This window comes from Chlorocebus sabaeus, chromosome 24, assembly GCF_047675955.1.
Source record: "Chlorocebus sabaeus isolate Y175 chromosome 24, mChlSab1.0.hap1, whole genome shotgun sequence".
NCBI classification, from domain to species: Eukaryota; Metazoa; Chordata; class Mammalia; order Primates; family Cercopithecidae; genus Chlorocebus; species Chlorocebus sabaeus.
This window is the reverse complement of record NC_132927.1, coordinates 72,456,187-73,032,902: the sequence shown is the minus strand read 5'-3', so window position 1 is coordinate 73,032,902 and position 576,716 is coordinate 72,456,187. Positions and strand designations below refer to the sequence as shown.

The following is a 576,716-nucleotide window of genomic DNA, read 5'->3' as shown; positions in this document are numbered from 1 at the left end:
TCCACAGACTAACAAAGGAACCAGGCAGGAAGCGCCTTCTCTCCCCGGCTCTCGCCCTCGGCAGGCCGCTCTCACCTCCACTCGCCGAGCCCACCTGGCCCAGCAGTTAACAACATCCCAGGTATCATGACGACGAGAAGCTGGCAGTTTCCAGCTGCAATGGACTCCTTTTCGGCTCTGCACTAAGAGTCCATTAAGGATGCCCTCTCCTCTGAAGTGTGGTGTCCTCGGGTTAAATTCTTTCTAAGCAGATGTTTATTTTTAGAGAGCCACTGTATGGGCTATTATTGAATGCTTAAGCAGTTCCTTAAGATGAGGGTCACTGAAGGCTTCCACTGTAGAAAAACCTCCGTATAATACCACCTGCTGAACAACACTGCCAAGGGGGGAAAACAAGGAGTCTTTTATTTAAAGAAGGAGGAATTAGATGAGGGGGAAAAAAGAACTCTGGAAAGCATTTCTGCTGAAAGAAGCAGACTTGTATGATTGCATTCAATGTGGAAATAGATTCAATAAAGTATATTTTCCCAGGTATTTTGAATGACAATGACAACACCTATGAGGGGCGCAGGGGACCGGCTGTGATGCAGAGACACCGACAGGCCTTGAACACGCGGCTTCTAACGAGGTCGGAGGTTAATGGATGCTTCACGGTGCCCTTTCGTGTGTTGTGTTTCCATCTCAAGCTTTTAGGCAGGGGAGGATGAAAGACCTCAGCTCTCAGACAACTTGTGGGATCTGGAAGAGGAGGCTGTGGGGCTTCCTTTCGGGCTGGAGAGGGGAGGTTTTTATGAGATGCTGCCAGGGGCACTAACAGTTTTTGTCCCCATGCGGCGGTGCTGAGCCCAGATTTGAAAATAACAATTTAAGAAGGAAATGAGAGCTCACGTGTCCCATGCACTCACTCTATGCAGCTCCTCTAGAAGCAACCTCACAACACCAGAGGAAGGGGGTGTTACGGCTCCCCACTTACCGCACAGCCCAGTCAGAGAGGTTAAGTCACTTGCCTGTGGTAGAGATTACAGTGCTCCTGCAAGCTCTTTCAACACCCACCGGCTGAACAGAAGAGTACCCCAAGACACAGGAACACAAGATGGAAGGGCGCAGTGAGCGAAGGATGGCTGACTGGCCAGGAACACCTGCATTAGATTGTAATGTGAGTGATAAATCAGTTTTTTGGGTTTGAACACTGACAACTCTGGGAGCAGCTATCATGGAAGGCCGTAGGAGTAGAAGCAGTATCCAATTTCACTCTTATATGACCCAGAGAAAACTCAGAGAGTTAAAAACCCAGAGCTTGGCTCTGCTTGGTGCAAGATTCTTAGCTGGTTCTCCTTGAGACCACTCTGCCTCTCTGACTTAAAATGAGTTCCCCAGAAGCAGCTCCTGAAATGAGGATTCCTGTGAAATAATCAATGAAGAAGTGTTCCAGGAAAATCGGGTAGGGGGACAAGGAGATGGAACAGGGGAGGGAAGGACACCAACAAGGAATTGGCATCAAAGTCCCATGGAGGGCAACTGTGGCTCAGTGCCCCAACCTGAGTTGTTCCAGTCAGGGTGAGGGAGCTGCAGCATTCATACCTCTGCACCAGTCCATCACCGGAGAAGCGCTGACCTCTGCAGAACACCAACCCAGTTCCCAAGCATGGCCAGGCATTCATGAACATGACCTGAAGACAGTCCTCCAGCACAAAGACGCATGGCAGGCTGTTGGGAGTGGGGGCACATCAGCAGCCTGTAGGCCTGAAAATGATCAAGTGATCACAGGGGATGAAGCGGACGAGTGAACTCGAGGGGACAAGTGAAGCTTCTGCCACCCTCTCCAGGCTCAGTTTTGCCATCTGGACAAGGTGAGAGCTCAGGTCTCCTCTAACTCAAACTTTCTCTGGCTATGTGACTTCAAGATAATACTCCCATCCCCAGCAGGCAGTTCCTCGGGGCCTCGAGAAGACACTGCAGCCATCCAGAAGTAACAGTGGTCCTCTCAGCGGCATCCAGAAGCCTGGTAAGGAGCACAAAGTGTGGGTGATGCTCTAGCAAGAGGCTCATCAACATGGCACCATGAGCAGCCAAGAAACTTCATTTGTCCCAGCTCTCGTCACTCTTCTGCTGTCTCTAGCAATCAGAGATGCAGTGTTGCGGGGCGCATTCAGGCTTGTAATTTGTAACACAGGCTTCCTTGGGTGCCTTGGCCTTTTACCAAGGGCGATGATGGGATTTTCATACCAGGAAATGGTTAGGACTTACAGCGGCATGTGCCCATCTAGTGAAACAAACTTAAGGAGTGTAGATGGACCAGTACTTGGAAGGAAGAGGGCTTTGAGAGTCAGAGGGACTGGATTTGAATTCTGGCTTTGTCTTTGACAACGGTGTGACCTTGGGCAAGTGACAGACTTCTCTGAATCTCATTTTTCACTGTTGTCAAACCACACATAATCTTAGACTTGTTGTGAGAATTAAACTGGACACTTTATGCAAAGTGCTTTGTATATAGTAGGCGTTCTGAAAACATCACCCTTTCACTGCACTTTATTTACTCATTGCATGCCTTATGATCGGTGCTCAAGAAATACTGGTTGCAAGAATGAATATGTGGATCGACGGACGGACGGACGGACGGATGGATGGATGGATGGATGTTTGATGTTTACATGATGGATGGATGGAAAGTGGATTCACAAATGGTCTGGACAACTCTCTGGAGATGATATTCCCACTAAAAATATTGATGCAATTCATGGTTCTCTAACACTCAGTCTTTTCACAAATGGTTCATCTACTAACTACTCTTTCTTAGGCAGTCTCTACTCTTCTTTCTGCCCGCTTTCCCTTTCTTCCAGCCAGAACTCCTACTTACCTGTAGTCCCTAGGCAGCCCACTTTCTGGGGCTGGTTTACTTCCCAGCTGGGAACTTTTAAGAAACATCCTGGGAGAAGTAATTCAAGTGCAGGGAGTTGAGTCTCATTGCAGTCTGTGTCCCTGACCCTCTTGCAGCTGAAATACTGTGGCCAGGCTCTGATCCTCCTCGTGAGTCTTTGCCTAGATTCTGCCTTGCATCCTCAACAACTAACACTTGGCTTTGGGCACCTCTTGCCTCCGGCCTGACCTCGCCTTTGGCTATTCCATTGGCTGGTGGAGTTGCGATCCCCCTGCCTAGCCTCTGACTCTCTGCTCTGCCATTCTCCTTAGAGCCTGTGTCCTTCTGCCCATTGGCATCTTCCTGGCTTGTTCTGACCTCCAGGATCAGTAAATAGCCTCCATTGAACTGATTAACATAATTAACCTTATTTTGCCTTGACCACATCAATTCCTGGGCTCCACCCATCCTCTGGCTGTCCCACATCTATGCCCTGTGACCCACAAAGCCCCAACCATCCCATCCCTTTTGCCCATGGCCATCTAAAACGTCACCATTTAATACATAAGGATATAATTCATACCCCTTCTTCAAAATGAAAAGAGTGGGGTCGACCAAGGAAAAAGGACATGACCAGGATTACTCATGAAGTTAACTGGGACTGGGACAGGGACTGAGATAGCCTCACTCAAAGTCTATATTAATCATAGCGGAGGCTTGGATAATATTGAACAATATAGCCTTACATTTATATGGTGCTTTGAGATTCAAAAGCAATTTTCTATACATTGCCTTGTTTGAGCTTCACACAAGCTTGTGAAGGGAGGCAAAATGGGATTTCAGTCCTATTTGCCAGGAAAAATCCCAGCATGGGTCAGTGGCATGGCAGGAAGAGTCTGGGTTTTGGAATCAGACCGACCTAAGTACTAATCCCCACTCCACTGTGTAAGCTTCTTCAAGTTACTCTCCCTGGTCAAATCTCATCTATGGAAATAGTAATGCCTATTTTCCAGAATTGCTGAGAAAAACAAATGAGAAAGTACGTATCACAGACCCGCGTATGTGAATGGGAAATGGTGGATGCTCAGCAATGCCATTTCCTGAGGCAGATTAAATGGTTGGCTCCAAATCCTCACCTTTCCCTGCACTCACAAGCTTGAGATGGCCTTGTTGTGGACAAAGGGCTTTTCCCTACCTCCTGACTTTGGGCTTAGTGGTATGACTTCCTCGGCAGTGACATACGGGCAGGAGTAAGCTGGACATTTCCAGACCTAAACCTTAGGAGACCTTGTTGTCTTGAGCTTCTGCCATTCCTGTAAGAAACCTTTCACCTGGGTAGCTGCTGTCCCTTAGCCTGAGCCACTGAATGGAGATACACATAAAGCAGAGATGCCCTACCAAGCATCACCAGATCCAAGTGTGAAGCAGAGCTGCTATCTGAGCCCGGACAACCTGCAGATTGGTAAGAATAAGTGATGTTTGAGACTACTGAGTTTTGGGGTGGTTTGTTATGCAGCATTTTGTAGCAATAACTAACCAATACATCTCTTTTCTTGTGGGGCTCCTTAGGTTCCCATCTGCTAACTTAGATATCTGAAATAGACCCCATCTCTCCTGGAAAGGAATCTAGCATGTTTTTCCCTCACCGCCATAGTGTCTCACCTCCTTGATGTACAAGTTTTGCTCCAAATGTCCATCTCCTGCAGACACTGGTGGAGTACTTCTCTCTTCCAGCAGCATATTAACAGAAATGTTTTCACAGGCAAAGATAAAGCAACAGAGGCAAAGGCCTGCTTCTCAGCCTCTACAATAATCCTTTGTTGGTGATAACGCCTTTGTTGACAGTGCTCACATTCCTAGATCAACCACTCAGCATAAGTTAGGGACAGAGGTGTTCGTTTCACTAAAGATGCCCACTTCAGTTTTCTCTTTGTCAAAAGAAGAAACATTAAAAGTGCTTCACGTGTACATTTAAGTACATCATTACTTTCTGAGTGCTTTATCATCGCTACCGAGTGTTCTCCTTCCATCACAGGGAGACCTTGACTCGCAGTCAATTGCATTGCCTTCTGCTTTGGGGCTCCTCCGCCGGGTGGGTTGCAGGCATTGTTCCACCAGCGCTATTGATGCCTAATGTGAAGGAGTTGGAGAGGAAACTCTCCAAGTAAATAGATACACTTTCTGTTTCCATTCAAGGCTTTGAGCCATTCTTTAACCTCCAATGATGCTGGATAAGTCATCTTTGCTTAGGAGGTCTGAAAAGGCTCAAAGGGAAGAATTTTCCTCATGGACCTCCATTTATCTCAGTAGATAGTAGGAGGAATACAAAGAGAAGAGAGATAGTGCTGGGTGAACTTGAGATGATTTGGGGGTCTGTTTGGTTTGGTGTGTGCAAATTGGATGATGAGTGTGAAGGTTATCTGAATTTAATTGAATTTCTCTAATCCCTTAAGGCACTTAGGTTTCACAGAGTTACCTAATACCTCCGGGGTGTAGACAAAATAGAAAGTGCAGAAGAGCCCTGCTGTTGTCCTGGAATGCAGTCTCCCTTGGCACACCCCTGAGGCTAGTGGGGATGGATTCCATCCCATCCCCTCCACTGCTCCAGCCGCTCATGGAGCAAACTGTAGCAAAGATTTCTTAGCCTCTGCCATTTGCATAAACAGCACCGCATATGTTCTCTCCTTTAACCTTGGTGCGAGGGGAAGAGGGCAGCAGGACCCAGAAGGAAACTGAGGCTGGAAAGGTTTGTCAGCTAAAGACGCTCAGAGTTTGTATGCAGGGCCAGGCCGAGGTCTTAATTCAGGACACTTTCTGCACTAAATCAAGACATGACTACATCTGCCATTTGAACAAAGATGGGAAATGCACCCAGAAATCATGCATTCCTTTCCCAAATATTTATTGAGTGCCTACCATGTGTCAGGGACTCCTTATTTTAGGTGCTAAATAATAGTGATTCCAAGCTGCCAAATCACAGGTCTGAAAATCAGAAATCAAGAATCTGTGGAGACAGCTGTGTACTTGTCTCAGCTTCCCAGCGACATGACAGCGACAGGGGCTGGGCTTATTTGTGTCCTGATTCCCGCAACCAGCACACACCTGCCCGTCGGGGGCTCAGAGGTATTCACTTGGTGGCTCCATGGGAGTCATTCAGACACTTTCTACGCCAGTTGGTCTGAGGCCTGCCTCTACCCCTTGGGCTCCACAGACAGCTCCTGGCCATCCTTTCCTCCCCCTGGCTCACCCCCTCAGGCTATCCCCCACAGTCCTGCCTGCTGGAGGGACCAGGCCACACATCACCTTACCTGCAACCAACTTTCCAGTGGCTCCCGGGGCCCCCCAGGATACAGCCAAAACCACCTAATGAGGCCTAAGGTCATCCTCGGTCACCTAAGGTCACCCTTAAGCCTCCTTCTCCTGTCTCATTTCTCACCACTATGCACCTGTGACAAAATCATACACATACACCCACAAACACTCCATATACACCACACATACACACAGACACACACACTCCCCCTGCTATTTTTTATTGTATATAGTGAATGGGTACCACATGATGTTTGGATATACATGTGCATAGTGAAATGATTACTACACTCAAGCAAATTAATATATCCATCATCTCGCTTTGTCACCTTATATGTGTGTGTGTGGTAAGAGTACCTAAAATCTACTCTTAGAAAACGTCCAGTATACAACACAATATTATTAACTCCAGTCCTCATGTTGTACATTATATCTCTGTACTTACTCATCCTACGTGACTGAAGCTTCGTACCCTTTGACTTACACCTTTCCATTCCTCTCCCCTGGTACCCACCATGAGTTTGTTTTTTCAGATTCCACATACACGTGAAATCATGCAGGATTTTTCTTTCTGTGTCTGGCTTATTTTGCTTAGCACAGTATCTTCTAGGTTCATTCATACTGTCACAAATGGCAGGATCTACTTTTTAAAGGCTAAACAATATTCCATTGTGCTATGGTTTGAATATGTCCCCTCCAAAATTCAGGTGTTGCCAATGTCATAGTATTAAGAGGTAAGGGCTTTAAGAGGTGATTAGGGCATGAGGGCTCCTCCCACATGTATAGGATCAGTGCCCTTATAAAGGGGCTTGACAGAGAGAGCTGGGTACTCTCCTGCTCTTCGGCCTCCCACCATGTGAGGACACAGCAAGGCCCTCCCAGATGTGGGTGCCCTGATCTTGGACTTCCCAGCCTTCAGAACTGTGAGAGAATAAGCTTTTCTTTGTAAGTTACCTAGTCTCAGGTATTGTCTTACAGCAGCACAAAACAGACTAAGACACATTGTGTATATCCATTTGTCTGAGACATGGATACTTTGTTTCTGTATCCCAGTTATTGTATCCAATAAAGCGGTATTGAATATGGGAGTGCACATATCTCTACATGGTGCTGATTTCATTTCCTTTGTATCTAACCAACAGGGATTGCTGGGTCTTATGGTAATTTTGTGAGAACTGCTACACTATCATGGAAACACTAATTCACATTCCCAGCAACAGCGTACACTCCCTTGCTATGTCTTACCCCCACACTTTAACTTAAGCCATTCATTCCCCCAGCACAGCTTTCCTGACCACCTCCCCTTCTAAGTTCTCTCCTTCAGGTATCCCAAGTACTCACTGGAGGTTAGGTTGCTGCAGTGAGCATTTTTCATGCATCAGCTCACCTGACTATTGCTATAGTCCTGTAAGGTGGAGATTCTGACTGTTTCTACTTTGCAGATAAGGAAACAAAGACTGTAGTTATGCAATGTGACCAGGGTCACAGTTACTAAGTGGGGGGTGCCAGGAATTGACCCAGGCCTGTGTAGCTCCCAAGCTCAGGCATAGGAAGAGGTAATTCCCTTCATCTCACAGAGGCTGAACTTGTAGCTAGGAAAGTTAAGAAGTTCCCCTGATTCCACCATTGTTTCATAGGGGTCTGATCCAGCATCCAGCTCCCAAATCCTCCCTAGGACTGGGAGCTATTGGAGGACAGAGAGAGTTTCTTACTTGTTTCCACATCCCAGCACTTGGCACAGGATCTGTCCCCAAGCAGGTGCACCAACAAATGGGAACTGAATGAATAACCAAGCCAGCCAAGTGGAAAGAGACAGTCACACTGTCATGGTTTGTGGGCTGTATCCATAGGTCTGAGGGACAGAGGAAAAAAGAGTCCAAGGCCCCTGCCTGTAGCAACAGTCCTAGTCCTCTAGGAAAAGCACAGGACTTAGAAGGCTCAAGTTTATGTCCTAGTTCTGCCCTAGTGCGCTGCGTGTATACTGCAGAGACCGCCTCTTTGCTTCATCGTGTGTGAGGAAGGGACAATAACATGACTTGCACAATAACTCTATCTTTGTTCCTGTTTCCTTTCAGCCTGGAGGCATTCCCTGCCCTGCACTGACCCTTAAAGGCTCTGTAAGCCCTGAAGGACGTAATAGGGACTTGGACTTGCATCCTCAAGGCAAGGATGGTTTGCTTTGAGCAAGGGCCTGTCCCAGACATGTTTGCATTGGAGAAAGAGCTCCTCTGGGGCAGAGAGGGCAGGATGGGTGGCAGGTGGTGCCATGTAGGGGAGGCTGCTGTAGGGGGCCATCCAAGGGGTGATGAGCCCTGCTGGGCATGGCCCAGGGAGCTCTTCACACGGAGCCTTGACAGCCCTGGTAACTGGTCAACCACAGAGACTGTGGGAGAGAAGATTTAAAGCTGCATCCCAGATTTCTGGCCTGTGTGGATGATGACACAACTTACCATGTTTATAGGACCACAGGAAGAGTAGAGGGTAAAATGATGAGTTCTGTTTGGGACCTATTTAGTTGGAGGGTCTGTGGGACAGCCCGAAGTGACTTTCAGGAGCCAGTTGCATGGCTACGGAGTTTGTTTAGAAGGGAGCTTTGAACTGGAATGCACATTTGGGATAGATGCTACAATGAATGGCCCAGACAGTGGGGGGCAGGAAAGAAGCAGCAACTGAGTCTGTAACCCTGGGAAATGTCAGTGTCAGAGGACGACTGGGAAGTCCCTGAGAATGAATAGTTGGAGAGGTAGCAGAGAATCCCGGAGAGACTGCTATTATAAAGCCAAAGAAGGAAAGAATTCAAAAAGAAGGAAGTAATAACGGTGTCCTGGGCCTAGGGAGGTCAAGAAAAGAACTAAAAAGTATTCACTGGACTCATCAGCTAGCAGTGGGAAGAGCCACAGTAAAAGCCCCCTGCTTCTCCACTTTCCCCCTCCTCCGCACAGCCCAACTTGCCCAGAGATGGTCTCTGTGCAAAACCCTTCCCTGCTCCATACTCTGACTCCTTTTTAAATATTCTTGACCTGGTTGAGGGCCCCAGAACCATATATCTGATTTTTCCTTGTTTCCTTTGTAGATTCTCCTGCTCACTTTGGTGACAGGTCTCTCCATGGAAACTGAGGCAGGAAGCATGCCACACTGACATTGTGTTACAGAGTTACTGGACTTTGGGGAGAGCAGACTCAGTGGCCTGCTACAGGAAGGAGCTGGATGTCCCTGGCTGGAGGAACTGATGGGAAGTAGGAATGGCAGAAAGATGAGGCTTGTTCAAGGTGCTACAGGAATAGTGGCATCCTGAGAGAAGGTGCCCAACCCCACCTGTACTGAGAACCACTCAGGCACACAGAGGAGGTAGGAACAGCTCCTGGGCAAGTCCACGTGGTGACACCAGTGTAGACTCTTGGGCTCAAATAGTTTTGGGCATGGAAGTGCTATTTACAAAGCTGTCCTGAAGATTCAAGGAGGAAGAAACTTATTTGTTTTTAAGAATGAGAAACTAAAGGCAATTTTTAAAAAGAGAGAGAGAGAGAAGAGGGAAAACCCATCAAATGTCATTAGACTTCATCAGAACCATTTCTCATACTGACAAAAGAGAAATAACAAAGAGTGTGTTCTCGTTATTTTTCCAGAGGGACAGTGTGTATGCCAGAGAAGAAGGAAGTCATAAAAGATACCAGGGAAATGCAATAACTGGATATTTCAGTGCATGGGAGTCTGATTCTTCGGGGGCAGGGAAAACCACAGTGGAACACTTTAGACGCCCTACTTAATTTTGAAAGAAAAGGAAAATTATTGGAGATTTCAATGGCAGGCCGATCACAGGCCTCTACCTCTGCCTCAGCAAGGAAATTAGTTGCCATGGCAACTTCAGGTTGCATCATTAAGAATTTTTAAAATGTTGAGAGAGTGGGGAGGCAGAGCTTTAAACACTGAAGGAGGAGGTAGAGACAGGAAAGAGAAGTGAGGCTTAAGAAGTAAAAGAAGTGATTCAGGGATGAGCGGAAACCTTGGCAAAGAGAGGAAAGAAGTGGGACCTCCCTTCCCAAGTGGATGTTTTTATTGTCCCTCTTAGAATCATGGAAGGAGATGGTATATTACCCCACATTTGGGTTCCTTTTTGTTTCATGTCATAATTTGATCATTTTTTTTCTCTTGCCCATTAAAAGGCAAAAATTAGAAAATCTCAAGATCCTTTATTTTATTTTATTTTTTGTTTGTTTTTTGAGACAGGGTCTCACTCTGTCACCCTGGCTGGAGTGCAGTGGTGCAGTCATGGCTCACTGCAGCTTCAACCTCCCCAGGCTCTGTTCCTCCTGCCTCAGCCTCCTGAGTAGCTGGAACTACAGGTGTGTGCCACCATGCCTGGTTAATTTTTGTATTTTTTTGTAGAGATGGAGTCTCGGTGTGTTGCCCAGGCTGGTTTCAAACTCCAGGGCTCAAGCAATCCTCCCACCTTGGCCTCCTGAAGTGTTTGGATTATAGGTGTGAGCCACCACTCCTGGCCTGTTTTATTGTTTAAAAGTATAGAGCCGGGTGTGGTGGCATGCACCTCTAGTCCCAGCTACTCAGGAGGCCAAGGCAGGAGGATGGCTTGAGTCTAAGAGTTCGAGGCCTCAGTGAGCTATGATCTCGCCTGTGAATAATCACTGCACTCCAGCCTGGGCAACATAGCGAGATCTCATCTCTTAAAAAAGAAAGATAAAAGTATTGAATGGATCATTATATTTCAAGTTATTTCCCCAATGTTCTTAAATGGTTTGGTCCTGAATTTGCCCATCTGACAGAATAAAAAAATCAAATTTTGTGTTCCATGTCAACTTCTTAAAGTTCTCCCCTAGGCCGGGCGCGGTGGCTCAAGCCTGTAATCCCAACACTTTGGGAGGCCGAGACGGGCGGATCACGAGGTCAGGAGATCGAGACCATCCTGGCTAACATGGTGAAACCCCGTCTCTACTAAAAATACAAAAAAAAAATAAGCCGGGCGAGGTGGCGGGCGCCTGTAGTCCCAGCTACTCGGGAGGCTGAGGCAGGAGAATGGCATGAACCCGGGAGGCGGAGCTTGCAGTGAGCTGAGATCCGGCCACTGCACTCCAGCCTGGGCGACAGAGCGAGACTCCGTCTCAAAAAAAAAAAAAAAAAAAAAAAAAAAAAAAAAAGTTCTCCCCTAGCTCTCCAGGTGTATGGGGAAAAAAAATCATGGGTGTTTCATTAGAGAGAGTTATATTTCTGTCCAAGGAAGCATTTTTATCCAAAGAACCATGGATGAGAGATTATACCACCACTCTATCACTGTAATATTATTTCTTTTTAAGAAATGTGGTTTTCGTTTTCCTTTTGCCTGCATATTTACACAGAAAGAGGAGAGGGAAATTCAGATGATCGCCAGGTCATTAATTACCTGGGAAAGCTGGAAAAATTCTCCACTTTCAGCTTGGAAATATGTGGATGGTTAAATGTCTGGTGGGTCATCAGTTCCATGTTGCACTTGTCCTTGTATCGGCCTCAGCAGTTCATAGCCCTTCCTTCTGATGTAGGTCCTGGTTTAAATCCTCGACTGTGCCTGTCGTGGCCCTTTGAAAGGGGCTCCCCTGACACACAGTTTTCCTAAGGGTGAGGGTTTCTGCAAGTCCTGTGGAAAGCTGGTGAACATACCTGCCTGTCGTGGTGACAGAGGGACTCAAACTGAATACCACATGGCAGTGTCTGCAAGGGAGGGGCCCCACTTTGGGGCAGCAAAGCTGGATATAGGGAGCCCCAGGCTGGAGATGGGCTGCGTGGGAGCCACTTCTTCTCTGCTTCCACTGGAGAAGAGAAGACAGAGCCACCTTTTGTGGTCCTGAGCAAAATCTGCATACACTCTCCAAGCCTATTTCTTTCCAGGGCAAATGGAAACAGTAATAATAACTGCCGCTTACCTTGAAAAGTTGGAGGAGGGATCAAGTGGGGTGAGACAGAGAGCCCTGTGTGGACAATAAAGGGTTACATGGATGTCACGTGTCCTCTTCAGGGGTACAGGTGCCAGGCTCCAGGTTTTATGGCACAGGATGATGTTGGCCACACTGAAGAGGCTACTCAGGACCTACCTGCCTGGTTCTCTGGATGATGGAGGCCACTGTCTTGGCTTTGGGCCAAGTAAAGGCAGACAAGAAGCAACACTAGTTGAGAAGGTCCACACTGCCCAAGCCATATCAATTCCATGGAGGCTTCAACCCCAGGATACCAGCCTCCTTACTCATGGGGTAACAGAAGAGTGAGCTAAGTGGCACAGCATCCTGGGCAGGGCTATGGCAAGCCTCTGCTCTCTCCTAGCTACTGCTCACATCACTGATCCATGAGGCTGGCCTCACTGCACCCTCCAACTCTCCTCCCATGCCCCCACGCCCAGGGCCCCCTCTAACTTTTCTCAGTGACCATCCTCCTCCTAGCGAGGCAATGCTCCCTGAACACAGGCAACTCTTTTTTCCCTCTTGTGCAAGTGGCTATGCGGTTAGTAGCAGGGCTCTGACTTTATGTACTTGGGTTAACCCAGTTTCCAAATACTCACAAGTTGCTCTTTCTGTCAACCATTCATCCATCCACCCACCCATCCATCCCATCGATCAACAAATGTTTACATAACACCTTTGCTAAACAGCGGCTGAACCAGAGGTCAGCAAACAACAGCCCATGGCCAAATCCAGCTTGATATCTTGATGTTTTTGTAGATAAAGTTTTATTGGAACACAGCTATGCCCATTGTTTACATTTTGGCTATGGCCGCTTTTACTCTAAAATGGCAGAATTGAGTAGTTGCAAGAGTCCTTATAGCCTACAAAGCTGAAAATATTTACTATCAGGAATATTTACAGAAAAGGTTTTAGGGATTCTTGGGCTGGTCACTCGGCAGGGTGGGGAGGGCCCCAATAGCAGAGGAAGGAGATACAAAGCAGGATCAAATTTGGGTCCTGCCCACAAGGAGCTTACAGTTGCAAGAAATAAGTTGGGGGTGCTATTAGACTTTTACAGGTCAGGCTGTCTTCAGGGACGATCAGAGAAAGTGCTAAGAGAGCCCAAAGGCAGAAAGTCCAGGTCCGCAGGAGAACTCAGGAAGTGTCTGGAGGCTGGGTCTTGCAAGATGGGTTGACTCAGCCATATGGCTATGAAGAGGTGAAGAAGAGCATTCGCAGGCAAGTGGCTCTGTGGACAAGGGCGCCAGTGCAGAAACCAGGTTGCCCACCGAGGAAGCAGGTGCTTCAGTTAGGTGCGAAGGAAGATGCCTGACAAGGAGGATCGAGAGAAACAGGGCAAGGAGAGGTTGGGTCAGGGTCCTGGAGGGTCTTGAATGCCAGGATAAAGAATTTGGAGCTTATTCTCTAAATGCAGAAAGTTTTTTAAAGTTTTTGAGCTGGAGAATGAATGGGGAAGCTGTGCTTTGGGACCATTAAAACGGCAGCCAGGTATAGTATAGACTAGAGATTGATATTTCCAAGAGAAATTACACCTTAAGATTTATTCTCCCTATCCTAGTCAAACGAAGTAATCTATAAGAAGGATTTTGTAAGCTATAAAATGTATGGGATTATTGTGATTATTTATTATAACAATAATGCTAACCCAGGTAAGATTTAGTCCTTTCTGTTCAGATTCATTTCCATGTTTCAATCACTTTAACAATTCCCCCATGCTGGGCTGTATGTTGACTTCCCCAGGCTGTAATTATAGCCCATTTAATATTGGGTGTGACGTAATTCAACAGTAACATCCCGAGCCTTCATTTCCAAGGAAGTTATTTTTGGTATGACACGGAACATGTCATGTCATCATAATATCACACAACAAAGGGTTGAACTCCATCCAGGACAGAGCACTTCCCACTAATGGGACTTGGACATACCCTTCCCATGGCCTTGGCCCAGAGCAGGGCTGACTCTGCTGTAATAAGACCATCACCAAAGGGCCAAGTCAAAAGGATAAAGAGCCACAGAGCCACGCAGTCCCCAGGCAGCATGAGGAAGAAATGAATCCTTCGAGGCTGGGCATGGGAGATCTCTGCTAAGAATAAATCCACTGGAATCAGGAACCAACAGTTCATGCGATTGGTTAAAAATGTGACAGATGCACTTTGTTTTAAAAAGTAAAACTAAAAATCTTAAAATCAAGCTTATTTTTAATAAAGTCAATAAAATTTAAATTATAACAGTAGCTGTGCATTAATTCTTTGAATGAATAAGTGGTAAATTGGTGAGGGGGCATGATATTTCCAATAAAATTGCAAGACAACAGGTTTTAATGTCCTTCATTCCATGTTTGGCCTCCCAGTATAGTAATAAAGTCTATTTTTTAAACAAAAATCAAGGATTTAATCCATTATCTCAGAGGCTTTTCTCTATCCATTGATATGAAATCATTCAAAACATCGATTGGATCATCACTCACGATGGTACCTAAGCACTAACTCTTCTAAGGTGAGTCTTCCTTTTGCCAATGGCTTTTGCAATAGTTCAAGCAGTTCTCTAATATCACTTGCAATGACTTCAAGAAATCCTTCACCATTGGCCAGTTGTATAACTTCCCTTTGTAACTGGTTGGCCACCATTGTCATCCTATTCATGCCCAGACTGAGAGACAGCATTGATGTGGTGAGCAGAAGAGAGGTCATGGTTTCTCAACACGAAGGAGACTCTCAGAGGCAGGGGCCAGAAAACCTCCATCCTGAGGCCAGGAGCTTCTACAGCTTCAACAGGGTCCTGAAACTGCCCAGCAATCCCTGCCGTGGCCCTGCTCCACTCCTTACATATTCCCAGAGTCAGCTGTACTTAGAACCCTCTCTACACTCTTTGGAGGCCTGGTCTTCTCTGCTCACCCTCTGGGAATGACTCACCCACAACTCTGCAGGGAAAACGGAGGCCTGAGATTGAACATCAACCACCTCTTGCCCCCACACCTACAGGCTCAGGGGTGTCCGCCACAGACCTCACCCACTTTCCTCGAGCCCTCAGGCGGAGGTCCCGCCCTCCTGCATGAGCTTCATCTCTCCCTATCTTCTGGGTTCAAACCCCTTCCCACCAGTGCCTGGAAGCCACCTGTCATTTTATTACCAGTCTCCCATCCTTCTCTGCCTTCACTGTGGCTTCCTTGGGAGTGGAGTCAACTTCCCACCCCATTGGCTGTGGACTTGACCAGGTGACTTTGCTGTAGCCAATGAAACGTGGGTGGGAGGATGGTGTGACAGTTCTTGATGGGGTGTTAAGGAGCACCGCATGACCTGGTGCTCTTGTGCTGCTGCCATTTGCAAGGAAAAGCCATGTTCAAGGTGGTTATTGTATTCTCAGCCCCAGTCCTGGGACAAGAGTGGATCTGGACTGAAGGCCATAAGATCCATAGAGAGAAGAAAATATTTATTTAGAAAAGCCTGGAGAGTGGGATTGTTTGCAGCATATCATCATTGCTACAAAACCAATACACCCTCTTTTTCTCCACAGACTGTGAACACATAAATTTCTATAATGTTTATCTTGAAAAAATTCTACGGGTACACAAGTAAAGGGTGTAGTCAACCCTGCCAGAGAATAAGAAAGAGGATCCAGGTTATTTTGTTTTTTGGGGAGGGAGAGTTGTATGTTTTTTATTCTCTATCCCAAGAGGCAGTCTTGCATGGTAGTAATGAGTGTGGATTTTGGAGCCAGTTGGCCTCGATCGTAGCTCTATTACCATCTACTGTATAACTTTGGGCAAGTTACTCAACCTTTCTGTTTTTTGCATCTGTGAAAATGAAATGTCAATAATAATATCACCTTCATAGCAAGGTCACGGGAAGAATTAACTGAGCTAATATACGGCACTTACAGTCAAGTCTGGCATAAAGTAAGACGTGTTCAATCAAGGTGATCATTATTATTATGTGACTCTCCTCTCCTGCTGGCTGTGAACTCACATCCATCTCTGTAGCCCTGTGGTCTAAACACACAGCCTGTTATATACTAGGTGCTTTGTCAATGCCTCTGGAAATACCTGCAACCCACCTACCATTTCTCAGACTTCCCTGACTCAAGCAAAAAAAAAGCCTGTGCTTTTTGGAGAGGCCTCCAGGGACTCACAATACACAAACTCCCACTGTGTCTCTCTTTTAAAGGGATCGCCTAATTAGGTCAGGCCCACCAGGAGAGTCTTCCTTTTGAACCATTTACAGCCAGCTGATTAGAGACCTTAATTACATCTGCAACATCCCTTCATCTTTACCTATAAGTAATCTAATCATAGCAGGTTAGTAGCCTAACTAACCAACCTATGAGTAACCTAATCATGGCAGTGACATCTATAAAATGTATGTAAATGGCTTATTCACAGGTTCCACCCACACCCAAGGAAACCATATGCAGGGTGTGCATAACATCTTAGAATTCCATCTACCACACCACACTAGAGATTAAAAACTTCCTTTGCTGGGGAGAGAGTAGAGCAGGAGGGAATTAAGAGGGTTTGATGGTGGTAGGTGCCCAAGAAGGGAACATGAACCCTAGCATCCTTGCCTCCAAAACCTGGCTGAGCCTCATAGGAGGAAGAGTGAAGATTGAGAAGAAACCCAGAAGTGATGGGGCAGAACTTGGGAGCAATAGGGTCTGTCCCTCTTTTTCCGGATGAAGACATGGGAGGGGCAAGCTGCATTAAGTCTGGAGAAAGAACAGTAAGGTATAAATGGCTACACAGGGTATTAGGCAGAGAGGACCTGAGACAGTCTTGTCCATGTTCTAGAAGCCTCAGAGTGTCCAGGACAAGAGTTGGCCTCTTCCCCTGCCCATGAGAGGGCCTGCGGAAGTGACTTCCATACAGTCTGATGTGGAAAGGCCTTAAGGTCAGGATGAGTGATGGCCCAGCTGCACGTCAGCAGGTAAAAGCTTGGGGACCAGAGAAGATGATGTACATCTCAGCCAGTGGCATAATGGACAGCTAATGACTGAGCAATAGACACTCTGCTTCCTGGCCTCATTCCATGCACTATGCAAGGCTCTGGGACATAGTTAGAACCCTGGAGAAAGGCGGGAAAGAACTACAATTAGGTTGGATAGGATCACAATTAGGTGAACATCACTCAGTGGAATGGGATTTGGATTAGTTTCCAAAGACTGCCCTAACTAATGACCATAAACTGGGTGACTTACAACAAAATAAATTTATTTTCTCAGAGTTCCAGAGACCAGGAGATGAAAATCAAGGTGTTGGCAAGAATGGTTCCTTTTGGAGGTTCTGAGGATAAATATGCTCCATGCCCCACTCCTGGCTGCTGGGGGCAAACCTTGACTTGTAGATGCATTGCCCCATTTGCTGCCTCAGGCTTCACATCATTTCTTCTCTGTGTCTCTCTGCATCTCCTCCTTTTCTGTCTGAGAACACTTGTCATTGGATTTAAGACCTACCCTAAATCCAAGATGATTTCAAGTCTAGATCCTTAATTTCAATACATCTGCAATAATCCTACTTTTAAATAAAGTCACATTCTCACGTGCTAGGGATGGCTCCTGGCGGGAACATAATTCAACCCACTACAGGGTTCAAAATAGAGATTAAGGTAACGTCAGCAGCTGTAACACGTAAACCCCCAAATCTCAGCAACTGTACATATCAGAAGTTGATTCCTTACTTACATAACAGCCAGTGCCTATATTACTGGTCAGCAGGCGGTGGGGCTCTACTCCGCACAGTAGCTCAGGGACTCAGGCCCTGCCATCTTCAGCCTGCAGCTTCCAAGATCATCTTGAGCCTTCATAGCCACCTGGAAGCTGTTGAAGAGAGAGGGAGAAGAATGAGGAGAACAGACTGGGTAGGGAAGACACATCTGTTTCTTACTCACAACCTGGCAATGACATTGCTGGGAAGTAGTCAGTGACCCCACCTAGATGCCGGGGGCCTGGGGCTCCCCTGGCTGGACAGCCATTCCCAGACATTCCTGAAGGGATTCATGAATCCTTGGTGAATAGCTGGCCATTTATGCCACAGCTAGTAATGAGAAAATAGAGTAAAATTTCTTACACATGTAAGCTAATGGTCTGAGTTTTGTGCCCATTACACAACCATAACAAATGTATTTTCCAGGCCACACCCTCTGGAGACACATTTAGGTCCTGTTTTATTCTGTTTGGGCTGCTATAACACACCATAAACTGGGTCACTTTTAAACAACAGCTTATTATTGTTCACAATTTATTGCACACAGTTCTGAAAACAGGGAAGTCCAAAATCAAGGTGCTAGCAGATTCAGCATCTGGTGAGGACCTACTTTCTGGTTCATAGAAAGCACTGGTGGAAGGCCAGGCACAGTGGCTCACGCCTGTAATTCCAGCACTTGGGGAGGCTGAGGTGGGCCAATCATTTGAGGCCAGGAGTTCAAGACCAGCCTTGCCAACATGGTGAAACTCCATCTCTACAAAAAATACAAAAAAGTTAGCTGGGTATGGTGGCATGTACCTGCAGTCCCAGCTACTTAGGAGGCTGAGGCAGGAGAATCGCTTGAACTCAGGAAACAGGGGTTGTAGTGAGCTGAGATTGCACCACTGCACTCCAGCTTGGGCAACAGAGCAGACTCCATCCCAAAATTAAAAAAAAAAAAAAATTTAAAAAGCAAGCAAGCACTGGTGGAAAGGGTGAGGTAGCACTCTGGGGCCTCTTTTATAAGGGCACTGATCCCATTCATGAGGGCTCCACCCTCTTGACCTAATCACCTCCCAAAGGCCCCACCTCCTAATACTATCTCCTTGGGTGTTGAGTTTCAACACAGGACAAACATCAGACCATAGCTGACCCTAAACTGGAGCCAGTTAGTTACTGTGCTTGCTCCTGAAGGCTCCAGTTTCCGGCAGCACTGCATTTCCCTCTGAGTACTTCCCTCTGCTCAAAGTGGGGAGGGTGCATCTCAGCTCTCCGTACTTCCCACCCAGGCCTCCACTTGTCAGGCCTCTGTGGGTTTGCCTCAGTCATACCTAACTACTCAGGAGCACGGTACCACCTCAGCTGCCCAGAGAGTCCGCAGCTCTTGCCAGGCCCGGGGAGAGTAAACCCCTAATGCAAAATGACCTTCCTTACCTGCCAATGCCTGGATCATTTTCACTGCTATAGGTGTCCCAAGCCAGGGCTTAGCTCCTCCCTGGGCCTTTTCTCCCAGCAGGAGTTCACGTCAGCCCTAAAGACCTCCTCCCCAAGTCTGCCTGAGGACCTGCTTCCCACACAGGGTCAACCCTCCTTCACTCTTCTCTAGGAAGCCCCCTTTCCCGTCCTCCAGCCAGATCTTCCCAACTCCAATAGCATTTCCTGCCCTCAGATGAGCTGTGTGTTCTTTTGGAAAGAAGAGGTTGCTACTTAAAAATGCCATTGAAGAAATATAGCCACCCTTGCATATGTTTCCAAAAAATACAGGCCACATGGCAGGGATATGTGACAATTATGGTCAGATGTGGGTTTTTAATTCTGTGAAAAAATCAGGAAGGAAGGTATCCTAGAGGAAAATGGAGGAAGAAACTACCAATACAGACACCATCATAGCAGTATTCCTCTTTCTTTTCAATCACCGCTGACATCCTTGGGGACCCCAGTAGGAGAACAAAGTATACAAGGTATCTCTCCACACTGGGGCGTCTCTACACTGGAGCGTCTCACCCTCAGCACGAGTCGCATTTGGGGCTGGACAAGGCTTTGTTGTGGGACTGTCCTGTGTGGTGTGTGGTAGGATGTTTGACAGCATCTTCAGCCTCCACCCACTGGATGACAGTAGCATCCTCCCCACTGCAAGCTGCCGCAGTCAAAAACACCTCGAAATATTCCCAAATGTCTCCTGGGGGACAAAATCACCCCTAATTGAAAAGCACTGCTTTTAAGCAATAGGACAAACTGTTGTTGAAGAAGCACACAGAAATTTACAGTTGGGAACAGCACTGTCCAAATACAATGTGAGCCACAAATGCAAGCCACAGATGTGATTTTAAATTTTCTAGTAGAGACATTTTAAACAGTTTTGAAAATGGTGAAATTAGTTTTAATCATATAGTTTGTTTAACCCAATACGTATTACACAAAATGTTCTTTAACATGTAATCAATATTAAAAGTTACTAATGAATAATCTTTTTTTTTCCTGGTACTTTGTCTCGGAAATCCAGTGAGTGTTTTTTATCTAAAGCACATCTCAGTTTGGACTAGCCACATTTCAAGTGCTCAGTAGCTACACAAGGTGAGTGGCTACTATCTTAGCCAGTGCTGGCTGGGAAGCATGCATGGCTTTATGATAAAACCATAGACATTAGAATCAAGCAAGCAGTAGCCTCAAGTTCCAGCTCACAAGCTATGTGACCCTGAGAGTATAAGTCTCTTGGAGCCTTGATTTCTCTAGCTGTAAAATGTGACAGTGATGCATTCTGCATAGGATCTGTGTAAATCCATTCTCACATTGCTATAAAGAACTACCTGAGACTGGGTAATTTATAAAGAAAGCAGGTTTAATTGGCTCATGATTCTGGAAGCTGTACAGGAAGCATGGCTGGGGAGGCCTCAGGAAACTTACAATCACGGTGGAAGGCAAAGAGGAAGGAGGCACGTCTTACATGGCTGGAACAGAAGGAAGAGAGAGGGAAGGTGCCACACACTTTAAAACAACCAGATATCATGAGAACTCACTCACTGTCATGAGAACAGCAAGGGGGAAATCTGCCCCCATGACCCAATCCCCTCCCACCAGGTCCCTCCTCCAATACTGGTGATTACAATTTGACATAAGATTTGGGCAGGGGCACAAATCCAAACCATATCAGGGTCGTTGTGAGGATTACGAAGGAAAAGAGAGGTTTGAAGCACCCTCAAAACAAGCAGAACATAGTTGTCCCCCTTTAGGGGTTAGTCCCCTTCCTCCCAGGAGCAGCTCCCTCCTGAGCAATGGGTAAGTGCGCCTCGAAGATGGCCACCACAGGGAATCCATAATGCCCCCACCGACCTGCTTTGCTCTCCCTCCCTGGAAACAGCACATCCCCAAAGGTCTCAGCCCCACTAAATCTCCTCTTCCAGGCAGCAAGATTCATCTGTGCCATGTGTTTGCCTCTTTATTTGTTAATAAAAGTGCTTTTCCTAGAGTGCAGTCAAAAGGGGGAGTGGGGAGTAATAACGTGTTTGGTGTCTCCGATATTAATAGCACCAAGTGTCACATGCTATGACAGCGATGAAAGTGGGTATGGACTTGAGACCCCCTCTTTTCTGGGAGGCAATGCTCCCCCTTGCAAACAGAAAATAAACACAGCCCTGGTGGAGCGCAAATGCCAATAACTGTGAGATTTTGATTAAATAATAGATATGTGTTCAGAAGCACTTCTTTATAGTATGTGATTAAGAAAGATAACTAGACATTCTTACAGCCCTAATGATAATAATTACCACAACACATAAAGTGCAGAATATGACACCAGAAAGGCCATTATTAACCTTTCCCAGGGTTATTTTTTGGGGTGTATTTTTGACACCATGGACACCGGCATTCAGAAACTAAATGAAACTATAGCTGAGGCAATTACCCTCAACCATTGCCCTGATCCAGCCTGGGATCAGGACAAATAAAGGGGGATGAGAAGGGGAGAGAAAGAAAGAGACAGTGTGCAGGGGGCATAAAAAGTCTTTTATACAAAACAGATGCTTGTTTAATATCGAACATCTGGCCAGTCTTATAAAGATTTGTATTAACATTTCTGCAACTGTCAGTAATTCAGAAAACTGACAGAGCTTCCCTGTTTAAATTTTTGCTATAAATAACAACCTTAGATTTTTTTTTCTGCTTGCATGCAATTTGGGTCCCTGACATCTGATACCCAACTGCTCAGCACTTCCTTGCCTGACCTGAGAGTGCAGAGGGATGGCAGCTGCTCTGGAATCTCACTGCCCTGCACTTCCTCAAGAACTGCCCAAACCTCTCCATCCTGGCTTCACAATACCTAGCCTTAATGCCATTGAACTTTCCTCTACTCTACACCAAGTGCATCAGTCAGCTTTTGCTGCATAACAAACTATCCCAAAATTGAGTGGCTTCAAAAAGTGACCATATATTTTGCTTATGACTCCAAGGGTGGGCTATTTGGACTGGGCTCTGCTTATTGGTTCTTCTGGTCTTGACTGAGTTCATTCATTCTATTGTAGTCAGTTTCCAGGTTGGCTCAGGTTTGGGTGGTCTATGTTGGTCTAAGCAGCCTCTAGTTCATCTCTGCTTTACATGCTCTCGTCCTCCAGCAGGCCAGCCTGAGAACATTCACACAACACAAGCAGGGGTCCAAGACAGCAAGCAGCAGCATGCAGGGTCTTTTGGGGTGTAGGTTCAGAATTGGCATGCTATCACTTCTGCTTCATTCTACTGATGAAAGCAAGTCACAAAACCAGATTCATGGGGTTAAGAAACGAATGTCATCCACTGAGAGGAGCTACAAAATCGGATTGCAAGGATACAGGCTGAAGAACAAGTGTGGCAATTTTTGCAAACAAGATCTCACCTCTGGTACAGTTTCTCAACCATTCTCCAATGACCCTCTGAGTCAGGCAGAGAAGGTATTGTTGTTATCACAACTTTAAAGCTAAGGAACTGTAGAGGCTAAGTGATTCATCTAGAGTTGCATGGCCTCTTGGAGAGCAAGATTCTTCCCAGATGCCATGAATCGAAAGCAAAGGCAACAAGATGCCTGGAGAAGATAAAGAGCAGGAAATATTTCCAAGTGGGCAGTGAAGAAAATTCTGGAAGATGGAGTTTACCACCAGCTGTAGCTGCTGACCACGGTCAGGGCAGACTTTCTGGCTGATACAGTAGTCAGCCTGATATGAGAGTGATTTGAGTAGCATCAAAAGTTGTACTTATTGCTTCACAAATTTGTTTCTCCCACCTTCTTATTCTGTAGAGGAATAAGGCATGTAATAAAAATATATTCAAATGTTAACTATAATCAAAAAATAAATAAGAGAGGATGTCAGTGAAAATAGAAGCAGCAGCCACAAAGCAAATCTTACATTATCAAAGGCTTTAAGAAGACACCTGGAGGTGGGTGAGACCCTCAGAGAAGACCTTGTAACACATGGGCAGCTGCTCACCAGGGGAATCCAAGGTCAGTCCCTCAAGAATCAGATTCTCTCTATGGATGAACTGGGACAATCCAACTGGGCTCTAACAGGTCACCTGATACACCTCTGATCTCTGCCTGATAATGACTAGCTGCCAGCCATTCCTCCTGGCTGTCGTTAGGGTCCCCTGAAAATCCTATCTCTGCATTAATGGAGCTTTACAAACCCAGCCCCTAGCTGCCCATTCCAGGAGGTGTGAACGTCTAGTGATTGGGCTTTCTGTTACATTTTGTCAACAGAGTGTTCAGTGCCATACCAGGTGTTGCCCTTGGTAGTCATTGTGCCAACACCCAATTGGGGTGTGATTAATTCCTCCCCAGAAACCACTCATTCTTGCCTTGGCCCAGTGTTTAGAAGGCCCACAGCACCAATTCCTCTGACTTCAGGCCCCCGAGGCCCAAGTTAAAGTGTATACTTAGGGAGGATGAGGATCTACTAACCTACTAACATATCAGCTGGACAGAGCTCAGCACAGTGGTTCTCAGCCAGGAACCAGGCAGCCCAACAGCTGGCATTTAGAAATGGTATGAGGTCATTTTTCATGGTTGCAATAATGGGGATGGGAAAAGCCACTGGCATTTAGCAAGTGGGAGTTTGGGATACTTAACGTGATGCAGTCCTGCCTGACACAGAATAGTTGCAACTAGAACATCAAAGGCAATCTCATTTTCCTGCTGCTGGTCTACAAGGGCCTCTAAGGAAATAGGACTAAAGACCAGCAATCTTTGAGGAGAAAATAATGCATCATATTCGCATGATTGCATTGTTTACAAAGTTAGACATCTTTTTGTCATTTAATCCTCAAAGTCACCTTGTGAAATGCAGCAAATCTGACTCTCTGTTACACACACAAGGAAACTGAGACTCAGGGATATTCACTGACATGCTCAGATGCATCTGTTCAGATCCTTCAAGAAGCAGATGCCAAGAGGGATGAAGGGGAGACAAAGCAGGAGTGGGAGGGGAGAGGCTTCAGACAGTGGTGCACTGCACTCCAGCTTGGGTGACAGAGTGAGACTTTGTCTCAAAAAAAAAAAAAAAAAAATGAACGAATGAATGAATAAATAATAGATTGAGACAGGCGCAGTGGCTCACGCCTGTAATCCCAGCACTTTGGGAGGCCGAGGCGGGTAGATCATGAGGTCAAGAGATCGAGACCATCCTGGCTGACATGGTGAAACCCCGTCTCTACTAAAAAATGAAGAAAATTAGCCGGGCATGGTGGCGGGTGCCTGTAGTCCCAGCTACTGGGGAGGCTGAGGCAGGTGAATGGTGTGAACCCAGGAGGTGGAACTTGCAGTGAGCCGAGATCGTGCCACTGCGCTCCAGCCTGGGTGACAGAGTGAGACTCCATCTCAAAATAATAATAATAATAAAAATAAATAATAGATTGATTCCTTTCATTAGAAATCATATCCAGGGCACCAAAAACTTAGAAAACAGAGAAAATGAATTGAACGGCATGACTCCACCAGGTCCGATACTTGAGAAAGGACAGAGGGAAGGAAGGGGGATTGGGTAGGAAGAGACTCCAACCACAGGGAGCTCTGAGCAAGCACTGGCCACTCCGATGGGTAACCCCAGAGCAAAAACTGCCTGTAAGAGGAGTCCTGGTCAGGCAGGAATGGTGCAGTTCCATCACCCCATCATGACCATGGAAGGCCATGGCCTCAGGTAAGCGCTACCTAGGACCAGAAGATGTAGCAGCTGAAGGCTCTCTATGTATGACCCTCTTGCAGCAGGGTCTCTGGAGGGAGACCTGGGCTGCCACTCCATAGCTATCACATCACACAAATAAGATGCCGTGGAGTCAAGACTCAAGGCCCACTAGACAGCCAACTCAAATGCAGATGAAGAAGAACAAAGGGACTTTGGAACATGAGGGATGGGAAGGGGCACAGCCCAAGTGGAGCCTGAGGGAGTCCTTGAGTGGGTAGAATGAAAAGCCAAAGAGAGAGAGAGGCTCTGACATCAAATATCAGCTGCTGGGACCCATCTCAAAAAAATCAACCAAAGCTAGAACATGCTGGAAAGGTTGGGCCAGTTGCTGGGCTCTGTGTTCATGTGATAGAATGACGAGAAGGTCCAATTAGCCAAAGCTTTGCCAACGCAGAACCCACAGTGTCTTACTGAAGGAGAAGACAGGAAAACAAGCAAATAAATACCAGGCTGGCATTTTCTAGCAACTGTCACTGCAAAGGGCATCCTGCTGGCATCTCCCAGCTGAGTGCCATGTCATGCGGGTGCCCTAGCATTGGAGATGCTATAATGGGGTCTTGGTGTTACAGGGACAGGAAGCCAGTGATGCAGAACCTCTGAGTCACTCTGGAACCAGAGATAAAATTAGATGGCTGGGGCTTTAAGGGACCTTAGACATCATCTAGTGTATGACCTCCTCACCTGCATTTTTCAGAGGAGGAAATTGAGGCCCAGAGAGGCCAAGAGATTTCCTCTAGTCCAGAGTTTCTTAACCCTCAGCCCTGCACTACTGATATTTGGGGCCATACACAGTTTTTTTGGAGGGGGGCGGGGGGGGGGGGGCGGGGGAGAAGGGGAAGGGCTGTCCAGTGTATTACAGGTTGTTGAGCAGCATCCACAGCCTCTACCCACTAGATCCCAGGAACATTTTCCCAGTCTCACAACCAAAAATATCTCCAGACCCAAATGGCATTGTGAAATGTCCCCCTGCAAGCCACAGTTACCCCCAGCTGAGAACCATAGCTCCAGGACAAACATCCAGAGTGAGACCTCCAACTGGCCTCCTGCCTCAAAAGCCACCGCCCACCTCCAACATCACAACAGTCTGAGAGGACAGGACCAGTGTCTGCCCTTTGACGGTGGGAATTTGAAAAGAAAAACAGGGAGAATTTTGAACTCCACTGAAATGCCCTGGCTGCAACAGAGAGGCAGCTAGAAATCTAATATTTGACCAACGTATAATCAGAAAGAGCTGCACTTTAAAAACAATAGGCCAGCCACAGTGGCTCACGCCTATAATCCCAGCACTTTGGGAGGCCGAGTCAAGTGGATCGCCTGAAGTCAGGAGTTCAAGACCAACCTGGCCAAAATGGTAAAACCCCGTCTCTACTAAAAATACAAAAATTATACCCAAAGGATTATAAATCATTCTACTATAAAGACACATGCACACATATGTTTATTGTGGCACTGTTCAGGATAGCTAAGACTTGGAACCAACCCAAATGCCCATCAGTGATAGACTGGATAAAGAAAATGTGGCACATATACACCATGGAATACTATGCAGCCATAAAAAAGGATGAGTTCATGTCCTTTGCAGGGCCATGGATGAAGCTGGAAACCATCATTCTCAGCAAACCAACACAAGAACAGAGAACCAAACACCACATGTTCCCACTCATAAGTGGGAGTTGACCAATGAGAACACATGGACATAGGGAGGGGAACATCACACACTGGGGCCTATCAGGGAGTGTGGCGCTAGGAGAGGGATAGCATTAGGAGAAATACCTATGTAGATAATGGGTTGATGGGTGCAGCACACCACCATGGCACGTGTATACCTATGTAACAAACCTGTACGTTCTGCACATGTACCCCAGAACTTAAAGTATAATTTTTAAAAACACAAAAATTAGCCAGGTGTGGTGGCATACACCTGTAATCCCAGCTCCTCAGGAGGCTGAGGCAGGAGAATTGCTTGAACCTGGGAGGCAGAGGTTGCCATGAGCCAACATGGTGCCACTGCACTACAACCTGGGTGACAGAGTGAGACTCTGTCTCAAAAATAAATAAATAATAGATTGATTTCTTTCATTATAAGTCACATTCAGAGCACCGAAAACTTAGAAAACAGAGAAAATGAATTGAATGGCATGACTCCACCATCTCTTTCAATGTATTTCTAAATCTCTTTGATTTCCTAGAACTACTTGGGATGCCTCCTGGTCATCACTGATTTAAAGAAGTACAGTGGGAAATAACCCTGTGGGTTTCCTCCCTCCACTTTGATTGGGCTGTTTGGAGGGCACTCGAGCCTACAAACGTAGACTCGTTCAGCAGCATACTGCAGGGCTCCACTACTCTGGCCTGCTAGGGTTCACCTGTGCTGGGATCAATTGGCAATGCCTCATATTTGTGTATCACTGATCACCTTTCAAGGTGCCTTACCTAATGTTTTGAGTATTTTTGTTGTTATTTTTATCATAACAACCTGTAAAGTTGTCTGGGATGACATTCTTAGATGAAGAAATGGAAGTTCAGAGACATAGAGTCACCGGCCCAAAATCACAGTGACCTAGAAGTTAAACAGGATCAAGAACTTAGATCTTCTGGTTGCTAGAGAGTGATGCAGGATAGAGGAGCAAGGGTTTTGGACTCAAGGTGCGCATGCCCATGCTGCTCTGGCCCCTATTTGCAGTGAACCATGTTTAGGCCTCCGTTCACCTATTAGTGAATGTGGAGGATGAGGATGTAATGCTGCTTCATGGAGCTGTTGGGATCATTGTATGAGGTAACATATATGGGGTGTACAGGGAAGGCCTTCAGAGTTTGCCTGACATGTTTGGCACTTATTTGCCAAGGCTTTCTGAGCGAATGAGTGATTACCACCTCTGTAAACTATGTAGGCGACTACAATTCAATTCTAGAATAAAGAGGGCAGGCTTCTGCCTCCATGGGTGATGGACTAGAGGAAGCATTGTCTTTTTTGCCATGAGGTGTCACCAGCATTGGTTCAAGGCAAAAAGTTCCTCTGATCTGAGAGCACCAGATTGTCATGATTCTGCTGAGAAAACCCTGTTGCTCTTCATCACAAAGATCCCAATCCACTGAGATGCTGGGACAGAGGGTACTGGCAGGGGCTGCATTTTCAGTGACTTCGAAATACTGCTGCAGCCTTGGAGGGAAAGGAGTCCCCATGAGTTCAAGGAGTACACTAGAAAAAGCCCCAAATGCATCTGAAGTCCTAAGTTCCTATCAGCCTTTTGGTTGTAGAATTTCAAGTGTAATTTTCAAGTCTGCCCTGTATGGTTGCACAGGTGGCTTACCACACAAGGCAGTGATTAGAGGTTGAAATCTGGTCTGCACTTTGCTTGCCAAGCCATGCACCTTGGAACAGGACTACACCAGCCCAGAGAAAAGGGTGCATTTTCCTTGTTCTCACAAAGACATTCCATGGGTCAGTGGCAGCCCTGGTCTATTGCCTTTTTAGAGCTGCAGTTCTTCTCTGTATGAAATAAGAGATTTTTAGGGGTCCATCCCTAGAAATTCTAGATCCCTCTCCTTCCCATTTACCATTACTTCTTTTCCCTTCCTTCCTATTCGGGGGTGGGGAAAAGGCTTTTGTTTTGTCACTCTGAGCTTGCAGAAGAGAAGACGGAGAGAGATGCAGAGTGTAGGCAGAGCCTACAGGTATTTAGAGGATGAACATAGCAGGACTTTCCAGGGCCTGGAAGTGAGGGGGACGGTGGGGGAACTACCCCTAAGGCTTGAACTCAGAGTGGGTGGAGGAGCAGGAAGCCAAGTTTGGGAATGGGGTGTGGTGTGGAACGAGCTTATCCTAGGCAAGTGGGTTCACGGACCTTCCAGGAGAGATGCTCAGCCTGCACAGGTTTGAAACTCAGAAAATCAGCACGGACTAGAGGCACAAATTGAAGAGTCATGGGGCACATCACAGGTGAGCCCATCAGATCTGCACTCACGACTCCAACTGCTGTCAAAGAAGATAACCGTTTCAAAGCAGGAAAGGACAGGATCCTAGAGCCCACTTTGGCTCCAGTGCTTTAGAAGGCTTTGGTGCCAGGTGGGACTTCATGTCACAAAGGTGCAGGGAAAGGGCTCCAGATCTCTCTACAGGCAGAAAATGGCCACAACGGCTGAGCTGGGTCAGGTCTGTCTCCCCAGGCAGCTGGGCTGTTGGAAAACGAGATCACAGGGATTTGGGTCAAGCTCTGAAAAACGCTCCTGTCTGGGACACCTTCTCTGACCTGAATCTATTTTTAGAAACTTTTTTTAATGAACAGTATGCAAAACTATGAATTCAGCAAAGTATATTCCCCCTGAGCTCCCTCCACGATGCATTTTAAATGGAATCACTGGAGAAAGCAACTGTGAACGCTCATTAGGACCAGCTGAAACACTCTCAGGCTGTGCTTTCTGTGACCACTAGCTGTCCCTTAATAATATTCACAGTAACAGCCGCTCCCATGCCTAGAGCACTTCACAGTTTGCGGAATGCAGTCATTCGCCCCGTTGGCTCACTTGATCGTTACAACAGCACAGCAAGGTGGTATTATTATCTCACTGTACGAATGAAGAAACTGAGGCCAAGTAAGACACATCAGCCCACCCAAAGACCACACAGATGGAGGTCCTCACAGAAGTGAAGGGACAGCCAGACTAGATACACATGGATGGGACCAGGGCGACTCCTGTTCTGTAGGTAACCAGGACTATACAGTCAGGCCATTGTTGGGATGAACCAGCATCAGCCTTTTTTTAAATAATACACGCCTGTCTCTGCTCAAACATCTCAGGAGAGAATCTCATTGGTTGAGCTTGGGTCATGTGCCCATTATGTGTCTAGAGAAGTAAAGGACCCTTTGAATGACAGCTCCTTCCGGAATGCATACAAAGGAGAAGAGGTAATACTCCAGAAGGCAGCTGGGGTACTTTAGAATTAGAAGGAGAAACAGGCCCGAGAAGCAGAGGAAGCATCAGATATCCACTCCAATCTTTAAAAGCTCTGTGTGGACCAGACTGCTAGTGAATGGGGTCCTGTGGACTTCTTCCCTTCGACCTCCATTCTGTTTCTAGCACTGCTTTCAGTTCATCACTGAATGCCTCCGTGGGTAATGCCACCTAACATTTTGGCTGCACATGGCTGTATGTGACTTTGGACCTGTCTTGTCCTCTCTGAGACCCAATTTCCTCATCTACACCACAAAGGCAAACTCTGTGTTTGCAAACGCAAGCAAGCCTGGGAGTCCTGCAAACCCAAGGCAGAGACACAAGTTCAAAAGGCTGATAACAAATAGACACCAGGAATCTTGTCAGTGCCCCTCTCACCAGTCATCTTTTCCATCTGAAATGATGGCAAGTCCCGGACTTGATTCCCCAACAGCCTCATGGGAACTCTGTGGCCCAGCTAAAGGATATTCTCCCACCAGCTTTTCCACTGTAGGTAGAAATTCACAAAGGCTTCTAATCCTTCAGACCTTCAAAACTTGCTTCCTTCCCAGCTTCCTTCTGCCCAGGAGAGGCCCCTGCTCTTCCCATCTCTCTTCACTTGTCACATTCCCACTCATCTCTCAAGCCTCAGCTCCAGTGCCCTTCTCATCCCTGACCACCTGCCCCAGCTGAATAAAATCTCCTCGCTTGGAACTGCCCCTGACTCAGTGCCTCATGACTATTCAAGCCATGTTAGCTTAGTTATTCACATCTCTTACAAGACTGTAAGCACTCTATAGGCAGTGCGTGTATCTCACTGTGTCTGCATTCTCATTGTCTACCATGATGCCCAGCTGGAGACAAGTGCTAAGTGACAGTTTATGGGATAACGAGTGAATGTATGAATGAATGAACTGATGGGGATGGATTATTTCCTGAAAGTCATGTGGACAGCTGGCAGCAAACCTAGCTCTAGATCCCAGTCTTTCCACTCTAAGACAAGGTACACCCAAATGGATTCTTTCATTTCCCCTAATCCATAGATGCCTATGTTCATTGTGACTGAACCGCAGCTCTACTGGACCTGCACCTCCAGGGTTGCTGCTTCATTAATTCAACCATTTGGCAAACATGCATCCAGTAGCTGCTCTATGCCAGGCATCACGCTAAAAGCAGGGAGTCTAATAGCTACGCTTTGCATGTGCACCCAAACAGCTTCTGTTGACCCCAGCCAGTAGGAGGCACAGTCACACTCTGAGAGGTAAAGAGGGTAAGAACAGTGGAGAGAGCCTAGAAGAGCCTCTGTAGGAAATGGGAGAAAGTACTGGCCATGAATCTTGGGAGCTTCCTGAGCATCATGGTGGACCATAAGCAATGCAGCATCACGAATCAGTAGGGCAGCAGCTGAAAGGGAGGAGTGGATTCCTGGGAAGATCCATCTACAGTGGAAGCCGCTAAATGGAACTATGGTCTTGCAAATGGCATGAACTGCAGACAACCTAAAAGGAAGATGCTAACCATCATAGGCCTTCTGATTTTGAGTGGGTAGAAATTCCTAAGCTTCACATATTGTCAAATAATCAGCAGGAGCCAATGGGGACATCACTTTTTAAAAATAATTTGTATGTCACAGAGAGGGTTTGGAGAAGGAAAAAGCAAGTCCACAAATTCCCAACCACATCACTGAAAGAGGATCTGTTGGCTATAACTTGTTCTTGGAGTAGGAGAGGGTGGAGGTGGGAATGTCTTGTATATATTCAGTAAACAGTTTCTCCCATCTCTGTCAAAAGAGATGTCAAATATATTCAAAGGCGTATTTGGCTGTGTTCGTGTGTGTTTTTATCAGAATAGGAGACAAGGATTCTTGTCTTCCTAACTTTTAGCAAAGATGTAAAAGACTGTGGATACGCACACTTTTATGACTTACTTTATCCCTTTATCACATTTTCCCTACATTTTGAGGACAATGGAAGTTTTTCCAGGTGAATCTTGGGTTTGCCACCAACTGGCATCATTTCTCCAGACCTCCATTTCCTTTTCTGTACAATAAGGGACACAGAATCAACATTCAGTCCCTCTGAACCCTAACATACCACAAGTCTTTGAGATCGATGCGAAAGAAGAGTCCTGCATGGATGCCTGAGTGACATTACTTCTCCCAGAGGCATGGTGCAGACACATCAAATCAAAATATAAATCATCACACCCTGTTATGAGTCCCATACACAGTTTCTTTTAATAAAATATGCAAATATTTTGCAGTAAATTGATTTCCCAGTTTCATTCTCTTATCTCCACATTTATTATTCATGATTCCTCCACTCCTCATTGAAGCATAGGGGTAGTAGGGATAAATCTAGAATACAGAGTTTGCTAGGTTTCCTACAGTTATTATTAGCACAGTGCTATACTCCCAGGAGTAAAAGATACATGTAAATATGACTTCCAGTCTCAATTCAAGCTAAGAAAAAAAATGCAAGAAAGTCTTCACTGATCTAAATCCATGCACTTAAACTTCCTGGCAAACTTTCATAAAAGTGTGACTTTGCTGAGGAAAATGATGATGGCTTAAGTTATGACTGCATGGATATTATTGTTTTCACCTGTTACAAGCAAATGCAGTATGTCTCAGTCAAGAACTGGGAGAAGTAGAAAAATCTAAGAAAGTTTTTATTGCTTTACTAGAGGGTTAAAAATGATATGGGAAGGATATTCATTGTGAGTCAGATATAAAGCCTGGACCCAACTGTTACCGTCCCAAAACAATGTCCCATTGAAAGTGGGGAAATCCAAACAGGAATTTTGACCATTATTTACATAATCTATAGCAACTCTTAATAAAACCAACTGTCTTCTCCTTTCTTCTGGCACTCTGCCATTCCTGGGAGCTTTTCCCTCTCTGGCCCCAGCAGACTTTTCTTTCTTCCTTGCCCCCTTCTCTTGGCCTCCCTGCTCTGGGTCTCTACTCCATCATCATGCCCTGCTTTTGCAGCCTCTCAGCAGCCCACAGCTCACAGGGCATCAGCCTTAGTGGGTTCATTCTTTTCTGACCTCCCCCACTGTAGTGGGTTTGAGGGATTCCGTGGCTGATCAGGAAAAAAGATATAACCATAAGGTGGCAGTAGTACACAATGAACTTTATTTGGGTGCCACTTTGACAGGTTTGCATACAAGAAAAGTTGCTCACAGTATGACACTGTCCAGGGGCCACCACCCAGAAGGGTAAAGGAGAGCAAAGGGAAGAAGGAGGGTGAAAGAACTCCTGGGAGAGAGGGCGATTGGAGAGGAGTCTTACACATCTAGGTGGTGTTACTCAGCAGCCCAGAGGGGAGTCTGGGTCAGAGAGCTGCAAAATAGGGATCTTTATAGCTACAAGGTGTATCTTATCTACGGTTAGCAGATGTTGGGCACTGTTTTGTAGGGTATGCAAAGAATGCTCATAATGCTCACTCTAATTGGCTAAAAATTTGCTTATTGGGGCTGTTTAAAACAATTGGATGTCTATGAGTTTCAGTGTGGTGCAGGAGGGCCTTTGAGCCACCATGTGAACGCAACCTCATTCACATCTGACAGTGCTGGCTGCTGGTTGGGATGCCTCAGTTCTCAACACGCTGTCTTGTCCTTCACTAGGCTAGACCAGACTTCTTTGTATGTTGGCAGAAATCCCCCAAGAGGGCAAAGTCAAATGTGCAAGCACTTATGGTCTCCACTTACATCATATTTGCTGTCGTTTCATTGGCCAGAGAAAGTCATACAGCCTAGACCAGAGTCAAGGCAGGAGAGGACTATACACAGGCATACAGACCTGGGGGTGGATTCATCTGGAGCCATTACTGTGACATACACAATAGATCACAACTCCTAAGCTTTGGCCACAATAAATTTTTTTATATGGTATAAACTTTCCTGCCTACTGGAAGAAAACATTTTCAACCTGGATTCCAATAAGCAAGTTACTTTTTCTGATAAAGAGTTCCCTCCAAAGCAGATCCCAATGAAAGGACTTTGGTGTAAGTAGCTTACTTGGGAGACAATCCTAGGAAGTACAGTGAAGAAGCAGAGAAAATCAGACAGGGAAAGGAGGAAACCCAATAAGCATGTGCTAAGGAGTTACCCTTGGGGGAATCTGGACCTTCATGCTGCTGGGGACTCTCTGAGAAGCCACGCGGGCAGGCCTCAGAATTGTCCATCAGAAGATGGGTAGGCTGGAGCATTCATCCACCACTGGTTGAGCCACTTCTGAGATAATGGGGAAAGTGCTAATGCAGAGAAAAAGAGAACCCCAGGTACTCGAGGTGGGAAGCTGTCAGTGGGCTGGAAAGAGTCCACCCCAGCTGCAAGTGATCCAGTGGGCTCAGGTCATTGATGACCATCTGATACAGAGAGTCAAGAAAGTCCCACTTATCATCAAAATGCAAGTGCAACTTGCCCAACACACACAGAGAACACAGAGCTCAAGAGGAAGAGAAGATCAAGCGACAGAAAATCTACATCTGGGTAATGCGTAACCATCACTGGGTATTCTAGTAAGCAGGCAAACCACCAGCATCGCCAGTGAAAGAGAATTAGTACAGAAAGTAAACTTTGAGCAATCTAGAGACAGATATGCTTTCCAAAATAAATAAGGGTCTAATTCCAGAAAGTGGTGTCCTTCCTGGTATTCTTATTGTGGAACAAAATATGCTTGGGATACAGAAAGTTCTCACTTATTTCTTGGCAAGAACAGAACAGAAAGTTAACAGCACAATTCTACGTAGCATATCTGTGGCTGCTTGTGGATAAGGATGCTTAAGTTAACTGTACGGTTAACTATAGGTACCATATTTCATTGATCTAAAAAAGCAATTTCTTCACATTTAACATTTCTGGAATCAGGATGCATCTTACAATTATACCTGGCAGAATTTTTCCTTCCTTGATCTACAAAATATTGGTGCATTTTAGTATCTTAGAGATGATAAACTATGGGAGTTCTCATTTCAGAGCATGGATCAACCAGGTTGGAATAAACCTTGTATTGACTATTTAAATTCTCAAATTAAAAAAACTTTTCCAAACCACAGTTACGGAGACATGCTTAAACCAGGCAGTCCCCTCCTGCCTTTTCTGGTCAAAATTCTGAGGTCCCAGCGATACACACACAGAGAAGTTCTGCAGTCCTCTTTACAAAACTTTGCTTAAAGCTCCTACTTCTGCGTGGGTTGCACAGGCTATCTTTCATTATTCAAGATGTTAACTTTTCAAAGAATTTTCACATCTATCGGAAAGAGTAAATGCTATGAAATCTAAAAAGAATGCAGGAAAAATGACCAAACTCTTGGGAAGGTGAACTCGATGAAGATTGGGTTCCACTGTACACAACAGGAAGCCCAGAATATTCCAGATTAAACAAGTTAGAGGTTCATTTCTCTCATGTGAAAAAAGGTTGGAAGGAGGTAATTCCAGGCTGTAAGGGAGAGTTCTACAGCCAGCAGGAACCCAAGCTCCTTCTATCTTTCTTACGCAACCTCCAAGCACATTGTTTTCATCCTCAGAGTTTCCTCATGATCCACCATGACTGCTGGAGCTTCAACCATCTCATCTACATCCCAGACTGGAGGAAAGAACGACGGCTGAGAGCAAGCAGGACTCCTCCCCCACCTGCTTTCAGAAAGACTCCACAGAAATTCTGCCCAGCAACTTCCACATGCCTCTCATTGGCTAGAACTCAGTCACATGACAAGCTCCTGCCGCAAGGTAGGCTGGGAAGTGTAATCGTCCAGCCGGGTGCCATGTTGCCCCGTGGTGTGGAGGTTGTATTATTAAGGGAGGAGGAAGGAGCGGGCGTCAGGTAAGCAGCTCGCAATTGAGAGGCCTGAAAGATTTTCTGGGACTAAACGAGAATGTGGGTTGAGGAATTATACCAGCATGGAAGATCTCAGAAAACTGCAGAGGAAACAGTACAGGACGCTTGGCAGAGAGGTGCCTTGGCAGCTGTGGTTAGAACTGGGCGGGGAGGCCTCGGGGCGTGGATCCCAGCCCTGACTCTGACACCACTGGCCTCAGAGGCTACTCAGGAGTCATGCAGGATACATCACAGGCTGCGGAGGGAGGGACGGCCGGTCTCAGTCTCCACGACAGGAGAGGGTCCCCGCTAGGAGAGGTCATAGTGCGCATGCTGCTTTCTTCTCCGGAAGTGAGCGGGGGCTCCCGCCTCTGCGGCCAGGCTTCTCGCTCCCATTAGCACACTCTGGGTCTCACGAGGCCAACGAGCCTGGTTATTAATGGACTTTCCAGGCAGGAGTTCCAGACTGGGCCTTTTTCATGGTCACTGGTGGTCTCTGCGTCCCACCAGCTCCGCGGGAATCTGGGCCACGGCGAAATGTTCTTAAAAGAGGAAAATTACCCAGAAAGCGACTCCCAAAGAAAAGTCAGCTTTAAAAAAGTTTGTGCGTGTTGCAAAGCATTATCGTTAAGTCCTCCAGCTAGGCTAAAAGCCTATCCCATTCCTCCCTGGGATTTCTAGTGAATTAATAATGCCACTGATGAATATTCAAAAGTAGACAGCTATTGTGCCTCCAAGCACATAATTAATTATTCATTACACATTTTTATTCACTGAATTAAAAAACACAGGGTGCTCTGGGAAATGAAGTGTACTTCACTGCAGGGGCATGAAATTCCACACTGCCCCTTTAAGGACTATTATTCTCTATTTGTGGTTACCAAGCAACATAAATGCTGGGCAATTAGATCATGGGTTGTCCCTGAAGACTGATGGGATAATAAGCAGTAGTTAAGTATTAAGTTGACCCAGTGAAGGTCCCGTATGAATAAACCTGGGTAGGACCACAGCTGGTGTCTTTTAAATGAAACTTTTACATTAATACCGTACAAAAGGTGATTCTGTTCCAGGAGCACGCGTCGGCAAAACTTGCCCGTCTGCGATTCCCACACAGGTTGAATGTGCTGTTGCTCTGATGCGCCTATGCTCGAAAGGTTGTGCAAGGAGTGCCCTGTCCTCTCCCAAATGGGGCAGCAGCCCGCCTCCAGGAACCAACAGGGCGAAGACGTCAGTCTTCAGCCTCAGCCTCCCAAAGAAAGAAATACATTAGTTGAGGGACTTCCAGGGAGGGTACGGGTGGAAGTGATGAAAACTGAGCTTCTCTACGAGAGGAGCTGAAGTCTGAGCAAAGGCCAGCCCTGCCAGAAAGACCCAGCTGAGAAGAATGCTGGTTGCTCCCTGCTCAAGGCCACACACTCATCCTGGACCCCAGCCCCAGAAGGGCCTTCTGCCGTTGACCCCAGTGCAGTGTTCTGACAGCCCAGGCTGGAACACCAGGTCTATTCAGCTGCCTCTCTCTCAAAATTTAGGTCATAGTCATGTCTGTACCGTCAGAACCTGGCACACAGTAAGCCTTCAACAAATGATTATTAATAAACAATAAGAGTTTGGGACACTTGATGGTGTGAGTTGGCTGAAGGTGAAAGTAAAGGAAAATAAAAGTTTGGGACACTTTATTAGTCATGCTGTTTGGTTATAAAGCAAAACTTAGACTAATGATTGCAGTTAGCTGTTTCTTTACATACTCGTGTTTGCAAATCTCTTGGCACTTTTCTTAAATGCTCCTGAGTGCTGCCGGCAGGAATGCCATATACAGTTGTACAGGATGTGCACTGCACAAGGATGCCTGGTCAAGGGAGTGTGACTGGACCCTGTGGTTCACCTGCCAAGTCATATGCTTGTCTAGAGTGGCTGCCTTTTCTCAACTCTCACAAAGGCATTGAATGGGCTGAGAGCAGCCCTGGGTGTCGTTGGAATATGGGTGACAGGAGGGGAGAGCTGGCTCGAGTGGAGCCAGAGGTTCTGCTCAGGAAGAAGCAGTTGTCAGCTGGGGCGGGCAAAGGGCAGGGCCCAGAAGGCTGTAACCTTCACCGGTATGATACAGGAGAAAAATCCCCAGGCAGAGCCTGCCTTCTGTCCTCTCCTAGCCTCTGGTGTGTGGCCGTGTATAGCCCAAGGACAAGTCCCCAGGTTATCCCCACTGTTGATGTAGGGACATGGAAAGAGAGTCTGAAGTGCTAGCAGTGACAACTGGCAAGATAGAAACCAGAACATTTGTATTAGTGTGAGTCTCAAAGCAAACCTATGAAGTGTGTATCCCTATTTGCAGATGGGGAGGCTGAGGCTTAGAGAGTTTAAACAACCTGTCCCGTCACAGAGCTGGAGAGAGACCAGGGTTTCAACCTGGACAGGCTGGCTGCAGAGTCCATGCTCTTTAGCAGGGCTTGTCTTGAAAATACTTAACAATCAGGAGGGTGTTAAAGCAGATACCTGCCTTAGGGCTAGAGCAGGGGCCTGGAGGCTCCTGCAGGTTCTTAACCCCTCAGCTGCTGGATTATTTGGTGGTCAAGAGAAGTGGGGAGGGCCCTCGAGGGATCAGGCCGTGGCTGTTTACCAATATGAATGCAAACATTTTAGTGTTTTGACGACTGGTACACCATGCAGGTGCCTACCGGCGAAATGTCAGCCTGCCTCAAAGCTTCCCTGAATCTGAGAGAAGCATGAGGGAGGTGGCCAGAAGCAGAGTCCTGAGCAGGGAGCAGAGTCTGGAGACAGCAGGTGCAGATGAGGCAGCAGGAAATGAGCAGAGTGGGGAACTTCCAGCAGCTGGCTTTTCAATAACTGGGCTGGGGCCCCCCAGACCAGCCAGAGAACTAAAACTTACTGATGGGCAATTGAAGGAGGGAAAACATGGCTGATGATGGAGAGGCCAGGTCCTGGACCCGGCACCGCTGCTGACCCGGCATCCTTGAACACGTCTCCCATCCGCTTCCTGGTAAATAAAGGATTTAGGCTAGCAAATCTCCTAGAAATGCTCCAACAATAACATTTTATGATTCCATGTTTCTAACAAATGGAAACGCTATTGAAGGAAAAGGAAAAATAAAAACATCTGCACTTTTTGCCATTGAGATTTTGTGTTGCTGGCGTTTTTTAAAGCTTAGAATGTCCTGTGATCCCTACTGGTGACAGATGATGGTTTTATTGTAGTTGTAGATCATTAATTTTGTAGACAAAAATGTGAAAACACAGCTTATCTCTGTCTGCAGACACTTTGTTATGCCAGAGCGTGAAACAGTTCTCGGTTGAAGATAAAGAACTGCTGTCTAGAGTTTTGTGATATGAAGCAGGGAAGACAATTCCTCCCAAAGCTAAGTGGACTCCATGTGAGACATGAGAGATACAGCCGCGGGAGCCTCTAGGTAAGGACTGAAGTGTGTCAGGCAGGAATGCAGGGCTGGGGAGGGCTGCTGGAGAAGCTCCTTCCAGGCCAGAATACCCCACTCTGTTGCACTTCCGCCCCAATCCTCCCAGCCTACCCTGATCCTATGTAGACTCTCAGAGCTACTGCGGGGGCACTGACTGTCACCATGATTTTCTTCCTTCCTGCGTGCTTTTCTTGAGAGCAAGAGTGTTTATTTTGTGTGTGTTCTCGGAGTTCCTAGCACAGTGCCTGGAAAGTGAACCCTTGATAAAGGTTTGATAAATGATGGGATGGATGGATGGATGGATGGATGGATGGATGGATGGATGGATGGACGGATGGACGGACAGCAATCCAGGGATTCTCAGTGGCTCCTCTCTCACCATTCTCAAGGAGTCAGCATTTGCAAATTTAGTAAATCTGCTTACTACAAGGTTTGTTCTTGCAGATGTCCTCCAGGTCTTCTGTACCTCTAAATCTGAGCCCTGAAAAGTAAACGCTGACAAGACTTTTCAGTATAGCAAAGTGAGGAGCAATGATAAACTCAGCAATGTCAAAAACAGCCGTTGCGGACTGGGTGCGGTGGCTCATGTGTGTAATCCTAGTACTTTGGGAGGCCAAGGCGGGCGGATCACTTGAGGTCAGGAGTTCGAGAGCAGCCTGGCCAACATGGTGAAACTCTCTACTAAAACTACAAAAAGCAATTAGCCGGGCATGGTGGCATGTGCCTGAAGTCCCAGATACTCAGGAGGCTGAGACAGGAGAATCGCTTGAATCTGGGAGGCAGAGGTTGCAGTGAGCTGAGATCGCAGCACGACACTCCAGTCTGGGTAATAGAGTAAGGCTCCGTCTTAAAACAAAACAAAACAAAAAAATATCCATTGCAGAACCTGTAAATCGCACCAAATCGAGAACTGGTTATTTGGATAAGAAAAGTAGAAGTAAGTAGCATTGTTGCCTAGGGCTGCTCCCATCTCCCACTCCTGATCTGTTCTCCCAAGGCCAGTCAGTCATGAAAACCAGTAGTTTTGATGCCAGAAGGGGCTAACTTGATTGGAGTGGAGACTGCAAAGCCCCACACCCAGTGGCATTGTCAGGAACAGTAGCCATCTCAGTGGCAAATGAACAGGAATGATCAGTTCGGCTAGCCTAGGATTGAAGTTCTGACTGCGGCAAGCACAGACCTGCAGAGTAGTCAGAAATGTCACAGGGAGATGCAGGAAATGAGACAATAATAGGGAGCCTTGATAAACTCTTGACACATCCAAGCAGGAGAGACCTGATAGGGCCCAAGCTCTCCAGACTTTCCAGACAGACTGTGAACGTGCGTACATGTGCTAAGAGATGTGAAAGAAAAATACAGAGCAGATTGAACTTTGAACACGTTACTGGGACACACTGATATATCAGTAGAAGGTGGAAGCGTTACTTGCCCAAGGTGGATGAGCACAACATTGATAATCATTGACTGACTAGTAGACTGTACAGACACAGGGGTAGGTCCTAGAGAGCCAGGCTTAAAATCAAACAAAACAAAGAATTTTTCAGAACTGAACGGAGACATATGCAGCTGCCTTCTGCAGTAAAATAGATACCACAGATATTGTTCAGGAAAGTTGTTAAACAGCAATCAAACAGCTACAACCACCACCTTGGATCAAAATCCAGAGTTACTAGAATATAATCTTAAAATATTCCTTTTGTAACAAGAAATTATGAGATCTGCAAAGAAACAAGAAAGTATGATAAGAAAGGAGGAGGCACTTTGGGAGGTCAAGGTGGGTGGATTACCTGAGGTCAGGAGTTTGAGACCAGCCTGGCTAACATGGTGAAACCCTGTCTCTACTAAAAACACAAAAATTAGCTGGACATGATGGCATGTGCCTGTAATCCCAGCTACTCAGGAGGCTGAGGCAGGAGAATCACTTTAACACAGGAGATGGAGGTTGTAGTGAGCCAAGATCGCACAACTGCACTCCAGCCTGGGCAACAGAGTGAGACTCCATCTCAAAAAATAAAAATAAATAAATAAATAAATAAATAAATAAGAGAAAAGAAAGGAGAAGAAGGAAGCAGTCAGTAGAAATTTTGTCTAAGGGGGTCCAGATGTTGGAAGTAGCAGACAAAAACACCAAAACACCTATTGTAAATGTGTTTTCTTAAAAAAAAAAAAAAAAAAAAGTAACTGTCATTTTAAAAATTTAAAGAAAGTATGACAACAATGCTTCAAAACACAGAGAATATCTACAGAGATATAAATTATTAAACAGAACCTAATAGAAATTCTGAAAATGAAAAGTACACTAATGGAAATGAAAAAACTATAAGAAGGACTCAACACCAGAACTGAAATGACCAGGAGACAGAATTAACGAACTTGAAAATATATCAGAGGAATTATTCAATCTGAAATAAATGGGGAAAACGAATGTAGAAAAATGAACAGAACCTTGAAGGTATGTGGGACAATACTGAGTACACCAATATATGAGAAATGGGGATTCTAGGAGAAGAGAGAGAGAGAAAGTAGACAATGTAGGAAAAACCAACTCAGCTTCTCCTACTATAGTCTCACAACACAGAATACTTCTGTGGCCCCACAGGTGTTTGGGTTTATCCACACACACCAAGCAAGTATCCTGCAGGGGACACCAGCTGAGTGTTCTCTAATTCAATTTGGTTCTAATAGTGTCTTCCTGGAGATAGCATTAGATCCCACAGATTAAGACCTCAGTCTCCAAGGTTGCCCCCACTTCAGACACCAGTAGCAAGCACAGGTTGTGGCACGAGCTTCTGACCAACCAACTATAAATTGAGGGATCCCCTGAACCCTTCCTCAGGTTCAATTAATTTGCTAGAGTGGCTCACAAAATTCAGATAAATACATTATTTACATTTACTGATTTGTCATTAAGGTAATTACAAAGGATACTAGTAACAGCCAGATGGAAGAGATGCATAGGGTGAGGTATGAAAGAAGGGGGCATGGAGCTTCCATGCCCACTCCAGTCATGCTAACACCAGGAATCACTGCACGTTCAGCTATCTGGAAGCTTTCCAAACCCAGTCCTTTCGGGTTTTTATGGAAGCCTCATTACATAGGCATCATTGATTAAATCATTAGCCATTAGTGATTAGTTTAACCTTTAGTCCCTCTCCCCATCCTGGAGGTTGGGGTGGTTAGGCTGAAATTCCCAGCCTTCTAATCATGCCTTGGTTTTTTCTGTGACCAGCCCCCATCCTAAAGACACCTGGGGCTTCCAGCCACCTGTAATTAGTATACAAAGACACATTATTCCAGAGATTTCAAGGGTTTTAGGAGTTGTGTGTCAGGAAGTGGGAAGACCAATTAATATTTCACAATACCATCAAAAAAGAGAGAGAGAATTATAATGAAATAATGGCAACTATTTCCCAAATTTGATGAAAAACATGATATATTCTAGAAGCTTAACGAACCACAAGTAGAATAAACACAGAGGTCCACCCTAGACTTATCATAATGCCATTGTACAAAGAGAAATCTTGAAAGCAGCAAGAGAAAAATAACTTATACAAGGGGGACCACTAATATGATTAATGATTGCCTTTTCATCACAAACAAGGGAAACCCAAGGACAGTGCAGTAACATATTCAAAGTGCTAAAGAAAAAAGAACTGTCAACTAAGAATTCTATATCACTAAAAGTATCCCTCAAAGAATAAAAGTGAAATGGAGACATTCTCAAACAAAAAGCAACTAAATAATTTGTTGCTAGCAGACCTGCCTTACAAGAAACAGTAGAGGAAATCCTTTAGGCTACAAGGAAATAACATCAGACTTGAATTCGTGCAAAGAAATGAAAAGCAACAAAAAAGGTAAATATATAAATAATATTTAAAAACTATTTTTTCCTTTAAAAGATGTAAAATTGCAGAAAACAATATAACACTGTATTGTTGGTCTTATAACACATATACATATATATGCATATAGGATGGAGGAGGAAACAGACATATATTGCAGCAAAGATTATGTATTTTACATGAATTAAATTAGTATTAATCTGAAGCATATTGTGATAAATTAAGAAGCATATAGTAATCCCCAGATCAATCACTGAAGGAAAAAAAATAAGTAATAAACTTTTTTCAAAAATTTTAAGCCAAGAAATAGAATGCTAAAAATGATCTATTTAACACAAAAGAAAGTGGAAAGAAGAAACAAAGGAAGAAAAAAGGAATGGGACACATAGAAAACAAAAAGCAATATGCAAGATGAATTCAATCACACCAATAATGGCATTAAATGTGAATGGATAAAACACTTCAATTAAATGGCAGAAATTGTCAGACTGACTTTTATTTTTTAATCCAACAGTGTGGTATATACAAGAAACCTCTTCTAGATTAAAACACACAAATAGGTTGAAAGGAAAAGATAGAAAAAGATATACCATCAAGCAGTAAACAGTGCTGGAGTGGCTATGTCAATCCAAGAGAAAGAGAGATAAAGAGGGACATTTTGTAATGATTAAAGAGATCAACTTATTAATAAAATATAACACTTATAAATATATAGAGACCTAATGAAAGAGATCCAAAAGGTAGGAAGTAATAATTAACAAAATTAGGCCAGGTGCAGTGGTTCATGGCTGTAATCCCAGCAATTTGGGAGGCCAAAGCAGGAGGATCACTTCAGCCCAGAAGTTCAAGACCAGCCAGGACAACATAGGGAGATCTCATCTCTACAAAATGAAAAATAAATTAGCCAGACGTGGTGGTGCACACTTATTGTCCTAGCTACTCAGAAAGCTGAGGCAGGAGGATTGCTTGAGCCCAGGAGGTCAAGGCTGTAGTGAACCATGTAGTGCCACTGTCCTCCAGCCTGGGTGACAGAGTGAGACTCTATGTGAAAAAAAAAAAAAAAAGAAGATGTTCATTGCAACATTATTCACAATAGCCAAGAGGTGGAAGCAATCCAAATGTCCATCAGTAGATGGAGAGATAAAGAAAATACAGGCCGGGCGCGGTGGCTCAAGCCTGTAATCCCAGCACTCTGGGAGGCCGAGACGGGCGGATCACGAGGTCAGGAGATCGTAGACCATCCTGGCTAACACGGTGAAACCTCGTCTCTACTAAAAAATACAAAAAACTAGCCGGGCGTGGTGGCGGGCGCCTGTAGTCCCAGCTACTTGGGAGGCTGAGGCAGGAGAATGGCGTGAACCCGGGAGGCGGAGCTTGCAGTGAGCTGAGATCCGGCCACTGCACTCCAGCCTGGGCGACAGAGCGAGACTCCGTCTCCAAAAAAAAAAAAAAAAAAAAAAAAAAAAAAAAGAAAATACAGTATATACATATAATGGAATATTATCCAGCCTTAAAAGGAAGGAAATCCTGTCACATGCTACAACACGGATAAACCTGGCAGATACTATGGTAAGTGAAATAAGCCAGTCACAAAAAGTCAAATGTTACATCATATACTAATGTTTATATATATTATATATGCACTTATATGAGATATCTAAAGTAGTCAATTGAACTTGTTGACTGCAGAGTAGAATAGTGGTTTCCAAAGGGTAGAGGAAGAAGAATATGGAAGCTGTTGTTCAATGAATATAGAATTTCAGTTTTCTAAGATGGAAAGGTTCTAGAGATCGGTACACTTAACACTTCTGAACTATACACTTAAAAATGGTTAAAATGGGCCAGGCACGGTGGCTCACACCTGTAATCCCAGCAATTTGGGAGGCTGAGGCAGGTGGATGACCCGAGGTCAGGAGTTTGAGACCAGCCTGGTCAACATGGTAAAACCCCATCTCTACTAATAATACAAAAATTAGCCAGGTGTGGTGGCATGTGCCTGTAATCCCAGCTACTCGGGAGGCTGAGGCAGGAGAATCGCTTGAACCCAGGAGGCCGGAGTGGTGCTAAGATAGCACCACTGCACTCCAGCCTGGGTGACAAGAGCGAGACTCCGTCTCAAAAAACAAACCAAGGTTAAAATGACAAAATGTATGTTTTTTAACCACAATTAAAATTTTCATATTCCTGAAAGGGAAAATGGGAAGTAGTGTTTTTTAAATAATAAATAAATAAATAATAAAAATTCAAGAAGGTGAAGGAACAGACAATTCTATAATCGTAATTGGAGATATCAGTACCCCACTATTAATAACCAATTGATTAGACAGATCAGCAAGAATATAGAAGATAATATCAGTTAATTTGTTCTAACCAACATCTATAGGATACTCGTTTGATGAGGCAGAATACACATTCTTTTCAAGCACACTTGATACATTCTCAAGGATAGACTGTATTCTAAGCAATAAAACAAGTCTCAATAAATTTTAAAGAACTGAAATCATACTAAGTATGCTCTCTCATTACAATGGAGTTAAATTAGAAATTAGCAAAAGAAAGAAATGTGGGAAATCTCTAAATATTTGGAAACTAACTATCACACTTCAAAATAACCCATGGATCAAAGAAAAAAAATCATAAGGAAAATTAGGAAGTATTTTAACTAAATGAAAACAAAAATAAGACATATGAAAATTTCCCGGGCGCAGTGACTCACGCCTGTAATTCGAATACCTTGGGAGGTCAAAGCAGGCGGGTCACTTGAGGTCAGAAATTGAAGTCAGCCTGGTCAACATGGTAAAATTCCCTCTCTACCAAAAAGTACAAAAAGTAGCCTAATATGGTGATGCACCTGTAGTCTCAGCTATTCAGGAGGCTGAGGCAGGAGAATCACTTGAACCCAGAAGGCAGAGTTTGCTGTGAGCCAAGATTGGGCCACTGCACTCCTGCCTGGGCTACTGAGCAAGATCCTATCTCAAAAAAAGAAAAGAAAAGAAAAGAAAAAATTTATGGGGCCCAGAGTGGTGGCTCATGCCTGTAATCCCAGCACTTTGAGAGGCTGAGGAGAGTTAATCACTTGAGGTCAGGAGTTCAAAACCAGCCTGGCCAACATGCTGAAACACATCTCTACCAAAAATACAAAAATTAGTGGGGCGTGGTGGCACAGGCATGTAATCCCAGGTACCAGGGAGGCTAAGGCACGAGAATCGCTTGAACCCAGGAGGCGGAGGTTGCAGTGAGCCGAGATGGCACCACTACACTCCAGCCTGGGTGACAGAGTGAGACCCTATCTCAAAACAAAACAAAACAAACAGGACATCCATCTTCTCCTGCCGTCAGACATCAAAACTCCAGGGTATTGGGCCTTCAGATTCAGGACTTAGACCAAGCAGCTCCCTAGTACCCAGGCCTTCAGCCTCGGACCAGTTACACTCTACTGGCCTTCCTTGTTTTCCGTCTTGCAGACAGCATATTGTAGGACCTCTTAGCCTCCACAATTGAGTGAGCCAATTCTCACAGTAAGTCCCCTCTTGTATATGTTCATATTTCCTATTCCATTTCTCTGGAGAACCTTGACTAATATAATTGAAAAATGAATTTTTAAAAACAGTAATTTTAAAATCTTTCTGGCCGGACGTGGTGGCTCAAGCCTGTAATCCCAGCACTTTGGGAGGCCGAGACGGGCAGATCACAAGGTCAGGAGATCGAGACCATCCTGGCTAACACGGTGAAACCCCGTCTCTACTAAAAAAATATAAAAAACTAGCCGGGCAAGGTGGCAGGCACCTGTAGTCCCAGCTACTCGGGAGGCTGAGGCAGGAGAATGGTGTGAACCCGGGAGGCGGAGCTTGCAGTGAGCTGAGATCCGGCCACTGCACTCCAGCCTGGGTGACAGAGCGAGACTCCGTCTTAAAAAAAAAAAAAAAAAAAAAAAAAAAAAAAAAAAAATCTTTCTACAAAGAGAAGCCAGTCCTCAATGATGAATTCTATCAAGTATCTATATCTAAAGAAGAAATAATACTGATCCTTTACAAACTTTTTTAGAAAACTCATTTTATTGTCAGTGCCTTGATACAAAAGTAAGACAAGGTATCACAAGAAAAAAAACTATACATTATTATCCCTTATGAACATAGATGTAAGGTTTTTAAACAAAATACTAGCAAACCAAATACAGCAATATAATAAAAGGATTATTCACCATGACCAACTGGGATTTGTCCCAGAAATACAAAGTTGGTTTAACATCTGAAAATCAATTACTGTAACACACCATATTCATAGAATAAAGAACAAAACGCACATGATCATTTTAATAGGTGCAGAAAAAAATTGACTTAACACAGAAGGAATAGAAGGGAAAATCCTCAACTTGATAAAGGGAGCTACAAAAAGCCTATTGCTAACATCATATGCAATAGTAAAATACTGAACACTTTCTCCCTAAAATCAGGAACAAGGCAAGGATGTCCATCCTTACCACTCTATTCAACATTGTACTGTCAGTTCTAGCCAGTGCAGTCAGGCAAGGAAAATAAATAAAAGGTATCCAGATTGGAAGATAAGTAAAACTGTTTATTCGCAGATGACACAATCCTGTAAGGGGAAAAACCTAAGGAACACACACATACACACACACTTACACTCACACAGCTAGAACTAATAAATGAGTTCAGCAAGCTTACATGATACAAGATTAATATGCAAAACCACACTTCTATATACTAACAAATAATCTGAAAAAATGCAATGAAGGAAAAATCCCATTCACAATAATATCAAAAAGAATAAAAACATTAAGACTAAATTTAATAAAAGAAATGGAAGGTTTGTATGCTGAAACTATAAAACATTGCTGAGATAAAGAAAATTTAAATAAATGGCGATAAGGTCCATGCACATGGATTGGAGACTCAATATTGTTGAGATGACAATTCTCCCCAAATTGATCTATACGTTCAATGTAATCCCTATCAAGATCTCAGTAGGACTTTTTTGTAGAAATTGATTAGTTGATCCCAAAATTCATATGGAAAAGCAAATGACCCAGAACAGTCAAAACAATTTTAAAAAGAAGAACAAAGTTGAAGAGCTGCTTGACTTCAAAACTTACTGTTAAACTTCTATAATCAAGATAAAGTGGTATTGGCATAGGATAGGATCAATGCAATATACCTGAGTGTCCATTATGACATTCATGATCAACTGATTTATAACAAAGATGTCAAGGCAATTCAATAAGGAAAGAACAGTCTTTTCAACAAATGGAACTGGAACAATTGGATATCCATATGCAAAAGGATTAATTTCAACCCTTACCTCACACCATAAATGAAAATTAATTTAAAATGGATTATAAACTTAAATATGTAAACTAAAACTATAAACTCCTAATAGAAAACTTACCAGAAAAAAAATTGTACATTTGGTCAGGCAAAGAGTTTTTAGATACAATATCACAAACACAATCAATAAAAGAAAAGAAATTGAATTTCATCAAAATTTTAAAACTTTTGCTTCAAAAAATAACATTAAGGAAATGAAAAGTAAAAACACAGACTGGGAGAAAATATTTGCAAATCATATATTTGATAAATAATTTGTATCCAGAATATATAAATAACTCTTAGAACTCTTCAGTAATTAGAAGCCAGATTAATTTTAAAATCCAAATTAAAAATAGACAAAACTGAATAAACATCTCACTGAAGAAGATACACAAATGGCTAATGTTCACATGAAAAATGCTCAACATCACCAGTCATTAGGGAAATGCAAATTAAAACCACATGGAGAAATGAAGGTTCAAGATGGCTGACTAAAGGCATTCAATACTCACCTCCTCTGCAAAGAAGAACCAAAATAGTTAAGTACATAATGTCACTTCAAATAGAACATCTGAAACACTGGAATTTGACAGAAATGTGATATGAAACACCCAAGGCACAGAAGGAGAGGCAAGCAAGGCACTCAGCTCAGCCAGAGATCCCCAGTGGTTAGGGAAAAGGTACATGAGAAGTCTCCAGAGATCCACATTCTTACTGTAGGCTCCTATAGCTGTAGGCACAAGAGAACTCCTAGACCCTTGTGGGCCTTGAGACTCCCATAGGGAGCCGCCCAGAGACCACATAAAGGTGTTGCTCCAGAGAGAAAGTTCATGCTGGGTCCCACACACACCCTGAGTTTTAAGCAGTTGCAGCAGGGTACCATTTTGAGAGCTCAGCCCCTACCAGACTACATCCTGCCCTGGGGCCCCACAGCCCCTGCATCTTTACCTCCCTGGAGTCCCACTGACATCCTGCTGTGTCTACCAGAGGGCTGCACTGGCATGACACCAGTTGAATCCAGCAAAGTGACAAGATCTCCAGCTCCCTAGCACACACACTGTCCTGCACTCCAGGGAATGGACATTGCAGTACTCTAGGAAGACTGCCCTGGGACAATGGGAGCCAAAATATGTACTTCTCAAAGCATGGAACCTACCTGCCCGGGCCCCTGCTACTGACAGCAACCCTTAACTCACCAGCAGCAGGGCTACAGCAAGCTTTCATGCTCCCTGAGGACATGCTGTCCCAGCCTGCAGTTGCCACTGCTGCTGCCACCAGGGTCCAAAGTACTTGCCACTGGCAGCAACATTGTACTCCTCAGCAATGGGGTCATCACACACTTGAATGTGCCTTGAGGACTGGCTCTCCCACTGCTGCCACTGCCGTCACCTCCACCAGGGGCCAAACCAAACACTCTCCAGATTCTAAGACCTGCCTGCCTGCCTGCCTGCCTGCAGCTGCTGCCGCCAATGACAGCAACCCCACACCTCCTAACAGCAGCTTCTCAGCATACTTGCATCACCCTAAGGACAGTTTCTTTCTGTCCTCAGCCATCTCTGCAGCTATCACCCAAGTACTCCACCATAGGGCCTGGGGATCACCCTATCCTGCCCACCACTTCCTGCATTCATGCACACCACCAAGAATCCTGAAGACGGGCCTGCCTGGCCTGGAGCCCCTCCCTCAGTGCCCAAGCATGTTCCCCAAGGGCCTGGGATCACCTTTCCCCATATACCACCACTGGCATCTGTGCACTTTTCCAAAAGGCTTGAGGACTGGCACACCCAGCTTACCACTACCATCACAGCTAGCACCTACCCACATATGTCACCTGAGGGCCTGGGGTCTGGCCTACCCGGACCATTACAATAAGCACCAACACAAGCACATGCTGCGTGGGAGCCTGAGGGTTGTCCCACCACCACTACAGCCATCACCCACACCACACATGCTGTCCAGAGTCCTGAGGACCCATTCACCCACCCTGCCCACCGCTGCCACTGCTGACACCTGAGTAAGCCTCCTGGAGGTCCAAGAATTGGCCCACTTGGAAATGCTAAAATGGGTGGTCTTGTACACCACCTGAAAGCACAAGGACAGGCACACTCAGCCTGCCACTGCCACCACTGGTGACTGAGGACTGGCCTACCAGGCATCCCTGTCCCCAGGAAAACCTCATCACAGCCTCTGCTAACAACCACAGCCTAAGCCACTGAGGAAATCACAGATACCACTGGCACTGCTTACAGCTGAGGAAATCATATGGAAACTACACTACTGCATGCATGCAGAATCACAGCTAAAGTGCCCTATTAAACCAACACTATAGATATGTCTTCTGAAAAATGTCTTCCCCTATGAAAGCTAACCCAAAAATTGGAAGAGGCAACTGTTATACCAGATATACAGATATCAACTCTTACACAGATGTGCAGATATCAACATAAGAAGGCAAGAAACATGAAAAAATAAGGAAATATAACACCTCCAAAGGAACACAATAATTCTCCGGCAGCAGTTTTTAATGAAAAACAAAATTATGGAGTGTTGGAAAAAGAATTCAAAATAATGATCTTAAAGAAGTTCAGTGAGCTACAAGAGAGCACAAATAAACAATACAAAGAAATCAGAACAGACAATTCAAGATATGAATGAGAAATTCAACAAAGAGATTGCTTTCATAAAAAAGAGCCAAACAAATCCTGGAACTGAATAATTCAATGAATAAAATAAAGTAAAAAAATTTATTTGAGAGCTTCAACAATAGATTAGACCAAGCAGAAGAAAGGACTTCAGAACTTGAAGACAGGTCTTTTGAAATAGCCCAGTAAGACAAAAGAAGGAAAAAAGAATGAATAAAGCCTAGGTGACATATAGGACACCATAAAGAGACTAGACATTCTAATTTTGAGTTCCAGAAGGTGAAGAGAAACCCAAAGGCATAGAAAACCTATTTAACAAATCAATAGCGGAAAATTCTCAAGTCGAGCTAGAGATTTAGATATCCACATACAGGAAGATCAGCAATCTCCAAAAAGATGTAACCCAAAGAAGTTTTCTCCACGGCACATTACAGTCAAACTGTCAAAAGTCATAGACAAAGAGAGAATTCTAAAATCAGCAAAAGAAAAGTGTGTACTTCCATGTAAGGGAGCCCCCACCAAATTACCAGCAGAATTCTCAAGAGAAACATTACAGGTCAAGCAGAATGAGATGACAGAATGAGAGAATGGGATGATATATTCAAACTGCTGAAAGAAAAAAAGACTGTCAGACAAGCATACTATACCCATATAAAGTTGTCATTCATAAATGAAGGAGAAATAAAGTCTTTCCCAGAAAAGCAAAAACTGAGGGAATTCATAATTACTACACTGGTCCTATAAGAAATGCCTAAGGGAGTCCTACGGTTAGGACTGGTAGAGCAAACACATGAATAAGGATGAGAAAGGACTCAAATATTACCACTACAAAAAACAAAATAAACAAAAACAGAGAAAGAAAGGAGCAAAGCATACAGAAAACAACCAGGAAACAATTAACAAAGTAACAGGAATAAGTCCTCACACATTAATCATAACCTTAAATGTAAATGGATTAAGTTTTCCACTTAAAAGATCTAAACAGACTGAATAGAGGAAAAAAATGGACCCAACTATGTGTTGGAAACCTGCTTCCCCTATAAAAACATATATAAACTGAAGATAAAGCGATAGAAAAAGATATTCCATGCAAATGGAAACCAAAAGTGAGCAGGAGTAGCTATGGTTATGTGAGATAAAATAGACTTTAAGTCAAAAACAGTAAAAGAAGACAAAGGTCATTATATAATGATAAACGGATCAATTCAGCAAGAGGATACAACAATTATAAATATATATGCACCCAACACCAGAATGCTCAGATATATAAGGCAAATAATATTAGAAGTCTATCTCTCCCACTAAAGAGATAGACTTCAATACAATAATAGCTGGAGACTTCAGCATCTCACTCTCATCATTGAACAGATCATTAAGATAGAAAGTTAACAGAGAAACATTGGATTAAACTGCACTTTAGATCAAATCAACCCAACAGGCATCTACAGAACATCTTATTCAACAGCTGCAGAATATATACCCTTCTCACAGCACATGGAGCATCCTCCAGGGTAGACCAATGTTAAGCTATAAAAACCAGTCTCGATAAATTATTTTAAATTGAAATTACACCTTACAACACAAAGAAATAAGTGTCTTCTCAGGTCACAATAGAATAAATCTAGAAATCAATAACAAGAGGGACTTTTGAAACTATACAAATAAATATAAATTAAACAATGTGCTCTTGAACAACTACTAGGTAAACAAGTTAGGAAGGAAATAAAAACATTTCTTATGACAATTGAAAATGGAAACACAATATCTGGAAACCTATAGAATACAGGAAAAGCAGCGCTAAGAAGGAAGTTTATTGCAATAAACACCTACATCAAAAAAATAAGAAGCCTCCAGATAAACAATCTAAAAACAAACACACCTGAAGGAACTAGAAGAACAAGAACAAACCAAACCCAAAATTAGAAGAAAATAAATAATAAAGATTAGGGCAGAACTAAATAAAGACTAAAACAAATACAAAGGTTCAACAAAGTGAAAATTTGGTTTTTTGAAAAGAAACAGAAGAGATAAGCCAGCTAGACTAACCAAGAAAAAAAGAGAGATGACCCAAATGAACAAAATCAGAGACAATAAAAGGAGACATTACAACTGACACCATAGAAATACAAAAGATCATCAGAGATTATTATGAACAAGTATGCACAAGCTGGAAAACCTAGAGGAAAGGATTTATCCCTGGACACATGCAACCTACCAAGACTAAATTAAGAAGAAACAGAAAACATGAACAGACCAATAATGAGTAACAGGCTTAAATCAGTAATAAAAAGTCTCCCAACAAAGAAAATCCCAGGAATGGATGGCTTTATTGCTGAATTTTATGAAATGTATAAAGAAGAACTAACACCAATTTGCCTCTCAAACTATTCCAAAAAGTTGAAGAGGAAGAAATTCTCCCCAACTCATTCTATGAGGCCAGCATTACCCTGATACCAAGACCATACAAGGACACACACACACACACACACACACACACACACACACACAACAAAACAAAACAGAAAATTATAGACCAATACCTTTGATGAACATAGACACAGAATTCTCCAACAAAATACTAGCAAATAGAACCCAATAGTACATCAATACACCATGATCAAGTGGGATTTGTCCGAGGAATGCAAGGATAGGTTCACATATGCAAATTAATCAATAAACAGGATATATGACATCAACAGAATGAAGGACAAAAAACATGATTATCTCAATAGATGCAGAAAAAGCATTTGGTAAAATTCAACATCTTTTCATGATAAAAACTCTCAACAAACTAGGCAGAGAAGGTACATACCTCAACATAATAAAGGCCTTATGTGACAAACCCACAGCTAACATCATACTAAATGGAAAAATGCTAAAAAGCCTTTTCTCTAAGAACTGGAAAGACAAATATGCCCACTCTCACCATCCCTATTCAATGTGAAAGGAACGTCTTCCATGCCTGGAAGCCCTAGCCAGAGCAATCAGGCAAGAGAAAGAAAGAAAAGGATAAAAGGCATCCGAATTGGAAAAGAGGAAGTCAAGATTTTCCTTTTTGCAGATGATGTGATTTTATATTTAGAAAAATCTAAAGAGTCCATCAAAAAACTCTTAGATCTGATAAATAAATGCAGTAAAGTTGTGGGATACAAAATCAACATTCAAAATTCAGTAGCATTTCTATCCACCAATAAAAGCATTAAAAAAGAAATCAAGAAAGCAATTTAATTTACAATAGACAAAAAATAAAATACCCAGAAATAAATTTAACAAAGGAGTTGAAAGACCTCCACAAGGAAAACTACAAAACACTGATGAAAGAAATTGAAGAGTACGCAAACGAATGGAAAGGCATTCCATGCTCATGGAATTGAAGAATTAATATTGTTAAAGTGACCATACTGCCAAAAGTAATTTGCAGATTCAATGTAATCTCTATCAAAATACCAGCATCAGGCCAGAAACAGCGGCTCACACCTATAATCCCAGCACTTTGGGAGGCCAAGGCAGATCACCTGAGGCCAGGAGTTCAAGATCTGCCTGGCCAATATGGTGGCCATCTCTACTAAACATGCAAAAAATTAGCATGACATGGTGTCAGGTGCCTGTAATCCCAGCTACTCAGGAGGCTAAGACAGGAGAATAGCTTAAATCCAGGAGGCGGTGGTTGCAGTGAGCCGAGATCGCGCCTCTGCACTCCAGCCGGGATGACAGAGTGAGACTCTATCTCAAAAAAAAAAAGGAAAAAAAAAAAAGCCCAACATCATACTTCATCGAATTAGAAAGAAAAAAAGTCCTATAATTCATGTGGAACCAAAAAGGAGCCTGAACAGCCAAAGCAACCCCAAGCAAAAAGAACAAAGCTGGAGGTATTACATTGCCTGGCTTCAAAATATGTTACAAGACTATAGTAAACAAAACAGCATGTTGTTGGTATACAAAGAGACACAGAGACCAATGGAACAGAATAAAGAACCCAGAAATTAATCCATATATTTACCGCCAACTGATTTTTGACAAAGGCAACAAGAACATACACTGGGGAAAGGACACCCTCCTCAATAAATGGTGCTGGGGAAGCTGGATATCCGTATGCAGAAGAATGGAACTAGACTCCATCTCTCACCATATACAAAAGTCAACTCAATATGGATTAAAGACCTAAATATAAGACCCAAAACTATAAAACTGCTAAGAAGGCCAGGCATGGTGGCTTACGCCTGTAATCCCAGAACTTTGGGAGGCCAAGGCAGGCGGATCACAAGGTCAGGAGATCGAGACCATCCTGGCTAACATGGTAAAACCCTGTATCTCCTAAAAATACAAAAAAAAAAAAAAAAAAAAAATAGCTGGACATGGTGGCACGTGCCTGCAGTCCCAGCTACTCAGGAGGCTGAGGCAGGAGAATCGCTTGAACCCAGGAGGCGGAGGTTGCAGTGAGCCAAGATTGCACCACTGCACTCCAGCCTGGGTGACAGAGCGAGAATCCGTCTCAAAATAAATAAATTAATTTTTTTTAAAAAAACTACTAACAAAATAGGGGAAACATTACAGGATATTGGTCCAGACAAAGATTTCATGGCTAAGGCCTCAAAAGCACAGGCAATGAAAACAAAAATGGACAAAGGGAACTCTGTTAAACTAAAAAGCTTCTGGGCAGCAAAGAAAATAATCAACAGAGTGAAGAAACAATCTGTTGAATGGGAGAAAATATTTGCAAAATATTCATTGGACAAAGGACTAATATCCAGAATACACAAGGAACTCAGACAACTCAATAACAAGAAAAACCAAATAACTCCATTGAAAAGTAGACAAAGAACTGGATGTGGAGGTGCTTGCCTGTAATCCCAGTGCTTTGGGATGCCAAGGCAGGAGGATTGCTTGAGATCAGGAGTGTGAGACAAGCTTGGGCAACCTAGCAAGACCCAGTCTCTACCAAAAAAAAAAAAAAAAAAAAAAGCCAGGCATGATGTTCACACCTCTCGTCCTAGAAACTTGGGAAGCTAAGGTGAGATGATCATTTGAGCCCAGGAGTTCAAAGTGCCATGGACTACAGTCATGCCGCTACACTCCAGCCTGTGTGACAGAGTGAGACCCTGTCTCAAAAAAAAAAAAAAAAAAAAAAAAATTTCATGTGCAAAAGACACAAATAGACATTTCTCAAAAGAAGACATGCAAATGGCCATCAGGTATATGAAAAAAAATGCTCAACAACACTAAACTTCAGGGAAATGCAAACCAAAACTACAATGAGCTACCATCTTCACCTAGTTAGAATGACTATTATTAAATAAATAATAGATGCTGGTGAAGATGTGGAAAAAAGGAAACTCTTATACACTGTTGGTGGGAATGTATATTTGCACAGCCGTTATGGAAAACAGTATTGAGGTTTCTCAAAATACTAAAAATAGGACTACCATATGATCCAGCAATCCCACTACTGGGTATTTACCCAAAGGAAGAGAAATCAGTGTATCAAAGAGATACCTGCACCCCAGGTTCATTGCTGCACTATTCACAATAGCAAACATATGGGTTCCTAAGTGTCCATCAACAGATGAAGAGATAAAGAAAATGTGGTACATATATGCAATGGAATACTACTTGGCCAAAGAAAAGAATGAAATCCTGTCATTTGCAGCGACAATGATGGAACTAGAGGTCCTTACGTTAATAAGTCAGACAAAGAAAGACAAAAAGCACATGTTCTCACTCTCATGTGGGACCCTTAAAAGTTGATCTTGGCTGGACGTGGTGGCTCACACCTGTAATCCCAGCACTTTGGGAGGCCAAGTCAGGCAGATCACCTGAGTTTAGGAGTTCAAGACCAGCTTGACCAACATGGTGAAGTCCCCATCTCTACTAAAAATACAAAAATCAGCCAGGCCTGGTAGTGCGCGCCTGTAATCCCAACTACTCGGGCGGTTGAGGCAGGAGAATTGCTTGAACCTGGGAGACGGAGATTACACTAAGCTGAGATCATGCCACGGCACTCCAGCCTGGGCGACAGAGCGAGACTCCATCTCAAAAACAAACAAACCAAAAAAAAAAAACAGTTAATCTTGTGGAGGTAGAGAGTAGAATGGTAGTTACTGGAGACTGAGAAGTGGGGTGGGGGATGAAGAGAGGAGAGTTGGTGAATGGGAACAAACATACAGTTTAAGTTCCAGTGTTCAATAGCGGAGTAGGGTAACTGAAGTTAACAACATGCTGTATATTTCAAAATAGCTGGAAGGGAGGACTTGAACTGTTCTCAACACATAGAAATGAAAGATACTCAAGGTAAAATATCCTGACTCAATATTACATTCCATGCATGTAACAAAATATCATATTTCTCCATAAAAATGTACAAATATTAGGTATCAATAAAAAAAATTTTAAACCACTGTGAGATACCTTTATAAAGCCACTAGAACTAGCTGTAATCAAAAAGACAGTAACACATATGGTAAGGATGTGGAAACTAGAACCCTCACACATTGCTGGGGAGAATGTAAATGATACAGTCATTTTGAAAAACAGTGTGGCAGTTTCTTGAAAAGTTAAACATAAACTTACTCTACAATTCAGCCACTCCATGGCTAGGTATCCATTCAAGGGAAATGAAAACATTTCTCCACACAAAGACATGTACAAGAATGCTCATAGCAACATATTCATAGTAACCAAAAAACCTGAAACAATTCAAATGCCCATCAGTTAATGAACGGTTGAACAAAATGGGCTGTATCCTTACAATGGAATTACATTCAGCAATAGAAAGGCATGAACGAGTCAAACATGCTACAACTTAGATGAGCCTCAAAAACATCATACTAAGAGAAAGAAGCCAGCCACAAAAAAACCACATATCATATGACTCCATTTATATGATACGTCCAGAAAAGGCAAGTTCATAGAAACAGCAGGTCAGCGGTTGTCAGGTGCTGGGGGGAGCAGGAACAGACTGCATATTGGCAGGAGGAAACGTGAGGAGGATGGAAGATTCTAAAACTGGACTGTGGTGATGATCGTACAACTCTATAAATTTAGTAAACATTGAATTGTAGACTTAAAATAAGTACATTTTAGTATTTATAGTTTACTTGGAAAACGCTGTTTAAAAATTAAAAAAAAAAAAAAAAAAAAAAAAGTCAGGCCGGGTGTGATGGCTCATGCCTGTAATCCCAGCACTTTGGGAGGCCGAGGCGGGTGAATCATTTGAGGTCAGGAGTTCAAGACCAGCCTGGCCAACATGGTAAAACCCCATCTCTACTAAAAGTACAAAAATTAGCCGGGCGTGGTGGCATGCGCCTGTAATCCCAGCTACGCGGGCGGCTGAGGCAGGAGAATCACTTGAACCTGGGAGGTGGAGGTTGCAGTGAGCTGAGATCACACCACTGACTGCACTCCAGCCTGGGCGACAGAGCATGACTCCACCTCAATAAACAAACTAATAAATAAACAATAAAATTTAAAAACAGAAAAATCATTGCCCCCGGAGAGGACTGAATGTATTAATAATAGGACCCACCTCCTCCCTTGTCAATCTGACCTTCAACTTCCACAAGACCTATACACCAGACAAATGCATGGTTTCTTTACTGAAAGGTTAGAGTTGGGGTAGTTTCAGAATGGGAACTGGAAGACCGAAGAGGGAAAGGTTAAGATGTCAAGATTTGGGCACTGCCTTGACTCTCACAAGACATTCATACCCACATCCTCTGAGCCACCCCTGCTCCCAAACACTGTTAATTCCTTCCTTTTACATTCTTCAGCAGCCACCAGGCCTCATCCAGTGGATTTATTACAACTCTGGGGTAGAGCCATGACTCCAGGCCCATGGGTAGAGCCCATGCACCTTCCATTCCAGGGCCTTTCATCTCTCCTGAGAGCTGGGCCATGGCTTACTTTACCAATTGCCCATCTCAGTAGGCCCACCTCCCAAAGCAGGATTTCTCTTGAAGACAGGCAGAGAGTCCATAAGGAGAAAATTCCATTTTCCTCTTCAAGACACAAGCTGGCCCTCAGAGCCTTTGAGACCCCATTCCAAACCTGAGAAGATTTTAGGTTCTTTCCTGCTCCTCCTGGAGCCTGAGGGTCTCTCAAAAGAGCTGCTGCCTTGATTATATTCAGATTCTAGAATGTCCATCCCCTCTGAAAGGCGGGTGGGTGGGCAGCTTTATTCCGCCCCATGTGCTTGAATGAAGGTTTTCTATACTAGGACCTAGAGAAGAGGACGTGATGGGCCCCAGAGCAGCCAGTCTGTATTTGGACTTGGCCAGGACCAAGGTCACCAGGGCAGGACCACAGGGTTGGGGCAGACAGGCAGTCGCAGCAGAAGTGGAACCAGCTGAGCAGAGCCTGAGCAAACAGAAGAGCAGCTGCTGGTGTCAGCGTGCTATGTCCTAGATGGGGACAGTGCATCCCTAGGTGGGGCCCTCCTAGGGCTGGTGAGGGTGGGCAGCCGATCACGCACAGCTGGCTGGAGCAGGAGAGCAAGGCAAAAGGACAGGAGACAGATCCGAGATATCTACCTGAGCCCAGAGACCACCTGGGCCGGGGTGGCAGCCACTCATTTGGTTTATACAATAGCCTGGCTTCTACGTTTGCCCAATTCTTGGCACCCGGCCACAGTGATTCTGCGAAAGCCTAGTTCAGATGGCGGAACTTCTGTGCTGTGCATCCTCAGCCAGAGCGGCCGAGCTCCAAAGAAGGTGACACAGCCAAGCAAGGCCAGCCTGCCACACCAAGGCCAGGGCCCTGATACACGATGACAGTGTTTACGTTCATACCCCCAAATTCTTGAATCATCAGACTCCCTGCCATCTTGGTGGCCCACCCTTCCCTATTAAAAACTAGCTCTCCCCCAGGAGAATCGCTTGAACCCAGGAGGCGGAGGTTGCAGTGAGCCGAGATTGCGCCACTGCACTTCAGCCTGGTGACAGAGCAAGACTCCGTCTCGAAAAAGAAAAACATAAACAACAAAATAACTAGCCTCCCTGTTGCTTGGAGACAATACAGAGACCCTCCCCTACGAGTCAGTATGTGCCCCCTCAGAATCGATTCCCATTTCCCCTTTCGACTGCTAGGCCTAGAATTAGGATTAAATCTCAACATAACCCAGTAGGGGATATGGACACCAGAGGACCTCCAGGACCCAGTAAGCATGACCAGCAGGAGCCTGCCAAAGTGTGTTCATGGCACTGGAGCCTGAGGGTCCCTGACCAAGGGGGTCTGAGTATAAGACTGGAAAAGGGAGACTTCATCAATGTGAGTACAGTCCCGGGATTTCACTTCCCGATGAGGACACCCAGTGATGGTGCAAACTCTACAAGGATGTCTGCGGGAAGTATGGATAAAATCAGGCCCACGTTCAATGAGGCTGACCTGCCAGGATTGCCACGGCAGACAGCTCCACAGGAGACTGAAAGGCTCAGAGATGTGGGTATGTTGGGGTGGATACGCTGTGTAAGGTCAGAAGACACACCGGATGAATATGTTCCATGGAATACGTGTCATTTACTAACGCCATAATAAATAGGCTGGTAAGGGAGCGCCAGTGTCATTACAAAGTTCACTGGGGGATGTGAGGGTGATCTGGCTGTGACATCTGTCACCCCATTGATCACCTTGGTTGATTCAGTTGATCTTGCTGGCAAGTCAGGTGTCCCCTTCCCCACTCCATGTGTGTCCCTCCCAAAGCTGTGCCAAGACTTCCCCGATAGAGGAGGACCGGTCTTTGGTCAAGGATATATGAGTAGCTGCGGTCCCATGCTAGAACCTCCAAATAAGCTCTCAGACCTCACTGGGGACTCCTCTCTGCAGGGGTTTTGCCTTTCCTGTCTGCAGGGCCTCAGCCACCACCACGATCCCCTCTGCAGGCCAAGGTCAATGGCAGAGAAGACACCAGTGCGGGACAAAGTTCACTGATCACAAGGGGGATGAGAGCCATCGGAAACCAGATGGCCACAGCTGTTGTACTGAAAACAGGGTCACAGTGGCAGCCACAGGGCTTAGAATGTGGGGGCAAGTTGAAGTCCACTTTTGTGACGTTAGGTTAGAATAGAGGCAGCCTCATGATCAATGGCAATTATCTTAGCAAGCTGGTCATCAGTTTGTAGGGAGGAAAAGCTGATGATCTGGGACAAGGAGGTCTGGGAGGGAGACGTGGTTGGATGCCTGGAAGTGGGCACCAAGGGTGAAGACTCTCTTCTCACACAGCTCACCAGAGCACATCCAGCACAGAAGCACTAAACAACCAAATGGCTTGGCCAACTGGCACCAGCCAGCCCTGCCATCGGCCACCCGAGTGCTGGCATGAGGGCACCTGAGCAAAGTGGAAGCTCTGCATGGCCCCAATGGCATGAGCTCCCACTCACCAAGGCTGGTCCAGCTACTGCCACCCCGAGACGTCCAGCCTGACAGAAGCAGAGACTAATGTTGAGCCCCCAGTATGGCACTATGTGGCACTTGGTGGCAAATGGACTACATTGGACCCCTTCCACCCTGAAAAAGCCAGACAAATATTCCAGATATGCTTTTGCCTTTCCTGCCTACAGGGCCTCAGTCAACACCACTATCCAAGGGCATGTAGAGCATTTAATCCCCTGGCACAAGATCTCATATGACCTTCATCAGACGAGAGAACCTACTTTATGGCAAAGGAGGTGCAGGGAATAGCCCATGATCATGTAACCCAGGGGTCATATCTATATCCAGAAGCATGGGCATGATAGTGTTGGAATTGCCATTAAAGGTACAACTGAGGCCACAGTTTGCAAAGATGAGGTGTCATCCTCCAGGACGCAATATGCAGTTTAAATCAAAGACCTATATATGCTGCTATGCCCCCAACAGAAAGAATACGTGGGCAAGTTCAGAACTAAGAGAATGGAAGCAAGAGTCTGTTATGGGCTCAGTTGTGTCCCCCACAAAATTCATATGTTGAAGTCCTAACTCCAATTACTTCAAAATGTGACTGTAATTGGAGACAGAGCCTTCAAAGACATAATGAAAATCAAATGAGGTCATGGGGTGGGCCTTAGCCCAATATGACTGGTATCATCATAAGAAGATATCAGGACACAGACACACTCAGAGGAGACATGGGGGAAAAAAGTAGCCATCTACAAGCCAAGGAGAGAAGTCTTAGAAGAAACCAACCCTGCCAACACCTTCATCTTAGCCTTCCAGCCTCCAGAACTGTGAGGAAATAAAGTTCCATAAATTCCATTGTCACCCAGACTCTGGTTCTTTGTAATGGTGGCCCTAGTAGACTAATACAGAGACCCTTCGCTTTCAGCAACTCACTTGGGGAATTTGTGCTTTCTACACCCACAATTTGAGCTCTGTGTGTTAAGAGGTCCTGGTTCCCTAGAAGAACAATTCCACCAAGGGCTCAACAAGAATCCTGTTAAATGATAAGCTACAAGTGCTACCTGATGCTTCAGAATCCCAAGACTGAGGAATTGGCAAGTAAGAGTGGAGTCAGCATCCTGGTAGAGCTGACTGACCCCGATCAACAAGAAAAGCAGGTTGGCTGTACACAGTGAGGGCAGGGAGGAAAACATTTGGCATCTCTTGATATTTCCTCCCCCAACTGTGATGGGCTGAGGAAAGGCATGGTGGCTAGGAGTCAGACCCTCCAAGGATGAGGATCTGGGCCATGCAACCAGCTAAGAGCAGCAAAGGCACTAGCTGAGGTTGAGGAGAACCCAAAGTGGCTACTGGAGGAGGGAGATGAGATGAGGACTATCAATTCCTGGCCCTGTTGCAGCCTCAGAAGCAATAGTTTCCTCAACCTTCCCGTTCTAAGTTTCTCCCAAGAAGAGAGGTTCACCCGGGATGTGGAAGAGTGATGCTCAGAACATATAGGAAGAAGTAGGTCCTGGAGGTCCAAAGGGAGGACTATGGTGGACACCGTGATGCTCTACCCAGATCCCCTTCAATGGGACTTTTGCCCCAACGTCTGGGAGTGCTATAAGCAGACAGATTTCAGCTCTCAGCTCCTGCAGGGATCACATCCGCTGCAATTAAGTACCCTAACCCAAGGGCACATTCCTTCCAGCGCAGCCCATGTGCAATGACTACATGTGGGAGGACGAAAGCCTGGCCATGTCAGCCAGCTTGGGACAACAGGGATGGCCATGCTAGTTCCAAAGCTCGCCATGGGCTCCACTGAGGCTGTCCTTGGGCCTGCTCATAGCTCAGCTTCTCCCTGTGCCCAGTTTTCTTCCTCGCCCTTCCATTGCTTTTGGTTTCTATATAAATAAATATATTTAAGCACAGTCATTGTTCATATGCCCAAGCATTGTTTTTTTGTTTTGAGATGGAATTTCACTCTTGTTGCCTAGGCTGGAGTGCAATGGTGCGATCTCAGCTCACTGCAACCACTGCCTCCCAGGTTCAAGCAATTCTCCTGCCTCAGCCTCCCAAGTAGCTGAGATTACAGGCACCTGCCACCTTGCTCGTCTAATTTTTGTATTTTTAGTAGAGATGGGGGTTTTGCCATGTTGGTCAGGCTGGTCTCGAACTCCTGACCTCAGGTGATCCACCCGCCTTGGCCTCCCAGAGTGCTGGGATTACAGGCATTAGCCACTATGCCTGGCATCAAGCATTGTTTTATAATTACACTTAATAATATAATTCCCCTTCCTTTTCAGAACCCACACTTTTGTCCAAGGTTCTGAGCTTTATCAATCTCCATGCCCACATCCACTCATTCCCCTGGCATAGTTTTCTAGGTCCCATTGCCTGGCAATTTACAACAATATGGCTATGGTTGTTTTTAGTGCCTTTGTACCAGGCATTTCTCCTGCATTCTCTCATTTGTTCCTTTTAACACCACTCTCAGTCAGACACCACATGATTTCCATTTCCAGTGAAGACCCTGGGTCTCAGAAGGCTCAGTTACTCACTCAAGGTCACATCCTGGGTCCGCAGGGAGACGAGGAGGTGCTCAGGCAGCCGGACTCTGAGTCCACTGGTTCTCCCTCTGCTGCTGCAGCTCTGATGCAAAATGAGGACACCTGCTTGGTGGGCCCAGCTGCTGGGAGTTTAAGCAACGGCGGATGCCACACAAAGGGAATTCTAGGTCAGCCAAAGGAGGAGCTCTAGCAGTGGGAGGGGCTTCTTTGAGAGGTCATGAGACCCCTATCCCTGGGAATATCCAAATTTCCACCAGGCCTACAAGAAATGTTATGCCGGGCAAGCAGAAAAGTCCCAGCCAACTCAAGGTAGAAAGGATTCTCTGATTCCATCCATGACATTCAAATCTCCCCACACTGAGCTGACTTGAAGTTTCCAGCTGACAGTGATTTGAGGAGAGGCAGACTTGTGACCAGCACAGAAGCCCTGGAGCCAGGTGAAGCCTGACCCAGCTCTGGAGCACTGCCAACCACTGGTGGCGACTCTGACTGGCCTGAGAGCAGGAGGCCAGACTGCGATATCTCTGGGGTCCATCCACGGTCTCAGTGCCCTTGACTGCAGCCCGCCAGGTGCCTAACGGATGTGGCAGCTGTGCATGGGAGTGAATGCCAATCAGCCCTGGAGGGCAAACCCCATGGAGATGCAGATGGAGGTTCACCAACCACAGCCCCTCTTCCCACGTTTCCTTCCCTTAATGCAAAGGCGGCTGGGTCCAACACCCTGGCAGGTGTGTGTGTGTGCATGTGTGTGTGTGCATTACCTGTATACGTCAGTGCCTGTTCCAAACGCCTCCTTGGCTCACCAGTAGGCATCCAGCTTCCCATAGGACCAAGGTAGCACCTGGCAGCAAGCCTGGATTTCTGAAGAGCTCAGAGTAGTTCCTCACTGAGGCAAGCACAACTCTCAACTCAATCCACTTCTTCTTCATCTCCCCTTTCAACCAACATGAAGCCAAGAGAATATCCGTGTATCAACACAACAAACTAGATTATTCAGGGTTTCCTACTCTCACCTGAAACTCATTCACTCATTTAACTAACATATATTGAGCCAGGCCCTGTAATAGGCTCAAAGATAGAGTCTGCAAACTTTTTCTGTAAAAGGCCAGATAGCAAAAATTTGGGCTCTGTGGGCTCACTTGTCTTGGTCACAACTACTCAACCCTGCTATTGTAGCACGAAAACAGACGCAGACAATATATAAACAAATGAGCATGGCTGTGTGCCAGTAAAACTTTGCTTACAAAAATATGCCACAGGCCAGGTTTAGCCCCATAGGCTTTAGTTTTCCAACCCCTGATCTAAGAACACAGAGAATAGATATATCTGCCTATGGGGGATGGAGGATGGAGGTAGGGTTCTCCCTGTCTTCTGAAATTTTATAAAACTAGGAAAACAAGTCTTAGGCCAGGCGCAGTGGCTCATGCCTGTAATCCTAACATTTTGGGAGGCTGAGGCAGGAGGATCGCTTGAGCTCAGGAGTTCAAGACCAGCCTGGGCAACACAGTGAGACCTTGTCTCTACTAAAATATAAAAAGATAGCCTGGCATGATGTCTAGTAGGTGGCCTGTAGTTCCAGGTACTTAGGAGGCTGAGGCAGGAAGATTGCTTGAGCCTGGGAGATCAAGGCTGCAGTGAGTTATAATCATGACACTGTACTCCAGCCTGGGTGACAGAGAGACCCACTGAAAGAAAAGAAGCAAGGAAGGAAGATGGAAGGAAGGAAGGGAGGAAGGAAGGAAGGAAAGAAGGAAGGAAGGAAGGAAGGAAGGAAGGAAGGAAGGAAGGAAGGAAGGAAGGAAGGAAGGAAGGAAAAGATTAAGAGGGAGGGACGGAGGGAAGGAAGGAAGATGGAAGGAAGGAAGGAAAAGATTAAGAGAGAGGGAGGGAGGGAAGGAAGGAAGGAATTTATCAAGGAAGGAAGGAAAGAAGGAAATAAAGAAAAAGGAAAGAGAAAGAAAGAAAAGAAAGAAAAGAAAGAAAGAAAGAGAAAGAAAGAAAGAAAGAAAGAAAGAAAGAAAGAAAGAAAGAAAGAAAGAAAAAAGAAAGCAAGAAAGAGAAACAAAGGAAGGCAGACCTTTATCAAGGAAGGAAGGAAAAAGGAAAGAAAGAAAAGAGAGAGGAGAGGAGAGGAGAGGGAAAAAGAAAGGAAGGACAGTCTTAATCATAACTAACTTTGACATGCCACAGCAAAACCAAAGCATGGCCAGTGAATGACTTCTGACCCTAAGTTCCTGACAGCACTGGGCAGCCCTGGGGTAGGAGGCTTGGGTTTGAACCCACTCTCTGCCATTTACCAGTGTATACACCACTTGCATGATGTTTGGTTTCTTCTATAAAATGAGGCTATTGTATAGAATAGAGTGGTTCACGCCTATAGTTTCAGCTATTCAGAAGACCTGAGGCAGGAGGATTGCCTGAGCCCAGGAGTTCAAGGTTACAGTGAGCTATGATTTCGCCACTGCACCATAGCCTCGGTGACAGAGAAAGACCTTGTCTCAAAATAAAAAAAAAATAAAATGAGAATATCAGTGCATATACGCATCATGGGATCCCTATGAAGATAAAGATAAAAATCACATAATGTGGAAGTGCTCCCTAAATTATAAAAAGCTATGGAAGTGTAAGAGATTGTCACTGTTATCCTCCAACCTTTGCAAAACTTCAGATGGGGTCCCAGCCCTGCAACTGATTAACTGTGGGACTCTGGGCAGGTCACATCTCCCCTCTTCACCTCGGTCTCCTCGACGCTGAGATGCTCGAAGGAGATAAGGGAAGTGCTTTGTACAGTGTAGAGTGTGCATTTTCTATGTTGTCTTGATGTCATCACTAGATAATCATTATTATTATCATCATTTGATATCATTATAATTGTCTGTGTTTCTAGCTAAAAGCTCCCTAGATATTTCCAGCTGCCAAAGCCACTGAGGAGTCTCTTTCTCTCTTTCACTTTGCAGCAAGTCCTCCTCATTGCTCTCAGCCCAGGATGAGGCCTCTCCTTCTCTTCAAAACACTGTACAGTAACTGTCTCTCTGCCTGCCTGATCTGTCTGTCTGTCTCTCCCACTGCCCTGTGAGCTGGGGCGGGGAACCGGGTCTGAACCGGGTCTCATCTCTGTGTCCCCGCCCCTCCCCCAGTGCCTGGTGCCCAGTGAGGTCTGCCGGGTCCATCTGATGAGAATCCCTGGACCTCCCTGGCCTGATGTGCTACTCCGTGTTGCTGCTGGCCCTCCAGGAAGATCGTCCGGCACAACCGCCTGCTTGAGGGCCACGGAGGGGAGATTCGGATCTTCCTTGCCATTCGCATAGCAGCGTCATGTTGCCAAGGTGCTCCTGCCAGGCCTCCTGCTGTGGTCCTACCCAGGCTTTCAGGTCCCCAGGAGCCACCCCAACAGCACCTCACCTCTCACCTGCTGCGGGGTGCACTCGGAGGTGCCACACACCTGCATGGCTCGCCCACAGGGGCCTGTGAGTCAAGGGCACCGGGTTCACGTGGGGGCTGCTGCTGCTGCTCTCTGGACACATGGCCTCCTCAACAGCCGCCAGCAGAGCCGGGCAGCACTCCATGTAAGAGCAGAAAGGTGATGGCTCATGGGGCAAGATGTCACCGTTGGGAAAGAGGCTTCGGTGGGTAAAGGCTTCTCTCTTCCTTTCTCAGGACAAACTGCTCAAAGTTGCGGTGGACAGGGCAGAAGACATTCGACCAGGAAGGACCGGAAGCTGGCTGTTCTTGGTTGAAACTGAGTAACATACTCCCTTCTATTTTCTGTCCCTCTTCCTTCCTTCTGCTTCCCTGGGCCTTCTCTCCCCAATAAAGTGTGAGCGTCCAAGTTTTTGCCTCAGACTTTATTTTCTAGGTGACAAGGGCTGAGGCATGAGGGCCTAGGAAATGCCCACTTTGGTTTTCCCCATCTGCTCTCCGTCCTTTCAGAGCCTTGCAAAGCCTGAGCCCTTGTTCTCTGCCAGTCCTCAGGACTCCTGCCCCAGCTTCTCTTATCCTTCCCAACCCAGCCTGGAGCCCACGATGCCCACCTGGGCTACATCCATCCTCAGACTGCAGACTCGAGGCCCTGGGCTCTGTCTCTCCTGGCCTCTCTGCTGCTCCCCTGATGCTGGCTGTGCAGATCACTGTCCCCATGAGTCTCCATTCACAGTGGACCTATGTGGAGGGTTTAAAATATGTCCACACTTTCTCCCCTCAAACTATGAAGCCTAATGCCCCTTGAGTGTACACCAGACTTAGTAACCTGCTTCTAATAAATAGAATCGGCCGGGCAAGATGGCTAACACCTGTAATCCTAGCACTTTGGGAGGCGGAGGTGGGTATATCACTTGAGGTCAGGAGTTCGAAACCAGTCTGGCCAACATGGTGAAACCCTGTCTCTACTAAAAAAAAAAAAAAAAAACAACAACAAAAAGTTAGCTGGGCATGGTGATGGGCACCTGTAACCCCAGCCATTTAGGAGGCTGAGGCAGGAGAATCACTTGAACCTGGAAGGTGGAGGTTGCAGTGAGCCAAGATCGCACCACTGCACTCCAGCCTGGGCAACAGAGAGAGACTCTGTCTCAATAATAATAATAATAAATAGAATCATGGCATACGACTTCCAAAATAAGGCCTGAAAAGGCACTATGACCTCCTCCTCTCCCTCGGGTCACTTGCACCAGGAGAAGTCAGCTGCCATGGAGAGGACACTCAAGCAGGGCCATAGAGAGGCCAACTCAGCAAAGAGCAGAAGCCTCCAGCCAGTGCCCACGTGACATGTGAGGAAATCAGCTCATGCCAGATCCTCTGGCCCCGCTCAGGCCTTCAGATGAGTGCAGTCCCAAACAACATCCTGACTGAGATCTCATGATGAGCCAGAACCACTCAGCAAAGCCACTCCCAGATTCCTGGTCCTCAGGAACTGTGTGATGTTAACTGTTTGCTGTCTTAAACCTCTAAGTTTCAGGCTAATTTGTTCCCCAGCAGTTGACACCATCCTATCGTTTCACTTCTCTCGGGGCCCTCTTCCCATTCCCTTCAGCCAAACCTCCGTATCCTCAAGCATCTACCCAACATGCAATCCTTTTGTTCTCAGTGAAGAAGCTTGTCTCCCACTTCATGGGGCAGGAAGAGGGGAGATGAGGCCCTCAAATATGATACCCCCAGCTCCCTGACCCACTCCCTCCACAAACGCCTGCACCTACCCCATCCTCACTGCCTTGCATCCAGTCCCAGGGGATGAGCTCCTCACTCCTATTCAAGAGCAGCCCATTCCCTGCTCCTGATCCCCATTGTTCTTCCTCACTCCTAGCCTTGCAGGTGCATTCTCTCCACAGCTTAGAGCTGAACCTCTCCTTTCTGTGAATCCCCTTGACCAGAAGCCACTTCCTACTCCCATTCTCTCTCCTTCTCTAACAAGTATCTCGAAAGGGCTGAGCATGCCTGCCCTGCACCTGCTCATTCCTCAACCACTGAGCAGTAGCTACTGCCCCTCTTCCTGAGAGCTCCTCTTGCCCCCACCCGGTCTCCAGTTATCTCCCAGCTGCCAAACCCAGAGGTCACTCCCTAGCCCATCCCCCAGGGGCCACTTTGCAGCATGTGACACTGTTGGCCACTCTTTCTGTCCTCCAGCCCTCCTCCTCATATCCATACCATGCTCCCTCCTGATGCCCCTCACTGGTCCTCACTGCTTTCTGTGCAGACCCCACTTCCTCCTCCCACAGCCCAGACACGGCTGTTCTCTGGTCTCCATCTTCAGCCCGTGCTTCTTTTACTCTTCCTGTCCTCCTCAAGAGAAGTCCTGACTCCCTCTCATGATGACAACTACCACCGTGTATGGATGGCTGTCAAGTTCACACCTGGCCAAGACCTCTTCCCTGAGTGTTAAGTTCATGCCTCACCCAGACCTCTTCCCTGAGTGTCAGATTGTATCCAGCTGCCTGCCATTTCCCAAAAGTGCTTCCAAGTCACCATGTTCAGAGGATGTAATCTGCATGCTTCTGCAGTGTCTTTCCATCTCGGTGAATGGCACTTGCAGCTACTGGCTCACGGCAAGACCTGGGTGTCACCCTGGAAGTCCTACTCCCACTTCCAAACACTTGGCAAGTCCGATTAAATCTTCTCCCAAGAGGGTTTTTAAATCTGGCCCCTCACACTGTCCTTAGGATGTGCTGTCCTGCGGTAGACCTAGTCGTCTTTAACCTGGATCCTTGGGACAGGGTCCTGCCTGGTCTCTCTTAGATCTATAGATCTAAGGGGTGGAGATCATTGGCTCTACCTTGCAATCCCAGGGAACTTTCCAGAACTCTAATCATTTTGCCCCCTTCCTAAAACTTTTCAGTGACTCCCCTTCACCCTCTGTGACCTGTCCTCTGTCAGCCCAGTTACCCTCAACTGCCACCACTCACAGACTCACACTTGAATACTTGCTAAAACTAGTGTCCTCTTTTTTTTTTTTTTTTGAGACAGAGTCTCGCTCTGTTGCTCAGGCTGGAGTGCAGTGACCGGATCTCAGCTCACTGCAAGCTCCACCTCCCAGGTTTGCGCCATTCTCCTGCCTCAGCCTCCCTGGGACTACAGGCACCCACCACCTCGCCCGGCTAATTTTTTTGTATTTTTTTAGTAGAGACAGGCTTTCAACGTGTTAGCCAGGATGGTCTTGATCTCCTGACCTCGTGATCCGCCCGTCTCGGCCTCCCAAAGTGCTGGGATTACAGGCTTGAGCCACCGCGCCCGGCCTCAGTGTCCTCTTCTTGCCCGCACATTCTCTGCACAGTCTGACCTCCAGCCTTGGCTTGTATGGGTCCTTCTGCCTTCTATGCCCTTTCCACCTTTCTTCCCCTAGCCAACTCTCTGCCATTTTCCAAAACCCAGCTCCCACATCATCTCCCACAAACCCCCATTGGCAACATCCTCCTCCATCTCTACTGCAACCTTCTGACCTGCGTGTGTGGGACGTTGGGCAGAGTGAGGGTAACAGCCACCTCACCACACTGTCACCAGGACCCACTGAAGGACAACAGGGTACTCTGCATGAGACCTGGCCCATAGTCAACAATTCACAGCTTGTAGCAACCATGACTAGTAGCCTCTGTGCTCTCTAGGGTACCCCCTGACCACCCTGTCCCAACCCTCACAGCTGTAGGCTGCTTCCTTGTCTAACTGGGAGCTTGCTGACAGAAAGAGAGGTGGCGTTGTTCCACCCCCAGAGCCTGCACAGTGCCTGGCATAGAGGAGTTGCTCAGTCAACATCTCTGAACTAGACAAAAGAGCTGAAAGGTGAAAGGAAAGGCAAGAAGCACCTTTCCCCTTAAGCAAGTACAGCATAGTGGTCAACATGCTGGGCCCCTCCTGCTCTATCATCCATGGCCTGGTGGCCTTGGCCAGGTGACCCCAACTCTCTGAGCTTTGGTTCACTTACCTTCAAATCAGGGGCTCTAAGAGTGCACAGGGGAGTTGTGCACAGGGACACCCATTTACCCAGGGTCAGCGTGAACCCACTGCACTGCAGCAGGGCCCTGGACCATCCTGTCCTAGCCCTGCATGGGTGCAGTGGGTCCTTCCCCCACTTCTTCCTGCCAGGCCAGCCAGGCAGCGTGGAGAGCCTGGGGGGCACACATATGTGCTGCAAACTTGTTTTCTTGGAAAGGAGGCATCATTTTGTCCTTGTGGTTGCCTGCGGGTGCCTGCAGACAGCCTGTCTCACTGGGGGAGATGTGTTGATGGGAATACGGGGCCGGGGAGCTGCCCACCTGCACCCGGGGTGCCTGGCCCATGCTTACTGCGCTGCCTGTCTCACCTCCTCTCCCCTCTCTCCTTTCCTCCATTCTCTCTCTCTGCTTTCCCCTCCTCTCCCCTCTTTCTGGCTTTCTCCTCTCTCTTCTCTGCCTCTCCTGTCTCCTCTCCTCTCTCCTCTCTTCCTCTCCTGTCTCCTCTCCTCCTTCCTCTCTTCCTCTCCTGTCTCCTCTCCTCCTTCCTCTCTTCCTCTCCTGTCTCCTCTCCCACTTCCTCTCTTCCTCTCCTGTCTCCTCTCCCACTTCCTCTCTTCCTCTCCTGTCTCCTCTCCCACTTCCTCTCTGCCTCTCCTGTCTCCTCTCCCACTTCCTCTCTTCCTCTCCTGTCTCCTCTCCCACTTCCTCTCTTCCTCTCCTGTCTCCTCTCCCACTTCCTCTCTTCCTCTCCTGTCTCCTCTCCCACTTCCTCTCTTCCTCTCCTGTCTCCTCTCCCACTTCCTCTCTGCCTCTCCTGTCTCCTCTCCTCCTTCCTCTCTTCCTCTCCTGTCTCCTCTCCTCCTTCCTCTCTGCCTCTCCTGTCTCCTCTCCCACTTCCTCTCTTCCTCTCCTGTCTCCTCTCCCACTTCCTCTCTTCCTCTCCTGTCTCCTCTCCCACTTCCTCTCTTCCTCTCCTGTCTCCTCTCCTCCTTCCTCTCTGCCTCTCCTGTCTCCTCTCCCACTTCCTCTCTTCCTCTCCTGTCTCCTCTCCCACTTCCTCTCTTCCTCTCCTGTCTCCTCTCCCACTTCCTCTCTTCCTCTCCTGTCTCCTCTCCTCCTTCCTCTCTTCCTCTCCTGTCTCCTCTCCTCCTTCCTCTCTTCCTCTCCTGTCTCCTCTCCCACTTCCTCTCTTCCTCTCCTGTCTCCTCTCCTCCTTCCTCTCTGCCTCTCCTGTCTCCTCTCCCACTTCCTCTCCTGTCTCCTCTCCCACTTCCTCTCTTCCTCTCCTGTCTCCTCTCCTCCTTCCTCTCTTCCTCTCCTGTCTCCTCTCCTCCTTCCTCTCTTCCTCTCCTGTCTCCTCTCCCACTTCCTCTCTTCCTCTCCTGTCTCCTCTCCTCCTTCCTCTCTTCCTCTCCTGTCTCCTCTCCTCCTTCCTCTCTTCCTCTCCTGTCTCCTCTCCTCCTTCCTCTCTTCCTCTCCTGTCTCCTCTCCCACTTCCTCTCTTCCTCTCCTGTCTCCTCTCCTCCTTCCTCTCTGCCTCTGATGTCTCCTCTCCTTCCTCTCTACTTCCTCTCATCTCCTCTTGCTCCCCTATCTGCCTCGCCTCCTCTGTAGCACCATCTCTCTGTCTCTCATTCTCTGTCTTGTTTCTGTTTCTTTCCCTCTCTTTTCTTTTTTTCCTCTCTCTCTGATTGCTTTAGTCTTATTTATCATACCGTCCCTTTCTTTACTCTCCATTCTGTACAAACAATTTTTCCCCTCCTGCCTCCAGGCGAAGTTGGTGGAGAAGAATGAATTTTTCATTTGTTTTTCCATATTCTGCTCCTGTACCCAAGAAAGTGGAACTAAGGTCCCTCTGTATGTGTCTGGAGATAGACACACCTTGATCTCTGAGTTTTTGCTTTGTCACTTCCCATAAAAGTAAAACCCGTTCAGAAAGTCAGGTGCCAGGCCCAGGGAATCAGAACGGCAAGCCCGTCGGCACATCCAGCGAACCTCACCCTGTTGGCAGCCATGGGAGATGGGGAGCTTCCTTTGCCTTCTGTCCCACTGGAAGGGTAAGAACCTGTTAGAATGGCTGTGTGTTTCCAAGGATGCCGGAGCTGGAAGTTAGGTTTCCAGCCAAAGACGCCAGCTGAGTGCATGTGTGCATGCGAGCACACACATCACGCACACACACGCACACTCACGGGAGCTCCTGCGTGGCTGTCCCCCACCTCCTGACAAATATGTTTACCAGATAAGGGTATTGAGTCACTGGAGCCCATGGGACAGGGAGGATTGTGGGGAAAACAGACTTCCCCTAATGAGCTTTTCCTTCCTTTCTTTTATTTCAAAACAGAAACGGAGTTAGGATCAGCTCAGCTGGACTCGTTCTCTGTTTACTTTGAGGATGTCCCATCCCTCCCTGCTCCTCTGTTTCCCCCAATACGACTGGGTTCCATGAGACTGGATCAGTGACAGATGGGAGTGCCATGGGTTTGTTCAGTGCTGCCCGAAGGGACTGGGATTGTCCCTACCACTCCCCTGGCTCCATGTCACCCTCCAGGTCTCAGTGTAAATGACCTCTCTAGGGTCGCATTCCTTGCCACCCTGGCCAAAAACATGGGAGAATGAGAGTGCTTGCTCCCTTCTCAGCACCTCCCTCAATCTGCAGTTGTCTGATTTGTTTGTGTGATACTTGTTGCCACACCTTCCCCGCTAAAATGTAAGCCTCATGAGACAGCGACCGAGCTGCTATTGTTCACCAGAACATCCCTGACACCTGGCACAGTGCCTGGCACATGGTAGGCCACCAATAAATATCTGCTGAATGAGTCAGTGAATGAATGAATGGGGTCATCTTATCCAAGCTCCCAATGTTGGTGATGACGATGACGCTGAGAGGCCCCAGGGGAAAAAGCAATGGCCTGAGAGTGCACAGCCGGGGGGTGCCTGGCCAGGATGAGGGTTCTGGTCCCTCCCAGCCACCTCACCCCACACCAGTTCCCTGCAGTCCCTTCCGAGCTGGGCTTCTCCCACTAACCAACAGTCCTTCTATAAGAACTTCATACACCCGCCTGCGATCCTCTTAAGCCAGGCCCATATTTTCTTTGGAGTAATAATTAAAATAACATATTCACCAGCTGTTTTTTTTTCTAGATTTAATCTGCTCAGGCTCTGATTTGCATATTAAAAGCACTAATTAGCCCCTCCGAGTGCTTGGGCACGGAGAGTGCAGTAACTGGTCACGTCGTCCCTGAAGACCCATCCCCAGCGCTCTGGGCGAGGATGCGGATGGCGGCGCGAGCCCTGGGCACGGAGAAGCAGCCTTTGTTTCCCAGCATTTGGGGACTGGAACGCTCCACTGCTCCATCCTTGTGGCTCTTCTTCTCTTTGAAGTGTCGTGTTTGATGTGTTAGCTTGTCTGTCAGTTTTTATTTTAACTCCTTTAGAGTGTGTGTTTTAACCCCTCCTGGTCACACCGGGGCAGAGAGTCCCCAGAGAGTGTGGGCAGCCTTCGACCAGGGGCGCCACGGTGAGCCCCAGGTTCACGGGCAGTGAGGCTGTCCTCCTTCCCAAGCTCGCTCCCACCCCTGCCTCCCAGCAAGGAGGAGAAGGGCGATTCCAGCGTGCCGGTCCCTTTAAATTGTTCCTTTACTGGACCCCTACAAAGGAATAGCTAATTGCGTTGTTATTATTTCCTCCAAAATAAAATGGGGGAATGTGTGTGAGGGGAGGATGAGGGGCCCCGTCCGTAAAAGCTGTGGGCCGGGCAGCGGGGTTCTGCGCATGCTCCAGCACACTGGACCCCGGGGGCAGGATTCAGCGACCCCCAAAGACTGCTCTGATTTTCTGCTCCCCCGGGGCTGAGATCTCAAATGGGCACCTGCCTGCTCTGTCCACGGCTCTCAAAATGAAACCGAGGCCTAAGTCTCGCAGGAGCTGGCAGAGGCCAGCCAGGGACCCGGCTAGGGAGACAGTCCCAGAATTTCAGAAATTCCAGCCTGGCATCCCACAAGCTGCTTCCCCAGACCCTGCATCTTCACAGACGAACAGCCCCTCCAGGAAGGCCTGCGAGCCTGCGGGGGCTGGGCCACAGCACAGAGAGCCAGATGGCGGCTGTGCGAGCACCAGGGGCAGGGCCAAAAACCGTAACTGGGAAGAAAGAGCTGGCAAGAGAGCCCCTTTATTTCTTCTGCCCAGGCTCGGGGTGGAATCCAGCTCCGACGGCTGGAGCCCGCTCAGCCTCCAGGCGGCCGTGGCCCGTGTCGAGGCCTGCCCAGAGCACCTGTAAGAAGGCCGTCGGGCCCTCCACCCGCGAGGCAGCCCAGCCCTTCCCAGACGGATCCCCGGCCACTCTGTCTGTCCCCACCTGCTGCGCCGTCGCCTGTGCCTGAGCAGGAGCCAGAGCACCCGAAACCCCTTCTGGGCCCATGTGGAGTCATTTTGGTGGGCCTCCATTGTCCATTTCTGCACTGGCACCAGAGGCGCTCGTTGGACATCTCGCCTGCTCCAGACCCGAGGGTTGAAGATTGGGAAGGTGGCTGGGAGGGAGAGAGTGGATCCTTGACTCTGCCTCCAGCCAGAACCCTGTGTGGAGGAGGCAGCCTTGCTGGAGAGCCGGCTGGCTTTGACAGCAACGCCAGCAGGAAGCTTAGCAATCAAAGTGTGCGCCTCACAGTCAGCACGGAGCTGCGGTGAGAGCGGAAGGAGACGGGTCAGGCTATGCTCCGGACAGAAGACCACCATTCAAGGCTCTCTTGACTTGGTCGGGAGAAGGGGACACCCACTAGGAACGCAAGAAAACATGGAGTCAGCTAAAAAGTTTTGCGGTGCAGACAGAAACTGTGGGAGAGAGAAGCAAGGGAATTCTTGGGTTTAGGAGGCAGAAGAACAGCAAGAAGCAGGGGGTTCCTGAGCCAGTCATGGAGGGCCGGGACCTCAGGGAGATGGAGCCAGGGCTGTCGCCTGAAAGAGAGTGACTGTGAGGGCCACTGGGGTGCCGTCCAGGTGGGATGGAATGTACGCCGGGAAGGAGAAAGAGACTCCTGATGGGGAAGAAGTGCCGTGTGGTTCTCACTGGGCCTCTGGAGAGCTCTCAGATCTTTCCAACTTCCAAGGATGGGGTCCGAGAGGGAGTGGAGGGAAGCAGCAATCCCAGCAGACAGGAGCACAAGTGCGCCCGCCACCGGCGCAGAGGGCAGAGCCCGGGAGGGGCTTCGCCAGGCTGGGCCAGCCTGGGATCTCTGTGGGGGCGGGAGAGGAGCTGGCCCCGGAGTTGCAGCAGTAGAGGAGCTGCGTTTAGGATTGCCCAGCGGCCTGATGTCACTGCGCTCTGTTGCCGAGGAGCAACGGTAACCCTGCCTCCATCAGGGGTCCCTGGGTGGGGAAAATAGAAGACAAAGAGAAGGGGCAGGTTGGAAAAGGCGATGGGGTGAGTGACGCCAGTAGTGGGGAAGACCTGGACCAAACTTGGAAACTCAGGGATTACAACCCACAAAGTCCTACATACCCCAGGAGGTATAGATATTCTGGGTGCTACTTTTCAAGAATGGTGGGTTTTCTGCTAGGGAACAGAATCTCTCCAAAGGGGGAACAGGGAGCCCAGATCAATCTGTTGTTGAAACATCCTCTGCAAGTGCATTCATGGCCCACAGAGAAGCAACCCCGGGGTGTCGTGTAGAAGCTGGCAACACAGAGCTTGACCACACCCTCTCCTCTCAACACGCTCAGCCCCTCTCAGATACACCAGCTGGAAAAATCTCTTCTCTGTGGCCAAAGATCTAGACTGCCACCCAAAAGCAGGTCACTATGGGTCTCTGAGAGAACAGCTATGACTTGAGGAACATGGGACCAGTGGCCATCAGAGACGGTCAGCTGCCCCTGCCATGGCTCTCTTGAATGTAGGATCTGGGTGTTAGTCAGTGTGAGGCTGGCAGGGTGCTCCAAAGAGGCCCAAAGGCCCAGAAACAGTGCTGAGGTGGAACATGAGGATGATGGTGGGGGCATGGCATCGCCCTTCCAATTGGACTTGCGGTTGGAGAAAGCCAAGTTGAGAGGAAGCAGGCTCACACCTCTACTGACCCTCGGGGAGAGTGCAGGTTCACCGTCTCAGACAGAAACTGAAAGACCTAGATTCGGACAGAGGCCCAGATGAGTGCACTTCAGCTAGAACTGGGTAGAACACGAAGACAGCGTAGACAGGCGGGAGACTCTTTCCACGTGTTACCATTTAATTTCTCCAAATCAATCTCAGAAAGCAAGAGACTGAGAACCACGTCTAACTTTTCAACAGGAGAGAGTGCTAAGTGACATACTTGCAAGTTGACCTGATATTTCGGTGCTTCCGGCCGTGGATAATGTGCTTTGACCATCTTGTTGGCAAAGTGAAGACACAAACACCTGCTGCAGATGATGTGACTAAGGCTGATGGGTTGTTCTGGGGGACACTCTTGACAACCTTGTAGATTAGGGGGCTGAGGTGGGGGCCTGAGCCTTGTCTCCAGTAGACTTGGATAAATGCGTGGTAGACACATCTTGGCATATTTCAGGGGCTTCTGGGGCAGCACAGACTAGATGCTCACGGCCCAGAGGAGCTGAATTTCCCATTATCCTGGACCTAAGAGGGTTTTGAGGAGCTGTAGAAAGGTTAGAAATTGAACTTCCAAGGTGCATCATCTCTGAGATGCCCTAATCTCTTCCCCAGGAGTACACAGTCACATGCTTGGCTGACCCCAGGCCTGGAGGCACAACATCCATGGGAAGTTGGTTTCATCCTCTCCCCAACCTTCCCAGGGAGTACCCTCAGGCATCAAGGACTCCTTTGCAGAGAGGGCTAAAGAATCCCACAGAGAAGAAAGACCTAGAAATAGGTAGAACAGAGCCCCATTTCTTCTTCCTAAGACCTCTCCTCTCCTCTCCTCTCCTCTCCTCTCCTCTCCTCTCCTCTTCTCTCCTTTCCCCTCCCCTCCCCTCCCCTCCCTTCACCTCCCCTCCCCTCTCCTCTCCTCTCCCAGGAGACCTTTTCTTACCCAGAGCATCCCAAGGAGTTGGGCAGGTGGGAAAAAAAATCACAGGTTGTAGAAACTGTGCTCCCCTCTTTTGTCCTCTTTCCACCTTTCTCTCTGCTGGATGGTTAGTCCAGGAAAATGCTGTTGGGACTGACAGCTGCTCTCTCTGGGAGGAAACTTTGGTCCCAAAGACAGCCTGGGTGAGAGCCAAGAGGGGAGGAATCAAGTTGCTGGTGGCTTGGGGTGAGCCAAGCTGGTGGCTTGCCTAAGGTCATGCTAGTTGATGAGGCTCCTCTTATCTGTAGGTGGAGTCAATTTCCAAAAGGACAAAGATGGAAGCTGCAAGGTCTCTTGACACCTAGGCCCTGAAGTTGCACAGCATCATGTCTGCCACATTCTGTCGGTCAAAGCAAGTCACAAGGCCAGCTGAGATGCAAAAGGTGAGGAAACAGATTCCACCTCTTAACAAGAGGAGCTGAAAATATTGTGGCCATGTTTTATCATCTACCATACACACACTCCACAATTCAGCAATTCTATTTCTAAATGTGTAGCCTAGACCCAGAGAGACTCTTATACAAACTGACAGGAACAAGAATGTTCATTACAGCATCCTATGTTATGGCAAAATCGAAAACAAAAATGCCCACCTTTGGGAGAATATATAGATTAAAAATGGCATGTTCATGCACTGGAAAACAGCAATTGATAAAGGAACTAGATCTCTATTTATAACTCAGATGAATCAAATATTTTGCTGATTGGAAAAAACAAGTTATAGAATGAATGTATGAAAAATTAGCTAGGCATGGTGGTGCACTCCTGTAATCCCAGCTACTTGGGAGGTTGAGACAGGAGAATCGCTTGAACCCAGCAGGTAGAGGTTGCAGTGAGCCAAGATGGTGCCACTGCACTCCAGCCTGGGTGACAGAGCAAAATTCTGTCTCAAAGAAAAAAGGAAGAAGAAGAGGAAGAGGAAGAAGAAGAAGAAGAAGAAGAAGAAGAAGAAGAAGAAGAAGAAGAAGAAGAAGAAGAAGAAGAAGAAGAAGAAGAAGAGGAAGAAGAAGAAATAATTTTAAGGAAAAATTTTCAAATACAAAGATAATACTGTATATTTTCATACACATATGCATGTAAAAGGCTAGGAGGAAATTGAAGGTTCAGCATTAATGAGATGAGATTCCGTGCAATGGGGAGAAGTGGAATGGGCATGGAGGGAGGCTGGACTGGACTAATGAGGGCATGTTATCTCTAACGGAGGAGGAAGATGAGTAAATATATTCATCCAGTTTGTGCTCTTGAGATCCGCACACATAGAACAATTTCAAAATAAGAAGATAAACTTGATGAGAGGGAGCCATGAAGGAAGAAGATAAAGAGGGATAACTGGCCGAGGGAGATTTGTAGAAAGTTGAAGGAGGGTTAGCAAAACATGTTGCGGTAAGAGCCACGTTCCCGTGGGAGAGCCAACACATACAGACAATTCGTACTCAGTGCTTTCCTTTTAAAAAAGTGTTGCTTATGGCTGGGCACAGTGGCTCATGCCTGTAATCCCAGCACTTTGGGAGGCCAAGGTGGGTGGATCACTTGAGGCCAAGAGTTCAAGACCAGCCTGGCCAACATGGTGAAACCCTGTCTCTAATAAAAATACAAAAGTAAAAATAAAAATTAGCCAGACATGGTGGTACATGCCTGAAATCCCAGCTACTTAGGAGGCTGAGGCAGGAAGATAACTTGAACTGGGGAGTTAGAGGTTGCAGTGAGCCGAAATCATGCCACTGCACAGAAGGAGGGAGGAGGGCAATAATTAAGTGCTGGAAGAGGGGAAAGGGAACTGAAGGGAGACAGAAAGGTGAGGGAATACTGGCCACTCCCTGCAAAATGCCCAGGGGAGGGTGTGGCTTTAGCTGGGCCCTCATATGTCTCAGAAAATAGGTAGGAGCCCCAAAGCTACAGTCACACTCAGAAGGTACCCTCAGAGCACAGCCACCGTGTGATTCTATTGCAGGAACAAAGGCTCCGGCCAAAGCCCAGGGAGGCAAGGGTTTCTGCTTAAACTCTGTGGTTCATGGAACACTCCAGTTCTCCCTAGAGTGACATTATCTGATTATCTTCCTTCTTGCACATTTGCTGATTTATATTCATCTGTTAACAGTTGCAGGGCCAAGCCCCTGGATGGGTTCCTTCACACAGTTCAGTGCTGAGCTCTGGAGTCAGGCTGCCTAGAATCAAATCCAGCTTCTTCCTGGCTGTGCGACTGTGGACCAGTTACTTAACCTCTCTGGGCCTCAGGTTTCCCATCTGGAAAGTAGAAAGAATGCTAGCACCCACTCCACTGGCTGTTCTGAGGATCGGTAAGAGACCCCGTCCATGGAGCGCTGACTGTGGCTTTGTGTACATTGCCTCACTGATCACTGTTTAATTCCCAGGTTGAAGGAAATCAAGACTCAGAAAGGTTCCATGGCACCACCAAGGACTCCAGGAATCAGGTAAAAGAGCCAGAATTGGGTCCCAGCTCTTCTGTCCAGCTCTGAGGGAAGCAGGGGTCCCAGGAAAAGTCACCCCCAGCCCTGCTCTACTCTTTCCAGGTAGGTCCTGGAGCCCTCCTGCTGCAGTCACACCTCTAGACATGATTTGGATCAGTGGTTCTAAGTGGCAGCAGGTTGGTAACCAAGAGATCCCCTATGGTCTCCAGCCCACTGTCATCTGGCTGCACCACACCCTGACTCCACCCACAGGCTCACGCCCAGGCCACCAGGGACCCCCTTGTGGTCACAGCCAAAGGCTGCTGTTCAGTCACTGCATCCCCTGATCCCTGATCCCCTACTGCACACACCTGCCCTTCCCACAGCTCTCCAGTTTCACTTCCGGGGTTCCCTGCAGGCTCCTCCTCCCAAGCCTGAAATGCTACCTTCCATCCTCCACCCTCATCTGTTCTCAACTCTCAGCCTCTCCCTGGGCTCATCCATGCCTACATCTGATGACCCACAGAACTTCAACCCAGGCTCCTCTTCGGGGGTCCTGATCCCTGGATCCAGTGGAAATTCTCCGCCAGGATGTCCCACAGTCACCCCAGCGGTCTCAGTCCACCCAGACCTGAACTCCTCACTCCTGGATGCCCACTCCTCCCCTGGCTGTATTCCCACCATCTACCACCCAAAATGGAAAGCCAGAATCTTCCTGGACACCTTCCTTGTTTTGCCTCACATTGAAAGAGTGACCAAATCCTATGAATTCAACTTCCTTAATATCTTTTTCTTTCGTCACTTCGTTTCCACATCTTCTACTCAAAACTCAAGCCTCCTCATCTCTTATCTGGACCATAGACATTTTATCCCAGGAGGTTTTGCTGATCCAGGTTCCCCGTCCTCAGCCGCTCCCTACCCTGGTCATATTTCTCCCATTGATGGTGGCCAATTCCATGAACTTGGCTGAGTGTCTAATGTGCCTTCACAATTCTGGGTATGAGGGAATTTATGACAAAACATGGTTCTTCCTTTAAGTAACTCCAAGTCACAGAGTAACAGCAAGTAAGGAATGAGGTGCCCGTGCAGATTACAAATCATAGTAGACATTGAGTGGCATAGAGGAAGCACATGGGGCCATTTGGCAGTCTTAGGGGGCCATGAAAGGATTTTTGGAGGGACCAATGGCAGAAATGAGTGAAGTCCCCCTCATTGTCACAGGCTAAAGCCCAAATAAAACCTCCAGTTGGCCTGAAAGACCCTTTGTGAGCTGGTCCCAGGCTACCCCATCCTCCTTCTGCTCACCCCCGCTTACACACACACACTCACACACAGCACTCCCCCGGCACGCCCCACCACCACATGGTCCGGGGCGGGGGTCCGTCTCGCTGCCATTCCGGCCCTGGTACAACATCTTGCATCAAGGATCGTGTCAATTTGTGAGCTTGCAAATCGGCACTTAGCTCGCATGCCAAAGTCCACAGTCCTAAGTTTCAATGGCAGAAAGACATTGCTGAAAATAATTGTGCCTGGCAGCACTGGGGCTGGTTCCAAAAGCCGTCCAGTGATCCAGTGCACGCCGAATCTTTGCTTGCTCTATGCGGCAGCCAGATGCCTCTATATCCTGCCCAATTAATCTGGAATGAGTTGGATTATGATAACGTACATTTTGCAACAACCTGCTACTGAAAGGATCACAAAGCTACTTCCTGGTTCTTTCCCCTCCCTCCTCCCTGCCTCTCCCAGCTCTGTGGCTCACACCCCAAGGGCCCTGCTGCTGCCAGCCCCTACAGGTAGACAGCACCAGGTTGTGGCAGAAAGCGACAGCCCACCGGCAAGCTGGCAGCAGAGACCCCTGCACTGCTAGCCATTGGCCATTGACTACAGTCCTGCTGGCTCCAGCAGGTAATGCTTGCAAATTCCTGTTCTCTGGGAGAAGTCCGTGCACCGAGCCCTTCCCTGGAATGTGACATTGGCCTGTTTCATGCGCTGAAACTCCAGAGGCATTCTTGAGGTGAGGCCTGGCCTCTGCAGGCAGGGAACTGTTTCCCCTCCTTAATGCTCCCCACAGAACCAGGAAGATGTGAGGCAAAAAGGTGTCCAGAAACCCCTTGGAGGGAAAGAGGGAGGGAAGGAATGGATGTGAGGACCTGCCAGGTGCTGTCACTGCGTCACCCTCCCAGCAGCCTTGGGAGGCTGCGCGCCTCTTCCTGTTCTACAAAGAAGCGAACTGGAGAGAGGATGAGTGTGGCCCCCTACTAGTCAACAATCAGGGTGAAAGCCTCCTGACTCACACCCCCTCTTTCCAGAGTGCCGCCCCCATCACTCCAGCCTTTACCAAGGGGGCAGTAGAGTAGAAGCCTGCAGGCCAGATGTCAGCATTCAGAGGCAGCATTTAGAGGCTCAGTTACTTCTTCCTCTCCTTCCCCCTTTTCTTGCCCCTCTCCTCCAAACCCTCACATCGTCATCCCAGAGATCTCAAGGGGACTATCCCAGTTCCCACCTCCCTCTTCTCATCCATTCCTTGGCTATTCTTGGAGCACAGAGAACGCCTGACTCCAGAAGGGTATCCGGGGCTGGCGGATGGTGGGAAACGCCCCGTGGCTTGCAGGGGAGTCATTCTTAGGAAATAAATGACCCAAGAAACCGTTAATATTGTGTTCCTCCCGGGAACTTGGAAAGTTCAATGAACTCTCAGACTCTTTGAGCTGGTTTGAGTTTGGGCTTTCTTCAGAAGATGTTCTCTTTTTCCGCCCGGCGCCCCAACGTCCCCAGGATCTAAACACAGAACAAACAGCCCTGCCTCAGCATCCAGGCGGCTTCTCCCTCTTCCACTCCCGCTGGATGCTGGAAGCTGTGAACTTTTAGTCTGCTGCCCTTCTGCGCCCCGCACGCCACCCACCCCGTCGCTGTCACCACACTCCCACCCTCACCCCCACCTCACTTCTAAGACACTCTTAGCTCGCATGCCAAAGTCCGTCTGCTCACATCGGCTCTGGTCTTTGGACGCCACCCTTGACCAAGAGGAATACCGAACGTTCCCCTCCCACCAGCACCCAGAGTTCCAGTTTGTTTCTGGACTGTGCACAGAGCTCAGAAACAGGGAAAGAAGCTGGAAGGTGGCAGAGGAGGAAGGGAAAATGATATTTAACTGCCTCCTCAAGAGAGTCACCATCAAAGTCAAGCAAGGTTTCAAGGTAGGGACGGACTATCAGCTGGGCTCCTGGCGGCCTCGCCAGCCATCCGAGAGCCCAAGGGTCTGGCCTGTTTCAGGCCGGTCTGGCACGAGTATCTCTCCAATCGTGCTGAAAGTCGCTCCAACAATTAAGCTTGGTCCCTTTGTCTCTCCTCCCCTTCCTCCCTCTCTCTCTCTCTCTCTCTGCTTCCTGCGAGTGTCCCACTGTGCGGGGCTCTGCAGCCACCCTCCCCATCAGGCCGTTTCGCAGTGGCACTGCGGCGCCGTGGAGAGGAGCTAATTGGATTTGTTGTCAGCTCCTGAAGCTGCCAGGAGCTCACGTCTGCTCCGGTTACAGATGAAGACATCACGGTGACAGGCTCAGAGACAGCTCAGCTGGCATCCCAAGGCCACTAATAGAGCCATGTTGATTTAATGTCCGAGTGGAGAGGTGCAGACAAGCTGTTCAAGTTTTCCCTTCCAAACAAAGCAGGGATATACCATCCGTCATCTGTGGATCAGTAAATAAGCATCCGCGTGCCTCTAGGAGCTCTTAACCATTGCCACAAAAGAATGACAAACTATTTTAAACAGGGAGACGGGACTTTGAAACAGAGAATCTCTCTCTGGTGTATGCTGCCCTCAGGGAGCCCAGCTAATTCCACCAAACATAAATTTTCCTTAACTATGCAATTATGAACGATTCCCATTAGCCTTAAAATTGCTTGCTCACTAAAGGTGTGCCCCTGTGTATATGGGCTTTGGTGTGGGGGGGATGTGGAGAGGTGCCAGTGAAGATGAGAAGACCTGCTTATTGTCAATGAAGTCATTTAATGAGCACCTACTGTGTGCCAGGCACTGGGTGAATGAGGTATGGCGCCTGCATTCAGGAAGCTCATGGATGAGGCAGTTCCAGCCCAGGGCAATAGTTCTACAAGATAAAAACGGGACCATGGGGAGCATTGACGGGAGGCATCCCCTTCCCTTTGAGGGTCTGGAATCGGTTCCCAGTGAGAAAAGCATCTAAGTCCAAGGTCTTCCCCAAGCCCCTTCAATCTGAGCAGCTGGGATCTGTAGCAGGCGGATCCCTGGGGTGACCATCCCCTCTGTCCCCAGACTGGTCCTTTCCCCACAGCCCACTAATGACCCTGTGGTCCTCCCCAGGTTTGCAGAGGCCTGAGGTGTCCTCACAGAGTGGATGGTGGTGCCTGAGGTCCGAGAGCACCAGGAGGGGGTGGAGCCACGCACCTGGCAGGGGGCCTGTGGTGGAACTCAGCCTGCCTGCCCAGCACATCACGGGCCCATGGGCTGTGCTCTATCCTCTGCTTCCTCACAGCTCCTGGACCTGTGTGAGAACTCTCCTCCCAGATCCTGCACATGCCAGGCTGCTGGCCACCCATGGCCACCTTGACTTCTCAGTGATGGGGCCCAAGCAGGAGTATATTTTTTTAAATTATATGTATGAAAAAGTTTTTGCTCTGTTGCCCAGGCTGGAGTGCAGTGGTGCCATCTTGGCTCACTGCAACCTCCACCTCCTGGGTTCAGCAATTCTCCTGCCTCAGCCTCCCGAGTAGCTGGGATTACAGGCACCCGCCACCACCCCTGGCTTATTTCTGTATTTTTAGTAGGGATGAGGTTTCACCATATTGGCCAGGCTGGTCTCTAACTCCTGACCTCAGGTGATCCACAACCTCGGCCTCCCAAAGTGCTAGGATTACAGGCATGAGCCACCGTGCCTGGCATATATTAAAAATATTTAACATCAGATCGGATGATGGTCACTGTTTCCTGTCAGCTGCACATCACCCTGGGGCCCCAGCATCCAACTGCCTGCTCCTAGGGCCCCCTCTTCCCATCCGTGCCAGGTCTGTCTTTAGACTCTCATCCGCCAAGACCACATGTCACTCTCTCCTGCCCAGATCTCTGAGCCCACCTGAAACTCAGCAGCCCACATGCAGGCAGAAGGGAGATCTCAGGGCTATACCAGACTGGGGAGCCATCTGAAGCCCACCATGAACCAAGGACGCACACTCTGGTAGAAGGCATTTAACATTCTCTCAGATGAAGCAGAGGAGCCCCTAAGCCTGACAAAGACCCTCTGCTCCCTCGCTGCACCGTCTCCCCTACCCCATGGCCACCCACATGCCCACAGGCCTGTACCCAAGTCCATTCCAATGGGGCAACTTGAAAATAACCACGAATGCAGATAGTCCTCAGGAATGAAAGGGGAGAGAGGGAGGGAGACATGGAGAAACAATCCTGACCTAACAGAAAGCTCAAGGAAGAGAGGGAATTGCTCATTACTGAACACCGAATGAGAATGGTGACTCAACAAAACAGACGCACAAAGACAAGATACTAAAACAACAGGAAAAGATGGAAAAGGACATTGCTCAGACCTTAAGGTACAGATGGAAGCCAAAACAGTGCCACGAGAGCAACAATGACCTTCCAAACCAGGAACAGAAGACATTCTTAAAAGTAAAATTATTGACATAGTGGAAAAGCTTGAGAAAACTGGTGAATGCAGATGAAATAAGGAGATTAAAGTAAGTAGAGATAAGATGACACAGAGAGGCCAGGTGCAGTGGCTTATGCCTGTAATCCCAGCACTTCGGAGGCTGAGGTGGGCAGATTGCTTGAGGTCAGGAGGTTTGAGACCAGCCTGGCCAACATGGCGAAATCCTATCTCTATTAAAAATACAGAACTTAGCCGGGTGTGGTGGCATGCCTGTAGTCCCAGCCACTTGGTAGGCTGAGGCAGGAGAATCGCTTGAACCCGGAAGGCAGAGTTTGCAATGAGCCGAGATCATGCCACTGCACTCCAGGCTGGGCAATACAGTGAGACTCCATGTCCAAAAAAAAAAAAAAGATGACACATAGGGAACTGGTAAGGATGGTACAATGTAAGAAATTTGCGTCCCCGAAGTAAAGAACCCAACAAATTGAACAGAAGATGTCTAAAGAGATGATACAACACTGTTTCTCTTAAATGGATGACTTTTTCAAAAGATCAAAAATATACGCATACAGTGTTCCAGAAAATCTTAATGGAGAGCCATGAACACTGAAACATTGCCTGGACATCAAAGATAAAAATGAATTCTTTGGAGGTCAAGACAGAAAAAGCAAATCAACCACAAAGAGAAAAAGCTAACTGACTAAAGACCTCTACAGTCATGTTCAATGCCGGGCAACTACAGAGCAAATAGCTGCAGGGTTCTAGAGTGACAAAGTGTAACCAGGAGATTATAACCCAAAAAGACGCTATTGGAATATAATGGTAACAGGAGATGTTCTCAAACATGAAAAACCCTGGGAATATAGCACCCTTGAAAAAATGACTCTCATCAAATTCATCCAGTTCCCATAAAGACCCATGAAAGAAAGAAGTATGGTGAAAGCACAGGTGGCAGAGATTTGGTCCATTTAAATACAGAGCTAAAATTCAACAGCCATGGAATGACGGTTTTAGAAGAGTCTTAGTGTTATACAATACTCAGTACTGGGGAGTGGGGCTGGGAGGAAGGAGCAGCAAGTCTGGCTGATAGCGGCACAAATGGAAACACAGAAAGACTTGCAGTTAAGCCGGACAGATGAGACGTACACCTTCACTCTGGGTTTAGGAAGCCCACCCAAGGGATGGTAACAGAACAAAAGAGCTATCAACCCACAAGGACAAAGAACACAGGAAAGATGAACCAGGAGATGGGAGATGTCGACAAAATTCTGGAAGATGGACAGTTGATAGATCAGTAGTAATTGACTCAGCAGACCAGAGAGCCAAAACTTAATTGATTTCAAGGGGTGGGGAGGAGGGTGTGCAATGAGAAGCAAACCTGTCTCCCACCTCCCATATCACTCCAGAAAAGCTGAGGAGCTAGAAGAATCAAAGACATCTGAAGGCTGGAGAGTGGGGTGGGGCTGAAGACAGAAGGATTGGTGGAAAGTTGGCAAAAGAAGCAGCAGGATGACCAAATAGCATGACCAACTGTCTCAGTTTGCCTGGGACTTTGAGGGGATGGGACAGGGGGGTGCCTGGGACTTTGGGTACAAAAACTAGGACAGCCCCAGGCAAACCAGGATTAGTTGATCATCTTACCACCAGGTTTCCTCCCTGACCCCAACTCGGGGCACTTATGAAATTGCCCCTTCCATACCAGTAGAAGACTAGAATAAAGCTTATTTTGTGATAAAAATGAACTAGATTGTATATTCAACAAGCCCAGGCCCAGTGAAGATCCTACTGAAAATAGAGGCGTTAAGAGAAAGCCGGAAGTGGGAACATGGGGGAAGCCTCAGGTCCCTTTCCTCACTTGGTTCAGAATCTTGGCAGCCAGGTTTATATCCCACAATCTCCTCCACACACAATCCCACTTCTACAGATTTGGAGAGTGTCTTTTGAGGAACTAGTCCAAGAAAAACGATCTACAGATACGGACATTTGGGGGACCCTCCCCACAAGAAAATGACCAGATTGCCACCAAACCATCCCATAACGAGAAACATCAGTCCACAAGCCCAGTCCTCGGACCCAGCATTTCTGCTCAGCTTTTTAGTGCCTCACTCTTAAATATCTTTAGGGCAGCCAAGGACCACCAGATGTGATCACCAGATTAGAGAAGATTCTTTCACAGAAAAGTAGAAGACTGAAGAAGAAAACATGGAAGGAAACAGCAACAGAAATAATAGAAGGTACTGCACTTGTTGAACAAAAAGAATGCTAGTGAAACAACAACAAAAGGAAAAACCAGAGAGTAAGAAAGGGACTACCAAGTTAAAAGTATGACTAAAAAATTTTAAACTCAATAGATGGTGAAGAAGGCAAAGTTGAAGAAATCTCAAAAACAGAACCAGGCAAGGCAAAGAGATACATTCACAGCACAAATTCAGCCGCCAAAATCCAGCCACAAAATTTTCTTCTTTGTCATTTTGTGTGTTTTCCAAATTTTCCACCGTGGACCCGTATTAATTTCATGGTCAGAAGAAAAAAGTATATAAAGATGTCACTGTCAAAAGCCCATGACCACACAATAGGCAGCATGCTGGGGGCTCAGGAGCGAGGGCTAGGGTGGGCTGGGGAAGGAGGCTGCCAGCAGGGCCCCCGTTTCCCATGGGGATGCAAGTTCATGGGCAGCAGGGGCTTTGGGGGCCCACTTGGCAGGGGGAGGGAGTTTCCAGAGTCCTCCCAGGACAGACTTTCAGAAGCTCAGGGCCTGAGTGGTACTGAGCCTATGGGAGGCTGGAAATGGGGGCAGCCAGTTGGGCAGGGGCTGAAAAGTAAGGAAGAGCCTGGATTTAGATGAGATGGGTCATTGTGCTCCAGGTCCACAGAGGACCAAACAGAAGGAGTGCCACACGAATGTCTGGGAGCTACCAAGCAGGACGACTTGCTGGGGGTCTTTCACACAGCTGAGGAGTGTGGTCACAGCTCCCACCTCTCAAGAAGACTTCAGTTCAGGCTGTCATCCAGCAAGGCTCAAGCAAACGCCTTCTCTGTGCCAGGCTTTCGCTAGCACTGGACGTATAGCAATGAATCAGGCCTCACCAGGCCCCAAATCAGAGGCCTGGGCCAGACCCGCTCTAAGCCCCCTAAACTCTACGCCTCAGGGGTGGTGAGGGACTCAGGAAGGGAGAGGAGAGGCCCAGCTCTTCTGACAGCTCTCTTAAGGTGAGAAAGATTTTGAAAAGAGAACAAAAGCAGAGAACAGTGGTGATTATGGTTATGATAAGTCCATGAGGAAGAAGATGACAATGGTGAGGAGAGGCCCTCATGCTTGCTGGGACTGTTGCAGGCCTGTCATCCCTCCTCAGCTCTCCCAGCAGCTCTGCAGGGCACACATGCCCACCTCTGTGGCCACAATGAAGACACTGAGGCTCAGAAGTAGAGGCGTCTCCCACAGGAGGCCAAGTTGCTAAGTGGCAAAGTCCAGCTCCAGCCCCAGCCCAGCCCCACTCCACGTTCTGGGCTCCAAGCTTCCCCCAGCCACACTGAGATAGAGCACAGGACAATTTACCCATGAGGCGATGGACACAGGGTGGGCAGGAAAGGCCTGAAATGGTCTGAATGTGTATGCCCATCCCCCAACACCAAAATTCAGTGTTGAATGCTAACTCCTAAGGTGATGGTATGACTCCCACCTTTGGAGAGTGATTAGGTCATGAGGGTGGGGCCCTTATCCATGGATTAGTGCCTTTATGAAAGAGGCCCCAGAAAGGTCTCCAGTCCTCATTTCACCGTGTGAGGACACAGCAGGAAGGTGCCTTCTATGAATCAGCAAGTGGGCCCTCAACCAAAGCAGAATTTGCTGACTCCTTGATCTTGGGCCTCCCAGCCTCCAGAATCATGAGAAATAAAAATCTGAGTTTATTATAAGCTCTCCAGTCTGTGATGTTCTGTTATTGCAGCCTGCACAGACTAAGACAGGGTCAGTCTAGGAACACACACCCACTCATTCCAACTCTCCACTGCCTGTTGGCCGAGTGTCCTACCCAGACCTCAGCATTCCCAGGCTCAGAGCACCACAACCTCGGCGGGTCAGCCTGGAGCCCACCCCTCAGTTCCCAGCAACTCCAGGACAACCAAAACAATAATTGAAGACATAGCACTGCTCCAATTTGGGGTTATCAACTCAATTTTTACCAGGCCCCACTAAGGAATGTAAAACTTTCTACCCACCTTGGGCAATCTGCCAGGTGGAAGGGAAGTCACAGGGGCAAGTGCACATCTTTCTAGCAGAATCCAAATGTGCCCTTGATAAGTCCTGTATTAGTCCATTTTCATACTGCTATGAAGAAATACCCAAGACTGGGTAATTTATAAAGAAAAAGAGGTTTAATGGACTCACAGTTCCATTAATGGCTAGGGAGGACTCACAATCATGGTGGAAGGTGACGGAAGAGCAAAGTCACGTCTTACATGGCTGCAGGCAACAGCGTGTGCAGGGGAACTGCCTTTTATAAATGCATCAGATTTCATGAGACTCATTCACTATTATGAGAACAGCACAGGAAAAACTCGCCCCCATGATTCAATTACCTCCCACCAGGTCCCTCCCATGACAGGTGAGGATTATGGGAGTTACAATTCAAGATGAGATTTGGGTGGGGACACAGTCAAACCATATCAGGTCCCCATTCTTTTTTGACATGAACTGGAAAGAGAGTGACCAGTGGGTACCATCACAATTAATAGACAATCACTGCAGACCACTGTGCCTCATCTTTCAGATATGCAGAAGTACAAAGTGATACAGTCATCAAGTCCCTGGCTGATGCTCACACCTTGTCCAAGCCCAGGTGGGCCAGACCCAGTACCAGCCCCATCTCCTGTCCACACACCCTTGGGACCTGACCTCCTTATATCCCGAGCAGCTGTACTCTTTCACCTCCAGGTTTCACTCCTGCAGTTTCTCTGCCCAGAACCTCTTTCTCACCTCCTTCGATGTGGCTGCCTTCTACCCAGACTTTGAAACAAGTTCAGATGTTGCTGAGACTCAGAGAGGTGAACTAACCTTGACTACCATGCCCAAGGCCACTGAGTCTGATTCACATAGTTGCCTCCTCCTCTGAGAAGCCTTCCTGGATGCCCACAGCAGTTTGGAGTCCCTGATCTCAACCCCGAGCATCCACTAATCACACTATAGTGTCTGTGTGTCTCCTGGACCAGACCAGCTCTGCATAGGCAGTGACAATTCTTGTTTCTTGCTGGATTCCCAGAGCTGTCTGTCATCCTCATTGGTCTCACTGCTACGGAAACACTTGGACCTTAAGATCTTCCTCCACCTTACACTACTGGCTTCAGCCAGGGAACCAGAACCATTCACAAGGAGACTGCATCCACATGGGAATCAGGTTGCAGGGCAGAGTTGGGAGATGGCTGACCCCACCCTGACTAGGAGCCCTACACATCTCTGCCCACCACAGTGCCCTCTCCCATGGCGCCATTATTATAGAATAAACACCCAAGAAGAAACTGTCCACTAAGTCACTAGAGCAGAGGGACTGGCCAAAACACTTCCTCACTGACAAAGCAGCTGAGTTCACTGGGTCCAGGGCCTGCAGAGGAAGAGAAGGATCTAAGTGGGCAGAAAGAGGGGGTGGGCCTCCTAGAGGAGCTGGACTTCACCCATAGGTGTCAACTTGCCATCAGAGTATCCACAAATAAAAGAGCCGGCTTCTTGAAGCCTCAGTTTCTCTCATAAGAAAGGCATCCTGTGTTCAGGTGGCCATGCATACAGTTGGCGCTCCTCTCCCCCAACCCTCTGCCTCTCATTCTTTCTCCTTCCTGAAGGCACCTTATCTATCTGTCTCCTTCACCAACAGCTCCACGCAGAGTCAGCTGGGGCGCCTGGTCAAGGGCTGAAGAGGTCACTTCCCAGGCAGCGCACTCTCATGCTGGCTTTGGCTGTGGTCAGAGACCTGCCTTCCTTTCCACACAGCCTGCTCAAGATTTCTCCTGGTGGGTGGCTGGGTTCCAGGAGTGCGTGTCCCAAGAAAGCCAGGCAGAAGTCATGTCACCTCTTATGATCTCGCCTCAGAAGTGTCTTTTTCACCGCAGTCACAAGCCCAACCACAATGAGGGGAGGGGACACGGAGCCCCCTCCATGGGAGGACTGTCAGCATCACGTTGTAAGAAGAGAATACAAATGTGGTCAGTTTTGGAAAATACAAGCTGCCCCACCCACTCCAGAAGGAGTTTGGATGTTATCGTATACGTGACAGTAGGATGGCAACAAGACTGGGTTTACATTTGAGAAGTGGCTGGGTGGAGGGTGGGTTAGAAGGGAGCTGAGTGGAATCCTTCTAGTTAGGAGGCACTAGCCCTAGTCCAGCTGAGGGGTGATGTGCATTTGTCCCCAGGGCAGCCGTGGAGATGGGGTGGGCACCAGGACCTGCACACTTTGTGGTTCACTAGTAGGTAGAATGTCCAGACTCAGACATGTCAGGAAGGCCATGCAGGACATGCTTGGGGGTCTAGACTTTTTCTTGGGGCAGTGGGGACCTACTGAGGGATTCTAAGCAGGAAAGTAATATGATCAAACTGTGTCTTAAGGAAAACTCTCAAAGCATGCTGAATCTAGGACAAGACTCGCTATCTGACCTGTGTAGTAATGGTCCAGAGAAACAGGTGTTGCTATTCCTCAGAAAGCCCAATAAGTTCACCAAAACCCATATCCCCCAACCTCCTGCCTCTTGTTTCAAGCCCTAAGCCATGGGCTCTTTCTCTCTGAATTCACAGAGCTTTTGGAGTCAGCCTCTCTGGGGCATATATATTGTTTTCACCCATCCAGCACCCATTCCCTCTGTGTATCAGTCAGTTTCTGCTAGATGCTGCAGTAACAAATGATCCCCAGATCTCAGTGACTTCCGGTGGCAAACATTTGTCTCTTGCACTCAGTTCACACAGACTTCAGGTTAACTGCAGCTCTGTTCCATGTGGCTTCTTCGCAGTTGGGTCCAGGCTGAAGGAGCAGTATCTATTTGGGACAGCCCCTTCTAGAGGGAGAAGGAAAAGAGGAAGAGAGCTGGTGGAAGTCTGTAATATTAAAGCTTCCGCTCAGACATGGTGCATATCACATCTGCTCACACGCCATGAGCCAGAGCAAGGCACATGCCAAGTTCAAGGTTAGTGGAGAGGGGAGGTAGACTCCTCCCACAGGAGGCACTGCAAGGCATGAGGTATGGGAGGAGATGTATGGTCTTCTTACAGAAAAGGAGACTGAAGAGTTGAGAGCAAGAATACAATCTACACCCACGTCACCTGGTGACCCCTTTGCCATAGGTATTGGTTCAAGGATGGGCATGTGACCCAAGCCAGGCCAGTTGAGTCAATGAGATTCATTGCTAAGTCTTTCATCTGGGCTGAAGGGAAAGAGAAGGATTCATTTCCATTGTTGCTTCTGAGGAGGTGGCTGTGAACCTGATGCTTCCAGCAGCTGTCTTGGCACTACAGGGGACAGGGCCCTCCCAGAGACAGCAAGCACAAGACCAGACACCAACAATGTCACTTGGGGTCCTGCAGCCAGATGTGGTGGAAGCCAGCTACCCCTGGCCTATTTGATTGTAAGAATCTGCTCAAGCCATTTGCATTGGGTTTCTGACACTTGCCACCCAGAGTCTGATTCAATACCACAATTGAATCAGACCCACTCTTTGGCTATCGCAGCCTGACTTCTTTGAGGGTGTGCTCTGCCTTCTCAACTAGACAGTCGCACCTTCAGGATAGAAACCTGTAGCACCCATTTTTCATGACCCTGAGTATCTTAACACACATTTTGGGAGAGAAGCATTTATTGAACATCTACTGTGAGCCCGGCATTGTGCTACATGTTTTCACATGTACTATATCATCCCAATCTTTGAGAAATCCTGTAAGGCCAATGTTACTGTCAAGATTCAAGAAGATTAAACTCTCTGTCCAATGTCGCACCTGAATCAGTAACAGAACTGGGACTGCAGCCCACCTTGGCCGTGATGTGGACAGTATTATCCCCTAGGTCTTCCACACCACCGCCTAGTGTGCTATGCAAGGTTCCCAGTGTCTTCAGGGGAAGGATGGACGCAACACAGCTCTGCTCTCAGACTGACCTATTTGTGAGCAGGACTGATAAGAAGGCTGGCCAGGGCAAGGTCTGGAATGTTAGGTCAAAGCAGAGTCCAGCTGGCTTTGGCTGAAAACTGCCATGCTCTACCCTGATGCCCAGTCTAGTTGGACCTCAAAAACAGGCACCAAAGCCTGTATTCATTCAATTCAACGCCCTCTAAAGGCAACCTCATCTTTGTTCCAGCCTTCTGCACCTTTTCCCATAAGTCTTGCAGACTGAAGCTGCCTCCTGCCCAGATTCTAATCACAGGCCAAGCCTCCAGATCACTGTGCCCAAGCTGCCCCGACCCAAGTCCTCTGCCTTCCTCTAACTCCCTGTCCCCAGCATCCAACCCTCCTACCCAGAGATTATTAAATATAACCCCCATTTGCAGGAAATATGCAAAACTGTTTATCTTTGGAAACTAAAATATATGAAACTGAGTCATCAGGCAAATTATATGCATCAGTAAGTGATAAATGTTCAGGGCCAGCAATCCTGAAATAGCACATGAAAGCCTTTTTGCTACTCCTCTTTCTGCCTACAGAGCACTTTTGAGCAAAGTTCATTGCCGGCAGTACAAAGTCAAGCCCCACAGAGCCTCTCACATTGGTCCTGCCAGCTCAAATGGGTGCCAGAGGGACTCCTAGGGGCAGGCAAAGCCCATGGGCCCCTATCCCAGCCCACCCTCTCTCAACCTCAGGGCAAGGCTATTGGGACATCTCTTTGCTCCAGATGCAACCCCTGGACCCCTAAGGCTCAGCAGCCTGGGATTAGAAGTCCAAAAAATGTTCCCTTCCCTGACATACTCGGTACACTGGCCAGAGAGGCCAGATGCCGACAGCAACTCCCCATCCAACATGGCCTCTCTGTCAAGTTGGCCCAGAGAAATGGCAAGGCAGAGTGCAGAAGCCGAAGGATCTCTTGCCCAGAGAGGGACAGCAGCTCCTGGCGGCGCCCCTCTTGAATGCAGTCCTCACTCAGTCTTCTGCATCCTTTCCCTCTCCCCTCCCAAGACACGCATACCCACCTCCTTCTTCCCCTCCCTACACAGCTCCTGACCGTGTGGTCTTTCCTACAAATAAAACATGGAGGTCCCCTGGCCTGGCCTGGACTGCATGTCAGGAGGCCCGAACTCTAGTCCTGACCCTTCCCCAATGTACAGCGTGACCTTAGACCTTCCCTGAGCTCTTTCTACATCTGCCATATGAGAGGCTCCTACCCAAAGGCCCATGGTGGATGTTTGGCCCACAGTGGATGTTTGCTTTCTAAACAACTGCTCTGGATAGTTCAGCCACAAACACAGACACTTGTTCATTCATTCAACAAATACCAGGGGAGCACCTCCTGAGTCCCAGGCACTATGCCAGGTCTTGGGGTGCTGAAGCCTTTGAAGCAAGGTCCCACTCATGAGCTGTTTGCTGCCCAGGGCCCAGGGTGCCACCTAAAGAAGGTGCCTACTCAACTACAAATGCATTGGCTGTGCTTCACCCCAGGACAAGGCAAGAGCTCCACGCCATGCATGAGCTTTATGCATTTGCCTCCCGGATGGAGAGGCCATAGTTTCCATTTAGCACCATGATGCAACATCTGACAGAACTGAGTCCCAGCTCAGGAGCCTCCACTTACTTTTCTTGACCGCAGTTTCCTCATCTAAGAATGTGAACAATATAAGGACAGCCTTCTAGGAACTCTGCAGGAATTAAGTGAGAACACGCATAGGGTTTGGCCCAGAGCATACAGTTAATACATGTTGTGGTTGTTATTATGAAAGAGAGTCATTTCTACCTCACTACATCAGTGCTGGGCCGTGCTGCACACACTGGTGCTGCACAAAGCCTGGGGTGGTTTTCTCCAGCTTCCAGGTGGCTTCACTTTTACTCTCAGCTGTCAGGTAACAGGAAAACCTGGGGCTGTCCCCTGCGGCCCTCCAATCCCCACTCCTGTGTTGAAGTTCTGGCCCTGTCACCACGTTGTTCTCTGTCCTTAGCCTTAGTTGCCCTCATCTGAGACAAGGAACCAATGCCACACTTCCCTCCCTTAAGGGCCGCCATGGGATCAAAGGTGGACAGCATCCACTGAACCTGTTTGTTACCCATGCAGTGTTCCATGCAGACAGCATGAATCTCCTACAAAACCAGAAAGTTACCCTTCATATGTGGGGTCAACTGGAGTGCTTTGGGCTGCAAGTAACAGACACACCAACTAAAAGAGATTTAAACATCTCATCAAAAAGTGGGCTAAGGACATGAATAGACAGTCCTCAAAAGAAGATACACAAATGGCCAAGAAACATGAAAAAATGCTTAACATCACTAATGATCAGGGAAAAGCAAATCAAAACCACAATGTGATGCCACCTTACTCCTGCAAGAATGGCCATAATCATAAAATCGAAAAAACAGTAGATGTTGGCATGGATGTGGTGAGCAGGAAACACTTCTACACTGCTAGTGGGAATGTAAACTGTACAACCACTATGGAAAACAGTGTGGAGATTCCTTAAAGAACTAAAAGTAGAACTACCATTTGATCCAGAAATCCCAGTACTGAGTATCTACCCAGAGGAAAAGAAGTCATTATGTGAAAAAGATACTTGCACACACATGTTTATAGCAGCACAATCCACAATTGCAAAATCATGTAACCAATCCAAATGCCCATCAATCGACAAGCAGATAAAGAAACTGTGAGATATATATATGATGGACATATATATATATGATGGAATACTACTCAGCCATAAAAAGGAATGAAGTAACAGCATTCGTGGTGACCTGGGTGAGATTGGAGACTATTATTCTAAGTGAAGTCACTCAGGAATGGAAAACCAAACCGTATATTCTCACTGATATGTGGGAGCTAAGCTATAAGAATGCAAAGGCATAAGAATGATACAATAGACTTTTGGGACTTGGGAGGAAGGATATAGAAGGGGGTGAGAGACACAAGACTGCAAATAGGGTGCAGTGTACACTGTTCAGGTGATGGGTGCACCAAAATCTCACAAATCACCGCTAAAGAACTTACTCATGTAGCCAAACACCACCTATATCCCAATAACCTATGGAAAAAAAAAAAAAAAGGTTTAAACACTGAGGGTTTTCACGACCTCATGCACAAAAGACCCTCAGGTGGCCAACTTCAGACCAGCTTCAATGTCGGAGGAATGAGAACCATAGACCAAACACAACTTACCTGAAGCCTGGCCAGGAAGAGGGTGGAGCCTAAGCAAATCAGACTCCATCAGCAGGGAAGTGGGGGAGTGGATTTGGAGTGAGCAACAAGAGTGTCTGCCACACCTGCTTACGAAACAGCTTTGCAGGTAAGTTTTCCCATCTACTTGCAAAGCATTCTTACTTAGCATTTCCTAATGATGCTGAGAAAACAGGAAGAGCATTGGTAAAACCTTGCTCAGGAAAAAAAAAAACCTTGCACAGTCTTGCCCTTGGTGCTTCACACCCAAGAGCCACGGGTTCCCAACCCCTCAGGCGGAAGCAGCCTTTGGTGGCTTCCTTGCCTGTGACCCCAGGCCTCCAGTCAAAGGCATGGCCTGGCAAAATTCCTTTCCTGGAAAATGCCTAAGATGATCTGCCTGAATCCTCCCACCCAGCCTAGGGATTACAACCAACAGGGAAAGGAGTGGAGGAGGGAGGTCACTGGCCCCAGGAGGGTGAGTCACCTGTCCTGCCAACCCACCCACACGCTCCTGATCTCCTTCTGCTCTGATCCATCTCTCAACAAAGAGTTGGAGTTGGATTTCTCAAGATCCATCTCTTGGCCTCATGTTCCTGACTGTGGACCACACTCTGGCCTCTCTAAGACCAACACTTGCACAGGCCCTGCTGGAAGTACAGCCTCAGCTCCTGGGTCAGTTTCAGCATGGCTTGACTCTCAGGCCCTGCTGCCTGGGGAGGGCCACACAGCCCAGACTCAACCTTAGCCTTAACCTCAGGAAAGCCAACCCCCACCCCTACTTGGCCGCCATTAGCCAGCGGAGGAGGGGGCAGTCCTGACGCCACTGCCATGAGCCACAGCAACTGTCAGCTAAGACCCCAGTCCCGTAATCGGCACCCAGCAAACAATCTGGGAGGTGCTAGGGCTGGGCCCCTAGCACGTGTTAGCCATCGTCGTTACAGAAGCAGCAGCCTCCCCAGGGCAAATGTGGACTGCAGTGGCGGTGTGCTTCCTAAAGCATTGGTTCCCAGCTCAAGCATGGCCCCAGGGTAAGTGGGGGACTACGAGTGAGGCACAGAGTCAGAGCACAGAGCCAGGCGAGGCCCTTGGCTGTCCTGGCTTTGGACCCCAGTGAGACAGGCACACCCATCTGTAGCTACACGTCACGATGCTGCAGTATCCACATCGTGGCTGGCTCCCTGCTATTTCCCCTCTTCCAGAAGTAGCCCCCTGTGCAGGCCAGGTCCTGAGTATCTCCCACCCATGCACTGGAAAGACACCCAAGTGGATGGGCCAAAGAGTCTGCCCACCAGAATTTGGGAATTGACAGCTGGTGGTACCAAGACACAGGCCAGTGGGCACTGAAGTCGAGTCCCATAAGGACAGGGCCCCCAGAAGATGGCCACCACCTCCTGCTGCCCCAGTCCCCACGGCTGCCTATTCTTCCCGGGCCAGTACCTCCTCTAGTCCACAAAATACCCTCACTTCCTGCCAGGAGACCCCTTTTTTTTTTTTTTTTTTGGTCAGATAAGACAGAGTCGGTTTCTGTTGCTTGAGTCCAAATGAACACAGGGCCCTCAGTCATGCCCTCATTTTACAGGTGTGACCTGGGGCCCGGCAAGTGTGACTTGCAGAGGTTGTGCTGACCATGCATGCAGGTCTGAGAGAACCCCAGTTTCTAGACACCCCCTCACTCCTCTTTCTGACAATCCGCTTAGTAAATGTGTGGACTCGGCCCCTTCCTGGGGCCCTCTTGGCTTTGGCTTCAGAGGAGTCCACATGCCCTGTGTTGGTGCTGCTGGGGAAGGCAAAGGCCCCGATCTGCCCAGACCAAGTGGTAAGCTTGGACCAAGTGGACCCAGACCTGCAGGGAGGGAAACCCACCCTCGCCACCATCCCTCTCCAGGAGCGCATCCAAGGGCCTGGCGTCCGGGCTTTCCGAGCTACCAGGAAACGGTGCTCCACAGGTGAACACAGCTCCAGCTCCAACAATTTCCTAGGGAAGAAAAAGTTGCCACGCCCCTAGATAAAGGATGTGTGGAGCAGCAGGGGAAATGGCTTCTGGTGTGTGCACTGCTCCCTTAGCTGCAGGGACTGTCCCTGATCTCAGTAGTACATAAACTCTTGGCAAAGTTGGGTTTTCCATGGTTTGCTGAACTCCTGAACACAGATGTCCCATTTGTGTTTCATTAGTACATCAGCCGCTCTGCGGCTTTCGACCTCTGCACCAGGCAATAATTACCTGGCTCGGGCCCATCCCCTCACCAGCTGGCTGGGGACTTGCTCTGCCCGACCAGGGCTGTGTCTGCTGTCAGCCCTTTCCAGGCAACTAGACAGCTCTGTCATAACCAGAATGCCCCAGCTGGGCCTGTGTTAGCATGAGGGGCTGGCGGGGGTGGGGTCCTGTCGACTCTAGCAGATACCTCTAGAGGGAGAAGAGGCCTCCAGAGCCCATCTACCCTGGGGAGGCTGGAGACAGGGAAAGGGAGGAGGTAGAGAAGGAGGGGAGGAGGGGGAAGAAACCTAGAGGGGCAGGAGAAGGGGAGAGGAGGGGAGGAAGGGAGGAGGAGGAAGAAGGAAGAGGAAGGGGGAGGGAGGAGGAGGAGGAGGGAGAAGGGGGGAGAGGAGAGGGAAGGAACCTAGGGGGCAGGAGAAAGGGAGAGGAGGAACAGGGAGGGGGGAAGAGGGAGGAGGAGGAAGAAGGAGAAGGGGGAAAAGGAAGGGGAAGAAACCTAGAGGGGCAGGAGAAAGGGAGAGGAGGGGGAGAGGAGAGGAGGTGGAAGAGGAGAGGAGGAGAAAGAGGGAGAAGGGGGAAGGAATCTAGAGGGGCAGGAGAAAGGGGGAGGGGAGGGGGGGAGGAGAGTGGAGAAGGGAGGAGGAAGAGGGAGGAGGAGGAAGACGTAGAAGGGGGGAAAGTAGGGGGAAGGAACCTAGAGGGTCAGGAGAAAGGGAGAGGAGGGGGAGAAGAGAGGAGGGGGAAGAGGAGAGGAGGGGCAAGAGGCAAGGAGGAGGAAGAGGGAGGAGGAGGAAGAGGGAGAAGGGGGAAGAAGAGGGGAAGGAACCTAGAGGGCAGAAGAAAGGGAGAGGAGGGGGAGAAGAGAGGAGGGGGAAGAAAAGAGGAGGGGGAAGAGGAGAGGAGGAGGAAGAGGGAGGAGGAAGAAGAGGGAGAAGGGGAAAGAGGAGGGGGAAGGAACCTAGAGGGACAGGAGAAAGGGAGAGGAGGGGGAGAGGAGAGGACGGGGAAGATGGAGGAGGGGGAAGAGAGGAGGAAGGAGAAGAGGGGAGAAGGACCAAAAAGAGGAGGCAGAGATGGGTTGGGGCCCAGGCCTGGAGCTGGGAGCTGCACCTCTGAGCTGAACACGCTCAGGTGGGCCTGGCAGGCTCCATGGACCCCTGCTCCATTGCCTTCTGGCTCCAGCGGAGGGGCGACGGTATCATCTCAGTCCCACGGCAGAGGACACGTAGGGGAGGCTTCTGACGGGATGTCGGCTGGGTCTCAAGAGCAGCCTTGGCAAAGTGCAGGGCTTTCCCCACTCTCGTCCTGGACTGACGCACTTGGGCATGGGCGAGGGGGTCAGGGCATTGCCTTCCCTCTGGGTCTCCCCTCCCCAGGCTCCGCTCTTGGGGCTTCCAGAAAGCCACCAAGGAGGCCTTCATGGAGTAAGGCATTACGTCCAGGCTCTGAGGCACACAAACAGAAGGGTCCCTAAGCCCCAGCTCACTTGTGTGGAATTCTTTTTTTTTTTTTAAGACACAGCCTTGCTCTTTCGCCCAGGTTGGAGTGCAGTGGTGCCATCTTAGCTCAGTGCAACCTCTGCCTCTCAGGTTCAAGCCATTCTCCTGCCTCAGGTTCCCAACTAGCTGGGATTACAGGCACCCGCCATCATGCCAGACTAGTTTTTGTAATTAGTCTAATTTAGTAGAGACAGAGTTTCACTATGTTGGCCAGGCTGGTCTCAAACTCCTGACGTCAAGTGAGCTGCCCACCTCAGCCTCCCAAAGTGCTGGGATTACAGGTGTGAGCCACGGTGCCCGGCCTACTGCATGTGAAATTCTAATGTGGGCGGATCAAAGGGGATTTGCCGAGAAGCGAGTGAAACTTAAGCTCCAGGCCCCTTCATTTGTCCAGGTACTTTCCAAGACCTTGAGCTGAATTTAGAATTATAGTTCTGTAAGAAGGTGCCCCAAATTGTAGAGGTTCCAGGACCCCTAAAACCGGGATCTGACTCTGGTATAAATTTTCAACTCCACCTTTTCATCTACATTGAAATGTGGGATATCTACATTCAAATCAGGAGTCACCAAGGTGGGACTCAGAGAGGCCAAGTCTTAAGTCAGAAATATATTGACTTTTGGAAGGGGGACCCACACAGAGAAGGTAGCGAGGGAGTGAGAGGGTGGCAAGGGGAACAGAAAGGGTGGCCGACATTCTTTAGGTGCATCATGCACATACATGCTAAGCATTCTGAATCGTGATCTTGTGTAATCTTCCCAGCAATCTGAGGAAAAGTTGTTCTCCCATTTTGCAAATGAGAACGGACCTCAAAGAAGTAACTGGTCTGCAGAAGTGGAGTTGGAATTGAAGCTCAGGTCGGTGAGCCCTGGAGACCACACTCTTCCCATGACACGTCATGTGCTCAGATGTGTGCGGGAGCTGGCGGACTGGCACAGTGATCGGAAGCATTTTGGTGAAATTACAGTCCTCAGTATCTATAGTCCCCACATGCACAGATTCAACCAACTGCAAGTCAGAAATGTTTGAAAAAATAACAATACAACAATAATGGCCGGGCATGGTGGCTCACATCTGTAATTTCAGCACTTTGGGAAGCTGAGGCAGGAGGATCACTTGAGTCCAGGAGTTCAAGACCAGCCTGGGCAACATAGTGAAACCCTGTCTCTATAAAAATACAAAAATTAGTCAGGCATGGTCGCAAGCACCCGTAGTCCCAGCTACTCGGGAGGTTGAAGTAGAAGGATCGCTTGGGCCCAGGATGTCAAGGCTGCAGTGAGCCCAGATAGTGCCACTGAATTCCAGCCTGGTGACAGAGAGACTTTGTCTCCTTGTCTCCAAAAACAACAACAACAAACAAAAAGACAACAATAAGAAATACACATTTTTAAAAACAGTACAGAATAACAACTATTTACATAGCACTTACATTGTATTATAAGCAATGTATACTTACATTGTATTATAAGCAATCTACAGATGATTTAAAGTATATGGGAGATGTGTGTAGGTTACATTCAAATGCTATTATTTTATTTTATTTTTTTTAAGAGACAGGGTGTTGCTTTGTCACTCAGGCTGGAGTGCAGTGTCACAGTCACAGCTCACTGCAGCCTCAAACTCCTGGGCCCAAGTGATCTTTTCACCTCAGCCTCGTGAGTAGCTGGGACTACAGGTGCACACCACTGCACCCAGCTAATTTTTTTTTTTTTTTTTGTAGAGGTGGAGTCTATGTTGCCTAGGCTGGTCTCGAACTCCTGACTTCAAGTGATTCTCCCAAAATGCTGGTATTACAGGTATGAGCCACTGCACCTGACCCACATTTTATATTGTCTGTTCATCCATGGAGTTAGGGTCCAAGAGGTTCCTGGAACCAATCCCCCACAAATACCACAGCACCAGTGTACTGACGACACTGGTCAGTGACCCTAAAACATTTCTCATGTGACCAGTACATGGATATTAACTGCTTGGTACACTTTGTTACTGATGTACAACGTATGAAATGTCTGTGGTGGTCTCTTTAGTCAGACTGATGTTTTAGTTTTAGTTTTGATTTTTAGTGAATGTGTATAAATCTATTGACATCGATAAATTAAGTTTCACTTGTGATCTTGCAGTTTCTTCATCCACAAGTTCTCTCTCAAGGAGCTTTTAAGAACAAAACTATCACCACCAAGGAGAGGAGAGAGAGTTGATATAGCCAAGGATAACAAATTTCATCTTTCTGCACCAACTCCCATAGGTCAGCAGCAACTTCTTGCAGTCCTGCGTGCGAAGGGACCTCTGGGCCCAGCAACTGTGATCTGTCAGCAATGCCTGCTCCAAGCATGGGAGGGAAGAGAGGCAATTTTTCTGGCAGGTACTTGTCAGCTTCCGGAAAAGCAAAGATAGACAGAGGCCAGGCCCTCCGGCTACAAAAATGAGTATTCCTTTGGGGCCTGTGACTAGACTCAAATGTCCTCAGCTAAGAAGGAGCTGGACTCCTCCCACCCCAGAGTCCCTGGGCGCCTTGTTAGCTAGGGTGGCTCTGGCCATTGATGAGAGAAGGCCAGGGAGGATTAAGACCAAGATTTGAACGTTGGACAGCCAGGAAATTGGCATCACCGTCACCAGAAGTCAGCAGCCCACCTTATGCTCTTCTTGCAAATGTGGCAGATGTTGAAAGCAGCACTTTCCTTTAATTTTCACAAGAAAACATTCATGTAAGACCTTAGTGTATGGGATTTTACTGAAGCCTGGGGCTACAGGGGATCCCATTGCAGCAGTGAAACAGCTTAGGGGTTCTGTGGTAGTCTCCCAAATGCTTACGAATCCACCGTCCTCCCGAAATGGGACTAGAGTGAAGCCCACTTGCCTTGGGTGCAGAATTTAAGAGTGCGCCAGAATTCAAGATGAATAATGTTAATGCAAAAAGTAATGGGGAAAAAAATCAACCATGAACAAAAAATCAAAATTTTAAATAAAGACAGGATCAATTATGCCAATCCATATTGGACCCTGAGGCAAAAGGAGACATCCATGAAACAGATCCCATCTTTATTTGAAATGTTGATAGTTTGTTCATCATGGATTTCTTTTGTTAATTTTGAGTTTTAAAATATGGCATTAAAATACGATTTCTCTTGATGACTGCGATTTTTGGCACCCCTTCAATTATGTGCCCAGGCCAATGCTTCATTCTCCTCACCCCTGCTCTTCTCTGCCCCTCTCCGCCTCTGCTCCCAGCCTCACAAGAGCATTAAAAATGTCTTCCTCCAGTTTTCCCAGGACACTTCAACCCTTCCCTGCCTCTACTCCCAAATACAGCGCCCCATCTCCCAAGACCTGCCACTTTGAAATTGCTCTTGGTAAGGACGCCTCAATGCAGACAGTCAGGTGAAGGCCACATGCACGGACAGGAATGAGTCCAAGAGGGGGTTTTCCCCAGTTGGATGCTTCCTCACATGGAGGGGCTGTCTTTCAGCTACTGTGACCCCACAGGACAGCCCCCAGAGCCAGGAGGAGGCCACAAAGGCGGATCCAGGTAAGGTGTCCTAGGAATTGGGAGGATAAAAATGGTTGTCACTAGACAGGAAGTCAGATACACACGGACACAGAGTGCACTAGGAAGGGGAGTCCCTTCTCTGGCGGCCGGGCCCTCCTCTGGGTCGTGAATATTCTGCAGCTCTGCTTGGCATCCAGGGAGGTGGGGGTGCTCCCTGGGCAGGATGCTGCTGGGTCCGAGGCTGGCCTGGAGGATGAAGGGGGATGATGAAGCCATTCTTGCCTTTACCTCTGGAGCTAGGCGGACTCCCCATGGCTCCTACCGGCCCCTCTGCTCTTTCTGCTCCACCCTCCGTGTCCAGGGGAACCCAAGAGAGCACGTGGGAAGAGCTGGGTGTCTATGCTTCTGCGACTTGGGCTGCAAAGATTAAGAGAAGTCAGGCTCTGGGAGGATGCGCAGCCGTCCAGGAATGGCAGGGAGGCCCGCTGGAGCCTGACTTTGGTCCAAATGGACCAAAGCTTCGACGGAGCAAGGCAGGTGTCCGCGGTGGCACCTCTCACCAGTGGACGCTGGCGAATAATTATGGGAACAACATTTAACAGCAGTGTTTTCTATGCCAGGTACACAGCCACCTTGGCGTGGGTTGATAACCATGCCTATCTCACCGCGGGGCACTGAGCCGACGGCATACCCAGGGCCCCGGGCTCCACGGCTCGCTTACTCGCTCACTCCGTGAAGCATCCGCGCAGGAGCCGGAGCACCAGCAGCCGCAGGGCTGGGCCCGGGGGCGCGCGCATGCGCAGGTCGTGCTCCAGGAGGGGCGGGGCACCGAGCCGAGGGGCGGGCGCCTGGCGGAGGGCAGGGGACCGCCACGCGCTCCGGGACACCTCTGCAGTGACTGAGAACCGACCTGGCAATCCGCGGCCCGGGTGGGCGGAGTCTTGTGTCTGCCGCTGACCAGGTGCGTGACCTTGGGCAAGTCACTGAACCTGCAGGTGCCTCCGTTTACTCGCCTGGGAAATGAGGGTCCTAGAGTCGCCCACCTCATAGGTCGTGGTAGCTCCGGGTAGAACAGGCCGGTGGCAGGCACGGATGCGGGCTCTCTGTGCGGCAGCGCTGAGCGTTCCTGTGGGCGCCTAGGAAGGGCTTTTCTTATTCTTTTTATATTTCCTACCTAGTCTCAGCAAGATGAGACCCAAAGGGATTTCTCCGCCACCCAGTGCTCAGCTTGCTTTTCCTCTACTAAAATCACTACTAACTTTTTGTAATTTGACAGGATACTTTGCATGTACGCCTTCTCACTTGACTGTCACACGAGCCTTTTGAGATAGATAAATTTTAGGATTCTTCCCATTTTCCAGATAAGGAAACTGAGGCTCAGAGATTTAGTGGCCAGCCCGAGGTCCCACAGCTAGAAAGTAAGGAAGCCCGCCGGGCGCGGTGGCTCACGCCTGTAATCCCCGCACTTTGGGCGGGTGGATCACAAGAGATAGGGAGTTGGAGATCAGCCTGGCCAATATGGTGAAACCCCATCCCTACTAAATGTACCAAATTAGCGGGGCGTGCTGGTGGGCGCCTGTAATTCCAGCTACTCAGGAGGCTGAGGCAGAAGAATTGCTTGAACCCAGGGGGCAGAGGTTGCAGTGAGCTGGGATCGCGCCACTGCACTCCAGCCTGGGTGACAGAGTGAGACTCGGTCTCCAAAAAATAAAATAAAATAAGATAAGAAGCCAAGACTGAAACCCAAGTCTGATTCCAAAGCTAGGGTGCTGCTGGCTCGTTCTGAAAGCAAGCATGATGGACATCTTTTAGACATATCAGTGGTGTAAATTCACACTGAAACTGCCCTGCATAATGAAGGATTTTCTATTACTGGGGGCAGTGTGATAATACAGTAATGCTACAGTTATACTTTGAAAAAGAGCCCTCTCCCTTTAGAGAGACACGCTGCAGTCTTCCCAAATGAAAGGATATGATGTCTGGTGCCCATTTGTTTTTAAATAATGGGGTGGGGGCGCACAGATTAAGCAAAACTGGGCATAAACGTTGTTGGAAATGGGTGATGGGCACATGGGTCCATCACATGAGTCTGTCTACTCTTAGTACATGTTTAAAGTGTCCATAATAACAATAAAAATAAATCACGTTTTCTTAAAACTTCTGAAGCTGAAGCACACCCACGTTGCTGGAAGAACTCAATCCCAAAATCTGTTTTCCAGCAACTGAGAACCGACCCCACAGTCCACAAGCCTAGGGGGAGTCTTGTCTCTGCTGCTGACAAGCTGTGTGACCTTGGGCAAGTCACTCCAACTGCAAATGACTCTGTCTCCTCATCTCAAAATGAGGATCACAGGGGTGACCACCTCATAGAGAATGAGACCCCTTGGACTGGATGCTGGGTCCTTGGAAACCACTGAGCCAGAGGTCCCACACCCGGGGCCTGCAGGGCCAGGCAGGCAGCGCCGTTGAGAGGAATGGCAGGTAGGGACAGTGGCAAGTGGAAATGTTCCCTCTAGCCTAATGCTGTGAAGGGGCCACATATTCTTCTTCAAGAAAGGTGGTGAGCTAGCTCTTGACCTGGCATTTCCTGGTTTCTAAAGGTTGGCAACCAGTTCCAATGTAACTGTGAACCAATTGCCTATATGTGACCAATTTGCCTCCAGGAGGCTGGGCTAGCCCGTCTCCTCTTCCCCACACCCTTTGGAGAAGAGGAAACCAAAGCCCAGAGTGAGGAAAATCTCCCAGAGTCTCACAGCGAGTCAGATCCAGCCCTAGCACAAGACATGCATCTCCCCTCCCCTGGCCCACTCCTGGTTCCATATTTCAGTAGTTGGAGGACCTCTCCCGAAGAAGAGACCATGGAGAGACAGAACAAAGAGCAAGCGCCAGATAACAACGTCTAGGAGAATGTCAGTTCTGCTTCTGAACCCAAATTACTGAATATGCCCCAACGAAGGCAAGTGGGGGCAAGGTTAAGCGGGGGAGGGGGAGGCCATCACTGTAGACCTTAAGATCAAACATTTGGGCCAAATGAGTTTTACTTATTGCTTGGCTAGGTGGGTTTACTGAGCAAGTTATTTAACCAGGCATGACCTCTGTTTTCCCATCTGTAAAATGGGAGCATACAAACAGCTTACCCTTTTCTGTTTTATAATGGCATTTACATTTTATAATGTCAATACTACATTTACATTTTATAATGTCATTATTAAAGCTCGAAGCTTCTTATAAATTGTGGTGATGTGCTCAGAGCCTGCAGCCTTGGACAAGCAAGGGGCCACTCCAGTGTATCACTGTTATCACTATTAAGCACTATTATCAACACAAAAATGGAAGAAGAACCAGTGCCCAGAACTCATGGGTCTAAATGGCTGAGCTCTGGAATCTCTCTTTTCAGAAAGCAGCATCTCAGGTGAAGGAAAGAGCATCAAAGATTGGAAAGCAACAGAGACTCATAGTTCTCATAGTTCTCGTCACAAGGCAGAGACAAGCCCGTGGGAAGAAGATGCGTATACACAACATTCCTCTTGGAGCTTTTCTGAGTTAGATGATGACATTTCTAACCCTGTGCCAATAGTGTTTGAAACATCACCCAGAACCAGCGACATGGCAAGAATATGGAGCTACAGAAATAAAATATGCTGAGCATAGAGAGGGGAGGGCAGGGAAAACAGAGAGAACATCTCAGATCCAGAGGAGGAAAAGCCACTTGTGACCCTGAAGAACGCTGGACTCTGCAACGAGCTCAAGCTGCTGAAGACAGATCCAGCTCTTCCTTGCCCAGACGGTAGTCTCCCCAACACCCCAGAAACAGAGCTGCAAGCTGGCCCGTGGGACCCAACGGCCCTCCTGCAGCTGCCTTCTGAGCTGGGTCTTCACTTCTGCAAGAAAGGAATAATGAGCTCCACCTTATGAGATTCTTGTAAGGGTTAAGAAGATGACTGTGGACAACCAGGAATTTTTAGAGACTCAGTAATTTCCTTGCCCAAGGTCACACGGTGTCCAGGCTAGGGCCAGATCCAGGCCTCTGGGTTCTTGTTCCTAGCCTTGTGTTTGTTCACTAGGCCATCCTGCTCTAAGTGGCCTGACACTCTGTCACTTTATTAATCTACCAGGACAGAGTCACAATCTGGTGATATGAAAGACCATTTTGGTCTCCACGGCATTTGAATTTTTATTTTGTTGCTGGCATTTTTTTTAAGTGGGAAATTACACATAAAAGCACAGATTTGCAGCTTCCCTTGAGAAATTATAACCTCTGCAAATGCTGGGCCTGGTTCCCACATGGAGACAGCTGGCTGGCCTAAGAAGTAGCTGCCTCCCCGGGGCAGGTCCCAGGCCCTCAGCATCTTCCTCCAGGCCTGCTTCATCCACTTCCTTCCCCCTGGGCCCGCGTGCGCGCTTGGATGTGGGACACACAGCCTTTTAGAGGGAGAGCCCTTGGCCTGCCTAGAAGAAGCCAGGGGGCCTCTCAACACCAGAGCCAATGAAAATTGCAAAGTTTCCCTCGAAATGCATCCACGGCGATGAGCAGGCTGGAGATGTGACTTATGAAGAATGAACACAGGAAATGTGCCGACCTTGGCTGAACAGTGACGTGGGCAGAGATGCGCTCCAACCATGGCCTCAGGAAGGAGCGGAGTTGTTAGAGAGAAGCCCAGGGGGGCAACTCAGGGAAACAGAAACTGAGCCGGGGAAATTTTCAGCTGAATTATCAGGAAACTACCTCTGGATTGAACGCCTGCGCAAAGCGGAGGTGTCGACGCAGAGAGGGAGGGGAAAATACCGTTCCTGTTTCTTCCTGATTTCTCAGAAGAGGTCACCAGATTCATTCATTGGGCATTCAGGAAACAGCTCTGCAGAGAAGCTGTGTGGACTGCAGAAGTGGCTCCAGGAGGGGTGACCAGCTGTTCAGCCTTCAGCACACAAAGCGGCAAAGTCAGGGTCACTGGGGCCTGGCCTGCCCTGACATCAAAAATAGAAGGACAGCACTGGGGGTGGATCCAACCTGGCATAAGAGGCACAATGGCTGGAGTATGCAGACAGTGTTGGTGATAGGCATGACCAAGGGATTCTGGTTTTGGAAGAGTAGCCTACTGAATAGGTGTCTCTTTTCAGTTGCAGCAAAAACCCAAGTCAAACTGGTCCATGTGCAAAGGAAAATTGTTGGCTTCCATAAATGATCACTTCAGAGGTAAACTGCTTCAGGCACGGCTGGATCCAGTGGTTCAACTGACATCCTCAGAACCTGGGCTCCCCATCTTCTAACTCTGCTTTCCTCTGTGTTGGCTTCGTTCTCAGGCAGACGCTCCCCTGTGGTGGTAAGATGGCGCCCACCAACTCATCTTCAGATCCCATGAATCCCAGGAGACATCCTGAGGGCAACTCTTATTGGACTAGTTTTGGATCACATGCCAATCCCGCAGCAACCAATCAGGTTGGTGTAGGCATATGGTGCTGTGATCGGCCATGCAACACTTGGGCCACCCATGGCACTAGGGGCAAAGTGGGGGTTCTCCATGGGAATATTAACATGCCATTTCCAGAAGTAGTGGGGATAGAACTGAGAGGGCAGAAAACATGGCAAGGGAGCAGAGGACAGAGAGTGGTATCAGGACCCCGCCAAGCAGGGCTGTCACCAAAGCTCTGAGGACACTCGGTGGGATCTGGAAGACCACCAGTGAGGCTGGCCCGAGTCTCACATTGGACCCCAGCCCCAGGTGCCCCCACGAGCTGATAGGGCTGGGACAGTTAACATTCGGGTCCCTAACGTGGGCTGCCTCGGGGTCTGGGTGAGCCAGCATCTTAGAGGGGTCAATGCCCACTGCCGAGAAGAGCCTAGAGAGGGCAGGATGCTGGGGTTTCAGGGTTCTAAGCCCAGAAGGGCAGGAGGGCACATCCCAGGCACCCAAAGTGTAGTGTCAGAAGGGCATGGATTTCACTCTCCTTGCCAGGGACTGCCTGCCTTAGGCGTGGGCATGGGCACGTGTCCCCGTTCTAGCCCATGACAGGGGCGGGGAGTTGGAGGAAGGAAAGGCCTGGGCTTCTGGACAATATTTTCCTTACTCATTAATAATTTAAATTTTAAAAAATCCCATTTGAAGAAAGAGTCCAGTTTCCACCTTTGGACTGCTTTGAGTCTGGGTGGCACGCAGGACTGGAGCGGGCAGCCAGGCTGCAGCCACACGGAGGAGCTGAGGGTGGCCAGGGAGCCAAGGAGCCAGGGCCTCTCGTGGTGGTGGCGTCACCTCAGGAAAGCCCATCAGGTAATGCAGTCCCCGTACTCGCTTTTGCAGCGGGTTAAGCAGCATTTCTGTTGTCCGGAGCTGAAAGCGGCCTCCTTGACACCAGGACTCAGAGCTGGGATCAGCGTGAACTACGAGTGACAGGGGAACCGGACCGGCTGCTCCAGCTTCCCACGGGCCCTCAGCCAGCCCTGTGGCTTGTCTTACTGAAGACACATCGGTCAGTTTCTGCTGCAAAAAAACTGCTTTTTCCTTCACTTCTAGGTCATGAAGGGAAACCTGTTTCCTAAATAACTTTCTTACCCTGGTTTAAATAAGCCTCCCACAAAATGGCCAGAGACTGACATTTCCTTTCTACACAGTCAAAAAAGAAAGCTCCCCACCCGACTGTCCATCAATAGAGGGTAATTAAGTTCATTCAGCTACAGCCATTTGATAGCTGTGTGTGCAGCCGCTAAATTGATGCTGACAGATGATGCTTAAAGACACTGGAGATGCTTTGTATGTTACTATTAAATGAAAGAAAAAAACACAGGTTACTAAACTCTATGTATGCAGTATGATCATATATATATTTTTTAATATGCACGCACATAAAGTAAGACTGGAAGGAAACACTACAGCGTTTGGGTGGTGGAATTTGGGGTAATATTTATTGTTAACTTTATACTTCTGCATATTTTTCAAGTTTTTTACAATAAGCATGTTTTTTTTTTTTTTTTTTTTTTTTTTTGAGACGGAGTCTCGCTCTGTCGCCCAGGCTGGAGTGCAGTGGCGCAATCTTGGCTCACTGCAAGCTCCGCCTCCCGGGTTCACGCCATTCTCCTGCCTCAGCCTCCCGAGTAGCTGGGACTACAGGCGCCCGCCACCACACCCGGCTAGTTTTTTTGTATTTTTTAGTAGAGACGGGGTTTCACCGGGTTAGCCAGGATGGTCTCGATCTCCTGACCTCGTGATCCGCCCGTCTCGGCCTCCCAAAGTGCTGGGATTACAGGCTTGAGCCACCGCGCCCGGCTAAGCATGTATTATGATTGTAACCTGAGAACTAGGGTGAAGACCCCGAGGACACATTTGGCAACCCTGGGGGAGACACTTCGAGGGAGAGGACAGGAAAATCTTTCATGTTTCCATCAAGATCCAGGGCTCCAAGCACCCACAGATGCCACATCGGGCCAGAGTGAGCGTCTGGGTGTTTCTGGCAAGTGCAGAAGGAAAAGTCAGAAGCACAAGATTCTGGGGTGCAGGAACCTTTCAGGGTGTGCAACAGCCTCCTCCTCTCCCTCTGCCTCTATCAAGTCTACCTCCCGCCAGATCTCTGCGGTTCTCTCACTCAGACCCAGCAGCAGCAAAGCCCCCGTAAAAGATCTGGTGTCAAAGCCGGCCTCGCACAGGCCGATTCCTTGGGAGTCCCTCATACTCAGGGAGTTTGGCACGTGGGAGGTTAATTCTCTTATCAAAACTGTACAAAATCCTAATTTTGCAGAGTGGCAATTTGGGGGGAAAAGAAAACCCAGCAATGGGAAAATGTTGGTTATGCAGCACTCGACATTCAGTTCTCAGGGGATCAATTATAAAAACACTCATTCAGCTATTTCTATTCAAATGAACACCTGAAGAGGAGGCCTCAATGGTTTTAAAAGTGTGTGGATATTACTGGATAAATGTTAGTCCAATAAAAGAGATCATCATCCGCTATTTGTGTACATTTAAGTTGACACTAAAAAGATCTTTGTGGAGTATCGCTGCGGCTGCTTCTTTTTCTGCATGCATCTTTTTATCTCCTATTCCCTTAACACTTTAGCAACTGAAGAAAACAGACCAAATGTGGCTGGTCATGGTTTTCTTCTTCTTCTCCTTCTTCCCCCAAGATGAAAGGGACACGGGTGTTGGGAAGGCCACACCTGAAGTGGGCAGCCGGGTTGCTCACACTTATGAATATGTAATGTCCTGCTTGGAGGCACAGTCACGAACTCCTAATAAGAATTCACGAGTCTGTGTTTGAAAACAGACATTTGCATTTGCCCTGCGGTCATAGTACATGGACCATTCTTATTCAAAAATTTATTTTTTTTCCTTCTTCTTTTTAAGGCCTGGAAATATTCTATGCCCTCTCTCCCCACCAACACACACACACACACACACACACACACACACACACACACACACACACCCCTTTCTTTCTACGTTCTCTTTAAATGGAAATTAAGATACGGAAGCCCAGAAAGCTCAGCAGCCCCCTCTCCTGCAGCCACTGGGCCTGGGGCAGGCACTGCAGCTCCCAGAGAGATGGAGAACCCTCCAACCCTGCTTCAAGCAGATACTAGTTTTCTCTCAAGTGCAAGAGCTTTCTTGGTCCAGAATGAAATGCAGAATTTTTAAAAAGGGGAGCAAAACAACATGGGGAGACTATGTTGAGGCTCAACAAGCCTGCTAAAGTGAAGCCAGGGTATAATCTACTTGGCAGCTGTAGGAACCTGCCTGGCCCAGGGCTGCGACACTGTGCCCCGAGTTCCTGGGGGCAATTTGGTGGTGGCAGGCATTTCCTGGTCAGTGGTTGTGGTTTATGCAGCTAAATTTCCTGCAAAAATAGCACCCCACCAGTCCTTTTAAAAACACTTTAGGCCGGGCGCGGTGGCTCAAGCCTGTAATCCCAGCACTTTGGGAGGCCGAGACGGGCGGATCACGAGGTCAGGAGATCGAGACCATCCTGGCTAACACGGTGAAACCCCGTCTCTACTAAAAATACAAAAAACTAGCTGGGCGAGGTGGCGGGCGCCTGTAGTCCCAGCTCAGCTACTCCGGAGGCTGAGGCAGGAGAATGGCATAAACCCGGGAGGTGAAGCTTGCAGTGAGCTGAGATCCGGCCACTGCAGTCCAGCCCGGGCTACAGAGCAAGACTCCGTCTCAAAAAAAAAAAAAAAAAAAAAAAAAAACACTTTAAAAAGGGGGCCTTTTTTGTCTGTGACTCCTGAACCTCTAAGTCATTATTAATGTCTAGAGGGCAAGGGTGCCACCATTTGAGGTACAAGGAACAGAGCATTAACACCCCATGTTTATTTGGGTCTCTCCTCCTCTGCAGCTTCCTCAATAAAGCACAAAGCTCTTGGCCTCTTCTACCCAGGAGTCCCCGCCCTCCCTCAGTCCTCACAGGCCCCCCAGGCCGGCCACACTGACTGCATGGACGTGGCCGCACTCAGCCTCCCTGCACCCCTCCTTCCTGAGGGGTTGGCCAAGGTTAAATGCTGATCCCACAAACGTCCGGGTTTTGAGCATTCCTTCTAATTACAGGTGTTCAGAGAGCCATCTGCGTGCCTTGTGAAAACGGCGCTTTCTTGGGGCCAGGCTGTGGTCAGTTAGTATCATCTTTACTTTAGCTATGGGTGGGCAATGTCCACACAGCCAGGGAGGCACAGTGTAAGACGAGGGAGTGCTGCGCCCGTTCCGGGGCTCCCTCAGTCGGCCAAGCTGCTAGCCAGGAAGATTCCTTTGCGGCTGCCCAGGGGCCGGCCCAACCAAGCCCCCATTTCAGGGCTAACAGTGACACCTGCAGTTTAACCTGCCACATGTCACTCTGCGGGACAACTGCCCTGGGAGGGGGCTGAGGGACCTTGGGCCACTCAGCCACCACTGCCCTTGCCAGGGGTCCCCAGGGAGAGAGCTGAGGAGACTGAGTTCTCTGGGCGTGGTGTAGGAGCCAGACAGAGGGCAGATCTACCTGCTGTTCTGGGAGGAGGCCACAAGGCAACAGTTTCTAGCCCTGAGACTCCAGAACCCAACACCTGTGCCTGTTGCTCTCCCCACTCAGCCACCAACCTAAGAAAGCCAAGGCCATGGGAACTTGCTGGGTGGGGAGGCAGCAGGGACCAGAGAACACCAGTTGCCATAGGAGCAGCATCTAAACAGGTTTTACTGAGAGCCAGCTCTGTGCGGCACTTTCTGACCTTCCCCCTGCTCCTCTCAGCAAGGCGTGACCACCTGACCCAGTGCCCTCGCTTTACAGCCCGGAAGACTGAGGACCACAGAGGGCAGGTGGCTTAGTCAAGGTCATCTAGGGGGATAGCACCTAAGTCTGGTCTCCCGCCTCTGCCTACCTGCAGGACAGTGCTCAGGACTGCCATGGCGACATGCTCAGGACTTGATCAGGCGACATGCCCTTCCTGGCGTGGTCACCATGGGACAATGCGTGCACAGCTTTCCGTAGACCATCTCCTCAACACCACCACCCACCCTCCCCCAAACACACTCACGTGCTTGCACACAGGCATGCACGCTGAGAAAAGACAGTAGGTCCAATATGAATTATCTGAATCCAGCCCCAGCTCCCAAGGCATGGCCCCAACAGCCGCGACTCCATTTCCTCCCCTGCACTCGCTCACAGAAATCTGAGAGCCAGGACACAGGGAGTTGGGAATGAAAATGAACCGATGCAAAGATTTCTTTATAACTTTTCTCAATATTCTGCTGATTGCTAGCTCAGTAGCAGATGTGGTGTGCTTAATGATGCATAGACAAGCAGCAGCCCCTGATCCCTAAATGAACTTCTTATCTCTAAATATATACAGGGAAGGCTATATAAACTCAATTTAGCCCCTCTGCTCTTCCAGCTACCCTGATCGAGGAGTGGAAGGAGAGAGTGGGTGCCTGGAAGACCTGGCAGGGGCAGACAGAGGGCAGGGAAGAGAAGGTGGGGAGGCTGCAGTGGCGTCCGGCCATTGTGCTCCTGGCTCCCCAGTGACTGAGCTGGCCACACAGACAGGCAGCCCACCTTCCTATTTCCCAGGGTGAGGGGGTGGTTTGAAGGGGTTCCTCCTGAGAAAACCTTCAGTGGCAGAAGCAGCAATAGCAACAAAAACCTTCACCAGCAAAACCTCTATTTAGCCATTTCCATTAAACATGCCGCATCTGTATGTAGCAAGACTCAGCAAGTTCTTAGAACTCAAGTTCTCGGTAAAGGGGTTAAAAGCACATTGGCCCTGAGCGTTCCTCGCTTGGTGGCATCCACTGTGTGCAGGTGCTAGGCCAGAGTCCCAGGGAGGACCCAGGGTCCAGCAGGGACAGATGTGAGTTCCAAGTGCAGGTGTGTGCCAGAGGCAGGCACACTGGGCTGCAGGAACACAGAGGGGAGCCCTGGATCCTTCTCTCTGCACCTCCCACCCCCAGGAATGCCCAAAGGGCAGAAGAAACAGCAGGTGCGAAGGCTTAGCAGGCAGGAGAACGCCAGGCCTGCTCAGGAGCTGCGGTAAGTCTGGACACGGGATGATGGGTGTAACAGAGAGCCCAGGGGCAGGGGAAGCAGGACCTCCGACACCATGTAAGGAGCCTGACCTTCATCCTGCAGGAGGTGAAGGGGATGCTCGGCCTAGTTCTAGGTCGCTGCTGATACATAAAAGCTGCCGCCGCCATGCTGAGTGGATGGGCAGGAGGGCGGGGGTCGGGTTCAACACTCAAGTCCCAGAGTTCCCAAGAGGCCAGCCCAGGGCCTGGCCAAGTCACTTCAAATAGCTGTTTAGCCCAGATGGCCTGTTAATCTTGAAGGAAACCCAAAGAAGCACAGAGACACAGTTGAAATGGGAGTAAGAGCACCCAATGCCCATCCACAGCCAAAGGAAAGCTTATGCATATGCAACATGGGCCCACTCTGTAGGCTTTTCCATTAGCCGCGTGGAGATGCCGTGACCAGGTTGGGGGAATCTATATTTCACCTTACGTTGCACACAGCTGGGCTCAGACTGGCACCAGTGTTAATATGCAAACGACACAGTATCTGTATTCATCAGGGCTCTGAGAAGCCAGGATCCTTCTCTTCCAGAGCAGCAAACAAAGAAAGGTGGGTGGGGCATGCCAGAGGGGGCGTGGCTGGTAGGCAAAGACCAGGCAGGAAAGAGGCCACTGGAATGGGAGGAGACACCAAATTATGTCACATCAGTTTTGGGGGGTGGGGAACATTCTCAAAGAGGAGACTCAGAACCCAAAGGGTTTTGGAGCCAGAAGTTCCTCCTCCGCCTAATGGTCTCATTTAATTGATGAAAAAACTGAGACCTAGAGAGGAGAAATAATTTGCTGAGACACAAACACCTAATGGTAGTTTTTTGTTCATATGCGAATACAGCTGTGTTTACATTTAATTTTTGTTTATATAGATAAAGAAAGATCAAGGAGCTCCTTAGAAGGTCAGTCCTATCAAGACCATATGAGCACCGTGTGGAGAAAAAGAGAAGCCATGGTCCTTGCCTTCGACATGTAATAAGAACTCAAAAGAATGGCGTTCAAGGAGGTCATGAATTGAACGCGCCACCCGCCAGGTGTGGGCTGGGGAACTGGGTGCAGTTGGTGTTATCTCAGAGGTCCCCGGATGGGTGGAGGAGCCCAGAGTCACACCCCACCCTGCGCTTTCCTTTCAGCTCCGCTCTGAGCCCCAGTCCTGGCTCCCCTCTCCAAACCCCCTCCCTTTGGGTTTTCTGGAAGAAATGGGCAAAACCTCACCAGTCTGTAGAGATGGATACAGTTTCTCTAGCTGGACACAGCTCCAGTGGTTCTAAGTGTGCATCTCTTAAAAAGTCAACTGAAGCCAAAAAGCTCTCCTGTGCCCATCCCCTCACAACAATTAGCAAATCATCAGCACAGCAGTTGTCTATACTAGACACACAACCTATAAGCTAGACACCTCTTAAGCGAACTTGTTTCCTCATCTGTGAAATAGAGTTTATGAGGCCTGTTTTCTGTGAGGGGTAAAAAGGATCAGGTATGTGATGACATTTAGTGTCATACATGGTATACCTGAAGCTAGCTGAAGTTACAGGCCTCTAGGATAATCTGCTGTGAGCTGTGAAAACAGGCACATAAGTCGAGTGTTAACTACAAATGACACAGGAGACAGCCGTGAAGACCTTTGCCGTGCCCCTAGAGGACAGGCCGTGACCTTGGTGCATGGGCTGTGTGACATTTCTTCCCAGAGCCTACAAGCCTTTTCTACTTACTGCTCAGTTCAGATTCAGGGCTGGGTTCCAGAGGGGTGCAGGAACTGCAAGCCAGGCTTCCAGATAAACAAGCTTTCGTGTGTAGCACGGAGTGTCTGTCCTCCTTCCTGAGTCTTCCCTTCACCCTTTTTAATGCCAACTCCATTTGTGATGATCACAGAAATTACTCTAAAGTCAGCCTGTGCTCCTCGGAAGGACAAACTGTTAAAGCTGAATGTAAATTTGGCATTGCTCTCCCTTGAATGCTCTTGGCATCCATTTAAAGAAATGAGAATTAGGGCAGTTATCGCATATTCATTTTTATAAAAACGAATTACAGACCAAGATTGGTTTCTTGAAATCCCATAAGTTACAGGTTAATTTCCTTCACCAGCACTGGTCCAGTCCTATGCTACACTGGCTTTGGCCACACTCACAAACTTGTTTAGCCTCAGTCACTTTATTCTGCAAAACCTGCCATAGCCAGAGAGGTGGTGGACTGGAAGACTTAGGGTAACCAGCCATGAGTCTTAATCCAAGAAAAGGCTTTGACAGTGGCCCCTGAGATCTGAGAGGACTGTCCAGTTACTAATGCATCCCCATTAGCTGGGCTCCCTATGATGGTTTATTCAGCAAATGACGGTAAGGATTGACATGTCAGGCCACGTGTGGTGGTTCACACCTATAACCCCAACACTGGGAGGCAGAGGCAGAAGGATCACTTGGTCCCAGGAGTTTGAGACCAGCTTGGGTAACAAAGAGAGACCTTGTCTCTACAAAAGAAAAAACTTAAAATTAGCTGGGCCTGTGGTGCCATGCACTGTGGTGCCAGCTACTCTGGAGGCTGAGGTAGGAGAATCACTTGAGCCCAGGAGGTCAAGGCTGCAGTGAGCCGTCATTGTGCCACTACACTCCAGCCTGGGTGCCAGAGCAAGACCCTGTCTCAAAAATAAAAAAGAATTCTCATGTCAGAGCCCCTTTCCTGCAAAGTGGGAGACAGCACAGGCAGACACAGCTCCTGCCTCGAGGGGCCCCCTTAGTTTTCAAGCTACGATACCCGAGAGTCCTCTCTTTGGGGTCTGTCTGCCTAAGAACAGTCAGAGGGCTTGAATCTTGGCTCCACTGCTTCCCAGCTGGTGGCCTTGGACAAGTCACTGACTCTCTCTGAATTCTTAGGTTCCAGGTAACAAAACCAGTCCTGCAGGGCTGTTTTGGGTACTAGATGAGAGGTGTGCATAGTACACAGTCAGGTGCCTCTCTTCTCTGTCCCATCACCCTTAAACATTCCCATCATTGCGATTGGCACCATGGGTCCTTGGACAAGTATTTCTCGGTGCCTCAGTTTCATCATCTGGAAAATGGGAACTGTAATATGTGTTTCAAAGGATTGTTGGGAGGATTCAGTGAGACAGTCCATGTAAGGCATTTAGCACAATCTTTAGACCATGTGAAGTCTTAATACACACGAGCTCATATTCCGCTGGTACACGGGGAGCTCCTCAGGAAGAACTTGGTCAGGTCCCTCATTCACTGAGCTTTCCACAGACACTGACAAGCAGTCACACATCATGCACTGTGGCTACAGGCATGCATCAAGACACGGCCTCAGCTTTGCAAGAGCTGGTCCCACCTAGGGCAATACCGCAATATGGTAAGTGCTGAGAGATTTAGCTACAGGGTGCTTTGGGAGTGGAGATCTAACCCAGCCTGAGGGATCAGAAGACTTCTCAGAGATGATGATACCTAAGGTGTATCCCGTGGGATGATGAGTACAACAGGGGGTGAGCAGTGAGGTGCAGGGCAAGAACTTCCACGCACACAGAAGAGCATGTTGTGGCAAGCGGGAGAGCGGACAGGCTTCAGCTAACTCGCTGCCACACCCAGAACGCATGCCAGGCACTTAGGCCTCAGGAGGGGTTGCTGAATGAATAAACAAGCTTGCTGCACACGGCTCACATCTTCCCTTCCTACCTGCTGCTCCAGGTTCCAGGGAAGAGATGCCCGCTCCCTCTGGCGCCTAACCCAGAGCATAGCCAGGAAGAAGAGGGCAGCCTGTGGAGAAGTGCATCACTGGACATGCCAGGTCAGGATGCCATGGGAAAGCACTCCAACTCCCGGAGGACTGCCCACGCCCCCAGGTGCCCAGAATCCCAGATTCTCAGTGAGAGGGACAGGCTGGGGCCCCAAGCGCTGCTGCAAGTGGACTCAAGTGGCTCGAGTTCAGAAACCAAGATGCTAGGCAAGGTCGTCTGGGGTGGGGAAGAAACACCCTCCCCTGCCATGGGGTGTTTCTTGACGACGCAGGGGCCGGGTGTGTGAGCCTCACCTCGGACTGCATTCCCATTACATCTTCCTAGCAAAGTTTCCAAAGCTTTGTCCTCATTTCTCCTCTTCCCACCCAGGCCTACCCCTCTTGAAATTCCCCTCCTGAGATGTTTGTTGTTTACTGCTGTACCCTCCCCTTCATACTTCTTGAAGGCTGTCATTAGAACCACCAGACAGGCAGCGTCAGGAGAACAGGCACCTCCCCAGATGCCTGTTGGGTTGTCTTCTCCAGTCTTGCACTTGGGCTACAAGTTGCCAAACACCTTGGGATAGGGGCCCTTAGGTCAAATAATGGTCAGTGCAAATATCTCTCTTTGCCTCCACATTTTGGGGGCACTGAAAGGAATCCCGGCCTTGATTTCTCTCCAGTGGGTGATAGAGACTGGAGGGCAGTCAACAGCATGCCAGAAACAGAATGAGGAGCAGCGCCTGGGCCAGAAGTTGGCGGTGGGCTGCAAGGTGGTGGTGGGGACTAATGGGGCAAGGGGTTGACTGCATTTATCAATGAAGGTATGAAAGACTTAATTAAATAACGACTCATAAATATTCAGCTCAGCCAAGCTGAGCCCCACAATGATGGATGTCAGGGACTAAAAGGCTTTCAAGGGGAGGACTCTGCAGAGATGTGGGCCCCCAAACGTGTCAGAACGGAAAGGGTACACTGCCCACAGCTTCCTCTGGCTCATGACATATCATTCCCTCGTACCCGTCCTGCAAGCCAAATGCACTTTAAGGCAAGCGGTCTAGCTCCCTAAGGAAGAGACTTCTCCATCAGGACCTTGGAATTTGTAGTACAGTGATCCCCTTTATCCATGGTTCCGCTTTCTGTGGTTTCAATTACCTGCGGCCAACCAGTCTGAAAATGCTAAATGGAAAATGCCAGAAATAAACAATTTCTAAGTTGTAAATTGTGCAGCCCTCTGGGTAGTGTGAAATCTGGCACTGTCCACACCATCCTATTTGGGATGTAAACGTTTGTTTTATCCAGCATGAAGCTGGATATGGAAGGAAGGGAGGTGCAAGAGCAAGCGTGCGACGGTACAAGTCTCCAATATGGGGATATGGGACCAGGTACAAGCACAAGTGACCGAAGCCCAGGGTCTTTGTGTGTGTGCTCCTTATTCTCCTTTACTTAGCTTCTACCACCACTAAGAACCTGGACCACATCTTAATCATGTTGAGCTGCTTTGAGCCTCAAGATCTTTCTCAATAGGGCAGTAACATCTAACCTACTGCTCCCCACCCACCCACCCAGTCACACACTAGCTTTGCTGGCTGCTTTGTTCTCTGACCTTGACATGCTCTCATACCCCGTACCCTAGTGCAAGCCCTTTGCTCCGCTTAGCAGGCTGTCTCCTCTGCTCTGTTTCCGGATCACAACCAAATTACCCATCAAATGGCACCTGCTCTCCCACACCCTCCCCAAGGCCACCAGGAAGCTGCATGCTCCCTCAGCGCTTCTGGACCCCTTATTATATTACTGTGATACATCTGGGCATTTACATCTCTCCCAACCCCACTGAGCTCTAAAACTCCAGCACTTTCCTGTTCCTCTGCAGTTGCCAAGCTCCTTCCTGCTTCAGAAAAATGCTGCTCCCTCCCTCTGCGCCACCTTATTCTTCAGGTCAAAGCTTGTCCAGTTTGAAAGTGCGCTCCTAAACCTCCAGAAGCACTCTTATTTCCGTTCAGAGCCCACTAGTGACTTGCAGTTCATTTGTGTTGTCAGGCATCTGTATCCCCTGTGAACTATAAGCTTTCCTAAGCACAGGGGCTATTACCAGTTTTGCTCCCCATGTATAACTAGGGCCTCTCCTTCACTGTTAAATGTGCCTCAAAATGGTAACAGCTTGGGCTTTAGAACCAGACAAGTTCAACTTATTACGGGCCTCACTGCTCTGTAACTACCCCCAGGCAGCTGTCATGGCAGCCAAGTGTGACGCCCACCACTCAGAGTGTGCCAAAGTGCCTAGAACACTGTGGACACTCATGGAACCCCCGTTCCCTCTCCTTGCTTGCCGCCTTCTCGCTGTAACAGCACCTGGTACATGATAGGGGATCAACGAACATCTGTTGAATGAACGAATCCTCACAGGAGGCAAAACCATGCCCATTAAACTACAAGAGTTTGGTTTTTTTCTAAGTTTCTGATAGGGGTATTCATTTAAAGCTAAAGCCGGTCATTGTTGTTAGCCTCCCTGACTCAACCCTCACCTGGCAAACCAGGGAGTCTTTCTCCACTATACAGCCTGGTTCCCTCTCCATACCCCTCCTACGTCCAAGCTCCCCCACATTTCTCCTCAGGCCTCAATCCAAGGGGTAGGTCCCCAGCTTGTGGAGACACACACAGGATATGCCTGGGGTCTTTGCTTTACATATTCAACAGCCATGACAATCTCCAGGGAAAATGCTTGATATAAAATTACTTACCTAGTATGACCTCATTTTTTTTTTTAAAGGATTATGGGTGAAGTTTCTTCTTTATGCTTTTCTGTATTTTTTAAGTATTACAATGAGTATGTATTATGACTATAATTAGAAAAAAATCAACATTAACAAATTCAAGATAACATCAAGTTTGCCTAAAACCAATTCACCTAATAATCAATTTGCCCAGTGACATATTCACCCACAATTCACATTTTAGACATTTGCCACATTCACATTTTACATACAACATAATGAAGCCCTCCCCACAAAAAAATTCATTTTTAGATGCCAATTTTTTTTTAAAAAAATTAAGTATTGTTTTCATCCAATTCCTCTAAAAGTACCTCTGCCTTTGTTTTTAATAAAACTTTGTCTAGTGTAATTAATGCCTTCAGATATGATAGGTAAAGCACCTCCTCAACAGCCTCTAAGGCATCTCTGTTGAGGTTTCATTTACTCTAGTCTTGAGTACTTTTAAGGATTTTTAGCATTTCTTTTAGGAGGTCTTCTGTTTTAATTGGCTTAAAATGAAAAACATTTCTGAGATGCAAAACTTCTCAAGGAGAAACCATCCCAACCAATATATAAAATTACTAAACACTCAAATTTTAGTTAAAGCTATTAAGTGACTTGAGTGTGAACAGGTCAGTTCACCCCAAACTAGTCAGGACCCAAATCTTCCAGTACTAATAAATATAGTACACCAGTGTCATCAGAGCCCAGCTGTTCACTATCGCTCTTTGCAAATCTCTCCCCCTCCTCACCTCCAGCAGGCCAGCTTTAAGGGCATCCAAAGAGCAGAAATGTATTTTAGCTGTTCTGAAACTAGAGGCATATGCAAAATAGAGCTAATTACCCTTGCTTTCTCAACGATAATATCCAGAGAGATACTAAGGCAACGCTGTTGAGTGGGAAAACACAGGGTCATATTTCAGGATTAAGTTTTAAGAGTCAAACAGAACCAGGCTCAAATCCAATTTACTGTGTGACCCTGGGCAAGATACTCTGCCAAAATAAACCTGTTTCCTCATCTGTAAATGGTGACACCAATGAATATATGTCAAATCTTATAGCTTGCTATAACAATTGGCCCTACCGTTTAACACCTAGTAGATATACTCAATAAAAGGCAGCTACTGTCAGGAATTTTTCCCAGACCCACTCATTGCACTTGAACCCTTGCCAGAAGCAGGCAGGCACGCTCACTGTCTCCTCAGAAGCTGCGCACTGCATTTGTCTTGGCACTAAGGGAGGGAACGTTTTTTAATGAAAAGGTCTGCCCCAAACCCACATTAATTTTGTTTTGTTTTGTTTTGAAACAGGGTTTTGCTTGACTCCACTTTTTTCTCCCTACTCTGGGCCTGCCCAAATTTCCTAGCAGGAAGACAGATTTGAGAATTAGCATGGGGGGTTTGCCAGATGTTCCTTTGCAGTCTGCCTTTGTGACTGCCCTCTGACTAATTCAAACTAGGTTTAACCTAGTACTGGAAAAAAAAAGTCTGATTGCTTAAACATGTCCTACCTGCTTGCTAATCCACATAAAGCTCCAATAAGAAAGATCTAAAGAAAAACTTAACATTTTCCTCAGAAACTAGGGGAAGGTGTTAAATAGCTTACCCACGGTCACCAGGCCCTGGAGGAGAGAAGGATCAGATTTGTCCTTCCTGAAGGCCAGGGCTTTTTCTTCCAACCACTGGACCAGGTTCCCTTCAGACATTAATCAAACATTGCACCACACTGGTGGTGGCTTCAGAAGCATAAGGTAGACCTCGTGCAACTTGGAGTACAATTCAACTGAGAGGCCAAGGTTTGGCAATATTCAATTTGTACATCATAAAAAATTATTTAACAATATCCAAGTCCTAGATTGACTGTATAATTCAGCCAGGATGTAAAACAATGGAATTTCTCTCTCCAATTCAGCTGCATCCCCTAAACTGGTTTATCTTTCCCTCCTCTTTTACTGCCTTGATCTTGTCTGACATCTTATTTTCTTATTTGCTCAGAAATTGTCTTTTCTTTTCCTTCCTCCCACTCTTACCTGGGAACCTTCAATGGGTACTTAGGCTCACTCCAACTAGATATGCAAAATTTCAAGAAACTAGCTGGTGACAGTGTTAGGCTGAAATGCGTTATTTACAAACAAAATCCACAACCAGGATGACCTAGACACAAACTTTAATGGAATCTCAAGCATTCAACCTCTTTCCAGTGTTAGATTTCCTCAGTTCTAACCTGGACCAAAATCCAAACAGCCATAGATCACTTGGCTATCCCAAGTGAGGAAGAATTGTTTGTTAGAACACTTAAGCCAATGAGCGCTGAACGGTGAATGCTCAGAGAGCATCAGGACACAGCAGTAACAGCTGCAGTATGAGGCTCTTCATTTACTTACCTTTTATCCTCACAATCACCTTAAAAGGACATTGCTCATCTCTGCTGAAAAGGAATACGAGCTTAAAAAAAAAAAAAAAAAATGCTGTAACTGCATGAGCTCAACAGCTAGTAAGTGCTGAAGTTAAGACCTGAATGCAGCTCTGCCTTGAAAAGAGACATTCTTTCCGCTACACACAGAAAAGTTGTGTACTAAATGTTTTAATTCAGCTGATATGATAAAATGGCAGTCAAGATGAACTGCCTGATGGGCAACTTTGCTGAGTATTTCTAGCATGTGCCAAACCTGGCAGATGATGTATCCTATAGAATTTAATTCTTACAACCAGAAATTAGGCATCCGTACCACAATGCTAATGCCATCCCCCTTCCACTCAACAAAATGCCCACACAGACCTCTTATTTTCCATGCATCTTTATCACAATGCCAATGCCATTTCCCTTCCACTCAACAAAAGGCCTACAGAGACCACTTACTTTCCACGAGGCCCCAATCTTCTAGTTGGCCCCAACATCTGGTCATGCCTCAAACTCCCTGTATTCTCTGCCATGCTAAACCAGTATGGCAGGTTTCAAGTAAAACACCACTCAAGTCAGAGCCTCAAGGAGCTTCAACTTCTAATCCTTCCTTCATGGAAGCTCCGATGCTTTGGATATTATGATCTTGAGTGGTGATCAAAATAAGATTACAAACAAGAATTTCCAAAGAACTCAGAATTAATGAAATCATGCTAATTTATATGGTGCAGCCACTTACTAGCCATATTACTAATTAAAATACAAAAATGTAACAAAAAAATTAACTTCCATTGGAATCTAAGTTCCTTGAAGTCAGCAACCAGGAAGAGTTCAGACACAGAGACAACTCAAAAACATTTGTTGAAAAAACAAGGGACAAGAGATTAAGTTATTTTCTCTAGGCTTCGGGCCTCACCTTACTGTTCAATACTTGTTTCCCCACATCCCAGTTATACTACCCTTCTTTAAAAATTCTGTTCCTAACATGTGAAAATTCTACTTCAAACCCTTTTGAAAATGAAGATTTTCATGCTTTCCTACAGCCTGTTTGGTTAACAGCCAAATTCAAAGCTCTTCATACAAGTACTGCAAGGGGCCAGAGGCAGTGGCTCACACCTGTAATCCCAACACTTTGGGAGGCCAAGGCAGGCAGACCACTCGAGGCCAGGAGTTCAAGACCAGCCTGGCCAACATGGAGAAACCCCATCTCAACTAAAAACACAAAAAATAGCCAAGTGCGGTGGTGCGTGCCTGTAATCCCTGCTACTTGGGAGGCTGAAGCATGAGAATCACTTGAACTCAGGAGGCAGAGGCTGTAGTGAGCCAAGATTGTGCCACTGTACTCCAGCCTGGGCGACACAGCAAGACCCTAGACAAAGTGCTACAAGGCCAAGGGGGAGCTAAGAAAATACCAGGAGTCCTTGCAGCTCACCTTTCTTCTACCCATCCCGAGTCTATCTTATAGGGACTACGACTTAAGAGTCCATGAATAGAACTCTCCTTTCAAAAGCCAACCCTGGCAAGTCTGGCAGAGGAAACCCTTCTTTGGAGGTTTCTGAGAACAAATCTGGCCTCAGAAAACATGCTCTCAACATGCTACAGTTCAGTTCACTAAACCAGAGTCCTGTAAGACATTCCATCTGACCTCTTCCCACATCAAAAGTGAGTCAGTAGAACAAATAATACAGAATAGCAAGAACACACTTTACGAGATGGTCAGAAGTAGAGAGAAATTACATGATCTTTGATGTCACTTGACAGTTTCTTCAACTACTGCAAATTACTGCTTTCATCTTCCTATCAGTGCATTTCTAGCTTAGCAATAGCTCATGCTCACCATAAACCTCGCAAAAGCCTACTGAGAAAACCTGGTATCACCCTAATGTACAAGTTGCTCCACTACACCCACAAATACTACTTCACTTGGGGGATTTATCCTGATTACGATATATCCGAGGACATGAGCTAACCTTATTCCCCTCTTCAGGTGTGCGGTTCTTACAGAATGAGTGCTGTTAGACTACACCACTCAAATTCCAGGGAATTAGTGATGTGCTAACATACTCTGGTTATAAAACACATCCCTACATTTGACTTGGGATAAGAAAAACAGCTAGTGACTCCTGAGAAATGTTTTAAGGTCCCCTGTTAAATGAAGTAGACATGGGTCATAACTTGCTTCTAAGAAACTATGGGGATTAAGAAAATCACCTTGAGCTAAGCTAAAACTTCAGTTGTTGCCTAGAGATGGCAACATGAAATACAGACTCCTCTCTCAATGGAAATGGTTGAGAAGAGGCCATCACAGACAAAATGAATGAGAAAGGCTCATTAGGTGCCTTCTACTTTGAGATTTTAAAATTTAAATATTTTAAATTTAAATTTTTAAAGAAGACTGGTTATTTTTAAGGAAAAAAAAAGTTGTTCAACAATTTAGGCAGATGACAAAGACCATGCTTGGAAAACTAGCTTTATGGGAATTTTCATTGTTAAGAAACTAAAGTGTTCGCATTTGGGTCATTTAACATGACAAAGGCCACAATGGTATCGGTTTCCTTAAAAGAGAAGTCTACTAAAATAGTCTCATATTTAAGAAAACCTAAGTGAAAAACATGTAACCTAACACAGCTTAAAAATTACAGGAAAAATTTGTACCTTTAAAGTCGCATTAAAGAGAATCAAAAAAATCTTACGGGTTATCAAGGAGACCACAAAAAACATGAACAGCTAAAGTGGATGCCAGTAGCCTAAGTTTACTAACAGTGATAGATGAAAAATAGTTACAATAAGTATGGCTAAAATGTTTAATATCCCATTAACAAATGCTTATTGAAGCCAATGCTTATTCTTGAGCCAGGCTTTGTATGAAAACTGTAGTAATAGTTTTAAAACTTTTACTATTTTACTATAAAAGCCAAATTAGGATGAACTGAGTGCTTTAAAGAATTTGCAAAAATAATTATTTTACAGTTGGAAAGTGTGTGTCTTATATGCAAAGAGATTTGTTCTGAGTATCTCAAGAACTTCAGGATAAAAATGGTAATGTGAAGTAAGCCAAAGCGACAGCGAGAGAGGTAGTAGCCTAATAGTGCAGTAAAGCTCCCCTAACAGTCTTGGCACAGTGTCCAGGCACGGTCGGTTCTCTGCTGGGGGCGACTTTCTTGGCTGTGAAGGCAGATCATGCCCTCTGTCACTCACGGGGAGCAGTTCTGCCCAACTGTCTCTTTTCCACAACTTTATCATCAATCTCTTTATTAACAGCTCCACTGCAGTCAGAAAACGCAAACAAGGACCAATTCTCATGCCAGATTTCTGGAAATCACATAGCACCAGGCATCACACAGTGTGAAAGTTTCTAAGGAGGGTGCTGTGCCAAGAGAGAGACAGCATCCACAAGGAAGAACACAAAGTTGGGACATTTTACACACACACACACACACACACATACACACACACACACTCACTTAATTTCTGATGCCTAGAATCTGAAAAGAACCCCAATACCCACATATATGTATATGCATGGGGATTAAGAGGGGCACGGTAGTGAGACAGATCACCTTACTCCCCAGAAATAACTTTGCTATTTTGCACTTCCAGAAGTCTTTGAGCAAAAACAGTATTATACCAAAAAAAAAAAAAAAAAAGTTTTAACTATTTTAGGACTACATGACATTATTAGAAAACACACAAGACTGAGATAAATGTCTCCAATGAGCTATAAAAAAAAAAAAAAACCATAAAACTGAAATGTTTGAATTATTCAAAATATATATTTTCAGCATGAAATCTGTTGGATCAAAAAATAACATCCTACAAATTAATTAAAGGAAACACTTCTAAAAGGCTTGTGAAGTATTTTTAAGAGACTTAGAGATAATTAAAAAAAAAAAAATCAGGTCATAATCGTATCACTAATAAAAACCATCCAGGTTATGTGAAAAATGAGGATACCATCTACATCGTTTCGAATATTGTGATGTGTGGTGATTAAAAGAGGTGAGACTTTATCATTTAACTACCAGTAACATTAAAACCAGCCCAAGACTAACTACCATAACAAATCTGTTGACTTATTTGAAAAACTGACAAAAAGAATAGTATTCAATGACTACAGAGGAAGACTCTATAACTTTAAGAGTGGTAATATATAACTGAATTTATACTGTTGCAAAATTTTGCATTTTGCTGTGGTAAGTCATAACGTTCTGACACCTGTGCTCACGTGAAAAGGGAACGCTGCTGCTTAGACCAAGTTGGCAGTGCCAAGTTCAAGTCCAGGGTGAATCAGTTCTCTAGCATCCAGACTCTATTTATACCAAAATGAAAAACAAAACCAGCACACCCTTGGGCTTTCCCTAGTCAATTCTGCAACCCAGTGAGAGGGAGTGTGAAGGGCTGAACATAAGTCCATTCTCACCATTAAAAAATTAAAACAATATATAACAAACAAACTCTAAGCTGGTGGCACAAAGCATTATTCTGTACCTTAGAAATATCAAAGCAAGCCAGGCACGGTGGCTCACGCCTGTAATCCCAGCACTTTCGGAGGCCGAGGCGGGTGGATCACCTGAGGTCGGCAGTTCAAGACCAGCCTGACCAACATGGAGAAACCCTGTCTCTACTAAAAACACAAAATTAGCCAGGCATGGTGGCGCATGCCTGTAATCCCAGCTCCTCGGGAGGCAGGAGAATCGCCTGAACCTGGGAGGCAGAGGTTGCAGTGAGCCGAGATCGTGCCATTGCACTCCAGCCTGGGCAAAAAGAGCAAAACTCCGTCTCAAAAAAAAAAAAAAAAAAAAAAAAAAAAAAAAAAAAGAAAGAAATACCAAAGCAAAAAATAATGCTTTGATACACATACATACACACACACACACACACACACACACACACACACACACCCTCACTCTTGCTCACTCTTCTGTTCTTTACCTGAATAGACACATTTCCCACCTTACTGGTGGAATTTAAAGATACCCAAATCAGAGGGAAAAAATGACTGCACTCTTATTTACATTAAAGCATGAATACTTTGAAAGTTAACATTTTAAACAGCAGGTAAACTCTATAAACTCAACAAAAACTGTGCCCTTTGTAGGTGTGACTCTTAGCTGGATTAAAATAGAAAACATATTAAAAGAAAAAAGCACAATAACTAAAATCACAACCTTTCACACAAATGTAAAGTTTCTGAAATGTGAGCTTAAGCACAGTCTTAAATCCTACCCTTTTAAGGAAAGGCCTATGAATTGGGAAGGGATGAAGAAAAAATGTACTTAAAATTCCATCCCTTTCAACAGAATACTTGTGTGGTTTGATCAGCTATAATGATGTTCCCAGAATACTGAGACAAAAGCATGTCTCCAAAGAAGAAAAGAAGTTGAAATGATTTCCCAAGTATGTAAAATCACTTCTAGAATAAAGTACAATCACTTCTGAAATACATGGCTCAAAAACATTGAGGCTATCTTCCTTATTGGTGCCAATAAAAGCTATGTAAAATTTAACAATAATTTTTAAATTGATAAAAGAATGAATTGATTCTATGAGAAACAGATACTAGAATTAAACAGACCACTTGTTTCTATATAACTGAAGGTCATATTTATTACAGAACATAATATTTCATTTACCAAATTAAGGTCTGAGTGAAGACAGCATCCATTTGTGATGCTGGTTCAAAGAAAAGCTAACAAGCAAAAGAAGGTGGAGAAATAAAAATCAAAATGTAATTCAGGCTAAAAACCAACTAATTTTCCTTGTACTCATCATTTTTATTAGAATAAAAACAGGTAAAAGTATATCCAAAGGATTGCTCAGTGCTGCTTCAGGTAAACAGTTTTATAATTTAAGTGCATCTAAGTGCACTAACAGTATTTCCAGGACTCAGTCTACATGTCCGTATACATTAAGGACTTCTCTGTTCATATGTCCATTACAACTTGGCGCTGCTGATCATTTATTGCCACCTTGAAGGCAGTCAGAATTACTACTACGCAGAGCTCTAAAACATTTTAATGTGTGGTGGAAAAAAAACCTCTTAATTAGAAAAAAAAAACTTTATTCTAGAATATACCCACAGCCACAAAACACAACTTTTTCCATTATAATTTTACTAATTCAGCAAGAGGCATGAAAATGCCAAGAGGCCATGTGGATGATAAAACTCAGAAACTGTGATATACAGTCCTGCATCTAGATGTCTACCAAAGTGGAGGAAGTACAGCCAGTCCAATTCTTTTAGTGTTAACAAGGGAGACAAGGGTAATTCCTACAATATTTTCCCTTTGACTGAATAGTCTCGGAAGTTAAATTTTGCTTTTACTAAAAAGTTAAATGCAGCCACATCCCCATTTTTATATATAGGGAAGGTTATATTAGAATTTTAAAATAGAATTTTAGAAATGATATATGAACAACTACATGTCCTTCAGAACAATGGCTTTGACATAAAGAGGTCCATCTCTCCACTCAAAACACAAGATAACCATACCCAAGAGCTGACCATCACAAAATACACAGAGCAGCTCACTTCTACACCATGAGTTAAGTATTCAATGCTGAGCATCTGGGGGATTAAGAAAAGCAATATCTGATTTGCATTTAGTAAAATAAGAAACGGAATCCTGGTTGGTTGTTGTCTGTAATTCTAAATTCACTGAAAAACAACAGTGCCACCTGCTGACATTAAAGTGCTAAATGCTTTGAAAAGGACAGTACACTGTCTACAGGCATAGAATAAATATACAGATAAGTATGGTGTCTACAGACACAGAATACTTTAGAGGACAGAAGAGCTAAAATTGAATTAATAGTAACTATATTAATGTTTTCTTCCCTAAAGATCAATTATGTGAAAAACAAACACCTAATTATCTGAGCTATAAATACAAGGCTGCTGCCAATGGCTTACGTTAACCAGAAACAAATCTTTTCTAATGTAACCAAATTCTTTTGCAAATCTTCACTTAGAATCACACTATAAACTTATGACAGAACCAATTAAATTACTGAAAAAAAGGAGTAGTCAAAAGAAATCAGGCAACTGTGAGATTGTGCTGTTTTTTTTTTATTGTGTTTTCAATGGAGAAATACATCATCTGTTTACAAAATAGCTCTTGAAAAATACAAGGAGTACAGATACTATAAAACAAAGCAAACTCCAGTCATGAGACACTACATACATCATGCGAAAGCAACAGTCTGATCTCCAGGTTATGAAAACTATAATTAAAAAGTCACTACACAGAAAAGGTCCAAGTTTCCAGCTTGGCAAAACTTGGGTGCAGTTACATGAAACGTTTAATAAACTGAATTGTTTTCCCCAATGTGTAAACAAAATGACAAGACTAAATCTGTGCCTGGTAATTTCAATCTAACTCTGAAGCTACACAAAACACACAGACACCTTGTACACTTCACCTGTTAGTATGACCAGCTTTTTTCTTCAGTGGTGGAAGGAAGGGCAAGGTGACTGTGTAAAGCAAAGATGTGGGAAGTAGAAATATTGTTTACTAGACATTATAAAGTCATGGTGAAAAGAAAGCTTCGATTAATGCATAGCCTAAGGGGGAAAAGACTACACTCCAACTTCAGAAAATTAATTTAGAAGGATAGGGGAAGAGATTAAGTAATTGCAGTTTAACATGAAAAATGCACATGTGATAGAATGGAGCACAATGGAGGATTCATAAAACATGCTCATCAGAAAAATCTGTTAAGTTTACTTTGTCCAGATTAAGAAAGAGTAAGTTTATCAACATCTGGCATCCCTCATACTTTGTAAAGATAGATCTTCTACTGCTTAATTATGAGAAATTATTTTATTCAAAGAGCTCTTAATCTTTTGAAAAAAACAAAATAAAGAAGGAGTAGAGAGCTGACTAGATGTCAAGTGCTTGCTAGAAATGATTTTTAAAATGCTTCTACATGTAAAATGTACTGACAAATTTTGGTAAACCATTTAAAAATAAGAATTAGTTTTAAAATCTTGGAGAAAATGACTTTTTGCCCACATTTAAAACTGAAAATCAATTTTACTATAGATAGGAGTTCTGTGGAGTGTACAAAATTCCTCTTAGAGATCAAATGGCCATCCCAGACAGATACCATGTTTCACAGGCATTCCTTTTAGTCACCCTCAAGTTTCAGCCATGGGACCAAAATTTAGTGTTCTGTGCCATGTGGTCACAGGGTCATTGGTTTCACATCATGGCTTAAGAAAATACTGGCATTTTGTTTCTTACGAAGTAAGTCCTACCTTGTGCATACAAGCAAAAAGAAAAAGGAAGGGGAAGGTGCAAGAAGCTTTTTGTTTGTTTGTTTGTTTTGAAGACAACAGATTGAAGGCAAAAGAATACAGAGCTTTCATAAGCTCAAATAAAAATATTTGCTGGCTGATCGCTGATTTGTATGCACTATAAAACAATTCCATAAATAAAACCAATATATCATTTCTTAATCATGACCCTATCAAAACCAAGTTATTTCCTAACTATTCTTTCAATGTCAAATGTACCCTAGAGTTGACGTTTCATTTTTAAGGGTTACAGCTACCTCACAGGAACTGAACTAGATGTACTCTTACCCTTTCTCTGAAGTATAACAGTACACCACTGCACAACGGTATCCAATTTGAAGACTAATGGTAAAGAAAATTCTTCAGGAAAAACTGAAAATCCATCAAGCTGAAACTCTAAAATTAGTTCTACTTTCTAATGAAAAATACATAAAAGTGCATCATCAGAATAAGTAATTCTTATGCCAGTTTGTATTGCAAATTTTCCAAACAATGCATCAAACATAAACCCAATCCAGATGTCAATTATGAATACAAATATAGCTTGAGGTTGTTTTTTAAAAGGCAGTAATTTTTGAAATAGTTAATGCAACTGTTGCTAACACAATAATAATAGTACTCCTGGCTTCACATACTAACCTGGACTTCCGATCAAGTGCTGATTAGCCCAGTAAGGGAGGTCACCAAAAAACCCAAATCCATTTCAGTCATGTCTAGTCTTGTACCCTCCATTCTCCTTTTTTAGCATTTGAAGACAACAGGTTGAGTTGGCAGATATTGTTTATGGACCCCTGAGGTTGTTTTTACCGATTCAATCTCAGTTTTATTGAATTCTTGATAACAGGAATAGGATTTGCAGGGAGAGCAGGGATATCAGAAAGGTCTGTACTGGATGTTTTCTGAGAATGAAAGCAAAGAACACAACATTGTTCAAAGCACCATAATTTAACAATGAGATGTATTTAAGAAACCTTATGAGAAAAGTATTACAAATTTAAAAACTCTATAATGTTGTCAAAATGGAATGTAAATATGACTATCACATTATTTAACAAATAATGTGTTCAACAAAGGAATTTTCAAATAGGTATATTTTAACAATATTTTAAAAACTCCTAAGTAATTTCAAATAGTTTTTAAAATTGTTCCTCTAAGAATCACCTATCACATAATGCTTAACTTACTGCTAAACCGTATTCACTTATTACCACACTAATAGCGGTAATATTAACTAGTATTGGAGCACCCCCAAGTGGGAGAATACTTAAAGTTCATTTTATACAAAGCAGCAGCAGTAAATTTATTTTCTGACACTGTAAATTATACAATTAAATCTATACAGCTGAGCAATAATTTAATCATCCTACATTTTAGATAGATTATTTTCATATTAATTAGATTAAATCACAAGCTTTAACACTAAAAAAAATACAGAGATGGATCTTTTAAAGTTTTATTATGGAAAATTCCAAACATACACAAAAGTAGAGAGCACTGTATAATGGATCCCCATGTATTCATTACCCAGCTTCATCAATTGTCAAATCTAAGCCACCGTCCTCCCACTTTCAATTCACCTTGTGTTATTCTGAAGCAAATCCTAGAGATCCTATCATTTCATTTATAAATATTTCCAGATTTATCTCAAAACAATAAGAATTTTTTATTAGGTATAGCCACAATATTATCACCTCCCCAGAAATAAGTACATACCTAACATTACCAAACATAGGAATGTATTTTTTTTTAAATCAACATAATCATTCTTCTTATATAACTGGGTGATTTTCTCTCTATGGCTCTATGAATCCTTTCATTAGAAAGAAAATTCTACTCACTCATAAAAATACCTAAAAGGTAAATACCCATGGGTACTAATTACTACAGGGATAAATTCAGTAAGACAAAACTATGAAAATAAGCCCCTAAAGAGTATGTGGCAAACCAAACACATGCAATCACAGGACAGTTTACAAATGATAAACAAGTTTGTCCATGTATCAATATATGTCCCCCTAAAGTTTTATTAGATTACGGAAAAGGTATTCCGGAAACTAAACATAATCTTTATGTATCTTTAGAGACTATAAAAGTTAACATCTAGCAAAAGCACATTTTTAAATGATCACGTTAAAATAACTCTTGAGCTGCAAAGCAGCAAAATATCATCATAGTATCAGTACAGCAGCGGTTGTTATCTCAGTTACTTTGTAGAGATTAACCAGTTTTATCATCTATTAAAGAATATATCTACTTTGTGTCAGAGTTTGAGCTAGACGTTAGGGTTCATTCATGTGAAAGGATTCAAGAAGAAAATTATTTAACAAAATGAAGGTTCACAAACAAATCAATGAAAAAAGATTCCAGATGCCTACTGTGAGATTCCATATGTGAGGGTCTGTCACAAGTAGAATTGCTAGGACAAATGAAAAAGTAATTCTGAAGAACTATGAGCTATATTAATAACTAACTGAAATCAGTAGTGGAAAAATAAGGCAGAAATACATTTTTAAAATAAAAATAAATTAGCCTTTGCAAAAGAAATACATGAAGAATGTTTTTTAGTTCATTCCTAGTTTGAATTTCACTCTTTGCACCTACAAATAAAACTTACATATGAAACCTGTATAAGTGACTAGTGAAAATTTAAATGATTTGCAGTATCAAATAATATATTAATATAAGGGGATGAGTTAACATTGAAACAGTCCCAGAGAACGGTTCCATCAAATCCAGGGCCCTGCCTTAAAACTACAATAAATACGTTTATAGGCTAGCAAGTAATTACTTTCACAAAGATTAATTTTAATAGTCTTCTATGAACTCTCACTGTAATTCAATATACCACACTAATCTTCAGGACATTTACAAAATTCTCCTTGCTTTTTGCACTTAGTACCTGAGAGGCCAACAGAGAAGCCGCTGTCTGAATAGTTTCTGATTGAGTTGTACTTGTCTCTGTATCAAGTTGTTCCTGTGAGACAAAGAGGATGGGGAAGGGGGAAAAGAGACTTAAAAAAGAATAAAAGAACATAACTGGGTTTGGTGGCTAATAAAGAAGACAAACTGGAAGACAGGAGGGATCAAGAGAAAGATGTGACTACATTACAAAAACACCTAGTGTGTAAATGCTGTAGGTTCTTTCACCATTTCAGATATTAATAAATTTCTATTTGCCTACTTAAATCTTATAAGGCATGGGTCAAAATAGCTCATGACTTTCCAACCAGCTCCAACTTGGGACATTTTAAGCAAACAATAATTAAAAACACACATAGGCACATCATGAAATGTTGCCCAGACAATAACAGAGCATAAACCCAAGGAAAATTCTTAGCTTTGAGGAGAAAAAAAAAAAAAACTTATTCAATACTACTAAATAAAACAACCCGACACCTTTAATTAAAAGTAGAAAATATGTCTTAAAAAGATTTCTCCCTCCTTATGGTCTCTTCACCCCTCCTTAGTAATCAGTGCACTGATTCTACTCATCAGAAAACACAGGGTAAAGTACGTCATACCATTACTCTAAACTTTTTAAAAGCAGTACACAAAAGAAAACAATATATACACAAACATATAAAAATAAAAATATAGGTCAGACCCAGTGACTCACACCTGTAATCCCAGCACTTTGGGAGGCCGAGGTGAGCAGATCAGGAGGTCAGGAGTTCAAGACCAGACTGGCCAACATGGTAAAACCCCGTCTCTACTGAAAATACAAAATCAGCCAGGCGTGGTGGTGCATGCCAGTAATCCCAGCTACTTGGGAGGCTGAGGCAGGAGAATCGCTTGAACCCGGGAGGCAGAGGTTGCAGTGAGCCAAGAACACGCCACTGCATTCCAGCCTGGGCAACAGAGCAAGACTCCATCTCAAAAAAAAAAAAAAAAACATTTAAAAAAGAAAATAAAAATATGAAAACTTCAATTTCAATGAAACTATACCAAAAAAATGAAACACTGCTTTCTCCTATGAAATTAAAAAACGTAAATAAGATGTAAGAAGTAGGAATGGAAGACATGCAGCCTTCCTAGAGGACAACTTGGTGATGTATACCAAACTTTAAGCATACTATTTTCCTCAATAATTCTTCTTCCATTAATTTATGCTAAGTAAATAAACATGAATGAATGGCAGATATGATATTTAGCTGTAACCAGTATTACAGTAGGAAAGCACAGCTTTCTTTTTTAAATGGAAATAATTGCTATGGATAGGAAATTGGCTGGATAAAAATAATCACAGCCTTAAGACAGCATTCTGTGAAGCCATTAATAATTTTGTAGATTATGTAATGACACAAACATTTTTTTCTTGGTTTACAAAGTACATTGAAATTATAAAACAAGGGCATTATGAGGGCACGCACAAAACCTAACAGAGTATTTGTTAAAATATCCATCAGAGAAATCTGGAGAATTTGGGAGAAGGGGAAGAATTTCTAATTTTTCCACAACAAAAGAAAGTTAAAAGCCTTCAATATATTTCAAATTCTAGGGGGAAAAAATGAGTCTTTTACATTTTGGGGGAAAAAAAATTTCTTCCACCCCATCTACACCTCGTTCAAGCCCCATGCACCCCAGGTTCTAGCCAAAACCTTATGCCAAAAACTGCTTCTGTAATCATACCATATTCTCAACCCAACAGAGAGAGATCATGATCTCAGCCTGGACTGTCAAAAATCCTATGTATCCTTCGAGGCCACTTCAAATGCTACTTCTTTCTTCAGTGAAGACATTTACTGCTATTTCTGCAGTCAGAAATAACATCTTACTTCTCTTGCCCCTTAGCCCCCAGCCCTCAATTACTTTGATTTTCTTTGATAATGTAATTAATTACATTCATGACTTCTCTTCTCTACTTAATTATAAGCTCCTTTAAAGGCACAGAATGTGTTTCACTCATCACTATATTCCCTTCAGTGTTCAGCATTACATAATTAACAGTAAAAATGAACAAATACTTCTCCACAAACAACACTAAAAAAATCTAAAACCTATAGCACAAAATACAATATTTTAGAGACATTTCTATTACATCTTCTGAACTCTTAATTGTGTATGTATTCTAAAGGCTAAATTAGTATACCTTTGCTTCTGTTTTATCATGTCCACTCAAAGCAAGACAGTTAGCATCTTCACTTGTTTCATCCTGTTTTTAAAAAAAAAAGCTTTATTCTCTAAAATGAAAAATTTAGATTATTTGCCAATCAATGCTTTACTTTATAAACTTTTTTAAAACTACAAAATAATTAAACCTATAAGATCAGCTATAGCCTTAAAATAGATAACTGGTTCTTCTTTTAAAATATTTTTATCAAATTAAATTTGGCTTCAGAAGCTAGTAAAATTTTAAAAAGCATCAGGAAAACTGTTACTGCAGACCACCACCTAAAGTACGTTTCCAAAACCACTAAGAGTTCATAGAAATATATTTTGTAAGGAAAAGAAAAAAAAAAGAGATCCTGATCAAACAACTTTAGGAATTTGGCATAGCTATCACCCCCATTCTGGGAGCCTCACATAGAGTGGCACATAGAAGGTTCTAATCAATTCTACCAAGAAAGAACACCACTTTAATCTTCCCAAGCCTAGTTAACCAGAGAATCCTTGTTCCTGGTACGACCTACTAACATCCTACAGAACACAAGACTCGAGAAACGCCTTGCTTGGGTCTTAAGAACTATTTTGACACTATTTTCTCAGCAGAATTAAAATTTAATTTTAAATGTGACTCTTAAAACAGGCATAGAAAAACCACAGGCTAACTTACAGCTTAGAAGAGATTTAATACAGTACCAGTCAATTCCAATAAGGACTTTATTTGTACCCTGCAAATATGCAAACTTTAAAAATAGTAATGTGTCACAACTGGCCAAATCTGAATACTGACTGATATGTAAAACTATGGATTATCAATATTTCTGTGATAAATATACTGTACTTATATTTTATAGAAGTCCTTATTTTTAGATATACAAAGAAATATTTTTGGTTATGCCTGGGGTTTGCTTCAAAACAATGGGGAAGGAAGTGATGTGGGTATGTAGATAAAACAAGGCTGGCTGTGAGTTGTTAACTGTTGAAGCTAGGTGATGCAAACATGACAGTTCATTATACTTATGACATGTTTGAAATTTTCCATACAAAAAGTTTCATATATATATATATATATATATATATATAGAGAGAGAGAGAGAGAGAGAGAGAGAGAGAGAGAGAGAGAGAGGTTAATTTAGCTATATAATCCAGGAAACAGAGCAAACATTTTCAATTTTTACTTTACATTACCATTTATTTGAAAAACCTTAGGATATGATGACCATTAAGCAGAACTAAACTACCTCAGAGTATCTAAAACTCTCCTATCTATATACATTTAGTGCATTACTGAGTGAGGCCAGTATTTATTTCTGGTTTGCTAAAATTTCTAATACCGAGTACTCATTAGCACAGAATAAAAGACCCAATTTAGAAGGGCTTCAAAATCAGGATTATTTCTACTACAGCAAATTTCTTTGACTAAAGCACTATGAGATTTAGGCCTGGGTTCTAATCCTGCCTCTAACTGTAACTAGATCTGTAACTGGAAAAGCCACTAAACAGCAAGTTCTTCTGGTAGGAAATGAGATTAGCCCATGGAATAACCTAATATCCCTTATCTTCTTAAAATGCTATGTTTCTATTAATCAACTCCATAGAAATGCCATAAGCAAAATTCAGACTGAGAAAATATATACCAAAAAAAAAAAAAAAAAAAAAATGACAGGAAAAAGTGGGGAGGGATGGAGGAGGGAATCTGTATTTTAAAGGACACTTACAGGTATCAAACAATTGCAACACAGGGATCTTTTTTGATTTCCGGATTTGAACAAACAGCCTATTTTTAAAACAATCAATGAAACAATCGGGACATTTGAGCACTGACTAGATGTTTGATGATATTAATAAATTGTTAATTTTTGTGACTAGGCTAATTTTACTCTTAATGCTTTCATTCTTAGATATGATTTTTAAGATTCTAATTAAACATGTCTAGATTCTGCTGTTAAGTAATTCAATCGCAAGAGAAAACGAAAAAGGCTTAAAGAATTAAGATTACAAAGATTGGCTGAGAGTTAATTATAACAGAAGCTGTGTGATGGGTACACAGGTACATAAAATGACTCTTCTATATGTATTTTTAATTTTCCATACTTAAGTTTAAAAATTCTATATTCTTATTGCTTTTCTAAACCAGACAAGAAACACAAGTGTTATTCTACCAAGGTAAGTGCAAATAAAATTGCAAAATACTGCACTGGTACAAACTTATTTAGAACTCTTAGGGTGCCATTTTTAACATTAAAAAAACAAAACAAAACAAACAAACAAAAAACAATGTTAAATGCATAGAATTATACTTAAATACACTTTACTTATGTCAAAAGAAATCTGAATTCTGAAATGCCCTGACAACTTCAAACCGGTTATCAGTAGTCTGAATGTGTAACTGACACAAAAATTTAGCATATTCTTAAGCTGCTGCACAACACAATCATGTGGCAGTGGGGCTCTTAATAAGATCTCCAGGCCTAACTTCTAGAAGATCTCTGATTCAGTTCGTCTGGAGAAAGCCCTAAAATCTTTATTGAAAAACAATAACCAAAAAAAAACCCAAAAACTAATTCTGTTGCACAACCAACAATGAAAATCACTGCCTTAAGAGATAATTACACAGACACAGATGAGTTTTCAGAACACATCTTCTAAGTTATGATGATTTACAGTGGGCCCTTCATATCTGTGGATTCTGCATCTGCGAATTCAACCAACCATGGATCAAAAATACTTGGAAAAATAAAAAATAATACAACGATAAAAATGACACAAATTAAAAAATACATCATAACAATAACTTAAACAGCATTTACATTGTATTAGGCATCATAAGTAATCTGGGGGGATTTAAAGTACTACACAACACTCATTTTTCATTCTCATTTACCATCTTAAGAGTGACAAAATTCATCAGATTACTTTTAGTTAATAGCAGCTATTTCAAAAAAAAAAAAAACTGAAGTCTTCAGAGAATAAGCTAAATAATAAAATAATTTTCACCATTCTTAATCAAAACGTAACAGAATCCATGAGCAATCTAGAGGGTTTTTTCCCACTCTAAAGAAATTTGTTGTAATAAGTAAATTACTAAATACATTCTTAGCTTAAAAAAAAAAAAAAAAAAAAAAAAAAATCACAATGAAATTGGTGCTTTTAGACTGTCACCTCTGGGGAAATAGCGAACGCCTCATTGATTGGAAAACAACATGAAAGTGACTCGAGGGAGAAATAAAATTGTGTAACAAGACTACCTCTATTTTAAGACTCATACCAAATCAATGTACACTTTTAATGGTTTTCCCAAAACTAAGACTGTAACAATTGTAAACCAGCTAGTATAAAAAGTTAATACAAGCTCACAAAGCATAGTGGTTCCTGTGACCTCAACACTTTGGGAGATCAAGACAAGAGGATTGCTTGAGCCCAGGAGCTGGAGATAAGCCTGGATAACATAGCAAGACTCTGTCTTTACAAAAAAAAAAGTCTTTTTTTAAATTAGGCAGGCATGGTGGTGCGCACCTGTAGTCCCAGCTACTTGGGAGGCTGAGGTGGGAGGATTGCTTGAGTCCGGGAGGCAGAGGTTGCAGTGAGCTGAGATTGCTCTGCTGCACTCCAACCTGGGCAAAAGAGCCCAGGTTGGGCTCTTTTTTGTTTGTCTCAAAATAAAAAACAAAAAACTAAGCTGGGCATGGTGACGTGCACCTGTGGGTCTAGCTACTTGGGAGGCAGAAGCCTGTGCCCAGGAGTTTAAAAAAAAAAAAAAAAAATGCAAATGATGCTAGCAAGTTTATTTAAGGGTTAGAGAACTAACCATTTAAGGTTCAAAAACTAACGTGGCTGTGTGTACTTGTTTATCATTCAATAAGAATTCCCTGAGAACCTCTAGTATTCGATGGTCCTATAATACCAAGTACAGTAGAGAAACTTCAAAACTCCATTTGGATCATAGAAGCAAAAAACTGTCCAAAGGACCATCAAAAAATCAGTGCAAAAAAAGACAGTCATTAGAGAATAGTAAGTTAAGAATACATATAATTCCATGTTAAATTCTGTTGTAGACAATACCTGCTAACTACACACACTAAAGAAGTTTAAATGAGAGGGCATAGCTTTATGGCAGAGGTAGTTACTGAGAAGAATGGGAAAGGTGAAGAGAAACTATGGCACTAAAACACTACAGACACACCTATGATTTTCTAAAAGCTTTGTTCCTTGATCCTTTTCTATTTTGGTTCATAAAGTTTTCTTCCAAAGGATTTAAAAATAGGCAGCTGGTGTTGCCATGGCTAACTAATATGTTTTTTATATATATACCTCTTCTGTTTTGGTTTTCTTGGGACTCTCTTCTTTATGAGGTGAGGATGTCCTCTTGACTCCTACTATAGGAGTAGGTATTTTTGTTGCTGCATTTCCTGAAGTTGCTGCATTTCCTGAAGATCTAGGTGGTGGGTTTACCAGACGTGTTGAAGAAACAACTCTGGAGACCGTAGGCTTTGGTGGTGGAGAAATGGCTGGTTGTGTGGCAGTTTGAGGAATGCTTTCACTCGATGTACCTAAGGAGTAAATATATGAGCATATACAAATTAAAATAACCACATCGGTATCAAGTTGTAAGTTTTTGTTTCTCTGAATTTGATTTCATGAATAACTTTACATGCAAAAAATAAACTGGCATTTAAAAAACTGAATTTCAACTACTTAACAAACCCGCTTTTCAAAATGAAGGTTAAACCAAATATAATGTAAGAATTCTCAAACCTGACAAACCCAATCTCCTTACCCCCTGAGCTTTCACTGGAATTTACTTGTGGCACAGAAACTTCAGTAGCCTGTATGTTGGTCACAGATGCTGCTGTTACAGCTGGAGCAGGACTGTTTCTGCTAAAAAAAAAAAAAAAAAAAAAAAAAAAAAAAAAAATTAAAAATTAAAAATTGTCTCAAAATTTAAAAGTAGAAAAATAAATAAAAATAAAATACAATGATCTATAACATGTACAGAAATTATTTTGTAAAGTAAATGATTCTTTGATTTTACTTCCTATACATACACTTTAGCAACTGACTTTATTGGATAAAGTATAACAACAGTAAAAAGTACACAAACCTTCCAAAGCAGCACTGTCTAGTGTTACTTCCTGAGATGACAGAATGTTCTGTATCTGTGATACTGGATATGGTAGCCACTATTAAAACACAGCTACTCTGCATTTAAAATATGACCAGTGAGAGACTATTTAATTTTAATTAAATTTAAATTGTCACATATGGCGGCTGGCTACTATATCGCCAGAGTGGTTCTAAAAGATCTATTCTTAACTGATTTTGGCTAAGAGACTTAACTGAAGGATTTTTTCGAACAAAAATTATTTATTAATAAGTGGCCAGGCATGGTGGCTCATGCCTGTAATCCTAGCACTCTGGGGAACGAGGCGGGAGGATTGCTTGAGTTCGAGTTTGAAACTAGCCCGGGCAACACAGTGAGCCCTCGTCTCTACAAGAAAAAAAAAAAACCTATATTATTAAAAAAAAAAAAAAAAAGTTATGAATGAGAAAATGTTCTGAGAAACAGAAAACAGAAATAAACTTCTTATACAAAGTGTAAGGGTTTTGTAAAACCCTAAAAGCCCATCCAGTGGCTCAGTTAAACAAAGACCTTTAAGTGACAAGAGACTATTTCAATATTTTACTTTAAAAATAACTTATTTTAAACCCTCTTTACTCCCCCGAAGTTTCTCTCCTATTTTCTCCTTCTCATGTCAATCTCAAATGACCTTCCTACTTAACAACCAAAAGCCACTAGCCAAGTATTACCCCAAATTCTAAGTATAAATATTAAAGAGACACACCTATTTCCATAATTAACCCCTATTCTTTCCTTATTATTCCTTATTATATAAAAAAGCCCAATCTGTGTTCTAAATATCACTAACCCCTGTCTTCTCAAGAAACTCAAATCATCACTCCTTTACTCTCCCATCCAACTTTCCTGTCTCTAGTAAATTCTACACATTAGCATTTAAATAAACTCAAGTTTTTATTATCTCCTAAAAGAAAAACAAAGGCAGAAAAGTCCTCTGGTTTCTCTGTCTCTCTCTCTCAGAGCTACCACCCACACTCTGAAACTGGTGAATGATGACGCCATAAGGAGGTAGGCAACACTTGAAGACTTGTTATTTTTGGTACCTACATGACATCCACATGGAACCACAGAGCAGTCAGCTTACTAAAGCTATGGATATCACCGGTACATGAATGTAAATGTAGTCAACAGAGAAGGTGTTACCACTCAGGGACAATATCAAGATGGGATAAACAGACAAAAGAATAATGAGAGAGCCCTCAAGGGCACAAATATTAAATGAATAAAAAGAAAAGGACAGTTGGCCAGAGAACAACCACACATGCAGGAGGAAAGCCTGAAATGGCTAGCAAGGTGCCTAGTACATAATAAACACTCAATGCTTGTTGAACAAATATACAACTGTATTCAAAAAACCCAGAAGTTTTATTTACAGAAGTTACTTAGTATTACTTCAAGAAACTAAATTTCAAAACTAAATTTGTGAAATTTAGTACAGTTGTACACGTTTTATATTCGTGCACAAACTCAAAGGACACAAAGGCTTTTACACATCCCAAAATTCTTATTAAAAGTCAGCTTCTTCACTTAAAAAAAAACAAAAAAAAAACTTTTAAAATGATTAACACTTACAGGACATATTCAGGCCTAAAGTCTTTGGATTATGCATGATTTGCCTAAAAACATATCACACACACGAAGTCCAAAAGAAAGAAAAGACATCCACGACACCTCAGCATTTTCTATTTCACACTCATCCAGGGAATCCTCCCCAGCCTGCACTTCTGCCATCGGTTATACGTTAACTGACAAACAGACTTCTAAAACTGCCTTTTAAAAATTGTAATATAGGCCAGTCGTGGTGGCTCACGCCTGTAATCCCAGCACTTTGGGAGGCCAGGGTGGGTAGATCACCTGAGGTCAGGAATTCAAGACCAGCCTGGCCAACATGGTGAAACCCCATCTCCACAAAAATACAATTAGCCGGGCATGATGGCAGGTGACGGTAATCCCAGCTACTCGGGAGGCTAAGGCAGGAGAATCGCTCGAACCTGGGAGGCAAAGGTTGCAGTGAGCCGAGATCGTACCATTGCACTCCAGCCTGGGTGACAGAGTGAGACTCCATCTCAAAACAAAAAACAAAAAACAAAACAAAACAAAAACAAACAAAATGTGTGTGCATGTGTGTGCATATACGTGTGTGTGTATATATATTATATATCTTTTTATATGTGTATATTTATATATATATTTGTATATATTTTTATATATTTATATATATATACTTATATGTGTGTATATATGTGTATATTTTATATATATTATATATGTATATTTTTATGTGTATGTTTATATATATTACACATATATATAAATACACATATATAAAAATATATATATTTATAACTTTTATTTTATTTATTTTTTTTTTTTTTAAAGACAGGGTCTCACTCTGGTTGCCCAAGCTGGGGTGTAGTAGTGGGACCACAGCTCACTGTAGTCTCAACCTTGCAGGTTCAAGCAATCCTCCGACCTCAGCCTCCTTAGTGGCCAGGACTACAGGTGCACACCACCAAACCTGGCTAATTTTTTTACTTTTTTCTAGAGATGGGAGTCTCACTATGTTGCCCAGGCTGGTGTTGAACTCCTGGCCTCAAGTGATCCTACCACCTCAACCTCCCAAAGTGTTGGGATTACAGGTGTGAGTCACTGCACCTGGCTGAAAATTTTTCACTGCTTCATACCCAGGGCAGTGGCATGTGCCTCTAGTCTCAACTACTCAGGAGGTTGAAGTAGGAGAATCGCTTGAATCCAGGAGCTCAAGGCCAGCCTAAACAAAACAGCCAGACCCCATCTCTTAAAATAATAAATTTTTAAATGTTTACCTGCTGTGAATGTCAAGAGAGATACCTAGCTCTAAAACAGGCTTCCCTAACTATCATAGATACATTCCCTTGTTACAAAGCTATAAGCAGCTCTAGGACAGAAAGGTGGTTTTGTTCCTTTTGTCTGTTCTCATTAGCACACCACACAGTGCACTGTAGCAGTAGCCATCTAAACACATGAACTTGGAGGGGTTATGTGCTAACATTCATTCACATCTGACTGAAGACATTATCAGTGTCAAAAATAAAATGTTAAGTATGACAAGACAAAACCAAAAAGTACTATCCCCAAAACTAGGAATTAAATTGCTATTAAAAAAAATTAGTAGATGGAATGAAAATAACATTCTAAATAGATGACTTTAATAGCAAAATAAGAATGTATCTGATTGATTCAGCAAACAGCCACTCCACTTCTGTTTTCCTCTTTTTCCTTACCCCTGAGAGCTGCCAGAACTGTTCAATGGACTGGTCTTCGTAGCACTAGTAGGTGAAGGCACAGACATGCTGTTATCACTGTCCATAGACAAGTCAAGGCTGCTGTCATTGAGAGCTGTCAATTTGACACCTTCTGTTGAATGCTGCAAACAATGAAACATTTTACTGAATACATCTTTACTTCATCCAGATGCTGAAACATGGAAACCTTTTACTTAACATATATGGTTTTTACTGAAAAGCACAAATCACTAAATCTACGAAAGTTAGATGTGCGATGCTGATTCTAAAAGGCATCAATTTGGGAGTCAAGTACTTTCTTCTAAGAAGGCCTCAACATTAAATATAGTTCTTATGTGGGAGAAAAAAGGAGAAAGAAATGCTATATTAAATGTATCTACTGACCATAAGATACAACACAAATTAAAAACACTATAATATAAAACAAAAGAATCTCCAATCAGAGAACTCTAAATATATACACATACAAGAAAAAAAAGTCTCAACAATAAACATGGTACTACAATGACTCTCTGTAAAGTGGGTCTAGAAGTGATTTTGTTTACATATAGATTTCTAATTATCCTACAATAAACATAAAATGTTTTAAATTTCAAACTTATTGCCACTCCTTACTATTTGTCAATAAAAAGAGCCTCTCTCAAAAGCGAGAGACTTTAGTGCTCTAATTGCAATTTATAATTTTTTAAATGGCACGCTTAATACTGTAAATTATCCTGTGAAAAGAAAAGCAGAAATAATTTTCTGAAAACATAATATACAAATCCTAATGTTGGTCCTCCTTAAAAATCAAAGCACTCCAAAACAAATAAAGCAGAAAAACCAAAAACTATGGATGGTTTCATGGAATTAAAGGTGCTTTCTAGTAACAAAGTTTAAATTTTTGCTATTTGGTGCTACTGCAACATTACATTCAGCTTCATTTTTTTTTTTCCAGAATGTTTAGCCTGGGTTCACTTACCTACACAAACATTTTAATGACAATAATTTATACTGTTGACAAAAACACATTCCTTATATATGTGCCTGCATTCTGTGCTTTCTAGTTCCCCAAATAATAAAATATTCTTATCTTTGAATTAGCACTAGACATATCACTTATGTACATGAATGAAAATTGATCAAATGGGGAAGGTGAGATATGGTGGAAAGGAGAGGAAGAGAGAGTAACGCCATTTGCTTATGAAGTCAGTTGTGAAATAAAAGTACCTAATATTATAAATGAGTATCTCTTCTATTCAACAATGCTACCAATCTTACTCTCCACTAGATATGAGGATTTATTCGGTAAGTAAATTATATTGAGTTCTACAGTTACCTGCCTCCCTAAGTGACCAAACAGCTGTGAGTTAACAGGCCACCATTGGGGATAAATTGTGAAAGTTTAACTGGTTAGTCTAAACACAAAACAGCATTAAGCTACTTTGCTTTGTTTGCTTCTATATCCAGATCAAGTTTGGTAGCAAGAGACCTCAAAGCCAAAGAGTCATAAATATTCTATCATAATTTTTAATAAAAGAAATAAAACAAAGAACATACTACAGAAAGAAACATACACACATACTTTGCAGTCAGACTTAGGTCCAATTCACAGTTCATACTACATGACCCAGGGCAAGGTTCTTAACTCCTCAGTTTCTGCTATTAAAAGACAATACCCATGGGTTGCTGGAACATTAAATATAAAAAGGACTGGTACAGTGTTATGCAAATAGCAGTTAATAAAAGGAAGCTATTTATAAGAGTCCAAACAAAACATTCATAGATCTTGACTCCTAGACACTTGTTACTTACTAGGCAAGAAAGTGCTATTTTACTAATGCAAACTTAGAAATATTCTAAATGATCTCAAATACAGGGTAGATGTAATCATACTGTAGCTAGATAAAGAGATATTAAACAGCCACTAAAAATATAATTTGGATAGATGGTCACGATATGGTAACACAAAAAAAGGCAGGTCACAAAATAGCAAGTTTCATCAAAAACCTTTTAAAAATCTGTATGTGGTAACATGCACTGAACAGTCTGTGTATAAATAAAATGTTAAAAGTAGGTTTGCTGTGAAATTAGTTACTTCATCTGATAAAATTTTTGGACTAAAAAACAAATTTCCAATCATAAATGATTCTCTTTATATTCTAGATGACTATATTTAAAGAAATAATACCTTAATAATAAAACATCTTATATTCAAATTTACTTAAAGTTTACATAGGATGGTTCCAAATATCAGTACTGTCATGGAAATAGAACTTAAAAAGGAAATCTGAATATAGGATTCTGAGAAATCTAATTATCTAATTATAAATAGCTGTTAATAGCTATTTATGAATTAAATATTAATAAGAAATAGCAAAGTTCTAAAGAACATAATCTACTTTCACTTCTGAAAACATAAAATCTTTATATACTTTTTAAAAATTATTATTTTGTAAGAGACAGTGTCTCGTTCTGTCACTCAGACTGAAGTGCAATGGCACAATCATAAGTTCACTGCAGCCTTGAACTACTGGGCACACGTGATCTTCCCACCTCAGCCTCTCGAGTAGCTAGGACTGTAAGACGCATGCCACCATACCCGGCTAATTAAAAATTTTTTTTAGAGACGGAGTCTTGCTGTGTTGCCCAGGATGGTCTTGAACTCCCAGCCTCAAAGGATCCTCCTACCTCAGCCTCACAAGTCACTGGGATTACAAGCTTGAGCCACCATTCCTGGGTCCAAAGTGTTTATATTTTTTGTATGTGATAAATTTACATTTAAGTACAATTGATTTAACTCCTTAATAATACAACACTAAAGGACAATTAGAAAGCAAATGTTTAACTTGATATTTTAGGTTTGTTTTCCTGAGGCTAATCTCTAGCTGAGATACTTTAGTTTTAAAATAAAACTGCTTGATGGAAAATTTTACAATAAATATATGTCAACATGCACTGAACAGTCTGTGTATAAATAGTACACTGAGAATAGTACATGTTTGTCAATTTTTATCTAGTTAACTAAATTTTTAGTGAACCATTAGGTTAAGAGTAAAACATTTTTAAAATAACATCACGTTTAAGCCTTAAAAACTGATTTTACACCCCTCCTCATTTATCTACCTATCCCCAAGTTGTGAATAATAATGATGTTATGTGATAACAAAAGCCAATGAGCATTTATTATATGCCAGGAGCTAGTCTAAACCACCCTTTACATGTATTGGCTCATTTAATCCTCATGAAATACCTAATAAAATAGGTAAAAATACTGCCACAATTTTAGAGACGAGACAAATCAAGAACAAGATGTTTGCCATGTAACTTGCTCAAATTTCACAGGTAGGAAACAGTAGAGCCTGAATTTGAACAAGGCAGTCCACTCCAGAGTCCTTGCCTTTAATTAACTTCAATGCTTTTGTATTATAATATATTCTGTTTTAAGAAACAAAACTATTATAAAATTAAAGTCTTCTGTGTATTAATTTCATTCCTTTCCTCCCAACCCCAATCCCAGACAACCAGCCATTTTCCTGAATGCAGTGGTTGTCATTCTGTAATATATACTTTTATTTCATATTCTCTCCTAAATACATTGTTTTTTAAGTTTTTAAACTTGTAAACTTTATATGGAAGTATCAAGTGAGACACACATACGTGTGCTTTTTTATTCAACATATTAGTATATGCAGTTGTAGTTCATTTATTTTCACTGCTACATACTGTGAAGTATTCCATTATAAGAATAAACCATCTATTTTTGAAATTACCTAAAGAAAAATGTAATTTGCATCTGTGCACTAAAATTCCAATATGCTCACTAAAGTTCAAATAAGGAAAAAATAGCTCTAAGTTATTCAAAAGAAGCACTAACACTAGAAAAATGTAATGCAAAATATTAACTCAGTGACCTCTGTTCATGACCTCCTTTATACTCAGCAACTTTTGGTTTTTAAATAATATACATATTTCTCACATTCATCAAAAAAAGCGATTTTCATTTTTTAAAAGTCTCACATAATTTACTTGACCCACATATTTCCTTACTAATTTAATTGAATTTACTTTTTAAAGGAAAGAAAATTAAATACTGATGTGGGATTTTTAAATGAGTAAGAATAAAAAGTGCTTAAAGAGAATATGGGTATATACAAAGTAAGGATATGAAGCATCACTACTAATCCTTCTAAAATCTAAAGCAACTGTGTGCAAGAAAACTGATTAGAGTCAGATTTCACATAATGAATCTGCTCCATGAAACGGATGAAACAGATTCTTAAAAAGCTGTCATCTATTTCAAATATGACTTATTAACTGAGCCTAAATTCTGAAATAATGATAGTCCAGATGCATAAAACATTATGTTAGTAATGCTTTTGTAAGTACTTTCTAAATTTACCTTTTTCTTTTTCTGAAGCACATGATTAGGTAGTAGTTGATGGAGTTGCTTTCTTTTTACATGCATTGCAGCAATTTTCATATCCACCTCAAACATCTTGCTGTTTATTGCTTGCCTATAAACTATACAATTAGGAAATTGTTACAAGAAATAGAAACATTTTAATAAAGGCAGTTAAACTCACTCCAGAGAAACTATTCTAAGTAGCGATCCTTTTTCCATCAATACTGCATACCTGTAAATCAGTCAAGACCTATTCCTAATCTGACATAATTCATTGCCTGAGTAAACTCCTTTTACCACAAGATGCGCTGAATAAAAGCACAAAATGTATTAATTCTTCCAGTGTAGTAACTCTTTAAATAGCTCTTAAAGTAGTAACTCTAAAGAGTAACTCTTTAAGAAATGGCAGAAATGAGGGGAAAAGGGTTTCTTAAACTCATACCCTTTTATGCTACCAGTACTATTGTTTAAAACTTTACCCAAGTATGTAACACATGCTGTAAAATAAGTCAAACTTATTAAACTATACCTATAGGTACCTTTACAAGAATCTGCAAGATAAAACTAAGTAATGACATACTTTCTATATATAGTAATAACTTAAATAATAGAGGTCACAGGTACAAAAAGAAAATGCTACAATTAAATAAATTCAAATTATTTAGATCCAGAGGGCCCCAAAAGGTAAAAGTCGGTCATACAAAACATATTTATGAAACATCTATACTTGATTCGTACTGTTCTAGACACTGGAGATAAGCAGTGAACAAAGACCAATGTAGCCTCAAAGGGTCTACATTACAGTAGGGAGAATAGAATAAACAAGAAAAAAATAAAACCTAAACTATAGTCCATGTCAGATGATGATAAGTATTACTGAGAAAAACCACATAGGGAGTAGGATAGGAAGCTCAGCCTGGAAACTGAGTTGACATCTGACTGAAGATTTAAATGAACATGAGGATGTAAGCTGAGAGTACCTGGTGAAATAGCATTCCAGAGAGAGCAAACATCAAGAACAAAATGCCCTAAGCAGGAGAAAATGCCTGGAACATTTGAGAAACAACAAAAATGCCAATGGAGAAGATGACAAGTAGAAATCCATAATCCCTTATGTGCAACTCTAAAATCCCAAAAACTCCCAACACACAAGTTTTTCTAAGATAGGAAACAAAATTCATCTAGTAACAAACCCTGTTCTGAACTACTTGTGGCTGTGGCTATTTGGTCTTTATCTTTTGCTCCATGTGAGTATCAATGGCTCCCTGCAGAAATGATACTGTCTTTCAGTACCAAATGCTGCTCCAGGCCTCAATCGGTATATTACTAACTGTATTACCTCTCTGGCTCCAAAACTTTTAAATAAAGGATTGTGAACTTATAATAGGAGGTAAGGTCACACACATAATGAAAAGGGCGGATCAGGCAGAAGTTTGCAAACAACAGTAAGGACTTGGACTTTTATTCTGAGGAGATACTCAGATACTCAAAGCTTTTAAGCAGGCAAGACATGATCTGGCTTAAAAATATCATCTGGACACTAGGTAAGAACAGCTGAAGGCGCAAGGGCAAAAGAGAAAGTTTTGGCAATGACAGTGATCCAACAGCACTATAGTGGCTAGGACTTAGGGTGAAAACAGTGGGAATAGTACTAAGTAGCAGAAACCTCAATATATTCTGAAAGAGGAAGCAAAAAGATTTTATAATGGATTAACATCGAATAGGGTCAAAGACTGATTCCAAGGTATCTAGGTTGAACAACCAAAATTACTTGAAAAGAAACTGGTAGGGGTTGGGAGTGAACATTTATGTGCTGAATATGTGAAATCTATTTTCTTTTAAAATCCCATAAAGTATTGGATTAAAGTGTTTCAATATACAGGACAACTAAATTTTCCTTCCCAAAATATCTAAAACATCCTTGAAAATCTTGATGGTTCATTAGTGTAATCTTTGATAAACATCTTAATTTGAACACAACGTACAGAACAAATTTCTAATCCAGGTAGGTATCCGTGACTTATTAGTTCATAAATAAGTTAACATCAGAATTTTTACTTCAGGAAAAAATACTTCTGTGGTGTTCAGCAGGTGGAGTATCACCCTACATACGACATTCTAAAAATCTGTACAGGTCTTTTTGTTGTTGTATTGATTAAAAGGTACTATGGCTAGAAACATATATATATATATATCCTTCAACATGGACAGTTCTACCCAACACAGAATTATACCATGTCCTTCCTACATTCCTAAGACAAAAAACCTACTTAGCAATTATTTAAACAAGAAATCACTTCAATTTTACATTTTAAAAATGGAGTATTTAAAATAAAAAACAAGAAAAAACAAATAAAAATCGGAGTATTTTAATTTGAAATTTCCAGGAATACAACTACCACCAAGCATATCAAAATTAGATCTCTTTTTATTTGCAACTTTCACTCTTACAAGGTCACCAATGCTAACGCTGCTGGTGATATCTGAATCACCACAGACAACACCTGTATCGATCAGAATTTATAGATGTCACACTGCTAGCGAATCCACATAAAGTGTAAGCACTTGACACTTAAGTTATCTTCTAGCGTCATTGTATCTGAGCAGTGACATACTGAAATACATATTCTTTTCCTTTTATTTCTCCTTTGTATCACAGTTAGTGCACGATACTGACTTTTTAACAAACTGGTACTAATTTTTTTCTCTCCTGTAACTAGGTAAAAAAATTCTTAATTTTAAGTCTGTATGTTCTCCAGGGAAAACTCCTCATCGTGAATAAAAATGCCACTTAGATTTTTTTTAATGGGAGAGAGAAGGACAGTGTCTGAGAGAGAAAAGGATTAGTCCTTAAAGTAGATGTGCAGTTGTCCCTATGTGTAGTATTCGCCACTCCCATGAAAAGTTGTGCACCTACATATAGACTCATTCTCTCAACTACATCCACCATTTGGTCTTTAGTTAAAATGAACTACTTTTCATCTTAGAGTACAGGTCAATCTGAAATCTACACTTAATCAGCCTATTTCCCACCTATGCATTAACATTTGAATCTGTATTTGAGACATAGTAGGAAAATTTCTCCAGGTCATCACAAGTTACGCTTCATTGATTTCTCAGGTTCAAGATGATGAAGGCAGTCAGACACAGATTCAGTCTAGACAACCATATATTCAAGTTGTTTCCCATTTTTTAGGAAATTATGAAGAAGTCAAGTTTGGAATGGTTCTACTTAACTTTAAGGTTGCCACAATAGCGAAAAATCATGTATATACAGGTTGAGTATCACTAATCCAAAAATCTGAAACTGAAACTTCTACAAAATGCAAAAATTTGTGAGTGCCAACATGCCACTTAAAGGAAATGCTCATTGAAGTATTCAAATTTCCTATTTTCAGACTAGGGATGCTCAACTGGTAAGTGAAATGTAAATATTCCAAAATCTGAAAAAAATCCTAAACACTTCTGGTCCCAAGCATTGCGGATAAGGAATACTCAATCTGTATTAGACTAATACAAAACCATTATTCTGATGACAGTTCAATATTCGCAAATAATTTCAATAATTATTGTAAATATCACTATGGTGTGCATCAAGACAATTTCAAATATGCAAGAACTGAAGTGTTTTGATTATCCAAGTAAAGACATACCTGTATCTGTGAAAGACTGAATATCATAGGTGAGATCAACACTGAGGTTTTCAGAGTTTTCTGTTTTTTTAAACACTAACCCAATCACCCACATCGTGCGAAATTCTTCCCTGCAAAGAAGAGCATTACCATAGTTTATCTGGATTTCATGAAAACGTAGCTATCAGTGTGGCTGACAATCTGAGACATGGAAAAACTTGTAATACAAATGTATGAGCAAACTAAAAGTTCTAAGCCCAAGCTCCATCAAAATGCAAAGTTCTCACCCACACCTGTCCTCTATATTCCTACTACAATATAAACAGAGATCCAGGAGAAATACAGTCTTATTAACTGTACATTGATAGTCAATGTCCTTAATGATGATTCTAAAGAACCAAATCCACTGAAATCAAAGAAAAATTATCTTTAAACTAATGAAGGAAAAAGATTTTTTAGAAAGTCTGGGAAAAAAAGGATTTTCTAAATACAGAAATTTAACTAGAACTTAATAGCTATTTCTTAAACTTCAAAAATTCATTTTAAAAGGCCACATGAACAGAAGCATAATACCAGGAGTAACTTCTGATTTAGCTACTTTTGAACATTTAACAGTGTATCTACTGAATGGAACATAAAACAGTCTTGTAATAATTAAGATTAGAATTACCACAAAATGTAAAAAAACTCTTATCATATAATTACAAAATTTAAAACATCTATATAATCAGTAAGAATACTGTGTAACACAAATTTAATGATCCTTCCACTTATCTTTTTTTAATGCTGCTTTATTTTTTAAAATAAGCTTATTACTAGTACTCTCCAACTCTCTAACGCAACAAAGTATAGTCTAGCCTCATATTAACAGCAAACAATCAAATCAGCAACTAACCTATATAAATAAAAGACCTCTAAAAAGGCAAACTGACTCTGCTTTTACGTACATTAGCTTCTCAACAGTCCAGAATCAAGCATAAATGAGATTTTTATAAGTTCATATCAAAATGTTTGTTCCCTTTTAACAAAAAATTAAGATAAAAAGCAAAGACTGATGTATGGTATACCAGCTATTCTGACAACTACTGTACAAAACAGGAGAAGAAAATATTAAGAAGGAATGGTAAAGACAGTATTAACGGAAAACTGTAGAATGTGAACTCTAGCTAATAGGCACCTCATCACTGGAAGAATATCAGAAAAAAAAATGTGTGCTGATTTTTTTCATAAAACAGTCTTTCTTTTCAATGTTTCTGATCGGAAAAACTAAGTTATAAGTTCTAAATTGTCTATTACCCATATGTAGTTAACAGAATAGTGATACTGGTTATAAAAATTGCCTGTAAAAGCTTCTATGAATAAAAATTGGAAATGGGAAGAAGAAATTAAATTAGAAAAGGGCTTACTTGTCGGGATTTTCTTTGGGTGCTGGAAATGACTGGGGATTCACATGAGCCAGTGTAATAAATTCATTCTTCTCCAAGCTTCCAACCAGGATTCGGATTTTTGATTCCACCAAGCCCACCCTGAACAAATGTCACTTAGTATTAACAAAAAGTTTTGGTTAACTTAAAAATAAATTTAAAAATGCACATACCAGGGCTGAACTCCCACAAATAAAACCAGAAGCCTTATGTTCTACCCAAAATTGCCAAACAACAGGGAAAAAAGAGCCAAGAAACACTCCATTCACACCAGCAAGGTTGCAAAAGTTCTCCCCACAGAAATTTTAAGAAAAACAAGCTATAAGTGCAATTTAAATATACAATTAAGAAATGATGCATGGATCTCTAAAAAGCAAACAAAAAAATAAGTTGCATATGGATCCCCTGATTTCTATGCTTTCACTACACACAGTAAAGCAGCTCCATTTGTGAACAAATCAAACCAAACTAGACGTTTTAAGGACTTCCTCCCATCTCCTACTGTGTTCAGTGGCTATGTGATTCATTCTGAAGTTTGCTTTTTCTGTAAAGTCTATTCTTATACTCACCATTCTAGGCGTTGTTTTTCTGTTGGTGCACTTGCTAGAAGTACAATATAATGCCTTTGAAGATAAAGACAACATGCTATTTATTTTATTTACATGTTTTGTGCTGGATATTAGACCATAAAGTAATAAGCTTCCCTACAATTATAGATCCACATCAATTTAGCAAGGGGCACTACAATCTCAATATGCACATAAAATCATATATGCCAAATTCCACGTTTCTAACTACTAGTGAGTTTAATTCTTCTGAAAAAAGCAGTGACTTTATGAATAATTACCAAAAAGCAGCTTAATTCAAGAAGTATAAATAAGCATTAATAGTTTTGCTCAATGACACTGATTGAGTGCTCTGCCTTAAAGAGTTGCTCACTAAAATATAAACTACTTAAAAATGTTTCAATGGAATCAAAACACCATGGCTTTAGACACAACAATTTATCACTAAATACACACACTACAACAGTAACTTCAAAAACAGTATCGAACACATCATGCTTTTAAATTCAAATTAAATAGTAGTGAAAATTAAACTAAATACTACAGTTAGGCCCTGTGATTTTTCCCCCAATTAACAGTATACGTTTCTATAATCAAAAAAAGAAAAAAAAACATCACTAACATGACAGCAACAAAGAAATCCGATTTTTATCCAAAACTCAATCCCATTCATATTAGACAAAAGCCAAGTTTTCACTTCAGAAAATAGCATCATGATCAAATAAATACTGAAGTCTTTTTAAAACAAACTATTTACAACTCAAATGTAACTACTATGATTCAGTTTTCTAAGACTAAAAAAGTTCAATCCAATATACTCTTCTATAGTACCCAGTGCTGGGAGCCAAATTTCACACCAGAATCTCTACAGCAAAAAGCAAACTGACATCATCTAGTATTGATAGTTTCAAAAGCAGCAGTATCACCAAAATTTTAAAATTATTTTACTCTTTGAAAAGTCTACCTAATACTTTCTAACACATTTTATAAGTGTAGTTTCTAACCAAGAGCAAAAATCTGACCTAGACCCAGAGAAAAACTACCAAACCTATTTAAAAAAATGTATTTGAAAAATGGTTTCAATTCTTCACAGCTATGTAATCCTAGGCAATTCTAAGTCTTGTGTACATCATCTGTAAAACGGCATAAGAGCACACATTCTACTGGCAGAGGTATGTAAAGTTCAATGGAGTTAACTTGAAGTCTATAAACTTAAGGTAACAGAGAGAGATATATAAACAACAAGGAATATAGAGCCATGTGAATATGCAGTCCAAACCCCTACAAACCAATACTTCCTTTACCAGTTTAATTTGCTCAGCATTATTTGGAAAATGTAAAATACATGAGCAAGCACAGATGGCCCAAATAAGTCAACAAAAGTCATATAAAAGCATTAAAAATTCATGTATTTTATGTATAGAAAAATCCATACTCGGAGTTCCAAATGCTCTTAAATCAAAATCCTAACAAGCTCAGTAACCTGATTTCTAGGTCCCTAAAATATTAAAAATGGCTAACTGGTTTAAAAAAAAAAAAAAAAAAAAAAGGTAAAGAACATGCAGAAAGAGCTCTCTCACAAAAGTACAGCAACTTATAACAGGGGACAATGAAGTACAGAAATCAGGCACGTACACAAAAACACAAAGCTGTCTGGGTCCATCTAAGGGCAGGGACAAAACTCCCGCAGTCTCTAAATCACTCTTACAACACATTATTAAAATGGAAATTCTTAATAACCACCTTAGTCTTCAACAAAACCTTAAATGATATACAATGTTCTTTATTTATAAAGAGAAAATACACAATCCATTTGGACACAGTTTTGTTGGCAATTCAAAGTTCTGAATCCTAGAGTTCAACATTACTTCTTACCGAAATCCAAAAGGGAAAGAGTACCTACTCTGTACATATCTTACACACAAATGCAAATATTCACATATAGGTAGAAATGTTAATTCTAACAAGTATTTACGCTGAAGTTAAATGTCCTTTACTCAGTCACATTTAAACAAATTTGAGTTGAGAGATATAAAATGCAATATTAAGTTTAATAAAAAATAACCTGCAAATATCTTGAGTCATTAGGAATTCATTTACAAAACAAAATTCCAACTGCATTCTCTAAACATCTCTATTTTTAATTTTTAAAACCAGGACTGGTACTCAATTCTTAAGGTCCCAATCAGATGTAGTGTGCATGTACATCTAAATTAGACTACATTTTCTTGATGTACCAAAAAACAATCCCCTATTTTATAAGTGCCATGTTTAAACTGTCATGTTTATGATGCTCAAATGCCTCCATGCGAGACTTTGAAGTCTTAATGCAATTGCCATTACCTTTTCCCCAAATTAAAAAAAAATTCAGTTTCCAATAAAAATAGCTTAAAATAGTTAAAAGTAAATTTAACTATAAAAATATATCCCAAAATAATTAGTATTTATGCAAAGTGCCCTAAAAACAATTAATTTAGTTACTGTATTACCTAACTGCTATTTGCAAAACAAATTCTCTAAGTGAATCTCTTGAAGACCATTTCATCTCACCTGGGAAGATAACTCAGATACGTACAATAAAAAGCTGGCACATCTTAGTCAAAAATGTTTGTAAGTCTCTATCTACGTAATTCAAGACCAAGATTTAGTTTCCTGTTTTTAACTTTTTTAACAAATTTAAGGTTACTATATATACACATGAAATTATAAAATCATCTTGCACCTTAGAGAATACATTGGTTTACCTAATACTTTTCCTTTATTCCTAGTGAAATCTAACACCTGAAGTAAGTATTCACATTTCCTAATGTTAGTGATTTACTGCTAGTTACTTGTTAACTCGAATTGTCTCAGAGGTGGCATTTAAAAAACTGTTTTCTTAGAACTCCAAAAATTTCACAAAACAATGTTACCCCTTTTTGTTAAGGAACACTGGCATGTCTTTCTGGAAGATGATTAGTTTGCCTTTTAAGACAAATGAGATTTTTCTCCATGGTTCTGGCTCCTTCCAAGAATGTCAGGTATATTTCACATGATTTAAAATCCTACACATATCAACAGGCAGTATTTCATGATATGCCTCAAATAAGATTGAATCAACTCTGACTTATGGGAAGACTAAACATTTCCATTTGGTTGTACAGTCAATCTTTGGGGTATTTTACATGAGCATGTTTTTAAAAATTCAAATCTGTGAATTCCTCCAAAAGCCTAATGATAGTCATCACTTTATCTTAGACGCAAATTTCTGGAGAACAATTAAAAATATAAATAGAATTTGGTATGGATAAAAATAGCCCACTGTCATATTTCAAAAGTTTTCACAAGACACTCAGCCGAAATGTAAATTTTCCTGATGTAATTTCCTCTATTTGTTGCTGCTTCCTTTTTCATAACCTAAAAAAATTTGATTGTTTCACAAAAACTTCAGTGAAGATTAGTAATATATCTTTTAACCAGTCAAAGAACTTACAGGTACTATCCAGCAAGGACTGAAGCATAGTTTAAAACTTCTAAAAGAAACAGTAAGCAAGCTTTAGAAAAAGCACCAAAGTTCTAATAATGTGAATTTGAATAAAATGACATTAAGGTTTGTTCAATGTAAACATTAATCTTCCTTAAAGTGAAAGAAGCCCCATCACAGTCCTATAAGAAAGTGAATAGAACAAAGTTTGAATCTAGTTTCATCATTGATTCCAGGAATTAAGGGATACTAATACTTTCCTGTAAAAACAATTCCTTTATTATTCTCCTTACATGTAACTGTGTCTCCTGTGTATCAAGTTTTAAAAGTATCTATATACATGTTTATTAGTGTAAATGTTTCAAGGTACTTCCTCTACATTGGTTAAAATAAAAACAAAGAAAAATTATCTGTCAAACGGAAATCACAATTTATGGGGGAAGTTGTAATAAAATAAGAGTATTTAATGGTCATGCTGCTTTAACATTTACTGACAACACAGTGCTTCCTTACTGGCTTGTTACTGCTTTCTCATGCAAAAGATACAGAAACAAAACACAGAGACATCATGGAGGTCATCATTCTTGCTTTTAATTGGGGAATAGCATAAAGCAATCCTGCTTAGATTATTACAAAACACAATCCAACACAAGATCAAATGGTCAGAAAAGTTTCAAGCATTTAAAAAAAAAAAATTGTCAGTGGGACTTTGGCACATTTTCAGCCCAGGGCAAATAAAAGTGCAAGCCTGTGGTTTGTCTATTTTTAAAAATAAGACTATAACTTACATTTTTCATCAAAACTAACACAATTAATGAAGCTTTTAACCTGTACTAAGGCATTAAAACCATTAATTAAAATTATTAACACCCACTTAGATTCATGAAAGCTAGTTGTAGAAATATTTGAAGGGGCTTTATTAACAATTGGGGGAAAATGGCAGGCCAATAATGTGCTGTAACTATTGAAAACATTTAATTGAATATATATTGACATTTTATTAGCTTTGTCTTTGTTTTAAAGATTCTTAGTGATTAACGAGTTTCCAGAATTAGATGAAAATACTGTGTCTTAGTAGAGAATTATTAACTACAGATTTTCAGGATGCATCCACTTGCCACCATACAGATGTACTGTTTTTGTCATGACTGAGGTATGTCTACGGAACTGATGTTGCTACAAACGTAGCAGGAGCTCAGTTAGATGGAGCAGAAAAATCAAAGGGGCTTCACATTCATTACCTCAACCAAAAAAAAAAAATAAGGAGTTCCCTAAAAACAGTATGTCCTTGTGACATGAAAGAAAATTCTACAGATGTTTAAAGGAAAATCCAAAACATCAATCCAGCAAGAAGAAAGCTCATATGTGCTACCATTAAACCATTATTTAAGAGAGCAACATGTCCGACATGCCTTAAAATACATACTTGTACTTTTGAAAGAAGTTTGGAGCTTCAAAAAGTTTGGACCACTCTGCCTTACTCAGCAAAATTTCATCTGTGATAGCAAGACCTAAATTAAAAACATATTAAAATGTTTGCATACTTCAGTCTATAATCTAGAATTTAAATAATCTTAATCATACTACATGCACTCACTATAATCCTAAAACCAGAATTTTAACATATATAGTTTTAGCTTATGATTTTAGAGCATATTCTTATATACATACATACTTTTTTTAAAAAGCTGGAAGATATTTTCAGAACCAGGTTTCTGGTAAAGTACGATTATTCTAAAATGCCATGCTCATAGAATGACCTTCTTTCTTAAACACTCCAGTTACCCGAGAAGGAAAAATTTCCAATATACTTTGCTTCTTGCCTTTCTAAAAACAAGTTTCCCTGTTGTTTCTAAAGGGATAGAGGCATCTTCCCTTGATGGGCCTCTTTAGACTAAAAATGAAACTAAAGCATAAAATACTCAGGAATTTTAAATGTGTAAATTTAAAGCTAGTAGTCAAACAGCTGATTCTATTTCATTGTTTTCAGTCAAACCAATCTTGTTTCAGTTATTTCTCTCAAAGACTATTTGGTAGTAGCTATACCTTCAAATTAACAGCACAAGTAGGTTCAAAAGTTAAAAGGTTCCTCCAAAAAATAATGGAATCTAATTGGGTGGTTTGGCCCCATTGCTGCTCAAAGTTCTTTCCCAGGAGTACGCAGCCTGCTAAACATCTCTCATTTCAACCAGTGTAGACAAACTGTCATCATTTATAATTTTACAAGGCAATAGTATGGAACTAAACCAGCCTACTGGTTTTAACTGTTGGTTAATCTTCCAACTTGTTATAAAACATAAATTGTCTAAAAGGAATTTTTTGCAGTTCTCAAATATATACTGTAATAAATGAACACCAAAATCCACTTCAGTGAATCCTTCAATTTAAGTTGCACAGTTGACTACCGGGTCTACAATGGTACGTAAATCCTTCGTGTATAAATCAGAGCATAAGGATAAACACTTACCTTGTTTAAACTCCTCAACCATGACCATCCGTGTTGAAACGGACACATTGTACGTGGAGTTCTGTTGTGGGTATGCTGGTGTAATTATAGGCATAAGATGGTACCTATCACTGGGGTTTACCTACATACAACAACAGCCAATCAGTTTCTTCAAGTACATATGCAACAGATACTTGGGCTTTTTACCCCTTGTTAAACTGAACCAATGATTATATTTTTTATTTCATTCATAGCTGGAGTTGAGAAAGAAAAACCATGTAGAGACATTGTTTTTATAGGAATTTTTTATAGAATCAAAGATTTCATCTAAACTAATGATCTGTTTCAATTTGGATTTTGGCAACCTTACTAGAAAGTGTGCCTGGCTGAACAACAACAACAAAATTCTGCTTGGGAATCTATTGATGTTTAGTTTTTCTTTATTCAACAACAGAAATGGGGATGCACATACAATTACCTTTAGAGACATGTCATGCTACAATATGTTTTGTAAAGCTAATTTTCAGCAAGATAGAAATGTAAGTTCTTACTATACCCTTAAACTATTAAGGAGTTCAAGCTTATTAACACACGGTGAAACTACATTATCCATGTTGAAATGTTAGGAGATAACGAAATGATATACTGTTAATTTTAAATCTGTATATCAGGTAAGTGGCACACTTCCACAAAGGAAGTTGTAAATTCACATCCTCTAAAAGTAAATGCCTTGAGGTTTGGAAAACCTGAAAATGCATAGCTTGATGTAATTCAACAGAAATTTAAAATTTTTGATACTGTAGTAAGATAAATTTAGAAAAATAGGATTTCATAAACTTAGGAAATCTTATTCAAACCTAAATTTCTTTTATCAGTTTATAAAGTGCATGTTGTTAACATTTAAAATGAGTAAGTGGTAAATGTTGTAAGTTCCCAAGAAACAGAATGGAAGGTCTTCTTTAGCCCAACCATGTTTTTATAATCTCTAAAATAATCTAAACCAATTTTTTTTTTTTACAATTACATCATGGTAATTAAAGTGAGACTGCTTAGAAGTTATATGCCACATGTAAACATTAAGTAACAGCTTTCCTATAACAACCCAACTTTAGCAAAATACTTAGATAAAATAAAAAAATACAGGGATTTTTAGTATCCTTTTATTTTTTTAAAAGCACAAATGCCCACACAACTTTGACTTACAAGGTAGTTCTATATAGAATAAATTAAAATGTTAGTAAAATCTGTATTAAAAACTATGTACAATTAAATGTGGTTTACAGGGTACATAATTATGCTTCTCACATCAATTATAGTTGAGGACAATTATAGTTGAGGTTATCTAAAAGAAAGTGTAATACGGACATGACCACTCATAAGTAAAAGGCTGGAAGTCTCCCTGGAGTTTATGCAGATGATTTTTACTTGTTATTGCACAGTGTGAATTGGTAGGGGAAAAAATAATACACTAACCCTTGGGTCCCATACAGGCAAATTAAGATTGCATTCTTCAGGCTGTTTCAATAGCACTGGATTTGGCCATTCCCTGTTTAAAAAGATTGTAGCACTTGATAAGACTATTGGATATTACCATCTAAACGTATTTTGTTAAACATACAGCATTTGTGAATGTGATCCTTCTTCATTCTGCCTTCTTGGTACACACAACGTTTTATTCCTTTCTGACGACATTAGACTACTCAAAAATCTTTTTCTCCTAACTATGAAACGAACTTAAATCATCTGGTAGCCTTCTCAGACTGAAACAAAATATATTCTCTGCCACTCAAAGAACTTTAAAGGACTATTTAAATAAAGAAGTACCATCCCAAGATAATGATGTGTCCACTTCAACCTTGAACAGAATAAATCTCCACTGAAAGACAAAATTCCTGCCTTTATACTAGTTCCATCCAAAGTCAACTAATAATTTTAAAAGTTACTTCTGATCACAGGCAAAAGGGTATGAATAATTATGAAAATTAATAAGGATTCATGACTTAAAAGTCGTAAGACAAGTATAGTAGTAAAACTTGGGCGGCATAAACACATGTTCATATGTGTTCCATATACTAGCTACTTTGGCCCACATGAAAGAGGTAAAAACTGGAGAACACCTGCCATTCTTAACATCAAGGTTAGCTTCTTAAAAACATTATTTGCTTATATATGTGTAGCATTAAGAGAAATTCTGACATTCTTTAATCTTATCACACCTGGTTATAAGTGCTACTAAATCCCCAAACAGCCAGAATGTGTACTGAAAAGTGTGGCATGGTTCTAAATTTTTTTTATTTTTCCTCCAGTTGAACACAGTTCTAAATTGTCTCAAATAACTCTAATTTTTATAAAATTACTAGAAAAGAACATCTCTCTTGCAGAGGGACGAGCAGGAGTTCATAAGAACAGGAATGGACGATTTATCTTAATTTGATTAAAAACCAAGAACCCTCACCTATTGGACCAAGGCAATTAATATAAAATGGCAGTAATCTTTTATCCTATTTTTCCTTAAATCATAGTTGACAAATGTGGAAATGAAATGAAGAAACTTAAAAAAAAGAAAAAAAAAACTCTCCTGGGTTAATGACTAATCTCAAATTCCTTTTTTGTCCTGAAGCACTTAATGTTAATTTATTCTTTAAAAGCTTCTTATGAAAATTTGTATCTTTAATATTAGGCCAAAATAAATGCTGAAAGCAAAAAGAAAAAAAACAATCACAAGAAACTAATACTAACAGAGGATTCAAAGAGTGCAAGAGGTGGTGTGTACAACTTTTATCCAAAAGTATAGTAACCGATTTCCCAACCTATCAATAAATTGGATCTTAGCTGCTAAAATTCAGAGTTTATTCAGGGGTAAGTTTATGCAAGGAAGTACAAATAGAATCTGCCTTACTATCCTGGCCAAACTAGGGAAAAGAAATAGAGTTTCAGTTTGCCATTTTAAATACAATGTGATCTCCAAGGCTGCCTACGTGACTACATCATGAACTAAAATTTGAATCTGAAACCAGCTGCAGAAATGTCATAGAAATAAGACTAAACTTCAGTGTCTACAATCAATTTTATTTTAATATAATCTAAACACATACCATTTAGAAAATACCAAGAAAAATTTATGTACAAGAGTTGATGCTATTGCATTTGGATAAAGCTGGCAAGTTCTTGCTACTAGCATAGCCCAGGAAACACCACCGAGGAAACCTAATATATTGGAATAGATGTTGTGGCCTGTTGATAAGGGAAAAGCAAAAAGATAAGTTAGTGTTGAACAAAAGCTTGAACATTTCTAATAAGCCAGCCAACAAATTCTGAACTCACGTTTGGCCCATAGTTTGATAGCTCTCAGAGTTAACCTGAAGTTGTCAATGTTTGGTACTAGATGTAAAATTTCATCGGTTACCCTGCAACCTAATTAATAGGGGTAAAAAAAACAAAACAACAACAACAAAAAAACAGAACATTAAATCATCAAAAGTTTAATGGTAATGCTTCCAAATTTTCTGAGATTGAAGTTAAAAGTAAACATAAATTTTCATTTGGTAGAACCAGTAAAGCTAATTCAATTAAGGGGAGGGGGGGGGGAAACTAAAGCATTTATCTCCTATCATAAGCACTGACCAAAGAAACCAAAGTAAATTGTAACCTGCCTAATTTTGAATTTTAGACTCACAATTAAAACTTTCCACATATACTGAGGAAGACTTAATCCACTCAAGTTTCCAAGAATTGCTCTTCAAGAGCACAGTAACAAGCTATGCTAATATAAAATTGTACCAAAGTAGTCCTTCTGATCTCAGCAATGCTGAAAACATTACTAAAGAATAACAGGATCAAAATTAATTAGGGTTAGGCCATGAAACCTAAATCACTAGCAACAGAGTACAAAAGCCAGATGGTCTTTTCAAGTGTCCTGAGTACCATTAATGACAGAAGAAATACAGTATAAAATACTGTAAGAGTGAAATAAACTACTACATACTCTTTCTGTAGTTTATTAGGCAAAGTACATTTTATTTAACTCACTACTGTGTTAACAATATAGCTATAAAAAGCTTCAATACAAAACTTGTGTAAAAATAACTAATATCTGACAAAAACTGAAGTACACAAAAGGAAGTAGGCTTTCTCATACCGTTAAGACTTCTTATACATCTTATATCTAAATTTTTAAGCAGACTGTCATCTCGTAGATCCAAATCTTCTGGAATTGTCTGCAGTGCTAATCTTGCAAACAAAATATCAATCTGAAACACAAACAAAACAACAATCCATATCTGTCAAACTACTTTTAAGGCATTTCTATTAAGAAAAAAAGAAAAAAAAAAACAATCACAGCACTCTGGGAGGCTGAGGCAGGCGGAACACTTGAGCAAGACCAGCCTGGGCAACATGGTGAAACCCCACCTCTATAAAGAAAATACAAAAAAATTAGCCAGGCGTGGTGGCACGCACCTGTGGTCCCAGCTATGTGGGAGGCTGAGGCAGAAAAATCATTTGAGCCTGGGAGGCGGAGGTTGCAGTGAGTCAAAACTGTGCCACTGCACTCCAGCCTGTGTGACAGGAGTAAAACTCTGACTCAAAACAGCAAAACAAAAAATTATCCTTAAAGCCAGGATCTTATCATTATCTGTGAATGTGACAATGTCCCTCCAAAAGTCCAAACTATATTATTTTGTATCATAGGTATTTTAACCAGATAATTTTAAAACATGGCAATATAGGCTGGGGATGGTGGCTACCACCTGTAGTCCCAGCACTTTGGGAGGCCAAGGCAGGAAGACTGCTTGAGGCTACAAGTTCGAAATCAACCTGGAAACATAGCGAGGCCCCATCTCTACAAAAAAAATTAAAAATTAGCCAGGCATGGTGACAAGTGTCTATAGTCCCACCTACTTGGGGGGCTGAGGTAGGAGGATCCCTTGAGCCCAGGTTGAGGCTACAGTGAGCTGTGATTGCAACACTGCCTCTAGCCTGTGTAAAGGGAGACCCTGTCTCAGGGGGGAAAAAAAGGCAATATTTTTAAAACAGAAATGGAAATGTACAAATACCTAGTTGTCACTTTAATCACAATTATTAAGGTTGTTAAATCCATCTACTGGGTATACTAAGTCTACTAAATATATATACTGAATTAAAGTTAGCTGTTTAGTTCTTCATCTATATGAATTATAAACTGATTACATACTAAAAAGTACCCAAATTTAGGCAAATAGCCTTATAGTTAGCCAAAAATACTTCTTATTAAGGGGAGATCTCATTACACAAGAACTTAAAAGTACTCAAATATAAGGCAAGCATCCTTATATTTAGCCAAAAGTAACTCTCAATAAAGAGAGTTTCTTTGTATCTGAGAACTTCTATGTCTATAATACCACAGTATGTTTTTCCAATTGAGTTTTAAGTAAAACAAAAACACTGGGGAAAGTACAGTCTAAAACAACCAGAGTTAAGGCTAATTTTGAAGACATAGAATTCAGCTGACAAAATTGTTTCTTTTCTAAAGGAAAGGTAACAGTGCAAAGAAACAGCACAGATTTGGTAGTTATCCCTGAGGGTATGATTTCATGGTTCCAAAAATGTGGATGCTGCTGTAAACAAGCCTTTTATAAGATAACTTTTTTTTTTTTTTGGAGACAGAGTCTTGCTCTGTCACCCAGGCTGAAGCGCAGTGGCAGGACCTTGGCTCAATACAACCTCCTCTTCCCGGGTTCAAGTGATTCTCCTGCCTCAGTCTCCTGAGTAGCTGGGACTACAGGTGCATGCCACCATGCCCGGCTACTTTTTTCTATTTTTAGTAGAGATAGGGCTTCACCCTGTTGGCCAGGACGGTCTCGATCTCCTGACCTCGTGATCCACCCGCCTCAATCTCCCAAAGTGCTGGGATTACAGGCATAAGACACTGTGCCCTGCTATTAGATCATTTTTTAAAAAGCACTATTGTAGGAGCACATTTTAAAATATCATGTAAACACACCTACAGAAAAAAAAAATTGTACTGTTACACAAATAAGTACCTGTGGTCTAGGAATGAAAAAGAACAGATTTCAAAGTCTAGTATCTTCCGCAATTTGGACAGAAATAAAGATTATAGGCTCATAAAACTAGATAACTGAAAAAAAAAACTCAGTAATAATACTGACACATTTTTTAAAGGATGGAATTACTTCAAAAAATACTGAAATGTGAAAATGATTACTAAATTTCCTAAAATATTATGTTCCTAAAATACTATTTTTTAATATAGCATGTATAATAGAAAACTAACACATTAAATGCTTTAAGTAGCCATCTAACTTTCCATCTTGATCCTGTAACGTTTACAAAGTTAGGTCAGGTCTCCTTCCAAAAAAATGTCCTCTTTGTCAGTAATATTCTTTTAAGGAAAATGAGGCATCACCTTATACTTTATATTACAGATTATTTTTACATTTACTTAAAACACTGACAGTAAATCAAAACTACATGAACTTGATAATCTCTTACCAAATGTAACATTTTATGTCTACTTATTAAAGTCAGTCACTTGACTTTTCATAAAATACAGAGTTGAGCATCTTACGCAGCAACCTTAGATGCAGCCATTTTTTTTTTGCAAAATAGCACAACAGTGATTTATCTTTTTATTTTTTAAAGAGATGAAGTCTTGCTATGTTGCCCAGGCTAGATTTAAGGGCTCAAGAGATCCTCCTGTAGCAGCTTCCTGATAGGTGCACATCACTGTGCCCAGCTTCAATAAATTATTTCTCTTACAGTTTCCAAACTGTTACAATCTTCACTTTATTATCTGTGACTTTCCAGTACCATTCGGTACAGCAAAAGTAATGAATTACTAAAGCTGCTTCACTGTCAACTTTATTGTCATCACTTTAATGACACACACGGAAAGCAGCAAGAAGAAATGAACATCTCAAGAATTTGAGTCCATAAATCCTCCCCTATTGGAAAACATTTCAGCACTGATACTTTCCTCCCAATTTTTAAATGAAGTCAAAGTGAAATGTTACTTGCAAAAATACATTATGCTACTGCCTTAATGAGACTAAAAGCACACAAAACTGGCATATGGAAAAGCTATCAAAAAAACTTTTTTGTAATAGCATTTCAATCTTAAGGTTTCATTACTTCTGTTTTAGCTCCAAATTTCACTTGGCATTTTTAAAAAGACTTAAAATGGTATATTCCACAAACAACAGGCAGTCACTTCCATTTAAAAGCCTTAATCGTTAATATCAACCAACTACTAATTGTAAACTTTAAAATAAACCAAGTTTTTAACCTATATCAATCAAAATTAGTGACAGCACACAGCAAGAACTGTCAATGTGAACTATACCTTACCTCTATCCCATCAAAACAGAGTTTAATAACTGGTACGAATGCCTCTTCAACAGCCTATAAGAAAAGTAAACAAGTTTAGGGTCTCTGAAGCTACATTTTAGGCCTCTACTAGTTTTAGTACGTTAGCAAAACACCTGACACAAAAATAGCTAGCTTTAAGGCTGAGCTCTTGAATCGGACAAATCAGATCAGAAATCAAGGTTCAAACATTTGATTTCACCCACTCATCAGATGTATGACTGCAGCCAGATTATTTCATTTTTATTTTGTTTGCCTCAATTTCCTAATCTGTTAATGAGTTTATAATTTTACACTTGCTGTAAAGAATAAAACACAAACACATATGCCAAGTGCTTAGAAGGGTTTGGTAAACTGCAAGAACTCAATAAATGATGGCTGTATCATAAAATTCACTCAACTGACTAAATGAAAGTTCATAACTCCTCCCATTACACCCCGAACATTTACGCACTCTTAAATCTTTTACTTCTTCCTGTAATTTCAACTTATCATAGAATGAGGTGAAAAAGTCACTTCGATCAACATGTCTTGGTGCAACACACAACGCATCAATATCAGCACCTAAAAAAAATTAAGCCCATCAACCACTAATTAATATTACAAGAAAATTATTTTGCATCCTATCATGGTAGTATTTGATGTTGAGAATCTGTTTAACATATTGGTGAGCTTCTAGAAACTTACTAAAAATTACCAGTCAGTGGAGGACAAGCATGATTTTAATTGATGGGGTGTATTTTGATCCTGCAGCATCCTCTATTTATAGTGGCCCAGATAAACTGGGAGCCCAAAGAAAGACGGCTCAGCAAGTACTTTCATGGAGAGGGAATTATTCAAACATACACCCAACATCTTGATGTCATTAGTCATAGCCATGTTCATTGGTTAAACAAAACATAGTTTTCCTCTATGTACTACGTGTTTGGTGCTTATACGCTCTCTACCAGGTCCCTAAATGGGACCTACAAAATAAACTTCAAGCAGAAGAATCCAAAGAGGTAGACAATGGTAAAATATTTGTCATTAATTCAGTGCTTGATAAGAGGCCAGCACTGAGTACATAGGCAGAATTTTAAAAAGGAGAATTAAAATCAACTAATTGGGGTCACAAAAGGGAGAGATTAATGTGGAATCAGGTCAACAGTCATTTTCCTAAAAGCCAAGATGTTGAGGTATGACTCTGAAAGCTATTTATTATAATAGAATATTCAAGAACAGGAGGAAGGTTGTACAGCACACAGGATATATCAAAAGTAATGTACTAATGGGACAGAGTGATGGGAGATGGAGAAAGGGAAGGATACTAGAAAACAGACAACACTAACCTGGCAGATACAGTTCATGGTTAAAGAATACAGCCTCGGCTGGGCGTGGTGGCTCATGCCTGTAACCCCAGCACTTTGGGAGGCCAAGGCAAGTGGATGGCTTGAGCCCAGGAGTTCGAGACCAGCCTGGGCAACATGGCAAAATCCTGTCTCTATCAAAATAAAATTAAAAAATTAGCCAGGCATGGTGGCGTGTGCCTGTAGTCCCAGCTACTCAGGTGGCTGAGGTCTGAAAATCACCTGAGCCCAGGAGGTGGAGAGTGCAGTAAGCCAAGACTGTGCCACTGCATCCAGCCTGTGAACAGAGCAAGACCCAAAGACAGTAGAGCCTCAGGATGTGTGAGTTGTCACTACCCTGCCAGTAGAAGGCTGAGAAGAACTGTTCAAGCTTTACTGCCTCTTTTAGTCTCAGGCTTCTGTTTGTTATGTGAGAATAACAATACTGGAAGAACTAAATAAGATAATGAAGATCCCAGTGCTCGGTGAAAGAAAAGAAGCTCAATAAATGTTCTTTGCCATGGTAACATTTTTATTGTGTATTTATCTGCATAGAGAAAATAACTACAAGTATAAACTATTAACTGATTATCAATGGCTATGAACACACATTTTTGGGGTTTTTGCTTAGCTATATTTTATAATTTGTCTACAAAGGTATTAGTGGGGGCATCCACGAGGTTTTCTTAAAAGCTGGAATTCATTTTTGTTCTATTTCCAGAATGATATTCTGCTGGTGAGGGAAAATGATATACATGTAGATAGCAGCACTGTCCAAAAGAGCTCTCCAACAGAAAAACTACTCTGTATCTGTACTTTCCAATGCAGTAACCACTAGACATATGTGGCTACTGAACATATAAAATGCGGCTACCTCTACTGAAACTCTGAATTTTTAATTTTTTTTTTTATTTTTGTTTCTTGAGACGGGGTCTTGTTCTGTCACCCAGTGTAGCAGTGCAATCACAGCTCACTGCAGCTTTGACCTCCCTGGACTCAAGCAATCCACCCGCTTCAGCCTCCCAAAGTTCTAAGATTATAGATGTGAGTCTCCACACTAAGCTAATTTTATTTAATCTTAATACTACTTTTGGATAGTGGCGATATAGAAGTCAGCATTATTTTACATCTTTCTTACTAAAAATTTAGACTCCTCAAAGCACTCTCTCTTCCACGCAAGCCTAAGCTATATGATACACAAGTAACTGAGATGGGTATGTCATCATGTTTAAGAACTAAAGGGTCCCTTTCTAGGAAAAATGAAATAAAACTTACCTTTTGTATGCACTCCTAATCTGTAAGATCCAAATGTAAAAATTTTTCCTCCAACATTTTCAATTACAGATTGTGGAAGATTCTGTTGAAACAAAAAATGGTTATTTTGCCAGTGGAGCACAAGGGCAACTATTCAGATGACACTACACTTGGGTGGGGGAGTGGATCCCAAGAAAGATTACAGTGTAAATTTATATAAAGGGTATTCAAAGTCTATAAAAGCTCTTTAAAAATACCAGCCCCTCAGATCAATCATATTTGAAATTCAAACAATTTTCAACTTTTAAAGAAGTTTATTCTTTATTGTTAGATTTTTGCCCTATTTCTAGAAACTGCTATAAGACGACTGTGATTGAGAAGATCACATAATCCCACAGAAGCACATTAGAATCAGGGACTTTATTCATGACAAAGATGCTGTACATAAAATGAATCATCAATATAGAGTATAATAAAAACACATTCTGATCACTTTAAAGAAAAAGATTATATTCAACGATTTTTACCAAATATCCCAAAGCATATTAGAGTATTTTTTTTATCATATCAAAAGTGACTTGAAAGCCAATACCAGCCACGCGCAGTGGCTCACGCCTATAACTCCAACACTTTGGGAGGCTGAGACGGGCCAACTGCTTGAGCCCAGATTGAGACCAGCTTGGGCAACATGTGAAACCCCATCTCTACAAAAAATGTGTTAAAAATTAGGTGGGCATGGTGGCATATGCATACAGTCCCAGCTAATCAGGTGGCTGAAGTGGGAGGATTGCTTGAGTCTTACAGGTTGAGGCTGCAGTGAGCCATGATCACACCACTACATTCTAGCCTGGGTGACAGAGTGAGACCCTGTCTCAAAAAAAGAGAAGAGGAAGGCGAAGAAGGGAAGGGGAAGGGGACAGCACAGCAGAGAAGAGAAAGCCAATATTGGTAAATAATTGCTTAGTTTTTTAGATTTCCAAAAGGCTTTGGTGAAGTAATTTAGAAACAGCTAAATTTACTTTTCTTACTCAGAAAGAGTAGAGTCATCAGGAAGAGGGAGAAAGCATTCAAAAACTGCCTTCCTAGCCCTGGCACTAGTGTAAAATCCCAGGCTTTACAGTTTAGTATTCAATGGCCCTGCTCATAAGAATGACAAGGTCTGTACAAACAAAAACAATTTTAGTCTTTGGTCAATATTTCCTCTCACCTAACTCCTCGGTATAATAAAGTATCTATTCAGTACCAAAACATGTGAAAGACCACCCCCCCAACCCCTCAGAAAAAAAAAAGAACATAAAATGAAGTGCTATTTCATACTCCAAAAAACCCTAAAGACAAGTTCTAAAGAGTGAGATCCCACCTCAGCCACCTGATTAGCTGGGACTATATGCATACGCCACCATGCCCAGCTAATTTTTAAAACATCTTTTGTAGGGACGGGGTTTCACATGTTGCCCAAGCTGGTCTCAATCTGGGCTCAAGCAGTTGGCCCGTCTCAGCCTCCCAAAGTGTTGGGATTATAGGCGTGAGCCACCGCACGTGGCTGGTATTGGCTTTTAAGTCACTTTTGATATGATTAAAAAAATACTCTAATATGCTTTGGGATATTTGGTAAAAATCATTGAATATAATCTTTTTCGTTAAAGCGATCAGAATGTTTTTTAAGAGCATATTTAATCATCACTATAGAAAACAGATAAGTTATGTATGTAATGCTGTCTTTTTTTTTTTTTCTGAGACAGAGTCTCACTTTGTCCCCCAGGCTGGAGTGCAACGGCACAGTCTCAGCTCACTGCAACCTCTGCCTCCTGGATTCAAGTGATTATCCTGCCTCAGCCTCCTGAGTAGCTGGGATTACAGGCGCACACCACCACACCCAGCTAATTTTTGTATCTTCAGTAGAGACGGGGTTTCACCATGTTGGTCAGGCTGGTCTTGAACTCCTGACCTCGTGATAAGCCCGCCTCGGCCTTCCAAAATGTTGGATTACTGGCGTGAACCACTGTTCCCAGCTGTAATGTTGTATTTCTTAAAAGTAAGCAAAGCCTTTGTCTTCCTTTGTTTAGATATTTTAAAACCTCAATGGCAACGCTGACCTGGTTATTTAAAATTAGCCAGTAAGATGTGTGCAGAAGTAGCCTACAAAGGAGATGAAGTAGAAACTATCTTAAAACACTGGTCCACAGACTTCTCTATTAAGACATAACAACCTTTTGAAGAATACTCTCCAATGGTACTTTCTGCAAGGATGTAAACATTCTGTCACTGCTACTCATCACTGTTGAGCACCTGAAATGTAACTACTGTAGTCAAGAATCTGAATGTTTAATTTTGATTAATTTTAATTTCCATTTAAATACTCACGTGGCTGGTGACTAGTATATTATAAACTACACTTATAGATATTAGTATGTTTATACCTATTATCATCATTGTAACCCAGAAATTTAAGATTTCTTATTAATTCAGGTCATGGAAAAACATTTTCACTTGCAAAATCTTTTTTTCATTTTAAAGTTCAGAGTATTAGATGTCAAACATACCCCCCAAAAAAATCTTATTTTCTATTAGAAACTAAAATCAGTAAGAAACACATGGTATATAAAGTCCACAATTTAGAATCCTACATTTGCTGAAGTTTAATTTCTATTCTGAAATATACATATACATTGCTTTAAGCAAACAGTACTATAAATTTGACTAAAACCAAAAGACTACAACTTTTCTTCTAAGATGACACCCTCTTCTCCCTGCTCTATGAAATTTTTCCTTTACCCTTGGTTCTCTTTTCAAACTTTCAGTTATATTATAAACATGGATTTTGCACTACCCTGGAAAAATTACCACTATTTATGTTATTTTTTTAAATGGGTCAAATTCCATATACAACTCTACAAAAACATTTTCTCTACCAGAAGAATACTAGCCATGTACTTATGAGTTGTATGTACAAGTATTCATAATGAAGAGTTAGAAACTCAAAGGGGCTGGGGCAGTGGCTGACCTCTGTAGTCCTGGCACTTTGGGAGGCCAAGGCAGGCAGATATCTTAAGCCCAGAAGTTTGACACTAACCTAGGCAACATGGTGAAAAGCCATCTCTATAAAAAATACAAAAAATTAGCCAGGCTTGGTGACGCCCACCTATAGTCCCAGCTACTCGGGAGGCTGCGGTGGGAGGATCGCCTGAGCCCGGGAGGCAGAGGATACAGTGAGCTAAGATCATGCCACTGCACTCCAGTCTGGGCAACAGAGGGAGACCCCGTCTCAAAAAAAAAAAAAAAAGAGGCTGGGAACACGCCTGTAATCCCAGCACTTTGGAAGGCCGAGGTGGGCAGATCATCTGAGGCCAAAAGTTTGAGACCAGCTGGTCAACATGGCAAAAGCCCATCTTTACTAAAATACAAAATTAGCTGGGTATGGTGGCACACACCTGTAATCCCAGCTACTTGAAGGACTGAGGCAGGAGAATCAGTCAAATGCGGGAGGCAGAGGTTGCAGCTAGCCAAGATCGTGCCACTGCACTTCAGCCCGGGCGACTGAGTGAGACTGTCTCAAAAAAAAAAAAAAAAAAAAGAAGAAGAAAAAAAGAAAAAAAGAAAAGAAAAGAAAAGAAAAGAAAAGAAAGAGGTTAGGTGCAGTGGCTCATGGCTGTAATCCCAAGCACTTTGGGAGGCCAAGGAAGGCAGATCACTTGAGGTCAGGAGCTCAAGACCAGCGTGGCCAACATGGAGAAACTCCGTCTCTACTAAAAATAAAAACAATAGCTGGGCATGGTAGCATCCGCCTGTAATTCCAGCTACTCAGAAGGCTGAGGCATGAGAATCCCTTGAACCTAGGAGGTGGAGGTTGCAGTGGCACCACTGCACTCTAGCCTGGGTGACAGAGTGAGACTCTGTTTCAATAAAGAAAGAAAAAAGGACAAAGAATGTTATTATAGAAAACTAAATAGGCCAGGCAGTGGCTCATGCCTGGAATGCTAGCACTTTGGGAGGCCAAGGTGAGAGGACTGCTTGAGGCCAGGAGTTTGAGATCAGTCTGGGCAACACAGCAAGACCCTACATATACCATTAGCCAGGTGCAAAGGGACATGCCTATAGTCCCAGCTACTTGGGAGGCTAAGGCCAGGAGGATTGCTTGAACTCAGGAATTTGAGGTTACAGTGCACTATGATGGTGTCACTCGCACTCCAGCTTGAACGACAGAACGAGACCCTGTCTCTTAAAAACAAAAACACTAAATAAACAAATATTCAGTTTGAAAAATACCTGAAAATCTTTTTTAAAAACTGTGGCAGAATTTCTTAAAAGGCAACAAGATTCTCAAATATGTTTAAAGCACCTTTTTAGAGAAACATCCATCATTTCTGCGAAGAGTGTAAGCAGTTTACAATTACTGAGTTTCCGTTTTCAAATGTTCCAAACAAACAGTACTTATTTTTAAAAATCGGTTAACTCAGTTCAGTTTTTCCTGCTTCCAACTTAACTAGAAAAGTAATGTAAAATCTGTTATCAATAGTCTAAAATTGACTCCACATTAAAGACTCTAAATCTACTCAAATAAGGACAGGTTACATAAGACACTTGCTGTGTTCAGTCGGCTATATACCAATTATTTTATACACAAAAAAGTTGCCTTACCTTGCTTTCACTGATTTCTCGTATCCACTCTTTTACCAGGTTATTTAGTTTTCCCAAAATTAAAATCCTGTTGATAAAACAATTATCAATCAAGTATTCCAGATCATTACTAAGTTTCTTAAAGTTTTAAATAGGCATTCTTCCTAAATTATGATTTTTTAAGTGATCAGAAGCACAGTATATTGTAGTTAGCATGTGCTCACACGCTCGCTCGCTCGCGCTCTCTCTCTCTCTCTCTCTCTATATATATATATGGGTACTGTTACACTGAGTAAGGTATTCCTCTTTCTCCAGACAATTCAGTACTATAATAACCAAAAGCATTAAAAAATCAGAATTATTGCTTTAAAAAAATAAACATCAAAATTAAGGGAAGAGAACTCTATGTAGAAAATAAAGTTTTCAGCCGGGTATGGTGGCTCACACCTGTAATTCCAACACTTTGGGAAGCCAAGGTGGGCAGATCACCGGAGGTCAGGAGTTCGAGACCAGCTTGGCCAACATGCTGAAACCCCATCTCTACTAAAAATACAAAAAATTAGGCAGGCGTGGTGGCGGGTGCCTATAATCCCAGTTACTCGAAAGGCTGAGGCAGAAGAATCACTTGAACCCAGGAGGCGGAGGCTGTGGTGAGCCAAGATCGTACCATTGCACTCCAGCCTGGGCAACAAGAGGAAGACTCTGTCTCAAAAAAACAAAAAAAAGTTTTCTCTCTTAAGTATCGCTCTTCTCTAAAACAGATATATAGATCTGGGCAAATAACCCTGGCCTTCTGAGTGAGTACAGAATGCCTCAAAATCAGTTTATGTTAACATCATAAAAATTTCCAAGTTAAAAAAATATAGAACTATCTATTTACCTGCGCTGCAGTTCCTCTTCCTCTTCGAAAACCCCAAAGGGTTTCAATGTCTCAATTAGTTTCTGTGTAAGTATGCAGTCAGTCTCCTTGGGGGCTGCTAAGCTGATAGGAGAAGTAATGCCATAGTGCTTCTGTGGCGGCTGTGTTTGTTGTGATCCCTGTGTTGTAACTGGACTATAAATAAAATTGGATAAAATTACTCCCAAAAGAATTCTACAATTTGAAACAAATCAGCATGACCAGAAAAACTAATTTAGTAACACACATTTCTAAACATGATTGGTTCCCTGCAATACCCCCAAAATTTTTATGACAGAAAGTGACCAAAAGCAAGTGACCAAAAAGAGAAAATTCTACCCCAAGGATTTTAACTGTCACTACTTAAACACCTAAATTAGAATCCAGACCAAATATACTGCTAGAGAAAACACTATCCAGAATATAGTAAACTTCTGTAAAATTTCACCTCTTGAAAATAAGCCAAAATCTGTTTCTTAAACATTGATAAACACGCTACAAAAATGTTATTTTACCAATATAAGACATTCCCCAAATGAAACCTGGCATCTCTCACAATGAATGAAGTTGATAGATAATGAAGCAAATAGCATAACAAAATTTGAAGGGAAAGAACTATATTAACCCTAGGCTTGTTAATGATCTTTTTAAGAGATTTACACTTCAATGATGATGCTAGTCTAAAAGGTTTCTTTTACACACACACAGCTACATTTTTATCCATTTTAAGATAAGTTCCAAATTTGTAAAAAGGCATAGCATGCTTTAAATGCTTTGGAAATACATTTGACTCAATCTTTTTTCATAATTTTTTTCATTAAATTAACTTTAAAAAGTCAACACAATATTTTTAAACTAACAGTTGAATAACATACAAAACCAAGTATATGATAAGGAAAGACCCCAAATCTGGATTAGTTATTTCTTCCAAATTCCATTCCTTAAGAAATTAAGTATTTATAGGCCAGGTGTGGTGGCTCACACCTGTAATCCCAGCACTTCAGGAGGCTGAAGTGGGAGAAAGGCTTGAGCCCAGGAGTCGAGGCCAGCCTGGATAACATGTTGAAACCCCGTCTCTACTAAAAAAAAAAAAAAAAAAAGTATTTTACACACACACACAGAGCTACTTTTTATTTTTTGAGATGGAGTCTCACTCTGCCACCCAGGCTGGAGTACAGTGGCGCGATCTCAGCTCACTGCAACCTCTGCCTTCCGGGTTCTACTGATTCTCCTGCCTCAGCCTCCCGAGTAGCTGGGATTACAGGTGCATGCCATCACACCTGGCTAATTTTTGTATTTTTAGTAGAGACAGGGTTTCACCATGTTGGCCATGCTGCTCTCAAACTCCTGACCTCAAGTGATCTGCTCCCTTTTGCCTCCCAAAGTGCTGGGATTACAGGCATAGGCCACCAAGCCCAACCACAGCTACTTTTTTACCAAGTTCTAAATACAATTTCTACTTTAAGTTAAAGTGTGATAATCTACATAAGCAATAAAGTGCTAAATCTAAGAATGCTATACAGGTAAGGCTTATGATGCATTTACTACACAAATCCACTGGGTTCTGGTCTACACTGCGACTGCTAGACTGTTCTGTAATTTGTCTTGTGATATCAACACAGATCTAAGAATGCCAGGAAGCCCATACTGTATGTTACTAATTAGCTGCTGGACTGTATGTCATCTGTTTACTGTTGCCTGGTCTAGTTACATACTGTCTTAATTTTAATTCAGATTTTATAACAGCATTTACTGAATAAATATGAATCAGACATATCTCTTGCAGAAATTAATTCACGTTGAATCGTTTCCTCCTGCCCCTTTAATCTAAGCTGCGTAGCTACTCGATATAATGTTAATCCACATCAGCACTAAGCATTTGCTGAAGACTTGCCCAAGCATGGTGTCTCACGCTTGTAATCACAGCAAACTTTGGGAGGCCAAGGAGGGCAGATCATTTGTGGCCAGGAGTTCAAGACCAGCCCAGCCAACAAGGCGAAAACCCATTTCCACTAAAAATACAAAAATCAACCAGGTGTGATGACATGCTGTAATCTCAGCTACTCAGGAGGCTGAGGCAGGAGAATCGCTCTAACCCAGGAAGTGGAGGATGCAGTGAGCCAAGATCATGCCACTGCACTGTGGCCTGGGCAACAGAGCAAAACTCCACCTCGAAAAAAAAAAAAAAGTATTTGCTGAAGACGAAATAAAAATGTTCTGTTTTCTAATCGTATGCAGCATCTACTGCACTCTGGCCTGGGCAACAGAGCAAAACTCCACCTCAAAAAAAAAAAAAATGTATTTGCTGAAGACGAACAAAAATGTTCTGTTTTCTAACCATATGCAGCATCTCCTAAGGTTAAATATACATATGAAGTATAACTGAATTCATAATGTCTTGGTCATTACACACAGGTTTTTTTTCCCCCTAGTTTTATTGAGGTATCATTGACATACCAAAAATACTGAACGTAATTAATGTATATAATCTGGTAAGTTTGGACATATGCGTACACTTGTAGTTCCATTAGCATAATCAAGGTAATAAACACATCCATTACCTCCAAAAGTTTCCCTGCGTGCCCCTCTGGTTTTCTGCCTAAGAGCACGGAACTTGAGATCACTCTTAAATTTTCAAGTGCACAATACAAACTATGCTTACCACCTATCCTAACGTAACTGTATTATCTTGTGTTATTCATTGCTTCATGAGTTTTTCTTAGTAAACTACAGTCCTTCACAATTATCCTGGGATTATGAATGCTTTCATAAATGATTTTAACATGAGTAAAGCCAGAAAAAAGAAGTGTAAAAACTTCATTTTGTCTAGGCTAGATCTGGTTCAAGCAAGGAGAGCTTGTAAGTCAAGTATAAGCTGAAATCGTATTTTTGTAGCCTCAAGCAATAAATCTCTATTTTTGTTTTGTGCAAGTAATATGTTTCACTGCATTCTTTTCCATTCTCAAGGAATTAAATTCATTACCAGTTCAGTTTGGATCATTAAAAAAACAGAGTATCCATTGTAAGATTCCTCTATCTTTCCCATTTTTTTCTTATTCAAATCTTCAGACTTTCATTGTCACAATAAACAACGCTTGGAAAGCTCCTGTCTACTTTAACTTTCTCACTAGAACGTTAGAATACAGGCCCTGATTTCTAAACGTGCACAAGATTTGCTCAGCCTAATTTGAAAAAATATTGATTACACTAACATTTTGATAGGGAAATAAATCATATGCAAGCTGGAAATTTTTATTTACTTTATTCCAAATGTAGGCACATCATCCAGCCTCAGTATTACTTTGTGTCAATATAAAACCACATGTGTTCCACCTAATTCAAGAAAGAACATATATGGGCCAGGAACCGTGGCTCATGCTTATAATTCCAATGCTTAGGGAGGCACGGCAGGGGAAAATCACTTGAGGTCAGGAATTGACCAGCCTGGGCAACATAGCGAGACAGCCATCTGTATGAAAAATAAAAATTAGCTGGGCTTGGTGGCACAAGCCCGTAGTCCTAGCTACTCCGGAGGCTGAGGCAGGAAGATGGCTTGAGCCCAGGAGTTTGAGATAGGAGCCCAGGAGGGAGGGAGGGAGGGAGGGAAGAAGGAAGAGAGGGAGAGATGGAGGGAAGGAGGGGATGGAAGGGGAAGGAAGGAAAGAAAGTAAAGGAATAACTATGTAACAAGACCTACCAAATAAAAAAAAAAACAAATGCATACTCTGAAATTTACAAGATACTTGTGTATCCAATAAAAATGGCTCAGCATGAGCTTAAGGAGCTAGACTAAGAATTCCAGACTCCCAGATATTTCAAATGTCCAAAATGTCCAAAGTAGAAACATTAAACATTATAACACTTTAAATGAAAGTGAAGATTTTCCATTTAACATTAGAAATAAAGTAGAATGATAAAACAGTTTAAGAAATCTTTTTGTTGCTGTTCTCCTTCCAACAAAACAAAACTATATACTCCAATACTGGGCAATCTGGAACATAAACCTCCAAAGATTAAGGATTCTTCTGCCTTATATATGCACTGACACTCTCCTGGAACCATACACCAGACAGCTACCAACCCCAAGAATGCAAAGTTCTTCTTCCCATTTTTGAACGCACTAGACATCTATCCATTCTAGAAACATTTTACCAGTATTTAATTTTCTTCAGATACTATTCTACTTTGAAAAATAAACTTCTATAACTTATGTAACACAAAAACGAAAAACACAAACCAGACATATAGCTGCGGTATTTGTGATTCCTTAAAATGTCTTCCTGGTTTTTAATATCAAGAACACTGTCCTTTGCTTGAGCAACTGGTCCATTTTCATCTCACCAACATAATTAGTATTTACCTTTAGGGTACTGCCTGAATTTTTAGAGTGTGACTGGCAGCCATCTAGCAAGCTCTCTACTCTATAAAAATACAAAAATTACTGTATTTCCTTAAGAACTATTTTTAGTAACCCAATTTTTTGCTCCATTGTGTATCTATCCTTATTCTTCCTTTTCATCCACATCTAATGCAAACATCTTGTCAGTTTTTAATATTATGACTAAAGCATTCTTAAAAGTCTTCATCCTTTCTGGATCAGAGTTACACATAAATACATACCTACATATAATAGTACATATACGAATTCTGCCCCCTCTCAAAACCACAAAAGACAGCCAAACACTCCTCCCCTACAAACACCTTTATTTTACTGGTTCAAGGTATTGTATAAAGAATTTTCAGAACTCTTCTCTCCTTAGAATATGCAGAGTTTTCTTTATAATATTTAAATTATTTTCATCAAGGCAAAGTTCACACAGAACACGTGCCTTTTAATTGTTTTAGCATTCTATATAACAATGCCTTTTCAACTATTCTAGTTCTAACTCTTGGCAATCTTGGTTCCAACTCCTTTCCTTCTACTCCTTTGTCACATGGTTCCACCAGGCATACTACTACTAAGTATGTCTTCCTAAAATACAACTGTATACTAAAAAACTATAACTTCTGGTAATGGCATTCAAGACAGACTACAAAGTCTGGTCTCAACTCAAAAATAATCTGATAAAAAACGGAGAAAGCAAGCCTGATTCTACTTCTACTCGTCGTATTACTCTGGTTTCATTTCTGCCACTAGTTATATTATTCTTGGTAAGCTGCATCTCTGTGGATTTACCTCAGAATTATTATATCTCTTTGTTACTTTGGATAACAAACTAGGAATTTTACAAGTACAGCATATAACACTAACAAGAAGTTTCCAAATACAAAAGTTTTTAGACCAAAGCTGAGACACAGGTCTTTCCTTCCCCCTTTCAGGGCTGTCAAGATGACTCTAATTAGGATAAATATCTAGGAACTTAGAATAGTGACATTTTTGTTGACTGTTGGCTGTTTATTTTGGCGGGATATTTGTTTCAAAAGGTTAGACATTCAACTTAACTAATACATACAATTTCAACTATCAAGAACCACCTTGGTACGGTAGTTAGAAATCTAATGCAAACAGTGCAAGTTCCTATGATTTGTTAACTGGAGTTTAATGGTCATACATTCAAACAGGCAAAGTATGATCATCTTTGCACATATAAAGATCCCATTTCAAGTCAGTGAAGACAACTATGAAATACTTGAATGGCCTTGATTGTCCATAGTAAAATCTAAAACCCAGATGCTATTTCAAAAATATTTAAAAAGCATAAAGGCACTAAAAGAAAATAAAAAACATTTTCAGAGCCTTAGTCAAGCAAGACACAAAACGCAAAAGCCATAAAAACAGGTTTACTTGTGTCAAAATATTCCAACTTTTATATAGTAACAATATAGCACATAAGGAAAGTTAAAGCAAATGATAAAAGGAGAAAATACATGCAACTTATGTCAAAACAGTAATAGTCTGAATACATAAAGAATTCTTCATCAATTTTTTAAAAAGTTTCACTGCATATCAGGGAAGCAAATTAACACAACCAGATTAATGAAAAACAAAATTTAATATATGTGGTAAGAATGAAAGACCAAAAAACCTCCAATGTTGGCAATGGTGTAAAAAAAAAAAAAAAAAAAAAAATGAACCCTTATTCATCAGGATGAAAACAAACTTGTTACATCATTTTAAAAAGCAATCTGGATCTGGTATTTATCAAAATTAAAAATGCACATACCGATTTTAAAAGTTTGTCTAGCAACTTTATCTCCAGCGATCTACTTATTACAGAAATACTAGGACAGAAATACTAGGGCAGAAGGCTCAAACTGAAAGCCCTGAAGTTGGAAGACATATTCTCTTTAATCACACATTTTTAAACTATAAAATATTACATAAAAAGCTAAATCCCCAGGCCTGGTGCAGTGGCACAGACCTGTAATACCAACACTTTGGGAGGCTGAGGCAGGAGGATCCCTTGAGCCCAGGAGTTTGAGACCAGCCTGAGCAACATAGAAAGACCCCATCCGTACAAAAAGTTTAAAAATTAGCCAGCTGTAGGGGCATGCACCTGTAGTGCCAGCTACTCAGAAGGCTGAGGCAAGAGGATCTCTTGAGCCCAGGAAGCTGAGGCTGTAGTGAGCCGTGATCACACCACTGCAATCCAGCCTGGGCGACAAGACTCCATCCTCCAAAAAAGCAAAAAACAAACAATAAAAAATATATAAATTTCCAGCCACTCCTAGAGTATGGGTGCAAAGACTGGAAGACAGACCAAAATAGGGACCCAAATTCCGGCACAATAGAAATAAGCTTGAAATGAGCAGTGTCGTGCCGGGCGCGGTGGCTCAAGCCTGTAATCCCAGCACTTCGGGAGGCCGAGACGGGCGGATCACGAGGTCAGGAGATCGAGACCATCCTGGCTAACACGGTAAAACCCCGTCTCTACTAAAAAAATACATAAAACTAGCCGGGCGAGGTGGCGGGCGCCTGTAGTCCCAGCTACTCGGGAGGCTGAGGCAGGAGAATGGTGTGAACCCGGGAGGCGGAGCTTGCAGTGAGCTGAGATCCCGCCACTGCACTCCAGCCTGGGCGACAGAGCGAGACTCTGTCTCAAAAAAAAAAAAAAGAAAGAAATGAGCAGTGTCTATCCCAGGGCTATCCCCTAAAAGGGAGTTCGTTTGGTACTTAGTTCATTCATTTGTAAGTTAACTCTCTTGATCTCATAGGTTCTGGAATTTGAACCTTTCTCATAGAACTAACACAGCAAGGTATTCAAGGTTGTTCACTGAGGAGAGTATGCAATGAAGTAAAACTAGAAACCACCTAAATATCCATCAATAAAGAACTGGTTAATTACAGTACATGCTTACAACTTAAAACTATGCCAAAATAAAGAAATGAGATAGTACATGTAGCAGCATGCGTAACAGGAGAAAAAAAGTGGCAGAATATAATTATGATCAGTTGCCATCTACTGAAATTTCAACATATCCCACATATTAAGTCAAGCACTTTACATTATTCCTAATCTTTTCTAACAACTCTTACTATTAAACTAAGAAAGAAGGCTTGACTAAGTTTACTGGACCAGAATATGAACCTAGATACCTGATTTCATAGCCTACAATAATCATCTCTATAGATGAGGCACCTCTGTACATCATTTACAATATGTAGTCATATAGATACAGTTTTTTTTATTATTATTATTATTTTTAGAGATGGGGTCTTGCTCTTTTGCCCAGGCTGATCTAAACTCTTGAGCTCAGGTGATCCTCCCTCATAGCTCAGATTACAGGCATGCACCATGACACCCAGTTATTTTTTTTTTAACTATTTGTATATTATGTCTATAACACATTCATAGAAACACAACCAAGCAGAATTGAGACTATAATATTTTACCTTATATTTTATAAACTTGTTTCAACTTGTTAAATTATTTAAAGTAGATATTAATAATCTTGCAAAAGTTGAAAGTCAACTAATTCTACCATTCATCATTAAATTAGAATAGTTATAGCAAGGAGGCTAAAATCACCCCCTAAAATGTCAGCAAGGGGCACCAAACAAATCCTCAAATTAAAATAATTCGCTTTTGGTTATTAGCTAAAAACTCAGTTCATGCTAATTAAAACACTATTTTGTGAAATAAACCAAGATTTTTAAAATAGCTTTTTAGTGCAATACTCTGTGGCTAGAAATAGTAAATCCAAAGCAAATATTGCTTTATTTATTGCTCCAGGAAGCTGCTAGGCCAACCAAGGTTATTAAACATCAACTCAATTTTCCTAAAAGCACTTTTTTCTCATCTACCTTTTGTCAGAAAGTACAGTATTTATTAGGTTGAAACGTACCGAATTCCTAAATATGCATAAAAGACAATGCTAAATAAAATCAGGAATATAAAGATGCTTAAGGTAGTCTCTGTTTTCACTGACAATCTCAAATTTAGTCTGGGATTCAGATCCTTAAACAAGTCCAAAGTAGAAGCTTGGGAAAAAAAAAAATTAAAGAAACAAAGATAAAATCATGACTATGCCAGAAGGTTAAGGTGTACACAGTAAATGATCGGAAGGGAGAAGCGCAATCTAGACAGATGACTACTAACACACAAAAGGACAGAATATCGTATTTCCATTGATGTTTTCCTCAAATAGTTAATGTTTAAGAACTTTGCATCTCAATTTAATTTTTTTTAACAGAGTCAGGGTCTCACCACGTTGCCTGGTCTCAAACGCCTGGGCTCAAGCAATCCTCCTACTTTGACCTCCCAAAGTGCTGGGATTACAGGCATGAGCCACCATAGCCCGCCTGTGTCTCAATGTATACAAAGCTCATCAGGCACTACTGATAGAAGGCATTTGGAACAAGTTGTGGCCCATGATATTAACAGAGTCAACTGTCCCAATTCATAGCTACTACTTAACAGAAAATGCTTGATGATGTGCATGATGGAGTTAAAACTGAAAGCCAAACTTGCTAATCTTGTTCTTTGGAAGCCATCAGAGAGACTGCAGTAACTGACAGAAGGCACAATTCCCCACAGTACCAGGTGCTGCTGAAAGGTCTCCACCTTAACGTGCTCATTCGAAGGACATGAACAGAAAAGACACAGGGATCTCTCTAAGTATCTCAATGTGCATTAAATATTAATTCTGAGCCAAAATAATACAATCTCCTTTTTAACAAGGTATGCAGCATATAATGATAGTAGTTTAGAGGCAAGAATATTGCCAAAATAACGTATATGCTAAGAAATTAAAAGGCTGGTTAAATGGCCCACCATAAGGTGTTCTGTGTAAGTGGTAATAAAAATATTTAGACCCCACTATATTCTTAAAAATGTACTGCAGGTGGGCCATCCAGTCAATAGTTAGTAAAGCAGTAGCAGAGGCTCAAAGATGACATAATTGTTTACGCTCAAGGAGAATAAAGCATGTATGATAAAGCCCAAGGCCAAACTGAAAATTCAAGGTTGCTTATGCACAGAAAGGGTACTTGCTGTTCAATTACTACAATAGCCAAGTTACTTTTCCTCACTTCATAAGGGTACTTCCAACTGCCCCTTTGCGCACAAGTGCATGTATTTGTGTGTGTGTGTCCCTCTCTCTCATATGGCTAGGAGAAACTTAAAAAAAAAAAAAGGTTGAATTGTGCACTCCTACATCAACTTGCCAAGTACAACTCGAAAATGAAAGAAATGTAAATTTAATAAAGTATGAAACAGGACCTGAAGAAGTATGAAAGAGTGTGAAAATGTATCAGAAAATAGTCAAAATCACAGTAAGTCATAGTGCTACAGATTCATACTACTAATTTCAGGAAATGCAATTTAAATGTTTCTAAGGATCAAAATGACAGAAACACTATACTTGATCGACCCAAAAATTATAAAAACTGCCATAAAATGCAAGAAGCCAATTTCTGGACAAAATACAGAGGGAATACAAATTTGAAAAATAATTATGTAACAAAAGAGGAAGAAAGAAATCTAACAGAATGCCTCTATTTTTTCTTCCCAAACCCTTAAGTTTCCACAAATGAGATTGCTATACAGTTCAGCAGGCCTACATACAATCCAAAGATTTAAAAAAAAAAAAAAAAAAAAAAGGCAACTCCCACAAAGGGTACTGGCCACAAAGTGGGGTCTGTAAGTGGCAAATCTGTGCATGGCTTTAAATAAGAATATATACACAAATAAAGTCACTAAAAGTATAGTCGTGTGCCACATAACAGCATTTTTCAGTCAAGGACAGACCACATATATAACAATGGTCCCGTAACAGTATAAGACCGTATTTTTACTATTCCTTTTGTGTTTACATACATTTAGATACACAAATGCTTCCTAATGTATTACAACTACTTACAGTATTCAGTACAGTAACACACTATACAGGTTTACAGCCTAGGAGCAACAGGCCGTATCACACAGCCGAGGTGCATAGTAGGCTATACCATTTTGGTTTGTGTAAGTACACGGTTCCCACAGTAAAATCACCTAACACATTTTTTCAGAATATATCCAATCATTAAGCGATGCACAAGATCTCAGGTTCTATAGTATGTTACATTCTGTGTATACTACAAGTATATACTATATGTTACTTTGGTTTATATACTTTTGTATGTATTTTTCACTATGTAAATACTTTGAGATTTAAACGTTATACACACAAAAAACTTGAGCTTGAAAATTATTTCTAAACTATATAGAGATTCCAACTGGCCAGGCGTGGTGGCTCATGCCTGTAATCTCAGCATTTTGGGAGGCCAAAGTGGGATTGTTTGAGCCCAGGAGTTTGAGACCAGCCTAGGCAACGTGGCAAAACACTCTCACAATAAAAAATACAAAAATTAGCCACGTGTGGTGGTGCATGCCTGTAGTCCCAAGATACTCAGGAGGCTGAGGTGGGAGGATCCCTTGAGCCTGGGAGGTCAAGCCTGCAGTGAGCCATGATCGCACAACTGCATTCCAGTCTGGGTAACAGTGACACCCTGTCTCAAAATTAAAGACTCCAACTGAGCTAACCACACATGGTTCCCTACAGTGTCCACAGGAAATGGTATAGTGTACTGGAATGAGAATGGAACATGGAATCCAGAGCTGATTTAAGCCCCAATCTACAATTTAGTACCTTTATGACCTTGGTCAAGTATTCTTTTGAGCCTCAACTTTAACCAGCTTTTAGGGGAACCAATTACCTCCTATAATGTTGCTGCTTTGTAAATCATAAACTGGCATTGTCCAATTATTTAAAAGCTGCTAAGTAATTAGAACCCTGAACATACAGAACAAAACAGATACACATACCCTCCCAAAATTAGAACTAGCTGAGAAGTCAAATGGTCTCATTTTACCTAAAAAAAGCTAGCTTTATAAACTTGCCTAGATAAAACTAAAGATGAAATTTAATTGTAATGTTAACCTAAAGTTGACTTAGTTAACCAGGAATAGAATGTTTTGATGAGTCAAAACATTTTTAAAGTCATTATCAAGCCAGAACTGGCTTCCGCCTTAAGAAGGTGAGGAAAACAATCAGGGATAGGAACTGAGTAGGCTCATAAATTTACTCAACTCCCATACCTTGCCTTCCAACTTCTCTACCAAAAAATATGGACTGAAAATATGTTTCAGGTAAAACACCACATCTCAAAACCATAATCAACATTTACTGAGCAGCAATTCACTATAAAAACTCCAAATTTTAAAATCTGAGAATCAAAATCTCACAGTTCTGTTATCTTTCCTAAAGGTTATCTAATACATTGTTTTTCACTGACAACAACAAAAAAATTTTATTTAAATCACAGAGGGTTGGGGTGGAGTAGGGTGCAGGTCCATCCCCAGACAGTGTTCAGAAAACCGCCAGAGACCGGGTGTGGTGGGCCTGTAATCCCAGCACTTTGGGAGGCCAAGGCAGGCAGATCACCAGAGGTCAGGAGTTCGAGACCAGCCTGGCCAATACGGCGAAACCTGTCTCTACTAAAAATAGAAAAATTAGCCGGATGTGGTGGCACAGGCCTAATCCCAGGTACTCGGTAGGCTGAGGCAGGAGAATCGCTTGAACCTGGGAGGTGGGGGTTGCAGTGAGCTGAGCTAGCACCACTACACTCCAGCCTGGGCAACAGAGCAAGACTCCATCTCAAAAAAAACAAAAAAAACACCAGAGGTGCTGCATGGGCAGCTCACACCACCACTGAAAAGTCTACTTCATCTTGGGGCAGCTGTTCTCAATCAGGATTTCTCAAGTTTTCAAACATTTTGGTCTTAGGACCCCTTTACAACTCTTAAAATGTACTGAGCACTCCAAAGAGCTCTTACTTACATGTATTATGCTTACCAATATCCACTGCATTGGAAATTATAACTGAAAAACTTGTATTTATTCATTTAAATAGCAAGAAACTCATTACATGTTAACATGTTTTAAAAAACTGTTTTCCGGCCGGGCGCGGTGGCTCAAGCCTGTAATCCCAGCACTTTGGGAGGCCGAGACGGGCGGATCACGAGGGTCAGGAGATCGAGACCATTCTGGCTAACACGGTGAAACCCTGTCTCTACTAAAAAATACACAAAAACTAGCCGGGCGAGGTGGCGGGCGCCTGTAGTCCCAGTTACTCGGGAGGCTGAGGCAGGAGAATGGCGTAAACCCGGAAGGCGGAGCTTGCAGTGAGCTGAGATCCGGCCACTGTACTCCAGCCTGGGCGATAGAGCCGGACTCCGTCTCAAAAAAAAAAAAAAAAAAAAAAAAAACTGTTTTCCAAAACAAAAAATTTAGTAAGAATGGCATGCTTTTGCATTTCTGTAAATCTCTAATTCTGGCTAAACCAAAGATGGGTGGATTCTCATAGCTGCTTCTGCATTCAATCTGTTGCAATAAATTGTTCTAGTTGAAGCATATGAAGAAAACTTGGCATCAAACCAACATTATAACTGTTTCTTTTTGTTTTGTGGAGATGGCTATGTCACCCAGGCTGGTCTTGAACTTATAGGCTCAAACAATCCTCCCACCTTGGCCTCCCATAGTGCTGGGAGCAACACTGTAATTGGAAAAGAGCAGTATTTAGTCTTTTCAATTAATTATGGGTAGTCTTCTTTGATACTACACCAGAACTCCCCAAGTGGTAGTTTTGCAAAGATTAGTTACAATACAAAAGTTAAAACCCTATTAATAAACTCTCGGTACTCTATTGCATTAAAATCTGATTTACCTTGCACTCTGTACCCTTGAATGCATACACGATTTTATTACATCACAAATGGTCATTTGGAAAATTTGGGTTCACTGAATTATACAGGTCTACCAAATATTAAAAAACGTTATTTTTTTAAGCACACATTATACAGCATTGAAACTATATGCATTAATCCACCAATGTCAGCAGAAACATCTTTTAAGTATTGGGAAAAACTGTCAAGCTCATGACGGAAAAGCAAGCTTTCTAAAATTCTACATTTTGCTTGAAAGCTCAGATTTTTCACTGGCCAGGAATACAGTCAGTTGTTTACCTTGAAGTGACAGACTTGCTTTATTCTCATGTAAGTCTCCTAAATACTCAAATATGAATATCCACAGTTCATCACTTGTTCCTTCAGATAAAAACGGAGCTCCATGAAAACACCAGCTTAGCTCACAAATCAACATACAAGTGCTCCTCAAAACCACCATTTTACTCCCCAGTACACAGCGTCACAAGTACTTTCCATGGTCACAGTACATTAAAAAGATAAAGTGTCAAGATTGGATAAAATTAACCTCCTTTTACTGTTTCATCAAAAGCTTTTTTAAACTATGAATGTACAGTCTTTAAGAAATAAAATGATGGCCGGGTGCGGTGGCTCGCGCCTGTAATCCCAGCACTTTGGGAGGCTAAGGTGGGCAGATCACAAGGTCAGGAGATAGAGACCATCCTGGCCAACAAGGTGAAACCTCGTCTCTACTAAAAATACAAAAATTAGCTGGGCGTGGTGGCTGGCGTACACCTGTAGTCCCAGCTACTCGGAAAGCTGCGGCTAGAGAATCGCTTGAACCCGGAAGGTGGAGGTTGCAGTAAGTGGAGATCGGGCCATTGCATTTCAGCCTATCGACAGTGAGACTCTGTCAAGAACGAACGAATGAACGAACGAACGACACCAAGAGGGAGGGAGGAAGGAAGGAAATGACTATATACAATACCGGATCTCTGCCTTGATTGTTCCTATGATGGATACAGCATTTCCCACCACTGCTTTTGCACTATAAGTACAAATGTTGAAAGACAAAACATCTCAGTAACATGAAAACTGTTTTAACATTATGTACCCTCTTTAAGATCTCAGTGGTCCCCCTCCCCAAGTATCCACAGATCACCCTCTGGGAAGTACAGAACATCCACCAGCAGGTACTGGTTCTACTTGTTATGGTGATGTAAAAGTACTCCAATTCTCTCTTTTTTGAGCAGCACCCGCAAATATTTGAGAGGAAAGCTATTGTCTCACCTAAGTCTTGCAGTAACTCTTTTTGGTAACTTCGACAACATTCTATGCATGAAGCATAAATGTTACTGATACTGGTTACTCTTACTTTACACCTTTTTATCATACGTCTGATACTCAGAACTGAGCTGATGCCAAAAATATCTGACCAACACAGAGTAGGGCAGAAATACATCTAATTTCCACAAGGGCATCACACTTTTTGTTAATGCCATGGTTCTCAACCAGATTTTGCACCCCAGGGTACATCTGGCAATACGTGGAGACATTTTTGGTTGTCATTACTGGGGAAATGGAGGGGTGGAGCTCCTGGAATCCAGTAGGTAGAAGGCCAAGGATGTTGTTAAACAAACTACAATATATAGGACAGGCACCTGCAAGGAATGAATCTGGCATAAATGTCAATAATGACTAGGTGAGAAACTCTGTTTAATGGATCCAAAGACTATCAAAACTTTCAGAAGCTTTACCACCATAGCTCTTAAATCAGACTATAATCTTTTCAAAAGTATGTTTGTAGCTACATATGAAATTTAGACAAAATATGGACACTTATCAAAATGTTCTATAACATCCTAAAATTCGATAATTTTGATTTAAATTCATTCTGACAACTCACCTAGGGTCCATTCCCCAAAGCCACTCACCCATCCAAATTTAACATTAGGACAGGTGTACCAAAAATGAAGTCAAACACAATATAGTGGGGAAACCACAATCCAACACATCAAAAAAACAAAATTTATGACAGTGTGACAGCAGTACATGAAAAACCAAGCAAATTCATGAGGAAGAAGCCCTGTATTTCTTTAATTCTTTGGTCTCTCTACTGTTCGCTATAGTAATTATGGTATACTTAGTTTCTGAGTCTCGCTTTGTCGCCCAGGCTGGAACGAAGTGGCATGATCAAGGCTCACTGCAGCCTTGGTCTCCTGGGGCTCAAGCAATCCTCCCACCTTAACCTCCCAAGTAACTGGGATTACAGGCATGAGCCTAATTTATGTGTTTTTTGTAGAGATTAAGTTTCGCTATGCTGCCCAGGCTGATCTCAAACTCCTGGTCTCAAGCGATTTACCTGCCTGGGCCTCCCAAAGTGCTGGGATTACAGGCGTGAGCCACCGCACCTGGCCCCGTCTTCCATTTTACACACTTCAACGAACTCACGAAGAATTTGAAATACCTAAGGTCTTTCACAGAAATGTATACCTTCCCTCTTCAAAGAATATTGGGGGAAAGTAGGTATAAAAGTACTTTTAATTCCTAGAAATAAGACACAAAATTACTTAATGTTATTTCTTCATTGAAGCCTTTTAAGGTGTACATCTATCATTTTTAATGCTGGTATGATTATAAGAAAAAGAAGTCCCTTTTCAAAGACAGCAAAATGTTAACTGTTCATAACGCCGTCATCACATGACATCACTGCAAACATTTATTTCCTATTGAACAGAGAACCACCACAAAAATCTTGCTTAGACTCAGTTCTCCTAGGGTCTCTTATCATTCCATGAAAGGGAAAAAAATCGATAAACAGAAACCATGCAGATTCCAAGATTTTAGACATGTATAGCTAACTAAGTCTAACAAACGTTTTCATCACAGAAGTAATGTGATAAATTTCCTAATAACATAAGGGGGTGGGTGGGAGCCTTGAAAAATTATTTTAAAATACATAAATTTCGATAGAAGTCATGAGGGTCTGTGTCAAAGTTAAAGTCTCACCTGTAAAGAAACACATCGACACACACACATATAATTGTAAACTACAATCGGTGATTATGTGCAAAAGAAATTATCCTTACTTAAAAAAAAAAACAGACCTGAGTTACTACATTCGATGTCTAGAAACCACAAAAATCTTTATCCTGAATTTAACCAAAACTTCGAGTGTCAATTACATGTTGCGTTTTGAGGCTAAGATGAAGAAAACTCGGTCCCTGGTCTCAAAGAGGCACTCTTACGCTTCAATCTTCAAAAATGGAAAAATGCGGTCTCACTATTTAGGCCTCTACAATGCTGTATATTCGCAGGAAAAAAAAAAAATCCGTAATCTACTTGCAATGAGCTGCCAAATTATATCTCAATATCAGAAAGGGGGAGGGGAGGAAAAAAACTTTTTAAAAATCCTCTAAGAAAAGAAAAACGCGTAGTGGGATTAGAAAGCATACAGACTAGCTTTAAGCCTTACAACCAGGAAAAAAAAAAAAAAAAAAGTATCACCATAAAGAAGGAAGCAGAATGAAACCCGGTTACCCCTTCAAAACAAAACAGGGAAAGCAATACATAAGTCGTTTCGGAGGAGGGTACCCTGGGAAGTGCCCCCTTCTCCGACCGACCGTGAATGCTAGGGAGGACTGGGGCGGAGGTGGAGGCAGGGGGACTCAACCCTCAAAGCTGGGCTTTTAACTCGTGCTCCTACATTCAGACAAGGTCAGTGGAAAGGAGCTAACTCTGGCGCACAACACAGGCATCTGGAAATGGAAGAGAGTGAGCAAGCTGAGGCAGACCACGAACAGAAAAGCAACATCGAATGGGCCCGAGGGGCGCCGAGAGCGAGCCCGAACCCCAAGTGCTGATCCCGCGTGGAGCAGGGTCTCGGTTCCCCGCCGCCAGGCAATGTTTTGTTTTGGGGTTGTTTTGGTTTTCTTTGTGGACGGGGCGGAGAAGCTGGAGTGGCCGGGCTAGTTAGAGGTTCCTCCAGCTCTTCCGGAAGGGGAAGGCCCCCGGCCCGACGGCAGCTGACCCAGCCAGGAAGGGTCGGGGGACGCGGGAACCAGCACACGGGAGAAGTGCGGCGGCGAGCGGACAAGGAAACAGGAAGGTCCCCAGTCCTGCCTGCCTCCTACCGGGGGGAGGGTCGGGCTCGCGTGCCACCCTCTCCGCCTACCCCTTCCCCTTCCCGGACGCCCCCCAAGGCCCAGCCGGCGAGCGAAAGAAAACAGAATACAAATTACTTACAACGGCATCGTCTCCTGCGCCGGCACCGCCCAGTCACTTCCCCCCCGCAACCGCCGCCGCTGCCGCCCTGGGCATGATCCACTGAGGCGGGAGGGAGGGGGGGGCCTGCCTCAGCCCTGGGTCCAACCCCTCTCCCGCACCGCTCCCGCCGCTTTAAGCGCTTCTCCTCCTTCCCCTTCGTCCTAACATGGCGCCCGAGCGCTACCACAGCAACGTTCTAGAACTGCTGACGCCACCACGCACGCCGTGCGCGCGCCTGCGCACCAGCGCCGCCCACCGCGAAGCCTCACGGGAAGCGGAGTTCTTACGGCCGCCGGCGGCGCGGCAATTACCACGCCGGTCTTCTCGTGCTTAGTTGTGGGTGTCAGATGGTGGAAGGGAACGGTCAGGGAGGCTCCGGGAGGTGAGTTGTGCCTTGGGCAGGGACGCTCTCATGGGCAATGCGGCGTGGACGGCGCAAGGAAGAACCCGGAGAGATCCCAAGCCCACGAGGCGCCGCTTCCGGCGCATTGTGAGGTCCCACCTTTCCCGCCGCCTGAGGTCGCGGCGGCTGCTCTTTCCTGGAGCGGCGTCCCTGAAGGCGCTGCCAGGGGGCTGAGGCACCCACGCGTGCACCGTGTGTACCCCACCGCGCGGCGCTTAGAACGACTCGCAGGAGTCGCTGCCTTGGGTTGGAACCGGTTAGTCAGCCGCTTAGTACTCGACTGCAGAGTAACAAGTACTTTACCGGGCAGCGGTGCCGGCCGCGTGTGATACGGCGAGAGGTCTTATCACAGAACCGACGAAAACATGTCCCCAGTACTCCGTTTCCCTCCCAGACTGCGTCCCACCCAGTGGACCCAGATGGAGCTTTCCGTCTGTTTTAACACCTGATGCCTGACCCAGGCGCTGAAATATTTGTTGAGCTAATAAATGTGTAGGTTAGGACTGTGAGGACAGTCCCCGAATACAGGAACACGGGCTGATTTTACTTTTGAACAAATGATGCACTGGAACTTCCTGACAGAGCTGACCTGTTTTATAGGAACATCAATGGCAGTCACCGCTGGCATTTTGGCAAAGGCTGTCTTGGTCATAATTTTCCCTTGACTGTGTTTCCAGTCCGTAATCTATCTCGGGTGGGACCTGGAAGTCTACATTGTCGCGACCTCTCGGCAAAAGTGTGAGAAAGTGTTTGAGGCAGAGCCTCCTCTCTCATATGCCCTCCATCTGCGAATTAGAACGAATTATAAGTTCTACGGTGTCACATAGGGGGTTACTGGAGAGGAGGAGGGAAAGAATCAAATACAAGACGCTGCATTAACCAAAGTTTTAAACTCTAAATGTAATACGCATTTGTGAGTCGTCAGGAAGTTTCACAAAGGCTTACCCCTTTTTCACAGAATGTCTAGTAGGACTAGTGACTCCGAGTGGGAACAGGACCTGTCCTTAAACCTGCCCTGTGCATTAGGGTAGCCCCTTGGCCACTTAGGGCCAATGAGCACTTGAAATGAGGCTAGTTCGTTTAGGATGCACTGGAAGTGCAAAATACGCACGGATGTCAGTTCGAGGAATGTGAAATACCTCTCTGATCACTTTTTGTATTGATTGCACATTGAAATATTTTGGATATATTGCAGTAAAGAAAATGTAAGCCGGGCACGGTGCCTCACACCTGTGATCCAGCACTTTAGGAGGCTGAGGTGGGAGGATCGCTTGAGCAGGAGTTGGAGACCAGCCTGGGCAATATAGGGAAACTCCTGTCTCTACAAAAAGTTAAAAAAAAGTTAGCTGGGCATGGTGGTACGTGCCTGTGGTCCCAGTTACTCCGAAGGCGCAGGTAGGAGGATTGCTGGAGTGGGAGATGGAGGCTGCCGTGAGTCGTCATCTCACTGCTGCACTCCAGCCTGCGTGACACAACGAGACCCTGTCTCAAAAAATATATATATATACTATTAAAATTAATTTTACCTGTTTTTTTAAATGTGATCACTAGGAAATTTTAAGTTATATATGTGGCCTTCGTTTGCATTAAATAGTACTTATCTGGAAACAGACTTATGTTTGATTCTCATTTCTTCCACTTAGTCTCTTTTCCTTTTGTCATCAAGGTGGCTTTGGCTAGGGACCCAGCAGCATAGTTGTCCCTAAAAGACTGAAAATCTGAGATCCAGAAAATTCAATAATGTATTAAGGCTGTGGACTTAAAAGCTGCTTATAAAGATATGCCCTGGGGCCTGGCACAGTGGCTCATCCACACCTGTAATCCCAACTCTTTGGGAGGCAGAGGATTCCTTGAACTCAGGAGTTCTAGACTACCCTGGGCAACATGGCAAGACCTTGTCTCTACTAAAAAAAAAAAAGAAAAATCAAAAAAGTTAGCTGGGCTTGGTGGCACACACCTGTAGTCCCCGTTACTTGGGAGGCTGATATTGGGAGGATCACCTGAGGCAAGGAAGTCGAGACTGCAGTGATCCCTGATCATGCCACTGCACTCTAGCTTGGCAACAGAGCAAAACCTTGTCCAAAAAAAAAAAAAAAATGCACTAATGATGTACTTTATGAATAAAAGAATGGGACTTTTTCAGCTTATGTTGTCCTCTGCCAGGCATCTCAAGGCAGTGAAGAGAGGGACGCTAAACATCCATGCTTTTGGTCTATAATTGCTTCAAACTATTTTTGTTTCAGCCTTCCATAGAATGAGGCCGCTAGATAGCCAGCTGATGAATATTTAGTACCTAGAATGTGCTAGATACCAGGCTACTTGCTTAAGACATTTAAAAGGAACAATATCGAGGGTTGAGGATGGAGTCAAGGTAGACTTCATGTAAGAGAGGTCACTTCAGACATGTCCTGATATGTTAGGGTTTGGTAAGTGGACAGAAGGAATAGAAGGGCATCTCAGGTAAAGAGAACAATTTTTAAAAATAAAATGAGGCTGGGCGTGGTGGCTCACGCCTGTAATCCCAGCACTTTGGGAGGCCGAGGCGGGAAGATCACTCAAGGTCAGGAGTTGGAGACCAGCCTGACAAACATGGTGAAACCCCATCTCTACTAAAAATACAAAAAATTAACTGGGCATAGTGGCGGGTGCCTGTAATCCCAGCTACTTGAAAGCTGAGGCAGGAGAATCACTTGAACCCAGGAGGCGGAGGTTGCAGTGGACCGAAATTGTACCATTGCCCTCCAGCCTGGGCAACAAGACCAAAACTCCATCTCAAAAAATAATAATAATAAAAATTTAAAAGTACAAATAATTTATTTGGAGAAAGGGAGACTTTTGAAGTGACTAAACCACAAAATATTTAGTGAGGAGTGGTGAAAATAAAGCTGGAAAGTGAGAGGCAGAAGAAAAGGGGCATAGTGGTACACACCTGTAGTCCTCTATTCCAGAGGCTGAGGTGGGAGAATCATCTGAGCCTGGGAAGTCAAGGCTGTAGTGAGCCAAGATCATGCCACTGCGCTCCAGCCTGGGTGACAGAATGAGACCATGTCTCATAATAAAGGGAGTAGGGGGAGATGGGACAGCATATAATGACTCCATAAATAGACAAGGGAATTATAGATTATGATAAGAGGCATTAATAAACCAGGCATTAGAGTTGTGGTCGAGGCCAACTTCAGATAGAGAAGGATTTCAGAGGAACTGACTTTTGAGCTGAGACCTGAAGTTAATTCTGAGAGATGTAAAATTTTTCTTTTTGTGAATGGAGGAGCCATTGAAAGTTTTAAAACAGGAGTGAGGTTACATTGATATTTTTGGAAAGAAAACTGAAAGTGTAAGGAATGAATTTGAACTAGGAGAGGGAAGATGGGTGAGGTAGCTCTTGCAATCATTCAGATGAGAAATGAAGTTTGAAATAAGGAAGAGAAGAAGGGAGCAATTTGAGAAAGATTTAGAAGGCATAGCTAATTCTGGATGTGAGAGGTGATGGAGAGGAAGAAGACCAAAGAGATTTCAGAGGTTCTGGGTGGGGGCGGGTGACAATGATTGGAGCTACTGATAAATGAAATAGGAAATAGAGGAGTATAACTGATAAATGAAATAGGAAATAGAGGAGTATAGGTAAGTGGATGAGATTGAGAGAGTAGTAGCTATGTGTTGATTTTGAACTACCTGTGGGACATTCAGAAATGTCTATGAGGCAGTTGAAAATATGCTTCCGGAGCTAAGAGGAGAAATTTGAGCTGGAAACATTATAAACTCTAAAAACAAGAATCATGGCTTGGAATCATGTTTTGGCTCTGGAAGGACCTTATATACACCCAGCGACTACTCCAACTCAAATTTCATGAATGAGTAATGAGCTAGATGCTCACAGATCCTATTTAGGACCCAGTTAAGAATAAAACTCTAGCCAAGGAAAGTGAAGAGTAAGATAAGACCAATTAATAGTATATTGGTACCAGTCTACTGTTACCCTTGCCTTGCTTGTCCTGAGTCCTGCCCACACCTCCCTCCAGCTGCTGCTGGTCTCCATGACTATTGCCCCATCACCTAGTGCCTGTTTTCTTCTGGCTGCAGAGAAGGGGGAAGATGTGTTCTACTGGAATTTTAAGTATAGTAGTCTCTCTCTGCCCCCAGGGGATACCTTCAAAGAGTCACAGCACATGCCTGAAACAGGGTAGTGCCAAACCCTGTATTTACTATGTTTTTTCCTACACATATATACCTATGATAAAGTTTAATTTATAAATTAGGCACAGTGAGAGGTAAACAGCAACAATAATAAAATACAACAATTAGAACAATATACCAGCATGACTACTCTTGCACTTTGGGGCCATTATTAAGTAAAGTAAGAGTGACTTGAACACAAGCACTGTAATATTGGACAGTTGATCTGATCATGGAGAGGGCTGCTCTAAGTGACTAACTGGCGGGCAGTGTATACAGTGTGGAAACACCAGACAAAGGGATGATTCATGTCCACCTGAGCAAGAAGGCGCAAGATTTTATGACACTACTCAGAGTGTGGTATGGAATTTTAAACTTATGAGTTGTTTATTTCTAACATTTTTCATTTACTATTTTCAGACCACAGTTGACCATAGGTAACCAAAACAGGAAAGAGAAACCCCAGTTAAGGGGGAACTACTGTATCATTCGGATTGCATTTTCCACAGAACAATGTCATAAATAGTGGAAAGAATTTCAAAACTGGTTCCCAGAGGCCCCCAGTGCATTCAAACAAACAAAAAATACATGAAAATGTTTTTGAGAGCAGAAACTCTTCATATAGAGGGAACTACATGAATTGTGTTTTATTGTCATTTAGGAGTAGTCATAGGAGATACTGTGTGACACAGAGATTTTTATCCCAGTAATGAACTCTGATGATCCACTAGGCCAATACTTTTCAAAAAATTAAAGACCAGACTTATTAATTACTAAAATAAAATAATAATATAAGCATTTTTATCCCATGAGTACTATACTCTTGAGCAGTCCTTTCATTAAATTCATATCCCCTTTTATTTTATATATTTATTTTTTGAGACAAAGTCTTACATTCTGTCACCCAGGCTAGAGTGCAGTGCTGTGATTATAGCTCATTGTAGCCTCCCTCTCCCAGGCTCAACTGATCCTCCTGCCCCAGCCTCCCAGGTCGCTGGGACTACAGATGCATGCTACCACGCCCAGCTAATTTTTATTTTATTTTATTTTTAGTGCAGATGAGGTCCCAGCTACGTCACCGGGCTGGTCAGGAATCCCTGGCCTCAGGCAATTCTCCTGCCTCGCCCTCCAGCAGTTCTCCTGCCTCGCCCTCCCAAAGTGCTGGAATCACAGGAATGAGCCACCACATCCAGCCACTTTATTATTTTGACTTTCACATTTAATTCTATGCTCCACTTCAAAATAATTTTGTGTGCAGTATGAGATAGAGAACAAGACTTGGCTTTGTTTTTAATATGTGATTCTCTAGTTGATGGCCATGCACCATTTATTTAAAAGATCATACTTTCCTATCGAATTGCCATGGCACCTTTGCTGTAAGTCAGGTGACTATAAATGTGTGGGTCCATTTCTGGGTTCCTGATTCTGCTCCATTGATGTATGTGTTTGTTCTAATCACTGTAGCTTTGTAATAAGTCTTGATATCTGGAGAGTTTAAGTCCTCTAGGTTTGTTCTTCAAAATTGTTTTGATTATTCTAGGTCCTTTGCATTGCTATATACATTTTAGAACCAGATTACTGATTTTATTTTCTTTTCTTCTTTTTCTTTTCTTTCTTTTTTTTTTTTTTTTTTTTTTTTGAGACAGAATTTTGCTCTTGTTGCTCCAGGCTGGAGTGCAATGGCGTGATCTCAGCTCACTGCAATCTCCACCTCCCGGGTTCGAGCAATTCTCCTGCCTCAGCCTCCCGAGTAGCTGGGATTACAGGCATGCACCACCACACCCAGCTAATTTTGTATTTTTAGCAGAGATGGGGTTTCTCCATGTTGGTCAGGCAGGTCTCGAACTCCCCACCTCAGGTGATCCGCCTGTCTCGGCCTCCCGAAGTGCTGGGATTACAGGCATGAGCCACCGCACCCGACCCAGATTACTGATTTTCATCCCCCAAAAAACAAAGTTAGAAGGAAGCAAGCAAAGAGGGAGGGACAGAGGGAGGGAGGAAGGGAGGGAGGGAGGGAAGGAGGGAAGGAAGGAAGGAAGGAAGGAAGGAAGGAAGGAAGGAAGGAAGGAAGGAAGGAAGGGAAGGAAGGAGAAAGATACTGGGATTCTCATTGGAGTTACATTGATTCTATAAATCATTTTTGGGGAAGAATTGAAGTATTAACAATATTGGGTTTTATAAAGTATTAATATGGTCTGTCCCGTCATTTCTCCATTTATTTCATGTTTAATTACTATCAGTAATGTTTTGTAATTTTCCGTAAAGGTCTTACACATCTTCCTTAGGTTACCCCTACCTGTTTTATTGTAAATGATACCAGCTTGCTATGATTTGAATATTTGTCCCCTCCAAAACTTATATTTAAATTTAACCCCCAATGTGGCAGTATGAAGAGGTGGGACCCTTAAGAGATGTTTGGGTGATGTGGGCCCTGTCCTCATACATGCATTAACCCATTCATAGATTAATGGAGTCATGGGTTAATGGATTAATGGATGGTAGTGTTGGAAGGATGAGAAGCACAGAGACTCCAGATACGTTTTGAAAGTTGAGCCAATCTAATACATTGATGTATTGGATGGGGGGTAAGAGAAAAGAGCCGGCACAGTGGCTCACGCCTGTAATCCCAGGACTTTGGAAGGCTGAGGCAGGTGGATCACCTGAGGTCAGGAGTTTGAGACCAGCCTGGCCAACATGGCAAAACCCCGTCTCTACTAAAAATACAAAAATTAGCCAGGTGTGGTGGCAGGCACCTGTAATCCCAGCTACTCAGGAGGCTGAGGCAGGAGAATCACTTGAACCCAGGAGACAGAGGTTGCAGTGAGCCAAGATTGAGCCACTCCATCTAAAAAAAAAAAAAAGAAAGAAAAAAGAGAGAGAAAGAAAAGGAAAAGAATCAAGAATGACTCCAAGGTTTTGGGCCTGAGCAACTGGAAGGATGGGGTTGCCAATAACTGAGGTGGGAAGATGGGGGAGCAGCAGGTAGAGGGAAGGGAGGACAGGGATCAGGAATCAGCGTTGGCCATGTTAAAGTTTAGCATGCCTATGAGACATTCAGATGGAGGGAAGAAAGTGTTTCAAGGAGGAAATGATAAAATGTGTCAGATGTTCAGAGACACCCAGTAAGATGAGGCCTGAGAATTACCAATTGGATTTGGAAATATGGAGCTGGCTAGTAACCTTGCTATATTGGGACCATAGCTGGAGGAGGATGTGGAGGTGTGGGAAGGTTTTTGCATTTTAATTTGGTTTTGTCTTGTTTTGAAGTACGGAAGCTAGTACCTCGTGTTTAAAGCTTGGCATGATGATCCAGAAGTAAGAGAAAAATTAAGCTACAAGAGAGAGCAGACAATTTTAAGAGTTGAATGTGATTATGTGAGGAGGGACAGGAGTGAGGGCAGAAGTCGAGGGCTGACCTCAGACGGGAGCACACACAGTTCTCTGTAGCAGATGGGAAGGCAGAGATAGGTTTGTAGTGGGAGAATGTAGAAGCTCTCTTTTATTCTTTTTTTTCTTTTACTGGTTCCATGCCCCATGAAGACAAAGAAGCTCTCTTTTGATGGCTTGTTTTTTGATTTGATTTGCTTTTTGTTTTAGTTTTCAGTAAACCAGGAAGCAAGGTCGTGAAATGAAGGCATGAAAATGTAACTATTATAAAGACTAATAATTTCAAACTGTGGAAAATTTATTCTTTTTATTGAGATTTTTTATTAAAATATAAGGGTCAAAAATAGTATAGAGTGCAGCCATGAAAAATAAATCATGCCTTTTGCAGCAGCATGGATGCAGCTCGGGGCCATTATCCTATGCTAATTAACATTGGGTACTCGTGGACATAGAGATGGCAACAATAGACCCTGTAGACTACTAGAGGTGGGAGGAAAGGTGGGGACAAGGGTTGAAAAACTAACTATTGGGTACTATGCTCACCACCTGAGTGATGGGGTCGTTTGTGTCCCAAACTTGAGCATCACACAATATACCCATGTAACAAACCTGCACATGTTACCCGCTGAATCTAAAATAAAAGGTGAAATTATTTTAAAAAAAAATAGTTTCCAAAAATAGTGCAGTGAAACAAAACCAAAAATAGGTAAATTAAACTTCCTCAAAATTAAAACCTTTTGTGTCTTAAAAGGCACTCTCAACAGAATGAAAAGACCCATGGAATGGGGGAAATCTTTGCAAATCATACGTTTGACATGGGTCTTGTATCCATAACATGTAAAGAACTCTTACAATTCAACAACAAAAAGACAACCCAAATAAAAAGTGAGCAAAGGGCTTGAATATACAGGCACACCTCATTTTATTGTCCTTTACTTTACTGCACTTTGCAGATACCATTTTCTACAAATTGAAGGTTTTTGCAACCCTGCATCAAGCAAGTCTATCAGCACCATTTTTCCAACAGCATGTGGTCATTTCATATCTTTGTGTCATATTTTGATAATTCTTGCACTATTTATAAGTTTATTATTATTATTCATTAGTGATTTTTTATGTCACTATTGTAATTGCTCTGGGGCACCACAAACCATTCCCATATAAGACAGCAAGTTTAATTGATAAATGTGTGTTCTGATTGCTCTACCAACCAGCCATTTTACCATCTCTGTCCCTCTTATTGGACCTACCTTTTCCCTGAGACACAACATTGAAATTAGACCAATTCATAACCCTACAATGGCCTTAACTATTCAAATGAAGACTCACAAGTCTCTCACTTTAAATTAAAAGGTAGAAATAATTAAGAGTAGTGAGGAAGGCATATTGAAAGCTGAGATAGACCAAAAGCTAGACTTCTTGTGCCAGTTAGCCAAGTTGTGAATGCAAAGGAAAAGTTCTTGAAGGAAATTAAAAGTGCTGCTCCAGTGAACACACAAATGATAAGAAAGTGAAACAGCTTTCTTGTTAATATGGAGAAAGTCTGAATGGTCTGGACAGAAGATCATACCAGCTACAACATTCCTTTAAGCCAAAGCCTAATCCAGAGCAAGGGCCTAACTCTATTTAATTCTGTGAAGGCTGAGAGCAGTGCAGAAGCTGTAGAAGAAAAGTTGAAGCTGGCAGAGGTTGGTTCATGAGGTTTAAGAAAAGAAGCCATCTCCATAACCTAAAAGTGCAAGGTGAAACTGATGTGCAAGCCGCAGCAAGTTACTCAGAAGATCTAGCTAAAATCATTTAAGAAGGTGGCTGCACTAAACATTTTCAACATAGCAAAAACAGCCTTATATTGGAAAAAGATGCCAGCTAGGACTCTCCTACCTTAAGAGCAGTCAATGCTCAGCTTCAAAGCTTCAAAAGACAGACTGACTTTCTTGTTAGAAACTAATGTAGCTGGTACCTTTAAGTTGAAGCCTATGTCTATTTACCATTCCCAAAATCTTGGGGCCCTGAAGAGTATAGCTAAATCTACTCTGCCTGTGCTCTCTTAAGGGAACAATGAAGTCTGGATGACAGCACATCTATTTACAGCATGGTTTACTGAAAATTTTTTTTAAAAGACAGAGTGTCAGTATGTTGCCCAGGCTGGAGTGTAGTAGCGATTCACAGGTGTGATCATTGCACATCACAGCCTCAAATTCCTGGGCTCAAGCAATCCCCTGCTTCAGCCACCTGACTTGCTGGGACTACAGGCATGAACTGCTGTGCAATGGCTTGGTTTAATGCATAGTTTAAGTCCACCGTTAAGAACTACTGCTCAGAAAGAAAAAAAAAAAAAACTGAGTCCTTTCAAAATATTGCTGCTCATTGACAATGCATGTAGTCACCCAAGAGCTCTGATGGAGATGTACAAAGAAATTAATGTTTTCGTGTTATTAACAAAACATTCTGCAGCCCATGAATCAAGGAGTAATTTCGACTTTCAAGCCTTATTATTTAAGAAATACATTTCATAAAGCTAAAGGTGGCGTGGATAGTGATTCCTCTGATGGATCTAGGCAAAGTAAATTGAAAATTTTCTAGAAAAGATTCACCATTCTATATGCCATTAAGAACATTTCAGATTCATGGGAGGAGGTCAAAATGACAACATTAACAGGAGTTTGAAAAAGGTTGATTCCAGCCCTCTTGAATGACTTTGAGGTGATTAAGACTTCAATGGATGAAGTAACTGCAGATGTGATGGAAATAGCAAGAGAAGTAGAATTAGAAGTGGAGACAAAAGATGTGACTGAATTGCTACAATCTCATGATAAAACATTAAACAGATGAGAAGTTGTTTCTTCTAGATGAGCAAAGACAGTGGTTTCTTAAGATGGAATCTACTAGTGATGCTGTGAACACTGTTGAAATGTACAACAGAGGATTTAGAACATTTAATAAACTTAATTGATAAAGCAGTATCAGAATTTGAGAGGATTGACTCAAATTTTGAAAAAATACTAATGTGGGTAAAATGCCATCAAACAACATGACATGCTACAGAGAAATTTTTCTTGAAAGGAAGAGTTCCGGTGATGTGGCAAACTTCATTGCTGTCTTTTTTTTTTTTTTTTTTTTTTTTGAGATGAAGTCTCACTCTGTCACCCAGGCTGAAGTGCAGTGGCACAATCTCAGCTCACTGCAACCTCCACCTCCTGGGTTCAAGTGATTTTCCTGCCTCGTCCTCCCAAGTAGCTGGGATTATAGGCACACGCCACCACGCCCGACTAATGTTTGTATTTTTAGTAGAGATGGGGCTTCACCATGTTGGCCAGGCTAGTCTCGAACTCCTGACCTGGGGTGATCCACCTGCCTCAACCTCCCAAAGTGCTGGGATTACAGGCATGAGCCTACTGCGCCCAGCCCATTGCCGTCTTATTTTAAGAAATTGCCACAGCTACCCCAACCTTCAGTAGCCACCACCCTGATCAGTCATCAGCCATCAGAATTGAGGCAAGACCCTCTAACAACAAAAAAATTACAACTCACTGAAGGCTCCAGTTATTGTTAACATTTTTTAGCAATAAAGGTTTTTGGTGTTTTTTTTTTTTTTTTTTTTTTTTTTGAGACAGAGTCTCGCTCTGTCACCCAGGCTGGAGTGCAGTGGCACGATCTCGGCTCGCTGCAAGCTCCACCTCCCGGGTTCATGCCATTCTCCTGCCTCAGCCTCCCGAGTAGCTGGGACTACAGGCGCCAGCTACAACGCCCGCCTAATTTTTTTGTATTTTTAGTAGAGACAGGGTTTCACCATGTTAGCCAGGATGGTCTCAATCTCCTGACTTTGTGATCCGCCCGCCTCAGTCTCCCAAAATGCTGGGATTACAGGCATGAAGCAATAAAGTATTTTTAAATTAAGATAGGTACGCTGTTTTTTAGACATAATGCTATTATTGCACAGTTAACAGATAGTGTAAAATATAGTGGAAAAATAACATATGCACTAGGAAACAAAAAAATTGGGGTGACTTGCTTTATTACAATATTAGCTTTATTGTGGGGGTCTGGAGCCAAACCCTCGATATCTATGAGGTATGCCTGTATATTTCTCCAGAGGAGACATCGAAATGGACAGCAAGTGCATTGAAAGATGCTTAGTCGGCCGGGCGCGGTGGCTCAAGCCTGTAATCCCAGCACTTTGGGAGGCCGAGACGGGCGGATCACGAGGTCAGGAGATCGAGACCATCCTGGCTAACACGGTGAAACCCCGTCTCTACTAAAAAATACAAAAAAATAGCCGGGCGAGGTGGCGGGCGCCTGTAGTCCCAGCTACTCGGGAGGCTGAGGCAGGAGAATGGCGTGAACCCGGGAGGCGGAGCTTGCAGTGAGCCGAGATCCGGTCACTGCACTCCAGCCCGGGCGACAGAGCAAGACTCCGTCTCAAAAAAAAAAAAAAAAAAAAAAGAAAGATGCTTAGTCACAATATGATGCCACATCACACCCACTATGATCACCATTAGAAACAATAAACAAAAACACAGAAAATAACAAGTGTTAGTGAGGATGCAGAATATTGGAATCCCTCATACACTGCTGGTGGGAATGTAAAATGGTGCAGCCACTGTGGAAAACAGTTGAGCATAGAATAAGTTGAGCATAGAATGACCACATGACAGCAGTTCCACTCCTAGGTATCTAGCCAACAGAACTGACAACCTGTGTTCAAATAAGAGCTTGCACACAAATGTTCATGCCAGTTATAGTCACAGTAGCCAAAAGGTGGAAACAACCCAAATGTCCACGAACAAATGAACAAGTAAACAAAATGTGGTATATCCATACAATGGAATAGTATTCAGCTATGAAAAGGAATGAAGTACTAATACATTGTATGACATAGATGAACCTTGAAAACATTTTGCTTAGTGAAAGAAGCCAAACATGAAAGACCACCCATTGTATGGTTTTATTTATAATAGGTAAATCCATAGACACAGAAAGCGGATTCCTGGTTGCCTGGAACTCAGGGGAGGGAATAATGGAGTGTGACTGCCTAATAGGTGCTGGGTTTCCATTTGGGGTGATGAGAAAGTTCTGGACTAGATAGTGGTGGCTGCAGATCATTGTGAATGAACTTAGTGCCACTGAATTATATGCTTTAAAATGGTGACAGTGGTCAATTTTATGTTACATGTATTTTACCACAAATAAAAAATCAGGCAGTTATATTAGGTTACATTATTTAAAGGGATAAAATACATATGCCGTTAAACCTAATTTCTCATTTAGGGTGATTTTAGGAATCTTACGGGATTTTTAGAACTGGAAAAGACCATAGGATTGATAACTTATGCCTATGTTATAAAGTGTGTTAAAAATATATAGCAACTTCTTACTTATCACAAAGATTGGAATTATCCTGTTATGCAAATTGCTCTGCCTAAAGGTTTACAGTTTTCTCTGATTCATTGTCTGGGATCCTGACCCTGAACTCAAAGCCACCTTTCCCTAGCCATTGCTTCATCAAAAAAAAAAAAAAGCAACCTTACAGACACCAATTTTGTCTGATTTACTGTGAGTCAAGAGGCATAAACCACTTCAGTTTATTTCCATTTCTAATAACATTGTTACTAGGGCAATAACAAGTCGTGTAAATTAGCCTACATGTTAGAATAATATATAGTCTACAATATATAGTCTGATTTTCTTCATGCTATAAATACCTATAAACATTAGTGTACAGAAGCGGTATATTTAGACCTGCTAACGAATAAAATGTTCAATCGGTATTTGTCTCATGAGCTATGCACAAATGTCTTTATCAATTTACATTTCAAATACAGTTTTAATGATGTAGTCATTCATGTCATATAGCTTTTAATAGGGATTCTAGTTTATAGAATATTTGTTTACAAAAAAAGAATTTTCTAAGAACTGGAAAAGCATTTTTCAAAGCAGTTTTTCAAAGTACAATAAGTGATCTGTGGTTCTGTAAAGGTAGATAATACTAGATCTTTAAAGTTTCACTGCGCTTCAGGATTATTCTTGAAGAGATATTCTGCCTACAATTGAAAAAAAGACAAGTCAGCAATTTGCAAGTTATTATTAGTCATGTATTTGTATTAGTAACAATTTAAAAATCATCCAGGGCCAGGCTCATGCCTATAATCCCAGCACTTTGGGAGGCCGAGGCCGGTGGATCACTTGAGGTCAGAAGTTCGAAAACAGCCTGGCCAACATGGTGAAACCCCATCTCTACTAAAATACAAAAAATTAGCTGGGTGTGGTGGTGGGCGCCTGTAATCCCAGCTACTCGGGAGGCTAAGGCAGGAGAATCGCTTGAACCCAGGAGGTGGCGGTTGCAGTGAGCCGAGATTGTGCCATTGCATTCCAGCCTGGGCAACAAGAGTGAAACTCTATCTTAAATAAATAAATAAATAAGTAAAAGTACATACATTTTTTACTTTCAAATGAATAATAAAAATCTTACATGGGTTTGACCAATGAGGGAAAAAAAATCTTATTATAAATGGTGAATGTATTAGAAGCTATTTCCCAAATAACCAGAAACATAATTTTGCTATCTCGACTGGTTTTCTGTTAAAATTCAGGCAGATTAGGCTGGGCGTGGTGGCTGTCACCTGTAATCCCAGCACTTTGGGAGGCCCAGGTGGGCGGATCACGAGGTCAGGATTCAAGACCAGCCTGACCAACATGGTGAAACCCCGTCTCTACTAAAAATACAAAAATTAGCCTGGGGTGGTGGTGCACACTTGTAATCGCAGGTACTCGGGAGGCTGAGGCAGGAGAATCGCTTGAGCCCGGGAGGCGGGGGTTGCAGTGAGCCGAGATCGTGCCACTGCACTTCAGCCTGTACGGCAGAGAGAAACTTCGTCTCAAAAAAAAAAAAAAAAAAAAAAAAGATTCAGGTAGATTTTGTTTTCTTTTATTTATTTATTTTTTTTTTTTTTTGAGACAGAGTCTCACTGTCTCGCCCAGGCTAGAGTGCAGTGGTGCGATCTCGGCTCACTGCAACCTCAGCCTTCGGGTTCAAGCGATTCTTCTGCCTCAGCTTCCTGAGTAGCTGGGACTACAGCGTGCGACACCATGCCCGGCTAATTTTTATTGTTGTTGTTGTTGTTGTATTTTTAGTAGAGACGGGTGGGGTTCACTATGTTGGCAGGGTGGTCTCTAATTCTTGACCACAAGTGATCCCCCGACCTTGGCCTCCCAAAGTGCTGAGATTACAGGTGTGAGCCACCGCACCCGACCTCAAACTGATCTTTTTTAAAAAATTAAATATTTTACCAGAAAATCAACAGGGTCTTCGGGTCGGACGTTGCAACATTCATTCAGGCCCTGAATAAGAGTTGGCATCACGTAGGTCATTAAATAGTTTCTCAGGGGAATTGATTGAGCCTCCAGTAATTCTCTTTCTTCTCTTTTCACTTCCTCTAGTCGTTTATTCTAAAATAGAACGTTTGGGGGCAAAGTAAATATATAGTGAGAAAGGGGAGAACACTCACACAGTTCACCTTAGAGTGCACTGAGACACTGCTAGAAATAGTCACCATCTATGATACAGATGGCATTTCCAATCAGCAGGGAAAAGACATAAATGGCGTTATAACAACTTAGTAATTTGGAAAATAATAAATTGGATCACTTCTTACACCAAAATAATGTCTAGTTGCCCAGATGAAGCAAAATAGAAAAAAAAAAAGAAAAAAAATGCCACTAGAAAGTCTGGAGGGCATTGGGATAGTGACGTGTGCAGTTCTTTGCTCAGCATACAGCCACCCTCTCTTGTGGGAGTCATAATTCCAGATTTCTTTTGAGAAATCTTTTGAGATTCAGGTAGATTTTGTTTTCTTTTACTTATTTATTTATTTATTTTTTGAGACAGAGTCTCACTGTCTCGCCCAGGCTAGAGTGCAGTGGTGCGATCTCGGCTCACTGCAACCTCAGCCTCCGGGTTCAAGTGGTTTAGTCTGAGTGGGATTTAAGCCCATCATCCAGCCACCTCCTGGCCATAGATTCTAATTAAGAATCGGCACAACATCAAAATTGGTTACAATTTACAATACCTAAATTGTAAACAGTACTAGTACAAATATATGACTAATAATAACTTGTAAACTGTTGACTTGTCTTTTTAAAAAATTCTAGTTAAAGATGAGCACATCAAGTGCCCTGCCATGCATGGTAGGTGCACCTAAGAATGAAGCCTCCCATGCAAGGCAGGACAGAGAGGGGGATCCTAAGTCCTTGGTGACATCATTTGAGCCACTATATCACGCCTTACCTGAAGCCAGCCCTACCCCTGGACTTTTCTGGTTTTCTTTATGGTGAAGTAATTTTGAGTTTGCTTTTATGTCACTTGCAAGATAAAGAGTCCTAGCTGATATTTGTTTGAAAGGAGGTCTTGGCAAGATTGCCAACCCAGAAATCAAAATGGGAAACAGGTAGATGTATTTGACTACATATAAACATGAAACTTTTGTGTGGTCAGAGAAAACATCATAAATAATGTTAAAAGATAAATGATGAATTGAGAAAAACTGCAACACATTATAAAAAAGATGTGATGAGGATATTACGTGATGCACACTACTTGCCAGGCGCCGTGCATAGTTTACATATATTAGCTCTTTAGTCACCTCAGTGACTGTATGAAGTAGGTACTATCATTATCCCCACTTTACAAATGGAGAAACTGAGACACAGAGAGGAGCCTGCACAAGGCCACATACCTACAGAGAGAGTGGAGTGGGATTTGAACTCTAGCAGCACGACTCGGGAGGCCAACTGGAGCCATTCCTGTTTCTATTGAACTAATTTATCAGGAGTTCTTTTTGCAAAATAATTAGAAAGAGACACACAGCCCAAACATGGGCAGAGAAAATATGCAACATGAGAAGAAACATAAATGTTTAACAAACATGGAAAAAGCTGTAAGATTAGTGATCAGAGAAATGAATATCAAAACAATGAGAACAGTTTTTATCAGCCTGACATGTGCGAACAAAATTGAGAAAGTAGGTTAGAGAAGGTGTAGGGAAATAACCACCTGTTAGATGATACATAAACTGGTTTACCATTGCTGGAGGGCAGTTTTAAAATATGTATCAAAACTTAAACCATGTCTAGTCTGACACAGCAAACTTTAGGAATTTAAGATTAATCAGGCACCCAAAATGTGTGCATTGGGCCTGCCTCCCTCCCTCCATCCCTCCCTTCTTTCTTCCTTTCTCCCTTCCTTCCATTTGTTGAGTGCCTGTTACATGCCAGGCACTATTCTAAGCATTGGATATATGGCAGTGAACAACATAGACATCGCTGTCCTCATGTAACTTAAGTTCTGTGCAGAGAAAAGGTAAGAAACAAGGTAAATACATAAACTGTAAAATAGGTAGAGTAAGTACAAAGAGGAAAATTAAAAAGTGTAAAAGGGGATGTGACAGGTTGTGGGAAGGGGTAGGCATTGAATTTTACAGAGACCAGGAAATGCCTCACTAGAAAGACGACTTCTGGTAAAGATGCCACGTGTCTGTGAGGCAGTGAGTCATGCAGATGACCATCATTGGTGCACTGTTTGAAACTGGGAAGTATCAGAAGCAGCCAGGTCACAAAGGACCTTGACCACAATGACAAGTTTGGACTTTTATCAAATTGTGATAATCGAGGGCCTGTGAGGAGCTGTAAGCAGAGAATGGCCATGGTGGGTCTGCAGTTTGGAAGGACCACCTGGCAGCTGCTTGGGAACAGGCTGGAGATGGACCAGGGTGGAGTTGGGAAGGACAGTGAGAAGGCACTGCATAATATGGGTGAGAAACACTGCCCCTAATCAGAATTAGAGAGCTGGGGACAGATTTGGGTGTCATTTTTGGTGATGGTGTTTGTTTTTTGAGACAGGGTTCAGGTTCCAGGTTGAAGTGCTGTGGCATCACCATAGCTCAATGCAGCCTCAGTCTCCCAGGCTCAAACAATCCTCCAGGCTTAAGCAATCCTCCCGCGTTAGCCTCCCTAGTAGTTGGGGCTACAGGCATGCCACTATGCCCAGCTAATTTTTATTTTTATTTTTAGTAGAGTCAAGGTCTTGCTATGTTGCCCAGGCTGTTCTTGAACACCTAAGCTCAAGTGATTCTCCAGCTTCACCCTCCCAAAGTGCTAGGATTACAGGTATGAACCACCATGCCCAGCCTAAGAGTGCTATTTTTGGAAGCAGAATTATTTGCTAGACTCAGTGATTTGGGGAATGAGGAGGGGTTGAATGAAGCTGACCACCTGGGTAATTACCCATTTACATGGGTAAATGGAGGAAAATAAAATAATGAGGTCAATGAATAGTAAAATGTTACACATTTACAGGAATTTGTATTACTAATACACCTGATAATGGCTAGTTTTTGTTGTTAATACTAAGCAAGCTGGGCACGGTGACTCACGCCTGTAATCCCAGCACTTTGGGAGGCAGAAGCAGGCGGATCACTTGAGATCAGGAGTTTCAGATCAGCCTAGCTGGTCAACATGGTGAAACCCCATTTCTACTAAAAACAGAAAAATGAGCTGGGCGTGATGGTGCACACCTGTAGTCCCAGCCCCTGGGGAGGCTGAGACAGGAGAATCACTTGAACCCGGGAGGCAGAGGTTGCAGTAAGCCAAGATCGCACCACTGCACTCCAGCCTGGGCGACACAGCCAGACCCTGTCTCAAACAAAAAGAAAAAGGAAAAAAACTTAGCAAAAGACCATGGATATCCTTTTTCAAATGTTACAAATGACAAAAAGCAAACGCAAATTTGTTTGGGGTATTTTCATGACATTTCCCTAAAGCAGGATGGGAAGTGGAACTGGCCTAAATGGCTTCAGGCACCGCACCCCTGCTCCGCACACACACAGACTCACACACACACCACTCACCCACTCCTCCCAGCGAGCTATCTTCTCTGCCATCTCCACGGCCTCCTGGTGCTCGCGTTCTGCTTCCTCAGCAGCCTCCCTGGCCAGCCGCTCCTCCGCAGCCTTCCGCTCCTCTTCTGCCTTTTCTTCGTCTGTTAAACCATAATTTCGAGGTTCCCCAATCTCTTTGATGAGCTGTTTGATAGCAAGTCTATTCTGAGCATCTTCAAGTTTTCCTACATCTTTAAATACCAGGAGAGAGATCAACACATACTTATATTCTAGGCCTGCCTGCAATTGGGAAAATTCTTTATTACTATAAACTTGTGATAGTCAATTATGTAAATTACCACATGGGGCTTTCTTTTCTAATTGCCAGCATAGTTCAGAATTTTTTCGCTCGTGGGCAAATATCAGACCAGAGTCTGAGAGTCGTGGGTAGGAAAATTTGGACTTGGGTCTATGAGTTCTAACGATGACTTGATTAGAGTGGTTGGATGGGGGAATGGATTGCCTGAAAAGTAATGAGCTCTCCATGCCTGGAAGTATTCAAGCAAAGACTGGGACACTTCTTTCAGAGGTTTCTACAGAAGGAAGTCCTGCACTTGTGGGAGGCCAAACAGGGTGACCTTTCTGAAAATCAATGATTCTGGGATATGTTTTCAATTCATAAAAAAATAACCATTTCAGTGAGTCTACTTGAATAGGGAAAAAAAATCCAGACTCCAGAATATCTGAAAAATGTTAGTATCAAGACCGAAGAGAAGAAAAAGAAAAATGGTGGGCCGGGCACGGTGGCTCACTTTGGGAGGCCGAGGTGGGTGGATCATAAGGTCAGGAGTTCTAGACCAGCCTGGCCAACACGGTGAAAACCCATCTCTACTAAAAATACAAAAATTAGCCGGGTGTGGTGGCGGGCTCCTGTAATCCCAGCTACTTAGGAGGCTGAGGCAGGAGAATCGCTTGAACCCGGGAGGTGGAGGTTGCAGTGAGCCAAGATCGTGCCACTATGCTCCAGCCTGGGCAACAGAGCAAGAATCCGCCTCAAAAAAAAAAAAAAGAAAAAAAAAGAAAAATGGTGTATTGATAAATACTGAGATCTCCACGGTCACTGAGGTGGTAAATTCTATACCACTCTCTTAGGGCTGCTTGGAAGGTGTCTGCAGAGAACAGTGTGCAGCAGACAAATTTTGGTACTAAGCCCCTTCAGACCTTCCTCTGGGCAACTGCTTACCCCACTCCCATTCATAGTCACTGCTGTGCCCACCCCACCCATGTTTGTTTTTTATTGTTTTGTTTTGTTTTTGTAGAGGCAGGGTCTCCCCATGTTGCCCAGGCTGATCTTGAACTCTTGAGCTCAAGCAGTCCTCCTGCCTCGGCCTCTCACAGTGCTGGGATTACAGGCACGAGCCACCACCCCTCCCATGTTTGTATGACCTTGACCTAGACCAGAAGCACCACCAGGTTCTAACATGGGAAGAGGGGAGGAGCAGAACCAATGCACTAGTTGGTGAACAGAAGCAAGCCCTTAAAAAAGCAAAAAACAGCTGGCCATGGTGGCTCACACCTGTAATCTCAGCACTTTGGGAGGCCCAGTAGGTTGAGGTCAGGAGTTCAAGACCAGCCTGGCCAACATGGAGAAACCCCATCTCTATGAAAAATACAAAAATTAGCCTGGCATAGTGGCGCACGCCTGTAGTTCCAGCTACTTGGGAGGCTTAGGCAGGAGGATCACTTGAACTCGGGAGGCAGAGGTTGCACTGAGTTGAGATTGAGCCACTGTACTCCAGCTTGGGTGACAGAGTGAGACTTTGTCTCAAAAAAATAAAAAAGAAAAAGTCATATCGAGTAGCTCCTCATTGCCTGACCTATGACATTTAAATGCATTTCTCACTGGGTGCGGTGGCTCATGCCTGTAATCCCAGCACTTTGTGTGGCCGAGGTGGGCAGATTGCTTGAGGCCAGGAGTTTGAGACCAGCCTGGCCAATGTGGTGTAACCTGTCTCTACCAAAAATACAAAAATTAGCTGGGCATGGCAGCGTACGCCTGTAATCCCAGCTACTTGGGAGGCTGAGGCAGGAGAATTGCTTGAACCCAGGAGGCGGAGGTTGCAGTGAGCTGAGATTGTGCCATTGCACTCCAGCCTTGGTGACAGAGGGAGACTCTATCTCAAAAAGAAAAAGTAAAATAATATAATATAATATAATATAATATAATATAATATAATATAATATAATATAAATGCATTTCTCCCTGATTACTCTGAGTAATTACAACCTTGATATCACTAACTGGACACCTTTGAGAAGGTACTCAGGAATGATTCCCCCTGGCAATATTCCACTCTTACCCCAGAGCCGGGCCACTGCTGATTAGACTGGGGTGGGGCACCTCAGCCCAAACTGTGACCAGCAGAGTTGCCCTTCAGGGAATGTGGGACTGGACAGAGTAAAGTCAGCTCTGGCCTGGCTCCCAGTGTAGCATCGTAACTCTGGGTATGGGGTGGCCTCAGCCTACCACACAGGCCACAGAGGGGGAGAGAACCCTGGCCCAAAGAGAGAGAGACGACAAAGAGACACAGAGAGAAGCAGAGTCCAGAGCTGATGAGAGGATGCGGTTCCCAGCATCTTTCCAGGGCCCCATTCCAGACCTTGCAGAGGCTGGGCTGCATCCCCTACCGTGAGATGCCCTCCCCGCCTCCCATCCTTAGGATGCATTTCTCCCCTGTGCTTTTATATTATCTCCCAGTTGTCAGCTGCAGATGAGGCCAAATGAGATGGGCACAGGATGAGACGGAACACAATGGCCACTCATTCATTCCTCCCTGTTACTTCTTTTTTTCTCAGCATTTTTCCCTGGGCTTTCCTGATCTTCCTGTAAACAGTTTTTTGGACCTAACTGAAAAGATGACAATCACTATTTTTCTGAAATATATTCTCCATTCTTTCCTAGTTCTCTAAATAATGTAAACTAATTTCCATATTAGGAGGTGCAGAACCCTTAGCTTTTACATATAAAGCATGTCCAACATGCAGAAACATGTCTAGATGAGAACAAAACCCAGTGACTGCTGAGGGTGCAGACAAGAAGGATTTGCAGATTTACAAATTGTTATTTTTATATTTCTTTTTTTTTTTTTTTTTGAGACGGAGTCTCACTCTGTGACCCAGGTTGGAGTGCAGTGGCATGATTTCAGTTCACTGCAACCTCTGCCTCCTGAGTTCAAACGATTCTCCTGCCTCAGCCTCCTGGGTAGCTGGGATTACAGGTGCGCACCACCACGCCCAGCTAATTTTTGTATTTTTCGTAGAGATGGGGTTTCACCATGTTGGCCATGCTGGTCTTGAACTCCTGACCTCAGGTGATCCACCCACCTTGGTCTTCCAACATGTAGGGATTACAGGCATGAGCCACCACACCCAGCCATTTTAAAATTTCATAATAGTATGTCATTTTATGCCTTAGAATTGGTAGGAATAACAAAATGACCACTTGTTGAACTCCTTCAACGTGCCAGGCACTTTGTGTCTCTCATCTCTACTGTTTATAACAATCCTGCAAGCCTGATTATTTTCCTATTTCACAGATGAGAAAACTGAGGCCCAGCCACGAATGGAATTAGCTCTCCTTCCTCGTGCTGACATTATCCCTTAGCACTAAGCCTCCCGATACTCCAGGGCCCAAATGCCGTCCCATTGGGCAGTTGGGGGTAGAGAGCAGCCCCTGGAGTCCCAAGGGTGGGCCTGGCCAGGAAGCTTCCACCAGGCAGAAGCTGGTTCTTTCTCACCAAGCCCAAAGGAGGAGTAAGTGTCAAGGTCCAGAAAACCAGAAAGGTAGGTCAGGGGTTCAACAAGCCCAGGGAAGTAGCAGCCGCTGTGAAAGCTAAGCGCTGGAGCCAGGAATGATAATGGTGGTGATGGGGCCGATGTGACACGGGATCACAAGTGCTTGCTGGTGCTAAGCTCAGCGCTGTGTTTACAGGAAACAAGAAGGAATGCAGTGGAGAGCTATTTGCTCTTCTGGGTAGCTACGGGGATGGGCTGGCCAGTCAGAAGGCCAGGAAAGGGTCTGGAAAAGCACCAGTGCCCAATAATCTAACAGGGACAGAACACTGCCCCCAAGGAACCTGGGGGAATGGCCAAGCAGCCAGCACCAAACACACATTTCTTTTTTAAAACATGAGTTTGTTGGCCAGGCATGGTGGCTCACACCTGTAATCCCAACACTTTGGGCGGCCGAGGTGGACGGATCATGAGGTCAGGTGTTTGAGAGCAGCCAGGCCAACATAGTGAAACCCCATCTCTACTAAAAATACAAAAATTAGTCAGGCATGGTGGTGCGTGCCTGTAGTCCCAGCTACTTGGGAGGCTGAGGCAGGAGAATCACTTGAACCTGGGAAGCAGAGGTTGCAGTAAGCCAAGATTGCACCACTGCACTCCAGCCTGGGCAACTGAGCAAGACTCCGTCTCAAAAACAAAGGATTTGTCATTTGACTTCATAATATACCCATAAATTCTCATACAATAATAACACCCTCCCACCACCAAATCCCCACATAGAATGACTCCCCAGGAGGAGTGCCCTGTGTATTCCATGGCTTCCTGTGCCCCAACCCACGGTTATGCTCCCCACCCTCCCCCAGCCCCACAGTTACAGCTAGACCTGCACCAAGCTTTACTGGGGGTCCTGGACATTCACATTATCCTTGAATTCATTTAATACCAATACGTATCGGGTGAATTTCAATTTCATCAAAATAGTTGAAGACAGTCTCATCTTCGATATTGATGTCCCGGTAGTTGCTCAGAGCCCGGAGGAATCGGTCTTGGCTATAGTGGGTCCCCGCCACGATCCTCTCGGGAAGGTTTATCACACGCTCCTTCAGAAACTCATCCGAAGCATCCAGTGCACAGACGAATTCTGGGGAGAAGGAGAGACTCCAGAGTTGGCACAGTACAGCGCAGCTAACTAGCAGGGTGCTGGAGAACGCATGGGCCCCTGGTAACCCAAGTGTCTGGTTACCCGCCAGGACCTCCTGTTGCCACAAATAGCCTGTCCAATTGGCTTTGCTGCCTCTCATGGAGGATAAATAGATGAAAATCACCCCATTTCCAGAGACTACCCTATGAGGCCCAATTGCTATTTTGTGCAATCTATTATTTTCCCTTTCTTCCTCCCTCCCTCTCTTCCTTCCTTCTTTCTTCCCTCCCTTCCCCCACCCTCCCTCTGTCCTTCCTTCCTTCCTCTCCTCCTCCCTTCGTAATAAAAGCAGCAGAAATCATAAGTAGCAAATCTCAGATAACCCTGTGATGTCAGCTTCCTAGTTAATTTTCAAATTGTCTCTTTTCTCTTTTTTAAAAAATATATACATATATATGCATATATGTATGTATATCTATCTTAGAGAGAGACAAGGTCTCACTATGTGCAGGCTGGTCTCAAATTCCTGCCTTAAGCAGTCCTCCCACTTTGGCCTCCTGGAGTGCTGGCAGGGATAGGCCACGGCTCCTGGCCTCACATTGCCTCCTGTCCAGCACAGTTATCACAGGCTTCCAAAGAGAACTATGGCTACAAGCAAAATGCTTTGATGGCCAGTTTGCCAAATTAATAAAAATGGGAACTCCCCTTGGAATTTTCATGGATCCAGCTCTTTCCTCAATGCCATTGACTATGAAACACGTTCAACATGATATGGTCAGCACTTACCAAATTCAACACACAGATCATGTTAATAATGACCATTTTACCCACCTGTGATTTTCTTTTAAACTGTAAAAGCAGCTGTTCCTTCAGCTTCTAGTACAAATTCAACGGATAATTGTTGAGTGAATGAGAGATTCAAGTGTGGATCAGTGAAATAAACTTTCCAAGGTGAGTTGTGATTCTTAGAGGTTCTCAACTACAGGACCAGTGTACACTGGTGCCCAGATCAGTGGCTGGGTGCATCACAAATACCTTGCTATCTATTAGAGCTCAACAGAACTTAGGAATGATTTGATTTTTATTCTAAAATTGTATTGGCTTGTAACATCATAATGCCATTCTCATTTACTTGTATTCTAATAAGCTTCCTCGAGTGGGTGAAAAGGGAAAGCATACTGGGGAAAGCCCACAGGAGGTGTGTCCCCGAGGCATGTGGACATATGTGAACATCATCTGCTGCAGATACTAACTGTGAAAGCAAAGGTTGAGACAGCCTGTGGAATAAGATCCTGTAAATTCATAATAGTTTGATACTACCTCCATTCTGCATACAAGAGGCATTTTCGCAAGTAAGTTGTTCTATCTTTTGCTCATCTTTTACCATTTGATTGTCATGATTTTCATGAGTGGCTGCCTTTTGAAAAGGAAGGTAGACATCTGAACCCCCAAATGCTGGTACAGTACTGAAATCAAAATGATGTCAACAGATTTGCTGAAAATTGAATCCATTTAAGCTCTGTGATGTCAGACATCTATATGAAAACTTACTTTCTTTTTTATTTTTTTCCCTAACATGATACTCATTTGTTAGAAAATGTGTGAATTATGTTAATAATCTGTGAATTTCAAAAATATATTCTACCTTTCTTCCAGGCTGATTGGGAGGTGTAAGATTCCAGTTAATCAAATAATGAGTAACATCCTTGGCTTTCCAATTTGCAAAGATTTTTAATATGATAAAATATACTTCTCACTAGATGATTTTTTTTAAGAAATGTTCATCCATTCTCTTTGTGACTCACAGAGAACTTCAAGATTCTGCAGTATCTCAAGACAGTTATTCACAACGTCTATTGTCCTCGCACTGGCTAACTGTGGATAGCAAGTAATAGATTTCTGCTTGGTGAGACTGTAGATAACAAGGAGGTCACTGTATTTGGCTATCTGGAATCACATGAAAAATCTATGGGTTTTTGTTTTGTTTTGTTTTGTTTTGTTTTTAGTCAAAGTCTCGCTCTTGTACCCCATGCTGGAGTGCAGTGGTGCGGTCTCGGCTCACTGCAACCTCCGTCTCCCGGGTTCAAGTGATTCTCCTGCCTCAGCCTCCCGAGTGATTATAGGCTGGGATTATAGGCATGCACCACCATGCCTGGCTAATTTTATATTTTTAGTAGAGACGGGGTTTCACCATGTCAGCCAGACTGGTCTTGATCTCCTGACCTCAGGTGATCTGCCTACCTCGGCCTCCCAAATTGCTGGGATTACAGGTGTAAACCACCATGCTGGGCCGAAAAATCTATGTTTTAACAAATTTCCAAATATTCATCAGGTAGGTACAACTTTAAACTTATGTCCTTCAACTAAGGTCTTGAAAGGATCAAACTGGACATAGGCTAACAGCAGTGGTAAAATGCAGTGGTTTCTCACTGGGAGAGAATACCATCTAGAACTGGATTATCATAGGTTGGAATGTGTTTCTTTTATTTTCTGTGTCTTATGCTTTGATTTCTTTTTTTTTTTTTTTTTCTAAGAGACAGGGTCTCACTCTGTCACCCAGGCTGAAGTGCAGTGGCATGATCAAGGCTTACCACAGCCTTGACCTCCTGGGCACAAGAGATCCTCCCACCTCAGCCTCCTGAGTAGCTGGGACCACAGGCACATGCCACCACACCTGGCTAATTAAAAATGTTTTTGTGTGTGTGGAGATGGGGGTCTTGCTATGTAGCCCATGCTGGTCTCCAACTCCTGGACTCAAGCAATCCTCCTGCCTTAGCCTCCCTGGGATTGCAGGCGGCGTAAGCCACACACCTGGCCTGTTTTGATATCTTGAGGGGGGCCTTACAGATCTGGGGAGAGACTGCTGCCCTTCCCAGGCCTAGCCAATACCTAAAGATAGTAACAACTTACTTGGGAATGCCCCTCCTATGCAAGCCACTCAGTCCGTTTATCTAATCTCACACAGCAAGCCAGTATTTCCCTTACCCTAAATCATCCCAGGACTAGGCCCCAGGCAACTAGAGACCACCTCTAAACTCAAACTAGCCAGTCCCGAATGGTTCACTGTGGCCTGTCTCGGCTTTCCCAAAGGAACCCCAACAACGGCTTTGATCTAGACCTTGCCCTTTGTTCTTGCTTCTGCCGCCTGACCAAACCTGGCATTCCCCATGTGCCCCCATCTCTAGGGAATCCTAAGCAGTAAATTATTTCAATGGCATTGACCTTTCCGTGTTACCATTCAGTTCCCTCCCTCAATTAAAATCCCACAGGTATTTCTTTTAGGGAACTAGAAAATAGGGACAATTTCTGGAAAGAGGGTAGTTTGCTAACAACAGATTAACGTTCCAAATAGATTACGTCTTAGACGTGTTTGCAGTGTGTCCAACAAAGACAGGACAGCCCAGTGGCCTACGTTTAAGAGTTCTTGGTCACTTGACCTCTGTGCTTCCATTTCCTTATCTTACAGGCAGGTTTCGTTAATTCTGTTTTGGAGGCAGTGGAGTGAGAAGACCTGAGTTTTAATTTAATCCCCCTACCATTTACTAGTGAGTGGACTTGCATACGTCTCTGGGCTTTAGCTTGTGGATTGGGTAAACGTGGGTGTAATTCCTGCCTTGCAGGATCGTGAAAAGGTTCAGTGAGTGCCCAGCACATGACAAATTGCACACGACAAATTGCCAGTTGAGCTGAAATGTATCCAGCTGCCCCAGTGAGGGTGTTATGATTTAGCACGGAGTTTGCAATGAGTGAATATTGCCTAGAAGTGATAAACATACATACACTGGACATACCTACCCAGAATCTAATAATCAACAATAAACTTTACTTTTTATTTTATTTTTTTAATTAATTTTTTTGAGACAGGTTCTTGCTCTGTTGCCGGCTGGAGTGCAGTGGTGCAATCAGGGCACCTGCAGCCTTGATTTCCCATGCTCAGGTGAGTCTCCCACCTCAGCCTTCCAAGTAGCTGGGACTACAGGTGCATGCCACCACCCCGGCTAATTTTTTTGATTTTTTTTTTTCTTTTTTTTAGTAGATATGAGGTCTCGCTATGTTGCCCAGGCTGGTCTCTGACTCCTGAGCTCAAGAGATCCTCCCACCTTGACCTTCCAAAGTGCTGGGATTACAGGCACTGTGTCTGGCCAATCAGCTTTAGTTTTTAACTTTTTCTGAGGCATTTGCCTAAATTAATGGGAAATCTGAGACAAACCATCCCTGTGGCATTTCATGCCTCTGCCATTGGCTTCAGAGCCTACAGGCAAACAATAAATATCCATCCCCAAGGATGACTGCTATCTGGTAGTCTCAGTGCTTCCAGAAGCTTCTCTGCAAACTGTGCTGGACCAAGAGAAGGTAACAGCCACAAGCTGCCTTCCTTGGGGACTGTATACCACTGAGCAGGCAGGCCCTTTTCAGTTACAGCCTTGTTCTAAGTTGCTGAAAATAGCTTTTCTTCTAGTGATCTTATGACCCAAAATGATTCCCTATGAATATACACCTCAAGCAAACTGACTGAAAACAACACTTGTTAACGTTTATAGGAAGGTCACAAGAAATGCCTGCTCAGTACTAAGTAAATCCTGTTGTGTACGATAAATTGCTTATGCCTTGCCTTCGAGACTACTTTGTGAAATCCTGTGTAAATATGTGATGGAATAAAACCGCTGTGGAGTTAAGAGTGAACTGAAAAGCTTGGGACCTGTGCAATCTCAAGTCAGAAGCTGAAGGTCTTGATGATGGCATGGTTAGCACCAAAACCAGGGCAGGGAAGGAGCCTACGTGACTCAGGAAGTCAAGCCATCAGTAGATTTGCTACCTTTTGCTTTGTTACAGGAGAGAGCAGTGGAAGACAATGTTCCCACAGGGATTTCTATTCATTTCAGCAATTTAATATTCCTCATGTTTATCCCTCGGTGCATTCTCTAGTTTGCAAGTTTATGCTTGAGAATATCTTTTAATTTTTTTCCTAAAAAAAAAAAATCCTACTTTATTAAACTCAAAAAGATTGTTTTGGCACAAAAGGGGTATCGGGGCTACTCTAGGCTCACTGCCTATGGTGTAGCCCTGCTCCTTAAGGGGTAGTTTAAAAAAAAAAGAGGCTGGGTGTGGTGGCTCACGCTTGTAATCCCAGCACTTTGGGAGGCTAAGGCGGGTGGATCATTTGAGGCTAGGAGTTTGAGATCGGCCTGGACAACATGGTGAAAACCCATCTCTACTAAAAATACAAAAATTAGCTGGACATGGTGGCAGGCACCTGTAGTCCCAGCTACTGGGAGAAAAAAAAGAAAGAAAAAAGAGACAGATATCAGACAGCATTCTTCTTTTTTTTTTTTGAAACGGAGTCCCTCTCTGTTGCCCAGGCTGGAGTGCTGTGGCGTGATCTCGGCTCACTGCAACCTCCGTCTCCTGAGTTCAAGTGATTCTCTTGCCTCAACCTCCCGAGTAGCTGGGACTACAGGCGCACACTACAACACCCAGCTAATTTTTGTATTTTTACAAAATTACTTTTACCTTATCAGTGAATCATCCTCCTCCTCTCCCTCCTCATCCTTCTCCCCCTTCTCCCCCTTCTCATCCTCCCCCTCTTCCTTCCCTCCTCCCCCCTCATTTTACATTCTTTTAAATGTGATCTTGGGAAAATAAACTTACCAGGTATAATTAATTTATCAAAGGGAAACATTCTGCCTCTGATTTCATCTTCCTCCTCCTCATCTTCCTCTAAGAAAACAAAATATTCCTCATTGTGTTTATTAATATATTATTACCATGGATCACAGCAAAAAAATCCAAATATCTTAAGTAGCAAGCACTAATGAAAACTAGCCATAAAGAGCACATGTATTTTTAGAAATAGTCTCACAAACTAAATGTACATTGATAGATGCATGGATAAAGAAAATGTGTATAGACATCCAACAGAATACTATTCAGCCTTTAAAAAGAAGGAAATGGCTGGGCACCATGGCTCACACCTGTAATCTCAACAATTTGGGAGGGCAAGGCAGTAGGATCACCTGAAGCCAGGAGTTCAGAGATCAGCCTAGCAACAGAGTGAAACCTCCAGAAAAATTTTAAATTAGTTGGGTGTGCTCATGTACGCCTGTAGTCCCAGCTACTCGGAGACCGAGGCAGGAAAAGCGCTTGAGCCCAGGAGGTCAAGGCTGCAGTCAACTGTGATCATATATATCACTCTGCTCCAGCCGCGGTGACGAATGGTCTGCTTTTTTTTTTTTAAAGGAAATTCTGCTTTGTGCAACAACAAGGATGAACCTTGAGGACATTATGCTAAGTGAAATCAGTGACAGAAAGACAAATACTGCATGATTCCACTTAAATGGGGAACTTGAGTAGTCAAATTCAAAGAATGAAAGGATGGGGTGGTGGCTGCCAGGGGCTGGGGAGGGGAAAAACAAAAGTTACTAATCAACAGGCATGAAGTTTTAATCCGGAAAGATGCATAAGCTCTAGAGATCTGCTGAACAACCCAGTGCCTATAGCCAATGATCATGTATTGCACACTTAAAAACCTGTTCCGAGGGCAGATCTCATGTTAAGTGTTTGTGCCACAATACAATACAATAAAATTTTTAAAAATTTGTAAAAGGCTATGCACCTTGAACCATCATCTGGGGGGGGGGGGAAATAGAAAAAAAAAAAGCTACCTAATGAAAGGTGAGCCAAGGCTCAAAAATAAATAGTCTCTCTAGTTTTCTGTTTACTTTAATTGAGTGACTATTTCTCTGAACAATAAAGTTGCAACTTACCTGAATATAAATACTCAAAATAGAACACTCAAACTTACGATTGAACAGGTCTTTTGCTTGATCATAGGTCTTTGGGAATCCATCCAAAATGTAACCTTGATTCCTGCAAGGCATTGATTTTAGCTTTTCTTTCATAAATCTAATTATATATTGATCGTCTAGTTGACCTGATAAAAAAGCATATATGTATATATTACTGTGGGGTCACATTCTGCATAAGAGTTGTTTTAAAGTTATCTCAAAAATTGTTGTGTAGTCAAAGGTACTATTGGAAATCCCTATTTTGTTTTGCTTTGCTTTTTTTTTTAAGAGACGGGTCTCACTCTGTCGCCCAGGCTGGAATGCAGGGGTGTGGTCATAGCTAACTGCAGCCTCAGCCTCCCAGGCTCTGCAATCCTCCCACCTCAGCCTACCAAGTAGCTGGGACTATAGGCGCTTGCCACCACACCCAGCTGATTTTTAAATGTTTTATAGAGAAAGGGTCTTGCGATGTTGCCCAGGCTAGTCTTGCACTCCTGGCCTCAAGCAGTCCTCCCACCTTGGCCTCCCAAAATGCTGGGATTACATTTTGGCCCTTAAAGTAAAAAATTTGTGATTTTGTATTTTGAACATGACATGAATTCTAATGCACAATAATGTAGGAGAACCCAGTGAACTCGTCTGCAAGAAAGAGCATGGGCGAGTGCTGATGTCTGCACTTTCAAAATGTTCTGTAATCCCAATTTTTGGTGAAATTGATTGAGAAGCAGCAACTGGAGCAATGCAGAGAGCTCCCCGCAACCCTCCACAGGGTTTCTGTTTTGATATTACACCTCTGTAACCTTACTATACAATAATAAATGCTTCTGCTGTGAGAATTGTGAGATAGCATTCATGGACGTTGCTAGCACACCATTTACTAAAAGAAGGTGCTGGATTTGACTAACAATCAAACTTGACCCGACCCTCAAAGGCACTTTTCTCTGTAACGCTTCAGAAAAGAACATGGCTTCCTTCTCCCTGTCTTTTCCAGTTGGCATTTCTGACCTCAGCCCCACTGGACAGTTCCCTCTCAAGCCCTGACACTGGGTTCCTGGCACTGCTTGGGGAGGATGAGGAGGGAGGAGTTTGTTCTAAAACCGGTACAGTGGTTTAACAACAACATGCTGCAACTCCACCACAATATTCATCTATCATTCCATCATAATTATCAAACAGCTACAATGTTCAAGACACAGCCCTATCCTTACCTTGCTTAATGTGTACATTATAGTAATGTAAGTTTGACAAGTTAGAGAACTTGATCTTCAAAGCTCTTGCCAGAGTTTGTACTACTCTTTTACCTTATCAGTGAGTCCTCCTCCTCCTCTTCCTCCTCATCCTTTTCCCCCTCCTCCTTCCCTCCTCCCCCCTCATTTTACATAATGTAAAATAAATAAGTTCAGGCTTCTTTTTATTACTCTATCAATGACAATAAACTGATCTAATTAAAACACCTTCCCCAGCGGTGGCTCACACCTATAATCTCAGCACTTTGGGTGGCCAAGGCGGGCGGATTACCTGAGGTTGGGAGTTCGAGACCAGCCTGACCAACATGGAGAAACCCCCATCTCTACTAAAAACACAAAATTAGTCGGGCGTGGTAGCACATGCCTGTAATCCCAGTTACTCGAGAGGCTGAGGCAGGAGAATCGCCTGAACCCGGGAGACGGAGGTTGCAGTGAGCCGAGATCGCACCATTGCACTCCAGCCTGGGCAGCAAGAGCGAAACTCTGTCTCAAAACAAAAAAACAAACAAAAAAAACACCTCTCCCTTCTTCTACCTTTCAGTGTCACACCACCCATTAGGCAGTAACACGTTCAGAAAATAACTGTGTCTTTCAGAAATTTAAATATTATGGCTAAGACAAAAAAAGATCTTAAGTAGTATTTAACATAATGAAATTCCTCCAAATGATTCTACATTACTTCCCAGTAAGGTTCACAGGGGTGCCAAGAAACGAAGCCAGGCCGGGCGCGGTGGCTCAAGCCTGTAATCTAAGCACTTTGGGAGGCCAAGACGGGCGGATCATGAGGTCAGGAGATCGAGACCATCCTGGCTAACCCGGTGAAACCCGTCTCTACTAAAAAATACAAAAAACTAGCCAGGCGAGGTGGTGGGCACCTGTAGTCCCAGCTACTCGGGAGGCTGAGGCAGGAGAATGGCGTAAACCCAAAAGGCGGAGCTTGCAGTGAGCTGAAATCCGGCCACTGCACTCCAGCCTGGGTGGCAGAGCGAGACTCCATCTCAAAAAAAAAAAAAAAAAATGAAGCCAAATAAAAACGTGTCAAGGGATTCACTAATATTCTAAGTCTGATTTTATTTAAGTTGTCTATTTTCTTTCTTGTTTGTTTGAGACAGAGTCTCACTCCGTTTCCCAGGCTGGAGTGCAGTGGTGCAATCTTGGCTCACTGCAACCTCTGCCTCCTGGGTTCAAGAGATTCTCATGCCTCAGCCTCCTGAGTAGCTGGGATTACAGGTGTGCATTGCCACACCTGGCTAATTTTATTTGTATTTTTTAGTAGAGACAGGGTTTTGCCATGCTGGTCAGGCTGGTTTCAAACTCCTGACCTCAGGTGATCCACCCGCCTCACCCTCCCAAAGTGCTGGGATTACAGGAATGAGTAACCACACCCGGCCTAAGCAGTCTATTTTCATTTTTCAATGGCTTTGTTATTAAATTAAAGGCACTTAATCTAGAAATCTAGCTGCAATTCCCTTCAATGCCTCCCTCCGTTTATTTCAGGCCCTGAGTTTAGCCATTCATTTCTGCTTGATTCGGAACGAAAGTGCTCAGTAATTAAGAAGGGACCTTCAGCAGCATTTTTTGGTAATTATGGGATGCTTAAGAGGCATGACCCAGTACACAAAGGACCCAGCCCAAGTGCCTTTCTCTTGAGAAATGTGATCTCTTAGAGATAATCCGATGACCTTTGGCCAGGTTCAGCTCTATGGCCGGCAACTGCGCTGTTTGAAAATGAATGAGCACAGCCCTCCTACATAGCTTTTAAAAACGTCATCCTTTTTCTAAAAAAACATTTGGCCGGGCGTGGTGGCTCACGCCTGTAATTCCAGCACTTTGGGAGGCCGACGCGGGCGGATCACGAGGTCAGGAGATCAAGACCATCCTGGCTAACATGGTAAAATCCTGTCTCTACTAAAAAATACAAAAAAATTAGCCGGGCGTGGTGGCGGGCACCTGTAGTCCCAGCTACTCGGGAGGCTGAGGCAGGAGAATGGCGTGAACCCAGGAGGCGGAGCTTGTAGTGAGCAGAGATCGTGCCACTGCACTCCAGCCTGGGCGACAGAGCGAGACTCTGTCTCAAAAAAAAAAAAAAAATTTAAATGTATCTTTCAAATACCAGTAATATTCAAAATGTTCATATTAACACATATTCATAATTACTAAAACATGTTTAAAAATAGAGAGCTGCTCCCCTGAGCAATGGTGGGAATGTGAGGGAATGCATTTGGGATTACAGCTTGGCTTCTGTTCCCTCATTCCCAGGAAACTGTACTGTCATAACTGATGATGACCAAACAGCAAGCGGTGATTTCAGAAAGGAAAGAGTCCAACAGCTATGTATTTGTAGGAAATCTGCCTCATGGGAGAGATCACCCTTTCTTTTTTTATTTTTATTTTTTGAGACAGGGTCTTACTCCTGTCACTCAGGCTGGAGTGCAATGTCGGGATCTTGGCTCACTGCAGCCTCAACCTCCCGGGCTCAGGTAATCCTGGTGCCTCCCGCACCACCATGCCCAGCTAATGTTTGTGTTTTTTTTTGTTTTTTTTTTTTTTTTGTAGAGACAGGGTCTTGCTATGCTGCCCAGGCTGGTCTCAAACTCCTGGGCTCAGGCAATTTTCCTGCCTCAGCCTCAGCCTCTCAAAGTGCTGGGATTACCGGCGTGAGCCACCGTATGTGACTTTCCTTTTTCTTTGTAGAAGCAGAAGCAGAAGTGTTCCACTTGGGTCCCAGTTTGAGCTTGGTAAATAAATGTACCTCAGAACTAGAATTATCCATACAGCTCTTCTTAAAGGTAATTAGAAATGAAACAAAATGAGTGGCTTTTTACTCAGTTCACCAGGCAATGGGTAAAACTCCATTTTTTGCTGAGATACAAAAGTGTAAAAATCTACATCTCATCCAGGCAGTTTGATATTTGGATAAATTTGTCTAAATCAGGTAATGTATCTGTAAGCAGCTCAGGGAAGAAATACCTTAAGAAGAAGCGGCCAGCAGGGTGGCTCACGCCTGTGATCCTAGCACTTTGGGAGGCCGAGGCGGGTGGATTATCTAAGCTCAGGAGTTCGAAACCAGCCTGGTCAACACGGTGAAACCCCATTTCTACTAAAAATACAAAAAAATTAGCCGGGTGTGGTGATGTGCATCTGTAGTCCCAGCTACTCGGGAGGCTGAAGCAGGAGAATTGCTTGAACCTGGGAAGCGGGGTTTGCAGTGAGCTGAGATCGCACCATTGCACTCCAGCCTGGGTGACAAAGTGAGACTCCATCTCCAGAAAAAAAAGAAGCAGCAAAAGATGGCTCTTGGAAGAAATTTTGGAATCTTCAATTTGATCTAATATGGATACATTAATATTCCCAAATCTTTCATATTGCACTAATTTATTAAAAGAACTGTGTATTGGAGTTTGCAATTTAAAACTAACTGAGGCATGATGGACTTGTTTAAAATATTTTACTTGATTATACATATACACTTTCCAAAATTCTTATGTAATCTCTAGTGAACTTTTAACTGGTCAAAACTTGTGTTCATGTGAACCTTTTTTTTTTTTTTTACATATTCATCTACACTTACAGATTTCCTCAGTAATATTTTGAGTTGTTGGTTATTTGCTTTCAGTTGCATTTTTTATTGTACATGCAGAATGTCCATTCCTGCCCGTGACTTTAGGTTCATTATAGGTTTATTTGGGCAGTATTAGAAAAAAAAATACTGTAAATCAAGAGATACTCTCCAGCATTTTAATAAGGCCAAAACAAAGTTGGTGATCTAAAGGCTTATTAATGGTATGGAGTTTCTACATGACGTTAGTGAAAAATGAGGTTTGTTTTCTATTAGGAAAATGGGCAGCTCTCTCCGGCTGTGTATTTTTCATGTTAATCCCAACAGTTCACCAAATAGCTAGTCATGAAGTATGTAGGCAGCTAATATCCCTCCAGGAACAGGCCAGGTGCTCACACCTGTAATCTCAGCACTTTGGGAGGGTGAGGCAGGAAGATGGCTTGAGCTCAGGAGTTCGAGACCAGCCTAGGCAACATAGGGAGATCTCATCTCTATTAGGTGGCGGGCGCCTGTAGTCCCAGCTACTCGGGAGGCTGAGGCAGGAGAATGGCGTGAACCCGGGAGGCGGAGCTTGCAGTGAGCAGAGATCCGGCCACTGCACTCCAGCCTGGGCGACAGAGCGAGACTCCGTCTCAAAAAAAAAAAAAATAAATAAATAAAAAAAATAAATAAAAATAAAAAACAAGGCCAGGTGTGGTGTCTTATGCCTGTAATCCCAGCACTTTGGGAGGCCAAGGCGGGTGGATCACGAGGTCAGGAGATCGAGACCATCCTGGCTAACACAGTGAAACCCTGTCTCTACTAAAAAATACAAAAAAAATTAGCCAGGCGTGGTGGCGGGCTCCTGTAATCCCAGCTACTCGGGAAGCTGAGGCAGGAGAATGACGTGAACCTGGGAGGCGGAGCTTGCAGTGAGCCAAGATTGTGCCACTGCACTCCAGCCTGGGTGACAAAGAGAAGACTCCGTCTCAAATAAAATAAAATAAATAATAAAAATAAAAATAGAAAACATTAGCCAGGCATGGTGGCTACTTGGGAGGCTGAGGTGGGCGGATTGTTTGAGTCCAGGAAATAGGGTCTGCAGTGAGCTACGATTGCACCACTGCACTCCAGCCTGGGTGACAGAGCAAAATCCTAACCTCTCCTGCCAAAAAAAAAATTCCTCCAAGTATCATTCCTTCCTATGTTGTGTGTGTGTGTGTGTGTGTGTGTGTGTGTGTATATATATATATTTTTTTTTTTTTTTTGAGGTGGAGTCTTGCTCTGTAGTCCAGGCTAGAGTGCAGTGGTGTGATCTCTGCTCACTGCAACCTCTGCCTCCCGGGTTCAACCAATTCTCCTGCCTCAGCCTCCTGAGTAGTTGGGATTACAGGCACCTGCCACCGCACCTGGCCAATTTTTGTATTTTTAATAGAGACAGGGTTTCACCATTTTGACCAGGTTGGTCTCTAACTCCTCACCTTGTGATCTGCCTGCCTCGGCCTCCCAAAGTGCTGGGATTACAGTCATGAGCCACTGTGCCCGGCGTCTTTGGTTTCTTTTACTCACCTACTTGAATACTTGGGTAAACCATTCACCAGTTTAATCCTTTTATTTTAATCCTTTTACATAAAATAATCTGAACTCTGACAAGTTTCATGAAAGCTTTTTGGCATTAATCTACTTTTAGTGTATTGATAAAAAACAAAAACATGATTTCCTTTACTTTGACAAAGTAATGTAATTTTTACCTTATTTGTATGGAATTCCAGAATTAATGTGGACATTGATTTATATGATGTTTGTATTTTTGGTTTTTTTTTTTTTTTTTAGACTGAGTCGTCGCTCTGTTGCCCAGGTTGAAGTGCACTGGTGTGATCTCGGCTCACTGCAAGCTCCGCCTCCCAGGTTCTGGCCATTCTCCTGCCTCAGCCTCCTGAGTAGCTGGGACTACAGGCATCCACCACCATGCCTGGCTAATTTTTTTGTACTTTTAAGTAGAGACGGGGTTTCGCCGTTTTAGCCAGGATAGTCTCAATCTCCTGACATCGTGATCCGCCCGCCTCGGCCTCCCAAAGTGCTGGGATTACAGGTGTGAGCCACTGCGCCCGGCCTTATTTTTAGGTCTTTAATACAGTGTTTCTGCCTCTCATTTGTAACTACATGCATTATTCTTTTTTTTTTTTTTTGAGACGGAGTCTCGCTCTGTCGCCCAGGCTGGAGTGCAGTGGCCTATCTCAGCTCACTGCAAGCTCCGCCTCCCGGGTTCACGCCATTCTCCTGCCTCAGCCTCCCGAGTAGCTGGGACTACAGGCGCCCGCCACCTCGCCCGGCTAGTTTTTTGTATTTTTTAGTAGAGACGGGGTTTCACCATGTTAGCCAGGATGGTCTCGATCTCCTGACCTCGTGATCCGCCCGTCTCGGCCTCCCAAAGTGCTAGGATTACAGGCTTGAGCCACCGCGCCCGGCCTACATGCATTATTCTTGAAAGTAAGTAAACTCACTGAATTGTTGTGTAATAGTTGTTTAATTATTGCCTGTACAAATGTATATTAAGGTAAAATAAAACTGACAAAATATTTCTAGGGTACAGTTGGATCCCTACTAAGTGGCTTGTCAAGCTAGATACATCCTTAGTGGGTCTGGAGACTTGGTCATGAATATCCTTTGTCCTAACCAGAGTGACTCCATCTTGAATAAAGGCCAGATAAAGCCAAACCTGCTGGGTAACATTCCCAGGGGGTTGAGCACTTCTGGTCACAAGATGTTTATGGTTGAGGGACCGAGTTAATGATGCTAACTAACTAAAGACCCGGAACTTAAGGAAATGTCCTGATATTTCGAGAACAAAAAGCATTCTTAGTTTAAGAACAGGTTTTGCTTTAAATAGTACACTTGTAAATTCTCGCTGAAATCAATAGTAACATAGCATACTTATGTTCTTAAGTAACATAAGAAACAATACTAATAACCTATCACAAGTTGATCATAAGCCTTTATAAAAAAAGTACACTATTCTCTCATTCTCTCCTTTTTTTTTTTTTTTTTTTTTTTTGGAGACAGGGTCTTGCTCTGTTACCCAGGCTGGAGTGCAGTGGTGCAATCTTGGCCACACTACAGCCTCGACCTCCCAGGCTCAAGGGCTAAAGCCATCGTCCTGTGTCCGCGCACAGGTAGCTGGAACTATAGGCACGCACCACCATGCCTGGCTGTTTTTTTGTATTTTTTGTAGAGGTGGGGTCCTGCTATGTTGCCCAGGCTGGCCTGGAATTTCTTGCCTCAAGGGATCCTCCCACCTTGGCCTTCCAAAGTGCTGGTGTGAGCCACTGCACCTGGCCAAGTACACTGTTCTTAACAACCTGTACAATCAAGCGCTGTTTATAGTATGGCCTTCCCCCTCACGCTTTCTGAAGACACCCTACTCTGTGACAGAGTAGCTTTCAATAAGCTCTCTCTTCTCACTATGGGGTGTTCCTTCTCTTATTTTCTGAGGACACCCTACTCTGTAATAGGGTAGTCTCTAATAAACTATCTTCACTTCACTATACTCTGCAGTTCACTCTCAATTTTTTCCAGCGTGAGATCTAAGAACCTGCTCCTGGAATCTAGGATGAGACCCCCTTTCTGGTAACATTGCGCCAGGATCGAATTCTCAGTGACTGTAATGTAGCCACGTCCAGGCTTCCATGGACACAGACCGTTCGGTGGTGATTCCCACCCTTCCCTGTTATTGGTGATACTGTACTCTGTGTAAGTTTTTAGAGTTTACAGTGCAATTTCATTCATGTTCCCTTGGTTATCATTATGTTATCCTCAGTTAATCCTCCAAGCTGGTGGATTTATTCTGTCTTCTCCTCTCCTCTTTTTTTTTTTTTTTTTTTTTTTTGAGACAGAGTCTCGCTTTGTCGCCCAGGCTGGAGTGCAGTGGCACGATCTCAGCTCACTGCAAGCTCCACCTCCCAGGTTCACACCATTCTCCTGCCTCAGCCTCCTGAGTACCTGGGACTACAGGCACCCACCACCACGCCCGGCTAATTTTTTTGTATTTTTAGCAGAGATGGGGTTCCACTGTGTTAGCCAGGATGGTCTCGATCTCCTGACCTCGTGATCCGCCTGCCTCGGCCTCCCAAAGTGCTGGGATTACAGGCGTGAGCCACTGTGCCCGGCTCCTCTCCCTTATTATTATTATTTTCTTTAACACAGGATGAAACAGGTTCAGAGAGAGGCAGTGACTGGTCTGAAGTCAGGAACTAAGCAAGTGGTCAAGCCATGCTCTGTGACTTCCAAGTGCATTCTTCATCTTCTTGTTTAATAAAGTCTTGTGGAAGATAGTATGTGAAACAGTGAGTCTCAACAGCAGAAAAGAACGCAATGTTAATTCATGAGTCATGGTTCTGATTAGACTTCCACTGCCAAAGTTAACTGTTTTTTGTTTGTTTGTTTGTTTGTTTGTTTGTTTTTTGAGGCCGAGTCTCACCCTGTTGCTCAGGCTGGATTGCAGTGGCACAATCTCAGCCCACTGCAACCTCTGCCTCTAGGGTTCAACTTGCCTCAGCCTTTCGAGTAGCTGGGATTACAAGTGTCCACCACCACACCCAGCTAATTTTTTGTATCTTTAGTAGAGACGGGTTTCACCATGTTGGCCAGGCTGGTCTCGAACTCCTGACCTTGTGATCCGCCCTCCTTGGCCTCCCAAAGTACTAGGATTATAGGCGTGAGCCACCATGCCCGGCCAACGTTAACTGTTTTAAGAAACTTTGCCTTGATTACAGTAATATGCGTTTTGTTTTTAAAAAAATTAGATAGCTGCAAGCTAAGATTTTACAATGACCCATATACAGTAGAGACATCAAGTTGGTACATTTACAGACTTTTCTTCCCCTTTTTATTTTCAAACTCAGAGAAAAGTTGAAAGACTAGTCCAGTGATCACCAGGAATCCTACCAACTAGATCCAGTAATTTCACAATGCTTTTGAAATATGTAAAGTGGACACAACATCTGTAATTAGCACACTCTATAGTGTAACAAAGCCCTTATTTTGCTGCACCGTCGGGGGCCGATAGGAGTGGAGTTGGGACATGGAGGGGCCTCACTGTGGGACTGGGAAACTCATTTTGCTAGAATCATTGGAATCATGTGATAACAAATGCAGCCATGTGAGGGAAAAGTGAGCTGACCTCAGTGCCATGGGTTCAAAGGTCTTGTTTTGTTCAAACATAGGCAAGGTCTATGTTTTCGTCTCAGGTAAATATGGATCGGAGGGATTTTTGGACACACCTGAGAAAGTGAAAAGGAACTGAATGATTCCAATCATGTAGGAAGTGGGGGAGCGGAGAGTCACATGTGGGAGAGCAGCTTCGAAGGATGCTGGCTGTTCTAAAGACTTATCTTCCCCACACGACTACTTCCTCTGCCCCCTCCCAGGGCCCCTCTTACATCTCTCTTGACAGAGGCTGCTGAACCTGTTTGGCCTCTCACATCTGGGAGAAGAACAGAGTGCGAGGACAGGCCCTTCAGGAGCCTGGGGGCCTCAGTGAGTGTTCTCAGCTAGGCACTGTCTCTGCTGTAATTCTTGTTCCATATGGTCACCTCCCCAAGCATGAAAAGAGCTCAGTTGGTACTTAACTGTTAGGTTAAGCCTTGGATAAGAGTTTTGGGCCCTTGCAAAGGCCAATTATATAGGCCTCTGTCAATAAATAATGTTCAGCCAAGCACAGTGGCTCACACCTGTAATCCCAGCACTTTGGGAGGCCAAGGTGGGCAGATCACTTGAGGCCAGGAGTTCAAGACCAGCTTGGCCAACATGGCGAAACCCCATCTCAACCAAAAATACAAAAAGTTAGCTGGGTGTGGTGGTCCGTGCCTGTAATCCCAGCTACTCCGGAGGCTGAGAATTGCTTGAAGCCAGGAGGCAGAGGTTACGGTGAGCCGAGATCACACCGCTGCACTCCAGCCTGGGTGACAGAGTGAGACTCATTCTCAAAAATAAATAAATAAGTAGATAAATAAATAAAGTTCAATGTTTGCTGAGTCCTGTTAGCCTGATTATTAGACATTCTTGTCTCTCCTTAGGGGGTGGCATACTTCCTTGCTCCTGGCGCCCCGTTTCTAGCCTTACACCCCAGCTGTAAGCTTTACTTACACTTGGCCATGTACACTGTGGCTTCCTAAAACTCCCAGCCTCACACCCCTCAATGTGGCCTTGACAGATTTCCATCCACAGATGTCCTCACAATGGAATGTCTTGTTTTTTTCCACCTCATCCAAAAGGTGAGCATCAGAACTCTGCTAGACTCTTTTTTGTAGGCATGGGGGGTCTTGCTATGTCACCCAGGCGGACCTCAAACAGTCTTCCCACTTTGACCTCTCAAAGTACTGGGAATACAGCATGAGCCCCCGTGCCCAACTCCACTCTTTTAGACTCTCCAAAACCAAAATAGTGATCCCCAAATGCCTTATGGGAAGGCACAGGCACCGTTACACCCCCAAGCATTCATCTGTGCACTCCTTTCCCCGCTGGGAAATCTCTCTGGAATTCCAGATGCCATTTCCTTCTGGTGCAGCTCACAAGGAAGCAGAAACCAAGACTCAGATGATGGGCTGCTTTCAGCGGACACTTGGTGTTGGCACACAAAACCACCTCTCCATCCCAGAAAACTAGGTTGATCTGGTAGAGGGGAGGAGGAGAGAAGTTCAGGGCTAACCTGGCCTTCAGGGAAAGGGTCGGGGGACTAGAGACCTCGATGGAAGATGGCAGTGACAAACATAAGGAACCAGGACCAGGGACCAGAGCAAACCCTCCTCAAGCTGGCCAATGGCAAATAGCCCCCGGACAGTCGCGGGTTCCCTGAGTGGAGCGTGGGTGACGTGGACACCTGGTAGGTAACAGGATGAAGTTAGGAGAGGGAAACTAGGTCTCCAACCCAGGTGGAGGTGAGTAACTGGGAAGAGGGCAACCTCTGGGACAAAGGGGTGGAGTACCAGAAGACCAGTGACGGCCATGGAGGCAGTCAAGAGCCATGCCCCAGCGGTGCAGTGAGCAGTTCTCAGTGGGAGAATCTCAAGAGCCCCTGAGAGATGACGAAGGAGCAGTGAGCATGCCGTCTGTCATCCAATGCCAACTTACATCTGAGATGGCCACATCCGTCTCTGTCCTTCTCCCCTGTCCTTGATCCCTGGAGGATCAGAAATGGCCACCAGCAAGAAGGGAGGAGGAAGGAAGAGGAGAGAATATAAAGGTGATTGAGAAGTCGGCAAGAGGAGAAACTGCATTAGATGAGTCTGAAGGCGATACTACAATAACCAGATGATGGAGGATCTCAACTGTCCAAGTGTAAAAATGAAGAAATGGCTTTACTTTTCTAATAACAGCTACTGACTGCTTTCCTGCAGGTAGCAAGATCCCTTAGAGACCTCTCAGCTCAAAACCCAGTTTGTAATTATTTGATTGGAACAGACTTCCTAAAGCATGAATAAACAAAGGGGCTACTCACTATCTAAGAGTTGCAGTGGAACCAGCCTGAAATTCTATCCAAGGGAAAGAGCGAATCCAGTCTGAGTTTAAAGCAACACCTTACTGTGATTACTTTGTTCAACAAACTGGTTACAATTAATTACTAAGCAAGTAAGAATAATTTTCCATTTATTTATACATCTTCCTGTATTACTTATTGGCCCATTTCATTAATCAATTTTTTTCTTTCCTTTCTTTCTTTTTTTTTTTTTTTTTTGAGAGGGAGTCTCACTCTGCTGCCCAGGCTAGAGTGCGGTAGCGCGATCTCGGCTCACTGCAACCTCTGCCACCCAGGTTCAAGCGATTCTCCTGCCTCAGCCTTCCAAGTAGCTAGGATTACAGGTGCCTAACACCGTGCCTGGCTAATTTTTGTAGTTTTAGTAGAGATGGGTTTCATCATCTTGGCCAGGCTGATTTTGAACTCCTAACCTCGTGAGCCACCACGCCTGGCCTCATCCATTTTTTTTCTATTAAGGATTTCATAACTCTCTTATCAATTTGCCTGAACCTTTTCTATATTAAGGATATTAATTTATCATATCAGTGGCAATATTTTTTCTTGGTTTGTCCAATTTATGAACACGTGTGACTTTTTTTTTCTTCTTTTTTTTTTTGAGATGGAGTCTTGCTCTGTCACCCAGGCTGGAGTGCCATGGCACAATCTCGGCTCACTGCAGCCTCCACCTCCCGGGTTCAAGTGATTCTCCTGCCTCACCCTCCCGAGTAGCTAGGATTACAGGCACGTGCCACCACGCCAGGCTAATTTCTGTATTTTTAGTAGAGGCGGGTTTTCACCATGTTGGCCAGGCTGGTCTCAAACTCCTGACCTCAGGTGATCCACCCACCTTGGCTTCCCAAAGTGTGGGGATTATGGGCGTGAGCCACCTCACCCAGCCGATTTTTTTTTTCTTTTTAATTTAGGAAGTTCTTCCCCATCCTACCAACAGATCATCACCAAAATGTTAACAATGAGATTATGAAGGAATTTTTTTTTGTTATAATTTCTGTACTTTATTTTTTCTTTTTCTTTTCTCTTTTTTTGTTGAGACAGGATCTTACTCTGTCACCTAGGCTGGAGTGCAAGGGCACGATCATGGCTTACTACAGCTTCAACCTCCTGGGCGCAAGTGATCCTCCTGCCTCAACCTCCCAATACCTGGGACTACGGGCACATGCCACCGTGCCCAGCTAATTTTTTTTTTTTGAGACAGAGTTTCACTCTTGCTACCCAGGCTGGAGTGCAATGGCATGAACTTGGCTCACTGCAACCTCTGCCTCCCAGGTTCAAGCGATTGTCCTGCCTCAGTCTCCTGAGTAGCTGGGACTACAGGTGTGCAGCACCATACCTGGCTAATTTTTTGTATTTTTAGTAGAGATGGGGTTTCACCATGTTGGCTAGGCTGGTCTCAGACTCATGACCTCAGGTGATCCACCTGCCTCAGCCTCCCAAAGTGCTGGAATTACAGGCATGAGCCACTGCGCCTGGCCTTGCCTAGCTAATTTTTTTTTTTTTTTTTTTTTTTTTTTTTGTAGAGATGGGGTTTCACCATGCTGCTCAGGCTGGTCTCAAACTCCTGGCCTTAAGTGAGCCTCCCACCTCAGACTCCCAAAGTGCTGAGATTACAGGCATAAGCCATGCCGCCTGTACTTCACTCTTAATAGTAAACAGTCTTTTATTTCTCTTTCTTTTTATAAATAGTCTTTTATAACCAGATTTTTAAAAATAGCCACTCTTCACAAGAGCGGCGCGGCTCTCTGCTGGGTGTGCATTACCTGTGTTCTGCTCCATGCTCTCCTTGATGCCATCTAGGAGCTCCTGTGCATCTTCCACATCCTCCTCCTCCTCCTCCTCTTCGACTTCTTCTTCTCCTTCCCCTATATCCTTAGGGGCAACAATCGTCTCCTGCATACCACAGGGATATTCACATTGGATGATGCCCCACATTGATTGGCTACTCACAAATCAGCTGGCAGGTGATCCTGGAAAAACCTTGGGACCCAAATAGGACATGTACCCTATGACAGCTGTCATGCAAAATTTTGCAGGATGCACATATCCACAAAGACACATGAGATCCTTGAGGTTTTTCTTAACAGCATATTTAAGAGATTAGTATATTGTACTAATGCCGGAACTGCTTGAGTCAACATTTTTCTAATGTGTTATTCTAAGGTATTGGGTTGTATCTTCCTTGAAGGAACCACATGTTGTAGAAATCAAGACTTTTAATAATCATTTATGAAAACTACCTCAGTATCAGCCATTTTCAATAAAATGATAAAAAGCAGTTTATAAAGTTTGATAATACCCTGAGAAACATACAACACGACTAAAACACCTAAAAGTGTTCCAGGCAACAGAGAGAACACAAGCTACACTTTGAACCGCAGCTGGAGGCAGACTACATTTCAAGGGCAACCCATGGAAGCTGCTTCCATCTCAGAGGAAAGCCCTGTAGAGTTCTGTGTTTTCATAACTCGGGGCAACAACAAAATTCAATGAAAATAACATCTCCTGTTTACTGACATATAAAATCAGTTGCTTGTTTATTATAAAACTAAAAAAAGCATTTCTAAAATGTTAAAATTCCCAATAAAGTAGTTAAAAGCCATTTCAGGCTGGGCATGGTGGCTCACACTTGTAATCCCAGCACTTTGGAAGGTCAAGGCAGGCGGATCACCTGAGTTCAGGAGTGTTCTAGACCAGCCTGGCCAACATGGTGAAACCCCGTCTCTACTAAAAATACAAAAATTAGTCAGGCATGGTGGCACGTGCCTATAATCCCAGCCACTTAGGAGGCTGAGGCAGGAGAACTGCTTGAACCCGGGAGGCGGAGGTTGCAGTAAGCCGAGATCGTACCACTGCACTACAGCCTGGGCAATAAAGTGAGACTCCATCCCCCCACCCCAAAAAAAAGCTATTTTACAAGATGGCTCTGAAGGTAAAGAAGGAAGATCCTTTCTTTCCCTAAGCCAAAGCAAAAGCAAAAGCTTTGAAGGCCAAGAAGGCAGTGCTGAAGGGTGTCCACAGCCACAGAGAAAAGATCTGCACGTCATCTACCTTCTGGTGTCCCAGGACACTGCGGCTCCAGGGGCAGCCCCGATATCCTCCGAAGAGTGTCCTCAGGAGAAACCAGCGTGACCACTGTGCCATCATCAGCTAACTTCCCCCAGCCTCTCAGTTGGCCACGAAGAAGAGAGGAGACAAACACACACGTACTCAATGCGGATGCCAAAGCCAGAAAGCGCCACATCCAACAGGCTGTGAAGAAGCTCCCTGACGCCAGTGTGGCCAAGGTCAACACTCTGCTCAGGCCTGAGGGGGAAGAGAAGCCAGATGTTCCCCTGGCTACTGATTAGGACGCCTCGGATGTTGCCAACAAAATTGGGATCATCTAAACTGCGTCCGGCTGGCTAATTCGAATAATATACATATTTTCACCCTAAGAACAATACAGTAATTAATTAAAATGCCCAGGAAAACAGTTTAAAGTGTTACCAGTTTTGCTATGGCTTCAGAAATAACATCCTTCAGCTGGATGTGATGCAGTTTGTAGTACTTGGCCAATTCTTCAGCAATACTGGATTTTCCCACAGCAGGGGGACCGAGAATGCAGATCTTGACTGGCTGAAAGAGGAGAGAGTAAGGAACATAGGGCAAGCTATGAATGATCTGTAGCTAGACACAGTGGTTTTCTATTTCAGGGGAGTGCTTTTTTTGTTTGTTTTTTTGAGACAGAGTCCAGTTGCTCAGGCTGGAGTGCAGTGGTGTGCATCATCTCGCTTACTGCAACCTCCACCTCCCAGGTTCAAGAGATTCTCGCCTCAGCCTCCCGAGTAGCTGAGACTACATGTGCGCACCACCATGCCTGGCTAATTTTTGTATTTTTTGTAGAGACGAGTTTTCTCCATGTTGGTCAAGCTGGTCTCGAACTCCTGGCCTCACATGATCTACCCACCTCGGCTTCCCAAAGTGCTGGGATTACAGGCATGAGCCACTGTGCCCAGCTGGGAGTGCCTTTTGAGAACAAAGTCCCTGGACCCTGCAGGTGAACTGTCACTCTTCTGTGGAGACTCCAGAGCCACGCCTCCACCCCCGCCAACACCACGGTGGCTGCCATGTCATCCCTAAAGCGTCTACACCCTGGTCAGACAGTTCATGTTCTGGTTCATGTCCATTCATTCAGTAGGTATTCAATAGGCACCAACTACGTGGGCTGATCTGGGGCTGGTGGATAGGACCACGTAAGAAGATGTGTCAGGAACAACTCAGATCACTAAAGAGTAAGTGCTCAGGAATTACACGCTGCCAGTTTCACAAGACAGTGCACAGTACAGGGCATTTTGCTACCTTTGTAACAGTAACAAAGCAAAGAATTTCTGGTTCAGTGTGCAAGGGGCCTAATTTACTGCCTGAATACTATTTCCGTACTGAATTTGGTCTTTAATTATTTGTTTTGTTTTGTTTTGTTTTGTACTGAGATAGGTGCTCCCTCTGTTGCCCAGGCTGGAGTGTAGTGGTGCAATCACAGCTCACTGCAGCCTCAAACTCCTGGGCTCAAACTATCTTCCCAGCTCAGCCTCACAAGTATCCGGGACTACAGATGCACACCACCATGTTCATCTAATTTTTATACTTTCTGTAGAGATGAGATCTCACTGTGTGGCTCAGGCTGGTCCCAAACTCCTGCACTCAAGCAATCCTCCTGCCTTGGCCTCCCAAAGTGTTGGGTTTACAGGTGTGTGCCACTGCACCTGGCTTGGTCTTTAATTATTATTATTATTATCATTTTCAGACAGAGTTTCAATCTTATTGCCCAAACTGGAGTGCAATGGTACAATCTCGGCTCACTGCAAGCTCTGCCTCCCGGGTTCAAGTGATTCTCCTGCCTTAGCCTCCTGAGTAGCTGGGATTACAGGTGCACGCCACCACACTCAGCTAATTTTTTGTATTTTTAGTAGAAATGGGGTTTCACCATGTTAGCCAGGCTGGTCTTGAACTCCTGACCTCAGGTGATCCACCCACCTCAACCTCCCAAAGTGCTAGGATTACAGGTGTGAGCCACCATGCTGAGCCAATTATTTTTAGCACAGTTAATTTATTCTAATTTTTAGGCCAGGCATCCTGGCTCATGCCTGTAATCCCAACAGTTTAGGAGGCTGAGGCAGGAGGATCCCTGGAGCCCAGGAGTTCGAGGCCAGCCTGAGCAATATAGTGAGGTCCCCATCTCTACAAAAAACAAGGCCAGCTTCAGCAATATAGTGAGATCCCTGTCTCTACAAAAAAAAAAAAATTGTTTTTAATACTGGCTGGGCATAGTCACATGTGCCTGTGGTCCCAGCTACTTGGGGGCCCAGGCTGAGGCAGGAGGAGTGCTTAAACCCAGGAAGTCTAGGCTGCAGTGAGTCGCAGTCAAACCACTGCACTCCAAGCTGGGCAACAGAGCAACACCCTGTCTCAATTTTTCAAAAACTTATTCTAATTTTTAAAAAACATACTCATTAAAAAAAAAAACACCATTTCTCCTGCTGATAAATTTGATTGAATGCTAAAAAGCCCTGTGGTGTTCCTAATCAGTGAGTAAATATTCATTTCCAACAGAGGTCAAAATATCAGTAACATATAGTTATTTATTTCAAAAAGATCCAAACAGTTGTGAAACTGAGGGCCTGTATTTTGCAAGGTAAATTTTGGAATTGCGTTCATGAAAAGGATTTCCATTGGTAGAGTGTCCGTATGCTTACAGATTATATGATTTCATCCACCGAGTTGGTTATCATCATTACTACCATTTGTCAGGCGAGGAAACCAAGACAGCGAAGGAAGTAGGCAGCACACAGGATGGTTCTGGTGAGTGCAGTCCTGTCGGATAGGGATGATGGATGGTTCTGGCGAGGAGCACTATCCCACTGGATAGGGATGATGGATGGTTCTGGTGAGGAGCACGGTCCTGTCAGATAGGGATGATGGATGGTTCTGGTGAGGAGTGCGGCCCCGTCGGATAGGGAGGATGGATGGTTCTGGTGAGGAGCGTGGTCCCATCGGATAGGGATGATGGATGGTTCTGGTGAAGAGCACGGTCCCATCAGATAGGGATGATGGATGGTTCTGGTGAAGAGCACGGTCCCATCAGATAGGGAGGATGGATGGTTCTGGTGAGGAGTGCGGCCCCGTTGGATAGGGAGGATGGATGATTCTGGTGAGGAGTGCGGCCCTGTCGAATAGGGATGATGGATGGTTCTGGTGAGGAGTGCGGCCCCGTCGGATAGGGAGGATGGATGGTTCTGGTGAGGAGCGTGGTCCCATTGGATAGGGATGATGGATGGTTCTGGTGAAGAGCACGGTCCCATCAGATAGGGATGATGGATGGTTCTGGTGAAGAGCATGGTCCCATCAGATAGGGAGGATGGATGGTTCTGGTGAGGAGTGCGGCCCCGTCGGATAGGGAGGATGGATGATTCTGGTGAGGAGTGCGGCCCTGTCGAATAGGGATGATGGATGATTCTGGTGAGGAGTGCGGCCCTGTCGGATAGGGAGGATGGATGATTCTGGTGAGGAGTGCGGCCCTGTCGAATAGGGATGATGGATGGTTCTGGTGAGGAGTGCGGCCCTGTCGGATAGGGAGGATGAATGGTTCTGGTGAAGAGTGCGGCCCCATCGGATAGGGATGATGGATGGTTCTGGTGAGGAGTGCTGTCCCATCGGATAGGGATGATGGATGGTTCTGGTGAAGAGCACAGTCCCATCAGATAGGGAGGATGGATGGTTCTGGTGAGGAGTGCTGTCCCATCGGATAGGGATGATGGATGGTTCTGGTGAAGAGCATGGTCCCATCAGATAGGGATGATGGATGGTTCTGGTGAGGAGTGCGGCCCCATCGGATAGGGAGGATGGCAGGCAGCAGAAGGAGGCAGTTCTGGAGCTGAGTCCTGATGAGCCGCCCTGGGCCCCTGGAGAGGTGCAGTGCATTCACCAAGGCCTGAAATCCGGCTGTCAACTGAGCAAGTTCAGGTGTCTCATTTGTCCACGGACCAAGAGTGGGTCCTTTCTCCTGGTGTAGGCTCACTTTATCCGGGTGTAAAACCAGGACGCCAATCCATTCATTTATTTACAGTGAGAAGTATGACTGCCACTGAATCAAATGACTGCCACTGAATCAAATGACTGCCACTGAATCAAACACTCCAAGTCCACGTGTTTGGTACATTTACTCCCTTCAAGCCGACAGACACTGGGAGCCAAGTCTTCCAGGGCTGCTTGATGAGCTTTGATGAGAACAAGGGAAGTAGGATGAACTGACTGGAGGCAATGGGTCAAGGTGGCTTGATGCGTCTGTCTCTGAAGCAGCAATGACTTTTCCTTGCTAAAGGAACTGCGATCACGCAAGTGCATGACTTGAGACTCCATCTTTTGGGGATGTCTCTGGGTGACACCTGTGGGTCTACACTGGCCTCGGCAGTGTTTCCTGTGGCTAACTGCCCCTAGGGACAGACATACTCTATTTAGTTTTTAGATATACTATTCCTTCTATCATGTTCTTGTCCAGTCTTGCTCATCAGAAACCATATGGCTTCTTCAAACTGTCTTGTCATATTTCTACTGTGTGTGTTGTTGTTACAGTTGACCTAGAGAGGACATTAGTCTAACCTCTGAGGTTGGGTTGGTGTATATCTCAGGATAACCTCCCAGTACAGCCACCATGAGGATCTTAGATGCTTAAAGGGATCATTATTTCTTTTGCTAAGTGGTACATGTTTTGCTTATTCTTAAGTAGACATGTTTTTCTCCCAAGAGAACATGGTTCTAAGGATATGACGGTGACACTATACTTGCTTATGTAGAGTGTTCCCTTCAACAGTGATAATTATGATTATGATGACACCCGTTACTCACATAGGCCATTTTACAGTTTTCAAAACGCTTTCTTGTGTATGACCTACGTTTGTCTTTAGAATGTTTCCCTGGGATCCAGCCAAAGCTCTGCACAGGTGCTTCGTTGATCTGATTTCAGAGAGCCAAGTGTGGCGGCCCTGCAGTTAGACGTGGACATTCCAGTTAGGTCTGCATCCTACCTAGTTTAAATCTCTGACTAGCTGTGTGACCTTGAAAAAGTTGCTACCTACTCAGGAGGCTGAGGCAGGAGGATCACTTGAACCCTGGAGGCAGAAGTTGAAGTGGGCCGAGATCACGCCACTGTCCTCCAGCCTGGGCTATGGAGCGAGACTCTGTCTCAAAAAAAGAAAAAAAAGAAAGAAAAAGAAAAAGAAAAAGTTGCTGCAGCCAGGCACGGTGGCTCAAACCTGTAATCCCAGCACTATGGGAGGCCAATGCAGGTGGATTGCTTGAGGCCAGGAGTTCAAAACCAGCCTGGTCCACATGGTGAAACCCCATCTCTACTAAAATTACAAAAATTAGCCAGATGTGGTAGTGCACGCCTATAAGCTCAGGTGCTACTCAGGAGGCTGAGGCATGAGAATTGCTTCAACCCAGGAGGCAAAGGTTGCTGTGAGCTGAGATCATACTGCAGGACTCCAGCCTGGGCAACAGAGTGAGACTCTGTCTGAAAAAGAAAAAGAAAAAGAAAAAAAAATGTTACTTCATCTCTCTGAGACTTAGTTTCCTCATCTATACTATGGAGATAAGAATATCTACCTTTCACCATAAAAAATGGTGTGTGAGTTCACACAGATGTTAATTAGCTCGATTTAGCCATTCCACAGTGTCTACATATTTCAAAACATTATGTTGTACAGGATACATGTATGTAATCTATTTGTCCATTTCAATTAATTAATTTTTTAAAAAGAATATCGACCTTGAAAAGCTGTGATAATTAAAATGACCAGTGAGTCCTCTGACCACTTAGAAAGAGATCGAAGTAGTAATCAGGCTTCTTCTACCTCCCACATGTATACCTAGGACTGAAACAAGCCAGCCAGCAAGGCGCTTGATATTTTTCCCTATTTAATGTTCTTCTTTATATGGACAACACTGTGACATCACTGGAGCTTTCTATCATGTGCAATTTGCATACATTATTATCTAGGTTAACTTTAAAACTGTTCATGTTTGGTTGACAAGTATTAATTTAACATACACGTAAATTTGTTAGACCTGGACAAATTTGTCAAATTTGAAAAACAACTTGAAATTAGAAATGTGAATGTTTGAAAAAGCAAATACTTCCATTGGCATCATCACACTTAGAAGTCTGATTTATTTCTCTTGAATCAGAAGTTTCAATGGGAAACGGTGATAGTTACCATTAATCCTCTGCTTTGCTTGTACTCTTTGAGGATACTGTTGATATTTTCCACAAATCCTGTTTGGGCCACCCACCGGATATTAAAATTTTCCTTCACAAAGAGCGCTTCCATTCTTAAGTTGACCAGTAAGTGGTCGAGACAATCTTGCTAAAAGATAGAGGAAAATTAGAGATTTGTCTTTTTTGGTTTAATTCTGACTGTCATTAACACACCAAAATCACTATGGTTATTAAAGAAAGACAATATCCATTCACTAAATGTGGAAGTCAGTTAATCCAGCACTGAGTATTTACAGAGCACCTGTGTGATGCTATGTTACTTCTGAACAGTCTCCATGTCTACTCTGATGGCGGGCCACATTCTGGCTGAAAGAGTAGGAAGATACTGGAAATCCAAATTTTCTTTTTAAAATATTTTAATTGCATCTACTTTTTGAATACTGTAGTTTCATGGTTCAAAATCCAGAAGAACAAAAGGTGTAGAGAAAAATATTCCCACCGGGTGGGGTGGCTCACACCCGTAATCCCAGCACTTTGGGAGGCCCAGGTGGGCAGATCATGAGGTCAGGAGGTTGAGGTCATCCTGGCTAACACAGTGAAATCCTGTCTCTACTAAAAAATATGAAAAATTAACCGGGTGTGGTGGCAGGCGCCGGTAGTCCCAGCTACTTGGGAGGCTGAGGCAGGAGAATGGCATGAACCGAGGAGGTGGAAATTGCAGTGAGCCGAGATCGCACCACTGCACTCCAGCCTGGGCGAAGAGCGAGACTCCATCTCAAAAAAAAAAAAAAAAAAAAAAAAAATTCCCTCTGACCTTTGACCACCAACAACCCAGTTCTGCTCCTCAAGGCAACCAATAGTATCAGTCCTTTCAGAAACATATTCGAGTGCAGTGTTTAAATGCAATTTATTCTTAAAAAGAATTGCATTCTAATGCAAGCTTTAAAAGCACACTGCAAACAACCCTATTTTTTTGTTGTTGTGATGGAACTGGAATCTCAGCCTGCTGTTTGAATTTTAGAAAGAGGCCAAAGAAAGTAATTCCCAGTGTTTGAATGGCATTTTACGTATCAAATAGCTTCCAAATACATTTTGTTTTGTTTCTTTCTTTCTTTTTTTTTTTGAGATGGACTTTCTCTCTTGTTGCCCAGGCTGGAGTGCAATGGTGCGATCTAGGCTCACCACAACCTCCGCTTCCTGGGTTCAAGCGATTCTCCTGCCTCAGCCTCCCAAGTGGCTGCGATTACAGGCACGTGTCACCACGCCCAGCTAATTTTGTATTTTTAGTAGAGACAGGGTTTCACCCTGTTGGTCACGCTGGTCTCAAACTCCTGACCTCAGGTGATCCACCCGCCTAGGCCTCCCAAAGTGCAGGGATTATGGGCATGAGTCACTGTGCCCAGCCGAAATACATTTTCTGACCACGACCTCTGGGGTTTTTCAGGAAAGACAGCTGAAGACAAGAGTAAGTTGTCTTAGGGTAGAACATCTGGTGTGGTAGGAGTTGAAGATGGCATTGGAACCTAGGCCTTCTGACTCCAAATCCCTCACGGATCAATGTTATTTAGCCAAAACCTATCTGATATTAAAAAAATAATAATACTCAATATTATTGAGAAAGATAGTTTAAAAAAAAAAACAAAAAACACCTCATATACTAACCGTTAAGTCCTTGGTTAGGTATGCATTTTCTCTGGGTATTTTCTGGATTTTCCCAGGGCCAGTATTTTTACTGATACACTGTTAGAGGAAAATTGAAATATTATTTGGTTTACCTGGAAGGCTTTACTTTATATAAAACTCAAATGGACCAGGCACACTTGCTCACACCTGTAATCCCAACACTTTGGGAGGCCGAGGTGGCGGATCACCTGAGATCAGGAGTTCGAGACCAACCTGGCCAACATGGTAAAACCCTGTCTCCACTAAAAATACAAAAGTTAGCCAGGCATGGTGGCACGTGCCTGTAGTACCAGCTACTCAGGAGGCTGAGACACGATAATTGCTTGAACCCAGGAGTCAGAGGTTTCAGTGAGTCGAGATCACACCACGGCACTCCAGCCTGGGTGATAGAGTGAGACTCTGTCTCAAAAACAAACAAATAAACAACCTCAAATGAATGTGAACATAATTGAATTTTTAAAAATAGCATTAGTGCCAGGTAGTGGAGATAACGATGAGCCTGGCCCACGATCTGCCCTCAAGAGCTCCCAGTGTGAAAAGAAAGACAGAACTGTATACAGATAATGATCATGTGGAGCGTCTGCAGCTCAGCAAAGGGGATTCTGTGCTATAGTCTGAATGTCTGTGTCCCACAAAATTCACATGTTGAGATCTTCACCCTTAAGCTGATGGTGTTAGGAGTTGGGACCTTTAGGAAGTGGATCATGAGGGTAGAGCCCTCAAGAATGAGATTAGTGTCTTATAAAAGGACCCCAGAGAGTACCTTCGCCCCTCCACCATGTGAGGACACAGGGAGAAGGCGACATCTATGAAGCCAAAAAGCGGGCCCTCGTCAGACACTGAATGGGAATACAGGTGTGAGCCACAGCGCCCAGTCAATTCCTTTTCTTTTTAATCTTATTTTCTGCACGCTGCTGTGTGTGTGTGTATGTGTGTGTGTGTGTGTATATATATATAAAATAAAACTACATTAATAAATTATAATATATTTATAAATATTAATTTTAATCTATGAATATATCTTAAATAAAAACTAAGTAACCATCTGCCTTTTTTTTTTCCCCACAATTTTTCTGTTTGTTTGTTTTTGAGACAGGGTCTTGCTCTGTCACCCAGGCTGGAGTGCAGTGGCACAATCTCAGCTCACTGCAACCTCTGCCTCCCAGGTTCAAGCAATTCTCCTGCCTCAGCCTCCTGAGTAGCTGGGACTACAGGCATGCATCACCACGCCTGGCTAATTTTTGTATTTTTAGTAGAGAAGGGGTTTCACCATGGTGGTCAGGCTGGTCTCGAACTCCTGATCTCAAGGGATCTGCCTGACTCGGCCTCCCAAAGTGGGATTACAGGCATGAGAAGAGACAAGGTCTTGTTCTATTGCCCAGGCTGGAGTAAGGTGGTGCAATTATAGCTCACTGCAGCCTTGAATTCCTGGGTTCAAGCAATCCTGGCACCTCAGCCTCTCAAGTAGATGGAACTATAGATGTGCACCACCAAGTCTGGCTAATTTTAAAAATTTTTTGTAGAGACAGGGTCTCACTATGCCCAGTGCTGGTCTTGGACTCCTGGCCTGAAGTGAGCCACTGTGCCTGGCTGAATCTGCCTTGATCTTGCAGTTCCCAGCCTCTGGAACTGTGAACAATAAATGTCTATTGTTTATAAGCTGCTTGGTTTATGGTATTTTGTTGTAGCAGTTCAAACAGACTAAAACAACCTGGGATGAAGAAAGACACGTGTCCCGTGCAGGAGGTGGGAATGAGGCAGGGAAGGGTGCACAGGAAGATAGATGAACTGAATTTTCTTTCTTTTTTTTTTTTTTTTTTTTTTGACAGGGTCTTGCTCTGTCACCCAGGCTAGTGTGCAGTGGTACAATCTTGGCTCACTGCAACTTCTGCCTTCTGGGCTCAAGTGATCCTCCCACCTCAGCCTCCTGAGTATCTGGGGCTGCAGGCACACCACCATGCCTGGCTGATTTCTGTATTATTATTATTATTTTTTTGGTAGAGATGGGGTTTCACCATGTTGCTCAGGCTTGAGCTGAATCTTAAAAATGAATAGGGAGCAGCCAGGAGAAGGCTGCATTAGCTGGGCCACATGGTAGCTGCTTTAGCCAGAGCAGTCTGGACTAGAAGAGGAAGCTCTCCCAGATCTAGACTTCTGAAGCTGGGCACAATGGCTCACACCTCTAATCCGAGCACTTTCAGAGGCCGAGGTGGGAGGATCATTTGAGCCCAGGAGTTTGAGGTTGCAGTGAGCTATGATCACACCACTGCATTCCAGCCTGGGTGACTGAGCAAGACCCTGGCTCTAAAAAAAATAAAAACAAACAAACAAACTTAGCCAGGCACTGTGGCTTACCCCTGTAATCCCAGCACTTTGGGAGGCTGAGGCAGGAGGATCACTTGGGCTCAGGAGTTTCAGACCAGACATGGTCTGGTCTCATGGTGAGACCTCATCTTGACAAAAAAAGAAAAAGAATGAAAATTAGCCAGGTATGGTGGTGCACGCCTGTGTTCCCAGCTACTTGAGAAACTGAGGCAGGAGGACCTCTTGAGCCCAGGATGTCAAGGGTGCAGTGAGTTGTTATCACACCATGGCACTCCAGCCTGGGCGACAGAGTGAGACTCTGTATCAAAAAACTAAATAAATAAACAAATAAATAATATTAAAAATAGAGCTCCTGGAATTGGCCAGTAGGTTGGTGAACCTGACCATATCAACACTTTGGGGCAAGTGCCTGTTGGTGGATTTCAGGGTTCTGGTGTGTCAGCTGCATGTGTGTCTGGGGTGCAGTGATTGCCATCTTCTTAACCTAGCCCTGCAGTGGTCTTTCTTATTTCCCTCTGTGCATGTGAAACAGAAAGGATATTTTGGTAGTAATGTTAAAGTATACACTGCAAATGCAGACAGTGAGTTTAGGTTTTATGGATATTCTACTGAGGAGTCCCAGTTTTGCTAGCACAACTGATTGTATAACTACACTCCAGGAGGCAAAACTTTTTTGTTTTGTTTTGTTTTGTTTTGTTTTGTTTTTGAGATGGAGTCTTGCTCAGTCGCCCAGGCTGGAGTTCAGTGGCACAATCTTGGCTCACTGCAACCACCGTCTCCCGGGTTCAAGCGATTCTCCCGTCTCAGCCTCTCGAGTAGCTGGGATTATAGGCACCCGCCATTCTGCCTGGCTAATTTTTGTATTTTAGTAGAGATGAGGTTTCATCATGTTGGCCAGGCTGGTCTTGAGCTCCTGACCTCAGGTGATCCACCCGCCTTGGACTCCCAAAGTGCTAGGATTACAGGCATGAGCCACCGTGCCTGGCCGGCAAAACTATTTATGATATGTCATCAAAGTATGGGATGAAACCACTGTACCTTGACTATATCTTCCAGGGTATGAACAGACTCATCCACAGCAACCAGGTAGTGAGGCTTCGGCGTGTGATCTATGACGTTTTGTATCACTCTGCAGACCCACAGGTAAAATAATCATCGGAGGGAAAAGGCAAAAGAGATGCAGTAAACTAGAATTCACTGACCACCACCCCCATGACTGGGCGTGGGGTTTGGTGCTTTGATAAGTTATCTCCATTTTCAGTAAGGTCAGGGTTGGGATGCTTATCTGCCTTCTCCACATGAGGAAGATGCCAAAGAGTTCGGTGACATTTCTCAGGCTGAAGAGCTATTGCGAAAGTGGAAGAGCTAGCTTTTGACGTCAGATCCATCTGTTTCTGGACCTGTCTTCTTTCTAGCATACTGCCCTGTCTCCCAACAAGGGGACCTGACCCCAGTAGGACCCCGGTTTATGAAGCCTTCCCCATCTAGTGGCTCACGTGAGCCTCACAACAGTGCTTTAGGGAGCTATTTTACAAAGACAGACACAGATTTAGACAAGCTGTGGCTCTTTTAAGGAAGTCACGTAGCAACAGTGCCTGAGCCTGCTTTCCTATTCCGAGTTGCCAAGGCTTCCGAGTGCTTGCCTCTGTGCTGAGGGCGGCGCAGGTGTGATCCCGCTGAATTCTCACAGCCCTAGCAGGTAGGTACTGCTGCTATTCCCGTAAGTGACTTTCCCAATTCACACAGCTAGTGAGAGGAAGAGCAGGAATTGGAACAAAAATTAAATAATTCCAGAGAGAAAAAAATAGTGAATAGATGTCTATCACAATGACTTGTCAATTCTACCTCCATCTTAGCTTCCTTTCAATAAAATGAAAATAAATCCGATCCATGCTTCCAAATGTGCAGTTCACATTTATTTTGTATTTATTTCTTTTTTTCTATATTTATTTATTTATTCATTTATTTATTTATTTTGAGTCTCACTCTGTCACCCAGGCTGGCAGGCAGTGGTGTAATCACGGTTCACTGCAGCCTCAACCTCCCAGGCTCAAGTGATCCTCCCACCGCTGCCTCCCAGGTAGCTGGGACTACAGGCGCAAGCCACCAAACCTGACTAATTTTTGTATTTTTTGTACAGACAGGGTTTCACTATGTTGTCCAGCCTGGTCCCGAACTCCTCAGCTCAGGTGATCCTCCCACCTTGGCCTCCCAAAGTATTGGGATTACAGGCGTGAGCCACTACACCTAGCCTATTTTGTATCCATTTCTCAGAACATTTCAGCTTTTTGCTTTTTCCTCTGTTAAATATTTGACAATCTTCAAAGAAACCTCTGGGGGAAAAATGCTACTTAAATGGGCCTGTCAAAAGATAAAATTATAACAAATCTAGTTAAAGATTTCAATTGACTTTATTTGTGATTCTAGAATCAGGCAACATTTCATTCCTAAAATAGAACAAGTGTGCCAGTGAAATGAGCAGAGGCGGGTGGTTCGATAGGCAGAAAGGGCTGCAGAAAGCAGAAACAAAAAACAAAAAGCACATTGGTCATTTCAAAGTTACTTTCCTTGTAAGACAGGGACAGGTAGAACAACAGAAAGATAACTAATGGGGCCGGGCACAGTGGCTCACACCTGTAATCCCAGCATTTTGGGAGGCCGAGGCGGGTGGATCACCTGAGATTAGGAGTTCGAGACTAGCCTGACCAACATCGTGAAACCCTGTCTCTACTAAAAATACAAAAATTAGCCAGGCGTGGTGGCTGGCACCTGTAGTCCCAGCTACTCAGGAGGCTGAGGCAGGAGAATCGCTTGAACCCAGGAGGCAGAGGTTGCAGTGAGCCAAGGTTGTGCCATTGTACTCCAGCCTGGGTGACAGAACAAGACTCCATGTCAAAAGAGAAAAAAAAAAAAAAAAAGAAAGAAAGGAAAGATAACTGATAGGTTAGCACCAAGTTACTTCAGGCTACTTTTTGTCATAAGGATTAAAACACAGAGAGTTTTATTATCATAGCTATTGAAGACTGATATTGGCTTGTTTGGGAAATTAGCTTTCTCGAAAGGTCAGATAACAGCTTAGTTTCAGTTTGGTGCCTGGAACTTTAGCATGGGTGACTCCATTTTGATTTTCAGTCTGGTCTGTTGGGGCCTAGTACAAGAACTTAGTCCAAAACAATGGCCTCCTATAACTTGTTTTTAACAGGCCCCAAGTCCTTCTGTAATGGGAATAATTTCACTCTCTAATTGATGTTTGGAAGTAATACGTTAAGGACTAATGCCAAGTAAGTTATATTAATAATGTAAAAGACTCTTCTATATCTTTGAAATCCAGTAATGTCATAATGTAAAATCTCTGCAGAAAAAATGGGTATGTTTCGGCCCCTCCATCCCCAGGGATGGAGCAGATCCAGGGTTTTGTAGTGCCTGAAGCTTAGCCCATTTACAACAAGCTTGTCAAACCGCGGCCTGTGGGCCACATGAGGCCCAGGATGGCTTTGGATGCGGCCCAACACACTTTGTAAACTTTCTGAAAACGTTATGAGATTTTTTTTTTAAAACTCATCAGTTATGGTTAGTGTCAGTGTATTTTATGTGTGACCCAAGACAAATCTTCTTCCAATGTGGCCCAGCGAAGCCGAAAGATTGGATATCCCTGACTTAGAGGATCCTCCTTTAAGAAAAATAATAAAGCGGGGCGCGGTGGCTCACGCCTGTAATCCCAGCACTTTGGGAGGCCGAGGTGGATGGATCACGAGGTCAGGAGATCGAGACCATCCTGGCTGACACGGTGAAACCCCATCTCTACTAAAAATATAAAAAAATTAGCCGGGCGAGGTGGCGGGAGCCTGTAGTCTCAGCTACTCGGGAGGCTGAGGCAGGAGAATGGCGTGAACCCGGGAGGCGGAGCTTGCAGTGAGCGGAGATCGCACCACTCACTCCAGCCTGGGGGACAGAGTGAGACTCCGTCTCAAAAATAATAATAATAATAAAAATGATGTTCAGGGTCTCGGAAAGGGATCTGCTCAGGGGTGTGGCCCTGAAGTTTAAACTTCCTTCATTTCCCAGTAAATCTAGAAATTCATCTGAGATTGTGACTAATTTACCAGTGGCCAGTGGATGCGGGAAAGAGTGGGAATCTGAAAACCAGAACCTCGGGGAAGTGCAGAAATTGCTCCCTTCTGGGCATGTGCCATAGAGGTGACAGAATGAAGTCCCCGGAAGCTGGAGCTGATGAACCACAAACACAGTGAACCAGTTCATTGACCTCACATTTAAGTCAGGGTCTTCAAAGGAGGAGACGGGTTTCTGGACCTGCCTGAATACAGGGTTTAGATGCTCTGTGAGTATAAAAAACATATGTCAACTTTACCTACAACTGTCAAAGAAGAAAAAAGCTTCAGGTTTACAGTTTTCCATCTGAATTCTAGAATTTAAATTGGTGAGTTAGACATATTAATCTCATCTGGGACAAAGGAATAAGAAACTATGTCCTCAGAATGCACATACCAAATTCTTTCTTTTCCAAAATTGGAGGGCATTGCTATTCTGCCGATAGTTTCTAAGAGATGAACCTGAACTTGTCACCAGAAAGTAGAACTTTTGAACAGTGGACACTATTTCTTTAGATGCAAAATGGAGAAGATGGTACCTTCTGCATGGGGTTGTTATGAAGAACAAACACAATAATGCCTGTAAGGGTCTTAGCACTGGGCAGATGCTCAAAAAGTATTAGCCTACAAACAAACACATTAACCAATTCTATGAAGGTCATGTCTCTGGGAGAATGCTTACCCTGCTAGATCAAGAACGTGGATTGTTGGAATTACATTTGTTCCATCACCAAAAACTGGTAATGCAGGAATCTCACCCAACCAAGCCATCTGAAAGAAAAGCAAAATCATGTCCCCCAGTTATACGTGGATGGCTATTACAGCTCACACATAAGTCTACAGTCAGAGGCATCCACAAGGCCTAGCTATCTGCTTAAGTAATTTCCTCCAGGGGGTGTTTTATAAATCAGCCCTGATGAGATTTAGGATCAAATTCTGCCAAGAGAAATAATGTGTAGCCTTGGGACTGAAATATTTTTCAAGAAGTCTACAACCAGTTGTATTTAGTAGCTATATGCATGCCATCTACATAGAGAAGAAATGTTTTCACATGTATGATGTCTTAATTCTTACAAAAAAGACAAATTAAAATTTAAAATTACCCCCACCAGTAGGGATGAGGTGACGGGAAATAATTACCATCAGTACAGGAGTGAAATGCTTAGTGGATAAAGTAGCGTGCAGGAGGTTACACTTGTGAGAGCTTGGACTGGAACCCCAATCCTCAGAGTCCAAATCCTCGTCTTTTCTTCTCATTAAGTATTTCAGTAACCAAACAGACATCCTGAGTACTGTTTAAGTGTCACGTATTAGATTATTTTGAATTGTTGTTAAGAGTGAAAGAAGTAGGGGTGGGGGTCACAGTAGACCACTGGGTCCTGTAAGGTATTTTGGACTTCGAGAAAGTGTTGAAGGGTTCTAAGCAGTGACGTGACACCAGCAGGCTTGCTTCTGTTGCCTTGTGGAGAAGTGGTGGGAAGGAGAGTCCGATGGGGAGAGAGAGATGATGGCAGGTGTGCAGGCGAGATGGGGTAGCCTAGCTTGGAAGTGGGAAGTGCAGGGAGTGGGGATGGAGAGAAGGGAGATGTTGAGGAGGCTGGCTGTAGTAACTGGGAATTTTGTGATGGGTAATGTGAAAGGAAAATAAATCTTGGGACCCCAAAATCACTACGCCAAAGGGAAAAGTCAAGCTGGGAACTACATAAAGCAAACCTGTCTCTCGTTCAAAGATTTTATTTTTGTTTCCTTTTTTAAAATTATTATTATTTTTTGAGATTTTGAGATGGAGTCTTGCTGTCACCCAGGCTGGAGTGCAGTGGCACAATCTTGGCTCACTGCAACCTCTGCCTCCCAGGTTTAAGCGATTCTCCTCCCTCAGCCTCCCAAGTAGCTGGGATCACAGGCATGTGCCACCACACCTGGCTAATTTTTGTATTTTTAGTAGAGAAGGGGGTTTCACCATGTTGGCCAGGCTGGTCTCGAACTCCTGACCTCAGGTGATCTGCCCGCCTTGGCCTCCCAATATGCTGGGATTACAGGCGTGAGCCTCATTCAAAGATTTTAAAAGCTACATACCTTCCTCACAATTTGCCCACTAGGAAATTATTTGTAGGCCCCCAGAGCTTTACCCGAAAACAGTTGTGTTGAATTTCACCCTGACAATGTAAATTGACAGCTTATCTTCACAGGTACAGGACAAGGACAGAACTCAAAGTCATCCCTAGGCTCACCTGACAAATGCATATCTGATTGTTTCCTCTGCCCTGTGTTTATCTTACGTAAAAATGCAGATTCGCTGAGCTAGATAAATGCATAAGTGACTGTTCCTCTACCCTTCCCCCATGTTGAACAGCTGATCAAAGACTCAAAAGAATACACCCGCTTGCCTCTTATCTACTCATACCTTTTATTTATTTTTTGTAGACACAGGGTTTCACCATGTTGCCCAGGCTGGTCTCAAACTTCTGGGTTCAAGCCATCCACTCATACTGGCCTCTCAAAGTGCTTTACTGGGACTATAGGCATCAGCCACCACGCCTGGCTTACCCACATCTTAAAAAAATTTCTTCCTCTTTCTCTAATATCTACCCTTTTCCCTTTAAATACTGAAGCACTCTAAGTCATCTTTGGAGAAAGGCACAGGCCTGTCTCCTTGGCGTGCATCCTTATCCTTGGCACAATAAACTTCTAAATTGATTGAGACGTGTCTCAGAAACTTTTTGGTTTGCAGTAAGGCGGGAGGAGTTGGATTCTGATCATGTAGCTGGTTGGAGGGTTGCCCCATTTTCTGAGTTGGGGCCTTGGAGGAGGAGCAGGTTTGGGGATGACTGTAGGTGTAGTTTGGATTTGGGAAAGACATCCAAGTTGAGGTGCTGAATAGGCAGCGGGACCTACAGAGCTAGAACTTAGAAGAGAGAGAGCCTTGCTGGAGACTGAAGTCTGAGTCATTGGTATCAGTCATAGGAATAAACAGACCAAAGGAGAGAGAGCAGAGGGTGAAGAAAAAAGGTCTAGGGCCGAGGCCTGAGAATGCCAAGATTCAGTGAGCAGATAGGTGAGAATAGCTGAGAATGGACAATGAGAAAGAGCTTCCTTGAGCTTCTCCTCTGCAACTGTCATGTCTCTTGTATTAAAAAAATCAGTTCAAGGCTGGGCGTGGTGGCTCACGCCTGTAATCCCAGCACTTTGGAGGCTGAGGCAGGCAGATCACAAAGTCAGGAGTTCAAGACCAGCCCGGCCAATATGGTGAAACCCCGTCTCTACTAAAAATACAAAAATTAGCCGGGCATGGTGGTGCACACCTGTACTCCCAGTTACTCGGGAGGCTGAGGCAGGAGAATTGCTTGAACCCAGGAGGTGGAGATTGCAGTGAGTTGAGACTGCGCCACTGCACTCCAGCCTGAGCGAAAGAGATAGACTCCCTCTTTAAATAAATAAATAAATAAATAATCAAATAACAATTAAAAATTGGTTCAACCAACCTTTCTTGACTACACTTTTTCCTTTAACTCCTGCCTTCTTTCTTTGCACCCCCTCCTTTTACAGGAAAATTCCTTAACATATTTTTCTTTTTTTTTTTTTTTTTTTTTTTTTGAGATGGAGTCTCGCTCTGTCGCCCTGGCGGGAGTGCAATGGCCGGATCTCAGCTCACTGCAAGCTCCGCCTCCCGGGTTCACGCCATTCCCCTGCCTCAGCCTCCCGTGTAGCTGGGACTACAGGCGCCCGCCACTTCGCCCGGCTATTTTTTTGTATTTTTTAGTAGAGACGGGGTTTCACCGTGTTAGCCAGGATGGTCTCGATCTCCTGACCTCGTGATCCGCCCGTCTCGGCCTCCCAAAGTGCTGGGATTACAGGCTTGAGCCACCGCGCCCGGCCTATATTTTTCTATTCTCATTGTCTTTAATTCCCCTCGAGCTGTTCCCTCTTGAACCTACGTCTATTAGACTTTTGTCCTACCCAGTGCCAAAAAATTCAGTGGTCAATTTGCAGGTTTCATCTTAGTTGATTATCTGCAGTATCTGACACAATTTGTCATTATTTCTTTTTAAAAACTTTTTTTTTTTTTTGAGACGGAGTCTCACTCTGTCACCCAGGCTGGAGTGCAGTGGCGCAATCTTGGCTCACTGCAAGCTCACACCATTCTCCTGCCTCAGCCTCCCGAGTAGCTGGGACTACAGGCGCCCGCCACCATGCCCGGCTAATTTTTTATATTTTTAGTAGAGACGGGGTTTCACCGTGTTAGCCAGGATGGTCTCGATCTCCTGACCTCGTGATCTGCCTGCCTCGGCCTCCCAAAGTGCTGGGATTACAGGCGTGAGCCACCACACCAGGCCAAAAACATTTTTTAAATAATTATTTACTCCTCTCTTATTTCCTCTCCTGCCTCCTGCCCACCCTTCTCAACCTCCTTTTCTAATTCCTTCCCATTTCCTTATAACCTCCAATATTGGAGGGTTCCAAGACTCAGTCCTCAAGCCCCTATCTCGTCTCCATGTTCATTCACTAGTTTATGTCATCCAGTCCCAAGGATTTAAGTACCCACTGTATACTGACAGCTTCCATGATTATGTCTCCAGACCTGACCTCCCCCATGATCACCAAACTCTTTATATCCAATTGCCTACCCAGTATCTATACTTGGATATTAATTATCTCAAACTTCCTGAACTTTTCATTGCATTGTACCCCAACCAGCTCCATTCCCTGTCTTCCTCGTCTCAATAAACGGCAGTGCCATACTTCTAGTTGCTTAGACCAAAATCCTAAAAGTTATCCTTTACTTTGTTTCTGTCATCCTTACCTCCAAGCTTTGAACGAATCCCATTGACTCTCTCTTCAAAACACGTCTGAAATCTGAACAGTTTCCAGTATCCCCACCATTCCCACCCAGGTCTTAGGCACTACGCTCCTCACTGGTTTCCTTGCTTCCTGCTCCTGCCCTTGCCCCAAATAGTACATCCCCAGCACAGCAGAAGGAGAAAGCCGTCCTTTTATATCACATGGATTATGTTGCTTCTGTGCTGGAACAGTCTAATGGTTGCCCAGCTCACTCAGAAAGAAAGCCAGGGCTTCACTAGGGGCTACGAGGCTGGGCTTGGTCTGACTCCCTCATTACCACTTTGATCTCATTACCACTGTTCTCCCATACTGCAGCTAGATTGATCTAGACTGGCCTTCAAATGTAGCTAGCACATTTCTGCCTCACTTCTTTGCAGTTACAATTCCCACTGCCTGGGATGTCTTTCTCCAGAAAGCCGATTAGCCAGCTCCCTCATTGCCTTTCCCTTCCTACTCAAATGTCACATCGTTGGAAAGACCTTCCTCAACCTTCCTATATAAGACATAACACCCCCCAGCCCCACCACCTTCCTCCCCAGCACTCTCCGCCTTTCTCTGCTTTGTTGTTTTCCATACCCTGATTCAACATCTCAAATACTCAATATTTACTGGCTTGTTTATTATCTGTCTCTTTCTCCACCCCGCCAGAATGTAAGCTTCGCAAGAGGAGGGACTTTATTATTTTACTGTATCCCAAGTACCTACAACAGTTTCTAGCACCTGGTGGGCACTAGATCAATATTTGTTTCATGAATGAAAGGAGATACATCTTTTTCTTTATTATTTTGAGAGTGGTGAATACAAGTTAATAATGGGAAAGAAATGTAGGTCTTTGTGGTCACATCCATACTTTCTTTCATTTTCTGCTATTCTATTGCACTAACCACATCCAAAGCAATCAGAAACACCTTCCCTTCAAATTGTGTATCTTTATCGTAAGACACTTTTAAACCTTCCATGTCATCACTGAAAAGCCATACCTTAAAAAATGTGTGTAACATGCCTCCTTCTGCTCCATACTGGAGTCCAGCAGCAACTACGTAAGTTGCAAATTTTCTGGTCTATTAGATAAAATACAGAAGAAAAAAGCTGGCTGTAATATTATTAAACATATTGAACCAGATTATTTTAGTAGTTAAAATGAGCACTTTTGGAACTTCCGTCAACACTTGCAGGTTACTGAGGTATTGTTCAGGATACAAATCGTATCTCTTAAAGGGAGAAACAACACCCCTTTGCTATTCAGGAATACCTCTGACCACTATTAAAATTTAACAAGGACTCCTAATTAAATTAAAGCCTGGGTTTTTGTGAAAACTTAGTACCTGTAAGCTCTATGCTGGGCACTGAGGGGGAAAAGAAGATAGAAAAACAGGTCTTTCCATGAGGATCTTTCATGATCTAGTACATGAAACCAAGAAGCTGGTGATGGGTCTTAACACAAGGATGGAAATTCACATGGATTGTCCATTTCACCCTGGATGAGCAGTTTAGGCACTGTAAGAACTGGCCTCAGTATTTCTTTATTTTTAATTTTTAATATTTGTGGGTATATACTAAGTATATATATTTATGGGGGTATATGAGATGTTTCAATACAGGCATGCAATGTGAAATAAGCACATCATGGAGAATGGGGTATCCATCCTTTCAAGCATTTATCCATTGAGTTACAAACACTCCAATTACACTCTTTAGGTTATTTAAAAACCTACAGTTCAGTTATTACTGACTATAGTCACCCTGTTGTGCTATCAAATAGTAGGTCTTATTCATTCTTTCTAACTTTTTTTGTACTCATTCACTATCCCTCCCTCCCCCCACCCCCTAGTACCCTTCTCAGCCTCTATTCTCTGCCTCCATATTTAACCAGATAAGCTCAAAATACCATCTTTATTATTGATATGAGCTCTACTGGAGGCCATGCCTTAGGTGAGCTATGATGATGAGCTTCCTAACCCTGAATCCGGAATAAAATTAACTTTTCCAACCAGTCCCAGGCAACACTGGACAACGAGGGACTTCTCCACATGGCGGCCTGCTGCTGTAAGTCTCAGGGCATAAGGAAGGTGAAATGCACAGTAGCCACCATCCATGGAGTCCCAGAGAGAAGGGAAGGAGGAGGGGCCAACCTCACCTGGCCAGGCCCTCCCCAAACCGACCAATCAGAAAACTCGCTTGAGCTTCTTCAGGCGAATAGGGGATGGTGCAAGAAGATAGGAGTTTTTTGTTTGTTTGTTTGTTTTGAGACAGAGTTTCACTTGTTGCCCAGGCTGGAGTGCAGTGGCATAATCTAGGCTCACTGCAACCTTGGCCTCCTGGGTTCAACAGATTCTCCTGCCTCAGCCTCCCAAGTAGCTGGGATTACAGGTGAGAACCACCATGCCCAGGTAATTTTTGTACTTTTAATAGAGATGGGGTTTCACCATGTTGGCCAGGCTGGTCTTGAACTCCTGACCTCAAGTGATTCGCCTGCATCGGCCTCCCAAAGTGCTGGGATTACAGGCGTGAGCCACCATGCCCAGCCTACAGGAGTTTTTAGGAAGAATGTTACTCAGGCTCTTGTGGGAAGATAGTAATCCCACCTCACAAATATTAGGCCTGAGAAGGGGGACATAACCACAAACACGATAAAGATTTTAAAAATTTTAAGAGAGACTTATGGAAAACTTTCTGCCAACTAATTTGAAAATTTAGCCTAAAGGGCTCATTCCTTGCCCCCAAACTCCTGCTAACTGCCTTCCCACAGTCCTGGACAGTTTTTCAACGAAAGTCTACCAAACAGTCAAAGGATAAACCCAGAGGCAGAGGAAGATGGCGGGATGGAAGTCTCCCCCGCAAGGACAATAACTATCTACACAGAGAAAAGCTTCATAAGAACCAAAAATCAAGTGAGCCCTCATAGTACCTATTTTAACTTCATATTGCTGAAAGAGGCACTGAAGAACCAGAAAAAACAGTTTGGAATTGCCAAAGCCACCCACCCCCGCCAGCAGGAGAGCATCTCTGGGTGCTGCAGGAGGGAGAACACAGTATTGAGAGGCATTGAACTCAGCACTGTCCTGTTAGAGCAAAAAGGAAAACCAGACCGAATGCAGCTGACACCAGCCCAGCCCACGGAAGGAGCATTTAAACCAGTCCGAGTCAGAGAGGACTCTCCGGTATCAGTGGTCAGACTTAAGTGCCTCCAAACCTCGCCACCGAGGGCTATAGCGCTCTGTGTCTCCAAGCAAACTTGAAAGACAGTCCAGGCCCTAAGGACTGCAACTCTAGGTGAGTTCCAGTACTGAGCGAGGCCCAATGACAGTGGACTGGGGAGGGCACACAACATACCGAGACACCAACTGGGGCAGCCAAGGGAGAGCTGGCACCACCTCTCCTCTAACGCCAGGCTGCACAGCTCGTGCTCCAAAGAGACCCCTTCCTTCTACTTGAGGAGCAGAGAGGGAAGAGTTGGGGGACTTTGTCTTGCATCTAGGACACCAGCTCAGTCACAGCAGGAAAGGGCACCTGTGAGTAGGGAGGCCCTCATTCTAGGCCCTAGCTCCCAGATGACATTTCTAGACACAACCTGGGCCAGAAGGGAACCTGCTGCCCTGAAGGAAAGGACCTAGTCTCGGCAGCATTCATCACCTGCTAACTGGAGAGCCCTTGGGCCCTGAATAACCAGCAGTGATACCCAGGTACTATGTCGAGGGCCTTGGATGAGACTTACTGGCTTCAGGTGACATTCAGCACATTCCCAGCTGTGGTGACTATAGGGCAAAACTCCTTCTGCTTGAGAAAAGCAGAGGGAACATAAAGGGGACTTTGTCTTGCACCTTAGGTGCCAGCATGGCGAAAGTTGGGTAGAGCACCAAGCAGGCTCTTGGGGTCCCTGCCATGACCTGACTCTTGAATGGCATTTCTGGACCTGCCCTGGGCCAGAGGGGAGCCCATTTTTCTGAAGGGTGAGTCCCATCTGAAGGGTGAGTCCCAGGCCAGGCAGCAGTCAAGACCAGCTGACTTAAGAGACCTTGGACCCTAAGGGAACATCAGCACTAGTCTGTCAGTACTCCTTGTGGCCTGGGGTGGCTACTGGGTGAGGCTCCTCTGTCTTTGGAAAGAAGAGGGAAGACTGGGAAGGACTATGTCTTGTGATTTGAGTGCTAGCTCAGCCACAATACAATAGAACACCAGGAAGACTTAGTTTATCACTAAGGTTTATCACTCTAGTCCCTGACTCCCAGATGGCACTTCTTGACCCACCTGGGGCCTGGGGGACCTTGCCACCCTGAAGGGAAGGACACAGGCGTGGCTAGTTATGCGACCTGCTGATTGTGGAGCCCCAGAGCTCTGAGTGAACAAAAGCAGTAACCAAGGAGTGGTTACAGCAGGCCTTGGGCAAGATCCAGTGCTGTGCTGGCTTCAGGTCTGACCCAGCACAGTCATAGTGGTGGTGCCTACAGGGGTGCTTGTGTCACTCCACCCCCAGCTTTAGGTGGCTTAGAACAGAGAGAGAGAGAGAGAGAAAGAGAGAGAGAGAGAGAGAGAGAGAGACTCTGTATATTTAGGAGAATGTAAGGGAAGAGCACAAGAGTCTGCCTGGTAATCCAGAGAATTCTTCCAGATTTAGTCTAAGACTATCAAGGTACTACCTCTATGAGTCTGTAGGAACTGCAACATCACTGGGCTTGGGGTGCCCCCTAAAGCAGATACAACATAGATCATAACACCCAAGTCCTTTCAAATATCTGGAATGTCTTCCCAAGAGGGACAGGTACAAACAAGCCCAGATAGTAAAGACAACAATAAATACCCAACTCTTCAATGCCTAGACACCAAAGTACATCAGCTAGCATCAACACAACCCAGGAAAGCATGACCTCACCAAATGAACTAAATAAGGCACCAGGGATCAATCCTGGCAAAAGAGAGATATGTGACCTTTCAGACAGAGAATTCAAAATTAGCTGTATTGAGGAAAGTCAAAGAAAATCAAGAAAACAGAGAAGGAATTCAGAATTCCATCAGATGAATTTAACAAAGAGATTGAAATAATTTTTAAAAATCAAGCAGAAACTGGAACTGAAAAATGCAATTGCCATACTGAAGAATGAATCAGAGTCGTTTAATAGCAAAATTGATCAAAGAAGAAAGAGTGAGCTTGAAAACCCCCTATTAAAAAATATAGTCAGAGGAAAAAACCAGAGTGCTTCTTCTCCTCCAAAGGATCGCAGCTCCTCACCAGCAACGGAACAAAGCTGGATGGAGAATGACTTTGATGAGCTGACAGAAGTAGGCTTCAGAAGGTTGGTAATAACAAACTTCTCCAAGCTAAAGGTGGATGTTCAAACCCATTGCAAAGAAGCTAAAAACCTTGAAAAAAGATTAGACGAATGGCAACTAGAATAAACAGTGTAGAAAAGACCTTAAATGACCCGAAGGAGCTAAAAACCATGGCATGAGAATTACGTGATGCATGCACAAGCTTTAGTAGACAATTCGATCAACTGGAAGAAAGGGTATCAGTGATTGAAGGTCAAATTAATGAAATGAAGCGAGAAGTTTAGAGAAAAAAAGAGTAAAAAGAAATGAACAAAGCCTCCACGAGATATTGGACTATGTGAAAAGACCAAATCTACATTTGACTGGTGTACCTGAAAGTGACGGGCAGAATGGAACCAAACTGGAAAACACCTTTCAGGATATTATCCAGGAGAACTTCCCCAACCTAGCAAGGCAGGACAACATTGAAATTCAGGAAATACAGAGAACACCGCAAAGATACTCCTTGAGAAGAGCAACTCCAAGGCACATAACTGTCAAATTCACCAAGGTTGAAATGAAGGAAAAAAATGTTAAGGGCAGCCAGAGACAAAGGTCAAGTTACCCACAAAGGGAAGCCCATCAGACTAGCAGCGGACCTCTCGGCAGAAACTCTACAAGCCAGAAGAGAGTGGGGGCCAATATTCAACATTCTTAAAGAAAAGAATTTTCAGCCCAGAATTTCATATCCAGCCAAACTAAGCTTCATAAGTGAAGAATAAATAAAATCCTTTACAGACAAGCAAATGTTGAGAGATTTTGTCACCACCAGGCCTTCCTTACAAGAGCAGTAAACGAGGAAGCACTAAATGAGGAAAGCACTAAATGAGGAAAGGAACAACCAGTATCAGCCACTGCAAAAGCATGCCAAATTGTAAAGACCATGGATGCTAGGAAGAAACCGCATGAACTAACAGGCAAAATAACCAGCTAACATCATAATGACAGGATCAAATTCACATATAACAATATTAACCTTAAATGTAAATGGGCTAAATGCCCCCAATTAAAAGACATAGACTGGCAAATTGGATAAAGAGTCAAGACCCATCAGTGTGCTGTATTCAGGAGACCCATCTCACATGCAGAGATACACATAGGCTCAAAATAAAGGGATGGAGGAAGATCTACCAAGCAAATGGAAAGCAAAAAAAAGCAGGGGTTGCAATCCTGGTGAGAGAGGGAATGCCCTCTCTCACCACTCCTATTCAACGTAGTGTTGGAAGTTCTGGCCAGGGCAATCAGGCAAGAGAAAGAAATATAGGGTATTCAATTAGCAAAAGAGGAGGTCAAATTGTCCTGATAAAACAGACTTTAAACCAACAAACATCAAAAGAGACAAAGCCATTACATAATGGTAAAGGGATCAATTCAACAAAAAGAGCTAACTGTCCTAAATATATATGCACCCAATACAGGAGCACCCAGATTCATAAAGCAAGTCCTTAGAGACCTACAAAAGGGCTTAGACTCCCACACAATAATAATGGGAGACTTTAACACCCCACTGTTAATATTAGACAGATCAATGAGACAGAAGGTTAACAAGGATATCCAGGACTTGAACTCAGCTCTGCACCAAGCAGACCTAACAGACATCTACAGAACTCTCCACCCCAAATCAACGGAATATACATTCTTCCCAGCACAACATCGCACTTATTCCAAAATTGACCACACAGTTGGAAGTAAAGCACTCCTCAGCAAATGTAAAAGAACAGAAATCACAACAAACTGTCTCTCAGACCACAGTGCAATCAAATTAGAATGCAGGATTAAGAAACTCACTCAAAACTGCTCAACTACATGGAAACTGAACAACCTGCTCTTGAATGACTACTGGGTAAATAATGAAATTAAAGCATAAATAAAGATGTTCTTTGAAACCAATGAGAACAAAGACACAACCTACCAGAATCTCTGGGACACATTTAAAGCAGTGTGTTAGATGGAAATTTATAGCACTAACTGCCCACAAGAGAAAGCAGGAAAGATCTAAAATCGACACGCTAACATCACAGTTAAAAGAACTAGAGAAGCAAGAGCAAACAAATTCAAAAGCTAGAAGAAGGCAAGAAATAACTAAGATTAGAGCAGAACTGAAGGAGATAGAGAAACAAAAAACCCTTCAGAGCTGGTTTTTTGAAAAGATAAACAAAACAGACAGACCACTAGCAAGACTAATAAAGAAGAAAAGAGAGAAGAATCAAATAGATGCAATAAAATTGACAAAAGGGATATCACCACCGATCCCACAGAAATACAAACTACTATCAGAGAATACTATAAACACTTCTATGCAAATAAACTAGAAAATCTAGAAGAAATGGATAAATTCCTGGACACATACACCCTCCCAAGACTAAAGCAGGAAGACGTTGAATCCCTGAATAGACCAATAACAGGCTCTGAAATTGAGGCAATAATTAATAGCCTACCAACCAAAAAAAGTCCAGGACCAGATGGATTCACAGCCGAATTCTACCAGAGGTACAAAGAGGAGCTGGAACCATTGCTTCTGAAACTATTTCAAACAATAGAAAAAGAGGGAATCCTCCCTAATTCATTTTATGAGGCCAGCATCATCCTGATAACAAAGCTTGGCAGAGACACGACAAAAAAAGAGAATTTTAGACCAATATTCCTGACGAACATCAATGCGAAAATCCTCGATAAAATACTGGCAAACTGACTCCAGCAGCACATCAAAAAGCTTATCCACCAAGATCAAGTTGGCTTCATCCCTGGGATGCAAGACTGGGGTTCAACATACGCAAATCAATAAATGTAATCCATCACATAAACAGAACCAAAGACAAAAACCACATGATTATCTCAATAGATGCAGAAAAGGCCTTCAACAAAATTCAACAGCCCTTCATGCTAAAAACTCTCAATAAACTAGGTATTGATGGGACGTATCTCAAAATAATAAGAGCTATTTATGACAAACCCACTGCCAATATCATACTGAATGGGCAAAAACTGGAAGTATTCCCTTTGAAAACTGGCACAAGACAGGGATGCCCTCTCTCACCACTCCTATTCAACGTAGTGTTGGAAGTTCTGGCCAGGGCAATCAGGCAAGAGAAAGAAATAAAGGGTATTCAATTAGGAAAAGAGGAAGTCAAATTGTCCCTGTTTGCAAATGACATGATTGTATATTTAGAAAACCCCATTGTCTCAGCCCAAAATCTCCTTAAGCTGATAAGCAACTTCAGCAAAGTCTCAGGATACAAAATCAATATGCAAAAATCACAAGCATTCCTATACACCAATAACAGACAAAGAGAGAGCCAAATCATGAGTGAACTCCCATTCACACTTGATTCAAAGAGAATAAAATACCTAGGAATGCAACTTACAAGGGATGTGAAGGACCTCTTCAAGGAGAACTACAAACCACTGCTCAACGAAATAAAAGAGGACACAAACAAATGCAAGAACTTTCCATGCTCATGGACAGGAAGAATCAGTATCATGAAAATGGCCACACTGCCCAAGGTAATTTATAGATTCAATGCCATCCCCATCAAGCTACCAATAACTTTCTTCACAGAATTGGATAAAACTACTTTAAAGTTCATATGGAACCAAAAAAGAGCCCTCATTGCCAAGACAATCCTTTTTTTTTTTTTTTTTTTTTTTTTTTTGAGACGGAGTCTCGCTGTGTCACCCAGGCTGGAGTGCAGTGGCGCCATCTCGGCTCACTGCAAGCTCCGCCTCCCGGGTTCACGCCATTCTCCTGCCTCAGCCTCCAAGTAGCTGGGACTACAGGCGCCCACCACCACGCCCGGCTAGTTTTTTTTTTTTTTTGTATTTTTAGTAGAGACGGGGTTTCACCATGTTAGCCAGGATGGTCTCGATCTCCTGACCTCGTGATCCACCCGCCTCGGCCTCCCAAAGTGCTGGGATTACAGGCTTGAGCCACCGCGCCCGGCCGCCAAGACAATCCTAAGCAAAAAGAACAAAGCTGGAGGCATCAGGCTACCTGACTTCAAACTATACTACAAGGCTGCAGTAACCAAAACAGCACGGTACTGGTACCACAACAGACGTATAGACCAATGGAACAGAACAGAGGCCTCAGAAATAACACCACACATCCACAACCATCTGATCTTTGACAAACCTGACAAAAACAAGAAATGGGGAAAGGATTCCCTATTTAATAAATGGTGCTGGGAAAACTGGCTAGCCATATGTGGAAAGCCGAAACTGGATCCTTTCCTTACACCTTATACAAAAATTAATTCACGATGGATTAAAGACTTAAATGTTAGACCTAAAACCATAAAAACCCCAGAAGAAAACCTAGGCAGTACCATCCAGGACATAGGCATGGGCAAGGACTTCATGACTAAAACACCAAAAGCAATGGCAATAAAAGCCAAAATAGACAAATAGGATCTAATTAAACTAAAGAGCTTCTGCATAGCAAAAGAAACTGCCATCAGAGTGAACAGGCAACCTATGGAATGGGAGAAAATTTTTACAATCTACCCATCTGACAAAGTGCTAATACCCAGAATCTACAAAGAATTTAAACAAATTTACAAGAAAAAAAAAAAAATCAAACAACCCCATCAAAAAGTGAGCAAAAGATATGAACAGACACTTTACAAAAGAAGACATTTATCCAGCCAACAGACACATGAAAAAATGCTCATCATCACTGGTCATCAGAGAAATGCAAATCAAAATCACAATGAGATACCATCTCACGCCAGTTAGAATGGTATCATTAAAAAGTCAGGAAACAACAGGTGCTGGAGAGGATGTGGGGAAATAGGGATGCTTTTACACTGTTGGTGGGAGTGTAAACGAGCTCAACCATTGTGGAAGACAGTGTGGCGATTCCTCAAGGATCTAGAACTAGAAATACCATTCGACCCAGCGATCCCATTACTGGGTATATACCCAAAGGATTATAAATCATGCTACTATAAGAACACATGCACACGCACGTTTATTGCAGTACTATTCACAATAGCAAAGACTTGAAACCAACCCAAATGTCCATCAATGGATTAAGAAAATGTGGCACATATACACCATGGAATACTATGCAGCCATTAAAAAGGATGGGTTCATGTCCTTTGTAGGGACATGGATGAAGGTGCAAACCACCATTCTGAGCAAACTATCGCAAGGACAGAAAACCAAACACCATATGTTCTCACTCACAGGTGGGAATTGAACAATGAGAACACTTGGACGCAGGGTGGGGAACATCACACATTGGGGCCTGTCATGGGGTGGGGGGATGGGAGAAGGATAGCAAAGAAATACTTAATGTAAATGACGAATTAATGAGTGCAGCAAACCACCATGGCACATGTATACCTATGTAACAAACCTGCACGTTGTGCACATGTACCCTAGAACTTAAAGTATGTGTGTGTGTGTATATATATATATAAAGTAAACAGGTTTTCAAAGCTCTCTACATGCAAACTTATACAATTATCCCTTTAATTTTTTTTTTTTTTTTTTTTTTTTTTTTTTTTTTTTTTTTGAGACGGAGTCTCGCTCTGTTGCCCAGGCTGGAGTGCAGTGGCCGGATCTCAGCTCACTGCAAGCTCCGCCTCCCGGGTCTACGCCATTCTCCTGCCTCAGCCTCCTGAGTAGCTGGGACTACAGCTGCCCACCACCTCGCCCGGCTAGTTTTTTGTATTTTTTTAGTAGAGACAGGGTTTCACCGTGTTAACCAGGCTGGTCTTGATCTCCTGACCTCGTGATCCGCCCGTCTCGGCCTCCCAAAGTGCTGGGATTATAGGCTTGAGCCACTGCGCCCAGCCTATCCCTTTAATTTTTATCTTCATATATATATACATGATCTACTTGTTTCTGAGTATAAATAAAACTATATGTTCTTGGCAAAAATATATATATACATATATATGTATATAGTCAGAGGAGACAAAAGAAAGAAAAACAATGAAACATGCCTATAGGATCTAGAAAATAGTCTCAAAAGGGCACCTCTAAGAGTTATTGGCCTTAAAGAGGAAGTCGAGTAAGAGATAGGTATAGACAGTTTATTCAATGGGATAATAGCGGAGAACTTCTCAAACCTAGAGACAGATATCAACATCCAAGTACAAGAAGGTTACAGAACACTAAGCAGATTTGACTCAAACAATATGATATGGCTTGGGTCTGTGTTCCTCCCCAAATCTCATGTTGAATTGTAATCCCCAATGTTGGAAGAGGGGCCTTGTGGGAGGTGATTGGCTCATGGGGCCAAATTTACCCCTTGCTGTTCTTGTAATAGTGAGTGAGTTCTCATGAGATATGGTTGTTTATTTATTTTTATTTATTTATTTATTTTTGAGGCGGAGTCTCGCTCTGTCGCCCAGGCTGGAGTGCAGTGGCGCGATCTCGGCTCGCCGCAACCTCCGCCTTCTGGGTTTACGCCATTCTCCTGCCTCAGCCTCCCGATTAGCTGGACTGCAGGCGCCCGCCACCACGGCCAGCTAATTTTTTGTATTTTTTAGTAGAGACAGAGTTTCACTGTGTTAGCCAGGATGGTCTCGATTTCCTGACTTCGTGATCCGCCCGCCTCGGCCTCCCAGAGTGCTGGGATTACAGGCGTGAGCCACCGCGTCCGGCCCGAGATATGGTTGTTTGTAAAAGTGTGTAGCAGCTGCCCCTTCACTCTCTCTTCCTCCTTCTCAGGCCATGTAAGATGTGTCTGCTTCCCTTTTGTCTTCTGCCATGATTGTGAGTTTCCTGAGGCCTCCCCAAACATGCTTCCTGTACAGCCTGTGGAACTGTGCTGTGAGTCAATTAAATCAATTTTTTTTTTTTTTTTTTTTTGAGATGGAGTTTCACTCTTGTTCCCCAGGCTGGAGTGCAATGGCATGATGTCAGCTCACTGCAATCTCTGTCTCCTGGGTTCAAGTGATTCTCCTGCCTTAGCCTCCTGAGTAGCTGGGATTACAGGCATGCACTACCACACCCAGCTAATTCTGTATTTTTAGTAGAGGTGGGGTTTCTACATGTTGGCCAAGCTGGTCTTGAACTCCCAACCTCAGGTGATCTGCCCACCTCTGCCTCCCAAAGTGCTGGGATTACAGACATGAGCCACCACACCCAGTCTAAACCTCTTTTCTTTATAAATTACCCAGTCTCAGTTAGTTCTTTATAGCAGTGCAAGAATGGACTAAAACAGAAGACAACCTATAGGCATATAATAATCAAACTCACAAAGGTAAAGGATTAAAAAAGGATCCAAAAAGCAGCAAAAGAAACAAATAATATACGATGGAGCTCTAATGCATCTAGCAGCAGATTTTTCAGTGGAAAACCTTACATGCCAGGAGAGAGTGGCATGACATATTGAAAAGTACTGAAGGAAAAAAACTTTCACTTAGAATAGTATAAGATTCTAAGATTATATTCTAATATTATAAGATTATATTATAAGATTAAAGATTCTAATATTATAAGATTTTCTGGTGAAAATCTCCTTCAAGCATGGAGGAGAAATACTTTCCCAGACAAACAAAAGCTGAAGGATTTCATCAACAGCAGACCTGTCCTACAAGAAACACTAAAAGGAGTACTTCGGTCAGAAAGAAAAAGACATTAATGAACAATAAATAATCACCTGAAGGTATAAAACTCACTGGTAATAGGAAGTACACAGAAAAACACAAAATATTACAACACTTTACCGGTGGCGTGTAAACTATCTCATTCTAAGGAGGAAGACTGAAAAATGAACCAATCAAAAATAATAACTACAACAACTTTATGACACAGTATAATAAGATATAAATACAAACATCAAAAAATTAAAAAATTGAGGGATAGAAGGCACAGAGTTTTTAATTAGCTTTCCTTTTGCTTGTTTCTTTACACCAATAGCCTTCAGTTGTTATCAGATTAAAATAATGCGTTATAAGATAGTATTTGCAAGCCTCATTGTAACCTCAAAAAAAAAAACTTACAATGGATGCACAAAAAATAAAAAGCAAGAAACTAGGCCAGTGCAGTGGCTCACGCCTGTAATCCTAGCACTTTGAGAGGCCAAGGAGGGTGGATCACAAGGTCAGGAGATCAAGACCATCCTGGCTAACACGGTGAAACCCTGTCTCTACTAAATATACAAAAAATTAGCCGGGCGTGGTGGTGGGTGCCTGTAGTCCCAGCTACTCAGGAGACTGAGGCAGGAGAATGGTATGAACCTGGGAGGTGGAGCTTGCAATGAGCGGAGACTGCACCACTGCACTCCAGCCTGAGTGATAGAGTGAGACTCTGTCTCAAAAAAAAAAAAAAAAAAAGCAAGAAACTAACTAAATCTCATCACCAGAGAAAATCACCATCCCTAGAGCAAGATAGGAAGGAAAGAAAAAAGAGGACGATAAGACAATAAAACAACCAGAAAATATATAACAAAATGGCAGGAGTAAGTCCTTATCAATAATAACATTGAATGTAAGTGGACTAAATTCCCTAATTAAAAGACATAGACTGGCTGAATTGATGAAAAAAACAAGATGCATTGATCTGTTGCCTACAAGAAACACACTTTACCTGTAAAGACACACATAGACTGAAAATAAAGGGATGGAAAAAGATATTCCATGCCAATGGAAACCAAAAAAGAGCAGGAGTCGCTATACTTATATCAGACAAAACAGTTTTCAAGACAAACTATGGCCGGGCACGGTGGCTCACGCCTGTAATCCCAGCACTTTGGGAGGCCGAGGCGGGTGGATCACCTGAGGTTAGGAGTTCAAGACCAGCCTGGCCAACATGGTGAAACCCTGTCTCTACTAAAAATACAAAAATTAGCCAGGCGTGGCAGCAGGTGCCTGTAATCCAGTTACTCAGGAGGCTAAGGCAGCAGAGTCACTTGAACTGGGTAGGCAGAGGTTGCAGTGAGCAGAGATCACACCACTGCACTTTAGCCTGGGCGACAGAGTGAGACTGTCTTAAAAAAAAAAAAAAAATATTCAATGCAACTCATTAAAAGAGGAAAGCAACTTTGGTATCAGGCAATTCAGGACTATTTTAGCAACTTGTATAATTATTAGGGTCTCCTCTTTGCCTCAAAATACTGAATAGAAGTCCACCTTTTGTGTATGTAATCTTGTATATGAATGTGCTGACTGAGGATGTGATAGCAGTAGATAAACACTTGACAACCAGCCTCTGGGGTGCATAGACTGTGTCTGCTTTATTGAAGGCTGTGAGGACAGCTCGTCATCACAGTGCCTGGTCCGTAACCAGATCTAACTGGACATTTGTTAATGAATGTGTTAAATGATGATTTCCAAGGGTCTATCTCCCAGATGAAGACATTAGCATCACTGATCAAAAAGGATCATTGGGATGACCAAATTGGCTGAATCAATCTTATTAATGGTGTAGAAAAGAGTGATTAAGAAAGTTGGGGACAAAAAGAATAGATTTTGACAATGAAATCTTGATTTTACTATTTAAATGACAAGTGTAAGGTTTTGTAATAAAAAAGATATTAAGTTGATCATACTTCTCATTTTAGACTGTTATTCACTTAAATCAGCTTTATATGTGTGAGAATACATTTTCAACCTGTAAATTAAACATAAATGATCAAGAAATCGTGGATTCTAATAAAATAATAGTTATGGAATTTAGAACTGGAATAAATTTAAATCCAATCTAGCCCCTTTACTTAGTGTACGCTCAAAAGTGTAATAACTAGGCTAAGGTCATATGGTTATAGGGAGAAAAAGGGCTAGAATTCCTAATTTCCTGTTGTTTCTTTAAATGTTTTATGCTCACAGTGTTTTATTGGTAAAGTGCTTTTTATAGAAGTTCCTATTGTAATATTCTCTGAGACCACTAGGTGTCATCTTAGAACTATTATTAGAGTTCACTTAGCGCTGGTTTTCCACTAATGGGAACAATGTAATGGCACTTTCAGAGGGTTTGGGGTTTTCTCCAAGTTAAATGAGGATGATAGTACCTACCTCACAGAATTTTGGGAATCATATGTGAGACTCTTGAAGATGACATGAGATACCATGAGTAAAACACTGAGAACTCATGAGCTACCATGAGTAAAACACAGATGACATGAGATACAATGAGTAAAACACTGAGAACACTGAAGTACGCCCTCCGTAATTATTCAGCTGGCGGTGACTCCCGTGTCGCCGCTGCCGGGGGTGGACCTCAGCCAGCGGTCCGGGCCCTGTAGCCTTCAGCAAGTGGACGAGCAGCCGCAGCACCCGCTGCATGTCACCTGCACGGGGCGGCGGTGGACGAGCGGGGCACAGTGCCGACCCCACCCAGGTGAAGAACAGACCCACCAGCATTTCGTGGGTTGTTCTTGATTCAGGGAAACTCTACACCTGGGTCTTGACAGGCCCGGATGCTCCCAGCAGGAAGGATCCCCAATACAGGGAATGGCATCATTTCCTGGTGGTCCACCTGAAAGGCAGTGACATCAGCAGCGGCACAGTCCTCTCCAGATTATGTGGGCTCGGGGCCTCCAGGGGGCACAGGCCGCTGAAGTGTGACGAGCCCATCCTCAGCAACCGATCCGGAGACCACCGTGGCAAATTCAAGGTGTCGTCCCTCCGTAAAGAGTACGCGCTCGGGACGGCACGTGTTACCAGGCCGAGTGGGACGACTATGTGCTCAAACTGTACCAGCAGCTGTCTGGGAAGTAGGGGGTGGTAGCTCGGGGACCTGAACCGTCCCGGAGGCCCCCAGCTGTGTTCTCCAGGTCAGTGGTGCATGGTCAATAGCTTTCTCCTCTTCCTGCTCCCCTTTGGACAGACAAGACGCGAGCACTGAGATGGTGGCTCAGGGCGACTTTTCCCGCTGCCTGGCCTTTATCATTCTAGTCACTCACTCTGGTTTGTGTTTTGATCAAATTTGAACTTCGTTTTGGGGGATATTTTGGTATATGATGGGGTCATCAAATTGTTAATATGAAAATAGCAACCCAGAATTTAAAGAAAAAATTTGGCAGAAATAGACCAGGTCTACAGTAATAGAGTGAAGCATCAAAGAATCTTTAAGGGAGGTTAAAAACAAAACAAAAAGCATTGGTCGCCTCTGCCTTTGTGATCCTGAGACCAGAACTGTACACAGTGTGTTTTTATGGCACCGTCGCTAGACAACCAGAGGCTGGCACTGAGGCTCAGCCCCAACACGGGCCTCTCAGATGCCTTGATAGGCGTCAGTATCACCCTGGTTTCTTTAGAGAGCCATCCCGGAAAGAGGAGTCGGAAGAGTGGCTTTGCCGTTGTTGGGGCATGGCCCTCTAGATGGGCGGCAGTGCTAGCTGACAGCTTATCTGGAATCCCTACGTCTGTGTCTGTTAAATTGATTGTTCTTCATGGAGGTAAGAAAAGCTGGTCTGGAGTTGCTGAATGTTGTGTTGATTCTGCTGTTTGCTTATAGTCGAATAAAAATAAAAACCCTGATTGAAAAATCATCATCATCATCATTTTTCAGCTGTCACTACTTACTCATTGTCAGACCTTTCCCATCATCTATTCTGAAGAAAGGCAAGAGAAATAAAATAAGTTTATAATGGACGTGTCAAAATGATGAATTTTGCTGCAACAGAAGGGACCAGGCACGGTGGCTCACTCCTGTAATCCCAACACTTTGGGAGGCCAAGGCGGACAGATCACGAGTTCAGGAGATCTGGACCATCCTGGCTAACATGGTGAAAAGCCACCTCTACTAAAAATACAAACAATTAGCCTAGTGTGGTGGCACGCGCCTGTAGTCCCAGCTACTCAGGAGGCTGAGGCAGGAGAATGATTTGAACCTGGGAGGCTGAGGTTGCAGTGAGCCGAGATCGTACCACTGCACCCCAGCCTGGGCAACAGAGTGAGACTCCATCTCAAAAAAAAAAAGCTACAGGAATGTCTTAATGACCAGTGAGTGACCAAGGATGTCTCAAGATAAATTCTATTGAATGATGGGGTTTTGGATTCCAAAGAAAAAAGCAAACCCCACAGGCTTTGGTGGCTGATGGCTCTCAGTCTGAATCTCAGCACCACACCAGGAAATGCGCTGAAGACAACAATGTGCATAGAGGATAGCCTTGTCAGAAAGAGTAGATGAGTCAAGGCTGAGATGTGCTCAGGACAGTGCTCAGTAAATCCTAGTTATGTGACCTTGGACAAATTATTTAACCTCTGGAAGCTCCCATCTCCTTATTCATAAGAGGAGGTTAATGGGCACTTTTCAGAGTTCAGAAACAAATGAGATCGATTCTGGGAACAGGGAAAATGTGGTTCCCCAGTTCCCCATTCCAACTCTGAGTTATTTGCCTCTTTTGGGCCAAACAGCTTTTCAGACACACAGGCCCCTTTGTAAGTGAGGGCTCAAGCTCAGCTGAGCGTTGATACAGGGCTTTCAACCCAGTGTGCTGGACCAGAACCTGGGCCAGGACCCCTAAGTACAGTGTGTCCTGGGATGAGCCTAAAGCTCAGACATCTGCGGGTGTAAGTCCCGGGAAGCTAAACAAAGAGATGTTTAAAGACTTCAGATGATGTCCATGTTCCACTATGCCAGACTTACCTTTCTTCCAAATTTGAGAACCATTTTTTCAGCATTTATGTGGTCCAGAAAATTAGGATGAGACTTTCTTCTTCGATAATCTTCTTCAGTGAATGGAACCTCAGAATCCTCCTATTATAAGAAAGAAAGAAAAGGTACAGACTCGGTGAATTAGAGATACGTATGACTTCTAAGACTAAAGATATGTTCCTTTAAGCTCAAATAAAGTTTTAAACTACAGTTTATTTTTTTATTTTTGAGACAGGGTCTCGCTGTGTTGCCCAGGCTAGTCTTGAACTCTTGGGCTCAAGCAATCCTCCTGCCTCGGCATTCCAAAGTACTGGGATTATAGGCAAAAGCCACCGAGTCTGGTCATACTGCTTATTTTATTTTATTTTATTTTTATTTTTATTTTTATTTTATTTGAGATGGAGTCTTGCTTTGTTGCCCAGGCTGGAGTGCAGTGGCTCACTGCAACCTCCACCTCCCAGGTTCAAGTGATTCTCCTGCCTCAGCCTCCCGAGTAGCTGAGATTACAGGTGCCTGCCACCACACCTGGCTAATTTTTGTTTTTTTGAGACACAGTCTTGCTCTGTCACCCAGGCTGGAGTGCAGTGGCACAATCTTGGCTCACTGCAAGCTCTGCCTTCTGGGTTCACGCCATTCTCCTGCCTCAGCTTCCCAAGTAGCTGGGACTACAGGCGCCTGCCACCACGCCTGGCTAATTTTTTGTATTTTTAGTAGAGACAGGGTTTCACTGGGTTAGCCAGGATGGTCTCAATCTCCTGCCCTTGTGATCCACCTGCCTCGTCCTCCCAAAGTGCTGGCATTACAGGTGTGAGCCACCACACCCAACCATACCACTTATTTGAATAGTGATTTACTCTTCTTAAAAATGCTTTAGGAGGCCGGGCGTGGTGGCTCACGCCTGTAATCCCAGCACTTTGGGAGGCCAAGGCGGGTGGATCACCTGACATCTGGAGTTTGAGATCAGCCTGGCTAACATGACGAAACCCTGTCTCTACTAAAAATACAAAAATTAGCCAGGTGTGGTGGCCACTGCACTTCAGCCTGGGGGACAAGAACAAGACTTCCTCTCAAAAAAAAAAAAAAAAGGAAAAAAAAAAAAAAGAAAGAAAGAAAGAAAGAAAAGAAAAAGAAAAAAAAACGCTTTAGGAGACAAATTTTATAATTTAAATTCAATCTAAACAAAATTAAAAACTAAAAGTCTTTCACAAAGATGGTATCAGGTTGCCACTGAGATTCCATAAAGGTATTAATATTAAATATATATATTTTTTGCTAGAGACAGGGCCTTGCTCTCTTGCCCAGGTTGGAGTACAGTGGCCTGATCATAGCTTACTGTAGCCTTGAAATCCTGGGTTCAAGTGATCCTCCTGCCTTAGCCTCCTGAGTAGCTGGGACTATATAGGCACGCACCATGCACCGCCATGCCCAGCTGATTTATTTTGATTTTTGTAGAAATGGAGTCTCTGATTGTTACCCAGGCTGGTCTCCACCTCCTGGCTTTAAGCAATCCTCCCTCCTTGGCCTCGCAAAAGCAAAATGGTGGGATTACAGGCATGAGCTACCTCGCCCCAGCCTGTAGTGTTATATTTTTTTAACCTAAATTGTTTTTTCTTTTTTCTCTTTGCCAAACTGGCCCTCCCCAAAATAAATAACATGTTAAAAAGAACATTGCATGTGCAGGTCGCTGGCTCAGGCTTTAAAAGCTGGTTTCACTGGCTAAGATTAAGTACACCCTGGGAATGAGGAATGAAAAATATTTCTTGACAGTTCACTGACCTGTACCTCATATTCAGTCTCTCCCCCATCCCGTGCAGTCCCGTAGAGGGATGCAACCAAAATAACCACATAAAAACCTACTGGAATCAGAAGAAAAAATGGAGAGCCATGCAACAGTGTGATTTGGTAAAAATCCTTCCAAATTCAGAGATCCTTGTTGGAGCAGGGTTTCAGGGTTTTAAAAATATAGTGTTCAATATGGAACCTTTCAATCACAACACATTGGTCTAAGTTAAATAACCCATCCAAAGTTTTGAGCCCAGAGCTTACAAGGAAACAGCTGAAGAGGCAGGAGAAACACACAATGAAAACCCTACTGAGGCTAGGTGAGGTGGCTCACGCCTGTAATCCCAGCACTTTGGGAGGCTGAGGTGGGTGGATCACTTGAGGCCAGGAGTTCAACCTGGCCTCAAGAGCCTGGACAACATGGTGAAACCCCGTCTCTACTAAAAACACATAAATTAGCTGGGCATGGTGGTGGGTGCCTGTAATCCCAGCACTTTGGGAGGCTGAGGTGGGTGAATCACTTGAGGCCAGGAGTTCAAGACCAGCCTGGACAACATGGTGTAACCCCGTCTCTACTAAAAATACATAAATTAGCTGGGCATGGTGGCGGGTGCCTGTAATCCCAGCTACTCGGGAGGCTGAGGCAGGAGAATCACTTGAACCTGGGAGGCCGAGGCTGCAGTGAGCCGAGATTGTGCAACTGCACTCCAGCCTGGGTGACACAGCAAAAATCCTTTCCAAAAAAACAAAAACAAAAACCCTACAGAGGTAGGAGTACGATTGCTCCTGAGAAAATGACTGGAGCCAAGCTGGGAAGTGGTAGGGGATGTGGTAGGTGATAGCCATTTATCAGGGTTTCTGAACCATGCTGAGGAGTTTCAATTCATTCCAATAGCAACAGAAGGCTGTGGAAGGGTTTTAAGCCTTTTTTTTAGACAAGATCTCACTCTGTTGCCCAGGGTGGGGCGCTGTGGCACAATCACAGCTCACTGCAGCCTCACCCTCCTGGGAACAGCTGAGTCCACCTAGACTCCTGAGTGGCTGGGACTACAGACGCTTGCCACCATGCCAGGCTAATCAAAAAAAATTTTTTTTTGTAGAGGCGGGCTCTCATTGTGATGCCTAGACTGGTCTCAAACTCCTGGTCTCAAGCAATCCTCCTGCCTTGGTCTCCCAAAGTGCTGGAATTACAGGCTTGAGCTACGAAGCCCAGTTGAGTTTTATGCTTTTAAAGCAGGACGGCAACATGATCTGAATTTATTTAATTTAATATTTTGACACGTATTTTAATATATCATAGCGCATATATTTGGGGTACATGTAATATTCCAATACATGTATTTCTTTCTTTTAGCCACTTGGTTTGCTATTGATTGATACATGTATTTTTAACTTGACATATCACCCTTGTACAGATTCTGGAGGTACCTGTGATATTCTGATGCATGTTTTTACTGATATGTCAGAGTTGTGAATGACATTTCAACAAGGTGGCTGAGGCAGTGCTGTGGAGGATGGACTGGAGGGCACAAAGGTAGGCCACAGCTGCACAGCCACTTGAGTAGTTCAAGAAGCTAAAGGCTGAGACTGGCTAGAAAGTTGCCATAGATACAAAGAGAACGAAATGTGTGTATGATACATTTCGGATGATGAATGAACAGAATTTACCAGTGAGTTGGCTGGTGGGAGGAGGGGAGTGAGGCTAGAGCAACTGAGACGCTAGGAAATGTCCTTGGGAAAAAGCTGGGAGAATGAGTTGTTGAGGGGAAGATCCACTTCAATTCTGTGTACATAGTAGATACCTAGTGAATACATACTGCACAATTAACTGTCCTCGTAAACAAGGTCTAGTGGCCTACACATACAGTTGCCAGGTAGAACACAGGACACCCAACTAAATTTGAATTTCAGATAAACAAATGACTAATTTTTTAGTACAAGCATGTCTTCAATATTGCACAGGGTATAGGTATGCTAAAAAATTATTCGCTGTCTATCTCAAATTCAGATCTAACTCGGTGTCCTGTATTTTCACTTGCCAGCTCAAGTCTGGAAACAGTGTAGTCAGCTTTGCCTTCAGGATGAATTGAGTCCTGGCTCCTCTGCAGCCCTGGCTCACATGGCGTGCTGGGCCAGCTTGCCTAACCCACCCTCCTGCTCCCTGTGACTGGCCCAACACCCCTCTTCGGGATTTGCCCTACCCTTTGTCCTCACGGCTGCCAGGGAAATGGTCACATTCCATGAGGTGAACCACAAGAGAACCACAGGTTGGATGGCCAATCTCTTCCCTGACATTCTGAGAATGTGACTGAGAGAAAAGGAAGATCAATCTCTCTCTGGCCAGTGGCACTGGAGCCCATAAACTCCAACCAGAGGGGGCTGCAGGTTCTGGGCTGTCATTCCTCGATTCCTGGTTGGGACAGAGATCTGTTTGCGTATGATGCACCTTTGCGACCAGTTGCTGCGCTGTGTTCCCTTTAGTCCTTAAATTTCACTTGTTACAAACACAACAAATAAAGTGTATTTTGAACCCAAACCTTTAATATGGGTTTTAGTTCCTCCCAACTGTTTGCATCCTTTGCCTTTCCAGTAAAGGGCGAGTGGTTGACCTTTCCTTTAGCAGGGGTTACAGCTGTGATCCTTTCATTGTTACATTATAAATCGATGGCGGTCAGCATTTCTGGAAATTCAGCCTGCCTTACTACTATCTTGTTATAATTACTAAGGTCATTTAGAGGCTTCCTCTTTCTAGGAGGTAGAGAACACAGTCTACAGAGCAATCTCCCCTGTCCTTTATTAGACCAATGGGCGAATCTGTTATCTTGTAACATTCTAGTACCCTGTTGGATTCTCTTTCTTTTCTTTTTTTTTTATTATTTATTTATTTTTTTATTTTTTTGAGATGGAGTCTCACTCTCTCTCCAGGCTGGAGTGCAGTGGCGTGATCCCGGCTTACTGCAACCTCCACCTCCTGGCTTCAAGCAATTTTCCTGCCTCAGCCCCCTGAGTATCTGGGATTAAAGGCATGCGCCACCACACCCAGCTAATTTTTTTGGTACTTTTAGTGAAGATGGGGTTTCGCCATGTTGGCCAGGCTAGTTGTGAACTCCTGGCCTCAGGTGATCCACCTGCCTTGGCTTCCCAACGTGCTAGGATTACAGGCATGAGCCACGGTGCCCGACCTGGATTCTCTTTTTAATTGGTCATTGTGTTTGATTGCCCACGTGGATCACTTGGGGAACTCTGTTCCTACCTGGTTATTATGTGTGACAATCAGAGCCCAACGGCCCTTGTTCTGGAATATTTGGTTGACTCAGGGTCACCTCTGGGTTATATCTCCTTATTCACACATACAGAAACAAGCACATAGCTAGACTTTAAAAATGAACAGGTTCTAAGGGAAAAACCAACCCCAATATATATTAAGATTGTCCTATTATTAAAATTAATACATTAATTATTAATTCAGTAATTAATTTAATTAAATGAATTTAACAAATTAATTTAATTAATTTATTAAATTAATTAATAATAAATTAATATTTACCCTTCATTTGTAACAAAACTGATTTTTGTGTAGTTTTTATCCATTTGGATGCTTTTGGCTACAAGCAACAGAAAACCAAACTCAAAAAGACCTACACACTGGGAAAATCATCTCCTATAAGTAGTGTTCCTGAGTAGGGTGGCTCCAGGGACCACGGGCTGGCCTGCCTCTGCTGTTTTTTTTCTTTGTTTTTCTTTTTTTCCAAAAGTTTATTTGTAAATGTACAATAGGCTCCAAGACAACACTTCATTCCAGCTACAGGTGGCAAAAGATGTGATGCAGGAATCCAGATGTTCAAATACACATGGATGGAATCAAGGGTCACCATCTCCTCAGGCACAAGGAACAGCTTACTGCTCGCCAGATTTCTTTTTCAAAATATTAATTTTTTATTTTTTGAGATGGTGTCTTGCTGTGTTGCTCAGGCTAGTCTTGAACTCCCGGGCTCAAGTGATCCTCCCCTCTTAGCCTCCCAATGTGCTGGGATTACAGGTGTGAGCCACCACGCCCAGCCAATTGCCAGATTTCTTAATTCCACCTGTGGCAAAGGGTTCCTTCCCCATGGCCTTTGCTTTTAGCCCCTCAAATTTCTTCTGCTCCTCTTTTTATTTCTGCTTGAAAGCCTTATCTTTGGCCATGCTTGGTGGTTCACACCTGCAATCCCAGTACTTTGTGAGGCCAAGGCAGGTGGGTTAACTGAGCCCAGAAATTTGAGACCAGCCTGGGCAACATGGCTACAAAAACATTTAAAAAATTTGCTGGGCATGGTGGCAGGTGCCTGTAATCCCAGCTAATCAGGAGGCTAAGGCCAGAGAATCACTTGAGCCCAGGACGTGGAGGTTGCAGTGAGCTGAGCTGAGGTTGCACCGCTGCGCTCCAATTCGGGGCACACTCAAAAAAAAAGAAAAATAAAGAAAGCAAAAGAGAAAGAAAGCCTTGTCTTCTTCATCCTCCATGCATCTTCTTGGCCTGTTACTTGGGCTGTTTCAGGGACTTTTTTTTTTTTTTTTTTTTTTGAGATGGAGTCTCCCTCTGTCCCCCAGGCTGGAATGCAGTGGCATGATCTCGGCTCACTGCAAGCTCCGCCTCCCAGGTTCATGCCGTTGTCCTGCCTCAGACTCCCGAGTAGCTGGGACTATAGGCACCCACCACCATGCCTGGCTAATTTTTTTTTTTTTTTTTTTTTTTTTTTTTTGTATTTTAGTAGAGACGGGGTTTCTTTCTTTTTTTTTTTTTTTTGTGAGACGGAGTCTCGCTCTGTGGCCCAGGCTGGAGTGCAGTGGCCGATCTCAGCTCACTGCAAGCTCCACCTCCCGGGTTCACGCCGTTCTCCTGCCTCAGCCTCCCGAGTAGCTGGGACTACAGGCGCCCGCCACCTCGCCCGGCTAGTTTTTTGTATTTTTTAGTAGAGACGGGGTTTCACGGTTTCACTGTGTTAGCCAGGATGGTCTCGATCTCCTGACCTCGTGATCCACCCGTTTCGGCCTCCCAAAGTGCTGGGATTACAGGCTTGAGCCACCGCGCCCGGCCAGAGACGGGGTTTCACCGTGTTAGCCAGGATGGTCTCGACCTCCTGACCTCATGATCCGCCTGCCTCGGCCTCCCAAAGTGCTGGGATTACAGGTGTGAGCCACTGCCCCTGGCCGTTTTAGGGACTTTTTCTTGCCACCTTTGTGGCTGGACATGGCGCCTACCACACCTTCCCCAGACCCTGCCACTGGAAACTGGCTCTGCTTTTCTGATGCCTTCTGAGCTCTGCCTCCTGTATGTGGCCTTCCTTTTCAGGATCATAGCAAGACTAGTAGCAGCAGTCTAAGCTTCACATCCTGACATGACAATATCCACAGAGAAAGAAAGCCCGTGTCTTCCTTGAAGTCTCTCCTAATCAGGGATGAGCCCTTCCTGGGAGTCTCCTGGCCATCTTTCCTCTGTGCCAGAGACTAAACCAGACTGATTTCCTGGACGCAGTTAGACTACATATTCTGGGCTCCTCAGCTATGGGCTGAGTTTTAGTCAAAGAAATTTGCAGAAGTGATGAGCATCTCTTCCAAGCCTGGTTCGTAAAGCTTCCCATGCGTAATTTTTTGTGTTTCTCCCCCCTCCACAGGCCTGATGCAGGTGTGCATGACAGCCCCAGAGGTCATTCTGGAAGGTGTTGGAACCATCCAACAGAAGGAGCCTGGATCTTGAATTAGAGTTGGGAGAAGACTGACTTGATCATCAGGAACACCTGTTTTACATTTTACCTGAGCAAGCTATACACTTCCTCCATGTGTAAGCCACCCTACATTTTGGGGGGTAGGATTGTTACATCCCACATCCCAAAATTGGATTGCATGCCCACCCCTTAGCCAATCATCGGCAAGAAGAATGGGACCATCATGGCTAGTTTGCATCCATCAGGATTTTCCCGTGGAGTGTGGACAGAGTCTCCCTTCTCTGGATCTCATGGGCAGTGTGGACACTTGAACTTAACAAGTCATGGCTCTGCTGGCAAGGAAGACAGTGGGGTGGCTTCATGACAGGAAGCCAGCAGCATCTACAACAATCTAATATTCACTTTTCTGAGTTACATTATGGAGGCGCGGCTTTTCACAAACTCAACTGATTTCAATTAAGTGTAATGTATTAGTCAGGATCCTTGTGGGAAAGAAACAGCATATTCAACGTTGGGTAATTTCAGGAGAGTTTAATAACAGGACTATTTACGAAGATGTGGGCAGGGTGTCGGGAAACCGCATCACCTGGAGCCGGGAACAGGGTGCTCTGTACTACTCCTAAATCCAAACGTGTTGAGTGGGCAGGCGACGATTAGAGCCCAGGGACAGAGGGTTGCCCAGCAGGCGCAGTGGCTTGAGTTCAGAGACTCAGGCTACCCACAGCAACTCTGAAGAAGGGAGCTAGAGGAATATGTGATCTGACCTCATTCTTCTCGATTCCGCCATTCTCCCACCGGTGAGCCCCACTGGCCAAACCCAGGTGGGAGCAGAGGAGAAGGTTGCTTGCTGATCTAGACTACAAGTTTGGAGCAGGGTGGAGAAGAGCAGAGAGTAGCTCTGGAGGGGCAGATGAGAAACACCCGACAGACAGAATCACTTTGGTGATGCTCGCCTTCTCACAGCGTGGCTGGTGGGGGCCCTTTTCGTCCGCTCAGGCCTACTCAGGACATCTCCGAAAAGATCTTGGCTCTGTAGCATCAGCAATAGGTTCCAGCCTGTCCCAGTTTTCACTGGCCCAAGACACAGAATCAACTCCCTACCAATTCCAGAGTCCTGGAGTTCCTTCTACTGGAAAACAGATAATACAATTTGTGTATTGGGGGTGCTCAGAAGGGCTGCTGGTGGGACATTTTTCATAGTGACAGAGCTTATCTTTTATACGGTCATCAGCTGACAAATATTTTTTTCCAACCTATTATGTTAGTGACTCTTTCTTTACTTAGAACTGGTTTCCTTGGCTGTTAAGACTTCCTGTGTAGCTGGGGTGGTGGCTCACGCCTATAATTCCAGTACTTTGGGAGGCTGAAGTGCACAGATCACCTGAGGTCGGGAGTTTGGACCAGCCTAGCCAACATGGCGAAACCCCATCTCTACTTAAAATACAAAAAATTAGCCAGGAATGGTGGCATGCGCCTGTAATCCCAGCTACTTGGGAGGCTGAGGCAGGAGAATCACTTGAACCTGGGAGGTGGAGGCTGCAGTGAACCAAGATCATGCCACTGTACTTTAGCCTGGGTGACATAGCAAGACTATCTCAAAAAAGAAAAAAAGGTACTGCAAGGACAAGGAAGACCTAAGAAAGTACCAGGAGTCAGGGCCTGGCGCAGTGGCTCACGTCTGTAACCCCAGCACTTTGGGAGGCAAAGGCGGGTGGATCACCTGAGGTCAGGAGTTGGAGACCAGCCTGACCAACATGGTGAAAACCCATCTCTACTAAAAATACAACAATTAGCTGGACGTGGTGGTGGGTGCCTGTAGTCCCAGGTACTTGGGAGGCTGAGGCAAGAGAATTGCTTGACACCGGGAGGCAGAGGTTGCAGTGAGCTGAGATCGCGCCATTGTACTCCAGCCTGAACGACAGAGTAAGACTTCATCTCAAAAAATAAATAAACAAATAAAAATTAAAAAGAAAGAAAGAAAGTACCAGGAGTCCTTGCAGCTCACCTTTCTTCTTCCCATCCCAAGTCTGTCTTATAGGGATTACAATTTAGAGTCCATGATTAGAACTCTTTTCAAAAGCCAACCCTGGTAAATCTGGTAGAGGAAACCTTTCTTTGGAGGTCTCTGTTTTATAGACTTCGTCTCTAAAAACAAAACAACAAAATAAAACAAAAAAGACTTCCTGTGACGATGACAACGAGGCAGAAGCAGAGAAAAGCAGAGAGGAAAGTGGGAGATTTTACCGAGCTCCTCATGGCTCCCCGTCCTTGACGCCCAGTGGCATCTCTGACTGTGGATTTTGTAAGATATTGTTTATGCTTTCTAACACGTCTTCTTTCTGATTAAGAAAGCTGGATTCTGTTGCTTGCAAGCAAAAGTCTTACTCAGCTTACTCTGACTTCAAACGGATGCCACATCTTCTGCCACGCCCCCTTCGATTAGACTTGTTGGGGATAAACTTGTTTGTTTTGCATAACCGGTTCTGTTATATCTATACCCCCACTGACTTCCTCATCCTCCTGGATTATTTTGAAGCAAATCTTAAACACAAATATTATTTATTACTTCATTAACCCTATCGCAGCTAGATTTGTCAATTAAAATAATATTTAGCAGTATCTGGTCTTGTTTGAGGAATCCTCCATAAATTCTATAATTTTTCCTTTTTTTTTTTTGAGACAGGGCCTCTCTCTGTCACCCAGGCTGGAGCACTGTGGTGCGATCTCTGCTCACTGCAACCTCTGCCTCCCATGTTCAAGCAGTTCTTCCATCTCAGCCTCCTGAGTAGCTGGGACTACAGGTGTGCACCACCACGCCCAGCTACCCAGCTCATTTTTGTATTTTTTGGTAGACATGGGGTTTCACCATGTTGACCAGGCTGCTGTTGAACTCCTGACCTCAAGTGATCTGCCTGCCTTGGTCTTCCAAAGTGTTGGGATTATAGGCGTGAGCCACTGTGCTGGGCCTAATTTTTCTTTAAAAAAATTAAAGTTTTTGCTTTTTAATTTTAGTTATGTAATCCAACTGGAATTGACTTTGTGTGTGTCATGAGGTAGAGAACTTTGGAAAGTGATGAAAGTGTTCTGTATCCTAATTGTTGTGGTGGTTGCACAACTGTATGCAGTTGTTGAAACTCAGGACTATAAAAGGTTAACTTCACTGTATACAATACAGTAAATTTATTTATTTATTTGAGGCAGGGTCTCACTTAGTCACCCAGGCTGTAGTGCAGTGGCGTGATCTCAGCTCACTGCAGGCTCGACCTCCCCCAGCTTAAGCAATCCTGCCACCTCAGCCTCCTGAGTAGCTGAAACTACAGGTTCGCCACCATACCTGGTTAATTTTTGCAATGTTTGTAGAGATGTGGTTTCACCCTGTTACCCAGGCTGGTCTTGAACTCTTGAGCTCAAGCAGTCCTCCTGCCTCGGCCTCCCAAAGTGTTGGGATTATAGGTGTGCACCACTACACCTGGCCTAGTACATTGATTACACCTTCATAAATCTTTTAAAACCATCATTTGTCATTGGGGAAATGCAAACTAAAACCACAGTGAGAGGATGAGTGCATGCCACAGGACAGGAGCTAACACAGGAGCCACTGCCCCATGTTTTCTTTGTGGAACCATCTCTTTCCCATTCTCAGTCCATTCAGTGTAGGGGGCTTACTAGAGCGTGAAGTCTACTCAGGGCAGAAAATAAACCATAAAAGAAAGAGAGAGAGTCAGTGAGTGTTGAGGACATTGTCGAATCCTCTGCGCCCGGCTGTTCCCGAAGTCCGCTATTGAACTTATTCATTATTTTGCTTACTTTGGTTGGGACAATCAGGACACTAGCACAGCGGTCAGCCAGTCCATTGACTCGTAATTGTTTTATGGTGGACACCTAGCTGGACGCTCTGAGGAAAGGGATTATAACAGGAATAAAATGACCATGACCTGCTCCTTGAGGTGATGGCATCCAAAGTAGGTGAGTAAACTTTACAAGGAAAGAGCATGAAACCTGTGGTCCCTGCCCTCAAGGGGTTCTCAGTCCACCAGGGGAGAGACAATTAAACAAATACATAGCATTTGATGCAATAAGTGTGATGAATCCCTAAATATCTCCTTGTTATATATAATATATTCTATTGACCATATCATGCACTTTTTCACATTTAACATTTCTGAAATTAGAATATATCTGGGATCAATGGTTTATCATTGTAGTCAGTCGGGAAGCACTGGCAATGTTGCTGCCAGTGACTGTGACCTTGAACACACCGTTGCTATTGTTATCACTTCAACTTGAGTCAGGTGCTACTCCTGTTGATTTAATTGCCTTTTAAAAGAGTGTACCGTGATTCAGCACTGAAATGGAAAGGTACTGCATAGGCACAAGGCACGGGAACAGAGCAGCAAATGTCAATTTGACATTAGTCAAGAGAGTAAGCAATGTTGGAAGAATGTCTGTGGCTCATGTTTTCTTGCAACGTAATAACCATGTACTTTATAGGAAAGTACTACAAATAAATGATGTGATTCAAATAAATGACATGAGTTGTGTGGAAAAAGACAGAATGTGGTGTGTGATTCAGAGATGGACTCTGAATATGAGGAAGTTTTGGGAATACTATAATCACTATATTTACTTACATTTTCTTTTGCTTTTCATTTATTTTATTTATAAATAAAATTTATTTATTTATTATTCACTCTGTTGCCCAGGCTGGAGGGCAGTGGCATGATCTTGGCTCACTGCAACCTCCGCCTCCCGGGTTTAAGCGATTCTCCTGCCTCAGCCTCCCAAGTAGCTGGGATTACAGGTGCCCGGCACTATGCCCGGCTAATTTTTGTATTTTTAGTCGGGACAGGGTTTCGCCATGTTGGCCAGGCTGGTCTTGAACTCCTGACCTCAGGTGATCCACCTACCTTGGCCTCCCAAAGTGCTGGGATTACAGGTGTGAGCCACCGCCCTGGCCTATATTTTCTTTTTAATGTATGCACAAGAATGTACATGACAAAAAATATGGGTCTAAGTAAGTCTAAAAGAGAGTTTTTTCAGTATGTTTAAAATACAAAGCAGAAGTGATAAGCAAGCTTTGCTATAGTTTCATGGGCAGCATATTTTTCTTTCTTAGAGGCATATAAAACGATGAAATCCCTTAGAATTGAATGTGCTTAGAGTCAATGAACTCTGTTGGGTGCTTATCATGGGATAGGATTCAGGAGTGTGAGAATACACAACTCGCTGTAGGAAGTTCCCTCCACACACAGATTACAAGGTGTTAAGGGTGAAATGTTACCCAAAGGAAAGCTAACAATCTACTTACGGGGTCCAGGGCTTTGGATCGCGCCCAAGTCATCACTGTGGATAGTAAAATAAATACCTTTCGCTTTTCAAAGTGGCTGACTTCTTCACTGAGTGCTGTGGGGTCAAAAAACAGAATGGTTATTTGGACCCATGCACAATTTGGTTTCTAAATCACATGTACTATTAGTCACCAGTAGGAGCCACTTAACACCCGGGTGCTATTACCTCGGATGCTTCTCTGACCTGTTCCCATCATCATTCTTCAAATTCCTCCTCCTTCTCGCCACCTGTATCTGAAATGCGGATCCCCTCAGGTTGTTCGCAACCAAGCATTTCAGCCTCATCAGTGCTCTCCACTGCAGCCCTTTCTCTCCACTATGCTCATCAGTTGCTTGATCCCTTCCGAGCTGAGCTCAAAATTGTGGCCCCTTCCTGTTTTCTGGCCTCTGGCCATGGGCTTTTACGTTTTGGGAGGGTTGGTGACAGTAAGGATCATAGGATCATAGTTGACATGAATTAGAACAACTCATGGGCTTTGTTGAATTTCCCCCACTGTGAGATAGGTGTTCTGGGTTACAGGTGTGGAAACCGAGGCACAGTTTGCCCAGGATCATAGTGGGAAGTGATGGGGCAGAGAGTCCAATCCAGGCTGTCTGGCTGCCAGGCCTGTGCTGTCCCCACCATGCCACCTAGCCAGCTGCCCAAAAAGGGAGCAGGCTGGGGATGGGGCAGCAGAGGCCCCACATCAGAAGGGCCTCTTAGGAGTTCCCATAAGGCAACCCTGTTCAGTGAAAGCCATCGTGGAAGGAAGTAATTCAGGGTGTGCCCGCCCTTCCCCCTCCACCCCGGGGCTGCGGGCTGTAGCGGAGAGCACCGATAAGGCAGAAACGTTTGGTTGTCAACAACTTGTAGGGATTCATATTTAGGATAGAGGTGGAGGGAAAGGTGAGCATTTTATTTTCCAAGGGTTTGTTGCTTTGCAAAAAGGCTCTCTACACATTTAAGCATTGAATCTTCTTGAATGTATTTGGCTAAGGGATTCCATTAACATATTCTTCATGATGTATAATTTTCAAGAAACATATTGAAGCTGCAAAGTGAGGTCTAATGAAACTGTCAGAGGGGCTCAGTGCTGCAGCTGCCATGGCATCATTCTAGTATCATGAGGTGATTCCCTAAACAAGCAACAAAATGAAATGCTGATATCCTGCATCTAATACATGTATGGATTTCTACCCTAAAACAAGAAAGTGTTATTGAATTAAGTCTAAGAACACTATGATCATGTATTATTCCAAACTTTAAGTGTTACTTTTGTTTCTATTTTTAGTCTAATAACAAAAATTGTCTCTTCAATTTAATTTTGCTCTTTTAACCTTTCTGCTCTGCTGAGCTTCAGTTTGGCCTATTTTGTGAATACCTGGCACACTTTGAGGTCCTCTAACTGGGTTATTCTTTTTTATTTATGATATTTATAATAGGTCTAGAATGATCTGCTCGTTCCCCTTTGAACACATCCTTCGTCTATATGCAAATATTTTCTCTCCTTTCTAATAATGTATTCCTTTCTCCTCTGTCATCCTGCCTTCCTTCCATAGTATCTGCAAAAGGCAAGGTAGGAGAATTCTAAGACATTTAAAAATAATTTAATAAAACATTGTTAAATATAATACATAGCCGGGTGTGGTGTTTCATGCCTGTAATCCCAGCACTGTTGGAGGCCAAGGATTGCTTGAGCCCAGAAGGTGGAGACCAGCCCGGGCAACATGTCTAGACCTCGTCTCTACAAAAAGTTTTTAAAAAATAGTTGGATGCACACCTGTAATTCTAGCTACTCAGGAGGCTGAGGCAGGAGGATTGCTTGAGGCCAGGTGTTTGAGGCTATAGTAAGCTATGATATACTACTGCACTCCAGCCTGGGTGACACAGCAAGACCCTATCTTTAAAAAAACAAGAAGGAAAGTAATACATATCCATTGCGAGAAAAACAAAATCTAAGACTGTGCATTAGGTAAAATGACAAAGTCCCCATCCCTTACCAACCTCATGCCCTACCAACCCCTACCTCCCAGGTGACTCTGGTGACAGGCTGAAGGATATCTGACTATACTTTCTTGCAGACACAAACAAACACTCTATATCTCAAAAAGGAAGTAATTCAGCTAAAAGTCTTCCTCTAAATAGAAAAGTAAAATTTTCTTGATTATTTGAACCTCTTTATTAGAAGAAAGCAGTAAAACACTCTACATTTTAAAGCTCATGAAAGGAAATGCAGTGTCAAAGCTTGAGAAAAGGTTACATTTCCTTGAGGGGGAGAGGGTGGTCCTAAGAAAGGCCGATGCCCATCTGTCACAGCAAGAAGTCAGTAGTTAATGTCTGAAATTCACAATCAAGAGGCACCTATGGAGGCATTTTGATGTATTAAATGAGGTTGCTTGGCTGGGCGCAGTGGCTCACTCCTGTAATCCCAGCCCTCTGGGAGGCCAAGGCAGGCGGATCACTTGAGGTCAGGAGTTCAAGACCAACCCAGACAACATGGTGAAACCCTGTCTCTACTAAAAATACAAAAGTTAGCTGGGCATGGTGGCACATGCCTGTAATCCCAGCTACTTGGGAGGCTGAGGCAGGACAATCACTTGAACCTGGGAGGTGGAGATTGCAGTGAGCCGAGACAGCGCCACTGCACGCCAGACTGGGTGACAGAGCAAGATCTTGTCTCAAAAAAAAAAAAAAAAAAAAATGAGGTTGCTTTGGGGGAGCATGAATCACAAAAGCACCATCTTGCTAAACACCTCTTTGTTCTCTTAGACTTGAGGTCCTTACAGTTCATTTCATTTTTCAAAGCACTTTCATAATACAAGCATTCTCTACAAGCTTTCCCTGACCTTTGCCATCAGGGAACATTTGTTGAATTGAATCAAATATTTAGAGTTAGAAATAATTCCTCCCCTCTTAAAGTCACATGCCTCTTATACATAACTTTTTTGTGAGCACACCCCGCTTTGTTGAGTTAAAGTTTCTCTTGGGTGCCTTGTCTCTTATCTGTCTTTGTATATCTCCAGTACATTCAACCCCACCTCCTTAAGCAGTGCCTATGGAATGAGTCAGGTTGAATTTTAAAAGTTAAATGTTTTGACCAGGCATCATGGCTCATGCCTGTAACTCCAGTGCTCTGGGAGGCTGAGGCTGGGGATGGCTTGAGGCCGTCCTCCAGGGGTTTGAGACTAGCCTGGACAACAAGCAAGTCCCCATCTCTACCAAAAAATAAAAAATTAAAATTAGCTGGGTATGGTGGCACAAGCCTGTAGTCTCAGCTACTCAGGAGGCTGAGGCAGGAGGATCTCTTGAGCCCAGGAGTTCGAGGCTATAGTGAGCTATGATCAGGTCACTGCACTTCAGCCTGGGTAATGTTTTATTAAAAAAAATACATTTATTTTATTTTATTCTTCTTGTAGAGACGAAGTCTTGTCATGTTATCCAGGCTGGTCTTGAACTCCTGGGCTCAATAATCCTCCCACCTCGGCCTCCCAAAGTATTAGGATTACAGGCATAAGCCACTATGCCGGCCTTCATTTTTTTGATAATTAAAAATATTCTATTCTTCAGAAGTATCTATTCATATTATTATCACGGATTTCATACTTTAGGTATGTCTCAGACCAGTTTTTCTATAGCCCTACTTTGCCTAGTGTTCCTAGATGACTATTAGGTGAAGTAAGCAGCACTACAATAGCATCTCTGGAGATAAAAGAGTACACCTCACTGACCAGAGACTGCCCAGATGGCTTCCTCCACTTGCTGTGAGCTCTCAGTGATGTTATAAATAATAACGTCGCACTCCAGCAGGCGCATGAGAAGGTCTTCTCGGGAGATGGCCTGAAAAACAAAATTGACAGCCATTTGCAGCAGGCAGCTAACAAGGTAACCTTAATATTTCGATGAAATGATAATTTTCAAAATAGGTATGCTATACCGAAGAGTCCCACAGGAAACGCTTGCAGGAGGATTTCTATTTAAAATGAAATTGTGACTCTCTTCTGTGTGTAGTTTTCAAGTAACAAAGAAGTTTATGAAAACGGCTTGGAACAGATGATTTAAAAATTGCATAATAATCTTAGGTACTATTTCTGCACGCTGTTTAAGCTCCAATTCAGAAGGGAAGAATTAGAACACACTGAAAGAAAATGAGTGAGGCATTTAAAACTAATTCAAACTCTATGCAAGATTATTTGAGCAATTAGATATCACGAATCACTCAGAAGTGCTGAGGAATGATGAATGTAGATTGTCTTAGAATTCTCAAGATGGATTTAATCTGCTCTCTTTCTAGATGTAAGGTATGTTATTACAGTTGACATCTGGGAATATTTTAAAAATACAGAAACTTTTAATGATTAAAAATATAAAGTTTATACATTAAATAGAAGTAACTTTGCTGATCATTTTCGGTGCTTTTTTTTTGTTAATTTGAGACACAGTTTCACTCTGTTGCCCAGGCTGGCATGCAGTGGCGTGATCTCAGCTCACTGCAACCTCCGCCTCCCAGGTCCAAATGGTTTCATAGCTCAGCCTCCCAAGTAGCTGGGACTACAGGCACACGCCACCATGCCTGGGTTTTTTTTTTTGTTTTTTTTTTTTTTTGTTGTTGCAGAGATGGGGTTTCACCATGTTGGCCAGCCTGGTCTCAAACTCCTGACCTCTGGTGATCCGCCCACCTTGGCCTCCCAAAATGTTGGGATTAGCCGCGTGAGTCATGGTGCCAGCCGGTGATCAGTGTGTTTTAACTAGTCATTCCTTGCTGCATGAATACCAGTACACTTCCCAATAGTACAATACCTTGAGTACATTAAGAGAACAATAAAAAGACCCTGCATTTCCAAACCAAGATTTGCATTATTTGTTATTCCCATTGTCCTGAACATCAGCTATTTTCCACAGTTCCTTGACCAACTGTATTAAAGTAGAACCTTTTAAACCAAGCTGAAGAACAAAGGGAAGTTGATGCGTTTCCTCAGGAAATGACAGTTCTGCTTTGGCAAGGTAATACATCCTTGTTAAATTCAACAGCACGCACTAGGTTGCTAGTTTCTCCAGCCCTGTTCCCTAGATCCTTTTGGATGAATCTGCATTAGTTTTCTAGGGCTGTTGTATCAAACTGCCACAAACTGCATGGCTTGAACAACCAAAGTCTCACTGTTCTGGAAGTTAAAAATCCAGGATCAAGGTGTTGTAGGGTTGGTTCCTTCTAAGGGCTGAGAGGGAGAGTCTGTCTCGTGCCTCTCCCCTAGCTTCTGCTGGTTTGCTGGCAATCTCTTCCTCATCTCGTACATGCATCATCCTGATCTCCACCTTGATATTCACATGGTGTTCTACCTGCGTGCCGTCTCTGTCTAAATTTCCCCTTCTTATAAGCTCACTGGTCATACTGGATGATAAGCCCACTTACAATGACCTCCATTTATTTATTTATTTATTTATTTATTTATTTATTTATTTGAGACAGACTCTCGCTCTGTCGCCCAGGCTGGAGTGCAGTGGCACAATCTCAGCTCACTGCAACCTCCACCTCCCGGATTCAAACAATTCTCCCTGCCTCAGCCTCCCGAGTAGCTGGGATTACACGCACCCACTATTTTTGTATTTTTAGTAGAGACGGGGTTTCACAATGTTGACCACGTTGGTCTTGAACTCCTGACCTCGGGTGATCTGTCCCCTCGGCCTCCCAAAGTACTGGGATTACAGGCGTGAGTTACCGTTCCTGACTGATGACCTCCATTTAATTGGATGTCCTCTGCAAACACCCTATCTCCAAATATGGCCATATTCAGAAATACTGGGGGTTAGGATTTCAATATATCTCTTTGGGGTGTGGGAGAAACAACTCGACCCATATCACCAGCCATTCAATTCCTTCTCTGGACTGAATGTGCAAGAGGAGAGCCACTGGCAATCCTGAACAAAACATCCATTTTTACTTTACCAGTAGCATGACAGTGCGAAAGGACACTACCTTCCCAGTACACCTAGGATGGATCAAGATTCAGAAATAACACATGAAAGAAAAGAAGAAAACACTGGGAGAATACAAGGACTCAAAGATGTGTATTCTAGATGTGGTCCCAGAGAAAGGAGCTACAGCATCCAAGTTTCCAGCTTGTAAAAGCAGGTGTGAGTGGTATCCATAAAAAAACATGCACACGTGTCAAATTATGGTTGGATCTATTTAAGACGAAACAGCCACATTTTCAAGAGAATGGTTGTCTTCACCCAATGTGGAGTGACCATTTTTGTGCATTCATTTGTTCACTCAACAAACATTTGTGGGCCCTGCTTTTGACTGTAGTAAAAAAGGCAAAAATGCATAATATATAGCTGCTGATACTAAGGAGCATTGTGTGTGTGTGTGTGTGCGCACGCGCGCACATATGTGTGTACGCGCTTTCTTGAGAAGATTTATACCAAATAATTATGGTCTAACGTAGACAAGGACCCAACCAAGCACATATGAAGCCCTTGTACAAATGAGAAAAAAGGTAACCTGCTTGGTGAAAAAATTATAAGAAGGGGCCCAGGACAGCCAACATAACAGGCTGCTCTTCAGCCCCTACTCACTCCCTTAGCCAGGCACTCTTGTACAGTGTGCAACCTGTACAGCCAGCCCCAAATGTGGAAAAGGCTGTAAAAGATAGAGGCACATTTGAGGTTCAATGGACTAAGAGAAAGACAAGATTATGTCTCATAGGAGAAGATATTTGAGTTGGGCTGGAAGGATGAATATGAGCTCACCTGGCAGAGCCCAGAATGCTCAGGGAATAGTAGGTGGCTTGTTGAGCCACGTAGAGGCACCTTTCATAACCTGGACCAGGCCAAGGGTTTCCATTCTCACCTCTCCCTCACCGTTTCTTTTCTTTTCTTTTCTTTATTTTTGCTGGTCTTCTCTGTATCATTCCAATTTCAGCATATGTGCCGCTGAAACGAGCACTCTCCCTCACCTTTTCTGCCACCTTTGTGTCTTCTCTGAGGCTCCCCATAGCCCATACTCTTTCTCTGCCACAGCCACCATATACTTTCCCAGGCATTCCCCCCTGCTTGGTGTTTCCTTCCTCCCTTACCTGTCTGGCAAGCTCCACTCAACCACGGAAGACCAGCCTCAGCCCTACCATCTCCAGTAGATCCCAACCTTCCAAGGGACGGCCATCTGCAGGACTTTGTGCTAATGGAGACTCCAGGATCTCAAGATCAGAGTATAGGAGGCCTCGATCTGCTTGGCATGGAGCTATTTGAAGCTTCATTTGCCTGTCTTTCTAGATAAGACTGAGAACTCCTTAGGTGCGCCTTTCAGAGAGCCTTGGGTGATGCTCTGTGCCCACATTTACTGTCACAGAGTCCCTGCCAAGCCGTGAGCTCCATGTTCATCTGTAGATCCTTAGGGTACACAGGAAACATTTGCAGAATCAAATTCAGGTGAGTAGTGAGAGATGCTGGAGATCGGAACTAATGCACATGGCTATGAGAATGGAAAGGAGGGGCAGACTGGACACCTGACAAAGAGATGTGCTGAGGACCCCCCATGTCCAACAGGATTCAGGGTCAAGGGCAAGCGAAGAGCCCACAGCTCTCCGAGGGGTTCAGCTTTGATGGAAGGCAAGTGTATGATGAATGGGATAAAAGACACTGTTGTTGTCTACAAACTTCTGTTAGCTCTTCCTTTTCTCCAACAGAACTCCAATTTTGCTTCAGATACTCCTCAGCCTGCGGGAAATTAACTCCCTCTTCTGGCTTAAAGGATGAGCCTAATTGATCTAAGGGTAAGTGCCTGTCTCAGGAAAGGGACAATGACTCCATTCACGACAGTGAGACTCAAAGAGATGCTTGCCAGGGACTGCTGGCAATGCCCATCTTCCTTTCTTTGAGACCTTCTGGAAGTTTGCTTTGCCAGAGTGTCACTGTGTATGATGAACTAAGGCCCTGGACTGTTGCAGCCTTGCTGCCAGCCTGAAGACAAAGTCATCCCCCAAGGAGGGCAGAGCCCAGGAAGGGGCAGGAAGAGGAGCTGGAGCCTGTGGATCAGCTCTGAAGCTGGTTCCACTTCTGGGCCACCAGCTACATAAGCTGATGAATTTCCTTATTTATTAAGGCAGTTTGGGTCACCTCTGTTTTCTATGACATGCAGTCCAAGACAGCCCCAACTGATAGAGATAGCAAGGTCTTTAATACAAACCAGAGTACAAAGTCCTACAAAGAGTGGTTTTGGGCTGGGCGCAGTGGCTCATGCCTGTAATCCCAGCACTTTGGGAGGTCAAGGTGGGCAGATCACCTAAGATCAGAAGTTCAAGACCAGCCTGGACAACATAGTGAAACCATGTCTCTACTAAAAATACAAAAAATTAGCCGGGTGTGGTGGCGTGCGCCTGTAGTCCCAGCTACTCGGGAGGCTGAGGCAGGAGAATAGCTTGAACCCAGGAGGCGAAGGTTGTGGTAAGCCAAGATCGTGCCACTGCACTCCAGGCTGGGCAACAGAGCCAGACTCCATCTCAAAAAAAAAAAAAAAAAAAAAAAAAAAAGAGTAGTTCTGTGGGGGGTCTAATAAATATGATTTTGGATATGTTGATTTAGCAATGCCTGCAGGACAACTGGAGACTGGTCTAGGAGGCAGCTGGATTTGGAGGCTACAGACAGGTGAGAAAAGCATTAGCTATATGGGGAGCTGAAGCTATAGGACTGGATAAAATTTAGGAAGGCCACCTTTGTAGGAAGGGAGGGAGCTCTGGGGAAAACTGCATTTAAAGGGTAAAAAGAGGAAAAGGAGCCAGAGAAAGCAGCTGGGAAGAAGGGCTTGGGCACTTAATCAGTGCAGAGCCGAGGTACAAGAAGGGAAGGCGAGTTTCTCTCCGGAAGCCAGGCTGCTGCTGTGAAGCCAGATGAGCTAGGCCCTCGGGAGTCAGGGGACTGCTGGTGACATTGGCCAGAGCACCTCCTGTGAAGTGTTGCGGGCAGGGCCGGCCAGCATTGGATAGACCAGTGAATGGCGGGGGTGAACGGGTGAGGCCTGCAAGTGCAGGTGGTCTCCTGAAGTTCAGTGGTGGCAGGGGCCAGGGGCACAGAAAGAGGCTGGTGGCCAGCAGGGAGGTCAAGTTAAGTGCTTTTTACAGTAGGAATGATTTGAGCATATGTGTAGGTGTAGAGGAAGAAGTCAGTGGCAAGAAGAGAGAGAAGGGAGGTGAATGAGAAAGAATACCCAGAAGACAGAGGAAGGGGGTGAATGGGAAGACCCTAAAGATGTCCAGAGGGGATGCATTTGTCCATTCCACTAGTGTTTATTAAGGCCACTTTGTGGCAGTGGCTGTGTTAGGTGCCACAGATACATGGATAAACACGGCGATAAACAAGTCAGGGTCTCCATCCTCAAGGAGCTGACAGCCAATGTCCATGGACCCCACGATAGACAGGTGATAACAATGAGTGTGAAAAGCATTATGATCTAGGCAGATAAAGGATGATATGGGAGCTCAGAAAAGAGCTCAGAATCCAAACTGGGAGTGAGGGAGAAGGAGGAATCCTGAACAGCTTCCTGGAGGAAGTGACACAAGTCTTGAAGGATGAATAAGGTGGGTTGGGTAAAAAAAAAAAAAGAGAGAGAGAAGACTGCTCCAGGGTACAGCATGTGGAAAGCTGTATGGTAGGCTCCAGAGAGTAGCAGGCAGGGTAAGGGAGGAGTTGGCAGGGGAGAAGAAGGGGCCACTCCTTCTCAGACATTTAAATGTCTCGGGACTAGGACTGTGTTGAATTTGTTATGTGGAAACAGCACTGTTTCCAGAGACAGCAATGGTATATTATTCCTGAATGGTGCATTACCAAAGGATGGTTCTCTTAAAAAAATTATTTTCATAAATATAAAATAGAGACAGGAGCTTGCCATGTCGCCCAGGCTGGTCTCGAACCCCTGGCCTTAAGTGATCTTCCCTTCTCAGCCTCCCAAAGTGCTGGGATTATAGGCGTGAGCTGCACCGGCCTATTTCTCCTTCACAGACAGCACCCATCATGGCACAGACTCATCTTGGATAATACTGGGCAGAATATGCTGGAGAGGAGAATTGTATGAGTCTGAAAGTCCAAATTAGATCCATCCTTTCCAACGCTATCTAATTTAAACTCTTTGCTTTGGCCCAAAATTGAAAGTGGGGTCAATGAGGTAAATCTCCATCACAGCAGAAAGTCATTCCCTCAACCTGGCCGTGTCTGTGGAAGAGAGGGGAGGGGAGACAAATGGTAAAACAAGTTGTCAAGGCATTGGAGCCGAAGGCGACACTTCCCTCTGTCTACTCCTGGCCAGAGCCTCCGGGACTTACAGAGTACGTCTCCACCGCGAAGTCAGGCCGCGGGCTGGCAGGCTTGGACAGCGTGCCCACAATCTGGAATGTGCCTTCCTTCACTTTGGTTGAGGAAGCTTCCAGCGTAGTTGACTTATTTTCATCTTCCTCTTCCTCTTCCTCTGTAATTTCTTCAAGTGAAGCCCCAACTACACAGTTAGATAGAAACTGCAAGGAAACAGAAATTTCCCAAATGTTGTAAGAACAAATTAGAGTCAGGGAGCCAGTGAGTGACGATTCTAGAAACTTACCTTTCCTGAGTGCTTGCTGGGCCCCACCAAGGCAAAGCAGATGCTTTGCACACTGTCATTTCATTTAAGTTAATTGAATTCCTGGAGGAGTGGGTACTGTTATAATTCCCCATTTTACAGGTGAGGAACTCAGGGTCAGAGAGCTTAATCAACTTGTTTCTGGATACTGCACTCCTCTAGCAGCAGGCAGAGCTGGGTCACAGTGACGACCTTTGTGTTGTCCAACAGAAATGTAGAAATGTAATAGGAGCCACATAGGTTATTTTATTTTATTTATTTTTAAAGATGTGGTCTTGCTATGTTGCCTAGGCTGGTTTCAAACTCCTGGGGTCCTCCTGCCTCAGCCTCCTGAGTAGCTGGGACTACAAGCACTTAACGTAATTTTAAATTTTCTAGAAGCAACATTTTAAAAAGTGAAAACAAAGGGTAAAATTAATTTAAATACTGTGAGGTCGGGCGCAGTGGCTCATGCCGGTAATCCCAGCACTTTGGGAGGCTGAGGCAGGGGGATCACGTGAGGTCAGGAGTTCGAGACCAGCCTGGCCAACATAGTGAAACCTCATCTCTACTAAAAATACAAAAATTAGCCAGGTGTGGTGCCGCACAACTGTAGTCCCAGCTACTGAGGAGGGTGAGACAGGAGGCTTGCTTGAACCTGGGAGAATTGCTCACCTGCAGTGAGCCGAGATTGTGCCATTGCACTCCAGCCTGGGCAACAGAGCAAGCTGACTCTGCCTTAAAAAAAAAAAAAAAAAAGAAATGCTGTGGTATTTAATGCAATATATCCAAAATATTATTAACTTAATATGTAATCAATATAAAAATTATTGAGATATTTTATTATCTGAAATTCAATCTGCAGTTTACACTGACAGTACATCTCCATGTGGACTAGTCACATTTCTTTTTTTGAGACAGAGTCTCGTTCTGCTGCTCAGGCTGGAGTGCAGTGGTGCGAGCATAGCTCAATGCAACCTCAAACTCCTGGCCTCAACCAATCCTCCTGCCTCAGCCTCCCGAGTAGCTGGGACTACAGGTGTGTGCCACCACACCCGGCTAATTTTTTATTTTTGTATTTATTTTTGTAGAAATGGGGTACTGCTGTTGTTGCCCAGGCTGGTGTGGACTAACCACATTGAACACATAAGTGTTCAATGGCTACATGTGGCCAGTGGCTACAGTATGGAATAATGAAATAGAAAGAAGTCGGCAAAGTTTCTCTTCCTGTTTTCCAAAAGCTATCCTTAGAAATGGCTTCTGTGGTGGTGAAGAGTTTCATTTGTTTATATGTCAATAACTACTTATATATGTCCACAATCATTTTATTTTAATTTATCTATTAAGCATATATAAATAACGATGGAATTACCATACCTTGGGAATAAAAAATAATAAAACCAAATAAACAGAAAGTCCCACCTCATTTATTTTGATAGAAAACAGTCCAGGTTAGCATGCAAGATTGCCAGCTTCAACCTCCTATTGGAATATATTTCTCCCAAGTAAATTATGTATGTTTTCATTTCATTTATCTCTCAAACATACATATTCAATTTTATTATCCCCTTTCACAGTTGAGGAAATTGATGCGCAGCAAAAAGAGATGGGGCTAGGGTGGCATTGCTCAACTGGGCTGTAAGCCTAACGACGAGACACAGCTTCCATTTCTCTCATATTCCTTATATTCCCACTCCCATGTTCCTTGGAGGAGATGACCAGTAATTACCTGGAATTTGAGAAAGGCCCTGATTAATTAAGGACCAACTAGAAAATTCTGTTATTGCAAAGCTTTTGAAAAAGATCTCTGTACAGAGCGTGGTGGCTAATGCCTATAATCCCAGCATTTTGGGAGACCAAGGCAGGGGGATTGCTAGAAAAAGATCTCTGTATACTAAAAGAAGTTTCATTATAAAAATATTGTTATAAAAAATAATCAAGATCTTTGAGAGACCAAGGCAGGCAGATCACGAGGTCAGGAGATCGAGACCAGCCTGGCCAACATGGTGAAACCCCATCTCTACTAAAAATACAAAAATTAGCTGGGCGTGGTGGCACATGCCTGTAGTCCCAGCTACTCAGGAGGCTGAGGCAGGAGAATCGCCTGAACCCAGGAGGCGGAGGTTGCAGTGAACCAAGATTGTGCTACTGTACTCCAGCCTGGCGACAAAGCGAGACTCCATCTCAAAAAAAAAAAAAAAAAAAAAAAAAATTTCAAAATCAAAGGGGATTAAGGAAGGAGATAAATTCCCTTCCCTCATTCTTTTTTTTTTTTTTTTTTTTTTGAGGCAAGGTTTTACTCAGCCCTGTGTATACCTCCCAGGCTGAAATGCAGTGATGCAATCACAGCTCACTGCAGCCTCAAATTGCGCTCAAGCAATCCTCCCCACTCGGCCTCCTGAGCAGCTGGGAAGGTAGGCGTGTGCCACCATGCCTAGATTCTCCTTCATTCCTAATCTCAACCATGTTCATGTCCCCTCCCTTTTTTATACAGGTGACTCTTAAGCCACACAGGTTTGAACTTTGTAGGTACATTTGTCCACTTATTTTCTTCCACCTCTGCTACCCCTGAGACCAGCCCCTCCTCTTCATTCTCTGCCTCAGCCTATGCAACATAAACACAAAAAGGATGAAGACCTTTAGGGCAACCCACTTCTGTTTAATGAATAGTAAATATATTTGTTTTCTTTATGATTTTTCTTACAAACATTTTCTTTCCTCTAGCTTACTTTATTGTAAGAACGCAGTATATTTTATGTGTACAAAATATGTGTTGACTGTTTATGTTATTGGTAAGGGTTCCTGTTAACAATAGGTTATTAGTAGTTTAGTTCCGGGGAGTCAAACGTTATACACAGCCTGCAGTCCCAGCTACTCAGGACACTGAGGTGGGAAGATCACTTGAGCCTGGGAACTCGAGTCCAGCCTGGGCAACGTTAATGAGACCCATGTCTCTAAACATACATACATAAATAAGAGTTATGTGCAGATTTTCAACTATCTTCTCTATATCTGTATCTTTTTTTTTTTTTTTTTGACAGATTTTTACTCTGTCACCCAGGCTGGAGTGCAGTGGTGTAATCTCGGCTCACTGCAAACTCTGCCTCCCAGGTTCAAGTGATTCTCCTGCCTCGGCCTCTGGAGTAGCTGAGATGACAGGCGCAAGCCACCACATCTGGCTAATTTTTGTATTTTTAGTAGAGATGGGATTTTGCCATGTTGGCCAGGCTGGTCTCGAACTCCTGCCCTCAAGTGATCCACATGCCTTGGCCTCCCAAAGTGCTGGGATTACAGGCGTGAGCCACTGCGTCCTATATCTATATCTTTTTGAAAAACAAAACCCCTAGCCCCTGCGTTGTTCAAGGCTTCCCACTGAATTTAGAGGATAAATGAAACTCCCGACCAAGGCCATCCATGATCTGGCGCTCTGTGCTAGCCCCTGCTCCACTAATCTACGTAATACATTTCTATGGAGCACAGACCATGAGTGCATCCCTGCTTAGGAGCTGACTGGGCCACATTCTGGGCTCCGTGGGCCCTCTCCTCCATTAAAAAAAAAAAAAAATTAAACATTATATTTCTCAATTGCATGCTGTAGAGACAAACACATTCATTGACTCTAAGATTTGTTTCCTTCTGATTTTAAAAGAAATTAACACACTTTTTGTGGGCCCCTAAAAGTCTCACGGGCCCTGGGCACAGTACTTGCTGCACCTAATGAAGAAGTGGGCCCAGGAAGCCTGATGCACTGCCCCCTAGCCACTGTGCATACAAAACCCGCCAACCCTATCCCTACTTTGGAACCTGTGCCTTTGCTGTGTCCTCTGAGAACTATTTTCTCTAGCTTGAGCCTTATCCTGTGTATGTTAGATTAAATGTCACCTTTTTGTTTTTTGAGATGGAGTTTCACTGTGTCGCCCAGGCTGGAGGGCAGTGGCGCAATCTTCGCTCACTGCAACCTGCACCTCCCGGGTTCAAGCGATTCTCCTGCCTCAGCCTCCTGAGGAGCTGGATTACAGGCGCCCATCACCACACCCAGCTGATTTTTGTATTTCTGGTAGAGACAGGGTTTCATCATGTTGGTCAGGCTGGTCTCGAACTCCTGACCTCAGGGACATTTTCTGTGTATTTTCTGTGTACAGATAAATCATCTGTCTTCTCTATGTCTGTATTTTTTTTTGAAAAACACAAAAAGATTATACTACACCTGTGTGGTAATGCTTCCTTTCTTTAAAAATATTTTATTACAGTTTTGTTTGTGTCTTTGCTGCTTCTTTCCTACCTTTTCTGATAATTTGGAAGATGTATCATGTGTTTAGAGTCCCTTCTGGTAGATATAGGTCATATGTAATATATATATATATAATCTTGTATAATTACATGTCATATATATATATATAGATATATATATACACACACCTAAATTATATTCCTTAATCTCTGGTTTTTGTTTTTTTGTGTGTTTTTTTGAGATGGAGTTTCGCTCTTTTGCCCAGGCTGGAGTGAAGTGGTGCAATCTCGGCTCACTGCAACCTCTGCCCCATGGGTTCAAGTGATTTTCCTGCCTTAGCCTCCCAAGCAGCTGGGATTATAGGTGCTTACCATGCCCAGCTAATTTTTGTATTTTTGGTAGAGACAGCATTTCACTATGTTGGCCAGGCTGGTCTCGAATTCCTGACCTCAGGTGAACCACCCACCTCTGCCTCCCAAAGTGCTAGTATTACACCACGCCCCACCCTAAATCTCTGTTTTTTGATGGATGCATTTTAGAAGGTATGCAGGGTTGAATAGTGTCTACCCCCACCAAATTCCTGTCCTCTTAGAACCTGTGAATGTGGCCTTATTTGGAAATAGGGTCTTTGCAGATGTCATCAAGTTAAGATGAAGCCATATTGGATAGGGTAAGTCCTAATCCAACAACTGGTGTCCTTAGAAGAAGAGGGAAGTTTTGATGCAGAGACACAGGGGAGAGAACACCATGTGAAGAAGGTGGCAGAGACTGGAGTGTACTAGCCAAGGGGTGCCAAGAATTATTGGCAACTACCAGAAGCTAGGAGAAGGGCAAGCAACAGTTCTTCCCCTGGAGCTTCCAGTAGAAACCAACCCTGCTGACACCTTGATCTTGGACTTCTGCCCTCAAGAACTGCGAGAGAATAAATTCTGTTTTATAAAGTCACCCAGTTTGTGGCAACTGGTTACCACAGCCCTAGAAAACTAATACAGATGGTACATACTGTAGCCTCATCCAATTTTAAACAGATTTGCCCTGTTCTAAAGTGCAGTCATTAGCCTCAGAGAAGTCTGTTCATGGTGAGGTTAGATTTCTCTGTAGCTCTAGAGTACAGAATTAAGATCGATGGGTCCTACCCACGGAGAATGATAAAATCATGGCTTTCTTTTGACAACTGGTCATATTAGCACGAAGGGCCTCAGAGCCCTTTTTTTGAATATCTTCATTTTCCAGGGATAAAGACAGAGAAAGGTGAGAAACTTAATGGAACTCAGGGACCCAAACAGTGTCTGGTCCATAATAGATGCTCAAAAACCATATATTGAAGGGATGGATGAATGAAAAACGCTTCATGGGCAATATAAAAATTTGATTTACTCATGCCTGTAATCCCAGCACTTTGGGAGGCCGAGACGGGCGGATCACGAGGTCAGGAGATGGAGACCATCGTGGCTAACACGGTGAAACCCGTCTCTACTAAAAATACAAAAAAAAATTAGCCGGGCGTCGTGGTGGGCGCCTGTAGTCCCAGCTACTCGGGAGGCTGAGGCAGGAGAATGGCGTGAACCCGGGAGGCGGAGCTTGCAGTGAGCCGAGATCGGGCCACTGCACTCCACCCTGGGTGACAGAGGTAGACTCCGTCTCAAAAAAAAAAAAATTTTTGATTTATTTTCTCGTTTAGCTGCCCGCTGCAAAATCGATGGAGGGGTAGAAAGGGAACCTAGTAGGAGGCAAGAGACCTGGACTCTCTGTCCAGGTTCTGGCCTCAACACTCTATGTGATCTTGGGCAAGTCCCTTCCTCCCTGTTAGTCTCCGTTTTCCCTCATTAAAAGGAGGAACAGGGGATGGACCAGTGATGTCCAGACACCTGGGCTTCCACGTAGGATCCCTTGTCCAGCCTGGGTGCAGACTGGGGTCCAAGGGGCATTGGTGGTGCCCAGGACGCGGGACCCTCCCTGAAGAAAGGCCCCGACAGCGCCCTGGGGCGCAGACCCTCGCTGGGTTTGCGGACCGGGGCCCGAGGGCTGGGAGCTGAGAGCTGGCTTGAGGCTCTGGGCCGCCGCCGCCGCTCACCTTCCCGATGTTTCCGCTGCTGTAGGAGTCCAGCAGGTTTATAAACACCCTCTGGATCCGGATAACTTTCTCCGTGGGAGCAGCAGTTTCCTCTTCTTCAGCCATGGTGGGAGCCGCGCCGGTTGCTAAGGTGAAAGCGTCACTCCGCTTGCCAAGGAGGCGGGGCCCGGGCCGGGGAGGCGGGGCAGGTTCTCTCTCTGGGGGCGGGGCCTGGGCGCCGGGCACAGCTTGCCGAGCTGGGAGGGGCGTGTCGTGGGCGAAGCAGGGAGAGCCGGGCGCTGGGCGGGGCGTGCCGGGCGGGGCAGTGCGTGTCGTGCCCGGGGCTAATCAGGGCGTGCCAGGCGGGGCGGGGCGTGTTACACCGGTCGCTGGGTGGGGCGAGCTGGGTAGTGCGGGGCGTGTCGTGCCTAGGGACTGGGAGGGGCGTGCCGGGCAGGGCGGGGCGTGTCGTGCCTGGGGGCTGGGCGGGGCGTCCCGGGCAGGGCGTGGTGTGTCGTGCCGGGGGCTGGGCGGAGCGCTCTGGGCTATGTGGGGCTCGGGTTCGCAGTTGCGCGCGCTCTAGGCCGCTGGGCGCCAGGCGGATGTCCCGGCGAGTGCTCTCCGCGGCGCCGCGCGTGCAGCCCGGGTCTCACCGTGGCTTGCTGCCCACTGGGAGCCCTTGGGCAGTGCACGGTTTCTTTCGCAGTCTCCCTGGGCGTCTGTCCCAGGGGGCCATGTGAGCGCTGTGCCTTTTTATCTCCGTTGTTCGTAAAGTCTGGAATCACATTCCAGTGTCCGCTTGACCCGATGACTAAAAATAATGAGGATTCTGAAGAAGAGGGAATGCCCCACAGCCTAGGCCTCTCCCCGACACGTGGGAGTTTCTGAGCGCGCTCCCACGGGGTGCTCTAGCCTTGGTGACGGGACGTAAGCCTCAGCTGCGACGAAAAGCTGTTGCCATGGAGTTTCGGGCTCCGGAACACCCGAGCGACGCTAGCGTGGTCCCGCCGTGGGCAGTTGCGGCTTGGTCCGCGGGCTCAGCTCCCTTGGGGGTTGTTTCCAGACGCAAGTTCCAGGAAGACCCCTGGTGTTGGCTGGGAGCGACCGGAGGCCGTAGGTGCCCAGGATTCGCTCACATTTACCAAGGGACGAAATTTAGGGACGAAATTTAGACTTGACCGTTCCACACGAGATTATCCATGCAGTTGCTGAGATAAATCCACAAATTAAAAGATAACATTCAACTCGGTGATCGCTGGATCATAAAGGTTGTGGTGGACTAAGAATACATCCTGCAGTTCCCTTGGAATAGCCTGATGATGTTGAACTGTTTTCATGCCTTAAGCATTAATTAACTCGTCAAATGCAAATATTTAACACTTGCAGCAATTGTATGTGCGTGGTTTCTTCTCTTTCTTTTTATTATTTTTAATAGAGACAGGGTCTCACTATGTTGCGCAGGCTGATCTCTAACTCCGGGGCTCAAGAGATTTCTCCTGCCTGGTCCTCCCAAAGTGCTGGTATTACAGGCATGAGCCACGGCACCAGTCGTCTTCTTTTAATTTTTCTTTTTCTTTTCTTTTATTTTTTTTGAGACGGAGTCTCGCCCTATCACCCAAACTGGAGTGCGATGGCATATCAGTTCACTGCAAACTCGCCTCCCGGGTTCAAGCGATTCTCCTGCCTCAGCCTCCGGAGTAGCTGGGATTACAGGCGCCTACCACCATGCCCGGCTAATTTTTCTATTTGTAGTAGAGAGATTTTCAGCATGTTGGCCACGCTGGTCTTGAACTTATGGCCTCAAGTGATCCGCCTGCCTCGGCCTCTCAAAGTGCTGTGGTTTACAGGTGTGAGGCACCCCACCTGGCCTTTAAAAAAAAAAAAAAAAAACTGGTTGTTTCAAAAAACGGAGGTGGCCCACGATCTCTAGACAGCTTAGAGGCTCTGGGCTTTCAGTCACTTAGGAGACTTGGCTTTGAGTTTCAGCTCTCCAGTCATTTGTGGGAGGCTGGGACCAATCTTTTAACTTCCCTAGGCTGTTAAATTGCCTGTAAAATAGTAGTGATACCACTAGCCTAACAAGGCTGTTAGGATTAAATAAGACACATGTGAAGCATTTTCTGAAGTGGTCTCCAAAGATGAAATCATTGCTTTTTTTTTTTCCTGCAAGGCTAAGGCACACTTCTACAGATGGGAGTCTTTATATTTCGTTTTTCTGTCCCCACCCCATTTTCTTTTTTATGCATGCAAGTCTCATTAAAACTTGTTTTGAAAAACTAACACTTTGAGATTTTGCCAACTCAATTTGGGAACAGTTTGCTCATAGCAAATTTATTTTTTATTTTTTTGAGACGGAGTCTTGCTCTATCCTTTAGGCTGGAGTGCAGTGGCACGACCTCGGCTCACCACAACCTCTGCCTCCTGGGTTCAAGCCATTCTCCTGCCTCAGCCTCCTGAGTAGCTGGGATTACAGGCACGTGCCACCACACCTGGCTAATTTTTCTATTTTGAGTAAAGAAGGGGGTTTCACCATGTTGGCCAGGCTGCTCTTGAACTCGCGACCTCGTGATCCATCTGCCTCGGCATCCCAAAGTGTTGGGATTACAGGTGTGAGCCACCAGGCCCGGCATTTTTTTGCTTTTTTAAAAAATCAACAAGAAAGTAGTGTCAGTTTAAATGTAAAAGTATTCATGCAAGATCAGTGCAAAACTTAGAAAATATACTTCAACATTCTTTCAAATGACTTACTAGTTCAACTATTCTAAAATTCATCTGATTCAAATTTTTAGTTTATCTCTGCATTCCTTGTTGATATGCAGTTAAGCAGGTAAATACTTTGAAAGTTATTCAACCAGTCATGTTACAATGAAATATTGTAACTTACCTGTTTCTTTCTTTCATGAAATGAGCTTGCCATAGTTACAGGAGAGATGGCTTCTAGATAATTTTATATATATTGATAGGTTAGAAAAAGAGATTTTTTTTTTTTTTTTTTTTTTTGACACTGAGTCTCACTCTGTCCATCAGGCTGGAGTGCAGGGGACAATCTTGGCTCATTGCAACCTCCACCTCCCGGGTTCAAGCAATTCTCCTGCCTCAGCCTCCCGAGTAGTTGGGATTACAGGCGTGTGCCACCATACCCAGTTAATTTTTGTATTTTTAGTAGAGACGGTTTCACCATGTTGGCCAGGCTGGTCTCAAACTTCTGACCTCAGGTGATCCACCCACCTCAGCCTCCCAAAGTAGAGGTGTGAGCCACCGCGCCCGGGCCAGAGATTCTACTAATTCTATTATACCAACTAATGTATGTTTTCTTTGTTATTATTTCCCTCTTTTAAAATCAGTTTTCATATAAACACAAAGTTAACGTGATGGCTTTTACTAACACATACTGTATGGGGGACAGCCGGTGGAGTCAGAAGACTTGGGTTCTGATCCAACTGCACTGCTCACAGGCAGTTGCTGAGCAAGTTGCTAAATCTGTCTATCTCACCCGTTATCATCCAGAAAATAAAGAGATTGGAAAGAAAGTTCTGAAGTCAATGTGGCACCTATCAGAATCTCAGTGTTTTCTTACTATGTTCCTCAACATTCAAACAGCACATTTTATGTTTTCGAACACCGGGGAGAGAACAAAACAGTGTGCAACAGAAGAAGCTAATGGTTTTAAGTACATTAGTAACAGCCGGACCTGGAGGAAAGGTGGGAAGAGTGTCATTATGGGAAATGAGGTGTGCACTCTTCTCTTCATAATCATACTGCCTCTTCAAGGATCCTGGGAGCAGATACAACTCAGCAAGGCTTGGTGCTTTTGCTAGACAGCCTCTAGCTAGCTTAAACCCCACATCTACTGCATTTCCTGCTTCTAATTAGTACATACAAGCTAATGTATAAAATGTGAAAAAGCATTAAGAAAATGAAAATTACCTGTTTTATCACCTAGTGATGACTACTAACAGCCTTTAATCTTCATTTCTTTGTTACATATACAATTTTTCAAAACACAGTATGTATAGTTTTATGTCCTTTTTTTATGTAGCATAATTTTTTCTCATTGCCATTTTTTCATGATTGTTAGTGGTTGCATATTTTTCCATCAAAAGATGTAGTATAACTTTACCACTCTTTAGAGTCTTCCCAATTTTTCATTAGGGAAAATGAACATCCTTATATAATAGTTTTTTTTTTTTTGCTGAATCATTTCCCTATGCTAGATTGCTAGTATATTACCAATTCAGAAGTTATAAACTTTGTAAAGGATTTATTACCAATGTTTCCAGAAATATTTCACCAACATACCCTCCAATAGACTGTAAGAGTGCTTCGTCATTAAATCCTTACTGGTATTAAGTTTAAATAAGAGGAATCAAAATTAATAGGTGAAATGACCCAATCACTTGAAATTTTTCTTTCTTAGTGGTTGGGTTGGACCTCTTTCAAGTAGTTACTGACATCTGCATTTTTTTTTCTGAGTTGATCAATATTATTTGCCCACTGTTTGCATTTTTTTCTTCCTATTGATTTGTAAGTTATTTACATAAAAGTTTTTTTTTTTTTTTCTTTTCTTTTTGCTTTAGAAGTGAAACCAAGGCTTAATTTATCTGGTTAAGTTTTGTAATTTTTTTTTTTTTAGGACACGGTCTTGTTCTGTCACCCACGCTGGAGTGCAGTGGCACGATCATAGCTCACTGCAGTCTCCAATTCCTGGGCTCAAGTAATCTTCCTGCTTCAGCTTTCCTAACGGGCTAGGACTGCAGGTGTGTGTCACCAGGCCACACTTTTATAATTTTTTGTAAAACTGGGATCTATGTTGTGCAGGCTGCTCTTGTACTCCTGGCCCCAGGTGATCCTCCTGCCTGCGCCTACCAAACCACTGGAATTGCAAGTGTGAGCCACCACACCTGGCCTATCTGCTGGTTAAGTTCTTTAAACAGAACAGGTAAAATGTAGGTTTTAATATCTGGATTCTCATGTATATCTGTGTAGTTTTATTAATGTCCTCTCCTCTTGTTCCTCATTTCTCTTTCATAGTAATAACAACAGAAAGCTCACTTCAGTCACTTCAAATCCAAATGTAACAATGCAGAATTAAAAAATGGAAACAAGCTCTTGGAATTAATCATTTATCACAAAATGAACAATTTCAATTCTTAAACATACAATCACTTTTCTTCATACTAACTCAAAATGAGTAAACAGAATTTTATTCAAACTTTACAAATATCATTTACATTTAGCCTGAGATTAAGCATGAGAAAGTTCAACCTGAAGTTAGACTTCATTGCCCAGTTAAGCATCTGAAAATAAAGCTGAGAATGAATATACATCATCAAACAAAGCATTCCAATGAAGTCTGGCAATGAATTGTGACACAAACTGAACTTTAATTTGCTCTGGTCCACATGATCTTCAGAGCCTAAAAGTTCCTATTTTTTAATAATGATGGAAAAATATCTGCAAATGACAAATGCATGAAGGTGTGACCAGATGCAAAATTTTAGTTCAACATTTGTACAGCAGCTGCTTTAGGTGACCATTAAAAAACAACTCCCCAATCCTTATTGTTCAACATGTACTTGAAAACATGCGGCAGCATGGTACAGTTTATTAAATTTATAAATATCAGTACCTGTAATAAAATATAAAATACTGAGTATCCCTTTTTCAAATATTAAGTCTCTGAATGCTTCATTCATCCTTTGGTTTCAAACCCATACAATGCACTCATATTACATTGTAGATTTTGCATGGAGACAGAACACTGTACATCTGTTGGGGAAGGTGGGGTGCTGTGGGAATACCAAAGCACTACATCATAGAAAGTAAATGTTGAAGCAAAAATACTTTCTGAATATATACTGTACATTATGTAAACACACATTCAGAATAAGAATCAACACAGGCCAAAATATTGTTTTCTAGGAAACCAGATTCTTCTTTCTTTTAAATCACACACTGAAGATGCTTTTTGTTAAGAAAAAGAATGAAGTCTGTTCCTGTATTTGCTTATGTGCTTAGATATCTTGGAAATGAGTAATTATTACATTCATTGCTAACGGTTTATCCTCTGCTTAGTTGGCTGGCTGTTGCAAACACGGAATACAGAACTATTTCAGTCCCTGTTTTTCATTTAATACTAGTTCAGTAATATATAATTAAATAATCTTTATTAATCCATTATTTCTAATATAAATAGATTAAGTGAAGCAATGAATTCAAAATTTGTGCAGGGGAAACTAGTTGATAATTTGTTTCCAATAAGGCTAGTAGCAATTAATTACTACAAAGTTTCTCCAAGCTAGTAGTGAACCCCTGATTTAGCAGGTTGAATCAAAGTGTATAGTTAGGTAATTCTAATTCCTCTATTACTGTGCAAATCTAGAATTTCCTATGTAAAAGACAGTGCTGGCAGCATCAAAGCCCTGTAATAAGAGTATGAAATACTGATTAGGATTTGAAATGAAGAGATATTATATGAAGACATGTGAATGTCTTAATGATGGTATCATAGCAACGGCCTCAGAATTCCCTTACTGAAACAGAAACTAAGACAAATCATTATTCAATAATCTTCTGAGCCAAAAGCCTAAGTTGAAAGCAAGTGATAAAAACACAAAACCAAAGATGCATTTTCTATGACCATATGCAAGAATTTCAAGCTTTATATCAACATTCTGTACCAGCACCAGCCCCTCTGAAAGGAAAAAGTGTAGTCATGACTGTCCATCCCTTTTCAAAGCTTCCAGTCTTTGAAGGAGTGCGTTTCCAAAGGCTTCCCGGTAGGCGGGGCTGAGTGTATCCAACAAGGAGTAGACTGTTTCGTGGTAGGGAGTCTGTAAATGATCATCCACCTGGTCAAAAGCATAGCCTACCACCTACAAGAGAAATGCAACAGTGAATTCATTAGTTTTCATGCTGGTACAGAAAACAAAATCCAAGTGTTTACGTGAGTAACTATCCTTTCAAAAAAAAAATTATTTTTTTTTCCTAGCCACTAGACCACCAGATACATGGATAATTATTGAGTGACACTATTTCTCAATCAACGTCAGAGTATGCACATTTTAAAAACAACCTTTAATGCTTCAGCAACTTACAATGTGTAACACAGAAACACCACCACTAAAATGCTCCCTATACAATTTTCTTTAAAATTTAAAAGGTTTTACTTAGAATCTCAAGGAAATGCAGAGAATTTGAAAAGCTACACAAAAACCATTTTATTTTCATATTCTAAAACATGCATCTATTATTTACCCTATTTAATTCCACATATACTGAGGGTCCACTATATTAAGTACTGTAATAGGTAATATATTAGTTCATATTTTTGTAATAGGTAATATATCATTAGTTCATATTTTTATCATTTTTTTACTCCTTTTATAAATAGAATTCTAGAAATTATTCCTAACAATTTAGTTTTAATAATTAGTTGTTAATTTTAATAACTGTTTTATTAATTGGTTTAATAATTTGTTTAATTATTCATTTTAATAACTGCTTAGCTTTATTATTAGTAATCTGAAAGGCCACTTTCACCTAATATATTTCTTATCTGACAGGGAATAAATGCTCAACTCTGTGAGATAAAAGGGAATGTTACTGTGTTTTCTTTTTTCTTGGTAGGGGTACACTATTTCTGGAAGTACTGCAATACCAGGTCGATGAGTGAAGTGAATGGAGCAAAAGCCTATTCTATCTCCCTGCTCCAAAAATCCATTTAATATATTGTCCTTGCATAGAGGATATAACAGATATTAAACTGATAAGAAGAGATACTCCAACTGATCTAAGTCAAAAGGCTGAGAGGTGATTTTTTTTTTTTCCTGTGACCACAGCTACAACTTTTCTTTTTGACAAGATTATAAGGTATATCATGGTTCACCATCACAATATAGGGCAAAATTAATTTAGTTTTTGCTGACTTAAGTTTGTACATTCCCTATATAAATCCTAAATTTTTATGACATCTACTTAAGCCATAGAAGGTGAAAGTTTGTTAGAAATAGAAGCGGAGTTTTTTGTTTTTTTTTTTTAATGAAAAGCAGAGGCAGATGCCTAAGGAAAATGAATCACACCTCTTCAGATCCATGCTCGATTACTGTACTCTCTACAGTGGAGTACAGTTCAGTTTGCCTTCTTCCTCTTATCACTGCTAGACTGTGATCTTCCTGGTGGACAGGAATCATGTCTTATTCATGGTTTGATTTTCAATTGCTGACACAGGATAGTTGCTCAATAAATGTTAACTGAATCTGACTGAAAAACAAACAAATACTTGAGCACCTACTACATGTCAGGTTTTACAAATGGTTCAGATTTTTCTGTATCACACCATCATATAATCATTCCCCAAATCGTTTTAAGTTTTTGTAAATCTCCAAGTTATAGATTAAGAAGTAGGAACTCTCAGGGGTAGACAGATTCACCTAAGATCATTTAAATTCACATTTAAGACTGCTGACTCTCTGATCAGAACTCCTTCTATCTCTCCATAGCCAACTTAGAATTAACCAACACAAGACAGAATTAGCTTACTAATTCTGTCATTTATCTCTACTTCTGATTTAGGATTCACCTCTAAACACTCTGAGCTTTTAGTACAAATTTAAGGATGTGAAAAGAAGTGCACAAAAATTAGTTAATTCAGGTACTATGCTTAAAGTTAAGCAGCTATCTTTGTGGCAGCTGTGAGGAAATTGAGGGTAGTACAGATGCTGGCCTTGCAATTTGCTCCATCAAGGAATGTACAGTATACACGACTCATCTTCGGCAAACTGAATCCAGTGAAGTAAAGAGATGTTTATGTACTTAAGATAATATCATGTGACATTCTTACTTGCTTAGGTAGGCCTTGCTCACCACCTTATAATGTACAATTACTTTGAACAAATATAGAAACAGAAATGTATGACATTTGTTAAGACTGAAGATTCATTGATTAGTAAGGTTAAAACTAGATTTTAGATTTTCTAATGTCTATCCCATTGTTCAGTAGCTCAAAGGTTTTTATAACTTTTTTTTTTTTTTTTTTAAACAGGGTGTGTGTACCCAGGCTGGAGTACAGTGGCCCAATTCTAGCTCACTGCAACTTCAGACATATGGTCCCACTCCTAAGCCTCCCAAGTAGCTGGATTACAGGAAAGTGCTGCCATGTTGGGCTAATTAACAAAAAATATATTGTAGAAACAGGGTCTTGCTATGTTACTCAGGCTGGTCTCGAACTCCCGGCCTAAAATGATCCTACCAGCTTGGCTTCCCTAAGTGCTAGGATTACAGGCAAGAGTCCACAGGCCTGTCCTATAGTTTTTTCTTTTTTAATTAAAAGTTGCTCTCAGGTGATGTTTTCTACTATTCTAAACTCATGATTTTGGTTTAAAGAATGGAAAGGTTAATCTTCCTAGAAGAGCTCTCATAATAAAGAGATACTCATAATAAAGGGTTAATGGGACACTCTTGGAAATCTGGGGGCGGAATGTTCTGCTCTGATTTATTTCTGATCTAAGAGTTGGAAAACAGTGTTGTCAAGTACGTTATTTTAACAGAAGAGACATTTCCAAGAGGTTGACGAAGATCTTTTCAACACAATAACTGCAAAACCCATTCAATGCAGAGAACATATATATAATTTTGGTGAACACATTTAGCTATAGATGAGAAATAAATTAGTTTCGGGGGTCATGATTAAAACAAAGTCACACCCTGCAAATCAAATGTTTTTCAAAAAAATTCGGTTTCCCTGTATTGATCAAAAGCCTTTAAAATTAATAAAAATTCTAGGTAAAAAGTTTTTCTTAAAAAAATTTAGAAGCTTCTGAATATTCAGTTCTCATTTAATACTCTTCCCCTCCCCAATACCTCTCTTTTTGATAAAGTGGTGAAGACATATTTTTTTTTTCTAAAAAGAGAAGTGAGTTACCTTGAGCCCTGCTTCAGTGAGCTCTAAGCAATATCTGTTTCTTTCCTTTGTTTCCACATTGATATAGGCCACATCATCTGCACACCGCAGGCTTTTCGAGACAAACATGTTATTAACGGCAAAGAGAACATCATTTACAACTGCTTCAGCTTCTAGCCTCATGTCTTTCATGTCAGTTCCTTCAAAACCATTAAGCTCTGAACCTTCTTCAAATCCTGACATACTGCTTAGCTCCATGGGATTACAGTCTGTTTCCATTCTGTGAAAAAAAGCAGTTATAAAATTTGTTTATAGAAAGACATTCAAAATACTACATTTGATTAAAAATAGCCATGCCTTACAATTGCTACTTAGTACAAAACACTAGCTAACAATTTTTAGGAAAAATACTATCTAAAAACATTTCTAGTGTTTTTTCACAGCAAAATCACAGACACCTATAGATTTTCAAAAAAAGAATCTCCCTTCTCCACTTACCCCCAACAGGTCAATTTCCATATTGATAAGCATTTAGAATATATATATGTATTTTTAGCTATTTTGAATAATGCCTCAGTAACAATTCTAGTACATATTTTTAAATGTATAATTTTTCTCTAGGACAGATATTTAGAACTGAAATTGCTGAGTCAAAGGACATACTTATTTTAACTTTTTTTTTTTTTTTTGAGATGGAGTCTCGCTCTGTTGCCCAGGCTGGAGTGCAGTGGTGCAATCACGGCTCACTGTAAGCTCCGCCTTCCGGGTTCACGCCATTCTCCTGCCTCAGCCTCCTGAGTAGCTGGGACTATAGGTGCCCGCCACCATGCCTGGCTAATTTTTTTGCATTTTCAGTAGAGACGGGGTTTCACCGTGTTAGGTAGGATGGTCTCAAACTCCTGACCTTGTGCTCCGCCCGCCTCGGCCTCCCAAAGTGCTGGGATTACAGGCGTGAGCCACTGTGCCTGACCTATTTTAACTTTTAATATATACTGCCAATTTGCCCTTCAAAAAAATACAGTATGACTTACACTTCACTGACAGAATATGAGGGACTGTACTTTTTCACCTCTTTCCAATTCTTTTAAATTTTTGCCAATTTAAGAGGTGAAGAATGATAGCTCATTGTTGTAATATTATTTCCTTGAGTAAACATCTTTTTGGATGTTTATAGGATATTTTTAGTTCTAAGATCATAGAGTTGCAATAAGCAGAAATGGAAATAAATCTAAACTGCATGAAATCAGACGGCAAGTCTTTACCTACCACAGTATACTACCACTCAGTAGTTCCTTTTATGACTTCTAGATTGGGGTTCTGCTCTAGGCCTTCCCCATCCCATGATCACATTTTTAAAATCCCCTAAATTCTCGTTGTATCTGAATTTTAACTCTTTCATCCATCTGGAATTTATTTTGCATAACTTTATTTTCCGGATGGATAGTTAACTGTCCCAACACCACTTACTGAATAACTCACCTTTTCACCACTAATTTGAAGTGACCCAAATGTTATATTTTGAAAAAGATTATTTCTAATTTTTCATGTTAACTGGATCCAATATTACTGCCAGGCTGCTATGTGGTTTTAGCTTTTCTGTGACTGGGGTTAAAAGAGATCTTCCTGGCTAAATGTATTGTTAAAATTTGAAACGTGTGAATGAGAAAAGTTAATTAATGTGAAAGTGCTTTGGAACGTAAACAAGGCTTTATAGAACAAACTATGGTGAGCTATTGTGCTTTCTTTTTGCTTGGCAGGTTTTAAAAGTAAAGTTTCACTTCTCTGATACGGATTAAGCATCTGTCGTCGTGAATGAAGCATAACTCTTCATTCACTCACGTATTCAATCAACCTTCATTTCCTATCTACTTGAACACTGTGGTCAAGGTCTAGTCCTACCCCCCAACCACACTGGAGTTAGATTAGACTGGTAATAAACGGTAATAAACTCACCGTATTTTAAGAGACAAGGTCTAACATGTTGCCCAGGCTGGAGTGCAGTGTGTGATCACTGTGTACCATAACCTAGAACTCCTGAGCTCAAGCCATCCTACTACCTCAGCCGCCGGAGCTCAAGCCATCCTACTACCTCAGCTGCCGGAGCAGGTGAGACTACAGACTCGAGCCACCACACCTGACCCTTAAATGCTTTTTTAGAAGAAGTCTCAATTTTTTTCTGACAATATTTACAATTTTTTGGGCATTTATTTAAACCGCTGATCTGGTACATTACACAGTCCATCGCTATTCCAAGTTATGCCCTATTTGTGTAATATTCAAAATCCTTCAAGATAGTGATATTCAAAATTCTTAAGCTAGTCAGTAGAATTACTTGTAAGAGCTTATAAAATTATAGATACATTTTCCTCACTGCAGAAAAACAAAATCAAAATCAAAAATCTCTGGAAGACGAGTTATTTTTTTCAGAGCTCCTGAGTGATTTTGCTGTGCAGCTACTGCTCTAAATTATCAGCAAAATCTTAAGAAGCTAGAGTTCCTACAGCTGAATGTCATTTCCACACTACAAAAGTCAAAACTACTTGCCGAAGGCAACTTATAACATACGTAAAGCTATTTCAAAAAATTACATAGCAAATGTATAATGTATTCCTCCAATGCTATTTCAATTAATAATATGTTTTAAAGACTTTATCTTGTCTCTCATAGCATTTTACAGAATTAGTCACTCGCTACAAACAGAAGTTAATTATAAAATTACCAATTATTGCTGGAGCAATCTGTTGGGTAACTGAAAGCTCAAATTGACTTATTATATAGGAAAAAAAATTTGGTTTTCCAAATTTTTCCTTATTCCAAAAATAATCAGTATACTGCTTAAGATTATATTTGGTTTTATATATACAAAATGAGCCCTTTCTTTTTTACTAGTTTTGAAGATTTAGAAATGACTGACTACTGTAAATCTCTTGACACCATGAATATCAAACATCTTAATTTTGCTTAAGTTATCAAGAACTTCAATTAGAGATGTCAGAAATAACGATCATTACATAAAAAGATGTTTATATGAGAAAGTTTTACATTTATAAAGCTTTTTTTTTAAAGCAAGAGTCTAATGCATTGCAATTAGGACTTTGATGATGCAGAAAGATCAAGAATCCAGTACTTAAAGGGAAGAAATCCTCACAGGTCGGTGAAGTAGGTCACCAAACAATTGTAATAATCAGCACTGAGCTGCAAAAAAAGAGGAAGACACCTTTCCTAAGACTGAACTTTTAAGACATCTTCCCTGAAATGTCTTTGAGTAACATACAATTTAGAACTTTTGATGACACATACAAATTAAAGTAATGGAGCATTACATAAATAACATTTTTAAGCCATTATTTTAAGGTATGATTACAACTTGTTTTTTGTTGGTTGAAACAGGTTCTTGATTATTTACCAATATCCTTTTCCCTGCCTACGACCACCCATATTTTCCAAGGGCAACCATAACGCCCCCTTCCCGTACTAAGTAAAGTAACCAAGCAATTTGGCTGAGATTGACTCCAATCCCCAGATACAGACTCTTCCAAACTAATTAATACCTGAAATTCCTCTTGGTCACTTTATTTTTTTGAGACAGAGTCTCGCTCTGTTGCCCAGGCTGGAGTGTAGTGACGTGATCTCGGGTCACTGCAACCTCTGCCTCCTGGGTTCAAGACATTCTCCTGCCTCAGCCTCCTGAGTAGCTGGGATCACAGGCCTGGCTAATTTTTGTATTTTCAGTCGAGACAAGGTTTCACCATGTTGGCCAGGCTTGTCTTGAACTCCTGGCCTCAAGCAATCTGCCTGCCTCAGCCTCCCAAAGTGCTGGGATTACAGGCATGAGCCACTACGCCCGGCCTTCCTGGTCACTTTAATCAGAATAGTTCAGTCACAGCACACAGCCCAAGCTGTTCCAGGCAGCCACGTTGAGATGGGGCCACTAGCCCAAGCACGATGCTGACAATGGAAAAAAACAGAGCCAAGAGATTCACAGAGAAATGCGGCCAGAGTCCACTCTGGTTTCCCAGCCTTTGCACTTCTCAGTTATTGGAGCCAACAAATTCCTATTATCTTACTGGCAACAGAAAGCATTCTACTGGATTTAGGAGTCTACCCATGATGAAAGGCAGTGATTGATTTAGCTCTACAACAGCCCTATGAGGGTAAAAATATTTAGAAAATGGAGTTCAGATGATGATGATGATGACTATTTTTGTGCCTGTCATGTAGAAAGTGCTTAATAAAAGCTTTGTAGAATCTGGATATCAATTAGTTTCCTATTGCTTCTATAATAAATTACAAATTAGTGGCTTAAAATAGCACACACTTACTCTCTTGCAGTTCTGGAGATGAGAAGTCTAAAAGCAAGATTTCAGCAGGTCCGTATTCCTTCTAGAGGCTTTAGGAAGAAAACTGTTTCCTTACCTATTCTAACTTCTAGAGGACATCCAAATTCCTCAGCTTATGATACCTTCCTCAATCTTTAACATATATAAAAACATTCAAATGACTTCTTTTTCTGTTCTTCCTTTTTTTGGAGAGTTATCTATTTACGAGACAGGATCTTGCTGTCGCCTAGGCCATAGTGCAGTGGGCTCAAATGAGTCTTGGGCTCAAATGATTCTCCCACCTCAGCCTCCCAAGTAGTTGGGACTACGGGTGGGTGCCATCAGGCCCGGGTAATTCTATATTTTGGAGAGACAGGGTCTTCCTATGTTTACCCAGGCTAGTCTTGAACTCTTGGGATCCAGCAATCCTCCTACCTTGGTCTCCTAAAATGCTGGGACTACAGGTGTGAGCCACTGCGCTTGGCCATAATTTATTTTCAGTGAATACATTTGATGGGCAACATAAGGTGCTAGGCAGTACATGCTTCTCTTAAAAGGTCTAGAATACTTGCCAAGCCCATTGCCTTCTCTGGAAAGGTTTCTGAATCATAGGTTTCATGCTTTGTATTTTAATTCCAGCATCATCATAGCAAAATGTACTGGGGATGGGTATTTCAATTAAAGGCACCATCTCAAGGTTGGCAAGGGGTTTATTTATGTCTTAAGTCAAGAGCTTTGCCCAACTACTTCCGGATGGTGGTCTAGCTAATCAGATTCTTTCTCAAGGAGTTTGAAAAGAGACAAAAACCATGAAGTCAGTTAGCTGGTGATGACAGCTAACTGTGATGACAGGAGTTACAGAGGAAGAGCAGTGAGCAGCTAGGTTGCTATGTTGACAGACACTTGAGAAGCAGCTTCCACACTTTGGATTATGTACCCCAGAAGATAAAAATATTTTCAGCAGACACCTTATTATAAGCATTTATATAAATATTCTACCACAATTAAAATATTTAAGACATATAAATACACATTTAAACAGAAGGTAAAGATGGAATATGTATTTTCTGCTCAATAGATTATCTGTGTACCTGACTAGAAGCCTGTACCATTGAGGATGAGAAAATACAGGCCCATTTCAGTGAAGGAACAACCACTGGAATTACTACTGACACTTTAGAATTGCCATCAGGTTACCAGAATGGCTGACTCATCAATGTGAATCTTGTAAAAATCTTTGCTTTCCCTTTTTGTACACAAAACAATTTATCATCATATAAGAAATTCTAGATGAACAGAACTTTCTGTGATGATGGAAATGTTCTTTATTGTTGTCCTCCAATACAGCAGCTAATAGCCATCTGAAGTTTGGCTACTGGGATGGAGAAATTGAATTTAAAAATTTATTTAATTTTGGTTCATTTAAATTTAAATAGCTAGTGGCCACTCTATCAGATGGCACAGGTCTAGACCTCTGTGAAAACTTGCAGATAATATAATAAGCAGAGTTTATACTAAGGCTGAAAAATCTCAGCGGATGTAAAGGCACTGAATCAAACTTTATATGAGTAGCAAAATTTGGAAATTGAGATATAATTGAATCCTAACTACTGTACATAAAGGAATCAATCATCGTTTCAAATAGTAAAAACTAATGAATCATTATCCTATGTTTTATAATCTTGTCTACTCGGATTCTAGGTTTATTAATCAAATATCATAATCCACTCTGTACCTACATATCCAGCATTTTTTTAAGCACTAGAATACTAATAAAAGATGTCTACTGGTAGCTCACAGTCTAATTTGGGAAAGAAGACAGGCACATAAAATATTTGCACAAATATTAATGCCATACACACACATCATAACTATTCTCCCCAAACGTACTTAATTGTGAGTGGCAGATAATTACAGAAAACAATGATACGTCTTGGTCCTACTACACTATCACTAAGCTTGTATGAACCTGAGTTGGCCACATAATCTCATTGGTCTCAGAGAGTTCTCATCTACAAAATAAGGTAAATGGGCAGAAAATTCTTCACTGTTCTAAGAGTTTTGATATTCTATAACCTATGACATAATGGTTAGGTATGATGGGGCTTGACTAAGGGGACAGGTCAGTCAAAACTGGTCTGGCATGAGCACGAATAAAGAGTTATAAATAAGCAAAAAGGTCTTGAGAATTGTGAAAAATTCTGCGTAGGGAACAAAACATAAGCAAGGGTCAGCACAGGGTGTGGCAGGAACTAGTCGGGCTAAAGTACAAGGATATGCAGGGGTGGCTCAATTTGACAGCGTGCTGACACCTAGAGAGAGGAATTTGATTTTGATATAATAGGCTGTTTTAAGGTCTTGGGAATGGAAATACAAATATCTTTTTATTTAATATAGGTTTCTTATTGGCAGTGTGTAGTGTGGTTCTGCTTTTTTATCCATCTGGCAACCTCTATCTTTTAATTGGGGTGTGCTATGGTATGAATATTTGTCCCCTCCAAAACTCATGTTGAAACTTAATTTCCAATGCAACGTGGCAGCACCAAAAACTGAAGCCTTAAGAGGTGACTGGGTCATGAGTGCTCTTCCCAAAGAGTGGATTAATCCATTTACGGATTAACAGTTCAATGGGTTACCATGCAAGTAGAACTAATGGAACTGCAAGAAGAGGGGGAAAAGATGTGAGCCAGCACATTCAGTCCCCTCACCATGTGATGCCCTGTGCCACCTCAGGACTCTGCAGAGTCCCCACCAGCAAGAAGGCCCTCTCTAGATGTGGCCCCTCTACCTTGGACTTCTTAGCCTCCATTACTATAAGAAATAAATTTCTTTATAAATTATCAAGTTTCAGGTATTCTGTTATAAGCAACTGAAAATGGACTAAGGGTGTTTAGACCACTTACATTTAATTTGATTACTGTAATTATTGATATAGTTGAGTGTGAATTTGCTATCTTGCTATTTGTTTTTAGTCCCATCTGTACTTTATTCCCTTTTCCTTATTTTCCTCCTTGCTTTTGAATTAACCACTTTTTAGGATTCTATTTTATATCCTTTGGTTCTTACTATATTTTTTGTTGCATGTTTTTGGTGGTTGCTTTAAAGCTTATAGTATACATCTTTATCATAATGTACCTCCAATTAATACTATACTATTGCATGTATATGAACTTTACAAGACACTACTATGTAGCATTTGCTATTTTTGTCACATATTTTACTTCTACATAAATGATAAACTTCATAATAATATTATTCTTGCTTTAAACAGTCAATTATTTTTCAGAGATTTAGGTAATAAGAAGTATTTTATATGTAATTATATAATTACCATTTTTTGTGCTCCTTCATTTGTACTGATCTATATCTACATGTATTATCTGTATCATTTTCCTTCTGCCTGAATAAATTCTTTCAACGTTTCCTGTAGTGTAGGTCTGCTGTTGATGAATCCTTTCATCTTTCCTATGTCTGAACTAGTCTCCCTTTCACCTTCATTTCTGAAAGATATTTTTGCTGGGTAGAGAATCCTAGGTTGACAGTTTTTTTTTTTTTTTTTTTTTCTTTCAAGTCTTTAAATATGCTTCTTGGGTGCAGTAGCATGCACCTGCAGGCCCAGCTATTTGGGAGTCTAAGGTGGAAGAACTGCTTCAGCTCAGTTCATGACCAGCCTGGGCAAAACAGTAAGAGCCTGTGTCTCTAAAATAAAAAAATGAAACAGATGTTTCTCAACTATCACCTTGCTTGTCTTGTTTCCCACGAGACATTTGATGTCATTGTTATCTTTGTTCCTCTTGGTATAGTTTTCTCATGCTTCTTTTCCTTAGGTTTCATTGAGATTCTGGAATCTATAGGTTTATAGTTTTCAACAAATTTGGAAAATTTCTAGCCATTATTTCTTCAAACATGTATGTGTTCCTACCCTCTTTGGGGACTCTAATTTTATGTATATTAGTCCAAGTGAAGGTGTCCCATTCCTCACTGCTGTATTTTTTTCACTCTCTGTTTCATTTTGATTTATTGATATGTCTTCAAGTTTGTTAATCTTTCCTTCAGTATCTATTCTATTTGTGTCTTTTAATCTTTTAAACACATTTTCCATGTCTTTGCTTAATTTTCTCAATCTTTTTTCTAGTTTTTTTTAACATATAAAATACAGCTGTAATAAGTGTTGTAATGTTCTGCCTACTAATTTTTTTTTTTTTTTTTTGAGGTGGAGTCTCGCTCTGTTGCCCAGGCTGGAGTGCATTGGCTGGATCTCAGCTCACTGCAAGCTCCACCTCCCGGGTTTATGCCATTCTCCTGCCTCAGCCTCCCGAGTAGCTGGGACTACAGGCGCCCGCCACCACGCCTGGCTAGTATTTTTTTTGTATTTTTTTTAGTAGAGACAGGGTTTCACCGTGTTAGCCAGGATGGTCTCGATCTCCTGACCTCGTGATCCACCCGTCTCGGCCTCCCAAAGTGCTGGGATTACAGGCTTGAGCCACCGCGCCCGACCCTCTGCCTACTAATTTCAAGTATTATTTCTGGGTTAGTCTCAATGGACAGATTTTTCTTCTCAATTATAGGTTATATTCTGCTGCTCTGCATGCCTGGTCATTTCTGACTGATGCCAGACATTGTGAATTTGGTGCTGAATGTTTTTATATTATTTTAAATATTATTAAATTCATTTGGCTAGACGCATGGTGAGAAAAAGTTTAAAAAGTAATAAATATTATTGAGCATTGTCCTGGGAAGTAGTTATCTGGAAACAGCTTGATCCTTCTGGGTCTTGCTTTTAGACAAGATCTGTATTTAATCTCTAGTTAATTTTGTCCCATTACAGAGGCAAAACCTTTCTGAGTACTCTACCCAGTGCCCTATGAATCACGAGGGTTTCTATTCTGTGTGATACGAGAATTATCCCTCGTCCTGCTTTAGCTCAGAAAATTGTTTCCTCTAATTATTTTTTTAAATGGAAGAACAGAAACGATTATTAAACACACGAAAATACACTCACAGTTAGAAATCATAGAAATAATTAAAATGAGGTAACATGCCGGGCGTGGTGGCTCAAGCCTGTGATCCCAGCACTTTGAGAGGCCTAGACGGGCAGATCACGACGTCAGGAGATCGAGACCATCCTGGCTAACACGGTGAAACCCTGTCTCTACTAAAAAATACAAAAAACTAGCCGGGCGAGGTGGCGGGCGCCTGTAGTCCCAGTTACTCGGGAGGCTGAGGCAGGAGAATGGCATAAACCCGGGAAGCGGAACTTGCAGTGAGCTGAGATCCAGCCAGTGCACTCCAGCCTGGGCAACAGAGTGAGACTCTGTCTCAAAAAAAAAAAAAAAAAAAAAAAAAATGAGGTAACATTTAACATCTTGCAGATTGGTAAAACATTTTCCTTTTTGAGTCTACGCATGAAAAATTTTCTAAATCAAGTATTATTGAGGATGCAGAACAGAGAACATTTAGACACTGAGTGGGAGTGTAAACTGGCACAACACTTTGGAAAATGATTTGATATTATCCAATAAAGAGGAAGATCCAGCAATTTAGGCTCCAAAGAAATAAGGAGATTTATAATTTTCATATCGCCTCTGCTTCAGAAAGTCCCAAGCTGAGTATCCTCCTCTCTTTTTTCTTTTTTTTTTTGAGACAGAGTCTTGCTCTGTCACCCAGGCTGAAGTGCAGTGGCATTATCTCAGCTCACTGCAATCTTGGCCTCCTGGGTTCATGCGATTCTCCTGCCTCAGCCTCCTGAGTAGCTGGATTACAAGCAGCCACCACCGTGCCTGGCTAATTTTTGTATTTTTAGTACAGATGGGGTTTCACCATGTTGGTCAGGTTGGTTTCGAACTCTTGATCTCAAGTGATCCACCCACCTCAGTCTCCCAAAGTGTTGGGATTACAGGCATGAGCCACCGCACCCGGCCCCTCCTCTAATTCTTTTTGGTAATTCTTTTCCCAGCCTAGGGCAATGAACTCACAGCCGTGAATCAGTATTCAGCTGCAGGCTGGAGGGAGACCCTTTGTATATCTTCACAGTCCTTGCTTTCTGTGAAGCTATTTACTTCCTAGGACTCTGTCCTAGCTGCCTTGGCCTTCTTGGGTTTCTAGCTCTATGTCCTCAATTCAGGGAGACCATCAGGCTTTACCTGGTTTTTTCTTTCCAGTGCCATGACTGGCTTTAGGCAATACACTGGGGCAACAGGCTCACCATATTTGTATCATGCTTCTCAGGGATTACTGCCCATTACCTGATGCTCAAAAGTCTTGAAAACATTGTTTCATATATTTTGCCCACTTTTTCTTTTCTTTTTTTTTTTAAACTAAGGTGAGAGGGTCCTTGTTAGTCTATCTTGGCCTTAAGGGGAAGTTCCAATAATCAGTTTTGAGCTAACTTTGCAAGCCTATTTTATTGGTTTCTCTTTCATTGACTTTGGTCTCTCCTAGAACACTCTGAACCGACATTTACCGTCTTGCTGTTTCCTTCGTTAATGAATTAAATGCATCTGACACACGCCCACCATATGTTTTATGGCATCCATGTTTTTAACTTGAAAACAATTATTTTAACACCACTTTGAAGACTTTTAGACCTCTAAAATTCAGCTCAGACAAACCTATTTCAGGATTCTGTATCTGATCTCAAGATGGTCAATCACTGTATCTTCCTGAACAGTATCTCTGTTTTGGTAGTGCTGTACTTAAGCCTCACGGCAAATACTTTTTGTGTCTGTACTACCACAGATCCATGAAGATGGGAGCCTGTGATATACATATCACTAGCACAGTGTCTGGCATAAAGGAGGACTTCGTTGAATATTTTCTGAACGAATAAAACACAGAGAAAATTCTAACTCTCTGCTTCTCAAGTGTGATACTTGGCTCTGTGACAAGGAGTATACAAAGACTCAGGACAAACATGGCAGATATTCTTGGAAAATACACATCGCTCTTACTATATCAATATCAGGAAATATTACAAAACTGCCTAGAATTTTAACGAAAAAGTACACAAATGTTTGGATGTCTCAAGTCATATCCTCTTTAGGTTATACCCCTACGTGTCTAGGGTTTCCTTTGCCTCTAAAAGGTACATCTGAGTGAGGACTATTTCAATGAAAAATAAGTTTGAGAAGTATAGCCCTAACCCAAGGAATTACTTCAAGATGATGAAAATTTCAGGCACTGTGTCTGGCAGTATAAAGTTAAAAAGCAGAGGCAGGAGCTGGTAAAAGGATACAAGGTTAGGGCTGAGTCAGGCTTTCTCTAAGTTTTTGCAACTCTTTCCACTTCAGTTATGCTATTGCTCTGTCAAAAATTAATTGTTGATAGTTTTGGCTGGGTGTGGTGGCCCACACCTGTAATCCCAACACTTTGGGAGGCTGAGGCAGGTGGATCACTCGAGGTCAGGAGTTCGAGACCAGTTCGAGACTCCCGAGTAGCTGGGACTACAGGCGCCCGCCACCAGGCCCGGCTAATTTTTTTGTATTTTTAGTAGAGACGGGGTTTCACTGTGTTAGCCAGGATAGTCCCGATTGCCTGACCTCATAATCTGCCCACCTCAGCCTCCCAAAGTGCTGGGATTACAGGCGTGAGCCACTGTGCCCGGCCTATTTTCCCATTTATACACTAGTTTATAAAATTATTCTGCACCCCATTTTCAGCAATGACACAAACATATATATATTCTAGTAATTATAAATCTAGACAACAGAATTGTGCTTATCTTAGTCTCTCTGTATTGCTATAAAGAAATACTTGAGGCTGAGTAATTTATAAACAAAAGAGGTTTATTTGGCTCATGGTTCCACAGGCTGTACACGAAGCACAGTGCCAGCATTTGCAATGGCCTCCAGTTGTTTCCACTCGTGGTGGAAGGGGAACCAGTGTGTGACGATCACACAGTGAGAAAGGGTGGAGGTGGAGGAGATACACAGGTAGGTAGGTAGGTAGGTAGGTAGATAGAGCAGGACACCCAGGCTCTTTTCAACAACCAGTTCTGTCAGAAACTGAGAGAGAAAACTCACTCATTCCTGGGAGAAAGACACAGAGCCATTCATGAGAGATCCACACCTCTCCCACCTCAAACTGACACCCCCACCCCACCCTGCCCCAACCCTGCCCCAACACCTCTCACCAGGCCCCATCTCCAACAGTGGGGATCAAATTTTCCCAACAGACTTGGTGGGGCGAAACAAAGCATATCCAAACCATAGCCTTCCACTCCTCGCTTCTCAAATCTGATGTCCTTCTCAATTCAAAATACAACCATTCCCTCCCAACAGGCCCCAACTCTTAACTTGTTCCAGCACCAACTCAAAAGTCCAAAGTCTCATCTGAGACTCAAGGCAAGTTCCTTACAGCTGTAAGCTTGTGAAGTAAAAAACCAAGTTATTTACTTCCAAGATACAATGACGGAACAGTCATTGGATAAATGCTGTTTTCCAAAGGGAGAAATTGGCTAAGAGAAAAGAGTAAGAGGCCCCATGGGAATCTGAAACCCATCAGGGCAGACATTAAACCTTAAAGTTCCGAAATCTCCTTTGAGCATGTCCTGCATCCCGGGCACAGCGGTGTGAGGGGTGCGCTCCCAAGGCTTTGGGCAGTCTCATCTCCATGGCTCTGCTGGGTGCAGCTCATGTGGCTGCTCTCATGAATTGGAGTCAAATGCCTGAGGCTTTTCCAGGATGAGGGTGCACACTGCCAGTGGCTGTGCAATTCTGTGGTCCCCATGGCATCCCTGTTCCCACAACTCTACTAGTCAATACCCCAGTGGAGACTCTCCATCAGGGCTCCAACACCACATTTCTGCTTGGCAACGTCCTAGCAGAGTCTTTCTGTGACACCTAGGCCTTCTGATACATCCTCTAAAATCTAGGTGGAAGCTGCCAAGCCTCTGCCACTTTTGCATTCTGTGCCCTGAAGTCCTAACAACACATAGAAGCTGCAAAGGCATACAGCTTGCAGCCTGAGCTGAGTACCTGGAGCCCTTTGAAACAGCTGGAGCTGGAGCAACCAGGATGCAGGGAGCTGCATTCCAAGGTGGCAAAGGACAGTTGCGCCCACAGCTTTCACTGTGGAAACCATTCTTGTCTTCTAGGCTTCTGGACTTGCGATGAGAGGGACAGCCGAGGAGATTTCTGAAATGCCTTGAGGGCCTTTTCCCCATTGTCTTGGCTATTAGCATCTGGCTCCCTTTTATCTGAACTAACTGGATTCTTCTCCTGGAAGTGCTCTTTCCTTCTTTAACACAAGGACAGGCTGCAATTTTTCCATATTTTTATGCTCTACTTTCCTTTTAAATTCCAACTTTAGGTCATTCCTTTCCTCCCATATTTGATTGTAAGCTGTTAAAAGAAGCCACACCACTTCTTGAACCCTTTGCTGCTTAGACATTTCTTCTACCAGATACTCTAGGTCATCACTCAAGTTGGGCCTTCCATAAAGCCCTAGGGCATGGAAGCAATGCAGCCAAGTTCTTTGCTACACTGTAACAAGGGTCCCCTTAGCTCCAGTTCTCAATAAGATCCTCATTTCCCTCTGAGCTCTCCTCAGCATGGCCTTTACTGTCTATATTTCTATCAGCATTTTGGTCACAACCATTTAACCAATCTCTAATAAGTTCCAAACATTCTTTCATCTTCCTGTTTTCTGAGCCCTTCAAGCTCTTTCAACCTCTGTCCATTACCCAGTTCTAAAGCTGCTTCCGCATTTTCAGGTCTCTTTATATCAACACCCCACTCTCAGTACCAATTTTCTGCCTGAGATGCTTCCACTCATGACAGAAGGGGAGCCGGGACATGCAGATCACATGGTGAAGGAGGGAGGGAGGGAGGGGAAGTGGGAGAGAAAAAGGGAGTAGGTGAAAAGGAGGGAGACATATACAGAGAGAGATAGAAAGAGAGAGGAGGTAACAGGTTCTTTTCAAAGACCAATTCTCAGGGGAACTAAGAGTGAGAGCTCATTCACTCAGAAGGGCACCGACCCATTCATGAGGGATCCACCCCCACGATCCAAACACCTTCCACCAGGATTCACCTCTAACACTGGGGATAAAATTTCAACATGAGGCTTGGTGGGGCCAAACCATTTCCAAACCACAGCAGCGCTTTTGTTGATTAAGGAGGGAACTCAGGATAAAGAAATAAACAGGGTTAATTTGAGTTTTTACAAACTGTAAATAAACAGCAACACTGACCGGGTGCTATGGCTCGTGCCTGTAATCCCAGCATTTTGGGAGGCTAAGGTAGTTTGATTGCTTGAGGCCAGGAGTTCGAGACCAGCATGGGCGACATGGTGAAACCCTGTCTCTGCCAAAAAACACAAAAATTAGCCAGGCATGGTGGCACAAGCCTGTAGTCCCAGCTACTTAGGGGCTGAGGAAGAGGATCGGGTGAACCTGGGAGGTTGAGGCTACAATGAGCTATCGCACCAAGCACTCTAGTCTGAGTGACAAAGTGAGACTCTGTCTCAAAAAAAAAAAAAAAAAAAAAGTGTAGCAATACAATCCTGTAAACCTTTCCTTCGAAACCAGAAACTGTAAATGAGACTCTAGGAAAAAACACTCAAAAATGGAATGTTAAAAAAAAAAACCAAAAATCCAGGTATGACAGTTTCTTATTTCTATATAATCCTCTAGGAAATAAGTATTACTTGGCACTATATTTAAAGTACATTCTAACAAACGTAAATCAATATCTACAGAGACATGAAGTAGAAAACCTCACAGCTTTCCATTTAAACTTCAGGATCTCTACCAGATCCTGAGCAATATGCTCTTTCTAGCAAAGAGACAAAAATTGGAATACTTTATACTTGCTATTATTTATTCTGGTAGATTGTATCACCTGATGTAAAGTTTCCATAAATGATTCCTGAAAACATCATACACAAATTATTTAGGAACCAGCTCTTTCTCCAACTGTTGGCATAATTTTTGGGTGGTGTTCGGGTGTTTGTGTTTTTGGAGGATTCATAGAACTGGTTATTATGACACTGATTACTAAATCGTTGATTCTTTGCTTCCTAATTTATTAGACTATTTTCTTTCATTACGAGTTTAGAGCATCAAAGAGCTTTGTCCTTGATGACAAAAAAATGGGTAAAGACAGTCATATATACCTAGCCTGACAAAAGAACAGTCCCAGAAAGATTTCAAGAGCTTTACAGAGACTGCAAATTTTCACCTTCAAAGTCTGACCTTTCAGTTGACATTGTAACAGTCAGCTGAGGGCAGGATACAGTATCTTAATCATGATTACCTTTATCTGTACCACACACTACAACCTGGAAAATCTTCTCAATATGAACAAGAAGGGGCCAGTAAGGTGTGATGGTTAACAGGCTCTCAAGCAGACTGACTGGGGCTAGAATTTTAGCTCGGCCACTTAATTTACTCTGTGACTTAGAAAAAGATGTTTTAATCTTTCTCAGTTACACATTCCTCCTCTTTAAACTGATGCTAAAATAGCATCTACCTTTAAGTGTATAGAGAGAACTAAATGAGTGAATTCACGGCAAGTGCTTAGAACTGTGCTGGGCAAACAGCTGAAGAAATATCATCTATTCTATTAAAAGTATTTAACACTATCTTTCAAGATGAAAGCCTTGCCCTGAAGCTCAAGCCATGTGCCTCCAAGTTACGTGCTCTTTACATTATGTAGGGGATTGGCTGCTGCTGTGTTGCTCTTCCTCCAAGAGCCATGAGACATGCAGCCCTGACAGCATAGTCCTGTTACCTCAGGTGCAAGTCATAAAAAAAGGTCAAATACATCTCCTTGGCTTTTCTTTCATTTCCCATGTTAACAGATTTCTCTGAAGGACAATTATTTTGCCATGACCCATCTAGCCTCCGGCATACAGCTGCTCACCTGTCACTTCAAACTTTTATATAATGCTTAATAAGCTGACAATATTCGATTGGGTAATCATTTGCTTTTTTTTTTTAAATTTATTTTCATTTTTTGAAATAGGGTCTTGCTCTGGCACCAAGGCTGGTTTCAAACTCCTGGTCTCAGGTGATCCTCCCGGCACTGGCCTTCCAAAGCGCTGGGATTAGAGGGATGCTTCACCACACCTGGCCAAGGTAATTTTTTTCATCTTCCTCAAGTAATGCAAGGTGTTAACATTTTGTGAGAGGTACTTTGTCTTTCACAAAACACAAAAACGGCACTGTGAATTGGGATGAGTTTGTTCCCTACTGTAGCCAAAGACATCATGATGACAGGTCCTAAACCTGGACATTTATACTGAATTTCTCCTAGAAAGCATAAAGTTTACAAGGCTACACACAATACTCTGGAGAGAGCACATTTGTTATCGCAAAACCTTCGTTTTTTCTTTCTGATATTTGAAATTGCAGGCACTGTAAGGATAGCCCGAATGCAACTGTATATTGAAAAAGGAAACCACTTATTTAATAGCTGCTGAAAGAAGTTCATATTGTATCTATTTGTCAGAAGTCTATTTCAAACCTTCTAAAGCCTATTCTAATTTATTGTCGGATAAGATCCCACCTTTGACTTTTCACACCACCTTGCTTATATTCCTTTTATGGCAAATATTAGAATTATTATTTGCAAACATGTTTTATCTTCAAAATATATCCAGAATCCAACAGCTTCTAACTAATCATCTTCACTGCTACCATTTTGGTCCAAACCACTGTCATCTTTTCCTTGGATTACTACTACGATATCCTTCTAACTGGTTTTGTTGTTTTCACTCTGGTCCTCCCACTTCCACACCAGACTATTCTTAACATAGCAGTTAGCATGATCCCATAGAAACTCAGGCCATATTATGTCGCTTCTCTCCTAAATCCACCTCATCCAGAGTAAAGGCCAAAGTTCTTTTTTTTTTTTTTTTTTTTTTTTTTTTTTAAAGACAGAGTCTCACTTTGTTGCTCAGGCTGGAGGGCTGGAGTGTAGTGGCATAATCTCGGCTCACTGCAACCTCCGCCTCCTGGGTTCAAGCGATTCTCCTGCCTCAGCCTCCCAAGTAGCTGGGGTTACAGGTGCATGCCACCACACCCGACTACTTTTTAATATATTTTTGGTAGAGACAGGGTCTCACCATGTTGGCCAGGCTAGTCTTGAACTCCTGACCTCAAGTGATCTGCCCACCTTGGCCTCCCAAAGTGCTGGGATTACAGGAGTGAGCCACAGTGCCCAGCTCCAAAGTTCTTATCAAAGGCCCAGGAGGCCCTACATGATGTGCTTCCTCTGCGCCCCCAGCCCCCAACTGCCCAGCTTCTACTTTTTCCTTCACTCACTCCTGATGTTCCCTAAACTCATCAAGCGTTCTCCTGTGACAGTACGTTGCACTTGCTGTTCCCCTTGCGTAGAAAACAACTCTTCCAGGTATACGTGTGCCTCACTTCCCAGCTTTCTCCAAGTTTCTGCTAAAATGTAATCTTATTAAATAAGAGAATTTCTCTTACCATCTCATATAAAAATGGCAAGTCCCTTCTCTCTTCCCCATCTCCATCCCCTTTACAATGCTTTTGTTTTTCCAACAGCCCTTATCACCACAAAGCATATTATTCACTCATTTATTGCATGTTTCTCCTCCCTTCAATAAAACGTAAGTTCCAGGAAGGAAGAGACTTATCTGTTCACTGCTGTATCCCCAACACCTAGAACAGTGCTTGGCACACAGAATGCAATCAATAAACATTTACTGAATAAATGAACAAACTTCCACTTTATTATTATTATTTTTTAAAGAGACAGGATCTTGCTCTGTGGTTCAGGCTGGAGTGCAGTGGCATAATCGTAGCTTGTAAGATCCTTTCTGATATTTGAAATTGCAGGCAGTCTATGGATAGCCTGAATGCAATTCTGCAGCCTCAAACTCCTGGGCTCAAGCGATCCTTCCGCCTCAGCCTCCAGAGTAGCTGGGACCACAAGCAGGCACCACCATGCCCAATGACCTTCCACTTTAGAACATAAACTCCTTGAAGGTTCTGCCTGATTCTTGATACTGTTCACATCATCAACTGTGGTGACGTTCATTTAACAGACCTTAACAAAATTTTTGAGTGAAGAGCAAGGGAATCTAAGTTACTGAGAATACTTGGGGTAAGTCTACAAGGAATTAGGGGAATCAACAATCCAAACAGCTGCATACAGAGCACCCTGGTTCTAAAACGAAAAGGTGGTTGTGGAAAGCGGAATCAGATGTTTCTCCATCTACCAACATTTTGGGCAGTATTTCCAAGGCATTCATGAAAGTTGCGGAGACAGTAAATATTTCACTCCTTAAACTGTTCGTCTTAATTCACTGGGATTAAACAGCTGTATGTTTCAGGACTCTGTTCAGGTTCGTGCCCTACTCATATCATTTAATCTTTCTAATAAATCCATGCACATAAGATTTTAATCCACTGACACTGGGCAAAGGAGGCAACGTGGACTCGGGGAGGGCAGTGGCCGGCTCAAAGTGGCTGGGCTAATAGGTGTCAGTGCCAGGATTCTAACCCAGGACATTTGGCTTCTGGGCCATCGAACACCCGCACCCAGGCCTTTCGAGGTTGACTAACTTAAGAGCCGGCTCCGCCTCTGCAGGAGTTGCCTCCCAAAAGGCAGAAATACGACTGCGCAGACGACCAGAACAGCCCAAGTTCTTCACCCAGGTTCCCGCGGGATCAGGAGCCTCCAACATTTCTCAAGGAATGCAGTTTTGCCCACAGATGCTTCGAAAACCCAAGTTTCCTGATCGTTGGTATGACACACCCAGGATTAAGCGAGCGTATGCGAGAAGCGCTCTGCAAACCGCCAGGCGAACGGCAACGAAGAGGAAGCCTCGGAAACAATACCTGAATGAGGCGGGGGCTGAAGAACTTGCTGACAATGGGCACCGGTCAATGCTCGGGGGCGGGCGAGGATGCTTAAGAAGGGCTCCAGTCCTCCCCCGCGGAGACGGCGGAGCCCCAAGTGTGCGTTTCTGGGGCGCCAAGGTCTGAGGGGGGCGGGGAGAGCCAGGTCGGTCTTAACACGCCCCCAGACCCCTCTTAACACGGGCGCGGGGCCCCTGCAGCCTGCCGCCCCTCTCGGCCCAGCCCGCTGCGCGGCGTCGCGTCCCCGTCCGGAAGGCCCCACGGCCCGCCGGCGCCCCGAGCCCCTAGCCCTTCTCGGAGGCCGCCCCTTGCCCGCAGCCCGCCCGGCGGCTGCTTACCTGCGCAGCCGGCGTCCTCTGCTTCTTCCCTCCGGAGGCGACTGGAGCCGACCGGCGGTGCCGCCCCCTCCCTCCCCGCCCTCGCCCGCCCCGCCCCCTCGCAGCCGGAACTGCTCCAGCTCCCGCCCTTCTGCCCGCCTTCCGCGGCCCCCTGTGTGGTGTCACTTCCGCCAGCGCCCGACGGCGCGCCGGGAGTCTGGGTCTCGCGAACGCGCCAGAAGCGTCCCTACAGCCGGGAACGCGCTTCGCGTATGACAACAAATTCGTCGCGCGGCGGCAGTGGAGGTGTCTGCCTCAGCCCCTGCAGCCTCCCCTCGCGCTCTCGTGCACTCTCTCTGAGCCGGTTGGGATCTCCCTCGGAAGTCCCCTGGCCTGGGGCCAGGAGGACCCCTCTGCGTCTTGCCTCCGCCAGGCCCAGCGCGAGCGGCGCGGCGCCGGCGATGGGGTCTCCCTGAGGAACTCCCGGCGCCAAACAGGGATGAAGGGGCCGCCCCAGGTTTAGGCCCCGCCGCGGCCTGGAGCCGGAGTCGCTGCCCTGAGGCCGGAGCCACCGCCACCCGCAGCCGCAGTCAGCCCAGCTGCTAGCAGTTACCATGCCTTGGCCGTTTTCGGAGTCTATCAAGAAGAGGGCCTGCCGGTACCTCCTGCAGAGGTACCTGGGCCACTTTCTGCAGGAGAAGCTGAGCCTGGAGCAGCTCAGCCTGGACCTGTACCAAGGCACCGGGTCCCTCGCCCAGGTCCCCTTGGACAAATGGGTAAGAGCTGCCGGGCAGCCAGCCGGGCGGGGCTCGCTCCCCTCTTTAGGGCGCTTTGAACCAGTGCCATCCAAGATTGGTGACAGTCAGTCCCTCCTTGGGAATTGTTTGGACCCGAGTGTAGCACGGCTCAGAGAAATGTGTTAGAGTGTTGTTTAATCTGTTTCTAACAAGTTTGCTCTCCTGAATCACGTGTTCCGGAAACTTAACAGATGTAATGGAATCTACACTATGGGAATAATTGAGTCAGTGCTTCGGGGGCGTCTATGAAGCAGGCTCAATGGGTCCGTGGGAGGAGGTGACCAGAACTGTCCCTTGGGATGTGAAGGGCCGCAGGGTTTTGTGGCAAGCAAACCCTGCCTTGTGGGATGACATTCTGGAACGATTGAGGATGACGAGGACCTCTGGATGTCAGAATCCCTAGTTATTGGTTTTGGGTTGGCTACTTACACACCGTGTTTGCCTTGTTTGTCATCGTGCAGCGTTTGCCATCTGGAAGAAAGTTAGGTGAAGGCCTCCTGTGCCGGTTTGCCTGCTTTTGCTTGATTATATGTTTACAAGATAGGTTTGTGTACCCAGCCTGTGAATGGTCGTGTGGCCCTAGTAGTGCTGTTGAGTTATGCCTCTTTGCTCCACGTGACAGATCTAAAAGCAGGTGTTGCAAAAGCGCTGAAGCTGCAATTTTCAGACATTTTAAAACCTGTCTTCTACTTGTCATCTAGAGGCTGTGAGTTCACTCATTGCTATACAGGTGCTTCATCTGAATTTCAACTCACCACATACAGTTGTACCTGCATTTGTGTGTTCAATGCATAATATTTTACTTAAAGTATATTCACTTTTGGGTTTGACAGGAATAGAGTGGCTTCTACCCTTTGCCCAACCCTTACTTCCTTAGCCATAGAAAATCTTAAATGATGGAAATACCTTATTATGACCCTTAAGTGAATTTGTACTAGAGACTATAAATCAGTATATAATTGTATCAGTATGTACATGACTTAAACTAGGGAGAGTACACAAGATAGTGGAAAGAGCCCTGGTTTGAGAGCAGTAAGACCCAGTCCCTCACCAGGAGGTGAGAGTCCTACCCTTGGAGAGACTCTCCAGTCCGCCACAATTAGCCAAATGGTAATGGACTTAGCAATTCACCTGAGTTCAGTCAACACTAATGGAGCATACACTTCATCTCTGTGTCGTATTATGGTGTTTTATTGCTGTAATTCTTTAAAAAGATAGGGATTCTGATGTATATTTTTGAATTCAACGACCCATGATTCTATACTTTTTATACGGTTATGAATAGATTATCTTGAAAAAAGAGGGTTCAGGATTTATTAATGCCTTTTGTGGGTCGAAGGACTTTATATGCATTATTCTTTGATGACTTTAGCCCTATAAGGTGGGCATTAATATTTCCATTTTACAGATGGAGTTAAGCAATTTACTCCGTTGCACATCTAGCAAGTATTACATCACATGGCCTAAGATCAAAAGAAAGGCAGTTAATGTTTATTGAGTATGTATTTATGTCAGGCATTGAAGTAGGCACTTTGGTTTGTGAGGTTTTATTTAGTCCTTATGGGAAGTCAGAGGTAGTGATATTTGAATTTTATAGTTTGAGTTCAGAAGCATTGGCAAAATGATTTTTGACTAAACTTAATCTGAGGATTATGTTTTGTTCTTGATGGGTGGATTTTGTAACCTAAAATAATGTTAAAGCATCCAGTAAACATTTCCTGTTGCTGATTTTTTATTTTCATGTGCTGTGTTGATGGTTAGGATAAATCTTGGTGTAACACTTAGATACAGCTATTCAGAGTTCTGATTCCAAATTCAGTTTATTTTGACACCTGATTTTTTTTTTTTTTTTTTTTTTTGGTAGAGGATTCTCTTGCTTTGTTGCCAAGGCTGGTCTTGAACTCCTGGTTTCAAGTGGTCCTCCCACCTCTGCCTCCCAAGTGCTCAGATTACAGGCATGAGCCACAGGACCCAGCCAGATACTTGATTTTAATGACTTTCATGACTGGAAAAAAGGTACCTTCAGAGATTCATAGATCCTAATGGAAAAACTGATCCTAATTGAAGAATTGCTGTATTCCTAATGTTTCAATTCTAAATGATCAATTATGCAAAGAATTGTGTTGAACTTGGCAATGACATTCATTCCTGATCTCAATCAGTTTTTCTGTTACTATGACTAATTGACGTTGCATATATACACACAGGTTTAAAATTCAATTTTTCAACCTCTTTGTTCAGAAGACTTAGATTGGTTGGAATAGTCTTTACATGTTTTTAAACATTTTGTAAACTATATAGATAATGACTTAAAAAATAAGTAATGTTTTTAATAGACATCGTTTTCAGCAACAAAATTATGGAACAATGGAAACATTTCCAAATACAGTTTTTCAAATGCTCTCCTCATAGTACAAGTAGTCTTTGAAAAGTGGTTGCTTTCTTACTCATTATTAAAGTGCTATCTTTATTTTGAAAAGACAGATTAAGTGTGTTTTGTTTTTTGGAAAATATCTGCTAGGGAGCATGTACCACTGATAGTCCTTGTCATAAATACATAAACAGTCAGTGGAGGATTCTTCTCTGTGTAAAAGGAAAATGCTTATCTTTAAATCCAACCCTTATATACTTGGCCATAGGAGAGACCAGGAAACCAGAAAGTAATTGCCATTCACTGTCTCTTTACAGAGATTCTACTGTTTAAAGATCTGTTTTTATTCTGTAGAATGTATGCGGAAATGTTTCGGTGTGCAGAAGTGGAAGGAACATCCAGCTGAGGGCACCACTCTTAATCTTTCTCTGTTGTGAAACTACTAGTCTTCTCTTTGTACCAGTTTGATATATGGCCTGAAGGAAGGTGCCAGTGCCCATTTGTATATTAAATATAAATACAACTTTTTAATCTAAATTTGGAAAATGTAGAATGTCTCATTTTCTTCTCACATCCTTATGAATCATCTGATAATACTTTAGGAGATATACATCCAGTTTTGGAGATTACTACCTTAAACGTGGCATGAAGTGGAGGGAGGAATAGAGGCAAGGGGTTTGGGATTGTTCCATCATTGGAATAGTCTGTCTAAAGATTTCATAAACTCCTTGTCCCTAGAAGTGGTTGAAATGGTAAAATGTTGAAAGGAGGAAATTCTATTTGGGTAGGAAGTTGGATTTAATGACTCATTCCTTTTTAACTCTTTATGACTGTGCCTTTATTTTTGTTTTTTAAATGGAATTTCTTTCATTAATCGATTCAATACATTTATTGAGCTCTTAGCATGTGCCACTGTGAGGGGCTGGGGGATATAGCAGTGAACTAAACAAAGACCCTTTTCTTACACGAGCTCAAGAAGATAGACATTAACAATTTATTACACTGAGGCCTTTTATTTTATTTTATTTTTGAGACAGGCTCTCACTCTGTTACCCAGACTGGAGTGCAGTGGCGTGATCTAGGCTCACTGCAGCCTCAACCTCCTAGGCTCAAGTGATCCCCCTACCTCTCCTCCCCTCCCTGCAGTAGCTGGGACTACAGGTGCTTGCCACCACACCTGGCTAATTTTTGTATTTTTTGTAGAGACGGGGTTTCGCCATGTTGCCCAGGCTGGTCTCGAACTCGTGGACTCAAGCAGTCTGCCCATGTCAGCCTCCCAAAGTGCTGGGATTACAGACGTGAGCCACCTTGCCCGGCCACTGAGGCCTTTTAACTTCAGTTTAATAATGTTTCAATTGCTGCTTATATTCTCTTGGTGTTTAATAAAATCATCTTCAGTTCAAGAAACATTGATTACTGATTTGTCAAAGACCGCCTGGAGACTAGAATGTTACCTTCACTTTTTCTGTTTATATGTGTGAAACTCATTGATGATAATTGAAAGCAAAATGCCCTTAAACAGAAGAATAAAAAGCTCTAAAGGACTCTATAGTGGGACATTTATTTGCTGAGTAGTTCAGGTGGCTCCACTTTAAGAGTTATTTTCTTGTAGTATAGTAATGACTGAAAAAAAAAAAAAAAACACTTCATAGGACTGGTGAGGAAACACTTCATAGGACTGGTGTGGAAAATGTTGCTTGAGCCAAGTAGGTTGAGAATTTTTACTACTCATATATTATAGTAGCCTTGGATTTTCACAGAATGACTGAATTTCAGGGTACCTTATGCTACAAGATACCTGGGGTTTTGCCTAAGTGGTTATAAGACTGGACATAAATATAACCTATTTAAACATCTTATACTTAGGGAAATTATTTTGTAGCTTAGTGGTACAATGTAAATTCTGAAACTGTTGACTCTCCAAAACTGTTAACATTTACCAGTTTTTTTCTTTTTTTCCTTTTGTTTTTTTAGAGACAGTCTCTGTTACCCAGGCTGGAGTACAGTGGTGTGATCAGCTCACTGCAGCCTCAAACTCATAGGTTCAAGTGATCCTCCAGTGCAGCCTCCTGAGTAGGCGGGGACTACTGGTGTACACCACCACAGCCAGTTAATTTCTTTTAATTTTTGTAGAGACGAGATTTCACTCTGTTGCCCAGGCTGATCTTGACCTCCTGGGCTCAAGGGATCCTCCCACCTCAGCCCCCGCAGTTGCTGGAATTATAGGCATGAGCCACCGTACCAGGCCTCTTTAATATTACTCTTCACTGCTATAATAAACCTTTCTGTATTTAGAGGTTTAAGTTTATTTCAACTTCTCTGCCACAAAATTGGGACAGAAAACTTGGTGTTTACTGAGAAGAATTCCATCAAGTCCCGTTTCTTACATGGTTATCTAAGGTTGACAGCTCTCCACTTTACAAAGGCTAAGTCATTGCCTACATATGCTTTAAAACACTGTTAGGTTTTTAATTGTTCATTTTTAACTATAAAATTAATATATGCTTATTACAAAAAATTCGAACAGTAAAGAAATATATGAGGTATGAAGTAATAGAGCTTAATCCCATCTCTTCTGGAGATAACATATGGTACAAAAGTTGCAAACTTTTAGTTCTGGAAATACTTAATACATGAAGCAAGCAGTTCTACTTACCTTTTTAAGTATTTTATGATGGGCCATTTTTTTTTAATGGAATGTGTCAGACATTCTTAAAAAAAAAACAACTTTGAAAAAATCTGAAAAACCCAAGTAGAGGGAAGAACCTTGATGTCCATAACTTGTGATACCTAGTTGCTGTGAAATAGGAAATTCTAGAGAAGGAGCAGGTTTTCTCCACTGTCTGGAGTTGGGAGTAGGAGGGGAAGATTGAGATTGGATAGAGAATGAGTTTTACTATATTGATTTTTGAGGGGACTTTAGAATGTGGGGGCTTTAGAATGTGGGGACCTTAAATCCAGGTAGAGAGGCTCAGGAGGCACTGGAAAGTTTAGGAAGATTGCAGTTGTGAAGATATGGGAGTTATCAGAGTATCAATAGTGAATAACACATTCACTATTGATATATATAGTGGGAGGAGATGGAACTGCACAAAGTGCATGGGTAGTAAGTAGATTAGCTTGAGAAACAAAAAAGGCTGAAGATGAAACTTAGATGAACTCCAACATGTTAAATTGTAGAGGATCAGAAAAAAGACCGAGATGGTGAAATGTTATAGAAGTCAAGGGAAGTTAGAATTTCAAAAAGGGGGAGTGGTCCTAGGAACTAGGTAGAGATGAGAATTCAAGAAAGATGAGGACTGAATATTATTTATTGCATTTGTCATTTTAATGGTGGTTACGAGCAGTTTCAGAGGAGCTGAGGGTTAGAAAGTCACTTGTAGTTTGCAGTTTGAGCAGGAAAAATGGGGTTGATGGCTAGGGGAAACATGGAGCAAGGTAGGGGTTTTAGTTTACTTTTGAAGATAATAGTAATCATTTATTAAATACCTTCCATCTCTATATACTGTACTATGTGGGTGCTTTTACATACATTATCTTACTCTAAATTGGGTACTATCCATTCACTGTGAGGTTAAATAACTTACTCAAGCTTTGTATTAAACAGTGCAGCAAGATTTGAAACCTGTCTTTCTGACTTCTGTATCTTTTTTTTTTTTGTGCACCACACCGCCCCAGATTCAGAAACTTGAGCTTCTCAGACATAACAGCACTGGGTTCACCTGGGAATTTGCTGACATTCAGGCTTCTGGCTCCTTCCATACAGATTTTGGCTCTAGAAATTCAAGAATCTGCATTTTTAATAAACAGCCTAGGAGATTCTGATACATGTGGTCCTTGACTGCGTTTTTAAAAGCACTTGCACTAAAGGAATGGAGAGTTTTTCCATTGTGTTTTAAAAGCTTGTTTTATGAGCCAGCCCCAAACCAGTACTATAGTAAAAAAAATTATGATATGTTAACACATGATTTTGCTTAGCCTCCTGCAAAATCTTCCATTGTGAAAATACATTCCTCTTTTTCTTGTTGTGTTTCTGCAATGATTAATTGAAGACCTTTTGCAAATTACTTAGTTTTTCTGATCCTCAATTGCCATATTTGTAAAGTAGGCACAAAAATACCTAATTCGGAGGGTTATTGTGAGGATTTAATGCAGGTATAAATGTAGGTATAACATAGTACACTCTGGTGTCCTGTATGTAGTAGGTGCTAATTAAATGTTAATCTAAATTAGTTAATGCACTTTTTTTTTTTGAGACAGAGTCTTGCTCTGTCGCCCAAGCTGGAGTGCAGTGGTATGATCTCTGCTCACTGCAAGCTCCGTCTCCCGGGTTTACGCCATTCTCCTGCCTCAGCCTCCCGAATAGCTGGGACTACAGGAACCTGCCACCACGCCTGGCTAATTTTTTTGTATTTTTTAGTAGAGATGGGATTTCACCATGTTAGTCAGGATGGTCTCGATCTCCTGACCTCGTGATCCGCCTGTCTCGGCCTCCCAAAGTGCTGGGATTACAGGCTTGAGCCACCGCGCCCGGCCGATCTCCTGACATTGTGATCCACCTGCCTTGGCCTCCCAAAGTGCTGGGATTACAGGCATGAACCACCGCATCCGGCCAGCTCATGCACATTTTTATGCTCTGTCTTATCTTGATTTGAATTCTGATGCCTTGGTTTAAACTAATAAAGATGTATTCTTTGCCTACTTAATCTATGGAACTACGTATTAAAAAGAAACATATAATTTAATGTTTGCTTTTCTTCATATTGTCAAGCACACCTTGAGTTCCTTTACAGAGCTCATCATTGTACTAGGTAGGTACTGTGAAAGAGAACAATGGCTCACATTTGCAAAGTGTTTGCTTAGTACCAGGAACTATTAATATGTTGGTAGTTTTACATGTATTACCTCATTAATGGTCACAGTAACTCTGTGGAGTTACTATTTCTATTTTATGGAGGAGGAAATTGAGACTTGGAGATTAAGGATTTATTCAAAGCCACCCAGCTAGCTAGTAAGTAACCTTAACATATGCTATTTTAAAGGAGTGGGCTTCTCACACCTCCAACCATCTGATCTTTGACACACCTGACAAAAACAAGCAATGGGGAAAGGATTCCCTGATGGTGCTGGGGGAACTGGCTAGCCATATGCAGAAAATTGAAACTGGACCCCTTCCTTACACCATAAGCAAAAATCAGCTCAAGATGAATTAAAGACTTAATTATAAAACCCCAAACTATAAAAACCCTGAAGGAAAATCTAGGCAGTACCATTCAGGACATGGGCATGGGCAAAGATTTCGCAATGAAGTTGCCAAAAGCAATTGCAACAAAAGCAAAAATTGAGAAATGGTTATCTAATTAAACTAAAGAGCTTCTGCACAGGAAAAGAAACTATCATCGGAATGAACAGACGGCCTACAGAATGGGAAAACATTTTTGCAAGCTATCCATCTGACAAAGGTCTCAAATTCAACATCTACAGGGAACTTACACAAATTTACAAGAAAAAAAAAACCCATTTAAAAAGTGGGCAAAGGACATGAACAGACACTTCTCAAAAGACAACATACATGTGACCAACAAACATGAAAAAAGCTCGACATCACTATCATTAGAGAAATGCAAATCAAAACCGCAATGAGATACCATCTCTCACCAGTCAAAATGGCTATTATTAAAAAGTAAACAACAAAAACAAAACACACGTGCTGGTGAGATTGTGGAGAAAAAGGAATGCTTTTACACTGTTGATGGGAGTGTAAATTAGTTTAACCATCGTGGAAGACAGTGTGGCGATTCCTCAAAGCCCTAGAGGCAGAAATACCATTTGACCTAGCAATCTCATTACTGGGTATATGCCCAAAGGAATATAAATTGTTCTGTTATAAAGATATATGCACGCTTATGTTCATTGCAGCACTATTCACAATAACAAAGACATGGAATCCACCTAAATGCCCATCAGTGATAGACTGGATAAAAAAAGTGTACATATACACAATGGACTACTATGCAGCCATAAAAAGGAATGAGATCGTGTCCTTTGCAGGCACATGGATGGAGCTGGAAGCCATTATCCTTGGCAAACTGATGCAGGAACAGAAAACCAAATACTGCATGTTCTCAAGTGAAAGCTGAATGATGAGGACACATGGTGGGAACAGCACCCACTGTGGCCTGTCAGAGGGTGAGGAGTGAGAGGAGGGAGAGCATCAGGAAGAAGAGCTAATGGATTCTGGGCTTAATACCTAGGTATTGGGATGATCTGTACAGCAAACCACCATGGGATGCATTTACCTATGTAACAAACCTGGATGTACTACACGTGTATCCCTGAACTTAAAAGTTGGAAAAAATAAGGAGTGGTCTTTAAACATGTTTGCTCAATTATCTCTGAAATTAAAAAAAAAACAACTTCATATTCCTTGTACGTTTAAAACTGACTTACTTTTTAAATTATAATTTTAAATAGTTGTAGAGAATAACTTCTGTTTAAATATCGATATTAAAATATAACTTTTTTCATCCAGTGGGATTTAAAAATCATACACATTATCCATTAAAAAATGCTTGAACAATCTCTTCGTTAAAGTTGGAAATTTAACGTTGTATCTTTTTCCATTGAACTATGTCCATTTTACTTTATTTGCAAGATTACATTGTCATTGATATAGTTTATGCTTGTCTTTTATTGATCATGCTGTTATATATAAATTGAAATTGTTTATATTAAATTTTTTTCTGTTGCCATTAGGCTTTCTTTTGCATTAAGCAAATATTTTCTAGTGTAACATTTTAATTCCTTTAATGATTATATATATATATATATAATTTTTTTGAGACAAAGTCTCGCTGTGTCTCCCTGGCTGGAATGCAGTGGCACAGTCTTGGCTCACTGCAACCTCAGCCTCCCGGGTTCCAGCGATTCTTGTACCTCAGCCTCCCGAGTAGCTGAGACTACAGGCCCACCATGCCTGGCTAATTTTTTGGGTTTTTAGTAGAGACGGGGTTTCACCATGCTGCCCAGGCTGGTCTTGAACTCCTGAGCTCAGGCAATCTGCTCGCCTCTGCCTCCCAAAGTGCTAGGATTACAAGTGTGAGCCACCATGACCGGCCCAGAATGTATTTTTAAATTGTTTCTTAGGGGTTGCTCTAGGGCTTACTATATTCATTTTATCAGTACCAGTCATGTGTTGCTTAACGACAGGGATATGTTCTGAGAAACGGGTCATTAGGCAGTTTTGTTGTGTGAACATCATAGAGTGTACTTGCCTAAACCCAGTGGTATAGCTTACTGTATATATAGGCTATGCAGTACAGCCTATTGCTCCTGGGCTATAAACCTGCACAGCATGTTACTGAATACTGTAGGCAACTGTGACACAATGGTATTTGTGTATGTAAACATAGAAAAGGTGTGTACGCATATGGCATAAAATAAAAAAATTTTAAAAAGATAAAAGTTGATATGGCTGTATGGAGCGCTTACCATAAATGGAGCTTGCAGGACTAGAAATTCCTCTGAGTGAGTCAGTGAGTGAATGTGAAGGCCTAGGCCATCACTCTCCACTACTGTAGACTTTATAAATAGTGTATGCTTCGGCTAGACTATGTTAATAAAGGCATCTTTCTTTTTCAATAATAAGTTAACCTGAGGTTACAGTAACTATAAACTTTAAAAATGTTTTAAACTTTTTGTTCCTTTTGTAATAACATTTAGCTTAAACACACATTGTACAGCTATGCAAAAATATTTTTTCTTTATATTCCTATGCTATGAGCATTTTCTTTTCTATTTTTAATTTTTTTTTTTACTTTTTAAACTTTTTTGTTAAAAACTAAGACACAAACACACACATTAGCCTAGGCCTACACAGGGTCAGGATAATCAGTGTCACCGCCTTCTACCTCCACATCTTGTTCCACTGGAAGGTCTTCAGGGATGGTAACATGCATAGAGCTGTCCTCTCCTCTGATAACAATGCTTTTTTCTGGGTACCTCCTGAAGGACCTGCCTGAGGCTGTTTTACAGTTAACATTTTTTTTTTTTTTAAGTAGGAGTATATTCTAAAATAGTGATTAAATAGTATAGTATAGGTATTAAATACATAAGCCAGTAGCATGGTTGTTTTTTATCCCTCTCAAGTATTACGTACTGTATGTAACTGTTTGTGCTAGACTGGCATTGCAAGAGGTTTATTTACACTAGCATCACCACAGACATGTGAGTAATGTGTTTTGCTATATCGCCTTATGATGGCTACGATGTCACTAGGTGATAGGAATTTTTCAGCTCCATTATAATCTTACAGGACCACTATCCTTACATATGGTCTGCTGTTGATCAAATGTCCTTCTGTGATGCATAACTTTATTTCCTTCAGAAAATCATGGGGCTTTAAGTGTTACTTTTCTTCTGGATTGTGTTGTAATTGCAATTATTGTTAAGTGTATAGTTGATCAAAACAGTATAAATTTATGCATTTTGATAATTAAGATCAAAACAGTATAAACTTAAGCATTTTGATAATTACCCCTTTTTTTGTTTTGAGACAAAGTCTTGCTGTCTCACCCAGGCTTGGGTGCAGTGGGTGATCACAGCTCACTGCAGCCTTGAGCTCCTGGGATCGAGCGATTATCCCCACCTTAGCCTGCCAAGGAGCTGGGACTGCAGGCATGGGCTACCATGCCATCTAGTTTTTGTATTTTTGTATTTTTGTTTGTTTGTTTGTTTGTTTGTTTTAGATGGAATCTCGCTCTGCTGCCCAGGCTGGAGTGCAGTGATGCAATTTCAGCTCACTGCAACCTCCGCCTCCTGGGTTCAAGTGATTCTCCTGCCTCAGCCTCTCTAATAGCTGGGATTATAGGCATGGGCCACCATGTCTGGCTAATTTTTGTATTTTTAGTAGAGACAGGGTTTCACCATGTTGGCCAGGCTGGTCTCAAACTCCTGACCTCAGGCGATCCGCCTGCCTCAGCCTCCCAAAGTGCTGAGATTACAGGCTTGAGCCATCACGCCCGGCCAATTTTTGTATTTTTTGTAGAGACAGAGTTTCACCATGTTGCCCAGGATGGTATCAAATTCCTGGATTCAAGCCATCCTCCTGCCTCAGTCTCCCAAATTGCTGGGACTACTGGCATGAGCCACTGTACCCAGCAAACATAAAAACTTTTATTGGAAATACGTTTCTTAATGATAGAGGTTGGTTGTGATCCCCTCCTCCCTAATTTGTTAGTGCATCCGTAGGTGAATATACTTAGAGCTGGAATTCAGTAGGGGTCAGCATACCTTTTATTCTAAATTTAAAAAATAGATACAAGCTTGAGAAATACCGATGTTATAAATCAGTAGATGAGAACTGAGAGATTTTGCAGGAGCAACATCACTTAGTTCTTTGAATTTCTGAGTGTCATGCCAAAAAAAAGTATAAGATGGGAAAAGATAGAAAATGTACTGCTGGCCCTGTCTGGAGGTTTCTATACCTTAGACAGTACATAAGGGAGAATTTCTGAAGGGAGAAAAATACGACTTTTGGCTAAGTGGGAGAAGGAAGATTGTACAAGGAACTGTGGGACAGGAGACCCAGCGTAATGCCACCACTGTCTGTAGTCTGCTCAGTCGGTTTTAGGAAAGAATATGTCTGGATGTTTATACCTTAAAACCATCCATGCCCATATACTACTGGGAAAGTCTTTAGGATTAAACAAATGTCAGCATGAAGAAAGCCTTTTAAAGTAGTAATCTCCAAAAATAAAACAAGCTGATCCAAGTCTCACTATTCAACACTAGGGTGTAATACGACAAAGAATTATAATACTACCCTATGCAATATACCATGCAGGAAGCACTTTACATACAAGCTGGCATTTAATAAATATTTGTTATTTTAATTTGAAAAGTAAATTGTCTTTAAAAAATTGCATTTATGTTCATTCTGTCTGTCTCCTGTTGTAGTCTGGTTTGCCCCATGATGCCACTGAAATTGCTTTTAATGGGATCACCAGTACTTTAGATATCACTTGAGTCGGTAGGCATTTAAAAATCTTTGACTTCTTGTTAGCTTTTGTTGAGCTTGACCACTTTTCTCTGTCATGTTGTTTTTCCACAATTTTCTGGGACATGAACCTCTTTCAATTTTCCTTCTACCTCTCTGCTTTTTTCTAGTTTCTTCTGCATGCTCCTCTTTCAAAACTCTTTTCTCAAATATTGGTGTCTATGAGTTCTGTCTTAAGCCTCCTCTCATTTTACTCTATAAAAGTTCCCAAACATTTCTCTCCTCATGCTGTGGCTTCAGTTACTCATTTGTTTATTATTTTATTATTTTTTTGAGACAGGGTCTTACTAAGTTGCTCAGGCTGGAGCGTAGGGGCACAGTCTTGGCTCACTATAACCTCTGCCTCCCGGGCTTAAGCATTCCTCCCATCTTGGCTTCTCGAGTAACTGAGATTACAGGCATGCACCACTATGCCTAGTTAATTTTTGTATTTCTTGTAGAGACAGGGTTTTGACATGTTGCCCAGGCTGGTCTCAAACTGCTCAGCTCAAGATCCTCCCACCTCAGCTTCCCAGAGTTGGAGTTAAAGACTTGAGCCACCATACCTGACCCATCGTGTGTGTTTGTAATGTTAATTTGTATCTCCAGCCGGGATGGCTCTCCTGAGCTCTAGCTGGAGGAAGCTCCAGCTTCATCCTTAGCACCTGTACCTAGATGTCTTCTTAAATGTGTACTTTGGAACTGAACTTCTCATCTTCCCTCTAACCTGCTTCCCTGTGTTTCTGTATCTCAGTAAATGACACCTCTGTCTAAGCAATTGCCCAAGCCAGCCTCCTAAGTGTCATTCATAATTCTTCCTTTCCTTTATCCCTCATGATGCCAATTAATTATTCTACTTCCTAAATATGTTACAAAAATTTATCCACTTCTGACTGTCCTCAGTGTTGCTATCTGTGCCAAACCAACCTCTCTAGCTTCTATTACTCATAACAACCTTCCTGCTGGCATCTTCACTTCATGCTGTACATGGCAGCTGAAGAGGCCCACTCTCATCATGGCATCCTTGCTTAAAGCCCTTCAATGGCTTCACATCACCCTTGAGATAAATTTCAGACTCTTTAACATGCATTACAAGGCTCTTTGGATCCCACTCTTCCTTATCTACATAGCCTTGTCTCTGGGTCTTTGCCCTGACACACTAAAGCCTAAAGCAACTTTTCTTTTACAAATACTGTGGTGTATCAAATATATGTGCGTGTATTTCCTTGACTTCTGCTTTCTTCGAATCCTTCCACATGCTTTGTTTTTGCCTGGACCATTTTGCCTGATTGACTCCTTCTAGTCCTCTGGTCCCAGCTTAAAATAGCACTCCTTCAAGTGGGCTGCCTTGAATCTGCAGGTTAGGTTCTATTATGTGTTCAAATAGCACAGTGTATTTCCTCTGTATGTAATCATCACACTTTAATTACTTGTCTCTTTCATAGTATACTATCTTGTAAGCTTAGCGAGGACCGGGATCATCTTTATCTTGGTCTGTGCTTTCTTTTTAATTTTTAACTTTTAATTTTTGTGGGTACATAGTAGGTGTATATGTTAATGGGGTACATGAGATATTTTGACACAGGCATACAATGCCTAATACATCAGGGTAAAAGGGGTATGCCTCACCTCAAGCATTTATCCTTTGTGTTACATATAATTCAATTGTGCTCTTTTAGTTATTTAAAAATGTACAATAAATTATAGACTGTAGCCACCTTGTTGTGCTATTAATTACTAGATCTTATTCATTCATTCATTCATTTTTGTTTTGTTTTCTTTTTTTTTTTTTTTTTTTGAGATGGAGTCGCCTGTCACCCAGGCTGGAGTACAGTGGTGTGATGTCTGCTCACTGTAGCCTCCGCCTCCTGGGTCCAAGTGATTGTTCTGTTTCAGCCTCCCAAGTGCCTGGAATTACAGGCACGTCCTACCATGCCTGTCTAATTTTTGTAATTTTAGTAGAGATGAGGTTGCACCATGTTGGCCAGGCTGGTCTCGAACTGCTGACCTCAAGAGATCTGTCCACCTCAGCCTCCCAAAGTGCTGGATTATAGGTGTGAACCACCATGCCTGTCCCTTGGGCTTATTCATTTTAACTATATTTTTGTACCCATTAACCATCCCCCCACCCTGCTACCCTTCCCAGCCTCTGGTAACCATCCTTCTACTCTCTATTGCCGTGAGTTCAATTGTTTTAATTTTTAGCATCCATAGGTAAGTGAGAACATGCAAAGTTTGTTTTTCTGTGCCTGGCTTATTTCATATAACATAATGACCTCTAGTTCCATTCAGGTTGTTGCACGTGACAGGATCTCATTCATTTTTATGGCTGAATTGTACTCCATTGTGTATATGTACCACATTTTCTTTATCTATTAATCTGTTAATGGACACTTAGGTTGCTTCCAAATCTTGGCTATTGTGAATATTGCTGCAATAAACATGGGAGTGTGGATATCTCTTCAATAAACTGATTTCCTTTTTTGGGGGCTATACCTAGCAGTGGGATTGCCAAATCATATAGTGGTTCTATGTTTAGTTTTTTTGAGGAACCTCCAAATTGTTCTCCATAGTGGTTGTAATAATTTACAATTCCACCAACAGTGTATGAGGGTTGCCTTTGCTCCACATTCTCTCTAGTATTTGTTATTGCCTATCTTTTGGATAGAAGCCATTTTAACTGGGGTGAGATGATATCTCATTGTAGTTTTTTTTTTTTTTTTTTTTTTTTTTTTTTTTGAGATGGAGTCTCGCTCTGTCGCCCAGGCTGGAGTGCAGTGGCCGGATCTCGGCTCACTGCAAGCTCTGCCTCCTGGGTTTACGCTATTCTCCTGCTTCAGCCTCCCGAGTAGCTGGGACTACAGGCGCCCACCACCTCGCCCGGCTAGTTTTTTGTATTTTTTAGTAGAGACAGGGTTTCACCGTGTTAGCCAGGATGGTCTTGATCTCCTGACCTCGTGATCTGCCCGCCTGGGCCTCCCAAAGTGCTGGGATTACAGGCTTGAGCCACCGCGCCCGGCCACTCATTGTAGTTTTGATTTGTGTTTCTCTGATGATCAATAAACACCTTTTCACATGCCTGTTTGCCATTTGTATGTCTTCTTTTGAGGAATGTCTATTCAAATAGTTTGCCCATTTCTTAGTAGGATTATTAGATTTTTTCTCCTGTAGAGTTGTTTGAGCTCCTTATATATTCTGATTAGTAGTCTCATGTTAGATACAGAGTTTGCAAATATTTTCTGCCATTCTGCAAGTTGTCCCTTGACTTTGTTAATTGTGTCCTTTGCTGTGCAGAAGCTTTTTAATTTGGTGTGATCCCACTTGTCCATTTTTGCTTTGATTACCTGTACTTGTGGAAGTCTCTGCTTTCTTTATACCTAGTGCCTAACACATATGGGGGCATATTTGACGCCTTTGAATAAGTTCACAACTTTGTGTTCTTGTTCTTGTGATTCAAAATGAACCTGTTTTTTTCTCCTTAGTGTCTCAATGAGATCTTGGAGTCAGCAGATGCACCCTTAGAAGTCACTGAAGGATTCATTCAGTCAATTTCCCTGTCAGTTCCATGGGGCTCTTTGCTACAGGATAATTGTGCACTAGAAGTGAGAGGATTAGAAATGGTCTTCCGGCCTAGACCTCGCCCAGGTTGGTGTGTTGTATGTTTCTGTTTTGTGTGTTTCTATTTTTATTCTTCAGAGACTGGGAAAGTAGCCTGATTACATTAAATTTAGTATTTAATTTATTATTTTGCTTTGTATTTGTGAAATTTTCCATTGATAATACATTATGACTTGGCTTTTTGTATAATGTACATGTTTACACATTTAGAGTTGTTTCTTTCCCTGATTATTCACAGAAACTTTAGTATACAGATTATTTGGTTTATTTAATTGTTACCAGTTATCTAAAATGAGACTTGGGTTTTAAAGATTCAAAATTATTGTGCCAGAAAGCAAGGAAGAATGTTCAAAGATTGATGGAGAAATGTTAAAGGGACACAGGATTGGTTGTCAAGGGGCTTCCATTGGCCAAATTTGGGAAAATTTGAGTATTACAAAGAATGATGACAGTAATGGTTTGTAACACATGAAATAAAAAAATCTCTAGGACGATACTGATACAGATAAATAAGTATGTAAGGTGGACAGGGAGAAGGAATGCTCTTCTTTATAGCAGAATAGCTACTTATAGATATAGAAAAACATGATAGAATTAGATAGAATTGACAATCTAGGTGACAGGTATGTTGGTATGCAATGATAGAATTATAATCCCAAGTGCTGCCCAAAACATGAAAGTTTAAATTATATTTAGTAGAGTTAAAGTAAAATTCTATATTTTGAGAACTGATATTGAATGCATGGAAATCGTCTTTAGTAATCTGGCATTTAATTTACAAGAGTATTCTATCTTTTAACCATGATTAGTGGATATAATATTTTTCTATGGGAAGGCAAACTTTCAAATATTTTTCTCTTCAAAACATTCCATTAGAAAGACTTTTAAATTCCATTTTGGAAGGCAATAATTCTTGCAATCTCTGTCACTTTGCTTTGAATAATGTAGGGAGGTGTGGGGAGAATTTTCTCATGAGGGAAGATCTGGAAATGATTTTTCACATCTCATATGCTTCCTCCTCCAAGGATGCTCTTTTATTTTATCTACATTTATACTAATTTCCAAAGCCTGTATCATCTGCTACTTCTGCCACATTTCCTGTTAATTTTCTCAGCTAGAAGGGAAGAATTAACTAAAGAATTAATCTCTTCTTTTAGCTTTCATAATGTTTTCTGTTGACATTCAATAGTTGTCTACTAATCGTATCTTATTTCTTTATATAGCAGGTTCTCTGAGGGCAGAATTTACTATTATTTTTTCTACTTTCTACAGCAGGGTTAGCAAACTGTAACCTGCAGGCCAAATTGATCCTGTCATCTGTTTTTGTTAATAAAGTTTTATTGGAACACAGCCATGCTTATTTGTTTATTTACTTTAATGGCTGTTTTGTGCTCTAATATGAGAGTTGAGAAGTTGTGATATAGACCATGTGGTCCACAAAATAGAAAATATTTACTGTCTGACCCTTTACAGAAAAAGTTTGTCAACCCCTGCTTATAATATTTAGAACAGTTCCATGTATCTGTAGAATACCCATTAAGTATTTGTTGAATGAATACATGAATTGATATTTGGTAAAATATAACATGTTATGAGAGCACATTCTCTGGACTTTTTTCTGTGATTTTTTTTTTCTTCTTGGTTATTATAAGGTGATATTTAAATCTCAAGAGTACTTTCTAGAATATTGTTTACCTGGGTAATACCATGATGTTAAAAATCTCTTAAAGGATTAAGAATTTATCTATTTGAAACGTGTTATTTTAAGAACTGGCATTGTTATAACTCTGAGAAATTATTTAGGATTAATTTATATTTTCCACAGCAACTGGTTCTGAGCCTATGTATTGGTCAAGTTTTATGACCAGCAGTATGCAATTGGCAAAAGAATGTCTTAGCCAGAAACTAACAGATGAACAAGGAGAAGGATCCCAGCCTTTTGAAGGACTTGAAAAGTTTGCTGAAACCATTGAAACAGGTTTGGTGTTACGGAGAATTTTAAAAAATTTAGATTTGATTTGGTAGTTTCGTGCCTTCGTGTAATAAGCTTTGTATAAGGCAAATCCATTGGAATGGATTTTTAAAAGAATTACTGTTCCCACTTCAGAACTTTAGAATGGAGGTATTTTAAATATTCCATTTAATTGTGTGGTTTTTTTTTTTGTACCTTAGTTTCTCCATTTATTACGCTTGCATAGTGAATGGATTAGAATACAACAAATAGTGTTAGTCATTATCCCAAGCATCTGTTGAGATGTAACATGGTTAAGTGCTCAGTAAGGCAAAATATTTATCATAAAACTCAGGATTTAAGGATTTTAATGGAAAGAAATTCAGCTTCTTTATTTTGTAAACAAAAGTTCTTATCAAACTTGTGCTTATTTATTTCTTTGGAGGTTTTTATTTAGTATATATGTAGTCTCTTATGTTGACAATTACTTATTTACTTTAGTACTAAGAAGAGTAAAAGTCACTTTTATAGATACTGTTTTGAGAATTGAACATGTGCCAGAAAATTCCAAAACTGGAACTGCACTTGAAATTCGAATAGAAAGGTAAGAATTCTTATGTCTAAAAATAAATGACCCTATTGTAACTCTTACATTACATTTTCAGGGAGGTTTTGGAGATTAGAGGTAATGATATGAAAATATTGCATAATTTCAGAGTATAGTGCTGCTCTTCAAGTTGTGTTTTAATTCTAATTCCATTATTGAAAACTTGAAAGTGCCAGTTGTGGTATAATTATGTCTGATACCATGTTGAATTTAAAGCAAGTTATTCTGTTTTAGTTAATAGCAAATCAGAATAATAAGCATTTGAGTGCCACTAAATTTAAGGCATTCCTGTGGGAAAGTTTCAGTTTTTTCATATTAACAATGCAATATTTAGGCATATTTCATTAACATGAAAGACATTTTTGTTCTGCTGTGCTTAATCTAAGTGCTGCTTTAGTGAGAAAGGCTAAGGCCACTATTTTGAGGATCCTGTAAGGATTATGTTAAGGTCAATGCACTCAATATTTACTTAAAAAAATATAAATACATGGGTTTTAGTTTTTTGTGTATGCTCACTTGAAGCCCTTATACATAGCTGTAAAGCAAGGTTAATTTACATAAATACACCTAAGCATTGATTTGAGGGAGTAACTCATCACCCATGTGTTAATGCTGTATGAACTGCCAACAGAAATGAGCAGGATGAAGCGCGTACACTGCATGAGCACCAGAGACACTTCATACATGGATCTACTGGGGGTCTCTACTGCATTTTAAGCAGCTGTGTTATGGTTTCTGTCTTTTACAAAACACCTATTAGTAAAACAGTTGTTGTTAGCAGATCTTTGGAATTAGGGTCCATTGCCTTGAATAGTAGATTTTTAAAAATCTAAAATCTCATGCATTTAGAACCACATTATGTGTTTTGTTTAAACTAAAAATTAGTCACATGTAGGAATTCAAGAAATGTCTTTTGTGACTTGGAGCCAAATGCTGTCACACTGTACCAAGAGATGTTTTGTGGGGGAGTACAGGAATTGTTTTCCTTAAAACTAACTTTAGGGAGTTAGTTTTTTTCTCTCAATTTAAGCCTCATAAAGTTACCCTTTTGGAGTTAAGACCTCTTCATGAAAATATTTATGGTAGTAAAGCACGGTGAGACTGACCCACATTATAGGCATATTCTAAAAAGTGCTAACACTTGAAAAAACCCTTTAACTTAAAAAAGCTATGTGCGTTTCTTATTGTAAATAGGTTTTTCTAGGAGCTTTTTGTAAATGCTTTTTTAAAAAAATTTCAGAACTGTATACTGTGATGAAACTGCTGATGAATCCTCAGGAATTAATGTGCATCAACCCACTGCTTTTGCTCACAAGTTACTTCAGCTCTCTGGAGTGTCTCTCTTCTGGGATGAGTTTTCTGCATCAGCAAAATCTTCCCCAGTGTGTTCAACTGCACCAGTGGTAAGAAAAACAAAACAAAAAACCCTAAAACCATAATCAAAGATTTTTTGAAAGGTTTAAATGGGGGCTATTAGATTTTGCTAGGATATATAATATGTCTGAATGAGTCTCTGTCTTGAGATTTAATGCAAATATTCAGTAATGGTAATATGTATTTCAGAGATTTGAAAATACTAATATTTATATTCCTACCAGTGTGCTGTGTATTAATCTGAAAGAGAAATGTTGGGTACTGTATGTTGGGGGGAAATGGTGTTGAAGTCGAGTATGCCTTATTCAAAATGCTGGAACTGTGTTTCAGATTTTTGAATATTTTTATAGATATAATGAGATATCTTGGGGATGGGACCCAAGTCTAAATACAAAACTCATTTATGTTTTTTTTTTTTTTCTTGGAGAGAGTCTCCCGTCGCCCAGGCTGGTGTGCAGTGGCACAATCTCGGCTCACTGCAGCCTTCGCCTCCTGGGTTCAAGGGATTATTCTATCGCAGCCTCCTGAGTAGCTGGGATTACAGGCACGTGCTACCATGCCCGGCTAATTTTTGTATTTTTAGTAGAGACGGGGTTTTGCCATGTTGGCCAGGCTGGTCTCGAATCCCTGACCACCTGCCTTGGCCTCCCAAAGTGCTGGGATTACAGGCATGAGCCACCACATCTGACCCATTTATGTTTCATATATGCCTTATACACATAACCTGAAGGTAATTTTATAAAATATTTTCAATAATTTTGTGCATGAAACAAATATTTGACTGCAACTCATCATGTGAGGTCCGGTGTATTTTCCTGACCTTGTGGTAGTGTCATGTTGGCACGCAAAAACTTTTGGATTTTGGAGCATTTTGGATTTTGAGTTTTTGGTTTAGAGATGTTTAGCCTATATTAACATCTTTTTTTTTTTCCCCAATAAAAACTGGAAATTAGTGTTCAAATTTACCTTACATAGTGACTGTATTGATGAAACTTTATTCTACAAATCATATCTTTAAAAAGCTTTATAATTAAGGAACTCTGTTAAATCCCCTCCGAGAGGAAAGTCTTTTTATAAGTCAGTCACTCTATAATTTGCCTTTCATGTTATTTTACAAATCAGATTTTCTTAATTATACAGTGCCCATTAGGTTTTCTTACTGCTGTAACTTGAAGAGATACTATGCTTTTTTTCGTGAAGTCCTTTTTCATGATTTGCTTTTATTACCAGTGGACTGCTAACATATTACTGTGTTTCCTTTTAGCTGCAAGATACTGGTTTGTCCATTGTAACATCATACAGTTTTACATGTCTAATATTTTATTCTTCTTAAGTTGACAGTTATATTTTACGTTTCATTTTATTTATATAAAGTATTTTAAATAATTATTTTTGTCACTTTATTGTAGGAAACTGAGCCAAAGCTGTCACCTAGCTGGAACCCCAAAATTGTTTATGAGCCACACCCACAGTTAACTAGAAATTTACCAGAGATAGCACCCTCTGACCCAGTGCAGATTGGAGGGTTAATTGGTAGGTTGGAGTTGAGTCTTACATTGAAACAGAATGAAGTACTTCCTGGAGCTAAGGTCAGTGTTTGTTTCACTTTCTACAGTAAAACCAAAATAAAAGTACAAGTATTCTTTATTCTATGCAGTGATTCACTGATTGATCACTGCAGATTATCCTGTCTCTAGTGTACCGCTGTCACTGAGTTAGCATTTTTACTCTCCATTGATGCTTCTATCCTAGGTCACAAAATTTACGTGAGGACTGCCTTTGCCCTACTGTTGCAGCTCAGATGTTACAAAGAGCTGCCTTCTACACTCACTCTCCCCTATTCTGACAATTCGAAACCGAGAAACCTCTCTTTTTGGTATTAGGCATAGTTTCATTAGTTCAGATGACTAGGAATTTATTAAAAAAATTCTTATTGTCATAAAATTAAGTTTAAAGGAAAAGAGATTTGGCGAGCAGGAATTCTGTAGAAGATGTTTTAAAATTATATATATGTAAAAATATCTACCCATCTATTTTGAACAGAATGACCATTTTTATATAGTTGTATAATATTTGTGAAAAGAGAGACTTTTCCCATTGTCTCATAGCTTTAAAAAGTTTTGACACAAAATAGACCTATGTAATATATCATCTCTACTTTTTTTTTTTTGAGATGTGGTTTCCCTCTCTTGCCTAGGCTGGAGTGCGGTGACAAGATCTTGGCTCACTGCAGCCTCAGCCTCCTGGGCTCAAACAACCCTCCCACCTCAGCCTCGCAAGTGGCTGGGGCTACAGGCACATGCCACCATGCCTGGCTAAATTTTGTATTATGTTTTTTGTAGAGACAGGGTCTCGCTATGTTGCTGAGGCTGTTCTCGAACTTCTGGGCTGAAGCAGTCCTTCTTGCTCAGCTTCCCAAAGTGTTGGGATTATAGGCATGAACCACCTCACCAGGAACCTTTACTATTTTTAAGTGTAAGTTAAGTGATAATCAGTATATTTATATTCTTTTTCCCTTCATTTCCCCACTGTTCCCAGCCTCTAGTAACCATCAGTCTACTCTGAATATTCATGAGATCCCCTTTTTTTAGCTCCTGCCTATGAGTGAGAATATGCGTTGTCTCTTTGTGCTTGACTTATGTCACTTAACGTAATGGCTTCTAGTTCCATTCATGTGGTTACAAATGACAGGACTCCATTATTTTTTATGGCTAAATAATATTCCATTGTGCATATATACCACATTTTCTTTATGCATTCATCTGTTGATGGATATTTAGAATGAGTCCATATTTTGGCTATATTCACACACATCACACTATGTGAATAGTGTGCTGTAAACATGGCAGTGCAGATATCTCTTTGGTATATTGCTTTCCTTTCTTGCGGGTGTATACCTAATGTGGAATTGCTGAATCATATGGAAGTTCTATTTTTAGTTTTTGTTGTTGTTGTCCCTTTGTTTTCTTTTTTCAAAAATTTCAATAGTTTTTGGGATACAGATGGTTTTGGTTACATAGGTGAGTTCTTTAGTGGTAAATTCTGATATTTTAGTGTACTTGTCACCTGAGTAGTGTACAGTATACTCAATATGTTGTCTGTTATCCCTCACTTCTCTCCTAAACTCCCCTCCTCCTGAGTCCCCACAGTCAATTATATACCTCTGTATGTTTTTGCATTCTCATAACTTAGCTCCCACTTGTGAGTGAGAACATATGGTGTTTGATTTTCCATTCCTGAGTTCCTTAACTTATCATAATGGCCTCCAGTTCCATCCAAGTTGCTGCAAAAGACATTATTTTGTTTCTTTTTATGGCTGAGTAGTATTTCACTGTGTGTGTATGTGTATACATATATGTACACATATATTTGTGTGTGGTGTATATATATATGTGGTGTGTATATGTACGTGGTGTGTATATTTATTGTGTATATATGTATGTGGTGTGTATATATAGTGTATATATATGTATACACACACACACACACACACACACACACACTGTGGAATTGCTGGCTGGAATGTTAGATCTACTTTTAGTTCTTTAAGGAATTTCCATACTGCTTTCCATAGTAGTTGTACTAGTTTACATTCCTACCAGCAGTGTAACAGTGTTCCTTTTTTATGACATCCATCCCAACATCTATTGTTTTTTGACTTTTTAATTATGGCCGTTCTTGCAGGAGTAAGGTGGTATCTCATTGTGTTTTTAATTTGCATTTTCCTGATGATTAGTGATGTTGAGCATTTTTTCATGGTTGTTGGCTGTTCAAGTATCTTCTTTGAGAAATATATAATCATGCCCCTTGCCAGCTCTTGGATGGGATAATTTTTTCTTGCTGATTTGTTTGAACTCCTTGTAGATTCTGGATATTAGTCCTTTGCGGGACGCATAGTTTACGTATATTTTCTCCTACTCTGTAGGTTGTCTGTTTAGTCTGCCGATTATTTCTTTTGCTGTGCAGAAGCTTTTTAATTTAATCAGGTCCCATTTATTTTTGTTTTTGTTGCATTCATTTTTGGGGTCTTAGTCATGAATTTTTTGTCTAAGCCAACTTCCAGAAGAGTTTTTCCAGTGTTTTCTTCTAGAATTTTTATGGTTTCAAGTCTTAGGTTTACATCTTTGGTCCATCTTGAGTTGACTTTTGTATAGGGTGAGAGATGAGGATCCAGGTTCATTCTTCTACGTGTGGCTTGCCAGTTTTCCCAGCATCATTTATTGAATAGGGGGTCTTTTAAACAATTTATTGTTTTGCATTTGATGAAATTCAGCATCCCTCTATGATAAAAACCCTCAACAAAATAGGCATAGAAGGGACTTACCTCAAAGTAATAAAAGACATATATAACAAACCTACAACCAACATCATACTGAATGGGGAAAAGTTGAAAGCATTCCCCCTGAGAACTGAAACAAGACAAGGATGCCCACTTTCACCACTTCTATTCAACATAGTACTGGAAGTCCTAGCCAGAGCAGTCAAGCAAGAGAAAGAAATAAAGGACATCCAAATTGGAAAAGAGGAAGTCTGACTATAGCTGTTCACTGATGCTGTGATCATATACCTAGACAACCCTGAAGATTCATCCAAAAGGCTCTTAGATCTGATCAATGAATTCAGTAAACTCCCAGGTTACAAAATCAATGTACACGAATCAGTGGCAGTGCTATACAGCAACAATGACTGAGCTAAGAATCAAATCAAGAACTCAGTCCCCTTTACAACAGCTGCAAAATAAATAAATAAATAAAATAAGATACCTAGGCATATACTTAACCAAGGAGCTGAAATCTCTCTTCTAGGAAAACTGCAAAACACTGCTGAAAGAATAGATGACACAAACAAATGGAAACACATCCCATGCTCATGGATGGAAATAATGCATATTGTGAAAATGACCATACTACCCACAACAATCCACGTATTCAGTGTAATTCAAAATACCGTCATTTTTCACAGAACTAGAAAAAACAACCCTAAAATTCATATGGAACCAGAGAAGAGCCCACACAGCCGAAACAATACTAAACAAAAAGAACAAATCTGGAGTTATCACATTACTGGACTTTAAATTATACTACAAGGCTGTAGTTAGCAAAACAGCATGGTGCTGGTATTAAAATAGGCACTTAGTCCAATGGAACAGAATAGAGAACCCAGAAATAAAACCAAATGTGTACAACTAACTGATCTTTGACACAGCATACAAAAACATATTTTTAGTTTTCTGAGGAACCTTCATACTGTTCTCGATAGTGGTTGTACTAATTTACATTCCCACCAACAGCATATGAGGGTTCTCCTTCTCATAGCTTTGACACTGTATAAAGACACTGTATGAATACAACTGTATTTATGTCTTAGGGAATCATGTTGATCAGTCTTATGGAGAACCAGGAAATTTGCATTTACTTAGCTAAAAATGTATTTGTCAAGCATTATTTTCACACCTTGAAAACAAATTTTCTATATAATCTGTATAAAACGTTGTTTTAATTAAGAAGATACCAGGATTTATTCATTTGTTTATGTACTGATCTCCCTAGTTGTAGATGTTCAAGTGACTACCGTATGCCAGCCACTTACCTGTCCAAGTTCTTGGGACAGATGCAAAGATGAGTGGAATACAATCTACCTTGGTAGAAGATACAGTAAGGGGTATGGAAATTGCTATGGGGACATGGGAGAGGAAGCCACTAAGTACACGTCAATATACATAAAACGATTTTTCAGAGAATTGAAGTATCTCCGGAAATCCCTCCTTGGATTGGAACCTCTGACTAGAGTTGGAGGAGGAGGAAAGTAGTTAGAATGAAGACACACCTATTACTGATTACTCAGGCCCCTTTTGTTTACTGCTCTGTCCTCCTTCAGATGGTGCAAAATCCTTTCACAATATCATAAGGCCCTTTGTAAGTAACATGTTGGGATTGTTAGCAGAACAGATAGTCAAAGGGTTATGTAAACTCTACAGGGAATCCTCTGCTGTGATAACATCCTTGGGAAACTAATACTAATAATATGCTTATGTCTCTGGGGAATGCATTTGCCATGTCTGTAAGAAGGAGGAAGCATAATAATAACTTTTTAGTTCTGTTTTTGTTAATTATATATAGTCCTCCATATTTGTATAATTTTATATTTATGTAAACCCAAACTTTTGCACATAATGTGTCGATTTGTACAAATGTCTTTTATAATAAAACATTACATATGCATTTATACGAATGTATAAATATATGTTACTTTTAGAGTTCTGTATATTAGGTGACAAATGAACATCTGGAAAAATTGCATAGTGGCATTGTGTGCCAGCCAGTATTTAATATTTAGAGGTACTATCTTTTCCTATAGAGTAATTTTTGTATAATGACTTATATATTTGAGTATAACTTGTTTTTATTTAATGCAAATGATGCTAAGTGGAAAAAGACAAATTCTGGATTTTAGTATTGAGGAACATAGATCTCATAAAATGTAGTGTAGATAAGGATGGCATTAATTAGGGGTGCTGAAAACGTCAGATCTTTAATCTGTTTCTGATGTACGTTAGACTTAACTCTTTCAACTGCAGATTCAAAATATTATGAAACATTTCATGTTTTTTTTTTTAAGTTCTCAGAATAGTATTCCCTTGAGTAGTGTGTAAGTCTGTGTTTCATATATTCGGTTTTAGCCTATGTTTTTAGGAATGCATTTGTATGAAAATTGGAGACTGCCCATATTGAATTTAGAAATGTTTTGTTTCAGTTACCATGTTACATTGAGTTGAGATTTGTTTCTTAGTTATGTTCTTTTATGTTTCCAAAAGAAAGTAATAAGTACTTTGTTCTTTTTATGCCAAACTCAGAATGTACAAATAATGAAATATTTCTATGAAAATTTTAGTTTCAATGAATTAGAAATGAAACTCTTGATTGTCCATTCTAATGAAAGTCAGAGATTGTGCTTTCAGTACAACAATTGTGAAATTATAAAACAATTTTTAAATTTGGCATGTAATTAGAAACACATTTTCTCCTCTCAGCCTTAGGTTGGCTCATGGCTTGGGATGTCAGTAGTCAGGAAGGTGCCCCGTAAAATAAGCTGTCTGTGGGCAGAACAGGGGAGCCATGCCATTGGAAGGAGTGAGGGCCTTCCCTCCAGGTCAGCCTAGCTGAAAATCCAGGTCTGGATCTGCTACATGGCCTTGTGCAATTCACTGAATCTTTGTCAGCTAATTTCTTCACCTGTAAAACAGGAACAGAAATGAGAATTAGAGGAAATATATATAAAAGCACTTAGCATGGTACCCCAATGCTAAAAAACAAAATGTGATAATAATGATTAATTTTACTGGATAATGTCATCTTAGGTCATAGAAATTTCTCAATCATTATGTAGTTTATTTATTTATTTATTTTTTAGAATCAGAAAGAATTCCTTTTCCTCCTGGGGAAGAAGTGATTTTCTAGATATGAGTGTTTTGTTAATTCTATTATTTTTCAGTTGCAAATGACATAAAAATAATAGGAGTCAGTGTTAACAGGAGGTGAATGAAAAGTAAGGCAAGGATATTCTGCTTTTTAGAATGTGATATAGACAATAGAGTAATTGCTTTTGTGAGAGTATTCAGGAATCATCAGGTGAGTGGGATGGAGCTTTTATTTCTAGATGGAAAAGTGGGCAAAGAGTTGGAAAAGAGAAAGAAAGTCTACATAAGCACCATCTTCTATCCACATTTCTGTACTGGCTTCCCCTTACATGCAGAGCAGGCTTTGTGGACCACAGGAGGTACTGGGAGGGCACAGTGTTGGTGGAGAAGGTCCTTACGTGCTCTGCTAGAGTATGATTGATAGCGTACTTAAGAAAGCCAACTTTATTTGTTCTTGATGTGAATCAGACTTTAAGGATTATGATTTTAGTCTTTTGAAAGTCAATGAATACTGTACTATTGCTACCTTAATATTTATCCTTGGAGACTATGTCTTAAGTCCTCCTCAAATACTTTAAGTACTCAGAAGACTTGAAGAGACAAAAAGTATAACATTGGACTTGTCAGCATGGAATTTCTCAGGAGGATTTTTCCTTTTAAAACAATAGTTTGGTGGCCTCTAAATCTTTTCATTTAGATAGTGTGAATTAGTAGAGAGAATCTCAGATGAAGGACTCCAAGACTAAAGACTCAGTATTCATCTCAGTTCACTAAAATATACTGACCTTTATGGTGATAAGGTGTTATAAAGAATACTCCTCCAGAATAGTTTTGTTTTGTTTTTTTTTCCCTTAAGTTGGATGTTGATGGACAGATAGACTCTATTCATCTACTCCTGTCACCGAGACAGGTGCACTTGCTTTTGGATATGTTGGCGGCTATTGCTGGACCAGGCAAGTATAATTCTGTTATTATATATACTTGTTACTTTTTTAAATTTTAAAACTTTAAAATATGTAATGTATGTACATGTAGGAAAGTCTCTTATTTTTGATATGTGAACTGAAAGAAGCAAATAAGAATCTTAAGTAGTTAAATTTGATTGGGTATTTTGAATTGTGTTACCGTGGAACATATTCACATTCAGATTATGTGTGTCACATTCTTAACTTTTCTAAAATTGTTCTGAGTTCTTTGGTTGGGGATAGTACTTCATACAACCAAGAAAGTATAATTCTTGAACACAGTAAGTGGTGCACATTTTAAAATATTTTCAATGGCTTCTATCTATCAGAGATAAGATTTTGGGATTCCTGACTGGTTGCTTAAAGCTATTGCTTAGAGCTCTGACTCATTAAATAGCAGTAGTTTTGCACTGTGGTGTTCAGGTCCCATTGTTGTTCCATAAATGGGTTTTGGGAAAGAAATGCTTAATTAACTCCAAATTTAATTACTGTTTTGGTTTCCTTTTGTATGCTTATAGAAAATTCTAGCAAAATAGGGTTAGCTAATAAAGATAGGAAAAATCGACCCATGCAGCAGGAAGACGAGTATCGAATTCAGATGGAATTAAACCGGTATTATTTGAGAAAAGATTCCCTCTCTGTGGGTGTATCTTCAGAGCAAAGCTTTTATGAGACAGAAACAGCTCGTACACCTTCTAGCCGTGGTAAGCAACTCAAACAGTTGACACCAGAATCATATATTATAATCATGGATACAATTACACTTAATTTTGGCTGCTGTGAACAGAAGTTTAGGAATGGAAGAACAAAAATATCCACATTGTAAGAAATCCACAACTTTTCTTTTATAATTAATCACAACATTATAGTAATGCACCAGCACATGGGTGCTATTGTATATTTTTTTGATTTTGATTGTATAGTTTTGTTTTGTAAATGATTTAGTCTAAGGAAAACCAATTTACAAAAATGTAAATTTGTGTGAAAAAGTAGGTAGCTATATATTTTGTCAAATTATTATGTGCTCATGTAATGATTTATAGATCAAGAAACTACTAAACTACTAAAGTTTGATAAGGAAACTTTCCTTTCTTGATCTTTCCATCAGTTATATGTAAATAATAATCTCTACCCAGCTTACTTTACATTTATAGGTGTTTCACAATGTATAAGTGCTAATAATATAAATAATATGAATCAATTTAAGTATCGAATGCTGGACAAAATGAGAAATCAAAGCCTGCTAAAAAAATTTTGGCCATAATAAACTTCATTTGCATGAGGGTAAAACAATCCCAAAAGAAGGAACTGAAATGTAAATGGAATTCCGAGTAATGTTTTTGGCTCTGAATAAAAGAAGTAACTGTATCCAGATGAAACTAGAGGTTGCGATATATTTATACTATTTTAAAATCTGATTTTAATTCCTAAACTGGCATATCACATTAAAAATATACCAAGTAATACTACATTTATATATTTAAAACAAAAGAAAACATATTCATCAGTAGGATAGCTTCCTTTTTCATTAATTTATATTGAGTTTTTACTATGCCATTAATATTTTGGATTCAAATAAATTACTCCACTGGAAATAACATAAAATTTGGGACATCGCTATATCTCACATAATCTGAAGGAAGAGGATTGTATTAACGTATATTAACTTACTTAAAAGACTTGAATTGGTGGGATTACAATACAAGTGACATAGTTTAATTCTCTCTAGAAGAAGAAGTATTCTTCTCCATGGCTGATATGGACATGTCTCATAGTCTCTCTTCTCTTCCACCCCTTGGAGACCCCCCAAACATGGACCTTGAGTTATCATTAACTAGTACATATACAAATACCCCAGCAGGATCTCCATTAAGTGCTACCGTGGTAAAGTATTACTTAATTTTTCTTCTGGTCTTGAAAAGTTGCTTCTAAAATTCTACACTTCATTCATGTGCTTTAAAAAAATCTTTTATAGCTTCAGCCCACTTGGGGAGAGTTCCTTGATCATCATAAAGAACAGCCGGTAAGAGGGTCAACATTTCCATCCAACCTAGTTCACCCAACATCTTTACAGAAGACATGTAAGTAAAAATAGACATTTGTTGTTAGTTTCTGCTGGAATTTTTAAAATGCCATTCTACTGGTGCTTTTCTTTCTTTTTTCTTTTTTTTTCTCTTGTCTTGGCCATTTACAAAGTTGAGAAAGCAAAAATAAACCATTGTTAAACAATTCACTGTGAAGTGTTTTAGAATAATTGCTCATTTATTGTATTCTTTGTGTATTTAAATACTTAAATATTTTTAGTTAAAACTACACTGTTAAGTTTCATATTATTATTGCAGTTTAGGACCCTCAATCAATCATGTGATTTTTGTTTCACTGTTTACATTTTCCTTGAAAGAGAACCTCAGGTTTCTTTTCTGCCAAATTTAATTGATATACACCCAAGGCTTAAAGGAAAATTTGGCCAAATTTAGTTGATATACACCCAAGGCTTAAAGGAAAATTTGGTGAGCATACTGGAAAATCTTGAGTTTTCCAGTATGTTTTTATTAATGTAAAAGCTTGATTTGTACATTTACTGTTGTCATGTACTCTTGTACTTCAGTACAAAAATCTTAGATATAAGATGCAGCAAGATAGCAGTTGGTTTTACTTACATTAATTGTTTAATATCATTCAAACTGTTGTATGGTCATCTTTTTTAAAGCTAATAAATGAGTATATGTTTTATAATTTTGATATAATAGTTTTATGTGTTAAATTTTATGTATATAATTTTAATACTTGTATTTCAGCTCTCCCATCTAGATCTGTTTCAGTGGATGAATCCAGGCCTGAACTTATTTTTAGACTAGCTGTGGGAACTTTTTCAGTCTCTGTGCTTCACATTGATCCTTTATCTCCACCTGAAACGTCATTGAACCTTAATCCATTGACACCTATGGCAGTAGCTTTCTTTACTTGTATAGAAAAGATTGATCCAGCAAGGTTTTCAACAGAAGATTTTAAGTCTTTCCGAGCAGTGTTTGCAGAAGCTTGCTCACACGATCACCTTAGGTAAACTCTCACATATGTATTAATGATCCTTTAAACTTCCACACCTGTGCTAATGATCCTTGAAAAAGAACCACATGTGGACTTTTGTATCTGCCTATCTGCATTTGTTTTTCTAATTCACACTTTATTTGTAAATGAATGGAATGAGTGAAGTTTTCTTGCAATACTGCAAAGATGTTTATTGTAGAATCTTTCATTCAGGTTATTTGGCATGTGAAATAACAGATCTAGATAACAGGAGTTTTCTAAGTGATCTCTTTAGCACCCTGCCCAGCTCTTGTCAACTTTTTTTTAACCACATTCTGCCATCATCCCTACTGACACCATTGCAATTGTGAAAACAGTTTTTATCATCACTGGCATTAGCAGAGATGGCAGTGGTGATGAAAAATAAAAAAATACTGTTGGAACTGATCCATATGCCACTGGCCATAGGGTGGGAAACATTACCAAGGCTGATAGTGAACTTGAATGCTACGTTTCAACTTCTGCTTAAGAAAAATCAAAGCTATCCAAATAGCCAGTGAGTGATCCTTTCATGGATTGAGTCAATAGATGAAGAGATAATTGAATTTGTAATATAGTTTTTGTTTGTTTGTTTGTTTTATTGTTTTTTGTTTTGAGACAGAATCTCACTCCATCGCCCAGGCTGGAGTGCAGTGGCACAATCTTGGCTCACTGCAACTTCTGCTTGTCAGGTTCAAGCTATTCTGCTGGCTCAGCCTCCTGAGTAGCTGGATAGTTTTTGTATTTTAGTGGAGATAGGGTTTCACCATCTCTATTAAGACTCACCATGTTGGCCAGGCTGATCTCGAACTCCTGACCTAAAGTGATCCACCTGCCTTGGCCTCCCAGAGTGCTGGGATTACAGGCGTGAGCCGCCGTGCCTGGCCTTTAGTATTGTTAATGAGCAAACTCTGTATATTTTAATGTGAAGGTGATCTATAAATTGTTGAATGATGTCTTATACAGTGGTTTAAACGTATCATATATATTAGTATTTTTTAAAAATACTTCAGGCTTTTAATCTTTTTAACTTTTTTTAAGTATGAAAATTGATATGAAAAGTAGTGTTACACCTAATACAAGAAAAACTTTACAGTTTAGGATTACAGTATTTGTAATCAAACTGTAAAAACATTTTTTCTTCTACCCCCTCTTTTTTTTTCTTTTTCTTTTTTTTTTTTTTTGAGACAGTCTTTTGCCCTGTTGTCCAGGCTAGAGTGTAGTGGTGCAGTCTCAGTTCACTGCAACCTCTGCCTCCTGGGTTCAAGCGATTCTCGTGCCTCAACCTCCTAAGTAGCGGGGCCTGCAGGCATGCAACCCACCCCCAGCTAATTCTTGTATTTTTAGTAGAGACGGGGTTTCACCATATTGGCCAGGCTGGTCTCGAGCTCCTGACCTTAGGTGATCTGCCCACCTTGGCCTCCTAAAGTGCTGGGATTACAGGCATGAGCCAGAGTGCCTGGACTTTTTTTTTCCCCCCCATTTTTGACAAGGTTTCAAATATCTGCCAGTAGGAAAATATAACAAAAGCAACAGAAAATAGAGGTAGACCTCATTTGGGCCTCACTGACTAAAGTTTTTGAAATATTGCGTGATGTTTTTAGGTAACTTTAAGAAACTATTTTATATATTTTACAGATCTGAAAGATTTTATCTTTGCAATGTAAATTTTTAAATGTGGAAGAGGAAGGGCAGTGTTGAGAAATAAATAGATCCTGAAAAATCTTCCATCAACAGAACTGATTTTTTATCTTAAGGAAAGGGAAATTTGAAGCAATCTTTCTGGTTAATTTCCTTAGGAGTATTAATTATTGATAACAACTTGAACTTGTCAGACTAGGTGGATAATTGTTATATGTTAACACTTTGTTCTATTCTTTGTCTACTTGCACATTGTTTAATCTAGAAGTATATGAATAATCTTAAATGGTGCATTTTTTATAATAGATTTATAGGTACTGGCATTAAAGTATCCTATGAACAAAGACAAAGATCAGCTTCCCGATATTTTAGTACTGATATGTCCATTGGGCAAATGGAATTTTTGGAGTGCCTATTTCCAACTGATTTTCATTCTGTTCCTCCTCACTATACAGAGGTAAATGTTGAATACTTTTTCTTTAAGATTATTTTTTAAATCTGTCTTGCTTTTTAATAATTGTATGAGTCAGTGATTTTCTTTAAAAATGTATAGAAAGTCATATAGGAGGAATATTGTCATTTTCTTTTTGCATTTGTGTTCTATTGAAACATTTTTAAGAATGTCACTCAGCATCGTTATAAGGATCTGTTAGAATTTTAGAGTTGACTTGTTTAGGAGTGACAGGTGGGTTATGAGAGAAATGACTTCATTTCACTCATGTTCAAAGCACTCTTCATTTCAGAAGAATTTGATTATTGAACAAATAGTTATTGAATGTCTGCTGTGTGCTAAGCACTGTTCAAGACAAGTTAAATGTTCTGTGTTCATTTACCATTATTCTGATATTTTCCCTAATGTAAAAGTGTGACCTAAAGAAACTTTAGAAAACTGTCAAAGTTACATTCATTGCTGTTACTTTGACCCTATACTGTTTTATTTCAACAACACTTTGTTGGAAATGAATTTATTTGAATCCTCGCTTACATTTTACCATGAGATATCACAGGAGTTAACTAACTTGTCTAAGGTTTACATTGCTAATAAGTGACGAAAATGAAACTTAAAACCAGATTTCTGACTTCAAAAAGCCTTTCTCACTGTTATATGGGCACCTCTGTAAATTCATGTGATTAATTGTAGGTTAATCTTACCTTTAATTTATCTTCGTCTTTGCTTTTAAGCTTTTAATGTTCCATTCCAAAGAAGAAACTGGTTCCCATTCCCCTGTGTGTCTTCAGCTTCATTATAAGCATTCTGAGAATAGAGGGCCCCAGGTAAGAGATCTTTTTCTATAGTTGCCACCTGTAAATTTTCATCTGATATATATTTTGTCACAATTATAAGATTTTAACCCAATTTTATAGTAGTTTTTAGTGATTGGATTAATGCCCTTTTTTTTTTTTTTTTTAAAGGGTAATCAAGCAAGACTTAGTTCAGTTCCTCAGAGGGCAGAATTGCAAATTAAATTAAATCCAGTGTGTTGTGAGCTGGATATCAGTATTGTGGACAGGTTAAATTCCTTGCTTCAACCACAGAAACTTGCCACAGTAGAGATGATGGCATCCCACATGTATACTTCATATAATAAGCATATTAGTCTGGTAAGTATTCAAAAGCTGCAAATACTAATCATAATTATGGTTAGCTAATAGGGTTATTGAGATAATTTCTGAACTTAAGTATTTTTAATAGATTAAACAGTATATATTGTTAAAACAGCACTATTTGTAATAATAAAAAAAGGAGACATCTGTTATATCTTGATAGTAGACTAGCTAAATAAGTTTTGATACACACTGAATGAAATGTTATGTGGTCATTTAAAATGATGGTTATGGCCGGGTGTGGCGGCTCACGCCTGTAATCCGAACACTTTGGGAGGCTGAGGTGGGAGGATCACTTGAGGCCAGTTTGAGACCAGCCTGGCCAACATGGCGAAACTCTGTCTCTACTAAAAATACAAAAATTAGCTGGGCATGGTTGCACCCATCTGTAATCTCAACTACTCAGGAGGCTGAGGCATGAGAATAGCTTGAACCCAGGAGGCGGAGGTTGCAGTGAGATCGCATCACTGTGCTTCAGCCTGGGTGACAGGGTGAGACTCTGTCTCAAAAAAAAAAAAAAAAAAAAAAAGAAATAAAATGATGGTTATGAAGATGGTATAGCAACATGAAGAAGGCTCATCAAGAAGGATTAAATGAAAAAGTAGAATATATTGCTTTATGTAAACTTGTCACACCTGTGTAAATAAAATTGATGTATAGAAAAAGAATGCCTGGAAATATGCCAGTCAGTAGCATTGCTTATGTTACAGTGGAATTAGGTTTTGGTTACTTTTCCATGTCTATCTGAATTTTTATAAGCTGTGATTATAACGTCTTCATAAAATTTTATCTATTTATATATTTGATAAATTACTTGAACTACCTAAAACATGTAACCCAAACAATATGGGATATACTTTTGAAAATAATCTATTGAACATCACATTATATCACTTTTACTTGGATCTGGTGCCTGGGGTCTTTTCTAAGCAAATTAAGTCAGTCAGGTTTGCAAGAAGTCTATTAGGAATTTTGGGGCCAGAGGACCAGGATCAGATGGAGACAACCTTTGTTAAAAAGAAAACAAAAAAGATATTTTATTTTTCTACTTCTTTACTTTTCTCTTAGTATTGAGTATTCACATCAAATTAGCATTCTTTATTATTATTATTATTATTATTGTGACAAAAATCTGTTGCCCAGGCTGCAGTGCTGTGGTACGGTATCGGCTCACTTCAGCCTTGACCCCCTTGGCTTAAGCGATCCTTCTACCTCAGCCCCCCACATAGTTGGGGCTACATGCATGTGCCACCCAGTTAAGTTTTTGTTTTTTGTCTCCCTATGTTGCTCAGGCTGGGCATTCTTTGTTTGTTACTGTTATCAATTGCTAGTTATTTTAGTTTCTGTGGGGTAGTCTCTGTATTAGCTGTTAACTATATATGCAATCGGATGATGGTTTAATCTGTTGGGTTATTTTTGCCTGAGAGTGGTGGTTAATATTAGCAAATCAAGTGGGGAAGAGTTAGAATAGATTTGTTAAAAATCCAAGTCTAGATGGGTGTGGTGGCTTGCACCCATAGTCCCAGCAACTCAGGAGGCTGAGGCAGGAGGATTGCTTGAGCCCAGGAGTTTGAGACCAGCTGGGTGATACAGCAAGACCTGTTTCAAAGAAAACAAACGCACACAAGATTTGTACGTCTAGCATATGAAGGGAATTTTCTAATCATGGAGGTTAGAAATGGATTGAAGAAACTGAGGAGTGTTACAACCTAGAGTGGAATAAAGCTTTTTAAGTTTCAATATATTTTAGAGAAAAAATAGAAATAGATTTCTTTTTGAATGGCATGTTCTTTGACCCTTCTATTGTAAGGTGGCTTTGGGTAAATGGTGCATATATCTTGGTCTCATAGAGCCATTTGATGAGATCATGCCCTTGGATTGGATAGGAGCGCAGGGTGCATCATTTAGTGAATATTTATTTAGAACCTGTGACGTGCCGGCCTCTGGGTTTTATCTTAGAAGTACAAAGTTGAGTCAGAGATTGTATTTGGCATAATTCATCTGATTTCACATTGAGTCTTTAAAGTCATATATTGGTAGAAAAGTCTTTCAAACTGAATGTTGGACACTATGGTGATTTTAACCATATTGAATTTGTTGGTAGGCTAATTTACACAGTATTTATAAATTTATAGTAAGATAAATATTAATCTGTAGTGCCTTTGTCTTCACTTTGGCTCAGTTTTTAATTTGATTTTTTATTTCAGAGTTTAACTTTTGCCAGTAGTTTTCACTTTTGCCAATAGTTGTTGCATTGTAAATTTGTTTTTACACTAAATTAATATGGTAGTGGTTAATTTGAATTGACTTTTAATGCATTATACCAAATGGGGAGATAGTGATTATATATATTGTAATGTTGAATACTGTGTCATTTATGTTCATGTACTTAATTTAATATTTTGGCTTATTTTTGATGTTTTGTGTTTTAGCACAAGGCTTTCACTGAAGTGTTTTTAGATGATTCACATAGTCCTGCAAATTGTCGAATATCAGTGCAAGTTGCCACACCAGCATTAAACCTTTCTGTTCGCTTCCCAATACCTGATCTTCGATCCGATCAAGAAAGGGGACCATGGTTTAAGAAGTCACTTCAGAAGGAGATCCTTTATTTAGCCTTCACAGATCTAGAATTTAAGACTGAATTTATAGGAGGATCAACCCCAGAACAAATTAAATTGGAACTTACCTTTAGAGAACTAATTGGTAAGATTGAATGTGTCTGTAAAAGAACCATACTAGATAACAAACAACTGCTACTGAAACTTACATCACAAAAGTATCTGACAGCCCCAAAATATAGTAAAATTAAAGCACATTATGTTAAAAAAATCAAGAGCAACAATGTCTTTCTAGTATTGTATACAAATATATGATATAGGTAATTTTTAAAAAACTAAGGATGATTCATTCACTTTGTTAAAATTCCTCTTTACTGCAGGAGAATATAGTACTTTAGCCTACATTTTTATTATCACCTCTCATTTATTTATTGTAGGACTGATAACAGAACTTGTTGAGTGTCACTGTATGTTAGATATTATGCTAAGCACTTGATACACATTGTCTTGTTTTTTTTTAGTCATCGTAATCACCATATGTTTATTTTTCCAATTATTTTTATAATTTAATAGATGAGACAGTCTGTGGACTTAGAAGCAAGTATCTACTAAGATCATGTTGTAGTCAATGGCAGAATCAAGATTTGAACCCAAGTCTGACAGTGCTTGAGCTTGAGCTTTCAACCAGTATACTAATTGCTAGTGACTTTTATTTGTAAAACTTGTTTTGATTTTTTCTGTATTACTTTGTTTTTGTCAGTTAATGAAGGGAATTTATAAAAACTTTAAAGTGAACCAAGTCTATGAAGACCTGGAAAACCTTTTATCCTGTGGTTCCTAGACCACCTGCCTCTGCCACGACACCCTCTCTCTGCAGCCATACTCCCACCCCGCCATGAGAATAGTTTGCAAAAGTTCCCCTTCTCTCTCGGTTTTACAGATCTTAAGAGATATTTAAAATGAACTTTTGTCAATTATGACTTCATGAAAGGGCCTTCAGGTGTTGTGGGATCATCCCTTATTTCCGGTGGTGAGAAACTCATTATTCTGGAGGAAAGCCATTTTTCATTTGTAAAATGGATTGAAAAAACATGTATAAATTTTTGTTGTTGTTGTTGTTGTTTTTGTTTTTCAGAGTCTTGCTTTGTTGCCCAGGCTGGAGTGCAGTGGCGTGATCTTGTCTCACTGCAGTCTCCATCTCCTGGGTTCAAGCAATTCTTGTGCCTCAGTTGGATGCCACCACACCCAGCTAATTTTTGCATTTTTAGTAGAGAAAGGGTTTTGCCATGTTAGCCAGGCTGGTCCCTTAACTCCTGACCTCAGGTGATCTGCCCACCTCAGCCTCCCAAATACTGGATTACAGATGTGAGCCACCACGCCCAGCCCATATAGAATTATTTTGAACAGAGGTATTTCTTACAATGTTTCGTACAAAATACATATTTAAGAAATGTGGTTATTTTTCTAGTGGTAGATTATATAGACTTTAAGAAGAAATAATCACTAATAGCACTTAGTAAGTGGTAAGTGCTTGCTGTATTTACTGTGTCATTATGCACTTTATGCAGTATACATTGGTACTTAAGAATTTGAGTTTGAACACAGAATCTTTAATTTATTGGCTCATTTTGTCTACCACATGTGCACATGAAACCGGAACGATTGCAAAATGCTGTAGAACTTAAGGTTGCATTATGTTCCTGATTGAGAGGATCTTTGCTCCTCCATCTCTTCTTTTAGTACTTGAGAAGAAGCGCATTTCAGTAAATCAGTCTTGTTTTCTTAGGATCATTCCAGGAAGAGAAAGGAGATCCATCTATTAAGTTTTTCCATGTGTCTAGTGGAGTAGATGGAGATACAACATCGTCAGATGACTTTGACTGGCCACGGTGAGTAAGCAAGCACATAGGTTTAATAGGATTTTCCTTTTAACATTAAAATATTCTTTTAAACCAACATTTTGGCTATTAAATATAAGCTAAACATGTCCATCCTTGACTCTTTTGTGGTTCATAAGTGTGATGATGGTGTGTTCACATGAATGTGTGAGATGTGTCACCTTCAAACCTTGTTGTGCCATTTTTCTGCCTGCCTTGCTTTACTCCTCTCCGCTGTCTGTTAGGCTGATCGGATTCTTAGGACAGGTGTTGCTCATACACACCTGGTAATTAGCATGAGTTTAGAGCACAAGTTTCACAAGAATTGGATCTACTTCTGTTAAGTAATTCAGAAGCACGATTTACATTGGGATATGTATCAATTCGGACAAAAGTCCGTGATCATTTACGAACCAAATAGCACCACTACCTAGGGAGTAAGAGTTATAGTTGCAGCACAGCTATTCTCTTTGAGGGTTCCATGCCTCCTTATAACAATGGGTGGATATGGTCATCAAAGGAGAATGAAAAGTCTGTGCTAGAGATGTTCTGTAGAAGCTTAGGAAAGGAAAGGGATTACTCTGGAGTAAAAAGCTCTTTAGTTTTTGTAGTCACAGGCTGCGTTAACTCAGTCGTCTTTAGGTTTTGTGGCTCCAAAACAGCACCAGCCGTTTATTATTGAAATTCCTAGAGGAAAAGGTTTTAGAGTTTTGAAACTGTTTCCTAATCAGTTTCTCCCTTTTCCCTTTGAACAACTGATATAATGTGAGATTGATACAACATGAGGTTTCTTAGGTAGACAAGTATTTTATTATAGCGGAACAAACTATATGTGAGAGGATTTGGGTTAATGATAACTAGAATCCTTATGTAAAATTTGCTGACTTTTAATGAAATTTAAAAATAACCTTTTTGCCCCCGAAAGGTCAGACCTTCAGTTAGTCAAGTATAAAATGTTGATGTCTTTCTGTTACTTACTTGTTTCAGTTCCACACTTTTAAGTTTACAACATGTTCATAAGTGGGTTACCTTAGACATAATTAGACTTTGTAGAGAAGTTTAATTCTATCATTAAGATTTAACCAGTGGTGTTTGTATTAATTTGCACAAAAGTTAAAGTTTTGCTGTTTACACTTAGATCTTGGTCTTTTTAAAATTGTCTTTGATATCAGAATTGTACTGAAAATAAATCCACCAGCCATGCATTCCATTTTGGAGAGAATTGCAGCTGAAGAAGAAGAGGAGAATGATGGTCCCTACCAGGAGGAAGAGGAAGGAGCTGCTCATTCCTTGAAAGATGTTTGTGATCTAAGAAGACCAGCCCCATCTCCTTTTTCTTCTCGTAGAGTAATGTTTGAAAATGAACAGGTAAGATAAAAGTGTGAGCAAGCTACAAAGGAATAATATTATTATTCTGTGTCATAGAGCAATGCTTTTAATTTTTTATTTAAAAAAATGCTCTTTGTACTGTTTTTGCTAGGTCTTAAACTTCAAAATTAAATAATATCTGTTTTTTCTTGGTGTATATTTTCTCCAGTTAAATGTTTCATGCTTATTTATTTCTCACATACCAAGTCCTATGGATAGGCTAAGAAGATGCTACTACTATTTTAAACATAAAATGGTTATTTGATGCTTTTTTTTGCACTAAACTATTATGTTTTAGATGGTGATGCCAGGAGACCCTGTAGAAATGACAGAATTTCAGGATAAAGCAATCAGCAATTCTCACTATGTGCTGGAACTTACGTTACCAAATATTTATGTAACACTACCTAATAAGAACTTTTATGAGAAGCTTTATAATAGGTGAGTTTATACCCATTTAGTTGAATCTTGGGAATCAGACTTTCTAATTGCCTCCCTGATTTTCCTCTTCCCCCTTTCCTTTCCTTGCCTGAATATTATTTGCCATCTCTGTGTACTTTGTGTGGTGTTGGTGGTGACTATTGCCGTTATGATATTCTATTGTCATAGCCGAGTTTCCTAACTAGCGTGGTGCCGGGTGTGTGAGATATTTATTTCCTCAGCCCTGAGGTTGGCTGATTGCCCTCTGTCAGCTTACTGCAGGTTACCGATCCAATATGATTTTTTTTCTTCACATGCGGTGACATGAAGAGTTAGGAGATACTAATACAGCTAGCTAATGCTGGAGTAGAATCAGAACCCCAGTCATTGTACAAGAAGCATCGTTTCCTCAACAGTCAAAAAGATATCTTGTTGGAATTCAGAATTCTATGAACATGTACAAAATTTAAATTTATTATATTTAGATACCCCTCAATATTTATGCCAGGCAGATATTTTGATATAAATGGAATTCTAGGTCATAGACTCTGAAGGCCTTGCGCAGTTTACCTAGCCTCCATAAGACTCAGCATTCTCGTCTGTAAAATGGAGATGATCCTGGCTCCCACCTATAAGGGTTGTTTGGAGGATTAAATGATACAACACTTGGAAAGTTCTGAGGGTTGTTTGGAGGATTAAATGATACAACACTTGGAAAGTTCTGAGAACAGTGTATGGCATATCATAAGCACTTAGTAGTTGTCTATTATAGTTTCTACCCACTGAAGGGATTTCTCTGTAGCATACCTGAAAGATTGTCATGTGGGTTTCTAGAAAAAGAAGTCCTTAGTGTTTGTCATCACTAGCTTCCTACATGTAGACAAGTTATTCTAGTTTCCATTAATCTTCAGAAACTTCAGACTGTTGTTTCTGCTGTAGGATTACTTGGTATCAGATATCACTCGGTATTTATTCCTTAAATGTTAGTAATAAACCCTGGGTTTTCTCAATGGGTGTCAATGACTTTTGCTCTTAGAATCAGAAAATTAAGTTCTAGGATTCTTCTAGGGTTCACATTACTTCAGTGATCTTGAAAATGAGATTCAGAGAACAGTCCACTCGGGTATAGGAAGAAAATGTTCGCACTTATGTTTAACTTAAAAAATAATCTTTTAAAATTTATATTTTTATATTTGTTTTATAGTATACATTATAAATAGCACCTAATTTATATTAAATTCACATTAGAGAGATTTCAAATTGTTTTTAAATGTTGGGGTTTGTTTATATGTGATCTGCAGTTTGGAAATGACTGATCTCTAGGCTTCTCCTTTTATTTCATAGTTCAGGGCTGTCTGCAAAGAGCTGATGTATATGCAATGCTGAGATTGAGGGAAATGAAATGACTCTTTCAGGGCCTAGCCCAGAGATCAAAAAGACTTGACCCATTTTTTTTTTTGTCATTCTGCACTGACTGAGCAGATTGCTTTCGATTAAATTAGGGTATCAAGAACAGTAATACATACCTTAAACATTCACTTTATAAATATATATTTATTTACCACTTCATTTCTATATACAGGACAAGGCCTTTTCTTTGAGTATGAGCCGCTGATTGGAATTCTATGTTGTCTTTTTTTTTTTCCGTTTTTTAAATCCTGCATGTGGCATCTGACTACTTTGTCTTTTTTTTTTTTTTTTTTGCATAAAGTGTAGCCAGAAGGCATTGTCTACTGTTTTTAGTACCAGTTTCTTTAAAATGGAGTGAAAAAAATTTTTTCAGAGATACGTGAGAGGAGAATCTTTGTAGGTTTTTAAGACTTTTTTTTTTTTTTTTTACCGTCTGCATTAACTAAAACAGCACAGTTTTTATTTAAGCTATACTTATATTAACAAATACAAGCAGATTTGACGCCAGACACAGTCTTTGACAAGTATATAAAATATATAACTCCACTGATAGGAAGGTTCTCAGCTCTGCTAGAGAGACGTCCAGCAGCAGCAGGCAGTTAGCATACTGAAGGCTTCCATTGTTGTGGCACTTTGGAGTAACTGGGTAGGTGACTGCTTAAGTCAGGGAGTATGTATTAGAGCGTGTGTTAGAGTATGTATCTGTTAATCTGGGTAGTTGGTTTAATGGATTGCTTAAGAGAGTTTCTATTCTATTAAATACCTTCCACTAACCACTTTTTGGTCTCTCAGGCCCCTGGAATTGCATAAATACTGAAGCGCTCCCTCACTCTCTGGGATCATATAAATCTTGTATCTAACTTCCTCAGGGTTTGCATCCTTTGCCTGTTATTCAGCTTTGTATTTTCAAATTAATATGTTTAAACAATTTTCAAACATTCTCAGAGAAGATTTGCAGTACAGTACAAAGAACTCCCTGTGCCCCAACCATTTGAGAGTAAGTGGCTGACCTGAGTCCCTTCAATGTTTAGTACTTGAATGCGTATTTCCCACATACTTGGACATTCTACATTAACTGGCAATTCAGCTCTCAGAAGCAGGAAGCTAAACTGGATACATACTACCATAAGATCCTCATACCCCATTCAAGTTTTACTAAATATGTCAACACTGTCCTTTTATTTATTTATTTTTTCTGAGCAGGAGTTATAACCAACTTTGCCTTTATATATTTAAAATGTTGGTTTACTCCTTTAGTGACTTGGTCAACAGGCTCTTTTTAGCAATATGGTTTTAGGTACAGGAGAATTTTTTCTGTGTCAAAAATTGTTTAAAATAGAATGTAAAAAAGAATTCTCATTGCTTTCATTAAATATGTATTGAGCATCTATTTTGTTTCAGCCTCATAGACACAGAGTCATGGTGATATGTCCTTACGTATCTTAAGCATTGTTTTGTTTCTTGATATTTCTTGATATTACAAGCACCATCCAATATTTGATATTATTAATGGTATCAGGACTGTGTTTAGACAAAAATATAAATAAGGAGAAAATAATAAGTGGGTGGATTATAATCTCCTGAGAGTCGCAATCCTCAGTCCTGGTGTACACCTTCTAGTAGGACTTCAGAAGCTCAGGAATTGGCCTGGCAGTGGCTTCTCACAGAAGGGGGCAGGGCTACCTCACCACATGGTGCCTTGACTGGTATTCACACCAGGCTTTACGATGAGTCTGGGTTTTGGCAGCACTTCCATGTGAGTCACGCGCTGTCCTCACCAACTGTCTGTGCCTGTTACGTGGCAGCCACTGTGCTAGGTGCATGTAGAGATGATCGACACAAGTCCCTCTCTTGGGTGGCTTGCAGTCTGGAAAGGGGAAATGAGGAAATTCAGCAGGGTGCTGTAGGTGCTGTGATTTAAGTGAGTCTGCGTGAAGGATGTGCTGTGGGTTCAGATCTTACAATGGGCTTCCTAGAAGACACGGTGAAGTTTGAGTTTTCTTGAAAGCTTTGAGGATGGATGAGGGAAGGAGGCTAGGACAGGGAAGGATGAGGGAAGGAGGCTAGGACAGAGGGGCATCTGAGCAGTGACAGGTAGTTCTTTGTAAAAGTAGGATGTGGTGACAGCCTAGGTGTGATATATGCCTTCCCGTTGGTTGCCAGTGTTGATGGGGCTAGTCTCGCTAGTCATAAGGGTTTTTCTCTCCTTATTTTGTGCTCCATATGCATTCTTCATCTCGTGAAGTCTTCCCAGTGAAGCTGTGCTTTCTGTTGTTGATGAGAGAAAAAGCAGGTATCTCTAGGGAAAGAACTGAATTGATCCCACAGTTAAATACTTGCCTTAAAAAAAGAACTGAATTGGGAGCTGGATGTAATCAACATAATCTGGACGCTCATCCCCATTTTTCCACTAATTAGCCATGTAACCTTGGGGAGGTCACGTAACCTTTATGAGACAGTTTCTTCAAGTGTACAGTGAGAATAATGTTTCTGCCCTGGACGCCCCACAGGACTGAGGGGAGGGTCAATGAGATGATGCGGGATCAGTTCCAGTTTACAAAGCGCTCTCATATAGGTGAGCTGTCTTCCTTTTTTGTTCTTTGTGGGTTTTTATTTTTCATGAGCTTCTGTCTCTAAGGTATATTGTGAAGTATAATATGAATTTGTAATTTGATGTATATAACACAGGTAAAATTAGGCAGGTATCTAGTTAGGTATCTAATTGTGCAGATTCTTTTGTCACTGCCCTGCATTATAGCCATATAGATTATTTTTTCATTGAAATAATGCAGTTGTTATTTTTGTTGTTTTTGCAAATTCTTGTGGGATCTAATTTCCATTTTGCCATTTAAAAAGTTATTGTTCATGTGATCTTTTAAAAGGATTTTTTTTTTTTTTTAAGTTTGCCTTCTGTTGAACTAAGAGTTATGTACTTATTTTTCAACTTTTGTCTTTATAGGATCTTTAATGACTTGCTGCTGTGGGAACCAACAGCTCCTTCACCAGTGGAGACATTTGAGAATATTTCCTATGGCATTGGGCTTTCAGTAGCCAGTCAGCTCATTAATACTTTCAACAAAGATAGTTTTAGTCCATTTAAATCTGCAGTTCACTATGGTAATATATTTTTAATTTGTTTTGATTTAAAATGCCTAGTTTATCAGTTAACAAAGTACTAACCTTTCAATTGTGGATTTAAAAATCTTTATTTTTCATTGTAACTGTATTTTGTAATTTCTTTTAGTAATGTATAAGAATATTTTCTCATTTCTATCTGTATATTGAGCATATCATTATCACTTAAATATGTTTTCTTTAGAATGATAGTGTGCACATTGAGGTTCAACGCTAAAGAGAAAAACAAAATATATTTCTATGTTCACACCATATTCTTTGTAAAACTAAGCAGGTTATAAATATAAAATATTTTCGTGATCATTTTTAAGTTGTTGTTTTAATAAGTTATCAGAACTGTGTAATTGTATGTTTATTTCTCATAGATGAGGAAAGTGGATCTGAGGAGGAGACTTTGCAGTATTTTTCCACTGTTGATCCCAACTATCGTTCTCGCAGGAAAAAAAAATTAGACTCTCAGAACAAGAACTCTCAGAGTTTTCTCTCAGTTCTTCTGAATATTAATCATGGATTAATGGCAGTGTTCACAGATGTGAAGGTGAGGTTTACAAATCCAAAGTGGTTTTTCAAATGTATCTTATTTTAAATAAATCTGCTAGGATATATATCCAGTGATTGAAGTATTTGATATATATATATATATTTTTTTGAGATGGCGTCTCGCTCTGTCGCCCAGGCTGGAGTGCAATGGCACGATCTCCACTCACTGCAAGCTCTGCCTCCCAGGTTCACGCCATTCTCCTGCCTCAGCCTCCCATGTAGCTGGGACTACAGGCGCCTGCCACCGCGCCCAGCTGATTTTTGTATTTTTAGTAGAGACGGGGTTTCACCGTGTTAGCCAGGATAGTCTCGAACTCCTGACCTTGTGATCCGCCCATCTCGGCTTCCTGAAGTGCTAGGATTACAGGCGTGAGCCACCGTGCCTGGCAAATATTTGATATTTTGAGGTTGTTTCAGGGACTGATGAAGACCAGTGTTCTGGGGCAAACCATGATGACAGCAACTTTGGGGATTTAGCTTTCGTTGCAGATCAAACTTTGTGTGGCTCTCTCTTTGGAAAACAGGTGGTAATTCTGCTTCTGGGGCGACAACAAAGTACAGAGATTCTTCTGATGGAAGAGGTTCCACATAGCGTTTAAGTTATCTAGTTTTATTTTTTACCATGATATTGAATGGTTCAAGGATTAGACTGCTTTGCTGCAATATGGGAGATTTTCCTAAGCTGAATCAACAAAGAGCATCTCAAGGAACATGCTTACTTTTCTGCATTTAAATAATAACTTATGTGTTTTTCTGATGTTTTTACTAGCAAGATAATGGAGATCTGTTGGAAAACAAGCATGGTGAATTCTGGTTAGAGTTCAATAGTGGTTCATTATTTTGCGTGACAAAATATGAAGGTTTTGATGACAAGCACTACGTTTGCCTTCATTCTAGCAGTTTCAGTCTATACCACAAAGGTAGGACAAACATGTGTCTTGGTTTCTTCTCTTTTGACATGTTTAAATTTCTTGTTTAACAAAGAAAGTCTATTGAGAACAGAACTTTGGTATTAGAAATTATTTTCTCTGCAGGGTTCTGATTCTGCTGTCAAAGTAATATTTACAAATTAGAAGTCAACTTCAGGTTCTTTTTTTGCAATAGCTTTGTTGAGATATAATTCACACACCATACTCATTTAAAATATACCTTTCAATGGTTTTGAGTATTTCACAACAGTTGTGCAACCATCACCAGAGTCAATTTTAAAACATGTTTATTACTCCATGAAGAAATTTCATATACTTTAGTGATAACCTTTCACCCCTTCCACTCTCTCCTTCCTATAAACACACTAATCTACACTCTATTTCTATGGATTTGCATATTCAGAAGTTTCTTATAAATAGAATCATACAATATTTGGCCTTTTTGACTGGCTTCTTTCATTTGACACACTTTCAGGGTTCATCCAAGTTGTATCCATACTTCATTCCTTTTTATTGCCAAATAATATTCCACTGTAAAGATAGATCAGATCTTATGTGTCCGTTCATCAATCGATGAGATTTTATGTTCTTTATTCTCCCTTAAGGAATATTTCCTTTTGGTTCCAGATACAGAACTTACCATTTTTTGAGCAGTTACCTGAGTTTACCTTGTTTCATAGACATGAAATGTTTATGATAGTTTTCTATTTAATTTTCCTAGCATTTCAGAATTTTTTGTTTCTTTAAGCTGTGCACTGTCAGTCATACTAACATTAGCAAAGAGTAGTGGATTATTAATGCCATGCTGGTTTTTGTCATCATGCCTCCTTAAGTTATATTCAGTGGAAGTATGTGGAGTTTTGTTTTGAGTCATGTAAGTTGATTAGCTAATTTCAAGTAATCATTTTGTTACTGTTTTTACCTCAATGTGGATCTCTAGGCATAGTGGATGGAGTGATTCTCCCGACAGAAACACGACTGCCCAGCTCAACCCGCCCACACTGGTTGGAACCTACTATTTATTCCTCTGAAGAAGATGGCCTCAGTAGAACTTCTTCAGATGGAGTTGGAGGAGACAGTTTGAATATGCTGTCTGTTGCCGTTAAAATACTGTCTGATAAATCAGAGTCCAATACAAAGGTTTGTGTTTTGTACTTTTATGCCATTAAGTACTTGCTGTTGATTTGATTCTAGTTAAAAATAATTGCGTAAAAGGCAACATATTTATTTTCTTGGAAAAACTTTCCAGTTACAGGATTACATCATGGTAAATGTCATTCTTTGTATTGTTCTGTATAGGAATTTCTCATTGCCGTAGGACTGAAAGGAGCCACACTCCAGCATAGAATGCTTCCTTCTGGGCTTAGCTGGCATGAGCAGGTAAGAGAGCTATTATGTATGTATCAATTTATTTAAAAATTTGTATTGACATCTAATACACATACTGAAAAGTTTGTAAGTCATAAATGTTCAGCTCAGTGAATTATCATGAAGTGAATACTACTGTGTCACCACCTTTTAGGTTAAGAAATAGAACAGTATTGGCCGGGCACTGTGACTCATGCCTGTAATCCCAGCACTTTGGGAGGCTGAGGCAGGCGGATCACCTGAGGTTAGTAGTTCGAGACCAGCTTGGTCAACCTTGTCTCTACTAAAAATACAAAAATTAGCTGGGCATGGCAGCACACACCTGTAATCCCAGCTACTGGGGAGGCTGAGGCAGGAGAATTGCTTGTACCCGGGAGGCAGAGGGTGCGTGCGGTGAGCTGAGATCCCGCCGCTGCACTCCAATCTGGGTGAAAGAGTGAAACTCTGTCTCAAAAAAAAATAAAAGCAAAGCAAAACAAAACAGTATTATCACCTCAGAATGTAATTGGTTTTTTACCTTAAAGTGTGGTCCTCAAAACCTCTCAATGACAGAGTTATCTTTTATGTCATTAAAGGAAGGGAAGGGACTCTGTATCCCAGGCCTTGTAGAACACCTGGCATAGAGGAGCGGTGAATGGTGTGTTGAATTGCTTTTATAATTCTTTAAGTGCAATATTTCCATGTAATTCCCTAGGCCAATAATATGATGTTGCTTTAAAGCATTTTATCAGTACTTCTCTCATTAATTTCCAGTTGAACAACATTTTATGGTAATAAAATACAATTGGTTATTTTTCAGAGGAGACTTTGAGGAAGAAGTTAGCTTTTCTTTATGTGAGAATGAAAACTAGTGCACTATGATTGCTTCTCATGTTTCTTGTAAAGGGGAACTTCTTAATTGTGCTGGGAAAATAATACATTATTTAAAAACTTGAATGTTTTCAAAATGCTTTTCTCATGAAAGCATTTGGGAAACATGAGGATATCTGACTTTCTGTCTATCTTGTAGGAGTAGAGAAGTGGTTAGTGTGAATAATCAGCTGGAAGGGAGACGTTTATCTGAACCTCCTTATTTGTTTGGATTAGAAATATGAGAGAATAGATGTTGGTGAGAGGGACTGGTTTTTAGTCTGAGCTAGGTATAAATTAAGGAAAAAGAGCTTCTTTCAACAATGACTTGTATGGAAAACCAATACCCCCTCACACAATGAGTTATATAGGAAGCCAGATTAATAGTTTTAAGCAGTCTTCAGCAAAATTTATTTTTTCTAAGAATTGTTCCAAGCCAAAAAATATGAAATTATATTATGCATACATTGTTATTAATTTCACAAGTTATGATTTTTCTGAGATTTCTATAGCATCGGAGTTGTCGGACAGTCTTCTTCATTTCAAATTCTAATTTCGTAAATACTTTAAAACATTTATTATATATAAGGTGAATAACATGTTTTGATATACATTGTAAAATGATTATTATAGTCAAACAAATGAACACATCCATCAGTATCCATTACCTTCTTTTCTGATGCAAGTACTTTTTGAAACTAATTCCTTCAAAATGATGATTTTTTTCCTTTTACTGTTATGATTTTCCAATTAAGTGATTTTTTTCTATGAGATATTCTGGTTTACATTGGTATTAAGGATAGTATATGAAACCTTTTTTTTTCTTCTAAAGCAGGGCATTTTAATTTTTTGTGATTATAGATTTTATACTTCTTGAATATTGCTGATGAACCTGTTTTGGGATATAATCCCCCAACTTCCTTTACAACTTTTCATGTTCATCTTTGGAGCTGTGCACTTGATTATAGGTAAGTTCACAAATGGAACAAAATAAAGTTTTATTATTTAAAATACATACTAAATTTTGAAAAAAATACATAATTCAGTAGAGTTAAGGTGCAAATTGTTGTTGTTTTTAAAAAGGTTTCTGGAGCCGTATCAAATTGACGTTCTTTTGTTTCTCTTTGGCATTAGACCCCTTTATTTGCCAATCCGATCTCTTCTTACTGTGGAAACATTCAGTGTTTCCAGTAGCGTTGCATTGGATAAATCTTCTTCTACTCTCAGGTACCTGTGTAAACTTCACTGTATACTAAACATAGCTGTTCCAAACATACCAACTGATATTTACCTAAACCATTTTATTAAAGTCTCAATTTTTTGTTAAAATAAACGTTCTCTTACTAATAGTGATAACCTTTTACCCAAGTTACCCAATTTTTCTCAGGTGACATGTTTCATCTACCCATTTATTATTGCATTTCATTTTTAGGGAATAAATTAATTCTGGAGATTCTTTAAAAGTTTGCATTTTAAAACATATGGTAAACTTCCCATAGTACCTGTTACACTTTATAATTTTTATTTAATTTTTTTATATTTTAGAGACAGGTTCTTGCTCTGTGTGGCGCAGGCTGGAATGCAGTGGCATGATCACAGCTTATTACAACTTTCAACTCCTGAGCTCAAGCAATCTTCTGCCCTCACCCTACTGAGTAGCTAGGACTATAGACGTGTGCCACTATCCCTGGCTGATTAAAAAAAAAAATTTATTTTTGTAGAGAAGGGGTCTTGCTATGTTGCCCAGGCTAGTTGAGAACTCCTGATCCTCCTGCCTTGTCTTCCCAAACGGCTGGGATTACAGGTGTGAGCCGCTACATCTGGCCCACTGTATCTTTATACTATAGTTTAAACCTTGTGAATCTGGGCATCTCTTTAAAAACTGCCAAAAATTTAGAATTAATTTGAGTAGATGATTTAATCTAATTCTTTACACAATTTAAATATTCCTAGCATTCATAAACAGTTTTTAAAAAATGTTAGATGACAGTTACTAAGATAGAAACTGCCTATAATTTCAACAGTGTTCATACAAGAAAGAATGATGCAATTAAGCATATAGTGATTATGGGGTATGATACTCAAAGCTTAGTTTTTCAGATGTTGGTTTTATCTTTCTTGCCTCAGAATAATCTTGGATGAAGCTGCTTTACATCTATCTGACAAATGCAATACTGTCACTATAAATCTGAATAGAGGTAAGAGTTAAAAAAAACAAATGGAGTAGATGAATTCTGCCTCATTTTTGTGTGTGAATAATTTGAAAGCATTTTAACTCTGGGTTAATGCTAGTGAACTAAGAATCTTATTAAAGATCCTTAGAGATTAAAGGGTCTTTAAGTATATAGTGATCGTGTGGTATATATTCACAGCTTAGTTTTTCAGATGTTGGTTTTCAGTTTGAAATTGTAATGTTCTTATAATGCTAGTTAAGTACATCAAATTACTATATATGCTACAAATTTTTGTTTAAGATAATTTTTGTTTCTAACAAAAAATGAAGTGAATTTTAGGACTTTTATGGGATGAAACTGTATTTTCATCGCATTATAATTATTTGTAGTGCTCTCTACAATGAATTTTAAAGGAATGCTCGTTGTATTGGGTGTTGGTTGGATACACATTTTTGAAAGCTGTACTCTGAGATTTTCTTAATTTAAAAAATTTTAGATTATGTTCGTGTGATGGATGTGGGGCTTTTGGAGTTAACCATTACTGCAGTGAAGTCTGATTCTGATGGAGAGCAAGTAAGTTATTAAAATAAATGAAAATTTTAAGTTCTATTTTTTAAGAGATTAAAAAATTGAGTTTAACCTTTTTGTATATACCTAATTTTGGTCAGAAATAGAGTAAATATATTAAAAATGAGTTTATTTAAATACTTTTTTAATGTAGCGAGACAGATTATCATATATCTTATTTCATGTAAATCTATGCAAAAAAAGAAACTTTTGTCTCGTTTGGAAAACATTTTCATCCCTTTTTCTGTGTCTCGTCCAGACTGAGCCCCGCTTTGAGTTACACTGTTCCAGTGATGTCGTCCATGTCAGAACATGCTCAGACTCTTGTGCTGCACTAATGAATCTCATTCAGTACATTGCAAGCTATGGTGACTTGCAGACACCTAACAAGGCAGACATGAAGACTGGAGCCTTTCAAAGAAGGTCTAAGGTACAGTCAGCAATGTTATTCCTCCAGTCCCTGCCATGTCGTGACATGTTTACATTATTGAGGTCTTCATGACAGTCATAAAGTAGAAAAGAAACTTTGAAAGTCATTCATCTGTTCTTTACCTTCAGAATAATGGGGTCTGGAAGGGTGATTTCATGCGCCTTTTTGGAAAGCCATTCTGCTGCTTTGATATTCTTTGTTTCCATTAATCTTCTTAACAAACATCATACCTTTTTTTTTCTAGACTTAAGTTATTTTCATCTGTCTTAAGGGAAGAAAGAAAACATTTATCATGTAAAAGCTCATTCTATGCAAGTTGTACATAAAAATGCTCTGAAAAGATAGATGGCAGGTGTTAGTATTGTTACCAGAAGACTTAATTTATATCATCATATTTTCCCTATTTCTTATCTCTAAGACAATCCAGTTTTCAATGTACTTTCTCATATATGACTTCCTTTTCCTTTCATGATGACCTGGTGAGATAGAGAGGTTAATGATTAATAAGACCCAGTGATTTTAGATGATTGCCCTAATGAACAGCAGAAACAGCAGCAAACCCAGATATTTTGGTGTCTAGTTCAGTGCACTTTTCTGCCCCAAGTGTCACCTTTCTAACTTCTCTTGTGTCCAAATTGAAGAATGTCCAGTTTGTTTAGCATTTTTTCTTTTTCAGTGTTGTTCTTTGTGGTCTCTCTTATGAACAGAATTCTCAGTCCCTTTACGTTCTAGAGCCTCTGTTATGTACTCTAGCAAATGCCTGACTGGCATTGTGTTTGTTTTCTTTTGTTCAGGATTATTTTACACTTTATTTGCGTTACATTTCTGTTTGTGACTCTTTGTTCCTGCTGTATTCTCATGATACGGTGATTTATGGCACCCCTCCTACTGTTGATTCCCTTTTAAAAAACATTCTTCTTATTTTAAATTATCCCTTTCAGCTTGGAACTTGCTATTTTAGAGTCATACTCACATATAAAAAGCACAATCTGGGTTTAATGAATCTACAGTTTACTAACCAAAATGGTTAGGTATGGGTGCTGGAACTAAACTCTGAATAACTGTTTAGTAGATTTCCCCTGCTGTGTGTTTCCCCTACTGTGGTTAGGTGTCCAAGAAATGAGGCTTCAACCTACAGGGACTTTATGTCAAAGGGATGAAAGTCATTGCAACCATCAGAGTTGAGGAGATCAAACTTATTTAGTTATCCCCTTTCCCAGCTTTATTGCAGTTTGTTCACCTTCCCTGTTTTCAAATGCATTGCCTCTTCAAGATCCCAGTTCACTGTGCTCACTTTGAGGTGATGACACGTTTGTTGCTCTTTGCCAGTATCTGTTAGGGTGATAATACTAAAAACTTGAAATATAACAGCTGCTGGGCATAGAAAAGTGAGTAGGTTTCTATTTCTGATGTTTTTGTACAATGTACAATGTTTTTGTACAGTGTTTCTGGGATAAAATAAATGTAAGTAGTTTGCCTCTTAAGAGCCTTTTCAGTTATTTTTAATTAGGTTTTTTGTCTATAGGTAGATTCCAGTGGTCGATCATCCTCCCGTGGTCCAGTACTTCCTGAAGCAGATCAACAAATATTACGAGATCTGATGAGTGATGCTATGGAGGAGATTGACATGCAACAAGCCACCTCGTCAGTAAAACCACAGGCTAATGGTAAGACCAGGACTCTTCTCAAGGAGCACTGATGTTAATGTTGGGGCTTACATTATTTGTGTTCTCATAAACTTAATAAGTCATTTATTAAAGACGTGTATGAGTTTTTATAGATACCTGTTAATCATTCAGCTTGTGTCTGCTCAGTGTCTAGTAAATAGGTAACTCTGGCCAGGATGGTGTCAGGAATAGAGAGGGAGTAGAAGGCAGAGCTTATGTTTTCTGATAGCTTATAGCCTAGTAAAACAAATGGTCACAAGACTGGTGCCAATACTTAGAGCGATTGATAAATGATGTAAGAAAACACTTCAAATGTGGTATATCCCTCTGCTCCCCTCAGAAAGGATTGGGATAATTTTATTAGACTTTAGTAAAGTAAGATGGCTTGGCTTTTTATAAGTGGATGGGATTTAGGTAGGTAAAGAGGGAAGAGAAGGTGATCTTGGCAAGGTCACTAACATCAACAGAACACAGACAAAGGCATGCATGAGCCTCAGTTATTTAGCCATGACATTCGGGCTCTTACTGAAACAAAAGTTCCCTTCTTGTTGAAAAGAATTAGATAATAAAGTTGGATAAGCAAAGAGGGACCCAGGTGATTCGAGATCCTTGAAAGCCAAATGGAAGCAGGTAAACATTTTAAAGCCTCTATTTCAATAGTATTTTTTTCTAATTGAATGGTCATAGCTGTATCTATATATTGGGAAATCTTAATTAAAAAATTATTTCATGGTGTTTTAAAAGTCTAGTGTTAACTGTTGCTTTCTTGCTAATTTAGGATAAATTAGAACTAAGGAAACAAACTGGGACTTCTAGTGTTCTATGTACTACAGTATTTGTAATAAATATTAGCAGCTAGGCTGGGCACAGTGGCTCACGCCTGTAATCCTAGCACTTTGGGAGGCTGAGGCAGGTGGATCACTTGAACTCAGGAGTTTGAGACCAGCCTGGCCAACATGGTGAAACCCCATGTCTCCAATTAAAAAAAAAAAAAAAAAAAGCTAGACGTGGGGTGTGTTGGCAGGCGCCTGTAGTCCCAGATACTTGGGAGGCTTAGGTGGGGTGGGAAGATCACCTGAGCCCAGGAGACGGAGGTTGCAGTGAGCCAAGATTGTGCCACTGCACTCCAGCTGGGGTAATAGAGCAAGATTCTGTCTCAAAAATAAATAAATAAATAAATAAATTTATATATGTATTTATATTATATTTGTGTGTGTGTGTATATATGTATATATATTAGCAGCTACCTTAATTACATGGGAAAGAATATTTAGTGTTTATTTACTGGGTGGCTTCAATATACAAGATTCTGTACTAGGCCCTGGGTACCTGTAAGGATGAGTAATTCTGAGGTACTGCTGTAGAAGAATTTGAAATCTAATCTGTGAATCTCTTAAAGCCAAAATGTATCTTGATTCAGCTTAGTGTTCTCAGCCCCATCACAGTGTTTGGTTTTAATGAATGAATGGGGAAAGAATGAGTATGAGTGACTCTTAATATGTAATATAAACATATTAAAATATATGTTGACATACAGATTTTGGTGCACATGTAATCTTTTGCGATAGCTGCCTAAGATTAGGTGTCCAGTTTGGGTATCCCAGGCCCCAGGTAGTGGTCTTCTTTTCTTACTTGAATCGCTGTCTCCTCTGCAACCTAATGCTTGCTCAACAGCTATTCTTCTCTCCCCTCAGCAAGGCTCTGCTAAATGTAACCAGTTTCCCCTCCCATTGTAATATCATCCAAGAAGTTTCTTCCAGAGCTCCGCCCATAGGACAGAATTGTCAAAGGTGAAATCCTGGCTAAAGCAAAACTCCACTCAACACTAACTAGCAACTGCTGAAGTCCTGAGCTTCCCCAACGCCAACTAACTGAGAGGAAACTGTCTTTATGACATTGCCATTTCAAATTTATCATTAATCTTTTTATTAGGTTTTTTTTTGTTTGTTTGTTTTGTTTGTTTTGTGTTTTTTTTGACAAGGTCTTGCTCTGTCACCCAGGCTGAACTGCAGTGGTGTGATGTCAGCTCACTGCAACCTCCGCCTCCCGGGTTCAAACGATTCTGCTACCTCAGCCTCCCAGGTACCTGGGACTACAGGTGTGCGCCACCGTGCCCGGCTAAATTTTGTATTTTTAGTAGAGACGGGGTTTCATCATGTTGGCCAGGCTGATCTCTTAACTCCTGACCTCAGGCGATCCACCCACCTCGGCCTCCTAAAGTGCTGGGATTACCGGCGTGAGCCCCCATGCCTGGCCTATTAGTGGTTTTTTATGTATTTCTGACTCTTGTTGAGGTGTTTTGGTTCATGTTACTTAAGCTGTCTTTAAGCCTCAGATTCATAGACTTATTTTAAGAAATAAATGAGATATTGCAGATAAAAGCACACAACATATATCTGACATATGGTTAAAATGCTTGTTGTTGTTGATATTTCAAAGTGTGCCAAAATGTTGTAATCTTTTTATCTAGGTGTTTTGAATGAAAAATCTCAAATTCAGGAGCCATGTTGTTCAGACCTCTTCCTGTTTCCTGATGAGAGTGGGAATGTATCCCAGGAGCCCGGCCCCACCTATGCCTCATTCTCTCACCATTTCATCAGTGATGCAATGACAGGCGTACCTACTGAGAATGATGACTTTTGCATTCTTTTTGCACCAAAAGCAGCCATGCAGGTAATAAATTAATAACGTTATTGAAGTCTTGAATGGTGTTACAAATTGGATTGACCAAAGGAGTACCTGGAGAAAATTCTGTTGATTTTGTCAATTCTTTATAGTTCAGAATTACTTTGTTTTTTTAATATACTATTGACAGTTTGTAAATGGTTACTGTACTTTACTATTTCTGTGACACATCTAGAGACTCAGAGAAGAATGTTATTTGCAAAATTTCCAACATAGATTATTGAACTACAGATATTTTATGTAGTAAGATGACTCTTCAAGGATCATGAAATTAAATGGCAGAAGGATCTGCTGCACAGAATTGCTAGTCCAAGAATTGGAAAAGATAAGATGTGGTTTGTGTGAAGGCTGATGGTTGGGGTGTGTTTGTGTGTATGTATAGATACAAGGGTGTGTGTGTGTGTATTTGGAAAGTTTCCAGGAATTGTCCAGTTGGTGACTGTATTTGTCTACTAAATTCTGAGAACCTTCTGGTTAAATTTTTAAAAATCCAAACAATCAAACTCAGGATAAACCTGTTATTAAAAACATGGTAATATCATCTGTGTGTTGAAATTTGTTAACTTTTGGTTTGCAGTATTGACTTTAAACCAAAAAAAAAAAAACACACTAAATTTTTGCTTTTTTATTATCAAACAAGTAGTGAAAGCAGAATTGTAAACCATAAAAAATCCTTGTGGAGTAGTTTACGTAGAAAAAAGAGAGTTTATTTTATGGTTAATGAAGCAGAATATCTTTGTGATGACTAATGTCAGTAATCAGCACGTTATTTTATATATTGGAATTATTAAAAAGAATGTAGAAGCAAGAATGCCCCTTGAGATGCGCTGCATAATCAGTTCTTTCTAATTAGAAAAGAGAGTATGTGTTACCTGTTTGTTTATTTTAGGAGAAGGAAGAGGAACCAGTTATAAAAATCATGGTTGATGATGCAATTGTGATAAGAGACAATTATTTCAGTCTGCCTGTTAAGAAGACCGATACGAGCAAAGCCCCCTTACACTTTCCCATTCCTGTGATTCGCTATGTGGTGAAGGAGGTCTCTCTTGTCTGGCATCTTTATGGAGGAAAGGATTTTGGAACAGTCCCTCCCACTTCTCCGGCTAAAAGTTATATGTAAGTTAATTACTATATAAGTTTATTTGGCAGGCCAATATATTCTTTTCATAGAAAAATAAATAGAATTTTCCATTTCCCCTTTAGAGAGAAAAAAATAGAATTTATCGTTTTAAGAATTATTAATAAAGTAATATTAAAAACTGTAATTTAAATGTCACTCTTACAGTTTTCCAATTGTGAACTTATTTGTATTATTCGTATTTTTACTAAAATGTTGACTTTCATCATTTTCATTCAGCAGAAATTTTCAGGTATCTACCATGTACTTACTTCACAAAAATAAGTAAGTCCTGTGAGTCATGTGAGTGACAGAGGGCAGTGAAATGCAAGAAGTGTGTCAAGAGGCGGGGCCCGGGCAAACCCTGTCCCCAGCATCCAGCAGGGCACTGAGCAGAGAGTTAATGGTCATTGAGCGCCTGTGAGACAAGTGCAGTGTGCCGGTTGCTGGGAGAGAATCAGGTGGACAGAATCTGTGTAGGGGACAGACTTCCTTGTTGAGGTGGGGTATGGCTTTGAGGCTGCATGGAGCAGTAACATTTGACACAATGGTTCAGCAACTTTTTCTACTTAAAAGTGATTTTAAAACACATCGAACTTTACTATAATTATTTTGTGTATTAGTTGGGATTCCAAGGACTTGTGCTCTGACTGTAAAGGGTTTCCAAGGTAACAAGAAGCTTATAAGGAGGTCTTATTTCTAAGTGTATCCTGTGATACGGATTCCAGCACCATGATTAGCTTTTCTGGTAGTTTTGAGTATTTAGCAAGCAGATGATTACTCTAATGACAATAATAAAATGTGTGTTTTCAATGTCTCCAGAGTAAAGAAGATACGGTTTTGGTTTCTAGTAATTTGTGGCAGTGTTCTGATAGCTCTGTACTCTTACTTTGTCTTTCATCTTATCATTTTCCTTAATGTGATTCATTGACTTTCCTTGAATATTCCTTTAACAAAAAGGTTTTTTTTGTTGTTGTTGCTCATTTTAGTAGTCCGCACAGTTCGCCTTCTCACACACCCACAAGACATGGACGTAATACAGTATGTGGGGGAAAAGGAAGAAACCATGACTTTTTAATGGAAATACAGCTCAGTAAGGTAAGATGGCATTTGAAAGGAAAAATCCACTTAAGTAGGACATTGCGGGGGTTCTTTTGTTATCCCCCACCATGTAGTCTTGAGCCTTAAGTCCCAACCCTTTGGATTGGAAAAGTGCAAGGATCTTGTATAAAACTCTTACCTCTTTTTCATTCTCAAATGTTCTAAGAAGACTGAGGTGTTTTTCTTTTATTTTTGTTTGCCTGGGCTACCTGTAGAGCAGTGGTTCTCAGAGTTGAGCAAGCTCAGAATCCCCTGGAGGGCTTATTAAAACACAGGTTTCTGGACTCCACCCCAGAGTTTCTGATTCAGGAAGTCTGAGGTAGGGTCAGACTGAGGAGATGCCGCCCTAGAGCATCTGTCTGGGAAAGCCTGTGTTTGGACAGTGCATCTGGCAGGTCCTTTGTGAATGACTAGAGACCAGTAGAGCCAGACCACTGATGGCTTCACATGCATTTAATTCTACCAGCTTGTCTGAGATTGTACCAAGTGTCATATTTTAGGATAGTTAGCATAGCAACATTGTAGTGATGACAATTCTATGTATTTAATCATTTCTGTGCCTCCTTTTGGAACTTGAACCCTGCCTCTGTTGATTCATTCTAAAGCAGTTTCATAGGTATGCAAGATAATAATTTTATGTCTTATTCCTACTGAGAATTTTCCTTGGAAATAAGGGATTTTACCAAGGTCAAATAAGAAATGTTAGTCAAGCTTCTCTGTGTATGGTAGGGTCCACATAGTCCCCCTTATCCACAGGCATACATGGTAATAGTCTCAGTGGATGCCTGAAACTGCAGATAGTACTGAACTTTATGTATACTGTGTTTTTTCCTATTTATACATACCTAAGGTAAAGTTTAATTTCTAAGTTAGGCACAGTAAGAGATTAACAATAATGAATCATAAAATAGAACAGTTATAACAGTATACTACAATAAAAGTTATGTAAAAGGTGTTTCTCTTGGTCTCAGAATATTGTAATATTTTTGGACCTCAGTTGACCATTGGTAACAGACTGTGTAAAGCAAAACCTTGGACAAGCAGGGAGCACTGTAGATTAATAAATGAGTGAACAAGTGAAGGAATGTCATGTTGTTGATTTTTTTGAAGGTGGAATCGTAAGCTGAGGTAGAATTCAAAGGAAAGATGAGTGATATTTTGCATTTTAAAGAGAAAATACAGTTTAATAAAATGTAAAGAATTGTTCCACGTTCGTTCTCCTTATCTGTTAAGGTGAAGTTTCAGCATGAAGTCTACCCCCCATGCAAACCTGACTGTGATTCCAGCCTCTCAGAACACCCAGTCTCCCGGCAGGTGTTCATTGTTCAGGATCTTGAGATTCGAGATCGTTTGGCAACATCACAAATGAATAAATTTTTATACCTGTATTGTAGTAAAGAAATGCCTCGAAAAGCTCACTCTAACATGGTAAGAGTTAACCTCATTGTTTTGTTATGTTAGTTTTGGAAACGTGTTTTTATTATATCTAACTGCAGGAGAGTTAAAGTAGGGAAAATTACTAGATATCTTTTCTCATTTTAATGTGGAAAATCCCTTTTGAATGTATTGCTTAAAGTTTTATGTTTAAAAAATTATTTTGTATGTCACTTCTAGGGTCCATTAACTCTAATTGCTAATAAATTGATATCTGAGGAAAACTAGAAGTCCGTAGTGATCTGTACAAAATATGTAGTATTGCTGAAGGTGTTCCAGATTTCTAATACTCTTTACATCTTGGTAAGGTAGAAATGATTCATTCAGGACTTTGGAGGTCCTTCATAGAATTTGCTTTTGGAATATGGGCCTATGGTTAGCTTCAGGGTTTCAGTAAACTCCTGTTACTAAGTACAATATTATCCATCTGCAATTTTTCCTCTAAAGAGAGTCTATATCTTTAAGCAGTTCCCCTCCCCGCCCCCCCCCCCCCCCCCCCCCCGACAGTGTCTCACTCCGTAACCCAGGCTGGAGTGCAGATCGTGGCTCAATATAGCCTCAACCTCCTGGGCTCAAACTTCCTCCCATTCAACCTCCTGAGTAGCTGGGACTACAGGCATGCACCACCATGCCTGGCTAATTTTTTGTTTTTTGTGGAGATGGGGTTTTTGTATGTTTCACCGGCTGGTCTGGAACTCCTGAACTCAAGTAATCCTCCCACCTTGGCCTCCCAAAGTATTGAGATTACTGGCATGAGCCATCGTGCCCAGCCTTTAATCAGATTATTGATAGGGGCATGTGACCCAAAAATGTTTGATTCAGTCTTTTAAGAAAAGAGGGTGAACAATTCCTCTTTTTCTCATACAGTATAGGAATAGGATTTTTTCTTTTTTTTCTCATTTTTAAAGAGAAGAAGGTCATCATATTATTGTGGAAAAATGCTATTCTCTTTCTTGCCTTCTAGTTGACAGTGAAAGCCTTACATGTGTGTCCAGAATCTGGCAGGTCCCCACAGGAGTGCTGCTTGAGAGTGTCGCTGATGCCGCTCCGCCTCAATATTGACCAGGTTTGTAGCATGAGCGTGATTCCTGCTGTTACAGTTAGATATAGACTGCATGTTCAGAATAAGGGAATTGCAATGTTTATCATTATTGAACTTTTATAGCGATTACATACTTAAAGCAAACTTCTGATAAAGAATAGGGCAAATTCATTAGATGTTTGGAATCTGAACTGTGGGTGAGTAAACATCATTAGATGTTATTCCCCAGTCTCCTACTCATGGTGTGATGTAGACCTTAATACCTGCTTCTTGTTCTCTAATCCTTAAGTACTGTACTCCCAGTTCAGATATGCATATATTTTCAGAGTGTATTAGAGGATTCCCTGATGAATTGAATGCTGCTCTGTCTTCATTGAAGCATCTGGAAGAGAATTCTTTCTGGGCTGGGCAAAATGAGAAATGAGTAAATTGGTATACATAAAGAAGTCAGAAACAACAGAGATTTAGACTTTCCCTAAAAAAAAATTGGGATTGGGCACAGTGAAATCCACTTTCCCATATTCTAGCAGGCATCCCAACAAATTCTGGACTTTGCTTTGACCCAGAGAGCTGTTTAAAACATAGCTGGTACCTCTTCCAGAAACTTTTTCCCAAGGTGTATGAAAATAGGATGCTTAGCCAAGGTATAGTAATATCATGGCGAGAAGCATGGGTTTGGAGTCAGACCTGGGTTCCAGTCTTAGTTCTGTAGCTTTTACTAAGTTGTATGGCTTTGGGTAAGTTACTTAACACCTCCAAGCCTTAGTTCCTTCATTGATAAAATGGGAGAAGTAGTAATATGTGTATCATAATGCTTTTAAAATGAAGTTTAGATAAATTAGTGTGTGTGAAAAACATCTAGCTGGGTGCCTGACACACTAGGTTAGGGATCAGTAATGTTAACTGTTGTTATTTAATAATAACATAGCATATGATAACTGCAGAACATAAATGGAGTTTTTAACTAATCTGCTTTGAAATAACAAAACCCTCTTGACAGAAATTGTGTTAATATGAGCTCAGGTTTCAAAGTAGAGTATTTATTTGTGGAGTGGATGTTATTAATTTGCTCAAATAGTACTGATTGAATAATGTCCATTAGTTGTTTAAATAAAACTTGAATAAAAGCACGTAACAAGTATTTCAAGAATGAGCTTAAAATAGTATTTATAAACAAAAAATAGGCACTGTCTTAGAGAAAATGTACTGTGAAGTACAGAAGCTTAGCATAGCTCTACATTAATGCTTATAGCCTCTGAGCTAGATTAGACTTGCCAGTCAGTACTTAAGGTTTATGTTTTATCATTATGAAAAGAAGATATTTTGATATCCATACTTTAACTAAATTTATCCATATATTGATTGGTCTAGTGGAAATACAATGAAATATTTGTGGGAAAATTGATCTGTGGAAATCGCCAGTGTGAACAAGACTTTGAGTAAGATACATCTTTCTGGCATTACTTTACCAAACTTAGGAAATCCAATTTTCTTTCTTTTTTTTTCCCCCGACAGTGTCTCACTCTGTCACCCAGGCTGGAGTGTAGATCATGGCTCACTGTAGCCTTGACCTCCTGGGCTCAAACTGTCCTCCCGCCTCAGACTCCTGAATAGCTGGGATTACAGATGCATACCACCATGTCCAGCTAATTTTCTATTTTTATTTTTTTGTAGAGACATGGTCCCATTATGTTGCCCAGACTGGTCTTGAACTCCTGGGCTCAAGTAATCGTCCCACCTTGGCCTCCCAAAGTGCTGGGATTATAGGCATAAGCCACTGTGCCCGCCCTAATTTTCTTTAACAGACTTTTAATTTAATATTGAACATAATTTCTTATTTAGAACTATAAGGTGTTATGATTTTAAAGTGGGGAGTTATTAATCTTAGAACCATCAGGGAAATAAATTTTATGACTATCCTGAGGAAGAATGAGAAATAATTCATTAAGACATAAAAGCTAGGAAAAAAGCCACACTACAAATATGTAAGTGTTAACGAGCTATATCACCTAACACAAAAATTCTTTTTAGTTTGCCTCTTTTAAGATTGCTATAGCATATTTTGGGATAGTAAATGGTCATCTGAGTAGAAAACCAAATATTTTTGTTTATTTTTTCTTGTGAAAACAAATCAGTTGGTGAATGATAATGCTTTGAGTATTATTTTTCTAACCAAGCACATCCCCACTTACTCATCTTAATTGAATCATGTAAAGTATGAAAGCAACACATTATTCTTTCATGTTTTGGAAAAAGCTGCATTGCTATTGAAGTTAAGTGCAACTGCTTCCAAAGCTCAGTGTTCCTATAGGGCAGGCAATAAGCATTGCAGACGGAATGAGTCCCATCTGGTGGATAAGTGGATGATGGAGGTCATACAACTAGTTTGAGATTCAAAATAGGAAGGGGGCCAGATTTCCTGACTCTGCTAGCCTGTTGTCCATTTTAGTTTTGTACTGCTGGGAACTCTGCAGGTAAAGTGTATCAATTCATTCAAAACCATTTGGTGAATACCTACCTTGTCCTAGGTTTTATGCTAGGATGCTGGGGATACAAAGATGAATAAGACATCTCTATCTTCAAGGATCTCTTTATAGAAGACTGACATAAAGAGATAGTTTTGATGTGCTGTGATTGAGTACAAGTGATACAGATAGGCATGGGATGGTATGCTTGACCAGAAGACGGCTCTTAACCTAGACTGGGAGTTTGGAAGGGTGAGGGATGCTCAGGAAAGGCTTTCTGGAGGTGGTGACATTCAAGGTGAATCTTAAGGAGTGTAGTGGAGCTCGGCAGGTGAAGATTTTTGTAAAGGTACCAAAAGCCTTATTCTGATTGTGGACTGGGATTGGGAGACCATTCTACTAAATAAGATAAGTAAGTGCTCAACCCAGGCTGTATAGGATGAACACAGAGCACCAGTTTGCACAATTGTGTTTTTCATCATCATTGCTTCCTTGATTGTGACATTAAAAGGAATTCTTTTAACACTGTAAGTCATAGTGCAGTATTAATATCATGTATCATAAGATCTTCAAACTAGACATATTTTACAGTCAAAGTTTAGCATAAACAAGTTTTTAAAGTTTTAAAAAATTGATTGCATTGAGATATAATTTACATATACTAAAATGCACAGCTTTTAAGTGTTCAGTGGAGGTTTCACAGATTTACACACTTGAGTAGCTACTACCCCAGTTGAGATATAGAACATTTTCCTTACCCTGAAGACTCCACTCATGTCCCTTCGTAGCTCATCTTCACCATCCCAAAGTGACTACTAACTGATCTTTTGGTCGCCATAGATTAGTTGTCTCCTGTTCTGCAACTTCATGTAAATGGAATTGTACTTGACTTCCTGTACTTACCCTTAAGTCTTTGAGATCCATCCATGTTGTAGCATGTATCCACATTCATTTTTATTGCTGAGTAGGATTTCGCTGTGGATATACCACAGTTTATCTGTTTACCTGCTGGTTCACATTGAGGTTGCTGCATGGTTTTGGGTCTCAGGAATAAAGCTGTTAGGAAATTTATGTAGAAGTCTTTTTATGGGCATATGTTTTCATTTATCTTGGTTGAATAAATACACATGTAAGAGTAGAATTTCTGGGTCATAAGATAGGTGTATGCTGAGCTATCTTAAGAAGCTGCCAAACAGCTCTTCACAGTGGCTGCTGCATGGCACATTCCCACCAATAGCCATGAGAGCTGCGGCTGCTTCATAGCCTTGCCAAACTTGGTATTGTCGTTTTTAAAATTTGAGCTGGTATGCTTTGTGTACACTGTGGTTTTAAATGGAATCTCCCTGATAACAGGTGATGCTGAACATCTTTTTATGTGCGTATTAGCCATTTGTGTATTTTCTTTCGTGTTTGTGAAGTGTCTGTGTCTTGCTAGTTTTAAAATTGGGTTGTTTGGGTTGGGTGCGGGTTACTCATGCCTGTAATCTCACCACTTTGGGAGGCCAAGGCAGGAGGATTGCGTGAGCCTAGAAGTTCAAGATCAGCCTGGGCAACATAGTGAGATCTTGTTTCTACAAAAAATAGAAAAAAAATTAGCCACGCATGGTGGTGCCTGCCTATATTCCCAGCTTCTCAGGAGGCTGAAGTGGGAGGATTGCTTGAACTCAGGAGGTGGAGGCTGCAGTGAGCCATGATCACACTATTGTACGCCAGTTTGGGTGACAGAGCGAGACCCCCATCTGTAAAATAAAATAAAATAAAATTGAGTTGTTGATCTTACTGATTTGTAAAGAGTTTAGCATATATACTAAAATCAAAAAATTTTGAGAACATTTTAAAAAGCTGGTGATTAGCATCTCTTTATCTGTTGTTTTGTGCATTTGTGGTGAAAAATGAGTAGAAACTATTGTCTCTTTGGTTCCCCCCTTTTTTTTTCTTAAAGAGCAAATTGATACTTGAAAATTTGCTGTTTTTTTCAAGGTAATCATGGAGTCCCACCATTTATGGCATTAAAATATCACCATCTAGTGGCCAAAGAATATATTTTATGTGCTGTTAAACTGTAAACATGTAATCTTTGGTAAAATAGGAATTATATATATTAAATGCGTATAGTGGAAATAATATATAAAATACATACATGAATATATATGTAAAGCATAACAATATAATGAACAATTCATGAACCCACTACCCTGCTTCAGAACCAGAATATTTCCACTACTGTGGAAACCACCTGCTTGCTCTGCAGTCCATTGCTTAGTCTCCCATATGCATGTTACTTAGAATATCCTTCTCATTTGCATCATTTGTACTTCTGAGATATGTGATCAGTAGACAGAGCTTTTGGAATTGTCAAACTGTTTTGGTGTGCCACCACATATTTTGACCCTTCACTTTGCATCATTTTGGCACAGTATTAATGTTTTGTGTTAGTTTAGGTTTTTTGGTTTTTTTTTTTTTTTTTTTTTTTTAAGACGGTGTCTCACACTATTGCCTGGGCTGGAGTGCAGTGGTGCGATTTCTGCTCACTGCAGCTTCTGCCTCCCAGGTTCAAGTGATTCTCTTGCCTCAGCCTCCTGAGTAGCTGGGATTACAGGTGCCTGCCACCACGCCTGGCTAATTTTTTGTGTTTTTAGTAGACATGGGATTTCACTGTGTTGGCCAGGCCAGTCTTAAACTCCTGACCTCATGATCTGCCTGCCTCAGCCTCCCAAAGTGTTGGGATTACAGGTGTGAACACCGCACCCAGCCAGTTTAGGATTTTTTTTTTAATGAAAGAAAAGAATAAGATCAGGCTTAGGCATGTATACAAATATATCCTCGAAGATATATTTGTCAGTTTGAGTGAGATAGGCAAAACGAAGCTGCCAATAATGGGCAAATATGGCATGTACATACAATGTGAAGATGGAGCCATGCAGTTTTTGTTTGTAATTATGTAATTTCAGGAGAGACCACACTGAATTGATTATTTTTATTATTTTGAATATCATGTTCAATGATGAAATGTATTAAGGCAATATAATGTATGATACAAGCAGAAGTAAGTCATTTGAAACTTTGAAGACACTTAAAAGTGTACACATGGTGAAACCCCGTCTCTACTGAAAATGCAAAAAATTAGCCGGGCGTGGTGGCGGGCGCCTGTAGTCCCAGCTACTCGGGAGGCTGAGGCAGGAGAATGGCATGAACCCAGGAGGCGGAGCTTGCAGTGAGCCGAGATCGCGCCACTGCACTCCGGCCTGGGCAACAGCCAGAATCCAGCCTGTGCAACAAAGCCAGACTCCATCTCAAAAAAAAAAAAAATGTCCAGCACATGATTGTTGGTAATATTATCACCACAATGCAGAATGAGAGCTAGTGCCAAGAGTGAGAGTGCTCCATTTCTAAGAAAACTCAAATGTACTTTGATTTAGTCCTTTTTACCTTTGTAATCTTTAACTTCTCTCTCTCAGTTTTCATACCTATAAATTAATTTCCTCATACAGTTATGAGAATTAAAAGGGAAGTGTGTATCTGTGTGTGTGTGTATGTGGTTGGGGGAAGAATAGGAATAATGTCTGGCATAGAGAAAGGATTCAGTAAATTGTAGCTATATTTGAACAATGAGTAAAATATATGAGTTTAAGATACTTTGTTTCATAGTTTTAGAAATAGGTGATTTTTTTTCTTCCTTAGTTAAAATTACATCTCTTAATTTTAGGATGCCTTGTTCTTCCTGAAGGATTTCTTCACAAGTCTTTCTACAGAAGTAGAGCTTCAAATGACTCCAGATCCAGAAGGTATTAAATATGTATAGTTTGAAAAGGCTATACCAAGTACTTGGATTGATTTTGATTGTTATGAGGCTTTTTTGAGACTGTACTTATAATATTTATTCCCACTTATGTAAATGTGTTCTGTGTTTATTTTTGTTGATTTTTGCGAATGCTGTTTATATAAAAGTAATAATTTAAAAGGTGAAAGCAAATTTTCTCTGTAACAAGAATCATATTTTGATTAAATAAAATGTAGGAAAACAAGTTAGATCAAGTTTGATTTAAATGGTTGCTCAGAAGAAGCATATCTAATTTTTCAAACGTGCACATTACATTTTCAGTTAAAAAGTCTCCTGGAGCTGATGTCACCTGCAGTTTGCCAAGGCATTTGAGTACCTCAAAGGAGCCAAATCTAGTTATTTCTTTCCCTGGGCCAAAACAACCTTCCCAGAATGATAGTGCCAATTCAGTGGAAGTGGTGAATGGCACGGAAGAGAAGAGCTTCTCTGCTGAAGAAGCATCTTTTAGGGATCAGCCTGTGTTTTTTAGGTAACTAATTTAGTTTTAATAGCAAATGAAGTTATTTTAGACTTTTGAAGATTGTTCTGTGATGTGTGTGTACTGGTAATCGTGAGGTTCCATCAGCTTTTCTTTGCACTGCCAAATCATCAGCTGGTGTTTTTATCGGTATGTGGTCTCCATCTAATTGCATCCCCCTTATTTGCACATAGTAACCTGGTTCAAAATTCATCTCTCTTTCGATTCCCTGGCAGGAATTTCCTTTTCTTCTAGCTTCTTCCTTCTTTCTCTCCTCTGTCCCCTCTTTCCAGCAGTGTTATGGCGTGTTTGTGCCAGACCAATAGGATATCATCCTTTTGCTTTTTTTCCTTTACGTATCTCAACCTGGCTATACCTGTCTGTCTGTTCCTTTGTGGGGATTTTCTACCTATTTTCTCTGTCAACCCTTCCCAGTCGTTGTGTGTCTTTCCTGACCCTTCCCTCCCCGCTCAGTGGGCACTATTGGGGTACCCAGGCCCCCAGTGCTGCTGCCGTCAGCTGTGACTGCTGCCCAGTGGCTGGGCCAGCTCGAACACAGCACACTGCAGTTTCCTCATCTCCAGACCTGTTCATTCTTCTCGTCTTCTTTCTTTTCCAGCCCTTGATGGTAGGGATGGTGGCTTGGCCTTATGGGAAAGAGAAGGGATTGAAGATCAGTGCCCCCTTGTTATGAGGAACAGTTACATCTTCCCTGATTTTCTGTGCCGCTTTCTCACACATCCCAGGTTCCTGATTTCTCTCTCTCTCTCTAGGTTCTGAAGTAAGACTTTAGGTATGGGCCAAAGTCAGCAGTATTACTACTTGGAAGGGTTGTCACGTTTTAAATATTTTGCATAGTGATGAAAATAGGTAGAAAAAATGGAATATGATAATTGGAAAGATCTTGGAATAGATGATTTCTGGTGGTTCTAAATCTTTCCACCACCAAAGGAAGGATCTTTTAAAATTAATTTCCTACATTGATCCTTTTATTTTTACAAAAACATATATCTTAAGTGATAATTTGCATTCTTATTTTATTAGTCACATTTATAAACTGCCAATTTGATTTTTGTAAACATAGGCCTGAAAGCAAAGAATTTTGCCTTTTTCTTTTTTTTTTAGCCCAAAGGAAGTTGGGTTGCTCATATATTTAGGTTTAAAAAGTACACAAGCCCTATACTTACTTAAGTAAATGTTTATTTTTTCCATTAGACTATTTAAAATATTGAGAATAGCTTATAGATTTTCATTTGTACTCTCAAAGGCTCCTAATCAGTGCCATAGTCTAAATTACACACCTTACAAATGAGTAAGTGAATGCCCAGAGAGATGAGTTGACTTGCTCAAGACCACAGTTAGTGGCCAGGGAACAACTAGAACACAGATCTTCTTATCCCCAATCCAGAAAATCCAGTACAGTTTTTAGTGATGTCATGAGAGCCCCCTTCCTCCAAACATTTATTCATTTTACAGATGTTTATTGAGCACTTTTAACTGTATGCCAGGTTTTGATCTAGGCACAAATGAACAAAGTAGAGAAAATATTTAATTGAGATTACAAATAATTAAAATAGATGGTTTGTCCTATTAATATGTGCCATGGAGAAAAAAAGAGTGAGAAAGGAGAGTATTGAGAGGGTACTGGCCAGACAGCCAAATGGAGCTGAGTATTCAGGGGATGGGCGTGACCTGAGGTCCGAGACTTCTTGTAGTGACTGGTGTAAATATAGCATCTCCATTTTGTTGTAGGCAAAGTGGACTTTGGTGAGATGGCTTAGGATGTAACCACCAACATTAATTCTATGGGAAAACTGTGTTTCAAGTTCCAAACATTGTTTGCAGCCAACTTTTGGAAGCCGGATCATTTTGTTAAATGTATATCATCAGTATACAACCAGCCCTCTATATCTACGAATTCCACGTCTGAGAGTCAACCAAAATATTAATGAAAAATGACAATAAAAATAATACAAATTAAAAATACAAGAACGATTTGCACAGCATTTATGTTGTATTAGATATCATAAGTAATCTAGAAATGATTTAGAGTATATGAGAGGATATGTGTGGCATATATGCAAATACTATCCCATTGTATATAAGGGACTTGAACATCAAGGGGTGTGATATCCATAAGGACCCTGGAAGCAGTCCCCTTCAGAAACCAAGGGACAGCTGTATAATTATAATTTCATTCTCACACTGTTCCCTGTATCTGCTTGTCGATATTCTGTTTACTTAGAAGCGTTAGTTTCAAGGATTCTCACAACATTTAACAATGTAGGTGGCATTTTAACAATTTCTGAAGACTGAGCAGCAGAGAGTTTAAGTGACTGGTCCACAATTGCATCTCATAGATGAACCTGGGGTTCATGCCAGGATTGCTAGCACTTCTTCACCAGACAGTCAAAATAATTCCTTAGGCTTTCTCTTTTTATTTCTTGGTAATGACTATCTGGTTTAATCTTGAGGGTTGCTTTTATTAATTTGTTCTTTGAATGAATTGAGAATATATATATAGGAATAAATTTTTTTGTAAGTGTACATTATTTCATAAACTGAGAAAAGTTTTCTGTTACATTTTATTTTTGCATTCTTTTTAATTTTTATTTTCCCACAAAATATACAGACATAACTAAGAAAAGCTTTTTGTGAGAAATGCAAATATAATAATATATGAACGATTGACATCTGTTTAATTGTTGTATTAAGAAAAGATAGAGCTAGAAGACATTCTGTCTTATTTAGTTCTTGAGATATTTACATGATTAATTTTGTGGTTTTGTTTTTATTCTCCAATTGAATAAATTAATGTGTATCTAATTTCACCTATTAGTAATTGTAAATGTAAATAACTCCCCTCCTTCCTTTATCTTCAGAGAATTTAGATTCACGTCAGAAGTTCCCATTCGACTTGATTATCATGGCAAACATGTATCAATGGATCAGGTTGGGAAACTCTACAAATATACTCTACAAAATTATCTTATGTTTCTCTAATGAACTTGTTTTTATTTTTAACTTTGCTTTGTCATAGTTTATATATATGTTTGAAATGAAGTGCAAGGTTTTTAAATTTAATTGGTTTTAATGTAAGTACTCAAGTACCATGAGTAAAACTTGGTATAAATTGGGTCATATGTATTATAAAATATATATTTTTGCTGTAAATATTTTGTTTTAGTATCAATAATGACTACTGCTTTGACTTTCAAAATAACAATGATTTTAGATGTTGAGTCTCTTAATTTACAGGTTAATTTGGCCTTTTTTACTTTTGAAGGGTACGCTAGCTGGGATTTTGATTGGTCTGGCTCAGTTAAACTGCTCTGAACTAAAGCTCAAGAGGCTTTCCTATCGACATGGGTAAGTGAATTTATTCTATGAAGCTTTAAGTGAAGTTACCAAAGTTAGTTTCCAACAAATTTAAAAACTGAGTTTTCTTAGCAAGCATACACAATTTTATAGTATTTTAGAGAGCTCATTTTTGGAGAACTCTTACAGATTTAGGTACTGATTTCTATTCTGAGGGATTAGAAGTAGTTTGAAAAGAGTTATATTTGGAAAAAACAGTTATAGTTTAGGATATTTTAAACAATTTTCTAAGGTTGTAAATTAGCTTATTCAGTGAACAGATTGGAAGTTTACAAGGTAGTAGTGGTTCTTAGTAGCAATTATTGGCAGTTTAGAAACTTTGGGTTAATCCTATGCCAAAGCCTTAGATGTTCAAGAAATAAGAACAGTGGGAAGACACACTATTACCTGAGTCTTGTAGAAATTATTAACATTAGAATTGGATTTTATATATATGTGTGTGTATGTATATATATGTATATTTAGAGAAATTCAGGTTGTGAGTTAAATGCATGATTTATATTTCTTTTTGTTTTGAAAAATGTTTTGCTATTTTTGAAGCATCTGTAATATTTGTCCTTATAATTTGTAGATTTTAAGTAAAAACTCTCAAAATAATCTATGTCTATAAATGTATTTCTCCTTTTGACATACTAATAATCATTTGCCCTAGTTTACTAGGTGTTGACAAATTATTCTCATATGCAATCACTGAGTGGCTTAATGACATTAAGAAGAACCAGCTGCCTGGAATCCTGGGAGGTGTTGGACCTATGCATTCACTAGTACAATTAGGTGAGTTTTCTTTTTTTTTAATCAAAAGATAAGTTATTTTTTCAGATCAGTAATTCTTACCCTTTGAGAATTTATGTGCGGACCATCAGTCTAGAAAACTCACATATGTACTCGTACACACAAAACTTTACCTCCAGTTTTAGGAGTTAAAAACGCCAGGCTTAGAATGATTGAAAGGTCTGAATTCCGGCACTGATATTGATTTTATGTTGACTGTTCTAGTACAAGGCCTAAAGGACTTGGTCTGGCTCCCAATAGAGCAGTACCGGAAGGATGGCCGCATTGTCAGAGGGTTTCAGAGAGGCGCTGCTTCCTTTGGTACCTCGACAGCAATGGCTGCTCTAGAACTCACAAACAGAATGGTTCAAACCATACAGGTATCTTTCCTTAGACTGCCTTAGTCTATCCAAAAAGAGCCATTGTGAAATGGTTGGGTCCTTTTGTTTTTAAAACAATACTGTGAAAATATACAAAATGTGAGTAGATACTTTATTTGTAATGATTTAATGTCATGCTTGTTTTATTGCTTAAATGTTTAGTGTTAAATAATTAGAATAAAGCAGTGGAATACAGTGTCAGATTTGTTTGCATGTTTCAGGTACATTGTAAACATTAAGTTAGCAGAGGATTTATTTCACCATATTTGTATGAAAGGATCATAGCTAAGTTTGAAGAAGGCGTTGTAGATTAAACAGAAGTATTGAAGGTCATTCTAGTAAGTATTAAGCTCCATAGACTGATGTGGAAATGTTGAATGTTCTCAGTGAACAGAGGGGCTAAAAATTTACCTAAATCCAGGTGTTAGTTCTTAGTTTATACTTTTATGTTCTTGTTACAAAAGTCATCAATTCTTGTGGTAAAGAATTCAGATACGCAGAAGTGTCTCCATTAGGGCTTATGAGTTCCTCTCCTCTTCCTCACTCCCTGTAGGAAGTGCTCTGCTGGTCCCTAACTCTTCAGACTTTCTTCTAATTCATTTCTTCCTTTTGACAAAATGATCCAGGCAGCTGCAGAGACTGCTTATGATATGGTGTCTCCTGGTACCCTTTCTATCGAGCCCAAGAAGACCAAAAGGTTTCCTCATCACCGGTTAGCCCACCAGCCAGTAGACCTGAGGGAAGGTGTGGCCAAGGCCTACAGTGTTGTGAAAGAGGTAATTGAATACTTGGGTGGACACATCAGAACCCGTCTTTGTGCTTTCCCAACTTTCACCTAAAGAGCATTTAATGGCTTAAATTTATTGTGTAGAAATCCCTGGGAGTGAAATGGCAACTGCTGCTAATAACATGTGCCCATATCTGTGTGAGGTGATGGAAAAGGGCCAGTCTGGGACCAGTAGGCTTGCAGGAAGACTGGTGATTGTGTGGGTGGACGAATTCTCTCTCTTCACCTGCAGAAGCACTCAGGGAGTGATAGAATCAAATGCCGTGTGTTCGCTGTGTAGGTTTAACACATTTATGCTCTGCCCTGCTTGCTTCAGATGTGCTTAAGAACTAGAACTTTTCAGATGAATCTCCCACCCTGATCCTATTGCCATGCCTTCACTATGCTGAACATGGAACATATGTTTTTATATAGTTTTATTATATAAGTATGTATTCATAAGCAAAACATACTAGTGTTTCTGTTTTAAAAGTTTCCATAAATGGTGTTATGTGTCTCATTCTGCAACTTATTTCTTTCAAGACAGATCCATGTTAATCTTAATCTGTGTAGGTCTAATTTCAACAGTTTTATGGTATTTCACTATATGAATATATCATAATTTATTTATTTTCCTGTTGGGGGACATTCAGTTTCCATTTTTTCCCCTAAAACACCACTATGGGGAGTGCTCATTTAACTGTCTTTTTGTTCATATGTACAATAAATTATTTAGGGTGCAACTGGGGAGTAACTGCTGGAATCTTGAGATTTATTAAGCATTGCTGATTTGCTCTCTGACACAGTTGTGCCAGCGAACTCTGTTTTTTTTTTCTGGGTGTTGTCAGGGTCATTCCTTGGCATACTCTTTTTGACATTCTTTTTAATATGACATAAGGGAGTTTGAGGTCATTTGACTTATGATTTGTGTTTTAGGATTTCATGAAAGATATTTTTCTCAGTCATATTCTAACAACAGTCAGACGTGCCTAGGACGGTCTTTTACTTGAGAAAAGTAGCCTCTGTGGTCCCAAACGGCAGGAAGTCCACGAAGGTAGGGCCCCAAGAAATGTATTAGTGGATAAATAAAGGTAAGACCAATGGTCAGCTTGGAAAAAAAGATTTACTGGGGAGAATAAAGAGATAATTACCAGTCAGACTTGCTCCTATAGATGTCAGGATTGGGCTAGCTATCAATAGGTTAAAATTAGATCTGTGAAACAGACATTGGGGTTAGTAAGGGCAGTGGGCAGTAAGATGTAATAGCAGTTTGATATTTAGCAACTTGTGAAATGGTTGCCTAATTTAATCTATATTAATTTTAAAATAAATGTGTGCTTACTTTGTGCCAAATGTATGATAATCGCCATTAGAGATAGGCGATATTTCTAATTCACAGATCAGGAAATGGGTTCCGCCAGACAGTGGCCTCCCCCAAGTACCACAGTGAGAAGGGAGTGGAGCCAGGATTGGAACTGGGTATTTGGGTTTAGAGTGTAGTTCTCTTTCTCTAAGCTGTCACTAGGAAGAATGAGGGAAGAGAGGGTGAGATTAGTAAGTGTGGATTGAGATGGTAGGATGTACTTGTTTGGACTTACTCTGGATTCTCTATTAAAGTTAAAAAAAAAAGTTCCTACGTGGCGATTGGTATTTCTTTTCCGTTTTAGATGTCAGTAAGTCAAAGATGAAGAGAAAATGCCATTTGTGTGTCATACATAGGTTCATCTATTAGATCAGACGTCGGCAGACTAGGCTGCAGGGCAGACCTGGCCATGCCTCTTTTGTATGGGCCTTTGAGCTAATAATAGTGGTCTTTACAATTTTAAAGGATTGAAAAACAAAAAAAAAAATAAGTAACAGAGATCATGGCCCACAAATATCTTCTATGTGGCCCTTACAGAAAAAGTATGTCAACTCCTACTTCCGTAGTTTTATTTGGTGGTAGTCAGGCACTTATGAGGGTGGTAGCAGGAATTATTTATTGAACACTTACTGTCTTCCAAACTCTGTCAAGCTCTTGAGATGAATTATTCTAACAATCACCATAGGAGGAAGGCAGCATTTTAATTTCCTGTTTAAATGACTGGTCACACAGCTAACTAATAGGACTGAGATTGGAATTTACTTCTGTTGTCTGCAAATGTAGTGGTAGTCAGCCTCGTACTGTACTCATCTACTCCTGTTTATCTCAAGTGGCATAGGGAGGAGAGCTGGTGGAGACGGGAGGGAGATGGTGCAGTGAAATGTACAATTTGTAAACATTTTCTTTGTTGTGCTCATGGTTTCTCATTGGCTATTCTCTAGATAGTTTTTAAAGTAGTACTTATTATTTCTTTGAGTTTTTCTGGACATCCTTTTTTTTTTTTTTTGAGACGGAGTCTCGCTCTGTCACCCAGGCTGGAGTGCAGTGGCGTGATCTTGGCTCTCTGCAAGCTCTGCCTCCTGAGTTCACACCATTCTCCTGCCTCTGCCTCCCGAGTAGCTGGGACTGCAGGCACCCACCACCACGCCCAGCTAGTTTTGTGTATTTTTAGTAGAGACACGGTTTCAACGTGTGATAGCCAGGATGGCCTCGATCTCCTGACCTCGTGATCACCTGCCTCAGCCTCCCAAATTGCTGGGATTATAGGTGTGAGTGACCGCACCCGGCCTTCTAGACATCTTTTTTTTTTTTTGCTCTGTGGTATTACATGTTTTTGCCAGATGTACTGGGTAGATAGGACACTCTTGTTAACTTGCCAAAATGATGGCTAGATTCTGGGTTAGGACAAGGTCCTTGATTTCCCTGGAGAATTCAGAGTTCCTTTATGCTGTCCCCATCACTGAAGCTGTCACAATAATATAATAATAATAATAATAATGTAATAATAATAATAATGGAATGTTGCTTTGGTTCCCTAGGAATTTCTGAGTTAGATAAATGGTAAAGATTCAGAAGGCACGTGAAGTTTTACTACATTGGTTTGACCTACATGTTTGTATATTCAGCTTCAAAGCTTAGCAGTCATTATTAGCATAGAGACTGAGTAAACAAAAAGAAAGCTTAACAATCATCATTATTTTACTGTTATATGTTGTGAGAAAGATGGAAAATGCTGTTGAAGTTTTGTTGAGAATTATTAAACATGTTCCTGCTTTTTGTTCTCAGAATTCGCTAATCCAATAAAATGTTCTATTTAGCTTTTTATCGTAATTGAATTTTCCATTTTTTTTCCTAATACATAGCCAGTAATTTAAAACAAATTAAGTAATTTCCCAGAGCTTAATAGAATTAGGTGTTTCTATGTTGAATCAAAGGGAACTATCACCATATTTCTTTAGTGAGTGTATTCAAGAAGCTTTATTTGCCAAGTTTAACTGGAGTGATTAATAGTACCAGCAAAGCCCATATTTCTGTCTTTCCAATGCGAAATTTTAGTTTACCTACATTTTCCACACTCTAGTGTCACAATAAAATACTAAATCATAATTGCCTCTTTTCCTTATAGTTAGAAGTCTGTCATTAAAAATAATCCTGGGTTATCAAAAAGCATGGCAGTTTTTTTTGTTTTTTTTTTGTCTGGTTACAAACATAATGTTGATTACCCGCTTTGAAAGTGCGTACTGCAGGATAGCTTGGAGAGTTTTCCGACCGGAGTTTGTTCACTGCCCTCCTCTCTCCTACCTCCCACCTCTATGCAGGGAATCACAGACACGGCTCAGACCATTTATGAAACTGCGGCTCGAGAACACGAGAGCAGAGGGGTGACTGGTGCCGTAGGCGAGGTTCTGCGCCAGATTCCTCCGGCAGTGGTGAAACCTCTGATTGTTGCCACAGAAGCAACGTCAAACGTGCTGGGTGGCATGAGAAACCAAATTAGGCCGGATGTCCGGCAAGACGAGTCACAGAAATGGCGCCACGGGGATGACTGATGGCTTGGAACTGACAGCGTGAAGATAAGGAGAGAGGAACCAGGAGCTCAGCGTCCCACCGGCAGCTTCAGAGGAAGCTTGTTTAATTTTATTATGCTCATCTCAGGAACAAAAGCATTTTTTAGTTAAATAATTTAATGTCAAAACAACATGCAACCAAAAACTTCTGACATTTAGGGCTAGTTGATACTTGCCTATAGAAATGTTTGGTGGCTGGTGTCAAAGTTCCTTAAAGCATTTGCTGCCAAGTTAGTGGAAGGCTCACTTTTGTTAAATGACTGTAATTCTCCTTGTTACCAACAAGAGATCATTGGAAGCCGCCTTCTAAGACACTCTTTGTGTAGCTCTGTGGAGTGAGTTTTCTTACGGTTTCAAAAGAATCACAGCTTCAAAACTTTAATTGAAAATGAGAGAAGCCACAGGGGAAGCAAAGCAAATAGGATTTTTAATATAAATATCAGTGTGGAAAAATAACCTATTCTGTTGAATTTAGTGTTCATGCACTTGAGAACAACATTATTTCCATTCTGAAAATCCTTCTGTGGGGGTTTGAGAAGGTGGATGTTGCAGACATGTTCTGTTGTGTTGCACTTTATCCTGTGTGTGTGTGTGTGTTTCGATTAATTCAAGTTGTGTGCTGTATTTCTTGTATAATTTACGAAGTTACACAAAATACAAAGAGCAGTAAACTTGTCTGAAAGTTTTTGGCAAAGGAAAGTAACTTAAATGTAATAGCTTCCTTTAAGAGTACAGGAAAATATGCATTCTATAATGAAGTGGGGCCCATGTAATTGTTTATATTTTCCGTTTTAAGCAGCTATAGTGCAAGCTTGTTAGGAATGTGTGGAAGAGGAGATTGGAAGTGATTTTTCCTCTTTTAAAAGTAAACAAAAATTCTTCAAATATGCCCTAGTTAACTATTTCAGCGTACCATTTTTACTTGGTTAACAGTGTACATTTTGATAACCTATCAGGAGTGAATAAAGTATTTTTATTTAAAGGCGATATTGTTTTATGCTTCCATGAATATTTTGCTTTTCTTAGAGCATATTCCTAGGTGCAGTACCATGATTTACCACAAGATAATTTGGAACACTTTCTCAAAATTGATTTTGCTTAATATCAGGTAAATCATTACCTAGGAGTAAGAGGGAAATTGTTCTCAATTCCTGACTTTAGATTGATCCAGCAGAACGAAAAGGTGGAACTTTGTGTACATCCACTGTTTAAAGTTGCATGACGTGACTTCCTGTTTTCTAAAGTTGGGGGAATATCATTGAATTTCGATTTCAGAACTGCATGTCAATTTGGGACTTGGAAAATGAAGTTAAGTCAATTTCATTCTCTAAATTTTCTAAGCAGGAAAGCAATGTAAACCAAAAATCAAAATGTTTAGAATTTGTAAAAATGGGGTTATATAGCTTTTAATTTTAGTTTCCTTTTTACTGCCAAAAAAACTTAAAAAGACAACAGCGTAATCACCTGTTTAAGCACTGTGGGACCATCTGCTATTCAGTTCTGGGTAGAGCCTGGTCCTGGAGACACACTAACAGGAAGGCGTGCTGTGTTACCGGGAAGGTGCCTCTGGCTGTGGGGTGCGTTCTCACCACCCCACTCAGACGCCAGCATTCTCCATTTGCCCTTAATAAGGAAGCTTGCTATGTGTGTTAACCCAGTTATGATTAGTCAAACTGGAAAACACTTGATCGAACTTAAAATTGTAAAATCTCTCTAACTTTTAAATATACTTTCCGTATTTATACTTAAGTTCAGTTAACTACAGTATGGAGACAAATAATAATTCTCTTCTTTGCACCCTGAGTTGCAAACAAGTTTACAAATCTCGTTTAAACATATATCTTTATAATGTAACCTCTGTGGTTCTTTCTTTGTTCTGCCCTCCTGCGCCTGCTGTTGATGTAATCATTTTGGGAACAGAAACATTGTGTCTCAAAAAGATTCATTGTTAGTTCAGCCAAGATGTTCTTTACCTGAGATTCTGGAAAGATGTTTATCTATATCTGAACACTTCTACATTATTAAATGTCCTTAAGTTTTTTCTTTTTTACAAGTGTCTTTTCAAACTTTTGTGTTGTGATGACACAGCAGAAAGAGTGTGGCTAGAATCCATGGTTTGCCACATCTGCAGCTTACCAAACGATGATTTGTCCAGTACACCTGATCCCTGTAAGCCTCAGCATCCCTCCTGGTAAACAGAGGGTTTTTTACGACAAAGCCCAAGGCGGGGTTTTGGATGATTAGTCCATGTGTGCGTGTGAGAATGATTGCATGTGGCGTCATGCTTTGTACAGAGCCTCAGACCACTGGGCCTTGTCCAGTGAGAGCCCTCTCTCTGGTGACATCACACACAGAACAGCCAGGGGCCACCTTAGATCTCAGATCTCAGAGCAATACTTTTCTGAACTGCCACTGTGCCTGCGTGGTTGGGTTTGGTGTCATGCTTCTGATGAGAGTAGATCACGCGTATCCACCAGTGATACGTTGAGTCCTTACAGTTGCCCCCCACCATGGAGTTCCGTAAGCAGCTTCATCGAGATCTGTCAGCAAGTTGCAGGACCCCACAATGTTCTGGCACGTTAAGACCACCTGACATCACGAGTAGAGAGGCAGCTGAGGCCACAGCCATGTCTTCCTCTTGAATGGAGCTAACTTGGAACCCCCCATTTTCCCTTCCTGTCTGCCCGCCACTGAACATTGTCCTTTAGATAACTCAATGTTTCTTCTAGATGTCATAGCAATAGACTTTCACTTTCATGAAGTTTGGGTACAATTGGGATTCTCAAGTACATATATTTATCAATATTTTTATAAGGCAAAGTTCACTTAAAAAATCTTTCCAAGTAGCAGTGTGCCTAAGATGTCAACATACTAAAAACCAGTGTTTCCTGCTCCTGTTGTATGTCACTTTTCAAGCCGATTGAAACATTTCTGGCTTGTAAGGCATTACTTTTTAACCATCTCCTTTATAAACAATGTTCTGTAGGTTTAGTGTCTTTGTTCAGTTCCAAATAAATGTCCAGACAACTGTGTCTGCCCCTGCAGAGGCTGCTCGTCCAAAGGCATTGTGTGCTGCTGCCACCGGAACGCAGACAGCAGGGGAGCCGAATTCTAAAACAGCGACTTAAAATGAGGAATCCACAATTACACTAAAAGGTTTCAGGATTGACTAATCATTGTCTTAACGTTAACTCAGATTTTTGATGTATAAACAGCTGTGTGACTTGGCGTCTGAGAGATCACTCTGCTTTGCTTTGCTTCAGAGTTCTTGCACCCGCATCCTCAGAACCGTGGGGCATGGTGGGCTCTGACCAGCGCTCCCCTTCTGTTTTCCTTCACTACTTTTGACCTACTTAAGACTTCAGAGAGAATGTCCTTCAAGTTCTTTTCTCCATCAAGTTCTTTAAGTTCTTTGAAAGGAAGGGACTGTGCAAACACAAAGTGATATTCTTTTGTATCTGCAAATGCGTCAGCTGGACATACCAATTGGTATCAAATAGAATAAAATCAAATATAAATTTTTGAGTCTTAGGTTAAAAAGGAAAGTTACTTGTATAGTTTATAGATAATGAAGGAAAAAGATTTCTTCTTTTTCATTGCAGGAAATCTTGTTTACTGGAAGATAGAGTCACTGTTTTCATATAAGACAAATAGTGCTTTAATGCCAACTTATTTTTATCTCAACATTTTCAGGATCATGCTTGGCACACTGCCTCCTTGAATAGACATATGCACAGCTGCAAGTCAGCCAATTTTTTTTATTCAGAAGTATTTCCCCCCCCCCCCCCATTATAGTGCCTGCATATCTGAGGTACAAAAAGCATGCAACATACTACCATAATAGGCTTCTTTGGGGATGAGAAATTTGAGTCTCAACAACTCAGAATTTGAAATGTCAGCGTTTTTGGTAAACGTAGGTGTTAGAGGTATATTTTGCTTTCCTACAATTGTTGGGCCCTCGATTCCAAGCATGTTGCTTCATAGGAAGCACCAGAGTGCCATCTGCTGTATTTCAAGAGATTGTAAATGTCATCTCAGCTGGCTCACTTATATCTCTAATGTCCCGGGTAGCAGCCCTTCCCTCTAAAAAAATGTTTACTTTGCTGTTTCACTTGTATTTTGTGTATACGAAATGGCAGCTTCCGATTTCTAGTTGGATTTGTCTTGCATTGTTTGTATAACTTGCTGGTCACCCAGGGCTATTTGCTTTTTCACTGAGAAATTTGGTAGGGGTGTCTAGTTCAGCTTTTATGTTGATCCATCCTGACTTATTTTAGACATTGAATTTATCTCACCGCAAGTAAAAGAACATATGTGTATTGACTGTCTTTGCTAAGTTTCCTAATTTTTCCTAATTATGGCAAGTATGGATGTGAATAAGAATACTGATGCTGTACAAATATTTTTGTGGAAATGTACCATGTTAATGTGACTATTTAAATAATATGAAAATAAGAATACTCTTGAAGAAAAAATTAAAATATTTACTCTTTGGATTTTGCTTTAAACACTCTTGTCTTTCACCAAGAAGTGTTCCCAGAACTTGTATAAAACACTTTTTGGGGTGGGGATGTACAAATGTGTCAGACTTTGTGATTGGGAAATGATGTGCCAATGCCCCGGATGTTTCTGATAGCAGATCTCGGGTCTGTCTGCTACTGATTTCTGAGCTGTATGGAGTTTTAACAGTTTTCCCCTCCTCGCTTTGGATTTTGGTCCCTCTGTTCGTTATCCTATCCCTGCAATATGGACTTGGTGGCAAACACATCTCCTAGTTTGATCTCACAAAACTGGTAACTATTTGGAGGAGTATTTTTGCTTGTGAAGGAAATATTTAAAAGATACTTATTTTTATTTTATTTATTTTTTCAGATGGAGTTTTGCTCTTGTTGCCCAGGCTGGAGTACAATGGAGCAATCTCAGCTCACTGCAGCCTCTGCCTCCTGGGTTCAAGTGATTCTCTTGCTTCAGCCTCCTAAGTAGTTGGGATTACAGGCACCTGCCACCACGCCCAGCTAATTTTTTGTATTTTTAGTAGAGACGAGGTTTCACCATGTTGGCCAGGCTGACCTCAGCCTGGTCTCGAACTCTTGACCTCAGCCTCCCAAAGTGCTGGGATTCCAGGCATGAGCCACTGTGCCCGGCCAGACCTACTTATTTTTAAAGGCAATTTACTTTAAAAGATTTTGTTGTGACAGATGTCACTAACATCCACTTTGAACAATTAGGGAAAAATGACAAGTCACACTTCACACATGGCTCTCATTGAAGAGAGGGATGGGGACAGTTGTGAGGTGCTCACTGTGTGCCAAGTATCTGAGCCCCCGCTCAGAGGCAGTTTAACTAGAGTGCCTGTTTTCCAGATGAGGAGACAGCTTCAGAGAGGTCCAGAAACTTGCTCACCATCACGTGGTTTGACTCCCAGACCTCATGCTCTTCCCAGGACTTCTTTTAAGAAAAGCTTGGCGCAGTTACCTAACTTAGCAAAATCTCTTCACTAATCGTGAAACCACAGAATTTTGCGAGAAGATTGAGATTCAAGGCTCTTAGAATATTTGAGCAAGAAAATGATGTGTTTGATCTCTTCCCAGCGTCTCCAGCCCTTCTCCCCTCTTCTGGCTGTGCTTAGCCACCCTAGCGGTTCCGTTCTGCGTGCCCGTGAGCAGGGGTTAGCGTCACCTGGGAGATTTCTTTCTGTAAATGCTGCACCGCAGGCCACAGTCAACACTGGTAAAAGCAAAATCTCAGAATGGGGCTAAAGTGGGGTTTCTCCACCTCAGCACTTGACATTTGGGACCAGCCTGGGCATTGTAGGATGAAGGGGATGTTGCCACCCCTCCCACCCCCCGGTGACCTCTGGCCACTGGACACCAGTAACAAACTCCCCTTCCCCAGTTGTGACAACCAAAGATGTCTCCAGACGTGGCCAAATATGCCAAATATGACAAAAATCCCCTGTTAAAAATCACTGGGCTAAGAGCTCTCCTGGGGAAAATCATGCACAGCCTGGGGCAAGAACAAGCACGATGGCCGCCCCCACTTGGGTGCTTCCGTCTGGATCTCTGCCTGCTCCTACCGTCTCAGCCCAGAGGCTCCACTTCCAGGCAGCCTGGCCACCCTCCCTTCCTCTCTCTTTCCCACTATAGCATGCTCTCCTTTTCTTTTCTTTTCTTTTTTTTTTTTTGAGACGGAGTCTGGCTCTGTCACCCAGGCTGGAGTGCAGTGGCCGGATCTCTGCTCACCGCAAGCTCCGCCTCCCGGGTTTACGCCATTCTCCTGCCTCAGCCTCCCGAGTAGGTGGGACTACAGGCGCCGCCACCTCGCCCGGCTAGTTTTTTGTACTTTTTAGTAGAGACGGGGTTTCACCGTGTTAGCCAGGATGGTCTCGATCTCCTGACCTCGTGATCCGCCCGTCTCGGCCTCCCAAAGTGCTGGGATTACAGGCTTGAGCCACCGCGCCCGGCCCTTTTCTTTGTTAAACTTTGCAGCACTCCCTGCATACTGTAGATCCATGTCTGTTTCCCTGTTTGACTTCCTTCAGGAGGGCAAGGGACTTAGGGACCTGGGGCCTAGCACAGTGCCTTGCCCAGAGCCAGGATCAGCGAATGGTGAATGAATGAATGAGTGAGTGAACCTGAGTTGTCATCTAGTCCTGTCTGCAGGTGAGGAAACCGAAGCCCGAAGAGGGGACATTCTTTGCCCAAGATCACATGATTACTACTTACAGATGTCCTTTATTCAGTGTAAGCTCACGTTTTCTTGGTTTTAGTAATACTTGTAATAATTTTAAAACTATAAATATATATAAAATAAAAGTTCAACATTGACTGAATATTTCCTATGTGGAGACTCCTCTGCTAGGCACTCGACAACACTCTTGGCCACTGTGTCATGGTTCCCAAACTTTTCTGCACATTAGTCCCCTGGACTAATGTGTAAAAATACACCCCAGGGATTGGGATTTAGCTGGTCTTTGGTGTGGGCTGCGCTTTGGCATTTTTGAGAGATCCCCTGGTTCTTCTCATGTGCAGACAAGTTCCGAGACCCGGTGCATTACACTGCCCTGCCCCATTCACCAGGGCAGGGGGACATTCACATTAAGTATCAGCCAGGGTATGTAACATTCACATTCAGTATCAGCCAGGGTCCCAGCAAGAGATGTGACCGCTCCCTGTGACAGGCAGATGCTAGGAAGGAAATACTCAGCACATGGTGGGCAGCACAGGGTAAGGGAAGCCCACTGGCACCTCGTGGCTGTCTCTGAGCCAAGTGAAGACTTAGTAGCTCTTCTGTAATCCACTTTCAGCTCTGGGCCTGCCCTGGCCTCAAAGTCATGTGAGCCAGTGGCCATTCCTCACCTTTTGTGGCTCTCCTTGTGGGAATGGGATTAGGATGCCCCTCCTTCTTCATCCGTCTCTCAAGAGACTGAAAACCAGGCACAGCCACAGTCCTGAAAAGACTAAGGGAGCAATTCCAAGAATTTACAGCTGAAAGAGGGCTGCCTGACTGGAGCTATGACCCTAGTTGGAGGGAAGCAGCCAGAGGGATAGACCCCCACCCCCACTCTCCTCCCCTTCCATCTCCTTCTGGAGCCTTCCATGGGTGGAACCTGACTCATGCCCAGTCCATAAGGCACAGGGTCCTGGGCAGAGGGCAAGGTGGAGCGGGGCAGAAAAGAGGAGAGTGAATCTACTTTGCCTTGTTCATGTTTGTACCATTATTTGTATTTTGCAGATGACACAACTAAGGCTTAGGTTAAGTAACCTGTCCCAAGCCACACCATGTACTTGTTAAGGAATACGAGTCACTAGTGACAGCTAGATCCCCAAATCTCAGCAGCTGAACAAAAAGAGAGGTTTATTTCTCATTTCCAGAAAGTCCAGTTGGCATTCTGGAATATCTGAAAGCTCTCCTTCAAGCAGTGATGGAGGAGCCCAGGCTCCTTCCATCTTGTAGCTCTGCATCCCCTGGAACCTCAGAATCCCCAGCTGGGATCTCTGCACAGGGGAGACAGGAGGACCAATTTTATGGCCAGGACATAGCCAGGGAGACAGGAGCAAACATCACTTATGCCACCATTGGTCAGAATTCTGTCATGTGGTCACAGCCAACAGGAAACACAGGTAATGGAGTCTACCTGTGTACCCAGGAAGGAATGAAAGTGAGGTTGGTGAGCACCTGGCCTGACTGCTACCTGCACGTCATAACCAGCCCATTTAGACTCTGAATGTGGGAAATCTGACTGCAGATCCATGTGCTTACATGCTCTATTGGAATAACATTCCGCTGCACTCGAAGATAATTTGCCGTTGCCAGAGTTAGGATTTTTTTCCCCTGGGCTTGTTTATATCCCTGAAAGCAGTTCCACACAGAGCAAATCCCATTCTTCAAACATCTGCTGGTGAATGGGGCGGGGCAGCGTAATGCACCGGGTCTCAGAACTTGTCTGCACCTGAGAACCAGGGGATCTCTCAAAAATGCCAAAGCGCAGGCCACACCCAAGTCCAGCTAAATCCCAATCCCTAGGGTGTATTTTTAAAGCTCCCCAGGGGACTAACGTGTAGACAAGTTTGGGAACCATGACACAGTGGCTAAGAGTGTAGACGTTAGAGTTAGGCTACTTGGGCCCGAACTCAGGCTCCATTACTTCTGATCTGTGTGGCCTTGGGGAAATTACTTAACCTCTCTGTGCTTCAGTTTCCTTCTATATAAAATAATAATACAATTGGTAGGAGGATTCAAGTGCTTTGAACAGTTTCCCTCTGGCACACGGTAAGTATGACGTAAGACTTAGATATTGTTACTGTTTCTTGAATGCCTACTGTGTGCAAATGCCTGTGCTAGAGAGGAAAGAGATGGTCCTTGCTCCCCGGGAGCTCGGAATCCAGTGAGAAGACATCATACTCTCCACACCATGGAAAAGGCAAAAGAAAAGAAAAAAAAAGAAAGACTTCAAACTCTAATATGCAAGAGACGAAACACAGTTAATCATCCCAGCCATTTGTTCCTTACAAATGTAAATCAATTTGCTTTGCTCCCCAAGAGATTTGAGTGGCAGTTCACAATGCTGAGGAAAGGAACATACACCACTGAGAGCAGTGTTAGAGTTGGAATTCCTGGTTTTGAAGACACCACCTGGTCTCCTTCTGTTTCTGGGTGTCTGGACTTCTGCCTCCCCAGCATTTAACACAGAGCTGGGGTGGCATCGGGGTAGGTGGGGGAGCCAGCTCCTTTTTAGCCTGATATTTAGGATTGCCTACTTACAGGAAATTTGCTCTTAGAGATACAAAAATAAATAAATAAAAATAAATTTCAAAAAGGGTGTTGGAGGCCAAGTTTTTTTGGGATTTGGAATAACTGAGAAAAATGAACACTACTGCATCCTTACAGTAAGAATTTCTAAGCCTACCAGAAGAGGACGAACCATTCTTTCAAATTTGGGTTCCACTGAGGTATAGAGGAAAACGCAAGTGCAAAGTACTCATGACTTCCAGAACTCTAAAGTGAACATTGTGTCAGCCCAGATGTGGCCCAGTTATTTTCAGTGATGGAGACTTCAAGGCAATCCCTCTATAAACTGTTTAACATTTAGTAAAAGATGAATGGAAAAATGCCAACATCTATGCTATTTTCAATACAGTATCAACGTTCTAATGCTGTAGACAGAAATCCTCCTTCCATTAATAACGAACACTTCAAAGGCCAAATACAGTTTCCCTCATGCCTCCATTTCAGTTTAAAGTACACTAAAGTGAAACTTTAGTTGTATTTGGCCCCTTCAACTCCCACTCTTTCAGGATGTAACTATTTCTTCACACCAGATTCCGTTTGAATTTCTTCTTAATTGACCATACCTGGTTCCATTTGGAAAGCAATCTTAATGTGACCCAGCCTTTATTTCCATTTTCTTTGGTGCCAATGAACTGGAATTTCAGCCAAATCTCCGCCCTAAACGTTCACCTTGAGCCACTTAACTTTGCTGCTTCTCCATTTCTGATAAGTATATCTGATGGATAAATCACTATAAGGGTAACACTGTGTCAATATGGGACACCATTTGAAATTTGGGTAGCTATTGTCAACTGCCTTCCCATAGAGGTTGTATCTATTGACATGCCCACAAAACAGGTTTATTATCTTTTTAAATTTTTTTTGAAGATATCTTTAAACAACACCCTTCAAGAGGCATCGTTGCCTTGTCCTGCTTCTATGTTCTGTTTCGCTTTGGAATGGATCTGTAGGGACCCCATGTAAGGGCTTGCTTTGAAAGAAAGTGTGTGCAGAATCGTGTCTGGGGAAAGAGCAGTCTGCCCTTGATGCCAGCAGGGGGCGCCCGCTCTCTTCTCAGTGGAACTTTGGTTTGGAAATCACCCCCTCCCAAGCATGGCACCCGAGCCTGTGCAAATTCCGACGCCACGCTCCGTGGGAAGGACTTGGAAACATCCTAACTATCCTAATTCTTTCACGAGGCTTGTCGGTGACAGCTTCCTCTTAGTCAAGGACACTGCGTAGATTAAAAAGAAAAACATCACGTTATTCCATGATTAATTTCTCCCCGTAAACATGGGGCTGGGGGCCAGCACGCCAGGCCCTCTCTCGACATGAAAATTGCCCCTGGTGGCACTTTCATGGCAGACTGATAAAGCCATATTTGGGGCATGAGAGAATAGAAATGTGCTTTGTATACAGATAAAGAGCTTCTGTGGCCTTCTCTGAGGGGTGTCTACAGATGCGTGTGAAATAGAAGCCTGTGGAAGCTTCTCTGCCAGATCTCTCTGCTGGAAATGCAGCCCCCACCCTCCCACTCAAGGTGGGATTAGGGTGAGGCAAGTGAGGCTCTCACCTGGGCGCAATAATGCAAAATTAAAAAAAAAAATCAAAATTAATGCAAAACATCCATGATGAACAAAACCTCAACATTTTAAATAAAGACATGATTGGACATGGCATCTCCATGCTTGACTTGCTTCCCTCAAGGTCACCCTGGTCCCATTGGATCCTGATTGTTCTAAGAACGTTGGCATTTTGTTCATGATGGATGAATCCCCTTCTTCCTTTCTCATCCCTTCCCAGTCTTACATTTTCCCTGCCACAAGGTTGGCTGTAGGACAGTGAAGGGAAAATCACACTGGAAGAAGCCACAGGGCATTGGCTGGGGCGTGTTGTGAAACACCAGGGAATGACACCAACATCAATAATAGCCACTTGTTCGAAGATGCCCCGTATTGCACTTGCAGAGAGATTCTGCTCTAGTGATGTTAGCAAATACTTGTATGTGCAATGCATGCCAGAGATGGTTCAGACTGATTGTGCATGGTTGGCTATGTCATCATTCCAGCTGCTGTTCGTGTGATCCCCCTGCTCCCCTGCCATCCCATCAGCGCCTGCCTCCAAGCCTCCCTTTGCTCACTCTTTCCTTCCCAGCACCCTCCTCCATGTCGTAAAGTCCAGTTCTTCACCGGCTGAAGTTCTATAAATGAGTACCCCCAATTTTTTAAGAGAAAGAGAGTGAGCTGGATTTTTAAATTATTATTTTCTTCTTTTCTTTTCCCCCCTTGCCCCCTGTTCCCCACTTCCTACTTAGCTCTTTAGAAATGCAATTTATAACCTTCCCTTCACCAGACACTCACTACAGGGCAAGCTTATCTAACCATGTACTTGCTTAGAAGCTCCAGAGCCTGGCACCTCTCCCACCAGGAGGGTGCCTCGAGAGACATTAGTCAATTCACAACGTCAAGTATGCCTGCTAGGAAACTCTGTCCCACCCGGACAGTATCTTGAGACAATGGGCCACGTTACAACCTAGTTCTGCTCTGCCAGATGGTTGAGCAGGCACCATCGCAGGCAGAACTGGAAGAATCAAGTTGACCCCCACCTGCCGGCTCCCTCCCCTACATGCCATTCATGCCAAGTCCCACTTTAACAGCCCCTGCTTTCTGCCCCAAAAGTAAAGTGGTACCCTTGAGGCAGGAGCTTGTACTTCTTCCCCTCAGTGAAGCTTTGGAAATAAATCACTTTCTTTATACCAGGCCTTGCTCTTGTTAATTGGACTCTGCCAGCGGCAAGTGACTGAACCTGTGATTCGGTTTCAGTCCCACCACCTGCAAGAAGTCTCTCCGGACAACCAGGCTTTCCTTGAGGCTGTTGTTGAGTAACTTGATCAGATAAACTAAAATATGGTTCTCAGGGGGGGAAGCGGGTGATTTTGCTCTGTAGGGGACATTTGTAATGTCTTGAGACATGCTGGTTGCCACTACTGGGAGAGGAAGGCTGCTGTGGGCGTCTAACACATAGAGGCCTGGGATGCTGCTAAACATCCTATAATGCACAGGACAGCCATCCATGAGAAAGAACTATTGAGTCCAAAATATCTATAAGGCTAATGCACCCTACATCAGAACTCACTAAGATATTTATAAGGATTTTGTGAAAAATCTGCCATGAATGAGATTTGTAGTTCACCAATAAACTTTCTCCAAGGGATAACAGATATTTGAAATGTGCATCCTCTATAGTTAGAGAGGGACAGGATAATAGGAGCTGGGGTGTGAAGACACTCCTGTTTTCCCTCATGAGTTCTGCACTAAAGAGGCAGATGGTGGAGTCAGGGCACAAGGCCTGCACGCTCCTCTTTATTACTGATAAGGGCTACGTTGGAAGGTATCACTCAGGCATGTGGCCACAAAATGGACTTTTTGATGCTGAATCCCAGAATCAGGCCTGACTTAGGAAGGCCCAGGCAATACTGATGACTTCCCCACTAGGGCAGAGCCTTTAACTCTATGCTTACCTTATGGACAAGAGAAGACCAATCTGCAGTCAGGCACTTCTCAAAGAGTGAGAATGGAGGAAGGAACTGAGCTGCACAGGCTAGGCCCAATTCTTTTTTTTTTTTTTTTTTTTTTGAAACTGGACAATCAGAGGAGTCACTCCTCTTCCAGGGAGAGGAGTCAGGGGTGGGGAAGAAGCCAAGGGTTTAGGGAGCAATCCCTCTTCATCAAAACCTGATGAGTCAGACAGGATGAGCTGAGTTCTGCTGCAGTAACAAAACCCTTGACTCTCTGTGGTTTAAAACAACAAATGTTTGTTTTCTCCTCACCTACATGTTTGATGTAGGTTGGTAGGGAACTTTGCTTTTCCTAGTCACTCAGAGGTTCAGGCTGATGAAGTCCCCAGATCTTAATGATATCACTATCTTAACATAGCTTTTCAGGTTTTTCTACAGCAGAGAAAGAATGGAGGTCTATGATCTTGAATTTTCTTCTGCCTAGAAGTGACACACAATTTTTCTTACATTGGCCGAAGCAAGCAAGAGGCCATTCTTAGTCTCTGTAGGGTGAGGAAGTTCAATGCCTTCAACCTCCTATTTTTCAGAAGAAGAGGAGAACTGGAATTCTCAGTGAGCAGTAGTAATGCCTCCCACGGAAGAATGAGGAAGAAGAATTTTCTGCCCTTCACCAGTTCCCAACCACAAATCAACAATGACCAAATGGCACTTCTATTCTAAAGACAAGCTGCTCAGGAACCATTTTCTAGGGAGCACTACGCAGGGCTACAGTACTCAGAGTAGAAGAGCTGGCACTTGATCCCAGACCTCACACTGATGAAGTTGCTCTATCAGAATGCAAAGCATTCTGGGCCTCAGTTTTTCCATCTATAAAATGGGCATGATGAGCTTTTTCACGTCCTGTGAACTCACTGAAGGTGGGATTTTTATATTTTACTTTTACATGCCATGTATTGGACACTTAGTAAGTGTTGGACACACAAAGCCATGAATGAGGAAGCTGCTTTGATTCTGTCTTAGCTTGTGGAGGTCAGGGTTGGGGTACTCCCTAGTCTGCCATCATTTCACCTAACCCATTAGTGTTTTTTTTTTTGTTCTTTTTTTTTGTTTTTTGTTTTTTTTTTTTGATGGAGTCTCATTCTGTCACCCAGGCTGGAGTGCAGTGGTGCTATCTCAGCTCACTGCAACCTCCACCTCCCAGATTCAAGCCATTCTCCTGCCTCAGCCTCCTGAGTAGCTGGGACTACAGGTGTGCACCACCATGGCCAGCTAATTTTTGTATTTTTAGTAGAGATGGGGTTTTACCGTGTTGACTAGGCTGGTCTTGAACTCCTGACCAGTGATCCACCTACCTTGGCCTCCCAAAGTGCTTGGATTACAGGTGTGAGCCTCTCTCGGCCCCATCAGTGGGCTTTAATTCCATCTGATGTTGACTTTGTGCTTGCTGCAGCCTCCTGCCCATTCTCCAGAAGCAGAGTGACTAGCTGCCTAGCTACTGATCACAGATTCATGAGTAAGCGCAGCCAAAACCAGTATAAGAACCGCTCGACTGAACCCAATCCAAATGGCCAATTACAGAATTATGAGTTGAGGTGGTTATTTTAAACCACTAAGTGTGGGGGTCATTTGTTATGCAGCATAGATAACTGATACACTGTGCAAGCCATCATCCATATTCTAGTGAAAGTGATCTCTCTGAAATGCAGTTCGAAACATGCCTCTTCCTTGTTCAGTCTTCACTGACTCACATGGCCTAGAGGGCAACAGTCACTCCTTGGGATTGGCATACATCTTCTAGCCCTTGATTTTGTTGACTGAGAACTTGGGTGAGGGAAATGTTGCAGGTGGCCAACACCTTCATTGTCCTACTTAACTTTAAGATCCAGCTCAGGGAACCCCCTTTCCTTCTGGAACTCCTTGCAGCAGACTTTGTCACCTCATGACGAGACATCTAACACTGAAGAATGATCTCTTTTCTTTTCTGTCTCCCTTATATGCAGTGAGCTCCTCAAGGGTGAGTGTGCAGTAGATGCTTCCTGGATTCTTTTGCAGGCTTCTGCCAAGAGATCTTGCAGCTTTGCTGGGCTCCTCCAGAGACCAGGAACCCATGTAATTGAAGGCCATCAGTTCTATCATGGAACAGCTCTGCCTGTCAAGGAGCCCTTCCTTAAATTAAGACAGAATGTGTTTTTCAGGAATTATTTTTATTTTTATTTATTTATTTTTTTGAGACGGAGTCTCACTCTGATGCCCAGGCTGGAGTACAGTGGCCGGATCTCGGCTCACTGCAAGCTCCACCTCCCGAGTTCAGGCCATTCTCCTGCCTCCGCCTCCCGAGTAGCTGGGACTACAGGCGCCCGCCACCTCGCCCGGCTAGTTTTTTTTTTTTTTTTGTATTTTTTAGTAGAGACAGGGTTTCACCGTGTTAGCCAGGATGGTCTCGATCTCCTGACCTCGTGATCCACCCGTCTCGGCCTCCCAAAGTGCTGGGATTACAGGCTTGAGCCACCGCGCCCAGCCTTAGGAATTTTTTTCTCTTTGATCCCTTTGGGGTAACACTAAGTGCATTTGTTCCTCTCTCTGCATAAGTTTATCTTCTGTGGTAAGCCCTCTGCCGCCGTGTGTCTGGAGGGTGTGCTGTTGTGTCCTCTCACCAGTCTGATCCCTGTCTTTGGAATCAGCCAAGAAATGGACACAATACTCCAAATGGACCCTGTCCAGTGCTAAATTCATGGACTATCACCTCCCTCATTTTAGAGGCTATACTCATTTTAATGCAGCTGAGAGCTGGCAGCTATTTTGGCAGCTACAGTACACCAAGCCCCTTGTTGACTGAAGCCCTGAAATGTCTTGCTGTCATACTTGCTGGGTCCCAACTAATCCTTTCTGATAGTTTTCTGTCCCCTGAAGCTCCTGAAAAGTAGGCTTGGCTTCCTGTTTATTGCCTTAAACACAACCCCGGCCATAGGGAGTCTCTGCCACCATCAGGGCCACTCAAATGGGATCCCTGGCACCTCAGGCCTCTTCTCTGACCTCAGCCTGAGACTGAGACCTGTCACAAGGGCCCAGCAGGCATCCTGGGTCTGAACAAAACCCTTCAGCGGGAGCCCTGCTTACTCAGTGACCTTGGACAAGTCTGCTTGTCTCTGGACCTTGGTTTCCACATCTGTAAGGCAGAGTGGTATAACTTAATTACGCATTCTTTTTAAGGTTTTTAGTAGGTTTGCATACAGTGATAAGAAAGATGCCTTGTACTCATTCTTTTTTTGTTTTTCTGAGACAGGATCTCACTTCGTTGCCCAGGTTGGAGTGCAATGGCACGATCATGGCTCACTGCAGCCTCGAACCCCATGCTCAACTGATTTTCCCGCCAGTCTCCCGAGTAGCTGGGACTACAGGTGTGCACCACCATGCCTGGCTAATTTTGGTATTTTTACTAGAGACAGGGTTTCACCGTGTTGCCCAGGCTGGTCTTGAACTCCTGGGCTCATGTGATCTGCCCGTCTCGGCCTCCCAAAGTGCTGGGGTTATAGGCATGAGCCACTGTGCCTGGCCCCATTACTCTTTACTCAGTTTCTCCCAATGGTAACATCTTACACGAGGATGGCGCCATATCACAACCAGGAGAGTGACACGGACACCATTTTTGGGATTTTATTCAGACTGCTTTGACATGCATTCATTTCAGTCATAGTTAAAACCTCTTCTGCTCATAGGAGAAAATGGTTGTTGGTGTTTGCTGGGGTGGGCCCTGTCCTGATGTCTCATACACGTCTTCGATCTTCCTCTTGTCCTTTCTCACCTTTCCTTCCCTTTCTTTGCTCATTACCTCTTTCCAAAAAGGGAATAAGGCAGTCCTTTGGGTCACTTAATTTTCACAACACAGTGAGGCACTGCTCTCCTCATTCCCATTTGACGACGGGCTGCTGAGTTTCTGCGGTCGGCCAGGCTCATGCGGTGGTGGAGCGAGGACTGGAACACTGGCCTGCCTGACTCTGAGCCCTGGGCCTCTTACCGGCTGCACTGTGCACTCAGCAGCCCCGCCGTGAGGCCCTTCTTTGGCAGGGGCCTGAGCTCGGGGGATCCGGGGAGGCATGAGGGTGCTGAGAGGGAATCAAGGGGGTCTGGAGAAAGGGGCTGGGCACAGGGAAAGAGAATGGCAGGAAGGAGCGGAAGGTGCACAGAGGCCAGAGCGGAGCTCAGCCGGAGCCAAGGGCTTGGATCAGCCCTGGTTGGATGCCCAGGCTCCTGGGAGCTGTGGTGGGAGCAAGGGTGGGGAGGAACACTTCCCAGGGCTGCTTCCGACCTGCTCCTCGTCAAACTTGTGACTCATCTCCGGAGAACAAGAGCCTGCTTGTGGCCATTGCGACATCAGGGAGTTTCCCCAAGGCTGGGATTTGGAGGGCCTTAGCACCGCCCACTCCCCATGATGGATTATTTGGAGAGCCTTAGCGCTGCCCACTCCCCATGATGGATTGGAGTGATGAAGGGGTAGGGTGGGGGTAGTTTTCTTACTTTCCCACTGTAGGGAGCAGTGAAGGCCACATATGGCATCTGATCATGCGGTTCTGGAGCCCAGGACAGACCCAAAGCTGGGAGCGGATTGGAGTGGAAGCTCCTCTCCTCTCTCTACTTAGCCCTTCTCCGGTAGAGAGTGGAAGCCCACATGGGGGCCGGAGCTGGGGATGCTGGAAGACTATTTGCTAATTCCTCCCTCCACCCCAGGTGTTAGCACCACAGGTATGGCCTGGGCCTGGCCCCATGTGGAACACGCCAGGCGAACCTGTCGACCAGATCCATGGGAACTCAGATATATTACCTTTTCCCACAGCATCGATCGTTTTAGTCAAGGCAGAAATTTCTCCCTCTGCAAATGAATAACTGGCCCTCACCACAGAAGGGCAACAGAATTCTACTGTATGGGTTTGCCAGTTTCTCTCCCGCTGTGGGGCCATTTGCTGGGCTTCAGTAAACGTTACTTATGTGCATCTCATAAATCAGGTGTCTGACTTCTCAGAATGTGGCTGCAGTCTACCGTTGAATTAGATCCTGTGAGCAATGTCCGATTTCACTGGCCAGCACGTTCTTCTCGAGTGTGGGATTGGTTTTTGCAAGCCCTAGAACGGATTTTGATAAGCTGCCAGCTTCAGGCAGGCTGAGAAACAAGAAAGGAGGGCATACATGGGTCAGTTCACTCGGAGTAGAAGAGGGATCAGGTATTATTTTCCCTTTCCCACTCTCTATTCCTGCCTGTTCCTGCCTATTTTGCCACTTTGCCACAGAGCCTTTGCCCAATGACTTCCTGCCTGGGGGCTTGGAAATCACATTGGTGTTGGAGTCAGATGAGTTGGGTGAATCCAGCCTGTGCAGTCTGAGCAAGCACTGCCTTCCTTAGCCTCCTCTTCCTCACCTAGAAAGTGGACGTCCTGAAACAGACCTCACAAGGGAGTCAGGTGATTAAATGAGATGACTGAGCCTATTGCTGTGTGTGGCTGCTGTGAGTCCTACTGGGTGAACTTGGACAGGTCTTACTGCTCTGTTTCCTAGACTGCACAAGAAGAGCTGGTCCGGATCAGGGGTTGCAAACCCAGCCTCCCATAGCTGCCATGTGTGTGAATCTGATGGGAGGGCGCCCTGTTCACGGGGCTTCTGCTACGCAGCACCAAAGAAATGGAGCTCTGGGGGGACCCCGGAAGGTCAACTCCAAGGAGCCCAGGGATGTTCCTCTCTTTTGTTCACTGCCATATTCTCAGTGTCCACAACAGTGTCTGACAAAGTAGATGCTTAATAAATATCTGCTGAATGAATGAAATTGAATCAGTGTTGCTGGATCTTCCAAACATTCAAGAGACACTGGAAAGCTGGCTCCCTGTGGGGAGTTTCAGTACTGGCAACCAACTCAAGAGCCTGGGGGCTTGGAGTTCTAAAAAATACCATGTGGTCCAAATTAAACACATGTGCAGGCTGGATCTTGCCTGTTGGCTCAGCTCCAGGCCTTCTGACCACACTCTGCTCTCCAGAAAACCTGCAGGGGCTGGAGCACTGATCACAGGGTTATCACTGATGAGGTCCCGGTGGCCCAGCCGCTGATAGCCTCTCACACCCTGTCTCCAGGCTGCAAGAACATGGCATTCTTTCCATTCCTGGAATGAATGAGTCTTTGCTGCTGTTCTGTGAGGACCAGCCGTTCCCGTGCAGCTGTGGGGACTGTCATTCTCCCCATTCCCCCAAGTGTCTTGGAGTCCAGTCACTACACCCTCTCCCCTACTCCATGGAAACTGACCTTGGAATGGCCTCTTGGCCCGCGGACTCTCTCCTCCTCAGGGCCTGACAGTGTCCCACCTGCCTGCAGGGGCCCAGTGGAGGGCCCACCCACCAGCTGACCTCCCCATTCGCTGACTATGTCGTCTCCAACCTCCTTCTTCCCTCTACTTCAGCCACCTGGTGCCAGGGATATACTTGGTCCTCGTCATCTCCTGGGATGGCTCTGCCTCTGGAATGTTCTATTCAAACATTCCTGCTCTGTGGCTATGACTTCCTCTCTCTCTCTCTCTAATGAGACAGGGTCTCACTCTGTCAGCCAGGCTGGAATGCAGTGGCACAATCTTGGCTCACTGCATGTAGCCTTGACTTCCAGGGCTCAGATGATCCTCTTGCCTCAGCCTCCCGAGTAGCTGGGACTACAGGTGCACACTACCACGCCGGGATAATTTTTGTATTTTTTGTTGAGATGGGGTCTTGCTATATTGCCCAGGCTGGTCTCGAACTCCTGGGCTCAAGCCATCCACCTGTCTCAGCCTCCCAAAGTGCTGGGATTATATATTGCACCCTTTGTGGAAATCAGGCTCACGACTGAATCCCTTCACAGTGTACAGAAGATCATGTCCAGCCCTTCTTCTCTTTCTAGCTCTGTCACCCAGTTTGTCTCATTACACCCGTCCTTTAACACACTGATCTCACTTCACTTCTTTCTCTCCCTGTGCTCGTTTCTTCCTTCTCCATTATTCCCCAGAGTCTGACCAGGATCCCCAACTCCCATGACGTATGGCCGTCTGTCTGGCTAAACCCTCCTCCAGAGCAATCTTTTCCTGGGTCTGTCAGGCATTATGAGAGTAAATTCACACAACACAGCCATGCTTTCCAGCTTCAATGGGGGCCTCAAAGCCCCCTGGAGCCCACTATGCTTCCTGGGTGAACTGTCTTTGCCAGCTGACCATTGTGGACCCAGCCTGTCCATTCTCCTCCAGCCCCAATTCCCTTCGTGACCCACCTCGTTCTCTGCCGTCCTTTAACCTCTCCCTCCTAACCTGTAACCCCACCTGCCTCTGGGCCTACTTTATTCCTTCGGTCTGGAACACTCCTTTCCCCCATTTTGCTTAGTCATCTTCTCATTTTTTTGGGAGTCAGTTTATGTGTCTCTTCTTCCAGGAACCCGTCTATAACCATCCCTCCCAGCCACCCAGACTGGAGCCCTGCTCTCACGGCACCCCTCACCCTGATGAAGGCGGGCACCCTGCTCTATGACAATCTCTTAGTTATTGTCCCGGTTGCTGTGAGTCCGTGGAGGGTAGAGACACTGTTAAGTCACCTTTGGGTCTCTTGTAGCAAGACCCGCACCAATGCCTTACACATTCAACAAGAGCATGCGCAAGCATTCTTTTGTGAGCAGCTCCCCCTTTCCCGCCTCCGCCAGCCCTTCCTCCCTGTCTCCACGTATCCAGGTTGCACCCTTTGTGGAAACCAGGCTCATGGCTGACTCCCTTCACAACATCTTCTCTGCTAACCTGAGAGGGAACCCATCCCCTTTCTCTCTGAAGGAGAAAGATGCTGGATCTGTGGTGTGCTCATGCAATTTCTCATTTCATTTTTTATATGATAATATGTAGATGTATGTAAATTCCTTGGAGATAGAACTTCTAGCTGTACAATCCCTGTATTCCTGGCAGTTAGCCTAGAAAGCTTTGAAAAGACAAATGGAAGTATAATAAGAGAGGCCATTACCCAATACTTGTTATTTGTTTCCTGCTGCTGCTATGACAAATTACCAGAAACTTGGTGGCTTAAAAACAAATGGGACCAGGCGCAGTGGCCACGCCTATAATCCTAGCATTTTGGGAGACCAAAGTGGAGGATCACTTGAGCCCTTGGATTTGAGACCAGCCTGGACAACTCCGGAAGACCCATCTCTACAAAAAATAGAAAAGTTAGCCAGGCATGGTGGTACACATCTGTAGTCTCAGCTACAGGAGGCTGAGGTAGGAGGATCCCCTGAGTCTGGGAAATTGAGGCTGCAGTGAGCCGTGATTGTGCCAGTGCACTCCAGCCTGGGCGACAGAGCGAGACCCTATCTCAAAAAAGCAAAGCAAAGCAAAACAAAACAAAACAACAAAACACAAATGTATTCTCTAACTTCTGGAGGCCCGAAATCCTCAATCTGTTTCCCTGGGCTGAAGACAGGGAGTTGGCAGGACCCATTCCTTCTGGAGGCTCCTGGGGGAAGCCATTTCCTTGCCCTTTACAGCCTCTAGAGAGTGCCTGCAATCCTTGGCTCACAGTGGCCGCCCTGAATTCCTATGGCCTCTGCTTCCATAGTCACATCTCCTGACTCTGAGCCTCCTACCTCCCTCCTATAAGGACCCTTGTGATTCTATAGGGCCCACCTGGATAATTCAGGATCATCTCCCCATCTCAAGACCCTTAATTTGGTAACAGCTGTAAAGTCCCCTTTATCATATAAAGTAACATTCATAAAGCCCAGGGATTAAGTACCCCCCAGCCGATGGGAGTAATTATTTAGCCTATCACAATAGCATTTATTATGTCACAAAGAATTGATAAGAAAGTCAGGCTTCTTGGTTCAATGCTGTTTTAATTCCGCCAGAAAAGTTGGAAGATTTCTTTCCTGTGGGATGAAGATATTGGAGCAAGACTTTTAGGGGTGCATTGTTTATAAAGTTCCCAGACCTTGGTCCTGAAGAGCCGGCCCACAAAGACATAAATGACTGGATTCAGGGAGCTGTTGGTGAAGGCCAAGAAGTTGGCCAATTGCAGGCCCAGGTCAATGAAGTCCTCCCAAAAGCAGCTTCGGATTGCTTGCACCTGGAATAAGAATTCCAGGAAGGCAAAGAAGTGGTAAGGGGCCCAGCAGACCAGGAAGGCCACCACGAGCGTGAGGATCAGCGCTGTGGTCTTGCTATCCTTGCGGCCCCCGCACCTTGTCCTGCTGACCTCCTCCCGCCCTCGCAGGGAGGCCAAGATGTGGTAGTTGAAGAAGACGATCGCAGCCAGTGGTAGGAGGAAAGCCAGAATATTTAACTCCACAATCCTTGCAAAGTGCCAGGCCTCATGGGGGAGGAGCAGGATGCAGGCGGTGATGTTCAGATCTGGGACGGCTTGGATGGATCGCAGCAGGAATGTGGGGATGCTCAAGAGGCCACCCACAACCCAGATGAGCACACAGGTGACCCGGGCCTGCCTCCGTCGCTGCCGCCTCCGGCTGGCCATAGGGTGCACCAGCAGGCAGTAGCGGTCCTGGCTGATGGCCACCACCAGGAAGATGCTGATGAACAAATTGGCCTTGATGACACCGTTGATGCCACGGCAGAGGAGGGCTCCGAAAGGCCAGTTAAACTGGTTCCAAATATTCTCTGCCCAGAAAGGCAAGCCCAAGACAAACACCAGATCAGAGGCCGCCAGGTTGGCCAGGTAGATTTCTGCCACGTTCAGTCGCCGCCTGGGCAGGAGGAAGACCAATAGGACGAAAAGGTTCCCTAGGAGGCCGAAGGAACAGATGGAGATGATAAATGTCGGCAGCACTCTGTGCAGCAGGTCCCAGGCTTCCGGAGCATTGTCACAGGCTGTAGCATTTTGAGGGAACAGCTGGCTCTGGTTGGAGGACTGGAGCTCTAGAGGGGGCCAGGATGCCATGCACAGTGACCTGAAATGAACAGCAGGTAGAATAAAACAGGAAGTGGCAGACTACAGCCTATGAGCCAAACCAGCCTGTCACCTGTTTTTGGACAATAAAGTTTTATTGGCACAGAACCACACCCATTCATGGACACATTATCTACGGCTGCGTTCATGCTACAAGGGTGAGTCGAGTGCTTGTAACGGAGACTGTCTGGCTTGCAAAGCTGAAGATATTTACCATCTGTTCTTGCAGAGGAAAAGTTTGCTGACCTCTGGTTTAAGGGATGGTGCCTGAGTCCAAATCCTGGTACAATCACTCAGTGTGAGCTACTTAGACCCATGGACTTTCACTTTCCTTTTTAAATATTGGAAAGAATCGTGTCTCTCTTGTGGGATCACGGGAGGGCTGTTGTTAGGATCTACAGGGTGCTTAGCTCTGTGCCTGGCATAGAGGAAAGACTTTGGAAGGTAGTGATTAGTCTTAGTAACAACTGTACCATTATTATTATTATTACTATTAGGGTTTTAACGGCATTTAATGAGCAGCTACCTCACACCAGCCCCTTGCCAGGCACTGGAGATATGCAGGACAGAGTAGCCCCAGCCTCATGGGGCTGCAGACATGGAGGCAGAGGTCATGGCTTGAAACAGAACTGAGGGAAGCCCGGGAACAGCAAAGGATGCTGACCTGTTTTGGCTGGGACCAGTGTGGTGGAAGGGATGGGGGCAGTGCTAGGAGGTTCCTCTTATGGGCCTGAAAAACATGAGTGCTGGCCGGGTGTGGTGACTCACACCTGTAATCTCAGTACTTTGGGAGGCCAAGGCAGGTGGATCAGATGAACCCAAGAGTTCAAGGCCAGCCTGGGCAACATGGTGAAATCCTGTCTTTACAAAAAAATACAAAAATTAGTTGGGCATGGTGGTGCACACCTGTGGTCCCAGCAACTCAAGAGGCTGAGGTGGGAGGATCGTTTGAGCCTGGAAGGTTGAGGCTGCAGCGAGCCATGATTGTGTCACCGCACTTTAGCCTGGGCCAACAGACTGAGACCCTGTCTCAACAACAACAAGCACAACAACAACAACAACAAAAACAGAAAGAGAGAGAGAAAAAAAGATAAAAGAAAAAGGAAAGCATGAGTAATAAATAAGGATAACAACTACATTTGTTAGATGGTATTAATGGTCTCTGTGTTCCAGGTGCCATTCTAAGTGTTTCACATTTAAGTATTTTCTCATTTAATATTCCTAGCAGTCATTCAAGGTAGGGGCCATTGTCATCTCCACTTGGCCAATGAGAAAATTGAGTGCTGAGACCCGGAGTCACCTGTCTGAGGTCACACAGCTGGTCAGTAGAGCCTGGATTCAAACCCAGGCAGTCTGATTTGAGAGCCTGATTGACAGCCTGTGTTTCTTTCTGCTCTCTTCTGCTGCACCTGTCCCTGCTCGGTGAAGGACAAAGCCAGGCTGAGAGAAGTTAACCAGCTTGTCGGAGAAGACCTAGGTGGTGTTTACAGTGCTACGCTAGGAACCTTGGTCTGCATGGGCCCCAGAGGCCGTGCTCACAGCCATGCAGCTGACTGGCCTCCTACACTTGTTGGAGGAGCTAGAGCTGGTGGGCACAGTGTACGCTATGAACTTTGGTCTGCATGCCCCCCATAGCTCACGTTCACAGCCACGCAGCAGACCTGCCTCCCATGCTCCCACGCTGAGTTTCACCAGGAGAGGGATAGAAAGCTCTGTCTCTTTCCATAGGGAAGACTGTGTCTCCCAGCCCTCTGTGGTCCCACAAGGGGTAGATCCCATCCTGTGCTCATGGCTTTGTGGCCTCCTGCCCGCAAAACCGGCCACAGCCAACTCAGGGACCCACAGAACACTATCCACAGAGTGAGCAGCTGCCTACACTGTGGGATTTATGGGGCTCCAGACGATCTTCAGAGTCTAAACATTCTTCCACAACTTGGATAGGTTAATATACACCCAGTGCTTAGCAGGGTTCCTGACTTATCGTAAGCACGTGGCAAACGTTAGCTGTCACCATCATGATTGTTATTACTGGGTGACGCCTGAGATTGCTTCAACTGCGAAAAACCTCACAGATACCAACAAAAGCTATTATGTAGCAAAGAATTCGTCCTGGAAGAGCATATTTGGCTGTGTAACCTCGGGAGAGTCAGTTCATGTCTCTGAGCCTGACTTTCCTCACCGAAGGAAGACACGATGTCCTCAAGAGGCTCTTCTAGCTGTGACAGTCTGTCATGTCACTCACATGGAGTTATTCACACTGGGGTATAATTCACTGGTTCCTCCAGTCATTTTTTTGCTGAACAAGTATTTACTGAGAATGTACTATGTGCCAGGTACTGTTCTAGGTATTTAGGACAAAGCAGTGAATACAGCAGGCAAAAACCCCTGCTCTCAGTGTGCGTATAAGCCTAGCGGGAGGAAGGAGTTGATAAACAATACACACACTAAATAAACATGCTGGCAAGTGACAGCTGGGGAGAGTAGCAGTGCAGGTGGTGAGAAGTGATCAAATCCTAGAGGTGTTTTGAAGGTAGTAACACCATGATTTTCAGTTGGATCTGGGTGGGAGAAAGGAGAAATTGGACAATGCCAAGGTTTTTGCACTGAACACCTGGAAGTATGAAGTTGTCATCAGCTGAAATGAAGGTGACATAATGAAGATGAAGCAGTTTTTTTGTGGGGGGTGGGGAAGATCAGGAGTTCAACTTTGGAATTGTTAAGGTTGAGATATAAATTGTACATCACATGGGGACATCCAGTAGGCAATTAGATAGACAAGTGTGGTATTCAGGGACAAGATCTGGGATGATGAGACATAACTGGGAGTTGTAACTGCAGGAACGGCATTTAAAGTCACACGGCTGGATGAAATCACCAAGGGAGAGAGTAGATAAAAGAGCAGAAGCTGCAGAGCTGCCAGTTGACAGATCAACAGGAGACGCGGCAAATTACGATTTGGTGGTTGTGAAATATCCATGGCACATGGAAGCCGAGCAGTCCCCACCCAGAGCAAATATGGAGGAGGCTGGAGGCTCTTGTTACAATAGTTTGGTTATGTTTTGCAGGGCATAAATCCAAAACTATGCTTATTTTATCATTTGGCAATACTTAAAGAATTTGCAATAAACCCTTTTGGAGTGATGAGCTAAAAAACAAATGTTTAATGGAAATTTAAGTACTGCACTTCTGATGCTCAAGGAAGTTGCTGATGAGCAGATAGCTTGCATAGAATATTTGTTGACATTTGCATCACTATGGGGTCTGTAGAAATTTCACTGATTGCAAGAAAACCTGACACAGAGCTGCTACTTTAGAAATTAGTAATTTTAAGAACATTGCACCAGGCCAGGCACAGCGGCTCACACCTGTAATCCCAGCACTTTGGGAGGCCAAGGCAGGTGGGTCAAGAGGTCAGGAGTTCAAGACCAGCCTGGTCAAGATGGTGAAACCCTGTCTCTACTAAAAATATAAAAATTAGCTGGGTGTGGTGGCAGGCGCCTGTAATCCCAGCTACTTGGGAGGTTGAGGCACAGAATTGCTTGAACGTAGGAGGCAGAGGTTGCAGTGAGCTGAGATTGTGCCAGTGCACTCCAGCCTGGGTGACAGAGTGAGACTCTGTCTCAGAAAAACACAAAAAACCAAAAGAACATTGCGCCCTAAGACACGGTTCTCATCCATGTAGTTGCAAAAGATGCTGATATAAGATCATTCTGAGAGGCATGACTTTTCCCTTAGATCAAATGACTGTTTTTTAAGTTAACTCAGCTCACGTTTAATTCCAGCTTTTCTTGTGCACGTGCAACAGTGGAAGTGATGGCTGACTGTGCGTTGGCTCCATAAGAAGAATGTCATAGAAAGCAAAATGGTGCCCGCTCAACACCAGTATCCTCAGACTCTTCAGACAGAAAAGCCTGTCAATTCCAATCACAATTCATTCTTTCATTCAGCTCATGGAAGCAAAGCAGGGCTTTGCAACATTCATTCTGGCAAAGTGAAACAACTGACTTTTTGTGAATGCTATTTTAAGTTGTTTAAATTTTCCACATTGGAAATAAAGTCATTGCATTTTTGTGAGGATAAAACACAAATTTTGGTGGAGTCCAGTGTCATGGTAACAACAATATTCCTACTAAATTAAGACACTAATGAAACAGAAACGTGATTGGAACAGCTCATGGTGCATACACAATTTGTTACTGCATGTAAATAAATGTCAATATTCTATAAATAGAAATAGATGTATGTGACAAGATTTATAAAATGTTGAAACATATGCACAGATTTACTGAACTACAAACTTGATGTGATAAAGTTGTTCATGAATTTTAAAAAAAACTCGACTTTCACATGTGTTTTCTCTTTTATTTTCCCATTATCAACCAATTTTGGAGGACATTGAGTCTCAGTGCCATAAAACGTTACTAAATAGTGTGTTGAAACAGATCTCTAAATTTTTGTTGAATTTTGTTCCAAATCAGTTGGAAATATTTAGTCAAGTTATTCAATAAATAGAGCGCCAAAACATCAGCTTTCAAAGCTTTTAGTGAATTATAAGTATTGAAAACAAAGCTGGTATGCAGAAAAATTATAAAATGTATCAGAAAATGATCAAAATCAAATGCTGTATAAGAGTTAATTTTGAAATTCTAAAATGAGCTCTGGAATATTTCAGTTTGTGGGAAGAATCTTTTTAATTGGATAAATTCATGTTCTGTATGGAAATGAAATGAAATTGAGAAAACCAGTGATTTGCAGTATCTGAATTTGACAAAACATTCAAAACTTATAAGTAGGTACAACTTATTTGAAAGGTTTAATCTGGTTAAAAAAAAACAAAAAACAAAAAACAAAAAACTTGTGGGCTGGGCGCGGTGGCTCATGCCTGTAATCCCAGCACTTTGGGAGGCCAAGGCGGGTTGATCACCTGAGGTCAGGAGTTCAAGACCAACCTGGCCAACATGGTGAAACTTCATCTCTACTAAAAATTAAAAAATTAGCCAGGCATGGTGGCAGGCACCTATAATCCCAGCTACTCAGGAGGCTGAGGCAGGAGAATCGCTTGAGCTGGGGAAGCGGAGGTTGTGGTGAGCCGAGATAGTGCCACTGCTCTCCAAACTAAGGCACAAAGACAGCACCTGTGAAAATATCTGGGCTAAAATATTTATGCAATTCCATGGGCAAAGAATTGGACTTGAGAACAGCCTCTGCCTGGCAGAATTTGCTGAGAGCTTATCACTCAGAACCTACAGACGGAACATTTTCTCAATATATTATGGTTCAAGAGAAGAGTCAATTGAAGGTACTAATTTAAATTTGTTAATTGTAAAATTTGTGGAAAAAAGATTTCAGGCAATTATATGGAAAAATTAAAAATAACAAGACCAGATTGAAGAAAATACATTATTGGGAAAAATGCCAAAGATATGGTATCAGTCAGGTACAAGAAACTGTAGCATGTGAATATGCAACAAGAAAAATTATTTTGCTTATCTTATTTATTTATTTTTTGAGATGGAGTCTGGCTCTGTCACTCAGACTGGAGTGCAGTGGTGCGATCTCGGCTCACTGCAAGCTCTGCCTCCTGGGCTGGCACCATTCTCCTGCCTCAGCCTCCCGAGTAGCTGGGACCACAGGCACCCGCCACCAAGCCCGGCTAAGTTTTTGTATTTTTAGTAGAGATGGGGTTTCACCATGTTAGCCAAGATAGTCTCGATCTCCTGACCTTGTGATCTACCCACCTCCACTTCCTGCTTATCTTATTTTTAAATGTTCAGTTAATTAACATAAAAATGTTTTATTTTGCTTTAATATTCATAGGTGCATGTATATGTATTTAAAGACTATTTTTGAAAATAGTTTTTATCTAGAACTACTTTATAACACCATCAATATAATATAACAATTTTGTTGGACTTTTTTCCTCCCTCCCTCCCTCCCTTCCTTCCTCCTTTCCTTCCTCCCTTCCTTCCTTCCTTTCCTCCTTCTCTCCTTCCATCCCTACCCTCCTTCCCTCCCTTCCTTCCTTCCTCCCTCCATCCCTCCCTTCCTTCCTCCCTCCCTCCCATCCTGCTTCCCTCCCTCTCTCCTTCCTCCCTCCTTCCCTCCCTTCCCTTCCTTCCTTCCTTCCTTCCTTCCTTCCTTCCTTCCTTCCTTCCTTCCTTCCTTCCTTCCTTCCTTCCTTCCCTCCTTTCCTTCCTTTTTTCCTTCCTTCCTTCTTTCCTCTCTCTTTCTACCTATAAATACTGATTTTTTTTGGAAATAATTTTTGACTATTGGAGTGCCCTGGCAGTGTGCACAACACATGGCTTGGCCATCCTTCTAGCTATCTCTGATGATGGCCAGGAAGCCGAGGTCTATGGTGACAGAGATTGGCCAGTGGGAATGGGTGAAATTCCCCTGTGATAGGTTGGGAATTCTCAGGGAGAAAGAAGGCGAGATCCTGACCTATGGTGCAGGGGCTGGGGCATTGAGAGTTTGAGAAGAGACAGGAGGGTGCTGAGCACTGATATGGTTTGACTGTGTCCCCACTCAAATCTCATCTTGAGTTGTAGCTCCCATAATTATCGTGTGTTGTGTGAGGGACTTGGTGGGAGATAACTGAATCATGGCGGTGGAGAACAAAGCCAAGCCAATATCTTGACTTTAGTTCAGCGAGACTGAGTTCGAACTTCTGATCTCCAGAACTGTAAGACAATAACTTTCATCATTTTAAGCCATTAACTTTGTGGTAATTAATTACAGCAGCCTTAGGAAACCAGCACAGGGGGTGAGGCTGCACCTTGCCCAGGAAGCCAGAGACGACCAGCTATGCAGGGACTTTAGCTCGAATCTGATTAGGCCAGCGGACACCACCCCCATTCCCAGGACTGGGAGGTGGCTGGGGCCACTGCAGTCACAGCATGTGTCTGCTCACGTGGGGCTTATTTTTAAAGGGATTGTCCTCACCTGCTGCTGTCTGTGTTTATAAAGTTGGCTAGAAAGGAGAAATCTTCCTTTGTCAGGTTTAGCTTTAGCTCTGATATTTGCCTGGAACATAGTAGGTGTTCAATAAACAATACCTATGGATATTGTTAGTAATATGTGACCCTATTTAAAGAACTCAGAAGGGGCATTGGGCAAGTTTACGAGAGAGGGAGATTCTGTAATTTCTGTGTGGTATTTTCTGGATTCTGCACATTTTAACCTTGGCTATGAGAGAGTGTGACTTTTTTCAACAAATTAGTTAATTCTTCAAATTAACTCCAATTTCAACAGCATGGTAATGATAAAGGTGTTGGAAATCCAGCCACAGATGTTAAAGACCGTCAGCACGGTCACATAATAAGATGCTACTTTCAAGCCACGAATAACCCAACCAGTTATTGGTCTTATGAAATCTTGTAAGCCATTCCAGAGAGACTAATTTAATTTTTATGATTCAGAATTTGCAGGCTGTAACTGGTCAGAGTCCATGCAAGCTCTGGGGGCTGTATTCCGCCCTGACATGTTTCACTTGATTTTGATATAAGGAGTTACTGGAACCTTCCCAACAGTTCTAAAACCTTTCCCTCCTCCTCCTGTTCTGGAAAAGCAATTAAGACCCAAACTAGACATGAAATAAAAGTCTCTTAAATTGATTTAGAGTTATTTTTAAAAAGTACCCTCACAGAAGCGGAACATTTTGCCAATAGGTAGGTGTAAAAGGAAGTTTTTTGTTTTTCTAAGAGACACAGATTTCCCCTTATATTGTACTCTCATAAAAGAGAAAAAAGGTGGTCATTTACTTACTCAGGCAGAAAATGAAGGCGTTCACAACTTTAGTTGGGTTTTCTGATAGTGAGAGCTGCCTTTGGAGGTGTTTTCTCTTCTGGGAAGCTCTGTGGAAATGTGGTCGCTTTAAATTATATAACCTCCTCTCCAATGACGTCATTGTGGGGATTGCCGCAAAAGTGAGTCTTTCGGGACTCACTCCAAGTGGATTTGGAAGGAAAAATCCACTCTCATTTCACTTTGCACTTAAGGGATGATGACAGATTATTCAGTTACCATCTCCTCTTTTACTTTGGTACCATCTGCAGAGGCCTGCAATCCTGCCCAAGACCTGTACATTGGCCAATATGCCCTAAAAACACGTTTTGGCATTGCCAACTTGCCCCAAAGCTCGCAAAGTGTCAGTGAACATTGAAGGATGGCTTTTGACCCCTTCACTGTTGGCTTCTGAATGTCTGGGGCTCTGCAGCTGCTTTTGTGGGAGCCACTTTGAATGGCCCCTTTTGAATTTTGGTCATGAAAGATACATTGCCAAGAATTCATCAGAGTGGACCCATCACACAGAGAGCTAGGAAAACGTTTGACTCATGCAATGTTCAGAGTTGAGTAAGACCAGATAACACTTTTTCCTAATCCTCCTTGGCGGCTTTGAAATTATGTTGGCATGGGTCAAGTTGAACTACTCAAGACCTCATGTTTCAGACAGTAAGATATTTTTGGCTTTCTTTGAGAATCAGGTGGCAAGATTCTCCAACTGAAGGTCCCTTACCTGCCATCTTAAAAATTAAGATCTTCCCAGGCCACCCCCTACATGTAGGAGAACTCATTCATGCCAGAATTCAGGGCTTCGAGTCTGACTTCTGGGAAGGTGACTCTAAATGTTTGGAGCAGAAGGTGTTACCTCTGTCTTTAGAATCTTGCCTTTTCCTTGTGTTCCCTTTTTCTGCTAGTGACATCTCAGTGGGAGCCAACTGCACTTCAAGTTTTCTTGCTATTTTCTCCTGTTGCTGAAGACCTTAAACTTGTGGAAGTAGGTGGAACAAATAGCATTCTGAGGCTCAGTAGTGGATGTACATTTCAGGGAAGAAGCTGGAATTTGCCTTAGAGGATGGTTCCTTCCTATCAGGAGAGACCTCCTGGATGGATTTGTAATAAAAAAAAAACTGTCAACAGGAAGGCATCTTCCATCATTCTGGGGATAGATCTGAACCAGAAGAAGGCTCCAAATCTTAGCCTTTCCTGTTACTTAGTAATGTAGGCGGGGACTCTCCAGCCCGCGGCTGGCTTGTTCTCCCTTCAATATGAGTTTAGACTATACTGTTTCTGAGAAACATTTATTCTCAGGAGATGTCTCCCTGTTGATTCACCCAGGAGTGTGTATAAAGCCAGCTCTGCCACGAAGAGCACATGCAGGTCTGATCTCTGCTTTGCCTCTCGCTGGAAGACAGGCCATGAAGAGAGCTGGCCTGAGTGAGCTGGACTTCGGAGATGCATCTGGCCGCCTTGCTAAGGTGGTGGTGGGGAATGGAAAGTTCTTTAAGAAGACCCATGTTTCCCCTTGTTGCTCATCTCCATGGGAAACGCGAGACAGGCCTGGGCTCAGGGGAGCAGAGGGTCTCCTACTGTCTCTGGGGCTAAGGGAGTGGGGCTGAGGGTAGGGGGAGGAGACCCAAAATCTGTGAAAGAAAAGCAGGTCCCTATAGCGTGGCAGAAGACAGTGGGGGGCTAAGAAGTGGGAAAGCACTGAGGACCCTCTGCTGAGGCTTCACTTGCCTTTTCTTTTCTTTTCTTTTCTTTTTTTTTTTTTGAGACGGAGTTTCGCTCTTGTTGCCCAGGCTGGAGTGCAATGGGGCGATCTCAGCTCACTGCAACCTCTGCCTCCTGGGTTCAAGCGATTCTCCCGTCTCAGCCTCCTGAGTAGCTGGGATTACAGGCTCCCACCACCACACCCAGCTAATTTTGTATTTTTAGTAGAGATGGGGTTTTTCCATGTTGGTCAGGCTGGTCTTGAACTTCCGACCTCAGGTGATCTGCCCGCCTCGGCCTCCCAAAATGCTGGGCTTACAGATGTGAGCCACCGTGCCCGGCTGAAACTTGCCTTTTCTGAATTCAGTTGTTTGTAATTCCCACAGCCTCCATAAGGTTTGGTTAAACCTTACAGTCTGATGTGCACTGTGCTTGATGAAGTCCCCTGGGTACTTGGGTGAAGAGGTGGCCACAGAGGATAAAGGGCTGCCTCTGGAAATAGAGGACAGGCCCACTTTCCCTGGGGTGTCCTTAATACCAGTGAGGAGGCACTTCAGGCAGGCTGGACTCCCTGTAGTATGCATCGGCTTGGACCATACTGGATATGTATTTAAAGGAAAGTGAACTCTGGAGTTTGAGGCCCCTGGGGACATGCAGTCCCAGTGCCCACTGTGACATCAAGGGAAACTTTCCAGTTCTCTAGTCGATCAGTCCTGGAGTTTTTTTCTCCTTTACTTTTCTAGTCATATCCAGCAGGTTCTTCAAAATGAAAGATTCTAGTACATGTCACCCAGCACACCTCTACAAATAGCACCCAGATGCTAAGCCTCTCCAGGGTTCGTTCTTAGTCCTTACGACATCTGATGTCTCCAGTGTTCTCCCAACTGTAGATGTAGGACAGAAAGCCACAGCTGGGCAGAATTCTTGCCAGGATGAAATGCAGCACCCTCACTGTGGTCCGGCTCGTGTCCTTTCACCCCTGACCCCAAGGCTGTTGGCCATCACACCTTTCTTCCCATCGCAGGGTTTAGAAACTCATGCAATGTACGTACAAGTCTGCAACAAAGGGCTGTAAATCAATCTCCTGGCTTTCCGATTCCTTTCCTTCAGTCTATCCTTCTGCTGGATTAATATTCTGGAAACACCTGCATTTTGTCATGTCACGGGACAATGACCCAACCCCTTGGAATTCACAAGTTCCCCCATAGTCTTGCTGTAACATCCAGAGCCACCCTCCACGCTGAGTGAGTGACTCATGGGCTCCGAATGCATCCTGCTTGTGAGCATTTGCTGAAAATGACCTCCCCCTCCTTGCTCTGTTCAGTGCTCATCCATCACTTAAGTCCTGGTGTAATCCTCTGCTTTTCTGTAAGCACAGTGTCTGAGTGCTTTCCCCTTTATTCTACAAACACGTATGGAGCACCTACCGGGTGCCAGGCAAATACCACCAGGCAAATGCCACAAAAGCATATGTGTCTGGCACACAGGAAGTAGGGAATGGATGGGGTGAACAGAGGGGGTCAAAGTGTAAGGGGGGGGTAAGCAGAAAATCACAAATGTACATTCAGCAAAGCACAAACACTTGGAGATCTACAGGATGACAGTGTGGACATGAGCATGTCCTGGGCATTCAGGCAGCTCCAGGTGCTGCCTTGGCCTGGCAGCCAGCCCTGAAGTGAAGGGTCCTGGGTGCTGGCTCTGGGGTGGGAAGGTGCCCACTTAGCAGATAAAGCTCCACTGGGTCAGGAGTTCCATGGGCCAGGAAAGTTAAAAAAAAAATCCATATGAAACTCCCTGTCCTTGTGTGGCCCTGCGTTGGGAGATGAAGGCCTTCTCGCCCGGGCAGAGCAGGGGATCACCAGACCTTACTCCTTAGGGAGCCTCAAGAATCCCAGGAGTGCACATGCACTCAGAAGGGGCTTGTACCAGGACAATCAACTGCATTTCTCTGTCTCCTGAAGCCGAAGCCAGGCCATGTCACGTCTCTTCTCAGACTCCTCTGTTGCTGTCTCAGGCACTGGAAAACACACAGACCTGACATCGGGATGGCTGCACATTCGCAGACCCCGCTGCCTCCCAGAGCACATGCGCAGACCCAGCTGTCTCCCAGAGCACATGCGCAGACCCCACTGTCTCCCAGAGCACATGCGCAGACCCAGCTGTCTCCCAGATCACATGCACAGACCCAGCTGTCTCTCAGGGCACATGCGCAGACCCCAATGTCTCCCAGAGCACATGCGCAGACCCCACTGTCTCCCAGAGCACATGCGCAGACCCAGCTTCCCAGACCACCTGTCTCATGGTGCCTGGCTGCCCTGGCTTTCTAGACCTGTGTTTTTTTTGTTTTTTGACACAAGGTCTCACTCTGTCGCCTAGGCTGGTCTCAAATTCCTGGGGGCCCAATCCATCCTCCCTCCTCGGCCTTCCAAAATGTTGGGATTACAGGCACTCCCCACTACGCCCAACCTTTCCTCTCTCTGTTTTGGATGTGCCACCTTCTCTCCCACCTCAGGGCCTTTGCACGGTCCGTTCCCCTGCATGGAGCACCTTGCCATTGAGAGCCTCACACTTGCTCCCCCGGGTCCTTCTGGTCCTCACCAATCTCCCCTTATCAGAGAGCCCTTTCCTGAAATAACCTCTCCTCTTCTTGGCCTGCTACACTGCTCTTTACAGCCCTATTGCGACCTGCTCCACCAGGCAAGGGATTTGTCTCTTTTGATTAGGTTTATCTTCCCAGCTCCTACAACAGGGCTGATATGTAAGAAGTGCTTAAATATTTGCTGAGTATATTCATAACCCTATGTATTATAAATGAATATGTAATAGCAATAACTTGTTTTATGTCAACAAACATGTCCCAAACCCCTTGTAGGGGCCAGGCCCTGTGTGGGCATGGGAGGTGCAAAGATGAATACAGCCCACTCCCTGCCCACTTAAGGAACTCTTGGGATGGCTGAGGACAAGGACAAGCTGACATCCAGTGACAAACATGTTGTAGAAAGCAGAGTGGCAATGAAGTTCTGAGGCTGTGTCCGAGTGTGAGGTTTGAAAAAAATGAGTTCTGCTCGAGGGGGAGTGGGATGGGTAATTTATGTGTCATGCTGACTGGGCCATGGGGTGCCCAGACATTTGGTTAAACATGGTTTCTGGGGGTGTCCGTGAGTGAGTTTAACCTTCACAGGTTAATTCGAATGATTAATGTTTGAATTGGTAGACTGAGTAAGGCAGATTGTCTTCCCCAACATGGTAGGTGGCATCCAACCTGTCGGAGGCCTGAATACAACCAAAAGGAGCAGCAAGGGAGAATTGGTTCTCTCTGCCTGGCTGTTTTCAAGCTGGGACATCTGTCTTCTCCCACCTTCTCAATGGCCGTCCTGGGTCTCTGGCCTTCACACTCCCACTGGAACTACATCACTGGTCCTTCTGGGTCTCCAACTTGCAGATAGCAGATGGTGGGATTTCTCAACCTCCATAATCGCATAAACCAATTCCTTATAACAAATCTATCTATGTTTATCTATTTTCTATTGGTTGTGTTTCTCTAGAGAACCTTGACTATTATGCATAGTTGGGGAAGAATTCGTGGCAGAGGATTATTTAAACTGGGTTTTCAGGGCTGAATAGGAGTTTGGAAGGCAAGCAAGCTGAGAAAACCATCTCAGGTGGGGGGAACAGCATGTGTATTTTAACACACACATGTTCATAAGCCTTTGTGGAAGGCTCACTTGGAACTTGGAGTCAGAAAGCCTGGGTCAAGCTCCACACCCCAATTACTCATTCTATCCATGAATATCCCATATCCCCTACCCTCCAGCAGGCCCTGTGCAGCTCTTGGTTTGGTTCAGGGAAGAGAACTGAGTAATAGTTTCAGTCCAGAGTAAGGGTGCTTTGAGAGAGCAGGTGCAGAAAGTTTTGTAGCTCACAGAAGCAATTTCCATTTCCCTGTACTTGGAGTTTTATAACTCTAACTACACGATCTATTCTAAAGATAAATGCTCACAGCAGGTGGAGCCCACCTACAGGGCTTCCAGAAGAGAGCCAGGGTGGCAGTCCTGGAATGTTCTGGTCCTACCTGCTTCTGAGAGTTGTTGTTAGGGTCAAATAACTGTGTGGGAAATGTCAGTATCGTGCTGTGTAGATGTTCCCAGGATAAGATGAATATGTACATGTTGATCCATCTTTTCTCAGTTTTATGACCTTTCTCTCTTAATCTGGCAGCAAGTGCCATATGGAAAATCTCTTACATCATTTTTCAGTCAGCCTAGATGCCTAATTAACCCACATGTACAGCAAAGAATGGGGGCATGGAATAAAATGTTTTCCTTAGAAACCAGTATTTCCTTTATGATGTTTTAAAGAGATGGAATTGGATTATAAAGTTGATGCTGTGAACATTTATCTTTCATTTAAATCATGTTGGTCCCCACGATGGAGGTGCAAAACTCTGGGTCCGGGGAAACTGAAATTTCTTCTGTAAGCTGCAGAACTCTGAGTATAGGGGAACTGAAATGCTGAAGATAACCATAACTTTTCTTGAAGACTTGGGGTCATTCTTGACTGTCCCAGCCCTCATAGGGGCTACAGACTTGGGATAGAGACAGACTAACAGAGAAACCTGTACAGGATTGTGATTGTGAGTTCTATGAAGAAACAGAACAGGATCCAGTGGTCTTCAAAACAGAAAGGCATGAGGCTCTGTACAGCAGTTTTCCCTTAGGCATGGGGAAAACATTCCAAGATCCCCAGTGGATGCCTGAAACTGCAGATGGTATCAAACCTTATAACACTGTGCTTTTTGCTATACAGTAATGGTGGGTAGCTTATGCAGCATGGGTACGTTGGACAAAGGGATGACTCATGTCCCAGGTGGAACAAAGTAGGATGGGGCGAGGTTTCATCACACTACTCAGAATGGTGCATAATTTAAAATGTATTAATTGTTTATTTCTGGAATTTTCCATTTAATATTTTCAGACCTGTATTGGCCACAGGTAGTTGAAACCATGGATAAGGGAGGGGACTACTGTACTTAGGGAGGTCAGGGAGACACTGAGCAAATCTCATTGCAAAAGCAAGTCCCTGGTCCTTAAGGTCTGATTTGGAAGTCTGGGCAGGCAGGTGTACGGTGTGGAGCTGCCTCAGCAGGGTTGACACCCTAGCTCCATCATTGCTGAGAAGGTGAATCTGGACCATTTTCAATTCCACCTTCCGGAGCCTCAGTCTGTAAAATGGAGCACATCGCAGAGTTTGAGAGTCGCATGGGATAATGTGGTGATGCAACTGGCCTTTGGTAGGCACCCCACAGTAACTGTTCCTGATTTTATCATTTTACTGTTGCACAAGACAATGGTAGTGTCATTACGAGGAGGGCCCACACACGCTGTGTTCTGTCTTGGCCAGAACTGAGGAGATGAAACAGACGCTCATTGCTCGCCGGCTGAGTGGACCACAGAGAGTGACTCAGCATAAAGGGAGGCATCCAGAGAGTCTCAGAACCCTGTCTTTGGCCATCTTTCAGGGTTGTCTACAAATAGCCTCCCACCTGGGTGGGGTTGGTGACTGGGCTGTCTGGCAGCTGGGAGCTGGGCCGTGAGGCTATTTATTTATTTATTTATTTATTTAAATCCTGGTCTGAGACTCCTTGAATTGGTCTGCCTTTTGGTTCTGGGGAAGGAAGAAAGAATCAGCGGATCCCAGGTCCCAGGTTCGCAGGGATAGGTGTTTACACTCAGCACCTCGGACCCATGATTCACGCTCTGGGGGCTCGGGCTGGCCCGCAACATGGGAAAGGCCTCAGTATCTTCCATTTGAAAAAAATTCTCTACAGTTCAGTAAGACTGCATTTCCTATTATTGCTTAGGAAATCTGTGCTAACAAGTATCTCTAACCCTAAAAAGATCCGAGAAAAACATCCAGTGTGCTCTCTCATTGTTGAGAGAAAGCGCCTGTAGGTACCTTAATGGGAAACTTGATGGTGAGCATGTGCTCAAAAAGACTAAAATACCTGAATCCATTTGGTCAGGCTGCCATACAAAGTATCAAAATCTAAGTGGCCTAAACAACGAATGTTTGTCCTCTCACAGTTCTGGACGCCAAGAAGTTCAAAATCAAGGTGCTAGCAGTGTTGGTTCCTCCTGGAAGGCTCTGAAGGAGAAGCTGCTCCTTGCTTCTTCCTCACTTCTGGTGATTCTGGGCAATCCTTCGCATTTCTTGGCTTGTGAAAGCATTGCTCCAGTCTCTGCCTCTATCTTCGTATGGCCTTCTCTCTGTGTCTCTGTGTGTTTTTCTCCTCTTCTTATAAGGACACCAGTTATTGGATTTAGGGGTCACCTTAGTCCAGTACAGTTTGGGTATCCCTTATCCAGAAATGCTTGGGACCAGAAGTTTTTGTGTTTTGGATTTTCAATGTTTTTGAATTTTGGAATATTTGCAGAATACATACCAGCTGACCATCCTTAATCCAGATATCCAAAATCTAAAATGTTCCAATCACATGTCCTTTGAGCATCATGTCAGTGCTCAAAAGTTATGGATTTGGGGGCATTTGTGATTTCAGATTTTTGGATTAGGAATGCTCAACCTGTGTAACCTCATCTTAATTTAACTACTTCTGCAAAGACCCTATTCCCAAATAAGGTCATATTCTGAAGTTCCGTGTGGACATGAGTTGGGGTGGAGGGATACTCCTCAACTCATCACAACATCTTTATCAGACTGAATCTTCACAATACTTGGATCTTCATTTAATAGATGAGAATAGACGAGAAAAAAGACACTCAGAGAAATTCACTGACCTTGTTCAAATTCTTACAACTGGGAAGCGGCAGAGGTGAGATGTGAACCAGGAACCTGCCTCCAAGCCCCTGTACCACTGGTGCTGGGGCGTTCATAAACTATAGAGAACAGCATCAACATCACATAAGGCAGTCTTTGAAGACCACTGGCCTACATGCCAGAAGCCTGTTAGAGTCATGACTTATTATCTCTCCATTTGACAGATGAGCAAACTAAGACCAAAGGTGGTGGGAGGGAAGACGAGTAAAGTGACTTGCTGAGATGACACAAGTGGCATGGTAGGGAACCCATGGCCTGGTCCCCAAAGTTCTTCCCCAACAATTAAACATTCTAGCTCAGTGTAAGGAGGTAAAAGGAGCCAGACACAAAAGGCACATGTTGTAGGCTCTACAGAGACAGCATCCTACAACATGTGCCTGGCTTCTTTCACAACAGGTAAATCTAGAGACAGAAAGATTAGTGGTTGCCCAAAGCCATGAGGAAGGAAGAATGGGATGTGACTGCTAATGAATATGCGATTTCTTTGGGGGATGATGAAAGTGTTTTGGAATTAGATAGTAGTGATGGTTGCATGAATCAGTTGTTAAGTAAAAGCTGAAGTGGGTGAACTACATGGCATGTGAGTTACATCCACCAGCCTCTGGGAAGGAGATCTGCAGAAAGCAAGTATGCACAAGGCTTACGAGAGGCAAAGCTTTTATTGCGGCAGAAATAGCCCAAGCCCTGGCTCATAAGCTCCTCATGCAAAAAGGCACTTCAAGGACTTTTCCTGTGACAGAATTTGCACCCTCCGTTTGTCAAGGCATGAACACCCCAAGAACAGAGAGAGCTTCCAGAGCACCCCCCTTAAGAACTGCGTGGCCTTGGCAAGTTACTTCCCTCTCTGGGCCTCAGTTTCCATACCGTGAACCAGTGATCATGCAAACTCTCAGAGTGGTTGTGAGCACGAAATAGTTTGATGGGGTCCCTTTGACCTAGGACTGTTTTGCCTCAGCCAACAAAACAAAATAAAATAAAAAACTAAAACCAGAATAAAACTCTCATGAACAAACGATTAAACTTTCAGCTATTGCTATTGCCAAACCATGACCTCTGTTGCTCATCCCTACTCCCCACCTGCATCCTTGGTGAAGGATCAGAGCTATGTAAGGGTCAGGAATTGGGTAACAAGGAGATAATGCAGCATATGGCTGGGGTCTGCAAAATGGAGACGCCCCACTCTGAGTCATGAAGGCTGTATTCAAGAGGCTCCAGCACTAGCATGAATTCTGTGAGGTCATCTGGTGTCCAGTTTGCATCTCTGCATCCTGTTCTCACTCTCTCTGGCCAGGGAAGACTCAGGAGCTAGGCCCCTTGCTTGGTCCCATAAGCCCACCTGGGCTTCTTCCCATTGCACCAGCTTGCTGGAGCCGGGGAAGGTCAGGAGTTGAGGGGCTGCTTCTGTTGCCTGGCTGGTGAGGCTCTCCCAGCCCTTTTTTATTTTTCTTTTTTTTTTTTGCCTGCTAGGAGCCCTGCTCAGGTTTCCAGGCATGTGGTTTCCCCTGGATTGCAGACTCCCTTGAGTAATTCAGGCATCTGTGAACAAAATTCCCTGGATGAGTGAGCTCCCTTAGGCACCTGTGGACAACTTCCTCCAACCTCAGGGCACTTAGTGAGGGGGTGCAGCCTGGGTGGGAAGAATGGGCACTGGAGGCAGAATGAAATATCTTCTGGGATATCTCTAGGTTCTTGTGTCCAAATGGCTGGGCCGGTAGAGAATGAGCCTGGAGCAGAGAGAGGGAGACATAGAGACAAGACAGGGGCCAGATCATATAGGGTCTTGCAAGCCATGTTACAACTGTAGAACCTTATCGCAAGAGGGGTGGGACACTGCAGAAGGGTTTCCCTTGGAGGATGCTCCCATCACACTCACTGCCAACATCATCATCATCGTCGTCATCATCATCATCATCAAAGCTAGTACATGTTCAGTGCCAACTATGTACCACGCACTGTGCTAGATGCTTTCATACATTAATCCTATTAACAATTTTATGAGGTAGATACCATTATTATCCCCCTTTTACAGATGAGGAAATGTTGACTCAGGATAACTGAGGTACCCAAGACTACGCATCAAATAAGAGCCCAAGGCTGAACCACAAGTGGAATCCAGGTCTATCTAATCCCAAAGTCTTGGCTCCTGAACACAGTTCTCTATGTTTATAGCCTCCCCATGAATGTATTTGCATTCTTAAAAGACCACGTTGGCTACAGAGTGGAGAATAAGAATTGGGAGATGGTAGAGATTAGGATTGGAGGCACCCATGACAGACGATGGTTGGACATAGAAAGAAACATAGATTTAGGAAACACTTAGTGAGTAGAATCTAAAAGAGGTGCTGATCCCATTACTGGGTATATACCCAAAGGAATGTAAATCATTCCATCATAAATACACATGCATGTGAATGTTCATTGCAGCACTATTCACAATGGCAAAGGCATGGAATCAACTTAAATGCCCATCAATTGTAGACTGGATGAAGAAAATGCGGTACATGTACAACCATGGAATATTATGTAGCCATAAAAAGGAATGAGATCATGTCCTCTGCGGGAACATGAATGGAGCTGGAGCCCATTATCCTTAGCGAACTAACCCAGGAACAGAAAACCAAATACCACATGTTCTCATTTACAAGTGGGAGTTAAATGATGGGAACACATGAACACAAAGAAGGGAACAACAGACACTGGGGCCTAGTGGAGGGTGGAGGTTGGGAAGAGAGAGAGGAGCAGGAAAAATAACTAATGGGTATTAGGCTTAATGCTTGGGTGATGAAATAATCTGTACAACAAACCCCCATGACCCAAGTTTACCTATGTAACAAACCTGCACTTGTACCCCTGAACTCAAAATAAAAGTTAAAAAAAATAAAAGAGGTGCTGACCCACTAGATGGAAGGTATGAAGGAGAGAGTACATTGAATGATGAGCCCCAGGTTTCTGGCATGGATGGATGGATGCGTGGATGGACGAGGGGCATTTATGGAGACAGACTAGACAAGTTTGTTTAATAAATGAGTGAAGGAATGAATACATGAATAATGAAGGGATCCCAAAGTGGAATGGATAATGAGTTCCCCATCATTGGGAGTATGAAACAAGTGGCTTTCATCAGGATATTGTAGAGGATACTCCTGATTTGAAGGGGAAGTCAAGTGGTAGGCACTCAGTAAGTCTATACTGTGGGAATAAATGATTGAATCGCTGCTGTGCCTATGATTCTAGGGCCTCATGAGGGTCTCACATGCACCTGGTGGGAACTTGATAATGAGTTACTCCCGCAGAAATGTAAGATGGAAGGAAATATTCAAGCACTGTTAATATTTTTTTACATCTTCTTTCTTAAATTTCTACTGGTTGATTATATTTTAGAATGTATATCTTCATACATATTAATAAGTATACATATTGGGTATGCATAATCAATCCTTTTTTTCCTATAGGAATATACAATCCCAGAAGCTTGGAGACCACTGATCTACATGCCAGAAGCCTGTTAACAGGTTGAGCAGAAATAAATAGCACCCCCTCCCAAAGGCTTCTGAGTGTGCAAGGCAGTGTCCCAGGGACCAAACTCGGAGGTTTTGGGAGTTGTAACAAATGCTAGAGCTATGCAAAAACCTCATCCATTTATTATGCAGTACAGAGAAGACACATGTTTACATGATTCATCCATTTTCTCATTCGGATGTGAAATGCTTCCCGTTTACAACATAACAGCTCTTTGAGTTTTTCACAGGGCAGATGTTCTTTATCAGGGCATCTACACCATGCACAGGGCAGCTCTTCTCCTGCAGACTCAGTTGCCCCTCAGACCAGGTGTGGATCCCCACATGGCCATTGGGATAGAGCTCTGCTTCTAAGAGAGTCTCAGACCATCACGTGCTCTGCTGATGAATGACTGCCCTGTGTGACAAAACATAGCCTCTTTTTTTTTTTCTTCATTCATCATGTATGGCACAGTTTGACTTCATTCTAATACTAAATGGTTTTTACTTCTTCTTTCACCTGTTTTCTTTCTCCAGGTATTTATTGGGGCAGAGGGGTGTGGGTGGTGGGAAGAAAGAGTGGGTTGGGGGTAAGGAGGGAATCTTTTTTTGACACTTTTGCTTTAAAATTCAGAGTTGAATTGGTCAGGATTTATGGGCTCTTTGCCATGTAAATTTTTCTCATTCTCCAGGTTCTAACCCTCCAGGTTCTTTCCCTCCAGGTTCTAGCCCGTCTAAGTTCTAGCCCGCCAGGTTCTAGTCCGCCAGGTTCTAGCCTGCCAGGTTCTAGTCTGCCAGGTTCTAGTCTACCAGGTTCTAGCTCTCCAGGTTCTAGCCCTCCAGATTCTAGCTTTCCAGGTTCTAGCCCTCCAGGTTCTAGCTTTCCAGGTTCTAGCCCTTCTACATTCTAGCCCACCAGGTTCTAACCCTTCTAGGTGCTAGCCCTCCAGGTTCTAGCTCTCTAGGTTCTAGACTAAGTTCTAGCCCTTCAGGTTCCAGCTCTCCAGGTTCTAGCACATCAGGTTCTAATCCTCCAGATCCTAGCTCTCCAGATTCTAGCCATTCAGGTTCTAGCCCTCCAGGTTCTAGCCTTCCAGATATCAGCCCTTCAGGTTCTAGCCCTTCAGGTTCTAGTTCTCCAGGTTCTCGCTCTCTAGATTCTAGCCCTCCAGGTTTTAGCCCTCCAGTTTCTAGCCCTCCAGGTTTTAGCTTCTCTAGGTTCTAGCCTCTCTAGGTTCTAGCCTTCCAGGTTCTTTCCCTCCAGGTTCTAGCCCTCCAGCTTCTAGCTCTCCAGGTTATAGCCTTTCCAGACTTTAGCTTCTTTAGGTTCTAGCCCTCCAGGTTCTAGCTCTCCAACCAGCTAATAAATATTCATGTATCAAGTGAATGAGTGCTGCCCTGGCACTGCTGATGGTGAATGCCATTGCCATTCCTACTCACACTCTTCTAGGGCTTGTACTGGGATACCTTCCAATAAACCATTGATTGACAGGAACAATCCCTTGGTTGCTGAGAGAGGAACAGTCCCTGAGCAGGCCTGCACTCTCCCCCTCCCCAGGTACCCATTGGCGGTGGGAGTCTCAGCACTGTGATCCTCTGGGCAAGACCGATTAGAAATTTCTTCCTCTGCCTCATCACAAATCAAACTTTGAAGACATGGCCTTCTCCCCAAATGCTCATGTGTGTGTGGCAGTCGGGGGCTCAGGGTGGTGGGGAGGACAGGTGGAAGGGAGCCAATGAGCACCTACTGTGTGCCAGACACTGGTACTTCACACTGCCACCGGCTCCCAATACTGATTCTGCTCCACGGAGCTATTTCTAAACCTCAGTGTCTTTTCCTTATAGTAAACATATCGCAGTTACATGTGCATAATAATGCCTTACATGTACATAGCACCCTTTGCTTTTCAAAGTACTTTTATACCTGTTACTGCCTTTAATCCTCACAACGACTTCATGTTACAGAAGAGGGAACTGAGGCAGGGACAGGTGGTTGTGCAATAGTTATTGGTTGAGCTGGAACCTTGGGCTCCCCATTTCTGCTGTCCATATCACCCACAGCACCCTGCTCAACCATCTCATCTAACAGCTTTCTGGTGGTGGCAGTGCCCAGTCATTCCCAGTCGAGTCTTTGAGTTCCTTCAAGATGGAGATGGCTCCTTCTCTTTCTTCCCTCTTGCCTCCAGTGCTCAATACTGCTTATACAGCAACTGCTCAATATGTGCTTATTGGATTCTTCTTTGGCACAGACTACCTTGTCCATCAGTGAGGGGTGCCACAGAATCCTGGTCTCCAGGCTCTTATCAGGGACCCCTCAGGGCTTAACCTTCATTAATGCAAGAAATTGTCCTCCAAAGTTCTAGCTGAATGGATTAAAGAAACCCAGGGCAACAATTCACTTGTGCACTCAGCCATTGCACCAAAGCTGGATGGTGGTTCTCCTGGAGATCCAAGTTGTCTTGCTGGGGCAGGGAGGGACACCATGTGGGAGGGAAGCTCAGTCACTCCTGTCCCTGTCCCCAGGCCCCCTTCACTCATGGGAAGGAGCAGGCTGGCTCAGGTGTGGCAGCAAATAAGAACAGTAATGCTGTCGTGTTTATGGAGTCCTCAGCTGTGCATGAGTTCACCCCATCCTCACAGCCATGCTCCCTGCAAAATTGGGCAGGGCAGGAATTATTCTCCTGTGTTTTACTGGAGACACCCACTCATTTCCCAAGGTCATGCATGGATGTCCCCATGGCATTCCTGGGCCCATGCTGAAAAGCAACTGTCCCTCAATCCTTAACACAAATTCACAGCAGCCCTGCTGGCGTTTGCTCACTGTCTGCTCCCTGCCCAGTCCTGTAGTTTGTGAATCTGGCGTTCCACTGAGATGGAGGTCCGCAGTGTGCCCATGGAGTTCTCCATCTGAATGGATTCTGACCTACAGCCCCCTTTCTGGCACACTCCCTGGTACACCTCCCAAGACTTCTTTCGGAAGCGCTTGCCCACAATCACATACACCAGTGGGTTGAGGCAGCTGTTGCTGTAGGCCATGAAGGAGGCGATCTGTGTGATTACATCGATGATGTGCTCGTCCCGGCAGCTGGCGAGGATGCCGAGGCGATGCAGCGTGTCCAGGAAGGTGCTGACCTGGAAGGGCAGCCAGCAGATGACGAATAGCAGCAGCACAACCAGGACCAGCACCGTGGCCCTCCTCTCTGTCTGGATCTCCTTGAACTTCTGCATCTCGTTGTTCCGCAGCACCTGCATGATCTGCATCGTGCAGAAGGTGATGACGCTCAGGGGCAGCAGGAAGCCCACGATATTCAGGAGCATGTTGGTGAACACTTCCCAGATGAAGGATGGGTAGCTGATGACGCAAGCAGTGACGTTGTGGCCCTCGTCACTGTACTCCTCCATGGTCCGGAACACCAGCATGGGTGAGCTCAGGAGCAGCGTGCATGCCCAGATCACCAAGCTGTAGAGCTTGGCCCAGCGCACGCCGCGCATCCGGCCCATGGACATGGTTTTCACCAGGGCCAGGTAGCGGTCGATGCTCACCAGCATCAGGAAACAGATGCTGCTGTACAGGTTCATGGAGGTAATGGCATTCACCACGCGGCAGAGCGTCTCCCCAAAGAGCCAGTCGAAGTTGTTGGAGATGGTGATGGCCCAGAAGGGCAACCCACAGGCCAGGATCAGGTCTGCTGCGGCCAGGTTCCCCAGGTAGATCTCTGCCACCGTGCAGCTGCTCCTGTGCAGGCAGAAGACGCTGAGGACAAAGATGTTCTCTAGGGTGGCCAGCACGAACAGCACCCAGAGGAAGGGGGCCTGGATGGTGTTGAGCCAGCCCAGCCACTCCACTTGGGGGCATTTGCTCTGGGCAAAGGTCCCGTTAAGAGCTGGCAATTGCAAGGTGACATTGAGCATGTCGGCGCTGAAAGTAGAAAAGAGGCTGTTACCCCTCAGGGTCACAAGGGAAGGACAAAAACTGTTGCAAAAGGAGGCAGGGGTTAAAGACAACCAGCCAGGATGTGGAGAAGTCGAGGTGGAGCTCAGGCTGCTTTCTGCGGCCAGCGCTTCGGCGCACCTGACTCCCCTGGGTCTTACAGAGCCCCCTCTGATCCTTGTATCTAAATGGGGCCTCATGTTCTTCATCTCAAGGCTCCACTGGCATATTTCCTTGGCCAGCATCCATCAACAGCACTAACAATCTCAAGTCTTGGACCTTTGACCTCCTTGAAGCTTCCATGATGGGAGGATTCACATTCCTTCCTTATCATCTGGGCCCCTCCCAAGGGAGTTGGTCACCTTTCAGCCTCTCAAAGTCCTGTGGTGGGTGAGTTAATTCATTAAAAGAGAAAAATGGTATCATGCCAGACCTGGAGATTCCAGTCTGGCTTAGAGACCAATGCCAGCCTATCTGCTTAGTTCCTGTCTTCCTGGACGGTCTGGGGTGGCATCATATTTCTGTACCTTCTATCAGCAAAGCACTGAAGAGAATAGGAGGATGCAGATAGCGAGGGAGGGTGGGGACTTTGGAGCCAGATAGTCCTACTGGGTTCACATCCTGGCTGCCTTACTTATAAGCTGTGTGATACTGGGGAAGTTACTTAACGTCCTTGAACCACAATGACCTCGCCTGTAAAATGGGAATTTAAAAATCTCCCTCTCAGAGTTGGGATGGGGATCTGAGACAATGTACAAAATGCCCCAAGCACTGCACTTGGCTCAGTAAACATTAGTAATTAACTATTCTTGCAAACATATTAAAATAACCAGTGGTAAACTCCAACACCACCATTTGTTGGTGACCTCATCTTTAACCTACTGGCTCCTCTTTCATTCTCACAGACCACAGGGCAGGTACCTTTCTAGACTTGTTGCTGTAAATCATCTCTACCTTCAACAGAGGCATGGGGCTTGGAGAGAACTGGGTTCCAATCCTAGCTGTGTGATCTTGGGCAAATTGCTTGACCTCTCTGGGCTTCTATTTTGCCTTCTTTGGAGTGGGGTATTGCTCTGATCCTGACTCGCTTTGCGTTTCTTTTTACATGGTTGTTGTAAGATTCAAATCAAAGAGTGGATGTGAAGACACACTTAAAAGTCCAAAGCACAACCCAGAGGGCAGGACTCAGTGGGCATTTTCCCAGCGCCCTATGGTGTGGGTGAGAGAAGGAAAAGGTGCTCTTTCTGGGAGGTGCATTGCTAGACAGGCTCATGGAGGAAGAGCTGAGCTACAAGTCATGAGGAGATACTGATCATCACCTCTGGGGTTTCCCAGGAAAATTCCTTTTGCTTCTAGGAGCAGCTGGCTGGCATCCTGGAGCCAGACCAGGGGACCCGCAAAGCAATGCTTTTAACCTTTCTTTTTTTGTTTGTTTGTTTTTGTTTTTGAGACGGAGTCTCGCTCTGTCGCCCAAGCTGGAGTGCAGTGGCGCGATCCTGGCTCACTGAAAGCTCCGCCTCCCGGGTTCACGCCATTCTCCTGCCTCAGCCTCCCGAGTAGCTGGGACTACAGGCGCCCGCCACTGCGCCCGGCTCATTTTTTGTATTTTTTTTTAGTAGAGACAGGGTTTCACCGTGGTCTTGATCTCCTGACCTTGTGATCCGCCTGCCTCGGCCTCCCAAAGTGCTAGGATTACAGGCGTGAGCCACCGCGCCCGGCTGCTTTTAACCTTTTAATGTTTTTTGAGCATCTGCTCTGTGCTGAGCTCTGCCTTGAGTGCAGAAACACAGAGAGGATACCACCCGGCCCCTGCCCTGCCTGACTCCTGACAACTGGGGCCCAGAGTGTGGAGCGTGCGCTGGAGGGAGCAGGAGGGGTGTGGGACACAGACTTGGAGTGGGGGCAGGTGGGTAAGGTTGGAGGTGACTCTAGAGCTGAGTCTTGAAGGATAAGAAGCATCTCGACAGGGCACAAGAAGGAAGACAAGCAGACCAGGCAGGGGGAACAGCCTGAGCAGAGGCACAGAACTGGGGAAGCTGTTGGTATGTTCTGGAAAGTGACACTAGATGTTGGACAGGAGAGGTGAGATGTAGCAGGAGGCTGAGTGAGGGAGTAAGCGTGGTCTTCACTGGGTGCTAAGGAAGTGAGGCTTTGCCCCTGAGTCTTCAGGGACTACAGTGTTGGTATAAGAAGTATACTCTGAAAAGATCCCTGTGGTGCCTGGTGACTTTCATATGCCCCCAAATTACTTGATATTCTTCCTTTCAAAAGGAGGAATCTGCTTCCTCTTCTCCTGGATGTGGGCTGGACTTCTTACCAATGGTGGCGGGGATGGTGTGTGATTTCTGAGGCTAGGTCATAACATGCTTTGCAGCTTCTTCCTTGGCCTCTTGCATTGCTTACTTGGAAGGACGTGAGCCGCCATGTGAGGATACTCAAGCAGCCACAGAGCCGGGAACCAACTCGCCACCTTGAAAGTGGATCCTCTGGCCCCAGTTAAGCTTTCAGTGGATCCTGGTTTCCCAGCCTTTGAGTCTTCCAACCAAGGCCCCAGACATCTTGGAACAGAGATAAACTGTCTCTACTGGGCTCTGAATTCTTGAGCTATGAAAACTTGCAGCCTCCTTTCCAGAGTCCTCTGAAGGTAAGATTTCCCCTGGGTAGTCCCCTGGGTCCAAGCCTCAACCCCATTTCTGTAACTACAGAAAACCCATTTCCTCCATACCCCTGGCTTGGGGAATCAATCATCTCTCATGGGCTAACTCACTAGAGACCAAAGTATAGCACCAGAGGCTGCTTATTAATTTCTCGGCAAGACAATTGATAGCCAAGGGGATGGATCCTGGCCCATCCCTGGCTCTGAGAAGCCATAGGATCGTCAGAAAGACACCTGGTGAGTGCGGGATTGGAAACTATAGGTCCAGTGCACTGTGGCCGCAGCTGAGATGGCCATCTGCTCACTTTCATCACAGGCCGCACTTGCCACAAGACGGAGAGGTTGGAGTGGACCCCTCAGCCTTGTTGCTTGCAAATGCTGCCTCCCAGAACAGATCTCCCTATCCTCTGTTTCTACTCTGGCTCAGGTCTCCCTCCCCCTCCCCTTAAATTCTCTCTTAAAGTGTTCTGATCTTCCACCAGATGTCAGCCATATGTTGGAGATATTTTGTCTCCAAGGCAACCTGGCACATTGCTGTCTGATCTGCTGGGTATTGACTTCAATGTTTAACTCTCTTACCTTCACTTCCAAGTTCATCTGGGATAGATCACATATGACAACCAGGAATGTGTCCTTCTCCTCCCCGAGCCCCTCTTCCTCTAGTTCCACAGAACATTCCCTATCTCCCGACAGGCCTACAGGGACTTGGACACTTGAGAGGTTTTGTCTCTGGGCTTTAACATCACTGGTTCCTTCAACTGTTGTCCAGGGCATGAGGGTTGAACTTTCCAGGGAGTCCTCCAGGGTGTCTGCCCCCCACCCCTAACTAGTGAACTGAGGAATCCCCTTGACTCACCTGAAAGAGGCCGTGGTGGGCACGGAGTCCTCACGAACAGACAAAAACATTGGTGACTTCCAGGGAGAGAACATTCGGACTCAGAGTGGGATGTGAGCGAGGCCACACCTGGGCTGAACAGAGAAGAAAAGATGGTTAGATGGCACAGGGGCTGGGGACTGCAAAATACACGCATTCTCCAGCAAGGAGGAGAAGTGGAGACTGCTGAGTCCCTGACTCAATGCACATTTGTGAAGTGCTCCCACACAGCAGTGCTAGGGACACAATGGCGAGGAGCTGACAGTCTACTGGAGAAGCCAGACATTGCTCACTTAATAACTGCAAACTGACCTAAGTACAGTGAAATCAAGCAAAAGGTTCTGTGACTGCATAGAACACGGGGCCCCAAAATCACCTGCGAGGGCGAGTGGATATTGATGATAACACTGAGGGTGAGCAGAACTAAGCAGGGTGGAGGGATGAGGGTGCAGGAGGATATCTCAGTCAGGAAGGCAGTTGGTGTGAATGTGGATTAGGCCCTGGCCGCTGCTCAGGGAGTCGGGATTGCAGTGGGGGTAGAGTGGAAGCAGGGCCCAGTTAGCCCATTAACTTAGGCCTGGGATGATGGAGGCTGAGAGGCTGGATTCCAGGGGAGTTTAGAGGGTACGCCTGACGTGGCTAGTGCTCGATTGGACATGGATGGGGTGAGGGCAGGGGCGAGGCAGGTTTCGTGGCTTCTATCTCCTGCAAAGCCAGAGATGGCGGCTGATTTAGAGGAGAAAGGTCATATGTTTAGCCTGGAAGCTGTCAGAGGGGAGGTTTTTTGGAGAATTCTAGGCGGATGGGGATGGGAATGGCTGTTGGGTCCAGCGGGGTCTGGAGCTCAGAGGAGGGGTCTGGACTGGAGCACTGTGATGGAGACAGGGTCTTGAGGGACTTTGAGCCTAATGAGGGAGACAGACACAGCTGAGTATTTCCAGTCCCTTGGGCTGGTTTCCGATACAAGGTGCTGTCAAGTTCTCAGCCCAGGGCCTCCTCTGTGCCCTGCTTGAAAGGGCCTTTTTGCCCAAGGGGCGTCCATTGATGACCCCTGTCTCTATGCCTCTTCAAGTTTCACATCACTCCCATCCAGGGAGCGAGGCATGGGCTCTGTGCTTGCCTCAGAGAGGAGGAAATGAGACATAGACGGGTGGGGGTGACTTGTCTCAGTCCCATGGCTAGAGGTGCGGCTTAACCCCCTCTCTTTCCATTCCAGACTTCACACCCTCTCCAGGATACTAAGTGACCCCTGTCTAGGAAGGCTGTGGAAAGCTGTGGTCTATGCATGTGCAAGTGTGTGAGTGCATGTGTGTGTGTGTGCATATGTGCATGTGTGGGTATGTGTGTGTGTGTGGTGTGTGCATGAATGTAGCCACAAATCTGCCACATCTCGGCTTTTAGCCGCTCTGCAACACCCGGCACCTGGGTTTCCAGAGGCCCAGCTCCCCTAATTCAGTTGGGCGGTAGAGATCAGACAATGTTCAGTTCAGGGAATTCAAACACATTAAAACAAAAAGCTGAGTTGGTAAACAGGAAATGAAGTGGGAGCTAATTAACACACGGAAAAGATTTGCACGAACCACTAAGCAGAGCTGGGATCAGGGTTTGGAACTTGCAAAGGATGCAATGAGCAGCACTGTCCTTCTGATTGTTCAAAGCAGGGAGTTTGCAGGGGGAAAGGAAGACCTAGGAATTTTCCTCTCTGAGAGGCCCTCCTGGGCTCATGGAGACAAAATTCAACGGTCGTGAGAGGTCATGTGTTTGAAGCATTAATTTTTTTTTTTTTTTTTGAGACAGAGTCTCGCTCTGTCACCCAGGCTGGAGTGCAATGGTGTAATATCGGCTCACTGCAACCTCTGCCTCCCGGGTTCAAGTGATTCTCCTGTCTCAGCCTCCTGAGTAGCTGGGATCACAGGTTCCTGCAACCACGCCTGGCTAATTTGTGTATTTTTAGTACAGATGAGGTTTTGCCATGTTGACCAGGTTGGTCTCGAACTCCTGACCTCAAACGATCCACCCGAGTCGGCCTCCCAAAGTGCTGGGATTACAGACGTGAGCCACTGTACCTGGCCTAAAGCATTCATTTTTTTTTTGAGACGGAGTCTGGCTCTGTCGCCCAGGCTGAAGTGCAGTGGCCAGATCTCAGCTCACTGCAAACTCCGCCTCCCGGGTTCACGCCATTCTCCTGCCTCAGCCTCCCCAGTAGCTGGGACTACAGGTGCCCGCCACCTCGCCCGGCTAGTTTTTTTGTGTGTTTTTTAGTAGAGACGGGGTTTCACCGTGTTAGCCAGGATGGTCTCGATCTCCTGACCTCATGATCTGCCCGTCTCGGCCTCCCAAAGTGTTGGGATTACAGGCTTGAGCCACTGCCCCCGGCCTAAAGCATTCATTTTAAAAAGCATTTAACAAATTATTGACAGTCTATCACGTGCTGGTGATTCAGAAGAGAGGAATGAAGACTAAACTCCCCTGTCCTCCTGGGGCTCACTCAGGCTGAAATGTCCAGCTGAGAGGCCTCAGCCTGCATGTACGGCTTCCATTACTACATGACGGTCACTGCCGCACAGATAACTCAGGTCCTCACAGCTTGGTCATGGGGGACATGTCCAGCGTTTCCTCGCTGACCTCCATTAATGGGTCTGTTGTGCATCTACCTGGCTGGGTGTCCCCAGATCTGGCCACATCAGCCCAGCTGGATCCTAATTGCTTGCTAGTGGCTGTAAACATTGCTTTCATTTTCAAAACAAAGTTGAGAGCTTTCCATCTCAACTGTCTCCTGAAGTTCAGAGGGCAGGCGGGTTAAGGAACTGGAGAATTTGGGAGTCTGAAGTCAACCGAGTTGTTTTCTCCATCTACTCTAGAGGCGTGCCCTGGGTGAGGATCCCTGTCAGGGAGCTGCTGTGTCCTGCTCCAGGTCACCTCCTGGCTTCTCCTCTGGGACTCCTGCCTCAGGAGCCCCTACGGGTACCCTGGGGCTCTTTGCCTTCTGGCTTCTCTTTGGGTTTGGCCAGTGGGAGCCCCAGCAGGAGCCTGAGGGAGGGTGAGAAGGAGGATGGGGTGTTGTTGGCTCCTCTCTTGGGGCCTTTATGCTGGCCTGGCCTGGAGCAGAGTTCACTGCTTTTATCAGGGGCCTGATCGCAAGGGAGGGAGGGAGGTAGGGAGGGTGCTAAGGCTTTGTCGCACCAGCACCGAGGCACCTGGGGTGCCGCCTGCTCCTCGCAGAACCCCAATATGCTGCCGACACCACTGTAAAGAAATGCTTCATTAACATCCTCTTCCTATTACCCAGTTGGAATGTGCCCTCTCTTTTTTTACTGAGACCCTGATGAACGCATCCTGGGAATATAAAGTCAGGCAAGGAGGGGGTGCTCCGGGTGGGCCACTGTCTGTGGGATCTCCACAGTCTCCTTGTCTACAGAGCTAGGAGGGTGGACTCGTGGCCCTCACAGACGCTGATCCTCAGAGCTGGGGACAGGCGATGACTCTGCGGTTGGGTTTTTCCCCTGATTTTTTAAACAGACACCTTAGAGGGAACATCCAACATCTGATTCACTCATTCTTTCTCTGCCTCAGAATTCTGTCCAAGAAGACTTACTGTAAAAACACTTTCTTCATTTACTCCTACAGACACTGTGGGCTTGGCGCTGTCAGGAATCAGTTCCACTCGAGCCTTGGAAACAGCCTGTTTTGGTTTCCCAGGAATCCACACCTTAGGGCCTTTGAAGCAGTGGCCTCCGCGAAATACACACTATCACTGTCTCAGGGGCCAAGTGTGCCTCATGTGGGGCCCCCGACCTTGTAGCCAATGATGGGATTCAGGGCACGCTACGCCAAAATGTGGCAGCTTCGCATGTTGAATATTTTAAGTGGAAAGAATCCAAGAAACAGTAGGTGCAGGAAGGACTCTGTGATTGTTCCCTGAAGCAGGTCACCAGACTCCACACCCAGAGGAAAGGGGCACCCTCCCCTCCGAGCACTGGGGACAGAGAGGAGCCCCGACAGGCCTTGCTCTTTTCTCACTTCTCTACACTTCGCTCGTGCTCCCTGGTCCCACCACATCCCACGATTCTCCACTCTTCATCACATCTAATGGAAACACTCAGGCCAGGAACAGGGGTTCACGCCTGTGACCCCAGCACTTCGGGAGGCTGAGGCAGGCGGATCGCTTGAGCCCAGGAGTAGGAGACCAGCCTGGCCAACACAGCGAGACTGAGTCTACAAAAAGTACAAAAAAATTAGGTGGGCGTGGTGGTGCACACCTGTAGTCCTAGTCCTAACTACCTGGGAGGCTGAGGAGGGAAGATCACCTGAGCCCGGGGTGATCGAGGCTGCAGTGAGCTGTATGGCACCACTGCACTCCAGCCTGGGTGGTAGAGTGAGACTCTGTCTTAAAAAAATAAAAAGGCTCTCAGGCTTAATCACTTCGTTTCCTTATGAAGGTTCCCATGTCACATTAAACTTACATTAAATTAATTTGTTCACTTTTCTCTTGTTAATCTGTTTTTTGTTTCAGGGTCCCCAACCAAGAACTCAGAAGTGGAGAAGGAAAAGACAGTTTTCCTCCTGATGTCAACTTCTGTCCTGTATTTTGTGACTGCGTGTTAGAGCTGGGAAGCATTTCCCAGCAGGGGAAGTAGTTTGGCTGGCAAATAGCCTTGAATCATTTAGTCATTCCTCCTGATTAGGCCAACAAGAATGGCTCAGCGTGGTGTCCGTGCATCTTCAGCACCTTTCTGTATGCGCAATCTCCCCTTTTGACACACTGCACAGGCTCAGAGCCTTGGCTGGTGCCTGAATCTACCCAGGCTTTAATAGCAATGTTTACATTCTATTGCTTTTCTTTTTTACAGTTATCGTCTTTCTTTCATGACACTTGATACTCATTTTCCATTTAAATTGGTGATATGAAGTTACAGTTCAAAAGTAAGTCACTACTAAAGACATAGTTGTACAGGTGACATGGATATGGCAAAAACTACGAACGTGAATGTAAATGGCTAAGTGTGGGAAGTCTCTAGCTGGAAACGTGCATTACGGACGGGAAGCCAGCCTGGCGCTTAGGCCGATGGGCTCTGGAACCCGACTGTGAATTGAGTCCTCCTCTCTAGGGCTCGTTATTTCACCTCATCGCACCTCATTTTTTTCAACTATACAATGGGGATTGGTATTTCAAACAGCCCCATCTCCTAGGGCTGCTGTGGGGGGTAGACGAGTCCGTGTGTCAGACGCATGGAGCACATGGTCAATGTGTTCGAGAATGTAAGCTGTTCTTCCTGCGCCAGCCCAGGAGGCCCGTCTGCTTTAACTACACCAGGGGCTGTAGGGTGTCAGGGATTCCCTTCCACCTGGCCAGCTCTCCTGCTCACAGGCCAGCTGAGGTTTTCAGTCATTCATTACACAGCTGGATGGAGACATGGGGGGTGTTGCTGGGACGCCACCAGTCTGTCCAGAGCTGGGCTCTGTCCTTAGTCAGAGGGTGGCTGTTCTCCCTCTGCCTCTGCCTCTCCTATCTGCTCTCAGTGGCAGCTGAGCGCATGGTGTGCGTGCATGCGTGCGTAAAGTGTGTGTGTGTCTGTCCCACCACATTCGCTGTACTTGGAGAGGAGGACCCTGCCTTGCTCATCTTCCCACCCCGCATGGTGCCTGCGGCTGAGTTTTGCACAATCCTAAACTCTTGAACAACATTTACTGTGTAAATAAGTGAAATCCTTCAGACCACCCAGCAAGTCGATGTCAAGGCCAGAGCTAGAAAGAAATAAGATCTCCTGAATTCTTTCCCTGACACCTCCCCAGAATAAATGTTTTCCTCTAAAAGCTGATTAACGTGGTTACTGAGTCTGGATGCTGTTTATAGACAGTCATGAAGGTAAGCCTCAGGCTACAGCAGGCAGGCAGTGGCGGAAGGGGGCGATGGCGCCTCATAAACCATATCAGTCTCAACAGCAGGAGCTGTGTGGCCCTCAGGAGGGCTTCTAAGAGTCCCTTTTCTTTTCTTCCCTGAAAAGAAGGCCAATGCTGTCTGTAGGGGGAGGACATGGTTCTGGGAAGTGACTTCCATTCTCAGAACTCCCAAAGAGAACTGAGTCAGAAGATTTGATTCAATCCCAGACATATACATGTGGGTCCTTCCAGCATTTGGACACTGTATGGGCCTGGAATGTTCTGGAAACATTTTTGGGGGGACATGGAGGAGCCTGGAGAAGCAGAGCCCCTCATCCATCCTGCTTTCCGCAGGGGAGGAGGAGGCCTGCCAGCCTGGCTTTGTCCGCCCTTGGAGACCTTGGAGCTTATGTTATTCTCGGTCTATTTTCCCTGTTCGCTGTGGTTAGATTATTTTGCTCAGTGTGTTTTGTTTCTTTTCCCACATTGGGGTTTTCAGTTTTAATAAACAAGCAATTTCATCTGACATCCTAACACCACTCATTCCCCTTAAAAAACATAACATCTCTCTCTTTAAAAAAAAAAAAAAAAAAAAAAGAGAAAAGATAACTAGGCTGAGTGCGGTGGCTCACGCCTGTAATCCCAGCACTTTGGGAGGCCGAGGTGGGTGGATCACTTGAGGTCAGGAGTTCAAGACCAGCCTGGTCAATATGGTAAAATCCCACCTCTACAAAAATACAAAAATTAGCTGAGCATGATGGCGGGTGCCTATAATCCCAGCTACTTGGGGGGCTGAGGCAGGAGAATCACTTGAACCGGGAGGCAGAGGTTGCAGTGAGCTGAGATCCCACCATTGCACTCCAACCTAGGTGACGGAGCGAGACTCCATCTCAAAACAAAAACAAAAACAAAAACAAAAAAACTACAGCACAGGGCATTTAAAACTAATATTAAGCCTCGTCTCTACTAAAAATACAAAAATTATCTGGGCGTGGTGGCAGGTGCTTATAATCCCAGCTACTCGGGGGGCTCAAGGGGGAGAATTGCTTGAACCCAGGAGGCGGAGCTTTCAGTGAGCTGAGATTGCACTGCTGCACTCCAACCTGGGTGACAGAGCAAGACTCCATCTCAAAAAAAAAAAACAAAAAAACAAAAACCCTACATAAAAAAGCATTTAAGGCCGGGCACGGTGGCTCAAGCCTGTAATCCCAGCACTTTGGGAGGCCGAGACGGGCGGATCACGAGGTCAGGAGATTGAGACCATCCTGGCTAACACGGTGAAACCCCGTCTCTACTAAAAAATACAAAAAACTAGCAGGGCGAGGTGGCGGGCGCCTGTAGTCCCAGCTACTTGGGAGGCTGAGGCAGGAGAATGGTGTAAACCCGGGAGGCGGATCTTGCAGTGAGCTGAGATCCGGCCACTGCACTCCAGCCTGGGCGACAGAGCGAGAGTCCGTGTCAAAAAATAAAATAAAATAAAATAAAAATAAGAACATTTAAAACTAATAGGAAAATCTGCTGGAGTTCCATCCCTGGACACAGCTGCTTACGTATGCCACATGCAGCCGTATTCTGTTGCTGTGGTTTTACATGAAACCTCCTATCACGGGAATGTTTCCGTGTTGCTCCATCATGGCTGTAGTAATGACGCCTTCAAATAAGGCATTGCATTTGTTTATTTTTGTTTATGAAACCATTCTTTTATTCCAAATCTTTTTTATTTTATTTTATTTTATTTCACAGTGCTGCAGCCATGTTGCTATACTCCCTGATCTCCAAGGACCTCTTCTACAATCCCCTCTAGGAGCCTTTGCTGGGGCTGCCCCCTGCCCGGGTGCCCTGCCTGATTCTGCTCTGTCACTAACCGTCCGTGGCCTCCTGTAGGTGCTCTGCTGCGGTGAGTCTGTGGGTCCGCCTGGCTGGACAACAGGCCCCAGTTACTCCATTTCACACTAATCTCGGTATTGCTGTGAAGCAGTTTGTCTGTGTGATGACAGCCCACAGCCAGCTGGCTTTCACTAAGGAAGCTTGTCTTCGACTCCCTGCATGGGCCTGATTCAGTCAGTTGAAAGGACTTCAGAGCAGATCTGAGGTTTCCTGGAAGAAGAAGAAATTCAGCTTGCGGGCAGGAGCTTCGGTCCAAGGCTGAGTGTTCTGGCATGCCCTTCTGGGCAGCTTTCCCAAGGGACTTCTGACTTGCCTAGTCATCCCTACAATCACTTAAGCCAATTCCTTGCAATACATCTCTTAATCTGTGTCTCCTATTGGTTCTGTTTCTCTGACTGATATCCTCCTGCAAGCAGGAGGTTCTCTTCCACCACTACCCGCCTCCTGCTTCTATAACATTTATTATAGGGCACAGCTGTAAGAGTTGCTTGTGTTGTTATTTCATTTCTCTGTCAAGTGCCTGACACATAATAGGTGTTGAATAAATGGTTGTTGATTGACTGGTAGAGGGTAGGGTGTGATCCTTATTTCTCCTCTTCTACCCAGCAGACATAGTTGCTGGGTGGAGGCCAAGGGAAATGGAGCTTACAGTGTGCCCCACCTGTTCCAGCCTCAACACTGCACTGAGTGGCTCATGCATCGCTATTTCCATGTTCCAGATGGGAAAGCAGAAGCAGTGAGGCAACCTGAGATAGTTGAGGTCACCCTGCTCATCAGAGTCAGGGCCAGGATTCAAGCCTGGGTCTGCCTGAGGCCAAGTGTCAAGTCCTTTCTCTGGCTCTGGATTGGCTCCCACCCAGTGAGGTTCTTGGTGCAGGTGATATGGACAGGAGGCAGGGAAATACTGGGTAGAGGAGGACAGTTCTCTGGCAAAGGCCTCACCAGCAAGCCTGGGTCCACGGCCCTAAATGAGAATTTCACATTCCTGTTTTCCCACCTGAGTGTTGCTTTTGCCAAAACCACCCAGGCCTGCCATGTCCCCCATCCTATACCCATAAAAACTCCAAACTCCATTGGCAGAGGAGCAGAGCAGCATGGCAGAGAAGGAGAGAAGAGAAGAAGTGTTTGAAAGTGGAAGAGGCAGCTGGACAGTTGGAGAACAGTTCTGCCATCTGGAAGATTACCTTCCCACTCCATCCCCTTTTCAGCTCCTCATCCCACTGACAGCCACCTCTATCACTCAATAAAACCTCTTCATTCACCATCCTTCAAGTCCATGTGACCTGATTCTTCCTGGATGCCAGACAAGGACCTGGGTACCAAGAGGGCAGGGTGTAACACTTAGCCATTGGTGGATGGCAACTGCAAAAAGAGCATTAATTGTAACACACCCCTAGATGGTACTGTAGGGCCAGAGCCCAAAAGCTCTTGCCCCAGCCCCAGCACCTGCTCGCCTGCGTGCTTCCCCTCCCACAAAGGATTTGAGCAAGTGAGCCACATCCCTGTCACTGCGAGTCCCAAGAAGGGGTCCAGGGAACTCTCCCCTCTCCCAGGGCAGGCCCCAAGGAATAGTGAGAGATTGAGCGGGTTCACAGGACTGGCTATCCTGGAGGGGATGATGTAACTTATAGCCCTTCAGGGAACAAGCCCTGTGCAGAGGGCAGCTTGGACCTGGGCTCAGCTGCCCACAGGACTGGGGAGCTACTAGGGAGTCAGCAGCATAGGTCAGCAAAATCGGCAGGCCCCCTGTGTTTCTTCTCTCCCCTAGGTCTCTGATGGGTGTTCCGTCCCTGAGACAATTTGATGGCGCAGTTTCCCGTCTCCAGAAATCTGTCTCGCAATCTCGCCAGTCACCTTTGATTTGGGGCTTAAGTCAGGTTTGCCCAGCAGGTTGCAGAGGAGTAGCCACAGTGTGCATGTGTGTGTGTGCATTTGTGTGTGTGTGCATGTGTGTGTGTTTGTGTGCACACGTGTGAGTGTTTGTGCACATGTGTGTTTGTGTTGGCGTGTATATATGTGTGTGTGTTTGTGTGTGCATGCATGTGTTTGTTTGTGCACACACGTGTGTGTGTATGTGCGTGCATACATGAATGTTGGACGAGCATGGGTCAAGTGCTTGGAGATGTCCCCAGGGGGTTGGAGCTACACGAGTCTTGTGGTTTCATGAATGAGGTCCACTCCCTATCAGAAGCCCAGCTCCCACTTTTTACCTTGGATAAGTGGCTTAACTCCTCAGGGCCTCAGTTTCTTCATCTGTCAAATAGGGATAATAATAGCACCTACTTTGTGGGGCTGATGTGAGCACAAAGTACATGAATGATTGCAAGGTTCTTAAACAATCCTTCACACGCTTCAAACACTCCAGAAATGCCAGTGTTTCCTTTCTCTTTGTGTGATATCCGGTTTCCACCACAATTTTATTGGAGGAAAGAGTCCTGGTAGTTAAGAAGAAAATGCCCAACCTATCCCACCCTATCTTTTCCAGAGGGGAAAACTGAGGCCCTCGAGAGGTGATACAATGTCTACAATCACAGAGCAAGGCAATGCTGGCCTGGGGTAGGAGCCCAGGCTTTGCCTATCTCTTGCTGGAGTGGCTTTCACGGGTTTGACCCAGGTTAGAGGGGCTCAGGGTCTGGGGCCAGGGCTGTAGCCCTGGGGAACACTGCCGAGGAGCCCTCTGACTTGAGCATAGGGTTATTAGACTGGACATATTCCTCCTTCTGTCTTTTTTCCACCATTGGAGTTCTTGCCAAGTTAACCTTACAGAATCCTGGAGTATTAGTATGGAAAGGGCTCTCGGGCATTATTTCATCAGAATCCCTCATGTTACAGAGATGGGCATGGAGGCCCAGAGACGGAGGATAGGCATTCTACCAGGACACACAGCCAGTTTGGCTGAACCTAGTTCCTACAATCTTGGTATTCAGCCACTTTGCTTTTTTTTTTGAGACCAAGCCTCTCGCTTTTGTTGCCCAGGCTGGAGTGCAATGGTGCAATCTCGGTTCACTGCAACCTCTGCCTCCCAGGTTCAAGCAATTCTCCTGCCTTAGCCTCCCGAGTAGCTGGGATTACAGGCATGCACCACCACGCCCGGCTAATTTTGTATTTTTAGTAGAGATGGGGTTTCTCCATGATGGTCAGGCTGGTCTTGAACTCCCAACCTCAGGTGATCCGCCCACCTCAGCCTCCCGAAGTGCTGGGATTACAGGCGTGAGCCACCGCGCCCAGCCTGCCACTTTGCTTTTTAAAATCGTCCTACAGTGCCCCATCGCAGGTAGAAGACAGAGCGTGTGCTAATATTGTCTGATTGTCAAAACCAAGACCTCATACCCCAGGCTGAGGCAGAGGGGTATTGGGGGTGGAGAGTGGGGAGCTTACATCAAATCTTAAATGCAATGGCCTTTGCGTGGTGGTCACGATGTCCCCATTCCACTTTCCTGCACGCCATTCACGTATACCAGGAAAAAATAGAAACCCTCACCAGAAAGCAAAACCAAAAACCACATAAGAAGGCTGCAGGTCTGGAAGAGGGTGTGTTTCCCAGAAAAGCAATTTCTAAGCAACAGCTCAGGCGGGGAAGTGAGCCCTAGCTGGGTGTGTCCAGGAAGGCTGTTTCTCCCACAGCCTCTCCAGCCCCCTGGTGGTCTCCGGTGTCCTGCGAATGGCACAGGCCGGGCTGGGGTGGGAGCGGAGGGCGGTGGGCGGGATCTCTGCCTAACCAGCTACTGGCCCCGCTCCTCCACCACGTGCAAGCCTGGGCTGTGACCTTCTTCCCACCCAGCTCGGTATACAAAACAAGGAGGAGGAGACACAGTAAACAGAGAACCTAACTGGTCGGTCACAGAGAAAAAGGAATCCTGAACTGGTTTGGGCCCTGCCTAGCAAGCAGGCCAGAGGAGCCGGGGAGAGTACTGAGTGGGACAGGTGGAGTTTTATCCCTGTCTGCACAGGGTAATACCTGGGGTCTAAGGCTTCCCACAACATACCCTGGGTACTGAAGGGACCTATACTATTGCCCTTTCAGCTCCTGGGAGTCACTTTATCGCCCCTTTCATCCCTTCCTTCCTTCATTTTACTCTGCTTAGTGTGACATGGCAGCACGGGCACAGACATGGTGGGCAGGGCAAAAAAATTAGGATATCAAGCGACATCTTAGTGCCACCCTTCAAGGGCCAACTCCAATCTCACCTCCTCTAAGAAGCCTTCCCTGATTTCTCGGCCAGCCAAGATCCCTCCCTTGTCTGAGACTTTATAGCAAAGAGGTGGAAGGAGTATTGTCTAGGGGTCATAGGCCCAGGACCAGGTGTGCCCTTGTGTAAATGCCTCGTCATCTCTGGGCTTTAATTTCCTCATTGGGAGAATGAGGGGTTGTAACAGATGATTCTGGAGACCTTTGTACAACCATAATGTCCTTAAAGAGGGGGATGCAGTGAACTCCCCATCCTGAGAGGCATGCAAGCAGAGACAATGGGATCAGCACACTGAATTTGCAGAGGTTCAGCTCCTCACCCACTGGCATCCAAAGGCTCTTCTGGAGATGGGAGGAACAAATCTGTCTTAGCAAGTTCCCCTTCACTGGGTGTGGCACAAAGGAGGCTGCTCCCTGCCTCACTCCCTATGGCTTCTGAAGATCCTGGGTCCTGGCCCTGACCTGTCAGTCCTTCTCAGTCTTGCCCATCTCAAAGCCTCACCCTAGCCACGTGACCTTTGTCCTCTATCCAATTCCGCTCGGGAGGTAGAGCCCCTTGGGATGGAGGGAGTCAACCTTCAGAATTCTAGAGTTCCTGGTTCTGCCACTGTTATGCCTTTTCTGGAAAGGAGCAGGAGAGAAGCACGTTCCTTAGAGGTGATCTGCAGGGAAACAGGCCAGAATCTCTCAACACTGGAGACGCAGAGAAGACAGGAAACGTTGAGCCCTGAGCCCGAGGCAAGAACATTCAGGTCATGCCTGAACTCAGAAGTCAGACGGACTCGGGACATGTCTTGGCTTTGCCTCCACTGACTAGATGACCTAGGGCAGGTGACTTAACCTCTTGGTAAATAAGGATAACCTCCCTGGAACAGGGCATTGGGAGCACCGTGACAGTGTGCCAAGGGCCTGCAACGTATCTTCATTTCATTTATCTTGTTTCCACATTTTTAAGCACATTACAGATAAACCCCTGCAATGTAGGGACTAATACTATCATTCCCATTTTGCAGATGAGTGAACAGAGGCACAGCCAGCAAGACTAGAGCTGGGATTCGAAATAAGCAGTCTAGGCCAGAACCTCAGGTAGGGATGGTGGTTAGTTTTTTTTGTTGTTGTTGTTTTAAACTTTTTATTATGGAAAATTTGGAATATACCTACAAGTAGATAGACTACCATAGTGAAACTCCACCTACTTCACCCAGCTTCAGTAATTACCAACTCGCAGCCAGTCTTTTTCTCTATGCCCAAACCTACCCTACCCCTCCTGTAATATTTGAAGTAAATCCTGCATGTCTGTCATTTCATCTGTAAATATTTCACTATGCTTCTCTAAAAGCTAAAGACTCTTATTTCAGAAAGCATAACCAGACAACCATTATCACATCTCGAAGAAACTGACAATAATTCCTTAATAGCATCAACTACTCAGGAAGTATTACAATTTTCAATCCTATAAATTTCACGCTATTTTTTTCACAGCTGATTTTCTTGAATCAGAATGCAAATGACTTTACACATTGGGTTGTTTGACAGGTCTCTTAAGTTTCTTTTCACCTACAGCCTTCCCTGCTATCTCTTACTGTCTTTTCTTCCAAGTTCCAGTTGTTTGTTCTACAGAATTTTCCATAGCCCAGAGCAGTTGGTGATGTCCAATGGAGCTACAAAGTTAGCCACAGAAGTAACTTCAAATTTTCTAGGAGCCACATTAAAAAAAGTAAAAAGGACACAGGTGAAATCAATTTTGGTTGTATATTGGGTATAATCAAATATATCCAAAACATTATTTTAATATGTAATCTACAAAAAGTCATTGAGTTATTTTACATTATTATTTTTTCCTGCTAACTCTTCAAAATCTAGTGTGTATTTACACAGCATACCAGTTTGAAGCAGCCAACTTTCAAATGCTCGGTGACTGCATGTGGTTGGTCACTGCCGTATTGGAGAGCATGCAGCTCTGGAGCTTGACCATTGATTGCATTCTTCTCACAGCCTGTGATATCGTGATATAATAGAAAATACATATTTGGTCTTTGACACCAGTTCCTGACACGGAGCTCCTAAATCCCTTGACATTTCTAGATGATAGAAGCATCTTTTGTTCTAATGAGGTGACTCTTGGTGGTGGCTGGATAGGCTCAGGATGGGGGCTGTCATCAGAAAGACCAGGCCATGATACGAAGCTTGGAACTTTCACCCCTGCATCTCCAGGAAGGGAAGAGGGGCTGGAGATTGAATTTATTATCCATCATGCCTATATGATGAAGCCTCCATCAAAATCCCTAAGAGACAGGATTGGAAGAGCTTCCAGGCTGGTGAACACCGGGAGGTGATGAGGTGGTGCTGCCCCCAGAGACAGCACCGAAGCTCCAGGCCCCTGCCCCACGTGTGGGTCTGTGCCTCTCTTCCATCTGGCTGTGGCTGAGTATTATCTGTTATTATAAGTCAGTAATGTAAGTAAATGTTTTCCTGATGCTGTGGGCCATCCTAGCAAAGTACTGAACCCGTGGAGGGGGTTGTGGGAACCCTTGCCTTAAAGCTGGTTGGTCACAAGTGAGGCCACTTGAAACTTGCGATGGGTTCTGAAGTGGGGACAGTCTTGTGGGACTGAGCTCTTATCCTGTGGGGTCTGTGCTGCCTCCGGGCAGACAATGTCAGAATTGAATGGAATTGTAAGACAATTTCTGAGGAAATAAACCCACACATTTAACCACAGAGGGATTGAAAGTATTGAGTGGGAAACCACTTTTCCTACACAGAGCCCTCACTCTCAACCCCTATGACCCACTCAATGGTCCTTAATCCTTCCTCTCACTGCTCTCCAGGGACCTTGGCCCCTTCCTTCTAGACTCAGGCTTTCTGTCTGTCCCAATGTCCTTTGTCCTTATCCCAACCTCTTCCTTGCTGGCCTAAACACTAGGACACTCTGGTTTCCCACAAGACCCCTTGCGCCAAACACTCAAGCACCTCTAGAAAATCCTCTTCCTCCAGGAAGCCTTTCCAGACAGCTGATTCTCCCCAGCAACCCTTCCCAAATAAACACAGAACTCTGTCCTCCAGGTGTCTACTCAACCACACTGGTTGCATGGTCCCAGTGTAAATACTGTGAATGTCTGTTGATGTCTCCTGAGTCCTCACATACTCTACTTGAGCAGGGGCCTAGGACTGTGCCCACATCGCTGCTCTACAGCCAGCAGGGCTCTAGACAGCACACCCACCATCAACAGCATCAGGGCAATGTTGATGACGACAACGAAGCTGACAAGCTTGCACCAGCATTTACAGAGCATTTCCCTGTTTAGGTTGCATTCACTCAACAAATTTATGAGTCCTTACGCTGGGCCAGCGACCAGGGAATAATAATAGCTTCAGTTTTTGGAGGCTTACTATGAATGCCAAGCAATGTTCTAAGCACTTTCCATGAAATCATGTAATCTACATCCATTTTAGATGGAGGCACTGGTACTATCCCAATTTTATAAAAATTGGAGGAATAGGGCAGTGAAGTGACTTGTCTAGAGTCACACAACTGGTGACGGGTGGAGTTGAGATTTGAACCTTGGCACCTCACTGCATTATCTCTCCTTATGGGGGAATATAGTGGTGAAGGACAGATGGTCCCTGTCCTCAGGAGTCTCCTAGGTGGTGGGAAGTGTGCCCAAGATGGGGACAGGAGGTGTGGGAGGCTTGGTGGGGGAGATGATGACCTGAGGCCATGGCTGTGTCCATGCACTCCAGGAAGCCTCGGTGGCATGCCTCTCATATATGCTCTCAAGTATAGATCTCATCTTGGCTTTTGTGCCAGGATGCCTGGACATGGCCTAAGGTGGGGGTGATTGGTAAAATCTGGAGGCAGGGAGTGAGGAGGCTGAGGCATCAGACCAGAGGCACGATGGAGGCCTGAGCCAGGTCTGGGGAGATGGAGGGAAAGGAATGGATTCCAGAGAGGGCCTTAAAGGGGGTGGGGAGAGAGGGGCAGAGGAGGTAGCCCTCGGAGTCTCATGTTGGTACCTCCAGATCTACAGGATCTCAGGCAGTGACCCCAACTCCTTAGAAAATGGACAAAAAGACCTTGAGGATCTCATTTGTTCCCAAGCCTCCACTTCTGCCGAAGCAAAGATCTGTCAGCTTCCTTGTATTTTTGCATTTTGTAATTGATTTAAAACACTTCGGGGTCTATGTGTCATGGTATGGATAAGCTTGTGCCTAGGAAACCTCCTCCAGTTCCTCCTGAGCTGCTCGAGGGACAGCCTCATGCCTCATTCACCTTTGAGACCCCTGGCATGGTGCAGACTCCTAATAGACACTTTTTAAAGGCTCTCTGCAAAAAATGCCCTAACTGTAGCATTTGCAAATTTCTATGGTATAAACACTCTCGCAGTGACCAATTTCAAGTCCAATGTCACAACTGGCTCTAGGCCTGGTCGGCCAGAATGGTCCTAGGACCATCTCCCACTCCACAAAGGGTAGGAGCCCTTCCAGCTCCTAGTCATCCTTCAGAACCTGCTTGATGTCACCTTCTCTAGGAGGCCCTCCCAGTTGCTGTAGAGACACCCCAGCCCCATTGCTCCTATATGACTGTCAGCGCACTTTATGGAAACAGCACACTTAACTTTCTGTCTTTCTATCTTCCCTCCACTGTGTCCCCACCTCTTAGCACTGGGCCTGGCCTATGACAGGGACTCAGGAAATATTTGTTGAAAGGACAAGTAATGATGCTGATGCTGATATTGACAGCAAATGCGTATATCATCTGCAATGTGCCAGTTCTAGTCTCTCTCTCTTTTTTTTTTTTTTTTGCTACAGTTAGAGCATTTTTTCCCAGAGAGCCAGTTGTTAACCATTTACCAGCACACCACTGCCTCTGTCTCCTCTGTCAGCCCAGAGAAGCCCACCCTTGTCCAGAAGTCCCCAAAGGCATAGGGCAGAGCAGCAGGGGCCCAAGTACCAGGTCCTGGTCCCTACTCCTCCCCTGTGAGCTGTGCGGCCCTGAGCAAGTCAGAGGAAACACCGGAGATATTTATTTTTCTCATAAGAAAAAAATCCCATTTCTCTTACGGGATTTTTGGTTCTTTTTTTTGAGGTAGAGTCTTGCTCTGTCACCCAGGCTGGAGTGCAATGGTGCAATCTTGGCTTACTGAATCTTGCACTTCCTAGATTCAAGGGATTCTCCTGCCTCAGCTTCCCGAGTAGCTGGGATTACAGGAGCATGCTACCACGCCCTGCTAATTTTTGTATTTTTAGTAGAGACAGGGTCTCGCCATGTTGGTCAGGCTGGTCTTGAACTCCTGGGATCAAGTGATCCCACCCGCCTCGGCCTCCCAAAGTGCTGTGGTTATAGGCGTGAGCCACCGTGCCCGGCCGTGCCAGCTCTGTTCAAAGCACTTAACAGATATTAACTCATTTAATCCCTGCAACACTCTAGATGGGTTTTTTTTGCTTTGGTTTTTTTTTTTTTGTTTTGAGACGGAGTCTCGCTCTTTCATCCAGGCTGGAGTGCAAAGGCATGATCTTGGCTCACTCACTGCAACCTCCGTCCCCTGGGTTCAAGCAATTCTCCTGCCTCAGCCTCCCTAGTAGCTGGGATTATAGGCATGAGCTAATATTTTGTATTTTTACAAAATAGTAAAATTGTGTAGTTTTAGTAGAGACGAGGTTTCGCCATGTTGGCCAGGCTGGTCTCGAACTCTTGACCGCAAGTGATCTGCCCGCCTTGGCCTCCCAAAGTGCTGGGATTACAGGCGTGAGCCACCATGCCCAGCTCTAGATGGGTTTTTATGTCCTCATTTTGCAGATGGGGAAACTCAGCCTCAGCAAATCAGTGGCAAAGCAGGGCCTGGGATGCAGCTCAGAATGCTCTCATGTCCTTGGGCTTCCCTTGTCCTGTAAGATGGGTGGGGCCAGTAGCATTGCCCTCACTTTGAAAAAGTAAAACAGGTTCAGATTCCAGCGAGGGGCTTATGGCAGTTTAGGTAAAGAGCCTAGGCTAAGGTCATCCCACTATTAAGTGGATGGGGATGTGGTAGAATTAGCACTTAGGGGTCTCAAGTGCAAAAGCGTTTTGTAAACCATCAAGGACCACAGACATGCTACGAAGTTGGAAGAATCTCACCTTTTAGAGATTTTTAGTCCAAGCTTAACAAATAAGGAAATGAAACCTCTGAGAGGGAGGTGACCTGCCCCAAGTCATGCATGAGCATCTCAACCCTGCCCCTCTGCACTTTCCACAGTCCCAGAGTGGCACGCATTCCTTAGTGGCACTGGGCACTGCACTCGACAGCTCATGCCATGGTGGGTTTGCATGACAGTCCTTTCCCTGAGCCTCACGATTGTCCTGGAGGAACTTGTTATACCCATTTACAGATAAAGGAACCGAGGCTCAGCAAAGGGAAGTGATTTATCCCATCTCACAGGCTCGTAAATGGGAACCTGGATGACTCCACATACAAAACCACCAGAGAGATGAAAAGAACCAAGAAAGAGCTGGGTTGATTGTAGTCAAGTGTGTAAGGCAGACCTGGCTGAAGGAGCCTGGAGACTGGGGCTCAGAAGGGACTTAGGGATCCCTGCCTGATTTTTGGTCACCCAGAAGTTATAGGGCTGCCTCCTTAGAGCCTGGGAGCTTCCTGGATGCATAGTCTGTCCCTGCCTCGAGGCTCCCAAGACAGGTGCCCTGGCTGGCCAAAGGTCAGCCTGGGGCTGGCACTACTGGAAGAGTGAGGAGGTGATGGCAAGATCTGGGATAGACCCCCAGCCCCCAGCTTCACCTTTCTGAACCTGGGCTTCCTCATCTGCAAGACGGGAGACCCAGTTGTTATAGAAGTGAAATGAGCTAGTGCCACCAGATACCTAGCCTGAGGACTGGCATGGAGCCAAGCGTCCATCTAAGACAGCTGCCCTCACTGTTGCTATTGCTGTTGCTATTATTATTACTAGACTCAACAATATGCCTTTGAGCAGGTGGCTTTTGCTCTTTGAGCTTCAGTTTCCCCATCTCTAGGGCAAAGGGCGGTGATAAGATAGGTTATACTGTCAAATCCTTCCAGCTGTGACAGTCTGCGATGACTAGCTTTCTTAAATCTGTTCATTCTAGTGCCATGTGGGCCTCACCATTGTAGTGACTTCCTATGAATACTTATTGCAGTGTCCACGTCTTGTGTGTGCCACAGACACACACACGCTGTCCTTTTTCCTCACACTATCTCGATTGTCACACACCATCAGCCCCTTAGTCACAGAACAGGATGTTTGCTTATCTGAATCTCCGGTCCTGGGGAAGGGCAGCTGATCACCTAATATTTGCTGAGCTGAGTTAGTTGCCTTTGAAAGTAGTTAGTTCTCTGTCACTAAAGGTATTCAAGTAAAGTCTAGGCAATGTTTCTGGTGAGTTTGGACCCGGATTACTTAAATTCCATAGATTTAAGCCCTAGGACTATGTAGAGCTGCCCCACTCAATGCCACAGCCCCTCTCTCCTTGGGCTTTCTGGTTCAAGACACACATTTTACATTTGTAGGATGTGCGGCTACTGGAGGTGCCGACTGTATATCAGATGCGTGGGCCTAATTTTCCCATAATCCTCCAAACAGTGCTGTAGGGTCTCCTCCTCCTCCTCCACCTCTTCCTCCTCCTAGGGTCTCCTCCTCCTCCTCCTCCTCCTTCTTCTTTTCCTCCTCCTTCTTCTTTTCCTTCTCCTTCTTCTCCTTCTCCTTCTTCTTTCTTCCTCTTCTCTTCCTTCTTCTTTCTTCCTCTTCTCTTCCTTCTTCTTTCTTCCTCTTCTTTCCTCTTTTTCTTTTGTTGAAACAGGGTCTTGCTCTGTTGCCCAGGCTGGAGTGCAGTGGTACAATTACAACTCACTGCAGCCTCGACCTCCTGAGTTCAAGCTATCCTCCCACCTCATCCTCCCAAGTAGCTGGGACCACAGCTACTGCCACCACAGCTCGCTAATTTTTACATTTTTTTTAAAGACGGGATCTTGCCCAGGCTTGTCTCGAACTCCTGGCTTCAAGCGACCCTCCTATATTGGTCTCTCAAAATGCTGGATTTACTGGCATGAGCTACCATGCCTGGCCTACTTCTTGCAGGGAGGTGGGAGGTACAAAAGAGTTCTGTTCCCTGTTATGTAAATGCCTACCCTCCAGGAACTGTGATTTGTAGCTCAGGTGGTAGGAGGGGTCTTGCAACCTTGCCTGGGGCCATGAGGCCTTTGCAGACCCTGACTAAGGCACAGGCTCTATGTAGGGCCCTGGGGTTTGTCATCTGTGCTGCTAACAAAGGTGGAAAATTCCTACTTCCTGAGCTGAGACTGAGGATTCTGACATGCATGAGCTTGCCTGCTTTCCTTGGTATTTCACTTTTGGAGCCAGAAACAAAATCCTCCCAGATGCTCTGCTTGGCCCCTGTGAGTCTGACCTGCAGGCCGGTGCCTGGCAGAGGGCACACCACAGTGGCTCACCCTCCCACTCGCACTGCGCAGGAGCGGACACAGGGAGAACGGGAGTCACAGCTCTGTGTCTGTGCTTACTGCAGCACCCTTAACCTCTCTGAGTCTCAGTTTCCTTATCTGTAAGATGGGATTGATTATTAGTAGGTGTCCAATCAATGTTAGGGATGACTATTAATAAGAAATTGCGTCTGATAAGATGCCAGCTCCTCTGTCTCCAAGGACCCACCTTTGCTGCCTGTTCCTGATTCCTGCAGAAACTCCTGTCGCCAAGACAACATAAAAATAATCTGGTTTGCAAATATGTAATGAGCCAGTTACAGACAGAGAGGAAAGCAGATGGCAGCTTCCAATGTTTTATCTGAATAGGTCAGCCAGGAAGAGAAGGTTTAGTGGCTCCCAAACCTGTCTCTGGATCATTTAGTTTTTGGATAATTCAGTGACGCAAACCCAGAACCTTCAACCCCCTCCCTTTTTTATTGTTTGGCATTTTTGAAAATAATCAAAAGGACAGGAAAAGCTTTATGCATAGAGATGTTCCTCATCATGTAGAAGGAGGGTCACAGGAAACAACCTGGATGTTTAGGACCAGGGAACTGGTTAAATACATGATCTTATGCCCATTCAATAAATGTCAAGACGACATGACAAAAGGATGCTTCTAAGAGTTCACCAAAAATGCGAGAATATTTCTGATAACATGTTAAGGGAACAAAAATCTGGGTAACCAAATTGTATATACAACAAGTTTCAAAAGTTGAGAAGGCAAAATACCAAATGATTACTGGCAGTGGTTGTCTTGGAGCATGAGATCGTAGGATGCTTTTGCATTTTCTTTATTGTTTGTCACAATATCCACGTTTTCTGTGAAGAACATACATTGCTTTGGCAATAAAAATATTTAAATAAGCCAAGTGTTTGGAATGAATTGTGGGTTTATTTATGTAAGAAAGATAATCAGCCAATTGGTGCTTAAAGGAAAGGTTTTGCCTACATAAAAGCTGGTAAAGAAACGCACAATCATGTTTGAATTTAAAATGAAATGTTTAAACGATTTATGAACTGTTTGTTTAATGATGGCCCATAGCACCCAGCCACCCTTCCTGAGCAGGTAGAATCAGAGGGCTTCTAATAACCTGAAAAGAAGCAACCAGCTAGAAGCCAGTGGAGAGAAGCTCTGGGAAGATGAGATTTCCTCCTGGGCTGCAAAATCCACTCATTCTCACAAAATGCAGCCCGGTTCCATAATTTGGTGTCCCCATGAAACAAAGGACAAGGACAGAGACACACCATTCTCCAGCCTCCAATCTTCACTTTGATTCACATCTCTGCTGGCTGGGTTATCTCTTTGAGTGTTTCTTTCATGAAGCTGCAGGCATGGCATTTTCTGGGCACCCTCTCACATTTGAGCCTGTCTTTCTGTTGCCTTCTCTTGCGAAGAACCATTCAGCATCACACCGGCTCTCTCTCAGTCTACAGCCGCCCCCTGACGGCTCTGATGCATTCGCTGCTGCAGAAAAACCTGAACCCAGCCTGATTTTTCTTGCTTTATGGATTGCCTATCCCTGTCCCCACCAACTCCCCAACCTCCAGTCAATCTGGATGCTTATAGTAATTTCTTTTTCTCGTTTCCATTCAAAAGTGCTGTCAGATGTATTTAGGGGACACTGTCTCATCTCACCCCTTTTCATAGGCTGTGAGCTGGGCAAGGCACCATCACATAGGTGAGGGTTTGGAGGCTGGAGAGAGGAGGCACTGGGACTCAAACCACATTTGGGGATTTGGGAACATCCCCTGGATGTGCCCTGAGGCCACCCCGACTCTGGCATGTGAGGCAAACCTGCTATGCAATGAAGGAGCCTGGACAAGGGAATCTCACCAAGGGTGTTCAAATCCCAGCTCTGCAGGTCACTAAGGGTGGGACTGCAAGTGCGTGGCCTCCTGTCGGAGCCCAGGTCCTCGCTTGTGGGATAAGGAGCATTGTCCCTGGCAGGAGGGCTGTTGTGAGGATCCAGTGTGATCATCCCTGACACTTAGGAATCCTTCCTGTTGGTTCCCATCCTGTCTCAGGCATGACAGTCGCCTCCGCTTTCCCCCAAATCCCCAGATTGTTCTGTCAAGTGATGACCTTGGGTGCCCTCACCTCCACCCCCTCAGTCACAGACACCACAGTCCAAACAGACTCCCGGAAGACATGGCCCAGGCCACTTGCAAGGAAAGTCCCTGCGGCTGCTACTCATCCTCATGGAAAACATGAGGACTGGGGAGGACTGGAGGGCAGGGAGTGTGGGGACAAGCAGGGCACCCCCATCACAGGGCAGAGGGCTCTGGCTGGGGCTTTTGTATCACTGCCTACCATGGGGAGGCCCAGGCCAGGGACTCAGGCTCCTACTCACCTCTCCAGCCCCAGTTCCTCCTTCCCCTCCTATCCCCTCCCTGCCCCACTGGTCTCCCCTGGCCCTGCCTGAGCAGCTTTGGGAGTTCCCACCTCTAGACCTTTGCTTATGCAGGGAGGCAGGATGTGACGGGAAGACCCAGGTCAGGCTCCAGGGCCAGCCCAATCTCTAACTAGCTCTGTCTCACCTGTAGGGAGCATTTCCTCAACTGTCAGGTGGAGACACAATACCTACTTGGCAGGTTTACTGGGGGGATACTTGTGATCATTTGGGGGGTCAAGAGTGCCCTGGGGCTCGAGCATACATCCATGGCACTGGGCAGTCTCCCCTGCCCTTTCTTTCCACTGCACACCCTCCCTCACTTAGGCAGACCCTCTACTTTACCTGGGTCTAGGTCCTCCAACTTGAAACCTGTCCACAATGACACATCAGACATTGTGTCATAAGCTGGTGTTGGGACACGGAGGCAGCAAAGAGGCAGCTTGTGTGTGTGTGTGTGTGTGTGTGTTTGGGTGGTCCACACAGAGGCCCAGGAAGAAGAAGAGTGGAGATCTTGCCACATGGCTCCTGATACTGGAGGTTTAGGGACAAATCATTAGTGTGACGGTCCCAGGGTCCTCTGGGGATAGTACTTAGGGTTACAAATTCAGAGGGCTGTGTTAGAACCACTTGGGTCTCTGCTTGTCTCTCCCACCAGGCTCTCAGCTCCCTGTGGGGAAAGATACCTGAGCTGAGGGGAGCCCTGAGCAGTCTCTCAGTAAATGGTTAAGGGAAGAAGGAATAAACCAGCTTCTTGAGTCTGGGCACAGTCTGGGTACTTTCAAACACAGTCCTATTGCGCTGGCACAGCAGTAGTCTTTATCATACAGGTGAGAAAGGAGAGGTTTGGAGAGGTCAGTGACCTGCCCTGGGTTACTCTGCAAGTAATTGGCCTAGTAATCTAACCCAGGGCTGTTGAACAATCGGGCCAGTTGGTGCCAATTTCTGAATATTAACTGCTAAAAAAATACTGGTGGCGAAATAGCTAGCACATCGGTGAGCCTGTTTGGGCTGTGGGCTCAGACTGAGCTCCTATAAAGGGTATGAAGCAGGCAGGGGCCATGGAATGGGGGAGGGGGGTTAGCAACTGCTCTCCTACCTTTTTATAGATGAGGTGCCTGCTGTTCAGAGATAAAGGATCACTAGCAAAATCCACTAAAGAAGTGGGGGCCAGGGTGGAAAGGAGGCCTTTCTGGGGGTGCTGATGGAAAACCCCACCCAGGCAAATCTTGCTTCCCAGGCATTCTCCCAGTAAAGGCTGCATTGCTGTGCCCCACTTTGGCTGCAGGCTACTGTTTACCACCCAAGAGAGCAGCCACCAATTAATCTCTGTCCATCAACTTACTCTAATTCTCTGCATAGCACATAGCACTTCCTGGGGTTGCCCTTCTCCTGTCTGCTCTTCAAAGAGCCATCCTTAGATGACCTACTGATATTGCTTTTTATCTTTCTAACTTGTCATTTTGTTTTTGTAATTCTTTTCTTTCTTCTACTTTTTAGGGTCATTATTATCTGGTTTATTGAATTGAACATTTTTTTTTTTTGCAATCTTTTTGGCTTAATAATTTAAAATTCTAAAGGCATGAATCCTCCCCTGACTATGGCTTTGGCTGCATCCCATAAGTTTGGTAAGCAGTGTTCTTATAGTTAGTCATTTCTCAAATGTCTGTAATTTCAGTTTTGATGATCTGTCTCTTTGATGGTCTTCCTTTTGAGTAACAGAGTTTTCTAAACTTTTCAAGTTGTTTATTTCTATTCAAGTTTGTTTTGCTTTTTATATATAAACTTTTGCAAAGAGATATGCATCCTCATGGTAACATTTCAGAGTGCAAAATAGAATACAGTGAGGGGTAAGTCTCCCTCCAGGTCTCCTCCCTGCCCGTCGCCCCCAGAGACAGCCAGGCTCACTGGTGTCTCCTGTTGCTTTCCAGACATCTTCTGAGCTTTCAGGAGCAGATGTGCATGTATCCACGTATAAGGACGCCTGCAGAAGCACCCCAAATGCACCGCCGGCTGTGTCCTCACTTCCTTGCATTTAACAATCTGTTGACCCACCTCACTTTTCAATAGTCTCACAGTGTTTCAGAGTAGGACTGCCCTGTAATGCACCAGCCTCCGCAGGGAGTTCCCGGTTTTCATAGGTAGTTTCCAGTTCTACTATTATTTTTAGCTGAAGGAGCGAAGGATCCCGGAGACCACATCCCTTGCCCTATGTCGCACAGCAGGGGAGGAGCGGAGAGGGATTCAGTCCCTGTGCCTGGCTTCCGAAAGAGGAGGAGCGGGGACAGGAGGGAGAAGGGAAGTGGGTGGAGAGAGGAATCATCTTCACAGAGTCCATCTCCCTAATGTGCTCAAGCTACAGTTCATTTGAGGAGTCCCCCCAGTGTTCACTATTTTTGGCTGTCACAAATGATCAGCACCAGACCCCTCATCTGCAGGCCCTAGCCCGTGTGAGAGCACACCTGTATCAGGTGTGCAGGCCCTCTTCTGCCTCCCCTGCCCTGTTCTTGTGTTCTAGCCATTGCTGTCTGAATCTTTCTGTTCAAAGAAGACCCAAGAGGTCCCTTCTCTCACCTCTCACTTCGCTAACTGGCCAGTGGGCTCCAGAGTTGGGGGGATGTTCCCCAGGTGCAGTTGTGCATGCATAAGGTACAATCTCCGAGGCTCCGGGAGAACCCCAGAGAGCCTCCCTCTGTGGTCAGGGAGTGACCCCTGCACTCTCAGAGCACAGCAGGTGCCAAGCATGAGCCTGGATGCTAGGGGCTGAGGGAGAGGCCCAGTCTTTTCCCTTAAGGGGCTTCCTGTTTGGTGGAGGAGGCAGGGCACGGCCTGATGCTTCCAGAAATGTTTGGACCCAAATCTACCTTGAAGGGAGCTAGCTGTGAGCTGTGGGCATTTCACAATCTGTCCATTTACATTTTTGTGGAGATGTTCAATTTGCTAATAACTTAGAGCGGGGAAGGTTTCTGTCCTTTCCTGAGGCAGCTGGCACACGAGCACAGGTGCCAGAGAGTGAGGAACAGGTGTGGGGACCCCAAGTCTCTTGGCTGGTGGGACTTGGATGAAGGGCCCGAGGAGAGTGGCTTTTGGGTGCAGGACAGATCATTCGGTAAGGTAGCTTGTTTCAAAGTGTGGCCCATCTGTTTTGAGATCCCCAGAGATATTAGCAAGTCCTTGGGTACTGTAACAGAAATCTTGGGACCCCCAAACTCTTTATGCCAAAGGGAAAATTAAGCCTGGAGACTGAGTCAAGCAATATTGTCATCCTTCTTCCTAATGACAGCTGTAATCTCACAACTAGATAATGTGAGACATTATCTCACAATTAGACATTAGCCAGACCCCCACAGAACAGAAAAGGCCTCGGATATCTCCCCATGACTACTCCCACAAATTGTTCCTTGCTGGGTGAAACCTTTCAGGATGTGCATCTTACTACAAAACAAGGACACATCAATTGTAACTTGAGGTCCGCAATCCAAGCCTAGCTCCTCACACTCAAATCTGTTAGATTCACACTGATGGTGCTGATCTCCCCAGGTACAGCACCAGAACAAGGCAAGGGCAAGATGACATCAGTCCTCCTCCTGCCTAACCTCCTCTTCTACATGCTTTCTCCACTTCAAGGACATGTGTAAATACTGCGAAAGAAAAATAAAATTAAAATCCCGGGACCCCAAACTCACTAAGCCAAAGGGAAAAGTCCAGCTGGGAGCTGGGTCATGCAACCTGCCTCCCGTTTTGTTTCTAAATGGATAAGACTTCCCTCCCTCTCATTTTGCTCACAGGGAAATTCCTTGTGGGCCCCAAGATCTTTACCTTCAAGCAGCCGTGTTGTATTTCACCCTCATGATGTAAATTAACAGCTTAGTTTCACAGGTATGGGACAAAGGATAGAACCAAAAGTCATCCCTCTGCTCACCTGAGGCGAATGCATATCTGACAGCTTCCTATACGCTATGGTTATAATTATGATTATGATTATGATTATTTGAGATAGAGTCTTGCTCTCTCGCCCAGGCTGGAGTGCAGCGGTGCGATCTCAGCTCCCTGCAACCTCTGCCTCCTGGGTTCAAATGCTTCTCCTGCCTCAGCTTCTCATGCCTGGCTAATTTTTGTATTTTTAGTAGAGACAGGGTTTCACCATGTTGGACAGGCTGGTCTTGAATTCTTGACCTCAGGTGATCCACCCACCTTGGCCTCCTAAACTACTGGGATTACAGGCATGAGCTACGGTGCCCAGCCCTATGATTATTATATAAAAATGCAGATTGACTGAGCACCAGGTGAATGCTGAATTGATGATCCCTCCACCTGCTTCTTTCACTTGAAAAATGTGCATTCAGTGAAGTGAATGAAAAGGCTCAAAGGGGTGCTACTGCTTGCTTCTTTATGCTACCTTTCCCCCCTTTTTCCTCCCTCTTTCCTCTACCGCCTACTCTTTTCCCTTTAAATAGTGAAGCCCCTTCTTTGAAAGAATCATGGGCCAGAGATGTTTCCTGTGATTTTGTGTCCCTCTTTCCTGGGTGCATCCTTAACCTTGGCAAAATAAACTTCAAAAATAATTGAGACCTGCCTCAGTCAGTTTCTCTTTGATTTACAATACTAAGCCTGAGGGAAACCTCTTCGGAGAGCATAGGCCACACATATTTTCTGTGGTTTGTGTTTTTCCCAGGTGCACCCTCAAACTCTCGATAAACGTCAATTGAAGCTTATCAACTCAATAAACCGCGATTGACTGAGACTTGCCAGAGTCTGTCATTTCGGTGAATAGTACCCAGACCTCAAATCACAGTCCCCAGAGCAGGGCCCTGGCACCTGCGTGGGTGACCAGCCTGCAGGTGATTCTAATGTACAATAAAACTTAGTCTTTCTCCAGCAGACCACCCCGCCACTGGAGTGTGACCCCTTAGGAAACCCGCAGGGAAGAGGAGAAGCAACCTCATGACCATGATAGCAACTACGGAAGCAACAGGGCTGTGCTGGAGCCTGGCACTGTGCAGGTCACAACACCCCACGGACGTCCCCGCAGACACTGCTCATTTCCAGATGTCGCTCAGCTGGGCCACTTCTCTGTGCCCCCTGCTCCCTCCACTGCCCTTCACCGGTGGCACAGATCAGAGAGGGTCAGAGGGGTTGGCAGTGAATGGGATGGGACAGGCCGCAGTAAATCTAAAGTTTGAGCCCTGAAGAGAAGCATGAGAAGGACTCTTGCTGTCAGTGCCCGCAGGCTCACTGCCTGGACACGGGAGCGTGTGCGTGTCAGAGAGGGCTTTTTTCTGGACACCCTCGAGCGGCTGTGGCCTTACTGCAAGGCAAATGCAATCTCTGTGACCGTCCCAGACCCTCACTCCTGCCTCTGTAGACCGTCCGTCTGGTACCTGAGCTCCTGCAGTGTGCCTGACACCCGCTTTCACTACATCAGCACAATCAGAGGTCAGCCTCCCAGTGGTCCTCAAAAACAGGAATGACGATCCCCATTGTACAGGAGAAGAAACTGAGGCTCAGAAAACTTTCCTAGTAGGTAAGTGACAGGGTTGGAATTCAAATCCAGAGCGGTGTTTGTTCCACCCTGCTTTATGCTGTGATGACTTTTTTGGAATGTATGGGAGGGGGGGTACACATTTCTAGCCTCCAGAATCCTCCAGAGCCATCAGTGATGAAAGAGTCAAAGAAATACTTCACGCCTTAGGTTTGTTCTAGAAAGAAACCCTGGAGTGGGTGCTTTGGGGAAGCAGAGCCTTGGGTCCCCAGGAAAACCAGAGGAACTCAGAGGAGGAATGGAGGATTTAACACTCTTCATGGAGGGCAGATTCAGTAGCTGTGGATATTTAGCTCAGAGAGAAGCAATAGGACTAGAATGGTATAAACCCCAAGGAAATGAAAGTGGGCCCATTGCTCAGTGGGTGATAGTTGGAGGAAGAGCTTTTAAATAGTAGAACTCTCCTGAGATGGAATGGGCTGCCTTGCAAAGTAGTGAGCTCCCCATTCTTGGAGGCATGCACACTAAGATGGATAGTCACGGGGCAGGGGATTCCGGGACCGAGTGGATGTCAGAAGTGATGCATTTGGGGCCTTAAGTCTTGGCAGGTCTGATTGTTTGCCTCATGACCCTGAGGTACTGTAATTGTCCTAAGTGCCTTCTGAATCCTCAAAGCAACATGCAGACCTGCTCTGTGTGGCTTTTTCTTTTTTTAAGAGCAGTTTTAGATTCACAGCAAAATTGAGCAGAAAGTACGGAGACTTACCGTATATCCCCTGCACCCACACATGCATAGCCTCCCCCGTTACTCACATCCCCTACAAGAGCAGTCAATTTGTTGTAATTGATGAACCTGCATTGACACATCATCATCACCCAAAGTCCATAGTTTTCATCAGGGTTCGCTCTTGGTGATGGACATTCTGTGGGTTTGGACAAATGCATAATGACATGTATCTACCATTATAGTATCATACAAAAGTTTCACTGCCCTAAAAGTCCTTTGTTTTCTCCTCTGGTTCTCTCCTCCCTCCCTCTAATTCCTGGCAACCATTGATTTTTTTATCTTTTACTGTCTTCATAGTTTTGCCTTTTTCCAGAATGTCACATATAGTTGACATTATACAGCATATGCCTTTTCAGAGTGGCTTCGTTCACTTAGTGATAGGTTCTGTGTGCTTTTTTATGGCCTGCTATATGAGCAATATTTATTTATTCATTTAACCATTCAGCATTTCAGCAGACACTGATCCATGTTGGGCTAGGCATCATTTTGAGTGCAGAAGAGGCAGCTTGAGAGGACAGACGAGGCCCCTGCTTTCATTCTGAAAACCAGAGTCTCCTGGTGCTATGATCTGAATGCCTGTGTCCCTCCAAAATTCACCTGTTGAGACTTAATCCCCAAGGTGGTGATATTAAGAGGTGAGGCTTCTGGGGGGTCATCAGATCATGAGGTCCCCCTCCTCGTGAATGGAACTGGTGCTGTTTAAAAGAGGCCTGGGAGAGCGTGTTCACCCTTCTACCGTATGAGGATGCATAGAAGACGCCAGCTATGAGGACTAGGTCCTCACCAGACACCCAATCTGCCAGTACCTTGATCTCGGGCTCCCCAGCCTCCAGCACTGTGAGCAGTAAATGTCTGTTTTTCAATAAATTACCCTGTCTAAAGTATTTCTTATAGCAGCACAAATAGGCTACGACATCGGGCAAGTCTGCAGGGCTCCCCCCGCTCTGCCCAGGTGGGCCCCTCCCTGACCGCAAGCAGCACAGGTGAGGGGGCTGCCCTAATGTTACCCCTGGAGCCTTCGAACTTGTTACTGAGTCAGTCACTGTATTAGCAGAGACCACGTGGCGCAGTTATTAGGCTGGTGCAAAAGTCATTGCGATTTTTGGCGTTACTTCCAATGGCAAGAACCGCAATGACTTTTGCACCAACCTAATAGTTCCATGTTGGATCCCACTGGCGGGCAACGACCACATTCAAAGTCCTCAGACCCACTGTGCAGGCCCAGCCATGGGAACCTCTTCCTGTTTGCAAGGGAGGGAATCCCAAAGAGACTGAACCCCAAAGAGGTTGAGGGATTTCCCGGGACACTGAGTGGAGGGCTGCCTGAGGTCGTGTCCCCGCTCTGAGACTCAGTTTCCTCTGTGCAGAGAGAGGCTTGGAGTGCAGGGTTGCAGGGAGAGCTGGGATGAGGCCTGGGCTCCTGCCTGTGGGGACAGCACACACGCTTCCTCTTTTTCATCCAAAGACGCCTACTCCTGGCTGTCTTTCCCCAGGCAGGGGAAAGAGCAAAAGCTTCCTCCAAGCTTATGGGGCTCACAACCGTGGAATGTTGCTTGCTGCTGCCAGGGCTCGAAGGACACAGCAGAGGTTTTTCTCCAGAGAACCTCGGGCGGGGGATGTTAGCAACGTCCTCTGGGGTCGCTCACCAGTCCCCCTGCCACCTAAGCCCTTCTCCCACTCAGAAATGGAATTAGGGGTGGGGTTGGCTGGGGAGCCCCCGTCACCCCACACCCGTGCCAGAGTTCCCACTTCCTGTAGGCTGGGGAGCCACAGGCGGCCTGTGACTCAGTGAGGCACATTCTGACCTGCCCGGAACAGCAACACCTGCTGTCCACCTCCACCCAGGCTGCGGAAGCGACCTACTCTTCAGCAACTCCATTCACGACTGCCATTTATTTAGCGCCTATGACACCCGTGGTGCTCCACAGGCAAGAGCCTACCTCTATCTTTCCACAAAGAGGAATTACCAGGTCTTCTTTACAGCTAAGGGGCGGCGACAAAATAACTCGCCCAAAAACGTCACTCATAGGGTGAGAGCAGAACTGGAACTCCAGCCTGGGCTGGATGCAAAGCCGATGCTCGGAACCCCTGCACCATCCTGCCCCCCCATTCCGGTCAGCGAGGACCGTGGGAAGAGGGTCGCTAAGCCCTTCTGAGATAGTCACCACCACGTGCCTCCTGGACGCACATCAGCCAGTATTCACTAACCCCTCCCGCCTGCTTCTGATTTAACCCTGCCATCCCCAGGGACCCAGCGAGCAGGCTGCTTTGCAGACAGAGAAACTGAGGCTCAGAGAGGTTGAGTAGCTTGTCCAGGGTCACACAGGGCCAACGAGTGGCACGGCTGTGAGTGAAAAGCCAGGTTCTGGCGCCTCCACCCAGCACCCGTCCCTGCTGCACCACGCCTCGCTGCTTTACTCCAAGGTGTACACCCAAATATGTGAAAATCCAATCACGAAATCCCTCACACACTGGACAAACACAAGCCTGTCTGTCACCTTGATTCAGAGAAGAGAAACCTACAACAGACACACAGGGCGATTCCTCCTGCTGGGAACCCTTCTTCCCATTGCCTGTCAGACCTCCCCTCCGGAAAGAAGGGAGCTTTTCCCAACTCCCCACGACCAGAGGGAAACTTCTCCCCGATGCCTGCCTTCCTTCCCTCTGGGCTGGGACAGCTTGTCCTCCCAGCAAAGGTGAGGCGGCTGGACCAGCCCCTGCCCGGCACCCACCTCCTCCGGAGCAAGCAGCATGGGCACTTCAGTCACTCCCTGGGTACTTCGAGGCAGCCTGATGTCCCCACCGTCTCCGCCCCTCCTCGGAGCCCAGAGGCCAGAGCTGTAGTGGCAGCGGGAACAGCTCATCTTTCAAGGGCTGGGTGGTGATGTCATCAGCCTCCTGGGCACTTCCCCCTCCGCCTCCAGCCGAGCTCTGCTCTACTGCCCAGCCCGAGCCAGGCTGCCTGTGGGGCCAGGGTGGCTGCGGTCACCTTTGCTCTCCGCTCTGCCACCCTCTGAGCCCTGGGGCCCAGCAAGGCTCTTGGAAGATTTCCACGTTTGCGTAGCCCGGCTCCCCACTGGAGTTGTGGTATGGCAAAAGCGTCCCTCCCAGCTGACCACAAAGTGGCCTGTGGAGCCCCATGTGAATAAATTCGCCTCACGTAACGTTTATTTCTTATCACTGTTTATTTTCCTAAGGTGGTTGTTTTGTGTCTGAGTTTTGGATGTAAACAGTGGGCGTTTACTCGGAAGGTGTAAACAGAGGGTGGCCAGGAGGGCAGGGGGAGTCCTGGGATTTCTTTGTGCAGCTCCCAAGGGCGACAGTGGCAGAAGCTGTCCTGTTTCCTGGGGATGGGTGTTCGCGCTCCCCTGAGACATGCGGCCCTTTCTTTGGAGATATATGGCGGTGGTTCCTTCCATGTCAATGCTCAGATTGGCTTTCTCGGTTTTGCTCAAAGACTTACTAACACTCTGTAGCACTTTACACTCCCAGGGCTGAGACAGTAGGAGCTGGAAAGGGCAGGGACTTTCAGAAACATTTTTTTTTTGAAGCCATAAAACCTTTCCTTCAGAAGAGAACAGATAAGAATGGGCCCAGTGGATCTGGGGAAGAGAAAGGAGGGCCAGAGGATGCCCCTCGAGCCCATCCGATCCAGCCTGATCCCATCATCATGGAGACAGGGAAACAGAGTCTCAGATAAGTTTATGGGTGGCCTGGGCACTAGCTCTGTCTTGGCTGTGAACTGGCTGTAGGCCCTTGAGTGAAGAAGGGCCTCCCTGGCTTGGCTGTGTGGTTGACTGGTCTGTGCACATGACTGTTCAACCACATCGGGGCTCCTTAATCTGGAGTTTCCTGACTTCCCAGCTGGGGACAGAGGTCTGTGAATAGGCTGCCCAGAGTCCACCGGCCCTCTGAAAACGTGTGTCTGTGCTTTATCCCCTATGGAGCCTCATCTATAGCTTTCACTAAAATATTGAAGAGCTGTGAGATCCACAACATATTGAGACCTGCATGAACATCTAGAGACCCTCTGAAGTCTCTTCCAACTTAGATATTGTAGAGCTCTGCATCTATGAGTTGAAAATCCTCAAGGATCTGAATCCAGTGTTGACGCTTCTGTAAATATCATTGACAGAGAAATCTCCAGAAGACATCTGTCCATCTACACACGTCTCCATCCATCTCCGTCATATAGTTTTTTCAAAAGTCTACTTTAACCCAATTTTGAGGTCCTGGCTGGAGGCCAGACAGTTAGTGAGCAGCTGATTAAGTTCACATTCTGGCCCTTTCTCTTACCAGGTTCTCACACTCTGGGCCACTAGGCACCTGCCCTGATTGCCTTGGAGCCAAGTACCAAATAATAATGGACAGCTCCTATCATCTGGAACTCACAAAATTATTCAAATCAGCCAATCCATAGGCAGCCAAAGAAACCACCTTAACATCGCCCCATGTGTCACACACAGCTGCCACCTATAGCTCCAGCTTGCTGGGACCCCCTGTCCCCAGCTGCACATCTTGTGCGGCCCAGCCTGACAGCATCTCATTTGGAGCTGTAAGAAACAAAAGTCCTACCTTTCATTTCTCTGAGTATCACTGTGCTGTGTCATGCCATCAAAATAATCTTTTAATCTTGTAAAATAATTACACAGTCTTCCATTCATCTACACTGGCATCTACCCACACATCCGCCCACCTGCCTATCCACCTATGCATCCATTCATTCACTTATTCTCCTGTCTGTCTGTCCATCCATCTGTCTATCCATCGATCCATCGATCCATCCATCCATCCATCCATCCATCCATCCATCCATCCATCCATCCATCTGTCCATCCGTCCATTGGTCCATCCCTCCTTCCCTCCCTCCCTCTATCCACCCACACACTCATTTATCGGATACCCACATAACCAGGCAGTACATTGTCAAGTAGAAGTGAATGAATCAGACATCCCCATGCCTCAGAGGAGTTTACCCTGAGGCCAGTCCCCTGCCTATGGGCAGAGCCAGGATGAGGATTTCAAAGTGCTCCTTGAGGACTCAGTAGCACCCAGTTTATGTCTGGAATGGCACACTTTTGTACTGCATTTTTGCTATGAGAAGGTTTGCCTCAACGCTCCTGCAAAGTCCCTGCAGCGGCAACCTTATTACACTCCTCACCACTCAGTCTGCTTAGCTGGGGTCTGCAGGAGGTGGCTCAGCCCTGTAAAGGCTCCATGTTCGAGTCAGCCAAACTGCATTCAGCAAGGACCACAGGAGGGATCCAGTTATTTTGGCAAAACCCTGCACCACTTAGCAGGGCTCCTTTACATGGCACGGTAAGAAGCTGTTCCTCCTGCTCCCTCCTCCCAGGCCACTGCAGCCTCCCCAGCCATGGCCAGCCCTCTGTACTTCAGTCCCACAGATTCCCCTTATGCTCCTGAGTGGGCCAGGATTGCACTTGACCCAGGGCCTTTGATGTGACCATCTCTGCCTGAAATGCCTTTTCTCGCCCTAGCTTGAATGCCTGCTCTTCTCTTGGGAGGCTGCGTGGGGGTCTTTCCTGAAGCCCCTGGTCCTGTCCGCACCTCTTGCCTGCCTGTTTTCTAACACACCCTGGAATTTCTCTTGGTGGACTGAGAACACCGCGAGGCAAGGACTCCGTCTTACTTGTTGCTATTTATGGCCCGGCACACAGGAGGCACCCTCCGCAAGGACCACAAGCAGTCTATGGGGAAAAGTACCCAGATCCAACCTTACTGGGATGAAGGAAAGGCCGCGCCAAACAGAAGAGCATAAAAGCGGGCTGTAGACATGTATGTATATGTTTGTTTATGAATGTCCACCCTCCACCCCGATGTTCCCGAACATTCTCTCCACATGTCTGTGTGTGAGGCACAGGTGCTCCCGGGAAGGCCATTATTCTATTCGTCGGCCTCCAGGAGTGGGCTGTGCTTTTGTCCAGAACGCACCAGTGCTGACCAGAAAGCCACTCCCAGGTCCTCTGTGGATCAGCAGCTGCCCCGCAAAAGGCTGACCAGTTACACACACGTCAGACAGACCAGCAGGGAAACGGGAAAGCAGGGTCAGAGGATAAGCGCTGATTTGGGTTCATGGCCAAACCCATGCAGAGCCTGTAGTTCAGCGCTAACGCTCACACCTAAGAACCCTACAGAGCCTCTGCGTCCCCAAAGCGCCTCCCAGCCCGTGTGCCCGTGAATGCCGCCTCTGCCTCTGGCATCCCTTCCTAGAGGCCTCCTGCACGGCCTGTGGGGGCGCGGTCCTCTGGCACAGGCATGAGCCCCCCAGCCCTAGCCCCGCATGGCGACTCGCTGCCAAGTGATCTCCGTAGCAGGCCCTACATAAGCACACGACCCTTCACAACAGCCCGATGATATGGTTACCAGTCAGTATCCCCATTTTACAGATGGAGAATCAGAGGCTGAGAGAAGTTACTTAACTTGGCCTAAATCCTGCAGGCTGGAAACAGCAGAGCCAAGAGCTGAGCCCAAGTCTGACTCCATCTGCATGTCTTCCCTTCCCCCAGATGAAAATGCAGCGTTTTAAAAAAGCTGATCATGGCCTGGTGCCGTGGCTTACGCCTGTAATCCCAGCACTTTGGGAGGCCAAGGCAGGCGGATCATCTGAGGTCAGGAGTTCAAGACCAGCCTGGCCAACATGGCAAAACCCTGTCTCTACTAAAAAATACAAAAATGAGCCAGTTGTGGTGGCACACATCTGTAATGCCAGTTACTCGGGAGGCTGAGGCAGGAGAATCACTTGATCCTGGGAGACGGAGGTTGCAGTGAGCCAAGATTACACCACTACACTCCAGCCTGGGCAACAGAGTGAGACTCTGTCTCAAAAAAAAAAAAAAAGGCTGATCACATACATAATATGGTTGTGTTGTTTCTCTACTGTTTGAACTTAATGTGTATGATAAAAAGTGAAAATCAACTGAAAAGTCTACAGTTTGGAGATGATTAAGAATTTGATGCCAGCTGGGCGTGGTGGCTCATGCCTGTAATCCTAGCACTTTGGGAAGCTGAGGCAGGTGGATCACTTGAGGTCAGGGGTTTGAGACCAGCCTGGCCAACATGGTGAAACCCCATCTCTTAATAGATACAAAAATTAGCCAGGTGTGGTGGCAGGAGCCTGTAATCCCAGCTACTTGGGAGGCTGAGGCAGAAGAATAGCTTGAACCCAGGAGGTGGAGGTTGCAGTGAGCCGAGATGGCGCCACCACACTCCAGCCTGGGCGACAGAGCGACACTGTGTCTCAAATTAAAAAAAAAAAAAAAAAAGAATTTGATGCCATGTTTCTGTGTGTTTACATATATTCATTATATAGTGTTATATATGTCTGTACTTCAAAATACCCCACTTTACATGAACAGGATCATATTACACATGCTGTTGTTGTAAGCGGAATTTCCCCCTTTCCTATTGCTCTGTTTCTTCTTGCACTGCTCCACCTCCAGCCACCATCCTTTCCTGAGCACTCACAAAAACGTATGACAGCCAGGCCAACTACAGAATTTGTGGGACTCCGTACAAAGTGAAAAAGGGGCCCGTTCCTCAAAAAGCGGGAAAGCAGTGTTGGTAAAGGTATTAAGTCATAAGGCTTTTTCCTTTCTTCTGTGGTCTGTCTTTTGTCTTGTCATGGCAAGTGTTCTTTTTTGCTGTTTTGTGTTTGTTTTGTGAGACCAAGTCTCACTCCGTTGCCTCCCAGGCTGGAGTGCAGTGGTGTGCTGTCATCTTGGCTCACGGTAACCTCCGCCTCCCGGGTTCAAGCGATTCTCTTGCCTCAGCCTCTAGAGTAGCTGGGATTACAAGTGTGTGCCACCATGCCCGGCCAATTTTTGTATTTTTGGTAGAGATGAGGTTTCACCATGTTGGCCAGGCTGGTCTCAAACTCCTGACCTCAAGTGATCTCCCCGCCTCAGCCTCCCAAAGTGCTGGGATTACAGGAGTGAGCCACCTGCTCCCGGCCTGTCATGGCGTATTTGAAATTTGCTATTTAATGTTGTTTCAACTATAGAAAAATTAAAATGTTAAATTATTAGCATGCATTTACCATTCACCTTGATATCACTCAAGGCCAGTTACAAACACAAAAACCAGTACATTTAGCTCTTATTTAAAACTACCAGGATTGTGCAGTTTCTGTTTCACAGCTTGCAGGCGCACGTGTATTTTGTTTTTACCAGGACAGCAGAAACAGTGTAGAAAACAAGCTCATCTGTTTTCCTTTCACTTCTTGGTATGTGCATGTTTCATCAGCACTCTCTACCTTCCTCTTACAGGGAGTGGGGGGACTGAAAGGAGCAGGAACTCGGGGGCCCTGCCCTCCCCTTTCCTCCTAAGCACCATTTTCGGTGGGTGTGGTTAGCCAATGTAGGGAAACAACACCAGCAAGGAAGGATGTGACGGGGTCTCTTGCCTTGGTGTCTGTTAGGACGCCGCTGTCTTCTTTCTGCCTTTGAAGCAAGTCCCAGTTTGAATGGAAAGCGTGGCCGCTGGGTGGAACATCTTGGACTCACTTTGAGCGTCTCTGAACCGGGCAGCACCGCTCCCAGCACAGAGACCTGGGACAAATTCTCTGGGGAAATGAGCCCGACCTTACCCTCCACCTCCAGAGGTTGCCGGGCAAACAAGGGAGAGAGGAAATGCCTAGTTCCTCCCCCAGGGCTTGGCAGGGACTTCCCCAACTCACGGACTTTTCTCCATTCGAATACTTAAGAAATTGAAGTGGGTAGATTTAACCTGCTATTATCCTTTCTCCTGAAAGCTGGTGTCTTATAAATAGAGGTCCTTAGTGTTAAGGAAATATGCAAAGTCCTCTGAAGGGTTTATGAAATGCGTTTGGAAAAAATAAGTGCTTAAAGCAAACAAAGTCCTGGCTATTCCTGGTGCAAAAACCTTCAGAAGTGAGAAGGAGACGGGCCTGAGGTGGAGGGCAAGGTGAAGAAAAGAGGCCAGTCCTTCCTCCGTCCGTCTTTCCCTCTGCTGCCCTGGGAGGTGACGGTGGGTCCTGGGCTGATGGGGATGGCAGATAATCGATCATCCCCAGGTTTGGCGGGAAGTAGCCCTCAGCCTGGCAGTCGGCCTGGCCACGCTTCCTAATTCTGTCCTTGGCAGTGGGGCTGTCGTCTGCAGGTCTGGAGAGGCAGTTACTCACTTCCTGGTGCTGGGACATCCGCCTGGGGGATTCTGAGGCAGGGGCAGTGGGGGCCGGCTCCTCCCCTCGCCTCCTGGAATTCCTCAGGCCTCTCTTCTCCTGGAACTGACAGCTGAGCCAGAGTCCCAGGGTGCCCGCTCGGCCTGCCCATAGCATTGCTCTCCCCACCCCTATCTGCCTTCCATATCCCAAGTTCAGGTTCCATCCTAATGGCCACCAGAGGTGGCACTAGGGGCCCCGCCTCTGGGGAGACACAGGAGTGGGGGTTGGCACCTGGCAGGAGCCCTGCATGATCTAGCCATGTCCACCTGGCCCGCCTGTCTACCAGTTGGCTCCTTCACCTGACCAGGCCTCCAGTCCCCTGGGGCCCTGTTCTTGGCTCACACTGTGCTTGGCGTGTGCTGTTCCTCCCCTGGACTTCCTTCCTTGCAGCGCTGCAGACCCAGTCCCGTTGCTCTCCAGACCCGCATGATGTGCCTGCTCCCGAAGCCCGCGTTCCCTCTGAGTCGCTTCATCACAGCCTCTTACTGTCTGTCTGTGCCTTCCCAAGTGCCCCATGATTTATCCTCCTTCAAGGCCTTGGGCCAGGGTCCTCCTGTCCTCTGATCACTTGTCACCAGGCTGGGTCTAACCCCCCTGTCCACCCATGCCCTTTATAACACAGAGATAGCATCTGCTGTACGGGTTGTGGAAATTAGATGAGATGATTGCTACAAGGCAAGAAGCAGAGCGGCAGGCCTGGGGGAAGGACTGCACGAGACAGCCACAGACCTTCACAGACACCTTCAAACCCAGCACCACCACTCACAACCCACACAAGCCTGGGCAGGAGCCCCAGGCTCCTCAACAGTAGAATGGAAGTATTCACATGAATAGGTCCATCACAGGGCTACTGGGATGGCCAGGTGGGAATCTGCATAAAGCCCAATCCTCACTGGATTACTCTTCTCTTCTTGGCAGTGGCCAAAAGCACTCCTTTTCCTCTCTTTTGAAAAAATCAAGGTGAAACTCACATAACATAAAATTACCCATTTTGAAGTGTGTAATTCAGTGGCGTTTAGTACATTCGCAATATTGTACAACTCTCACTTCTATCCAGTTCCAAAACATTTCACCACCCCCAAAGAGGACCACATTACTCACCAAGCAGTTGCTCCCATAATCCCCTCCCTGCCCAGCCCCTGGCCATCACCAGCTGACTTTCTGTTTCTATGGATTTGCCTATTCTGGACATTTCATATAAATGAAATCTTAGAATATGTGAACTTTTGTGTCTGACTTCTTTCTCTTAGCAAAACGCTTTTGAGGCTCATCCGTGACATGGTTTGGATATTTGACCCCTTCCAATCTCATGTTGAAATGTGACCTCCGGTGTTGGAGGTGGGCTGAGGGGTTGATGACTGGGTCATGGGGGCGGATCCCTCAGGAATGGCTTGGTGCTGTCCTCACAGTAATGAGTTCCCACTTGATGAGCTCCCTCAAGAGCCGGTGATTTAAAAGATCCTGGCAACTCCTCCCTCTCTCTCTTGCTTCCTCTCTTGCCACATGACAGGCCACCTTCCAGTTGCCTTCCGCCACGATCATAAGCTTCCTGAGCCCTCACCAGAAGCAGATGCCAGCACTGTGCTTCCTGTACAGTCTGCAGAACTGTGAGCCAAACAACCTCTTTTCTTTACAAGTTACCCCGTGTCAGGTCTTTCTTTCTCTCTCTCTTTCTTTCTTTCTTTCTTTCTTTCTTTCTTTCTTTCTTTCTTTCTTTCTTTCTTTCTTTCTTTCTTCCTTCCTTCCTTCCTTCCTTCCTTCCTTCCTTCCTTCCTTCCTTCCTTCCTTCCTTCCCTCCCTCCCTCCCTCCCTCCCTCCCTCCCTCCCTCCCTCCCTCCTTCTTTCTTTCTTTCTTTCTTTCTTTCTTTCTTTCTTTCTTTCTTTCTTTCTTTCTTTCTTTCTCTCTCTCTCTCTCTCTTTCTTTCTTTCTGTCTCTCTCTCTCTCTCTCTCTTTCCCAGTTTGGATTGCAGTGGTGCGACCTCAGCTCACTGCAACCTCTGCCTCCCAGGTATAAGCAATTCTCCTGCCTCAGCCTCCTGAGTAGCTGGGACTAGAGGTGCATGCCACCACACTCAGCTAACTTTTTTGTATTTTAGTAGAGATGGGGTTTCCTTGTGTTGGCTAGGCTGGTCTTGAACTCCTGAGCTCAGGCAATCCACCGGCCCTGGCCTCCCAAAGTCCTAGGATTACAGGCATGAGCCACCGTGCCTGGCCAGGTATTTATATGCAAACAGACTAACACAATCCATGTTGCACCTTGTGTCAGTACTTTATTCCTCTCTAAGGCTGTGTAAATATACCATGTTTTGTTTATCAATTCACTAGCTGATGAACATTCAGGCTATTCCCATCTCTTGATTATGTGGATGATGCTGCTAGGGACAATCACATACAAGCGTTTGCCTGAGTCTGTTTTCCATTCTTTTGGGAAGACCCAGAGAATTGCTGGGTCACGTGGTTAGCTCTATGCTTAACTTTTTGAGGAGTGGCCAGACTGTTCACCCAGTGGCTGCTGCACATTCCTACCAGCAATATCCCTTTTGTCTTTTGATCTCCACTGTCAGGTTCAAACAGCTCACTGACTCTGGAAGGACACTGACCCAGGGGCACGGGAATTTCTACCCACTCGAGGTGCCAACTCTTTGTCACCATGAGCATCAGCGTCCTATCCATCCCTGTGTTGGGAGAGTACTTCACAGTGCACCAAGGAGTGTTCCCATGTTCTACTCATCTGACCTTACAAAGAGGCAGAGGTGAGTGACCCTCCCAGGGCCGCCCAGGTAATGCGTGGCCATGCTGGAGCAGGAATCCAGTCCTTCTGACCCCAGTACTCTAGTCTGGAGCCTGGAGCTCCCATCCTGAGCCTGCACCTTTCCCTGGGAGTTGCCCGCCCTGCACCTTCCCCCTCCCAAGGCTGGTACTTTAGCCAGATCCTGATTCGGCCCCCACAGAAATGCTCAGACCTCCCTGGGAGAGAGAAACGCTCTAAGTACACAACATTCTGGGTCACATTCCTTGGCTTGGGGTGACGTCACTTGATCTGTAGGCCAGGGGCCTCCAGCCAGGTGTCCTTCACTGTTGAACAGTTCCCCTTCAGTTCCCCTTCAAGTCTGTTTTCTGAAGGTGGCCCCCTCCCTGCTCCCTGGTGGATGGCTCACCTCCAGGCACCCCACAGCCAGCCACAGCCACCCTCTGGCAAAGGTCAATCATCCAGCTCCTAAGGGCTGAGCACCCGCTCCAGCCAGGCCCTGCCAGGCAGGTTATAGGCACCATCCCCAGACCACATGGACAGCTCCTGAGTGGAAATTGCTGCACAGTGTCCCTGATGAGGAAACTGAGGCTCCTCAGAGGCTCCCAGAGGACCTGAGCTCCTAGCCACATCCCCACAGCCATCACCCACCTCAACTACACACTCTGACCAGGTGTCTTCTCCGGGACTCTGGCCGGTTTCTCACTTCCCCTCCTTCCCCTCCCACATTTCAGTCACACCTTCATACACCTGCTGGAAGGGTCTTTTTTTAATTAAAGAAATTAGAAAATGTTGCACAACAGTACTGCTCACTTTTGGTGGTATTTAGTTCCGTGGGTTTTGACAGGTGCAGAACCATGGTTCTAGCCCCCTGGAGCAGTGTGTCACCCTCGTGGCCTTGTGTGTCCCATTTGTGGTCAAAGTCCTCCCAGTCCCCACCCCTGGCAACCACTGTCCAGAGGAATTTTTAAGAAGGTACGCCATCCTCTGGTTTCCACTGCACCCACAATAAAACCCAAACACACTCTTGCCTTGCCAGGTCTGAGCCCCAGGACCCCACACCTCCGACCATCTCTCACCAGTGACCCACCCCTCCAACCGTCTCTCAGCAACCCCCAGCCCCCATCACCACCCTCTGTAGGCCTCCTCACCCACCCCGTGCTACCGTGGGCCACTGGCACACTGGTTGCATCGGGAAAGCTCTCCGCTTGCCCTCCCATGGCCAGCACCTCTCCTCCCCAAGACACAGGCTCAGTGGCTCCTCCTCAGGGGCCTCCCCTGCCATCCTGATGAAGACGGTGCCCTCTGCCCTCCCTATCATTCTGCGTGCAGCACACCTCCTCTGTGGAGTGATGAGCTTGTTGGTTTGCTGTTCTCCCATGTCACCATGAACGTGCAGAGGGCAATGGCTGTGTCTGTGCCATCCACTGATCAGCAGGGAGGCACACGCCAGGTGCTCCATAAACACCCCTTGGCCAGAGAAAGAGAGGCTGCAGCCAGCCATGAACCCAGTTTCTGTCTGACTCCCCAGTCTACACCTCTCCTATTCCATCTCGTGGATCCCCCAGAATTCTCACTCACCTGTCCTTCAAATGGCCATGGAGGCCACCTCTTCTCCATGTGCCAGCCTAGGACTCCCTGAGTTGGGAAGCTGGTCCTGCTTTCTCCTTGTCAAGATGAACACCCCCAACCCCCTACTCGATACACTTCGGAGGTGGCAAAGGGTCCCCTGGTCTCCTGGAGAGTCATGAGAGTGGCAGTGCTGGGAGATGGGGCAGTCCTGGGGGAGGGGTGCTGGACGGAGGGAGGAGCCAGCCCCGAGACATCAGGGTGGCTCTGAGCAACACATCCTGTCGCTCCTGCCCCATAAATAGACACCACCTTCCTAAACATGGCCCTGGCACAAACCCCAAGGGGTAGAGGTGGGAGCAGGATCCAGAGTCCCCTGTTGCCAGGAATAGCCAGGGGCCCCCAGCAGCAGAGCCTGTGTGGGTGGAGGCTGTTAGGCTGGCTGCCCTTCCAGGCACCGAGCTAGGCTCTCTTCCCAGACCAGATGATTCAAAAAGTGAGAAGGTGACCTTTTCCTTTCCTGAAGGTCCCTTTTTTGATTCCAGGGTTTGTTTGGGGACATTTTTAGCAATCTAATGGAAGCAAAAGTGAATTACATCGTTATGGAGGTTGGCACGGTGCCTGGCAAAGGGAAGTGTGTCATGAATCATTATTGATTGAATCACAAATGCCTTCTTCCCCTGCATAGGGAGTGCTTTGAGACAAATGATAGAAACCCAGGAGGTCTGTGCATCTCCCCCACCCCAGAAGGACTCAGCAGTTCTCTGGCTGGTGGGGGTCGGGGGAACTCTAGGGAGCAAGCAGCCAGGAACGATGGTGCCCAAAAGTCACCTCAGATCTGCTGCTGCGTAGACACTGCCACTGCCTCTGTGGGCAGAGACCTGGAGTTGCCACTGCTGAGGAGCCCAGGCCACACTGGACAGTCCCACGCTGCCCCGATGCATCTGGGAGCTGGCTGCAGCTGCTGCCACCCTCCTTGTATGGGTTCCTAGTGCGCTCACCTCTCCCCATCACTGGCTTCTGGTTCAAAGGTCCATGTGGGAGCATCCTATGAGGGAATCCTGGTTACTGCCTGCACCCCAGGTGCAGAAAAGGGTGGGAGAGCATTTGCTGCCCTCATGAGGTGGAGAATCTCCCACACCCAGAAAGGGTGTTCAGAGAGGCAGGAAAGACCCGCAAGAACCAACACACTCACAGCGACCCCACTCCAGATCTCCCATACTTGGGCCACACATCCCCGGCATTCTCTGTCTCTGAGCCTTTGCCTGCACAGCCCCTGGCACTTAGCAAGATCCACTCTGTGTATTTCCCCATCTTTCCATGTTACAAGTGCCGCCTCCTAGAACGTCTCAGTGCCAATGTCCCGTCCTCCAGGAGTCCCTCAGCTGGAAGGAATCTTCCATTCTCTGTACTTGCCCGTCTTGCATCAGTCTCTCCACAGGCTACCCAGAGCTGCCCCTGGGAGGGGCTGTGCCCAGCCCCAGGTGTCAGATGAGCAAACTTCTGCTCACACTCTGGCCACTGCTTGCTGCAGTACCTGCCCCAGAGCTGCTCACCCATACCAGTGCCATGGGGCCTTGGGCAAGAGGACCACTTCCTCCCCCTCCCCCCTGTCTGAGCCCCTCCTCACAGGCTTCATCCAGTGAGGTCCTATGACTCAGTTCTATCCAGCAGGCCCCATCCCCACTGCATAGTCACTGCTCAAAGTGGCAGCCCTGCCAGGCTCTGAGCCTAGAGCCACCCTCCCTTTCCTCACTGCCTTTCTGTTGTGCCCTTTGGACCCCATGAGGACAATAAGAGCCCTTCTGATGTCCCTGCTGCTCTTCCTGCTTGGCAAAACGTTGACATCCCCAAGGACGGTGCTTTGCACCCTTCATCTCTTGCGACCTGCCTACCATCTCACTCCAGCCATTCGGCCTGCGACACACCCTTGGATTTGTCACCCCTGGATCTAGACCCATCACAAGACATTGGATTCAGACTGCCTAGTTCCTTTACTTAAATGAATTATGTTTTTCTCAAAGTCATACATACCTTCATGTAGTGAAAAGTTGAATGAGGATCACAGGTTTAAAATGAAAACAGAAACATCTCCTGCTCCACTCTTCATAGGGACCCCATGCCAGAGTCCTCCCTCTCCAGCCCTGCGTCCATGGACATCTCCTGCAACTCTTTCTCCTTCTTCTACAGAAACAACTGCTGCTCCCCACCCATTCATCACCCTCAGACCCTCCATCCACTTCCCCTATGGGGAAGGACTTACTCCTCTTAATGCATATATATGTTCTTCTTTTCTCTCTCCCATTCCCCTAATATGAATATACTAAAAAGTTGGCGGTATCAGTTCTCAATGTTTATGTTGTTATGTTATTATGACTATGTAACATGGAATGTAACATGGCTGTGTTGTCCCTGGGGAGCCAAATGCTGTGCTATGATTCGGATTCTGTGTTGGTTTCCTAGGTCTGCTGTAACAAATGACCACAACCCTGGTGACTTAAAACACCAACATCATGCTCTCACAGTTCTGGAGGCCAGAAGTCTGAAATCAAGGTGTTGGCAGGGCCATGCTCCCTCTTCCATCTCCACCCAGTTGGTCACCAGTGTTCCTCAGTGCTCCTTGGCTTGCGGCCACATCACTCCCTCTTCATCCCTCACACGGCTCTCTCCTGTGTGTGCCCCACCTCCTCCTGTCCCCTCTTCTAAGGACACTCATGATGGCCTTTATGGCTCACTTGATAATCCAGAATCATCTCCTCATCTCAGAATCCTCAATCACATCTGCAAAGACCCTTTTTTTCCAAAAAAAGTTCCATTTATTGTTTCTTTGACAAGTTTTTCTCTTTAGTTTCCTTCTTTTTCCCTTTTCTAGAACTTCTATTTCTCAGATGCTGAACCAGCTGGATTGACTCTCTAACTCAGAATTTTTAAACAACTCTGCTTCTTCCTCCTTTTCTTCCTCCCCTCCTCCTCCTCCATTTGCTTCTTTTTCCTAGAACTTTCCTCGATATTTGCTTCCGACGCTTTTTTGAAAATTTAAATTTCAGGCATCATATTTTGAAACAGCTTTATTGATGTATAATTGACATAGGCTAAACCATGCAACTTCAAAGGGCATATTTTGATACATTTCTACATACATATACACCATATACACTCTTGAAACCATCACCATAATCAAAAGAACAGACACATCCATCACCCTCTGGTGCTTCTTGGGAATCCATCTCCCCACAACCTCTCCCCACCTCCCCTTCTCTTCACTTTCTGTCACCATAGATTAATTTTTACTATTGAGAGTTTTATAACAATGGAATCCTTATAGTTGTCAGGCCTCTGAGCCCAAGCTAAGACATCATAACCCTTGTGACCTGCACGTATACATCCAGATGGCCTGAAGCAACTGAAGAACCACAAAAGAAGTGAAAATAGTCAGTTCCTGCTTTAACTGATGATATTCCACCATTGTGATTTGTTCCCGCCCCACCCTAAGTGATCAATTGACCTTGTGATATTCCTTCTCCTGGACAGTGAGTCTCAGGAGCTCCCCACGAGCACCTTGTGATTCCTGCTCCCACCCTCAAGAGAAAAGCCCCTTTAACTGTAATTTTCCACTACCTACCCAAATCCTATAAAACTGTCCCACCCCTATCTCCCTTTGCTGACTCCTTTTTCGGACTCAGTCTGCCTGCGCTCAGGTGATTAAAAAGCTTTATTGCTCATACAAAGCCTGTTTTGTGGTCTCTTCACATGGACACGTGTAACAATAGTATGCCCTCTTTTTTCCTCAACACAATTATTTCAAAATTCATCCAAGTTGAGTGTATGAATTGCTCATTACTTTTTATTGCTGAGTAAATGAATATATCTGTTTATCTGTTCATCTTTTCATGGGCATCTAAGTTGTTTCTGGTTTAGGGGATTATTAAAAATAAGGCTGCCCTGAACATTCATGTACAAGTCTTTGTATGAATGTACATTTCCTTTTCTCTTGGATAAATACCTAGGTGTGGAATTGCTGGATCATATGGTAAGTGAATGTTTAACTTTTAAAGAAACTGCCAAAGTTTTTCAAGCTGCCTATGCCATTTTATATTCCTACCAGCAGTTATGAGAGTTCCAGATGATTCAAAGTTTTATCAGCGCTTGGTAAAGCCATCCTTTTTATTTTTTATTTTTAGTTTTGAGTCAGAGTCTTGCTCTGTTGCCCAGGCTGGAGTGCAGTGGTGTGATCATGGTTCACTACAGCCTTAACCTCTCAGCTCAAGCCTTCCTCCCACCTCAGTCTCTCAAGTAGCTAAGACCACAGGCTTGTGCCACCACGCCTGGCTAATTTTTTTTTTTTTTTATTTTTCGTGAAGATGGAAGGGTGTCCTTATGTTGCCCAGGCAGGTCTCGAACTCCTAGCCTCAAGTGATCTCCCTGACTTGGCCTCCCAAATGCTGGCATTGCAGGCAGGCACCAGCCATTGCACCTGGCCAGACCATCCTTGTTAATTTTAGCTACTTGACAGGTGTGTGGCGGTATCTCATTGCGGTTTTAATTTGCATTTCTCTTGTAAACCAAAAATAAAACTCTAAGACCCCAACTGACTGATGGGCCCCCCTTTCATTCAAGGGGATTCCAAAGTTAACCTGAAAAATGAGTTCAGGCTATGATGGGACATGCCTCATTATACTCTCCTCCCTTTGGAATTCAATTACAACTGACCAGCATTCACATTAAAACAGAGATCTTAAGAGTGACAAAACAGACTCTTTGTAGCAGTAAAATACCAAATTCCACACTGACTCTAGTATAGCATCACATGGCAGCTAGCAAGCCCTGAGAGAAACTGAGTTTATTTCTTTGACATAGTTTGAAATGGTCCTGCAAAGCTGTCTCTTGTGGGGAAAATCTGCACTTTGCAGAGCCCTTCCCTTCCCAGGTCTTCTCTCTGATCCAAGAGCGAATGACTGTGCCTGGTTCCTTTTGAGGTCTAACAAGAGCTCTGAAGTTTGTTACCTGGAAGCTTCAACTTTACATTAGAAACTTTCTTGGTGTTCACAATTCCTTATCTTAACTCAGATATTCCTTTCTATTGATTCCAGGTCTTTAGAAAATAACTCTTTCAACCAATTGCCAATCAGAAAATCTTCGAATCCACCTATGACCTGGAAACCCCCCACTCTTTGAGTTGTCCCACCTTTTAAACTGAACCAATGCATACCCCACATGTATTGATTGATGTCTCATGCCTCCCTAAAATGTATAAAACCAAGCTGTACCCCAAACACCTTGGGCACATGTCCTCAGGCCCTCCTGGGGCTGTGTCATGGGTCATGGTCCTCACAGTTGGCTTAGAATAAATCTCTTCAAATGTTTTACAGAGTTTGACTTTTCTTGTCGGCACCCTGGTGACTAGTAATGCTGAACGTCCTTCCATCTCCTTATTTGCCACCCATCTATCTTTTTTGGTAAAGTGTCTGTTCAAGTCCTTTGCGCATGTTTTAATTGAGTTGTTTATTTTCATATTGTTGATTTCTGAGAGTTCTTTACATAAAGACACAAGTCCTTTGTCAGATAGGTATATGCTTTGCAAAGAGTTCCCTCCCAGTCTTTAGTATATTGTTAACATGTGAGATCTCTGCTCATTTTTGTTCATTTTTGTAAGTGCCCTGTTCTTATGTAATGGGTGCAATATTTTATCCTTGGGAGGTTTTAATAATAATTTAAATTTTTTGAGATTCTTCACTGCTTATTCTTGGTCTCTTTGCTCTTTGCTTGCTTTAGTGGGTTTCTTCAAATGGCCAGTGCCGCTGGCCACCTGCTTACACTGCATAGTGAGCTGGCCCCAGGGTCTGCAGAGCTGGTCTGGCCTCAGTGCCCAGAGTGCTTCACGGAGGAAACGTCCAGCAGCAAGCTAGGAAGGCCGGTGGGGGCCCTTCTGAGGACTAAGCTCTGATTTTTTAATCTTGCTCAAATTCCTATCTAAGGGGTCTTGGGAGTCATGCCTTACAAACCATAAATTCTCATCAGATGGTTTTTTTTTTTTTTAAATTTAACCCTATATATCGTGACTTACTTTCCAACCTTACTTTGCATAATATTATAAGATACGGAGGAAAATCAAAATATTTTACCCCCAAACAGTTTTCTTGCTGTGTCTTGAAATGGCCCTGCGAAGCTGTCCTTTGTGAGGGAAAATTTGCATCTGAAATGAATCTCTATTAACATAACCAGATCTTTTTCTTCCAGGCCCTTCCAATCCTAAAGAGATTAACTAAGAGTCTAACACCTTTTAAAGATCTGAATAGGAAACAGTTGTCATCTACTGTCTCTAGGGGCAGCCAATAAAAGACTTCAAAAGAACCTTGGTCTCCACAATCTTTCATCTTAACCTGAACATTTCCTTTCTATTGATCCCAGGTCTTTAGACCATTTGACCCAGCAATCCCATTACTGGATATATACCCAAAGGATTATAAATCATTCTACTGTAAAGACACATGCACAGGTATGTTTACTGCAGCACTATCTACAATAGTAAAGACGTGGAACCAACCCAAATGCTCATCAATGATAGACTGCATAAAGAAAATGTGGCACATATACACTATGGAATAGTAGGCAGTCTTAAAAAGGAATGAGTTCATGTCCTTTGCAGGGACATGGATGAAGCCGGAAGTCATCATTCTCAGCAAAGTAACACAGGAACAGAAAACCAAATGCTGCATGTTCTCACTCATAAGTGGGAGCAGAACAATGAGAACACATGGGCAGAGGGAGAGGGAACAACACACACCAGAGCCTGTCTGTGGAGAGAGAGGGGCAAGAGGAGGGAGAGCATTAGGACAAATACCTAATGCATATGGGGCTTAAAACCTAGATGATGCCTTGCTAGGTACAGCAAACCACTATGGCACATGTATATCTATGTAACAAACCTGCACCTTCTGCACATGTATCCCAGAACTTAAACTAAAATAAAAAAATAAAAATTAAAAAATTTAAAAAGGGGGAACGCCAATAAATAAATAAATAAATAAATAAATAAATAAAGAGAAACTCAACCAATTGTCAACCAGAAAATGTTTAAATGTACCTATAGCCTGAAGCCCCCCTCCCTGCCACACACTTTGCATTGTCCCACTTTTCTGGACCAAATCAATGTATTTCTTAAATGTATTTGATTGAAGTCTCATGCCTCCCTAAAATGTATAAAACCAAGCTGTACCCTGACCACCTTGGGCACATGTTCTCAGGATCTCCCGAGGGCTGTGTCACGGGCCATGGTTGCTCATATTTGGCTCAGAACAAATCTCTTCAAATATTTTACAGAGTTTGACTCTTTTCATCGAGACTTCCAGTGTCAGCTTCGCAGGTGTTCCCTCTAGAGCCCCAAAGTCCCTGCCTGACAAGCATATGCCTGGCATCGGCCTTCTGGGAACAGGACCCAGAAGGAGCCTGGGGTGCCAGAGCTCCACACACAGATTTCCATGGAACCCTAAGCTGTTCAGCCTCATACCTCACCTCTAATCTCTCCCATTTAATTTTCCCGGAGAGTAAAGCTAGTGTAGGGGCTGGAGGTAACGGGGGAAGGGAGAAGAAGCTATTGCTGGAGTCAGACCTCTTGGTCTACTCTTTAACGTTTGGGTCATAGGGAGCATAACAGAGGCTAGAAGGAGGGGACTGAGAACCCAACCATTTTGCAGACAAATTTTTATCCAATCTCCTTTTTCTTGAGTCTCAAATCTAACAGCCTCCTTTTGTGACACTCAGTGTTTCAAGACACTGAGCTCCTAGATTCTGTGGTCAAGTGACTTATTGACGGCACCCTCTCCTCATGCCCTTAGGTGGACACTATCTCCGCTCTGCTAGATCCCTGGCTTGCTTTCAGTCAACTAACAGTTTATTGACTCTCAGCTCCTACTGCAGGGTCTTCTATGTGCTGCATTCTTGTACAGCAACACCTTTTGAAAAATTGCAACACCTTTACTAATATTCTTAAAGGGGTTTTGGGAGAGGGAGCACACCGACGTGTGATCAATCTGCCACTTTTAGCCAATATTGTCATTTTATTTTCTGCCTATAACCCTCCTGCCTTCCAGATAAGTTACTCGACTGCTCCCACTGCATCTGCCTTCCCCCTCACTGGCACGATGGCCGTCGGCCCCTCCCTGTCCCTTGAGCACTTCCACATCTGCTAGGCACTGCCGATGGGCCTCCCCCGGCTCGGTGCCCCGATGCCACTGCCGACTCAGAATCACCAGCTTCGGCAGCGCCCCATGGGCTGCCCAAACCTTCCCAGGGTTCCCATCTGCTTGTCCTGCTTTCTTTGCTTCACAGCCTGACACCTTCTAGTTCCCCGTCACCCCACGCAAATAACCTCTCTTGCTACTTTACAGACAAAACAGAAGTGAGGATTCCCCCAGCTGTTCCCACCCCCAGCCCAGAGCTGCCACCCACCTCTCCGGCCTGGATGAGGCTCTGCTTGTCTTCACGGCCACATTTGCCCCTTCCCCTCCCGGCAGCCCCAGGGCCCTTCCGAAAGCCTAAGTCAGCCTTTGTCACTTAAAACCCTACAGTACTTCTCTTGCTCTTAGAGTAAGGACCAAGTCCACAGTGGTGCCTGGCTCCTGCTATCTCTCTTTCTCACTTTTGCCCTCTCTCTCTCCTGTCCCCTGGAGCTTTCTTTCAGTTTCAGAGAGATCTTGGACTCAGGACTTTTACATTTGCTTTCTCCAGGAGTGATGTTTAAAATCTTTACCAATGGCGATACGATGGAACAGCCTCTTGGAGACCTCCTGGTCTACCAGGAGTTTCCTCTTTAACATTTGGATCATAGGGAGTGTGTCAGTTACCCACGGCTGCTATAACAAAGTACCACAAATGGAGCAGCTTAAATGACAGGAATTTATTGTCTCGCAGTGTTGGAGACTAGCAGTCTGACATTAAGGTGCGGGCAAGGTGGGGAACCCTGTGAAGGCTCCGGGGGAATCTGTTCCAGGCCTCTCTGTAGCTTCTGGTAACTCCTTAGCTGTGGCAGCAGAGCTCCCATCTGCACATCGCATTCTCCCTGTGTGTGCGCATCCGTGTCCAAGTTTCTCCCTTTTATATAAGAACACATTGGATTAGGGCCACCCCAGTGATCTCCTTTTAACTTGATTGTCTGCAAAGACTCTATTTCCAAATAAGGTCATGTCCACAGCTACTGGGGGTTATGACTTCAACTCCTTTTTGGCAGACACAATTCACCCCATAAAAGGGGGTTCCAGGAGCAAGGGTTGGGGTGAGCCGAGTGTTGGGATGGGATGTGGGAAAGTGTCTATTCATCCATAAAGAAGTATGTTAGTATTTTAATATCCAGTGCATACTGGCTAAATCTTGCCTCTGCCAGTCCTGGAACTCTCCCCATCACTTTTTTTTTTTCTTTTTTAAGATGGAGTCTTGCTTTATCACCCAGGCTGGAGTGCAGTGACGTGATCTCGGCTCACTGCAACTTCCACTTCCTGGGTTCAAGCAATTCTCCTGCCTCAGCCTCCCAAGTAGCTGGGATTACAGGCACCCGTCACCATGCCCAGCTAATTTTTGTATTTTTAGTAGAGACAGGATTTCACCATGTTGGCCAGGCTGGTCTTGAACTCCTGGCCTCAAGTAATCCACCCGCTTCATCACTCTTCCCTGCATCCGGCAACACCCATTTATCATTCAGGCCCCAGCTTAACTGTCAGTGCCACACAGAGCCTTCTCTGGAAGCCCAGCCTGCAGGGGCTTGTTGCCCTGCCAAGCATATCCACTGTACCTGTGCCTCCCTGTCTTACTTTGTGTCTGCCAAGAGATTACTCCCCTCCCCTGGGCACCCGGAGCTGAGCAGGTGCTCAGTGATTATTTGGATGGATGTCTTTGCTCCCTCCCATGGACACCTGGAGGCAGCTACCTCATCTTCTATACATCACTGTCTCCAATACTGTGGCCACTTGAGAAAGGCAGATGAGTGGAAAAATGATTTTATGTGTGTGTGGTTACCCAGTCAGCCAGTATCAGGCATATGAAAACCTTGCTTGGTTTTTCACTCTGATAGATGGAGTGGAATACACAGATCAGCAGGTACAGGACTTTTGTGGTTTTGTGTTTGGAGTTTCGCTGTGCTAAAAAAGTTTGGCCTCTTGCACTCCAGAGTGAGAAGAAATGAATGAGCTCCATGCAGATGAGTGACCTTGGGCAGGCCACAGAGACCTGGAAAGTCCCCCAGGGAATCCGGGCTCTCTAAGACAGCTAGTGGATGCTTGAGGGCTGTGCCTGCTGGGCAGGGTCCCTACAAGAGGCAGTTAAGAGCAATGACTTGTTTGGAGAAAGGCCCCACTGGGGCATGGGCTTCCTCCGGGTGTTTGGGAAGCTCAGCCAGCACAGCTGTTATCTCGCCAGTGGTTCAAAAGATTTGGGGAGCTCAGGCCTGGGTTCACATTCTGCCCTTCTGTGGACCCTGGAAGGGAGGACACCTTTCATGTTCTTTCACCAGGAGCGACCCCACATAACAGGAGGGCTGATGGGGCACCACACGCCACAGCTGGGAGCCTCCCAATCCTGGGGGCGGCCAGTTCCAATAGTCACCCTGATTGTCTCATCTTCCATAGCCAGGTCCCCTGGCTACTTTGGCTCAAGTGTCACTTCTCCCAGAGAAGCCTGCCTGACCGCCCAATCTGAAGCAGCCCACAACACGTACACATATGCACACACACACAGAAACACACATCACACATGCCAGTGCACACACACCAACACAGACCACACACAACACACATACATACACAACACACAGATAAACCACACACAATGTGCACACCAATGCAAACTCCACCAACACACACATCACACAAACACATACACACCCCATGGATGCTACACACACAGACACACACATGCACGGAGCCTTTGACCTCCATCTCATTACCATTGCTTATCTTCTTTGTAGCCCGATCACCGTCCTGCTTTTGAGTGCTGTGGGTTTACTTGCTCACTGGAGGTGCTCCTTTACTAGAATGTAAACTCCAAGACATCGAGGACCTTGCCTGTCTTGTTCACCAGTGGACTCTGAACCCTTAGAACAGTGCCTGGTGCATACTAGATACAGTGGGCTATCTCCTAGAATGAGTGTGGACTTTCGGTGGCCCCTGGCCTGCCATGCATCACCACTATGCTCACTGCTGCTCTAAGCTCTCTTACAACAGATAAAGTAGTCCATTCCCAGCACAGAAATAAAAGCCTTAAATTGCACATGAAGCTTCTGAGAGGTTAAGAAACAGCCTCTTGGGTGCTTGTGGCATTCTCAAATCCACTCTCAGACACCGTGGTGCTAAGATCAGATGTTGTAGAGTCTCAGATGTGCTGTGTATCTATCTCATCTGGCCCAGAGGCTGCTAGCCCAGGGCATAGCCCGTACACCCTGAGGAGGGGCTGACTGAACTTGGATGGGCTCTCTCTGTCCTGGAAGCTTTCTGGGGTCCATGTCAGTCAAACCCCCAGAACCTGGGGTGCTGACACCCAAGCCCTCTGAAGCACGGTGAAGAGAGGCCCCCTGTGGCCCCCGAATGGCAGGCAGGGCAGCAGCCAGGGAGGTGGACTGCCTGGTCCAAATTCTGCCTCTGCCTCTGCTGCAAATCTCAAGGCACTTAGCTTGCTTTTTCATCTGTTCAATGCAGCTGCAACAGAACCTATCTGCTAGGCTTGTGCCAGGATTCAACAAGCTAAGGCATGCACAGTGCCTGCATGCATCTCTCAGGAACTATTATTCTGGGTCCTAGGCAATTGATCCATGATCGTGGGTAGCGGGAAGCTTCCAGAACCGCCTTCCTGCATCCTTGGAGGACAATGTGGCATACTTGAGTCAGGTTAGTAAAGGCTGCAAATGGAGGCAGCTATCTGCCCTGTGTAATGTCCAGATCCTGGCACTGCAGGGACGTTGCTCCCTTCCCTGCCCCGCCTTCCCTGTCCCCGCCTCCCCAAGGTCACTCTGGGTCCCCACCACATTTCCTTAATTTTATGCTCGTTTAGTACATCCTCATTACTCATGAGTGCAACAACATCAGGGCAGCTCAAGGCGTTTTGTTCTCTGTGACTCCGGGTCATGGGAGTTCACCTCTGGCCCTGGGGCTTGGCCACTGACTGGGGAGGCTTTTACCTGGACCGGGACCCACACAAATATATAGTCTAGGGGCATGTTCTAAAAAACCATAGAGCCAGTCAGGAAGATTTTACCTCCTCACCTGCCTACCAATAATAATACACGATTATCAGCTATGATTCAGCCTCTCCTATTCCATAGAACTTGGCTTAAGGCTTCCTATAATGGTTATTTAATCCTCAAACACACCTGTGAAATAGGTATTACCAGTCCCATTTTACATATGGGGAAACTGAGGCTCAGAGAGGAGCAGTAACTTGCCTCAGGTTACACAACTAAGACAGAAGGGTCACCTCTTGCAGGCAGGTCCCCTATCTCAGCACCCACCCAGGCTCCTCACATTCCCTCCTCCCCTGACCTGGGACAATGCCTGGGTCTCTGGTTATGCTCTGGGCAGATGGCACTGTAAGAAACCAGCCGAGTGAGGGGCTCAGAGGGAGACTGGCTCAGTGAATGTGCACGGGGCCAACACACTGGGCAATGGCTTCCACTGGCAATGAGAGACCAGTGCGGGAGAGGATTGAGGCCCGGCTGACATCGTGCCTCTGACTCAGGCATGAAATTCCCCACAAGGTTGGGAAGGTGGAAAAACACCAGTGTTGTGGGAGGGCCGGGTGTAGAGCCAGATGGTTTCCATCTTGGGACTCGGGCACCAGAAAGCAGATGGAAGTCCTAGGCTTTGATATGGATAAATGCGATCATTAACACCAGCCTCCTTATTCTCTCTCTCTCGTTCTCTCTCTGTCTCTAGCTCTGTCTCTTTCCCTTTCTGTCTCCATCTCCATCTCCTCTGTCCTTGTTGGTGAGAGTTCTCCTTCTGAATGTAAGGTTTACTTTGCAAGCAGATTTCGCATCTGTTTTTTTGTCTGTGCTTCTCATTGTTTTCTTCTGTGTCCTTTTCTTTGGCTTCTCATTTTCCCCTCATGGTTCTTACAAAGTTTTTTTTTTTTTTCTTTTTTGACATGGAGTTTCACTCTTGCTGTCCAGGCTGGAGTGCTGTGGCACAATCTCGGCTGACTGCAACCTCCACCTCCTGGGTTCAAGTGATTCTCCTGTCTCAGCCTCCTGAGTAGCTGGGATTACAGGCGCCCGCCACCACGCGTGGCTAAATTTTGTATTTTTAGTAGAGACAGGGTTTCACCATGTTGGCCAGGCTGGTCTCGAACTCCTGACCTCAGGTGATCTGCCTGCCTCAGCCTCCCGAAGTGCTGGGATTGCAGGCATGAGCCACTGTGCCTGGCGGTTCTTACAAATTAATCTCTGGTATCCCCAATGCCCTATCTCCTCAATCTTCATCAGACTATAATTTAGTCTCAGTGTTCTTTTTTTTTTTTTTATTGTACTCCCTTCCAAAATTCTGTTGGTCCTGTGTAGCATTCTTTCAGATCCCCTAATCTTGGCTAACAAAATATAGAGAAATGTGTTACTCTCTTCAGGATTCATGTGCACTTCCTTGGTCAGTGTCTTGGGGTGACAATGTTTTTACCAAAAGGCCAAGGTCCTACAGCAAATGGCTAGAAGTTGGGTTGGTATCTGTTGACCAGAAGGCTTTTCCTGGTTCCACATCATGGGATGCCTCCTCTAGGTACTGAGATAAAGGACTTTTTGATGGTAGGTGTATTCGTTTAAGTGAGGACTGGTTTGCAATCTCTGGCTCTCACGTAACAGTCCTGCAGTGAGCCATTCAGCTTGTCAGGATGGTGGCATTCCATTATTTTCTAGGTCACCTTGGTCATTTCTGTGATTAGAGTTGGGTCATTGCCATGTCCAGGTTTCAGCTTATGGGAAAAGTAAAAAGAGGGTGAGAAGGAAGCGTGCCCCAGAGGCTTAAATTCTAGGCCCCCAAATAGCACATATCACATCCAAGACAGCCTGGGGAGTGTTATCTAACTGGGCAGCCCATCACTGGCTGCACACCTGCTACTAAGAAATCAGGGGAATGGGTTTTGGCGGACAGCTAGCAATCCTGATCACACAGTGCAACAGGAGAAACCATCACTTTGGCGTCAACTCATCTCAGCTTTCTTTATTGAGATGGGGGTGCTGGGTACGCCTTAGGATTCAAGCCACAGGCCAGTACCATCAGTGGCGTCTTTGTATAAAGAAGCCGGGATTTCTTGGGAAATAACTCCTTCTAAGGAAATAATCCATTTTTGCGAAGTTCAAGACAAAAATGGCCAAAATAGGAGAGAAGAGGTTCTGGGCACAGCCTGCTGTCTGCCACTTAAGTGTTGTTCTGTCTCAGTCCCACAGACCCACATCTAAGTCAAAGAGGAGGTATCAGGAAAAGCAAGTCAAAACCGAAAAGAATCCTCAAACACAGGCGAAGGAAGCATCTTTTGGGGCAAGTCTTCCAAGGGGTAGCCTACCGGGGACACTTGCTGTGCCACCTAGTACTCAGGTCCACATTTCTGATAGTAGCCCCCCAATTGCCTTTTGGTAGCCTTCTGGCTCCCCCATGCACAAAGTTTCATTGAGACTTAAAATCAAGTGGTCGGCGTATGACTGAGTTGTGCCAGTCATACGCCTTCAGTCAAGGGAAGAGCAGCTTGACCCTTGAGTGCATGGAGGACACGAGCCAAGGCATTGCAGGCTAAACAGGGGGCTTCAGACCTATTAGTGATGTTCTGTTTCTTGACCTGGTTGTTGGATCCATGGAGGCCAGTTTATTTGTATATTTTTGAAATGATACTAATATGTTCTCAATATAATCTCTTATATGTATGACATAATTTGACAACAAAGACGAGGATGCTGTGGTGGCTGGTGATCCTGCTTGTCCAGCTCTGAAGAGGCCGCTGATCCTGTTCCTGGATCTCTGACCCTGCTGCTCCTTGTTCTTCCCAAGACCTCGCCGTTCAGGCTCCTTTGATTCTGGGAGACTTTCCAAAATCTCCTCTTCCTCTTTCTCATTCTCTTCTTCATGGTCCTTCTCTGCTTCCTCTCTCCCTCCTCCTTAGATATGCCAGAATTGGTTTCTGTTGCTTATAATCAAAACACCCTGCCTGAAACAAAAATGTGACGTGAATGTGTGTGTGTGTGTGTATGTGTGAGTGTGTGTGTATGTGTGAGTGTGCATATATGTGTGAGTGTGTCTATGTGTGAGTGTGTGTGTATGTGTGAGTGTGCATATATGTGTGAGTGTGTCTATGTGAGTGTGTGTATGTGTGAGTGTGCATATATGTGTGAGTCTGTGTGTATGTGTGACTGTGTGTGTATGTGTGAGTGTGCATATATGTGTGAGTGTGTGTATGTGTGAGTGTGCATATATGTGTGAGTGTGTGTGTGAGTGTGCATATGTGTGTGTATGTGTGACTGTGCATATATGTGTGTGTGCGTATGTGTGACTGTGCATATATGTGTGTGTATGTGTGACTGTGTGTATGTGTGAGTGTGCATATATGTGTGAGTGTGTGTGTATGTGTGAGTGTGCATATATGTGTGTGTGTGAGTGTGCACATGTGTGTGTGAGTGTGCATATATGTGTGAGTGTGTGTATGTGTGAGTGTGCATATATGTGTGTATGTGAGAGTGTGCATATATGTGTGAATGTGTGTATGTGTGAGTGTGCATATATGTGTGTGTATGTGTGAGTGTGCATATATGTGTGAGTGTTATATGTGTGAGTGTGCATATATGTGTGAGTGTGTGTATGTGTGAGTGTGCGTGTGTGTGTATGTGTGAGTGTGTATGTGTGAGTGTGCATATATGTGTGTGTATGTGTGAGTGTGCATATGTGTGTGTATGTGTGAGTGTGCATATATGTGTGAGTGTGTGTGTATGTGTGAGTGTGCATATATGTGTGAGTGTGTGTATGTGTGAGTGTGCATATATGTGTGAGTGTGTGTATGTGTGAGTGTGCATATATGTGTGAGTGTGTGGGAGAGACCCATTGAGGACAGCTGAGTCTACTTCTACAATTGCAGTTAAGGAAAGAGGGATAAGAATCCTGTTTTACATTTGTGATCCTGATTTTTACCTCCAGGCTGGCATGGCATGGTGCGGTGGCTTAAGAATAACTTGGGTTGGAACGGTTGAGTAGTGGATTTTGGCTCTGAGCCACCGGAAGTCCTGGCAGTGTGAGAAGGGGCAGTCAGGCCAAGGTGCAGAAAGATGTAGGTGATTTTGGATTGCATAGTCAGGGCCGGGGGGCCTCCCACAACCTTCTGATCCAGCCTCTCACTTTACAGAGGAGGATCCAGAGCCAAAGAGGTTAAGTAATATGACCCACACTACAGAGAGAATTAGCCGCAGAGTGAAGTCTCCTCTTATTAGAAAGGAAGGAGGGAAGCTGGGGGGAGACCTGGGGTCCTCAGCATCTGAGATCAGGATATTCAGCTGGATGGTGAGCGTTGGGGAGGGAAAGGCTGGGACGGGCAGCAGGGGCGCTTGGCTATGTGGCTGAATGTCCCGGGTGGGGTTGCTGCCACAGGCAACCTGCTTTAGTCAGTTTCCCATCATGGATTGTGCAATGATGGAGACATTTTTGAGTGTGAGCATTCGTCATGCAGTCAAACAATATGTGATCGGAAATGAGAAGGAATGATCATTGTTGTGTCCAGCTGGAAAATCATATTTGGATTAGAATAGATATTCATCTATTTAGTCTTTTAAATTGTATGCAGGCCTATGACGTGCCCCAACCGCAGGCACTGGGGACTCCATGTGAACAAAGCAGGCTCTGTCGGTCGGCTCCTTGATGGAGGACATCGATTTTTGGGAAAGATGCATATTAAGCACAAGGTCAGTCTTATGATCCTATTCGGGCCTTCAGCTGATTGGGTAAGGCCCCTGTACACTGGGGAGGGCAGTCTGCTTTACTCAAAGTCTGCCCCTTTAAATGTTAATCTCCAAAAACATCCTCACAGCAACATCCAGAATAATGTTTGACGATGTATCTAGACACCGTGCCTCAGCTGAGTTGACACATTACGTTAATCATCACGGTGTGTATTTATGGGGTGTGGTACACCATCCAATGTGCATTTCCCAGGGCCCTCTGCTGTTGTGGGAGATAGGCCTGCATGCATGTATGTGGTTGGTGTGCATGTGTGTGATTGGTGTGCATGTGTGTGGCTGCAGTGCATGTGTGGTTGGTGTGCATGTGTGTGATTGGTGTGCATGTGTGTGGTTGACGTGCATGTGTGGTTGGTGTGCATGTGTGTGTGGTGGGTGTGCATGTGTGTGGTTGACATGCATGTGTGTGGTTGGCATGCATGTGTGTGGAGAGGTACGGAAGGAGCAACCCAGGGGAGAGATGAAGGTGACTGTTTGAAGACGGTGGGAGGGAGGTGGTGATACTGATTCTGTTTGGAGAGGTGTTTACTAGCTGGAATTGCAGGACTTCATGAAGGACTGGGAGTGGCTGAGGGAGTTGGAATGTCAGGGGGTCCTCAGGCTTTGTGATGAAGCTGAACAGACAGAGAGGCCGATTGGAGAGAGGAGCCTAGGTTCCGTGTGAGGCGGGATCAGATTCTGCTGGGCAGGCTCTGGGAGCCGGGCGTGAGTCTGCAGTCGGGTGCTTGCTCACCTTCCTGTAATCATACAGGGCTTCCCTCCACTCCCACTCACTGCTCTTCCTGCTTCCTGGAGGTCGGCAAACTCACACTGGTTGAATGAAATATCTCCAAATCTTCTTCCTGACCCACAGCCACACACATCCTAGAAATTCCCGTCGACACACCTTTTACTGCTCGCCGCTGTCCACAGTGATTGCTCTCTTCCTGAAGTCCCACAAACCTTACGGTGTGTATTATCTGATTTACTAACTGGCTTGTTTATCCTTTATTGTTCTTTGATTTGTAATGGCTCAGATTTGAAGTGCTTTTTACGGGCTACTGATGTCACATATTTCATTTAAATGGCGCAGCATGCCTTACGAGGTAAGCAGCTGTCAGATTAAGCTGGGCTGCAGAAACAAATACATCCTGATACCTTTAAGCAGCGTGAGTTTATTTCTTGTTCACATCATGGGCCACTTGGCTCCTTCTCCAGACTCTGACTTGGGGACCCAGAACTGTTCCATCCTGGGTCTTCCTGGTGGCTCTTCCATCTCATGGTTTCCCGAATGCCTGAGTGCAACTCAACAGCACGGGGGCCCTGGAGGGTAAGGAGGGAGATCGGAGGACCATTGGTGGGAGATTCTATGAGCCAAGCACAAAAGCGGCATACATCACTTCCTCGTACATCCCGTTGGCCAGAAGACAGTCATGTGGCCTCATCTAGCTTCAAAGGAGGCTGGGAAATAGAGTTTAACAATATGTTCTCAAAGAGGAGAAAATTGATATTGGCTCCAGTAAGAGTGTGGTTATTTTTGAGATGAAAAATAGGGGCTCAGCAAGGTGAAATGAATGGCCCAAGGTCACAGAGCCAGAAAGTCAGGATACTGGAACCTGACTTCAGGGATCAAAACATAGCAAAGTACAAACAACAAAATATTACCTGAAAATGACAGGATATAAAACAGTATGCAATTTCATCCCACTTACATTACTTTTTACATTCACACACTTGCCTAGCAGACTGGAAGAAAATACACCCAGTGTCATTGGGCTATATCTGGTTGCTTGGACTATATGTGACTAATCTTTTCATCGTGTTTTCAATGTTTTCTACGACGAGAAAACAGATGTCATTACTTTCTAAAATTGGTTGACTGATTTTCTTAAAGCTAAATTATTTATTTCCATAAAACCCTGTCACAAGGCCAAAAAAGTTGCCCAGTGGGGCACGTGATAATCACATTTTTCCTAATGTAATTTTCCTAATGTAATCACATTTTTCCTTCTTATGTTTATGATTTCAGTTCTTTAGAGCATTCATTGGACTCTTGCATATTTCATTGGTCTTTTTATTTATTCAATTCTGTATCAGCTCTGATCCCACCTCCTTTCTGCCAGGTGCTGGCAAGGCTCTGGGTGGCACAGAGGGGAGACAGATCCTGGATCAGGCATTTGTGTATCCCTGAATTCAGGAATAAAGGCAGGAGTGAATTGAGGGGGTGCCTGCCTGGTGGGCCCAGGCTATGAAGGGCTTTGCACATCATGCCATGGGGTCTGGGTGGCTTCCTCTTGGCCTAGGTGTGCGCTGGAACAGAGTCAGAAGCTCACTGAGGTGAGTGATGGTTGTAGCTGGGTGAACGTGGAGGTGAGGGCTCCGGAAGACATCTGGGGAAGGCTGCTAAAGCTCAGGACATGCCAGGGGTCTGGAGAACAAGGTCTGATCGGAGACCAGACTGTGTCCAACCCAGGGCTCTGTCTCAAACTTCATTTCTTAGCCACCAGATACCCGGACTGCTGGGATGTTCCCGCTGTGCCATCTTCAAGCACACGGAAGGGCTCTACCTGCACAGCTGGGTCCAGAGCCCTGTGGGTTTCCCCCAGCTGTGACTTTGGAGCAGGCCAGGAACTCTGCAGGCAAACAGCTTGCTTGGATTTATCATTTGTGTCTCTCGGCATCTGGGAGCATAAACAAGGCCATGGGTACCAGCTGTGGTTGCCTCTTAGCGGGAGTCAGGATGTCTGTGCAAAACCTGTCGCCCTGACTCGCTGTGAGTGGGTGTAGGGCACGCACACGCACACCCATGCACACACATATCTCACACACACACTCACATCGCTGCAGCGCAATTGAATTCCTTGATCCAAATGCAGAGCTGCCGTGTATGTTTCTCTTCTTTGCATTCCTGATGTCAGGGAGCTTCTGTTTTTTGCTGAAATCAATTAGGAGCAAGAAAAAAAATGAACGTGGAAAGTCTAGCTGTATTTCCAAGCTGCTTTTGTCAGGGGGACAGGGTCTGGCTCTGTCACCCAGGCTGGAGTGCAGTGGAGTGATCCTACCTCACTGCAATCTCGACCTCTTTCCTCAAACTCCTGAGTAGCTGGGACTACAGGCGAGAGCCACCATGCCTGGCTAATATTGTTTTAAAAATTATTTGTAGAGATGAGGTCTGGCCATGTTGCCCAGGCTGGAACATAAACTTTTAAAAATTTTGTAAGCAACCGAAGATTTTTTTTCCAACAAAATCTTAGGTTGATAAAAACAAAGTTGCTCAGGTTGAAGCCAGGTAGGGCCCAGAGCCCTGGTTACTGGGCAGCCCCCCTTGTCCCCCAGTGTTGTTTAAGAAATTCTGGAAAAGCACAGATGGGCAAGGACAGGCACTGGCAGGGGAACTCTCAGAAGGAACGCCCTGGGCTCAAAGATCTGCTCAGGGAGGGCCCTGACTCTGCCATGATTTGTATGTGGGTGGAGTGGGGTAGGCCCCACCCTCTCAGGACCTGAGCTTCCCCTCCGTGTACTGAACTTGTGATGAAGCCTGGAACATGAGGGGCCTCAGGAAACCCCCGTCCCCTGCCTGTTCCTCTGTTAAACCCAAGTGCTCTTTAGTCAGTTTCTAGTATTGTGATTTCATGGTGGAAACCTCATCATTGATAAAATCAGACACTATAAAAACTGAAACAATTTTTAGAGATAATGTAGGGGCCCTCCCAGAAGAACTGCAGTGGCTGTGTGCACGCTCATCTCCTCCTAAACTCTGCCTTCAAGTTTAAGCCGTTATGCACTTTTGGTCTTCAAAGCTATTTTTGGAAACTTGGGACAAAACAGAGTGAGAAGGGACTTTGGAACTCACATGCATCTGTGTTAACTCTTTCAAGGCTAAGACTGCCATTTTCAAAAATTCAATTGGGATAGAGCTGGAAGGGAGCTTTTTTACATTTTACAGACTAGGCAACTCAGGCCCAAGAGGAGGAAGGTCAAGTTAGTGGCAGAGCCAGCAGGTGCTCCGAGGGCTCCTGACTCTGTATCGTGCAGAGAGTTTAACAGCAAAGGCTTCAAAGTAAAAAAGACCCGCCATGGAATCCTAGCTCAGCCAACTGAAAACCAGGAGATGCTGGGCAAGTTATTTAAACTCATTGATCCTCATTTTTATCCTTTGATTAGTAAGAGTAATTCCCAGTTCATAAGGCTAATGTTAGAATTAACTAAGACAGTGGTTATAAAGTGCTTACCCTAGTGCCAAGCCCAAGGAAAGTGCTGGAAAAATGTCAACTGTACTATTATCACCCCCATTGTCTAGATTAGGAAATCAAGGCTCAGGAAGGTTCAGCTCCTTGCTGGGGTGTGATCCCAGAGTTTGTACCCCTGACCACGACACCACATTGTTTTCACAGAGCGAGAAAACTGTGCTTTCCAAATTTCTTTCAGTAAGAGCATTGTATGTCTTGGAAATAAATTCCTGGGCAGGTACCTGGAACGGAAGCTGAGCCCCCAGGGCCTGCGTGTGGGCGGAAATAACCTCCTTGAGACCACGGGAGATGCTGGCCCTTCTGATGTGTGTGAGCACGTGTGTGTGTGCGTGCACATACACTCACACTGAGGTCAGTGGGATGAGAAAAAGAGAGGAATGGTGAGCCCCAGCTTGGCAGAGCGATGCACGCACACTGCTCCTCTTCCCCCTGCTCCTCTGTGCCTTAAATTGCTCAACCCATAAAATTTGGCAGCTGAAGCAAAGCCTGAGCTTCACGTTCAGAGAGCTGAGGCCAGAAAACAGTCAGTCCCTCTGGGATACGGGAGTGCAGCTCTGGAGAATCAAACTGTCAAACAGCCACAAAAATCATTTTGAAGGTAGAAGGGTGGGGTGGGGAGGAATCCTTGGGAGGCTCAGAGCCCACACGTTGGGAGCGTGGGTGAAATTTCTCCAAATCCCCAAGAGGCAGGGAGGCCCCAGCTAAACCCTTGGTTTTATGTATCCAAACCAGTTAAATTAGTTTTTGAGGAACCTGGAGAAATGGCCTGAGAAAGTTGCTCTTCCCATCCACTCTGGCAGACACCCTTCTGCTGAGTCCGTTGCCCTGGGGCACCTGTCAGTGAGAGCTCTCAGCCCCAGGACCAAATCCACCAAGAATTAAATGTTCCTTCCCCTCAGCTTCTGGCAGAACCTTAGCCTCCTGAATCATCTGGGATCTTCCACTTCCTACAGATGCTCTGAATATTTCCTAATCTGACCCCATCACCCATCCTTCCTCGCTTATCCACCCCTTCCTCTGAGCCATCCAAAACTCTTGGTTTATCATGAGTTCTGATCATTTCACCTTATACTATCTCAAACTTGGCTGTCTGTTGGAAGTCCTGCTTTCCCCCAAATCTTCTTAAGTGGCTAATTCTTTCCATCACACTCCATAATTGCAGGATCTGGAAGTAGCAGACGGGTAGGGCCTGTCCCTTACCCGTCTCCTTCCTTTTCAAAGCCCCTTTGACAGGCATGGTCCTTCTTCATGACCCTGACTCCTGCCAGCTGTCATTTCCTGACTGCCCTGTCACCCTCCTTACTCACCGATATTGTTAGTACTGGATTCACTGGATTCTCCACCACCACCCCCATCATGGTTCTTGGCACATGAAAATTCATGATCTTAAAGCGGAGCCTGAGGCTGGATTCTTGCTCAGATGATTTACTGGGGAGTACTCCCAGGAAAAGGGGGGCAAGGAAGCAGGGTAGGGCAGGTGGAAAAAGCTAAGCAGGTGGTCTTGGTTGGAGCCCAGCTTCCACCTCATCCCATGGGGGGCTCTGGCGCACCAATGAGTTAGTGTCTTCTGTCTCTGGGGCAGCCTTTGTGGCAGCCATGAGGCTGGCATTGGCCAAGGTCTGCAGAGTGCACAGAGCACAGCCTCCTGGGGTCTGGACAGGGCACCAGCAGCAGCCACTCTGCTGTGTAATCCCAAGCATTTCCAGTTGCCTGATCTCAAGGGACAGCCAGTGATCATCTCTGCCACGCAGTCCAGCCACCCATTCAGTCTTTTTTTTTTTTTTTTTTTTTTTTTTTTGAGACGGAGTCTTGCTTTGTTGCCCAGGCTGGAGTGCAGTGGCACCATCTCGGCTCACTGCAAGTTCCGCCTCCTGGGTTCACGCCATTCTCCTGCCTCAGCCTCCAAGTAGCTGGGACTACAGGCACACACTACCACGCCCAGCTAATTTTTTGTATTTTTAGTAGAGACGGGGTTTCACTGTGTTAGCCAGGATGGTCTCGATCTCCTGATCTCGTGATCTGCCCGTCTCAGCCTCCCAAAGTGCTGGGATTACAGGCGTGAGCCACCGCGCCCGGCTTTTTTTTTTTTTTTTTTTTTGAGACCGAGTCTAGCTCTGTTTCTGAGGTCAGACTGCAGTGGCACAATCTTGGCTCACTGCACCCTCTGCCTGCCGGGTTCAAGTGATTCTCCTGCCTCAGTCTCCTGAGTAGCTGGGATTACAGGGATGTGCCATCATGCCTGGCTAATTTTTGTATTTTTAGTAGAGACAGGGTTTCACCATGTTGGCCAGGCTGGTCTTGAACTCCTGACCTCAGGTGATCTGCTTGCCTTGGCCTCCCAAAGTGCTGGGATTACAGGCGTGAGTCACTGCACCCAACCCCCATTCAGTCTTGATTCCAAGAATCCCTCGTGTCGTCTCCTATTTTTCCACCTCATGACCTTCCAAAACATCTCTGCCCTAACTCTGCCCACCCTCAGCCTCACCTGGAAGCTGATTATGGCTGGGAAACAATGTACAATGCTGCTAGTTGCTCTCACTTTAAATTTAGGAGCACAGCTCTCTAGAGGGCAATGAACACTTTCTCTAAATCCATCATACGTCCCTAGAAATGTACTCTTTCAGTTTCCTAGTTCACCTCTCCTTCTTTCTCTACATCTTCCATGGTGCTTTCTTCTCTCCCTCTTGGCCGATGGCCTCATGTGTTTGATAGAGAGAGTCTCTGTACTCAGGTGAGAACTGCTCAGCAGCTCCCAGCCTGCTGGCATGTTCGGTCTCCACATGCTCCACGTGGAAGACGGGTCTCTGTTTCTACGCACGTGGCTCAGGATCCCTTTCCCTCTCCCCTTCTCCAGGACTTTGTTTCTCTACTGATTTCCATCTCTTTCCCCTGTCACCAATGACACCTTCCTGCCAGATATTCCTAAATAGCCCGTGCAGCCCCTTTTGAAAACCCCCTGGACTGTATATCTTCTTCTGTTCACCACCTCCTTTTCTGCCTCCTTCACAGCACCCCGAAGAATCATGTTGGCTGCTGGCTCACATTCTCACCTTCTCCTAGAGCCTCTCTACCTGGGTTCTTGTCCCTATAATACCCCATGAGATGGTTCTACTGGTAACTGATGCTTTACATGGCCACAGTGAGTGCTCACTTCTCTGTCCTCATCTGACTCAACCTCCTATATCATGTGACATGACCAGACTTGTCCTTTTGGAAGCTCTTCCCTCTCCAGGCTTCCTGCCTCTCAGGTTGCTGCTGCTCTGTCTCCTCTGCTGGATCCTCCTCCTCCACAACAAGACCCCTGGAAGGTACAGTGCCCTGGGGCCAGCCTCAGCCTTCCTCCCTCTGTCCACAACTTCTAGGGGAGCTCACGCAGCCCCACCTCTCAAATGCCATCTGCCATATGCTGACTCTAAAATTCCCTTCTGAATCCCGGACTCCTCTGAGCCCCAGACCCTTCTCTCTACCCAGCACCGGGCCCTCTCCTCCTAGATGAATAGCACACACCTCCCACTAACGTGACAAGGTAGAACAGCTGACTCTCAGCACACTGCCAAGGCTGCTGCTTCTCCACTCTTCCTTGAGATGGGAGATCACATCACCATGCACCTTGTGGCTTAGTCAAAACTCAGACGTTATCCTTGATTCCTCTCTTCCTGAGACCCTACTTCCAACCCCCCAGTTACTCCTGGTGGCTTTACCTCTAAAGCTGACCCTGAGGTGACTGCCCCTCAGCACCTTACCTTTCCCCTGAGCTCAGACTGCCACCAGCTCCCCTGGGCCTGCAGCGGCCACTGACCCGTGTCCCACTTGCCCTCTCCTCACAGAGCTGGGTGGTCTCATTGAGGTGTAAGTCAGATCATGCCACGCCCTGGCTAATGTCCTCCAGTGGCTCCCATCACACTGTCAATGGGATCCCAATTCCTTGACGGGGCCAGTGCTCCTGCCCTGCCTGCCCCGCACTCTCATGTCCCCAGGTCTCCCTCTGAGCTGTAGCTACACAGACCTTCTCCTGGCTCTGCACCCTGCAAGTCCTCCGTGTTTCTACGCATCTCCTCCTTCCATTTGGATGCCTCTTCCTGAGATCTTGGTGCTGCTGCCTTCTTGACATTCAGGACTCAGACAGACACCACCTCTACAGAGCTGCCCTGTCACTTTCTCCATGAGCCCCGCTCTTCTTCTCAGACACCCTTGGTTTCTGGCCTTGTCTTACTCATGTGTATCTTACATCTTTACACTCTGCCCCTAGGACACCAGCTCCTTGGGGGCAGAGGTCCATCCATATGGCTGTGTCCCCAGTGCCTAGAAGGTGCCTACAATGGTGGAGGCTCAGAAAGTGTATCTTGCCTAACATATTCAGGCCTCCAGGTTCTCAGAGGTAGCTACCAGCCTACAGGATGAGTGTAAGAAGTCATGACTGAAGGGTCTGTTGCAGCGTGGCCAGGTGTGTCCATAGACCATGGCTATGCGGGAGGGATGTGCTGGGGCAGACTCCATGCAGTTTCAGTGGGGCTGGCACAGGACAGGGAAGGACAGTCAGGGACACAGGGGTTGGCAATGTCCAGGGGCTGCCAGAGGTCTCTTGGCTTTGCCATGGTTATGTCCCTCATAACCAGAGAGAAAAAAAGGCAGCCACCTGGTGCAGGAGGAAAAGCCTTCTGTGTAATCTAGTCTTCTGGGACTGTAGGACCCTGAAGTCCTTGAGAGATGCTAACCCACCTTTACAGTTAGAACTCACCCATCAACATCCCAGATCAACCGTGGGGAGGCGCAGTGCAGAGAATGTGCTGCTCTTGAGAATAGCAGCAAGCAGACTCAAAGAATTCAACATGCATCCCTGCCTATGGTGTGTCTGCTGCCAAGAGGTGAACAGCATTGGAGTGGTTGGTTTAAGAGCTGGGCCTGAATCCAGCAGACCCACCTGACAGATGTGCATGTGATCTGGCACCTGGAATTAGATTTCAGTCTTCCTGGGCCGGGCATCAGCCCTGCCAGGGCTCTCTCAAGAGCAGGGTCAGGAGTGAAATGGGAACCGGCATGTTGGCATGTCACAGGAGATGCTCCATCTGGGGTTGGATGGTTAGCTGGGGGCTCTAGGATTTGATGGGCCTGAACTGAATCATGGAGCAAGCTTTTGAACTTCTTCGTGCCTCAGTTTTGTCATCTGTAAAGTGGGGTTAGTCACTGTTGGATTGTCTAATAGACAATGAAACTGGGGGCCTAAGGCACCCACATAGCAGGGGCACTCAAGCAGATAAAGTGGACGGGGAAAGAATGTGATACTTTAAATAATGGCTCACGGTGGTCAGCATGGGCGGGTGCTATGATCTGAATGTTTGTGCCCCCCCCCCACCTCCTCAAATTCATGTATCAAAATTCTAACCCCCAAAATGATGGTGTGAGGAAGTGGGACCTTTGGGAAGCGATTAGGTCATGAAGGTGGAACCACATGGATGGGATTAGTGCCCTCATTAAAAAGGCGAAGGGAAGCTCATTCATCTCTTCTGCCATGGGAGGACTCAGCAAGAAGCTGCCATCTGTGAACCAGGTGGGGCCCTCACCAGACACCGACCATCCTGGGGCTTTGACCTTGGACTTTCCAAGCTCCAGAAAGGTGAGAAACTTCTGTTGTTGATAAGCCACCCAGTGTAAGGTACTTTGTTATAGTAGCCCCCACGGACAAAGACAGCAGGTGAAGACTTATTTTTCCACTTCCATGTGTTCATTGAAGGCAAACTCCTATGCCTGACACATAACAGATGCCCAATACACATTGCCACTTTTCTATCTGTCCTTTCTTCTCAGACAGGAAGTGCAGAATGGCCCCAGAAGGGCTTCACCAACTGTACCCTTTGGTGAGGGGTTCTGCTGAGACTTTTCTGGAAGATGAAAGCACTTTCTGTGTGTTGTACACAGTTGGCCTGGAGCTACACTTGTGAACAGACACAGTGCTTGCCCTGGACACAGATGCTAAATGAGTGAGCATGTAGCTAATCCCTATGTATGAGCAGGCATGCTGGAAAGTGTGACAGCACGAGGGAGAATGTGGAGCATGGGGGTGGGAGGGGACATGCCATTTCAGACAAGATGACACTTCAGAGGATCCCAAATGATAGGGAAGGGGACAAGGTGTGCCGTTCTCTGGGGGAGCAGCTTTGCAGAAGCAAGCACAAGTGGAGAGGTCGTAGGATGGGAGGGAGCCTGGAATGTCCTAAGCACCCAAGGAAAGGTGGTGGAGCCAGGTCAGAGTGAGCTTGGAGAGAGGTGAGGGGTCCTGGGCCAGATCTGGAGGGCCTGGGGGCCAGCAAAGCGATTCACATTGCCTTTTACTCTGGTTGGGATGGGAGGAAGCCCTGGAAGGTTCTGAGCTGAGGAGCAACAGGTCTGACTTAACCTTTCAACAGATCATGCTGGCTGCTGTGTTCATAACTGATGGCAGGGAGGCAAGGGTGGGTGTTGGAGAATGGTCATGAGCTTTTTGCAACAATTCAGGAGACAGATGATGGTGGCTTGAGGCTGGGGTCTCACTGGATCTCTATGGATCACCTGGGATCGTAAAAGGACGATGAGCCACTGTGGTGAGCCACACCACTCATGGTGTGAATCACATGTTCACACCACGCTGTGATTACAGTAATGGGTGTCTACTGAGCACTGACAGGTGGCGGGTGTTTCACTCAACAGCTTACCCAAAGAACTGGACAATAAAAACAACAAACATGCATTAAATGCCTGGCAATAAAAGCAACTGACAGTATTAAATGCCTACTATGAGCCAGGCCCTGCCAGCTTAAACAGAACAAGGTTTAGAACCAGAGATGCTGGCAGAGAGACTTCATTTTGCACACATTACTGAGTGTGACTTTGCTAAACAAATGCCAGGGATCAGGGAAAGGCCTCAGAACACACATGGCTAATGCGGTTGAGCAGAATTGAGTCATCTGGAAACAGGTGATGACCCAGAGGGCTCCAGGATGAAGCCGCACAGGTGTTGGCGGTGGGAGCATGCATCTCTCATCTCATCAGTATCTCAGTACATTTCCCACATCCCCGCTCCTTCCCAAGGAAGGTGCTCTGTACCAGGCAGGGGGAACAGCGTGCAATAAGCTATAGACCTTGTCCATCAAGGAGTTTCCAACCCAGCCAGGGAGAGATGCTCAGCACTCTCTGGGAAGACTTTTGACCACACCTAACAGAAAATTCAAAAGAAACGGATTCAAGTGAAAAGGAATTATATAGAGTCTAATGTAACTGAAGAGTTTAGAGCTATATCTAGGTCAGGAGATGCTTAAGCAGGTTAACGTATCATATGATGTCACCAGAACCTCAGGACCCCATGGACCAAGGATGGGAAAGGGCTGATCCCCAAGATGCTATTACTGGAAGAAGATCGGTGCTGGGTAGCCTCAGCCATCAGAGACTCTGCAACAACCAGCTGGACTCCATGTCAAACTGTACTCCAAGGGGAGCATTGAGAAGGGAGAGGTGGATTCTGATTGGGGTGCTTAGTAAATGGTTACAGGAAAGGTGTCATTTGAGCTGAGACTTAAAGGATAACTTCCAATGAGTAGAATAGGCAGGAAGAAAGCCATGCCAAGGACAGGGAGACAGCACAAGCCACTTTTAGGAGGCCTGGGAGAAAACCCACTGCCTGCAGATTGGGAGATTGTTGGGTGGCTGGACGTCAGGAGTTCTAGGAGGCAAGTGAAGAAGTAGGTTAGGGCTGGGGTGTAAAGGGACGTCAGTGTCAGCTTGAGGAATCTGGATGTCTTTAATAAGCAATGGAGAGGAACTGCGGGTTTTAGAACAGGGAAGCCACATGCTCTGTGCTTTGGAAAGATTGATAATGGCAGGGTGGGAGTGGACAGCAGTCAGTCACCTCACTGTGCCTCACAAACAGCACAGTTAGAGGGAGCTGCACTGGGGTAGAAATCTTGGCAAGAAAAAGAAAAGTGGATTTCAAGAAACTGAGTAGTTAGACTGCACTGGACTCAGAGACTGGGTAAATGTAGGAAGTGGGTGTGGCAGGCACAGTCAGCTGATTGCTGATCTAATATCCATTCTCCTCTTTCTTCCCAGCAGAAACTCAGTTTTGTTCAGGGAAGCAATGTGATGAGTTACTGCTCACCTTCCCAGGTGCCTTGCAGTTAAAGGTGGTCAGGTAGCCCAGCTGTGACTATGCGATGTAAACAGAAATCTACCAGGCAAAGCTGCTGTTTCCTATATAAAAGGGAAAAAATTCAGGTGACATAAACCTTTCTCCCTGCTTGGAAAGTTGTTGCAACACCTGGAGGTAGAGCAGCTCTCCTGTGATCATGAGGACGAGAGCTTTGAGGTAAGGATGGTGGAGCAGGAGATCACGAGGAATCTGAGTTCTTATGGCTTTCTTACACAGGTGCAAAGCTCCAGACTGCCTACCTCCAGATATTTTGCCACATGTCACAGAGATTCCTCCTTGGTTAAGCCACTGGAGCTGGCTTTCTGACGCATGCAGTTCATGCCAATTCTACAACATACAGTGGGGATGAAGACCATGGGGAGGTTGATGCTATCAGCTAAAATTGGGAACCCTGGAAGGGGAACAGGTTTGGAAGGATCAGAGCGGCAGGTGAAGAGCCTGCCACCTAGAGCCAGGATGGCCTGTGGCCAACTGGGACCCTAGGAAAATCTTTTACCCTACTTGGTCTCTGCTTCCTGATCTGTGAAATGGGATTTTAAAGCTCAATTTTTGAGAAAACCAGAAACAACAAGTTCATCTGATACATGCTGTGGGTAACCAGTGATTTATGGATTTTTTTTTTTTTTTTTTTTTGAGATGGAGTCTCGCTGTGCCACCCAGGCTAGAGTGCAGTGACATGATCTTGGCTCACTGCAACCTCCACCTCCTGGTTCAAGCCATTCTTCTGCCTCAGCCTCCCAAGTAGCTGGGATAACAGGTGCGTGCATCACGCCCAGCTAATTTTTTGTATTTTTAGTAAAGATAGGGTTTCACCATGTTGGCCAGGATGGTCTCGATCTGACCTCATGATCCACCTGGCTCAACCTCCCGAAGTGCTGGGATTACTGGCATGAGCCACCGCACCTGGCTGATTCATGTTTTTTGTTTTGTTTTGTATGTTTGTTTGTTTTGTTTTTGAGATGGAGTTTCACTCTTGTTACCCAGGCTGGAGTGCAATGATGCGACCTTGGCTTACTGCAACCTCCACTTCCTGGTTCAAGTGATTCTCCTGCCTCAGCCTCTGGAATAGCTGGGATTACAAGCATGCGCTACCAAGCCCAGCTAATTTTGTATTTTTAGTAGAGATGGGGTTTCTCCATGTTAGTCAGGCTGGTCTTGAACTCCTGACCTCAGGTGATCCACCTACCTCAGCCTCCCAAAGTGCTGGGATGACAGGGGTGAGCCACTGCTCCCGGCCATGGATTTATTTTTGTAGTGCCAGGAGACAGGAACCCAGCCTTGCTGAGGGATTGATGGCAGTCAAAGATCAGAGAAACCAGCATGAGACAGGGACTGAAAACTGTGGCTCCGCGGGGTTCAATCCAAAGGGTCCTTCAGCTTCCTATGAGATGAGGACACCATTTAATTGATGGTGGGGCCCATGAGGGCTCCCTAGGTGGAGCTGGCAGTAGCCCCTCCACTTCCTCTTCTTGGCCAGCACAAGGATGTTTAATGTGAAATGACATACAGACCAGACACAAAGATGGCTAAATATGGGATGGTCAGATGTTTGTGGCTCATCCTCCATATTACAGTCCGTGCAGCTACATAAACTCCAAAGAGCACATAAACAGAGCTGCTGGTAATGAGTTTATAATGGTTATTAAGAAGGGAGGTGACTTCTACTCGGGGATTCCACAGGGTGACTCAGCTCTTGTTTACCTCCCTCTGCTCATGGGCTGCTCATTAGAAACTGGAAGACTGTGGAGAAGCAGTTGAATGTATTGAAGCCAGTATCTTACAGGACCAAGATCTCAGAAGTCAGGGAATCCAAGTGCCAGAGGGACATTGAAATCTTCTAGACCCTCACCCATTGGAACTTGATCACCCTTCTCAGTTTCCTGCCAAGCTGGGGCCCAGCCCACCTCCCTACCTCCAGGGATGAGGACCTCACTGTCTTTTAGGACGCCCATCTCACTGAGCCCATGAGCATCTTGTGAGCAGGTTGCAGGTCTTAGTCAACTTGTACCCTCAGAGCCTGGCACAATGTCAGATTCCAGAAGTGTCCATCCAGTTCTCTTCCACCCAAGACTAATTTTTGTTGAGGCTTGAGCAAGGTGGTGGGGTGTCTGAGATCATTAGTATACAGTCCTTGGCCTTGAGGATCCCAGAGTCTGGACAGGGAGGCAGGGAAGTGAACTGGTCATGATGACATGATGTGGTGGGTGGCCCAGTGGCATTCACAGGCACAATGCAAGTGGGCACTCACAGAGGGGCTCCGACCTGGCACTGGGGGGCGGCCAGGTGTGTGGGCATGCGTGATAGAGAGACCTTCATAACGTGGGCCTGCAGTCAGCAGAGATTTCCCTGACTCTTGCAATCTACATAAGATTGGCTTTTTCCAAGATATCTTGGGGGTTTAAGTTCCCATGGATGCCTGTGGCCCCAAGCATCTGCTTCCAATTTAGGGCTTATCTCGCTGCCTGGGGTTTCACCCATGTTGTGTCAAACTCAACATGGAACTTGACTCTCCCATTTCCACAAACAAAAGAAATAGGACAACTCCGCACATTGAGGGTGTGTAGCCCACTCTCTTGAAGGTCTGGGGAGAAGGTGGTGGGCGTGTGCATTGCAGCAATGTCACCAGTGGTGTCTGCCTATAACACCCTCTGGCCACTCTCCACTGGGTCTCTCCCTGCCGGCCCAGAGTCCCGGCTTCCCACCATTCTACACATTCATGACTCTGTCTTTCCCCTTCTCTTCCTCCTTCCCCACCCTCCCTGCAGGTCCTCAGGGCAATCTGCCCCCCACATTGACCTGTCCAAACCCACCCCGCACTCTGCAGGACAGAAGGGCCTCTCATAGAACAGGATCTTTCCCCTTTGGTAGAGAGACATGTTTGCAAATGGCAGCTCCACCCCTCTGGGGTTCTTATATTCCCATACCAAGCCCACATCAGTCTCCTGTTGGATTGCATAAACCCACATGTCCCCTGGCTTCCTGGACAGAGAGGTCTGCCAGCCTGGAAGGGAAGTGACAGCCCAGTGTTTCTTTGTGCTGTCACATTCCATCCTTCACCACAAGAACATTTGTTCCATATTCACGCTTAAGGATTCCTCTGCCCCAGGCAGGCGATCCAGGGTGCAAAGGTATTTGGCTGTGCCACCCTTGAGGTCAGGGTTTTAAGCTCCCCAGTGTCTTGATGTGGTGTTACAGGAACCGTGCGTGTGGCCAGACAGCAGCGCTTGCGAAGTCCTGTGGTTTGGGCTTCATCTTCCCTGGCTTCTTTATGACAGGCAGTCGCTAACTGCTGGGGAGGAAGCTTGGGGACACCTGAGATGAGGCTCCTGCCACCCTGGAATTTTACCCTTGGGTTCTTGAAGGTAAATAAATCAATCAATCTGTCCCCTGACTCTGTCATTCTTGTCATTGCCTCTCCCCCTCCCCATCCCCACTCATTCCCCATTGTCTTGGCCTCTGGGGATGGGGGAGAAGGTAGGGAGGGAGAAGGGAGGAAGCAGATGGGTGGCACCTCCATCCCCACCTCCTCTTTCCCTTCCAGCCTTGGTGTGCATGCCAGTGTCTTCTGCTTTTCCAGAGGAGGGGTGGGGTTGGAAGCCCTGGAGGCAGCAGCATGGTAGCTGGTCCTCACTGCTTCCTTGTTTTCCAAGGGACAAAAGAACCCACCATGGCCCCTTAACAGAGAGAGCAAACACAGGGGTCAGAAGTGGGTTCTAGGCTTGGATTTTTTTTCCCAACTCCCCTTTCTAGTCTGAAAATGATGTTGGATTAGAGAGCAGGCTTTGGTCTCTAAGTTTCTGACTAACTGTGAAAGCTGTGATTGAGTTCTGTTCTGTGATTCTCTCTGGTTAATTGCTTCCTGTCTTCTTCCCATCGCATGGGTAACTCTCCACCACCAAACCGTGAGCTCCTCAGGGACAAAGACTTTGTCAGGTTCATCTCTGAGTCTGTAGCGCCCAGCCCTGGGCCTGCACACCATGAGTGCTCTGACGACAGGGGAGGTGAGGCAGGGAGTTAGAGAGGTCAGGCTCCAGGCTGGGGTTCCCTGGGGAACCTTGATGGGCTAGACCTCTCTGAGCCTCACCCGTAAGATGGGAGATGAAAATATCTACCCAGCAGGATTGGTGGATTAAGGATTGAAGATTATAGGAGTGCATTTGTTTATTATTGCTGCATAAGAAATTACCCCACATTTAGAAGCAGCTTAAAAGAAAACCCATTTGTCATCTCAAGTTCTGTAGGTCAGAAGTCCAGGCAGGCCAGTTGGGTTCTCAGCATAGAGTTTTCTTTTTTTTTTCTTTTTTCTTTTTTTTGAGATGGAGTCTTGCTCTGTCATCCAGGCTGGAGTGCAGTGGCACGATGTTAGCTCACTGTAACCTCCACCTCGAGTTCAAGCAATTCTCTTGCCTCAGCCTCCTGAGTAGCTGGGAATACAGGTGCATGCCACCACGCCCAGCTGATTTTTTTGTATTTTTAGTAGAGACAGGGTTTCACCATGTTGGCCAGGCTGGTCTCAAACTCCTGACCTCAGGTGATCCACCCGCCTCGGCCTCCCAAAGTGCTGAGATTACAGGCATGAGCCACCATGCCCAGCCTTCAGCTTACGTTTTAATAAGGCCAAAATAAGGGTGTTGGCCAGGCTGGGCTCTTATCTGGAGACTCTGGAAGAAAAAACTGCTTCCAAACTCACTCATGCTGTGGGCTGAACTCAGTTCCTTGCAGTTGTAGGACCAAGGCCCCCATTTTCTTGCTTGCTGTGAGCTGGGGACCACTCTCAACTTTTAGAAGCTACTGCATTTCTTGATATGTTCCCTCCTCCATCCTCAAAGACAACAATGATGTATAGACCTCGTTCTGTACTTCTGATGACTCTGACTTCTGCCTCCAACTGGAGAAACTGTTCTGTTTTTAAAATTGACATATAATATTTGTACATAGATATGAGGTACACATGGTACTTGGATGCATACAATGTGTGATGATTAAATAGTGTATTTAGGATATGCATCACCTTGAGCCTTCAGCATTTCTTTGTGTGGGTAATATTTCAAATCTAGTTATTTCGAAATACACACTGTGTTGTGAACTGAAGTCTCTCTACTGTGCTATTGAACACTGGAATGTGTTCCTTCTATTGAACTGTATGTTTACACCCCTAAATGAACCTATCTGCATCTCCCCTGACCCCACAATATCTTTCCCAGCCTCTGGCAACTGTCACTCTACTCTCCACCTCCATGAGATCCACATTTTAGCTTCTACACATGAGTGAGGTCATGCAATATTTGTCTGTCTGTGCCTGGCTTATTTTACTGAACATAATGACCTCCAGTTCCATTCTATGTTGCTGCAAATGGCAGGATTTCATTGTTTTATGGCTGTGTATTTCACTGTGTATGTATACAACGTTTTCTTGATCCATTCATCCATTGATGGATACTTAGGTTGTTCTCATATCTTTGCTGAGACAAATGGTGCTGCAATGAGCATGTGAGTGCAGGTATCCCTTTGATATACTGATTTCCTTTCATTTGGATAAATACCCAGTAGTGGGATTGCTGGGTCATATGATGGTTCTGTGTTTAGTTTTTTGAGAAACATCCACACTGTTTTCCATAATGACTATATCAATGTACATCCTGACCAACAGCGTATAAATGTTTCCCTCTCTCAGTGTCCTCACCAGCATTTGTTATTTTTTGTCTTTCTGCTAATAGCCATTCTAACTGGGGTGAGATGATATCTCATTGTGGTTTTGATTCGCATTTCCCTGACATTGAACATTTTTTTCGTATACCTGTGGGCTATTTGTGTGTGTTCTTTTGAGAAATGTCCGTTCAGATCTTTTGTGCACTTTTTAATGAGATTATTTCTTTTTTGGCTGTTGAGTTGTTTGAGTCCCTTGTTGCATGAATAGTTTGTAAATATTTTCTCCCATTCTGTAGGTGGTCTCTTCACTCTGCTGGTTGTTTCCTTAGGGGTGAAGAAGCTAAAAATGTGCTGTTTTTAAAGAGCTCACCTGATCACATTAGGCCTACTTGACAAGGTCCCTTCACAGTAGTACCTAGGTTAGTGTCTGCTTGAATAACTAGCAGATGGGAATTGAGGACATCTTTAGGATTCTTTCCACTACAATGAGCTGATGTCAAGTGTCTGGCAGAGCCACTGACACATAGAAGGGGCTCAGCTCCAGGAGGCCAGTGGAGTTGTCTTGGAACTCAGTGGTCCCATGTAAGTCGTGAAAGTGCCCTTGGGCACGGTTCAGGGCATGAGATCATTGGAAGCTGGAAAGTCACAGATCTGAATCATTTCCTACCTGGATAAGGCTGCCTTCTTGTGACCATGAGGAAAAGGCCAAGAACTTCATAGAAATGAAGACCCTGACATCACCCAGAGCCTGGACCTGTACCAGCATCACTGGGAAATCACTGGGGGCAGGGGAGATGTAAGCAGTGGTGTGAGGTACTTTAAAAGGATCACTGTGGCTGCTGTGCAAAGGATGGATTTTAGGGGGCAAGAGTAGAACCTGAGAGACCAAGTACGTAGTTATGGCTCTAGTCTTGGTCACTTTCACCAGAGTGGGTAGCCGGGGAGGGGAGGGAAGTGGCGGACCACAGATACACTGCTTAGGAAGAGCGGTGCAGTTTGCTGATGAATTGGATGCAGAGTGTGCAGGAAAGAGAGGAACCAAGGCAGACTTGGGGAAGCCTGTGGGAGGTGAGGCTGGGTAGGGGGTAGACGGTGGCCTGGAAGACTTGGAGGTTCTGATTAGAACACTTCTAGTTGCAGACATCTAAGAAAAATAAGAGCAAACGAGTCAAGCAGACTGACTTGAGTGCAGGTCAGGAGCCTGAGAGGAGCTCAGACCACAGACTAAGATTTTTTATGGATCACCTTTTCTGAGACTCACCTGGGCAGAGTGTTTAAAATGGACAATCTAAAGAGAGTGAGGGGCTGCAAGTTTGTAACAAGTGCTACAGATGACTTCTTCCTCCCTCCCCAAGTCTGAAAGCCTTGGCTCCAATTCAGTCCTAGTCCTTAAGGCCCAGAGAACACCATGATTTGTCCAGCATCATGTAAAGGCCTCCCTCTGTAGCCCATGGATGGCTTGTCCGCCATACCTGGCTGCCTCCCCTGGGTGCCTGTTCCCCATCTCACTGCCACATCATTTGACTTTTCTTAGAAGGGTTAAATGTTGCCTTGCTAACAAATCAGAAGCTTGCCTCTAACCTATAGGAAAGTAGAGAAGGAGAGTTCTGGAATCTTTATGCCATGCCTGAGAGACAGCATCCCAGGAATCATGAGCCTGGCATCAGCTGTGCTGTGACATTCTCCAGTTGTGTTGACACACTCTTTCCCTCCCCAGAAGACAGGTGCTCTGTGGAGGAGCAATTAAGAGTGGAAATGGCTCAAAAGTCCAGGTTGCTTAGATAGACGGTGTTCATAGCAGCTCTGGTACTAAAACGCTTGGCAAAGGAGTCCAGATGAGCACTCAATTATGGAGTGAAGAAAGCTCAATTAGTCTGTAAACCCAGTCCCTGTCATTGAGGTAATGTGGACTGGTGAGAAGAGCCTACACCTGGAAGGTGGGACACCTGGTTCTAGTCCTGGCTCCACCACTTGCTAGTTGTGTGCCTTCAGGCAAGCTACCTGCCCTGTCTGAGGCATGCTTGTCCAGCTTTGAAGCAAAGACAATTATACCTACCTCACTAGGTTAGGATTAGGCGAGGTAGTATGTATAAAAACAATTAGCAAAGTGCCAGAAAGTGTGGTAGTATGTATTTTGGCAGGTGCCCGGAAATGTTTATTTCCTTCCTTCTCTCCTTCCCATCTTGGACAATGGTTGAGGCAACTACACTGATGGTCTCAGGGTCTCCCCAGAATCAGACTCCCCCAAAACAGTGCCATGTAACCTGTCTCAGTGGATATCCAGGTGTATTGGGAGGACAGGCACCTTGCTTTGTGCTTAGGCCACCCCACCCCTTAGATTCGAGGATGCAGTTGAACTGACCAATGGCAGAGCCTCTGTCCTTGAACCTGGGTGACCCAAAGGTGACTTAAGACTCAAGTGGATGACGGACACACAGCCCAGGGAGAGAGACTCATGCAACCTGACTCACCCCCAACAGCACCCAAGACAGATGATCTGAGGAGTTTGAAGCCCATACATGAAGCCTGGCCTTCATTATTCCCCAGGTAAGGTGGTTCTCTGTGTGGGCCAGGTTGGTTCCTGCCTCTGTGCCTTTGCACCGTGAGGATCTTCTCCTAGGACCCCATTGCTACCTTTATTCAGCTAGAGGGCTCTTAGAAGCCCTCCCAACTCAGCCAGGATGTTGTCTTCTCATCTCTTATCTAAAGATCAGGCCAGCATCCAATCTCTGGGTCCCAGGTGGTGTTCTGAGCTGTCTGTCTTCTCACTACCTGGTTTTAAAGTTACCTGGTTTATGTAACTGGTCTGTGGGCTCCTCCAGGACAGAGACTGGCTCTGACTTGGCTCCACCCTCCATGCCTGGACCAGAGTATGGCACGAAATTGCTGGTTTGGAAAAGTTTGCAGACCTGAACCCAGCTGAACTTGGCCTGCTGAGGGTGATGTGGATGAAGACAGAGCTCTGGGAAGTCATCGCCCTAGTGCTTTAGAAACCAAGTTTATTCTTTGATGATTATAAAATTATAGACAATTTGCAAAGTTCAGAAAAGTATAAGTAAATGAAGATTGAGCAATATTCTCTCCACCTAGAGACAGTTCCTGTTAGTATCTGGTTTGTTTACTTTCAGAGTTAATTTTTAAGGCATTGCTCTCTTTTGTATTCTTTGTCAGAGTTGTAATCAAGTTCCTACACAGCTCTTCAGACTCTTTCTCCCCGGTTGACATTGTATCATACGCATTTCTCTCAAATTACTCTTTGTAAATATCCTCTTTAAACAGTTGCATAATCTTCTACTAAGTGGATTTGCCATAGTTTACTTAATCTCTGTTATAGAAATTAAGGTTGTTTCCACATTGCCAGTGTTATAAATAACAGTGTGATGACACACGTAGTACCTAGTTGGCCACATATTTGGAGATGCTGGGCCTGTTACGTGTAGCATGAGAGCTGCTATGCCGAGCCTCAGCCAAGCATAAACAACTTCAGATTTATGATGTTTGGCTCACACAGTGTTGATCTACTTTTTAAAACATGGAAAAGTCTGGAGAATTCACATACAAATTGGATGTTACACGTTATGTTGAAGAATCAGAAGAAACCCGAGTAGTTGGGTTTACAGGCCTATGCCACCAAGCCCGGCTAATTTTTGTATTTTTAGTAGAGACAGATGACCCTAGGCCCACAGTCCTACATGTCACCAGCTGCTGAAGCCCTTTAGATGGGCCATGAGCTCTCCCTTTTGCCCCAGTCCCCACCACTCTCTATTGTCTCCTTCACACGGAGGCCATGTGGCTCGAACAATTTACCGTCGCACCTATGCTGAATTTTCTTTTTCTTGAAGACAAATGTGAGATATTTCTCCTACCTGTACTTTTTTTCAAAAATAGAAAATGAACACTGAGAGAGCTTTAGGTTTTATAAAACATGGGCGAGAACATTTTTCTTGGTGGAATGGAAGAATATTCGTCATACTTAATATGCAAATCAAGTGTGTCTTTGCAGAAAAAAACACCATCAAAACTGATATTTTGTAGACGTTTGAAACAAACGTGATAGGTTCCTGTGCACTGGCCTGCTTTACTCATTAGGCTTCTCTGTGAGGCTCCTGTCCACATTTCCATGCGCAATTTCTTCTATAGGATGTTGTACCAGCCAGGAGGCTTTTTTTTGCAGCCTAGAAAAGACATCTGATTAAAAAGGGGCTAAACCGGGTGCGGTGGCTCATGCCTGTAATCCTGGCACTTTGGGAGGCTGATGCGGGTGGATCACGAGGTCAGGAGTTCGAGACCAGCCTAGCCAAGATGGTGAAACCCCCGTCTCTACTAAAAATACAAAAATTAGCCTAGTATGGTGGCAGGAACCTTTAATCCCAGCTACTTGAGAGGCTGAGGCAGGAGAATCGCTTGAACCCGGGATCCAGAGGCTGCAGTGAGCTGAGATCGAGCCACTGAACTCTAGTGTGGGTGACAGAGCAAGACTCTGTCTCAAAAAAAGGGGGGCTAAACCATAAGGAAATGCACCTCACATAGCTCACAGTGTAGAGGCAGGGGGGCCTTCAGGTACAGGACACTCTGTGGCTTGATGCTGGCATCAGGGAACACGTCCTTTCCGGTCTTTTGCTCTTCCATTCTCAGTACTGACGTCACCCTGAGGCTGGTTCATCTAGTGGTTGTGGGGTGGCAGCCAGTGACAACAAGGTCAATCTGCTTCCTTATTCACCTCCCAGGTGCGATCCTCTCACCTCAGCCTCCGGCGTAGTTGGGTTTACAGGCCTGTGCCACCACGCCCGGCTAATTTTTGTATTTTAGTAGAGACAGGGTTTTGCCATGTTGGCCAGGCTGGTCTCGAACTCCAGGCCTCAAGTGATCTGCCTGCCTCAGTCTCCCAAAGGCCTTCTCCACACCCACAAGGAGAAGATGGAGAAACCTCTTTTCCAAGTCTTGTCAAGTTTTTCTTGAATCTGATTGGGCCAATTTAGGGGACGTGTGCACCCCTTGACCGATCATCGTCACCAGGGGAATGCCATGTGCCGATGGTCAGGTTCATCACCGGGGTGAAATGATGGGCTGCCAACTTCAGGGTCTACCAGATGCCTTCCAGAGCCCTCCTACCTCTGCTCATCCTCATCCTTGGCTGTGCTTTATGTTTGCAGAGACTCCAACTCCATTCTTCTTGAGTCAAATTCCATGTCAAAGCCCAGCAGCAACCAATTCTCCCCAAACTGGGCCACAAGCCTTTGTCTCTGTCACCTACGGCCCTCCTGCTCGACAGGCTGCTCCCATCTCAAAACGGAGCTTCATTTAACTCTTCGGTGTGGGACTTCAAATAGTTTTCTCAACAATGCCGTATGTCAAAATGTAGTTTTTTAAAGCCTCCATGTGGCCCTAGGAGACTGGATGATTAGGGCAGCACTAATATTGTTTGTGGAGCTGTAAATATTTAAGTGAATGGCCTGACGCCTGTAATCCCAGCACTTTGGGAGGCTGAGGTGGGCAGATTATGAGGTCAGGAGTTCGAGACTAGTCTGGCCAACATAGCGAAACCCTGTCTCTACTAAAAATACAACAAATTAGCTGAGTGTGGTGGTGTGCACCTGTAATCCCAGCTATTCGGGAGGCTGAGGCAGGAGAAATGCGTGAACCCAGGAGGTGGAGGTTGCAGTGAGCCAAGATCATGCCATTGCACTCCAGCCCAGGCCACAGTGTGAGACTCCATCTCAAACAAAACAAAACAAATATTTATGTGTGTGTGTGTGTGTGTGTGTGTGTATGAATAGTAAATAGGAATACAGTTATGTTTTTTTTCCATGCAACTCCTGGTTTCTTCTTGGGATCCACTCTTTGTGCTAATACAACTCGTTTCGGCAGGAACCAACTATTACCCACCCAGGAAAGGGGTTGTGGTGTGCTGCAGGTGGCTGGCTCCCCTCATTCCCAGGTTTCAGGCCTGGCACAATTCATTAGCTGGGGTGGGGAGGGTTTCCAGCTAATAGACCTGCCATATAGTTCTGAGCTCTCTGAGCCGCATCCTGGGCCACTGCCCGCCACAATCCAGGAAGTGTAAATCCCAAAAGCGATCAGCCTTGCAAAGGATAGGATTCTGCAGCTGCCTTTCGGAGGCTAATGTCATTATGCCTTTGCTATCATTGCCTCCAGACAGACAGCTGGTCTCTGGGGATCTCTCTGTATGCACATTAGGCCCACTGCCAGGGCTGCCTTCTCATCTACGTGGACTCCTCAAGAAAATGCTCTTTTACACTTAGCAGAAGGTGAAATCACAGAATTTTGAAACTGGGAAGGGTAACTTGGAAATCTGCAAGTCTGATTCTTAGAGTAACTACACTAGGGTCACCTGTGATGCTGGTCCAAAGGCTGGCTCTTGGGCCTCAATGCCACACTCCCTCCGAGGACAAAATTAGAGTCAATAACCTAGAAGCTCCAGCACCCATTTTTTCCCTAGCCACAGCCCTCCCACAGGCACAAAGTTGCTGATGCAGGGATGACAACAATGAGCCTGAGAGATGGAACATACCTACCTGGGGACATGCAGGAGTTTATGGCAATGCCATAAAAAGAGCCCAGGTCTCCACATTCCCATGCTAGTGCTCCAACTAGCCTAGGAACTGGGCTTTTCATATACTGGTTTGTATATCCTTGTCCTTCCACTGGAGGAGAGAGCTGGGCACGAGTGCTTTGTAGAATTGTGCAGGTGGCGCCCTGCCCAAGGGTGTCTAGCCAAGAATGAATTAAGCTAAAATCAAGCTCGCTTTCGATCCTCCAAGCCATGCTCTGCAGCATGGGCCCATATGCCTGGGAGAAGCTATGCCTTCCTAATATTTATTTTCTTTACTTTTTCTGCTTAACCATTCAATTATTTTATTTTCTGTATAAATTTCCTTTCTCATTTTTATATTTATTTATATATGCAATTCTTTTTAAACTGAGGTAAAATTTTCATCCCACAAAATGCACCGATCCTAAATGTACAATCTGGTGGATCTTGACCAAAAAAAAAAAAAAAAAAAAAAAAAAAATATATATATATATATATATATATATATATATATATATATGTATATATAACCAACTTCCAATGTAGAGAATGCATACTTTCATTTCCAAATTTCCCTCATGGCCACTTTTAGTCAACCTTCACCTCTCAAAGGCAACCTTTTCCTTCCTTCCTTCCTTCCTTCCTTCCTTCCTTCCTTCCTTCCTTCCTTCCTTCCTTTCTTTCTTTCTTTCTTTCTTTCTTTCTTTCTTTTTTCTTTCTTTCTTTCTTTCTTTCTTTCTTTCTTTCTTTCCTTTCTTCCTTTCTTTCCCTCCCTCCCTCCCTCCCTTCCTTCCTTCCTTCCTTCCTTCCTTCCTTCCTTCCTTCCTTCCTTCCTTCCTTGCTTTCTTTCTCTCTCTCTCTCTCCCTCTCTCTTTCTTTCAGATGGAGTTTTGCTTTGTCACCAAGGCTAGAGTGCAGTGGTGTAATCTCGGCTCATTGCAACCTCTGCCTCCTGGATTCAAGTGATTCTCCTGCCTTAGTCTCTGAGTAGCTGGGACTACAGGAGCTTGCCACCACACCCACACCCAGTTTTGTTTTTGTTTTTGTTTTTGTTTTTGTTTAGTAGAGATAGGGTTTTACCATGTTGGTCACTCTGGTCTTGAACTCCTGACCTCAGGTGATCCACCTGCCTCAACCTCCAAAAGTGCTGGGATTACAGGCGTGAGACACTGCACCCAGCTTCTCAAAAGCAACCATTTTCTGATTTATACTACCATAGATTAGTTTGGCCTGTCCTCAAACTTCATGTAGAAGGAATCAGGCAATTGTGTGGTCTTTTGTGTATGGCTTCTTTTGTTCAATATGTCTGTGAGAATTTTCCACAGTGTTGTGTATGTTGGCTGAGTAATATCCCACTGTAATAAAATACTACACTTATTTATCTATTTGCCTGTTGATGTTCATTTGAGTTGTTTCTAGTTTGGGGATATTTTATATTTTATTTTATTTTGAGACGGGGTTTCGTTCTGTCACCCAGGCTGGAGTGCAGTGGTGCAAACTTGGCTCACTGCAACCTCTGCCTCCCAGGTCCAAGCGATCCTCTCACTTCGGCCTCTCAAGTAGCTGGGTTTACAGGCCTGTGCCACCACAACTGGCTAATTTTTGTATTTTTAGTAGAGACAGGGTTTCTCCATGTTGGCTGGTCTCAAACTCCAGGTCTCAAGTGATCTGCCCGCCTCGGCCTCCCAGAGTGGTGGGATTACAGGCATGAGCCACTGCACCCGACCTTAGTTTGGGGATATTTTAAATAAAACTACTGAAAACATTCTTATGTAGAAGTTTTGTGATATATGCTTTCATTTTTTTTCTGGGTAAATACCTAGGAGCAGAATTCCCAATTATAAGGTAAGCATATGCTACACTTTATAAGAAGTTGTGTGTGCGAACACAGTAATAATTTATAGCGTGTGAATGTATACTGCTTAAGTATACAAGAGTCCTGGCTGTTCCATGTTTGCCAACATTTGGTTTTGTCAGACTTGTAAACTTTTAGCTCTTTGAGGACTGTGAATGGTATGTAATTGTGGTTTTAATTTGCACTTTCCTAACGACAAATAATGTTGAATACTTTGTCATATGCTTGTCAGCCATTTGTATATCTTCTTTTGTGAAATGTCTTTGTTTAAATCTTTTGCTAAATTTTTGTGGTGTTGTCTTTTTGTTATTGAGGTATAGAAGTTTTAAAATATACCCTGGGTTCTAGTGCTTCATCACATATATGTTGTAAAATTATTTTCTTCCAGGCTTTGGCTGGGTTATTCATCTTCTCTTCCTTACTTCCTTCCTTCCTTCCTCCCTCCCTCCCTCCCTCCCTCCCTCCCTCCCTTTCTCTCTCTTTTTCCTTCCTCCCTCCCTTCCTTCCTTCCTTCCTTCCTTCCTTCCTTCCTTCCTTCCTTCCTTCCTTCCTTCCTTCCTTTCTTTCTTTCTTTCTTTCTTTCTTTCTTTCTTTCTTTCTTTCTTTCTTTCTTTCTTTCTTTCTTTCTTTCTTTCTTTCTTTCTTTCTTTCTTTCTTTCTTTCTTCTTTCGACAGAGTCTCGCTCTGTCACCTAGGCTGGAGTGCAGTGGCATAATCTCAGCTCACTGCAACCTCTGCCTCCCGGGTTCAAATGGTTCTCCTGCCTCAGCCTCCTGACTAGCTGGGATTACAGGTGCATGCCACCACACTTGGCTAATTTTTGTATATTTAGTACAGATGGGGTTTCACCATGTTGGTCAGGCTGGTCTCAAACTCCTGACCTCATGATCCACCTGCCTTGGCCTCCCAAAGTGCTGGGGTTACAGGTGTGAGCCACCACACCTGCCTAGTTATTCATTTTTAGACAGTGTATTTTGGTACACAGAGGCTTTGATTTTGATAAATTCTGATTTGTTAATCAAAAAAAAAAAAAAGTTTATGCTTGTTGCTGTGTCTTGTGTAGAAAATTCATGCCTACCCTAAATCATGAGAATATTTTCCTCTTTTCTTTTAAAATTTTTATTTTAGCCTGTATGCTTACCATTTATCTTAAATTAGCTTTGCTTATTGGTGTGAAGCACAGGTCTAGATTAATTTTGTCCCCCATATTGTTCCACAATTTATTGAAAAGACTTTTCTTTCCCCATTGGATTACATTGGCACCTTATCAAAAATCAAATAGCCATGTAAGTGTGGATTTATTTCTAGCTGTCTATTCTGCGTTATTGATCTATTTGTCAAGCCTTGTGTCGGTATGACATTCTCTTAATGAATGTAACTTTGTAGTAAATCTTGAAGTCCAAAATCAGATAGTGTAAGTCCTCCAACTTTGTTCTCTCTTCTTAAGATTGCTTTAGATATTCTAGGTTCTTGGTCTTTCAGTTCAGTTTCAAACTACATTGTCAAATTTATGCAAATAAAAAAGTCTGCTTGTAACTGATTTTATTGGGATTGCATCAGATCTATACGTCACTTAAAAGAAAACTGACATCTATAAAACTTGAGTCTTGACATTCATGAACAATAGTCTAGTTCTGTCTCTATTTATCTTCTCTCATTGTTTACAGCAATGCTTTTTAGCTTTCAGTGTATAGATCTTTCCCATTTTTTTAAAGAAACATTTATTTATAAATATTTGTGTTTTTGATATTATGACAAATAATATTACTTTTTAAATTTAAATTTCAAATTGTTTGCTGCTAATATATAAAAATTTGAGGCCGGGCCTGGTGGCTCACATCTGTAATCCCAGCACTTTGGGAGGCCAAAGCGGGTGGATCATCTGAGGTCAGGAGTTCAAGACCAGCCTGGCCAGCATAGTGAAACACCGTCTCTACTAAAAATATAAAAATTAGCCGGGCATGGTGATGCGTGCTTATAATCCCAGCTAGTTGGGGGCTGAGGTGGGAGAATTGCCTGAACCCAGGACGGGGAGGTTTCATTGAGCCGAGATCGCGCCACTGCACTCCAGGCTCAGCAACAGAGCAAAACTCCATCTCAAGAAAAAAAATAAAAATTGATTGATTTTTTAAAGGTATATTTGCCCTGTATTTTGTGACCTTGCTGGATTCATTTTATAATTCTAGTAGTTGTTTTGTAGCTTAACATTTTCTATGTAAACAATGATGTCATCTGCAAAAACGCTTTATTTATTTCTTTCCTACCTTTGTGTCTTTTGATTTTTACTTGCCTATTGTATGGTTACAACCTCCAATACAAGATTCGGTAGAAGAGATGATAGCATATATGTTGCCTAACTCTTGGTCTTTAGGTAAAAATATTAACTACTTCACCATTAAGTATGATTTGGCTGTAGCTTTTTTTTTTTTGAGGCAGAGTTTTGCTCTTGTCACCTAGGCTGTAATGCAGTGGTGCCATCTCGGCTCACTGCAACCTTCGCCTCCCGTGTTCAAGAGATTGTCCTGCCTCAGCCTCCCCAGTAGCTAGGATTACAGGCACTTGACACCATGCCCAGCTAATTTTTGTGTTTTTAGTAGAGATGGGGTGTCACCATGTTGGCCAGGCTGATCTCAAACACCCGACCTCAGGTGATCTGCCCACCTCGGCCTCTTAAAGTGCTGGGATTATAGGCGTGAGCCACCTTGCCCGTCTGGCTGTAGTGTTTTTAATAAATGTCCTTTCCTCAAACTTTTCTGGTAATTTTATTATGAATGTGCATTTAATTTTGTCAAATGCTTTTTTGGTATCCTTTTTGGTATCTATTAAAATTATCATGTGTTTTTCTCTTTTATTTTATTAATATGGCAATATATATTATTTTTTAAAGGTTAAATCAATTTTGTACTCCTGTAATAAAACCAACTTAGTCATGATGCATTATACTTTTGATATAGTACTGGATTTGGTATGTTGATATTTTATTAAGATTTTTGTGTCTATATTCATATGGTATATTTATCTGTGATTTCTTTTTATGTAGTATCTTCGTTAGGTTTGATATTAGGGTTACACTGTCTAGTTACGTTTGCAGGAAAACCTTTCTTTTATTTCTGCTGCTGGTAGTTTGCATTTATTTTTTTCTTTGCTCAGTCTAGTTAGGTGTTTATTATTTTTTCTTGTATCTTTTCACAGAATAAACTTCTGAATTTGTTATTTTTCTCTGTAGTGTTTCTGTTTCTATTTTGTTATTTCTGCTGTTATCCTTATTACCTTCTTTCTTCTATTTCCTTTGATTTTACTTTGCTTTTCTTTTTCTAATTTCTTACTGTAGAATCTTAGACTATTAACTTTAGACTTTCCTTCTTTAAGTGTAAGTACTTAAAGCTATAAATTATCTCCAAGTGCTGTATTAACTTTATTACACAGATTTTTCCCTCTGTTTTAAATATTTTCCAATTTCCTTTGTGATTTCTTCTTTGACTTCTGGGTTATTTAGAAGTTTGTTGTTTAATGTGCAAATACTTGTTGAATTTCTAGATACAGTTTGATGATTGATTTTTAACTTATTTCCATTTACTTCTACTCTGCATGATTTAAATCTGCATGAACTTATTGAGACTTAGCTTCTGACCCAGCATCAGGGTGAACAAACATTGTCCACTAACAGACAGAGCCTTCAGCTGTTGAGCATAGTGATTGATACCGTTAGCTCATCTACCTCTTACTCAACTTTGTTTCAAAGTTGTTAACATTGTTGTCAAGTTGCTTCATCAATTATGGAAAGAAGGATGTTAAAGTTTCTTTAGGCTACAGCCAGAGTTCTCTTCCTGAAACATACTTTGGATCATAATACCCTTCTCTTCAAAAACGTGCAAAGGCTGCCCATCGTCTGCAGGGCAAGGCCAAATTCCACAGCACGGCTTTCCAGGCCCTCCAGGATCCACTCCTGCCTGCTTCCCTGGCTTCACCTTCACCAAGCAGTGTGATCTAAGTGTCCATGAAGGCTCTCCTGCCAAAGGACTCGTGGTGGACAGTGGGGAGGCCAGTGAGCAGGACATTTTCTCTCAGCATGCCCCCGAGCACGGCAAGCCACATTCTAGCGTCCCAAAGAATTTCGGTAATGTTTCAAATAAAAATAGGCAGTGAAAGAGAAGCAATGTAACACCATCGAGGCCATCACATACAATATGGTACTCTCCAATTTCTTACTCTGTTGCCAAGTTGAAGCACAGTGGCATGATCTCAGCTCACTGCAACCTCCGACTCCCTGGTTCAAGTGATTCTCCTGCCTCAGCCTTCTGAGTAGCTGGGATTACAGGTATGCACAACCACGCATGGGTAATTTTTGTATTTTTAATAGAGATGGGGTTTCACCATGTTGGCCAAGATGATCTCGATCTCCTGACCTCATGATCCGCCTGCCTCGGCCTCCCAAAGTGCTGGGATTATAGACGTGAGCCACCGCACCTGGCTGGTACTCTCCAATTACTAAAGAGGAATTTGAGATTATGTTTTGATGAGTTGTAGGAGTTACATAACAAGTGAGAACATGCGGGAGAGGCCTCCTTTGAAGACCAATCAAGTAGCCATTGAATGTTAAATAAAATTGATTTATTGTAGTACTGGCCAAACTTTTGGGTTACTCTTGCAGGGCACCCAGGCTCCAGCCCCTGGCAGCTTCTACCGTGTAAGATGCCATTACCCTTCTTCCTCATCTTTTGGAATTGAACTCATCATTCAAAGCTCTGCCTCAGTGCCTCCTCTTCCATAAAGCCTTCCTTGATTTCCTTCTCGGAATTGCTCTGCCCATCACCTCCCCATGGGAATCTGCTCATATCCTGTTTTAATGAAAAATAATAGAAATAAGTAGAAGCTCTGGAGACAGACTCAAGTTTTATACTGGGTCTGGCACATGTTGGCTTTAAGATGTTGGGGCAATTACTTAGTCTCTTTAAGTCTCTGTTTTCTCATCTGTAAACTGGAATCAATAATGGGAACTTCCTCATAAGTCATTGTGGGAATTAAATGAGGTGATACATGTAGAGTACTCTAGCACCAGAGTAATAGGCTCTTGATCAATGCTAGCAGATGTGATGATGATGGGGTGATGACAGTTGTGATTACTTGGTTAACTTTGTTTGAAATTCAGTGATTATTTTTACCTATCTCTCTTTCTGAACTAAAATTTCCTAGAAAAAAGAAATTGCCTCTGATTTTTGTGCCTGAATCATGTGTGTTGTACTATGTACCTGGCATATAGTAACCACTCAGTTAATGATGTTTAAGGATAGAAATGGTGGATAGGAGACAGGGCTAACATGCAGCTCCCACATGGATGAACAAAACAGCCTGTGGAGACTCACACCATGATCCTTTGCTCCAAGAACCATTATAGGAATGTACCAGGAAGACCAAAAGAATTCACAGATCCTTTGAAAGAAGCAGCACCCTGATGCGAATTCCATGAAACAGGTGAAAAACTGTGAGTTCCCAAAGTGTGAGAGGGGGAAAATCTACCTCTCAACACACATCCCCACTGGGGAATCTGAAAATCCAGATCACAGGAGAAGGATTTAACCCTACCTAGAAACAAAACTGGTTTAGGGAGGTGCAAGAAATACAAAAGTGCAGTTAGCTTCAAGGGAAGAGCCTTAATGCACTCCCAGTCTCCAGCTCAAGCCCTGGGAAGCCATCCCTGACTGTATCTCGCAGGGACCCTTGGGGAAGGCGGCCAGTGGAACTGGGGAGGAGTCGTGGGACAAAGGAAACTCCCAACTGAAATGGGTAGTGGTTTCGACTGGGCTCACATTTTCTTGAGTGGAGTCTGGGGGATGAGCAAGAGCTGGATAGGAGTGAGTGAGTGAGCACAGGAGCTGCCACTGTCAGAGCGGGCAGATGGGAGGGGTGAGGGGCAAGGTCTGAAAGCTGTGCTTGCTTTCTCAGTGGGGTAGCTCATGGCCTGGGGCAAGGTCTGAGTGCAGCACTGCAAGAGCAAGAGCAGTCTTGCCAACTACATGGGAGCTGGGTGAAGTTTCTCACTACTGACTATCCCCCACTTCCCTGGCAAACTACATGACATGGCAGAGGCAGTCATAATCCCCTCTGGAACTGGCCCCATTGGCCTGAGAGCCACTCCCCTATTCCCCACAGTGGCCATGGTAAGCCCTCCCCAAGAAGAGTGTGAACCCAGACCTGCCTAACCCTGGCTGGACCTGATGGTATTTCCCTACTTGTCCTGGTAGCTAAACGCAAAACACAGAAACTCTTGGGAGCTTTATGGCCCTATCCATTGTCTGAGAAATCAAAATACTTAGCTTGGCCATCTTTGGGCAAGCTTAGAGAGCTTAGAGCCTCCTACTACTACTGCAGCTGGTGCTCTTCTGAAAGCAGCACCTCCTGGCTGGAGGCCAACCAACTCAGGTCATTATAACAACTCAGGACAGAATAACTGCGATCCCAGGAAGGAGAATAAAACACCTAATTTCACTGCCTGCAATATCCTGGCTAACCAGAGGTCCTGAGGGTGTTCACATGAAACCTCACCATTAGCACAAGCAGCATTCAAGAAAACCAGCACACTAAACATATCTGCAACCAAAGACCCTCACAGAGCAGGTGCTGGCATCCACGGCTGGAAGACCTGAAGATGGATCACATCACAGGACTCTGCAGATATCCTCAAGCATAAGCCCAGAGCCTGGTATCCCCACTGGGTAGCTAGACCCAGAAGAGCAATAATAATCACTGTCCAGCTCTCAGGAAGCCCCATCCCTAGGGGAAAGGGAAGGGCACCACATCGAAGGATCACTCCATGGTACAAAAGAATCTGAACAGCAGGCCTTGCCCCACTCAAGTGAGAAGGAATCAGAAAAGTAATTCTGGTACTATGACAAAACTGGGTTCTATAACACCCCCCAAAGATCACATCAGCTCTTCAGCAATGGATCTAAACCAAGAAGAAATCTCCGAATTGCCAGATAAATAATTCAGAAGGCTGATTATTAAAGCTACTCAAGGAGATACCAGAGAAAGGTGAAAAACAACTTAAGGAAATTAAAAAAATATATATGGGATAAGGATGAAAAATTCTCCAGAGAATTAAATATAAAGAAAAAAAATCACAACTTCTGGAAATGAAAGACACACTTAGAGAAATACAAAATGCAGTGGAAAGTTTCAGCAATAGACTAGAGCAAGTAGAAGAACTTTACAGCTTGAAGACAAGGCTTTCAAATTAACCCAATCAGACAAAGACAAACAAAAAAAATTTAAAAAATGAACCAAACCTCCAAGAAATTTGGGATGTTAAACAGCCAAACCTAAGAATAATTGGTGTTCCTCAAGAAGAAGCAAAATCTAAAAGTTTGGAAAACTTGAGGGAATAATTGAGGAAAACTTTCCTGGCCTTGCTAGAGATTTAGACCTCCAAATACAAGAAACTCAGAAAACACCTGGAAAATTCATCACAAAAAGACAATCACCTAGGCACATAGTCATCAGGTTATCTAAAGTCAAGATGAAAGAAAGAATCTTAAGAGCTTTAAGACAAAAGCATCAGATAATCTTCAGGAAAACCTGTCAGATTAACAGCAGACTTCTCAGCAGAAATGTTATAAGCCAGAAGGGATGGGGGATCCCATCTTCAACCTCCTGAAACAAAATAATTGTCTGTCAAGGATTTTATATCCAGTGAAACTAAGCTTTATAAATGAAGGAGAGATAGTCTTTTTCAGACAAACAAATGCTGAGAGAATTTGCCACTACTAAGCCAGCGCTATAAGAAATGCTAAAAGGAGTTCTAAATCTTGAAACAAAACCTTGACATACAACAAAATAGAACCTACTTAAAGCATAAATCTCACAGGGCCTATAAAACAATAACACAATGGAAATAACCACAAGGTATTAAGGCAACAACTAACATAATGGATAGAACAGTACCTCACATCTCAATACTAACATTGAATGTAAATGGCCTAAATGCTCCACTTAAAATATATGGAATGGCTGAAGGGATAAAAATCCACCAATCAAGTGTCTTCTGTCTTCAAGAGACTCACCCAACACATAAGGACTCACATAAACTTAAGGTAAATGTGTGGAAAAAGATATTCTATGCAAATGGAAGCCAAAAGAGAGTAGACGTAGCTATTCTTTTTTTTTTTTTTTTTTTTGAGACGGAGTCTCGCTCTGCCACCCAGGCTGGAGTGCAGTGGCCAGATCTCAGCTCACTGCAAGCTCCACCTCCTGGGTTTACGCCATTCTCCTGCCTCAGCCTCCCAAGTAGCTGGGACTACAGACACCCGCCACCTCGCCCGGCTAGCTATTCTTATATCAGACAAAACTGACTTTTAAGCAACAACAGTGAAAAAAGACAAAGAAAGACATTATATAATGATAAAAGGAATAGTCCAACAGGAAAATATCACAGGCATATATATACATATATATGTTTTTTATATATACATACATGTATATGTAGCTATACATATATACATATATATTTTGTAACTATACGTGTGTGTGTGTGTGTGTGTGTGTATATATAAAAAAACACTGGAACTCCCAAATTTATAAAACAGTTACTACTGAACAGAAGAAACGAGATAGATGGCAACGTAATAATGTGGGAGACTTCAGTACTTCAGTGACAGCACTAGACAGGTCATTAAGACAGAAAGTCAACAAAGTAAATGTTTAAAATGCAAAATGAAATGAACCAGGCTGTAAAACTGGCGTGAAGGCACATTCTTTCTCAACACTGTAAAGGGCCCACATTTTCTGGGGTCACCAGGAAGGGTAAGCATTCTATCAAATATATTTTTTCAGATTTAGCGGACGTGTTTGCTTCAGTTGCTGCATGCCGGGGGACATGTGAGGTCAGACTTAACTCTTACTTGCATCTTTGAGTTCTTGGTGGTGTTTCGCCCTTGATGAGTTCCTGTAGTTGTACACCACAGGACGCAGGGTGGGGTGGCCTGGGAGTTTTTACCCCTGTGTTGGAAGTTAACTCTACCTGTTTGTTAAACACTCTTCACTTCCACACACTGAGTGACTGGGCGGGGAAGGTCTTGAGGAATGAGCTAAGACTGATTTCACACACTATCAATTCATGTCCTGCTCCAGAGGGAACCGGTTGGCTGTGTTTTCTCATTCTTGGCACAGGAACACAGTCATGTTTGTCCTGCAATGCCAGGGGAGCCCCAGGCCTAGAACAATGGTGAGAGATTTATTTGGTAAAGTGTATTTGAGTTCCAGAGTGTTGCTAAGCATGTTAAATAGCTGTTCTCTTTGCTCAGTCCCAGCCAGTAGTTTCTGGATGCATCCAGGAGGAATTCCACATAGTTTATATGACTTTTCAAGGAACTAGTTTAGCTTTCCTTTCAATCTTCCTAACTCAGGGATGATGGTCACTGTGCTTCCCAACCGTTTAGCTGTGGGCAATCAATGTTATGAAAACTAAAAGATTCCATTTAACAATTCAAAAGATCAAAAATTTAAAAGATTAATCACAGATGAGTCCTAACCCACTCAATAGCAGAATCATACTTCTGTATGTTCTGGTACAACATGTGGATGTCATGTCTAAACATCTACATTGGTGAGATGTCCTATGGGAATATACCACAGGGCAGGGGGCTGCCCTTAGGGAGGACTCTTTTACTCCCTGTGGCAAAACATTACCCCAAATCCTAGCACCCACTTTCTAGTCTATACCATGACTATGAAAATAATCATGAACTAAACAAATTCTTCCCTTGGAGACTGAGTTTTCAGTAAAAGTCCAAAGAGTCAGGAAGCACTTGTTTCTCCAAAATGAATCATACACAAGCCAGAAATTGATTTTATACCCTGTCAAACTCCGGAATAAATTTTGTTTGTTTTCTTGTAAAACAAAGCTGTGCTCATAATTTACATGTTATTTTGTAGCTTTCTGTTTGCAATTACAGTACGTCAGGAGCATTTTCTTATTTCACTACATATCATTTTTAATGGTTGCAGAGTAATCCTTTGAATTTGGTACCATAATTGATTTATCCAAAGTATTATTATTGGATGTTTGGAATAACTGTATCTTAATACAACTTATTAATTCATTTGCTCAACACCCAAGAAGCATCCACCATTTGCCAGGTCTTCAGGGATAAATAAGATAGCCCTGTCTCTTAAGAAACTCTCAGTCCAGGGGGAAGTTCTTGTGATCCACTGTATTAGAGCGAGAAGAACCCACAGGCCAGACTTATTTAATAGAGGACTACTCTCCCTAAAACCTACTGCCCTCTCTCTAACCCCAAAGTGCTCAGACTCTGAACTGCACCCATTGGAGCGGGGGGGCTAGTAGTTTCCTCTTCTTTGCCACCCCCTTCTAGGGTAGTGATTCTCAACTCCTCTGCATGCTAGTAGCAGCTGATAGATTTAAAAAATACCAATGCTTTGGCTGATCAATTATTACCAGGAATGGAGTCTGAGCAGTGATGTGCTGGTAAATATTTAACAATCAGCAATCCACAAAAAGTATGTGTAATTATACATGTACGTACGTTTATTATATATCTAGTGATACAAAGAATGTGTAGGACACAATTTACAAATAATTAAAAATACACAGGACTCTAATGTAAATTCCATAATAATAACAGATTATTTTATGTTGTTGTTTATTTATTTTACCTTTTATTTTAGGTTCCGGGGTGCATGTACAGGTTTGTTATATGGTAAATTGCATGTCATGGGAGGTTGGGGTACAGATTATTTTATCACCCAGATAATAAACACAGTACCTGGCAGGTAGTTTCTCCTCTTCCTCCTTCCATCTCCAACCACAAATAAGCCCTAATGTTTGTTACTTCTTTCTTTGTGTCCATGTGAACTCAATGTTTAGCTCCCACTTATAAGTGAGAACATGTGATATTTGGTTTTCTGTTCCTGCCTTAGTTTGCTTAGGATAATGGCCTCCAGCTCCATCCATGCTGTTGCAAAGTACAAGATGTCATTCTTTTTTACGACTGCATACTATTCCATGGTGAATAGGTACCACATTTTCTTTATCCAGTCTACGTCGAGGGGCACTTAGGTTGATTTCATGTGTTTGCCATTGTGAAAAGTGCTGCAATGAGCATAAATGTGCATGGGCCTTTATGGCAGAATGATTTACATTCTTTTGATTATATGCCCAATAATGGGATTGCTGGGTCAAATGGTAATTCTTTTTAAAGTTTTTTGAAAAGTGACCATGGTGCTTTCCACAAAGGCTGGACTAATTTACATTCCCACCAGCAGTGTAAAAGCATTCCTTTTTCTCTGAAAACTCACTAGCATCTGTTGTTTTTTGACTTTTTAATAATAGCCATTCTGACTGGTGGGAGATGGTATCTCATTGTGCTTTTGAATTAAATTCTCTAATGATGAGTGACAGTGAGCATTTTTTCATAAGCTTGTTGGTCATGCATATGTCTTCTTTTGAAAGAGTGTCTGTTCATGTCCTTTGCCCCCTTTTTAATGGAGTTGTTTCTCACTTGTAAATTTATTTAAGTTCCTTATAAATCCTGAATATTAGACTTTGTTGGATGCATAGTTTGTGTCAGGCCTCTGAGCCCAAGCCAAGCCACTGCATCCCCTGTGACTTGCACGTATAGGCCCAGATGGCCTGAAGTAACTGAAGAATCACAAAAGAAGTGCAAATGTCCTGCCCCACCTTAACTGATGACATTCCACCACAAAAGAAGTGAAAAATGGCCGGTCCTTGCCTTAAGAGATGATATTATCTTGTGAAATTCCTTTTCCTGGCTCATCCTGGCTCAAAAAGTTCCCTCACAGAGCACCTTGTGACTCCTACTCCTGCCCGCCAGAGAACAACCCCCCTTTCACTGTAATTTTTCTTTACCTACCCAAATCCTATAAAATGGCCCCACCCCTATCTCCCTTCTCTGACTCCTTTTTCAGACTCAGCCCGCCTGAACCCAGGTGAAATAAACAGCCATGTTGCTCACACAAAGCCCATTTGGTGGTCTCTTCACAGGGACACGCATGACAGTTAGCAAATATTTTCTCCCTTTCTGTAGGTTGTTTGTTTATTCTGTTGATAGTTCCTTTTGCTGTGCAGAAGCTCTTTAGTTTAATTATGTTGCATTTGCTAATTTTTGTTTTTGTCACAATTGCTTTTGGCATCTTTATCCTGAAATATTTCCCAGAGCTTATGTCTAGAATGGTATTTCCAGGTTATTTTCCATATAGTTTTATGTTTTACATTTAAGTCTTAAATCCACTTTGAGCTGATTTTTGTATATGGTATAAGGAATGGGTCCAGCTTCAATCTTCTGCACATGGCTAGCCGGTTATCCCAGCACCATTTATTAAGTGAAGAGTCCTTTTTCCAATGCTTGCTTTTGTTGGCTTTTTTGAAGATCAGATGGTTGTAGGTGTGTGGCTTTTTTTTCTGGGTTCATGTGTCTGTTTTTGTACCAGTACTATGCTGTTTTGTTTACTGTAACCTTGTGGTATAGTTTGAAGTCAGATAACCTGATGCCTCCAGCTTTATAACAATAGATTCTTACAGAAAGCTTTTTTCAGGCCATAGTCAATCTACAGTTGTGAATGACAAAGGAATATAGTCCTGCCATGAACAATGATTATTTTCATTTCATAATGAGTAAGATGAAAGTGAAACAAGGAAGACACATGCCAGAGCTTCACTCATTTATCAATGGCATAAATTACTTTTTTTGCTGGATTATAAAATGGGTTTTGAATACTGGAGGAATATTTTCTCTTTTTCTTTTTTGTATAATTCACAATATAACAGGTACAGACACAGCACTCTTTTAAGTTGAATCTGCATTATTAACACTTACCCATTATTTTTAGTAGTAGACAATCAACAAAATAACAAGTCAAGCTTTTATTTGTAGCATTTGCTGATTCCTGTGGTGTAAATTCTCCTGTGGCCAATTTCAAGCTACTGATGGACATTCCTGAATGCAGAGCTGGGAAATGTACGTATCATTACCTAGACTTTTTGCCATGTAAATACAATAAAAATATGCCACAATGTCACTGGTGACTCAGGTGGGCTGGGCAGGGAGGGCCAGAGCCCCTGAACAGTGAGAGCACTCAGTCTGCCCCCAGCTGCTGCTCCCACCAGTGGGACCCACCTGCCTGGGTGGCCAGTGGATACCTAAGCCCCTGTGGCAGCATGTGGCAGTTTCTATACACTTTGGCAAATCTCTGTCTTCAACCAAGGACTCAGATGGGGGCTGGCTGAAAGAGGGCACTCTTTCAAACAACTTGACTTTTATTCTCCCAAATGGGGATTTTTTTTAACGATTTTAGGTGAACAACACATTTTGTTTGTAAAAATTCGAATAGAATGATAACTAAAAACGGGAAAATTTTCTGCCCCTCAGTCATTTCCAACTCCTCACAAAGAATCACCTCTAACCATTTGTTATCTATCCTTCCACACAGTATTCCGTGTGTGTGTGTATACATTTAAACTTGATGGTATGACATTTTAGATTCTGTAACATGTCTGTTTTACTCAATAAATAAAGCATATATCGCATTTGTGATTGCATTTCCTCAACTATTTATACTGCCTAACCTTCCACGTATGGATGGTTTCATAATTTATTTAATAAATCTCTGTTGACAAGCATCTAGGTTGTTTCTGGTGTTTGCCATGACAAATGATACTGCCAATTTTAACAAGGGGAAATATTATGGAGATAAATACAAACCTTCCATATGAGATATCCCTCACCCAGAATCACAGTGGTAGTTACTGTTTCTCTAGTGCCTGCTGTGTGTCAGACACCATGCCTGGGACTCACCCACTGCAGTGGGATACCAGTATTACTACTACACAGTAGACAAGGCTGATCCTCAGAGAGATTCAGTAGCTTCCTGCGGTCACACCAACCGATGAGAGAAGAGCCAGGATTCGAACCCCAATCTGCCTGAGTCCGGAATCCCAGAAGCCTCGGATCAGCCTGGATTTTGCCAGCATGAGTGCATTAATCTTGCCTGTTATTTTCTGTATTTTGTGATGTGTTGATGTCTTGAGGCCTTGCAGATCTGGGAGAGTCTGCCCCTCCCAGGTTTAGCTAATTCCTAGAGATAACAGAAAACTTGCCTGCCAGCACACCTTTGATATAAAACAACCAGTCCAGAGCCCACACCCCAACCACCTCTTTTATCAGACTCTTACCTACCAAGCCAATATTCCCGGTATCCTAAATCATCTCAGGGCCAGATACTAGACAACTGGAGGTCACACCCATAGTCCAGAGCCCACTGAAATTATTCCAACTATTCAGTCCTCCAAGCTTACTTAGAATATTTACCATGTGTGGACCATTCCTTTCCACAAAAGCCATGATTCAGGGTCTGGTCATGCTTGTCCCTCACTCCTCCTGCCTCCTGACCAGCACTGGTGCTTCCCGACATGACACTGCATGCTGTGGCGGATCCCTTCCTCTTAAGAAATAGAAATAAAAATATTGAACTCTCCTTGCAAGGCCGTCATCTCCACATCTGTCAGCTTACCATCATTATAACAAGATCCCAAGCACATTTTAAAATAGCAAGGAGTCCATCTGGGCTCTGACTAGGAACGTGGACTTTCCACCTTGGTTAGTCCCACTCTACCCTCTGTCTGTCTCACCCTCCCCAGGACATCTGCCTTCCTCCACTAGTCTGTCCTCTAGCCTCTGCTCAGGCTTGGTCAGTTTCCCCAAGCCTGCCAAAGTCTAGACGATGATGTTCTAATTTGTTTAGACTGTTGTTTTCAAAACTCTGCTTGCGGATGTCCTGGGATGCTCACCTTGTGGGCACTCATTTCCACCCCTGAGAGTTTTACATAAAACTGCAGATAAGGAGAACAATGACAATCCTCTCCAAGATGACAGGGGCATGAGTGGATGACATTGTCTGAAAAGAGACTGTGGGGAAAGCAACCATCCTTAGGGAAGCTGACTTATTCCAAGGTCCAACAAGTCTTCCCACAATAGAGTTTTCGGATGTCTAGAACATCAGACAGTGAAGGGTTTCCTAAATGAAATATCAAAGGGCTTCCAGTAAGCTTTATCTTGAAGTCAATAACCTCTTCATTTCCTTATAGGAATTTCTACAAGAGAAATTCTTTTCATAAAGCTTAGAGGGAAAAGAAAAAGCGGCAGGAAAAAAACAGAACACAAAAACTCAAGATACAAAATGATTCAGAATTTTTCCTCAAGTAGGAAACTGGATTGTGTCCTCAAGGTGAGCTTCAGTATCCTTCTGTTGGGTCTCAGAAGGAGATAAGCATTCTTGGGAGCTGCTGGGAAGCAGAAGAATCTGTCCAGGTTGTGAGCAGTGGGGTGGGTGCTGGCTGGCTTCCCCCAACTCCACCCACTTGTCGAGATCTGTTGCACAGCTAAGATGGGACATTCAGGAACATGACCCAGAAAACAGACTCACAGACTCTCGTAGTCAAAGAGCACATGACACTCATAGGAGGCCCCTGCAGACATCTCACAAAGTCTGGGTTTCTTTCAGTGTTCCACCAGCAGGTCCTGGGGGTTCTTCCTTGAGCCTGAAACCAGATGGCACTAGAGTGACCAGAGGTTCAGAGGAAGGACCTGGGGCAATGGGGAGAGAGGGTAAAGAGAAGGGAGACGGGGCTCATTCAATGTCTGTGGTGGGTGGCCTGGTGGAGTTGTTCCCAGTAGCAATATGAGGAGGCTTGTGTAAATTAAGGAGCTAGCGAGAGGTGAGTTGACTAGGGTGAAAGAGCTACTCCTAAATCCCAACCCTATGCTCCTGTGGGGTTGGGGAATTTTATGGGTCAGATGATATGACTCAGACAGTGGTGAAGCCCAGTCAGCTTCGTACATTCTTCTGGAGTGTATCTGTGTATGATGTGTGTGCTCTTGACTGCCCTGATACTAGGATGTCTAATAATGTATGCCTCCTCAACCTCCCACAAATGAAGGCTTGGTGATGGTGGTCTAGGTAGAGCCCTAGCCACCCCCAGTGAATTTTAGGCAGCTGGCAATATAAAAGGAGTCAGGTGGAGGGTCTCTGGGATATGGGAAGTCTCATCTAGGGCATACTATGAGAGGGGTTGAGGAATAGGTCTGTATTTCTAAGCCCCATATATACAAGCCCTGGGCCAGAGCTGTAGAGATGAACTAGGCTTGGTAGGGGTGGGGCACAGATTGATGATAGGCTCCAAATGCTGTGTGCACATCATGGACCAAATGGCTAACACAGGACAAGGCAGAGCAGCAACAACTAGAGAGGCAAAAACATATTAACAGTTCAGAATGGGTTTGGGGATCGTTCTATGTCTTTTTCCAGAAGTTTCATATACTTCCAGAGTGGGCAGTGGTGTGCTGGAGGTGGCTTATATGGGCTTACAATGGCAGATCATGTCTCTCTTTCCAACTCTCTGATCAAGAACATCAGGTTGGTAGTTTGCAAGTGGCCATGGTGGGAATATTTACACCATGGCAATCAGCAAGTGCTATAGACCGGGACTTCTTTTTCCCCAGAGAGCTGGTTGTTAAACATTTACCAGCACATAGTGGGCAACAGGTAGAGTGGTAGGCAGGCATGTAGGAATCAGTGAGAGAGCTAACAGCTCCTAATTCCTGCCTGAAAGAGGGAGGGTTTTATTCGGAAACTAGCCCTGTAGAGTGGAAAGAGCAAGGGCTTAAGAGTCAGACAGATCCCCCTGGGTTTGAATCTAAGCTCTCCTATGGATCAGCTCATAACCTTGGGTACATTGAGCTTCAAGGTCTTCATTTGTAAGTAGTGGGGACAGCAGTATATCTGCCTTTTCATGGGGTGCATCTGGTGAGCCAGACACATTATAGACACTGTCTCTAATATTCACATGCCCTGAATGCATTCAGAAGAACATACACTTGATCAATAGGGATTTCTTGGGCACCTACTTCGTACAGTGTGCTGGATAATGTGATGTCCAACAGGCCACCAGTCCATGGGAGGAGTACAGGAACAAGCTGCCATTCATGCAGGATAGAAGTACGACTTTGTGGTGTGATATGGCAGCCCACACACAGCCTCCAGTGACCTCCACCTTCTGGTGCTCACAGTTGTGTAATTCCCTATCTGTATTGTTCCAGGAGTGTTCTCTGTAACCAATAGCACATGGTAGAACTGTGTGCTGTGTTTTCCTGTGTTAGGTCTTGAGGTCCCTCTCATGAGAGGGGCTGTAAACTCTACCTCTGCTGTGATGTGGCTCCAGGGATCTGGCCATGGATATTTATAGTGTGCCTTCCATGGGATATGTCTTTATTCTGGCAGATGACCTAATGCCTAAGTGCCAGACCCATGACCAGGTGTCCCTCTCACTGAAAATTTGTTTACACTGGCAGACACCCTTGTGGCTCTTGTCTGACCTCTGTCCAGTTTGTTCCCACGAAGATATCCATTCTCCGGGAAAGCCCTGATGGAAAGAAGCTGGGTTTGGGTGTGTTAGTTGGATGAGACTCAGAGGAGATGACACAGCAAAACACATGAAATAACAGAAGCAGCTTATTACTCACAGATCCCAGAGAGAAGGAGGCAGCGTGCCTCGTAGGGCCAATAGGAAGTAGGAAGCCATCCAGGATAATGTGTTCAAACAATGGGTGGGGAGCAAGAGAGAGCTATAAGGCTCCCCATCCCCACCCACCTAATTGGGCCTGTGGGCCCAAGCTATTATTGGGTCCAGGGCATTACCCAAGCAGGTTTCCTCCTGGGAAGTTCTAATTGGTGGGTTTAGAGGAAACAGGCACAGGTTTCACAGAGTCATACTGTGACTGAGAGGGTGGTCACCGCAGCATATCTGTGCTCTCTATGTGGGATATGGGAATCAGTGGGGTGCGCCAAGTAGGTTGTATCTAGCTGTCGATGGGAAGGTGGTTACCAGGAGGTGGCTGGTAAGGCAGGTATCTGGAATGATTACATTGAGGAACTGGAGGGTAGAGAACTGGCAAGTGTATCGAGGGTGACCAAACCCTACTTCTGGTATAAGAAAGTACAGCTGATATTCAAAATGGATGCTGCTGTGACACAGCAATAACAAAAACTCGCTATCTGCTGGGATGTGACTTCCAAGATTAGGTTATAGAAGACTTCAGCTTTGGTCTTGGGCTCTCTGTCAAGCCATTCACTTTGAGGGAAGCCAGCTGCCATGCTGTGAGCAGCTCTAAGGAGATACCCCATGACAAGGAACTGAGGACTTTTGCCTGTATGTGGTGCACTTGAAAATGGACTCTTCATCCCCAGTTGAGCCTTCAAATGACTACAGCTCCAACCAACAGCTTGACAGCACCCTTGTGAGAGACCCTGAGCAGAACCACCCAGCTCAGCCTCCCCTCAATTCCCAGTGCTTGAGACTGTGTGAGACAACAGATGCTTGCTTTAAGCTGCTAAATTTGGGGATAATTTGTTATGTAGCTCTAGATAACAAATCTAAGGATTGTGGCTAGACAACTACCAGGTAATCTTACAGATGAGGAAACGTAAGTGGAAATAAAGAGAAGCAAATTAACTATAGAGTGCTGAAGTCTTAGAAATCATCTAGTTCACGTCATTAAAAGAGGTAAGAAAGAAATTTATTATTAAACAGTTTTATCATGCCAAAAATATTATACCCATAATGCTATTCCTCCAGTGCGTCAACCGTTTACGTTTCTCCACAGCCCCTTGCACTCTTTAGCTCTAAGCTGGAGAGTTAATATCCTAGTAGACATGCAGTTTTGTGGCCAACTTTTAAAAACTTGACATTTACGTGCTTTCATCTTTCTACAGAGTTATCACATTGATCATCATAAAAGTATAGTAGGTTGGTGCAAAAGTAATTGTGGTTTTTGCCACTACTTTCAATGGCAAAACCACAATTACTTTTACACTAACCTAATAGTATTAGGCATCAACAAGTCATATTTCCTGGGCTTTTTAGTAGACATTTCTGTTGTGCATGATAAATAACATTTTAAGAAAAAGCTAACCTTTTAAGAAAGATGCTCCTTTAATTTTGATGGGGCTATGTCTTGATAAATCCATCGTAAAGTCAAAACATCCTAAGTCAAACCATCCTATAACAGGGAGCATCTGTATATATGTGATTTTTTCATTTCTTCCCCAGTAATTTCCTTTGGCTACATTCCCAGAAGTAAAGTGGACAGGAATGCTATTTTTTTTTGGGGGGGGACTCTTGGTGTGTACAGAAGGGGTGCTAGGGAAGGTGCCTAAATGTTGTTCACCCTACATTTCTGATATGCTTAAGGGGGTGGCCCCTCCAGGGATCTGACTCATGATGGTCTGATTGGCGCCCAGGACAAATTCACATTGAGGGAAGGTGAAGGGCTGAGCCAGGAAAATAACAGACACTATACTATTTAAAATCTACTATGTTCCAGTCGTGTCACATTCATTATTCTCATATCCACAACCTTAATAAGTGTGTGGGTGTGTTTGTGTGTGTGATGTGTGTGTGTGTATATATATGTGTGTGTGTATATATGTATAGATATGTGTATATGTGTGTGTGTATATATATGTGTATATGTGTGTGTGTATACATATATATGTGTGTGTGTGTGTCCCATTTTGTAGCTGGAGCAAGTAAGGTAGTAAAAGACGTGCAAGTGTTTTATCTTTAATGGATAAAACTAGTGGCTCAAGTCCAGACCTACCAGTCTCTCAGACTTGCATGCCTTTTACTACCTGATATTGTCTTGAAATCATCTTTTACTCTTGATGAGTGTTATGGTCTGTGACTATGCTGATCCCTGGCCCCCTTCAGTTCATAAGACCTGCAGGTCCCTTCACAAGGCCTTCAGCAGTGTCAGCATCAACAGAACTGCGTGACTGCTTCTGTTTAATCACAGACTCATCTGCACTGGCATTTAAAATGTTCTTCCTTTTGTCTAGTTTAATCCAACCAGCTCGACTTAAATTTGAAGTGAAGGGACTTGTTGAAAGTCACCTACTGAATCAGCCATACTTTTCTGGTTAGCCCTCTCCCCCATTTCCAATTTATTCTTTTTTGTTCCTCCACCGCTTTCCCTGCCTTCCAGCCTAACATTTATACTCCCAAAGAAGGCTGAAAATAGCACCTCCTGGTTATGAATCAATTTGCTCAAGGGTCCCTCTTTTGGATAAAAAGCGTGGGTGTGACTGATTTCCATATCCATGTCCGTGCAGCTACACAAAGCTGGGACATCAACTTCCCCGCCACTTCTCAGACCACAGGAAACCTGGACGGCTGCCTTGGCCAAACTTTAAAGTGTCCATTTCCTCAAAGCTCTGTGGTCTCACCTTTCACCTCTGGCCATGGAATGCCTTCACCCAAGAATGTCGCCCTATATGGTGGTTGTTTGTGTACACTCTGGGCTAATTCCCAAAATAGGTGCTCAGGAAGTGTCTCCATTCTACTCACTTAGGGAAGGGCGTCTTCTAAAAAAGGTTAAAGATATCCTGAGATGGAAATGGGGAAAGGGAAGGCAGAGAGACCTTTGAACTTGGTCTTTAAGGAAGGAATGTGACGTCTGGTGGTGTGAACTCCAAGCCCATTAATCAGATGTGAGAGAGGGAGAGGTGGCCTGGAGTGGCCAGGACTAATTCCAAAACAGGGACTTGAAGAAGTTGCATAGGTTTTGTTTTGTCATGAAGAGATTCCAGAATTTGGCCGGGTGCGGTGGCTCACACCTGTAATCCCAGCACTTTGGGAGGCTGAAGCAGGCAGATCACTTGAGGTCAGGAGTTTGAGACCAGCCTGGCAACATAGTGAAACCCTGTCTCTACTAAAACACCAAAAATTAGCCAGGCATGATAGCACATCCCTGTAATCCCAGCTACCCAGGAGGCTGAGGCAAGAGAATCACTTGAACCCTGGAGGTCGAGGTTGCAGTGAGCCGAGATGGCGCAACTGCACTCCAGTCTGGGTGACAGAGCGAGACTCCATCTCAAAAAAAAAAAAAAAAAAAAAAAAAAAATTAAGGCAAAATTCACATTAACATAAAATTAATCATTTTAAAGCCCACAATTTAGTGGAACTTAGTATATTCACATTATTGTGCAACCGTCACTCCTATCCAATTCCAAAACATTTTCATCACCCAAAAAGAAAACTCTCTGTCCAGTAAGTTACTCCCTGTTCCTTTTTCTCCCCAACCCCTTTCAGCTACCAACCTGCTTTTTGTCTCTCTGGATTTAACTATTCTGGATATTTTTGCAGCCATGTAATTACTGTGCACTATGGCACATGCCTGTAATCCCAGCTATTCAGGAGGCTAAGGCAGGAGGATGGTTTGAGCCCAGGAATTTGAGGCCAACCTAGGCAATATAGTGAGACCCTGTCTCAAACAAGCAAACAACAAACAAAAGACAGATAAATGGAACCATATAATTTGTGACCCGGCTTCTTTTATTTAGCACAATGTTTTTGAGGTTCATCCATAGTGTAGCATATATCAGTGCTTCATTTCTTTTTATGACTGAATGCTATTCCATTGTATGGATGTACTGCATTGCATTTTGTTTATTCATTCATCAATGGACATTTGGGCAGTTTTCACCTGCTGATTATTGTGAATACTGTTGCTGTGACTATTTAGGCACAAGTGTTTATTTAAGTATTTATTAATTGAATTTATTTCAGTTCTTTTGGGTATATATCTAGAAGTAAAATTGCGGGGCCATATGGTAATTCTATGTTTAACTTTTTGGGGAGTCACTAAACTGCTTTCCACACTGGCTGTACCATGTTACATTTCTACCATCAATATACAAAGGTTCTCGTTTCTTCAAATCCTTGTCAGCACTTGCTATTTTCCATTTCTTTTTTTTTTTTGTTTTTGTGTTTTTTTGTGTTTTTTTTTTTAAATTTATTTATTATTATTATACTTTAAGTTGTAGGGTACATGTGCATAACGTGCAGGTTTGTTACATATGTATACTTGTGCCATGTTGGTGTGCTGCACCCATCAACTCGTCATTTACATCAGGTATAACTCCCAATGCAATCCCTCCCCCCTCCCCCCCTCCCCCCTCCCCGTGATAGGCCCCGGTGTGTGATGTTCCCCTTCCCGAGTCCAAGTGATCTCATTGTTCAGTTCCCACCTATGAGTGAGAACATGCGGTGTTTGGTTTTCTGTTCTTGTGATAGTTTGCTAAGAATGATGGTTTCCAACTGCATCCATGTCCCTACAAAGGACACAAACTCATCCTTTTTTATGACTGCATAGTATTCCATGGTGTATATGTGCCACATTTTCTTAATCCAGTCTGTCACTGATGGACATTTGGGTTGATTCCAAGTCTTTGCTATTGTGAATAGTGCTGCAATAAACATACGTGTGCATGTGTCTTTATAGCAGCATAATTTATAATCCTTTGGGTATATACCCAGTAATGGGATGGCTGGGTCATATGGTACATCTAGTTCTAGATCCTTGAGGAATCGCCATACTGTTTTCCATAATGGTTGAACTAGTTTACAATCCCACCAACAGTGTAAAAGTGTTCCTATTTCTCCACATCCTCTCCAGCACCTGTTGTTTCCTGACTTTTGAATGATCGCCATTCTAACTGGTGTGAGATGGTATCTCATTGTGGTTTTGATTTGCATTTCTCTGATGGCCAGTGATGATGAGCATTTTTTCATGTGTCTGTTGGCTGTATGAATGTCTTCTTTTGAGAAATGTCTGTTCATATCCTTTGCCCACTTTTGGATGGGGTTGTTTGTTTTTTTCTTGTAAATTTGTTGGAGTTCTTTGTAGGTTCTAGATATTAGCCCTTTGTCAGATGAGTAGATTGCAAAAATTTTCTCCCATTCTGTAGGTTGCCTGTTCACTCTGATGGTAGTTTCTTTTGCTGTGCAGAAGCTCTTTAGTTTAATGAGATCCCATTGGTCAATTTTGGCTTTTGCTGCTGTTGCTTTTGGTGTTTTAGACATGAAGTCTTTGCCCATGCCTATGTCCTGAAGAGTACTACCTAGGTTTTCCTCTAGGATTTTTATGGTATTAGGTCTAACATTTAAGTCTCTAATCCATCTTGAATTAATTTTCATATAAGGAGTAAGGAAAGGATCCAGTTTCAGCTTTCTACTTATGTCTAGCCAATTTTCCCAGCACCATTTATTAAATAGGGAATCCTTTCCCCATTTCTTGTTTCTCTCAGGTTTGTCAAAGATCAGATGGCTGTAGATGTGTGGTATTATTTCTGAGGACTCTGTTCTGTTCCATTGGTCTATATCTCTGTTTTGGTACCAGTACCATGCTGTTTTGGTTACTGTAGCCTTGTAGTATAGTTTGAAGTCAGGTAGCGTGATGCCTCCAGCTTTGTTCTTTTGACTTAGGATTGTCTTGGAGATGCGGGCTCTTTTTTGGTTCCATATGAACTTTAAAGCAGTTTTTCCGTGCAGGGAGGCGCTATTTTCCATTTCTTTGATTATACCCATCCTAGTGTGTGTGAAGTGGTATTTCACTGAAGTGTTGATTTGCATTTCTCTAATGACTAATATGTTGAACATCTTTTCATTTGCTTGTTGGCCATTTGTATAACTTCTTTGGAGAAATGTCTATTTAAGTCCTTTGATCAGTTTTTAATTGGGTTAGAATAGTTTTTAACCTCAGAGCTGAAAAGGGCTTTGGGGATCGTCTATTGCCTGCCCATGTTTCTCCCGTTTTACAAATGAGGAAACAGAAACCTAGGAAGGTGCACAGATATTCTCAAGATCACACAGCAATGACAGAACTAGGACAAGAAATCGGAGCTCTTAACTGAACTCCGGTCACCCCACATAGCCTGTTCTTCACAGATTGACCCAAGGGCAGATAACAAGTCTAGACAGCTGGACTTTGGCTCTAAGGAAAGCTCTAGAGCAGTACATCCATGGTCCCGTTGATCTGGCTTGCTGGTCACCTAGCTAATGGAGGTAAAGACTTACGAGCAAGTTAATGACCACAGAGAGTGAAGCCAGCAGCACTCACACGTTAGCCTCACTCGCCCTCTCAGTCATTAACCCCTCCAGGTCTGTGTCCTTCGTGCTGCTTAATTTCACCATATTTTCATTCATATGCAAATAGATGGATGGGTGAATGGATGGGTAGGTTGGTGGTGAGGGGGTAGATGGATGGATGGGTGCATAGATGGATAGATGAATAGATGGATGGATCAATGGATGGATGAATTAATGGGTGGCTGAGGGGGTGAATGGATGGATAGATAGATAAATAGACAGACAGCTAGACAGATAGATGGATGGACAGGTGGAGGACTTCCCCCATCCCACTGCTTTTCTTTGTGCTGAGTTTCCTCCCTGAGAATCTCTATTTCATAGTTGGCACTCACTGATGGTGCAGGCTGAGTGGTTTTGTAGTTGTCCTTTTAGTTGACCTGTTCTTCGGGTTGTGGAATTTACAGACATCCACAAAAGCACCGTTCGTGGAGGGAGCAGGGAATTGTTCATTCTTGTCGTTAATGTCTTCCTTCTCTGGATCTCAGCCTCTTCAATGCTTCATCCCTCTCTGTGTCTTCAGCCTGCCCCATTCTATCTCCTTATTAGTTCTTATCAGTGAAAAACATGCTTAGCTCTCTTATCTTTGAAAATATCTCTCTTGAAATCATGCCCCACCCACTAGGGCTTTTTTTTTTTTTTTTTTTGGTCACCCCCACCAGCCATTGACA

The 576,716-nt window shown here is 43.6% G+C and overlaps 6 protein-coding genes, 1 non-coding gene and 2 pseudogenes across 18 annotated transcripts; 3 read left to right on the top strand and 6 right to left on the bottom strand.

The window, feature by feature from the left end:
• Positions 1–132,345: 132,345 nt before the first annotated feature.
• Positions 132,346–196,085, bottom strand: PAPOLA (poly(A) polymerase alpha). 6 transcript variants are annotated; one of them, XM_007987776.2, is made up of 22 exons: positions 195,861–196,085; positions 178,474–178,647; positions 177,615–177,681; positions 172,998–173,079; positions 170,852–170,961; positions 170,380–170,433; positions 167,174–167,285; positions 166,360–166,449; positions 166,131–166,269; positions 164,509–164,581; positions 163,057–163,177; positions 162,016–162,100; positions 157,130–157,183; positions 156,543–156,662; positions 155,158–155,267; positions 151,502–151,623; positions 147,100–147,242; positions 143,477–143,574; positions 143,011–143,249; positions 138,686–138,748; positions 136,496–136,570; positions 132,346–134,495 (listed from the first exon to the last, which is right to left on the bottom strand). In XM_007987776.2, exons 1-22 carry the CDS (start codon positions 195,866–195,868, stop codon positions 134,400–134,402), a joined length of 2,235 nt encoding a protein of 744 aa, XP_007985967.1. In that variant the 5' UTR covers positions 195,869–196,085; the 3' UTR covers positions 132,346–134,399. The 6 variants fall into 6 exon arrangements, with proteins under 6 accessions (XP_007985967.1, XP_007985966.1, XP_007985968.1 ...); XM_007987775.3 differs by having other exon boundaries at positions 143,477–143,577; positions 195,861–196,079; XM_007987777.3 differs by lacking the exon at positions 138,686–138,748 and having other exon boundaries at positions 143,477–143,577; positions 195,861–196,079.
• An 11,963-nt stretch (positions 196,086–208,048) lies between these two features.
• Positions 208,049–308,648, bottom strand: AK7 (adenylate kinase 7). 2 transcript variants are annotated; one of them, XM_007987770.3, is made up of 18 exons: positions 308,514–308,648; positions 301,940–302,128; positions 295,358–295,466; positions 291,610–291,704; positions 278,806–278,916; positions 261,933–262,013; positions 256,796–256,884; positions 253,043–253,133; positions 249,659–249,736; positions 247,995–248,144; positions 242,230–242,358; positions 240,504–240,633; positions 226,448–226,576; positions 225,295–225,363; positions 219,448–219,645; positions 214,746–214,966; positions 211,132–211,290; positions 208,049–209,885 (listed from the first exon to the last, which is right to left on the bottom strand). In XM_007987770.3, the coding sequence occupies exons 1-18, from the start codon at positions 308,616–308,618 to the stop codon at positions 209,847–209,849; spliced, it is 2,172 nt and encodes a 723-aa protein (XP_007985961.1). In that variant the 5' UTR covers positions 308,619–308,648; the 3' UTR covers positions 208,049–209,846. The 2 variants fall into 2 exon arrangements, with proteins under 2 accessions (XP_007985961.1, XP_007985962.1); XM_007987771.3 differs by lacking the exon at positions 249,659–249,736.
• Positions 276,369–277,021, top strand: LOC103229886 (phosphatidylethanolamine-binding protein 1 pseudogene; annotated as a pseudogene).
• A 4,953-nt stretch (positions 308,649–313,601) lies between the features above and the next one.
• Positions 313,602–337,955, bottom strand: GSKIP (GSK3B interacting protein). Of its 2 annotated transcripts, none has more exons than XM_007987763.3 (3): positions 337,884–337,955; positions 318,415–318,673; positions 313,602–315,367 (listed from the first exon to the last, which is right to left on the bottom strand). In XM_007987763.3, the coding sequence occupies exons 2-3, from the start codon at positions 318,670–318,672 to the stop codon at positions 315,206–315,208; spliced, it is 420 nt and encodes a 139-aa protein (XP_007985954.1). In that variant the 5' UTR covers position 318,673; positions 337,884–337,955; the 3' UTR covers positions 313,602–315,205. The 2 variants fall into 2 exon arrangements, with proteins under 2 accessions (XP_007985954.1, XP_007985955.1); XM_007987764.3 differs by lacking the exon at positions 337,884–337,955 and adding an exon at positions 337,525–337,666.
• On the bottom strand, positions 316,119–316,309 carry LOC119619200 (U2 spliceosomal RNA). Its single transcript, XR_005235627.1, has one exon. It is a non-coding gene; the product is annotated as a U2 spliceosomal RNA (small nuclear RNA).
• An 87-nt stretch (positions 337,956–338,042) lies between the features above and the next one.
• ATG2B (autophagy related 2B) lies at positions 338,043–416,959 on the top strand. 2 transcript variants are annotated; one of them, XM_007987767.3, is made up of 42 exons: positions 338,043–338,638; positions 354,549–354,711; positions 356,510–356,662; positions 357,137–357,239; positions 358,483–358,645; positions 360,026–360,205; positions 366,890–366,986; positions 367,517–367,702; positions 368,731–368,882; positions 368,974–369,079; positions 369,797–370,058; positions 372,012–372,162; positions 372,888–372,980; positions 373,119–373,307; positions 375,743–376,016; positions 377,658–377,760; positions 378,921–379,116; positions 379,415–379,557; positions 383,906–384,063; positions 384,447–384,619; positions 385,391–385,541; positions 386,491–386,690; positions 386,850–386,930; positions 388,629–388,735; positions 388,902–388,994; positions 389,895–389,965; positions 390,438–390,514; positions 390,768–390,938; positions 392,464–392,605; positions 395,076–395,278; positions 396,180–396,406; positions 397,397–397,505; positions 398,742–398,936; positions 399,907–400,008; positions 406,156–406,234; positions 406,552–406,759; positions 409,630–409,699; positions 410,034–410,116; positions 410,778–410,899; positions 411,122–411,276; positions 411,903–412,052; positions 415,724–416,959. In XM_007987767.3, the coding sequence occupies exons 1-42, from the start codon at positions 338,477–338,479 to the stop codon at positions 415,952–415,954; spliced, it is 6,234 nt and encodes a 2,077-aa protein (XP_007985958.3). In that variant the 5' UTR covers positions 338,043–338,476; the 3' UTR covers positions 415,955–416,959. The 2 variants fall into 2 exon arrangements, with proteins under 2 accessions (XP_007985958.3, XP_007985957.3); XM_007987766.3 differs by having other exon boundaries at positions 338,044–338,638; positions 368,728–368,882.
• LOC119619198 (small nucleolar RNA U13) lies at positions 377,869–377,965 on the top strand (annotated as a pseudogene).
• A 20,589-nt stretch (positions 416,960–437,548) lies between the features above and the next one.
• Positions 437,549–450,302, bottom strand: BDKRB1 (bradykinin receptor B1). Its single transcript, XM_007987762.3, has 2 exons — positions 446,463–450,302; positions 437,549–438,696 (listed from the first exon to the last, which is right to left on the bottom strand). Exon 2 carries the CDS (start codon positions 438,684–438,686, stop codon positions 437,628–437,630), a length of 1,059 nt encoding a protein of 352 aa, XP_007985953.3. The 5' UTR covers positions 438,687–438,696; positions 446,463–450,302; the 3' UTR covers positions 437,549–437,627.
• Positions 450,303–458,645: 8,343 nt separating this feature from the next.
• On the bottom strand, positions 458,646–497,978 carry BDKRB2 (bradykinin receptor B2). Of its 4 annotated transcripts, none has more exons than XM_073011308.1 (4): positions 497,819–497,977; positions 495,113–495,222; positions 465,965–466,077; positions 458,646–462,440 (listed from the first exon to the last, which is right to left on the bottom strand). In XM_073011308.1, the coding sequence occupies exons 3-4, from the start codon at positions 466,036–466,038 to the stop codon at positions 461,339–461,341; spliced, it is 1,176 nt and encodes a 391-aa protein (XP_072867409.1). In that variant the 5' UTR covers positions 466,039–466,077; positions 495,113–495,222; positions 497,819–497,977; the 3' UTR covers positions 458,646–461,338. The 4 variants fall into 4 exon arrangements, with proteins under 4 accessions (XP_072867409.1, XP_072867408.1, XP_007985952.3 ...); XM_073011307.1 differs by lacking the exon at positions 495,113–495,222 and adding an exon at positions 473,728–473,959; XM_007987761.3 differs by lacking the exon at positions 495,113–495,222 and having other exon boundaries at positions 465,965–466,072; positions 497,819–497,978.
• Between the last annotated feature and the right edge of the window lie 78,738 nt (positions 497,979–576,716).

Coding starts and splice junctions, on each gene's coding strand:
- BDKRB1 (XM_007987762.3), bottom strand. CDS start 438,686: ATGGCATCCTGGCCCCCTCTAGAGCTCCAGTCCTCCAACCAGAGCCAG.
- AK7 (XM_007987770.3), bottom strand. CDS start 308,618: ATGGCTGAAGAAGAGGAAACTGCTGCTCCCACGGAGAAAGTTATCCGG. Junction 302,129..308,513: donor GCAGCGGAAACATCGGGAAG/GTGAGCGGCGGC, acceptor GTTTCCTTGCAG/TTTCTATCTAACTGTGTAGT. Junction 226,577..240,503: donor GAGCATGGAGCAGAACACAG/GTAATGCACACC, acceptor CTTTTTTATCAG/GTCAACTAGACGATCAATAT.
- BDKRB2 (XM_007987761.3), bottom strand. CDS start 466,038: ATGTTCTCTCCCTGGAAGTCACCAATGTTTTTGTCTGTTCGTGAGGAC. Junction 462,441..465,964: donor CCCACCACGGCCTCTTTCAG/GTGAGTCAAGGG, acceptor TTCTACTTTCAG/CGCCGACATGCTCAATGTCA.
- GSKIP (XM_007987763.3), bottom strand. CDS start 318,672: ATGGAAACAGACTGTAATCCCATGGAGCTAAGCAGTATGTCAGGATTT. Junction 315,368..318,414: donor TCACTGAAGCAGGGCTCAAG/GTAACTCACTTC, acceptor TTTCTCTTGTAG/GTGGTAGGCTATGCTTTTGA.
- PAPOLA (XM_007987775.3), bottom strand. Junction 173,080..177,614: donor GAGAAATCAGTGAAAGCAAG/GTAAGGCAACTT, acceptor TTGTTTCAACAG/AATCTTCCACAATCTGTAAT. Junction 138,749..143,010: donor AGAAAACCAAAACAGAAGAG/GTATATATATAA, acceptor TTTTAAAAACAG/GATGAAACAAGTGAAGATGC.
- ATG2B (XM_007987766.3), top strand. CDS start 338,477: ATGCCTTGGCCGTTTTCGGAGTCTATCAAGAAGAGGGCCTGCCGGTAC. Junction 390,515..390,767: donor CTGATTCTGATGGAGAGCAA/GTAAGTTATTAA, acceptor TGTCTCGTCCAG/ACTGAGCCCCGCTTTGAGTT. Junction 392,606..395,075: donor AGTAAAACCACAGGCTAATG/GTAAGACCAGGA, acceptor CTTTTTATCTAG/GTGTTTTGAATGAAAAATCT.